Source organism: Emys orbicularis, chromosome 2 (assembly GCF_028017835.1).
Source record: "Emys orbicularis isolate rEmyOrb1 chromosome 2, rEmyOrb1.hap1, whole genome shotgun sequence".
Classification (NCBI taxonomy): Eukaryota; Metazoa; Chordata; order Testudines; family Emydidae; genus Emys; species Emys orbicularis.
Window position 1 is genome coordinate 124,193,304 of NC_088684.1, and position 576,716 is coordinate 124,770,019.

The window sequence follows — 576,716 nt, forward strand, 5'->3', positions numbered from 1 at the left end:
CTCTCTCAAATCTCTCCCTTTGTTTTTCACCAACATATGCTATTTGCTTGCACATCTGATGTTAAATGCAGTCCAGTAGATGCGTTGATAGCTATCTCTGGATGTGATTCAGGTTTGTCATATTGTTGATGACATAGTTGGTAAGAGCCATAATGTGCTCTTCATTGCTCTTCAGTACGGTATCCCTCTCCTCTACTTCTTGTTAGGCCACTTCTTTCTCTCCTAGCTTTGCATATTCACCCAGAATATGTCTTGTGAGGATCCAGCTGATAAGGCTTCTTTCTTGTCAATCCTACAATCCCACTTCTGCCCTTTGATTCTTTTCCCATGTCACTCCCATTTCCAAGAGTCTGATGCACAGCAAATTCCCCAGATTCAAAGGCACTGTGTATTTCTTTAGGGAGATTTAATATATCAAGAATGTAGATTGGTATCCACCTGGCATAGTTGAGCCTGTTTGCAGTAAAGAGTTATGGAAGCATGGCATGCTGTGTGTAGATGAAGTTTCTAATCATCCTCTTGCTCAGCAGACGCATTTAGAAGTCTGCATAACCTGGAAAAAATGATCCCAGAACTTGAATGTAGGAGGCTGGACATGCCCCCATGATTGATATTCCTCCAGTAGTGGTAGCATATGCTGAGTGACAGCATCATCATGCTCTTTAATTACATGCTGTAAGGACTCAGTGTCTTCAGACTCAAACACCTTTTGAGAGTCAGCCAACATTTGCAGACTAATGCTGGAACTACATGAGTACCTCCTCCCGGCTCACACCATTTAGCAAATGAATAACGTTTCAGAGCACTCGGAGCCTCAAATGCTAAAGTCAAGCCATATGTGATTCAACTGTGCTCTACCAGCAAGCATTTGATCTGCAGTACAAACTGCATGCACATCAGAATCAACAAGAAGGTCTAACAATCTGGCATCTCCCCACAATTTCTCAATGCATGCAATAAAACATCACAGGGTAAAAATGTAGAGGTAAAATTCCCAAAGTATATTGTTAGCATTACCACCATGACTACCACTATTTTTCATTTTATACAAGTATGCAGACTTGTGCTAAATTAGATTTAAATTAGATCTATATGGTAGTATCAAAATTGCCATTTTTGTTTAGTGAGCACTTTGATTGAAGCCCAATATGAAGCTGTGTATTGTCATCTATAAGACTAATACTGACCTGTGCATAAGTGTCACTGAATTAAAAAGCTAGTTTTCAGAATATTTCAAAGGCTGTACTACACGAACAGGCAATTACAAATTAAAAACTTATACCAGACAGACAAGATGGGACATTGTATGTAGAAGATGTTCAGTCATTTCTACTCACTATGCAGTACAAACTATGGGGGCACAAGCTATTGCTTCTGGTGCACAATCTTCAGTGTGAGACTGATCTGGTCAGCCAATAGTTTTTAACATTTTCAATTAATATCATAATCACTTGCAAGGCACTTTTGACAATTAAAAATATGTGATGTGAAAACATTTCATGTAGGTATATTGCAAAATGTTGATATTTGCCATTTTTGCCACATGCTAAACAGCCTAATCATTTCTGGGGGAAAAAACCTTGCCCATGCAAAAATTAAGGTATTGAAATTAACAAACAGTAAAACTGTAGTCATAGTCATGTTGCAGTGTTTCTGGAACTGTGCAAAAAACGATGCTTTCTCATTTTGGATATTATTGTTTCACAGCAATACAGGCTTAAAGCATGACTTAACAGCTCCACATTAGACCTCATCTAAATGTACATAAAATAAGCTTTCAAATTATATATGATATGAGTGTGTGTAGGGTGGGTACCTTACACTCTAAAATACAGCCTTTTGGGAGAATTGCTGCATGCCTATACTGACTAGCACTGGATCCAAACCAGTGATTTATAGATGAGTCTTCATATACCATTATCAAATCTCTGAAACAACTGGTTCCACTTTATTTCATTATGAACTGAAAATAAGTATTTATCTTCACAAACTCCCACTCCATGTTGTTAATAAAAGTCTATTTTAGTTGTAAAATAATAAATAAATAAAGATTAGTAGACTAGAGGGAATGTTTGGGTGCTTAAGACAGCACTTCAGACTCATCGAGAAAATCTGACTAAATCTTCAATTATGCTAGACATAGTCACTATTCTGTAATAACACTATTAAAGTCAGGCTCTAAAAACCATGAGATTTGCTAAAAATCATGAAATCATATTTTTAAAATACATTTTGGCTTTTTCTGTTTGCCTTCTGATACTTTAGGGTGCACTTGCTTCATATTTTCAAGCTTTTACTTCAAACCATGAGAAGTAGGAGCTTACTTTTTTAAAATAAAGTTGAGATTCTCATGCAATGTCATAATTTAAGCATCTGGGGTTTTAAGAAAAATACCAAATAATCCACGAATTGCAATTAAAATCATGAGAGATGGCAGCATTGCTGTTTTGATGAGTTACTGGACTTTCCTTGTGTCTTCAACAGCTTATTTGTAACTTCTGAAGAATATTATGGAAGATTTTTATTTTTGAGCAAAGACAAGCTGACAGAGATAATCTTTAGAGAAATCTATACAACAACTTATTTCCCAATGAAGGTATTTTAGAGAATTATCAGAAATTTAAACTGGAGGATGCACAAGAGCAGAAATAACATGAATTGCGGAACACCATTATCTCATTTAAAAATACATTCTGCTTTAATGGAGCTTAGTGATCCAGTTAATTAATTTAAATCATTATAAGTGGGATTGTTAACACCATCTATTATTATGGCTGCCTGACATTTCCCATTATAAGACCCTGTTTTCAGTTGCTTGTAACTTTGTGAAGCTTTACAATTTGGGTTGAAAATTTCCATGCCAGGTTTCTGGCTCAGGTTGAATTTATCTGAAAAATTTCAGCCAAAATGGTTCAGCCATTTCCAAGAAAAGAGGAAAATATATTGTTTTGCCTAAGTTAAAAAAAATTCTTTAGATCTTTTCTTCAAAATGCTCGTTCACCCGCAATGCTCTGGAGGAGAGACTTGAAATTTGGCAGGGGAGTGAGTGGCGTTTGTGTCAGAATTGTACCTTTTGCCATCCCTGTGGAAAAAGAACACCAATTTGACCAAGTCATAAGCCTTTGAAAAAATGCAGTTTGTACATGCTCAGTCGAGACATTTTTTATTTTAGTAACTAACATCGCCAAAGATTCTGTCCTCACTGAGCAGCCTCTCTCAGCTCCTAGTGCTGACCAGACTGTGAAAATGTCATCTCTGCAGAGCAACCGAACATGTTGCATCCCCTCACAGCTCCTATGTATGACCAGACTGTGCATGCACTATCCCTATAGAGAGACTGAGCATCCTTCCTCCAGCCCAGGTCCATGGGGCAAAGCTGGACCTTCCTTGTAGTGGCTGCTCCTAGTCCCTTTGAGCCACTGGGATGGGCTGGCACTGGAAATGAGAGCAGTAGCCTGTTTCTTCTGTGCTCTCAATGCTGCTGCCCAGACCGCTTGGAGTAGGAAGCGATCTGATTTGAATGCAGAAGAGACAAGAGCCAGACAGGGAAGGAGGGAAAGGAGTAGATTGGAACAGGAGTCTGGTGAAACTGGGACTGGAGTTAGGGGGAGAGAAACTGGGACTGGAGTTGCATGGGGAGGATGGTTCTGGAAGCAGTGGATGGAGAGCAGCTGGACTGGTTGGACAAGAAACCTGGGCCTGGAAACTGGCAGTAGGGAGAGGCTGGGATTGTTTGGGAAAAGAGACTAGGGGGAGAACTTGTAAGGGGGAGGTTGGGACCCAGTTGACTGATAGTGGGAAACATAAGAACTGGGCGGAGTGGGGGAGGAGGGAGCTGGGACTGGCCAGGCAAGGAGACTGGGAAAAGGAGCCCAGGAAGAGTTGCAGGGGGAGACTGAGATTGGATGACATTGACAAGCCTAGGCAGGTCCGGCTCCAGGGTTTTTGCCGCCCCAAGCAGCCAAAAAAAAAAAAAAAAAAAAAAGCCGCGATCGCGATCTGTGGCACTTCCGCGACTCTACTGCCGCCGCTTCTTCGGCGGCAATTCGGCGGCAGCTCCTTCCCGCCGAGAGGGAGTGAAGGACCCGCTGCCAAATTGCTGTGGAAGAGCCGGACTTGCCGCCCCCTTCCATGTGCCGCCCCAAGCACCAGCTTGCTAGGCTGGTGCCTGGAGCCGGCCCTGAGCCCAGGAAGGGACACTGAGATTGGTAGGCAGTGCAGGGGGAGAGGAGAGACAGACAAGATAAAAAACTGGGAGATGGGAACTGGGACTGGCTGGGCAAGGAAACTAGGACTGGGTGTGGGAAGGGGGAGAGGTTGATAGTCAAGGGAAATTGAGACTTGGACAGTAAACTGGGAAGGTGAGTCTAGGACTGGCTATGCAAGGAGACTGGGCCTGGGATAAGAAGCCTGGGGCGTGGAGAGTGGGACTGGATCAACAATGAGAATGGCATAGGATGAGGAGCCGAGAATGGAAAAGAGCCAGGACTGGGACAGGGACAGATTGGAGGGGACAAAACAGAAGGGGTCAAGTTTGGGGGGAATGGGAGGAAGAGTCTGTGCCCACTAGAGCACACTCCCTCCAGAGCCTGGAAAGGAATCCAAGATTCCGGATTCTCACCCTTCATCTGCTGTTAGCAGATATCTGTGAAACCCACTGTATCCCCCCTCTAGTGCTGGACCACTACTGCAGTCAGTAGGGATGATGTGGGTATGGCCAGTGCTGCCCCCAGCTCACACAGTCCCCATCCTCACCCTCACGAGGACCCTGGCATCCTACAGAGATGCCTCCATGGGGTTGGAGTGGGAATGGAGCTTAGCCACAGAAGTGGTTGTGTCCCTCTTCCATGTGGAAGTGGGATGATCTGCTTATGATGGGTAGTGGGTACCTTCCCCACAGATAAGCAAACCCCTTATTCAGCAAAGCATTTAAGCACATGCATAACTTTACTGGAACTTAAGCACATGCCTAAAGTTAAGCATGTGTTTAACTGCTTTACTGACTAGAGATGGACTGCTGATTGGGGCAACCCATGCATTTAAATCCACTTAAAGTAGCCCAGGGCCATGTTCATTTTTTGTCTTAACTTACAAAATATCCCAGTAAATACTTCCAAATTTAGAGTTTTGAAATTATTGCATTGCATTTCAAGTGAAAACCCCCGTTTGAGAAAAAAGGGCGAAAGTATGTATCATCCACAAATCATTTAGTAACTCTAGAAATTAATGGGCTAATTATTCCTTATTTCTTCTGGCATTCATTGAAATATTGTTAATCATCATATGGGATAGAAATACCTGTTAATAGGACTGGTCAACACATTTCCATTTAAACCATTTTTTTTATAGAAAATTGGGGTTTCCACTGAACAATTTTTTTCATGAAATGCCTGGTTTTCATGGAAAATTTGACTTTTCATTGAAAAAACGACCACCTGAAACCCAAAAAAGTTTGGCCCAAACCAGAAATATTTCAAGTTTGGAAACCATGCTTCACGGGAGTTGTAATTTCACTGTCTCATGCACCATTCTTCTCTATGGCTTGAATTCCTCAGCCAGACTACATCTCCCATGATGCCACACAGCCAGGGACTCCCATGATGCAGCACAGCAGCTTAGCAAGCGGGGGAGACTGTGGTGCATCATACGACATATACAGTAGTCTGTCCGGTGGTCTTCAGTGCTTAGAGGAGAATGGAGGCATGAGGCATCATGGCAGCATTTCGTAACTGAAATTTTCAGTTCAGCCCCAAGATTTTGGCTGAAAATTTTTGGGTTTTGATTTTTTGCTGAAAAGCTGAAATTTTGCACAAGGAAAACAAAACAAAACCCAAACAAAAAAACATAGTCCATCCAGCTGTACATGTTAAGTACGTACTTTTTTCCAGAACTCGGAGGCAGGTGGAGAGCTGATAAGTTTCAGCTGGCTGTGAAGAAATAAGAAGCTCAGCTAATAAATCACCAGAATAATTTTTTAAAACCCATACATTAAATAAAAAGTTTTTTTGTTAAGAAAAGCAAAATAAAAAAAAATGTTTTCAAGCTTTTGCATCTGGCTCTCAATTAAGTGACCCAAGGCCTACTAACTTCAGACCTCCTGCAATTTGTCCACACGTCTCTCTGATTCACAATTGGTTTTTCTTCCCTCATTATAATCGGCATTTGCTGGACTTTAATGAGCTGCAGGTGCCTTATGATGGTCTTGGGAAAATATTCTGTTAATAATTCTGGCCAAAAGTTTCAGCTCTCATGAAAGTTAATTGGTCCCACTGGGCACTCAGCACCTTTGAAAAAAATCAGGCCACTTTTAAGGTGCCTAAATATAGATTTAGGAACTTAACTTTAGACACCCCAATTTGAAAATGTTGGCCTCCGTTTATATCATCGCATTTTTCATTTGTTCTCTTCTCACAATGTTAACACCTGAGGGCGTCTGCATGAAAACAAAGGGCCTGATTTTGTGCCATTGTAGTAAATAGAAATTTTATCATTGCCTTCAACAGGAGCGGGATTGGGACCAAAATCTTTGTTGTTGTTGTAGTAAGTACATGGATCAGATGAGGGCTTTATTTGAGAAGACCACGAGGATTTCAAATTTTGTTTTCTGAATAGCCACTGCAATTACTAGACTAGGACTTGAGAGAGATGGGTTCAATACCTAGCTCCACTACAGATTTTTCCTGTGGGACCTTGGGTAAGTCACTTAATCTCTCTGCATCTCAGTTCCCCCTCTGTAAAACAGGGACAATAGCACCTCCTTTCTCTCACCTTTTGCCAATTTTATCTATGTAGATTTTAAAATAATCTGGGAAGGGACTCTCTCTCACACTGTTTATTTGTACAGTGGCTATCACAACGGGGCCCTGACGGTTGGGGCTTCTAGAGGCTACCATATTAATAAAGCATCTGTTGTTCAGGAGAGGGTCATGTCTTATCTTCTAGATCTCTAAAGTGCCTTGTTCACTTTGAGGCACTATATTAATAACAAATCATAATAATCTGAATCTTCCTCAAGCAAAAAAAAAAAAAAAAAAGTAGTGATAGAAGCCATAAATCAGAAATTTGGATGAGCATGGAATTCACTACTGCTACCCCACAGATCAATATGAGACAATAATCAAAAACAGCTACTCCAAAAGGAAGAGTTCTTATCTGTCTTGACAATCATATGTATCGCCTCCCAGAGAAAAGGCGGCAAAAATCAAACAGAAAAACACTGCATAATCAATTACATAAAATAATAAAATGTATTAATGTCAAAACCATTGGCAGCACTCCTAAAAAAGGCTCTCCCAGTCCTTGGGAGAGGATTAGTATACTCTTTCTAGTTTCAAGCCATTTCAAATATTTCATTTTTGCCACTTGAAATAGTAATCAACATTGTGAAGCAGTTTGAAGATAATTTTATCCAGTTTTTATTTTCTCTTCTTTTCCCATTTTAGAGACTCTGTGGGGATTTTTTTTTCTCATTTCTGACCATTCTGGTAGAGACTTTCAATACCTATGAAATATGGGCTTCTTTAAAGTTTTGTTAATGTAGTCAACCCAATGTGTAGCTGTAAAGAGAGGCCTAGTTTAACTCCAGCATTCAACAAATTTCAGGGGGAGTTGGGTGCTTAACTCCCTTAAATGCCTTTGAAAAGCCCCAATTGAATAACTTAAAAAATATACCCTAAAAAACGTGTCAGGAGTTTGTGTTTTTAAGCACTGAGATACTGTAGTGGGGAATGCTACAGCAAAACCTTAGTTAGGTACATCGTTTTTAAAATTTAAGTGCTGGAAAAGTGAAAACTTGTCTTTCTTTTAAATGGGTTTGCAGTCATTAGAAAAATCTGTTGAAGCTGATTTATGATGTGCAGTTTAATAACAGACCCCATCATACTGAAGAGCTGAAAGTACTTAATTATACATAAACCATGTAGCACTTTATCTTCAAAGTTCTTTACAAATATTAGCTACTTAATCTTCAGTACCCTTAAGAGATCGATAAATATTTTTATCCTAATTCTGAAGGTGGGGAAACTGAGGCAAGAGTGGTTAATGCCTCCCTCCGGCTCACTCCTGAATTTATTTCCAGCTGAGTTCCATCTTTCTGCTCATTGGAAGTGGAGTGGGTTGTACAACCATCTTTGTCCAGTAAGGGACACCACATGCAGGAAATGTCTAGAAAGGAGACATTATGTAGCTGTCTGTTGGTCTAAATGTATGGTAGCAGATGTCTTTCAAGAAGAAAACCCAAAGGATTCTGGGATTGCGTGTCTTGGAGCCATAGAAGATGACCAAAAAGAACCACCATGGATCACCAAGATCATTTTGCAAAAGTATAAAATAGACTTCAAAATAGACACAGTAACAGTGATTTCAGAGCCAAAAGAGGTATGAAAGGCCCAGGACAGTCTCCATTAAATGTGAAAGGAAAACTTGGAGAGAAGACAACCTCCCAGGAATTTTTTGTTGTAGATGGCCTATGCACTGCCCTACCTAGTTGTCCAGCAATCACTGCCCTAGTCCTGCTTATAAGGCGAGAACCAGTTGCCATGGACCTAGACCCTGAGATCAGGAAGAGGTTCCCAAATTATTTCTATTTCCCTGTACTCTTTGCATTGTGTATTGACATCTAAGATGTTGACCAGATTCCACCACTCATTTCCCTCTTATTGCTCCAATGACCTTCTGTAACTTTCCATTTTCCCCCAACGTCTAACTCTCTTTTAAAGTCTCCTTTTTTATACTTACTTGTGTGCTTTTGTCATCTGCCCCCTTTGAACTTAGTTTAAAACCCTACTCACAAGTTGGCAAGTCAATGCATGAAGATGGTCTTCACCTTCTTGGTCATTTGGACCCCATCTCTTCCCAACAGACCTTTTCGGAACATCATCCCATGATCAAGGAAGTCAGTGCCCTCTCATCAACCCCATCTTTGCAGCCATGCATTCATCTCCAGGATGTGCGTCCCTGCCTGGGCCCTTACCTTCATCTAGGAGGATGGACAAAAATACTAACTGTGCCCCTAAATTTCTAGAACCCTGTAGTCACTGCTGATCTGGTCAGGGTCAGACCTGTGCCCATGTGAATGATCAGCATGGGATAGTAATCAGAGGGCTAGATGAGCCTTTCTATAATATCTTGGACGCAGACTCCACGCAGGCAGCATGCTTCCTGGGACAGCACACCTCCTTCACCTCTCTGCATTAGTTTTTCCCATCTGTGAAATGGATCTAATAATACTTATGCAACCTCCCAAATGCATTGTGTATGTTAATTATTGAATGTCTTTACAGTGGTTTAAACAAGAAAAGTGTTTAAGGTATTGACATTAATGGCAGACTTGGGAAACGTATTGGTTGTAAGACCCAATGGGTGAGGCTTGGTATTTTGTTACACACCTCCCTATAATAGTGTTTCACCGCTAAGGCTACCTTATAGTTATAACCGGAGAACCTTGCTGGCAGTAGAATCAGCAAGTATACAAGTAATTGCAGAGTGTAAACCCAGCTGCTGGAGTTCTGCCAATGAGATAGTATTGGACTGTGTTCCCGGGTTCATACCTGGATTGACTTACCACCAAGAAGTAGCCACCCTTTTAAACTCTACCGGGAGCAGTCATTGCTTTTGATGCTGTTTCTGCACAAAACTTCCTTCAAAAGCAATACTTTTGGAAATGATGCTGCAATGTCTTCTGTGCCACTTGCTTGGTGCTAGGTCATTCCTGTAAGTAACACCTTCCATGGGCAATATTATTTGAAATGATTTCACTGTGGAATATGCCAGAATAAGCATACGCTGTTCTTGGCTATGGCTGTTGGGGGCAGCAGAGAGTTGAACATTCTTGCATGATTTGTGTATCCCCAGGTACAGTTTCTATGGCATCAGCATAAGGCCTGAATCTCATCTACCCTAAGGCCACGTGACAGCACTCTGGTGGTATAAAATGGGTCATAAAGTGAGAGCAAATGATTAGAACTTGTTGGAACATTTTTGACAAAATGTATTTTGGTTGAAATACGCTATTTCATCATAGCTGAAAGATTTTGTGGATACCTATCTATTTTGACAACATTTTTGATAGGAAGGCTCTGAAGTCCAGAACTCTTTGGTCACTTTTGAGCAGTGATAGAGAGATGAATTGAAAACCTGACTTATTCAATTTGGAAATGAACATTTCAACACAATTCAATTTAGTGAAAATGTTGGACAGGTTTTGGTGTTTTGTTTTTTCCCCCCAATGTGGAATGAAAACAAATTTGGAAACCTCAAAAGTTGACATGAAATGGAACTGTTGTCCTATGGACAGAGCAACAAATTATACCACTACCTATTTAAGGCCCCTTGACATGACTAGAGTGGTGTAAATAAGAATCAAACCCTAAATGTACAGCACCCAGCACAATGGGGCCCAATCCTAACTGAGGCCTTTACATGCTACCATAATATAAATATTTGCTACTCTTTACAGCTATACCTAGTGCTTTGTGTACCAAGTAGTGTGTAAGGAAGTTTAGCTGAGGTGCTAGTATAGAGCACGCTGAGAATCAAAGCAAAATCAAGAGAACTGCAACGAATAGTGCCTGCCTCATTCTTTGCATGATGATTTGACGTATCAGCAGTTGCAGCACACTGTAACCCAAAGGTGAACAGCAGATACTAGGTGCTGTATTTTTTTTCCATCTCTTAACTTTTGCGTGTAGGAATTTATTGCTTGTGTATTTAGTCTCCTGTTTAGGAGGAAAAAAGATACCACAGGCGTCTTCCTATAAGTGCAGCATTGACCACCCCTCTGAAGAGGGGAGAGACCAAAAAGGAACCAGGGTCAGCCAATTATGGGAGAAAAATGTTAAACATGGGGCAAAATAATGAGGGATTGAATAAGGGTTTTAGTCATGTGGCTGGAGAGGAAAGGTTGGCTCTTAGAGATGTTGTGTAGGAAGAAGCAGGAAGATTTAGACAGAGACTGAAAGTGCAGCACCAAAGAGAGTGCTGAGTAATTGTTGATGCCCTATAACAGGCCCGAGGGAACAGGTATCCCCACACTGCTCTGTACATGTGACTCAACATTTAAGAGGTTTCTACTGAGCCTGCAGATTAGGTCCAATTGTGGTAGTTTTTGAGATGTGGACAGCTGTTCACTGGGAAGCTCTCTGAGACCAACACAGCTCATTTTACACATCCAAGGGACAACGGAGGGTCACTTTTAGTCACTACTAACTACTAAGTTAGATTTGAACTGTGTTCTAGAGATGAAAAGCTCTATCCCTCTTTACAAATGAGCTGAGCCATCCAGTCTACCTTTTATTTGGATTTTTCATTTGCTTAGAATTGAAGCACATGCTCTTGTCTGAATGCCAGTCCATCTCTAATGCTAAAATGTTAGTTAGCTTTAACTAACTTATAGCCTTATTTTCAGTGAGATGGATGTGACAACCTAAGCATATGCAATGCTTTTATGCAAAAGGATGCCAATGGATTATCTGGATGAATTTTTATGCGAGAGCCACAGGGACAGAGTTACTAGATTTGAAGAAGTGAGGAATGCTTAGTAGTTTTAAGATGCTCCATCACTCTGCTTCATCTAGTGAAACCCACCACCTCCTTGATTTATTAATAATAATAATTTTCATCTGCTGATGCGTGGGAGAAGAGCCAAACAGAATACGGTGACAACCTAGCGTCCCAATGGGCACAATCATTTGAATCGAGGGCTGCTCACCAACATGAGGATGGTGGCAGGAGAAAAAGTGTGAATAAAGGAGAGAAAAGTGTAATAAAATTATGGAAAGGGGCCAGAGTTTGAATAATACCATGGAAACTGTGAGGGTAAAATAATATGAGAGATGAAGGGAAACAGAGTGATATGATGCAAAGGTGAAGAGATGAGGAAGAAATAATTCCACAGCTGGAGTAGTAAAGACGATACAACAATATTTAGGGTCTGATTCACTGTTACTCTGCCAGAGGATTAAACCACAGTTGTGGAAAAGATTTCCTTTAGGATGTTGGGAATGATTTGTAGTCACTAACTTTTTATTTAAGATACACAGAATTGTTGACAATACAAGTTATTTCCTTAAATCAAATCTGAGCTGCTTCTCGCCACTTTCAAAGCGTTATATAACTCTGTCCCTCCCTGGTCATCATCCCTTGTCAATGTTCACAGCGTTTCTCCATCCTCTCCTTCTGCCAATGTTCCCAGACTTGCCATCCCATGTGTCAGTTTCCTGTATGGTTACCTCTATCCATGGTATGATCTCCCTCACCTCATTTGCAAGGCCCCTACCCTGTCTATGTTTGACTTCCTCTTAAAGATCCACTTCTGCCATGCTGCTTAACAGTGAATTGAGTTGCCTTGCATGTAGATATATAGCCTGCAGATGTACCCTTTCCTCTGGCCCTCTAACTCCTTGGCTTTTCCTTAGACTATGAGCTCCTAGGATCAGGGACTGTCCCTTCTTGTACGTCTGAAAGGTACTTAGCATGTCATGGGCACGAACATCAGCAATTATAACAACATTATAAAATTAACATAATGGATGGTAAAATAAATAACAATAAAAATACAACATGAATAAAGTTGTAAGAAAGGGTATAAAAGAAACCTTAGTTAAGCACCTGCTTAACTAGATACCCAGACCACCTTTCTAAGGGTTCTTTTAATTTCAATTGCTCCATTAAAGAAAAGGACTCAAGAGTTTAATTTAGTTTTATAGAGTGCTATGAGATATTCTTAACAACAGTATAGGATAGTAGTATAGGATATAAGACAACAAATAGTATTTGGCTAACAAACCAGAAAGTTGGTCAATATAACCACTCAGGTTTGTCAGAATCAAATTACAGAAGCACAATAGAAAATAACATGTACATAATCACTATCTTGGGAAGATAACTTTGTTTAGATTTTTGACAAAGAATCCCTCAAAACAGGGCCTCGCTTTTGTCAACTGGTTATCAGTTTTGGTGTTGCTAAGGCTACAGAGGAAAAAAACAAAGCTAAAGCAAAAGACAATTTGGTCAATTACTTACATGCCAATTCACCAAGGCCTCCTTCCCAATGGATCTATATAGTCTACCCTTTTAAACTACTTCCCCACAAATTATATTTGCCCCAGGACCTGACTATCACTCCTAACTATCTAACAAACTCCTACATTTATGACAGACTGTGTAGATGTTCAGGAGGCATGTAGAGTTGGTCTGTTTTATGTCTACATGCACAGAAAACTTGAAAGGCAGTATGATAGCATTAACTATGGTAGACATATGTACAATATTCTGCAATCTTAGTTAACAACAGTAACTTGCTCAGTTTCAAAACTACTACAATCTTGATTGGAGCATGTTACAAAACAAGGGGACACACTGTAACTCTGTAACAATGTTTAAAGTGCATACACAACCATATACATTTCCTTACTAAGTGGGTACCCAGTTTCAGGGAATGGTCAACTGACTGACTTAGGTAGTCACTCAAGACAAAGTCTGTGTGTTACTCATCATCAGATCTTTGCTCAGCCATTAGCTTTAAGCTCCAGTTACTGTTCACAGCAGGAACTGACACAGAAAAACAGGTGAACGACTGACACGACTATAGTATTTTCCAAGTGTGCTAGTAGGCAATCTGAATTGCTGGAAAATAGAAAGAGGCAGTTAAAGGTATCTGAGATAGGTACTTGTTGTCACCTGGAGAACTCCCAGGTAGCTGACCCAGGACGTCAGTCTTCTCCCTTCCAGGTGTCTTCAGCTTTCAGGAAGCAGTGTGCTGAAGGAGAAAGGGCCCTTTATCCCATTTCTGCTGGGTGGTCCAACTTGTTTCCTCTTTTTGGAGATGCTGGTGTGGACAGTCAGAAGATGATCCATACGTCTTCCAAAGATTTAAAATGTCCAATCAAAATGAGAGTTGTTCTTGCTCACCATCCATTCAGGGAACGAGGCAACACCTTTGAGTTCTTGCAACTGGGACTAGAATTTTCTAGTTTCTTTGTGCAATGCATCTTGTCACACCAGCTTGTGTAAGACATGTTAAGCTACAGCCATCTTGGGGCATACATTGAATACTGATTGATTTGTTCTGGTCAGTGACGGACTTCTGCAAGTCACTTTCTGTAGCCTCCTCTCTGGTGCATTCCTTGGTCAATTTTTCAGTTATGCGTGCTCAAGTTGCAGTTTCTCCATCAACGCTCTGCTAGTTACTGAAATGTCTAGTTTAAACAATTTACATAAAATCTTTCCATATTATTTGATGCTCTTTAAACTTGTTTTAACAGTCCATTATAAAATGCAAAGTCACTTCAAAGACTGTTCTCCAGCAGGCTGGAACAGCTGTATACATCTTCCATACTTGTTCTCCTTGTTGTTAACAACAAGGGTGGGATCTTGGTACATATGGCTGAACTGAGTCTGTTCATTGTTAATCAAACAGTTATATTTTTGATCATTCTACTCTGTGATCAAGTGTCCTTATAAACACCCTATTTTGTTTCAGTTCCTTTTTATTTACTGCCTCTTTCAGCACAGGTGTATTTCATTAACTTGATAACATAAGAATGTTTGAGTGAAAGTATTAGTCTTAGTTCTTCACTTTATTACTTAAACTACAAAAAGTCTATATAAACACAACTACTTCTTCCCTAACAGGATTGCCTATGAGGTCGTAAATCCTGCCATTAAAGTTTACAGCATTTTGCCCAAAGCTGAATCACTTATAGTTGACTTCCCTTTTATACAGATAAACTTTATTTAATCACAATATTAGATTCTATCAAGTTCCCTATTTTTCATTACTTTATCTGGCACGTCATATAATACCTTGACATTTGATATAAAAAAAATTTCATTCATTCATTCACAGCCAGGAAAAAAAACGGGAAATCTCTCTAGCTGCCGGAGCAGTACACTCTTGCAAAAGACTGCAGCAGCTCAGACAGTCTGAAGAAATCTTGCCATTAGACTGTGGGATCTTTTTTTCCTCTCATTCCTCTGGCCTACATTTTCTAAACAGCCTTGATGCTTGGGCAATTCTTAAGTAGTAATAACTCATAACTGGGGGTCCTTAGTTATGACAGACAGACAGAAATAATTAATTTAAAAGAGCTCTAAAAGGATAAGAGACAGTATAGCTGATGAGTTCTAATAAGCATATCTATTGTTATAAAATGTGTTAAAAATCTATGCATCCTACTAGGTCTTTCTCACATAGTGCATTTGTTAATCTAATGCAAGCCATGAATCATTCAATTACTCTTAGCTTTGTCAACCATATTTTCAGAATTTGGAATTTGTTTTTGCAACCATAGTAATGAAGTACATTTACTGGATGACCAACATATTGCATAAACTTCCTGAAGACATAAAGGTCCTGTTTTTAATACTGCTTGCTAAAAGGCCGACTCATTAGTTATACTACGAGGGCCTGATTCACCACTGTCTTGCTGCACTGTTATGCTGGTGCAATTCCACAGCTCTGGGTGGAGTTACACTGGCATAAAAACTGGAGTAAGGGCTTGTCTACATGTGAAAGTCAATTCAGAACAAAGTAAGGTGTGAATTTAAAGTGGATTAACTATTCCTCATTGACTCCATGTATTAACTCCATGTATGGACTCTCTTGTTCTGAATTAGCTTAATCCAATTCCAAGGTGATAGTGAATCAGGCTCTAAAGATCGAATTCTTCAAACACTTTCCACTGGATGCACTGCTTGAGTAATATGATTAGTTTCATTGAACCAAATGGAACATTGATGCCAATGAGACTACTCACTCACTAGTATGCATTGTGGCTCCAAGTTAGCAGAAGTCTTAAACATGTCCTTAACTTTAAGCATGTGCTTAAGTCCCTGTGACTTAAACATTCTTTTAAGAGCTTTGCTGGATATGGATGGACTTAAGCACGTGCTTAAGGACTTTGCTGACTCTGGCCCTGTGCCCAGTAATAAGTGTTGCAGGACTAGACTGTACAAGCCTGATTCACCATTGCCATATACCTTGTAAAGTTATTTTCACTAGTTTGAAGTGAGTGCACAGTGGGTTCTGATTTGGGACTCCTCACAAAGTAAAGTACTACTCAGTCTAAGTAAAAGTGGCAGAAGCTGCTCCTGTGGTATTTACCAGGAGATGTGCAGATATTTAATTTTATTAAACATGTTTTGTAGGGGGAAAATGATGGTTCTTTTAGCCTAAATAGGTTTTGTGTGTGGGTATGAACACACACACACACACACACACACACACACACACACACACACACACACACAGAGTCTGTTTCTAGTGACTGTTTTTCAATAAAATATCTGTTTTCACTTTCTCTCTTTTCTGTAATGAAAGTAGCCCATACAGCAAACAGAACAAAGCCAGTAAGATGTTTTTGGGAAAGCGATTATACTTTTTAATGGTCAAATAGCCAAGCGATATCAAGTTACAAGTAAAAGGGGCCTTGATCCTGCTTCAGTAAATCGGAAATTATTTTTGGTCAGTTGAGTAGCTGTGATCTATTCTCTACTAACATTAAGTAGACATCCTGGTGAGGGACTGAACAAGGGGAAAGGGCTCAGGTGAAAATCAGAGGCATATCTTTTACTTGTCAGTAGAATCCTCCCACCTCCAACCAACCAATACTTAAACAAAATAAATCAGGACACAAGCCAAGCTCCTTACAAGCAAATAATGAGATTCACATGTCGTTTTTAGCTGTGCTTGGGCCTGAGACCAAAACAAATGGTTAGATGCAAAGTAAGCTCTCTCTAGTCTCACACAAATATATCTTTGACTGTGATGTCTAGGCTGTAAAACCCTGATCCATTTTTTACCTGGCTTCTTTCACTTGCTTTTACTCCTTTCTCCTTAATTTGGCAGTTTGATGCTGTAAGCTAATAATGGTCACCTGTGCGACTCTCTCATTGTACTCTGGCTGACTTACAATAATAATTACATACACAGAATGTACATTAAAAGAAAGTTATCTAGGTCACAATGTCAAGCACTTGAAAATTAGAAAATGCTATTGACAGTTGCCCATGCAACCTTAATTGTGCCTTGTGCATCCATCCTGTGCACTGAATGAGACGGGGCCCTGTGGGGAAAAATAGTATATGATTGTGTAATTAAAGGCTATTGCATAATGCATATATAAAATGGGGCAAAAATAACATTGCCTGGGCAACCATAAATATGACTGTGACGTTGCACCCCATAAAGCATTATGGGAATATGCTTATGAATGTATATATGACATAACTGGAATATGTTTTATGCTACATATGCCATGTAACATATATCTGTAAAGGTTATGATCTACTGAATATATTCATCCTATTTGTATGCATGTATCATTTTTGTATTCAAAGTTATGGATATTGGCTATGTACTTGTTTAATTTTAAGTAGCCTCAGTAAAGCAGTTGGTCAGCTTCCTGAGAAAAGACTATTCTCAGTAAGTGCCCAATCAAGAAACACTTAAGCCAACGATTAACTTGGAGACGCCAATCCACATCTGAGCTGTCCCAGGAATGTGGCCTGGCTGGTAAGGAGCTCAGTCATGCATGGACATGTGACTTGCCCATGTGACTCCAAAACTCCATCTTGGAGCTGAATTCTGGATAGAAGAGAGGAGGGGGTCTACACCCACAAGAGAAAGTCTAAGCCCCTGGGAGACCTCTCCATTTTGTCTTCAGCTGGCTCAAGAGATAGCCTCTCCACCCCAAAAGGATACCTGAAAGAAACTGGAACAAAGGACAGTAACCATAGGGGTGTGAGTGATTTCTGGACCCAGACTAGAAGGAGGCTAGTCTGTAAAAGAAACTTACTGGAACATCTCTGAGGGTGAGATTTCATCTGTAATCACTTTCTTACTGTATTAGGTTTAGACTTGCATGTTTTATTTTATTTTGCTTGGTAATTCACTTTGTTCTGTCTGTTATTACTTGGAACCACTTAAATCCTACTTTTTGTATTTAATAAAATCACTTTTTAACTTATTAAATAACCCAGAGTATGTATTAATACCTGGGGGGGGGGGGGCAAACAACTGTGCATCTCTCTCTATCAGTGTTATAGAGGGCGAACAATTTGAGTTTACCCTGTATAAGCTTTATACAGGGGGAAATGGATTTATTTGGGGTTTGGACCCCATTGGGAGTTGGGCATCTGAGTGTTGGAGACAGGAACACTTCTTAAGCTGTTTTCAGTTAAGCCTGCAGCTATTGGGGGGACGTGGTTCAGACCTGGGTCTGGGTTTGTAACAGGCTAGCGTGTCTGGCTCAAACCAGGCAGGGCACTGAAGTCCCAAGCTGCCACGGAAAACCGGCTCAGAGGTAGTCTCGGCACATCAGTTGGCAGTTCCCAAGGGGTTTTCTGTGATCCAACCCGTCACAATGACGACATCTAATTTTTCAGTAGAGTTGGTGGGAAATTCTGATATATTGAAAGTTTGTTTTAGTTCAAATTGGAATGAAAAGTCAAAATTTTGAAATCTCCCACAGAATGGAAATTCTGAAAAATTTTAATTAGGAAACATTTACCTGTTTTACTTCTGACATTATCAAAATGAAATATTTTGACATTATAGAACATTATAATATAAAATATTAAATCAACTATCAAGAGATCTAATACTTTATTAAAATAACATTAAGAGAATATAAAAATGAAACAAAATGGCTCAAAATGTTAAGGCCAAAATGAAATATTTCTACCTTACCAAAATGAGCCTCTTTTACATCATCAAAATGAAATGAGAAAGTTGAAATTATTTTTTTTGTTTTACATTTTCCCAGAGAAAAATTTGTCAAACTCAATACATTGCTGCACACGATTTCAATTGTAATGAAACTATATTTTCTGAGGGAAAACTATCCATTGAAAAATTTTCAATCATCTCTACTTTTGAGTGTGTTTGACTTTTCAGCCTAAATAATGTTCTTTTAATGCAGTTTGTTTTGCAGGTAGTTTCTTAGATTTTTTTTATTATTATTATTAAAGAAAGTAAAAAGATAAAAGCAAATTCTATTATGTACAAATATAATATTCCCATCTCATTCATCTTCAGGAGGGTCTGAATCTGGAACCCTCACCACAGACTGGTTCCTCCAGAAGTGCAGGACTAACTACATTAGCTAACAGCAAGAGAAGGTTGTTATCCCACAGTAGGAGAATTTGAGCCACTGGCACTGTGTGCTGGGTTTAGGGAGTAATTAGGAGGAGTCTGGCCCGGCTTTCTCCCCCTCTCTTCCCTGGGATATGGAGGATTCCTGCCCTGTGTGGTGCCCCCAAAGGTAAGGGAACAGCTTGCTGGTCCAGTCTGGCTTGGCTAGGCTGTCCTTCCATCCTTGTGACCCCTCTGATACAAGTGTTCTGGCAGTTCCCGGGCATTCCAGTACAGTATATGTTGCTGCTTTGATGGCAGGGTGGGCCTGGACTTACATTAGAATGCTCATATTCATTTATTATTTTAGATGCTGGCAAAATTTTCCTGAGAAAAGCAAGCCACAGCAGGGAAATGGTGAGTTTTAACAGTTTACAGCTCAGTCAAACTTGAACAGAATTTCACAAAGGGGGAAAAAATTACTTTGCTAGCCTGAGGGCTTTCTAATTGCTGGATTGCAAAGGTCTGCTGTAAACAGGTGTTAGAGCTTCTTATAAAAAATATCACACTAATTAAATCTTTTATAATGGAAAGTATAAGGCAACTTAAATGTAGGGACTGCTACCAGTTCCCCCTGTAATAATAATTACTTATAATATATGATTTATCTTTCTCTCTCAAAGTGCTTTACAAAGGTAGGTTAATATTTCCATTTTACAGATGGAGAAATGGAGGCAGAAAGAGGTATCCAGTGTCACAAAGCAAATCAATGGAAGCGCTGTGAATAAGACCCAAGGCTCCTGACTCCCAGAACAGTGTCCTATCCACTGGATCACACTGAGAGCTAGCAGAGCCAAGTCCATATATTGCTAGTAAAGAGTAACTGTTTGCTAACGTGTTTTCATAACCTCACTGTTTGAATTGTGACTGCCAGTGATATCTTTTCTGGTGTTTTAGTCTTTGTGATTGGAGGATGGAGCTCTGGGGTGAGCTCCTTTTCCTTCCCCTCCCGCCCATCCCCCCCACCCCCCAAAAAAGGGTCTACAACTGTCTCTTCATGATGGGCAGATTTCACTTTGGGAGGGCACAGGGCTTAGATTCAGATTTCCTGGTATTTTAAAAATTGGTTTTTGTTTAATTACTTATTTAAGGATGATATAAGGCTTCTGAATTTTATAATAACTAACTCACCATTTGTTTGATCTAAGCCATCATCTCGCTTTTGTTGAGGAGAGGGGGGTATTTCGTAAAAGAAAAATCAATAATTTGATTAAAAAAAAAATATAGAGAGAACCTCACCAGTATTTTGCTCGAGCATAGACAAGTAGTAGGGACGACAGTCTCTCAAACATGTAATATTTATCAGGCTAAGGGTCAGACTCACCCCCACACTCAGCAAACAAAAAATTGTGTAACACAAATACACATCATGTACCAAATGACACAGAGGCAAACAAACCAGCACAAAAAGTTAGCAGAAAAGACTTGGGCTATCTCAGTGAATCATATGTTGGAATTATTTCTAGGGGTCCCTAGAATGAAAAGCCTTACTCATGTTGCTTAGTATCAGAGAAAAGAGTCTGACAACGCTAGAAACAGGCCCATTTTTATCATGTCACACAATTCCCCTGTGTCACTTTTCTATGGTAGTGATGGTGTCCATATACATGCACAGACAACATGGGAGTCAGCTTAACCACATACTTGTGAAATCAGACATCTGCCTGTAGAGTGCAAAAAACAGTTTAATTAGCTCAGCCAGTAGAGGGAACTGCTAATCAGTAGTAGTTGCTTGAGCAAATTTGATATATACTCTGTCCAGTACAGTATATATCCAGTAAGTTATGGTTTGATACAGGAATGTAAGGTACTATGTGTCAGACCTTAAATCATTCAAGCTGCCTTCCATAAACTCCCTCCACAATGCCCATACAGATCTTCATCTCCTTTCAGTTTGACTAGTACAACTCCCTTCTCTAGGGCCCCTTGCCCCATGCAATGGCATTCCTGTATCTCTCTGCCTCACTGAGCACTCAGTTCATTTCAAATCTCAGCTAAAATATACCGTATTGTTTTCCCTCTGTGCCTTTTATTCCCTTCTCCCTCTGCTACTATTCACATCTGCAACATGTTTTGGAAAATAGTTTGTATACAAAAAAGGGTCAAATCTTGCAGTTCTTATTTGGGCAAAACTCACAGTAAAGTCATACGGACTTAAGATTGGGCTGTAAAGTGATGATGCTTCCCAGAGGCACCCAGGGCTGTGATGAGGCACCTCACTACCACCTGCCCTTAAGCGTGAGGAGACCTTGTCTGTGCCTGCTGGGGTCAGCTATCCAGCTCCACTGGCAATGATCAACACAAGCACTCCCTGTGATGCTGGCAGACCAGGTGCCAGCTCATGTCAAAGCCCCTAGGCCTCACTGAACACTGATAAATTGTAGGAGGTCGGGATTGTTCCTCCCTGTCCATCTGCAGAGGTCATGACCCCTCTCTACAGTGCCTGTGTAGGGGTCAAGTTCAGGGGAAATTAGCATGGGCAGCTCGAGCCCTCTGGCAGGATGGAGCACCAAACAGTTAGGTACCCCTAGACCACTGTCTGGGCAGACCAGAAAAAGACTCAAGGGGCGCTGGCCCTCAGGTAGGGTGGGGTGCCAAACCGTTAGAGGGCTCTGGCCTGCAGTCAGGACAGACAACAAACAGTCTGACATCCTAGCTCCAGCCAAAGACAGACAAACACAGGCCTCTTTGGCCTGAGGTGGGGAGGCTGCCACCCCAGGGATGGAGTGGCAGGGGGTAGGGGGACCCAGGCCCACACAACTGCACAGGGTCCCAGCTTAGGGCCCTAGCAGTGGCAGAGTGCTCTGTCAGTGGGGATCTGTCTGAAACATGCTAACCTAGTTTCAGGCCACAATACGACCGGACTATCATCTGATTCCTACGCTTCCGCTGTGGGGTACTTGGGTCTTGGGGTTGTCATCTCCCCGGGGCAGACAGTTAATGGCAGCCCTGACAGCTCTTTGGCATCCCCCGCACCCAGCAGTTTTGGCAAGTCCTCCAGGACTTTGGCAATGTAGTGGTATCCATTAGGCTCGAGCTCCAGCAGCAGATGGGAAGACGTCCTCCTCTGGTGGCTCAGGCCCAACTGAGCTTGAGGGTCTGCCCTTTGTACTTCCGGTTTCTGTTACGCCCTTCTGTTTCCAGCAGGGTGAGTATGAATGCCCTGGCACCGCCCACAAGGGGGTGGCCTGGGAGTCTCCGGGTCTGTTTGGGAGGGAGGCCATGCCCCCTTGCTACACAAATGCATGGTTGGAAACTAGTCTATCTTACTGTGTGTTAGCATTTCTAGAATAGATATTAAGTTGATAAGAATATGATTAATGTTTAGACCTGATAAAATGCTTGTAGGATGCTGCATGTATTGATCTCACTTATAACATCTGTAGCCCATGCTATAAAGTTATATTGAATGTTTGTATTGTAAACCTCTGTAATTGTGTAACACAACAAACAGGAAAGAAGCATTAATTAGCGTAAAGTGCTGGTTCTGCACACAAGAAGGCGCACAGAAACCAAATGAGCCATTGTGAAACATCAAAGGACAAAGACTTTGTTGATTGCCTTCTCCCCCGTCTCCCACACCCATGAAGAGGAGACTGGTGCCAACCCTTATTTTATCAGTTTGAACTCTGGGGGAAGAGAATAAAAATTCCTGACCAGAAGGAACTTTATCATTATTCCGTTGAAATTTGGAGAGGGCAATATTTCTAAGCATAAGCAAGGGATCCCCAAGTGGCTTAGTTTGGGCTAGCCCTAAATGACATGCAGAGCTTGCATATATATCAGCTACTGACAGCATTTGGAACGTGTGTATTTACCTGCTTTAAGCTTGTAAATAACTCTTATTGCTTTTCTTAGTTAATAAATCTTTAGTTAGTTTATTACAGGGATGTCTGCAAGCATTGTCTTTGGTGTGAGCTCTGGGGTACAACTGAGCTGAAATAAGTGACTGGTAGTAACCTGAATATTGCTGTGATTTTTGGTGTAAGGGACCATCTGTCACAAAGGCAGGCTTGCCTGGGTGACAAGATAGACTGGCGTACCCAAGGGGACTGTCTATGGTTCCATGGTAAGGCTGTTATAGTGCTTGTGGAGTTCACACTTGTTACTTAGTTGATGAGATCTAATTATAGAATGTATAACCAATTTGGGGTTTGTGCCTTGCTTCTTGACAGTCTGCCCTGAGGTTGGCACTCATGGTTGTGAGGCACTCTAGACAGCTTGACACTCCCCTCCAGCCCTACACATGCCTCGCTCTCTTTCTGTAGGTTAGCGATAGGCATGCTCCAATAGACCTCCCAATGTTCCCCTGGAGCGTCCAGCCCCTGGTTTGCCCAATTCTTGCAGAATTCACAGATTTGCTGCTCCCAAAGAAACTATACATCCCAGCTTACCAGTTTCCCTTTGGGTCACTGGTCAGTTTAACACACACAACTTAGATATGTTAATAAATAAACTTTTACTTGTTTTCACTAACAACATATAGCGATTTGAGATGTAGCCAGTCAAAGTATTGGAAACAAATGGTTAAATGTAAAATAAAATTATAATGTACATTCTAAAGCCTAGACTTAATTACCAATCTCACATCTAATGAAGTTTATCTCACCCAAAGTCTTTGCAGCATTTTTCAGCCAGGTTGTCTGTGACCGTCCCTTCATAAGACAGAACACACCGTCAGTTTATCTCTGTGGTGAAAAATCCAGAGTGTACCTCAGTACTCCCAGCTGTATCCCCAAAATTCATTGTCTTTACTCATAAACAGGATACCCCCTGCTGCTTTTGTTTTTTCCTGCAACTGTCTTCTCTTGTTGAATTCGCAATCTCCTGTTTAGCAGCAGGCTCAGTAATGCAAATAGGCCTCCATTGTGAAGCGGACAATACACAAAACGCACATGATCAGACAGAAACGACTGTTACCTCCTGCCTGGTGGAACCTAAGTCATGTCACATCTTGGTGACCTTCCTTACCTTAAGAAGATAATTTTCAGCATAGATCCATAACTTTGTACAGATTATCCTTACATATATTTCACTATGATCATGATGATCAGTGGGCTACTGGTTCTCCATAGACACCTTACATGTCACCCTTTGGTGAATTATTGTGCATCTACTCGACTGAGGGGATCTCCTGGCGTCAAGAGGTCCCTAGTCACAAACGTTGTACAGTGTTGTAGTATTATATCCATAGAACCATATTCAGCTGTTCAACCCCTATAACTCCTCCAGTTCTCTGCTGTATAACCACCCAAGTTCCTATGGAATAAACATGCACACAGGGTGGAAAATAGCCTTGACAGTTAGTGTTGCTCATTAGCAGCTGTTTCAGAAGTGCTGTGGTTCTGAATAACTAATTAAGGCAATATTTCCCTAGGCATATCCCCTGCATTTTAGACCTTCTGAACACATAAGATGACTTCATGGTGATTTTACCTTGTTTCCAAGGGTTAAGCAACTCTGTTCATTATGCCCCTTGGGATAATGACTCAATTTGTCCTTTTTGTTTTTCATGCTCCCCTTAGTGTTTTATTTTCATGCAACAGGTAAAAACAGAAGGTGATAATAATCTCTTACATGTATATACACTAAGATATTTCATTCTTGTCAGAACACTTGACAAACTTTGGGATTGATCATCTAAGGACATCCTCAGCACCTTGCAGGGACAGAATGCCCCCAACTCCCACAGGGGGATGAAAACATCTCAGTGGTGGACTACAGGCAACTGTTTAACAGCACCCAAGAACACTGCACAACAGTTTCTTACAGCAAGTAAAAAATACTGGATAAGATCCTTTAGACTAGCTGAGGTATACATGGTGCAAATGGGGGGAGGGAAGGCACAACAGAAGCGGACAGCAAAGATGGCATTAAGCTATTTTAGAGGATTTTGATCTGAGGGTGGGTGGGTATCAACCTGGGGTTAGGCACAAGATAGAGCAGCCTGAAGGCTGGTCGGGGAATTCAGGTAGGGAGAATATATTGAACTCAACTGGAACCTGGCCAGGACTTACATCACACTAATTATAGGTTTAAAATTAATATAACACTAAACACCCACTTCCTTCAATCCTGAGAACACTGCCATAAAAGGGTGTTATGACAACAGCTGTACATTAAAATGCTTAGGAATAATGACAGTGTAGTTGTAGCCGTGTTGATCCCATGATGTTAGAGAGACATTACCTCCCCCACCTTATCTTTTAATGGACCATCTTCTGTTGGTGAGAGAGACAAGCTTTCACAGAGCTCTTCTTTCCCAGACCTGAAGATGAGCTCCATGTAGCTCCAAAGCTTGTTTCTCTCACCAACAGAAGTTGGTCCAATAAAAGATATTACCTCACCCACCTTGTCTCTCTAGGAATAATGACGTTTAAAAAAATTACTTTAAATCTCTTTATGGAGGAGCTTTTGTTAAAGCTTAACGTGGTCAGTTTAACCATTCATACAGCTCACCCTTTTTTGTTATTGCTGTTTATATCATCTGCATTTTCATATAGCTGAACTGTTTCTGTCTTGGATTTTTTTAAAGGTTTAAAACAAAATTATTTGGGCTCTGTGTTCATCTGGGTGTGGAAGGTGTGCACACACATGTGCTGTAAGCTGGGTGTGATTCTCAGGGCTGCTTCAGCCATTTCACACTGCAAAGCAACCAGAAACCTGGAGGAACTGATTCTTCCTGTGCAGGATGGGAATTCCCACATGGCATAGAGCTCTGTACTACCCCTCTCCCAGCAAGGAGGCATGGCTGCAGTGCGCCTGTAATCTGGCAGTCCTATTGGAATAGATCCTTGGGATCATAGACAGCTGGGCATAAATTAAATCTTCCAGACTCAAGATAATAGCTGGCCCAGCTCCTGGTCAGAGCCAGTTACAAGAGTTTCATAAAACCACTTATGTCTCTCTCCATCTCTCGTCCGGTACTGGACATAGCTCAATGAGGGCTATTTTACAGGTAGTTTAGTTAGACAGACAGACACCCAAGTATGACCCCTATGAAATAAATTTATTTTAGGGCTTGTTTGCACCTGGAATTTACCAAAATATCTATTCCAGAATAATTATTCACTGATACTTATTTAGGTATGAACCTTCATGTGGATGCCCTTATTCCAGAATAAGAGTGTCCACGCAGGGAATTACTCCTGAATAACTGTTCCAGAATAGTACATTTCCAGGTATAGACAAGCTCTTCTCTTTTGCAGCCATCTGATACATTTTATTTTTCCATGCACCTTTGATAGTTTCCCTTGCATTCTACCCACAGACTCATCTCCAGCAGGACTCCTTCTAGCATTTAGACCGCCAGGGGAATCTTGAACACTTGCCATTTTTAAAAGAAAAATAATTGAGCACAAAAATGTTTTGTGTTTTTCTCTCAACTCTGGCAGGCTCCTGAATCAGGTGGGAGAAGAGATCACCTGCCTAATGTCTTGAATATGACATATTTAGCCCTTAAACAATGAAAAGGTAAAGATCTTATGAACCACCAGATATACCATCAACCACCCCATAGAAAGTAGAATCTCTCCAACTTACCTCAAAGACATGTTCTTATTTTCACCATCTAAGGCAGGCGATTAGGTATATGCTATTATCTTTAGGAGAATTTCCCAGCACCAGATTTTTTGCAGCTCTGTGTCAACTGTAAACATTCACTGCTCCAAGCTGACAGTTGCTGGCACACTAAACTTGCTGTAGCCTATTGTATTTTGCTGCTTTAGGCAACTGCCTCTTCTACCAGTGTGGTAGAGACAGTACTGACTGCACCTGAGCTGTGGGAGGGGTGAAAGGATCTGCAAAACACTCCTCCATTCTGTAGATTAGGAGGGAGTGGCACTCGCTAACTATCCAGAGCACAGATCCTCAAGCCACACCTTAGTCCTCTCTAGGTGGTCAGGAAGTAGGCCCTTAGGCCATGTCCTAGTGGCCTCTGTCTGAGAATGCAGGGCGAATAGTTGGGAGAACTAGGGGCTTGAGCAGAGAATGGTAGGGAATAGAGTAGGTTGGTTAGGAAACTGGGATCAGCTCCTTACACTTTGGTGGCGGAGGAAGAGGTGAAGAAGGGAGATAATGGGTAAGTTACATAGCTGATAAGGAACCTGCCAACTATGCTCCTAACTCATATTACAGGAGAACTTTTTTTTTTTTAAACACTTAATTTTTATATTTATTAATGCTGTTTTGGTCCCTCCACCTGTAACAAGCTGGTTGTTACTTGAGGTAACTAAGGCAACCAGATGTTATAGGTGGAGGGACCAAAAAAATAGCACCAATACCATTTTTTAAAGGCTCCAAAATAGCTTTTCTGTAAAACTAGAGGCAAGTGCAGAATGCACAACAGTCCTGCCTCAGACGCTAACGGTAAAGATGTTCAGCTATCCCAAAATTAAGGTTATGAAGGCCTTATTGTCTCTCTTATCATAGGTGGGGTCATGCATCCCACCTTATATATCAGTAATACTGAGTGCAATCCCCTGTCAGCTGCCCGGGAGCCACACATCAGAGCTCCTCTCATTGTACATGAGGGAACCCAAGTAATAATGAAGAAATGGACAGGAGAGGCAGGAATTCCTTGTGTCACAAGATAGCTGGACCCTGAGGGAGTCAGGCACCCAGGCTACCTGTGATAGGCTCCACTAAGGAGAATGAGCCAACCCAGATCCACCTATGCATAGTTAATTGCCTAAGTAGTTAGGCAGTAGTCAATTAGGTAAGGAGCTCCTGGGCCTAATAAAGACATATGAGGGCTCAGTCAGGAAGCCCTAGAACAGAGGTAGCTACTGAAGAGACTGGCTTTTCAGGGGAGTGAGTTAGAAAGCTACTCCCAGTGGTATCTCCCTGGAAAAAAGCGGTTCTTTGAGAGAAGAAACAGGCCCAGAGGGAAAGTGCTCCCAGGCAAGGGTCCAAGCAGCCCAGGAGAATGAACTGTGTGTAGGACCTTTGAAGTGCTACTAGGGCCTTGCTTTGCAAAGAGTGATGCACTGTTGAGGGAAGAGTGTGATCCAGCTGAACACCCCAAGCTCCAGGCAGGGAATTCAGCCTGCGAGTGCTGTGTGGCTATAGGGGCAAGATGTAAGACTGATTAACCCAAGGGCAGACTTTCAAGTGGAATAGCAGTTGGCAGCTTTGATTTTTGTTTTCATTTTGTCCTTTCCTGTTAAATAAATTAGAGCCTCCAAAGAGGTGTTCTCTTAATACGAGAAAGGCCTGCTTGGACATGTTTACACCCTGGGTGAGAGGAAACTGAGGCCGAGGCTCCTCTGCAGGGTGACACCTGATCACACAAGGGGGCACACACTGCTGACCTCCAGGCCTTCACTCTCTGTCCTTCCAAGCAGTTAGAAGGGAAAGGAGGAGACTAGAAGATGATGCTGAATGGAATCACAGTGAGCCACAACATAATCACATCCTGAGGTTACACTGCAGAGCTCCTGTCATCATGTTACATCAATACTTGATGATGTTGAGCCTTAACAACAATGTCATGTCACTAAACAGATACAGCAACACAATGTACAGATGCCACTCAGTGATTATTTTGTTCCTCTCCAGGACTGTATTTGAAGATGAAGCAGTTCTCCGCAAGGTTAATTAGCGCCATTGCTTAAAGAAGACTGAAACACAAGAAGGGGCTCTCAGCAAACCAGCCAGCCAGGAAGAGGAGCTCTCCCTAAGCTTAGTGCAGCACCAGCCAAGAATGACATGGAACTCTCCCTATACTTTTAAGTAGAGAAGCTGTGTTCCCCTTCTTCCCCCTTCCTTTAACTGTGGGTTATAAATGGTGTATACATACTACATATTCAATGCATATCACTTGTCTGTTAACCTAGCCCCTTTTTGACAAGAGTTAGTTTAGAAAACTTTAACGCTAGTACAAGCAGTCTTTCACATCAGAGGTTTAATTTCCAGTGGGCTTCAAAGCAACACAACCAATAATCTCCTTTTCAGGTTTTGTGTCTACCAATTGAAGGTCTGCTCTTATAAAGTGCTTTTCTAAATGGTGCATAGGGCTGGCTGTGCCCCCAGCCTGGCTGGGCCTTGAGTGATAATTTTGCTCTGAAAGCATCAGAGAGATCACTTCTGCATTGCAAGAAAATTTCATAGCTTATTGGTACATGTACGTGTGTACAAGGGCGCAGATGTGGGCATAATATTTGTATTGCTAATTTGAAGATGAAGTTAAAGAGGATGAAGAAGGTCAGAGACTGTGCATTAATAGTGAACAATTTAAAGATCCAAACACAAAAATTGCTTTTCAGCTTGAACTGAAGAATAGGTTCAGTGTTCTAATGGAGTTAATTGAAGAATTTAAGATTGATTTAGAAGATACTATAGTGGAAGAAGTTAGAAAAGCCATCAGTAAACTCAAAAATGGGAAAACAGAGGGTACTATTACTGGGGAGGTGCACAGAGCAAGTGATAAAACATCCATCCAGACTCCCCTTGTGTTTTTGAATAGAATATTGAATACAGAATAGAACCCAACCTAGTGGAAGAGAGATCTTATAGTAAAATCCCAAAGAGGGGTGACCATGCCAACTTCAGTAGCTGCAGAGGAATCACATTATTCTCAGTGCCTGGGAATATCATGTTCAACATCATCCTGGAACATATCAAGAAACAAAAAGATTTCCAACTTTGAGAGGAGCACAGAGGGTTTAGACTGCTGAGGTCATCTGCAGACCATATTGTTGATTTCACAGGCATATTATAGAATAAAATGCAGAGTGGCAAGCACCTCTTGTGATAAATTTTATAGATTTCCAGGAGATTTTAAATAGTGCACATAGAGAAAGTCTTTGGAAAATTATGGCAAACTATAGAATACCAGCAAACTAATTAGAATTGTTTTACTGGTCGTTGAAAATGTCAAGAGGAAATTAACTGCAGAAGGCAACTGAGAAATTTTATGGCAAAGGATAAAGTACAATTGGATGACCTTGTTTTTGTTGGTGGCGTAGTGTTGCTCAGTTCAGCACATCACTTAATGGAAGAAAAGACTCAGCTTTTGGCAGATACAGAAAAACAAGTAGGTTTGTTCTTCAACAAGGGGAAGACAAAATATATGTCTGTTAATATTCCAAAAGCAACCAGCAGAGAAGACGGAGAAACACTAGAAGAACACTATCTGGGCAGCGAGATGTGCAGTGATGGTGACACCATACTAGATATCAAGCAATGGATATCAAAAGCAACAAACAACTTTCATAAACTTGAAAAGATTTGGAAAAGTAGCATGATCAGCACTGATATAAAACTAGAATTTAACACTAGCATCATATCTGTCCTCTGTTATAGAGCAGTCATGAAAATCCATGACCGCAATTGATAAAATCAACTCATTCCAAAGTAAATGCCATCAGATTTTCAGGGTTCACTAGAAAAAGTTCATTACAACACGGGAAATTCTCACTAGAGCACACCAACTTAAAGCATCAAATATGGCAAGATGATGATGATGATAGATTATATTTAGGACATGCTTTAAGGATGCCACCAACACAACTTCCATGGCAAGACACCACCTGGAAAGAGAAAAAGAGGACTACCTCAAAAATGTTATGTAGAACATTATGTAGAGAAAGAAGCTAGATCCATCAACATGATGCTTGGAAGCCTGAACAGACCAGCACAAGATGGAAATAAATGACAGAAACTGGTGGGCACTCCATGCACCTGAGAGTGCAGAAGGATAAAGAAGAAGAATTATGCCCATTTTGTGTGCATAATCCAAGGTCCCACTGACATTGATTGCTTTGACTGACTTTAAGGCCATCAGCATCATTTTGCAAATCACTATTCCTTCCAGTTACAGTGCAGCTGGGTTTCCTTTGGCAGTTGTTTAGGTTCAGTGGTTGAGAATTTCAAAGCAGCCAAAGGGATTTAGACACATCTTCCACTATGTCTAAATTCCTTAGATTGCTTTGAAAAATCTCAGCTAGTGTATTTATACAGCTTCTTCAGACTTTGTGGCAGCAGATACCTTGGTCTTTTGAAAAGGTGTGCATTTTAAATTTTTAGCATGTGCTCAGACCAAAGACTGAGGAAGATATAAAGACTGCATTTTGTACAGCTTTAGACAATATCAATGCTGGGGAGGCTACAGGAGAGTTGTAGAATTCAAGGCCAGAAGGAACCAATGTGATCATCTAGTCTGACCACTGGCTGAGAATTTTTGCTCTATGGACAGAAAGAAGAGGTTATCCTGTGCTAAATATTTGTTGAAAATGCATAACAGGTGCCATTCAGATACCATGCACAGCAGGTCAAAGTTCTATGCTGAGGCAGAGTAGCAACCTTCAGTTCTCTGTAACTAACTTATTTATTTATTTTCGAAGTACACATATTGTTAAAAAGCATTCTGAAATAAGAAAACACTCATGCACAAGTTTCCATCTGGCGCCATCTAGTGGACCTGGTTGCAACTGGGAAACTGAATGGAGGTTGAGCAGCGTGTGTATGGTACATTAGGCTGGCAGTGTAATACACTTAATTTTTATGTGACCATATAAATGATAAGCTGCAGTGGGAAGTGAGGTGCACTGGTTGCATTTATGCCCCACTCATAAGAAATATCTGATATTTAGGGTGGCCATACATCCTGTTTTGGCCAAGACAGTCCTCCTTTTAAGCCTTGCCCCAGACATCTCGACTTTATTTTTTCTTTAGCAAAACTGGACATTTGTAAGTTTTGCTCTTGCCAATTGATGATCAGTTGGCAAGAGCAAACTGGACAAATGCCCAGTTTTGCCAAAAAAGTTGGGCACACCCCTGTGTGGAGGAACATTCGGGCGGGCTAGGGCAAGCAGCATCACAGAGGGGCACCCTCAGGCCAGTCCTGGGGGGAGTGGGGGGGAAGGCGACCTTTGGGCCAGCCCTATATGGTATCCTGTTTTCACTTTGGGAAATATGATCACTCTAATGATATTGCACATGTCGTATTCGCAGAGTGCGCTGAAGTACTATTGAGCAACAGATAGTTCATAGAAATAATAGAAATGTAGGACTGGAAGAGACCTCGAGAGTCAGGGCCGGCTCCAGGCACCAGCTTGTCAAGCAGGTGCTTGGGGCGGCCGCTCAGGAGAGGGGCGGCACGTCCAGGTATTTGGCGGCAATTCGGTGGACGGTCCCTCACTCCGCCTGGGAGTGAAGGACCTCCCGCCAAATTGCCATTGCGATCGCGGCTTTTTTGTTTGTTTGTTTGTTTTTGTTTTGGCTGCTTGGGGCGGCCAAAACCCTGGAGCCCTCGGCCCTGTCGAGAGTACACCTAGTCCAGTCCCCTGCACTGAGGCAGGAATAAGTATTATCTAGACCATCCCTGACCGGTGTTTGTCAAACCTGTTCTTAAAAACCTTCAGAGACAGAGATTCCACAACCTCCCTGGGGTGCTCCAGTGTTTAATTACCCTTACAGTTAGGACGTTTTTCCTAATGTCTAATCTAATGCTCCATTGCTGCAATTTAAGCCCACTATTTCTTGTCCTGTCCTCAGTGGATAAGGAGAACAAGTTGCTGTATCTAGCAGATGTTTGTTATTAGTATAGCTATTGTAATAAAGTAACTATAAATTCATATATCCACCCTTCATTTATAGACCTCAAAGTGTTTTACAAATGACTATAAATATCAAAGCTGGTCAACTTCTTTTTTTTTGACAAAAAATGTTGGGAGACAATGTGTTTTTGTGGGTTTTTTAAAAATTTCCAAATGAAAAGTTTTGAATGTTTTAGTGGGGAAAATCTTTGTCTTTCTCACTTTCTTATTCTCCTCTGCCCCCCTCTTTCCAATGAGGAAAAAAAGGTGGGTGGACAAAAAAGGGAAAAGCAACAGAGGGTCCTGTGGCACCTTTAAGACTAACAGAAGTATTGGGAGCATAAGCTTTCGTGGGTAAGAACCTCACTTCTTCAGATGCAAGTAATGGAAATCTCCAGAGGCAGGTATAAATCAGTATGGAGATAACGAGGTTAGTTCAGTCAGGGAGGGTGAGGTGCTCTGCTAGCAGTTGAGGTGTGAACACCAAGGGAGGAGAAACTGCTTCTGTAGTTGGATAGCCATGGCTACAGAAGCAGTTTCTCCTCCCTTGGTGTTCACACCTCAACTGCTAGCAGAGCACCTCACCCTCCCTGACTGAACTAACCTCGTTATCTCCATACTGATTTATACCTGCCTCTGGAGATTTCCATTACTTGCATCTGAAGAAGTGAGGTTCTTACCCACGAAAGCTTATGCTCCCAATACTTCTGTTAGTCTTAAAGGTGCCACAGGACCCTCTGTTGCTTTTTACAGATTCAGACTAACACGGCTACCCCTCTGATAAAAAAGGGAAAGAACATGGAAAAAAACATTTTTTTCTCTCTTTTCAATTTTTCAAGTAGAAAGAAGAAGAAAAAATAAAAAAAGTTAGAGCAAGTGTGTTTTATTCCCACTGAAAAAAAAAGTGTTTTGAAATATTTTTAAAATTTTTCAAAAAAGTCTTTTGAAGTTTTTCATGAATTGTATTTACCTTTTTTTTTTTTTTGACCATCACTTATACATATCACAATCCCTATTTTACAGACGGGGAATTGAGGAAGAGAGGTGAAGTATGAAATCTCTCTCTTTCTGTAGCTTGGTAGAAAAACATGTGGTGCTCTATTGTAGCAGTACAGTAAACCCCTCTGTAATTGCCAGCGTGGCGATGCACCACTGAGCAAGAGCTCCTGGAGTCATTTTGTCTCACTGAGCTCTTTTCCCCAGCATGTAGGAGGCTGCGGTCAGGACACCAAGCCCTCTTGGGATTGTGTCAGTAGCTTGCTGGACCAGAGCAGCCTTTGTGCTCATAGAGCAAGAAAAGGCATTGTGGTAAGGATTACAATGAGGGTGAAGAAGAGATGCCGTGAACACTCATGTAGGTACTGTTCTAATTTCCTGCAGACACAGCTTTCCAAGGCTGTTAAAGACTGAAAAAAATCTCTCTCATATCACTGATAAATGGAACAAAAAGTAACCTGATTATTTTTTCATAGCAACATCAGATTACAGATCACTTAGTTTTATCTCAGATGGGTGAGTAAGTCAGTCACCACATACCACTATGACCTCAGTATTCACACTTGAGAAGGGAACGACAAGTTTCCTAAGAAAGAATTGTGTTAATTTTCAGCTTGAAAAGTAATCAGATGTTGATTACAAAAGTAATCCTGAGAACTAATTACTTTTGCTATAATCATTTACTTTTGACGTCCTGCTTATGGATGTATGGTGATGAGTGCATGAGAACTCCATTGGCTTCCCTCTAACAGGCACATTCTAGTAAAAATAAAGCAGTGCAGAGCTGTGTGTGTTTGGCGGGTAAAGGAGCAACATAAGGGATTTAGTTCATGTAACACTAGATGCTGGTGATCAGTCATTTGTGCAGCTGTGCTTCTGCAGTATTCTGCCCCTTTTAATTTGCAATGCTCTGTGTTCCCAATGAATAAAAACAGACAACTAAACTGTGCTTTGAGACATGTTGATTTTGGTTTTGCATACATAGCAAAGCTGCATGCTGTAGTAAGATATAAACTTGTATTATTTTATTTAATTAATAGATGCAGTAATAGAATTCAGGGATCTGAATCATGTAGTGGGGATTTTAGCAGCCGCTCTATCATACAATACCATTATTTGCAGTGTGGTTATTATTTCATGCATTTCTGAAGTGTTTATCAGCCTGTGAACTCCTTTTATGTAATTTAGAAATGCAATTTATCCCCAAATTGGGACAAGCCTGTCCTTCACCAATCTCTGGCAAATAAATAAAAATAAATGCATACTGTAAGATATCAAAACAGTGGCATGAAGGAGTGCTGTCCATCAATTCAACAAAAAAAGGAAACACAAAAGCAATCAAGATGTACTGCAGGTATTTAAAAATACTTAAGCAAAATCTTGTTTCTGCTGCTGCATTATGTGGAGAACCCCTTTTAAATAAGAATATTTAGCTGTCACATAGCACTTTTCATTCATAAACCTCAGGCTGCAGGACTGGGCCCATAGTGGATATAAATAGAAGGCAGCTGTCTTGAATGACACCTGAAAAGGAACTAAACTCTGTCTTTCCCATCATTCACCCAGTTTGAACTTAGTACTTCTTCCTCTATTAGCCGCACCGATTGCTGATGGGTGGCAAATTCTGTAGTGTTTACTCAACGGGTGACCTGCTCTTGCTGTGAAATTCCTCACACTTCCTATTTTATCAGACTGCGAAGAAATGTGGCGCCAGTATTTTTGCCAAATACCAGATTAATAACATGTAGTATGTGTTCCTGAAGCAACTTTCTCATACAAAGATTTTGTATTAATTTTACCATGGATTTTGGCTCTGTCTGTGTAAAGCAGCTCTGAATTCTGTTTGTTTTGGATGATGTTGAGAAGAGGGGTTCTGTGTGAACTGAATGGTGGTGGTGTACAGCATGAGAATAACTGCTGGGGACCTGGCTGCAACAAGGATGTCTCCCAATATGGTTAAAACGTGGGTCTGTCTTGTAGCATGGAGAGCAGCTTAGTTGCTCAGATACCGTGTTGAAGAGCACACTATAGGAACCCAATTGATAAGTAAAAATTACTTTATATTAAGGATGCTCCCTTCAGAGATGCCACAACCTCTCATGACACCATAGTCAGCCTCTGTCCAAGAGTGTAGCATTGTAGACTCAAGGCCACTAAAGGGTGGACAGGCCCTGTGACCCCTGGCATTTTTCAGAGGCAGAGGGGTTTGTCCCAGTGTCCATGGCCAAAAATTTCACCTCCCCTGCCCAATGTTGTATGTTGAATGGCTGGTGCACTCTCAGCCCAGGAGCACTGAATAGGTACATAATTTGCAATGCATGTCGGAATCCTTCAGGGAGAAAGATGTAATAGGTAGCATCATAGGGATAGATGCTACATAGGCTACTTTAGAAATAAATGGGAATTGAATGTTTAAATTCCTAGGTGACTTCGAAAATCCCACCAGTGAAATATCATACTCATCGCAAAACTACCCTTTTTATTATCTTATCTTTTCTTGCATTATAATAAGTACTGGGGGAAGAGACACCTTTTGTTAAATCATTTCTGTGGACAAAGAGGTTATTTGGTTTCTCTCAGCAACCAAAAGCCTTCCCTCTGGAAAAGAGTGAAGCAGGAGTTCAGATTAGAGCTTCACCCAGTCCATGAATCCATAAAGCACACCTGCATTATGAAAACAGTCACGTGGGAGACCCAATTATAACACAATTGACCCTGAAATGGTTAAAATATAGTTTCTTCTTGTAGTGTAGCTAGGAGCTCACCATATTCAGAGCTGTAGCAGTAAAGTTCTATCTATACCACAAGAGGGAACCATGTGATAACTTGGTCCTCAGGATGGCTGCTTTCGTACTGTAGATGGGGCTGAGAGACTTTTATGGCAATCTGAGATATGGCTTAGGATGCAGCAAAGTAGTTCAATAAAGCACTGATCCATTCTCTGCCTCTCAGTGTTACTGCACTGAAAAAGGAATGACATATTTAAGTATCAGAGGGGTAGCCGTGTTAGTCTGGACCTGTAAAAGCAGCAAAGAGTCCTGTGGCACCTTCTAGACTAACAGACGTATTGGAGCATGAGTTTTCGTGGGTGAATACATCCGATGAAGTGGGTATTCACCCACAAAAGCTCATGCTCCAATACGTCTGTTAGTCTAGAAGGTGCCACAGGACTCTTTGCTGCTTTGACATATTTAAGTTATAATTGTCTCAGCAGATGACATTTCCTGGATCTTAATTATCAGCTGGGAGGCTTAATGGTCCAAGATGCAGTTGATTCCATCAAGAACAATATTTTGCACTTATATAGCACCTTTCGTTTGAGGATCTTGACATGTATTAATTATTTAAGCCTTCCAACACTCACACGAGGAAGGTGAGTAATAGTATCCTTGTTTTTCAGATGGTTAAATTGAGGCACAGGAAGGTTAAGTGAATTGCTCCTAGTCAAACGAGTAGGTCCATGGCAGAGCTGGGCATAGAATCCAGAAACCCTGGCTCCTGATTCTCTACGTACATCACTGTACTGTGCTGTGCTGGACAGCTTTACCTCGCCTGGAAATACCAGGGGGATAGGTTGTTATTGCTTTTAAAAAATAGGTGCATTGATTATTTTTTAGTTGATGATAAAGTTTCAACTGGTATCTACAGCGCATTGCTAGAGAATTACAGTGGAATGCTAGGTCTACTATAGTTAAGGTTTAGACCAGCTTTCTTTTTAAAGCTCCACTCTTCTAAGTGCTCTAAAATCTGCATGGTTACTCCGATAAATACTCTGCATCTTAGCCAATCAGATGTCTAGAGTCTTCACTCAGCATTCCATTCAGTTTATAATACATATTCAACTCACAAGAGGGAATCGTCCGAGATGACACAAACCACCAATAGTCTTTAAGACACAGACTAAAATATCAACTTTTAAAATTAAGAGCCCCATTTTTTACTCTCACACTGCCTTGAACTACGGATGAGTATAAAGGTGTGTATATTAATGAGCTGAGATCTAAAAAGCCAAGATTTCTTTTCTTCCTTTCTGTCAATATACAGTTCCACAGGTTACCCAATGCTGTTCCTGTGGGAATCACTAGGGCACAGGGTGACAACCAAACAACAAAGGACATGTATTGCCTAGGCATACTAGTGGGAGGATTTTTATATTCACATTTGAGTTTTTGCCAAAAATGACATTGGAGGATATAACGATGTAATTTAATTTCCTCCAGGTAATGTAATAAAATCGTGCTTTTGCTGAAAAAGATCTTTAGGAATTTATTATTAATTATTTGTATTACAATAGCAGTCAGAGCACCAATCAACATTGGGATCCTAATATGTTAGGCCCCATTGTACAAACACATAGTGAACAACAGTGCCTGCCCCAGAGTGCTTACAAAATAAATTACATAGATGCAGAAATTAATTTAGGGTCAGTGACTGAGCAGCAAGGCAGGGAACCCAAGCAGCACAGCAGAATGTTGGTAATCGTGGAATGGATACTTCAGTTTGGGTTCAGTCTGGAACAGGGAAAAGCATTGTACCTTCTGGCATGTTAAATTTCCCATCATGGAGTCATAACAGCACCCAGGCTGACACACCCATTTTTCATACTGATGTTTGAAGCTCTTTCACACTTTATTCAAAGAGATTGTTGAATTCTTCTGGTGAAATCATGGTGCCACTGAAGTCAATGGTAAATGACATTAATAGAGCCATGATTTCACCGCCCTCTTTCTAGCTCTCTCCCTTCCATTGCGGCATATGCAAACAATGGAAAGAGGGGTAACTGAGGCTTGAAACACACATATCCCTTCTTGAACCACTGTCTTTTCCCTTCTCTCTAAGTAGCTAATTTACCAAGGACTGAGTGGAGGAATTCTCCTTCTCAGCAGAATTCAGCCAACCCAGATCTCTAAACTGGAATTCTCCCACATAGGTGGTTTTTTGTTTGTTTGTTTGTTTGTTTGTTTTTAAAGAGGGCTGCAAAATGTGTAATCTCCATTTGTGCAAGCAATATGCAAGGGGACTACCTCCTTTCTTTTTATCTATGAATGGGCATCTAATGATGATTCAATAAACTGCCTGCTCACAGGATTTTAGGTGGTCTTCACCTACAGAAATGTTATTGCAAACTGGAGCAGCTACACAGAAGGCCTGGTGGCTTTAGAGCTTTTCAGAAGATCCTTCCTAACAAGAAATCTTCAAGTAAAAGATGCTCTTCCCAGTGGACGGGTGATTCTCATTCTAATTAGATCTCTGATCACGTGGATCATGGAAGCGCATGGTTCATCTTCACATGAGGCCAACAGGATCATTGCACAGTGATACTCAGGGTAATAAGGCAGAATTAAATCTAGATGGAAGGTTCTGATGGCAAATGCAAGGGAATAGGGAAAGAGAAAGGTCATGCACAAGGGCTTGGCTTAATCTTTCCCCAAATTCTTGTCCGGATGTCATTAGGGAAAAATATTGGTCAATACTTATGGTTTACCTTCTGAATATTAATCATAATTAGTATTTGTACTCTAGTAGCATTCACAATATGCTAGATGTTGTATGTACACACACACACACACACACACACACACACACACACAGAATCCCTGTCCCAAAGAGTTTACAATCTAAATTAATTAAAGTCTCCCACTTTATGTCCCAAGGATAAGGGGGATGGACAGCAAGTCTTGAACAACCTGTACAATTGTGGGGAAGTAGATTTCCTTCCCATCAGATATTTCTGCAATGATAGCAGCTTTACACTTGTGTCTGTCTCCACTAATAATTTCCACAGTGGTAGCATCACAGGCATTTACCGTGGAATTGTCGGTTCCATTTGATGAAGTCCCCAAGAGACACCAGGAATAATAAAGGTCTCAGATCTAATGAACCAGTCACGGCAGCCTGGCCTCTGAGCAGCTAACACAACTGTGCAGACCATTAATATCATTCATTGGCTGTTATACAGTCCCCCAGTATTAATGGTGTTTCAGTCAAATACTAAGAGCGAGCAAACAGCTGTTGATTCCCATCAGTGCAATGCTTTCTCTGAAAATTGTCCTGGCTTTCCTTCCTCTTGCACAGGTTGAAAGGCCCCGCTGTGGCAGCACTTCCTGTCCTGACTGTCTTGGTTCTCTTCTTGAACCACAGGCCCTAGCCGTCTCTCATATTTCCCCGTGCTATTTAGTCCTTCGTTCTCTGCAGGGCAGGCTGGATTAGCATCAGCATATTTTTCTTTGTATTGTTGGGTGTTGCCTGCAAAAGTCTCGCAGCGGTTCAGGTTTTCCTCTTGCACTGGACTCCCCACATTCTCATCAGCTGTTCCAGTAGCGGTTGTCCCCTCTTGGGAGTTTTGACTAACATAGACAACAATTATATCGCCCTTAAAATTCATTACTTGTCCACTTGATATAAATGTAGAGTTACTGTTTCCAGTCACATTTCCTAGGGAAAGGGAGGGGAAAAAAGCATATATGCGTGATTAATATTTTCTGTCAGAATTTGTCTCATGAGATGAATATTTAGCTGAGTGAATTTGATTCCTGTTATTTTTCCTCCCAGCACCAAACCTGTCATCCAAGTGTGTCTAGCTGGGATGGTAGGAAAATTTCTCCCTTTCAAACTCATCACCTGGAGGCAAGAGAGAGATCTTTTGCTATATACTCTCCCTCCTCCAGCTACCTGCAGCAAACTCTCCTGAATTTGCTCTCACGTACACAAACCCAGATTACGCTGGAAAATGCTCCACACATAATCTGTGTGTAAAATGCTCATTGTCTGTCCCTCTGAATATATAGCTATGTTTTAGATATTTATAGATTACCAGTCACTATAGTGATTTTCAAATGATTGAAATTATTATGTAGACTATGCAGTAAATTTAACTAAATAAAATTTGAAAGACTTAAAAAGGTTATTGCCACGCCATACAGCCATGGATATTGGACTCTAGAAGGTCTGTTAGTGTAGAGCATATGGATGGGGCAATCCTAGGAGCACATGAGATTATACTCTATGACCCAGATCCGGCTATATGCTCAGTGACTTTAATGGGGCTCTGCATGGGCACAGGGATCCACCCATGTTGAGCACATTGTGGGATCATGGCCTGTGTCACAAAATTCTGCTAGAATGATAATAGAAACCTCTTTTAAAAGGTTTGGCCATGAGGTGTGCATGGCAGGCATAGGTGAGTTTATACTACAAGCCCGATCATGGTGTCATTGAAGACAATGAGGCATTTTGCCATTAACTTCAATAAGAGCAGGATGAAGCCCTGAAATTTCAAAATTCATACAAGAATTATGGGAAATGCTGAGAAGAATTAACTTTCCCTCAGTTCAAACAAATAAAACAGCTTTAGCTGAGTATTATTAGTGCACACTCTCTCGCTCTCTCTCTTTCTTTCTCTAAGAGGTATTCTTCCTACTACAGATTACTTAATCAGTTTTTATGGACAGCTCCTAGAGATTTTTAGAAATTCATGATGATTTATTGGCATGTTTTAATACTTTAAAATCAGCAATTTTTATAACCCCATCACTGCAGTTATTCATTAATTTTAAAGAGGAACCCACTTACAATCACCCTTTATAAGGCATGGCCTACCCCAGAACAACCTGGTGTACTCAGTAAACAGTGATGTTTGCATGCCATGACTGAATTCCAGTAAATGATAATAAATTCATACATGAGTACATCTATAACACAGTTTGGCGGCACTTGGACTTCTTTTTTTAAAAAGGCTCACTTTAGCAATATTATTTACTTTAACTAAAAACCACTACACTATTTCTGTATTTTCTTTCCAATTATCGTTGATTACCATGATATACGACTAAAAGTTCTCTCCTTTAGGTACTGCCGTATTTCCTGCCCAAGCTGTTTCTTTGATGAAGGCCCAATCCAGGTGTCACAATTCCCTGCCATCAACATGATGCTGATGTCACAAATGCTGGATTTTTGGTTAGAGTAATAACCCTTAGCATTTCCATAGTGCTTGCTACATCCAAAATACTGCATGAACATTCACCAGTGTTTATTTGTAGAACAGCAATTTTAGATAAACTACATGAAAGTTAAATAGAAGTCAATTAATGCTTTGCTGAATGTGATATGGGATTCTTAACTGCTTATTAAAGGTGCCAGGTTGATAGAAGAGGTGAATACTGAAATCCTCTTTCCCCAGAGAGTGTTAATGAAAGCTGTCCACTTTGCCCTACCAAATATATATAAAACCCAGACCTATAGGGATACTCTCCACAAGCATTCAGTCCTTTGGTTTCTCTACCAAGACTGCCAGTTGCTTGGTATTATAGGGTTGTTGGGGTTTTTTTTGTTACAATTACCTACTGAGAACTGGAAGGTGGCCACAAACTCACTTTGCACAAGCCACCAAGCAGCTTTCATGTGGTAATGACTGTTGGTTGCTACTGACTTGGACAGGATTTGAACTTAGATGTAAAAGACTCTGTATCCCATTCCTAATTCTTGAGTCACTCAGGGGTGAATGCTCTGAAGAAGTTAGGCTCCTAACTTCTATTGAAGTCAATGAAAGTTAGGAACCTAACTCCTTTGTAGCATTCAGCCCTTAATCCTCCAGAAGGGGGCTTGCCTGTGATAGCAGGGGACTGGACTCGATGACCCAGGTGGTCCCCTCAAATTCTGTGTCCTAGGTTCACAAAGGGCTTCTAAAAGTTCTATTTATAGTCAATACTAGAGATGGGCATGAACACACACTACAGATTTCAACTCCTCCGAAATTTGGAGCATTATGAATTGGCACCTGAAGGCTCAGACCCCGGTAACTGAACACTTTGGTTTGCAGATTTATATTTACATGCCAAAAGTCTTTCATGATAGGGCAGTTCAACATTTTTCATTTAAATTTTGAATATTGATTAGTAAAAAAGACAAATATTTCCTTGGAATTTTTGTGGCAATTTCCCCCCATTTTGAAGCCAGTTCTATTTCACAAAGCTGACATGCCACAAACTCTCAAACAGGGGCAGTGCTGGTGGGGAGGCGGTTGTTGGACCTATGTCCACCCCAAAATTTGCCTTAGCCCCCTACTCATAGCTACTCCTCCCAGCGCAATGGTCTAATATTATGATAAGTAAGGGTGGCATGGTGTGGTATTACCACCCTTACTTCTCCACTGCCTTCAGAGCTGGGCAGCCAGAGAGCTGCGGCTGCTGGTCGGCGGCTCAGCTCTGAAGGCAGCACCGCTGCCAGCGGTAGCGCAGAAGTAAGGATGGCAATGCCATACCATGCCACCCTTACTTACGCAGTTCTGCGCTGTTACTGGCAGCGGCACTGCCTTCAGAGCTGGGCACCCAGCCAGCAGCTGCTGCTGCTGCCAGCCACCCCGCTCTGAATGCTGATGATGTCCAGGGCTGGCCTGAGGGAAAATGGCACCAGGCAAATGGGGGGGCAGCTCCCCATACAGTGATCCCTCCCCCCATGGCTGGGGAGCAATGGCGGCAGGAAAGTGCGGGGTTGCAAAGTTTCCTGCAGCCACGGGAGGTTCCCAGAAGTTGGTCTGACCCGGCCTCAGGAGTGGCCCTTGCAGGGGAAGAGGAAGCCCCAGCCCATACAGGACTAGCAGCTGGAGTGCCCCCAGCCATGCCTCTCCCAGCTCCAGGCCCAGCTCTTGGAGGTTAAAGGAGCCTTGGACTGACTATATGTGTGGGAGGGGGCATTGACCATGGAGCCCTCTGACCAAGGCGCCCCCTCGACTATGGTGCTCTGGGCAGTCGCCCAGCCCTAAGGCCTCCCCTGACGATGCCACCAATTCCTTTGCTGCAAATCACAACAATGGACGGATTGTCCTTAAGTGAAACGTCTTCTCTGCGGTAAGTAGTAGCTCAATCTTCGTACATGCGTTTTTTTGTTTCATAATGTATGTCAGTTTTTCACTGGTTTAGTGGAAACCTTGAGAAACACTTGCCCCACAATGTATGTTTAAGAAATTACATCTTGATTTTTGCTGCCTGTCAAATGCTGTTTTTGTGCTTTATTGGTAGAGCTTTATTTATTTTGTGCTATTTTTGTATTAATTGGCAGTTCATTTAGTTAAGAACCGAATTGCTTTTGTTACTTTTACAAAGACCGTGAATTATGTGGGTGCACAACAGTTAAAGCAAGAGTGAACCCCCCTCCAAAAAACAGCTTTAAAATGGTTTGAATTTTCTGATCGTATTTGATTGGGTTTTGATTTGGCTGGAATGGAAATATGGGCTCGATCGGCTAAGGAAAAAAGGTGTACTTAGTTTTGGTTGGTTGTTATTTATTTTGTTTTAAATAGTAGTGTGTGTGTGTTGTTGTTTTGGTTTTTTTGCATGTGCAAATGGCTAATTAAAAAATATAATACAGTATATTCTCCAATTTAAAGTAATTAGCTATTAGTATTATTTAACCAGTAATTTTTCCCAGAAGTTTGCATGTTTATTGTTAATATTATTAGTATTATTAGCTTATTTATTTATTGGCTTAGTTTTTCTCCTATTGATTTTCTGTGAATAAGTGTTGCACCAGTGAGCTGCCAGAGATGTAGTTTAAAACTGATCTGTCTGTATATATATTTTTATTCTTCTTTTGAGGATAACATAGATAATATACATATTTAGGTACGTATTGTTAAAAAAAAAAATGTGTGCACCCGCAAGATGTATAGGGCAGCCCCGCAATTTTCTGTCTACCTCAGCTCAGCCCCACCACCAGGAAGAGGTGGTGCTGCCCCTGTTCACTCACCTATATGGTTCCGGTACTATGTCAATCCATATTGAGACAGTTACAAAATGTATGTTGTGTGTCTTTTTCTGTCCTAGAACTTCACAGAGGATTTCATTAATGCTTCTTATACACCCACAGCTAGTTCTTAAGCATGACTCAGAATGGAACCATTTACTAAGCCCTATTCCAGTTCACATGTACACATCGATATTTCCCTCAGAACATTCCCATTCCATAAGCAGAAAAAGAACACATGAACTGTGCATTTTGAGTCTGATTAATTAAAAATTACTATTTTAGAATTGGCTAAAAGGCCCTCACAGCAGTCATATGTCGCTTGTAAATAAATAACACAGTATGCATGCTCAGGTTTCACCAGGTAGCACTACAGTAAGTGAAGGCACCCAGTGGTGCCTATACAATTAAAACTACACCAAGAGAATTAAATAGCAGACCAGATTAGACACACTTCCATTCACGTGAGAGTCCAAACTCCCCTTTCCCCCTGCTCCCCAATCCCCAATCTCCCCTGCCCCTCTGCTCCATAATATCTCTCTCTTCATTCTACTGTCGGATTTAAAGAGAGGAGTAACATTCTGCTAGTGTCAAAAAGGACTTGACCTCTAGGCATACCTCAGATGTCCCTCATTTTAGCCCCAAAGGTACCTACGTTCCACTCAAATCATGTATAGCAGAATGAGTCATTTATAACAGAGGAATGAATCCTGCAGTATTTTAAGTCTCCCATGTGGATAACATTTTTGGGGGGGCCTCTGACACATTACAGCCCACATTTGGGCCTTGGCAGGTTGACATGAATGCCCCAGGACACTACTCTAAGGTATAACATGCATTTATAGAAGGGCGATTGCCTATTATTAATATTTGTATAACCATAGTACCCAGAGGCCTTCATCAAGACCAAGGTCCCATTCTGCTAGACATCATAAAAGCATATATAAAGACAGGGTTGCTGCCCTGAAGAGATTACAGTCTAAAACTACTAGTGACATATAAAAGGTGGGAAGACAGACATATACATATATAGTTTCTCTATATACTTCCCCCCCTAAAAATAATTTAAATGGAACAACTGAACAACATCTGGTCCTAGAGCCATCATAAATAGATGATTTCTTATATCATTGTAGCAGATGTGGATAGGGTTGAGTTAAACAAACAGAAAATTGGGCCTGTCTTTATTTGTCAGTTATAATGGTGTTTAACTGCAAATTTCATGCTTCTTATTGGTGTTTAACTGAGAACTTCATGATGGGAGACGAAAGTGCAATGAATTCACTTTGTTCCACCATCAAAATATTTAGACAACAGCATAAACTGTCTGGGCTCTGTAGCGGGAGCCAGAGGATGGAGGTTTCCTTGCTGGGTGGAGAATAACCACTGGCACCAGCATGAAACCTCATTGGGTCTAGACCATTTCCAGAGTCCAATAGAAAACAAATGTCCTGGCTTTTTTATCCTGGTCATTGAAAGTAACTGCAAGGCAAATAAATAATAAAAAAAAAAAAGCTTCATTTTATTAATCTCTCCTTCCCCCAAACCATATCCTGCACTGAGATTCAAAGTAAAAGAATATGGGTAAAGTATGAAGGATAATCCTATATGATAGTATGTAGAGCGAGCCTGCTGGAGGGGTTGCTTACCCGATGCCTGTGGGAGTTCTGAAGTGCTACAATTTGCCCCAGAAGTGCTTCCGTTTGTTTTCTGGTACTTTGTGTCAGTACCTTCAGAGGGAGTATCTTCCATGCCAGGATTGCTTGCTAAAGTACTCTGACCTGCAGAGGGAAAGTCCAAGCCACAGGTGCACTGTGGATAAAGTCCATTTTCCGGTGAGGCTGTGGTATAGTCAACTGCTGCACAAAAGGGTTCGCTCCACTTCCTAGGAGATTCCCTAGATGAAACCCCACAGCACACGCAGTTGTTCACTGACTCAGGGTTCACTGGGAAGTGATCTGTGTCCTTTCTCTCTGTCTCCTTCATATGACTACAGGTGCAATGGCAAGATTTCTGTAGGTATTTGTCTGAGGAGACATGGATGCAGTCCATGCCGCATGAAGGATCAGAGCTATAGCAGCCTGTTAAATCCACCATGCTCTCAGTTCCTGTGAAGCACTGACTTAAGCTATCATTCTCCCCCACCTCCAGTGGCTCTGAAAATGGTGACACAGATTTACTGTCAGGCTGACTCAATAAAGGTAAATAACCATGGGCATGGGGAGCTCTATCTACATATTCATCTTCCATGGGAATCTGCCTGAAGTGGTCATCTTCAGACTCTGTTGCTAAAGACAATGTTGGGATGTTCTCTCCCAATTCATAGTGGATTGTATCTGGGCTGCCTTTCCCATAGAGAGTGTGCCCATTTGGGCAACCCAGGTCTTCAGAAAAAATATAGTCATCAAGGGCTAGTAAATATATTCCTTCAGAAGGCTGAGGACTTGTAGCGTTCACCATGTTTGTATTAACAAATGGCTCTCGGGGGGATTCCTAAACAAAATCCAAAAGAAAAAGATGTTTAATAAACAGGTCATCAGAATATTATTTTTCTTAGCCGAGCAGAAATGATATTTAGAGAACTTAATATTCTTGAGTTGCAGTTGCTGACTTAGAGCAGCACCACCTTCATTTTTGACCCATAAAATGTAATTCTCCTTGGATATGTGACAAGGATCTTACTGGACAGGTCTGCTCCTTGTGTGTATTCACAGTCAAATCTGCTCCCGCGAGTGACAAAAATAAATTTTTAACTGGTTATTGCTCCTGTTGGCTCTAAAGAGCCAAAACAGCTAAGAGTGAGTGAGTTAGATTTTATTCTTCCTTCTGTCTCATTGACAGAATTGTTACTAAGGTCCAATCAGTTACACCTGAGCAAGCCCATTGACGGCAATGAGGTTTGCACAGGCGACACTGAGGGCAGAACCAGGGCCGCCCAGAGGGGGGGGGCAAGTGGGGCAATTTGCCCCAGGCCCCGGGCCGCGCAGGAGCCCCCACGAGAGTTTTTTGGGGCCCCTGGAGCGGGGTCCTTCACTCGCTCCGGGGGCCCCGGAAAACTCTTGTGGGGCTCGGGCCTTCGGAGCTTCTTCCGCTCCAGGTCTTCGGCGGCAATTCGGCGGCGGGGGGTCCTTCCGCCCCGGGACCCGCCGCCGAAGTGCTCTGAAAACCCGCGGCGGGGGGTCTTTCCGCCCCGGGACCCGCCGCCGAAGTGCTCTGAAAACCCGCGGCGGGGAGTCCTTCCGCCCTGGGATCCGCCGCCGAAGCGCCGGGTCTTCGGTGGCAATTCGGCAGCGGGGGCCCCCCGCCGCCGAAGACCCCAGGCCCCCTGAATCCTCTTGGCGGCCCTGGGCAGAACCTTTATTAATGGTGGTGATGCATGAAAAAGGAAGAATCCAGGTTGGCTTTCAGAACTCAGGGTGAGCTTGCAAGGCAGAGAGTTCAAAAAACATTTACTTGTGAACTGAGCACATATGACCTGGAAATTGTTGAGACAATAAACGCGGAATCCATGGTGCCATTTTTATAGTCACTTTTCAGAGAAAAGCTACAATTTAAAGCACAAGAGGTTTTCCTCTTAATAATGGGCTATTCTTTAAAGTTTGATGCCCAGATCTAACCTATACTAGATTTGAAATCCTCTAAATTCTAAGGGTCAAATTCTCTTCTTTGTGTGAAACTCCACTGAAGTCAATGTAGCAGTGACCATTTACCTCAGCAGAGGATTTGACCTTAAATACTCTCCCTCATTTTTATAAAGGAACAGCTGATTATTCTCTTACTTTACACCAGTTTTACACACCTTCAATTCCTCTGACATGAATGACTGATTTAGACTGAAGTGAGAGAAGACTCAGGCCTTATATGTTCAGTGACCCTGCCCACAAATTCCCTCCATTTCTTCATTTGGCTACTTTCTACGATGAGCATAAAAATGGCATTTACAGGAATTTTCCTGGGATTACCCAATGATTAAAAAGTCCTAGTACACTAGAACAATTAATATAATTAACTGACACCAAGGGCTTAAAATAAAAAGGAATATAAAGCAAATCGTCCCTAGTGTTCAGAAAAGAATAGCTATTTCTGTAGAATGCAAAGAGAAGTCCTTATCTTCTAGCTATGTAGAGTGGGGGGAAAGAATTCAAATGGTATGCCCATGGTCACACAATGGGCCCAATTCTGCTGTCAGTTTACCTTGAGTGTCACACTCATAGGAGTAGCAAAGAGTCCTGTGGCATCTTATAGACTAACAGACGTATAGGAGCATGACTAACACGGCTACCCCTTTGATACTTGACTCATAGGAGTGACACTCGTGTAACTTAGAGCAAAACTTGGCTCATTGTCTACAGGAATTAAAGCCAGAATGCTATCAGTTCTCTGTCCTTTGTTGTAACTACCAGATCGCCTACTAGTGTCTTTCCTTGCGTGGTACAATAGTTACTGAATGGTGGGAGAAAAATCTATGGCCTCATTTATCTGTACTACGTGTCGAGGCTGCCATGAGGGTCAGGAAAGGAATTAGCAAAGCATAACCACAGTGAAAAATTTAGAACATTAGAGTTTACCTTCGTCCCTTTTATTTGGCTGCATACTTCATTAGCCCAGTGCTGTAGATCTGCTGTAGGGGAAACAAAATAGTGTTTAGCAGGCTTTCTTAAGTCAATCACAGATCAAATAATATGCAGTTATCCATAATCCCCTACATTAAATGAAACCTAACTGTCCAGATTGTTTTTATTGACTCTGCTCAAAAGACCAAGCGACTGTCTAGCTGAGCATTCATTATAACTTGAATTGGATACATCCTTATGGAACAAATGTCTATAAGGTCCTAAAATAGAATGTGGTTAAACTATGTTCCACATCAAATAGGGCTTTATTCCTGGTCACATGTCAACAAGCTATGACTGGCCTCAGATCGACCCAGTTGCAACCATACAATTGGTTAGTCTATTTCAAGAGGTGTCACATGAATGGCCCAAATAGCAATGAGGAGACCAAAGCGGGAAACCCCACCCCCTGCACACACACCCCGAAACCACCACAGGATGGCAGTTTTGAATACAGTCTGTTCCGCTTAATTGGAATGTGTTTAATTGGGAAATGTACTAAATTAAAACATCTCTGAAGGAAAAGGTTTAAACCCAGTGAGGCTTTATAACAGCGACTGCTGCATTACAAGGACAGTAATTATAGTTTATGGGGATTTTGTCGTGCTGGGCCTTGTGTGCTTTTTATATTATGCTGGTTCTCTGTGTTTGTAGAACAAGTGGAACACATATCAAGTATGTGGCCACTGCCTGGTCTTGGCTATTAGTTTGTTCCATTCATGCCAAGTACACACACCTACTATCCACTCCACTGTAGATACTGGCCTGCAGAAACTGGGAGAAGGCACTAACTTGATTGGGCTCTGCAGAGCCCAGACAGCAGTATTGCTATTTAAGTGGTATCATCTGTCAGTCTGGAATTTCTCTTAAAGGGCATGAAAGGCCACTCACTGGAGCGGGCTGTAGAGTGATGGAAATCCGGATTAAGAGGATTCCACTATAACCTGTGCTGAATCTAAAATGTTTGGTTTACTATGAGGGTCACCATTATCTCCAGCCCACCCAAAGGATTCCTGATTTAGGGTGACAGGCATTTAGTGTGGAAGTGGTAGCTAACTTATAAAACACTATTTAAAAGTTTATTTAAACAATGCAGGAGAAGAATGGCACAAAATACCCAGGCAGGTGGGGCTGAGGAAATGAAAGGGGAAAAGGACAGATGAGAAAAAGATTTCCAGGAGGAGGAAGTAAATGCGAAAGGAGTAATAACAGTTTGCTCAAATCAACTAACGTGTAGAGGTTAAAATGAGTTTCTGCAGATGCATCGACATCCATGCAGCAATCGCTGCAGCATTTCCCCCATGTTAATAATATTTAATGCCATTGACAATACATGAAAATCACATTTCTCCACTATTACAGTAATACTGTATCGAGTCCCTAGTCCAAACAAGCAGCTTGATCACGTTCTCAGATATGTGATTGTACTAGTGGCATGCCATGACAGTTTTAGTAAGGCAGTCCAAAATTGCATCCTCCATTCAGTGTGACCTCGCACGTATGGTGTGTGTGAGGTCACACTGTGCAGAAGACACCAAGATTACAAAATGGAATCCTCCATAGGGTCTGGACAGAATAGTCCACAGGCCGCCAGTTGGCTAAAGCACAGCTGTCAGGCATGCAGGCCACACAATACATGCCTTGCATGCATAAACAGCACTCCATTGGACTGTACATTAGCTAAGATCTAATTTTGACAAACCAGTTACTGCACAATAGCTGATTTGACAGGGTACCAGAGCGATAAGCCTAATACGTTTCTGGCCTAGAGAAAGGGAATCCAAAGTCCTGCTTTGTGCCAGCTAAAATACATAAACTGTAGAGCATATAATTTTCCAAACAATGCATGCGTTTTTAACCTGATGATTCCCACTAAAGTCAAATCACACAGTTTAAAAAAATACAGATTTCACATTAAGTTGAATTCCTAAAAATCATTAGCCATAATGTACCTGTCAGTGCTTTCCCCTTATTTTTGTAATATATGATAAGTATGATAATGCTGGTTAATATCACAAAGAGGACTGGAACACTCAGAACATACAAGATCTTGTTTGTTTCTGTAGGATGAAAAAAAATATCACATCAGTGTGCAGCTTATACTTAGCAATGATACAATCCTTGCTTACTTTTCTTACTTGGATGCAGTAAGATTTTTCTATTTGAACTTAGATTTCTAAAATAACCCCGATAGCTTTATAACACATTTTGTTGCGTAACAAGGAGACTGATCAAGCCCATGATTTACAATGCTATCTTAAAAAGAACTACAGATTTAAACTCTGAAGACAGCCCAATATAGGCATGCCCAAATTTTGCTCAGTTGAAGGGTTCAAGTGTAAGCTGCCAGGAGCCCAAGAGCTACACTTGATTTGCCTGAAAAGGCTCTGAAGGTAGTTTCTATGAGTTACACAGGCCCCAGCATGCAAGACTCATATCACGACGGCTCACTGCATGCTGAAACATGCAGTCTCGCTGGGGCAGCACATCCACATTAAAGATAAAAAGGGCAATAGGCCTCATTATCAGACATCAAGGTCTGCCTTTGACTGACACAGTATCCATCGCTATCAACAGTACACAGACAGAAGTCATAGGGTTTTTTTTAAATAGTTAAACATTAGAGGAATGCAAAAAAGTCAGAACTGCAACTGTGATGGTGGTTAATGGGTATTATAATAACAATCTCATCTGGTATGTAATTTCAATAAAAAGTATAAAGCTGTATACAGTACTGAACATAGACTGTAGTTGTGATTTTTCACAAGGAGGTGCAATTCAGAATAGGGTGACCAGATAGAAAGTGTGAAAAATCGGGACGGGGTGGGGGGCAATAGGCACCTATATAAGAAAAAGCCCCAAATATCGGGACTGTCCCTATAAAATTGGGACATCTGGTCACCCTAATTCAGAATGGCATAAAATAATCTTTAATATAAAAATATTTTGAGGGGGATTTTCAAAAAGGCTCAGAATTGGCCCAACTGCTTCCTTTAAAGCCAGCTTCAGTGGGAACAGAGTTATGCCAGCACTGAGCCCTTTTGAAAATCCTACCCTATACTTTCTGATGGATAATTATGTATGATGAAATATACCATCTTGTGGTTGTACAGACATCGTAGGCTCCACACAAACTACATCTGCCCGATCAGTCCCAGGAACTCCTTCTGCAGTTCCCAGAGCTGTGCAGCTACAAAAATAAAGAAAAAAAAATGCTGGATGATCATGTAGAGAACTGGCAATGACACCTACATTTAGGTTGCCTAACACTTTGCATTATAAGAGATTCTCAGAGCCTTTAATTTTTAATCATCTCTAACACCTCCATTGTCTTCCTTTGAAATTTGGCAGGCAGAAAGCCCTCAACATAAAGATTTTCTTTGTCCTATAAAATTCTATTGAGGCTTTGTGGATTTATAAACTGTTAACAGCCACTATGGCTTTTCCTCTGCTGTGTTCCTCAGGAAAATGGTGTCAGCTTGCCAAAATAAAAGGAACATTCTAAAGTGCTTTGTCCCAGGCCCCCTGAATACTCTGGGTGGCCCTGAGTGTCAGTGACCCATTCCCCCCTCTGTGAGAAAAGCCTTCTCCTGCTGCTCGCTAATATAGTTAGCCCTGTAACTCAAGTAGCAGCAGTCAGTGTTGAAGGTTCAGGGTTCAAAGGCTGTTGATCACATGCTATGAGGGATTGTTAAGGTTGTACATAGCAGAATTAGTTATTTTTCTTTTTTAAAAATCAGGAAATTACATATTTAAAAATTAGATTACAAGAGCCTTACTTAGGTTGCAAAGTCAAACACTCAAAAGGTAGGAAATGCCAGATTTACATTTGTCTGTGGAGCCTTAATTCAGCCCCCTTGTGCATATGAATTATGATGCTCTCTTTAATTGCATGATCACATACTATATTTTCCACAAGGTCCAGGCCTCACTCAGTGCACAGGTTAGATGAACAAGGGGGACAGAATTAAGGATGCACAGACAAATGCAAATCTGGCATTTCCTATCTTTTGAGTGCTCATCTTTGCAATCTAAACACAATTCTTTTAATGTAGGGTTTTTTTTTTGGTATGTAATGCAATGTGTGTTATGTAATGGAGTGATCACATACATGTCCAGCTAAAGGGCATTATCTGCTTTCACTTCGTATTGTGCTCATTACGAGAGCCCTATTTGCTCTATAGTTTTAAATTTGTATTTCTAATTTATATTTTAACACGTAGCATCTTCACTAGTTTGGTCCCCGTTATGGTAAAGCAAGTCTCTTGGGTTATATTATATTTTGCTTAATTGTGTAGCATATCCCAGCAAGGTGCCACCCACTGAATTACTTTATGTCTACCGAACCCACAGGCACACAGAAGAGGGTACTGGGAATGCAGATGATGCTATGTACAGCTGAACTGCTTCATCTTTATGAGAGGATAAATCTGAAGAAGAGAAAGAGCAATGAATGGGGGGGAAAAGACAGAGAACAGACACAAGGCTGCAGAGAAGGAGGTATAACAGTAGCCACTGGAGTCAGTGGACACTGCTCTTGCCATGTGATAGGGTTGGTCTTTATAACCTGGATTCATGTCAGGTGACAGGAAAGGAACATCCATTTCTTATCATGGCTTGTGTGTGTTCATGTCCTTATTAGACCAAAACTGATGAAAACAGGAGGAGAAATGAGGAACAGAAGAGACAAAGAGAGAAAAGCAGAAATAGGAAACAAGAGAGAAGAGAAGAGAAAGAAAGAGAGCACAAGCGAAAGCAAAATAGGGACAGAAAACTCCTCCTCCATGAAACAACCCCCTGACAGACAGAAAACAGTGTTCTCAAAAAAGCCATTACAGGCACAAGGAAGTGGCAAAGACAAGAGGGAAGAAAGAGCTGAATGAGGACCAAGGTGAGAAATGTGTAAAAGTGACCAAGGACAGGAAGAGGGCATGAACTGAACAGAATGCTCTAGCTCAACAGTTTTGTTGCAATTCCCTTCCCTTGCTTTTCCCTGGTGAGGATCAATCTCTGATGTGAGAATTCCCATATTTAAATCTACTCTGTCAATGCTGCATGGCTGCTGATCAGTGTGCTACAAAGAGAGAAGCTCACTGACAGTCCGTTGAACGTTCCATTCTTCAGCTGAAAAATCAATTTGTCCAGGCCTCTTACAGCTTTGTGGTTATCTCACAGTTATGTTCTAGGAGAGATGCACTTACTTGGTCCAGGATTTACACTCATCGGTGGATGAATAGATGGCTGAGAAGTACCCCCAGCGGCATGGTGCACACACAGTATCCTTGTCTCGTTGCACTGTGGTAGAGGAAACAAACAGCATAGCTGAGCAACTGTAACAACTTCATCTCAGACTTGGAGAAGATTTTGCTGATAAGATTTTCCCCCCCTGAAAATCCTTCCATCATGAGGAAGATCTTCCATTATATTAAAGGAGGCAACTGGAGTTAAATCTGGGCAGAAAGTAGTGGTAAATGAGGTCTCTACAGAGTCAAAACGAGAAACAGAAATGACAGGAGCGATTTGCATAGCTGTGGTGAAAAAACACTTAGTTACAATGGAATTAGCGCCTAACAACCAGTCTTGTGTTAATGCAGTTACTCTGAAACCTGTCATTAATTATGTCAGTAACTTATACCACCACTACTACAGAGCCACAGTGGTGACTCCATAATGATGAAGTGGGTATTCACCCACGAAAGCTCATGCTCCAATACATCTGTTAGTCTATAAGGTGCCACAGGACTCTTTGCTGCTTTTACAGATCCAGACTAACACGGCTACCCTTTTGATACTTGACTCCATAACTATGGTGGGTGTTCACAATACCAGCTACTGTGGAGAAGAAATCATTGTGTTGAGTCCAGATGTAGCACTTACTTCTCCAGCAGTCAGTCCTGTACCATTTTTATGTTGTTCCTGCCACTTGGAATGGCCTCCTTTCTTACCAATGTCCAGTATAAACCTGATTTTGACGCCTTCTGATTTCCACTCCCGAAAAGCAAATGAACAAACCAACCAACCCACCTCCTTTTAGCCTGAAATTTCACAGCTAGTCTGATGTCAGAGGTGATTTGTTTTTGTCACATCTGAAGTAAATCCATGAAACTGCTTGAGTTATAATACATACAAAACTACTACTCTGTTAATTTTCAAAAGGTGTTCATAATTTTTACCTTCGCCTAATGCTATAAAATTGAACTTAGCATGGTTCATTCAGTTCAACTTAACCCGAACACTGAGATCACAATGACAGCACATGCATGGGGATGCTTTTGTGAATATTGTAGTTAAATTTTTAAAGTTAATCAGAGTCAAATTCCTTAGCATTCGGTGCACAGTGAAGTCTCCCATGACAATTATAGAATTCAAGATAAAACTTTTAAGGTCCACCTCAACTAAGAGATTTTAGTCAAAATAAAAATTCTCAAGTCTCTTCCTTATTTTGGGGAAGTTCTATGGCCTGTGTTATGCAGGAGGTCACATGGGATGATCACAATGGTCCCTTCTGACCTTGGAATCTATAACTCTATGAAAGGCAGCCTTCAAAATGTAAACAGATCGTGAAGGTTGTACATCAGTTATTATACCTACAACACACCTCTCCAACTCACATTGGCCTGAGATCCAATCAACCCTCTCTTTAAAGGCTGGGACTCCATTCATCTAGTTGTCCACTCTACATATCTTACCAGGATGGTGAACGCCAAACCCTGGAGCACATTCTGTATTTCGCAGACAGTAATCACAGTCTTCGTTACAGTGGTATCCCAGTGTACATGCACATTGTCGCTGGAACGTTCTATTTCCTGGATTCACTTCTATTAAACCTCTCCCTAAATGAGAAAGCAGATGGAAGTAAAAATCTCTCCTTCAACATAATTTGGGATGGCCAGCCTCACCCCCCACATGTCCACACTGCTTGCGTGTCAGATGCAGAATCATTCTTGTTAGGCATCACATTAATATTTGTAGAGCAGTTGGTTCTAACATGGTAGATAAGTTGATTCATATGAGACGCCTCACTGTTTAGAATCATAAAGTGACATCATTTTTATTGACTTCAGTTGGAGCTGAATTGAGCCTTTACACTGGGGAGACAAATAGACTCAAGAAACGTGTGCAGCCTTATGCTGGGAGGGAGGGGGAGGAAGAATCTCTATGTGCTCACCCATAGTACCCTAGTGCACTCCACTGAAGATTCACTAGTGGTAGCCTAAGGGTTATGGCTGAGATTTCCAAAAGAGCCTGGGGGGGTTGAAATTTACTGGGAGTTGGGCACCTAACTCTCTTAAGGTCATTTGAAAATCCCTCTCTCAATTATTATTTTGGTGAATTAAACATAAGTTCTAGATCAGGGATAGTCAATTATTTTTTGTCAAGGTCCAAATTTTTTGATCAAGGTATAGTCAAGGTCCAGACTCTAGAGAAAATAATAAAAAAACAACAATAATGATAATAAAAATAAATAAAAAGATTTCAGGGTGTGTTCAAAAGCGTCTGGCGGTCGGGATTTGCCCCGCAGTCTGCATATTGACTACCCCTGTTCTAAATCCACTCACCCATCCTCATACTTCAATAGTTTGGACTCAAAGGTACGTAATGCCTCAGTATGAACAACTCACCCTCATCACATATTTTGTGTAGTAAACATTTGTCTTCTTCATTCCAGACATCCATATATTCGTTTGGGCCGCAAGGCTGGCACACAGTCTCAGAGGTGGCAGTGCATTTGGCAGACATGTACTTTCCTGAACAAAGAGGGAAAAAACCACGGTCACTTATCAGTCACTGACGCTCTCTAAAGATAATAGACCAAATTTAGCCCATCTGTTACTCGACTGATGCCACTGGATTTAGGAAGGTTTTTGCCTATTGTCATCCCAGTTCCTCACTCTGGCCTCAATTTAGCAAGGCATTTAAGCACCTGAGTAACTTTAAGCACATGAATAGTCTCACTGAAATCAGTGAGAGTCATATCACTGTGTGTCTCCAGCACTGAAAAATCTCAAACAAACCAGGTATCTGGTGCATCTTTTGTTGAAGTCAGTGGTGTAGGCTGGGGACTATGCCCGTGCTTTCAATTATGCATATTCCTAAATGCTTTGCTAGGAGTTGTGCAATTAGACTCATGGACAGGGCCAATCAGAGGGGTGGCCAGGAGGGCCATTTGGCCTGGGCCTCAAGCTCAAAGGGGGCCTCAAATTTAGACACTTGTTCATTTTTTGGCATTTGATAAGCTTTGCAACTTGTTTTTATGAGCATCCCTATCGGACCAGAAAAGCATTTGTTAAAAAAAAAATATTCAAATTATGTCACTCTTTTTTTGGTGCCGTATTTTGTTTTCATGTGTCGTCATTTTTTATTTTTATTATGGCTAGGGGCCTCAAAAGCTGGAAGTGGCCAGGGCCTCTCTGGACCTCTGAGAGGGCCTGCTCATGGACTCAAAAAAGCAAAATGACCTAGTGACCCGATGCTAATTTCATAAAGAAGATTTTCATTTTTGAAAAATAAGAGCACTAGAATATACTTACCTGGCTCACACTTTGTGCAGCACCGTCCAGAATACTCATAGTGTTGCTCACTCTCACAGGCGGGAGAGATTTGTAGTGATAACTGGGAAACAGAACAAGAGAAACAATACCTTGAGAGTTATTCATGAAATAGTTTTAGAAAATCCTACTCATGCTTCTGATAAGTGGAAGGAAAGCTCCACTAATTAGTTACAACACTTCATTTTGCAAAATAGTAAATATTACGGAGCACAGACATGGTACGTTTCATTATCAAAAGTCCTTTGCAGACAAATTAAGTAATATAAACTTGATAATATCTACACATGCAGAGCTTGACAGCCATGTGAGAAATAAATAACATGATTGTGCAATTTATCATGCATTTTTGACCTCTTCTCTTACCCAGTAACCCATCTCCCCCAGCACTGTATTCTAACATTTGAACCCCATGAACAGCTTCAAATAAGCATTATTTTAACAAACAAAAACAAACAAATAAAAAGCAACCTAACAGAAATACTTCCTCTTTCTCCACCAAAATGAACCCAGCCCAAGACTCAGGTCTAGCAAGATTTAATACTTGATCAGTGACAGGTTTAAAGTTCAACATTTGGCAACCTGGCAGAGAGCCAAAAACAAGTGATTTAAACCACTGAAAAGGAGAAGTTCCCAGATTCCCACTGGGATACGCAACATGGCTTCAGAGGAGCCTTAATTACAATGAAATTAAGCAAAAATTCTATCATCCATAAAAAAAATGGTCATGTAAGAAGCATAGAGAGAGTACACAGCAGTGTGGATATCTTGGTTTTATTAGCGCACAGAATGACTTGCAGAACTCACTCCTGCTTTTGCCACCTGCGAGTAAAGCAGACATCCCATTGTTAATGATTTCTTTTATAATGTTTAAGACACTTCAAAACCCTTATTTATAGTGACTGATTCTTCATTGTAATTGGATGTAGCTGCTGAGATATTGTTTATGTGGAATATGTTATGTGGAATATTTCTTTGAGGAAAGCATGTTGGCACTCCTGCTGCTGGCAATGTAATTCTTTCGATATATAGCATGTGATAAAAGCTCCACGTGCACAGGTACTGTAGAGTGAAATTTAGATCAGTTTCCATTCCCCTGCTCACGTCTCTCTTTTTGTTTCCTCCTTTTGTTCCCTTTCCTCCTTTCTAGTCTCCAGTGCTTTGCTATCCTTTTCCCGCTTGGACCTTGCATCATCTGACCTTGTGGGTCTTGTTGCTTGGAATTGCCTCCTTTCCTTTTGTGCCAGATAAGCTCCTTCTCTTGATTAAAGGACACTTATTTCCACATGACCCACTAGTTTTGAACCATATTCTGGTGCATTATTTCTGTGGCTTTAATCTGTATGAGCTGCATCTGAATTGGACTGTAAGATCCTTAAGTCAAAGACGATGTCTTTGGGTACGCTTGTATGGGGCTGAATGCCACTAGTGTCTGATGCCACTAATAAATAATAATAATCCTGAGGCAAATTAAGGGTCCAGTCCTGCAAACATAGTGCTTTTGTCTCATTGTTCCCTTGTGCTCCCCTGTCTGTCTCCTGTTGTCTCTGAGGTTTTACTTAGATTGTAAGATTCTCTTTGGGACAGAAATAATCTTTTTTGTTCTGTTTGTACAGCGCCTAGCACAAATGGGTTCTGGGCCATCATCAGAGCTCCTACCGCAATATAAATGAATAATAATAATTATAGTTCTTACTATTGCACCCCCATGATACTTTTTCCCTGAATAATTAGCATTCAGGGCTGTGTACATTCCTGGCAAGATGTTAGGTAGTCCCATGAATGTAGTAAAACAGGCTTGGCCAGCCCAGTGGCTGAATGACAGTGCTGTTCACTATCTTGTGGACAATGTTCTAACATGTTCTTGCAATCTATTGAATTTCTGACATTACGTTAAAATGGTTGTATGTGGTAAAAGGCCAAGCTATCACCAGCTAAGAATTGTGACTTCACTGCAGGATCGTGCAAGAGATAAAGGCTGTGAATGAATAAACTCTTATTCATAACCATCTGTGAACGTGGCATACAACTGGTTGAGTCATTTGGTTTTTGTGCAAAAAGTTCTTTTCTTCCTTGTTTGCTCCAGTTTGAAAGTTCCTCTTTTGATGGGAGACTTAAAATCACTGAACTGCTAAACGAGGACAGTCTTTAGTTTTAAGGAAGGATATGGAAATTTATTTTAGAACATAGAGCCAAAGGTTGGAGAATCATTTTTTAAAATAAAACAGCATGAATGGACAGGCAACCTATACAGATAACTCTTCAGTGGTTCCTCTTATGGTTCGAATCAGCACTAAGAGCTGGTTATTTAGTTACCTATTATAAAACAAGGGAGCTATACATAACACAGGTGCTATTGTTACATTTCCAGTATATTCTCACCACAGCTATTTTTCTGTCTATATACTCGCATTGTGACAATCAACACTCCATTCTATGGTGGCGTCCTAGTATTTAAAAAGCCTTGCTACCGTCTTCTCTTATTTACACTTCCAGTGAGGTAAACAGTAAAATCACGCCAAATTTCTTACATGCATCTCAAATCAAATGGCAACCTAGCCACATAATGGGGTGTGAGTGTGAACTTTGTCCTAGGGTAGAAGGGACTCTGGATCTGTATCAGATTATGCCGTAGAACATGTCATTTGGGGTGCAAGAGAAGATAAAAAGCTAAATGAGCGCAGCTGGGGAAAGGAGCTTTTATTTTAGATTGTGTTTGAGAAGTCTTAATCCAGGGGTTCTCAAACTGGGGGTCGGGACCCCTCAGGGGGTCACAAGGTTCAGACATGGGGGGTTGTGAGCTGTCAGCCTCCACCCCAAACCCAGCTTTGCCTCCAGCATTTATAATGGTGTTAAATACATAAACGTGTTTTTAATTTATAAGGAGGGGTCTCACTCAGAGGCTATGTGAAAGGGGTCACCAGCACTAAAGTCTGAGAACCACTGTCTTAGTCCTTGGTATTTCCAGCTAAGGAGAACTTCTATTTGTGAGGCAGGATGAAGCTATACTTTCAAACTGACAGAAGAATTTGTATAGAAGTCTTCCCTGTCAAACTGGGGGTTAGAACCCCCCTTTTTTTTTTTTTTAAATGGGTTGGATATTGCACATCTATATTTGTAAGGGGTACCTTTTGTGAGCAATCCCAGTGCAGCCAATGGGGCTACTCACGGAAGGGTCTGCAGGAGGATTGTACCTGAGCGACAAACTGTACATAAGCTTTTTTTGCCTGGGGGAATCTACCTACTTTACTTATATGGCCCTATCAGTGTAGTACCTGACCACCTCACAGTCTTTAATGGATTTATCCTCATAACACCCAGGAGGTAGGGAGGTGTGATTATTCCTTTTTACAGCCTGGGGACAGGGGTACAGAGAGACCAAGTTACTTGCCCAAAGTCACGCAAGTAGTCTGTGGCAGAATGGGGAACTGAACCCAGGTGTCTGGAGTCCCAAGCAATCACCAGGCCATCTTTTCTCTCTGCCAATAATAATTCTGTACATATAAATGCTGATTATTCTGATAATACACAGTATTGGTGTGTATAGAAAGAGGGTCAAATTTCCACAGGTGGTTGTACATAATCTTACAAATATCAAATAAAAATAAATAAAAACAATCTGGAAACCTAATCTGAAATAAATTAAACAAACTCAGTCATTCCTTTGCCATTATCAGTATTGGTGAATCTTTTCACTGGACCTTATGGACATATGAAAATTAACATTTAAGAGAAGTCATATTTTTAAAAGATTTTTCATATTTTTAATTATAGGATAAACACAAGTTTTTTGCTGTAGTCCTTAAATGTAATCCAGTCTGCCTGTTCAAATATGTATCGTCTCAGAACTGTGTCCATTTCCAATGATGGACAGCACATAGAATTAAGAAACATTTCCCTCTGGTTTTCATAAGGCCCCGATTCTGCAAAGCACTTCAGCACATGCTTAGCTTTAAGCACATGAGTAGTCGCATTGACTTCACTGGGAGAATGGACATGCTCAAAGGTAAGCATATGTATGAGTGCTTGCAGGCTCTAATGAATTTGCTTTAATGAATCACGGCTATAAAGCTGAACTGTGTTAGTCAGACATTTAAAAGCACACACAGGTGCTTCTGAAGGGGAGACTAACAGAATTCAAATTCCTGCCTTCAGGCTTAAAGAAATATTTATTTTTAGTGCTGTTGAACAATCTGATGGCAACAGAAATTGTGTGTCATAGGTGCTAAAATTACTTTCTCGCTCAAATGAATATTCAGACAGACATATCAGAGAGAGAGGATAGAATTGCATGGGCCCCTTTACTTCAAAAGAAAAAAATCTGGAAGAACAAGCTAGGGGGTTTCCAGTATTTTTTTTAAATGTCATTTCTTTCAAAAACCTGAGACTCTCTGTGGATTGTTTGTGATATTCTCAGATTTGTGAAGCTAACATTTGTTTAAAGTGTAGTTATAGATGGTGGGTAACTATTTAAAAATGGCATCTTCTTACTCAATATATCTGCTTCCAAAGGGTCTTCAAGTCATAGCTGACCATTTTACTGACCAAATCACATTTTTACTTCTTTTTGGAATGCAGACCTAATGTAGAAACGTGAGCAATGTTGTATCCTGTCTCACACAACATCAACTGATTTTTAAACTCATGAGCTTGGTATTAATAGTGACATTAAAAGCATGAGAAACTGTTTGATTGTCTGATCCTCAGTTGTCCATGAAGCAGAACTCTGGTGATTCTACTGTTCTTTGGGCATGAGCGTCTTCACCCAGAGGATCAGGATTTGCCCAGTGACGTCTGACCAATAGCCATTTAAACCAGCCATCTTGTTTTCCAGCTGGGACTGGCTCTGCAATAGTTTTTTCTGTTTAAAAAATACATGTATCCCCTCTTCAGAGACAAGAAGCCATCCCTTCACATTTAAAAGTTTTGTGTCTTCCGCCCTTTTTGCCACATTGCTAATGTTGCTTAACAGTTCCCGTCTTCCTTCAGCAACAGTCCTAAGCTGCACCACAGCAGCATTAATCTCTTGCTGTCTCACAACAAAACACAAAAGAACCAAAACCACCAGGCTGCTAGGAGGAGTCTGAAACTGATAACAAATGGTTTATTTATTTTTTTAATCGGCATCCAAGTCATGTATGGCTGAACTATAGTTATATGCTAATTCAAATCATGAAACCCTAATATGAAATCAATGGGCAACGCTGCCTTAATACAGCCTCAGGTTTCCTATTCCTCATGGAGACTGATCTGCTTGAGCAATTCTAACTAGTGATTCACTAGCCAGAAAAATTATTTTGTTGAAGGAGGCTTAAAAGCATTGGTAATTTAGTAGAGCTACTGGTCATCTCTGCCACTTTCCTGGTTCAAGGACCACTCAGCAACACCACCTGGGGAAATACTATCTTATTACTTACAGAAGACCTCAATTATATTTTTACATCATAGAGATTAAAAGGAGATGAAAGATTTATATTGAAAAGGCATAATCTGAGTTAGATGGACACACATCCTTCCACACAATCTTAATTGACTGCTGATAAAATCCAGTCACAATGCACATAGATGACTCTGGGCAGTTCCAGCTTTTCACTTGAAGGGCTGTAATTCAGATTGTGAACGAAATGGTTTTTGTGATGTCAACTTTCCAGTGACCAGTAAACCACATCACATAACCACCATCAGATGGTAAAACAGAGTCAGGAAATGCAAAGGCGGAATGAAGACTGAATGCTATTTCACTCTTACAAATGAATCCTTGTAAACTTGCTAGATCTTGAAACCTTCCAGACCCAAAGTGGTAAGAAAGAACATAGGGTAAAGACAATCATTAATAAGGAGATTTTAAAAATATCTATACATTGTTGACAGGTAATGGAGAGATGCACTGAAAAAGTCTAATTCCCTAATGACCGTATTGCATACTGTAATTGTTCCTATGGGCTCTTTTTAACAAGCAGCAGACAGTAAATCCAGTTATGAGGGATCACCTGACCAATGACAGAACTTTATCTACAGGAAGAACCATAAACTAATCACAAACCCTCCAGAGTTATTTTTGTTAGGCAGACTGTGCAAAAGAGCAGAAGTGGTGACATTGACTAAACATATCTTATAATGATGGGGGAGGGCAGATAAGAAGCTTGGTAGGTTAGATTAGATAAAACAAACAATAGATTGATCAGTGTTGACATGGCTACAGTTTCTGTGAATTAACTAATCTTCCTTTAGCTCCTCAATGGAATTAAAAACTCCCCATCATATGAGTAACATTCATCCACCGTATGATTATCATCAGATAACAATCAGACAGGTGTCAATACACATGTATATATATTTAATGCTTATTTTGATTCACTGGGCTGTTTAGGGAGTCTAAATATTATTACTTTGCCTACAGTAGTGCCCAGAACCCCTAGGTGAGATCAGGCTCCATTATGGTGGGGCACCATATACAGACATAGTCCTGCCCTGAAAAACCTAATGTTTACATAGATAAGACAAACAAATGGTGGAAAGGAAAGAGAGTTGAAGTGACTTATGCATCCGAAGAAGTGGGTTGTAGCCCACGAAAGCTTATGCTCTAATAAATTTGTTAGTCTCTAAGGTGCCACAAGTACTCCTGTTCTTTTTATGAAATAACAGCACTGTAAGGGCAAAGCTGTGTATAGAACCCAGGTCTGCTGGGTCCTCCGTCTAGTGCCCTATTCACTAGAGAAGGGGATCCTATGCCAAAAACTCTTCAAAACCAACAACAAACCTTTCAGTTTCAAACGGATGGATGTCGCATGTACTGGAGAATGCCAGAGAATGCCCAAGAAGCAAAAATGCACTCTTCTGGCTGCTTTCAGCCATAATGGTGACTAATACTCGCCAACCACACTGACATAGTAGTGTTATTTAGTAGTGCGTTAGATGCTGCGGCTGTCACTGGGCGCTGCACTCTCTCATCCAGCACACAGCCGGCTGGCTTTCTGCTTGTGCTGAGCCACACAACTCAAGTTGCTGAGGCAAACGTGTGAAGTTTCATCTCATGCGGCCAGAGCTCCTCTCATCCAAAGAGAGACAGGCACACAGGGCCAGTTCAGAGCAACTGCAAAACCTGTAGCCACTGGGAACCCCAAGGTCAAAGGGCCCACACACAGGAACACCCTCTGCACTCCCTGCCTCACAGAGGCTGCAACCTGGCCCCTGTAGGGCTGGAAGGGAGGGGGTACATGGGGAATTCTCTCCCATCTCTGCAGTGAAGTTGGTAGGTGGGGGGTGATCAGTCAGGTCCAATGGATAAAAGTTTGGCTACAGGGCTAAGGAGAGCCAGAACAGCTGGGTGGCTGCCATTTGAGGCCCCCTCACCTCTTCAGCCCAGCTGGAGCTGCCCGATGTTCAGGTAGAGGGCAAGCCCCACCCCCTTCCAGCTAAGACTCCCCTGCCTCTCCTCTCTGAACCCTCTTCCCACTACACACACACACACACACACACACACACACACACAACCAGAGTCACCCATCCCTTTGTGTTCATTTTTATTTAAATAAAAAATTCAAACCCAAACCCAAAAATTACAGTCACTAGCAGGACAAATCACAGTTATAAAAAGAAACTGCCTGAACCCGCTTTCTCTCTCTCTTTCACCACCCCTTTTTTTTAATGGCACTTTATTTGTTTTATCCAATTGCTACTTCAAATGTTTTGTGTTTCTCTTTAATGTTTATAAAAGGGAAGCAAAGTAAACTTTGGCTCATATTCAACAGCGATCCATATAAGGAACTTCTCACTTAAATTAGATGAGTTAAAAAGTCAGACCACTGAATGTAGGTCTCCAGCATGTAACGAAATATATCAAGATATCATCTGTGACATACTTAATTGTTTCTTGCAATTTGAGTAACACAGAAGACAAATAATGGCTGATTCATTGTGTTTCTTTATAATGTGCTGTCTAAAATTCTAGAGATGTTTAAAAAGGAAGTTATAATTACAGCTGGACAGGAACCTCTCGATAAAGTGTTTTTCAGTGGAAAATGCTGATTCCATGACCCCAGAAATTTATATGGAAAAGTATCAGTTTCAAGCAAACATTCATTGGGAAGTTTTCTCAGGTCCAGAGCAGCATTTCTGGTCCAAACTAGACAGAGAGACCCACCCTAGCCTGCCCTAGTTATAATCAAACTTTTAGGCTTCTTTAGGCATTTATTTTACCCCAGAGTCCAGAAATCCTTAAGCTAACAAGGCCTAAAAATAAATACATACTAAAAGGAGACATTTGCAATTTTTTAAGAAGATGGTACATGAACTAATAAAGTTTGGGAACCATGCACTAGACCATGCTACCTGTAAGCATTTTTTCTTTTTAAAATTATTTACTTTTAATCAGACTGCTTGCAATTATCTGTCAAAGTATTTTTTTAAAAAAATCTACAGATTATAAAAGCAGGGGTTAAAAAAAAAATCACAATTTTACTAATATGCTTTTACAGCAAAGCTACAGAGAAATGAAACTCCCAAAGCCAATATCTTGTAAAGCTTGCATGGAAAATCTATTTACAATTTTAAAAAGTGTAAACAAAAGAACTGAAGCTCTATGTTTGCTTCTTTCCATATATAATTAATATACAATTTAGAGTGAATAACCTGATCCCTAAGACACTGGGTGATCCTTAAGGTCACCTTGAAGAAGCTCCACAGAGTCATCACCTACTGTGATAGGCTCCTCCTCTGTTTTATATATATTTACAGTATAGGTGTTGTTTTTTGCTTACTTAATCAACCTAAAGTTATGGGCTTGATGCAGGCATTACTGAGTAGAACTCCACGTCTGTGTTAAACTGGATGTCAGACTAAATGTTCATAGTGCTTTCTTCTGTTCTTAAAGTCTATAAATCTATGAATACACACAGGAAATTTAACAGAAGTTATTTGGGTGTGTTGGTTATGTACAAAAAGCAAAGATATATTTTATATGTTTATGGAAAGCTAATAAAATGCACACACACACAAAAGAAAAGAAAAGCTAAAATTAGCAATAAAGAACTCTTTTGACAAGTATGTGCTATTGAGTGATGGTAAGTATAGTGTCATATTGCTCAATAGGCTACCAGAATGCAGTGTAATACACTAGACAATAAGAGCTTAATGTATAATCCTGCAAGCTTACCCTCACACAGCTCCTATTTGGAATTCTATGGTGAATCATTTGGGCATGCTTCTTTGGGCAGTGGTAACAGGTATTTTCAGGGATGCAGCCATTCCTGTGGTAGATGGCTTTATAAAATGGGTGCTCCTCACACACTCAGAGGATCCTCTCTTGAAATAAACTACACAGTCTGATCATCTGGGCAAGAATTACACGATAACTTCTTCCCTGTCAGAGTAACAGGCAGCACAGAGCCCAATCCTGCTGCCTTTATAAGAGTAAAGTCAGAACAGCAGTATGGAGCTCATTGGTTACTTTGGCCCGGATCCTCAAAAGGTATTTAGGTGCCAAACTCCAATTGATTTAATGGGAGTTAGGAGCCCAAATACCTTTGAGAATCTGGGCCTTTATTCCTTAGTAGTCATCCTAAAAAACCAAGTCTGCCATTTGCTATGTACTAAGGGCATGATGCAAAGACCAATAAAGTCAATGAAAAGATTCCCATTGACTTCAGTGGGTTTTGGATCACACCCGTTGTGTGTCAGTTTTACCACATATTCCATTACCTTAAAAATGATTTATCAGCATAGGCAGATTTAAGTCCTGAGCTCCAAAACCATTATTCCAACAATACTAGAAGATACTGAAGAACATAAAACATGCAAGAAGAAACGGTTTGCCACACCTAAATACATTCTGTACCAATCTGCAGTCATGAATGTAATTCTTTGCTGTTCATGAACAGATCCTATTTACTTACTTTATTTATTCCACAAAGTGGTGAGGGCAAATTACATAATTTTCTTCCTGCTGATCAAGTATCTGAAACTGGTAGGGTGGGTTGAGCTATCTAGTCTTGCAAGAAAAAACTCTTTTACTGAGCTAAGGTCTTTCTCCATAGCTATACTTGAAACTTATGGATTGTTGACATGGGGCCATCTAGGAAAGTTAATTCAAATTAACTAAAGATGTGACTTTGAAGGGGATTAGTTAAACCACATTAAATCCCTGTGTGTGGATGCTGTTATTCAGAATTAAAGGTGGCCTGAATACGGTTTAGCTTAATTCACTTTGGAAGTGAACCAAGGAGCTGCAGCTGCCTGGCTCTGCTTTGAGAGCTGGACCAGGTGTTCACTGCCTAGCCCAGCTTCACTGCTCCTCCCCACAGCCCCCATCTGTGTGAGATCTGAACTGGAGGGAGGTGGGGAGATTAACTCCCTGTTTTCTGGTAACTAGGCAAGGCTCCTGTCATAAATGAACTTTGCCTACTGCTGTTAAACCAATGTTTAAAAAAAAAAAACTTGAAAGACAGGCTCATCCATTTGTCTAGAATGTGGACAGAGAATAGAATCAAGTATTAGTTATTGGGCAGTATCTAAATAGGGCTCCACCAGAGAGGGACGTGGGGAGTGAAAGTGAGTTGCCCTGGGAATTACAGCACGTGAAAAAGTTCTTGGGAGAAATGGCCTTCAACCCGGGGTAGAATTCGCACACTTCCCTTCTGGGCCCCAAACTGCTCCAGTTTGAACTTATGGCAGCACTCCCATTGAGTTCAGTGGGAGCAAGTTAAGGCCCTGTCCTATTATTACTACTTTATATTTGGTTTTGGTTGCACCCACATGTCCTAAGCGCTGTGCAAACACAAAGGAAGGCAAAGTCCCCACCCTGAAGAGCTTACAGACAGAAAAGAAATACAGGGAAGGGGTGCAATATCAGGATATTATGGATCAGATCCTCAGGTGGTGTAAATCAGCATCACTCCTCTGATCTGGGTCAGAGGTTCCCATTATCAGTAAAGACATGTCACAAATAGAACCTAAATGTGGGGGGAAGTGAACTAGGAGAAAACTGGAGGTTAGCATTCCCCTGCTTTGAAACTTCATGAAACCTCCTGCAGTGCAATAGAGACACCCCAGACCAGTTGGTTTTCAGCCTTTTTTCGTTTGTGGATCCCTACAAAATCTCAAATAGAGGTGCAGACACCTTTGGAAATCTTAGACATAGTCTGTGGACCTCCAGGGGTCCGCAGACCCACAGTTGAAAACCACTGGACTAGAAGCAACATTAAGGAAAAGTGTACTATGCTACATTATTGGGCTCTCTGCCACAGCAAACCCTGTTGCTGCTGTAACTCATGAAAATCTTTGTTCTACGATGTGAGTCCCTGAACTTTGTACTTTCTACCAACTGTAGGTAAGTCATAAAAGAGGAGAGTACTGCGCTTACTGTAAACAGATTAATTTATTGTATGAAGTAAAGCCTAAATCCATAGTGCAATTTATCTAAACTGCTTTTTAGTTTTATACTGCATGAATTGCACTCAAATATTTGCTTCTCTCACTATTTGTGCCCTTCCATTTTAAATAACTAACCATTCTCTGTGCACTAACTTTTCCAAGGAACCAATACCAGGCTGAGCATAATTAAAATTGAATGTGAACAGCAGTATCCAGAATATTATCCAGTGCCACTTGACAAACCAAGGTTCCAGTAAAAGACAAAGTACAATCTCCAAGAAATATAGTACTGCTGAAGTAAATGATGAACCATGTGTCTGACCACAGTTCAGTATAGACAGAAAAAGAACAATCATCCTAGACATGGCATGAGATGGCCCAATGTCTCATTGTTTCCTTATGCTCCCTCACCTGTCTGTCTGTCTCCATCTACTGTCTCGTGTCTTATAGTTGGATTCTAAGTGCTCTGGGGCAAGGACCATCTTTTGTTCTGTGTTGTACGGCACCTAGCCTGTACAAATGGGTTCTTGGTCTGTGACTAGGACTCCTAAACACAGTTGTCAACTTTCACACGGTAAATAAACACCCCAACTTTCACAATAATCCCATTTCAAAACAAGGCCAAAACAAGCCAATCCCTAAGAACCCCAACACTCTATATGACTAGATCCCCCCAGCGTGTAGTCTGGGACTGTGGTGGGCCCGCTGTGCACCCCTGACTCTATCCCCCCCTTGCCCCTGCTTGCCCCTTGCCCCCACTTGCCCACCCTTTGCCCCTGCTTGCCAGGAGCCAATCAAAAAAAAAAAAAAAAAAAAAAAAAAAAGAAGAAGCAACAAGCTACAAGCCAAAAACTAGTCAACAAGCAACTCCCAAGCCAATTAAGCCAAAAACAAGCCCAATTTCTGCATTTTTTTCACAGGTTTGGCATGTCTGCTCCTAAGTATTACAGCATCAGAATTTAACACCAGAAGAGACCATCATATCATGTAGGCTGACCTCCTGCACAACACAGGCATTAAACCCCTCTCAGTTATCCTTGTATTGAGCCCAATAACCTGGATTAGATTTAAGTATTACAGTGCTAAAGCATCTTTTGATAACAGTAGCCTTTTCTGCAGGTGCAGAGAGAATATTTTCTTCATTTCAGTTTATTCAACTAGTTCAATTCAATGACTAGTTCATTCAAAGTTAAGAAACCAATAGGAGTTGAAAAAAAGAAAGTTTATTTTCTTCTTCCAATCTAATAATAAAAACTAGTGAAGAGTTGTGAGAGGATGAAATCTACTAATTCTAAAAATCTTGACGGACATGGTGACCACAAACAATCAGTTCAATTCATTAAGTACAGATAATACTTTCTTTGTTTAATAAATCAGTTTTAAATGCAAAAGATATTTTGATAAACTTTTTTACTTATTTAAGGTAGTTTATTTAATTAAAAAAACAAATAAAATGCTGTTTTTGTGAATTTTTAATTGAATTTGAATTTCCATCCAAATAGAGGTTGATACAAATCACAAGTAAAAAATTAATCATCTAGTAAATAAGAAATGCATCATTCATAATTTTCTAACAGAATAAAAAGTGAAAAAATTAAGACTCTAATGTGTAAGTTAAGCTATATAATTGCTTAAATAAATATGTACAGATATAGTGTATCCTACTGGTTAGCAAAAAAATAAGCAGCACCAAATTTAGTGTAAAGTTTATATTTCACTGCAAATCAATGTTTTAATGGTTACCAACAAACAATCTTTCTTTTGTGAAAATAACTAAAAAGTATAAATGCAAAACATAATTAAAATCAATTATCTAAATCAAAGTTTCCTGCTTGCTGATTGAAATTATTATATTGGTGATTTAAATGACTTTGATTTCAATCAATCCATCCTGTTTCAGAGTGTGAATTCTTCATATCTCCAGCTATTTGTTTTTGCAGAGCTATTCTTGGAATTTTCTCCCTTTTGAGCTAGTGAATGATTGGAGGTGGTAATACCAGTGCAACACTAGTAGATGTATCATCACTATGGCTCAGCTGGAATTACTGTGTTTGAATTGTGCTTCACATCCTGACAGATTGATATATGGTGAAAAAAATCTTGCCTCCCACCGCAGCTACAAGATCCAGTATATTTTCATGACATGTTGCAATTATTAGAATGCTCTGTATTTTACTAACTTGTAAAGTTTGGTGTAAGCATGTTTGGTTGCATGGGGGTGAGTTGTCAGAGGAAGCTTTATATTAATGGAGAGTTGATAGAGTATTTCAAAATATGGATGGAAAATCCAGTAATCATACATTATTCTATACTTACTGTGGCTGTCCAACAATTACACTTCATGTTAATGTAAAGGTTTTAGCCTCATATGCCACACAATTATCTCCTTTATGTGAGACACTGCGGAGAGTTAGTTTAGATTTGTCACACACCCCTCCCCCGGGCCCGGGAAACTGCAAAGCAAGTAAACGCTCTCTGATTTCCCTGCCAGTGCCCTTTTCTGAAAGTACATTTTGACCAACCAATTAATTTAATCAAAATAGCTTGTAGTGTATATCTGTAATTCGAATGGCAAAGAATCCAAAGTTTTAGACTGAGGCCTCATGGCAGCTTTGCTTTATTTTATTACTGCTTTTTCCATTATAAATACCATGGCTTTTTTGGGGTGGAGGTGGGGGGGTGAGATGGGGAGAAGGTCTACATTTTGGGCAAAAACATTTGAAAACTTCTCTGAAGCCCTCAAAATTCTGATTGCCTGGACTGAACAAACACTCCACATGGCCAGACATAGTATTAGATATGGTTTGGGAGGAGAATTCAGTTCATTGACACTCAAAAAAGGAGGCCTGGCAGTTAAACTGTATAATACTGACAAATACATATTCCCACAATCTTTATTCCCTTATCTGAATGAGGCATTTTACAAGTATCAAGCAAATAATGGGAAAATATGAATTTTATATAAAATTCCACAAACAAGCTGCACTGATCATGTGTCAGGAAGGAAGGTACTGTATATTCTGACACAGTATAAGGCAAATGTCTTGGAAAAATTGTCTCATGGTTAAACCACAAGACTGGGAGAGAGGTGGTCTGGGTTTTGTTCCCAGTTCTGTTACAGATCTTTGGTGTGAATTTGGGCAAATTACAAATTCTCTGTGCCCATTTTCCCATCTGTGAAAAATAAAGATGCTGCTTACTTCTTAGGGGTTATAAGTCTCAATTTTTGTTTCCAAGGGTTTTGTGATCTTCAGATGGAAAGCATGATAAAAGTTTGAAATATTAACGTCTCTCAACTGTTCCCAATTAAGAGGAGTGTCATTGATTATGGACAAAAATTTACTGGTATGTCAGACAAACCACTTCTATTATTGTCAATTATTTCTGTCAGAAAATGCCAAACAGTGTACAGAGGTTATAAAAATTAATGATTAAACAAAATAAGCACCACAGAATATTATCCTTTCCTACACTACAGCTTTTCCTGGAACTCGTATCATTTTGGATCTTTGTTATCCAACATTTTGGCCACGGAAGGTTGTGAACTATCTGACAAAGCAGCCACTAGCATGCTTAGAGTAAAGCACATGCTTAAGTGCAACAGAAAGCTTTACATGTTATAAAATCAGTGCCAAAGCATCCTCCTCTTATTTTTTGTACGAATTGAAAATTTGGTGGGGGAAACAAATCGGGGAGAACACACTGAATGTTCATTTTGGGGATCTGGAGCAAGTTGGGACCTACAGCAAAGGACTCCAAATTAAATGCATTTCCTGGGTTCAACTAAGCAACAATAGATATCAGGCTATAGGAACCAATCGCCTCAAAACTAAATCACTTGAGGGGAAAACAAAATTTCTTTGTGAATGATGGGGAGAGGAACTATACTGAACATCAATGAGATTTGAAAATGATACCACATTGGCAGATGTTCTGAACATCCATCAGGACAGAAAAATAATACAATAGGAGCTAGAGAGATTAGAAACATGGTCAGAAAACAGTAAAATAGATTGAACTCACAAAAGTGCAGGCTAATGCACGCATGCAAGGGGAGGAAGAAACTTAGCAGCAATTCTGAAAGATACCTAAGGTCTGAGAGTAGGCAGGAAATTATGCATGTGTGTGTGTTTATTATATATATATATATAAAATAAACACACACACACACACACACACACACACATATATATAATATTCTATATATATATAAAGCAGCCAATGCAGTTTGGGCTCCATATTCGGACGTATCAGAGCATGGAGCTGAAATGCCAGTGAGCACCTAGTATTCTCTATTAAATCACTAGATTGTAAGCTCTTTGGGGCAGGGATCATCTTTTCATTCTGTGTTTGTACAGTGCCTAGCATAGCAGAAGCACCAGTCACAGACCGGAACTCTGGGCAAGACTGCAATTCTAAGAAAATTATGCTTAAAATAAGTAGTAATAAAATATTGACAAATATAAGGAGTTCAGATCAGAGTTACAAAATTGATTCAGGAGCGGCAGGAATTGACTTATGGAGGAAACACTCTATGTATATAATTATAGCTTTGCCTAAGTGATGATGAAGTTGGGACATGACCATAGTCTACCAATATTTGAAAGGTCTAAACACCAAGGAAAGAGAGGAATAATTTAGAGTGCTGCACAGAGGTATAAGTTGGAATAACAGTGACATGAAAATTTAAGCTATATGGGAAAAATTCTGATCACTCTATGATATTTATAAGGCTCCTTGGCTGTGCTACACTCTCCTTAAGCGAAAAGATGGAAGTCCCACCACTGGGAACACCTAAGAGTACGTTAGACTGAACGCTAGTAGAGCTGTGGCAAGTGTTATGCTTTGTATGCCCGTGGTCACAGATTCAAATCCCACTTAGTCTATCACAGACACAGTGAATAGTCTCGGTTTTAAATAGAAAGGATGTCCCCATGGTTGGGGTGCTAGCCTGGAATGGGGGTCAATCCCCTGCTGTATAACAAACTTGGTGCATCACTTTAGGCAGCTCACTTAATTTCTCCGTGTCTCCGGTCCCAGTCTGTGAAAGGGGCTGGTCCATACTTCACAGGGGTGTTGGGAAGATAGAACTATTAAAGCTTGTGAAGCCCTCAGATAGTATAGTAATAAGTGCCATGTAGGTATCTTAGATAGATTGTAAAGATACTATAGGGGAACAATCCTTCAGTGGCGGGAGATGGACTGGGTGGCAGAGCTTACAAATTTGCTCCATGTCTATCTACTATGATTCTATAGAATACAAAATTCCAGACAAGTGTTAGCAGCCTCTTTTGAGTAAACTCTGTTCAGTTGGGTGGAGTTTGCCTTGTTTTTTGCTACATACAAATTATAACCCTCCACAACCCCTCTGCAAATATTTTCTCACACACTGCACTGGGCAGGAGCAGGCGGGTTTCCTACAGATCTTCTGGATTCGTTTTGGGGTTTTGTTTTTAAAGGAGGGGGGAGTTGGAGGCTTGCGAGACAGGGCAAGTCAAAAAAACAACTAGGCAGCCAAACTAAGAAAAAAGGCAGGGGAAACTTCTGTTAATCCTTCTTCTTTCAGCAACAGCAGCTCTGAGAAACCAAACCCTACATAAGGGTCTTTTCAGTGCACAGAGAATAAAGAACCTCTGCACAGGTCATATGCTCACTCCCCCTCACATTTTACATTGCCTTGGTAATAGAGCCTTACCTGTTTGTCAGCGATGAAAAGGCAGAGAACCAGCCAACAGCCTGCTGCTGAGATGGACATGTCCGTGTGTCTGTCTCTGCCTGCCTTTCCTGTTCCTTTTGCTGCCACTGACCAGAAATTAGATCCTCCAAACCAAATCCCCTAGCCCCAGCCACAACCGAGTGAGGCACATTTGAGTTAGTTACTTCTCTTTCTTCCTTTCCTTCCTCTCAGTTACATGAGGGGAGAAAACAAACATACCAAAAAAAAAAAAAAAAAAAAAGTCTGGCTGTAGTCCCTAAAGCATTTCCTCAGGACTTGACATGCAGGTTTTTTTTTCTTGTTGTCCCTCCCTTTCCTCTCCCCGCCCCCCTGTTAGAAGAAGTTTAGTCATGAAGCCTTTAGTCCTTCCTCCTGCTGATAGTGCTGCTTTCACTGTCTCTCCCTCTCCAAGTCCACCCCACTGCCTACTGCCCGAGCCTTGTTTCCCTCTTGTCCTATCTTATAATTTCTCTCCTCCCACTGCTTCTTGCAACCTCCTGCTTGCTTCCTCCCTTTCACTGCATCCTGCTTGATCCTGAAGTTTCCTGATGCTCTTTTCCATTCAATCTCTCAAGCAACCTGCTGTCCCCTTCCTTCCACTGCCTCTGGCAACCTCCTACTGCCCTGTTTTTCCCAGTGCCTCCTGCCACCCCCTTCCTCCTGCTCCATCCAGCAATTTCCTGATGACCCTTCCCTTCCACTATTTCCTGAAACTGCCCTTCTGCCCCCCCTCACACTGCCTCCTGCAACATGCCCTTGCTGGACCCAGCAAATTCCTGCCCTTTGCCTCTGGCTCTGTGAAAATTACACCAGATAGGCATCAAATCCACCACACTGCAACTCCCTTCTCCTCTTTATCAACAACAAAACTCCTAAAACTGGTGGGACACATCTTCAGCTGTGCTGTCTTTCTGGGTATATGTGCTGCACCAGGGCGGATGGAGGTGGGGAATGTGTTTCTAAGCTGATCTAATAAAGAAGTTGCTCTTTCTCTTGGGTATTTAGATTTGGCCCATGACCAGAAGGAACATAGCTTTATAGGTTATTACACACCTACAAAAGATCAGACACAAAGGGAAACCGTGCTCTGCTTGTGGCACTATTCTTTGTTTCCTCTGCAGATGAATTACCCTTTCAAACAGTCCTGGGTGTGAGGAGAAAATGGGCCATTAGGTTTTTCTCACAGCATTCTAATCTGGAGAAAGGCTTCATGAATGGCACAGCTTTCCTCTGAAATCACACAACCTCAGCACCCAAAGGCACATAGCAATAACAGTGCAAGTGGCGACATAAATACGCTGGTATTCCTCTCTAAACAATAGTGATTTCTTATGATTAGGGACACTCCCCTCCCTGCTAATCCCAGGAATTTAGTTTTACATTTCAGTGATCGTGAAAAGGGCTGGCTCGACATGCCTGCTAGAGGCCAAAGTCTGCTCTTTCTGCATTATATACACAAGAGAGACAAGGTGGGTAAGGCAATACGTTTTATTGGACCAACTTCTGTTGGTGACAGAGACGAACTTTTGAGCTACACAGAGCTTTTTACCTCACCCACCTTCACTCTCCCATACATATATCAGTATAGCAAGGGAAGCAGCAGCATATGATTCTCACCCTTGTGCCTCCATTCTGTGCCAGATGAAGCTACCTCTGGGGTGAGAGAGCAGCTCACTTTCCCAGCCCATTCAATACTTGAGCTGTAATGAACTTGCCAACTAAGGTGCTAGACCTGCTCACTAGGTACATTGGAATTGTTATTCCAGGTCAGACCATTGCTCCATCTCATCCTGTGTCACCAGTAACCGCCAGTTCCACATGCCTCAGAGGAAGATGCAAAAAACCCTGTAGCACAATCACACCCACTTATGGAGATAATTTCTTTCTAAACTTATCATTTAGTGCTCGGCCCATGCTTTAAATATCCCTCATATTTGTTTAAATGCTAGCTAATGTAACTGTGGGTGGTCTCATTATCTATATGTTTAATCCTTTTTTTGAGCCTATTGAACTCTTGATACACCATCTCTCTGTGTGCGTGTACATATTATACACCCCCCTCATTTTCAGTGACATGATATCTGATTCTAAAAAATAATAGAATTTGGGTGTACACTGCACCCTTTCACACAGTCTAGTTCAAGAGTCACCCAGGTTTCGCATCCATAGAGGAGCGTAGGGATGACAACTGTCTTATACACCTGAATCTTGGCATCCTTCCGTAGGTCATGGTCCATAAAAACGCGTCAGAGCAGTTTCCCAAAGGAAGCACTTGCGCACTGGATCCTGAGTTACCTACCGACAGCCTCTCAAGAGTCTGGATAGGTACCCATAATGATGCCTCCAGAAGATCTTTCGCATCAAGTGGGAAGATCGCCACACTTATCCCAGCATCCTTACTGAAGCCAATGTCAACAGCATTGAAGCAATGATTCTTATGCACCAACTCCACTGGGCTGGACATTATATGCGGATGCCACATTCTCGCCTCCCAAAACAAGTCTTCTACTCTCAGCTCACCCCTGGTCAGAGACCCTGTGATGGTCAGAGGAAACGCTACAAAGACACACTAAAAGCGTATTTCAAGAAAACTGATGTGGACATCGCAAGCTGGTAGGAGCAAGCCACCAACTGACTTCAATGGCAGCATATTCTCCATCAGGCAGTGGCCCACTTTAAGGACCAGTGCCTTGACCTTAAAAAGAGAGAAAAGAAGGAAGGAAAAAGAGAAAGAAAAAGAAAGAACTTTCTTTCAGCAGACAGCTGACCTGCCAGGAAACGTTCTGGGGGCGAATCTGTGGTTCCAGAATCGGACTCCTGAGTAATCTCAGGACTCATATGTAAATCCGTGGTAGAGATCATCCTCAAACTGAGAGATCGCCGATGATGAGTTCAAGAGTGTGTTGAGACAGGGACACATTCTCCATCTGTGTTTGTACTTTGCCAAGCACATACACAGGAGCTTTACAAAGTAATGCATTTGTAACCCTTCTGCCAGGTGGAGTCAGCAGCAACCAGAGCCGGGTTCAATATCTAGGGGTTCCTTTCCATCGATACAACACAGAACTGGCTCAAGCCCCCACCCAGTAACCTGGAAAATTTACACACCACCCCTGGGCGCCTCTAAGAGGCAATACTTCCCCACTCGCAAGCACAGAGTCTGAGCATAGAAAATAAACTTTTAATAAAAGGAGGGCAGTAACTTGGCATTAATTTAGGAAACACCACAAACAGGGTTCATAAACATAAATCATGAGTAAAATACCCACCCCCAAGTAGGTTGGACAGTACCCTTTTCCCCTCAGGTTCTTAAGTCCAGCAACCCAAAAGTCCCTTTCACGTGCCCAACCCTTCTCTGCACCCCACTCACAGTTGCTGTCCTTGGTCAGAGCAGACCCAGAGTTCAGAGGTGCATCTGCAGATTTCACCTCCCCCCTGGGTGGGGTAAAGCGGCACCTTACTCGCTCTGCTGCTTGGGCAGTCGCTCGCCGCCCCTCTTTGCCAGCCACCCTGCTGGTTGCTCACCGGCTCACCAATCTCCCTGCTCACTGCGCCTCTCCACCAGCCGCCTTGCTGGCCGCTCATTGCGCCTCTCCGCTGCTGTCCTGCTTGCTGCTCGTTGTGCCTCTCCAGCCACTCATTCACCAGCTGACTGTCAGTCATCTTCTGCTGCCACCTGCCTTTCTGCTGTGACCTCTGCACATCAGTCTCTTAGTAATTTTCAGCTCTTTGCAGGTCAGGCAAAAACACTGCCCCATCTCAAGTGATTTCAGCTCTCAGTCATTTTTAGCTCTTAGCGGCCAGGGCAGAAACACAGTCCCACCACAACTGATTTCAGTTCTGATTGAGCATTTAACATAACAAAGAGGCTCCTAATGAAGCCTATTTAACTCTTTGTGTGAACAGTGGGGGGAAAACAGGTTAAATCAGTCCAGGGAAGATTCTTGGGCATGCCTGTCCCCACTCCTGAAATGCCTGTCCCCGCCCCTCTTATTTTCACAGGGCTCTGACATTCAAGCCGCTGGCTTAACGAGGTTCTTTCAACTGAGGGTGGCCTCCTCATTTGGGACAGGTTAAGCACAGTCCTGCTTTCCTGTATTCTTACAATAATTACATTGTTACAAATACAATACATTCCTACAATAATTACAAAATAATTGGTAACCATATTTCACTACCCCTGCATTCAGTACTAAGGTGATTTGTACCCAACACCAGGCAAAGTTGATCACTTTGACACCGCTATATCTTCTAAATATGTAAGTAGAGCAGGAGAAAACTGTATTTACATAAACACACCCAAAGTCTCTCCCCCTCCCAGCTAGCTGTCAGGGAAGCATTCATGCAGACCCTGTATACATTAGAAGTTGGTAAAAGAGGTGGCTGATAACTAAGAATGGTGTATTTGTATGGAAAGTATTCTGGAATGGTACTAACAGAACAGAATCACAGCAATGGGTGAAAATTCTTCTTAAGAAGTTGTGCACACCCCTCATGCTAGAAATCCTCAGTCTTCTGCACTGTATGAGTATTTTTAAATGACCATATTTAAGATACACGGAAATGTTGCCCTTAAACAGTGGTGCTGGAACGCTTTTTATAGTGCGGGTGCTGAAAGCCAGCAAAACTATCCCCAAACTTTTTACCTTGTGCCTCCCCCACTCTCTGAGCTGTGGCCGGGGGCAGGGCTATGTCTCCAGGAGGGGAGGACACAGACAGGGATAAGGGTCAAGGCTGGGGCTACGGCTGGGGGCAGGTGCGGGGCCAGTAGCGGAGCACCACGTGCAGGACCAGAAGCCGGGGCTCCGCGTGTGCGTCCAGTCGCGGGGCTAGCAGCCAGGATCCCTGGGTGTGGGGCTGGCAGTTGGGATGCGGGACCCCACGTGCGCAGCCGGGTGCGGGGCCGGCAGCCCGGACCCAGGCGCGGGGCCAGCAGCCGGGATGTGAAACATCCCCTGCAGCCCGGAGTGGGGGTGCCTGCCAGGACCCCGCATAAAACCTGGGGGGTGCTGCAGCACCCTTCCCATCCCTACTTCCCACGCCTATGCTCTTAAATAGAACAATTGGTTAAGTTCCTTCCTCTTTTTACTCGCATGCACAATACTGAAACTGTAAGCACTGTTTATTACCAGCTGCTGATTCAGGCCACAGATTTACAGGAGAAAGCCAGAAGGACTTTAGGATGCCCAGCATTGCAAAACAGTTTCTATTATAATCCTCTATACAGATGCTTGTTTCCTCCTGAAACATTTGCCTTTGCGGATGAAATTTCCACTCCACGCCTGCAACTTTTGGCTCCATGTGAAGGTCAATTATTTCTTGAAAGCTTGAGTAAAGGCATTTGTTTCTGATTTACATGCTATGAAACTGATCCAAACCCCAGTGAATCACTTAGTGTCTTCTTACTGACTGTACAGTGCAGTAGAGCCTTAGAAATCCAATTATGAACATCTGAAAAATAAGAACTGGCAAATGTATAGTAGGATGTTTTGTCAAAGCTTAAATTATGTTAGCCATAGATGTTCTAGGTAGGGCTGGTCAAAAGTTTTGCACCAAAACTGTTTGACAGAAAATAGGGTTCACAACTATACAATTTTTTAATAATGTCCAATTTCTGTGGAAAATTGTGTCAAAAAACCCAAGTGCCCCCAAACCAAAACTTCAATTCAGAAATGCTGCCATGATATCGCATGCCTCTATTCTTGACTATAGTCTGGATGCCTCAGCCAGCCTACATCTCCAGTGATCCACAGTTGCTATGGGACTCCCTTCATGCACTATAGTAAAAGATGAGGCTGTGGTGCATCATGGGAAATGTAGTCTGGCCCAGGAGTTCAGCACATAGAGGGGAATTGGACATGAGGCATCTGAACTACTTGAGGCACTGTGGTAGCATTTCTGAATAGAAGATTTCTGTTGAGTTTTCACACCAAAATTAACTTTTTCATTTTCGTTGAAAATTTACACAGAAAAAGCCCAGCTCTAGGAATGCCTTCACAACTGACTGCACAGTGAATTGGCTTCTGCTCTTGCCCCCCAAAAGACCCATGTCTTAGAACTATTAAGTACTGTGTTAAGATTGCATGGTTAAAGTTAGAAAAATCATGCAATGCTAAAGGTAAAGTTGAATGCACAACTTTAACTCTGCCTCATTGGGAGTATAAATTATGCTGCAGTCTAATGTAGCAATAATATTCTATTTTTTAAATATAAAATTCTCTCTCTAATGAACTATAAATGTGGGTAAATAGGTCTGGTTTCGAAGGATGCCATCATGCTGATGCTATGAATCTGAAAAAAAGACTAACCACAACGAATGACAGCTTTCTTACTTGAAAGTGGGAAGAAACAGATGTCAGGTAAGTTATAGTTTTGTAAATCTTTAATTGCTTTTTCCTTTCCATTTGTCAGAAAAGCTGGAATGTTATTTTCAAGTATTCACATTTTTTCAAATTTTATTAATAGAGTGCCCCCCCCTTTTTTTTTGAGAATACCAATACCAGCTTTTAATATAAACTTTATGGGATAAACAGACTAGAGGCACATGCAGTGAATGCACATACCAATAAAGGACATCACAAGTGAAGTCTAGAGGCTAGAAATCATCAGGAAATATGAAAAGAAATGTCCAGGCAGTGGCTCACAAGCATTGCACAGATGTAGTGTCTCCTAGTGGCCAACAGAGCCCTCACGAACAATGGCAGTCATGGCCAAGCTATTAACTTCAAGGAACTTTTTTTATAGGGAAGAGATCAAAGGGACGCCAACAAAATTAAATGATGAGCCATAATAAATCCATATGTAGGAACTTGGCTTGATTGCATCATCCAAGCAGAAAACATGGAGTATGGCTGAAGATGCGTTTGTTTGTTTGTTTTTTAAATGAAGGGAGTTGGGTTAGCACTTTGTTCACTAAGGATGTGGCAGAAGCATGAGAGCTCATTTGGTCCTTGTTACCAAAACCTTTCACTTTGTGAGATCTGTCATACCATGAAGTCTAATTTATGAAACATTTTAACAGCTGATCACTCCAACCATCTTGGAGGAGAGAGAGAGAGAAATAAAAATTATACACTGACACCAATAGTTTAAAACTAAGAGCACAACAGTAAACACAGTATTAAAAGCTTTTAAAGGAGCTAAAAATGAAATCTCTGTATTAGAGAAAAAATGCCTGCTATTTTCAAGGAGTTTTGGTAAAGAATGATTAATCCTTGTGCAAAACGAGCCAGTTTTCTTTCTCTCATCAAAAAATTGTTAGCATAAAAGTGAAGATAAAGATGGTCCTGTAATTAAGGCACTGCAATGGGATTCTAGAGCTCTGGATTCAATTCCCAGCTCTGTCACAAACATCCTGTCATTTTGGGCATATCACTTAATCCCTCTGTTGTCCATCTGTAAAATGGGCATTATACTTCCATCATGTCTCTTTAGATTCCTGCATGTGTAATCTTTGCAGGATTGGGAGGTTTTGAGACTGTAAACTCTTCAGGGCAGGGAATCTCTGCCCTGGTCAATTCTGGCCAGTATCAGGGTTTAACACCCAGTTCACTTCTCCCTCAATGTGAAGAGGACCAGGCACAGTTGTGGTAACCAAGCTGAGATTTTCCCCAGACACCTTAGTCAAACACACACTGGTTGGGATTAAAACATAAAATACGTTTATTAACGACAAAAGGATAGATTAAGTGATTATAACTGATAGCAAACAGATCAAAGAAGACGACCAAGTAAATAAACAAAACTGCAAACTGAGCTTAACATACTAGATAGGTAGGATATGAATTAGCAAATTCTCATCCTGAGTGATAAACAGACTGACAGATTCTTAAGGCACAAGCTGCCTTGGCTTTCCTGGGTTTTCATACACAGGCTAGCAATCCCTTAGCCTGGGACCATCACTTCCCCCTGTTAAGTCCTTGTTCCTCAGGCGTTTCCAGGTGTTGTTGTTGTAGGGAGAGCGAGGTCCCCTCATGTTGTCATTTTCCCCCTTTTATATTTTCTTCCCACTTGCTGGAAAGTTCTTTTGCTGTGACCTGGGTCAAACATTCCCATTGTGCAGTGCTATCTCTGAGAGGTTTCTGTTTTACACAGTTCCTGGGGTAACTCAGGGGGCATTTCCTCAATAAGCCATTAACATTGTTTGGCCTTTTTACTGTTGAACCTGAAAGGCTGCTTGTGGGTGTTCCCAACCTCACAACATGGTTCAGTAACACATACATAGCCAAACTTCATATACAATGACAGCACATGCAATACGACAAGATATTAATGTCTAGCAGATCAAGACTTTTAGAATGATACCTCACAAGGTATACTTTGTACAAAACATATCCTAATTACATGACAGTGGTGAATATTGAGGTGCCAGGGTGTCACAAGAACAACTTGAAAAGTTTTTTTCTTGCTGTGAAGTAAATATTGCTCTGTTCAATTTACTTTAGGATTTTAGTTTGGAGTGTTAGTGTATCCATGTTATTCCCAGGTTATTACATTCTCGAAGATCTGTGTAGTTCAAAAGCTTTCACCAACAGAAGTTGGTCCAAATAAAAGAAATTACCTCACCCACCTTGTCTCGCCTTCTGATTTTAAACAGAACAGATATTTTTCATTACCATTAGAGTAATTTTTATAACAAGAGTTTGTAAATTATGCATAGGGTGGCTTACACTTGACATGTTTTTGACAACCTCACAAGAACATATTAGAGTTAACTGTGTCAATAAAATGATGTTTGCAGCCCTTTTAAAGACTTAAATTCTTGCAATCATCTGCTGCTAATGTGTGAAGTATTTATTTAAAGAAAACATACCGGCATGCATAACTGATAACTTAGCACTCAGAACATTGAGGCTATAACAATACCTAAGTATTCCCGGTAGGAAATGTTAATTGTTGGTTAATTTTTAACTTTTAACATTTTTAGTGTTCCTAAGAGGTACCAACTTGATGACCTTGGAGACCGAAATTGATGACAAAACAAGTTTGGAAGCTGAAATTCTTTAATCAACAAGAACATCACTGGATACAATAATGGAAGCTCTGTTATAGTGCCCAGCTAATATACCTCAGGTCTGATCTGGGGGTATGACTTTTTCAAGATGTGAGGGTAGATCACTTTCCATGCCCACGTGGTATTAAGCCTGTCTGCAATGAATCCATATTGAAAAAAATCACTAACAAGAAAGACGACTGAGATGACTTACTCATTTGACACTAGATTTTGGGTGGTTACAGTTATTTCAACTGGGCTGGTTTAGAGTAACAACCTGCCACGATGAAAGCTACACGTCCCAATACTCATTCTCCAAAATCATCCAGTGGTCTGTGCTGGCCCTCATACTCCTTAGTTTTCTCAATCAATTACATACAAAGAATAACATTAAAACTATGATATAACATCAACTGAGTAGTAAAAATGACAAAGAAAAAAACCCAAAACAAAACCAACAGAAGATGAGTCACATATTTTGACTGAGTAGTGCAGTATATTTATTCTCTAGGGAGACCCTGTTCAATGAAAACCCTATTGTCTCAAAATCTTCACCTCTTTCTCCCCACTTCCAGTTTATAACAGCAATTATCTCATTGCAGGATATTTACTAGGCATTAAGGGCTGGGACCATGAGCTCCTGGCAGCTGGGCAGCAAATACGCTTCACCTCCAGCTTTAATGTATAATATTATGCTTTAGGCAACACTCTCCTTTTGTATTTGGCTATGGTTTAACATTTAATAGTAATTTAAGATACACTAACCAGAAATGCTATGGAAATGCCATTCTATTGTTGGCTCTATTCTGGCTCCCAATGGAGTTTATGGAATACCTGTCTTTGGGAATCAAAGATTTTCTTCTCCTGACTCTGGAACACAGCAGGGGCCAGGACCTAGGGATCCAACTCGATTTCTTGTAGTAGAAGAGATCAAATACATTGTGACAGAGTCTTTGTTGTATTCAGGAAAGTATTTAAAGTGATAGTATTAACAGGCATCTGCCTATGCAAGGGACTGGAGGTTTTTTCTTGTTATACATGTGTGGGCCAGTTTGCTTCCTCTCACATTACAAATGTTGGAAGAAATCTTCTGGGAGGGTCCCCCTCTTGGAGATTCCCCCATATTATACTGTCAGGAGACGAGATTTGCCCCTGAGTGGAAGAGGCTGCAGGTTCCAGCTACAAACCTGGCGGATGACAAGGGGTGCATGGGAAGTCAGGGCCATCCATGCAAAAGGCTCTGTGCCACCACACCTCCTCTGGCAGCACAGCTCCATTGGAGCTTTAGTAACAGGGGAGCACCCTCTCGCCCCACCAACTGGTAGTAGTGGTAATATGTAGCATGTAGTGGTGGGGAGAATACAGAAAAGCCTAGAGCTGTACGGAGGAGGAAGACGAATCGTTGTTAACCTCTGAGGATAGGACAAGAAGCAATGGGCTTAAATTGCAGCAAGGGAGGTTTAGGTTGGACTTTAGGAAAAACTTCCTAATTGTCAGGGTGGTTAAGCACTGGGATAAATTGCCTAGGGAGGTTGTGGAATCTCCATCAGTGGAGATTTTTAAGAACAGGTTAGACAAACACCTGCAGGGCCGCCCAGAGGATTCAGGGAGCCTGGGGTCTTCGGCGGCAGGGGGTCCTTCTGCTGCGGGTCTTCGGGGCACTTCGGCGGTGGGTCCCAGAGCGAGTGAAGGACCTGCCGCCGAACATCCGGAGCGGAAGGAGCCCTCGCCGCCGAACTGCCACCCGGAGCAGAAGCAGCTCTGGGTCTTCAGCAGCGGGTCCTTCACTCACTCCGGGTGTGTTCGGTGGCACTGAAGGACCTGCCGCGGAAGACCCTCCGAAAACTCTCATGGGGGCCCCTGCGGGGTCCGGGGCAAATTGCCCCACTTGCCCCCCCCCCACCGGCCCTGAACACCTTTCAGGAATGGTCTAGATCAGTGGTCACCAACTGGTCGATTGTGATCAACGGGGAGATCCTCTAGGATCGGCCAGTCGATCGCAATTTCCGGCAGCAGTGTCGACTATTCACCAATCCCTAGTGGACCCCAAACTCATCAACCCGGAGGCTCCGGTGACAATTCAACCCTTCATGTCACACTCTGTAACCTTGCCTACAGCCAAGTTACATGTCCAGTACAAGGGCTGGTCAGGAATGTGGACTTTTGCAGTCTATGACAATTATCCCATCCCCATACTGCTGGGGGAGGACTTGGCCAATCATGTGAAGCTAGCCAAGAGGGTGGGAATAGTCACCCGCAGCCAGGCTAAGCAAGCTTTCACCCCCATCCCTGTTCCTGAGCCGTCCACCAGGGCCCTGTCTGTGTTACCAGAGACCCAGACAAAGGCGGTGGAACCAGATCCCCTGCCAACGACTGCAACAGCCGTAGTGGATCCAATCCCAGAGACCCAGCCAAAGCCAGTCCCAGAACCGGAACTGGCAACAGAACCAGTGCCAGAACCATTGCCAGCACCGAGTACAGCGTTTGCAAACCCGTCTACAACTCCAACGCCAGAGGGCACTAGCGAGCCTGAACTGGCAGAAGCAGCAGATAACCCTACCCAAGAGGCTCAGCCAGAGCCTGAAATACAACATAGTGCACCAGCAGACAGCGGTTCACAGTCAACGGAAACAGCCCCAGCACCTGCATCGCTTCCAGAGGGACCAAGCCCAAGTCCACAGTCCAAGGAGGAACTGATGTCTCCAGCATCAAGGGAACAGTTCCAGGCCGAGCAGGAAGCAGAGGACAGCCTTCAGAAAGCTTGGGCGGCGGCACGGAGCACCCCACCGCCTCTCAGCTCTTCTAACCGATCCCAGTTTGTTGTAGAACAAGGACTTTTATACAAGGAGACTCTTTCTGGTGGGCACCAGGAAGACTGGCATCCTCAAAGACAGTTGGTAGTTCCCACTAAGTATCGGGTAAAGCTCTTGAGCTTAGCCCATGATCATCCCAGTGGCCATTCTGGGGTGAACAGAACCAAAGACTGGTTGGGGAAGTCCTTCCACTGGGAGGGAATGGGCAAGGACGTTGCTAATTATGTCCGGTCTTGTGAGGTGTGCCAACGAGTGGGAAAGCCCCAAGACCAGGTCAAAGCCCCTCTCCAGCCACTACCCATAATTGAGGTCCCATTTCAGTGAGTAGCTGTGGATATTCTGGGTCCTTTCCCAAAGAAGACACCCAGAGGAAAGCAGTACATACTGACTTTCATGGATTTTGCTACCCGATGGCTGGAAGCAGTAGCTCTAAGCAACACCAGGGCTAAAAGTGTGTGCCAGGCATTAGCAGACATTTTTGCCAGGGTAGGTTGGCCCTCCGACATCCTTACAGATTCGGGAACTAATTTCCTGGCAGGGACCATGAAAAACCTGTGGGAAGCTCATGGGGTGAATCACTTGGTTGCCACCCCTTACCACCATAAAACCAATGGCCTGGTGGAGAGGTTTAATGGAACTTTGGGGGCCATGATACGTAAATTCATAAATGAACACGCCAATGATTGGGACCTAGTGTTGCAGCAGTTGCTTTTTGCCTACAGGGTGTACCACATCCCAGTTTAGGGTTTTCACCATTTGAACTTGTGTATGGCCGCGAGGTTAAGGGGCCATTACAGTTGGTGAAGCAGCAATGGGAGGGGTTTATGCCTTCTCCAGGAACTAACATTCTAGACTTTGTAAGCAACCTACAAAGCACCCTCCGACACTCTTTAGCCCTTGCTAAACAAAACCTAAAGGATGCTCAGGAAGAGCAAAAGGCCTGGTATGATAAACATTCCAGAGAACGGTCCTTCAAAGTAGGAGACCAAGTCATGGTCTTAAAGGCGCTCCAGGCCCATAAAATGGAAGCGTTGTGGGAAGGACCATTCACAGTCCAGGAGCGCCTAGGAGCTGTTAACCATCTCATAGCATCCCCCACCTCCAACATAAAGCCTAAAATATACCATGTTAATTCTCTTAAGCCCTTTTATTCCAGAGAATTAAAGGTTTTCCAATTTACAGCCCAGGAAACAGATGACGCGGAGTGGCCTGAAGGTGTCTACTATGAAGGAAAAAGTGACGGTGGCGTGGAAGAGGTGAACCTCTCCGTGACCCTTGGACGTCTGCAGCGGCAGCAGATCAAGGAGCTGTGCACTAGCTTTGCGCCAATGTTCTCAGCCACCCCAGGACGGACCGAACGGGCATACCACTCCATTGACACAGGTAATGCTCACCCAATTAGAACCCCACCCTACCGGGAGTCACCTCATGCCCAAACTGGTATAAAAAGGGAGATCCAGGACATGCTACAGATGGGTATAATCCGCCCCTCTAACAGTGCATGGGCATCTCCAGTGGTTCTAGTTCCCAAACCAGATGGGGAAATACGCTTTTGCGTGGACTACCGTAAGCTAAATGCTGTAACTCGTCCTGACAACTACCCAATGCCACGCACAGATGAGCTATTGGAGAAATTGGGACATGCCCAATTCATCTCTACCTTAGACTTAACCAAGGGGTACTGGCAAGTACCACTAGATGAACCCGCCAAGGAAAGGTCAGCCTTCGTCACCCAGGCAGGGGTGTATGAATTTAACGTGCTCCCTTTCGGGCTGTGAAATGCACCTGCCACCTTCCAAAGACTTGTAGATGGTCTCCTAGCGGGATTGGGAGAATCTGCAGTTGCCTACCTCGATGATGTGGCCATTTTTTCTGATTCATGGGCAGAACACCTGGAGCACCTGGAAAAAGTCTTCGAGCGCATCAGGCAGGCAGGACTAACTGTTAAGGCTAAAAAGTGTCAAATAGGCCAAAACAGAGTGACTTACCTGGGGCACCAGGTGGGTCAAGGAACTATAAATCCCCTACAGGCCAAAGTGGATGCTATCCAAAAGTGGCCGGTTCCAAAGTCAAAGAAACAGGTCCAATCCTTCTTAGGCTTGGCCGAATATTATAGGCGATTTGTACCACACTACAGCCAAATCGCTGCCCCACTGACAGACCTAACCAGAAAGAAACAGCCAAATGCAGTTCAGTGGACTGATGAGTGTCAAAAGGCCTTTAACCAGCTTAAGGTGACACTCATGTCTGACCCTGTGCTAAGGGCCCCAGACTTTGACAAACCGTTTCTAGTAACCACAGATGCGTCCGAGCGGGGTGTGGGAGCAGTTTTAATGCAGGAAGGACCGGATCAAGAATTCCATCCTGTCGTGTTTCTCAGCAAGAAACTGTCTGAGAGGGAAAGCCACTGGTCAATCAGCGAAAAGGAATGCTACGCCATTGTGTACGCGCTGGAAAAGCTACGCCCATATGTTTGGGGACGGCGTTTCCAACTACAAACAGACCATGCTGCGCTACAGTGGCTTCATACCGCCAAGGGGAATAACAAAAAACTTCTTCGGTGGAGTTTAGCTCTCCAAGATTTTGATTTTGAAATACAACACATTTCAGGAGCTTCTAACAAAGTGGCTGATGCACTCTCCTGGGAAAGTTTCCCAGAATCAACTGGTTGAAAATTGTTCTTGGAATGTGGGACATATTGTTAGTTTTTATATAATCAGTAGTATGTCTAAAGGTGCATGTGTCTTATTAACTCTGTTTTCTCCTAGAGCTCCAGGAAGAAATCACAGCCAGTGTGGAACCGGCTGTCCAACACTATCTGTGATTTGGAGGGTATGTCATAACTATAAAGGGAAAGGTAACAGCCCTCCTGTGTACAATACTATAAAATCCCTCCTGGCCAGAGACTCCAAAATCCTTTTACCTGTAAAGGGTTAAGAAGCTCAGGTAACCTGACTGACACCTGACCCAAAGGACCAATAAGGGGACAAGATACTTTCAAATCTTGGTGGGGGGGGGAAGGCTTTTGTTTGTGCTCTTTGTTTTTGGGGAGAGTTCGCTCTTGGGACTAAGAGGGACCAGACATCAGTCCAGGCTCTCCAAATCTTTCTGAACAAGTCTCTCATATTTCAAACTTGTAAGTACAGCCAGGCAAGGCGTGGTAGTTTTATCTTTGTTTTCTCAACTTGTAAATGTACCTTTTACTAGGGTGTTTACCTCTGTTTGCTGTAACTTTGAACCTAAGACAGAGGGGGGTCCTCTGGGCTCTTTAAGTTTGATTACCCTGTAAAGTTATTTTCCATCCTGATTTTACAGAGATGATTTTTACCTTTTTCTTTAATTAAAAGCCTTCTTTTTAAGAACCGGATTGATTTTTCCTGTTTTTTTAGATCCAAGGGGGTTGGATCTTGATCCACCAGGAGTTGGTGGGAGAGAGGAGGGGGGATGGTTATTTTCTCCTTGTTTTAAGATCCAAGGGGTTTGGATCCGTATTCACCAGGGAATTGGTGAAGAGTCTCTGAAGGCTACCTAGGGAAGGGAATTAGCACATTGGGAGTGGTGGCAGCGGACCAGATCTAAGCTGGTAGTTAAGCTTAGAAGTTCTCATGCAGGTCCCCACATCTGTACCCTAAAGTTCAGAGTGGGGAAGGAGCCTTGACAGCCTTAGACTCGCTGCGCCCTCCGCCGACCAGGAGCCCCAGAGGTAAGTGCTGCTCAGTGGAAGGCTGCACCCCAACCCCCATCCCTGAATCCCCTCCCACAGCCAGTTATCTGGCCCTGCAGATTTAAAGCATGTTAGCAGTTGCTATTTAACTTCTTCTCTTGCTGCTGGAATAGCAATTATTTCAATTAGCATTGCAATAATAAAAGAATACATATTTTTGAATGCTTCTGACTTTTCTACATGTACTATTTTACCATCCCTGTCTAATAACAGACCTATTTGGTTAGCACAAAACAAATATAATTAGGTCATGATCACCTGTACCTAGGCAACCACAAATTTTTAGTTCTATGATCATTTTATTTGTTAGAGTGAGATCTAATATAGAATTACCCATACTTTGTTTGGAAAAGGTCAGGGGTGAAAGTAAGTTAAAGGACTTACCGGTACGCCGGAGTCCTGAGCAGGGGCGTGGCTTCAACCAGAAGAGGCGTGGCCTCAATTGGAAGAGGCGGGGCATTTAAATAAAGATTTAAAGGCAGCGGGGCTCCGGCAGCAGGGAGCCCCTGGCCCTTTAAATCGCCGCCCAAGTCCCGCTGCTGGAGCCCTGGGGTAGCCGTGGCAGGGCTCCCGTGGGGATTTAAAGGGCCAGGGGCTCCGGCCGCTGTGGAGAGCCCCGCGCCCTTTAAAGTGCCGCCAGAGCCCCCGGGTAGTGGCAGCAGGGCTCCCATGGGGATTTAAAGGGCCCGGGGCTCCGGCTGCTGCAGAGGCCCTTTAAAGCGCTGCCCGAGCCCCGCTGCTGGAGCCCCAGGGTAGCGGGGGCAGGGCTCTGGCGGTGATTTAAAGGGCCAGGGCTCCCCGCAGCAGCAGGAGCCCCGGGCCCTTTAAATCGCCAGCCTGGGGAAGCCAGTCTGGTATGCCTTGCTGGTACACTGTACCATACCATACCGGTTTACTTTCACCTCTGGAAAAGGTACCTATAACGTTTAGACATTCCAAGAAAGTTTTACTAGAGGCAGCATGAGGCCTTGGAACCCAAGAGTCAAAACTCACCATTCCTTTGTCAGCAAATATGAAACCCACTGACAAAGCATTCCATTCCCCTCAAATGCTAGTCAAATAGAGCAGTGATACTCAGAACTGAGGCTTGGGAGCCAAAAGTGACTAATGTGTCTCCTGTGGCTCTTTATAGCACATAATATTGAAACACAGTGATTTAATTATTAACCAAAGCTATTTATATATATATATATATATATATATATATATATATATATATATATATATATATATATAAATGTTAAATGAACTCATGCTACTGTGGCTTTTTGGGGTAATGTTGATCACTAATTTGGCTTCTGAACCACTGAGGTTACTGTTACTGTAAGCTCAGGTGGCAGAGATCTGTGTGAAGAATCTGAAGTTCCCAACCCTGCTGATCACCCACGGGGGTGTCAATATAATACCACATTATGGGATTTCTATTTTTCGGGTTGTTTTTCTAAATCCCTAGGAAATTACACATACAAGTACTTTAAGAGAACATTAAGGATGCAAAGTCAAGCATTGAAAAAACTAGGAAATGCCAAATGCAACCTTAATGCTGCCACGTTGTGCATACACATTCTGATAGTCTTTAATTACATGATCACACACATTTTCCACAGGATCCCTGCCTCATTCAGTGCACAGGATGAATCTGCTCTGGAGATGAATCAGCTTTTGTAGTAATGGAGACTTATATAGCTAACTTCTAGTTGGTATGTTGCAGAAGTTGGAAGGTGTAGTGAATGAGGCAGGGGATTGTAGACAGAGAACTGACAGTCTCATGATTAAGGTGGTTAAATGCTACCATAAAGAACTAGATTCTATACCTGGTTGTGAGAGACAGTTCCTATTTGATGCTAAGCAAGTCACTTAAATCTAGGGTGACCGATGTCCCAATTTTATAGGGACAGTCCCAATTTTTGAGTCTTTTGCTTATATAGGCTCCTATTACCCTCTGTCCTGATTTTTCACTTGCAGTCTGGTCACCCTACTTAAACCAAACTTTTCACTCGTGGTCACTAATTGTGTGTTCCTCATTTTCTGGGTGCCTGATCTGAAACCCAGGGTCTGATTTGCAGAAATGCTGAACACTCACAGCTGCAACTGAAGTCAATGGGAGCTGTGCTTTGAACATATAAAATGTGCTATACAATGCTGTATATTTTGAAAAGTCTTGTATACTTTTGACCTCTCTGTGCCTCCAGTCTGTAACATGGGGGTAATACCCCTTCATCTCACACAGGTGTTGTGAAAATAAATGTATTATGTTTGTGATGCACTCAGATATGGTAGTAATGAGCACCACAGAAAAAACCATGCAGAAATTAATGTCTTTATTCAGAGCAATGTTTGTCTAATGTGCAGTAAATAAGGCATTCCATCACACACAACACGAAAATAAAATACGGAATAGTTTCTCCTTAATTAAGAGCAATGTTCCTTCAGTGCATTGACTGAGGCAGGGTACCTGTGGAAAAAATAGTGCGTGATTATATAATTAAACACTATCAGAATGCATACGCACATGGCTGATTTAAGGATGCACAGGCAACCTTAATTTTGGCATTTCCTAACTTTTCAATGTTTGACTGCACCTTTGAATGTTTTCAACATGTTTTTGTGTGTGTAATTATAGACAAGTTTAAACATCTCAACTGTGCACCCACGGCACTGCCCTGACTGACAGGCATACCCATCCACTACACACAGACTTATCTCTGGTCACAAAACTTCAATTCTTCGCTCTTAATTGTATAGGTATTGCCCAGACTCCAGCCTACTTAATCATACAGAGTCCATAAAAATACTACTTAATGCTTGACTAGACTATATATGGAGGGCTGTAATTTCTCATGATTCACAAACATTCCATTTGACTCCAATTATGCCAGTATTGCTGCACACAGATCCCGAGTCTTAGAATTTGCTTAGATGTAAAACATAATTGACAGGCGTCCTTGGGACCTCATGAAGCATTCAGGACTTTGATGGACCTTGCAACTGTGCCCCACTCCTTTCCAGGCTCTCCAAATGTGGAGGTTTGCTATGGGAAAGCAACTCCTGTGTGACTTTCCATCTCCTGCCTTTTCAAGATGAGGCCCACATCTGTGCCAGGCATACTTCGTAGATCAGGTAAACTAATAATGTACACATGCCTGTAGGTAGGTAGGTAGGTAGGTAGGCAGGCAGGCACACACACACATATATATATATATATAAAAAAATTGAAATTGGAGGGAAACTGAGGAGATTCCTTGCAGCCATTTGGGTGTAGCAATCTTTCTTTGTGATGCTTAGAAATAAACATACAAGGCTCGTATGCAAAACTCTTTATTTATAACAGAACAATTGACAGGAAAGTTAGCCACTTCCAATTCTTCAGGAATGTCTCCATCATTTCACAGTCATAGTGTGTAAGAGCATAGTTATTTCATGGTAACAACTATGGGAAGGAACTGAGCTGTTAAAAGGCCTCTCTGTACAGTGTAAAAAGGATTGTTGTGATGTGGGTGTAGCAGGTTCTCACTTTGCAAGTATGTTGGGCAATGTGCATCCAGTGCCATTAGGCAAAGATACAAAGTAGTTAAGAATATTAGTAGTGGGTATTAGCTATGTGCATGGGGAACACTACATCCACATTCTGTTTCAGAAATCTATCCTTTTGTTATCTATTCACTCCTTTCACTTCCCCAGTTGCCAAAAAAGTTAATACATCAAATTCTAATGGTATTGTGACACTTTCAGAGAATCTCACTTTTTCCATTTAGAATTTTTGTTTGACACGTGCACTTCAGATTACATTCAGATGCTTACATTAACCAAAATATAGTGGAAGTGTCCATAAGAACAAGGACACACTTGGAATTTGTGAAGATGCTTTGTCAATGTTTCGTTGTTAAAAAAACCCCTAATTGTTAAAGACACTGCTTTTAAAGATTGCTTTTATTCTCTAAAAATAGGTATATGGATTTTATAAACACGTATATAATCTACTTGAGACTATTTTAGAGACATTTTGTATATCACAAATTCTCATTAATTTATTATTTAAAATATTTTCTTCCAAAGTCTGAATTGAGTTAGATAAGCTAACCAATCTAATTATTGCTTTTAGCCATCATACTGCACACTACTGTGCAGAGAGGGGAAGATGAAATTGCTCTTTTGCTTTTGCGTATAGTTCTGTCTGTAGACATCTCTAGTGCAGTGCATTGGCTCTGAAGACCTTACAAGACCCTAGACAAGTCAGACACTTTAAGCTTGACTACTTGGTAAGATTAATCTTGATCATCAATTTACTTTCTTTAATCAGGGCATGTGCCTTTCAGTAGGTAGACTAATAGTTAAAGTGCTTCAGTTAAAGTAAAAAAAAAAAAAAAAAAAAAAACCCAATAGATAGAAGAGGTTTATCTGGAGAATCTGATACACTACTTACAGAATATGCACTGAAGCATCTGAAATGCTGAATGTTTCCCATGGATCAATGCAGTGCAAGCAGTTTTATGCATTATGTGCTGCAATTCCGCTAGACTGGAAATGTACAGTACTTACAAAAACACAATCCAAAAAGCAGAGACTAGTGCTGGTGGCTCTTCCTTGTCATTTTAGAAACATAAAAAATTCTGCACTACTTTTTTATAATTTAAATACATAAGTAATCTCCACTTTTATTACTTTATGACAATGACTTCAAATTTACATTATTTTAAGTACCATTGTAATAGCTCCGTGTATAATACAGATATTTGCTGAAATCTTGTCAGAAAATAAAATAAAAAATACCTTTCACTATATAAAAAAATGCTGGAAAGACAAGAACACAGAACAGGGACTTGGTACAGACTATGAATTCAGTTTTATATTAACCACAGTTAACCCAAAAATTAACAGATACACAGCGATATTCAAAAGCAGTGCAAATATCTTTGGAGGTTAGAATAAAATTATACTACAAGAACATCAGACAGGGGAAATAAAAAGGCAAGTACTTCAAGTACAAGGAACCAGTCTGCATAAGGTCCATCTTAGTGTTTATTTGAATTTCTTTTCCAAATTTTACTTCTTCCTCTGAAACACGTTGGCCAACATGGCACCTGATGTAGTCAGCTGGCCCATTTTGTTCAAAAACTTGGTCTTTGTATCTTCACTCACAAGGCTAGCAGCAATTGACATTGAGCTAGGAAAGAGTTAAGAAACTGGTTACATAAGAGAACTAAAACCCCCCAAAGAATGCTGTGGTTTGCTGTTTAATAGGCAACGTAAGTGTCTTATCAGCACATTCATGGTTTAAAAATCATGAAAGACTAGGCTGTTATGAATAGCTATGAAAAAGCCAAACCCAAGGACACACTTGGTTGACAAGTCTACATACCAAACAACAATTTCCTTCCAGCCTCCACAGTGGTAGTGTCTCTCAAGTACCATCAAAGCTTCTATATTACTTGTGCACCTCAGGGTCCAATAGCACACTCAACCCAAATGGTAGTTTTCATAGTTCCAGGAAAAAGTAGCCCTAGAGGTCCTTCAAACAGAGTCCTACTGAAGAACTTTAAAATGCATTTACATATTCTTTTGAATATCTTTAGAAGTTCTCACATTAATGTTAGCTTAATTCAATGATTACTTCTCAAGGATGAATGCCTTTGTGAAGCATCCACTTCGTCACCTTCTAGTGGAAATATAAACTCTAAGCCTTCATTTGTCCAAGTACTATACATTTGGAAGACCACATCTAATCTCAAATCAGATTCAGAAAAGCAATAAAGCCAAAACTACTGAACGTAAGAAACTGGAGTGTGGGGCAATAGGTTTTAAAAAGCCACACAGTCACACAGACACTCCTCTGGAATTTCTAATGTACTGGAGTGTTCAACTTCCCGGTAAACAGATAACTGTCACTACAGTAGAACTGTGTCACAAGACAGATCATTCCTATAAATTAGTATCACAAAAGGCAGAAGTGCTAATAAATGTGCTGCACTTCCTGTACTACATCAAGACATTTGTGGTTAAAATGTCAAGGCAAACTTTCTTTCCACCAAGGTTTACTAAAATTAAAATGGAGTCCTCATAAAGTTCAGCAGAGACTCTGACCATTTGATAATTATCCAAGTGCTTACACCATCCAAGTCCATAAAAAAATGAATTTCCTGAAATCAAACACATAGCAATCAGAAACAATACCAACATTTCAAACATCCCTGGATGTCAAGGCAGGTCAAATAAGTGAAAATTAGTTATAAATTGTTCTCCCATAAGCCAAAAAGGAAGTTACTTACTTGTAACTGAAGGTTCTTCGAGATGTGTGGTCCTATTGGTATTCCGAATGTGGGTGCACATGTGCCATGCGCCAGAGCCGGAAGGTATTCTTAGCAGTGTCAGTTGACCCACACGTGCGTCTCCTTGTGCTCTCAGCCGAGAGTATAATCGGCTGTGCGGGTTGACGCCTCTCCAGTGACCCCCTCTTACTCCCGAATAGACCAGTTCACAGCAGAGAGGATGGAGGGCGAGTATTGGGATACAAATAGGGACCACACATCTGGAAGAATCTCCAGTTACAGGTAAGTAACCTCCCTCCTCTTCTCCAAGTGATGGTCCCTACCGGTATTCCAAACATGTGTGAGTAGCGAAAGTGATTAGTGTGGAGGTGGGTGCGAGGTTGTATGAGGAAGTGCAGTCTGCAGTATGGCACAGCCCACTGCAGCATCCACAGCCGCCCCTTGGGGAATGACGTAGTGAGATATGAACATGTGTACTGAGTGCCATGTGGCTGCTCGACAGGCCAATGTGATGGTTTGCATTCGTGTAGAGTGCACTGTAACTATCAGGCGGCGGTACATCAGATAGTGTGTATCATTCGTTGATGCACCCAGAGACCCATTTGGAGATTCATTGGGAGGAGAAAGCTTGATCCGTGGACTGGTTGGCAATGGTTTCAAACAGTTTGGCTGATGCATGAAAGGTGCAGAGTCAAAACACCAACTCATGGCGGACTTTGAGGGAATGCAGCACCCTGTGTGCATGGGAGGCGTGCGGTTTGGGACAGAAAACAGGGAGGTGTATGCACTGATTAAGATGGAACTCTGACACCACTTTTGGCAGGAACTTAAGGAGTAGCTGTAAGGAAACAATCCTTATGGAATACAGTGGGGAGGGGGGGGTCAGCCATCATGGCTGCCAGTTCGCTGACCCATCTAGCTGAGGTAATGGCCACTAAGAACATGACTTTCATGGAGAGATGTGAGAGGGAGCACATTGCCACTGGCTTGAAGGGTGGTCTTGTGACGGCGGAAAGAACGAGATTAAGGTCCCACTGGGCTGTGGGCCAGAGTACTGGTGGGAAGGTATTGAGGAGACCTTTCATGAAGAGGATGGTGGTAGGGTGCATAAACACAGAGGCACCCTCCACTGGGGGTGAAAGGCACTAAGGGCTGCCAGGTAGATCTGTATAGAGCTGAGGCAAGGCCTGACATCTCAAGCTTGAGGAGGTAACTGAGAATGATAGTTATAGAGATTGTACTCAATAGATGGTGACAGCAGCGAGACCATGAGATGAATATGAATGGTCTCCATTTAACGTGGTAGCAGGCTCTGGTGGATGCCCTCTCGCTTTGTGTAAGGATGTGTCATACCAAGGTGGAGCAAGATACGTCTACCCCGATCCCCAAGCAAAAACCAGGCTGCAAAGTGAAGAGGGCCCAGGTTGGGATGCTGGACTCAGCCCCAATCTTGTGTGAGGAGATCCCTGAGTGTTCTGAGGCGGAGTAGTACTCAGTTGGAAAGTCTGAGGAAGTCTGTGAACCAAAACTGATGGGGTCAGAATGAGGCTCTGAGTATTACAGTATCTCAGTCCCATCGAACCTTGTGTGGCACTGACGGGTGGATGGGAATGGGGGAAGGCATAGCAGAGGTCACCTGTCCAGGGCAGGAGAAGAGTGTCACCCTGTGAGTCCTCCCCCCACGGCTCCCCTGGAACAATAAAGGGACAACTTGCAGTTCTCATGAGTGGCAAAGAGATCACAGCATGGGGTGCCCCATTTGAGGAAGAGGTAGTGAAAAGTGGCATTGTCCAATTCCCACTCATGGTTGAGGTAGAGAGTCCTGCTGAACACGCTGGCCAGGGAATTTTGGGTGCCCAGGAGGTACATTGCTTGGAGTTTCACATGGTGTTTGATGCACTGATTCCAAAGATGGATGGACTATGAACAGAGAGGGGGAGACTTGGCGCCATCCTGCTTGGTGATGTACACTACCGTTGCGATGGTGTTGGAGAGTAGTTGAATGTGGTGGGATCGAATGAGAAGAAACACCTGGCACGCAAAATGGACTGCCCTCAGTTCGAGCACATTGATGTGCACTCTGGCCTCTTTTGGCGTACAGACACCCTGGGCTGTGTAATTGTCTAGATGGGCCCCCTAGTCCCCAAGGAGATGTCTGTTGTGATGATGGCCTGCGGGATGGGAGAGGTGAAGGGGGTACCGAACATAACCTTGGAAGGGTTGGTCCCCCATGTGATGGAGGTCAGAACCATCTGGGGGACAGTGACTCTGGCCTCCAAATGGTCCATGTGGGGTGTGTAGATGGAGAGGATCCAGAATTGGAGGCAATATATGTGTAGATGTTTGTGTGGTGTCACGGATATAAAGGCCGCCATATATCCCAGGAGGGAGAGGCTATGGTGGACCGTGGTGTGGGTGTTGTGGTGCAGTTCCACAACTATGGCTGTCAGCGTTGTGAAGCAGTCTGCTGGAAGGAAGGCCTGTGCCGCAACTGAGTCGAGCCACGCCCCAATAAAGTTTATTGTGTAGATATGAGCACTGATTTCTCCTCATTGAGGCAGATACCTAGAGAGGTCAGGAGAGCACGAAGGGCAAGGATGGCAGAGATGAGTTCTTGTTGGAATAGTGCGAGAAGGAGCTAGCTGTCCAGGAAGGGATATACCAAGTAGCTGAGGCAGTGCATTTGAGCTGCCACAACAGCGAAGATCTTTGTGAAGACCCATGGAGCCATTGCTATGCTGAAAGCGAGGACTCAGAATTGATAGTGGTAGCATCCCACCTGGAAACGGAGAATTTTCCGGTGGGTCAGGTGAACGTTGATGTGGAAGTAGATGTCTTTCATGTCAAGGGCAGCAAACTAGGCCCCATGGGGAATCATAGGACTAGAAGTTACCTCGAGAGGTCATTTAGTCCAGTCCCCTGCACTCATGGCAGGACTAAGTATTATCTAGACCATTCCTGACAGGCGTTTGTCTAATCTGCTCTTAAAAATCTCCAATGATGGATATTCCACAACCTCCCTAAACAATTTAGTCCAGTGCTTAACCATCCTGAAAGTTAGGAAGTTTTTCCTAATGTCCAACCTAAACCTCCCTTGCTACAATTTAAGCCCATTGCTTCTAGTCCTATCCTCAGAGGTTAACAACAATTTTTCTCCCTCCTCCTTGTAACAACTATGTACTTGAAAACAGTTATGTCCCCTCTCAGTCTTCTCTTTTCCAGACTAAACAAACATTTTAAATCTTTTTCAACCTTCCCTCATAGGTCATGTTTTCTAGACTTTTAATAATTTTTGTTGCTCTTCTCTGGACTTTCTCCCATCTGTCCACATCTTTCCTGAAATGTGGCACCCAAAATAGGACACAATACTCCAGTTGAGGCCTAATCAGTATGGAGTAGAGTGGAAGAATTACTTCTCGTGTCTTGCTTGCAACACTCCTGTTAATGCTTCATTCACTCCCAGAATGATGTTTGCTTTTTTTGCAACAGTGTTACACTGCTGACTCATATTTAGCTTCTGGTCCACTATGACCCTCAGATCCCTTTCCGCAGTACTCATTCCTAAGCAGTTATTTCCTATTTTGTATGTGTGCAATTGAGTATTCCTTCCTAAATGGAGTACTTTGCATTTGTCCTTATTGAATTTCATCCTATTTACTTCAGACCATTTCGAATTTTAATTCTAACCTCCAAAGCACTTGCAACCCCTCCCAGCTTGGTATCGTCCGCAAACTTTATAAGTGTACTCTCTATGCCATTATCTAAATAATTAATGAAGATATTGAACAGAACTGGACCCAGAACTGATCCCTGTGGGACCCCACCCGTTATGCCCTTCCAGCATGACTGTGAACCACGGATTACTCTCTGGGAACAGTTTTCCAAACAGGTTGCATTTCCCTAGTTTGTTTATCAGAAGGTCATGCGAGACAGTATCAAAAGCTTTACTAAAGTCAAGATATACCAGATCTATCGCTTCCCCCTATCCTCAAGGCTTGTTACCCTGTCAAAGGCTATCAGGTTGGTTTGACACGATTTGTCCTTGACAAATCCATGCTGACTTACTTATCACCTTATCTTCTAGATGTTTGCAAATTAATTGCTTAATTATTTGCTCTGTTATCTTTCCGGGTACAGAAGTTAAGCTGACTGGTCTGAAATTTCCCGGGTTGTCCTTATTTCCCTTTTTATAGATTGGCACTAAACTTGCCCTTTTCCAGTTGTCTGGAATCTCTCCAGTCTTCCATGACTTTTCAAAGAAGGGAAGGGATAACAGATGTATGAGGAAGTATGGGAAGTAGAAGCCTCTCCCTGCGTAGGGAGGTGTCACATACTCTATGGTTCCCTTTGTGAGAAGAGCATCTGCTTCCTGTTGGAGAAGGAAGTGATGGGGGGGGGGAAGGGAGAAATGTGGGGGAAAGCAAGAAATTCTATGGAGTATCCGTGGTGGATGACCTCCGGTACCAAATGGTCCGTAGTTTTGCCCCAACTGTAGGCAAACAGGGCAAACTGGCCCCCCGAAGAGGACATGAGGCCCCACGGGTTCGCAGGTCTTGATCGACACATCAAAACTGGGAATTGCAGTGTTGGTGGGAGAGGGTTGAGGAGGTGGCCATGGCAGAGGCTGTGGGTCGCTGTTGCTGGGACTGGTGTCATCTGTATGGGGCTTCCTGTTGCTGCTGGTGTTAGGCCAGGTAGGGGCATACAGGTGGGGGAGGAACTGCTGGTGTTGCTGCTTGTGCCTTAGAGCCGTTGTATAGATTCCCAGGGATTGTAACATGGCTCTGGAGTCCTTCAACAAGTGAAGGGACTCGTTTGTCTTTGACTAAAACAACTTGTCCTCATCAAAGCAGTGGTCCGCTATAGTAGTTTGTACCGTCCAAGGAAAGCCAGATGACTGGAGCCATGAGTCCCGGTGCATTACAATGCCAGTTGCAAGGCAGTGAGAGGATGTGTCAGCCACATCAATCGCTGTTTGGAGGCCCACCTTGGCAACCAGGCACCCTTCGTCCACTAACACCTGAAATTGCTGCTGCTTGTCTGGAGGCAGCTTGTCCCTGAACTCTGCTATCTGTGGTAGTTATTAAAATTGTACTTGGCTAGCAGAGCCTGGCAATTACCAATCTGAAATTGCAGCACAGCAGAGGAACAGACCTTTCTCCCCAAAAAGTTCAATTGTTTGGCTGCTCAGTCTGGAGGGGTGTACTTGTGTGTGCGCTGGCATGCCCACTCCACCGCTGTGTGCACAACGTAAGAGCTGGGGGGGAAGGAGGGGCGTGGAAGAAGAGAAAGTCCTTAGCTGGGATGAAGTACCTTTGCTCTGCACACTTTGGTGTGGGGGTGCAGGAGGCAGCGGTGTGCACACTACCCTTACTGGTTGGAGGATTGCATCATTGATAGGGAGCACCACCCTAGATGGTCCCCGAGGCTGGAGGATGTCTGGGAGCTGGTCCTGTACCTCCTCCAGCGGTTTGCCCAGGTCCGCTGCCACAGGTCCTGATACTGCCTGTGATTGTCCACTTATTCCTCGGAGCTCGATGGTGCTGGTGGAGGAGTCTGGGCAGAGCGGGGGGAAGGCATGGTAGGGTGGATATTGCTGGTGTATGGGTTCCAGGGCGCCCAGTATGGCCAAGGGATGGGCCCCAAGGGGTGTGGTGAGCCCCACAGATACCGGTACCAAACCCTTGCTGCTGGGTTGTATGCTGGTGGATAAGGCGGCCAGGGACACAAGTCCGAGCTGTGCCGAGACCCTAGGGAAAAGGAGGGTTCCGGCTCTGAGAATTTCTCCAATTCCAAAGGCGGCTCTGGCAGCAGTGCAACCAGTGAGCCGTGGTGCAGTGCCAACAGAGGCCTGTCCGGCAGAAGCAGTTTGTTTGCTGGAGAGGGTGGTTAGGGCAGCACCAGTTCCTCCATCAGGAGAAGGAGCTGCAAGCGGCTGGGAGTCCGAGTGCCCTTGGAGACGCCAGAACACACAGGCGGTGTCTGTGGCGCTGTCTGGTATGGAGGTGGCAGCAGGACGGGTGATACTCCCACTCCAGGTGGGCAGGTATAGGGATGACCGTAGGTACCTCCATCCGTGGAAGCTTGGACACCAGTGCGGCTGAGTCAACATGCGACATCTCACCTGACCTGGTTCGGAGAGGAAACAATGCGCTTAGGAGCAGCCCTCAACGGGGACCTGCTCTTATGTCCATGAGAGTGCTTCTTATTCTCATGCATGGGCTTCTCCTTGACCACCAGTACTGGGGCGTGTAGAGTGCTGGGAGGAGTACTCACCACCAGTACGGACATAGCACTGACAGTTCCGGATCCAAGTGAGCACGTGGCCTCATGGCTTCCTCCATTAGATGTTTTTGGAGGCGAAACTCCTCAGTCTGAGGTGGGAAAGATTTACAAATCGTGCAACGCGCTGCAATGTGAGCCTCCCTGAGACAATACAGACACTGCTGGTGCTCACTGCTCATGAAGAATGAGCATGGACAAGAAACAGTTTTTAAACCCCGGAGCACGGAGCAGTCCCGAGAGGGTGGGGGGAGGGAAAAGCTTACCCCAGATGGGGTTTTGCTATCACTAACTACAACGACTATATACAACTATCTATGCTACCCACCAAAAAACAAAACAAAAGCACAACTACAAGAATGATAATCAAACTAGTGAAGTCACTCTCTTAGTTAAAAGACTAACAGTGTGAAGGAACAGGGGTTCTGACTCAGGCCATGCAGCAGTAAGAGGGAAGTGGAGAGGCGTCGACCTGTACAGTCTATTATACTCTCAGCTGGGAGTATGAGGGGAGGCACGATGCACATGCAGGTCAACGGAGACTGCTAAGAAAACCTTCTGGTGCATGGCGCATATGTACACCCACGTTTGGAATACATATATGGACCATCATTCGAAGAAGAATATTCTTTACCTGGAGCAGAGGGGCACTCAAAGAGGAGACATTACATTCTTTCCTTTCTCCATAAAGGAACAAAAATCCATGCAAGTACTTTACATCTCATCCTCACTTGCTTGAATACAGAAATGCATTTTTAAATGATAAAATTATCACTTACGCCATAAAAGCTAGTTTATTATACATAACATGTTCACTTTACTATTGCAGCATCCTATCAACCCTTTCTTTTGATCTTTTTTTCTTCTAGCTATTGAGTCTTGCTATTATCCTAGACTAAGTGCTGGGACAGGGATTGCCTTATTTATATGTTTGTACAGTGCCTGTTACAATAGGGCCTTGACCCATGACTAGGGCCTCTACATACATAAATACGCTCAATATGCTGTAGGAATACTTTGAAAAACGTATTTGCCATAAAATGAAACATCAAATAGTCTCAAAATTATTCTTAAACTTTATTCTATTTAATATTATTCTATAAACTTAACATTTCCCAATGTCCAATTCTGCATTTGAGCCCCTAAATCTGTATTTGGATGTCTAGATGTCCATTTAAGAACACAAGTTTGAAACCTGGGCTCACAATGTGTCTCTCTTTAGTCAGCATATGACAAAAATCACCTTCTTACATAATGGCTCTGCATATATTGTGCTGATCTGACACTGATGAAGCGAATTTAGCATAATTTCATGATTTATAACCTTGCAAAAGTGAAAAGTTATCTAAAAAAATCTCTTTGGCAACAGTCTCAAACTTTAATATTAGGAAAGTATTTAATATATTTTAAATGGCCATTTAATGATATTTAGCAGTCTGAAAACATGGAGAGCCATGTGACCAGTCAGCTCTGTGGATCAGCAGCTATCTGTAGATCCGTCTGGGAACCACTGGTAGCATACTTTGCTTTTAGCTTAGCTGCTCTAAGGAAACTGTATTGTAAAGATGCAAGCTGGATTTCATAGTCAAATCAAAGGGATACTGATTATCAAAGAAGGGGATAATGATTATATAAAGAATCAAAACTTTTACTTAATACCAGCTATTCAAGAACTAGAAGTCACTTCAACCTATGTTATACAAGTCTATCCCAGAAAAAGCTGCTTTAGACGGGAAAGTAGTGTATTCCACGCATTAACAGTGAAAGGAAATGCACTGGGGGCTAGCTTCAGAAGAGGAAGAAAGCCAGGGGCTGGGAGACAGCAAAAGAAAACCAGTCTTAAACTGAGGGATATCGGGCCCTATGCTACACAGTGAACTAATCAATACGCACTGAAAGACATTTTATTTTCATTCTGAAAGTCTTGTATGAAAACCAAGGTTTAGGGAAACATCAGAACTTTAGAGACACAAAATGGGTGATGTAATATCTTCTGTTGGTGAGAGAGACAAGCTTACACAGAGCTCTTCACATCTGGAAAACGTACTCAGTGTCACAGCTTAAGACAATGTCAGTTTCTGGAATACTTTAGAACTTAGAACAAGTTCAGAATTGGGAACATTAAAGTTCAGATTTTCACAGATAACATTCTTATATTATTATAACCCAGACAGGTGGAAACATTTAAAAACAAGTACACCTCTACCCCGATATAACACTGTCCTTGGGAGCCAAAAAATCTTACCGCGTTATAGGTGAAACCGCGTTATATTGAACTTACTTTGATCCACCAGAGTGCGCAGCCCTGCCCCCTCGGAGCACTGCTTTATTGCGTTATATCCGAATTTCTATTATATCTGGTCGCGTTATATAGGGGTAGAGGTGTATATCTAAGAAATATGTCTAGTATTACCAAGTTTAAATAGTTAAATGTGTTGATCAGGTGAGAAACCTTATAATTTGGTTCAAAGGTCTGAGGGGTTTTTTTTAATCATAACAGCTTAAAAGCCAGTAGTTTATGTTATTAAATGATGTAGCCATGCAACTGTTCTTCTGTTTGATCATAAAAATATAATTCATTACACAGAAAAGTAGTGTTTAAACATTAACTTGACTGAGGTCTACATATATTACATGCAATACAGTACTCCCTTCAATTTATGGTGAGGCTTCGGGCCAAAACATTCAGAAAATCCGTTCATATTACTGTGCACTTTGTAAAATCACTTTTTAAAAGTTGGTCACTTAAGATCAAACTCTTTTGTCATATATTAAAATGAGTTGAAGAAAAACTATCTATAAACAGCTTTAGGATTTACAATACTTCATATGTTTTGTTTTTAAATCACAAAAGCATATTCCTTTTGTGATCTCAGAATCTCTCTAATCAACATTTCTAATACAAGATGAAAATATGGTGAGCCATAATAAATAAATGTCTACAACTGATTTTGATTCATTTTATTTTTTGTAAATGTATTTGGATAGAGTGGTCCTTGCATCACGTTCCTAAACACTGGTAACTTGATTGTCTTTTGGTTACATTTTTATAAAGGATTTAAATGTATTTTTTAAAAAAACCACTTAAGGGGTATCTAAAGTTTCTAATAAAATGACCAAGTTTTGATTGGGCTTTAGGAGGACCGAGAAGTTTGTGTGGACATATCTTAAGTCATAAAATATTTTCTATCAAATTTCGACACATTTTTGAAAAAATATTGCAACAAAAATCTAGTACTGAAAAGATAGAAAAAAGGGAAGGTTAAACAAAGGAAACAAGCGTGACACGTTGTGAAGACTTCTCTTTTTCAATCTTACTTCTCAGTAGTTAGCATTCAAGAAGGAAATTAATTGGATGCAGCGTCACTGATGCACGCGTAATACTTATATTTGTATCCATGCTGCACAGGAAGTACTCAATGTGGTATCAAAATGTTTTCTTCAGTCGTAAAATGTTACATTTTGATTCAAGTTTTTTGCTACTATGGTGCTGTTTACTAATTTGTTTTTAAAACTTCAGTTAATCTAAAACCACCATTAGACTAAAGCTCCAGAGAGATAAAACAGTATGTCTTATTCAAAACCAACCCTGTCCACTTAGAGAGATACTTAGTAGAAGAGAACACATTATCATCCCCAAAAGTAACTCCTCTGTTCAATTAAAAAGAGCAGCCCATCAATGTTTCTAACTGAAGAGAGTTGCTTCTGACTTAAGGCCAACTCTCTCATCTTCCCAAAGGAACCTAGGCTATGTTTACATTGCATCGGCACAGTCTGCAGGAGTGAGAGTTGCACAGCACACCAAAATGTTGTGCTCTAACTGCCCTTTGTGGCTGCTGCTGGCACAAGCTAAAAGGTACAGAGGGCACAGAGTGAAGAGAAACCCCTGGTAGAGTGCTCATTTGCAAAACAGGTGCTTCTCATTGTGAAATGAAGTTAGGACTGGCTGAATGGGGGTAACCATCATGTTTATGGTTTTCAAAATCTACTAAGGAGGTCTGTGGCAGACTGTGTTGGGGCCAAGCTAAGCCCTCTTATCACAGGTGCTGCAACCAACACTTATAATGGTGCATGAACTCTAGGAATGAATCACTAGCAAAGAGCTACTGTTTAAAATGCTTTATAGCCAGGCCCACAGCTTCTCCTCCTAGTCCTACCCAAAAAAGACACCAGGGATATCTCTGAATGTATCCACTTTATTCTTTGTCTTTTCAGTTTCGCATTCTTCTCCAGTCAAAGTTTTTGTCACCTCTGCCTTCCTTATCTTTTCTCTGATCTATTTTTTTGTTATGTTGCTCTGCTCCTCCTAGCCCTTCACTCCAAGTGCTTTCCCGTCCCTCCTGTCTGGTTTTCTACTACTTTTTCTGAAACAGGAGAATGTGCCTGAGGCTTTAACCACAATAACTAGTGCTTTGTCACCAAAGCAGAATAATGACTACTTCCCTCTCCCTTGCTGCTTTGTTGCCTGTTGTGTTGCTCCTCTACACTCTGCTACTCTTCACAAGCAAATGAACATTAAGATCACTGAAGAACGACAGTACTTTGAATTATTTCACTTCATGCCTGGCTCTCCCTCCCCCCAATTCTGCTGATTTCACCCAGAGGAATGGGAAGAGATGGAGGTAGTGAAGGGGTACAATGAAAGGTGAAGAGTGCACAGTGAAATAAAGCTCTGAAAGGCTACTTCCTTGTGTAAGCAGGGGAATGGTCCCGCTATTGTGGGGAACTTTCCTGGCTTCTGCACTACTCTGGTGAAATGGGCTAACGAAAGGATCTGAGTCCTCACTCCCACTCTCTTTACCCAGAGGCCTCCCTGCCCTTGAGGGCTCCCCTTCCACTCTCCTGTCTGGCAGAGTCCTCGTAACCCCAACAAGGCTGGGCCCAGGATTCCTGGGGGGCTCCACCCCCAACCCTGCTGTGGTCACCTAGGACAGGGGCTAGGGTGTCCCCACTCCGGGGTACTCTCTCTGCACTGGGCACCTCCCTGAGCCACTGATTATTCCATACAATTTAAAACAAATACAAGTTGTTTAATTAACAATTAATCTAAAGAAAAGAATAAGGAAAAATGGGAGAGGTTAAAGGAAAACACATCACCCCGCTCTGTGGCAGGGAACATCACAAACAGTGTCTCTGGACATCAGGGCACTTCGCAGTCTGTTCCTTGTAGGCCCCAGATTTCCTTCTCAGGCCCTGGCTGTGCTGCAGGGATGCTGCGGGTTGGACACTTGCAATGGTGGTGGCCACACACCTCCGGGCTTTGAGTGGTGGGACCCTTCTTCCCAGCGTCAGCCCCCCGTCAGGTTAAGGTCTCCATCCCGGTCTGGCCTGCAAGGGCCCTTGTCTGGAGGTGTCTTTCTGTGCTGGGCCCTTTGCCCAAGGTCCCCCCTTGGCTGGCCCCACTTGCTCACCACGCCTGGCTCTGTGGCTGCAGCTCTGCTCCCAGCACAGGATCTGCTCTCCCTGGGCTGCGTCTCTGGCTCTGTGGCTGCAGCTCTGCTCCCAGCACAGGATCTGCTCTCCCTGGGCTGCGTCTCTGGCTCTGCTTGGGCCCCTGCTTTCTCCTTAGCTCGGCCCCACTCAGTCTGACCCAGGCAATTCCAACTCACACGGAGGACGGGACCCACCCTGGCCTCCTGTCATGCTGATTAGCCTGCCCGCCCTGTCAATCAGGCTGACCTGGAGCATTGGCCTCTCGCCATTGTTCCTGGGGACTGTCAGTCTCAGGGTCCTGATTTCCCATTGACCCCTCCCCTTTCAGTGCTGGGAGCTAGCCAACCAAAACACCCCCACTGAATGTTAGTAAGGGGCAACAGTCCCCTTACACTTGGTTTCAGTTTACTAATGTAGTGTGGCACATGGCAGGTTTGAGCCTAGAAAATATACTGGTTACTAGCCCAATATGATCTCTCCCATCTTTAGCCATATTGTTAGGAAAGCAAAAAAAGTACAAAAATGTAAATGCTGCTTTCTTTCTGCAAAGATTATAAAGTCTTTGAATTTCTTCTCCCTCATAAGAGGTATCTATGACTAGCCAGAATCAATTCACTTTTCATACACTACGACCGAGAAAAAAGTTGGCTTAGAACCTAGGCATTGTTTTAACTCTCCGTGGACTCAAAGTCAAGTCTTCAAGTGTTGGTCTGATGCTAACCTCTGCAGGATTTGTTCAATTCTCGTTATATGATCTATTCACTATCAGCTACAAACAGTGCACAATATCGTAAGCACTAATAGCAATGTCCCAGGGGCTATACCAGATGTGTTTGAAGCCTATTCTCCTCCACATCAAAAATAGTTCTATTCAACAACATACACTGACAAACTCTCAAATCACTTTGAAAATTAGGATAGACGGAATCAAGCCTTGTCACCTTGAGAAGTAGTTTTACCAACATTTTACAGATAGGGCGAGAGAGAGGTTAAGTGACTTGCTCAGAGTCACACTGAAAATCAGTGTCAGAGCTGGGAACTGACTCCCAAATCTCTTTCTTTGCCATTTGACTATTTTCTCTTTATAAGCCTTTCCAGCCAATACCGCTGAATTCCCACAACTTAAAGAGTCTCATTTACTATGCTGAAAAAGTTATTCAGTCCTGAAAATAGTCATTGACAATGTTCAAAAGTATTTCTTCCAGTAGCCAGTTAGCATCTATGCCTTATTAGACACAGGACAATATTTCAATTATTGCTTCTGATGGGTCAGAAGCATAAGAACAAAACAACATGCGAAAACAAGAACTTCATTTCCACCAAGTAGATGAAAGTGCACTGCCCTACATTTTATATTGGATACGCAACAACCACAACCTGAGTTTGGACAAAGTTCCTGAAATCTGCTTCTAAATATAGATCATGTCAAAACAGGATTCACAGGTGCAAGCCTTGGACTAGAGAACAGCAGCATTCAGGAAGACACCCGCAAAATTCTTTGACCATTATTAAAAAACAAACAAACAAACAAACAAAAAAACAGAAGGGCTGGTGTCCTTCACCCTTCCCCAAAAAGCAGTGGATGCCTTACCCTTGTGGTTCTTGGACAGTCTTGTTTTCCACTTTCTGTTCACACTCCTTTATCATGGAGCTTAAAATAACCTAAAATCACCAAAGAGGAAAATAAGATTTGAAAGGTATGTTCTTCTAACATTAATATTTCTGGTTAAAACTAAACCAAAAAACCTCTAACTCTAGCATAAACTAAGGAAGAGCTAGAATCTTAAAGGGTGCATTATATTTTCAAGCACCTCTAAAACGCAAATAACGAATGACACTGTTCTCTGGTTACAAGCATCAAGACTATTCAGAATGTTTCAAGGAAGACATTTTTATTTAGATAGTTACTGTGTTCAAAGATGCCTTTCTTGTAATGAATCAAAGCACAACCACTCTAGTTAATTTTTCATCTTTGACCATAGCTGTACTTCATTTTTCAATGCAACATTTATAAAAAAATTACATTTCTTTTCTACAGATTAATCTTTATAATTAATTTGCATCTGCCCTCTTGTTTTTGGCTTATAGTGTTAACCCTTAAAGTTATCGTTAGAGGTGTTTTGTACCAAAGTAAAGATGACAAAAGTTGAGATGGTATCCTGTGCTACAGTTCTTTTATTGAAAGGAAGTGTTATTGTAAGCTGGTGCATCATTACAATAGTGTCTGCAAGTGTTGCTATAAATTGAGGCATGTGAGCACCTCCTTTAAAAATTCTTATTTTAGAGGTTTACAGATAATCTTTAAGACTGAATGTGGAAAAAAGTAGTCTGATGTTTCTGTATTTCTAAAGTGAGGAAACATTCTTAATGTGCGTGTGTGCGCGCGCAAATGTTAGGCATTGAATGTGGCTGATTGAAAAGGAGTCAGTTTTAGCAGAGATCCTGTGTTCTGGAATTAAGCATACAACACATTTGCCACAGAATACAAATGAAAGCTGAAACACTAAAGTATTGTCTTTAACATAATAGAAAAACTGCAGTTGGAACAGTTATGCAAATCAGTAACAATGCATGGATTGACATTAAAAAACGTATCTTATAATCTAGTGCACAAACTAATCACCTGAAGCTTTCACTGGCTCATGGCTTGGCAGAAAGCCAAGGACTTTCCTTGATTCACTTCTTGGTTCCTATTGAGTTAATCATAAAGCCTCAGACATAGCCAAAGCCTGATGAAATCATTCAATCTTCCTAAAGAATGAATGATAAAATATGCAGCAATAAGGTGCCTGCATCAAAAGAGTCACCATCGCTACCAATATCATTGTTGGCAGTCTCAGAGAGCTTAAGGATAAAACAGGGCTGGAGATTGACACAAAATTTACTAAAGTTCTGAGAGCTATGTTATCTCAGGAGATCCACACCATTGGGAGCATACACGAGTGTCAGAGGTCGTGGCACCATTAGGAAAGGAGCAATCATTGGGGCCACATCCACACATAGATCCAGCCCTCAACTGTGGTGTGAAGTTATATGCAGGACTGAGGTTCTGGTTGACTTCCATTATTTTGAACATACTAGTGTTGGAGGACTACTAAATATGAAAGTATGAATGTGCAGAGGCAATATACTCAGAACTCCAATTAAAAGGTAAGCAGGCTTCCTATCTTGAACAAAAAAGTGTATTCAAATTTCTAAATTGTACCAATTATAAGTTATATAAGTAAAAGAACAAAATCTTAAATGTATTCGGATCTATAAATATATAAAAGAGCACCTAGCCAGGACTCCATATGCTTTCCAGAATAGGAAACCCCTCACTAAATATGTGATCAGTAGCCTCGTCCCACTTTCTCCAGCCTTAATACTTTGAATGACCACAATTGCCATGGTATCGGCTAAGGAGAGAGGCATGGGTTAATGCAGCAAGGACCTAAACATTTTAGGATTTTATAGGTAAAACCACTGCAGATCCTTTCTCAAGAGATTGATTCATAACTAACCCCATGGTGGAGAGCTGATTACTTACATAAACATAAGAACAGATACTGGGTCGGACCATTGGTCCATCTGGTCTAATATCCCGTCTTGACAGATGCCAGATGCTTCAGAGAGAATGAACAGAATAGGGCAATTTATCCTCTACTGAAACCTCAATCTGGGACAGTTCCTCAGATATGCCACCTAAAAAGAATGGCTTTTCACATCCTATGCAGTGAAGACTGAAAAGAATTTGTTTAGCTTCTCTGCAATAACCTTGTTTCCCTGGAGTACCCCTTTAGCATCTCAATCGCCAGTAGCCCCATTAGCTGTTTTGCAGGCTTCCTGCTTCTGATGCACTTAATTTTTTTTTTTAAATGCTAGTTTCTCTTTTGCTCTTCCAATTCTTGTTTGGTCTGCCTAATCATATTTTTACACTTGACTTGCCAGAGTTTATGTTCCTTCAGTAGGATTTCACTTCCAATTTTTAAAAGGTATTTTATCTCTAACCACCTCGTTTACTCTGTTGTTTAGCCACGGTGGCATCATTTTTGGCCCTTTTTTAAAAATTTGGGGTATACATAAAGTTTGAGCCTCTATTATGGTGTTTTTAAAAAGTTTTCATGCAGCTTGCAGCCATTTCACTCTTGTGATTGTTCATTTTAATTTTTGTTTAACTAGCCTCCTTATTGTTGTGTAGTTCCCCTTTTTGAAGTTAAATGCTACTGTGGTGGGAATCTTTGGTATTCCCCGCCCCAAGGATGTTAAATTTAATTACATTATTACTGAGCGGTTCAGCTATATTCATCTCTTGGACCAGATCCTGTACTCCTTTTAGGACTAAATCAAGAATTGCCTCTCCCCTTGTGGGTTCCAGGACTAGCTGCTCCATCCAGCAATCATTAATGGTGTCTTGAAATTTTATCTCTGCATCCAATCATGAGGTAAAATGTCAATATGGGGATAGTAAATCCAGTAATCGGGGATTTCAACTGTTTTTGTAATCTCTCTCATCTCCCTGAGCATTTCACCATCACCATCCTGGTCAGGTGGTTGCAAGAATATTCCTACTGCTATACTCTTATTATTCATAGAGATTCTTTGGTACTGTTTGATTAATTTAAGATTTTTTTTCTATATCTGACTCTATGCTTTCTTTCGCAAATAGTAGTGCCACCCACCAGTATGGTGGGATTATTATCTATCGTTCTGATATATTTTGTACCCTAGTATTACCATGTCCCATTGATCATCATTCCATCAAATTTCTGTGATGCCTATTATATCAATATCCTCAGGCACTCAAGTTCCCCCATCTTAGTATTTAAACTTCTTGCATTTGTATACTAACACTTATTAAATTTGTCAATATTTAGTTGTCTGAAGTAGAGGACTTCTTTCCCAAAACAAGTAGGGAAGAAAAATACATGTAAATAGAGTGTCATGTGGCAACTTTAGGAATTTCAGAATCAGAGACATTTCTCAGACACTGCCTAAAACCAAGTGGAACTGGCCCACAGCTCATCTGGCATTATGACACAGGATTGAATACAAGCCTTTTAGACAATCTGAACAGAGCGTGATTCACTCCTGAACTTGTTCCTAAATGCCACAAGCAATCTGACAGCCAAATGGTTCTGTCCAATCCAGATAATAACTCAATATTATCAAACTCAGGAAGTCTAATTATGCCTAGGGAAATTTGAGAGATTTTGGGAAGACTGAGTGGGTATGCGGGCCTACTAACATGGATCAGAGTCTACACTAGAGGAAAGACCAAATCTGTGTTCACCCTTGAAAAATAAAGCATTTGATATTATCCATCAAAGCAAACATCTGCCGTGGGATGGAGCATGACAACCGATTTTAGAAACCCTGTTTCTTGGAAATATACCAACGTATGCTGACTTTGGAGCTCATGACTTCATCTAGCAGACAAAAGCAACTCTTGCAGACCAAAATGAATGTACTATTGTCAAAGACATGCCCTTGTGATCCAACGGATCACACTGGTGTCTGAAGTGGTATGTTGGACAACATGGCCAGAGTTGATAGAAAGCCAAGTCATTGACGAGCAGGTCTCAAGATCAAATTGCTCCAAGTTATGACATACTAATATGAATCTGAATTCTTTAGTCTTTTCCAGATCGTGAGAACCAAATTTGTGTACACAAGTTCTTTAGCTTCAATTTAAGGCCTCTTATTCAACCTACTAAAGCCCTAAACCTTACACATTCTGTAAACTAATACATAAACCTAAACAAAACTAATTGGTTCCACTATATGCAATGCACAATCTTTTACCTTAATCCTAGATACGTTCCTCATAAAGTTACTTTTTCAGATAATATAAGCCATTACTGAATATGATAAAATGGTTGAGAGGAAATGAAACTAGACAACTTTCATCTGCTGCAGCTTTTTAATTTATCTTTACTTTTTGTAGACACTCCCTACAATCATTCAACTCATTCTGTGCATACACTGACTGACCCATGCCAGATCTCCAAGAGCACTTGGGGTAAGGGAAGTGCAACTCTTGTCACCTCTGACTGATGTTCAGATTGTTACTGTCACTCCTGACTCACCCTTCCGAAGTCAGTCAGAGTCAGATTCCTTCCTTCTAAAGCTAGAAAGTCCCCCCATCTTAATATTCTTCACTGCCAATTCTATTTCTTATATAAGATGCACATTTTATTGACCATGAACCAAAACCAGAAAAAGATACACCAAAGTTTATTAATATACAAATACAGCCAGGAGCAGGGTTTATATTATTAAGTATTGAAGAACAGGCCTAAAACTCCTACAGAATAGAGTCTCCTGGGATTCCCGCAGGGTTGAATTATGTTGCAATTTAAGCCCATTGCTTCTTCTCCTATCCTCAGAGGTTAAGAACAATAACACTGGTCTACAATTTTTGAGAAGTCGTCTGCTTCAGAGATAAAATGTGCTATTTATTATGTATTTTGATGTGCTGAATTCAAATATGACAATTAAAACAACTGATTGGCTACTGTTTCTAAGATATTTAAGTTTTTACATTTTGTCTATGTATATTGTGTAGATAGTAGAGTTTTAATCATAAATTGTAAACCTAGGTCTTCTCATGTGTTTATGGTTGCTTTACATGATAATATTTCACCTGTTCTGTTTATGTAACACTTTAAAAATCAGCAAAAGGGTTATATAAATAAAATTTATTATGAAACAAAAGGCAAAAAGCTATTCTGTACATAGTTTAGTCCTATTCAGTGTCTACTCGGCGCTTCTTGGCTTGTCTCTTGTATTCATTAAATGGAGCATCTCTTGTCACTGTCCAGCAATAGTCTGCAAGCATTGATGGGCTCCATTTGCCCTGATAGCGTTTCTCCATTGTTGCAATGTCCTGGTGAAATCGCTCGCCGTGCTCGTCGCTCACTGCTCTGCAGTTCGGTGGAAAAAAATCTAGATGAGAGTGCAAAAAATGTATCTTTAGTGACATGTTGCAACCAAGGCTTTTGTATGCCTTGAGGAGGTTTTCCACCAACAACCTGTAGTTGTCTGCCTTGTTGTTTCCGAGAAAATTTATTGCCACTAACTGGAAGGCTTTCCATGCCGTCTTTTCCTTGCCACGCAGTGCATGGTCAAATGCATCATCTCGAAGAAGTTCACGAATCTGAGGACCAACAAAGACACCTTCCTTTATCTTAGCTTCACTTAACCTTGGAAATTTTCCACGGAGGTACTTGAAAGCTGCTTGTGTTTTGTCAATGGCCTTGACAAAGTTCTTCATCAGACCTAGCTTGATGTGTAAAGGGTGGTAACAAAATCTTCCTTGATTCAACAAGTGGTGAATGCTGAACACTTTTCCTCCCAGGCTCCAATGACTGTCGGAGTGGCCAATCTTTCTTGATGTAGTGGGAATCTCTTGCATGACTATCCCATTCGCAGAGAAAACAGCAGTACTTTGTGTATCCAGTCTGCAGACCAAGCAAGGGAGCAACAACCTTCAAATCGCCACAAAGCTGCCACTGATGTTGGTCATAGTTTATGCACCTCAAAAGTTGTTTCATGTTGTCATAGGTTTCCTTCATATGGACTACATGACCAACTGGAATTGATGGCAAAACATTGCCATTATGCAGTAAAACAGCTTTAAGACTCGTCTTCGATGAATCAATGAACAGTCTCCACTCATCTGGATGGTGAACGATGTTGAGGGCTGCCATCACACCATCGATGTTGTTGCAGGCTACAAGATCACCTTCCATGAAGAAGAATGGGACAAGACCCTTTTGACGGTCACGGAACATGGAAACCCTAACATCACCTGCCAGGAGATTCCACTGCTGTAGTCTGGAGCCCAATAGCTCTGCCTTACTCTTGGGTAGTTCCAAATCCCTGACAAGGTCATTCAGTTCACCTTGTGTTATGAGGTGTGGTTCAGAGGAGGAGGATGGGAGAAAATGTGGGTCCTGTGACATTGATGGTTCGGGACCAGAAGTTTCATCCTCTTCCTCTTCCTCGTCTGACTCAAGTGAGAATGATTCTGGTGCATCAGGAACCGGCAGTCCTTCTCCGTGGGGTACTGGGCGTATAGCTGATGGAATGTTTGGATAATGCACAGTCCACTTTTTCTTCTTTGACACACCTTTCCCAACTGGAGGCACCATGCAGAAGTAACAATTGCTGGTATGATCTATTGGCTCTCTCCAAATCATTGGCACTGCAAAAGGTATAGATTTCCTTTTCCTGTTCAACCACTGGTGAAGATTTGTTGCACAAGTGTTGCAGCATATGTGTGGGGCCCACCTCTTGTCCTGATCTCCAATTTTGCAGCCAAAATAAAGGTGATAGGCTTTCTTAACCATAGTGGTTATACTGCGCTTTTGTGATGCAAAAGTCACTTCACCACAAACATAGCAGAAGTTATCTGCACTGTTCACACAAGTACGAGGCATCTCTGCTCACTTTGGCTAAACAGAAATGTGTCCCTTTGCAAAATCAAACACTGACAAATAAGAGCATGACACTGTATGATTTCTAGAGCTGATATAGGGCAATTTGTTCAGCAGAGTGATGTAAGCTTCGTTATGATTGCATCATCCATGACTGCTAGGAATAACATGATGCAATTCATATCATGTATGATGCAATACCAGCTTCAGATTGCATCATTCATTGTTTTGCCTAAAAAGCAAGTACTGTCCAAACCCAGTCATAGATTTATTCATAGATCCAGTCAAAGATGTATTTTAGTCATTTCTGGTTTAAATTGAGATCCCTTCCCTTTATAACTCACTTATCCTCGCCATTCCCAAGTCAAGGGTCGTATATACTGACCCAATAGCATATCTTGAAAACTAGAGCCAATCAACAATGTTAAGCATCATTTTCGTTCTCAGTGACCCAGAATTAGTAAAGTTTGACTACATTTATTTCAGAAGCATTTTGGCTGTAGAGCAGTGTAATTTTTATCCCTCCTCTTTGTAACAACCTTTTATGTACTTGAAAACTGTTACGTCCCTTCTCTTCTCCAGACTAAACAAACCCAATTTTTTCAGTCTTCCCTCATAGATCATATTTTCTAGACCTTTAATCATTTTTGTTGCTCTTCTCTGGACTTTCTCCAATTTGTCAACATCTTCCCTGAAATATGGCACCCAGAACTGGACACAATATTCCAGTTGAGGCCTACTCAGTATGGATTTGAGCGGAAGAATTACTTCTCCTGTCTTGCTTACAACACTTCTGCTAATACATCCCAGAATTATGTTCACTTTTTTTTTTTGCAGTAGTGTTACACTGTTGACTCATTTAGCTTGTGATCCACTATCACCCCGAAGATTCCCTTCTGCAGTACTCCTTCCCAGGCAGTCATTTCTCATCTTGTATGTGTGCAATTGATTGTTCTTTCCTAAATGGAGTATTTTGCATTTCTTCTTATTGAATTTCATCCTATTTACTTCACACCATTTCTCCAGTTTGTCCAGATCATTTTGAATTTTAATCCTATCCTCCAAAGCACTTGCAACCCCCTCCCAGCTTGGTGTCATCTGCAAACTTATAAGTGTACTTTCTATGCCATTATCTAAATCACTGAAGATACTGAACAGAACTGGACCCAGGACTGATTTCTGTGGGACCCCACTTTATATGCCCGTCCTGCTTGACTGTGAACCACTGACAACTACTCTCTGAGAATGCTTTTCTAACCAATTATGCATGCACCTTATAGTAGCTCCATTAGGGTTTTATTTCCCTAGTTTGTTTATGAGGAGGTCATGTGTGACATTATCAAAACCCTTACTAAAGTCAAGATATACCACATCTACTGCTTACCCCCATCCACAGGGCTTGTTACCTTGTCAAAGAAAGCTATTAGATTGGATTGACATGATTTGTTCTTGACAAATCCATACTGACTGTTACTTATCACCTTATTATCTACTAAGTGTCTGCAAATTGATTGCTTAATTATTTGCTCCATTATCTTTCCGGGTACTCAAGGTAAGCTGACTGGTCCATAATTCCCTGGATTGTCCTTATTCCCCTTTTAATAGATTGGCACTATACTTGCCCTTTTCCAGTCCTCTGGAATCTCTCCCATCTTCCATGACTTTTCAAAGATAATTGCTAATGGCTCAGATATCTCCTCAGTCAGCTTCTTGGATGTATTTCATCAGGCCCTGGTAACTAGAAAACATCTAACTTGTCTAAGTAATTTTTAACTTGTTCTTTCCCTATTTTAGCCTCTGATCCTATCTCATTTTCGCTGGCATTCACTATGTTAGACGTCCAATCTCTACTAACCTTTTTGGTGAAAACTAACAAAAATGTTATTTAGCATGTCTGCCACTTCCACATTTTCTGTTATTGTTTCCCCTCCCCATTAATGGGCCTACCCTGTCCTTGGTTTTCCTTTGGCTTCTAATGTCTTGGTAGAATGTTTTCTTGTTATCCTTTATGTCTGTAGCTAGTTTAATCTCATTTTGTGCCTTGGTCTTTCTAATTTTGTCCCTACGTACTTGTATTATTTGTTTAAATATGTGCATAGTTCTCTTTTAGCCAAGTTACGTTTATTTTAAAGTCTTTTCTCAAGTCAGCCCACATAGCCACCTGATCATTTCCACTGCTTTCCAGTAAACTCCCTCCAATTTATCAATCTTTTGGGTAATGAACCGCTAAGAAATGAACACTATTTCCAAATAAGGGTGGTTCAAGAGCTGCATTTCAAAATTTTGCAAGTCTTTTTGCTGCCATATCGCCCTACAAACATGTCTCATTTGCTGGATCCTTTCAATATTACTTCTTTCCAAATATCTCCCTTCTATTGAGTTGGTTTCTAAAATGTGTTGTGGCTCCTGGTTTTAGTATATCTTTTTTGACTGTTTAAGAAACGGCATGTGGTAAAACAGCATTTTCTTTTCCCACTTTCATCAGGAAAAATAAAATCCGTTTGTGCTGAAAATCTTCAAGTTTTCAATTACTCCAATTTTAGAAAATAGTTTTACAAAAATGCTTTCAGCTTACGCATCTCAAGGGGACACTAATTTTTTTCTAACAAGAAAACTATGCTAGGATATACAATTGAACCAATAGTCACTACTAACTACTGTAATGCTAACTCCTTAAGTTAAAACAGATTAAACAGCTCATCTATCTATTGCCATCTGTACCTCAAACTAGAATGGTAACTTCAGTTGCTCACCTCATGCTCTGGCGAGAGATGTTCCATGTCAGTTCGTAAACACCTGAGTCCAGGCAAAAAGTGATTGACCATTAAATCCTCTGAAATAACTAGCAGGAAAGCAGTTAAGGCATTTAAAAAAATAATCATAATTTGATGTTATATGGTTTTATCCCAAAGCAATACGCAAACAAAATACCTAACAAAGATATACTAACATTTATTCTAATTGTTGTGAAGTGTTTCACAGGTTTTGGTTAATTTTAGCAATTTGATATTAAGTGACCCAAAACAGAGTCAAAATGAGAATAATAAATTAAAGAATTAAATGTAAAAAAATTTAGGGCCTGATCCCGGATAACAGCAGATATGTAGCATCAGGTTCAGAAGAAGATAGGGCAAAGGAAAAAGAATGGAGGCAAGACAGGGCTTAAAATATTTTTGCTATGACCTGTTTCACTGTATCAAGTTTATTAAACATGACAACACAAAAATAAAATAGTTTCAGTGTCTGGAATTTAATTGGAACAATCCATTGACATCAAAAAGTCTTTTTATTCCCTATGTTATTTTCGTAACAGGTATGACAAAGAGTAGTAGTGGTAAATATATATATATATATGGAAAAGTACCTGAATCAATCTATGTCACTACTATCATTATATCAAAAGGATGCTGAATGAAGGGGAATTGAGGATGGAACCCTAACCCTAAGCATGATATATCTACACAATTATCTTCAGGGTTCTTCCCTACCCCAAAAGCAGATTTAAAAAAAATTATAAAAATCTCAACTTTTTTGAAAATATTTTTCAGTTCTATCTATTGTGAATATCTGCTTTTTAGATTATTGAGAAACCTCACATACTATTACTACTACTCCCAGGGAGCAAGCTATTTTATAATTCCCAAATATTAAAAAAACAAAAGGATGAAAACAATTAACAGTTAAAAACATAACCACACAAGGATACAACAACAGGAAAGAGCACTATAGGCTTCAAACAGATGGGTTGCAATGTCCAGTCTCTTTGAATCCACAGACTGCTGGTTGTTGACCAAGGCTAACTTGTGTAAGTGCGGAATAACAACTGGAAGAGTAAATATTTGAGTCAAAGTATTGTTTTACATTGACTTTCACAAACTTTTCCCCCATATACACTAATTTGCAAAGAAGTTTCTTTTTTTGCAGCAGCTTTTACGATAAAATAAGCAATTCCCACCCTCCTTTTATGCAATAGGAATGGCACCAGACTAAGTTGTTAAGGGGAAAAATACAATGTACTATAGCATCTTGAATAAGTATTTGTCAACAGTTGTTAAAGAGAGGTATCTGAGATAGATACTTCTGATATTTGTTTCTCAGCAACCAAAGTATGGTAACGGCTGGTAAAATGGTGGCTTCTAGTGGGACTACTAGTGGGGTTTCAATTACTATGTTGCAAAATGTATTTAAAAGAAAACAGCAGAATATTGGCTCCTGAATTAAAAAAACCACAAATATTAAAAACACTGCCCACATTTTATTTATATATATATATATATATCTGTGGAATATGAAGAGTTGTAAATTTATAGAAAACATTTCTCAACATGAATTGATTCAGTATTATTGTTCACATTCTGCTAATGCTCTCTATCAATGTTACTCTATTTAACAAACAGTAACCAACTTATGACGTGTATTTCATATTTTGTTTTCAATTGTTATTTTTAGGTAAGGAACATTCACTTAAGTTGCAACTTACATTCATCTCTAAATCTGGGCTCAGCATTAGGTCCGACTCTTCCAAACGTTTTTATGATCTCTGTGTGTAAAGAATGTTGGTCTTGATACTGAGGATCTTCCAGGAAAGATGCCAACTGCATTTTTACTCTTTCCAGTAGCTTAAATATTCACAAAAAAAGTAAAAGTTGATAAAAAAGTTTAGGTGTCAGAAAACTTCAGTCACTTACAGTATATTTCTGTTTCCTATCCATTTTGAGAATTTTGTTTAAAATATTGATTTTTTTTTGGTTAATCTAGAATTCTTCTCTATTACAGGATATTTTAACTCCTTTTCTGTGTCCTGACTTTTAGGATACTATCACAATGTCCTACTTGATTAAGGGAATTGTTCTATATACAAATTTGCCCAAAGGCTCCATTATTATGTTTCCTCATCCTCAATTATTTTCATTTTTTTATTTAGTTAGAATTGAAGTATTAAATGTCCTATCAATGTTTTTAATATCAGAATTAGAGTGGTGAGAAATGGAGGGAAGGGATGTGGGGAGAACCAAAAGTAAGTACTTTACAAATAATTAATGAAATTAAAGAGAGCACATGATGGACGAAAGACCAGAAAAAAATTAAAAAGCATTTTACATGATTAAAACAGATAAATATGTACAAACTGGCAAATTTTTCTGCACTCAAACTTGAAAGGACTGAATAGCATTTAAAAGCATTCAGATAAAAAGTCAAGCAACATTCTCCTGGTCAGAGGTCTTCTATGGTAGGCTTCTGGATGACATATGTTACAAAGAGAGAGACTTATAATGGGAGCAATTAATATACTTATTTCAGATAGTTAACCAAGGCCTTTTTAGCTAAATGCAATATATAACATGAATTCCAAACTACGAAGTTGCTACTTATCCATCTTCCAAAAACTGTACTTGTGAGTCATCATTGACTTCTTACTCACATTTCCTCAAACACATTATTTTAGGATTTAAGAACATGTTGAAATTACAGGAAGAATGCAAGCTCTGCAGAAAGTTGTGTGCGCTTTTCATACCTCCTATTGTACACACACTAAGGAAAATGAAGTATACATCCTCCTGCTGGCAGATATTCCTAACTTTTGTAAAACTATAAAACTGTTAATCATATTCACCAACATTTTTTAATCAATTTAACACCAAAAAAACTATACGAGCAATTAAAGTATTGCTCAAATATATTTAATTTGTTGGCGGCTTAAAGGATTCTAATTAGCATTTTAAAGTTAAATAAAAACCACTTATTTTTTGTGCATGACTTTAGTGCTGGATTACCAACATCTGTTAGCTAATTTGTCAGCTATTTTCTTTTCTGTTAAATCCACTTTTATGTTCTAAGTTATGCTTGGTCTTGTAAACCCAGGGTAAATAAATGTAATATTTATACTTTGACTAAAACTGAAGGGCATTCACTCAGGAAAATGCCATAATGCCTTCTTATCAATCCACCAAAATATCCAATACTCCTATGTACTATTATTCTAAAGTTCTTTTTCAGAATGTTCTAAAACTCAGAATAAAACTATCATTGATTCCCAACTTCACAGTTAACTCCCATCAGGCTGATATTTTGGATTTCTGTGCCATAATGAGAAATGTCTTCACAAAGAGCATCACTGTAGAAAATCCTGAAGCCTAGCACAGAAGAATTAGCTAGCTTCTGCTTCTATCCTTTTGTAAGACAGAGTTTTGTGATTGAAATAAGAATTTCTTCTAATAGTAAATCTATTGTTTTGCAAAAGGTAGGAACTTGGAGATTTTCTTAAACATTGCTGTGAGAGAAACTTAATTTATAAGTAGTATCTCTTGCTCAGAGTTTGGCAGTAAGTTACTATACTTGTCAAACTCAACCGTCTGCTACATGATTGAGCAATAGTTTGACCACTGCTTAATAGTTCAGTTTGTTTATGATATGCAGTATTCCTACCTCTCTCTGAGTAACTGTTTCCATGATGGTACCAAAAGCCGGAATTGTGGCTATCCTTACAGAGCTATAAGAAGAGAAAAAAATCTTTAAGCGGTGTTTAACCTTAAGAATGAATAGAATTAAAAGTAATGAAAATTCAAAGTTAGTACTTTAATATACATTAGTTTCTAGCAGTGACAAAATAAAAAAAAAAAAAGCAGATGAGGAAAAATGCTCAAAAGACTTGATTAACTCAAGGTCTCAGTCTGAAACTCACAATTCAGGATCACTGGACAAGGTAACAAGGGCCGGAGCAACCCGCTTGTCAACTAAGGCTTCACTCATGCCTCGAAGAGTCAGCTGTAAACCAGTCAACATGCAATAAAAAATGGTTTGGTAAACTGGAAGGAGAACTGGGTTAGCTGTGACTGAGGATGGGCAGGCAGACTCACGGGCCTTTGTTGGTTTAGTCACTCACACAAGACATTAAAATGGTCAAAGCTCTTTGTTCATGCTCTGGCACTTACTGGTAACAACCTGTTAGTGAGATTAGCAAAAGCATCCCTCCTCATCTTGTAAGAAATATCACATCAGTATGCTGGCCCTTGAAATGTGTACACAGGCCCTGTACTTCTACAGTTACTTATCAGAGATTATGGTAGAGCTAACAATTAATTGGTATTTCAATATTTTGAGTATTTTCCCCAAGATAACTATGGTAGCACTATAAGGAATGTTTGCCACATTTGATTTACTACAGTAAGGCTGTTAACTGAAATCTGCAGGTGTTGACTGCAAATATATTAAACATTAACATTTGAACAATTGCTTATTTAAGGGAATTTTCAATTTAAAATTAGTTTTCTGTAATTTTACTATCTTCTAGTTATTGCCAAAATAATTTTTACTTTTAGATACTGCAGTCAATCTAGTTTTTACCTACAACTGAAAGGGGCTCATTTTAAATGCAACATGCTTTTTTCAATTAGAAAGCTTTTGTCACTGGAATATTAAAGAAAACTGATGGTTATTTCTTGATAAGTATTAAGAGGGATGCTTAACGTATAAGGCAATCAGTAAACTTACATTTCAGGGTCACTGGAGAGAGTAATGAGAGCAGGAACAACTCTCTGAGCTACCAGAGTTTCATGTACCCCCTTCACCAACAGCTGAGTGGTCAGAGCAGGGGGGGTATCACAGGTGATGCACGGAAAGAGCGAGCACAGTATCATGGGAAGAAGAGTGGCACAACCAAGAGAGAGAAAGAAAGAAAAACACAAAAAGCAAACCAAAATTAGAAGCTAAGCAAATACAGCTACACTAGTGCTTTATATATGCAGAGGGCATGAAGAAAGCTCAGGTGGCCTGGCAGTCAGTTCAAACCTGATGGAGGCTGTTCAAACAAAGTGTCTTGGTCTATACATTTTCCAGATTTTTTGCTATTTTGAAACGTAAATGACCACTAAAGGAAACAAACAGTCTAACTTGTAATTTACTTGTTAGACTGCAAATCATTTCAAATACCAAAGTGATGCAAATTTGAGTTTGGCAATTCAAGCATAATTGAATACAGTTCCAAGTCAATGGGATTATATTTCATTGCTAATATATGACTGGCAGGTGCAAAATGAACTGCTTTGCCAGACTGAATGCATGCAATTTTCAAAACACTAAACTGCAGCTGTAGGGCCACTACTGTTAAAAACTGTACACTTTTAAAACTTGGCATAACAAGCACCTTCCCAGATGCCACTAGGCTTTCCTCATAATATTTTAGGAATACTTTAGATATCAGAGCCCTCAAGCAGCGCATGTGAAACATCCCAAACATCCTAAAATCGTCCTTGCTGGTCTAGGCAAGTAAAAATCTAATAATCAGTTAACTATCAGATTTTCAAATACTTCCCAATATGAAAACTATAGATTTAATTATTGCAATAAATCCCAAATCTGAAAATCTTGTGTATGAATACTTTTTCCTATGCCCACAAATATCTCGAACTCCTTTCAATTTAAAAGGTCACATTAAAGGGCATGTGAATATATCCTATTTCCTTTTTCAGAAATAACCGTGCTGCTTGCTCAGTGGGGTTTAATTTTGCCAAGTGGCAAACAGCTGCCTCTGTAAAAGTGTTTCATAAATGACAAATCCCAAACTTTCTTCCATGATTACTCAAATGGGTGTTTTATTTGCATCATTTAAAAGGTGGAAGTATTGTTGATTTTCTTCTATCTTGTGCTCCACCTAAGAAAATTCACGATTTTATTTTATGTGCTATTTCCAGTGGCGGATTAGCCTCTGGGCCATCAGGGCCCATGCCCGGGGCCCCGGCCAACTGGAAAAACGGGCACCCCCCCCACCCCAACCCGCTCTGCCCGCCCAGCGCTCCAGCCCAGGAGCTGGGTCAGGGCATGGGGGCTTACGCTGCTCTGCCCGGTACTCCAGCCGGGGAATGGGGTCAGGGCGCGGGGGCTTGGCTATGCTCTGCCTGCCCGGTGCTCCAGCCAGGGAGCAGGGTCAGTGCATGGGAGCTTGGTCATGCTCTGCCTGATACTCCCACAGGGGCTTGCGATGCAGGAGCTTGCCCTGTCCTGCCTCCTGGCTAGCGCAGCGGGTGGGTAGAGTGAGGCTAGCCCCCATGTCCCGACCCCATTTCCCCTGCAGGAGCGCCGGTGGGAGGAAAGGGTGGGCGGTGGGGGGCTGGGGTGTAGAGGGGCTCACACAAAACCCTAATCTGCCCTGGCTACTTCATAGCATATAAAATGCACAATGCTAAACTGTACCTCTTCAGTGAACTTTGACTCATCTTCTGAACATTTCAATGATATTAGCGATACCAGGTGGGTAAGGTAATATCTTTGATTGGACCAACTGCAGCAGTTGGTCCAATCAAAGATATTACATCACCAACTTTGTTTCTCTAATATCCTGGGATTAACATGGCTACAACTACACTGCATATTTCAATGATATAGTAATTATTTCAACTTCTACCAAAATAGCAAATTAAATTTCTTGCCTTTACCAAACAGTGGCACCAGAGGACAGAGAAGGGCGATGTAGGTATAGGGCAAGTTAAACAATTTATAGCATACGAAGCACTGTTAAATACAGTCCATTTCTGACCTTCAATCAATCACTTGGGAACCCATTTCTGCATTTTGGTGTTTATCTCAGTACTTGGATGCCTAAATTTGAACCTTCTTATTCACTGCTTCCAAGGAGCAGTTTGAGCCCGTTTTAATTCAGACTCAAAAGTGTTAAAAATTAAAGCTTCCAGAAAACATTAGACACCTAAACTTAATTTTGAAAGTTATAATTTTTATCAGGAGACACTGCATCTTTTCTAATGAGTTTTATTTTTAGCCCAACTAGAAGAGTACCTACTAAGTTACTACTCAGAATTATGCTCCCAGTACGCTGGGCTCCACCAATATATACAGCAGCACAGTGGAGAAAGTGGATCACAGGGAAAAACCTGGAAGGCAATCTGAACTAGCAGTGTTTTTTTGTTCAACTTTTATAGGATGATGATGCAGGGAACAGACTAGGTCATTGCAATATTGATTCCCTATGCCCACAATCCCCACCCACCTTTCAATTGCTATAATCTCCCCAGGCGACTTTCCCCAAATTCTCCCAGTTTTCTAAATTATGAATTAATCCCAGTTAAAAATATTTCTCTGGACAGATATGGCTACTTTTCAGAATCCCACTTGGTTAAACTCTGAAGTCAATGGTGAAATAGTGGGAGAAAATTGGCTTTCCAAGAATGTGCAGTAGTAATAAAATGAGGCCTGGGTCCTATATTTTTGAGCAATTTATAGATCTATTAAATAGTGGGGGTGGAGGTGGAGGGCTTTGAGTCCAAAAGGAATTCAGGATAATTTGTACACATTACAGCCATATAGCAAACTAAATAGGCTAAATCCCACAACTTTCTGCACTGGTTATTCTCCATTTGGTATGAACACTGTTTCTTTAATCTAAAATTTGATTTGATTTTCAACACTAAAAAAATTCCCCAAAGCACAAAAAAAATGGAGGTTTCCAACTACCTAATTACATTAAATACTAATTATTTCCCTGATTATTTACTATGAGGTCAACTGAAAAAAATCACTGAAATGCTCATCTTAAGTACAGCTCTTTAAATTGCCATTAAGGAAATGGCCACCGTTTGTTGAATTAGGATTAGCCTACTTTCGTTCAGTGATTAGATGACCATTTTCCCATTTAATAAACATACAACGTTCACTTTTTATTTTTAATTCCTATACTGTATTCTGTGAGCAAATATAAAACCTGAATTTTCTTTACCCACTGCACCTTTTTTTTTTTTCTTTCTTTCTTTCTTTTTTAAAAAAGGTCTTGAGGAAATGTACTAATTACAACAAGAAAGCTTGGGACTGACATTATTAGTGAAGAGATAAACATGATCTCAGTTTCATCACAATTTGAGCAACACTTCCATTAAAATATAATAAAATATATTTTTGACTTGAAGGTAAAAGAGAGCCTCTTTTACCTTCATGATTTATATTTGAATTATAACTGTTCCTGAACTAGAACCTATCATACAGACCAACAAAGCTCATAACCCAACTGTGCATGAATAGTGTTCAAACCAGTGCAAGTCAAATTTGGGTTAACACTCAAAACTGGAAAGTACTGACAAAATGTTAACAATTAAAAGCACAGAAACAGCAGAAAGGGGGAAGCCAGGTAATATTCAGCATATAAATTTACACAGTGAGACTAACACAATATTTTGATTTTTACTCAGTATTTTAATTCCTTTATAGACCTACTTATTGAAGCTGTCTACACATACTAAGCCTACAGAGGTGCAACACAGAACTCTCAGTCCAAGGAGAGTGGGATGGATGCTAAGGTGGCTTTAGGTCACCTTTGTACCCTCCCAATCCTTGACTGCTGTTGGGGCCCTCGATGTAACTTGGACAATCCTAGAGGCCTGTCCAACTTACAGCAGCCTTCCAGGGCTGCCCCGTGGAACACAGCACTGCTCAGAACCTCAGCAGTGCTGTATGCAGTGTCTGGCCCCTGTAAAGCTGCTCTCCTTCCGGCAAACCAGGGCTTGAGACAGGGTCCTCAGAAGGCACCTTACTGTTTTTCGCAGTGCCTGTGCCAAGGGAATCTTTCAACGGCCAGAATCAGGGCTTTGAGGATCCATTTACCCCACTCCAGCCCTCCTACACAGAGTAAACGTATCAGAGCAAGGATGAAGATCTCACCCCAAATGTTTATGTGAGAATGCAATGTCTACTTCCATGCTATTGACATTTAGGAAATGGTGATAGAATTAAAAAAACTGATTTTTTTTTTTAATGTTTAAGGAAAATGTCTGCAACAGCATATGCCCAGCAATTCAGGAGAAAGTTTTCCCCCCTACTATAATTTGTTTTACTGTCAGACAATATAAACTGTTCAAAAATCACTTATTTTGCCCCTCATTTGGGGATGGGAAGAAACATTACAGTTCAGGCCACAGCCATTACGAATGAGGTCCTTCAAAGACATTGCCAAGGGCCTCCAGCAAGCAAAGAGAAGTGAGGCTCCAATATTCCAAAATGTAAGACAAGCTGAATGGTTTTATAACATTTGAGACTATCTGAAAGTGCTTTAATGGTGGGTATCTGTATCACCATTTTACAAAGGGGGAAGCTGAGGCACAAACTGATCAAGTGACTTAACTAAGGTTGCATAGGCAGGTCTTTTGACCCCCAGTCCAGTGCCAGAACCACACTGCTTGCTGCTTCACCTTTAGGCCTATTTGCTGGCTTAGGATCCTGTTGAGTTCTAAAACATCTTTATTACAACAGCACATAGAGGATGGGTCCCTACCACAGTTGTGAGCCCATTGTTCTAGGTGCTGTAGATGCCACCCCACTCAGTACAATACATTTACACCAAATGGAATAGCACGGATTGCAGGGGTATAACTGAGGACAAAATATGACCCCAAAGAAAAATATTTCATATACTACTTGCCTTTTACTAAAGGGGTTGGTGGGGGAAAAGTATTAATAGAAGCATTATATTGGCTGGTGATGAGCTGTTTATATTAAAACATGCCCATGATTTAATTAATTCTTTGCTACTCAGAGCAGATTTAGGCTCTGATCCTGCACCTGGATCCAAGTGTGCAGATCCCTGCACTCATGTGGAGAGCCCCATATACTGCAATGACACAAAGTAAAGTACCAGAGTCTCATGCATAAGGAATGAGTGAGATTATAAAAGAGATAAATACACTTTTCAGGCGTGCGAAGCACAAAAGTCCTTGTACTTTCAGCAACCGAGGAAAGAGATATTGGGACATCCTACTGTATTTCTCTACTTCTGATATTTTTAGATTTGATGGCTAAGGAGATAGTAAACAAATTCAGGCAAACTCAGAGGTTCTATAGAATGTCTATAAATTTGCACAGTATGAAAACAGATGGGGAGAGCTCACAAGAGTTACTCTATATCTTCATGTGACAAATATAAAACTATAAAGCAATGTATTATGAATACTATTGACTATGCATATTCTTTTCTCTCAATAGCAGGCAATGACAGAAATTGGCTTGCAATACAGTTCTGAAGCATTAGAGTATAGGAATAAGGTTATGAATACAGTTAACCTGTGAATTATGCCATCAATGAAATAAGTGTGTTCAAGGTGCAAAAAGAACAAATGGATCAACAAGTTCAAGATGCGCATGCAAAGCTTACATACAGACTTATGCAAGCACATTTCCTAATTTGACAAAGTATATAAAACTGGTTTGAACACAGAGTTCAGTACTGAAATGATTTCTCATATCCAATCAATATTTTTCAGCATGCAAAGATCAAATGTAACATTGAAGTCAGTAGCAGAACAAAGATGAATACACAAATTACTATAAAAATGTCTTGCGAGCAGTTGATAAAGCATCAATATTGTTTAATTAACTTGAATATGCAACAGATGCAGAACCAAAACTGTACAACACAATAACTTGCTGCTCCATCACACAGTACACAACCTATTCAGAGACATTTTTATATGTAGAACAATACATACATTTTCAGATACTTAGCTGAATATATATATATTTTAAATACACTGCAATTTCAGGCTCCATGTAACAGAGTTTTGATACTCACTTACCTCAAACATTCTAGCAGCTGTGCATCGAACAAGAGCTGAAGTATGGACAACTCCATACCACAGTACAGTTAACAGCAGTTCATGGTATGCTGGGTTTGCACTAAAAGAAAACAAAAGTCAAGCTAACACCGTGTGTAGAGTTGGTATGATTACAAACTACAAAGGCAGTCCTCAATGGCATGTAGAAATGTGCACTCTTTAAAACACTTAAACTTCAAAAACATTCATTTGTGCAAGTCTTTTTTAAAATCAGCTTTACTGATGGTGGTGGGGAAATGGGCTGCATCATGCAATTGATCCTTTGAAAACAGATGTCAGGAAAGCCACTTTTTGTTCTGAATGATTTACAGTGACAAAAAATTTATGAGAGAGAAAAAGTGGGCGAGGTAATATCTTATTGGACCAACTTCCGTCGGTGAGGCAGACAAGCTTTCAAGCTACCTAAGGCGCAAACAGAACATTTATTGCAATGTTCAAATATAGAATACATTTTGGCTTAATCTTACAGTGGATACTGGATTTACCACTTTTTAACTTAATCAAGTAAAGCTGATTTATATGCGTAATTCACCTGACCTTTTGTTGCAATTATACTTATAGCTGAAAGTACATTATGAAAATTTTTGTAAATATTAAACCATTTAAAATTAATTCCATGTTATGTACTTTACCCCAGTTCCACAAAAGAAGCCTTCAGGCTATCAAGAGGAGCATGTGATAGTGAAAGCATAGTCATTACATCTTCTAAGAATCCAACTAACAGTTTGCGGTCTTCTTCCTAAAAGAAAGTATGCAACATTAATTTTAGTTTTAGAAGTTATGCTATGACTTAAAGATTTAAGTAAGTTTAAAGGCAAGGGCATCACAGAATGGATAAAGGAAAATAATTTTAACTATCATGTCTAACCTTTAAATATTTCATTATACAACCTAATATTCATATCCAAGATAAAACCAATACTATTTTAACAAAACAAACCCAGTTAAAAAAGTTTAAAGAACACTATCAAAGTATTTTTCATAGTTTCTGAAATATTTCTTATTGTCCATGTACCCTTATCCCTTTAAAAGTATATGTAATGAATGTTTTTCCTTCAGACTGTGTGCTGGTGCACGCATACACACGTGTATGTTGTTCCAGGATTGGTCAATACTATTATGGACCATTTAGCATATTAAGGACATGACAAAAGCATGCCTTAAATAGCAATGGGTAGAATATAAGAGGTTTGGAGAGTTCAGATAAACAATATGAAGGGCGCATTAAGAGTGCCCTCTTTCTAGGGCTTGGACAGTTGCCATTGCCCTACCCTCTGACTGGATGGTTTGCATTTCATAATCTGACATATTTGTCAATTGCGTTTGCCCTAAATTTCATTTAAATTGCTTGGTGGATACTAATTATAGCTACCCATACTCCTAACCAAGGTAACATTAACATTTAATTTTATAAAGTGTCTTTGAGAATTCTAGGCTGAACGAAGACTGAAGAGACTTATTGTTTGTGGTTATGCAATACATGACTATACATTTCCAATGGAATAAATTCTAAATTAAGATGTAAAATGAGGATTGCAAAATGTTAACCTTTTTTAAATTGGGAAGTGGGGAACTAGAGAGGCATGTCAAAAATGTTAAATGGCTTTCATTACACTACTTTTTAAAAAAAAATTAAAGGAAGAGTCAATCTTAAATCTGTTCAATAAAATCTAAAATGTTTCACATCTTTCACGTACAAAGTTTTTCTAATTTTGTAGACCATAGATTCATTTTTAATTTAAAACAGTTTCTACTAAGACTTGAGGTATTCTTAAATTGCCTTTTAATTAAAAAAGCAAAATTAATATGCTCTGGGTTAAGCAGTTGTAAGTGCTCTAACTACACATCAGGAATGTCTGACTGTCTGGCAATAAACTTGTACCGCTCAGTGTACAATTTCATTATCACACACACACACACACACACACACACACACACACTCTAGTGGGGTTGAAAAATCAAGCTCTGAAAAGTGGAAAGACCAGAATTAAACTTGCTTAATTTGGCCCCCATATGCATTCTGGTATAGTGTGTCAGAGACTATATTTTTGCCACAGGAACCCTGTCTCATGCAGTGCACAGAATGGATGTTGATCAATTAATGAGAAGCTATTCAATATTTCATTTTCTTCTCACTAGGCTATGTATGGCCCCAAGCCTTATTTACTGCACATTATTTAAACCTTGCTCTGAAGACAGAATTATTAATTTGCTCATGGACTTTTCTAGGGCACTCATCCCTGTAGTACCTGAGTGTTTAATAAACATGTCTTCCCAATACCCTTGTGGAGAGCTGATGAATAGAAATTAAAGTCAAAAGTTGCCATTAATTTTGGTGCACAACTGAAACACCTAGGACCTGATTTTTCAGCATACTTAGCATTATATAGTACTTCATATATTCAAAGCAGAGCTTCCACTGACTTCAGTTGCAGCAGTCAGTGCTCAGTGCTTCTGCAAATCAGAGCCCTTCCCCCAGTCTCAAGATAGCCATCCAGAAACTGAGAAACAAAATTAGTGGCTGCCTGTGAAGAGTTTGGTTTAAGAGAGTTGCCTACCACCACTAAAAGCAAAGAAGCTACTACTAAGCATGTGCAAACTGAGATGTTTCAAAGTATTATACCCGCCAAATTTTCAAAGGAAGGGCAAAAGGCACATCCTTGACAAAGGCTACCTCACTGCCAAATTTCAAGTCCTTGCTTCAAAGCCAGGGGTGCTAGAGCTTTTCAAATAGAATGTCACCAGACTGTTTTGCACAAACAAACAAACAAACAAACAAACAAACAAACAAACAAACAAACAAACAAACAAACAAACAAACAAACAAACAAACAAACAAACAAACAAACAAACAAACAAACGTCTTTTCCCCTACTTTCATTCTTGGAAATGTCTGAATTGTTTTGGGTGAATTTTAAAAAAAAAAAAGTTTGAGGTAGACATTCAAAATGAGAAATATAAGCCCAAACAGTTAAAAGTTGGCAGTTATAAGCAACTGAAAACAGAGGCTTAGAATAGGAAATGTTGGGCAACTTTAATAATAGATGGTGTTACTAGCTCCACCTATATAACATTTCTGAAGACCATGGCTTCCTTAAATATTTGGAACTGCCCAGATTTTTACCAGCAGCAACATACCACACTAACCCAACTAAATAATTTTCTGAAGTACTTGGATAATAAAAATCTGCTAATTTGAATCAGTCTGCTGACATTTTTGCATTTAAACCTGACAGACAATAAACCTGTTTAGATTAGATTAAAGATGGTGCTACATAACATTAAAGTTAAGCATCCTCCTAATAAATGTACTTTTGACTTGTGATCCCATGTTCTGAAGTCCAAGAGTCACTTTATTCACCTTAGCACTGTAAAAGGACATTGTCATATGCTGTAAAGATTTTACATTTGGAATTAACTATTTTTTCTTAATATGGGAGAACTCAGTGAAAAATGAGAGACCAAGTCATCCAATAATCAATAAATAGAAAAGAGTCCCACAATAATTGGGAAAAAAAATGCACAAGTCATGATAAATCAAGGATGCTGCTGGAGCAGATCTCATTCACTGAGTTGCCAATTCATAAAACTTAGAAAAACCCCTATCGTGGTCTTTAAAGGTGATCTGTATACGATAAGAAAATGTGCCCTCTTTGGTTTCCTTATTATGTATAAAGTCTGGAAGGATTCTTTCTCTGACGAATTTCTGTACCTGATTTCAACCTTAAGAGCATCAAATATGGTCCTCGCAGTTTTGCTAGAGTACATTTTATGGATGACCCACATATGTATTAGAGTTCTTAGCCCTTAGAATGAAGGGATGTAATCCTTAACAAGAGATCTTTCTGCTCAAATATTTTAGTTAAATAGAGGTCAACAAAATACCTAGAAGAATTCTAGTTTATCTGAAGAAAAAAAGTCACATCATCTCATTCAAATTTTACTTCCTCCCATGGTATTGGTCATAAACCGAGACATCCAAGCCGCTTCTAAACTAGTAAAATGTACAATCCCCCTATCTACAACTTTAGCCACTGGTTTAGCTGACTTAATATTCGTACTGGTGGGACCTTGAGTGTGGGGAAAAAACCTCCCTCAACTGGACCTGTTTTTACAACTATTTTGACTGGACCAGATTTCAAAATTGACTGAAGGACTGTATACAAAGTCTGTTTGGGAGTCTTGTGTATGCTAGAGCTCTCTCAATCAATGCTAACATCCTTTCATCTGAAACTGCTATAACACAGACTGGAATTTATTTTGGGCAAATTTCCCCTGTGCAGACATGGCCACAGTCACCCTAAAGTTTTCAAGGATAGAAAAAACCCAAATTTCCAAGGTTAAAAGAAAAAAATAAATCCTTATTTTGAAAAAAAAACCTTTCAATTCTTTTTTACATCATAAAGCAGCTGAAGAAAAGCTATAAGAAATCACAATTTCTTCTTCATTTACCAACACCGAACAAAAATACCACGGTTACCCAATTATAAATCAATCTTTATTCAGATGCTACTACAAATTACCAGGCTTTTGCTGTTCATATCAGAAATCCTCTAAGATATTTATCATGGTAATCTGCCAATCCTCTTTTACAGTCTGAAGTTTAATTTACATACAGTAATTTATTCAAAGGGCTGGAGAGTGAGTTCTAATTTTAATACTAAATTAAAAAAAAAATCACTTACCTGAATATAGCATGTAAGGACACCTGTTGCATAGATGGGAACTGTGGCTTTTGTTAGTACCCCATTCCCTGCTGTGGAATCTAAAAGTCATCGATATAATGTATCAGAAAAATTTAAAACAGAATTTCTTATCTTGCAATTAATTACTTTTGGGCAATATTACAGCATGTTCACCTTTAAGAGTGATTCATTAAGTTTACATGTTTAACATTGACAGTGTACGAAGAGGACTACATTTGAGATCTATGTTTAAGCAATATTCTAGGCTTGATAGAAGAAAAACAATGGAGAGATACAGTTGCTTCTGTAAACAATTCCTACATTAGGGAATTTATTGAAAATTCTTCCCGTTGCTCATGCCAGGTTAGCCTTAGCATAGATGGCTCTCTGGTCCAGCAGGCATTTTCAACAATGGACCAATTAAATAAGGCACATCTAATCAAAATGGTGCTGAAAACAGCTGCTAGAGTCCATGAGCCTTCTACACTAGGTAACTCAATGTTACCAAGAGTTGTGCAGCTGAACTGGTGTTAGTAACTGTGGGAAGTTTTGGCACGTAGCTTAGTAGCAGCATTAACAATTTATTTTAAGGTGCACAAGAGTGTTCCAACAGGTCAAAATACATTAGACAGTTCCAGCTACAGACTCACGCCAAGATGTTAAAAAATGGGTGCCTAAAATTATCCTTAAATCCTTATTTAGTCACTTAAGTGACCTGATTATCAAAAGCACTGAGCAATCAGTTTCCTTTGGCCTTTCAATCAAATATGGTCCTCGCAGTTTTGCTAGAGTACATTTTATGGATGACCCACATATGTATTAGAGTTCTTAGCCCTTAGAATGAAGGGATGTAATCCTTAACAAGAGATCTTTCTGCTCAAATATTTTAGTTAAATAGAGGTCAACAAAATACCTAGAAGAATTCTAGTTTATCTGAAGAAAAAAAAGTCACATCATCTCATTCAAATTTTACTTCCTCCCATGGTATTGGTCATAAACTGAGACATCCAAGCCGCTTCTACACTAGCAAAATGTACAATCCCCCTATCTACAACTTTAGCCACTGGTTTAGCTGACTTAATATTCGTACTGGTGGGATCTTGAGTGTGGGGAAAAAACCTCCCTCAACTGGACCTGTTTTTACAACTATTTTGACTGGACCAGATTTCAAAATTGACTGAAGGACTGTATACAAAGTCTGTTTGGGAGTCTTGTGTATGCTAGAGCTCTCAATCAATGCTAACATCCTTTCATCTGAAACTGCTATAACACAGAGTGGAATTTATTTTGGGCAAATTTCCCCTGTGCAGACATGGCCACAGTCACCCTAAAGTTTTCAACGATAGAAAAAACCCAAATTTCCAAGGTTAAAAGAAAAAAATAAATCCTTATTTTGAAAAAAAACCTTTCAATTCTTTTTTACATCATAAAACAGCTGAAGAAAAGCTATAAGAAATCACAATTTCAATTAAAATAGACAGTATTATACAAATATTTATTTTAATTTTAAAAACATAATTAAGGCAGCCATGCCAATTTAAAATGAATTTTACTTTCAAACTAACTTCTGATTACAGACTGTTTTTTTTTAAAAATGCTAATCACTTTCATAGACCAATTCCAGAGACAAGTAATTTACAATTTTTCCTCAGTTCAGGCTGAAGTTGATTTTTATTCATGCTAATAACAATGAATGTGCTACTCACCGATGTTTTCTTCAGACAGTCTTAAGATTTCTTGGAATTGCGGTTTTACCTACAGAATAGATGGGTACCCAATTTAAGCAAATCTGTAACAAGTTTCAGTTTATTTATAAAAGAGGTAAAGACCAGAGAAACGAAAATATTGGAGACACTGACAGAATATTTGAAAGTTTCCCCAAGTGTAATCTCATGAAACCAAGCCTTATACTGAGCACCTGATATTAAATGAGGGGGTAAACACCATCAATCATTGACTTTGAAGGCATAAGGCATTCATCAATGTGCAGGACCAGGCTCTATTTGAGCTGCACAGTACCACTAAAATTATGCTTACTGCAAAAGCCGTGGCGGAGGGGAGGGGAGAGAAAGGATTAACAAGTTTTACAACCCAACACAAGTATATTGGCGGATTTCCCTGAAACTTCCCCAAAATTTTCTCCCCCAGCCGGTGATGACAATTTACACCAAAAGGCTTTATAAGTTTAGGGCTCAGGTCCAAAAGTGACCTTAGACTAGAACCTGGAATTAGCCTTCTCTATGGAGACTCTTCTTACGGCTCCAAAATACTTGTGTCAGTCTTTGTAAAAACTCCTTTAAAAGATAGAAATAAATTCAGTGCAAACATTCACTGTAAAATATTTTCAAAATGGACAATTATTTTTTCAGCTGATCTTCACACATCTCTAAAATTTTACTGAGTAATTATAATCCTTTAAAATATTATTCTTCGTTGATTTACAATAGACCTTGCCTTGTATTCCTTAAACATGTTGAACAAGGCGAATACTTAGTTTAAATCAACAATCAAATATGAATGAATGGAGGACATGCAGATATATGTGAATAAGATTTGGCACACAAAATGTACTGTATAGTGTACTACATACACTAAAGGAAAACTGATGGCATATTTCATTGAAATTAGGCCAGTCTCTCCAGCCCAATGTGTCCACCAAGGAAGAGTAAGTAGTGTGTCAATGGGCTCCTCCCCATTTCAAGTTGGGTAGGATGGCAGTCTGGGAACAGAATCCCTGCGTGTAGTATGAATAAAGAGACATCATGAAAGGTGAGGGACACAAAAGGAATCCAAAATGAGTGGAGAAAACAAACAAACAAACAAACAACAACAAAAAAAAACAGAATGTGGCCAAGAGCAGGTTTAAGACTGGCAAGTTAAAACGTGTCAATGATTTTTGACTCTGGAATGAAATATTATAACTCATCTCTCATGTATGCACATCATGTAAATATGATCCTGTATATTAAGTATTTCTATATTTAATTCATCTAAGCTAGATACAGAAGAATTCTATTACCTTAGTGTTTGTGAAAATTTTCCCAAATGTCCTGCAAAGCCGCCAGAAAAACCTGGAGAATTCATGGACACAGGCAGTTGAGGCAACATTGATTTTGCCAACTATTTCTATAAGCTGTGGTAACCTAAAAGAGGAAGTAGCAGCACATTAAAAGTTACTCTGCACGTTTCCTTCTCTGTGATTTCACTTCACCCTACAAACTGACTGCACTTTGTATATCACTGACCTTCCTGATCATTGCCAATTCTAATCCCAGCAATACAATAACATTAACAGTTGAGGCAATCCCTGCTATAATTCCCTTTGTTTGGGATAGTGGAATACTATCCCCCAGGAGCGTTTGGCATTTGAGTTTCAAAATACCCCCTTTTATTGTGGAATACCATATTCTGCAAGTGTCTTAAAATGCAAGAATCCTCACTTACTTACATAATGATGTATTTCTAGATCAGCACAAAGAGGAAATCATAACTTTTTGGTACAAATACTATTAATCTATGAACACATTAAAGGCTATATTTTTTCCAGAACGAATCAGAAAGAATGGAATTCTAGAGTTTTTAGGTATCCAAAGTAAACAAAAATGACAGTTAAATATTAAGATAATGAAAAGAACCTGAACTTTTTACTAATAACTGTTTAGAAGGCATGAAAGTTTTGTATTAGGAGTGCAGGAAAAATAGGTACACTCACAGTTGATTGACAACCCATAGCAAAGTCTCCCAGCCTGTGGTACCCTCAAGTTCCAGTTGGTAATCATAAAGCTGCAGCAGCACAGATAGCTGTTCACGGCTTCCAATGATAGTAGCCACATCCTGAAGGGGTGAGACAGGCCGAGGGAATCTAGTCACTGTAACAGCAGAAGACAAAACCATGTGTTTAAAAAAGAGAAAAAGATAACCTTGATGTGGTGTCAATAATTAAAAGTAGTAATTATTAATTTGAACTTCTACAGCATGTTCCATCTAAGGCTATTTAAGTGCTTTATAGAAATAAATAGGTCAAGTCTAAGTCTTAAAGGTAGGTGGGGATTTTACAGATGGGGAAACAGAGGTAGAGAGGTAGGAAGTAGAGAGACTAAAAATTTTTTCAAAGATCTCATAGCAAGTCTGTGGAGGAGCAAGGAATAGAAAACTGGGTCTCCTGATTCCCTGTACTCTGCTTTATATCACAAGACTATTCCCTTCTTTCCATATTAATCTGAAGGGAATTCTATGTTTTTGATCACTAAACTTCTTCTGATGCTAAAATTAATCAATTTACAAAACATAAAAAGAAGGCTAAAGAGAATTCTGGAGGTACGCCTATGAACCTAAGAATATCTTTAATATAATGGTTCTGGATTATATTAACCTAAATGTGTTTTTATCCTCTCAAATCCTCAAACATGTATATAACTCTACCCTGCAAAAAAGTTCAACTACAAGGACATGATATCCCCTATTCCTGAATTCACTCAAAAGGAATCACAAGTGTGTTCTATCAGAAGTTACTAGATCAATGGAAATTGCATACATGAGATTTTTACTTTATGTATGCAGTGTTGTTGTAGCCATGTTGGTCCCAGGATATTAGAGAGAAGGTGGATGAGGTATTATCTCTTATTGGACCATTGGATCTCCTAACTTCTATTGGTGAGAAAGACAAGCTTTCGAGTTCACCTACCTTGTGTCTCTAATTTTCCCTTTATGCAAGGTGAAATTGTCACTCTAGTTAAATTCTGAAACTTTATAGTATTCTAGGCATAGACAGGAGTGACTTAGGGTAAGTGTTCATCTGAGTCACTGATGGCAGTAAGAAAGTTTAACAGTTATAAGTTAATGTACATATTTCAGTTAACTTTTAGAATTTTTAATATCTAAAATATTCACACAATACTTTGCAAGTACACACGGCACATTACTGTTGGTGTAGGGTAATAATCCAAGCATTATGTACAGCATCCCCAAGCTTCCTATAGAGCCAGTATTGCCAGTAAAGCCTAAAAAGATTAATATAATATAAAAATATTTTACAGCCTCAGAGGGCTGATTACAGTGTATCTACAGTCCAGTCTATTCAGTGCCTGTCTAGACATTGTGTAGGTATGCAATAGGTGGAGAAGGTCCTGCACTATTATCCTCTACTACTATTTCAGTGTGAAAAATTTACCATTCATGTTATTGTACCTCCTGACTAAAAGAAACAAAAGAAGACTTTAAAGCAGTTAAGATGTATTTCCCTATGTATTACTGGCTATTGGAAGTGTGCTATTCTTCAGAGCAATCATTAGGAAGCCCATGCAAGAAGTATTTTATGATTGCTTGTTAAACCTTTTATGTTTAAAAATTGCCTACTTTAAACAGGCATGAAATGCAGACAGCTTCTGATTACACTATGTAATTGGTTTACACAGGTGAGAGGGGAAAAAAGTATTAATTTGGGATAAGTGAAGGAAAACCATATAATGAAACTAGCAGCTGAAAAATCATCTGTAGAGCACGGTGGGTGCATACTATCTTCTGATCCCCCACTTGTGATTGGGGTGCCTTTGCAGTGCCCCATCCCATTTTGTGCTTCACAGGGATCCTCAAACGAACTCTACCCAGTCTACAGGAACACTTCCCATCAGGCCTCAACCCCAGTCCAGTGTCTCACTCCCCATAGTTGGGGGTGGGGGATTCCCAGCCCTCTGCTCCTTATCTGGGTCATAGTTCATTATCTCTGCAGAAGCCCATCTTGCTCCCTGCAGCTGCTTCTTCAAGCCAGCTATAGATTCTCAGGCTTCTGCTTCTTGAGCATCCTCCAGGCTTCCGGCCTCTGGCAGTCTCCGATACTCTCAACCACACCCGTTCCCTGCAGCTTCCTGCTGCCTTTTAAGTTAGAATCACCTAACTGACATGAGACGCATCTTGTAATCAGGGCTGGCTTAGCCCCAGGGCCGGCTCCAGGCACCAGCCTGGCAAGCAGGTGCTTGGGGCGGCACGTCCAGCTATTCGGCGGCAATTCGGAGGACAGTCCCTCACTCCCGCTCGGAGCGAAGGACCTCCTGCTGAATTGCCGCCCCAGATCGCGATCGCGGCTTTTTTTTTTCTGGCTGCTTGGGGCGGCCAAAACCCTGGAGCCGGCCCTGCTTAGCCCTAAACTGTACAGCTCAACAGCAAGCGCCTCCTACCCCCATTACAATCTCCCTGAAATATTTTGATATTAGACAAATGGCTACTCTTTTGGACTCTTTTTATTGACAATCTCTGTAGTTCATTAAGATTTTCCTGTTTCTTTTAACATACTAGCTTACTGCTGCTACTAGAGCTGAACTCTAAAGTAAAATGGGGGAAAAAAAAAAAAGATGTAGTTTCACCAAAAAGAGAGAGAGAGAGGAACAAAGAGAAAAAGGCCATGACAAAGCTTCACAAGCTAGTACTGGGAGCAAATAAGTCTCTCAATTGGCTTGGTTACATTAAGGGAAATTCAGACAACTCCAGAGATGTACTACTAAAATAGATTTGCAGTGACACCACATGAAAAAGTTGGAGATTAAAAAAGGTTCCTGGGTTTGGAAACCTAAAACCACAATGCTAAACATATAGCGAGGTTATATAAAGCTACAAAGTTTACATTACAATTTCCACAGTTTATGTCTACATAAAAACCCTACAGACATATATTTCAAGTAAAATAGTTTCACCTGACCCTCTAGAGTTTCTAGCTTTTTTTCTATGTATTTAATATTGATTGATGTTAGATTTATCAGTTTAACCTTTGCTTGGATTCTAGAGAAAGTTTTCACAGTATTTAATTAATTAGATACCTTCTATTGGTGGCACTTCACCCTGGAGCTTAGCTTTGCTTGTGAAAGGTGCATTCTGTAGTACCAGTGAAAAAAGTGAAGGAATCAAGGACTGCAAAGCAGAAAGATACATGTGTAGCTTATGTTCATCCAGCCCATGCTCTCCTTCCTGAAAGATAAGTATAAGGTCTTTTAAGGGTTTTCATATTTTTTGTTGGTTTAATGTCAATTAAATGTCAATTAGATAATGGCAATTATCTATCCCCTATCACCACAGTATTTTAGTCTCTCTCAAGAACGTTCAACAGAAACACTCCTTGCACACTCCTTCCATACCTGCAAGAGCAAGATTAATTACTTCACAATGTGTGTGTGCGCGCGCACGCGCCTACCTCTTTATGTGTTAGAAAAAACAGGAGACTTAAATAAAAATAAATATGTTTTGTAATTAGTTCTGAAAGTGGTTAGGTTCTATGATCATTCTTATATTCTGAAGGATCTAGATTAATAGTTCAAGAATGCAACTTTCTTACAGGTGCTGGACATGAATTCACAAACCCACCCATTAGTTGAGAATTCTAAAATACATGATCTGCACTTTTGAGATAAGAACGAGGCCTTTCTATCTTGCTATTTATTTCTTGACAATGTTTTCATTTTATTTTAGTACTTTCCATTTTGATTACTTCAGTCCATTTCAATGTTTGTTTTCTACCATTTCCATTAAATTTAGGCATGTTGACTGCAAGGCCTGAAACACAATCCAATTATCTTTTCTTAAGAACGAAAGCTATGGAATCCCAACATAAAAATCTCCTGAAGAATTCTCCCCACAACCGCTGTAGGAACTGGTATTTTTTTTTAAGTGATATGAAAATTAAGTGTGCATATCAGATAGAGATACATAGAAAGAAATCTAATTAGAGATGTATGAACTGAACACCTACCCTGAGTAACTTTTCAATCTTATTAAGCAGTGTAGGTATAAGATGCGACTGTAAATTTCCCAGTTCTGTAGTCCAGGCAGCATAGGCGGGTAAAAATACCTGATGTGTTGCACTAACTACTCGTTCTGAGGGATCTCCCAAAGCTGAAAGCAGCAGTTCAAAACCCTGGCAGAACACAGTAAAGCACATATTAGGAATGTTGTGTATATATCATTTTTCCAAATGAAGATTACAAAAAATAGACTATAACTCAAGCAGTGAGGAAATGTGCATTTAGAAGGGTTAGATTACTATCTGTTATTTTAGAGTTATTAAACGGATATAAAAAGTACTTGTCACCGTAGTATATGGATGACCTACAAAACTGATACATATCAGTGACCCTCAAACAAGTAATTTTCTTCCCTCCTTTTACTCTTTAAAAAAAAAAAAAAAAAAAAAAATAGTGAGTATAAGCTAAATTCCCAAACATTGGCAGGGGTGAAGTTAGCTAGTTGAAAAGACATCCGCATAAGAAGATGGATACGAACAGACTTTAAACACCTGCTTAAAAAAATACAACTGGAAAACATTATATTCTGAAAATATTCTGCTGCTATTATATAATATAAATACTACACTATATATTTTCTGTACACGCTGTGCTATATATTTTCTGTATTTCATTTCGAAACTTCGCTAGGTAAATTATGATGCCACAAAAAGGGATTATATCTGCAAGTGATTAAAAAGTTGTATTAGAGCCTTAACATATCATGCTTAGGCACTGTCCCTACAGGTTTATGCAGGTAAGTATTGGGGCTGAGGTGTAACTACTCTTCGATGTGAAAAACAGAAGGACAAGTTGACGAAAGTACCCTATATGAAGCTCATCCATGAGGTACTACAGATAGCTGGAAATGTAACTTTTCCTCCTTTTTTGGTCACAGTGACTAAAATTGTGAGTAATTTACATGAAAAATACTATATTCAAAAGTGTCTGAAGCATGGATACATCGTAACAGGCATTATATACATATAGACTTTAGCCCTGAATGATACCTGTTGGTATTTGTCTGGATCATCTATGTATCCCATGATGATACCCAGGCTTTTGATCACAGCTTCTCGTACCAGATCTGCCTTATCTTCCATTAGCATCTGTTGCAGCATAGAAAGCACCAATGAACTACGAATCTCTTTCTAAATATAAAGAGAAAGATATATCTGTTAAATATGTAAATTGAGTAAATACTCTGCACCTATATAGTAACTTCCAAACAATGAAATTTATTCTCACAATACACTTGTGATTAAGTATTATCGTCATTTTTACTAGTGAGGATGCTGCATAGAGATAGAGCACCAGCAACTTCCACAAGTCCCACTATAAAGTCTACTGTGAATCTAAGCATAGAACCCAAGTCCTCTAACTAACCACTAGAATCATATATTGTGAAGACATGGAAAGCATGTAATAACTTCTTGCTGACTTTTCGGATGACATCTAGAAATAATATAAAATCATATCCTGGAATGCGATACAACTTTATTAAATGTTGTTAACTCTTAGGCCTGGTCTACACTAGTAGGTTATGTCGAATTTAGCAGCGTTAAATCGAATTAACCCTGCACCCGTCCACACAACAAAGCTATTTAGTTCGACATAGAGGTCTCTTAAATTCGATTTCTGTACTCCTCCCCAACGAGGGGAGTAGCGCTAAATTCGACATGGCCATGTCGAGTTAGGGTAGGTGTGGATGGAAATCGACGCTAATAGCTCCGGGAGCTATCCCACAGTGCACCACTCTGTTGACGCTCTGGACAGCAGTCCGAGCTCGGATGCTCTGACCAGCCACACAGGAAAAGCCCCGGGAAAATTTGAATTCCTTTTCCTGTCTGGGCAGTTTGAATCTCATTTCCTGTTTGGACATCGTGGCGAGCTCAGCAGCACTGGCAACGATGCAGAGCTCTCCAGCAGAGGTGACCATGCAATCCCAAAATAGAAAGAGGGCCCCAGCATGGACTGATCGGGAAGTCTTGGATCTGATCGCTGTGTGGGGCGATGAGTCCGTGCTTTCGGAGCTGCGCTTGAAAAGACGGAACGCAAAGATCTACAAGAAGATCTCAAAAGCCATGACAGAGAGAGGATACAGCCAGGATGCAACGCAGTGCCGCGTGAAAATCAAGGAGCTGAGACAAGGCTACCAGAAGACCAAAGAGGCAAACGGACACTCCGGATCCCAGCCCCAGACATGCCGTTTCTACGAGGCACTGCATTCCATTTTAGGTGCGGCCGCCACCACTACCCCACCACTGACCGTGGACTCTGAGGATGGGATATTGTCAAGGGCCGCTTCCTCGGAGATGTTAGCGGACGGGGAAGATGAGGAGGACGAGGCAGTCGACAGCGCTTACAAAGCTGATTTCCCCGACAGCCAGGATCTGTTCATCACCCTCACAGAGATCCCCTACCAACCGTCCCCAGGCGTTAACCTGGAGCCAGAATCAGGGGAAGGATCAGTCGGTAAGTATTTAAAACATGTAAACATTTATTTTGAACAGAAGAGGAATATTAACAATATTAACAATGGGTTTTTCATGATTAGTTTGCCCTAGGCGCTTAACGTTTTAGTCCTTGGCAGTGCAACTACTGCAAAAGAATCAAACAATGTCCGGTTTATGATGATTAGTTTGCCCTAGGCGCTCTACTTTTTAGTCCTTGCCAGTGCAGCTACTGGAAAAGAAGGTCTATATGTCCGGGGATAGAGCTAAAATCCTCATGTGACATCTCCACGAAGCTCTCCTGGAGGTAATTGGAAAGCCTTTGCATGAGGTTTCTGGGGACAGCGGCCTTATTGGGTCCTCTGTGGTAGGAAACTTTTCCACGCCAGGCTATCATCAAGTACTCCGGGATCATTGCCTTGCAGAGCATGGCGGCATACGGCCCTGGTTTTTGCTGGCTTTCACGCAGCATGCGGTCTTTCTCTGTCCCAGAAATCCTCAGCAGAGTGATGTCGCTCATGGTGACCTGCTTTGAATTAGGGGACTGTTACTGTTGGGACTGCTTGCCTGTTCCTTTACAGAACTGTAACCGGCGGTTTACAGCCACGCGGTGGAGGCGGGAGAGGGGCAGCATACAGGGATCTTTCCCGGGGACAGCCGCAAGGGGGTGGGACAGGGGCAGAGTTCATGCTTGCCGGATTGCCGGCAGCAGGAACTGGCCAACGCTAGGAGCATTGCTTTGAACGTGAAAGGAGGACACTGCTATAATTTAAGTTTTAAGCAGCCAAAAATCTACGGCTTACCATATCAGCCTGCTACCCGAATTCTGCTGTCCTGCCCCGCTTTTCTTATCTCCAGTGCAAGACCCCAGGCACTGAATGCGAAGGCCGACAATTCGACCTTGTCCTGACTGCGCATGTGATAGGTGCTGTGCATGGTCGTCTTCACAGAGAAAGACTATGTTCATTGTTCACAAAAAATTATCTTTGTGAGGAATTCACTCCCTTTTTCCCATCCCACAGCTGCGACTGTCTCCCGGCCTACCTTGGCATCCCCCTCCCAGAGGCTGGCGCAGATTAGGCGGAGAAAGAAAAGGACACGGGATGACATGTTCTCAGAACTTATGGGCTGCTTCCAAGCCGAGGCGGCCCAGCAGACCCAGTGGAGGGACAACATGTCCCAAATCCATCGATCACACATTGAGCGGGAGGAGAGGTGGCGTCAGGAAGACCAGCAGGCGACTCAAACGCTGCTTGGACTAATGAGGGAGCAAACGGACACGCTCCGGCGCCTTGTGGATGTTCTGCAGGACCGGAGGCAGGAGAACAGAGCCCCGCTGCAGTCTCTCTCTAACCGCCCTCCCCCGCCACAAAGTCCCATACCCCCCTCACCCAAAGTCCCAAGAAGGAGGGGCGGCAGGGGCCGTGAACACTGTCACTCCACCCCTGCAGACTGCTCAAGTAACAGAAGGCTCTCATTCCCCAAAATTTGATAAGTCCTTTCCTTCCCACCTCACCCAAGCCCCCGGCCCAGTTTCATCCCCTAACTGTTTAGTTGCTAATAAAAAATATGTTTCTTTTAATTACTGTTTCCATCATGTTCTTTTAGAGGACAGTGTGTTTGAAGGGAGGGAAGGGGATTGGTAATTGGACAGGACAGTCACCTTTACCAGGGTACAGACAGGGGGGCATGTTCAGCAGCAGGTCACAAACACATTGCAGTCACTAGGCATCCTGGTCAGTCTGGGAGATGGTTTTTATGTTCTGTGTGGGGGGGGGCTATGTGAGTTTGTGGCAGGGGAGGGCGGTTAGAGATCTTATACAGCGGTCCTTATCCTGGATCACAGAGCCACGCAGCAGCGTCCTCCCCCGCCACAAAGTGACATAGCTCCCACACACAGAGTCCCGAAAAGGAGGGGTGGCAGGCTCCGTTGAAACAACCAGTCCAACACTGCGGACCGCTCTAGGAGCAGGAGCCTGTCATTCCTCGAGTTTATAAGCGTTCTTTCCATCACTACGCCCGCTCCCCACCACAGTCTGCATCCCAGTTTCAACCCTTTACCGCGAAACCTGTAATAAAGACAACGGTGTTTATTAACAAAGTTCCATTTATTTTATTTTTAAACGTGTGTTGGAAGGGGGGTGACGGGGTGAACGGGGTATGTAGCTGCAGAGGATAGTCAACATAAACTGGGTAAAGAAACGGGGGCAGGTTCAGCTTCTCTTTAAACAAAGTTAATAGTCACAGGTTACCCTGCTCACTCAGGAACCTAGCTTTCAAAGCCTCCCGGATGCACAGCGCATCCCGCTGGGCTCTTCTAATCGCACGGCTGTCTGGCTGGGCGTAATCAGCAGCTAGGCTATTTGCCTCAACCTCCCACCCCGCCATAAAGGTCTGCCCCTTGCTCTCACAGAGATTGTGGAGCACACAGCAAGCTGCAATAACAATGGGGATATTGGTTTCGCTGAGATCAGAGCGAGTCAGTAAGCTTCTCCATCTCCCCTTCAGACGTCCAAAAGCACACTCCACCACCATTCTGCACTTGCTCAGCCGGTAGTTGAAGAGTTCTTTTTCAGTGTCCAGGGCGCCTGTATAGGGCTTCATGAGCCAGGGCATTAGCGGGTAGGCTGGGTCCCCGAGGATCACTATAGGCATCTCCACATCCCCAACAGTTATTTTGTGGTCCGGGAAGTAAATACCTTCCTGCAGCCATCTAAACAGACCAGAGTTCCTGAAAACATGAGCGTCATGAACCTTGCCCGGCCATCCGACGTTGATGTTTGTAAAACGTCCCCTATGGTCCACCAGTGCTTGCAGCACCATTGAAAAGTAGCCCTTTCGGTTGATGTACTGGCTGGCCTGGTGGTCCGGTCCCAGGATAGGGATGTGAGTTTCATCTATAGCCCCACCGCAGTTTGGGAATCCCATCGCGGCGAAGCCATCTATGATGACCTCCACGTTTCCCAGGGTCACTACCTTTGAGAGCAGTAGCTCAACGATTGCGTTGCCTACTTGCATCACAGCAACCCCCACGGTAGATTTGCCCATGCCAAAGTGGTTCGCGACTGACCGGTAGCTGTCTGGCGTTGCAACCTTCCAGAGGGCTATGGCCACTCGCTTCTGGACACTCAGGGCTGCTCGCATCCGGGTGTCCTTGCGCTTCAGGGCAGGGGACAGCAGCTCACAAAGTTCCAGGAAAGTTCCCTTCCGCATCCGAAAGTTTCGCAGCCACTGCGATTCATCCCAGACCTGCAGCACTATGCGGTCCCACCAGTCTGTGCTTGTTTCCCAGGCCCAGAATCGCCGTTCCACAGCATCAACATGACCCATTGCCACCATGATGTTCACGGTGCGGGGTCCCGTGCTTTGCGAGAGGTCTGTGCCACTCTCAGACTTCATGTCCTCACCGCGATGCCGTAACCTCCTCGCCCGATTTCTCAGCATCTGCCTCTGGAAAATGTGGACGATAAGGTGCGAGGTGTTGACAACGGCCATAACTGCAGCGATGGTGGCAGCGGGCTCCATGCTCGCAGTGCTGTGGCGTCCGCGCTGTTACTTACCAGAAAAGCGCGTGAAATGAAATGATTGCCCGCCGGCGCTTTCAGGGAGGGAGGGCGGGAGTGACGGTTGGATGACGACAGTTACCCAAAACCACCCTCGACACATTTTTTTCCCCAGCAGGCATTGGGGGCTCGACCCAGAATTCCAATGGGCAGCGGGGACTGCGGGAACTGTGGGATAGCTGCCCACAGTGCACCGCTTCCAATGTTGACGCTTGCCCCGTTAGTGTGGACTTACAAAGTCGAATTACTGCCCTTAGTGTGGATACACACGTTCGACTTTGTAATATCGATTCCACATATTCGATTTAAGTAAAATCGAACTACTCTCGTAGTGTAGACATACCCTTAGCCTTTACCATATTGGGCTGATTATAGCAATTTGGGCTACAAAAAAAGTTCAGCATCTAAATTGTGCTATAACATGGTTTAGCCAAGCAGCTGGATGTCAGATTAAAAAACCCTTAGATTTTAACCTAAAACATTGGTGAACATTAAAAAAGTATTTGCCAACAATTAACATGTAGTAGCATCTGAGATAGAATAGTTCTTCTCGTCACACTGAATAAGAACACTTACTTTCTTGATATTTCTACCATAATCATTGTGGTATCTGAGCCACTTACAAAAAATAAGTTACAGTTGTAAGACTGATATCACTACTCCTCTAATGGAGAAATTCTTTTTTCAGAATCAATTGATATAGGTCTTGATTCAGAAAAGAGACTATATTCAGGAAAGCACTTAAACATTTGCTTATGTCCCACTGAAAGTAAATCATAGAGATGGGTTTTGCATTTTGTCCTGAAGACCGTGAGAATTTTGGTTATTTTAATGTATTTGTCAGGGTAGGTATGGAGAGGGAGGTAAAATGGATTGCATACCCTGAACTCAACCTCCAGCACCATTTGTCTGGTGCTATTCTCCCCCATGTGGACAGAAAACAGAAGAGTGTGTTTCCAAATGGCAGAAGGTACACAGAATGGTGTAGATGCAGTTTGGTTTTGTGGTGTTCCGGACCCACGACCAGCACATCAAAACTGATGCTCAAATGATAAATGCTTAGTAGCAGCTGCAGAGGAAGCAGGTGGTCTCTTTCTCTGGAACCTTGATTTCTTCCTGGGCAGTTCAAAACATCTCTGGAATTCTGAGAATGAAGTGGGACGGGATCTCTATTGTTTGGGATCCACTAACTGTTTGTAGGTGTGTAAATCCGAAGGGATCTTAATGTGACTCTGGAATCTTTAAGAGTACGCAAGGACTCATCAATGGATTCAGCGAACAGCTTTAGCCCATCAAATGGGGAAGATCCTCAACTGTGTTTTGGACCTGCCTTGGGAATCCAGACAGTTGGAGTCAGAATGCCCTTCGCATGACCAATACTGTAGAGATAGATCAAGCAGTAGTGTTGGCTGTTACAGGTCTCGTTGGATTCAATGCTCTAGCGCAGTGGTTCTCAAACTTCTTTTTTCGCGGACCACTTGAAAATTGCTGAGGGTCTCGGTGGACCACTTAATGATCTTTCCAAATTCTGTTTGTACCGTTCGCTAACTATCGTAAAGCGCTTTGGATAAAAGCACTATATAAAAAAAAAAGTAATAATAAACGTTGTTTTGTTCTACAAATAAAAGCACACAACTCATTTTAATATCAGTAGTCTTACCTTTCTAATGCAATGGATGTGCTCTCTCTCCTCTGCCGTGACAGCCCCCAATCTGGGGCTGGGAAGGAGCGGGGTCTCTCCCTCTCTCTCCTGCCGTGGCAGCCCCCAAGCTGGGGCTAGGAAGGAGGGCCATCTCTCCCCGGCAGCTGCAGTCCTGCAGCTGGGGAAAGTTGCCTCTTTCTCTGGCCGCCGCAGCCTTGCACGTCCAAAATTCTCTCCAACCCCCTATTCTCACCCCACTGCCCCCCCTCCCACCTACCCCCTATTCCCCCAAGACCACCATCTCACCTTACATGTGCATCTTTTCCAGGGTCCAGGCACCTAATTAGTGGAGCCACGCCTGTGCAGCTCCACTAATTGGGTGGGTGGGCCTTCATTGTCTTGTGTGCGGCCGCCCAGGCATGCACCTTAGAGGGAACTATCCGCAGACCACCTGAATGGAGCTGGCGGACCATTGGTGGTCTGCAGACCACAGTTTGAGAACCTCTGTTCTAGCTAACAGCTGAACCTTGTTAATTAGAGCCTGAAACTGCTCATGCTAATCAGCCAGCAGATGATCAATAAAGGTGGTGAATTTGGCATAATTTGAATGACTGTACTTAGTCATGATAGCTTGATAGTTGGTGATCCTAAATTGAAGAGTCGCAGATGAGTATATTTTTCTGCCAAATAGATAAAGACGTTTTTGGTCTTGCCTTTCCATGGTGTTGTCTACCATGCCTATTCAGTGCCTGCACAACCACAAAGTTCAGTGCTAGATGGGTGAACAAAAATTCGAGTCTTTAGCCAGAGCATAACATTTCCTATTACCTATTTGCATACTGGTTGTATCGTCGCAGGGGTCTGCCAGATGGATTTGACAGGATCCAACAGGGCCTTGTTAATAGGCAGGGCAACTTGGGTAGAGGGAGTCAGTTGAAGAATATCCAGGAACTTATGCTGCGATTCCCAGACCTCTTCCAAAAGAGTATCTGTAGAGCGGTTCATTAACTCCTGGAAGTGTCTGAAGTCATCAACCATAGACGGGTGGGGGAGGAGTAACCACTTAATCTTGGGAAGATGAAGAAATATTTGAGGACTGGCCTCTATCTGCCCAGGCCTCCAGCTCCTCAAAGGACTCTTGTGCCTGAGGTAGTGGAGGAGGGACATTTGGAGCAGGGGAGCATCTCCCCTGGTTGTCCCCATGAGAAAGACTAGGGGCAAGAGAAAACTGCTGTTAATATGCAGTCCAAGGATCACAGTATCACCACTGGAGGGTCCAAAAGGCATCGGGTGGCATCACTGGTCTCAAACCAGGCTGTGGGAACACAGGTCTGTCTTTGATGTAACTTCTCACTCTTCTCAAAAGTGTCAGGAATGAGTTCCCTTATCTGAAGAGTAGGGGAATCTTGGACTGAGACATTTGAATTGGAGGATAATTCCTTCTCATTAAGGTAGAGAGCCCCAGCACTTACTGAAGGTGTTGGAGAATCAAGCAGTAGTGGGGAAAGGTCTATCTTGGAGACTATGGCTATCTTGGTACTGACAAGCTTTTGTAACCCATTAACAAGGGAGACTCCAATTCCTCCGAAACAAACTCTAGAGAATTTGAACTCCTGTGGTACCAGGTGGGCTTGGAGAATGGGGCCCTGTGCCACTATCAGTACCGAGGGTATAAGTTGATCTGGAAAGTCCCTTCTAGTCAAATTAGTCGGTACTGATGAGGATGCCTAGAGAGGCACCGAGACTGTATGAGAAGTGTAGCATCTTCTTGGTACCAATGCAGTTTTAGGGGGTCAATTTTGATACAGACAATACCGAAGGAGTTATGGGCACTGTTCTCTGAGAACTGGAATGCTTAGATTCTTCTCTTGTTGCAGTGTTCTGCTTCTGTGATGTCAAAGGTTTTGGTACCGAGGCATGCTTGTTGTCCTTATTCTCAGAGGAGCCTGAAGCTCCGGACAGGATGTTGGTACCAACAGCATCTGGTGCCTCAGCTGTACCCAGAGTGGGCAAGAGGTCTCTGTGGCAGTCTTACTTCGCAGGGACCAAGGTGGGTTTTCTTTTGTTCTTGGCTCCTCTTTCTATGGGTCTTCATGGATTTACCTCAGGTAGACCTAAGTGAACGTATCGAAGTTGAGGGGGCATTGTGTTCACTCAGACTGATGCCCAAGGGGGCGGGGAAGTGTCTCCTGGTCTGGAGCTGAGGCCAGCTGGAGGAAACGCTCCATCATTAAGAGTCTCGATTTTATCACTGATTCTACCTTGCCCTGCCTTTAAAAGAGGAGCAAATGGAGCACTTTTGTGGGATATAAGACTTTCTCAAACAGCAGATACAATGGGAATGCATGTCACTGACGCAGACGGCCTCCCAACAAGAGACATGCCATCTGAAGCTCAGAAAGCCTGGCATACACCAGGGCAATGGTTATCTAGATAGGATAAGGTCCCACCCAAAAGGGGAATGGGAACAAAAGAAACTCCCCCTAAACCACTTCTTAAAATAAAATAAATAATAAAGAAAGATAGTAAGGCACACTAACACTGTCTCAGGCCAAGGCAGCTGAGAAGGAAACGTGGGTGATTTGCCCATGCAGCCCCATAGAGCCTCAGAGCAGGGCCAAGGAAGCGTAGGGCTCAGGCATGGGCCTAATGGGCTCTGCCACCAAAAATCTACAATTAAAGGTGCAAGTGGTGTGAGCACACCTGACGTGGAGCACCTATAGTGGAGCACTTCTATAGTCAAAGAAGACTATATGTTACCACCAACATCTATGCATCTGCACACATCATCCCTCAAGATATTTTTCCCCTTTGAATATGAAAGTGGTAAGTGATAGGGTAACCGTCAAAGCCACTTGTTCAGGGGTGGCCAAACCGTGGCTCGTGAGCCACATGCGGCTCTTTTACAGTTAAAGTGAGGCTCGTGGAGCACCCCCTCCTTCCATTCTCTGCCTATCAGACTGGGGGGAGGGGAAGTCAGGACTCCTGCCCTGCAGTGGGGTGGTGGGTCTAGGGGCTTCTGTTCCGGGGGGAGAAGAGTCTCAGGGTTCAGCAGAAGTGGGACTGAAGCCACAAGCCCTGGCAAGCTCGCCCCATCTCTCAAACTTCTGAAGATTGTTTGGTCACCCCTGCTATATATTTTCCTCTTACTTTCTAACAAACAAAGTATTAGCAGTAAATACAAAATACTTACAGGAAGATAAGGTGCTAGAGCTCCACAGGACTCTGCCACTAGTAATCGTCTCTCTGGGTATTTGTGATTGATCTGGTGAAGAGAAATAGAATGTTTACTTATTCTATAGTAACTGTGGTTCTTTAAGATGTTGTCAGTGTGGATTCCCCACTATAAGCACACATGAGCCTCAGGCATGCAATATCAGATGTTTCTGAATAGCAGTGTCCAACGGGGCCGGGGAATGAAGAATATCAGCAGTATCAGCCAGTGATTGTAGTACCTCTCTCTCTCAAACCTGATAGCTGCTAAATCAGCTAAGTCCAAGGCTTAGTGTTTGATAAGGGTCAGCGGATTACTCCACACTATCACCTTACAGATTTCTGAAGCTGGTGGAGAATCTTGCTTGCACTCTGGTGCAGTGGGCATAGAAGTTTGTTGGGAAAAGTACACCAGTCAGCTGGTAACATAAAAATATATATATAATTTATTTTTTGGTGAAGAGATAGCTTTATCTTTAGAGTGCCTACCTATGGCTAGAAAGACAGGGTAACAATATGAATGGGTTAGTTCTGTTGATCCTGGCTTGTGTCAGCACGCTCAGGACACCAAAGAGCTTGTGAGACTTTTCTTGCATGAATGTAGTCTTAATATCCAGCGTCTCCGCAATTTGAGACAGGAGGTCCTGGAAGTCTTTGAAGTCCTCTGTTGCTGCTGGTGCTACTACTGCATCCAGTGAAGAGGATTCGTTGGGAGATGATGAGAGGTGTCATTGTCCCTCTATCATCTCCTGTTCCAGTGGGTCTGGATCCACGTCTGGTTTTGGTGTGTGGTGCCACCAGAGTGCGTGATCTCTTCCTTTTCCCAGAAATGGGGGAGGCTAATCTGCTCTGACATATAGGTGGACAGTCTCCAATAAGACCATTGGGGTCTATGTAGCATACTATAAGTGTATTGGCATAGTGAGATTGGTTAGCCAAGTACCACTCCTGCACAGGCACTCTGAATGGGGCTCCTTGATACCCTTCTTTGCATCATTCTCTGATGGCAAGGGAGAGTGACTTGGCTTGATGTTGGAGACAAGGAATTAGTTAGGAATGGCAAAGAGTAGTATCCCTTCTTTAAAAGGTAGCATACCAGGAACATCTCTGGAGACGATACAGACACCTCTATTGCATATCCCAGGTCCTTGCTCAGCTCAGTCATGGGAATCAATACCGGGATTGGTGCTGGGTCTCTCGCCCTGATTGACTGCCTGGGGCTTTGTCCTTGTTGGGAGTGATGTCTCATGTTCTCCTTCTGGGATTTCCCTTTGGTCTTGGAGTCATTTAGCTTGGTCTGACTGAGTTGGTGTCCCATTTAGGAGCGGGTGTAGGTACCAAGTTTAACGACTGAGGTGCTCGTTTTGAGGCAGTGAGTATAGGAGCTAGAGTAGCCTGTACTCGGACAGTCAACACTGAGGCAGTGTCTGCCAACTCTGCCAGTGCCCTCTTGGCCTTCCCTTCCACTGCCTGAACCCACACCATGATGTGTGCTCCAGGAAGTGCTAGCCAATGGTGGTTTATCTGGCCTTGCTCTGGTCGTAACTCTCACTCCGAAGTGACCTGCATGGACTTTTTCAAACAGATGTAGCTTGAGCAGAGAGTCACTGGACTCGCAGGTCCTGACAGAGAAGAACTTACATATAGAGCACATGTCCAAGATGCTGCTCTCTCTCAGGCAGGAGAGTCACTATCTTTGACATCTTTGATTAGGATCAGTCTGTTGCAGGATGGACAGGATTTGAAACCTGAGGTTTCATGTATTCTGCCATGAGAGATGGTGCCTGGCATGAAGTGCCTCACGCCGCTGTACAGGAAGATGTACAGCGGATTCAACAGACTGAAACTAAGATTTTTGTCATCCAATAGATTGGAAAAGAACTAGTTTAAGAGTCTCTGAAGAGAGTCAGAGGGTCAGGCACTTGCTGGATTCCATCTTCCTGCCATGGTGGTAAGAGGGAACTGAGCCATGCCATCTTTTATGCCTTCATGCAGGAGCACAAGGAATCACAGGGTGTATGTGCGGTCCTCAGACACTGCTATTCAAAAAATTAAAGCTTGGGTTCACGAGGCACATCTGCACCTACAGTGGGACCTACACCAACATACCTGAAGAACAATACATCTCATTACTTCCCATTAAAAGCTTTTTTGCCCAGCTTCATATCTACTTTAATACTAAAATTGTTCTGTTGCAATCCTAGAGTGCTAGGCTCTTAAAAATTAGAGATTTTTAATTATAATGAACACTCTTGGAGTATCAGATGACACATCATTGACAAAAATTGATCGAAATATTCTTCCAATTAATATTTAAGGTATGGGATTTAGAGAATCATATATTGGAAATGATAATTTACGTACTTGAAATGCAAGTTCCGATTCCCTGTAATGCCTGTTCTACAAAGCATAATTTGCATTTTAATAAGTTATTTTTCTGTAGTATATTACAGATGACTAGAATCCCCCCAATTCTCTTTGACTGGCTTCCTTTTTCTTGGCTCTTGCACTATCAATGCTGCACAAAAATAGGTTATCAAATAAGATGGAAGTGTCTCCATACATCAAAAATATTTTCAGAACATAAAAATGGGCCATACTGGGTGAGTACAATGGTCCATTTAGGCTAGCGTTCTGTTTTCCAACAGTGACCAGTGCCAGGTGCTTCAGAGGGAATGAACAGAACAGGGCAATTATCAAGTAATCTATCCCCTCTTGTCTAGTCCCAGCATGTAGCAGTCGGAGGTTTAGGGATACTCAGAGAATGGGGCTGCTTCCCTGACCATCTTGGCTAACAATCACTGATGGACCTATCCTCCATGAACATATTCAATTCTTTTTTGAACCCTGTTATATTTTTGGCCTTCACAACATCCCCTGACAATGAGTTCCACAGGATGACTGTGCATTGTGTGAAGAAATACTTCCTTGTTTGTTTTAAATCTGCATAATAAGCAGGTTTAAAACAAATCCTTAGTAAACTGCAGAAAATCTGAATATTTCATGCTTACAACAGTAGTTACCTGTTCCCAACACTGTGGTAAGAGCTCAGCTTCTACCCGTGTTGGTCCAACATGTCGAGCAAATGCCACACAACCAGTCAATATCATCTGTCTGAAAAACATCAAAATCTTAAACTTGTTTACACTGTAAATGTTTTCCTACAATAAATATTTTATGCCTCCATTTTATATCTTCTTTTTAGGAAAAGCAGATACAATAGCCTGAAAGGATTATTTAGAGCAGTGGTCCTCAACCAGAGGTCTGGGGCCCCGTGAGCAGGCTTTAGGGGATCCACCAAGCAGGGCCAGCATTAGACGCTCTGGGGCCCAGAGCGGAAAGTTGAAGCCCCACTGCATGGGTCTGAAGCCCAGAACCCTGAGCCCTGTCATCCTGGGTTGAATCAAAGTCTGAGTAATGTAGCTTCATTGGGCCCCCTGTGGTGTGGGCTCCAGGCAATTGCCCTGTTTGCTACCCCCTAATGCCGACCCTGGCTTTTATATGCAGAAAAATAACAGTTGTTGTGGCACACGTGGGCCATGGAATTTTTATAGCATGTTGAGAGGAAAACTTTCTTTTTCAGAAAGAAAACTGCTGAGAACCTATGATTTAGAGGATACCTATTCTCAGATACATATTATCAATAATTAAGCCCCCTTACTATGTGTTAGTTTTCTAATATGGTTAGAATATCAATGCATTAGTAAAATAAGTGCACTACTACATAACATTTTGTGCCTTAAATGCTTGACGAACCTTGTTAATAGCAGTAACTGAATTTTCCTTGAGAAGTGGCTTCATGATATATACATATACACACTTTATTTTTAGGTGGATAAAATTCTGGTTCACAATATGTGGACTCAATTCTTGTCAGTAGGCTGGTAAGAGTAATTATAACTTGGAAGTCTGGAATTCTATGTTTCAAGAACTTAAACATTTGCAAAATAATTGTTTTGTCTAACTTTGAAACTAGAGAATGTTAATATTTTACTGTTGTGATGGTATAATATGTCAGACTATGGATTAAGGCGGAAATGGAAAAGCTATTCGTAACAGAAGTATGCGTTACTGTTTTCTGAAAATGGTCAGCTCAAATAAAGTAAATCTAAAGTTACTAGAAAGTTTTTATTTAATCTACTGCTTTTGACACAAAATTGGTCACATGGGCTTTTAAAAGAATGATCCTATTACTCAGTCAGAAAGGTATCTGAAATCTTCAGAAGTACTCAAGTTTGTAAAAGGTTGACAAAACTATGACTCATTAGAGAACTTGATCAGACTATGCAATCACTTTAGTTTAAAAACTTCAAGAGCAGAAATCTGAATTTTTTCGGGGAGCTCTATCCATACACCCAGTTTACAAAAGCAAAAAACTATTCCTCCCCAGAGCTGCAAAAATGTTATATATTTCAAGTTTTTACTGCAAAAGGTTTGATTAAGTTTTACCTCCTTCCTATGGCTCTTGATTACCAGTTGAATGGCTACACCTACATCCAGAAAAATCAATTTTAAAATGTAAAGCTAGCTCATGATGCACCATGCAAGTAGGAGGATAGGAAAATTCTTCAAAAACCACTTGGGGATACCAGAGCCTCAATGCAATGTTTTCCAATATCTGAGTTCAAGTTTAACTGTGGTTTCAAGAATCTTCTCCTTTTCTAATGATGTACATATGGAATCAGAATCTATGCAGTGTGTGTATGTGCCGCCTAACCCTTTAAAGAGGAGGTGTGGACAGAGACTCAAGAGACAGAACAATGGTGCGACATCAGTAAGGAAGTATTTTTGACATCTGAATCCAGAAGACACAAGAGGTTCAAGTCACAATCACCTGTGGATTCTCCTTAGCTAGCACTTGTGACATTCCAACTTCTACTTAGACACCTATCTTGCTACAATTTTGCCTATTTTTGCATGAGTTGATAAGATTGGGGTTGTATTAATTTTACAAGTAATATACTGATTACATTCATAGCTGCTCTTGATAGAATGTTACATTCTACTAACCATGTCAGCAGCCAAAATAAATCTGTACATTTTAACACCTTAGCATAGAATATAATACCATCCCTTCAGTAAGTTTACCATTCTCCTTGTGAATTTACACATTTACTGAAACAATCAAGAATGCATCAATTTATGATGTTAATTATTGTCATGTCTACACATTCTTGATGCAGTTCACAGTATGTCCTTAAGGTTGAAAGGCAGGGGTTCTGCTGGTTATTTCTCACCTACATATTAATCCATCACCCAGTCCTCCAAAAAGGAGAGATACATCCATATCAGAATGATTTCACGAAGGGAATGTTATGTATTAAGGAAAGTAAGGAATGGTGGGAAAAACCTATTGCCAGAGTGAACTGGTTTTCTTCTTTAGTTTCTACTACATACAACAGACCTTCAAAGTTAAGGAAGGGGATAAAAGGAAAGGGAATTATTAAAGAAGAATCAAGCTAGTCAAAACTGATCTCTAGGAGAGATGCAGTAATGATCTTCCCCAAAGAATCTTAAGACTGTGAGATATGACAAAATAGTAAGGCAGCTTGCAAGTGTCTGCAGTTGGTTCTTCTTTCAGCTTGAACCGCACAGCTGCACCTCAACATAAAAAGAGTATACGGATGAAAAGTTTCACTGCAGTATCAGAATATGCAGTTGTGATAGAACTTGAATACAGCAGGTCTGGACTTTGTGCTGGAAGTGTGTCAATACTAGGAAGGGATATTTTATGTTTTTAACTCAGCTGTTCACCTGAAACCAATTCTGTGCCCTCCTAACCTTGCAACCAAGTTAGCTCAGGATCCAAAAGTGTCTTATGAGGTTGGAAACTGAGTTTTAATACACACTTCAAAAGGGAATATGGAAATAGGAGTTTCCTGAAACTGTCTTTGAAGTTAATATGAAAGGCACCCAAAAACAACTTTAAAATTGTCAAGAAATGGAAATTTGAAATAGTTTCCACACAGATATTTAATAAATATTTGGTAAAACCTATACACTCTTGTATATACAGCCTCACTGCTCTTAAGAATAAACTAAAACAAGCTTTTCCATGTATGTATGTATGATGAATACATACAATGTGGTGGCAACATGTCTACCCATGGATAGTGTGTACACAGTCAAGCATACATAATTAAAGCCTCTGTCAGTTACACTATATAGTTAGTATGTAATAAGTATAATTCATCAATGTTCAACTAGCTATTAACAGTTCAATGACAAATGGGATCACACTATAGCATGTCAATGTCACATTTAATCTTATCTTTTTATCTAAATAAAAAATGGAAGTAAACCTGCTGAACTGATGCACCAAACCCCCCCACATCCCCAAGGCACTTATGAAAGTCCATCCATTACCCTTCTGAGATATTGTATACTTTAGGTCTCTACACAGTGGTTGATCTTGAGTAGCATATGAACACTATACCGAACAGAGCAGACTGACACCACCATTTCAAATCATTATGTCTGAATGGTTTTGACTATTTTCACTTGCATGATCCTACTGACAAGTGGTTGTACACCGTTAGACATAATACAAATAAAATTTGGGTAAAATGTTGACAGTGGAGTCAATGTTGAAGAGGAAACACTTTCCTGCTTGCACTCAGAACCTTATTTTGATTTGGGTTCATACATGTGTTAGGATTCTAGGGATGTAAAATTTAGGATTTAATTTGACAACTGAAGTTTGAATACAGAGATCAGCTAATCAGTGGAGTATTAGAATGTTTACTAACTTTACTTTTAAGATATGAACTTTGTTGGATGGTATTGTGGAAATATTTTTTCTGATATTTTCTGCTGGAAAATTGACACCTGAAATGTTAAGATATCACTCCATATTTTATAGTAAAAGGCTGAATGTGAAAGTTTAAGCAAAATATTGTTGGTTCACTTCACTTTTATTAGCTGGAAATCAGATGTCTGGTTATAGCTGTAAAGAGGCTCCCAGAAACTCGGCTTGATAAACTGCAATATTTGGATCACAAATGACTAAAATCTTACAACAAAATTGTGCAGCTCTATATATTAAAAAAGTACAGAATAATGTTAGCAACACAAATTGTATTGGGACATCCAAAACTTTTTAGCCGAGAGCACTGTACATTTTGGAGGTAGAATTCACATGCCTGAAGATCCTGAAAAGGAACAAGGACTCACCCTTTACATACAGACTTTCAGAGACCCTGTGACGTATGAAGCAATTTCAAAAACAAAAGAGAAATGTTCCAGACAAACGCTTATGAAAAATCTTTCCACTATTAAAGAAGGAAACATACCAGCCAGAGTACTGTCTTTCAACCTTAAGGATAATCTTAACAGGAGATTAAAAGGGAACACAAAGCAATACTTCCTGAGTACTACTTAATAGAGAACTGAAGTTTAAAAAAACAAACACAAAAACATTATATGAGAGCCTAAATCATTAACACAACACATATATAAAGCTAAGAACTACAAACAAACAGTTTCAAGATTAAGTGAAAAACATCTTACCTGCCAAAACCAGACTTTAGACCCTAAGTTTTCTGAAATTTTCTTGGAACAGCTGACATCACTGAGCCCTGAAGAGCAGGAACTGCTTTCCTAACACTACTTTAGGTGTCAGTGAAGTCATTAAATATTGGAGAGAAACTAAGGACCTAGGGGTCTTGACAGGTAAGCGATGAAGGAACTAGTTTTAAAAGACTGGCATATCAATATATCTCCACAAGTATTAGATTTATGATCTTAAGCTTATTTTAAAAAACATTTCAGTTCACCTTTTTTTTAAAGGAACTGAAATATTACACTGAAGTTTGCAGAGTATATTCTTACATTTCAGTAACTATAAATTACACATGAAAGTGCAAGTCATAGAAATGGAAAGTCCCGAAGTCCACATGAGTTTGTTAATACAATGTGAACTGAATGGGAAAAAAAAACCCAATCAATAGCCCTCTAAGAGTATCCAGTTTCCATTAAACCTACTTCTTTGTCAAAAGAAAAAAGTACCCCTCGCCCCGGCCCAACGTGCGCACACACACACAAACACACACACACACACACACCTTTGCTCATCATCTGGTCGTTTGATCAAATTGAACAGTATGTGTAGGAGCTGATCTCTCTCTTTGGGTTCAGGATGGAGGCAGGCTGTACACAGTATGAGTGGGATCAATTCCTAAAAAAATTGTGAGTGGAGGAAAAACCAAACAAAGTAAAAATGCTTTGGGAAAATATTCATTAATGGCAAAAGAAAGTGAACAGATATATCTAGCCACACAATAGAAAAACAAATACAGAAGACATTTTAATTGAAGTCTCTCTCTTATAAAGTGACCTGAAAATGTTAAAAGACCTAAGAAAATTATGTGCTAAATGCCTCCTTGTCATGATTTGGGGAATTCAGCACATAAAATTTAAAACCCTAACAAGATTATTAGTACACCTCTACCTTGATATAACTCTGTCCTTGGGAGCCAAAAAATCTTACCGCGTTATAGGTGAAACCGCGTTATATCGAACTTGCTTTGATCCACCGGAGTGCGCAGCCCCCCCCCCACCCCGGAGCACTGATTTACCGCATTATATCCAAATTCGTGTTATATCGGGTCGCATTATATCGGAGTCGAGGTGTATTAACATTTGCAGCTCACCTCTATTAATAATTCTAGGATAGTGATGGTTAAAGTTTAATTTACATTATCTGCAGGAACTTTTAATCAATTGAACAAAATAAGTTGGTTAAAAAGTTTTAAAGTTTACACAAAGCTCATTCTGAGAGGTTAATTGTGTCAACATGGAGTTAAAGAGAGAAAGAGTGCCCCATTCACGTTAGCCACTCACACAATTTTGTATCTACATTTGAATCAAAGTGTCAAAGCAATATGTGGGTGCAGGAATTTGCACAGATATGCCCCTATGGTATTTATATGAAGTACAGTATGCTTTTAAAAAGAGGATTTTTCAATAAAAAGGAAAAATTTGAAATTGAATTATCTTCCCCGAGCAATAAAATTCTCATAGAAACAAGCTTCTGTTTAAAAACACACTGTGAAAAACCTTAAATGAAAAGAAAAAAAGGCTGTTCACAGTTGTAGGAACCTCTTTCCTTTCCTCAAAATCTGATGATTGTCATTCTCAGAGGAAACAGTTTTTAAAAATATGGACTGGAAATCCCTTTCCTTGACCTCAGTCATCTTAGGCCCCCACTTGGAAACAGCACAACAGCTACCTAATTCAAAATGAAGGTTAGGGAGAGAAACTTCATGGCAGGGTAGATAGAGAAAGAAGTGTCTGCTGAGATAATATCATTAAGAAATGAAAAGGGCTCGCAACATGCAAGTAATTCATTTTTCCCCTTTGGTGTGCTCATTCAGCAGTTTTTAGATTAACAAGCAATGAAGAGCAAGCAAGAATAAAGAACAGAAATTGGAAGATACTGCTGCTCTAGTAACTTTGCATGGAGACTTGAGTTTCTGCTTGATTCAGACTTTTTGAATGGGAGCTTTTCCTAATTCAGTAAATGACACTGATGGACTAGAGCTGATGGGAAGGAGAAGATTGCAACGATACAAGCTCACTTTTCTTGATTTTTCAATTCTCTACTGAGAGTAGATTTTACTTTTAAAATTGTGAGTGTTGTACAAATTGGCCAATTCCGGACAATGGCAGAGCTATCTTTGCAATTTGATTGGTGAGGCAAATTTAACAAAAATGTTTTGCACTTATGCAGCTTTTCACCTGAGGATTTCAACGAGACATTAAATACACAGCACTGAGGTACTGCAGGTAAAATTTATTCCAAATGAGGTACAGCTTGGGGAACTACAAGTAAAACAGGTTCTTATTCATACAGACTGGAGGGGATATGGGAGTGTCTCATCTACTCTTGCAAAATCCAAAGGAGAGAGTGGGGGTAGATAACGAGCAGGTTTGGCCAGTTTGCTATTTCCTTTACTACATGCGTCAGATAATGACGTGACCAGGTACTTTTTATAGCCCAAGACAGAAATATGTGCACTTTGTTAAAGTTACCTTTTATTTGATTAGCTTTTGTGCTATACCCCATTGTAACTTTCTTCCTTTGAAGATTCATTCCCTTCTAGAACTCAATGCTAGATTTTATTTTATATACTAAAGACTCTGGGATTTTGCCCCATTTAAAATTCTGATTTTTTTTTTTTTTTTTTATCTTGATGCAGTGGATTCTAAAACGGTATTACAAAAAACAAACAGATTTTACCATGATGGCTGTCATATTTCCCCTTCAAAAAGAATGTTAGTTTGTATTAATAAACTATACAGCAATTTGGGATCTCTTCGGGACAATAAAATTGGATCAGATTTTGTAGTATGTAGGATACAATTTCCCTACAATGGGTATTGGAAAGACCTTTATATATTTAAAAAAAAAAAATCCTGGTCTCATTTTCCTGCATTCTGCCATATGCCAATGTTATATTGATACTCTGCCCATTAATTCTTCAGCTTTCCTTGACCTGTGTAGAAGAATATTTTATTTAAAAACTATTGAGAATGGAGGAATGGGGTTTTTAGCATGCTGGATCTTTTACTGTTATGATGGTTTACTGGAGAAATGAAGAACTGTGGAGTTTCCACTCTTCTGGCTGATCTAAGTGCCCAGAGAAAAAGCTCTCTTTCTACATTTGGGGGGGGGGGGGGGGGAGGAGGAACTAACTGAAAAATTTGATAAAAATGATCATTTATAAATTGAATGGGTATCACAGGCCACTAATACACACCTAGATATTATCTTACTCTTGTATGGAAGACTGATGAGGAACCTAAAACCATTGACATGGGGCAGATACAAGGCTAATTCTTTACCTTGCAGAAAGCTGGTTATTATAGCAGATGGAATTAGTTGTGTTTCCTTGTCCATTGGTCACATTCTTTCGTGCATACTATGGGAGAATCGAGCGTTCTCTGCATCGTTGCATCAGTGCTTCTATACTTCCTTCTATTAAGGGGAGTGGAGAAACAGTGAGAAATCTTCTTGAGTAGTGGTGTCCTATTGTGTTTTCCTGTATAATTAATGGAAGGGAGACGAGTGGGAAGGTACAAGTGGAGGTAAGAGGTGATTTCCTGTGGGGGATGCGAGGAGTTAAATAGTTGCTGCATGTGGCTAGCACAGGACAAGTGAAGTCTCTCAAAGGCTTGAAAAATGGCTGATCCTTCTCCAGTCAATTAGAAAAAAGAAGGGAGAAAACAGTTGTACAGGAGTGGTTATCCTACAGGCAGAAACTTCTTTCTATCACTAGCTCTTATGTTTTGGATGGATATTTATTCAGTAAAGACCATAAGCATCTAAGATTTTTGATTTGCAACAATGGCACAGTAAATGTTTTAGAAAATGTTACATTTTCCAAGCAGGAAACACACACAGCCAAGTTTCTAGGCTACTAATTTCAACAAAAAACGTTAGAGAAAGTTGTTTAGCACTATGGAGACTATATAGTGCCTAGCAGTCAAGGAGAGGGACTTCCAGTGTTATTAAAAATAATCTTTTGCCTTCCTCAGGAAGGAATACCACTTGTGCTAAAGATAAAATGCGAGAAGATTGTGATTTTCAAAGATTTTTCCTACTTTCTTCATCTGCTCTATACTAGGGGTCCTCAATGCCACTGTTCAGCCCTGGTAAGTCCCTCCTTTCTGCACTCTCTCTAGCTAAAGAGGACTAGATTAAACTTTTATTGATGCCAGTCAACACTACCAGAAGAGGTGGTTTTCAGAAGTGAGAAACTTCTCCCTTTAGATTGCTGAGCACACTGTCACTACCCAACTCCCAACACCTGTGACATGATGAATGCGACTGGAAATGTAACATCACATGTCAGAGGCCTGGTCTTCAATGCTAAGAAAAGGTATGTTTTTATCAGAGGATAACTTATGCGCATGAGCTATTCCAAAGAAAAAACACAGTGAAGACAAGGCACATTAGTTTTATCACAAAGTAAAACTAGGTGATGTCAATGCTTTAGTCCCACCAATGACTGATCTTGCCTAGTTTACCTCATGGTAAAACTAACGTGCCTTGTCTTTAGTGTTTTTACCTCAGGATAGGATGGGAACCATATTTTTTAGATTTCTCTACTCATGTATGTTTACATTCTCAAACGATGTTGTATGCAAATTTTTTGCTGAAACTCCTTTAAAAAAGGGGTAGAGGAAATAAAACCTGCTTGATTGTAATAACTGAAATAATTGCAGTGTATAAGACACTACTGATATCCTTGTGCTAGTGTTTCACATATATTTGTATCTCTACACCTTCGTGGTAGTTTTTTGATGAATGCCACAATTTAATCATGCATCAACATGGGGGGAGGTATGTCACATTTATTTTACTGAGAAGACCAAATTACATTCCTAATTATGGCTCATGGACTGGTAACACGATCCACTAATCCACATGAAGTCTGTCATGGATGTCACTAGGAGGTTTGCACATAAGTTAAAGAGTCAGTGGGGGAAAAACTGATATAGGATACTTATGACTACTTATTTACATCCTTTGTTTGTGTGTTGTTTATGCATACAGCTGTGGTAACTAAGCGAGCAAAATTCAACTTTGCTCAGATTTATTTTTGAATATATACATTTCAAAAAGAAAATATAACCCCATTAAAGGATCAAGTTTCACAGTTAACATAACATTGAAATGGGATGCTTCAGACCTCTCAAAGCTATTTCTGTCTAAGACGGTTATATTTGCTCATATTTACAGGGTGATATTAGAGGATGGGGGAGGCAAGCACATTAAGCAGAGAGGAACCAGTCTACAGGCTGGGAGTTTGACAATCCTGTACTATACTGAAACAAACGCAAATACATTACATAAATATCAATACATGTATTTCCAGATACATATTATTAAGTCTGCATCTGGGCACATGCTTAAAAACATTTCATGCAAACATGACTAATTTTTTGTTATTTAAACTACTCCAAAATTTTAATTTCGGATTTGGGAACCCAAAGTTAGGCACCCATAGCTATATTTATGAATCAAAGTAAGTAGCCAGATTGTCAGGTTAGTGTATTATCTCTGAAAATCTAGCCACTTATTTAGATGCTTAGATTTTTATACCACATTTTGAAAGTTTTAAAACAATGCCAATATTTTAATCAGACTTCCAAAACACACAGATTAGGTTGAAAAAGATATCAACAAGATTTCAGCCCCTATGAGTTTTGTTTTCAGAATTAAGTGCCTGAAAAAGGCTGAGAATGAAAAAGTGTCTCAACACGTCTGTAAATAGTAGCTTCTACATCTTCATGCAAATTTTTTAAATATACAGTATATTTTACGTTCTTTTCCCAGATTGTCAAGATTGGCACCCCTTCTACATTGGTTGTTCTGTAAGATCTCAGCATTGCATTTCCTCCCCATTTTCATAAAGAGAAAATAATTAGCAACACCAGAGTTGCATTCTGCAGAAATCAACTTCACACAAGACAGCAACATGCTGTAAGAAAATGTGAGAAGATTCAATAAATCATCGATTGCAGTGTCTGTATAGCTGTTTTTGCTGCCCTCTGTAGGTTACATGGAACCTTGTTTGAAGAGAATGATTTAAAAAAAGTTGGGCACAGTGGTTTGGTAATTTGAATTAAAAATGTTTGTTTTTAAGAGATAAGGGTAAAAAAACAGAAGACTCATCACAGACATCTCTTTGAAAGGTAATGAGCTGTATCTCTCTCCCTCAATTCTGTAAAAATTGTATGTACACAGACTTACAGACCACCAAAATCTTTGCCGTTAACCTACAGTTACTAAAACAATGCAGTATGCTAATTTAAAGGTATGAAGGTTCAAGTACAGCTTATTCATTTTTAATTAAAAAGAAGAGCAGTAAGATCCTGATGCTACAGCCAAAGGGCTTTCTCCTGTCTGCACTCTGCTCAGAGAACTCCCATTGCAGTCAACGGGGGAGCATACACACAGCAATGTCAGGATCAGTGCCACAGTTCAACACAGGGAACTATTTATATTTATGTCTTGTAAAGGGTGAGAAAAATTTTGAGTTTTGACTAAATCTGCACTGAGTACTTTCTTACTAAAGTGTTTAAAGAGATATCGCTGTTCCCTAGCTATGATTTAGTCAAAGAAATCTCATTTTGTGATATTATTGCTAGCCAAATATTTTGGGCCTTCAGTAGATACCAGGAAGCATAAGACACTAAAAATGCCAATGGCCACTACTATAATATTAATATTCATAAAACTACTGATGTTAATCTATATTCATCTTTCCTCTAGATTCCAGGATCCTACCTCAGAGAATGCTGCACTGAAGAAACTATTGTCTTAATACCCATTACAGCAAAAGTTTTAATGAAATATACAGCATAAACTCTCCATGCAATACAGTTACAATTTTCTTGTAAAGTCTTCAACCATATTGAAAAGAAGCACTCTGAAGTGATTTTTTTTTAAATGCAAGAATATATTTCATCATTTATTCCTTTAGATTTTGCAAGAATAAAGTAGGTAGGAAATAGGCTAAACAGGTTAGAAAAATATTAACGCATTACACTGCTTATGCTACAAGCTATGAAAAGAAGCTGGAGTACCTGCCAGGCAGAACTGCAAATATCAGAAATTAAGTACTGATCCTGGAACATTCCACAGAATTATTTTGCAATGGTATTTTAACAGAAGCATCATTATACAGAACATTCAATAAAAAGACTTTCCTGGGATAATTTTTCTGAAACTTTCAGATGCCATGCATCTTGGTATTGCACTATAATCAACCACAGAAAACTACTCAATTTACAGAAACTTATGTCACTCAAGGATCAGTACAAATTTCTTGATTTAAAGATTTTTCAATAAAGCCTTTTATGGGTTTAAGCCAAATGCATTACTATAAACCTACCATACTGTAGGTCCCATAGATAAAGACTAAAACTGAATGTCATTATTGGAATAGTGAACATTCTCCCTCATATATTTTAAAAAAGACCAAACCTTACCCCAAGTATTAAAAATCAAACTGACTGTCTATTGCTTGACTTTTTTGTAGTTGTGATTATGTGTAACATTTACAATGAAGTCATAATGCAAACATCCACATCAGGGTTGTCTATCTTCCTTTACTCTATTGGAGTTTGCCACAGTATCCATGATTATGTAGAACCCCAAGTCTATTTATAGTCAAGATTAATAGGACACCTTCATTTAATTTTAAATTATTATTACAGATTTAAACAAAACAATGTATGGAAGATTCGTTTAATATTGAAAAAGACTGAACAGTAATTTCTTCCACCTAAAGTTAAATCGTTGAATAATAAATTGAAATGTTTATACTAAAAGTATTTAACGCTCCAAATGAACTTGAGTCAATCCTTGCTATCTTTTGAGATAGACAAAGTAATCCCATATTGTAATATCAGTAGATTTGAATCCCAACTGCTTCAAAAAGAATATTCATTAATAATAGGCCTATCTAATATAAAACATCAAAGTTCGTGACAAACAGATGGACCTACAGTAACAGTTAAGTCTTGCAGAATGCTAATGGGTGTCTTAAGCATAGAAGGAAATATTATGATACACCATGCAGTTTTACTGAACTCACCTGACAGAGGTGTAAAACCATTCTCTAGGAGCAGAGATGCATGCACAAAAGTAAGAATATGATTGCAAGTAACAGACTTTAAAAAAATAAAAAAACACTACAACTTCAAAACGAACAAAATGGCAACAGGGTGAAAATAATAAATAGAAAACATTTTTGGATTCCTCACCTCTCGTTTTGCAAGCAGCACATTAGGAACAATGTGTGGCAGGCAACGTCCCAGCATTAACATGACACTTTTTTCACTATCTGCAATCCGAGACACCTAGAAATCCAATTATTTTTATGACACAGCGCGACTGAAATGCAACCTTTTTCATTTATTAAAGCATTTTTCAGCAGAGACTAAACTTTCCAAGAACTATAAAAATAATCACTAGTGATTGAGCATAAATACACCTCAAAATTAGAATCTATCATTTAAATCTCACCAAATCATACACCTTGTTTCTTAATACTTGTGCACAGGATTATGATGAAATCTATATGTATATGAATTCTTCTTAAAAGCTAGGGCTACTGGTTGGTTAATGGAAGTCAGTCAGTGAGAAGATTAAAAAAGGGTATTCTGTTTACGATAAGGGAAATATACCTCTGATCCCAAACGACTCTCTGCTGACATCCGACAGAAAGATAGTAGTGCTTGATGGAAAGCTGGTGACAACGTCCTGAAATAATTTTGTCAGGAGAAAAGAAAAGAAAAGAATAGATCAGAGTTGACATTGATGGAATCCTAGTTATTCATTCAGTTTTAGTCATATATATTGTGACATCTGAAAAGCATGTTTTCTGTGTTGCATATGGGCAACTTCAACTTGTTTAAAGTCATATTTGAGCTAGATTTTAAAATCAGCAAACCCCTAGTTTTTGTTTTTTTGTTTAAATTAACTGCCATTTTGGATTGGATTAAAAATGTAATTTTTCTAATTCACAAGTTATTCCCACATGGCTCACATTCTTGAAGATAGAGAATGATGACTGTTGTACAGACAAAAATACGATTCAAAGAGTGAGGAAAATGAAGCTATGTTAACTCCAGCAGCGATAGAAAAAAATACAATCTTTGCAAACTGCCAAATGACAAGGGAAAAGTACTATTTCTGCCTCAATTTATTTTCTTGTGCATACAGTATTCCTATCCAACAAGTCTCAGAGACATTTTCCATCTTATCGTACGAATGATGCCAACACTGGAGAAGTCAATTACAACCCTCGGCACTAAACTCCAGTAATCTGGAAAAGGCAACCAGAAAGGAAATTTACAACCTTGGAAATTCTACTAATCCTGTACTAAAAGCAACTTTTAAAGGGAAGAATTTAAGATGAACAATATTTCCCCCTAGAGTATGATGCACCACAAATTATCAACAAAAGAAATATCCCATCCTGGGTAAAAACTTAAAAATAATGGATATCAATCAATTTCAAAGAACAGAAATCTGGTAAACACATTTATTTAAGCACATATTTGTCCAATAATCCTGAAGTCAACAATATGTGATTATACTGAAAGGAAAAGCACCTCTAATTTAGACACATTTCTGTACTATAAGGCTGAGGATAAGCGGGACACTAAAGTGTGCTCCTGTTTTCAGCCAAATGCACTGCAGGTGTAACTTGTACAGAAGAGAAGTATGAACGCAGGATTAAGTTGTTGCCATCAAGGTTTCTTTGTAGGAAGCCTATAAACCCTTGGGGTCTAGTGGTTATCTGGCAGAGTGTACTGGTGCCTTACAGCTGAACTTCATCTTGCTTTGCATTATTCCGAGATTTAGCATTTCTAGCTGATGCCTAACCAAGCATTTTTCACCTGGATAGAACAGAAATAGAAATAAGGTCTTATATTTTCTAGTTCCTAATCTATTCTAAGTGCTCGCCCCTACCTTCAGTTTGAGCCATGTCTTGAATTATGTCTTCCATCCCTTTTTTTTTTGGTATTAATTTATTGGTTCAGGGGATTGCCTTTTCTTATGAAAACTGTAACTGTTTGGTGGATAACTCACCAACTTTAGAAATTCTTCTGTAATTAAACTGAGAATGTCTACGTATATTTGGTTTGCTGTACACAGTTTAGGATTTAGCATAGGCATAGGGACTGGATGTGGGTTTAGAGAAACTGCTTTACAAGATTTTATGCTATAGGGCTGACAAAAGAAAACCTGCCCCACTTACTCCTATCACTCTAGATCAAGCTGAAGCTTGTACTTTGTGTTTGCTTGAGAGACTATCCTGAAGAAATGCCAGGATCTGTAAAATCTTAGAATGAGCTTTATCTTGCACAGGTATTTCAATATAATACATATTGTGGCATAGGTTTCTTTAATACAAGTTTCCTTGATACTAGAAGAGCTTTCAGTCTTTTTTCCAATAATTTGTTAGTTTTAGTCAGTCTTAGGGGTCATCATATGGGAACAGGATGCTGGCTTAAGCTTTTGTTCAGGAAATTTCTCATTAAACAAGTGGGAGAATGAGGTTTTGATAAAAGAGCTCCATCTAGAGCCATGGCCTTCTTGGCCAATGGGTGAATAAAACTGACGCCGTATCACTGACCCTTTTTAGCATTGTTTGGAATTATGAATCTATAAAACTAAAAAATAATGAGAGGACTTCTTAGACTTGACTTGCTCTTCTGAACTTTCTCTGATCAGAGTACCATCAAGAAAATGGCAAATAGCTATCACTATCCATTAGGACTGCCATGAGAATTATGAAGACATATGAACACCTTTTGAGAAACCACTAACCCAAAAAGTAGAGCTTTGTAATTATAAAGTGTTCCCATTGATTTATCTTCTTTGATATTTCGTGATCTGGAATGTGAGTATTTATTTTCCTGAAGTTTAGGGACACTGGAAGTGTCCTTGGATTGCCTGCATCATTTTTTAACAACCTGTTAAGTATTCCACAGATTGTTTAATTACACAGTCCATCAGAATATCTGATAAAATGTAAGGATTGACAACCATCCTTGGTTTACAGCACCACAGAGTATACAACATATTTAGATAACCATAACACATTGTCAATTACATTTCAAAAAAGGATAAGTTTTATGTAAGGGGAGGGAATATGAAAAAGATTCAGTAAAAAAATCTAGGAGGCAGGAAGTGTTAAACTGTGTGATGACCCTGATTTAACTAAACTACTTGTTTGTCCTTATTCTGTGAAAACAAAGATATTTTATGGTATAGAGATTTTAGATTTTAAAGCCTAGCTGCTCAAAGTTTGTTAATATTTTCTTCAAAGGTCATATCCTCGCTAGGTTGTTTTAGACATTTCTGAATATGTCAAGATTCATATCCCCTTGAAATTTTTTTAAATTTAAGATGAAAATTCTATCACTGTTTCCCAGAGATTCAAAAGTAGTTATGACAAGTTGTCACTAAATTTCCCAATGGCGTGATTAACAGCACTTAGAAAGCAAACTCTTGGCAAACAGCATATATTCTACTACAATTGGTGGACTACATTTAGATTCTAGAATCTGTTTTATCAAATCTGGTAAAATCCTTGAAGGCTTTGACTGATAGGCTTGGTTCTGTCCTCACACATACAAGGAGACAGAAAACCTTCTGAAGGCTGATAAACACAAGTATTAAAGATTTATTTTCAAATCTAAGAAGGCATTGCAAACAAGAACAAAAAGTAAATATATAACTAACAGAACAAATACAGAAAGTAGCTTACTTACTGGCAAGGGCAAGCTTAACTGGATCATACAAAGAATGCAAGTATCCTGGACTTTTGAGGTTTAATTCAAACTATTGAACACTTAAAGAGAGTCATCAGGTAAATATCGGTGATGCATTCAACTCAAACCACGTCCAGCTCTCTACTGCAATCTGTTATACAAGGCATTTCTCCAACTACTCTCCAGGTTCAAAATTGTTTTATGCCAATGGCAATGATCCAAAGCAGGCTCTCTTCGTCTCCCCATCTGGGCAAGACATGTACAAACAGTTACAGTATACACAGTCACGCTGTAATAAGGGATTTTAGGATTTTCTCCATGTAGTTTTAACATGGCTTTGAAAGAGTTCAATTTGTATATCTTCATATAATCACTTCCAGACAGCTAGACAACCCCACCATTGCAAGCCATGTGTTATAATGAGCCCCATCTAACTTGAGAAAGTCTAGAAGTAGGCTGGGTATATCTATAGCTAGGGACATATCTTTCCCTTGATTCTACCCTCTTACTACATTTTACTGACACACTATTGCCAGTTCAGTATAAAGATAGTTGCTACACATACATTCAGCACTTGACTAATTTTGTGATTGTGTAACTGGATTTAAAAGTCTCACTATCTTAATTTTGTCTCAGCTCTCCCCCCCAACTAGGGGTAGTGGACTTCAACTTAAGGATTTTTTTTTTTTTTTTTAAATCAGTAACTGAAATTCCTTCCAAAATCAATACAGTTAGCAATTTCCATAAACTGGCAGTGAAAGAACGATCAGGAGAATAGTATCCAATTCTTCCAATCTGACAATTGCTTAGTTAGGAGTTGTAGATTTCAAACTAATTTAGACTAATTGTTAGAACAGATCCAGCCACCACTGTATGATGGAATTCTCAGAATACTGAATAGCAACCTATTGTAAACAATACAACTATTTCTTTAACAGTAGGCATTGACTATTCCTTTAACTTCATCTATGTAAAGATAAGTTACTAAGTAACAGAATTTGAAGCTAGCATGTTTTCAACTTAGAATCATAGAATCATAGAATATCAGGGTTGGAAGGGACCTCAGGAGGTCATCTAGTCCAACCCCCTGCTCAAAGCAGGACCAATTCCCAACTAAATCATCCCAGCCAGGGCTTACTTACCCTAGCTTTTGGCAAACCTATATTTAACCTTTAGGGTTAATACTTTGGATAACTACTAACTGTTTAAACTCAACATTTATAAAACTGCTCTTTTTAATCTAATTCCATAAGATATTTTTAACACCTTTAAAAGACTGACTGATGTTCAGCTGAAATTGCCAGCCAACTTTATTTTAAATTGTCCATTTTGCTTTTGCCAAGAGAGGATTAAATATTATCTTTAAGTATAAATTATTCTGTTGAGTGCAAAATCAAGTTTGATTTTAGGCCCTATTCCTGCAATAGGCTCTGCGCAGGCAGACCACTGAAGTCAGTAGGACTCTATGTGGATTCAGGGCTCTGCCGGACTAAAGGTCTTCCGAACCAGGGCCTAAATTAGGACTACAAACCATCTCTATCCATCTGTATTTATTCAGATTGAAAAATGACAGACCAAGGAAGCTAAAGTTCTTCTAAAGCAGGAGCAGGTATTCTAGTTTCTAGCTATAAAGTTAATTTGTTAACCTTACCATTGCTAGTGATTTACTTTTGTTCCCTAGAAAGAAAAACATGCCTTCAGGTTTAAGTTTTCCACCAGATGCACATAAGTGTATTCTGAGTTGAACTCCACATTCAAAACTTTATTTAAAATAATGCATGTTTGTATCTAAAACCTAGCATTTAAAGGCATTTTAATTTCTGCAAGTTAAGATTATTCTTACTAGAACTTTATAGTAATTTTTTAGTCTTACATTTTGAAGAATGAATACACTGATATTCAAGAAAAATACTAGAGGCTAGTCAAAATATGAAGAAGCAATTTTTCAAAAAAAATGGAAGTTATTTCCATTTTACAGGATTCATGATGAATTTGTTTTTTGCAAGAAAAAGTGAAGTGTTTAAAAAAAGTGAGTCCTGCCCTATTTTTGCTTTCATTTTTGGCAAGCTGCAATAAGACAATGTCCAGAGTTCCTCACCTACATTTTCATTTCTCTCCTTTCTTCACTCCAACTTTTCAGAATGTTGACAACTTTTGAGAAGTTAGAGTGGGAAAACTACAGATTAATTTTTCCTGCTGCCAGTAACTTAACAGCTGAGGAAGTTTTTTGGAAGTTTTTTGGGAAAAAACTTCCCAGCCATACTCGCTCTCAGAAAAAAGGCAAAAATCCTAGAAAATTTCTACTGCATTCTGTGGCAAGAGGAGAAAAAAAAGTAGAGAACAAAAGCAGAATTCCAAAAGTGTTTTTCAAATGAAAATATCAGTTTTGAAATTTTCCATAAAATAGATTAACTGAAAGCATTTTCCCTTGAAAAAAATTGGTTTTCAGCGTTTTTCAGTAAGAAAATATTTTGGCTGGAAAATTTTGACCAGCTCGTTAAAATACAGAAACAAGTGGTACACTTAAACTAACTTTAAAAAAGGTATTTACTACAAGTGAGAGAGCTCCTATATCTGTTATGTTATGAAGTACATAACTGAAAGGAATACACTTTAGATGGAAACTAATTCCATTAGTATAAACACACCTACAACATTTCTGCATCAGTTACTACTAGAATAGCTGGAAAGCTCAGAAAAATAACAAAAGCAAGTAGGATGGATACTGGTCCATGTAGAAAGGAGGAAGAGCTGAAATAACTCATAAGGCAATCTTACTCAGAGCTGTTTTTGTATGAGAACAATAACTTTAGAAGTTGTACTAACTCCTTTATTAAAACTTTTTTGGACTACAATATTCTTATTGGTCGTATGTATGTTTCTTTCTCCCAGCCACTACAATGCTCAAAAATATCAGTGTGATAAGGATACTTTTTCTGAGATAACTATGAGATTTAAGATCTTGGTCAAAGAAACTAGGACTATAGCTCAGAAAAGTTACCTCTGGAGACTTTTTTAAAAATTGGCTTTCCACTAGCTGTCTTCCAGTCATCTGGCACAGAAGCTGATTTAAGAGACAGGTTACATATCACAATTAATAGTTCTGCAATTTTGTATCTGAGTTCCTTCAGAACTCTTGGGCGAATACCATCTGGTCCTGGTGACTTACTACTATTTAAATTTATCAATTTGTTCCAAAACCTCCTTTACAACACCTCAATCTGGCACAGTTCCTTAGGTGTCAGCTAAAAAGAATGACTCAGGTGTAGCAATTTCCCCCACATCCTCTGCAGTGAAGACCAATGCAAAGAATTCATTTACCTTTTCCGTAATGATCTTGCCTTGCCAAACTGACTGTATGGCAGACTTCCTGGTTCTGATGTACTTACAATTTTTGTTGTCATTAGTTTGTGCATCTTTTGCTAGTTGCTCTTCTAATTCTTTTTAGGCCTGCCTAATTATACTTTTACACTCTACTTGCCAGAGTTTATGCTCCTTTCAATTGTCCTCACTAGAATTTGACTCTCAATTTTTAAAGGATGCCTTCTGGCCTCAAACAGCTTCTTTTACTCTGTTTACCCATCAGGGCATTTTTCTGGTTCTCTAACTTTTTTTCCCCTTTTTTTGGATTTGGGGTATGCATACAGCAAGTTTCCATGCAGTTTGCAAGCATTTCACTCTTGATTGTTCCTTTTAAATTTCCATTTAACTAGCCTCCTCATTTTTGTGTAGTTCCCCTTTTGGAAGTTAAATACTTCTTTGGGTTTCTTTGACATTTCACCCCCTACAAAAAAGTTAAATTTAATCACATTATGTTCGCTATTACTGAGCAGTTCAGCTATATTCACTTCTTGGACCAGATCCTGTGCTCCATCTAGGATTAAAAATCAAGGATTTCCTCTCTCCTGGGTTCCAGGACTAGCTGCTTCAATAAGCAGTCATTTCAATAGAAATTTTATCTCTGCATCCCATCCTGAGGCCATGTACCCAGTCAATATGGGGATAGTTGAAATCCCCCATTACTACTGAGTTCTCTGTTTTTGTAACTGCTCTAATGTTCCTGAGCATTTCATAATCAGCATCCCCATTCTGGTCAAGTGGTCAGTAGTATATTTGTACTGCTATGCTCTTATTCAAGCACGGAATTTCTATCTATAGAGATTCTACAATACAGTTTAACTAATTTAAGATTTTTACAATACTTGATGCTACGTTTTCTTTCACATATAGTGCCAGTCTCCGACCAGCACGACCTACTCTGTCATTCATATATATTTTGTAACCCGCTATTACAGTGTCTCATTGATCATCATTGTTCCACCAAGTTTCTGTGATGCATATTATATCAATAGCTTAATTTAATATCAGATGGTCATGATTTCACTGGAACCAGGATTTACCCATTACCAGCTGACACAACGTGTGTGTATATGCTGACTGCAAAGTCTTAATCTCACATAAGTTAACAGTGCTTTAAGGTTGCATTTTAATACTACGTTTCTAGTGATGACAGGACCCAAGTCTCAAATCTCCAACAGCTGAATGTCACCGGACTTTTAGGGACAGCCTTCCTAAAAGGATAGGACAGTAAAACGCATAGATTTCTGACATTTAAATTGTAATTATATAGTTAACATCTTTAGTTATATTGGTACGCATTTGTCTAAACAATGCCTAAATACAGAACTCCTCAATCTCCCTGGAGGAAGAACAGAATAGATTTTATAAAGAGATGAAACATAGGAAAAAAAATAGTAACATCCCCTTTCCCTCATTCATTGTTTTGATACCAGTGTTTTCTCCCTACAATTCCGAACTCAGGAGTGGACAGAAGTAAAAAAAATTATTCTTAATATTTAATTTTAAAATTGAAAATGTGTAATTTAACATCTTTAACAAATGTACTCAATGAACTCACACCCTCCCCAAAATACAAAAGAATTTAGAGAAATTTGTAAAGCCATCTATTATACTTAAATGAAGGGAATAAAGACTGGAAATTAGAAAGCAAGAGGTAGAAAAGAACTAAGAATTCTGTAGCATTGTGCTTTTAGAAAAAAAAAATCTCCCTACTGTGAAAAAAAGCATTTCAGTTTAAAACTTTTATCACTAACCTATTAGGTTTATCAAAGTGTACTGCAGCTTTATTTGATAGAGCACAAGAGGGCAATTTCTCTCTCTCTTTGCTAGGGAGAGAATTTAGTGTATCATCTTTAGGTGTCTTTGAATCTGCTTCGGCTGATATGGAAAGGCTTATTTCCTCAGTTTTTCCATGTTTACTGTCATTGTCTGAACTCTTGATATCTAAGTAACGTCCATTGTCCTCTGGAACTGAGAGAGGCACGTGGACTAAGTCACAAATCACTGGAACAGCAAAATTTTCATTCTTGAGGAAGTCTATTTCACTAGAAGAAGAAAAACAAATGTTACATTGCAGCTTTTCAAAAGAAGATCTGAATCAGACAACTGAAATATGAAAATATTGTGGTGTAAATGAATACCATGCTATGTCAATTCTTTTTTACAACTTCAGTAATGTCTCATCTTATATCATACGAGATGTGTCGTGCTCCTTTCAGAGGGTACACCTACTGCAGAAAAAAAAAAAACTCAACCCAAGTTTCAGAGCCTAGACCAACTGACTCAGGCTTGTGCTACAGGGCTAAAAATACCAGTGCAGATGTTTCCGCTCGGGATGGGGAAATGCGTCCCCCTGGTGAGAGGGATGCGGCTCAGAGCCAGTGGTCCTACCTGAGCGAGAATGTCTACACTGCTATTTTTAGTCACAAGCCTGAGTCAGCTGACATGGCCTCTGAGACTCACTGCCACAGTGTTTTTTTGTTTTGTTTTTTGCAACGTAGGTGTACCCTTTTTTTGTAAAGGAAAATGAAGTGGTGTAGCCAGAAAGATCTTAAAGATAAAAGCGTAGAAAGACTGATCTTTATATGTTTCGGGCTGAGCCCAAAGAATTCAACAAACACGAAGTGTCAAGAAGCACATGTCTATATGGAGTATAATATTTAAGATGTTTTGGCTTTGAATTAATTTTCAGAGCTCAATATTTAATATACTTTCATTTGCCCTGAAATGGTAACTATACACTTTGACTAAATGACTGAGAGGTTATCACTTTTTGTATATATAGATACATACTCTGAAGAAATCTTATTGTGTAACTTAAGGGATACATAAAAGCTGGTGCAAGACTAATAGTTTGTTTCTTTTATTTCAAAAGGAGAAAGTTGTTAAAATGAACATCCCCTCAGCAGTGTTTACAACGTAAGTATTGCAGTACTTAGGAACCAAAAGAAATTGACAACAGAAGTGAAACAAGATTTTCATTTTCCACGCAGAGAGAAATGCAAACACAAATAGTTCAACGGTAAAGAGCAAAAAGTATTTAAGTTCATTTTAGTTTCACTGTTTAAACAATTTAAATTAAGGAGGTAAAATGTTAACCGGTTAACCAATAAGCATCAGTCTTACCAGTAATGTATTCAGTTAATGTTTAAATGCCTAACGCGCGGGGCCAGCAGCCGGGACCCCGTGTAAAACATGGGGGTGCTGCAGCACCCGCCATGCCTGTTGTGAACTCGTCAACAGTAAAACATTTAACCGATACAACTGGAATAATTTAAACAGTTACTTTTTAAAAATGCCATTTACATCCCTAATGTAAATAAGATTCCTTATCTATCTATATTTAAGTTAACGGTGTCATCTTAATTTTCTATAATTGATAAATGCAGGAGATAAATTACTACATAGGTTGAACCTCGGGACCTGACCGGTGCCGAACCAGAGAATTTGCCGAACCATGGGAGGTTAATATTGTAGTGAGCGCGTCTCTTTTTATTTTTATCTCGCTGAGGCAAATAAACGGAACAACGCTTGCAACGCCACCTATCCAAGGCTTACCGGCTCTCTTCATAACAAAGTGTTAGTGTTGTTACACAATTTTACTGTATTGGCACAAGGCAATAAGTAGATAAAGCATAAAAAACAAAATAAAATCATGCCGGACCACGGATGTTACCCGACCAGAGAGTGCCGGACTAGAGAGGTTCAACCTGTATGTAACGGGAGCCCTTAAAAAGCTCTAAAAATCTGAAATATTCTATTGGTTCTAACAAAATTCCATACATTAAAGGTAAGATTCTGTCAGTTCTAGAGACAAACCCTATGAACAACTAGTGAGGTTTTTTGTTTTTTTGTTTTAAATATTTTACATATATTCTTATGTAAAATGCTGCAAAATCAAAAATACATACCTCTCAAGTCTTCGGATTTGTTCCATCAAAGACCATTTCTCACTGTTTAATGCATTAATTTGATCTTCTAATTTTTGCACTATTAAGCATTGCTAAATGCAAGATAAAAATAATGAAAACAATTTAGCAAATTCCACTTATGACAGTACATAACAAACTTGCATAAGTGTGTTAACTATAATCTTACTTCTATTGACTGTGATGCTCCAAATACAGGAACGCTCCCTAGTGTAGGAGTGGTAACCTCTAACTCATCCTCTTCAACACCAACTGCTACATCCACAACATCTCTTGCAGTTACTTGATGGTTTCCGAAGTCACGATAGAGTTGTAACAAGTCTGGAGGCTTTGGAATGTTCAATCCTACATCATCCCACAGTTCAAAATCCTTGAAATGATTAAAAGCAGAGTCAGAAGTCTATGGCACATTTCTTTTTATTCTTGAATTTTTGTTCACTTCATTACATTTATATAGCTGCATAAGAACAAGACACATGCCAAAATGTCAAGGTAATTTGGAGAATGCAAGGTGAGCTGCTTATACCCAACTGAAGGGAAAAACAGAAGAAGTCAAAGTTGCTCCTCCAGAAGCAGAAAGTAGTATCACCCCAAAGAAACTTCTAAGATCTGCATTAGGAAGCCTTCCAAAATGCACATCTGGCAATATTAGTAGTTGTTTCTTTCATAAGGTGTGTGGATTTTATCAGGTATACCAGTCAGGCAAATTTTTAGCATAAAGCAGGCAGCTGGTGGAAGGGTATTATACTACTGATGCAGGGGTCTTTTTACCCCTCAAAGTTTAAATAGATAAATAAATTAAATAAATTCCACCTCATACATACACATGGATTTTATTGCATCTATCCATCTATAAATAATACAGGGGCCTAAATTTTCAAAAATGCAAAGTCTCAAACTGTGTGCACAAATAATCCATTACTTACATAACTGGTTATTTGAGTGCATATTCACATTCAATATTGGGGAGGATAGGAAGCTCCCTGCCCCACCTGTTCTGGCGGGGCCCCACCCCCGCTCACTGCACTCAGCCCCCCCGGAAGGCCCTGCTTGGGTTGAGCTCTTGGCCATGGCTGGAGCTCCAAGCCAGTTCCATCTCCACTCCACCTCTTCTCTCCCCCCACACCCAAATCCGCAACTGTCCCTCCCCTCCAGCATGAGGTTTGGGGAGGCTTAGCCTCCATTACACGCCACCCATGTTGGGCAATCAATCACAGTAATTGCGTACATTTCAAAACTTGGGAACCATTTTATCTTTTTAGACTATCACCTAAAGTTCTCTATTTTCTTGTTTGACTATTCTGCATTATTTCTATCTCCACTATTGAGTTTGCTCAAAACAACGTAAGAAAAGAGAAGAACATGTGTAAGACATTAAAATACATTTGATTATTCAAGTATTGTGTCACTTTGGGTTTGTCTACTCAGCAGCTGGGATTGTGCTTCCCAAGGTAGGGAGATGGGCATGCAATAGCTCTGTTTGAGCAGGTGCACTAAAAACAGCAGTGTGGCTGCTGCCATGACAGCTTGGGCTAGCCACCCAAATACTAATCTGTCTAAGCCCGAGTATGGACACCGGTAGCTAGCTTAAACTGCCAACTATGCCACAGTGGCCGCATTGCTATTTTTGGCATGCTAACTTGAATAGAACTCATGTACATCTGTCTATACATGTGGGGAAGCATGCTCCTAGCAGCTGTGCAGATATACTCTTAAAGAGCATCTTCAAAGATATTAAATGCTGACATTTTTGTACAATTCTTTTCCACTGTTCTTCAGGCATACATTTCTTGTTTTATATTAGAGATCTAGGATTTATTTTTTCCACTCTCTGCCTTTGAGGGCAGAATTTGACCCATATAAGTTCTGTTATTGCTAATTATGCATGAGAATCAGAAAATCCAACTTGACTCTCAGAGAATGGGTTGAGTTTGCAGGGCTGGCCATTAAAAATTCCCCCCCCTGTAAACTGAACACATTTGGTATATAACGTGAGACATATGTGCAACCCAACAATTTAATTTTTATGGAGTCAATCTGAAGAGCAGAAATGCACATTAAGGACACCGCACTTAATAGAGAGCCTCAAAGAATTCTTTTAGAGAGATGAACTGTTCTGTTGCACACTATTTCAACATTACAAAAATTTTCATGTAATATGTGGTAGCATTTAAGTTTTTCCATAAAGATGTGCATTTTGTCCACTGCTATATGGATTTACAAAATATTATCCAATACTATGTAATAATAATTCCCATCCCTTACTTCATTTTTATCGAACCTTAAAAACAGACAGTAAATTCTGAGAGTTAATATTGTACACAGTTTGACTGAGAAATAGGTATTGTATAAATTTATGAAAACTGCTGCACAATATTTTATGCTGGGGAAAAGATTGCTGGCTTTACCTTATTTAAACATACCGATAAAATTCACTTCAAAGCAGCAAGCAGAATATGATTATTTTCTTGGTATTTGTTCCATGGCATGTAAAATGAAGTTGAATTTTTGAAAACACATTGTTTTTTCCCCTACTGGTAAAGCTTCCATTGTGGATCATAATTCCATTATTGACGTGGTGATTGGCTGGGAAGTATTAAGCAAGTAGAAGACCTGAACTCTTTCCCTGCATGTTGGTTGTAAGTCTTGGGGACTGTCTACATTAACCCAGATACGAGCAGATAATCAAACTTTTCTAAAGATGCTAAACTGAGGAAATCACTACACAAACTTGGAATAGTTACCCTGATGGGCTATTTTTTCTCCATATAGTTACTTCTGATGACAAATGCATAGCAAATTGTTTAGAAAATTAATTTCTCATTTCACTCTCTATATGTTGTAATTAGAATACACATAAAGTGGTTATTGTAATAAAAACTATGATCAACTGAAGGTTTTCAGAAGAAGATAATGTTCAAACACACCTTTTAAGAGTGACATTGTGTGTTTGTGTCAGCGTGTCGGAAAATATATGGTAGTTTTGCATTTACAAATTATAACTGGATAATGGATTACCAGATTATAAAATGCTCTAAAATATAGTTCTACCCATTTTTGTGTGCTCGGCAGCCCTTTATTTACATGTTTTGAAAACAAAGCCTATTTTGATGCATTACTTAGTGCTTCTGTACTTTCAATTTATGGCTCTAATCAGCAAAATATTTATGACCATGCTTAATTTTATGCATGCTAGTAGTCCCACTAATTTCACTGGGATTACTCAGGTGCATATCGTTCAGTGCATTTGTAAGAGTTTGCAAAACCAGAGCTCATTTCAAGACCTATTCTGACATCAAAAGCAAATTTAAAAAACCCAGATTCAAAAACAAGAAATGCAGGCAAACATTGTTATCAGAAAGGTTAACCAAACTTTACCTGATCATCACTTTCATCTGAAAAGGTTATTGAAGTAAGCTTGTAACTATTCTTTAATAAAAATTCATTGACTAGGAAGTTTAGAGCTCTTTTCTCAAGAGGTTTGATTGGTTCCTGGAAAAAAGAAAACAATGAAAACTGTAAATCTTATGCTCACCTTCTTTATGGTTGCTATGCTACAGCTGTATGTGGGTTAAAGTTATTAACTCAATGTCTGTCAACCACCTACCTGAATTTCAGGACTTGATTTATAATTTTTTCGTTCCTGCAAAGGAACTTCATTTTCTGCAAAAAAAGAAGTTAACATAAAATTTACTCTCTTTCACCTGGAAAGAGGTCAGCTACTTCTACATTGTCAAAGTAGAAAGACTAAAGAAAAGGTTTATGTACACCACCTGCAGCCTGAGTCAGGTTGGCTCGGAGGGCCTGAATGGTCTCCTTGGCTTTCCGTAGTTCAAACTCCAGGACTGGACAGGGATTTGGATTAAACACACACAGGCATCCAACCAAGGAAAGGGAAACAAAAATAAAATATAAAAAGCAAGGATGGGTGTAAAAAAAATATACAGTTTGTATTAAACAGAAAGCATGCAGTCTTTATGGAACTCATGGACACATGCAGCAGAGTTGGCCTGAAAGCAAACTGGTGAACATTTTCCATAATCATAGTGGTCTACAGTTATCAAAACTGGAAGTTCAAGCTGTCTGACAAGGAATCGCTGTAGGTTTTTAATAAAATTACTATAATATGTATCTTAACTTTGCATTAAATTGAGGAAAAGGTAGTGATGCTTCCAACCCTCCCCTCTCCAAATCCTACTAACCAATATGCTGTGATCTTTTGGGATAAAACAAAGGGAGTAGTTTTTAAAAAAGCTAGTGTTAGAGGTAGTGGAAGCAGTTTGTGTGGCAAAGCTGAATTAATTTAGAATGCCATGGTATTTTAAACTATTTTTAATAGTCCTTTAAAACTATTTAAGGTTGTTTTATAATAAAGAAACTACACACTATTTTGCTACTTTGAATGAATGCCATGGAGACATCTCAAAGTTTGAATCCCACTGTATTATTTGCTATGAGACAGTTACCAAAATATCATTTACAAGGTTTTTCGTTACAATTGCTATGAGTTTTCTGTTATTTTCTAGAAGAAGACTTGGATTTTTCACTTTAACAAGACGAAGTGAAGCTACTGCAACAAGTCAAATACATTTAGATATGCATTGCTAAAAGAAAGACCTATATATCTCAGAGTCCTCAGAGGAAGCTTACAGTACACTCACTTATTCATAAGTAATGTTTCCTCTGAAAGTCTTTACTTATACTACAGTTCTAAAACTAAGGTCAATTGAACTCATTCAAAATTGGAGATTCAAAGAGTATAATAAAATTTAGTTGTTCAACATCTCCATTATGAATTATCCTAACAATGTTCCAATAAAGTTTACTCTAACTAGTATTTTTTAAATGTGAGTACAGTGCTGCTACCTTGAAAGTTATAAAAATCAAGGTCAGATATACAGTGGCTGCCAATTTAAAATATACTTTGAACCTCTGTAAAAGGATTTAACAACTTTCCTTTTCATAGCCATTTACATTTAAATATTTTGAGGGAACCTATTTAGGGAGTTACCAGCGTTCAGACACCTTGCTGATTCAACTCAGCCAGGTATAGAGTATGCGCATTAGTCTGAATACCAAATGTAGGCAATTATACTTATGGTAAATACCAAATATTCGGTTGTCTAGAGTAAATGAAGTAGTTCAGTATTTAACTATAAGTGATAAAACTATATACTTAAGTATTAGCTAAAACTACTTTGGACAGCTGAGATGGTCTAAACTAATTTAATTTTAATACCGATGTGAAGCTAATGATGTTTTAACTCTGTCAAATAAGAACAAGTTTAATATATTCTTCACACAATCATTGCCTGGAAACACTTTACTGGAGTATTCTGAAAGACTATTTTAGATGACAATGCCGTGAACAAAGTGTTTCATTTAATTGGCTCTTGTTTGTAAGATGTATTATTCAGTGCTGGACAAAAAAGTGTACAAATAATTCAGTTTCCCTGTTGGACTGTCATTAACAAGAGCCTCTTGACTATAAATGAGTGCATGGAAAAAAGATTCACTCAGTTTGCATTTATCCATCAAAACTGAAGTAGTAACTACAGTACATCACATTTACTATATGAAAGTAACTTGTTTGATGCACAGAATTTTACTGCAGCAGTACAAAAGCACAACTGAGGATCTGATGAGAAAGTATGTAAAAGATCTCTTTAGTAGTCAGCAATGCTGATCTGCAAACATTTCTGTGCAACCAAGTTAGGAAATGTTTTTACTGAAAATTACACTTTTATATATAACTAATCATTTTTAGTATTTGCTTAAACATATGAATATCACACAAGTTTATAGTTAGATTCTAAATAGTAATGTGTTGATTTATTCAATTTTGAAAAATATAAAAACCATGTAACTGATTGACTTTAGATAAAATAATAATTTAACAAAAAGTGAGCATGTATTCATATTTTTGGATCTCTTTAAAATATTATAAAATGATAAAAAATAAATTACAGAACAATTGCAGATCAGAAGTGCCCTGCACCAGAATGATATAAATGTAAAAGAACATTGGTAAAAAACACAAACTGGAGAAACTCAGGAATCCCACTGAGGAAAACTGAAGCTGAAATAAGAGACATATGACTGAAGGCATAGAAAGCCAAAAAACCCATGTCAGACAAACCCATGTCAGACGGCAAGAATTAAAATTTGAGTGAACAACTGCAATGATGCTGAAGGAATAAAACACAACCATTATGACTTTACCTGCTTGTTCCTACCAAAATGGGTTACTCTGCTGCATGTTTCTCTTTAAATGGCTTAAGATTTTAAACAAGACAAATATCTGAGGAGCATTAGCTCTACAGTATGTCAAAACAGCCACATTATATGGCACAAAATAAAACTGACACTGTTAAGTCTCAGACCTCATTTCTTATTGTGTATAACTCAGCTATTTTAGCTCCCACCAAGCTGACAAAATTTCAGTTTTCAGTAACCTAAATTTGCTTTTAAAAATTTTTTTTAACAGAAGTGTACATTTGTCAGCATTTGCCTTTTCTTACTGTGCATGATTTGTAAAATGTTAGTCCAGAATATTGATTAATCTTTTAAAATATCATTCAGAATTAACTTTTTTTATTTGAGAGACAATTATGCATATTTCAACAAGCAGCTACATTTCATGATGTCTTGTTACTGCATTTTTTATCATACAACAATGGTCAGCATCAATGTCAATATATTCTGATAGTTCTAGCTGGGGAGATCTTTTTTACTCTATTTAAGAGAAAAATTGCACTGCCTGATAATTTAGCAAATATTGACCACTGTATGGTATCAGTACCTTGTTGTCAGGGAGTTTAATTCCCTTGTGATCTAAGAGCAGCATGTATAAATACCTCCAATGGACTCAGTCCATTGGACTGCTTTAAGTGTCAGGCTTGATGGACCAGCTAACAGGTACAGCCCATTAGGCAACTTGGAGGGAGGGCTTATCAAGAGCAATCCAGATAAGTCTAAGTGTTTGGTGTGAGACAGCTCTCTTAAGGAAGAAATTGAGTTTCCTCCCACCTCTGTGAGGAAAGCAGAGATTCGGAAGCTGGAGCCCAGAATGTGGCTAATCTCCCTACAATGATGTCCTCTTGAACTTTTCACTGTGCCTTAAAATTCAATGGTTTCTGTAGTCTATTCACCTTCCAAGTCAGGAAGGCAAAACTGTCCAGGTAGAATTTGCTTCAAGAGACTGGGGTTGCTTGCTCCTCCTGCAAGGAAGAAGAGCTCAGATTGCCTTCAGCTGCCTTAGGAAAGCACTGAGCCTGCATTAGTGAAGTTGAACCTTCCAAGTAAGTGACTAGGGTCAAGATTTAAAAAAAAAACAAAACCCATGATTATTTTCAGTGCCTCAATTTGTGGGTGACTAATCTGAGACACCTTAAAGAGGCTTGATTTTCAGGGTGGGTTGGCTCAACATTTTCTTAAAAACCAGGCTTCTTTAAGAATCTCAAAATCATTAGACACTTGAGACTCTTGACCCTAAGGCTGAGAACTCCAGTTTAAAAACACGCTGCAAGTAAGGGTCAGAGACTACTTCTGAGAGGGCAGGGGGACAGGCAGAAGGAGTGCAGGGCTATGCTATGTTAGTAATCTTCTCTGCGCACCAAAAAAATAAAGTAGTTGCAATAAATATCTGAACTATAACCAGCTTGGCACCTGGTTCTTGGAGACCCACTGGGTCAAATGCATGCTTGTAAGTAGTACAATTCACGTTACTTCAGTGAAATTTGTAATATTATATCTCTGAATCAGTTTGTCAGCCTTTTTCCATAGTACTTCACATATGACAGTGTAAAGGCAGTTACTATATAGGCAAGTGTCTCTATTCCTTTCATACTGTATCTTCTGAAGTCACTGTGTTTGCAGTGTTACTGTAGCTACATTGGTCCCAGGATATTAGAGAGAAAGAAGGTGGGTGAGGTTATATGTTTTATCAGACCAACTTCTATTGCTGAAAGAGAAGCTTTCGAGCTATACGGAGCTCTTCTTCAGGAGCAGGGAAAGATACTCCACATGTCACAGCTAAATACAAGGTGGAACGGACTGCTTAGCATAAGTAGTTACATACTGTAAGAGACCATTTCATCTGTGGTAATGAGATTACTGGAACACCCTATAAATGTGGGGAGGAAGGGAGAGCCAGACAGGGGGGAAAAAAAAAAAAAAAGGAGCAATAGGGGAGGGATGAATGGAACTGACAGATTTGACAGTGGGGATTGATTTTTTGAGTTAGTTCATATTTATTAATTACACAAATCAGGGCATCACATGCCTAAAATTTCCAAACCTACAGCTCTAGCAGGTATAGTTTAGTAGTTATTGGATACATTTTTCAAACTCCAATTAACATAATTTCAAATCACTACAATATTTCTATACCACATAGTGAATTTAAGATGGAGCAGAAGCCTCAGTTCTTATATTCCATTCTCTTAATACAGGATGCTATAGGTTTTTGATTGCAAGCTTGTATTCTTTATTAGTCTGTAGGAATGAAACCCATTTTCATTAGCTTGTTATTTTACCATAATGAATGTTAAGAGGAGGAATATTAAACCCCATCATCTCTTCAACATTAACTTTTATTAATTTTTTCAATTAACTCAGCACTTAAAATAAATCATGATTTTAGGTAAAAGAAAAATCAAGTATCCAATTGAATCAATTTTCCAGAAAAATTTTCCAATCAGCTTTTGGCAATTTTCACCTAATACCACAAGCTTTAATGACAAATGAATTTTGGATCACTCTTTTTGGATTGTTTACATATGTATATAGGTAATTTCTGATACCCAGGTCTTGATGTATTATATCAGGGGTCTAAGCAGCAAAATGGATTTTTAAGTTGCAATTTGGTTTCTCATCTATATCCACATATCTGGGCTGATGAATTTTCATGTCTTACATCTTTTTCCCCTCAAAGAGATGAAGATGAAAAAATTCAATCACAGTACAGGTCCTCTTCATCAGATTCCCCAGATAAGCTCATATGAGACACTCCCCCGCCCCCAGCCATTTTAACTACAGATAGGATCAAATGGACTGGCAAATCTGAAATGCATAAGTCCATTTTCTTTTCTGCTTACACAATTCACCAATGAAGACTGAACATCAATACTGAGAACTGGAATATACAAATATAAACAGATGCCTTGAACTATTACAATAAGAAGTCTGAAAATAAGGAGAGTGCTGTATATTATGGCAAGAAGAGCAATACAAGGACTTCCCTTTGGCAGGTATCACATTTTTGCCTCTATATTCTTTGAATGTAATAAAGTGGGTTCTAATAGTGACTAGCCATGGCACAATTCTGATTTTACAAACAAATCAGGACTAGTTTATTTTAGCTACTGATGAATACAACGGCTTTCTATCTTTCTTACTGCTTTCAAGGGGCACAACAATAAAATCAGAAATTATGGGCTCTGTATAGAGAAATCTTTAAAGGGGAGGACAGCAGTATGAAAAGGTAGTTAATTCCAAGAGCCAGGATGAACTATTATCAAAAGGAGCCTTGTGTATATTAGATCAGTGTTTTTCAACCACTGTTCCGCGGCGAGATGTTGCCTGGTGTGCCGTGGGAAAAAAATATTAAACCATGCTTGAATGTCGGAACTGGTTACTAAAATTTTTGAATCCCACCACTGATGTTAAGGACTATAAATAGCTCCGGTGTCACTGTTACACTAACAGGAGGAGGACAGGAGGAGACATCGCAGTAGATCGCCGATGAGCAGAAGAGCGCCAATGGATCTGGATTTGGAGGAAACATGAGCAGAAGAGCGCTGACTGATGGATCTGGATGGAGACATGCGCAGAAGAGTGCTGAGTGTGACGGACAGCGGCTATCTGGAGGAGACAAGCGCAGTAAGTACTGAGTGACAGTGAGATACTGCAGTGATGGACAAGTTTTTGAAAAGGAAAGAACTGGACTCTGAACAAAATTTGGAGCCAGATGAGAGCCCAAGTATGAGTGGGGATCAAAAGAAAGCAAAGATGGTTAGCTCAAGCAAATTCTCTGGCACAAGGCAATATAGCGAAAGCTATATTTCATTTGGATTTACTTTCACCGGAGATGCAAACAAACCAACTCCACTGTGCGTGGTGTGTGGTGAAAAGCTAGCTAACAGTGCTATGGTCCCAAGCAAACTTAAACGCCATCTCCAAACGAAACACCCTTCGCTTCAAAACAAGAATGCGGACTATTTTGTTCGCCTGCGTGAAAACACGGAGAAACAGGCAACTTTCATGAGAAAAACCACAAAGGTAAATGAAAGAGCTCTTAAAGCTAGCTATCAAGTTGCTGAACTTATAGCCAAGTCAAAAAAGTCGCACACTGTGGCAGACACATTAATACTTCCCGCCTGCAAAGCTATTGTAGAGGAGATGCTCGGACCTGAAGCAGCTAAGGAAATAGCCAAAGTCCCTCTCTCAGACAACACAATTTCCAGACGTATTAATGACATGTCTGCAGACATCGAAAGTGTGGTTTTGGAAAAGATCCGTATCAGTGAGAAATTTGCATTGCAACTTGACGAGTCTACTGATATCAGTGGACATGCTCAACTCTTGGCCAATGTGCGTTTTGTTGATGGTGATGCAATTAGAGAAAACTTCTTTTTTTGCAAGGCATTGCCAGAAAAAACAACAGGAGAAGAAATTTTTCGGGTCACATCAGAATACCTTGAACAAGGAGGACTTAAGTGGGAAAACTGCACAAGTGTCTGCACCGATGGAGCTGCAGCCATGGTCGGGCGCACCAAAGGCTTTGTAAGCAGAGTGAAGGAAAGAAATCCAGATGTGATTGTTACGCATTGTTTTTTACACCGTGAGGCCCTCGTAGCCAAGACTTTACCAGCAGACCTAGTTCATGTGTTGGATGATGTTGTGCGCATGGTAAACTTTGTAAAGTCACGACCCGTGAAAAGTCGCATATTTGCAGCTTTGTGTGAGGAGATGGGAGCGAAGCATAAAACCTTGCTGTTTCATACAGAGGTCCGGTGGTTGTCGCGTGGCAAGGTCTTGGTTCGTGTGTATGAGCTGCGGGAGGAACTTAAAGTATTTCTGACAAATGAGAGGTCAGATTACGCAAAGCTGCTTGCAAGTGATGAGTGGTGTGCAAGGCTGGCATACCTGGCAGATATATTTCATCATCTGAATGAACTGAACACACGAATGCAAGGCCGAAATGAAAACCTGCTTACAAGTACAGATAAAATAAATGGATTCCGTTCAAAGGTGCAACTCTGGCATCAACACGTGGAAAGTGGCAATCTTGAAATGTTCACACTCACCAAGCAATGGCAAGGTGTTCACACTGCTGCACTGTGTGAGATAATAGTTAAACATTTAAAAACTCTCGAGGAGAAGTTGTCATTTTATTTCTCTTCAGTCTCCACTGAATGCCTTGACTGGGTTAGGGACCCTTATAGTTCAGCATCAGTTGGTGGAAAGGACATGACTTTACAGGAGCAGGAGGAACTAACTGAACTGAGACAAAATCGTGGTTTCAAGCTAAGATTTGCTGATCTACCTTTGGACAGTTTTTGGTTGGATACTGCCAAGGAGTTCCCCCTTCTGGCAAACAAAGCTATTTTGACATTGCTCCCATTTTCCACTACATATCTGTGTGAGATGAGCTTTTCAAGCATGATTGCTATAAAAACTAAATACAGAGAGAGACTGAGAGCTGTTGACGAAGAGCTACGTGTGTGTCTTTCTTCGATTCCAGCCAGAATATCAGCTTTGTGTTCAGCCAAACAGGCCCAGGTTGCGCACTGAATAAAGTATTTTATAATTTTTCATATTTCTGTTTACTTACTATTTCATAATAAAGTAATTATAAAATACTTTCTTTGTGTTTATTTGATTCCTATTCAAGAGAATTACTTTATATATAGTCAATATAGGCACAGAGTTAAATTTTTTAACATTTTCTAATGGTGGTGTGCCTCGTGATTTTTTTCATGAAACAAGTGTGCCTTTGCCCAAAAAAAGGTTGAAAAACACTGTATTAGATTATGTCCTCACTTCTTCCCAAGACTGAAATTCAAACTCTTAAGAGCACTATGATATCAAAGTGTCTCCTTAGACAAGAGGAGAAAAAGTGAGAGAAAGCAGCAGAAGAATAAGAAGAGGGATTAAATTAGGCCTTGGCTACACTCGCGGATTCACAGCGCTGCCGCGGCAGCGCTGTGAAGCGCGAGTGTAGTCGCGCCGCCAGCGCTGCGAGGCAAGTACTCCTCCTCTCTGAGGGGAATAGCTTGCAGCGCTGCGAGGGAGCGTGCGCTCAGGGTTTTTTCACACCCCTGAGCGCAGCAAGTGCAGCGCTGTGAATTGCCAGTGTAGCCAAGGCCTCTGTCAAGTTTATTTTGCAAATTTAAAAACAGCTTGTCTTTGCAACTAAGAGGTACTTTAAGAGCAACAACTGTAGCTCAGATTTTATTTGTTTAAAGGGACACTGGAAATAGAAAGAAAGAAAGAAAGAAAGAAAGAAAGAAAGAAAGAAAGAAAGAAAGAAAGAAAGAAAGAAAGAAAGAAAGAAAGAAAGAAAGAAAGAAAGAAAGAAAGAAAGAAAGAAAGAAAGAAAGAAAGAAAGAAAGAAAGAAAGAAAGAAAGAAAGAAAGAAAAAGTCCAATGCTGGAAACAGTTCTCCCCTGTGTTGGAATAACACTTAAAGATTAAATAAAATTATTTTCAATCTTTTATAGTAGTTTATTTTGTGTGTTTCTGACAGAAATGTGCATCACTGTGTAGCTCGAAAGCTTGTCTCGCTCACCAAAAGAAGTTGATCCAATAAAATATATTAGCTCACCCACTTTGTGTCTCTAATATCCTGGGATCTACACAGCTACAACAACACAGCATACTGTACAGTCAGTTTATCATTTGGGTGGATCATTCACACAGCAGCTGGGGAAGGAGATTTGTGCTGCCTTTAGCTAAACTAGGATTCAAACTCACTGGATCTTTTTGAAAACTTTACAAAGAAGCAGTATTCAAACTTGCACCTGTTCCAAAATTCTTAAGTCACTTTTTTAAGACAAAAATATCTTGTATGCATCACCACTGACATAGTAATGTCATGCAAAATTGTGCCACTAGTTTATTACTTAGTTCATAGTCCATTTCTGTAACATCACATTTATAAGGACCAATGAGAGCTGTTACAAGGAAGGCCCAAAAAATCTGAGTTGCTTTCAGTTATTTCAAAAATGCCCCTTGCTATATTAAAAAAAACCCTTAATTTTTACCTTGATTTGGAGAAGGCTTTCTAGATTTTACATTGGAGTGCTATAAAATTTTCTGTAATTAAGGTTCCTTCCATCATTCCTGATCAAAAGCGACTGACGCAGTATTATAGTGGTGTGTTAGCACCACTATAGTTAAGGTTGCATCAAGACTTCTGTTTAAAATTTGACCTTACTGAACCCTCTAAAATCCACATGCTTACTCAGATTTCTTTGGAATTTCATGTGCTCAGGAGGGTGCAAGGTATGGTTAGCGATCCAAATTTAGGTTCATTTGAACTAGAGACAGCAGTGATATAAGCCCCCCCCCAAAATAGCCATTTTCCAAAAAGTTTCTAGGGTTTTTTTTGCGCCACACCAGAGATCAAACTATGGATTTGATGTGCATCAAAATGGTCTCAATCTATTGAGTTTTACTGAATGTAATGCCTGTATAATGCTGTATGATTAAATATGACCATTTATATAATTGATATTACAATATGCAATTGCAACAAATCTTGAACAAAGTATGTCATGTAAGGTGTCAATGGAAAAGTTATGATTTACTAAGTATGATTACCCTGTTTATATGCATGTATCATCTTTGTATCTGAAGTTATATATATAGGCTATGTACTGGTATCTTAAAAGTGTTGTATTCTTGGGTAACACCCACACGACAGAATTTACATTAGGGCCAGACAGCTATGTATTGATGGCCTATCAAAGACATTTAGTTCTCACAATGGACCATAGAAGAAACTCATCCAGCCCAGATGGCTCTTCCTGAGGATGCCTCAGACTTTGAGGGGCCAATGGCCACCCTCTGTGGTTCCATAAACTATGTAAGGGCATGGGATATATTCCTGTAACTCCAGACTCCATCTTTGGCCAGTAACTTTCCACAAACAGGGGCTTTGTTTGGGACAGTAAAATTTAATGTATATGGCAGATGATAAAAAAAAAAAAAAAGGACCCCTGAGATATCTCCATTTTGTCTTCATTTCCTGCTTCATTTCTCTGGACTAAATTTCTAACAAGGAAGCTTTAAACAAGGACTGATGATCACCCAATACGTCTGAGTAACTTGTATGTATATGATCTATTAATCATTTATAAACGCTCTTCTTTTATTAAACCTTTGGATTTTAGTTACTAAAGGATTGGCATCAGTGTGATTACTGAGTAAGAGCTGAGTTATATATTGACCCTGACTAAGTGGCCGATCTACTGGAACTGGAGGACCCTATATATGATGGAATTGGTTTTCAATAACCACTTATCATAAAGTCCAGTGACTGGGTGATGAGCCAAAGGCTAGAATGCCTAAAGAGATTGCATTTTTCACTTCTTGTTAACCAGTGTTGTGATACAGAAGTCTACTTTACTGGCTTGGTATATCTAAGGACAAAATAGACACCAGTTTGGGGTTAGTCTGCCCTATTTCTCAGTTTGTCCTGAATTTGGCATCCTCAGCCATGACCCACTGAGGCATGGTGACAACCTGGCACCCACTAAGTCTTTGGAGGACCCAAATTGTGAACAATATTTAAGATAATCTTCATCTGAACTCCGTCATCACGCCCCAATATGCCTCTGTTAACACACACCCCTTTATTCTGCCAACCACACAGTTGCTGAAACATACAAACTCTTCACCTCTTTTACAGCCCATTCACTCTCACCCCCAGGATTCCAGCTGACACTATTAAAAGGAGAAATGGGGGGGGGGGGGGGAGAGAGGGGGGAAGCTGCCCATGCCACCTTCCCTCTAATCCCCTGGATCTGGCAGTAGCCAATGGGAATTATTTGGATACACTCCATGTGCAGTCAGTGTATTAGGCACTAGATGTACCTACACTATGTAGTGGAGGCAGTAGTTGGGCTTACTTTGTAAAGATGTGTTTGTGATATGAGGACTTGAGTGAATTACTTTGATGTGTGTAACAGAGCTCTGATTAGACTACGAGATCTATATTTTGCAAACTCCAATGTGTTTGAGCAAAGGTAAAAAGCTACATGTGCACCTTCAGGATGCAGAATGTATCATTTCAGTGCAGACTTGTGTACATTATATAATTAGCAGAGTACAGGGGTTTTAGCATGAAGGATACTGTCAGTAGCAAGTTGGGATATGACAGCAGTCTAAGCATTTATTAGCTGCATGCACTCCAGGTAAAGTGAGTGTGTAGCTCAGGGGTGGGCAAACTTTTTGGCCCGAGGGCCACATCTGGGTATGGAAATTGTATGGCAGGCCATGAATGCTCACGGATCCCGGCCAATGGGAGCTGCGGGGGCGCTGCTTGGAGCAGGGGCAGCGTGCGGTGCCCCCTGGTGCCCCTATGCATAGGAGCTGGAGGGGGGACATGCTGCTGCTTCCGGGAGCCGCGCGGAGCCATGGCACATGCGGAGCAGGGCAAGCCCCAGACCCCGCTCCCCGTCGGGAGCTCGACGGCCAGATTTAAATGTCTGAAGGGCTGGATGCAGTCCCTGGGCTGTAGTTTACCCACCCCTGGTGTAGCTATGCTGAATGACGGAGGCGGTAGTTAGCTCTGCTTGGTAGAGGTGTATTTGCAAGATCTGTGGATTACTTGGCGTGCATGACAGAGTTGTGATTATGGCCTGAGATCTAGGTTTTCCATTATCGTGTTTGTGAGGAAAGGGAAGAGGTGCATCTGTACCTTCAGGATGCAGCAGGTATCATTTCTCTGCAGAACTGCATAGGTTTTGTCAGGAGCAGGGCACAGAGCTTTTATTACAAAGGATATTGTCTGCAGTGAGATGGAATATGAGATGACCCAATGCTTTAATGATTGTTAAGTGAAACTGAAGGTTGAGATAGTATCCTGTGAAGAAGTGTAAGGGAGATGCAAAAGGCTGTTAAGCGGTTCTTAAATTGTACAGGCATGATAATCTTTCTGGGGAGTTGGCTAAATGTGCGAGCATGTCAGGATCTGTAACTTCCTGATGCCTACAGTGCCAAGAGCCAGTGTGAATATATGCATATTGAGAAGTTGCTTGCAGAGGGTGGCATGATCAACCTTCCCCCTTCTCCCTGCCCCTCAACCTTTGTCCTTGAAAAGTATTAGCTGGAATCCTGGGGATGAGAGTGAATGGGTTGTTGAAGGAGGTGAAGAGCTTGTACATTTCAGCAACTGTGTGTGTGTGGGGGAAGGGGTGGGGGTGGGGGGGATAATCAGAATAAAGGTATTTGTATTAATGGGGCATATTGGGGCATTGCTAAAAGAAGGCAGAGTTAAGGCTGCATGAGCAACCTTAACTGTTCATTTCCTGGTTTTCAGAAGGTTAAGTTTCACTCAACTCAATGTTTTGCAAATGGACAATATATCAAGCAAACTTATCTCCGTATTAAAGTAGTTTTTTGCCAATGAACAGAGCTAATGCTCTGATTGGGATAAATTTCCCTTGCTCTCCTCAAGTAGCTCTTACGCAATCTATGGTTTCTGGAGCGTATGATAGAACTGGGCAAAGTCCACAGTAGTTCTCTCAACAGCAGGGTCGGGAGAAAAAAGAACTTTATCCATTCAATTTCCTCATTCAAAAAACCCCACCAGCTACAAATGTCAGGGCTTTCTGGAGTACTTTATTTGGAACACACTCTGAGGAGGACAACAATTCTAAATGCATAATAGAAACAAACTTGTAGTGTGTATGTAGCAAAGTATGGCCATCAGACAGACAACCAGCATCTTTAATTGGTTGACCAGTGCAATATGCTCATGGCAAGAAATACCATTCAACAAGTTGGTTGCCAAATTCTGCACCAGTTTCAACAATCTTCTGAACAGCACATTGTGACACTGGTAGACCAGTGCCAGCTCATGCCAAAGTCCCTAGGTCTCAAGTTAATACTATCAAATGCATAACTGGAAACCAGTTTGACTCACCTTTGTATTGTTATTGCTAAAATAGGTATTAGACTTGTAACAATGTGTTTAGACTTTATGAAACGATTGTAAATTGCTACATGTATTAATCTTGCTTACTGTACCTGTAACCCATTCTATAAGGTAACATTTAGTGTTTGTTCTGTAACTGCAAAAAATGTTTGCTCTGAAACTGTAAATCCAGTCAGGGGGGAAGCATTACCAAGTGTGAAATACTTGTTCACCACAAGAGATGTTATCTTCTCCCCAACAAAAGCAGGTCTACAGACATTGGACAAAAGATTTAGTTGATTGCTTCCCCCACAGCCCTGAAGAGGGTATGTGCCCAAGCCTTCATCCTGTCACAGCTTGAACGCTGTGGAAAGGAATTAAAATGCCTGCTAAGGAGAAATTATTCCTATGCTGCTTGAACTCTGAGGGGCAAGAATTTCTAAGGATAACCAAGGAGTCCCCACCTGTTTTGGCTGGGTTAGCCCTACAGGTATACAGAGTTTGCTTATAATAGAAGTTACAGTCACCTTTCAAAAGGTGACCAACTCATTTGTGTGTGTGTGTGTGCGCGCGCACCTACTTTAACTTTATAAATAACTCATTTCTTTTTCCTAGTTAAATAAACCTTTAGTTAGTTTGTTACAGGATTGGCGATAAGTGTTGTCCTTGGTTTGAGATCGGAGTACAACTGACCCAGGGTAAGTGACTCATCCTTTGGGACTGGGAGTAATCTGAATATTATTGTGGGTTTTTTTTTTTTTTTTTGGGTAAAGCAACCATCTATCACAAAGTCAAGCTTGCCTGGGTGGCAAAATAGTCACCTTGGGCATTCCAGTCTGTCTGTGACCCCATGGTAAGACTGTTACAGTGCTTTAGGAGTATAAACTTGTTACAGGCTTGGCAAAATCTAATTACAAGAACATAAAACCAGTTTGAGGTTTTTGCCCTGTTTCCTGGCAGTCTACTCTGAGGTTGACACTCACAGTGGTGAGTCACTCCAGACAGCGTGACACACACCTCAGTAGTTTAATTTCAAAGTAAAAAGACAATAACATGGGTCACATCCAAGAGAAGCTGTTGAAACCGTACGTAAAAAAAAAAGTAATCTTGGCCATTGCTGCTTTATGATCATGTAACTGCAGCTGGACCTACTTCTAGACCCCTCTCGATTGCAAACAAAAGAATCAGAATATCAGGGTTGGAAGGGACCTCAGGAGGTCATCTAGTCCAACCCCCTGCTCAAAGCAGGGCCAATCCCCAGACAGATTTTTACCCCAGTTCCCTAAATGGCCCCCTCAAAGATTGAACTCACAACCCTGGGTTTAGCAGGCCAACGCTCAAACCACTGAGCTATCCCTCCCCCACAAGGTAGAGAAACATCCTTAAAAAGGGGCAGCTATCCTTGCCATTTCCTGTTGCTTCCCTCATCCAACATCTTGTGATTCACAGAAAAGAGCAGATATCAAAGAAACGCATTACACTTGAGGCTGGGAGCAAAGAGAAACCTCTCATATATATGTTTTTGATTTAGATAATGCTTATCTGGCCTGCGTGTAGGCTAAGCTGATAGAAAGTACCTGGAAGATAAACACAGATCCTTAATTTCATAAGCTTGCTATGGCCAGCTAGTCTTCATTAAATAGTTCATCTGCTGAAATCCAGCTTTGAGAGGGTAGGTCAGATTAATTCCATACTATTGGATAGCTTATATAACAGTAACAAGAAAATGATCTAGTGATAAGACTACCGGAGAAAATTGCATTTTAAGAATGTATTTTAGACTTCCCCATTATCTTAAAATGAGGCTTATACTCTGAAAAGTAATGCACATATCATAGTTGGGTACAATATGCCTCAGTGATTTGTTATATCAAGTCTCTTATGTTACAAGTACACAATTTTCTACCTGCTGGCACTGAAAACAGTGAAAACTGACAATCTAGTTTTTTTTTTTTTCCTGGTTCATGCATCACCAATGCATTTTGCAGCTAGAACCTAATTAAAAGGGTGGTTTTGGGTAAGACCAAAAATAATCCAGCACACACTCCCAATGTTATATTGGCTCTGCATTAACGACAGGAAAAGGTATTTGTTACTTAATGCAAGCAGATACCAATTATTTGGGAAGAGCAGATCTGTTTAAAGAAAAAAGAGTTGCAATTTTTTACATGGTCCCTTTTCTTACCACCACACTTGGTGTCTACAGCGCTGGGTAATAGAAGAATGAAGTCTTCCTGTATGACAGTTGTCTGGGAACAAAAAAACCAGAGGGGGAATTTATGGCCAGCGTGCTTACTGGGGTTAAATTGGCATTAACTGTCTAGTCACCTGTCAGCAACAAATTAACGCAGGAATAATTATCAGTAAGCAATGGTTGCTCTCAGTGCAGGTTTTGACAATCTTCAAGTACCCCTGTGGTTGTGGCAAACAATACATAGAGGAGATGGCAGTACAGCATAGAATCGCATGTATTCTGAGTCCAGGGCATTAAGAGGGATATATTTTGCTCCTCTTCATTCCTAAAATTACTTAACAGCAGCACTTCAGCTGAGCTAACTGAAAGATGATTAGGAATAAACCTGATTTAGTAAAACTACAATCCAGTACAATCTTTAACATGTTCCTGGAGAGGAAAGATGCAATTTATAAATGTTGCTGCCCAAAAAACCCCCATGAAGCCATATAGTAACCCTAGTATTCTAGGACTCCTATCCCACACAAAATCCTACTCACCTGCTACGCGTTCGTCTGTCTCCCTGTTTCCATCATCAGAGTATCTTGCAAAGTCTAAGGAATCAAGGGTACTAATGCTTCCAGCTCGATCTACAAGAGGTGAAACAGGATTTTAACCGTTTGTAAAAAGTCCTAAAAATTGCAACAGTTCAATGAACAAAAAATAGATTTTTGGCGGTTTTAGTAATTTTAAAATAGATGGTTACTCAAGTGTTGTGTATGATTAAAATTTTATTTTTTTAAACCTTCACACGTTTTAAAAAGTAGTATAATAACAAAACAAGATATTTAAGAGCTCAATTTTTTTTTTTTTTTTTTTTTTAAAGAGCACTGTAGCAAGGCTATCCTGACTATAAGGAAACATGTAACAGTGAGGGGAAAAAATGTAACATTCTTGCGTTCAATAAAGTATGTCAGGAGAAAACTAATTCTCTGCTGGCTACACAACAATCCTTTTTCCATCAGGTGCCACAGAGTTTTTTTGTTTATATCCTTTTGCTGTTATACATATGGTCTAATTACTTTGTAATGGATTTCAAGAATACCAGCTCGGTTTGCATTAGAAATTTTAATTGCTAATGAGATGCAGGTTTGTGGCTGCCAGAATCCTTTACTTTATTCCCTGTTCTAATGTTTTGAGGAAGTTCAACAGATATACTGCAATCAGAAGAAATGCTTCTCTATAGTGCTCATTGCTGTTCTGTGTAGACAAGCCTTAACAGGCAACACCAAAACCACCATAAGAGAATGGGAGCAAAAAGTTAAAAAAAATTCTGCAGTAGGAAACTTTTTATAAAGATTTGTGCATTTTGCCAAAAATTTTTTAGAAAAGCCATTTCCCCCCCCTATATGCTTACTGTATATTTGCAACCTAAAGGCACAAATTTATAGTTACATATCAAAATTGTTAAAAGAACATAAAGGTTGCAAAGTCAAGCATTGAAAAGTTAGAAAGAGACATACTGAAGGTTGCCTATGCATTCTTAATTCAGCCCCCTTGTGTGTCTGCATTATGATAGTCTTTAATTACATGAACACATTCTATTTTTTTCTCCCCCACAGGACCCCAGCTTCATTTGTTGCAGAAGTTGGAATGTGTAGTGATGAGCCTGGGATTGGAAGAAGAGAAAGGCTTGTACATGTTAAAGCAGCTGAATGCTGCTCTGAAGAATTAGAGCAGTGGTTCTCAAACTTTTGTACTGGTGACTCCTTTCAAATAGCAAGCCTCTGAGTGCGACCCGCCTTATACATTCAAGACCATTATAAATGCTGGATGCAAAGCGGAATTTGGGGTGGAGGCTGACAGCTCGCGACCCCCCATGTAATAAGCTCCTGATCCCCTGAGGGTCCCAACCCTCAGTTTGAGAACCCCTGAATTAGATTCTATCCTTGCCTCTGCCACAGATACAAAACTGAAGAAAAAGCTTCAATGGGGTTGCACTCAAACTATTTAATGGGAGTGGAAAAGGCGCATATCACAGATAACTCACAAAGTACGTATGTAATTTTCACAAATAAACAACATTATAGACAAAGTAATCTAGCTCAGCTTGAATTTGTCTGGCCACATTAAATAGCAAGTGGAATAGATATCTGCATTACACAACGTAAATTAAACACTAGACTTAAGTGAAGAAAACTATTAAAAAAAACAACAACGAGTCCCTCTTCCCAAAAGGAAGATTCAAAACAGGCTTTAAATGTAGACAGAAATTTCAAAAAGTCAATTGTGAAAACGAAATTACTGAGAAACCTTAGGTAGCTGTACTTAGAAGTGTTGAATATTTTTCAACTTGTGTCATTTAACATCTTCATTAACTGAAAATGGTGAGCTCTATGGATGTTTCAGCAATATAGATAAACACAGTATAAATGCTAACTTGTTACTGAGCTTCCAATGAACCCACCTTATTTTGTAAATGCAGAATTCAGTTTTGTCCTGTCTAGGACATTCTGTTATGCAAGGTCAGGGTGCCAGACTAGAAGATATACTATTATACTACAATAACTCCTCACTTAACATTCTCTCGCTTAACGTTGTTTCAATCTTGCGTCCCTGCTCCATTACAGAACATGCTCGTTTAAAGTTGGCAATGCTCCGCTATAACGTTGTTTGGCTACCTGCTTTGTCCACAGCTGGCAGCCCCCCCCCCCCATCAGCTCCCCTATGCCCCCCCCCAGCGCCTCCCACCCACCAGCAGACCCCGCGGATCAGTGCCTTCCCCCTCCTCCCCCCGCCTCCTGCCCGCGGCAATCAGCTGGTTTGTGGCGTTCAGGAGGGAGGGGGGAGGAGCGAGGACTCGTCACACAGGCTCCCCATCCCTCCCCTGCCTCCTGGGGAAGAAGAGGCGGGTTAAGGGTGGGGGTTTGGGGGAACGGGTGGAGTGGACAGGCCGAGGGTTGAGCCCCCCACCCCTGGTGCTTGCACAGTAGGGGAAGCTGCAACTGCTGCTGCGCAATGTGCTTCTCCTAGCCTACAGCACCTTCAGCCTCCTTGCCTGCCTCGTCTGCAGTGCCAGTGGGCTGTGCCTGTGTGTGGTAATGCCGGGGCACCTCCCATTTCTTCATACTCAGCAATGATGATTATATTAAATTGTTTCTTTAAAATGGTTTAAAACTTATACCTGAATTAATTTGCTTGTTTAAAATTGTTTCAAATATATAGAATGCCTTTTGTCTGGCAAAAAATTTTTTCCCTGGAACCCAGCCCCCCTTGCCTTCCCCAATTTATATTAATTCTTATGGGGAAATTGGATTCGCTTAACATCGTTTCGCTTAAAGTCGCATTTCTCAGGAACATAATTACAACGTTAAGTGAGGAGTTACTGTATTAATTTTAGATAGTCCTTTAAAAAGTGGAAGTCAAATCCTAGTGAGGCAAATAGAAAGGAGCACAAACACTGCCAACTTAAGTGCAAGAGTGTAATAAGAAAAGCCAAAGAGGAGTTTGAAGAACGGCTAGCCAAAAACTCCAAAGGCAATAACAAAATGTTCTTTAAGTACATCAGAAGCAGGAAGCCTGCTAAACAACCAGTGGGGCCCCTTGACGATGAAAATACAAAAGGAGCGCTTAAAGATGATAAAGTCATTGCGGAGAAACTAAATGGATTCTTTGCTTCAGTCTTCACGGCTGAGGATGTTAGGGAGATTCCCAAACCTGAGCTGGCTTTTGTAGGTGACAAATCTGAGGAACTGTCACAGATTGAAGTATCACTAGAGGAGGTTTTGGAATTAATTGATAAACTCAACATTAACAAGTCACCGGGACCAGATGGCATTCACCCAAGAGTTCTGAAAGAACTCAAATGTGAAGTTGCGGAACTATTAACTAAGGTTTGTAACCTGTCCTTTAAATCGGCTTCGGTACCCAATGACTGGAAGTTAGCTAATGTAACGCCAATATTTAAAAAGGGCTCTAGGGGTGATCCCGGCAATTACAGACCGGTAAGTCTAACGTCGGTACCGGGCAAATTAGTTGAAACAATAGTAAAGAACAAAATTGTCAGACACATAGAAAAACATAAACTCTTGAGCAATAGTCAACATGGTTTCTGTAAAGGGAAATCGTGTCTTACTAATCTATTAGAGTTCTTTGAAGGGGTCAACAAACATGTGGACAAGGGGGATCCGGTGGACATAGTGTACTTAGATTTCCAGAAAGCCTTTGACAAGGTCCCTCACCAAAGGCTCTTACGTAAATTAAGCTGTCATGGGATAAAAGGGAAGGTCCTTTCATGGATTGAGAACTGGTTAAAGGACAGGGAACAAAGGGTAGGAATTAATGGTAAATTCTCAGAATGGAGAGGGGTAACTAGTGGTGTTCCCCAAGGGTCAGTCCTAGGACCTATCCTATTCAATTTATTCATAAATGATCTGGAGAAAGGGGTAAACAGTGAGGTGGCAAAGTTTGCAGATGATACTAAACTACTCAAGATAGTTAAGACCAAAGCAGATTGTGAAGAACTTCAAAAAGATCTCACAAAACTAAGTGATTGGGCAACAAAATGGCAAATGAAATTTAATGTGGATAAATGTAAAGTAATGCACATTGGAAAAAATAACCCCAACTATACATACAACATGATGGGGGCTAATTTAGCTACAACGAGTCAGGAAAAAGATCTTGGCGTCATCGTGGATAGTTCTCTAAAGATGTCCACGCAGTGTGCAGAGGCGGTCAAAAAAGCAAACAGGATGTTAGGAATCATTAAAAAGGGGATAGAGAATAAGACTGAGAATATATTATTGCCCTTATATAAATCCATGGTTCGCCCACATCTCGAATACTGTGTACAGATGTGGTCTCCTCACCTCAAAAAAGATATTTTAGCACTAGAAAAGGTTCAGAAAAGAGCAACTAAAATGATTAAGGGTTTAGAGAGGGTCCCATATGAGGAAAGATTAAAGAGGCTAGGACTCTTCAGTTTGGAAAAGAGAAGACTAAGGGGGGACATGATAGAGGTATATAAAATCATGAGTGATGTTGAGAAAGTGGATAAGGAAAAGTTATTTACTTATTCCCATAATACAAGAACTAGGGGTCACCAAAAGAAATTAATAGGCAGCAGGTTTAAAACAAATAAAAGGAAGTTCTTCTTCACGCAGCGCACAGTCAACTTGTGGAACTCCTTACCTGAGGAGGTTGTGAAGGCTAGGACTATAACAATGTTTAAAAGGGGACTGGATAAATTCATGGTGGCTAAGTCCATAAATGGCTATTAGCCAGGATGGGTAAGAATGGTGTCCCTAGCCTCTGTTCGTCAGAGGATGGAGATGGATGGCAGGAGAGAGATCACTTGATCATTGCCTGTTAGGTTCACTCCCTCTGGGGCACCTGGCATTGGCCACTGTCGGTAGACAGATATTGGGCTAGATGGACCTTTGGTCTGACCCAGTACGGCCTTTCTTATGTTCTTATATTCATTGAACCAAAACTTTCAGAACAGAAGCAAATGAAGAGAAACTCTCAGAAATCTTCAGAAGAAATTAACTTTTTGAGCAATTAGAGCAGCAGTGAAAGTTAGCAAGCCACCTACTAACAGTCTGGAATTCTATAAAGGGTTTTCAAGAGACATGGGTTTCTTTCAAGCTAGTCAAATGATACTAGTCCATGATAGCCACTCCAGATTAGATTAAATGCATTGATCAAGAGTATATTCTTTTTCTTACTATTTTTGGCATGTTTTAATTATTGTTTATGGACAAGAGTAACAGAACTAATGGTTACACAAGGTAACAATTATAAAGAGAGACAAATGGTTATATTTTAAAGGAGGGCATGTTCCATCCATAGGGATGGAACATAAAATGGGGTCTGCCAAGTACTAAAACCTTTAAAGCAAATGACTACTCCACAAACAAGCAATGTCATCACATGTAGTGTTCTAGAAGTTTTAGATTATATGAAGTAGTAGTTTCCTAAGGACAGTTTGGTTTAAATCCTGATGCATATGGGACAAAGTCAGAACCAAAATAACCCATAGCAATAACGAAAAATAACTTTGTATGATTGTAGGTAGTAGCTCACACCAGCATCCTGTTCTGGAGAGGCAATAGCGACACTGGTTTATTGCTGCCTGCTAAATAACTAGTCACAGTCTACTAAGTAGACAACATGAATAGCACTGAAAAGAGAGACTGTCCAAGAAGCTTTACCATTTGACCAGTACAACTCTAACCACAAAGTGTTTGGTCGCTGAAGCTGATTACATTCCATCACCATTTTATAAAATGATCTACTTCACTTACAAATTCACACTGACAGGATTGACAACAAGTATGTTAGGAGGAGTGATTTATAAAAGGAAAGTGTTCCAGGCTTAAGTTGTTACACAGTCTAACAGTTGAAGTCTAGGGTGAGTAGGCTTCAATTCAACCAACTTTAAAGTACAGCAGCAGACATTTGCTCGGTGTTTCTTACAGACGAATATGAAAAAAATCCCTGCTCTAAACAATCTTCATATTAAAGAAAGCTAAACCTTGTGTGTACTCAGTAATAGCTTCTTACATTAAAGATGAGACAAGGTGGGTAAGGTAATACATCTTATTGGACCAACTTCTGTTGGTGAGAGAGACAAGCTTTTGAGCTAAGCGCAAAAGCTGCTCTCTCTCACCAACAGAAGTTAGTTCAAAAAGATATTACTGCACCGACCTTGTCTCTCTAGCATCCTGGGACCAACACAGCTCCAATACTGCATCCTTTAAAGATGCAAAGTTTTTACGCACGTTTCTAGTACTTCATATTCTTTATCACTGCAGAGACAAAACAGCTTTGAGAATTCAAACTGAATTCTATTCTGGCACGAACAGATTTATCATCTAAATTCCAATTACAGAGCCGAACTTTGAGCAATCCCAGTGAAACACAGGGCAGAATTTTTATAACTATTGATGCATATGCCGGAGACAGCACAGCTTGATGCAGAATGCACGCTGTGTTTGCAGGTCTGGCAGTCAGAAAGGACATCTTTTCTCTTGTAAGCACAACTGATGTCTTAGGGCCATTAAACTCAGAACTCTCCTGCACCGAGTTGTTTGTCAGACTATAATCACAACTTAACAATTTTACAAAACATTTCAGTTCTTTTAACAAATATGATATCCAAAAAGATTTTAGCTCCCCTCCCCTTAAAATATAAAAGTTCATAATAACGATGTAACTGAATACTGGAGACGGAGTTGTCCAACAAACATTATTTTGGCCAACTGATTAAAAAGTTTAACATTTAGAAATATATAAATTAAGAATTTTTTCATCCCTGGCTATAAAACTCATCTGCTGCTTCTATTACACCACCCAAGAGCAGTGCAAGTATGGTGTCACTACACAAAGCTTTGTTTTGGAAAGAGAAAAATAATAGCAAAAATAGTTCTCCTCATTCTGGAAAATGACTAGGCAGTATGTCATTAGTTTCTAACTTTCTCAAAGTTTTACTTCATATGAAATTTCACATAAGTGTTCTAAAAAGGGAGCAATATTTCCCTTTGAAATAATGCTAGTGCTTTTATCCCAGTAGTTCCTAAGCTTTCACTGTAGCAACCCACGTGCGATGGTTTGGTGAGCAGGCACGCCTCTGTCAAGTCTCTTCATGTTATGCCCAACACAGCTGCCACCATCTCTACTCTTTTCTGTCTCTCCCACTGGAGTTATAAAAATTATTAGCTGCTCAGGCACAGAGATGACCAAGGATGATATGAACCACCCTGGCCTTGCTGGATGTAACTGAGGTGTACTGTGCAGAAGTCTCACTTGGATGCTGCAATGTAGCTTTTTAACCAGGCAGCACCAAAGTACTAGGCATACAGAGTCAGCATTTCTTCCACAGATGGGAATTCTGGGATATGTGGGACAACAGTAAAAAATGTTACAGTTGCTCCCAAGAGTAAGAGGTAGGGAGAGATGCACATCAGACAGTAACATGTTGCAAAATGTAAGTCTGTAGGTTGCTTTTAGGGGTTATTTGTCAAGTCTCTTTTTTCAGATTTTGCCATTAAACAAGCGGCAGCAGAAGTAAATATGTCTTGCTGTAACTTTGCCACACTGCCAAAAGCAACGCATATAGTTACCTATGACTCATTTCACTGTGACAGATCACATTTTGAAGGTGCTATGTTTCAGAATTCCATCTAATTGCTGTCAATAGAGATTTCATTCTGCACAGCATAAGACTCAATGCTTGAAGTGAGGTGAGTTATTTTGGATCTGTGGATAAATGTACTTGTTATGAGTGTGGAGTTTCCAATGTTGGGAGAAAAACGACTGAGTTATGTAAATAGTATTTGGATACTCTGAGGCATTTTTTTTGTGTGTATTGCAAAAGACCAGGCATCTGACAACCATTCTTTACTCTTTCACCATGCCACTCCCCGCTCATCACACACAATTCATCATACACTATGCTATATATTCCTTAAAGTGAAAAGCTGATGTTTATTCTATGTAGAATAACTTTATTATAAGTAGTAATTGCATTATTTCTCCTATTAATTATGTCTTTATGTTTAGTTTACTTTTCAAGAATTTGTAATTTACCACTATGTTTTTTACTTTAACAAGTTCAAATACTGCAAAATAAATCTTCTTGATATTAAAATCTTTCACTTAGTAAACAACAAACACAAAGGTTCCTGAGGATCTATGGGTAAAATACTGTGATCAATACAAATAATAATACATGGATAGCATCCACAACAAGTTTGGCAGAACTGAAGGAGACGACATCTTCCTGTTCAAGCAGCACTGCTCCTCCATGTTCACCAACTCCCGCCCAATTCTAGCTGCCTATTTGACATTTTCTAAAAACCTTCCAACCCCCAATCATATTTTAAGAGAAGGCTGACAAGATCCTAGGTCACCTCCCCCTACCACAGCTGCTCCCTTGCGACCTGGAGATTACTTGCAGTTCTCTTAACCCCTAGGCCTGCTCAGTATGCTCATTCGCTCCCACTGGCTGACGTCTCTTGATCACTCCTTCAAATTTCTTCTTAAAAATTCCCTCAGATTCCTTCCCCTCAAAATATAATCACGCTGTTGTCATGCCATCATAGAAAACCACCCTTGACCCCACCTGCCCCTTCAGCTACTTTCTCCTTTCATCTCTAAACTCACTGGAATGTATCTTATACAACTGTTGCCTCAAATTCCTCTCCTACAACTACCGTGGACAGGTGCCCAGGGGACCTGACAGCATCTGGTCAGATCTACTGACTGGACATCCAAAGTCTGGTTACTGCAAGCAGGGGAGGTGCTGGGTCATCACCTGTTCCAGCCCCTACTCAGCCGGGGCCACCTTCTACCTTCGTCTGGTGGCTGCAGCTCCCAGCCCTGGCTCCGCAGGCAAGTCCCTCCTAACCCAGGTGGGGAGGGGGGTGGAGGTGGGAGGCGAAAAGCAGCTAGCGATGGGGGCGCGGGGAGAGGAGTGGATGGGGGCGGGGCCTCAGGGGAAGAGGCAGTGTCCGATTTTTAAATATTACCAAGTTGGCAACCCTACCTCCAACCCCATCCCCAAAACCCTGGTCTTTCAGTCATCTCCTTGTAAATGTATGTCAATTTAAACTTGACAGGTTTTGACAGTGTTTTCCCACCACTAGTTAACACCATCTGTATAACAGTCACTCAGGTTCATAACTTTGCATCTATCTCTGAATTTGTCTATGCTGCAATGTAAGCCCAGGGTTAGTAGAACTCAAGTTAGCAGACCCTAGGTTTGTTAACCTAGGGCTTGAGTATCTACACTCATTTGTAATCCCAGGTTAGGGATTGTTGAACCCTGGGTCCCTACCTGGGTCTCCAGCATCTACACTGCATTGTGTGGGACCATACACATACACATCCCCAGACTTCCTAGCGCCCTCCTAAAATGTGGCCATTCTAGCCCTTTGTTTGTAGCATAGTGTGGAAAAACTTGACTGTCCATCAAACTTGAGTGTTCAGAGGACAAAGAAGGTTGGACCGTGGGACTTCTGGAGGACTCCCAGAACAAGAGTCCAGTGGGCTGCATCTACACTGCAAAGCAATAGGGGTTAGAACCCCAGATCCAGTCTTGATTCAGGCTTGGACCTGTGATGTGTGTATAGATAGAAGGGAGGTTTAGGCTTAAACCTGAATTCAAATTCTGGGCTTACACTGCAGTGCAGGCATACCCTTAAAGCCTCACCCACTTCCAGGCCCTCCTGATCCTCAAACCCTCTGCAGGTCCATTCAAAATGCTGCCGAGACTGTTCTGAAATGCCTCCCTCTCTTTCACAACAGCATCAAATTCAAGTCTCTTATCCTCACCTTTTAAAACACTCCACCCTTCTCAACTCTGCCCCTTATTTATTTTATTACACGGTCTCCAACCCCCTCTGCTCTGCCAATAATGCCAACCTCAACTCCCCATTTGTCCATTTCTCCCACAAGCACTTTTTCACTTTTTTCCATGTTGCCCTTTATTAATGAAATGCCCTCCCCAAATGAGTCAATAAAGCCCCATTGCTGCCATAATTTCTATAGGAAAATGCCAATTAGACTCATTAAGGTCAGAAGGGACCATCATGATCATCTAGTGTGACCGCCTGCATATTGCCGGCCAGAGAATCTCACCCACTCACTCCTGTAATAGACCCAGAACCTCTGGCTGAGTTACTGAAGTCCTCAAATCATGATTTAAAAAGACTTCACATTACAGAGAATGCACCATTTACATTAATTTAAACCTGCAATTGACCCAGTCCCCATGTTGCAGAGGACAGCGAAAAAACCCCAGGGTCTCTGCCAATCTGACCCTGGGGAAAATTCCTTCTTAACCCCAAATATGGCGATCAGTTAGACCCTGAGCATGTGGGCAAGACCCACCAGCCAGACACCTGGGAAATAATTTTCTGCAGTAACTCAGAGCCCTCTCCATCTAGTGTCCCCTCACCAGCCCTTGGAGATATTTGCTGTTAGGTGCTTGTGGGAGAAGTGGACAAATGGGGAATTGAGGCTGGCATTATTGGCAGTCCCATCATGTCATCCCCTCCATAAACTTATCAAGCTCAGTCTTGAAGCTTACGCTTTTTGCCCCCCCACTATACCCCTTGGAAGGCTGTTCCAAAACTTCACTCATCTGATGGTTAGAAACCTTCACCTAATTTCAAGCCTAAACTTGTTGAGGGCCAGTTTATATTCATTTGTTCTTGTGTCCACATTGGCACTTCATTTAAATAACTCCTCTCCCTCGCTGGTATTATTGAGCCATCATAGCTCCCCTCAGCCTTCTTTTGGTTAGGCTAAACAAGCCACGCTCCTTGAGTCTCCTCTCATAAGGTAGGTTTTTCCATTCCCCAGATCATTCTAAGCCCTTCTATGCCCCTGTTCCAGTTTGACTCCATTCCTCGGATCATCCTAGTAGTCCTTCTCTGCACCTGTTCCAGTTTGAATTCATCTTTCTTAAACATGGGAGATCAGAACTGCATACAGTATTCCAGGTGTGGTCGCAGCAGTGCTGTGTATAATGGTACTAACACTTCCCTGTCTCAACTGGAAATACCTCTCCTGATGCATCCTAGCACTGCATTAGCCTTTTTCATGGCTGCACCACACTGGCAGCTTAGTCATCCTGTGATCAACCAATACACTCAGGTTTTTCTCCCCTTTGTCACTTCCACCTGATACATCCCCAGCTTATAGCAAAAATTCTTCTTGTTAGTCCCTAAGTGCATGACTTTGCACTATTAAATTTCATCCTATTTCTATTACTCCACTTTACAAAGTTGTCCAAGTCTTCTTGTATGATATTCCAGTCCTCCTCCATATTTGCAGTATCTCCCAACTTTGTGTCATCTGCAAATTTTATTAGCACATACTCACTTTTTAAGCTGACAATCATCAAAAACTGCATACTGTATAGGTCGCTGATGCAATGACAAGTGCCCATCATTGTTACCTTCATCTGCTCCTTACTTTTTCCTTTGACTGTTACACCCACTTCTACTTTTCTAACTTTAGACTGTTAACTCTTTGGAGAAGAAACTTTTTACTATATATTTGTACAATGCCTAGCACAATAGAGCAATTATCACGATTATGTACTCGCCTCAATCACTTTGCCTATGATTTAGGTTTGAGAACTGGTACTAGTAAGTGTCCAGCAAAACACTCCTTTCTTCTTACAGCATATTCACACTTTCTTGCTTGCTTTCATCATTTTCAGTACAGTACCACTCATTTGGAGTTCAGAGGCTAAGGTCCGATCTAATGTAGCTGGACACAGCTATGTCAGTCAGGGATGTTGTACGATAAGTATAAAATTAAAGAAGTAAAGTTAGCTTATTGGTTAAGGAAATATATGTGTGTTGTAAAGAAAGGCCCTGACTAACAAGTAGAAGGAAGGCCTTGAAAAGAATGAATTATAAGGTCGAAAAGAATGAAATAGGGAGGATATCTGGTTCAAAAAATAACTAATGAATAGGGGGAAGTTTTAAAAAAGAAGGCCTCTGACTGACAAGGGTGACTGCAGATGGTTTTAAATTAAAACAAAGACAATCTGTTTTAAAATGAGCCAACACAGCCCTTCCCCAAACCACACACTAGTGTTAAAACCTATGTAAACCCAGGTGCAAAGAAAAACTGTTGGTTAGCAGGAAGGAGGGGAAGAGATAAGGAGGAAGATCCTTGGGAAAAAAGGAGTTTGTAAATCTTATCTGGATTAAGACTGGAAAAAAGGGTGAACTGATTCAAATTGGTTTTTAGCTGAAGACAGTAATTGGCAATGACATCACTTGTTTGTTAAAGGGTATAATAAGTAAACTCTTAAAGGGTTCATTGCTAATACCTGCCTGACCATGTTGGAGCCAGCCAATATGGGTCTTAAGCACCCCCAGGTTTAGCCTATTTGCAAGTAACTTATTCAAATGCTTATAATTCTTTTGTTACTGATTGGATTTACTAGATTGCTTATTAGTTAGACTTTTTTAGGCATGTTTAGAGCAATTGTATAAATATCATTTGGCCTTTGGATTTAATAAAGGAATTTATGGTTACACTAGTGTTTGTTGGTTTCAAATATCAATATTAATAATTCCAACTGGTGTGAAAATTCCATGTTCCTGAGCAGCGTAGCTATGCCGACCGAACTGCCAATGTAGGCTCAGCTAGGTCAAGGGAAGGATGATTCTGTCAACCCAGTTACAGATGCTTGTGGAGCTGGTGATCCCACATGAATGGAAAAAAACCCTCCATCAGAGTATGCTGCATCTATACTACAGGGTTATATTGACATAACTATAGCATCATAGCTATCCTGGTGCAGTCCCTGGACCGTAGACCCTGAGCGTTGAAACAGAGAATTTCACAACAACTGAAAAAGCAGTTTAAAGAATTTACTGAATGGAATTGGTGTTAACAGCCTGTATTTGTTTGTTAGTAGATTTAACAACATAACTCATAATATTGCCATAATCTGAAATGACTGTTGGAAAACACATACAAATTTCACTTTAGGGGAGTAGGAGCAGGAAAAAAAAAATCTGTCCCTTGTTAAAATTTTAAAAACTGTAAAGATTTGGCAGTTTTGCATAGCCATGACCATAAGAAACCTGCTGGTAGTTTTTAGGATTCCAGTTGGTTCAAACATTACAGGCTGAATGCTCTCTGGGCATTTTGTTGAAAGAATGCATCAAACACATCACTGAAGAGCACAGTTTTCCCACACAGTCAGTATTATTTCTTGACCTGCTGTTCTCAAGGCACAGTGTTAAGGCTGTCAGTGCATAACATGCCTCCTCAAAGGAGCCACCAAAACTTAGTGGGGGTGGAAAACAAGATTCAGGAATTGGAAATGGAATTTTATGTAAACTCAGTATGCCTCAATTGATATTGCAGTGCTGCTGCAGAGAAGACTGTGGGTGCAAAATTATTTTGAGTTTGCTTGGGTGTGAGCACTGTTACACAGCTTGAAAACCAATCAGAGGACTGTAAAGGGTAATGAAGCTTTGTAAAGCATTAAAGGGAAGCCCTTAGTGGTGTACTTCAAGTAATAGAGTTAGCTCTATGTTCATGTAGGTATCTTCATTAATCTGGAAAGGGCAGGGTTGTTGAAAAGAATGTCTGCATCTGAATTTCTAATACAGGGGTCGGCAACGTTCAGCACGCGGCTCGCCAGGGTAAGCACCCTAGCGGGCCGGGCCAGTTTATTTACCTGCTGACGTGGCAGGTTCGGCCGATCGCGGCCCCCACTGGCCGCGGTTCGCCGTCCCGGGCCAATGGGGGCGGCGGGAAGCCGCGGCCAGCACATCCCTCAGCCTGCGCCGCTTCCCGCTGCCCCCATTGGACCGGGACGGCGAACCGCGGCGAGTGGGGGCCGCGATCGGCCGAACCTGCCGCGTCAGCAGGTAAATAAACTGGCCCAGCCCGCTAGGGTGCTTACCCTGGCGAGCCGCGTGCCGAACGTTGCCGACCCCTGTTCTAATAGGACCATTGTTTCTATGTTTACATCCACATCCTAATGCATTGTTGCTGCCTGATAATGGAGAGAACACTATTGCAGAAATATATAAAACATGAACCATTTGAATATTAATTGTCTTTGGGAGTCCTTATTTGACCAGTTTCAGGTGAAGCCAGAGAAAGTTTCTGAAAACTCAAAAGTTACCATCTTTTTTATGGTCATTATTAAAGGAACTATTCCATTGAACTAATATCCTGAACTTTACGAACCACTGGTAGCCTATGGAGCAAAGTACTTGCTGGTGAACAATGGACAGTTTACTGGCCACAGGCTACTTACTAGCTGTCTTTTCCAGCTGCTACTTTGCATTAAATAAGTTAAAATGATTATCCTAACAGTAGTCTTCCATATAAGGTTGACTGGGGTATTCTGAGCTGAAGAATTTCTTAATTATGAAAAGAAATGTGAAAAAAACAAATTCCACTGCATACTTAATCTTTGGGTTGTTAAATGGATACATTTGTTCAGTGAGTAAATGATTGAGGCCCTCAATCTTATTCTATATACATGCATATTATAAAGCCTTGCCTCATTCCATACAAAGCCTCAGACTGCAGAAGAGATGCATCTGCACATTGAGAAATTCCACTCAACTTTCTTATTCCGTCACATCACCAATAAAACACTGAGATTGCAACAGAATGAGAAATTCACTTAACTTGCATAATATGAGTTGAACATTTGAAGGTTGGTAAAATATATCCAGTTGCAATTTAAAAACCAGTGCATAAGCAAAGTACCTTTTTAACTCTAATAAATTTGGCCAAGTTGAAACACATTTTTCAATGGATCACCAAACATGAGTGATTTAGGCCTGGTCTACGACTAAAATTTAGATTGACCTAGCTACATCACCTGGGTGTGAAAAACCTCACACCCCTGAAAGACCTAATTAAGCTGCCGTAACCCCCAGGATAGATGTTGCTAGGCCAATGGAAGAATTTTCTCAACCTAGCTACTGCCTCTCAGAGTGGTGGATTAACTATTGAGTGGAAAATCCCCTTTCACTGCTGTAGCGAGTGTCTTCACTATGGCACTAAAGCAGCACACCTGCAGCACCATAGACGTGCGGTTGTATCATAGACATAGCTTTAGAGACTCAGGTCTAGTCTACTCTACAGACCTATATCAGTATACCTATGTCGCTCGGGGTGTGAAAAATCCACACCCTGAGTTACGTAGTTATAGTGACCTAACCTCTTGAGTACAGTGCTCTGTTGGCTGGAGAGCTTCTCCCGTTGAAATAGCTATTGCCTCTTTAAGGAGGTGGATTAACTACGCCAACAGAAGAATTCTCTCCCGTTGGCTTAGAGTAATGGTTCTCAACCTATTTACCATAGTGGGCTGCATATGCAGCTCTATGTGTGGTTACGTGGGCCACATCCACACAATACACATACTACCTGCATTGCCCTGAGGCTGCCACTTGGGCCACAGCTGTGTGCTGATCAGGCCACAAGCAGCCCGCGGGTTGAGAACCATTGGTTTAGAGTGTCTTCATTAAAGTGGTAGAGGTGCAGCTGTGCTGATGCAACATTTTAAGTGTAAACATGCCCTCAATTTCTACATCAACACATGTTTACACTCAAACAGCTACTGCTGCAGTGCTTCAAGGTTCTCCCGTCACTCAATTTACTCCACCTCATTAAGAGGTGGTAGCTAGGTCAACAGAAGAATTCTTCCACTGACCTAATGTTGTCTAGACGGGGTGTGTGTGTGTTAGGCTAATTGAGCAATGTAGCTGTGCCAACCTAACTTTTTAGTGTACGCTTGGCCAGAGGCATTAGAGGGCTTTCTTAAATTAGCTCAAAACCCTGTTGTTCTCTCTCTCTCTCTAGTCTTTTTCAGCATCTTCTAGAGCAGGGGTCTCAAACTCAAATGACCACGAGGGCCACATGAGGACTAGTACATTGGCCGAGGGCCGCATTACTGACAACTCCCCCCGCCACCCTTGGCCCCGCCCCCACTCCACCCCTTCCATGAGGCCCTGCCCCCATTCCAACCCCTTCCCTGAAATCCCCACCCCAACTCTGCCCCCTTCCTGCCCCCAGGGAGGACAGGAGAGGTGTGGGGCTCAGGGCAGGGAGTTGGGGTGTGAGGTGCAGGAGGGGTGTGGGGTACAGCAGGGGGTTGGGCTGCAGGAGGGGTGCGGGATACAGCATGGGGTTGGGCTGCAGGAGGGGCTCGGGGGGGGGCGGGCTCCGGCCCAACACGCACCCGGGGCAGGGCAGGCCGCCTGCCTGCCCCCGCACCACTCGGGGAAGTGGCCAGAACCTGGGGGAGGAGGGGCACAGGGGTCTGTGTCTTGCTGTTGCTTCAGGCACCACCCCCAGCAGCTCCCATTGGCCGGGAACGGGGAGCTGCGGCCAATGGGAGCTGCTGGGGGCGCTGCCTGAAGCAAGAGCAACACACCGAGCCCTGTGCCCCCCCTTCCCCACGCTTCCCAGAGCGGCAGGGGGCAGGGCAGGCAGGGAGCCTGCCCTTACCCCGGTGCACGTCGGGCTGGAGCCGCTCTAGGTAAACGCTGGGGGGGGGGGGGGTGCGAGGAGCTCGCGGGCCGCAGAGTCCTTTCCCAGGCCGCGTGTTTGAGACCCCTGTTCTAGAGGGTTTGCTCTCAAAGCACTAAAGCCCAGGAAAGGAAATCTAAAGCTGCTACCCACCCATACTTGGCTCCGTTCTAACTCAGATCTTCTGCAAGTGAAGCCACCTGGCCTAAACCTAGAAATTAGATCTTAGCACATTGTTAAGGGCTATGAAAAATTGTGTGTCCCGAGCACTTAAGTCAACCTAACCCCCAGTATGGATACAGCTAGGTCAATGGAAGAATTCTTCTGGTGGCCTCACTACCGCATCTCTGAGATGAATTAACTCTGGCTGTTCTATGCTGAAAAGTTACATCGACATAGCTGTGTCTCAGAGGTGTGAAAAATCCACACCCCCGGAAATGTAGTTAAACCAACCTAATCTCTAGTGTAGACTGTGCTAGGGCAATGGAAGAATTCTTCCATCAACTCAGCTACTGCCCCTCAGGGAGGTGGATTACCTTTAGTGACAGAAGAAACCCTCGTCACTGAAGAAACCCTCTACACTAAAGTGCTACAGTGGTGCAGCTGTGCGTCTTAAGTGCAGACATAGTCTACTTCAATGGAAAATCCCCTTCAGTCAATGTAGAAGGCATCTATGCTATGTCATTACAGCGGCACAGCTGCAGCACCATAGATGTGCCGCTGTAGTGTAGATATGGCCTAGAATTCCCCCTTCACATCCTGGCAGAAACCCCATACTTGAGAGTTACCAGGTAGGGCTGGGCTTCTCATCATCTTGCCCTCTATGTCACTAGTAGAAGTTGCCCCTGCTTAACTTTCTGGATCAGACTTATGGTCCATCTAGTCTAGTATTCTATCTCCAATAGTAACCAGATTTCATGTTAACAAAGCAATAAGAATATTAAATCAATTAAGTAATCTGACTAGTTAGACTTCTAAAATGGGCACTTTTTAATCAGATGGAAGTGAATTTAGTATCTTCGCTAGTATGTGGCCCTAAAGCACAAGTCTTTTTAAAACCCACTAATCTTGTCAAGAAGCAAATAATGTCTTGAACATTTCAAAAATAATATTCAAAAGCAATAATACAATAACTGGGGTGTATTGATATAATTTTAGCTATAACCATGTATTAGTCTGCTTCTTACAATAAGAAGCAGTACAAGCTTTAATTTAATTTTTGGGTGGCTGAAGATATTAAATGAAAACCCAAAAGCCATTTCCAAAGTTTAAGTCTATAACATGGTTTTGTGCCCCATTTTGTAATGTTATTTATGAAGGTGCCCCATTATTTGGGAGGCATCTTACACACAAGATGTATATTCTGTTGAAGTAGAACTAGAACATATGTATATATCATCCAAGTTTCTATTAACCACAAACACTTTCATCCCTTTCATTTAATATAAAGATTTCAGTAAATCACAAATTAGAAGCCAAGGGACTGAGAGAAAGGAAACCATTTCTTCTTATAGAATTCATCTAATCTTTTAGCTACCTTAAGACTTGTGTTTTAGACCCCATGTCATCACCATGAGAGTCTTGATGAAAAACAGGTATTTATGTAAATAATGCAAGTATATTTTCATCTGTTCATCCATAAATAAAGGCATTCAGTGATACATAGCAGCAGTAAGGTCTAGGACAACTTCCCACACACTATCTTTGCCTGCCTTACTCAAAAAAACCACAAAAAACAAACAAACAAAAACCACAAAAAACCCACCCAATACTGATTATACACATTTTCCTCCAAAACATTTTAGAGAGATGACAGGACATAGACAGTTGGTGCTCTCTAAACCTGCTAGCACTAATTATGGAAGTAATTGTACTCTGTGTTTCAACAGCTAAGACCCCTGAAACTTAATAAAAGTATTAAGGTATTCAGAATGTTGTTTCTTATGTTGCCAGGGTCAATACATTAACCTTTTAATGGTAAATTTTGACAGCTCATGTTGGAAATTATAGACTTTAGGATTATCAGTCATAAGCCAAAATATATTTCCTCCTATTCCCAGGCCAAGGAAAACTTACTCCCAGTGGAACCATGAATGTGTGATCTGACTGGTGTGTCAGATAAGAAAAATAAACGTGAGAATGGGCCAGTATTAAAGCAGAAATGCCTACCTCTCTCCCCACAAGGATTGCCTTAAAATTTAATCACACACAACTCAAAACAAGATGACTTCTAGCTAACATGGTTAGAGATTTTCTACTGAGTCCTGTTGACCTTACACTAGAAAATATAACAGCCTGGCTTTAACACTGCTGCACTACTAGCAAGCCCCCCCCAATGATCCCGCTTACTTCATCCCCTCCAGTCTCATGCTCCGTTTTTTCCACGCTGCACCTTCGGCGCAGCATCCAACCCGTGTACACAAGCCCATACCAGCACCCAGGTACGTCAAGCCCCCCTACACACCGGTCCCCCGCACGCCTCCCAGACACACCTAGGTCCAGCCACCAGACATCTCTCCTCTACGCCCCCGTCGCACCCCTCCCACCGCTAACTCCCGCCTCGTAGAGACTCCGGCAGGGCACACTCCCCTTCTTCCCTGTGGCAAGCGAGGGTCACTTACTGAGCTGCCCGGGGCCGGGCTCCTTGCCGCTTGCTGCCGCTCCCCCCAGCGCCGCTCCGGCAGTTCCCCAGAGGCCCGGGGCTCCCCCCGCGGGCGGGGTGCCGCTCTGCCGCTCGAAGTTGCCCGGGTTGGAGAAATAGTCGCGCAGGCGGGGCAGCTCGCGGCCACTCTCCAGCAGCTCCGTGTGCAGCTCCAGCGCCGTCAGCAGGAACTGGTCCCGTAGCAGTTGCGCCGCCAGCGCGTCCACAGGCACCCGGGGGGGCTCTCCTGCGCCGGGCCCGGCCCAGCCGGCCTCCCCGGGGGCCGCCGCCCGCAGACCCGGCAGCGCCCCGGGACCCCCCACCGCCGGCTCCTCCTCCTCGTGCTGCTGCGGGGAGAGCGGGCCTCCCAGGCCGGGGTCGTTGCTGCCGCCGGCTCTCGGCTCCTCCGGCTCCTCCTCCTCGGAGTCGCTGAGAAACGGGTTCACGCTGCTGCCTCCGCCCGCCGCCGCCATCTTACAGCGCGACACGGGCCGCGCAGCCACCTTCGCCCGCCTGGCCGGCCCAGCGACACCCCCGGCTCCTGCTGCTGCGCCGCCCCTCCAACCCCGCGGCGCCGGGACCAGCCTCGGGCGCGCCGCCCCAGTCGCTACTACGGACGCCGCCGCCACTAGCAAGGAAGCAGCCGCGACTCTCTTCCTGTCTCCCTCACCCTCCTCTGCCGGCTTCCGGGTGACAACTCTCGCGAGACTTCCCCATCCAACCGCCGGCAACGGTTGGGGCCGGAATCGGAGGCTCCGCCCCCTTCCCCTGTCAGGTGCAAATGAAGAGGTGGAGGCGGGGCCTGAGCAGAAGCCTGGGAAGGGCGAAGTGGCGGGGCCTACGGGTGACGGATACACAGGGGAGGCTGGAGCCATAAGGAAATATTAGGGTGATGGGCGGAGTTTATGTTAAGAGAGGCATACAGCGTGGGAAGGTCGGAGCTGGATGAGTAAAGGGGCGGGGCCTCGCTTGTGGAAGCACGTGATGGGGGCTGACCTCTTTTGCAAGTGGAAGGGACGCGGCCTGGAGGCGGAAGTGGGTGGGTGGTGACAGCCGGGATCAGTGGCTGGGACGAGAAACAAGCTAGGGGCGGAGCGATAGGCTGCTAGGTCTCGCGAGAGTATCCGCGAACCCGGAACGGCCTCGTGGGGCGAACGTTGGTGCCGGCGCTGACTGCCCGTGAGCTAGTAAGTAGCTGTGGGGGCGGCGCTTGCGCAGTTCGCTCCTCTGGTTGGGAGCGGGGCGCCGGAGCGGCTGTGCCTCCTGATCTGTAACAGCTTCGCCGCGCCGCTGGGGCTTCCGGCGCGCTCTGCGGGGTGGCTGGTGCTCGGCCGGCCGGGCGGAGCCGGGGGCGGTGGTTGGCTCGGTCGCTAGCAGGTGAGGGGGGGCGGGGACGAGCGTTGCTGCCTGTCCGGATACCGCCGGGAGGTGGCTGTGCGGCTGCTCCCTGCGCGCTGCAGCTCGCCTGGTTTGCGGGCGCAGGCTCATCCCCAGTGTCCCGGTTTATTGCCTCTCAGAGGTGACAACTCTACGGGGGCAGCCAGGGAGCTGCCGCCGAGACACTCTCTTTGCTGTCCTCGGGGGACCGCTGTGCAGAGCCCCGCAGGGTGTCCGGCGCTGGACACGAGCCCTAGGGTCTTGCATGGCAGCAGCCAGACATAACCCGGCATGAGTGTTGCCCATGCAGGAGATTCCACCCGACGCCCGGATACAGGCAGCCGTGATGGAGGGGCGAGGTTACAATGACCAATGATATCTGAGAGCCAAGGTGGGTCAAGTAACATTTTTTTATTGGCAAAAAGAACAGGAGTACTTGTGGCACTAGTCTCTAAGGTGCCACAAGTACTCCTGTTCTTTTTGCGGATACAGACTAACACGGCTGCTACTCTGAAACCATTTTTTTTTATTGGACCAACTTCTGTTGGTGAGAGAGACAAGCTTGTGAACTACGTAGAGCTCTTCCTGTCTGTGTAGGTTGAAAGCTTGTCTCTTTCACCAGTAGATACTAGCTCACTCATCTTCTCTTTTTAGTATTCTGGGATCAACACAGCTCCAACAACACTACAGATGACCGGAAATCAATAATTATCCTGAGCAGGTCGAGTTTTGCTCCCTGGGTTACAGTGAGAACTAGCTGGAGGGCCAAAGCAAACTGGCAGTTTGAGCTAAATTGCTGCAGTGTGCTTACACATTGCTTTTCTCAATGACTTCAAGTTGAAATTTGTCCTGCTCACCAGAGCTGGTTTCCCCTCATCTTCCTTTCCTACAAACTCAGCATTGGCTCAGAGAGTCTAGCTGGGTTCTTTCTATTTTATGTATCACCAGTAATAAAGATCTCTCCAGACCCAAATGTGTGCTGTGTGGTGCCTGTTCAGCTGAATTGACTACAGTAAAAATTGATAGGAAAGTAATAAACATTTGTGTCTGCACAATTAGTGGAGGCCAGCTCACTCTCCTATAGAACTGGTAAATTTTCATGACTGTTTTGCAGAGGTAAAAATAATTAATAAAAGCATCAAATCTTCCACACTTGCCTTTCCCCAAGAAAACTGTGATAATATCATAATGATTGCTCAGTATTGCCTGAGCCAAGTGAGGTCCTGTGCTCAACTCAATCTTATTTCTCTGTTCATCTGACTAATGTAATAACTTGGACACTGCATCCACTCAACTCCAAAATTTCAGGGAATATTCTAGATGGCATGGGGCACAAATCTGTTGATTTTGGTGAAAATTGGAAAACTTGATGCCAGATTTCCACTGGTGTAAGTGAAAGGAAAATCAGGCCCCCAGCGTGTTACAGGCAGAGGAATAGCTTTGGTGGCCCCATTCTCTGCCTGTAAGTTACAGGAAATAGCTTAGTATACTGTGTTCTCTCACTGGCTGTATAGCTTGGCCTATGTACAACTCTACCCCGATAGACCGTGACCCGATATAACACGAATTCGGATATAACGCGGTAAAGCAGCAAATTCTCAGTATAGACAAATTCTCAATCCTTACTTGATTAGGTTCCGAGAACTGTAAATTGGCAGCTGTTTGAGCGCCTCTTAAAGATCACAACACTGAAGATATTACTTGAAGAGCAGTGTTTCGCTATATGGGGGATGATTTCTAACCAGTATTAAACCCCCAGTTCAGGTAAACTAATTTTAAAACTAGTTAGCACTGTACGGTGGATCTGAGTTTTGATGACTCCAGGCATCCTGACCTATATTTACTGAATCACTTAAAACTGGAGCTACACTGTGGCTCTAGCTGGTGTTCAAATCTACGACTAACTGGTTTGGCTGAACAGTCTTTAAAATTGGTTAGAAAATTTCCATATTGTAGACATGCCATAGATTAGTCAGGTCCCAATATGTTTAGGTCTTTGTAAAGTCAAAATCAACATTTGAGACTCCCCCTGGAAGCTACTCAGAAACAACAGTTAACTATGGCACAGCATTATAAAGTTCTATCTTCAAAAAGCATTGCTTAGTGTGTTGGAAGTGGCTAATTCAATCTTCTGAATGCCTTTAAGGTGTAGCAAAAAGAACAGGAGTACTTGTGGCACCTTAGAGACTAACAAATTTATTAGAGCATAAGCTTTCGTGGGCTACAACCCACTTCTTCGGATGCATATAGAGTGAAACATATATTGAGGAGATATATATACACACACATACAGAGAGCATGAACAGGTGGGAGTTGTCTTACCAACTCTGAGAGGCCAATTAAGTAAGAGAAAAAAAACTTTTGAAGTGATAATCAAGATGGCTCAGTACAGACAGTTTGATAAGAAGCAAGTGTGAAAATACTTACAAGGGGAGATAGATTCAATGTTTGTAATGGCTCAGCCATTCCCAGTCTTTATTTAATCCTGTGTTGATTGTGTCTAGTTTGCATATCAATTCCAGCTCAGCAGTCTCTCGTTGGAGTCTGTTTTTGAAGTTTTTCTGTTTTAAGATAGCCACCCGCAGGTCTGTCATAGAATGGCCAAACAGGTTAAAGTGTTCTCCCACTGGTTTTTGAGTATTATGATTCCTGATGTCAGATTTGTGTCCATTAATTCTTTTGCGTAGAGACTGTCCGGTTTGGCCAATGTACATGGCAGAGGGGCATTGCTGGCACATGATGGCATATATCACATTGGTAGATGTGCAGGTGAACGAGCCCCTGATGGTATGGCTGATGTGATTAGGCCCTATGATGATGTCACTTGAATAGATATGTGGACAGAGTTGGCATCGGGCTTTGTTACAAGGATAGGTTCCTGGGTCAGTGTTTTTGTTCAGTGATGTGTGGTTGCTGGTGAGTATTTGCTTTAGGTTGGGGGGTTGTCTGTAAGCGAGGACAGGTCTGTCTCCCAAGATCTGTGAGAGTAAAGGATCATCTTTCAGGATAGGTTGTAGATCTCTGATGATGCGCTGGAGAGGTTTTAGTTGGGGGCTGAAGGTGACAGCTAGTGGTGTTCTGTTATTTTCTTTGTTGGCCCTGTCTTGTAGGAGGTGACTTCTGGGTACTCATCTGGCTCTGTCAATCTGTTTTTTCACTTCAGCAGGTGGGTATTGTAGTTTTAAGAATGCTTGATAGAGATCTTGTAGGTGCTTGTCTTTATCTGAGGGATTGGAGCAAATGCGGTTATATCTTAGAGCTTGGCTGTAGACAATGGATCGTGTGGTGTGTCCTGGATGGAAGCTAGAGGCATGTAGGTAAGTGTAGCGGTCAGTAGGTTTCCGGTATAGGGTGGTATTTATGTGACCATCGCTTATTAGCACAGTAGTGTCCAGGAAATGGACCGCTTGTGTGGATTGATCTAGGCTGAGGTTGATGGTGGGATGGAAATTATTGAAATCATGGTGGAATTCCTCAAGGGTTTCTTTTCCATGGGTCCAGATGATGAAGATGTCATCAATGTAGCGCAAGTAGAGTAGGGGCGTTAGGGGACGAGAGCTAAGGATGCGTTGTTCTAAGTCAGCCATAAAAATGTTGGCATACTGTGGGGCCATGCGGGTACCCATAGCAGTGCCGCTGACTTGAAGGTATATATTGTCCCCAAATGTGAAATAGTTGTGGGTGAGGACAAAGTCACAGAGTTCAGCCACCAGGTTAGCTGTGACATTATCGGGGATACTGTTCCTGATAGCTTGTAGTCCATCTTTGTGTGGAATATTGGTGTAGAGGGCTTCTACGTCCATAGTGGCCAGGATGGTGTTTTCTGGAAGATCACCGATGGATTGTAGTTTCCTCAGGAAGTCAGTGGTGTCTCGAAGATAGCTAGGAGTGCTGGTAGCGTAGGGTCTGAGGAGAGAGTCCACATAACCAGACAAGCCTGATGTTAGGGTGCCAATGCCTGAGATGATGGGGCGTCCAGGATTTCCAGGTTTATGGATCTTGGGTAGCAAATAGAATGTCCCTGGTCGGGGTTCTAGGCATGTGTCTGTACAGATTTGTTCCTGTGCTTTGTCAGGGAGTTTTTTTAGCAGATGGTGTAGTTTCTTTAGGTAATCCTCAGTGGGATCAGAGGATAATGGCCTGTAGAATGTGGTGTTAGAGAGCTGTCTAGCAGCCTCTTGGTCATATTCCAATTTATTCATGATGACGACAGCACCTCCTTTGTCAGCCTTTTTGATAATGATGTCAGGGTTGTTTCTGAGGCTGTAGATGGCGTTGTGTTCAGCATGGCTGAGGTTATGGGGTAAGTGATGTTGCTTTTCCACAATTTCAGCCTTTGCACGTTGACGGAAGCAATCTATGTAGAAATCCAGTCTGTTGTTTCGACCGTCCGGAGGAGTCCACACAGAATCCTTTTTTTTTTGTAGTGCTGGTAGGGGGGATTCTGTGGGTTAGTATGCTGTTCAGAGGTATGTTGGAAATATTCTTTGAGTCGGAGACGTCGAAAGTAGGATTCTAGGTCACCGCAGAACTGTATCATGTTCGTGGGTCTGGAGGGACAAAAGGAGAGGCCCCGAGATAGGACAGACTCTTCTGCTGGGCTAAGAGTATAGCTGGAAAGATTAACAATATTGCTGGGTGGGTTAAGGGAACTACTGTTGTGGCTCCTTGTGGCATGTAGCAGTTTAGATAGTTTAGTGTCCTTTTTCCTTTGTAGAGAGGCAAAGTTTGTCTTGTAAAAGGCTTGTCTAGTTTTTGTAAAGTCTATCCATGAGGAAGTTTGTGTGGAAGGTTGGTTTCTTATGAGAGTATCCAGTTTTGAGAGCTCATTCTTAATCTTTCCCTGTTTGCTGTATAGGATGCTGATCAGGTGGTTTCACAGTTTCTTTGAGAGTGTGTGACACAGTCTCTCAGCATAGTCTGTGTGATATGTAGATTGTAATGGATTTTTTACCTTTAGTCCTTTTGGTATGATGTCCATCTGCTTGCATTTGGAAAGGAAGATGATGTCTGTCTGTATCTGTACGAGTTTTTTCATGAAGTTGATGGATTTCCACTCCATACGGCTAAATGCAGTGCCTTGCATAAGGTGTAGCTTGATGTGAGTTACATTAGAGAAGTCTAAGCTAGAGTTGACAAAAGGCATGGTTAACTAGCAAGTTCCACATACAAAATAAAAGCTCACTTTCGTTGCTAGACATTAGTGAATAAAGTGTTCTTGGACTCAGATAATACCTGAGCATCCAAGGATCTAACAAGACCCCCAAATTGCAAACCTACGTACAAAAGGCACTCTTCTTCCATGGGGAGTGCTGACTTAAATTTCAACTTAATAGATATACGATATAGCACTGGTAGATTTGGTTCCTTGCATGTTTCCTCCAATATGAAGCCCTGTCTGTATTTCATACTATACTAGCAAATGTTCTGTATTCTGTTTTGTAAAGGTAGCTCAATAGGATTTTTGCTCTTCTGTGAGTGTAAGATTGGGCCTGAAGTCTTAGTAATAAAAGACTTCATTACAGCAGTTGGCTACAGTATGAAGTCTTTGCTGAGAAGTAAGAAGATATGGCTGTTTTTGAATGTTTGCAAATTATGGTTGTGCAAATTAGGTTAGTACAGAATTAACTTAATTTCCCATCCTTAGGGCATTTTGAAATGTATTTAATAACAAGGAAAATAGTTTTCTAAGAATATGGTAGCATACTGTCAATCCATACCCTCTTTCTGTAATGTAAAAGAACTGAAGTGTCTACTTAAGATATTTACTTAAAATAATGGCTTCTAACACACACATAATCCAGTATGCTTAATACAATAAATTTTCATAATTTTAAAATAACTTTATTGGAGGCCACATGTTTGCAATGTTTAAAAGACCAGAAAATAATGCAACTTAATGCGCTTGTTGCAAAAAAACCAGCATACTGAAAATTCCATTTTAAAAATAGTGACTTTTAGGTCTAAGAGGGCACTGACAATGAGAACAGAGGACATGAATTGAAGTGAGGAATTCTTCTACTGAAATTAGGAATCCTGGGACGTATTTAGTTGGAATGTTTGTTGGCTTTTAAATCTGGTTTTAGCATGTTTTAATCAATATATAATTCACTGGTGCAGAAGTTTTATACTGCTTGTTTATACTACACTGCAGAGTTAGGTGACGATGTATACACACTGAATGTATTCAAAATTTGTTATAGTGACTGTTTGCTTTTGAAGTGAAAAGAAAAAATAGTCTCAACTTGCAGCATCTTCTAGTGGCCTTCAGTGCACACTGCAGTTTTAACCTTTACTTTAGACTCATTGGCTCACTTCTGGAAAGCAAATTCAGCTCTGCTGTAAATTGACATAACTCCACTAAAATCAGCAGAGATGCCTCTGCTTTACACTAAGCATTGAATTTAAAATTCCCCCATGGGCTAAAAACTGCTGTGGAGTACAAAATTAATCTCTATCCCATAGCAAAGAATTCCTCCATTTCAGTATCTCTATATAATTTTGGTGAAACGGTGTATGTTGTGTACTGACGGGGAAAAAAGTCAGTTAAACAGGCATATTCATGGTTACTCAACAATATTTTATGGAAATTTGGGAACAAGCTAACATTGTATGCCTGTAACTCTGCAGTATCGAGACCTAGTGCTCCCTAGCTCTTAAATATTTTGGAGAATTTCACTTGAAACACTTATAAATGTTGACAACTATGATACAAACCCGAGCATGAACAACTGGGTACTGCTTCTCTACCACAGGAGACGTTAGTTAAGTATAGGGAGTGCTACAAAGAACTGAATAATCGACTTTCTCTATAATCTTAATGCTAGCCATGTGTATAGTTACGTGATGACTGAGGCCAGGACATTATGTTTATAAGTGAGCGGTTCAAATATTGCCTCATCTGTCCATCCAAAAATGCAAAGGCTAGGTCTGGCTATAGAGTGATATCAAACATCTTCCTTTCATGGGCTGAGCTTGCTGTCTGTCATCATTACCAGTTACTGCTGGCCTAGAGAGCAGGAAACCGAGTCATTTTTATTAATTCTTTCTAATTAGTATTCTTTTTATAAAAATTGGAGCAATATTCCTCTTTCTGTTCTGTTCTCTTTTTCCCTTCTACATTCTCCAGGTTTGTATGTCTGCCCTGTTACCTCTGTCTAATTTTTCCAACTGCTTTCCACAGTGTGTACTCTGTGCCACAACTGCAAAGTGAAACTTTCAAAACCCATTGGTAGGTTTCACTGTAGGTTAGCAATACCCACAGGTGACAGGTGTGGAGTAGCACAGCTAGTTGGTAGCTCCCAAAAACTAGAGCCCTGCAAATCTGTGGATATCCACGGACCATTTTTGCTGATCATGGATTGGATGTGATACTAATATTTTCTTATTTATGGAATATATTAATGTATTTCATTAGTTCTGGGAACTTGTTAGCAAGATCTAACTTTTAACCACTTAGCTGTACTTTTACAGAGCAGCCCATGTTTTTCATTGTTTCCTCAGATAGCGTAAACTGATTTTTAGCTGCATGGACTCCCTATAAGATAGAGCAGCTTAATAACATCTATATCTGTCTATAATGGAAATGTATTCTGGACTAGCTCTAAAGCCTGCTAATGTAAGCTTTGCAGCGTTTCAACCCAGGCGGGCTTATCATTTCACAGCTGGTAAATGATGAGGAACATTAGTCACCATGTGAGAACTGACTTATATTGAGCAAAAATAAAGATTTATTCTAATGTGAAGGAAACTTTCAGGCTTAAATAGTTGATATTCTGGCTTTAGGGTTTATGCAAAGCTAGAAAAATGTTTTGTATCAGCATTTATAAAAAGTGCACTCAGCAGTTATTACTACTATCCAAGGAGACAAAGCGAAGACCATTTCTTTGCATTAAAACAGTTTAAGAATCTTCAAAGCATTGTCCTTGATTCAGAATGAGATTAATGTTCTTCTGCCAGCATGGAATTTTAACACTGTCTTGGAGCTAGTATAAGCCACTCACCTTTTTTCCCCCTCATATTTTGCAACCTTTGTTCTGGAGTTCCTAGTAACATTTGTTTTGCTTGTTGAGTTGTCGAATTTGAGGCTTTTTCTATACACATCTTGTAGTTTTTTCCAAACAAGACTTTGCTTAAGAGTGTATCAAGGATTGTTCTGAAGACAAAAGTTTCCATTTGAATCAAACTAGAGTTCTGTCTGTTGTCCAAATTTACTCCTTGGGGGATTCTGCGTGACTGTGTGCCCACAGAAAACGCCCCCCCCGGCAGAATTCCTGTGCTTCCCTGCAGAAAACTAAAGGGAAGCAAAGGGAAGCCACGCGCAGGAGGAGATTGCTTCCCCCGCAAACAGAGACAAGGCATGGGTGGGGGGCACATGGGGTTACATGCCACTGCCCCCCCTCGTTTGTGCAAGCGCAGAGCTGCCCAGCTGAAGGAGGCTGCGTCTCAACTCTGCTGACTCTGCAGCTGAATGCCGCCTCCTGGGTCCTAGTGCCAGTCGAGCTCCCCTTCTGTATGCTGGGAGCCTTCCTGTTTTCTGTGCAACAGTGAGTGCTGGTGGTGGCGGTGTGGCAAATGAGGGAAGGGGGATGAGGGTGTAGGAGGAAGAGGCAGTGGGGAAGGAAGGGGAGTGGAATAGGGCAGGGGGAGGGGAATGTGGGAGTGAGGGGAGGGGGAAGGAGAAGTAAAGGGAATAGGGGAATTGGGGGGGTAAGCGGGAGCCCAGCATGCGGCGTCTCCTCAACCTAATCCCTAATCCCCAAGCAGCTGCTCCTGAACCCCCCCATCAAGCCCTACTCTCCCAGTGCCCGAACTCCTCCACTGAGTCCCCCAACACCCAGACCCCCCCGCCGAGCCCCATCTCCCCACACCCAGACCCTCTCACTGAGCCCCAACCACCTTCACCTGGATCCCCTGCAGAGTCTCATGGCCCCTGCACCCAGAACCCCCCAACGAGCCCCTGTGCTTCCAGATCTCCCACTGAGCCGCCTGCATCCAGATTGACACACACAGAAACCTCTCACCCCACACTTGGATCCCCCTCCACACTTGGATCCTGTTGGGCTGAGCCTGCCCACCCACACCTGGTACACCTGGCACAGAGGAGCAGGCTCCCCCAGGGTGTTTCTGGGGCAGGACCAGCCCTTGCACTGTGTCAGGGTCAGGTGCAGCCTCACTGCTGAGTCCCTGTACCCTGGGGCTTCAGGGTGATCTCCCACCTCAATACAGCCAATGGCCTGTGCTCCCCACTGCCATGCTGGAGCCACATTTATTTATTGACAAATAAAATTTGCAGAATTCTAAAATATTGTGTGCATGATTTTTAATTTTTGGCACAGAATTTTTATTTTTTTGGTGCAGAATTCCCTCAGGAGTAAAATGTCTTTGATACACCTATAATATCTGTAGAGCACAAAAACTACTAGGTACCTGTGTAGGATCCAGAAATTTGTACAAGATGATGGACTAATAAAAAGAGTAGCCCAGTTTTCAAAAATACCAAATACTCTTAGATTAGGTCCTAAATTATGGTATCTTACAAAGCCAGAAGAAATGAATCACTTCAGTTTGTTTAAAGCTCACTATTGGGACAGTGGCCCACATTCAGAGAGACCAAAGCGAGTCCTAGGACCTTGGAGAGCAACAAGCTGTCATCACATTGAAGATGACTGATGTTACAATATCACCATTATAACGTCAGTTCAAGATTCATTAGGTAGAAAGAATAGGCTAATAAGAAATCACTTATTTAAATATTCATCTTAGGTAATAAGCAAAATGGATATTAATAAGAAAATGAGGTTAAAATTAGATATGTAGATTTGTATTTAAACTCTGTTTTAAAGCTTTCCTCTCTTGTGTATTAGCTCCTATAGAACACATTTTAACCAGTGCTCTCTTCCGTATATAGTAACTTTCTTTCCTGTATTTATTTAGAATAGTTCTTAAATGATTGCAAGGTGGGATGTGCAGTCACTTGATGTTTTTAGTTCTACTTTCTGTTACAAGATGGATCTGATGTGAGTTCACCATATTCTTGTTTGCCACTTGGGGTCACTCTCTTTCCATTCTGCCCCCTTCATACTCTACATTCACATTTGCTGTGCCATTCACAAGAATATTTTGGCTTCTCCCCCAATCCACTCTGGTCTATAAGGAAGGAGCTGTGCCACCTGCATTCTTTCACTTGTGACTGGGCTTGCCTCTTTTCCAGCTGCCTTCTTTCTGCCTAGCTTGGGACTACCACATGCTGCACTGCACAGAAAAAAGGAGTCCAAAAATCAGGCTGCAGCACTCATGCACTTCACAATATCTTGTTGATTTCAATACTTGTGGGCGGGCAGGCTGATGAGATAGCTTGAGTAGTAATACGAAGAGCTGATTGAAGTGGCTAGTAACATATTTAAAATGTCTGAGGGGCTCAGAGTTCTAGGTTGTCTGATATGGCTCATTTGAGACAGCAAAGCTGCTCTGGCTGGGTGACTTCCATGCTTTTGCAATCCCATAAATGTTCCATGTCTTTTATCAGTTATGGAGAATTTTTGTCCTGGTGTAAGGTATGACTGTAGGTAAGGGTCTCTGGGCTAGTTCTCTTCTGATTCAGTAAGCAGCCTTAACTGCGTGCAGATTGAGGCAGGTTCCTCCCAGGCTGCCATTGGGAACTGGAGTATCACTGAGCCCTCTGACCCACCATCCTGGGCTCCCTCTCACACTGTGCTGCCGTGACAAGCTGTAAAGCCCTCCAGCCTGCACTTTCACCAGCATTCACACAGGTAGGGACATACCCAGCTGCAGTTACATGCAGGCTCTCTAACCACCGGCTTTCCAGCCTAGGACCTCAGTGAAGTACCATCCTGCCCTTGTCAAATCTGGCTAGTATATGGGTTTAATACCCAGTGCTCCTCTCCCTCAATGTGAAGAGAACAATGCACATTTGTGGTAACCAAGCAGAGATTTTCCCCAAGCACTCCAGTCAAAGCTCACTGGTTTGGATAAAAACATAAAATAAGTTTATTAACTACAAAAGATAGATTAAGTGATTATAAGTGATAGCAAACAGATCAAAGCAGATTACCTAGTAAATAAACAAAATGCAGACAAAGTCTAAGATATTAGAAAGATAGGATATGAACTAGCAAATTCTCACCCTGGCTGATGATACAGCTGGGCTGCAGATTCTTATGGGACCAACTGCACTTACTTTACAGCTTGGAATCCCCAGGTCTTTCATACACAGGCTAGAAAGTCCTTTAGCCTGGGTCCAGCACTTCCCCCAGTTCAGTCTTTGTTCCTCAGGTGTTTCCAAATGTCCTCTTGTGTGGGGAGTGAAGAACCACAGATGATGTCACTCCCTGCCTTATATAGCTTTAGCATATGGCAGGAACCCTTTGTTTCAAAGCTTGGTTCCGAGACCAGTTTGTGGAAAAATACTGACATCCCACGATGAAGTCCAGGATCATGTGACTTGGTCACATGTCCTTGTAGAGTCATAGCCATTACTTACATGCTGTCTGGAGTGTTCTCAGCAAGGCTCACCCAGTGGGGGATAAGCTTCTCCTAAGGCCTATTGTTCTTTCTAATGGCCCATTACCCTCAATAGGCCCTTTACAACCAGCTATTTGGTAGGTGTTACCCAGGTATAACTACATTTGAAGTACAGATAAATAGTATTTATAACTTCAGATACAAAAATGATACACGCATACAAATAGGATAATCATATTCAGCAAATCATAACTTTTCCAATGACTCCTCACATGACTTATCGTGTACAAAATGCATAATAATTATGCCATAACCATATTATAATAATATTACTATAACGACTATGGGGTGCAGTGTCACAGGTTCCTTCTAATAGTTCATTTTTTCCAAGTAGTAAGTGAACGTCACCTAAGGGTGACTCATTTGGTTCCTTCAGGATGCCGTAATGTAGTCTTTCACTCTTAATATAATCCTTCCCTCTCAAGGGAAGTACCCATACATTTTCATACCCTCAAAATTGTCTTCCTTTTAGCATTATTCTCAGCCATATGGGTAGGAGATCTGCAACCCCTGTCCTATAGGGCAGGGGTTCTTAACCTTTTTCTTTCTAAGGTGTAAAAACATGGTGTAAAAACTCCACGGCCTGCCAGTGCCACAACCCTTTTTCTGCATATAAAAGCCAGGAGCAGCATTAGGGTGTAGCAAGCAGGGCAATTGCCCAGGGCCCCACACCATAGGCGGTCCCTACATAGCTAAAGTTGCTCAGGCTTCAGCTCCAACTCCAGGTGGCAGGGCTGGGAGCCTCGGGCTTCAGCCCCACACAGTGGGACTTTAGCTTTCTGCCCTGGGTCCAGCAAGTCTAACACTGGCCCTGCTTGGCGGCCCCCCTGAAACCTGCTCACGGTCCCTCAAGGGGCCCCTGATCCCTGGTTGAGAACCGCTGCTATAGGGAACCTATTTCCAGTGTTTACAGCAGGGATTGGAGAAAAGCTAGGTTGCTATCGTTGTAAATGGTTTATAGAAATCCAGGAATTCAAGGCATAAGACATCTCTGATATTTCATGACCTACAAGGTAGAATGGCCGATAATCATGTTTATCCCTCGGAGATTTTGCATAGGAGTTAGTGATGCAGAGTTATCTTGATAATCAGAGTGATATTAAACAGAATATTTAATTCTCTGTGAGCTTTTTGCCTCGGGTTTAGCTGTGCATTGCTGAACCACATTTACAATTTAAAACAGTTGTCATTTGTTATTGTAATGTACAAAATATTCAGTGAAAATGTTGAACATAAAATAATTTAAAGCAGATGGTCTGAGTCACAAAAGCATATTTAAATGTAAAAGCAAGTAGAAATACTATATTTGCAGTTTCATTGTGTGACAAAGAGTTGTGTATTATGCTTCAATTCAAAAAGAAAATCAGGTTTCTGAAAAGGAGGGAAAAAGGGGCTTGATCATCATCCTAATATTATTCATAGTGTAATTCTGTATTGTGTAGTTAAGATGACAAATTTCAATTTAATATGTTTGGGTTCTGCATACAGATCCTAGAGAAGGTTAATTTGAGATTGGTTGGTAAGTGTGTTTACAGTCATATAAATTCGGTGTTACTGTCAATAGGCATATATTGTGTGACCTTAAAAGTCAATGAATTGCATTTTTGAATAGTATGAAATTTTGATGTCTAAGTGATCAAAAAGAAGCAGCGTGCTGGATTTGAGAACCAATTTAATGTTTAAACATTTATGTAATGTCCCAATGCCATGTAAAAACCCACCCTCTCTGCACCAGTTTTCCACTCCCTCCCTCTGCTTCTACCTAGGTAGATTGGATCATTTTTATGTGTGGACAAATTGTACAGCTACCCTTTTTGACAATCTAAATTAAATATTATGTAATCGTGTTTAGCTGAAAAATGTATCTGTCATCCAGAAAAATAGCACAGTCAGTCTTGCCAATTTTATTTTGCTCCTTAAAAGATACTTGCCAAAGCCATTGATATTTATTGAAAATGCATTCCAAATAGAGCCTCTTAATTTTACACAACAGGCATAGAATGCTCAATGGAGCATGCTCCTTCCAAAAGAGATGACTAAAGTATTCTGATCTTCAGCTTGACATTTTATTACCTTTTAAAAATATCCTCCCACCAACATAACATATTCCATATTAATAGAGTTTTGTGTATGTGTCACCACATATTTGAAAACAAAAAATAGAAATAGAAAATATTACATTATTTTTTCCAGAGACTTACACTGTGCTCTTTTTAAATTGGGCAAAATAAGCATCCCTAATGTTTTGAGATTAAAATTTCAAAGAACTACAACACTAGATGTTGATGGCTTTGGGGAAACTAGATCTGCATTTACTTACTTATACTGCCTTACCATTAATCTTCAAGAACCTGATTCAGCACCAGGCTGAGGATATAGCTTCTGTAACAGGCAGAGCACTTCACAGAGGAAATGCTAGCCTGAAGAGAGGAAATGTTCTTGTCAGCAAGTTATGGAACTGCCTGGAAAGAGGAGAGCTCATGCAAATAAGATGATTGCCTCCAGTCCTGATTATTCGGACTCTGCCCCTCTTCTTCCCCCCCAACTGTTATACAATCCATAAGAGTTAATACAGATTTTATAGCTATGTGACTACAGGTAAGGAAACTGACAGACCTATAGCACAGCAACATGGACTTTTGGTGTATTTGTTTTTAATACCTAGGAAGTATGGAGGGGAAGGGGCCTTTCCCATTTCCAATTACGAGGCTGGGTGGTAGGATGGTTGAACCTTTCATCATATGAGAGCTCTGAAAAACTTTACTCATCCTACCAAAAATGCTCCATTCTGGAGCAGTAATAAGTCTTTCCCAAAAGCCCTCTCTTCTTTACTCTCACAGACCTTAGGAGTAGGGTTGTGTAACAGCATCAGCACCCACCTCTTACGAGTGCCCCCCTTATGGCCGATGCGGGCCTGCAATCACTCAGTTTTCTACAATAGGGCGGCACCCACCTCTCATGGGCACCCGCTTTCTGGTCAGGTGTGATCCTGCTTTTCTTTCAGTTCTTACAATGGGGTGGCACCTGCCTGTTGCGAGTGCCCCCTGGCCAATGGTTGTGCTGTGGGTCGTCAGCGACTCAGCTCTCCAGTTGAATCACACACACTGTTCTGCCTTCTGGGGTATACAGTCACTAGCTCTTTCTTACAGCCTTGGCATGGGGCTGTAGCACCAAGGCTTCCTTCTCAGAGACACTGCCTTTTTAACAGCCCAGCAGGGGTCCATCTGGGTACCCTCAGTTGGTGTTCTTTCAGCAGCCTTCCCTGGGCTCAGTCTTCAACCAGACCAACAGGGCCCATCACGGTACCCTCGCCCAGTCTGTCTAGGTTTTGGGCTCAGTCTCCTGGATTCAGCCTGCCCGCACTGAGCTGTTCATGGTCCTGCTGCTCTTCCAGCCAGCCCAGCACCCGGTCTTTGGCAGCCTTCCCGGGGCTCATCTTCTTAAGAGTTGCCGTGATGAAAAAAAGGATGTCTGTAGGCCCTGACGGTATTCTGCCAGAATTCGTCCACCATCTCGGCCCCAAAGGACTCCAGTGGCTAGCAACGTTGTAGTCCCTCTATCTTAAGGACAATTCAGATCCCTGAAATATGGTGTGAGGAATGGTAATTGCCATTCCAAAGCCTGGGAAGCCCACTGATGAAGTGGGAAGCTACAGGCCAATTTACCAAGTATGTATGACCTATAAACTTCTTGAACATATCGCCCTTTTACTGAGCCAATTATCCCTGTCAGGCAGGCTTCTGGCCAAAACGTAGTTGTTGCGACCAATTCTGGCACTCAGAACTCACGTTGAGGCTGGTTATCAGAAAAAACTAAAGACTGGTGCAGTATTTGTCGACCTGTCATCTGTGTATGACCGTGTATGGATTAAGGCCTGATGCTGAAACTTGCAAAAATTATATCTTGCTACCAAGCATTTTGCCTGCTGTGGACCATGCTGAATAACACATGTCTGCAGGTCTACCTAGGTAATAAGACCAGCTCACCCCATATCATAAACAACAGGCTATCACAAGGTTCTGTATTCACACCAACGCTTTTTAATATTTACATAAGTGACATGCCTCCAACTAAACCATGAACATTTTACTCCTGATGGAATTCTGCAACAAAAAATTAAAAATTCTATGCACAATATTTTAAAATTCTGCATATTTTATTTTTCAAAATAACCCAGTATAATCACATCAGTTTCAATTATTTTTGGTCATGTATTTCTGTCAGCAAGTATGTCTGTAATTCAAAAAAGATTCAGGCAATGTTTTTTGACAAATAGATTCCTTATTAGGCATATTAATACAGAACTTGGAGTAATAATTCATTTAAACTACAATACAGAACCGTATTTCCCACACCCCTCAGAAGCAATGCAAAGAATTGGGGGAGTCAGGGGTAATGGAGGGAAGTAAATTGCTGGGAAGAAGCCTGGGTGTGAACTTGGAGGGCTGTTGAGTATGAGTGGGAAAAGTATGGAACTGTTTTTTTTGGTGGGGGAGGGATTGTTAGGGAGCTTCCCCCATGCAGACCCTGGCTGACCCCTAGCCTCTCCCATTCAGTCAGGCACATCTGCCCCTGTCCCCATGTGTCTGTGCCCTCACTCAGCCACTCCCCTGTCCCTGTGTAGCCCTCCCCCACCTCCCCCTGTCCCCATGTGTCTCTGCATCTCCCTCCTCCCGTGGCCCTCTGCCTCCACTCCCATTCAGCCCCTACTCCTGTCTGTCCTCCTCCACTAGCCCTTATGAGCCCCTATCTGACCCCCTACCCCCAACACCCCACAGACCCTGTCTCCTGAACTAGCATGACAAGCGCTGCTAAGGCACCTCTCTTCCCTCGCTGGTGGGGAGTTGCAACTTTGTTCTAGTGCCACAGCGCTTTCTGGTGGGCAAAAGGCAGAACTGCAGCAACATTTTGGCAGAAGCCTTTTTCTGCGCAAAAAAATAGAAATCTGCAGGGCTCATTAAATATGCGCGGACGCGGTGGGGCAGAATTCCGCCAGGAGTAAAATTTGGATATGCAGATGATCTTGCCATGACAATCCAAGCACCAAAGCTCCATGACATTGAGAAAACATTAACTGAGGACCTCCAAAGTATGGAATAGTACTTCCAGAAATGGAGGCTCAAACCAAACCCTGGAAAAACCATAATAAGCGCATTTCATCTTGATAATATAAGTGCCAAAAACAAACTGAAAGTAGCTTTCTGTGGTAAAAAGGTGCAACATGATCACACCCCAATATACCTCGGAGTGAAACTCAACCACACCCTCCGTGATCACCTTGAGAAGATAACTGTAAAGATAAATACAAGAGCCAACATAATTCAGAAACTAGTGGGTTGCGACCATCTGCAATAGTACTTGTATATTCGGTAGCTGAATAATGTCAGCCATATGGAGTAGATGCAGCCATATGCGACTTGTTGACACTCAGCTGAATACAGTGATGAGGTGCATCACTGGAACCCTTAAGTTGAGTGCAACACCATGACTACCTGTTCTGTCTAACATTGCTCCCCCACCGATACGCCAAACTGCTGCAACACTCTGCGAAGCTCAGCGAATCCAGGAAAACAGATGTCTTCCTATCCACCAAGACTCGACAACGTGTGCTCTCCCCCCCCCACGTCTTAAGTCCCCCAAGCCTTTCTGGGAACATTCGCTTAGCCTCATGCAATCGGGCTATGATCAGAAGGAGGCTTGGAAAGCATATTGGGCTAAACAAGACTTTAAAAATAAGCACCTCATGATGGATCCCACAAAGGTTCCTGGGTTTGACCTTCCACGGAAATCTTGGTCAACTCTGAAATGAATCTGAACCAACCATAGTAGATATGGATATCTAATGCACAAATGGAAAATTAAGGACTCCCTGGTGCGTGTGTGGCTCCCCATGACAGACCATCAAACATCTCACCACCTACTGTGCAGTTTATAAATATGAAAGAGGAGGCATATGCAATGAATTCTGCTACTCCTGATGTAGCCATCTGGCTCGATCAACTTCAGGTGAAATTGTAGTTGCTGCTCTACACCAGCCCTATGAAAGAAGAAAAAGGCACCCGATCCTCCCTATTTGAGCTCCAGGCAGCAACTGACTGCTCTGCCTCTGCTGCTTCCTTTTACATGTCCCTTCTGGCCCCTGATTGGCTGCTCCAGCCGCCCCTCTGATTGGCTGCTCCCCTGCAGCCACTCTAGGCTGCCTGGAGGACTTCTCTGCTGTTTTCAGGGGGAGAGGGGGGGTTGTGAGGCCTCCAGCAGGGTGCCTCCAGACCTAGTCCGCCCTGTCACTAGTTGTTACCTGACTCCACGGCTAACTCTCATGTTGTCATGGCACTGGGTGTTTACAACCCTTTTCATCACATCTTTGTCTGTGCCTTATTGACAGAAGTTGGCTGGGGTGTGGAGTTGGGTTCCAGAAGTGTCTTGAGTCCCATACCTCTCTTGAGGTTGCAAAGTGTCTCTTCTCCTCCAGGACGGACTGTGTGAACATTTCTCCTGCACAACAATAGGTTTCTTAATAAATGAAGTTTATTAGAGAGAATGGAGTAAAACCAAAAAAGAAAAGGGGGAGTTAATATACTGCATAAGATAAAGTAGGCAATGCAGTCTCATCTTAAGTTACACAAAGGAAGCACAAGTGCTTATTTACATATTACAGAAAGCAATCTGAGGCCCTGGCCCCAGTCTCAGGGTCTTAACCTCCAAGATGTCCTGAGAGAGAGATTCCTTTCATGCTCTTCAGAATACTTACTCCCCCTTTTCCTTACTCTGTATCACTTTGTCCAGACCCTCCTCCCACCATTTAGGGTAGCTGCCCCTGTTCTCCAAACTGAGTTTCTCCTATTACACTGGTCTACAATTTTTGAGAAGTCGTCTGCTTCAAAGATAAAATGTGCTATTTATTATGTATTTTGATGTGCTGAATTCAAATATGACAATTAAAACAATTAATTGGCTACTGTTTCTAAGATATTTAAGTTTTTACATTTTATGTCTATGTATATTGTATAGTTTTAATCATAAATTGTAAACCTAGGTCTTTTCATGTGTTTATGGTTGCTTTACATGATAATATTTCACCTGTCCTGTTTATGTAACACTTCAAAAATCAGCAAAAGGGTTATATAAATAAAATTTATTATGAAACAAAAGGCAAAAAACTATTCTGTACATAGTTTAGTCCTATTCAGTGTCTACTCGGCGCTTCTTGGCTTGTCTCTTGTATTCATTAAATGGAGCATCTCTTGTCACTGTCCAGCAATAGTCTGCAAGCATTGATGGGCTCCATTTGCCCTGATAGCGTTTCTCCATTGTTGCAATGTCCTGGTGAAATAGCTCGCCGTGCTCGTCGCTCACTGCTCCGCAGTTTGGTGGAAAAAAATCTAGATGAGAGTGCAAAAAATGTATCTTTAGTGACATGTTGCAACCAAGGCTTTCGTATGCCTTGAGGAGGTTTTCCACCAACAACCTGTAGTTGTCTGCCTTGTTGTTTCCGAGAAAATTTATTGCCACTAACTGGAAGGCTTTCCATGCCGTCTTTTCCTTGCCACGCAGCGCATGGTCAAATGCATCATCTCGAAGAAGTTCACGAATCTGAGGACCAACAAAGACACCTTCCTTTATCTTAGCTTCACTTAACCTTGGAAATTTTCCACGGAAGTACTTGAAAGCTGCTTGTGTTTTGTCAATGGACTTGACAAAGTTCTTCATCAGACCCAGCTTGATGTGTAAGGGTGGTAACAAAATCTTCCTTGATTCAACAAGTGGTGGATGCCGAACACTTTTCCTCCCAGGCTCCAATGACTGTCGGAGTGGCCAATCTTTCTTGATGTAGTGGGAATCTCTTGCACGACTATCCCATTCGCAGAGAAAACCCAGCAGTACTTTGTGTATCCAGTCTGCAGACCAAGCAAGAGAGCAACAACCTTCAAATGGCCACAAAGCTGCCACTGATGTTGGTCATAGTTTATGCACCTCAAAAGTTGTTTCATGTTGTCATAGGTTTCCTTCATATGGACTGCATGACCAACTGGAATTGATGGCAAAACATTGCCATTATGCAGTAAAACAGCTTTAAGACTCGTCTTCAATGAATCAATGAACAGTCTCCACTCATCTGGATCGTGAACGATGTTGAGGGCTGCCATCACACCATCGATGGTGTTGCAGCCTACAAGATCACCTTCCATGAAGAAGAATGGGACAAGATCCTTTTGACGGTCACGGAACATGGAAACCCTAAATCACCTGCCAGGAGATTCCACTGCTGTAGTCTGGAGCCCAACAGCTCTGCCTTACTCTTGGGTAGTTCCAAATCCCTGACAAGGTCATTCAGTTCACCTTGTGTTATGAGGTGTGGTTCAGAGGAGGGGGATGGGAGAAAATGTGGGTCCTGTGACATTGATGGTTCAGGACCAGAAGTTTCATCCTCTTCCTCTTCCTCGTCTGACTCAAGTGAGAATGATTCTGGTGCATCAGGAACCGGCAGTCCTTCTCCGTGGGGTACTGGGCGTATAGCTGATGGAATGTTTGGATAAGGCACAGTCCACTTTTTCTTCTTTGACACACCTTTCCCAACTGGAGGCACCATGCAGAAGTAACAATTGCTGGTATGATCTGTTGGCTCTCTCCAAATCATTGGCACTGCAAAAGGCATAGATTTCCTTTTCCTGTTCAACCACTGGCGAAGATTTGTTGCACAAGTGTTGCAGCATATGTGTGGGGCCCACCTCTTGTCCTGATCTCCAATTTTGCAGCCAAAATAAAGGTGATAGGCTTTCTTAACCATAGTGGTTATACTGTGCTTTTGTGATGCAAAAGTCACTTCACCACAAACATAGCAGAAGTTATCTGCACTGTTCACACAAGTACGAGGCATCTCTGCTCACTTTGGCTAAACAGAAATGTGTCCCTTTGCAAATTCAAACACTGACAAATAAGAGAGCACGACACTGTATGATTTCTAGAGCTCATATAGGGCAATTTGTTCAGCAGAGTGATGTAAGCTTCGTTATGATTGCATCATCCATGACTTCTAGGAATAACATGATGCAATTCATACCATGTATGACGCAATACCAGCTTCAGATTGCATCGTTCATTGTTTTGCCTAAAAAGCAAGTACTGTCCAAAGCCAGTCATAGATTTATTCATAGATCCAGTCAAAGATGTATTTTAGTCATTTCTGGTTTAAATTGAGATCCCTTCCCTTTATAACTCACTTATCCTCCGCCATTCCCAAGTCAAGGGTCGTATATACTGACCCAATAGCATATCTTGAAAACTAGAGCCAATCAACAATTTTAAGCATCATTTTCGTTCAGTGACCCAGAATTAGTAAAGTTTGACTACATTTATTTCAGAAGCATTTTGGCTGTAGAGCAGTGTTACATAAACAATAGAGTTTTGGACTTCCTGCTTTCACTAAGGACTATAAGATGGTCGATGGAGGATACAGCAACCTTTGATAGCTACTTTTCAAATGCTTAAAAACCCATCTTAGAGACTGTTTCAGAGACCAGTCTGCTCATCAAGTAAAGTGGTTTCTGATGTCCCATTGTTTGGTGAGTAAGGTGGTTTCACCTGTCTCGGTTGAATTTTTCTAAATCTGACTCTTGCTCCCTCCCCGCTCTTAGTTATTAAATATTACTTTTTTGGCAGACCTATTCATTCCATCGCAATAGTGTTGTCAACCATATATCTTGTATGAAACTTGAGTGTGAGTTCCTTCATGACCATTCTCAAGACCCTGATATCAATTTATGGAGACTGGGCTGTGCAGAATTACATTGCTGTTTGAAAGGAGCTATAATGCTTAATTCTGTGTGATCTGGCTGTCACCATCTTAGGTTCATTCCCCTCTTCCTGTCACTCATGGAAGTAACTGCCAGTGAAGTCTCAGCAGGCTCTGGTAGGTGTCAGTTTTTCAAACCCCACAACTGGGTTTGCCCCCTTGGTTACAAGTTCATGTCAGATTTTTAGATTTTTAGATCGGGAACCAGAACCACAACTGGACAGTTCAGCTGTTTCTTTATACAGCTCAGACCTTTGATATCTAGTCTCCAGGAACAGGTAATGACCAGTCAATGGCTCTCTCCTCAGCACGTAGCTTCAAAAGACTGAGTTTTTGCATAACTGGAGTGGTGGAATATACATTAACCACCCCCAGGAAACCCACTTAACACTTATTGTCCCAAAGCTTATGCCTGTCTGCCACATTTAAATGTAATTGTTTGAACTCCTTGTACTTCCAATATCTCATATCTGCCACAGGGACCTCCTATTTACCTCTGTGGCTGTCTTTTTGCCTTAGATGAATGAGTCATATTGGTGAGCATCACTGTTCTTGGTCTACTGTTCATCTGGTGGGTCTCTATGTTCTTAGTGGCTTTTTTCTTTCCTTTTTCACGGTGTTCTTTCTTCTCTCCGTGTTTATATACAACAATGAATGGAATCCAGTAAATTTGAGAGGTTGTAGGCACTGTATTTGCCATATTTTTTTGTAGCCTTCAGTAGTGATAATCTTCTGCCACTTGCCTTTTCCACATGAGTGCAGGAACAACCTGTGGACAATTCTTGGGTGCACATCACAGTGAATTACCCAGTCGACCTCTTGCAATTAATATTGTTCAATGGCGAACTTTTCCATTGGTGAGGATCTCTCCTCTACCAAAGAATTAAGCCCAGCCTGGAGTCGTCAGCTCATCTGTCATTTTAAGCTTTGAACTAACTTTTTGTGTTTAACTTCAAACCTGTTCAAATATTGTGAGGTGAAGGTTGGACTATATTGTTATTAGGTCTGGATACAGTTTAGGACATTCTGAATAAAGGGCCAGAGAGAAGAAGAAATCTTTGTCTGTGGCATCCATTATTGCCCAAGACCATAGTAAGGGAAATTTTATACCAATTAATTATGTTAGAACTGTGTGTAGTGGGGCTGGACAACACAGCAGGCTCTTTTGGCCTGTCAAGTTGTATGTTTTCCACTAAACTACTAAGTGATGCATTAAAATTAACATTGAATAAGAATAATAGTTTCCTTGAATAAGGACTGCGTCTTTATAGTTACGGAAGTAATTGACTGGTGGAGTGCCCAGGAAGATATGAAAGGATACAAAAATGCTGAAATTTCCTTGGCTGATTTTCCTGATTGTGAGAGAAGTGAGGAAATAATCTCAATTCTCTGAGCCTAATCACAGAAAACAGTGATAGGAAAATTGTTTTTCTATGATTCTGCAGACATTGAAGAGAGGGTGCTTCCCCTTTGAAATAGAGACTAGCTGCTTTAACTTCAAGCCCAGAAAGCTCAAATTTATGGGATTGGCAGTGGCCAAGGTTAATTGTATCTGGATCAAAGTATGGAAGGATAAAGAAGATAGTTGGGTTTCATTATCTTTCTGGAAACCATTTTATTCTTCTTCAAGGAGTGTCCCCATGGATGCTCCACTCTAGGTGAATCTGCATCCCTGTGCCTGCGATCGGAGAATTTCAGTAGCGGTGCCTGGTTGGGTGACACATGCGCTGCCCCCGTCTTGCGCTGCCTCTGGCGATTATGTTGTGCTGTGTGACCAAGCCCTCCCCCCCCCCCCAGTTCCTTCTCTACCACCCTTGGCTTGAGCTGGAGTAATCAGCAGTGCTTCTGAGTTTGCCTTTATCTTAAAAATTAGTTTAGATTTAGTAGTTTTAGATCTTAAAAATTAGTTTAGATTTAGTAGTTTTAGAATCCAGTTAATTAGTTAATAGTTTAGCTACCTTTTATCTTCCTCGTTTATTTTTTCTTTAAAAAAATAAAAATTCTTTGTAGATTAAATATAATTTCTTATTATATTCTTTAGCGTAGTGTAGATACCCTCCCTCATGTGAGAAATTCTATTCTAAGGGGCATATCTGGATCCCCGAGTTTTAAATGCTACCTAACTTGCCAGGAGTCAATCCCGGTCTCTGACGGACACTCATCATTGTCTTGGTGAAACACGCATCCTGCAAAAGTGCCCCCATTGCCATAATCTTAAAACCTGTCCCAGAAAAGTGAGGGATCAAGATAAAACTTCTCTTGCCGGAGAAGTCTCTGTGACTGGTGTCCAGTCCAGGATCATGGACCTCTCCTGGGCATCAGTCTCCAGTGGCGTTGTCTGACAGACATTCCGCACCACCCTCTCAGAGGAAAGAGCACTCAGAGGAAAATCATTACCAGTTCAAAGTACTCTCTTTCAGCCTGTCTATGGCTCCCCAGGTATTCTCCAAAGTTCTTGCAGTGGTGGCGGCTCGTCTCTGCAGATAAGGGTTCATAATATTTCCCTATCTGGACAGCTGCTTACTCAAAGCCTCCACCTGAGAAGAGGCCTTAGAAGCTACCCAAAAGACAATAGCTCTCTTCACACAACTAGGTCTACAAATAAACAAGCAAAAAATCAATGCTCACACCTGTACAGAGACTAGAATTCATTGGGGCTTACCTCGATTCACTGGAGGCCACAGCCTCTCTATCACCACACAGATTTGTCAGTCTGACCACGACAACACAAACCAGCCCACAGACATGGGCCAGGACATGCCTCCAACTATTAGGCCATATGTCAGCAACAACATTTGTTGTGAAGCATGCCAGGCTACACATGTGCTGCCTTCAAGGCTGGCTCACGACAGTATGTATTCCACGCAGACACAGAATGAACAAGTGCCTTACGCTGCCAGTCAGAGTAAAAAAACTCTTCACTGGTGGACTTGACCACACAATGTTTGTGCACGAGTTCCCTTTGCACAGACCCCATCAATAATACTTAGAATGGACACTTCTCTGCTAGGTTGAGGTGCACACTTGCACAATCCAGAGCAGGTGGTCCCCATCAGAATCAGCATTGCACATAAACTTACTGGAACTACGAGCAGTCCTCGATGCATGCTCACACTTTCTGCCCATGATCAGGAACAAGACCATAAAAGTGTTGATGGGGACAACATTGCTTGTATGTTTTAATATAAACCAACAAGGGAGGGCTTGGTTGCACTCCCTGTGCACAGAAGGGATGAGATTATGAAACTGGTGCATCCAGCATCAATATCTCAGCCTCCTACCTACCAGGATGCCAAAACACCACTGCAGATGCGTTGCGCAGAACATCCTCTCAGGACCATGAGTGGGAAAGAAACACCAAGATACTACAGAGGATATTCAAAGCTGGCGTTTCCCAACTATAGACCTCTACACTATAGCCCAGAATGACAAGTGCCCACACTTCTGCTTGAGAGCTGGATTGGGATGCTTTTCTCCTCAAATGTGGTGCACCTCTACTGTACATGTTTTCCCCTCACTCCTCTCCTATCCATGATCATACACAAGATAAGGACAGACAAATCCAGAGTCATCTTGATCGCCCCCATGTGGCCCAGACAAATGTGGTTCCCTGACCTGTTGAAGATGGCGGTATGCCCACCATGCACTCTTCCTCTTCTTCCACATCTGTCTCAGGATGCAGGCCAGGTCCGCCACCCGAACCCAGAAATACCCCACCTGAAGGCTATGGTTCCAAGGCAATGAAGTGACCTGTTTGGAGGAGGTAAGGAGAAGGTCTATTTCATTATATACTTACCTGCACAAATGGACGAGATTCCCCATATGGTGCCAGAATAGACAAACAGTGGCGACTACCTCTCCTTCACCAATGGTATTAGATTGATAGACCTGATTTCTTAAATTCCAGTATATAATGAGCTCCCAGCAATCACGGCTTTCCATCACAAAGTTGACGAGTTCTCAGCCTTTACTTGCCCTACCACTAAACAATTCCTCAAAGGTATTCGTAATTTTTATCACGAAATACGAGCCATGGGACCTTAATCTAGTGCTTCGATGCCTTACTGGGCCCCCGTTTGAGCCCTTGGCGACATATTCACTTCTACACCTCTCGATGAAGGTGGCTTTTTCCATCACTATCCCATTCGCATGATGGGTAGAACTTGGAGCTCTCATGGCACACCCCGCATACACAATATTCTTCAAAAACAAGATAAGGCCACATCCAAAATTTTTACCTAAAATAGCTTCTTCATTCTACTTGAACCAGCCTATATCCATCTCCCGACGTTCTTCCCAAAACCTCATGGGAACAAACAAAAATTGGTGTTTCACACCATGGATGTCAGAAGGGCACTAGCTTTTTACATTTACAGGGCTAAACCCTTCAGAAAGTTGCCAAAGTTATTTTCTTTCTATCATGGAAAGATCTAAAGAAGCTGCCATATCCAAGCAAAGGCTCTCGAAATGGATCTCTGGGTGCATTGTCCTTTGCTACTGCCAACAACTACTACCACCCCCACTGGGGACCCGCACACACTCCACCAGATCGCTTTCTACGTCAATAGCCTTCCTCAACAATGTACCCATCACAGACATCTGCAAAGCAGCAACCTGGGCGTCAGCCCATACGTTCACAGAGCACTACACAGTAGAGCAGGACTTGACATCAGATGCTCTGCGGGGACTTGCGGTTTTATCATCTGTCACAAATGCAACTCTGAAGCCCCTTCCTTCCAGTGATGAGCATTGCTCTACAGTCACCTGAAGTGGAGCACCCACAGTGACACTCCTTGAAGAAGAGATGGTTACTCACCTTGTACAGTAACTGAGGTTCTTCAAGATGGTTGTCCCTGTGGGTGCTGCACTACCCACCCTCTGCCCCTCTACTTTGGTGTTTCCTGCTAGGGTCACTGCAGTAGAAAAGGAACTGAGGGGGGTTTGGTCGTACAGCGCTATGTAACTGCCAGAGGGGGCACGAGACGGTGACAGTACATGTGTGACCCATCCAGGCACTGCTACTGAAATTCTCCGATCGCAGATGCAGGGATGTAGATTTACCTCAAGTGGCACACCCACAGGGACAGCCATCTTGAAGAACCTCAGTTACTGCACAGGGTGAGTAACCTTCTCGTGTTGACTGTTCTTAAAAGATTTGTGTCCTTTTACTTTAAATAACTAAGGCCTTGTCTATGCACATAAGTACATCGATGTATGAGCCTTAATACAACTTCCTGCTAGTTATTAAACAAGACCCAGATTAAGGAAAACATCCTGATTCTGGAAGGGTACTTTAGTATATGCTTAAATCTTATTGAAGTCAAATTAAGCATTATTTTAAGAGCTTTCTTGAATTTGTCCAAGTGTATCATAATTTTCCCCTAAGGTGTAAAATATATGCCAAGTCAACTATAATATGAAGGGTTTCTTTGATACCTTCATTTTAGAGTGATAATATACAGCACTGCGACAGGTAGAGGGTAAATTGGAGCAGACTAGAAGCAGGAAGTGAATCAATGAGAGAAGTGGTATGAACAACTGCCACGGCTGCCCCCTCCACTGGCAGGAAGGGCCAAGGAAATAAGATGGGCAAGGGCCCCGCCCGAAAAGCCAAACCTCCTGCGTGCGGGGCTGCCCTCCCCGCCGTGGCCCCGACACCTGCCGCGGCCCCTCTCTCTCCTACCGTCCCTTCCACCAGCTCTGGGGGCGCTCCATCTCAGGCCCCCAGAGCGTACGCCCAGGTGGCCGCCGCCCCTCCGCATGCTGCCGCACCATCCGCCCTGACCGCCGCCTCCGGAACCATCCCTGGTGGCCGAGGCCCCTTCCCCGCGCTAAAAAAAACACAACTGCCTATCTTGAAGGCTTCTGAGAGTGATGAGTAATTGGATGTGTTGTGCCTAAAGGTATAGTCTGAGCTAATGTAATTTAAACTGTGGTTATAAATTAAAAGAATTTCATTTGAATTAATTCTGTGGATTAAAGTAATCTGACCAGACAATAGTAAAGTTACATAGTGATTGTCAGACCCACTAACCCGGGGCCAATGCATGAAAAGAACTAAGGAAAGAATGTGTCATCTTGCGCTGAAAACCATAATGTGGTAATGTAACTGTTTACTAGTCTTAACTACAACAGCATTCTATTTTATTTAAATTCTTCTACTCTGCCCCATCATTGTGGAATCTGAGCACTAGGAAGATGCAGCAGCATCTGATTAAAGTGACCTCTCCACTGAGTATGGTATTTAAACACATCAATTTAAATCATATAAAATTGGGGTGGGAGGGAGTTTAATTAGTCAAACGAAGTGGGGCCCTGTGCTCAATTTAATGACATTTCTCTATTTATGTTTGTCTGTGCTTTAATGTGCTCTAACTACATCTTTAGTTAACTTGTTTTACCGTTCTGGTGTCCCTGTATAGACAAACCTCTAAGGCAGTGGTGTACAAACTTTTCCTGTCGCACCCCCCTTTACCAGTAATGGAATCTGTCTGCATCCCCCCTTCCCTTACTGCACAGTTGGCTCAGCTGATGACTTTGGGCTAAAGGCAGAGGTGGGGGCTGAACTGGGGCTGGGGGTGGAGCTGGGCTGGGGGTGGAGCGGAGCTGCGGCTGGGATCGGAGCAGAGCTGGGTGGTGTTTGCTCCCCATGGTGGCTATCCCGGGCCCCACCGCCTGCGCCTTTGAAAGTTCCTCCGCGCCCTAGTAGGGTGCGCCCCAGAGTTTGGGAACCGCTGTCCTAAGGATATGTCTACACTGCAATTAAAAACAGCTCAAACTCTGGGACCCTCCCACCTTGCAGGGTCCTAGAGCCCGGGCTCCAGACCGAGCCCGAATGTCTACACATCAGTTAAACAGCCCCTTAGCTTCAGCCAGGTGAGTCTGAGTCAGCTGGCACAGTCCAGTCGTGGATATCTAATTGCAGTGTAGATATACCCTGAGATAAATTTTTTGGTATATCGTGTTTGTAGTTAAATGTAAGTGTTTCCTTTTAAAATATTCCAGTACCAAGACTATCATTAAAAGAAACAGTTATGTTGCTAAGGAACTAATGGATTTATCTCTTGAATCATACACAAAACCCAAGCACTTAAAAGGACGGTAATTGATAGTAATAAATATTCTAAATCTTACATTGCCTACACAATAAGTTAGTTAAAAGAATTGCTTATTTAATCACAACAAAGCAACCTTAATTGTGATCCCTGGATTTCTTTTCTCTCTTTAATGCTTTATTTTGTTATCTTGACTTTTACTTTACAGATCTTCTGTTAGATGGGAAATATTAAAGTATTTACTAACATTTTTGATCAAACATTCATTGTTATTCCTTGAATATTGCTGTATATGTAGTTTAATAGGGAAAATGTATAAAATTATCAGCAATGGTGGATTTTTGTGTACTATGTAAGTAGACTTGAATTTCATGTTGATCAATATGTCATTAGTGTATGTATATCTTTAATATTTTCTACAGGGGATGGTTTTGCTTTCTATTTTGAAATTCCTGATACAAGAATAGTAATTTATTTTGGTCAGAAGTTATTGAGTTGTGATGAAATGTGCATTTCTTTATACTTAACAAGAATTTTGTTCTAAGTATGTGATTAATGTAAGATTTATGATGTCCTTATCTATCCATTTAATTGCTTCTAAATGTTTGGGTTTTGTAACTGGTGTGAAAATGACATTTAACAACCTTAACTGGTTTTTGAAAGTGGTTTTATTTTTTTTTCTTTGGAATTTCCCAGCTCATGTGTTATTCTTAACATCTTTATTTTTTCTTTTGTGTATGTAAATAAAGACACCATTTAAGAGGGTGGACAGACCACCTGATTATATTAAATACAAATGTGAGAAGTTTGGGATGTGCTGACAATGGTTCCTACAGAGCCACGCCTCATTCGGGCCCTGATTCAAAGTCCATTAAAATCAGTAGGTGTTGATTAATATACTTAGAGAATGAACAACATACACGGGAAGGGTGCAGCCCGATCGTGTCTCCATGATACTTTGCGGAAGGCAAAAAAATACCTCTGGGCCTCAGAAAATTTGGCACAATAGGGAAAAATCCTTCCTGAGCACCAAAAAATTGGTCAGACTTGTAGCATCCTGAAAATGCAGCCTCTGCAGAACAATTAGGGTACACCTGCACTCAAGCTGGAAATGTAATTTCTAATGTGTGTATGTCTACCCGAGCTAGCTTTGATTGAGCCACTGTGTTAAAAATAGAAATGCAGCTGCGGCGGGACAGGCAGTGGAATGAGCTACCTGCCCTGAGCACAACGCTTCTCAGGATGGTGGGTACTTGCTTGGGCTGCTAGCCCATCCTGCCACTTGCACTGCTGCAGCTACACTTCTATTTTTACTGCACTAGTGTGATCGAAGTGCACATATGTTCGCTCAAGCTGGAAATGACATCTCCAGCTCGAGAAAAGACATACCCTAAGGGGAGGGAGGGTGGAAAGCTTTTGAAAAGCCAGGGGAGAGTATAGATGGTGGTGGGGTACGTGGCCAGCATGGTTGCTGCAGCTAATGGGAAGGCAAAGGACCTGAGGAAGGGAAGGGGCCAGCCCTAATCTTGCCAAGCATGTGTTCTTGCAGTAACATCCCCTTCTGGGCACTGTGTCACATCCCCTGCTGTTCAGGGTCAACATCCCCCTTCTGTTGATGAGGTGGTGGATGGGGGGGCAATGTTTCCATTGACTAAAGTGGGCTTTGGATGAGGCCTTTGGATGAGGTATGCGTGCACCTACAAAATATTCATGTTCATGTTTCTAACAATGCATACCTGTGCACCTCAGCTTACTTTAACTCCAAACATTAATAAAAATTTGTGTGTTTAAAAAAAAAAGTGCATAAAATGTCCAACTCAAGAATAAGTCTCTGAGTCCACAGCTAAGGTCACAGTGCCTCCCAACCAAGAAGTCACTGAACTTCTTTGTGCTTGAGCTACCTCATCTAAAATATGTGACTAATAATGTTTTGCACCTACACAATTCTTACAGACATATGTAGCATTTGATCCTGATGTCACTGAAGTAAATGGAAAAAGACCCCAAATTAAATTAACAGGAGCTGGCTTGGCTTGGCACTCCCACTGAAATCATTGGATCTCAAACTACAGACCACAAATGAATTTCCAAGACTTAGTAACTATATGAAAATCTTGAAGGAATAGTAACTAGCAGTTTTGACTGAGACGATAAACACTTTATCTATTTATTGAGGAAAAGACAATATTTCCAACCAGGGTAGCTTTTTAATGACCTGTAACTCGAAAACATTTTGAAACATTCTTCTTTGCTTTTAGAGTACATGGCAATTTTCAGGCTAAAATTAGTGGGAGAGAGGAGCAGACTATAGAGTAGGGATTTATAATGAAAGCTGGTTGCATCTCTAACTATGGTGAGGTTATTGCCTTTCCATAATAAGTATCGATATAAGAAGTTTCATTTGACGGACTTCACTCACTTCCTGTATTTTTTTCCCCCTCTCAGTGTTGAACTTTGCTTTAGGAACTACCTGTCACCATGAATATGCTGATCTTCATAATTGCTGGTCTCCTTGTGCATTGTGTGTTCTTGGCCTCCATTTTTGACATCTACTTCACCTCTCCTTTGGTTCATGGCATGACTCCTCAGCGTACTCCATTGCCACCACCTGCAAAGCGACTAGTGCTTTTTGTTGCTGATGGCTTGCGGGCAGATACACTGTATGAATTAGATGATAATGGTACTCCTCAAGCACCTTACCTTAGGTAAGTGTGTCTGATAACACTTCCGTTCCTAAAAATTGTAAGTCATGGTGCAAGTTAACCATTAAACATTTTACCAAATTGCCTCTCTTAGGGAGAAGAGAAACAGCCTCAGAAATAGTGGTGGCTTATACCCAGGTCCTCTGTGATTCCAGGGCTGAGCAGTATGTTGTAGAATTATGTTCCACAAAAATAAATGAATAAAAATTCAACCTTCATGATTGTGAAGAAAATAATTAAAACATGAACCGAGTTTAAATTGATGTAGTGTTACCTCGCTCCCTGGTAGCACCTGACTCCCCACCATTTTCTGAGCTGGGCAGAGCTCCCCCTTTGGATGATGTGGAGGATATCTCTTCAGATTCCCATATTTCTGTGTAAGATTCCCCTACCTATCAAAATAGGGGCTCCTTCTGTGATGCCTTCAAGGATAGGGACGATTGACGTGAGAGACAAACCCAGGCTTCTTCTCAGGCAGTGGAAGCCATTTCCTATATCCTATGATATTCCTTAGTGGTCATATTGGGGCCCTTAGCTACCTATTGACAACAGTTCTCAGGCTCCTAGCCTTTCTGGTTGGGACTACTGGGGAGGCAGTCTCCTCTTCCATCTGTTCCTTCTTCACTACCTCAGCAATTGGAGGAAAACTTTGAGGAGCAAGAGGCCAGAGCAGACAAGGAGGCTGCTGTGCTGTAAACTAGTATTTCCTCATCTTTCCCAGATAAGGTTGTTGTGCCTCCTCCACCTTCTGTGGCCAATGACTTTAAACAGTTTCAGGAGCTAATGAAATGTGATGCGGGCTCACTGCAAATCCTCCTAGAGGAGGTCCTAGAATCGCAGCACAAATGATTGGACATTTTGCATGTGACACCTTCTACTTGAGTGGCTTTGTCCCTTTATGAGGCCCTCCTGGATTCTGCCAAGACCATCTGGCAAACCCTGCTAACGGTACCACCCACGTGCAAATGTGTCATTAAGAATTAGTATGTTCCAGCCAAGAACTGTGAAATTTTATTTTCACATCCTTCTCCTAACTCCCTGGTTGTTAAAGCAGTAAATTAATGTGGCAGATAGCACCACATTTAATCTACCCAGTATGATAAGGACAAAAAACGCCTTGACTTTTTTGGCCATAAAAGTTACTCCTCAGCGACCCTTCAGTTTAGGATTGCAAATTACCATACTCTTATGATGAAATACAATCACACTACTCCAAGTTCACCAGGTATTTTGAATGCCTTCTGGCAGAACATTGCAAACAGATCCAGGCCATAATAGCCAAAGGTTAGTTTCTGGCTAAAACATCATTACAGGCCTCAATACACTGCAGTGCATTCCATCTCCATGGCAATCATCATGCATTGGGCATCCTGGCTCCAGGATCTCTAGGGAGCACCAAAATACTGTCCAGAATCTCCCCTTTTCTGAAACTCTTTGCTGATACCACCGATGAAACATTGCACACATTGAAGGACTCCAGGCCTGCTTTGCAATAGTTTGGGATTTTTATGCCTGTAATTAAACAAAGATATAGTAGATCCCAGATGGCTCAGAGACCCCCACCCTGTCCAGTTTTCTGGTTTCCAGAGACTTACTGAGCTGCCTAAAAAGAAGAAAACAAGGTTTCAAAGGGAGACCACCCACTATATCCTCTTTGACTACTCAACAATAATAATCAAAATATCAGTTTTGATGGTTTGGTCAAGGGTCTGGAACAACCCTGCTTCTTGGTTCTCCAGCTGCACCATTTTACCTGCCTCTCTCCCTTTGGGGACTTTTTTCCTACTTTCAATCTTCATGGGAGAAGATTACGTCCAAGTAATGGATGTTGGAGTAATCTGATTTTATAACCTCTATTTTACCTCCGTTCCCTGCCCCTCTTCAGTGACCCCTCTCAGTTCTGAAATTTAGCCCAGAAAAAGGACACTATCACAAGAACTACATATAATTGTCTATATTTTATTTATTGAGGAGGAGAAAAAAACCTAATCTGGAAATTTACAGGTTTAATGAAGGAACAGAGAAAGCATAAACTAGAAAAAAAATTCTGAAAGGAAAAAAAAGAATAACCTTTACAAGAAAAAATTGAATAACCCCTATTAGAAAAAAAAGTAGAAATAAAATAATGTATTAACTTGAAATGTATGATCACACCAATTAACCTTCTATCTTCACGATGGTGGCTGACTATAGTGATAATTATGCCTGGTGGGTGTTTAGTTGTCTTATGGTAACTACTTTCTAGTTTAACGGTTACAGTTCAAGACTAAATCTGAGAGTTTTGAATTTAATGCTAACAGCATCTAGTCATCACTTTTTCTTCTACAAACTACTCTGTGCACGCACACACAGTCTTGTGAAGTAATTACTTGTATTTTCTTTTCAGGAATATCATAGAATACAAAGGCAGCTGGGGAGTATCTCATACTCATGTTCCAACAGAATCTAGACCAGGACATGTGGCACTGATAGCTGGATTTTATGAAGATGTCAGTGCAGTTGCTAAAGGTATGCAAGCCCCACGTTCCAACAAATTTGACATCATCCTCCAAATAAGATCTGTTGGTGGTATAGTAAGGTTCAAAACTGGTTACTAAATGTCTACATAATAGACTGAAAAACATGAGTTCATTTTTGAAGAATTTTCCACTATTAATATTTGTGAAAATAGGATTTGTATATTTTTATTCCTGCTTTAGGGTTAATTATTGTACTAGAGAGCTCTTTAAAGAATTAAAATTCAAATATAAAGACAGAAGTAATATGCGATCAGCCTGTAACTAAGAATGATTTGGCTTTTCCAGTATGAGAGGAAAGCATAGATGTCATTTCTGAGACCTAGCTTTTGGGAGTGCTAACTGAGCTCCTCAGTTAGGGATAATTTAGTGGATTCATCACTACTGTACCACTCATCACTGCTCTACAGCCAAAATGCTTCTGAAATAAATATAGTCAAACTTTACTAATTCTGGGTCACTGAGAACGAAAATGATGCTTAAAATTGTTGATTGGCTCTAGTTTTCAAGATATGCTATTGGGTCAGTATATACGACCCTTGACTTGGGAATGGCGGAGGATAGGTGAGTTATAAAGGGAAGGGATCTCAATTTAAACCAGAAATGACTAAAATACATCTTTGACTGGATCTATGAATAAATCTATGACTGGGTTTGGACAGTACTTGCTTTTTAGGCAAAACAATGAATGATGCAATCTGAAGCTGGTATTGCGTCATACATGATATGAATTGCATCATGTTATTCCTAGAAGTCATGGATGATGCAATCATAACGAAGCTGACATCACTCTGCTGAACAAATTGCCCTATATCAGCTCTAGAAATCATACAGTGTCGTGCTCTCTTATTTGTCAGTGTTTGATTTTGCAAAGGGACACATTTCTGTTTAGCCAAAGTGAGCAGAGATGCCTCGTACTTGTGTGAACAGTGCAGATAACTTCTGCTATGTTTGTGGTGAAGTGACTTTTGCATCACAAAAGCGCAGTATAACCACTATGGTTAAGAAAGCCTATCACCTTTATTTTGGCTGCAAAATTGGAGATCAGGACAAGAGGTGGGTCCCACACATATGCTGCAACACTTGTGCAACAAATCTTCACCAGTGGTTGAACAGGAATAGGAAATCTATGCCTTTTGCAGTGCCAATGATTTGGAGAGAGCCAACAGATCATACCAGCAATTGTTACTTCTGCATGGTGCCTCCAGTTGGGAAAGGTGTGTCAAAGAAGAAAAAGTGGACTGTGCATTATCCAAACATTCCATCAGCTATACGCCCAGTACCCCACGGAGAAGGACTGCCGGTTCCTGATGCACCAGAATCATTCTCACTTGAGTCAGACGAGGAAGAGGAAGAGGATGAAACTTCTGGTCCTGAACCATCAATGTCACAGGACCCACATTTTCTCCCATCCTCCTCCTCTGAACCACACCTCATAACACAAGGTGAACTGAATGACCTTGTCAGGGATTTGGAACTACCCAAGAGTAAGGCAGAGCTGTTGGGCTCCAGACTACAGCAGTGGAATCTCCTGGCAGGTGATGTTAGGGTTTCCATGTTCCGTGACCGTCAAAAGGATCTTGTCCCATTCTTCTTCATGGAAGGTGATCTTGTAGCCTGCCACAACATCGATGGTGTGATGGCAGCCCTCAACATCGTTCACGATCCAGATGAGTGGAGACTGTTCATTGATTCATCGAAGACGAGTCTTAAAGCTGTTTTACTGCATAATGGCAATGTTTTGCCATCAATTCCAGTTGGTCATGCAGTCCATATGAAGGAAACCTATGACAACATGAAACAACTTTTGAGGTGCATAAACTATGACCAACATCAGTGGCAGCTTTGTGGCGATTTGAAGGTTGTTGCTCTCTTGCTTGGTCTGCAGACTGGATACACAAAGTACTGCTGTTTTCTCTGCAAATGGGATAGTCGTGCAAGAGATTCCCACTACATCAAGAAAGATTGGCCACTCCGACAGTCATTGGAGCCTGGGAGGAAAAGTGTTCAGCATCCACCACTTGTTGAATCAAGGAAGATTTTGTTACCACCCTTACACATCAAGCTGGGTCTGATGAAGAACTTTGTCAAGGCCATTGACAAAACACAAGCAGCTTTCAAGTACCTCCGTGGAAAATTTCCAAGGTTAAGTGAAGCTAAGATAAAGGAAGGTGTCTTTGTTGGTCCTCAGATTCGTGAACTTCTTCGAGATGATGCATTTGACCATGCACTGCGTGGCAAGGAAAAGACGGCATGGAAAGCCTTCCAGTTAGTGGCAATACATTTTCTCGGAAACAACAAGGCAGACAACTACAGGTTGTTGGTGGAAAACCTCCTCAAGGCATACAAAAGCCTTGGTTGCAACATGTCACTAAAGATACATTTTTTGCACTCTCATCTAGATTTTTTTCCACTGAACTGCCGTGCAGTGAGCGACGAGCACGGCGAGCGATTTCACCAGGACATTGCAACAATGGAGAATCGCTATCAGGGCAAATGGAGCCCATCAATGCTTGCAGACTATTGCTGGACAGTGACAAGAGATGCTCCATTTAATGAATACAAGAGACAAGCCAAGAAGCACCGAGTAGACACTGAATAGGACTAAACTATGTACAGAATAGTTTTTTGCCTTTTGTTTCATAATAAATTTTATTTATATAACCCTTTTGCTGATTTTTAAAGTGTTACATAAACAGGACAGGTGAAATATTATCATGTAAAGCAACCATAAACACACGAAAAGACCTAGGTTTACAATTTATGATTAAAACTCTACTATCTACACAATATACATAGACATAAAATGTAAAAACTTAAATATCTTAGAAACAGTAGCCAATCAGTTGTTTTAATTGTCATATTTGAATTCAGCACATCAAAATACATAATAAATAGCACATTTTATCTCTGAAGCAAACGACTTCTCAAAAATTGTAGACCAGTGTAATCTATTCCCCACAAAGTGGCTCCTTCTAGATTCAATGGTGACGTGCCTCAGGGAGGGATTTACTCACTAGAAATCTAGAGATTGGGGCCAGAGGTCAAGGGACAGGAACTTAGAATACGGGAGGCCGTTGGCCCTCAAGGAGAGCCAGATGGCAAATCTATTATAAAGCCTGATCTTTTAAAAATGATTGTTTATTTATTCATTTGAACCTCTGCCTAAATAAAATTAGTTGATGGTCTTAGTCCTGATCCTAATGAATAGGTGTCCTTATTCACAACTGGCCAAGCTTGGATGCAGTCTCAGCAGAGAGGCCAAGAATTGAATGGACATGGTGAATAAACTAGTCCATACAGATCAGGGTTGAGGTACATTGGCAGGATAGCATGGGTTAAGCATGAGCTGCCTCTGACTGCTTTACATGTACTGAGGGCTAAATTACATGTACTGAGGGCTTCAGACTTCAAGGCTATCAGTCTAGCTCTTTTGACAAGAGCTGTGTTTTGTTTTTTTTACTTTATAAAAATAAGAGCTGAGGGTATGGGCAGGGGAAATCCCAATTATGGCTCCCCAGATTGGTGAAGATGAGATATGTCAAAAAGACAAATAATATTTAGTTTCCAGTGTCAGAGGGGCACAAACTGTTTCATTCTTTAATTCTTCTCTGTGTCCCTTTGATTGTGTCAAAGACATTTATAGAAGCTAGAAAGAAGTAAGACGACTATTAAGTTTTGAGTGCTGGCAGTGTTTTTTCAATACTGTTCAAAACAGAGTCTTGTAATCCATCCCCATTGGGCCGACGTGGGAGTTATCCTCAAAGTATATATTGCAGAGCTTTCACTTTGTACTTCCATAGTTATGTAGATAGATCAGTACACAGCTGTGCAAATCAACCTCATTCATATAACTATAAAACAACAAGATTATGTGTTTTATTTATTTATTCTTTTAAATTTATTAGAAGACATTAATTTAACTAACAAGCATCCAGCCAGTGCGCTACGTGCCCTGACAATTTTTAAAATTAATCTCCAATCATTAACTCCTATAACAAATAGATTGCTTGTTCCATTAAAGGTGAATGAAATTACGCATACCCTCTTAGTGCTGTAACAGGAGGTAATCCCCCTCCCTTCTTCCTAAATTCCCCCTCTCTTTAAATTCCTGGGCAACAAATAGTTTTCCAGTCATGCTGTAAGGTTCATCAGATATTCACGTTATTCTCCAGTCCTATAGGTAGTATTTGAACTCTAAACTTAGTGGAAGCTTTGTACTACACATGGAGAAGCCCAAACTTTCAATCACTTATAATTCTTTTATTAGTACAGGTATTAGCCTGGAGGTTACTCTTCCATGGGTACTAATAAAGTTCAAACACTTCTGAATTATGCATGCACAAAATAAAGTCTTTAAATTATCTTACTTTGGAAAAAAATGAGTAATTTTGTTTGTCATCCTTGCTTAATGGAAAAAAGAGTGGTCGGTTGTTGTTTAGACTTACTAAAACCATTGACACAAGAGACCAACTATGAAGCCAAAAAAGGTTTTTTTCACCCAGATTTATGAGCATAAGCAAATGGGGTTACAGTGGAAGTCAAATGTAATCTTAACTCTAGCATTTACTATTAAATATTATAATAAAGACTTAAAAATGTTCCCTATTTTCTAGTACTATTCATCTTTAGACAATGGGCCAGATCAGGCTCTCTCTTACACCTGAACAACCCCTTTAACATTGTTTGTTTTGACAGGATGGAAGGAGAACCCAGTGGAATTTGATTCAGTTTTCAATGAAAGTAAATATACTTGGAGCTGGGGAAGTCCAGATATTTTACCTATGTTTGCTAAAGGTAAGCTTAAATGGGGTGTATCTTATTAGCTGATAAACACTACACTGGTAGTTATGATGTGGTTTAAAAGTTTTTTTTAAAAAAAAGTAGATTAGTCAGATAGGTATTTGCAGTATTTACCAGTAGTTAGCATTTCTGTAGGGCTTTGTTTGTATTATTATAAATTACATTTTACATACAAATTATAAAAACGAAACCTTACAGAAATACTACATAGAGGAGTAGGATAAGTCCTGGTCTTGTACAATAGGTAAATCAAATTCTCCAGTGATGGCTTACGGTGGTTGTGACTTTATTAACACAGTGAATGCTAACACGTCTTTTCTAGCATGAAGCCTGTTAATTTGGGAGTGGGGTGGAAATATTCCTCATCACAGACCAGAAAAGAAAACAAGCTTTAAATAGAGCATATCTTCTCACTACTATTTATGGACTATTCTGATGCTTTCCTAATTTTACCTACCTAATAGTGCAATTTAGCCCCACGCGCAGTTTCTTAGGTCCAGGGTGTGTGATATAAAAATTGCATATACTGTTGCAATTCTGAAACTTCTGTAATTTAAAAATTACTGTTAAATTTGACATAGCTATGACTTTCATTAAGAAACTGAGATTAACAATCGTTTTCCTCATTTTGTTGTTCCTGTGCCTGTTGTACATATTAAATGGAGATGGGATTTACTAGACGTTTTCTCACTCCTATTTTAGATCAGTAAAATATAAGTGGGAATACAGTATATGAAAATGCAAACATGGAGTTTTGTGATGCTGTCCTTGAGCTCAGGATTAGATTACTAGTGCTGATCTCTCAGTCCCTGGGTTGGTAAAGGCTGGGAGTACACTGGAAGCAGTGTGCTTGGTCCTACATATTGTTTGCATTTCACTCAAGTGACATGTCAGCCAATTAAGGGACTTCTAAAGGAAATTCCATCCGGTCTTCTTCAGAAGGATGGTGGCTATGCTCTGGGGATTTAGAGTAGGGAATATAAACAGGGGATTGAGAGGGAATGACAAATTGGGGATCCTAGAGATTGTGAAAAGGATGTGGCGGAACCCCCCGAACCCCTAAGAAGAATGTACATTCTACTGTTGTAGCTAAATTTGAAATCCATGAACCAGAATAATATGGTAAACTCCAGTGTTGCCTCCTCCTAGATAATTTTAGAATTGAGAGAATTGTTTTAAATATATTTCACGATGACAATAATTGTACTTTGCCTGAACCCCATTATTTTCAGTGATTGGATTAAGAAAGAATAATTTGGTTTCCCACCCCCCTCCTTTTTTCCACTTCTGCGTTAATCTGAAAAACAGTTTTATGATTAGCTGCAAAATAATCTCTTCTGGGGAATCTGTCTTTCCCAGGACCTCTGCTTGAAGCTTGGGTTTGGGGGGGGATGGGAAGAGAATGTGGCATCCAGCCCATTGGCAGATTGTTTACATTTTTGCAGCCATGTGTTCTTGGGAAAGGATTTGTGGAATTCAGTTTTAGTGTACTGTGCTATCTTTCACTGGATTTGTTTGAGAAAGAAGGTAAATGGTATTTACCATATCACTTGAGAAACTTGTGGTACAATCTCACACTGAAGTCATTAAGGAGCATATACAACTCTGGGAAATGGATTGGAATAAGTAGTTTCTAAGAAGGAGTTAATTCACCTTTATATATTAGTGGAGGTATTTATTTTCCCAAAGTAAATGCTTACTATAAATGTTTGTTTTATATGCTAACAATATAAAATATCAAACTATGGTCCTTTATACCACTTGACAGCTTTATAGCTAAGTAGTCAGAATACTCGCATGAAAAGCCTGCTGCCTAATAATCATCAATGAGTTAGATTATAGTTTCCATAATTGAATTAGTTATCCTTGACTTTTCAAACATTTGTATGATCATCCAAATTTCAATGTAACTTCTACACAATGGTTGTCTATTCCAGTCTAAGCTAACCAGGGGGAAAATACTAGCTAGCATGGCTCTATCTGCAACAATGCTTAAATATAGTTTGCCAGGACATTTCCTTGTCTTGTCAGAAAAGTGCATTACAGTAAAGGATTTATTGTATATTTCAGTAGAGAAATCTAAAATGTAGTAGATTCTTTGTCCCCAACTAAAATAATAGTTTTTAATTGTTGTTTTTCTTAAATACCAAAATACTGATCCTTAGAAATCTGAATTTCTGAAAGATTTTTTGACCCAGGTGATTTAGTCTTTTATTTTCCATTGGTCACTGAAATGCCTATAGCAATTCCGTACTTTAATGTACAATATATTTTAAGATACAGTTAAAGCAGAATTAAAATCTCTCTTTCTCTTTCTTTAATGCATGCATTTAGTCTTGGAATTTAACACTATTTTTTCAGAGAATAATAAGTTTTTACAATATTTTAGTGTCAAATATATATTAATTTTTGCCAAGGAAAGATTTTAAAAATGGTCCTCTTTATATTTGGCCTTGAAACTAGCTAAACCACCACAGTCCCCATGAGCCCCAAACTTCAAGTTCACCCATTTTCAGTACATATCAGTCACAGACCACTTTTCAAATTTTGGACTTAAATAGAAAAACAGGTGTTTTTTTTCCCTCCTAGTCCATCATTACTACTTTATGCCAAGAAAACGCAACTGCTCAGATCCATCAGATACTTCTGTTAGCTGATGCTACTCTCCTCTGCTGCCCAGGCTCCCTTGACTCACATTCCATCACAGACAGCCTGTGTTCCTAAGTGCCTTTTGCCTTCATCCTATCTGTGCCTCCTCCCTACCAGTTCCTGACTCCTGGGCACATGCTAAAGTCTCTGACATAGATGTCCTATTAGAGCGGTGTTTCCGCTGGTGAACCATGGGGAATTCATCAGACAGAGAACTGCCGCAGTAACAGAGCTAGGAGCTCTACTTTTCAGGTGACATAATGTTATATTTGGTTTTGTCCATGCTTAGGTAGGTCTGCAATAATATGTGAACAACTCATTGGAGCCTTGATGGAGACTAGATGAGGCTAAGAATTCTAATGCTGCTAACTATAATAACTATGGTTGTGGGGTTCTGAGATACAGACAGGCTGCATGTGGGGCATCCTCAGCAAACACTACTGTTCAAAAGTTCCAAGTTGCATCACTGACACGAAATCCATGAAAGCAAGCATCTCAAAGGAGCACACTTACTATGTGAATAACTGCTGTTTTTTTCTTGAAGGGTCCTACCCTTTGCCGGTTCACATATAGCGTGCCTGGCATACTGTTTTAACAGCAGGTGATGCCTAATGAATCTGCTATTAATGACTATCAGAACTAGATACACATCTCTCAGCTTGAAGACTGACATGCATCACCCCCTAAGATGCTGACCTTGCATACCCCTTCTGCACTCTTTGACTAGGACTCTGCTCACCACCATGAGGATGCAATCTGTTGGTGAGAAGACACATCAGACATGGAAATCTGATGTGGGAGGAACTGATACCTGACTGGGTAGTTTCTGGGGCTCCCAGTCTGTCTAGTTAGTGGAAAGAGCAGCAACAGCTCATGGTTGGAAGAAGTGTTCTAGCTGAGCTTCCCCTGTTTTTCTCATCTCTTCTAAAGGAAGTTCTTTTCCCCAAATCCCTGCCACCTCCTCCCTCTGGCAGAATAGAGGGAAAAGGAGGCTTTCCCTCTCCTGTCGGTTCTGTCTCCAAAGATAGATACAGTACTTAATACATAGTAGATATTTTTCATAGTCTCTCTTTTGAAGTGTCATAATAGAATCTAAAATGCAGTGAAGTGTTTCAAAATTTTCTATGGAAGGAGCCATTGCACCCACTGTTTTATTTGTTTTTACATTAATACAAATTCTTCATCCGGGTAAAAATTAGGGTGGGGAGTGTTAGGAGTGTACCCCTAATCAGCCCATACACTGCACATACTTAATTTTGGTTTCCTGGTGCTGGCACTTCTCAGGGACAGGAACTTGTTTCAGATTGATCCCCAATTTCTTTCCCTTGCTGTATCCCATCACCAGAAGATGGTACAACAATGCATCATCACATAATATCAACAAGGATGGTTGCAACAGCTACCAAGGCTGGTGAGCTTTGCCTCCTTTTTTGGTATACTTTATCCATTCAGTTCAACTCCATTGACAGTAATAAACAGATTTTAAAAAGTGCCTTGGAGGACTCTACTCACTATTCTGACAGCAACTCAGCAAACTATGTGTTCTGGATTTTTAAATAAACCCCATTGCAAAACAGAGATGACACATGAAGGGCTACAGCTTTCAGGTTCCTGTCCTAAAATCCTTTTTTAATGGTATTGAAGTTTGTGTAACACTTCAGCTAGGCTTTGGTATAATCCAGGTAAATGCTAGCTCTTGAACTTTGTATGTTAGTTCACCCACAAGTCTGGAAATTGCACTATACAAATCAGTTGGATTCTATGTTGCTATGAACTGACAGAAGAACATTTCCCCATTGGAAGTTTATGCAGAAATAATAGAAATAGCCTTGCTTAGAGCCCTGTGACTTCAACAGCTCAGCCAGACTGCAGAATTTCTATAAGTTCCACCTGATTTCAGATCTCATCAGGACTTCAAAAATTCAGTACTTTGATGTGTTTTCTCTTTTCTCTGTTTCACAAGATAGCATGGTATAGTCTTTAATGTGTACAAAATGAGATTGTCTTGTCCAGATACTATATTTTTCCACATCAGTGCCTGTTTGAGAATTTTCAGAAAAATGCATTCATTTTAAGTGATGCCTGCCTTTTTTATGCATCAGACCTAATTTTTAAAGATAAAGACTTTGAAGATTGTGCAGGTCCCAATCCATTCCCAAATTATCCTTGCATATTACAGTAGTGGGATTGCCCTACTGATTGGAAGTAACTAATCTGCATCCTTCCTTGAGCTTTCTTTACCCATTTTTTTGCTGTTTAAAACTGAGTGTTATAATTTCTTTTATTAAAGTCTCGATGATATGGCATTGTCTCACTTGGTTTCACATTAGGTTTAATATCTGGAAGTTAGAAGTCTTTGTGTATCAAAGCTAGAGGTAAAGATGTTTTATATTTGATTTTTGCATCTTTAATCACCAATTCCAGAATAGTGATCTGCACTTTGACCTCTTGACCAGCATCTTGCAACATCTGAGGTAAAATGGCATTTTAGTGGCCTTTGGGTATATCTTCTCTTAATCTTTTCTTAATTTCCAGTTATTAATCTGTGTCAGAGTGATAGAAGCAGTACAGTAGAATCTCTTTGATCTGAAAATCTAAATTCAAATACGACGCCAAGCATTTATTACTTATGTGAAAAAGTCGTCGTCTTAGGAGCTGTCTAGATAGGGGTGCAGAGGAAAGTTAACCCAAATTAACTAAAGGTGTGAATTAGAAGTGGATTAATTAAGCTGCATTAAACCCCTGTGTGTACATTCTCTCATTCAGAAGTAAAATGTCCTTAATTCTGTTTAGTTCAATTCACTTCCAAAGTGAATTAGTCTCCTGGAGTTGGGAATCATATCCCCATCTCCATGTATAGGCATACTGTTTAGTGCATGGCAGGCTAGTGTGGGGTAGATTTATACCCCAGCTTGCCATGAACTAAATGTTCATGTAGACAAGCCCTTTTCCAAACTCTTGTTTTTCTAATAAATTCTATATTGCCCATTTCATTTTGATAAAATTGGATTGTATTTCACTCAATTTTTGCTTTTCCAAACATTATTTCCTTCCAGGAACTGAAGGAACTTCAGGCATAAGGACATCTCTGATGTTGGTACTATTGATACACTGGCTGATAAGAGAATAGTTATACAACTCAAGAAACAATAGAATATAAAATGAGGAGTGAATTAAGATTATTCAAGAGGCATTTTCTTCTTTCTAATCTCTTTTCTTGTCTTTTTATGGGTTTATCGATATTTTTCTCCCTCACGTCCTGTATTTTAACATGCAATCTATATTTTTTTATTAAGGAAAAAAAAGTTAAATTTTCTTGCTTCCACCCAATATTGCATCTGTATTGTTTTTGCAGGTGCCAGTGGGGATCACGTTTATACGTACTGTTACACTGCAGAAAAGGAAGACTTTGGAGCACAAGATGCAACTAAACTAGACACTTGGGTTTTTGACCATGTTAAGGTGAATAAATATTTCTCTGTTTTATATCACTTATGCATTATAGACACAGGTTGCAACTGGGCAATAGAAGAAAATACCGTTGTCAGGTTTAAGACTGCTCCTTGCAGTAAACTTTCTAGTGCTTTTTCTAAAGCCAGTTTTTAAAAATTGTGTTTCCTACTGCATATCTACAGAATATCTTTTGCAATCACATATGACACACAACCTTAAACTACTAAAAATGCAGGAGTGATTCCAGTTGATCATTCAAATATTCAACACATTTTACAAGATAACGAGGTATCTGCCTATTTCACGGTGGGTGGATTAATTTATTTCCATTGTTCACATCACTTTCCTGAATACTTAACAGATGGGTATTTCAATGTAAATTCATTGATTGTTGGTTAAGGTTATATTAATCACTTAATGCCTTTTCCATTCTCCTTAATTGGAAGAATTTTTACTTTTTTCTGATCACCAGCTGATTTAATTTTTAAAAAAGAAAAGCGTATTACAAATCTACAGTATTCTGGCTCTCAAATGAAAACACTGATAGGAAAAATCAATGAAGTAATTATCAAAGTTTCAATTAGAAATTCATTAATTTAGAAAAACTTGAGAAACTTTAATAGAGCTATGATGCTTGAAATTTTACATTCTATATTAAACAGGCATATACACCCTTTCAACAAAATCCACATAGTTATGACTTATGAGAAGTTCTGTTACTAATCCATTTGATAACATTATATATTTTGTTAATATATGCAACTAATGTATTAATAAATAATTCAGAAGGTGAACCTGAATTTAAAATTCTAACCCACTTTTTTGCAAAACTGTGAAACGTTAACTGTTGCCTATCTTTGTTGTAACACACCTATGTGTAACCCTGCATTGATTTCGGACTGTGCAATGTCATGTAATGTACACACAAAGCTAGATGGAGTGCGCACCCCAGAACGTATAAAATAAGCCTTCCTTCCTGTTCCTGTTACACTTCATTAGTACCACACTCAACACACTTTCCCTTCTCTTACATATGAATGCATGTGAAAATTTAAATCTGGAAAATTAACACTTCTTCAAAACTGTATGGCTCCTCTTCTCTACCCTGTTCCATATTATTAGATTGATTGAATGTCAATGTGGTGACTGCCAAGTTGCAGAAATGAGTGTCCAGTAAATTGTCGGTAACTGTTTTTCATTATAAATCAGTATTTGCTGGTATGTCTTTTTTTTTTTCTTCCCCCCCCCCCCTCCCCCCCATCAGACTTTCTCTGAGATTTTTGAAATTTCATGGGAACTCAGCTAACGAAAGAGAAAACCACAGATCTATATTTCCTTCTTTTCAGATGGCATTCTGGCTAATTAGGCCTCGAAAGGATTTGCCTTGAAACATGATGAAGTTTTTAATTTCAGGAATTTGAAACTTAAACTTGCCTTTTACTTGATATTTTTTTTAAGTCGCAAAAGCAGGCTTACTCTTTCCTATGTTCAAATATAGCACTCGTAGTGCGGCTGTGGTTTGGAAATCCTTGCAAGAGTTCTGATCCTGCAATCAAATATCTGCAGGTGGACCCCTGCAAGAATTTGTTTGCAGAAAGCAGGCAAACTGAGCATTCCATCACTTACAGTGTCCCTACTCAATATCTATTATTGTTTGTTTCATGTTTTAAATACCCAATGACTTCAATTATAGTTTTCTTGAATTAGGACTTAGGAGAAGACTATATAATAATGCCACTTATATGCAGATTTAAGTGAGTGGATGTAATATTTTGGGGACCATCCAGACCGGTAATGGGTTCTGTCACTGCTTGCCCTGTAATCTTGGGTGTTTTTATGCTATGCAGCTTTTGTTCAGAGCCCTGACACCAGTAGCCGCCTGCCTACAAGCACAAGGTCTCACTCTGGCTTCCACCAGCCTTATTTCTGGCTGCCTTGCATTTCAAACCCCTGCCAATTTAAGGGCTTCCAGCGGGGAGCCGGGAGCCTTGGTGCAGCCGGACTGCCTGTGGGGGGAGCCCAGGCAGCAACCCAGTGGGGAGCTGGGAGCCCCAAGGAAACTGGGCAGGCACAACCTGCCTCGCAGTGGGAGCTGAGAGCCTGGGTGGGGCAGCCCAGCTCAGAGCAGGGAGCCCAGGTAGCAGCCCAGTTTCGAGCGAGGAGTGGGGAGCCCGGACAGCAGTCCAGCTGGGAACGGGGAGCCGGGAACCCAAGGGCAGCCCAACTTGGAGCCAGGAGCCAATGGGGTGACAGCCAGAGCTGTGAGCAGCTTTCTTGTCAATTTCACTGCTCCAGCATGGACCCCAGCAGCAGGGGGAGATCAGACTCACCTCCACCTCTGGGAGTCACCTCCAGCTTCAGGAAGCTCTGCAGCTGCCGTCTTTAGAGCCCAGCTCTGAAGGCAGCAAAGAAGTGAGGATGGCAATCCCATGACCCCCCTACAACAGTTTTGCGACACCCCCTATAATCCCCTTTTGGGTCAGGACCCCCGCGGTTACACCCTGAAATTTCAGATGTAAACATCTGAAATCGTGAAATTGACCAATTTTAAAATTCTCTGGCTGTGAAATTGACCAAAATGGACCCTGAATTTGGTAGGGCCCTAATTATGAGTTTTACATACAAACCAGAGATTCCTTTGCAAGAATGATGCCAGAGTTAAATCTTAATGAGCATCCTCTTCTGACAACGATCTTTCCGCATCCACCTGCCATCCCAGTGAGGTCCTTTTCCATGTTGATGTTGCAAAGTGCTTGAGATTCTTCTTGGACAAAAACCCTTAGAAAGTCTACCCAGCTTCTTGTTTCATTCGACACTATTTCCCTGGGCAGTGCAGTGTCACTAAGAGGATCATGTTAAAATGGCTGTCCGGTTGTATTTCACATTACTGTAATATGGCTGGTGTAAAACCAGATGGCCATGCCAAGGTTCATTTGTTCTGAGACAGAATGGCTTCCAGTTCATGCCTTAGGGAAGTCTCTGTTCAGACATATGCAAGGCAGATGCATGTTTCACACTCCATACATTTACAAAACACTGTTGCTTTGATTTGGTCTCTGGAGATGAACCATGTTTTGGTATTTCGGTCCTGCAAAACCTGTTTCCAAAGTAGGAGAACCCAAATCATTCCACTCCCTAGAATTTTTCTTGTGTTTGGGATGTTCCTTGTTTGAGTTTGCGTTTAGAATGCAAAAATAATGGTCATCTGACAGCTAACACCCCAACATTTACTTTAATAATAATGGTCATTTAGGAAGAGTCATTTCTCACTTTTATTTGGGATGCCTGTGTTTCCCACTTCATATCAAGAAATAAGTGGAAGGTTACAAAGCAGCAGTTAAGCTCAGGTATAGTGTGTGACCACCAATACAAAAGAAAGAAGGAAAGGATAGCTCACAATCCTACCTGCTATCACTGCTCATAGGGACCGTAAAAGCTTAAGAACTGGAAGATTTCTGCCTGTCTTGCTCTAGGTGAGCCCCAGCAGTGAAAATTTTACTGGAATATTATCTTCAGATAAACAGAATTGCACAGTAATTAATTTGCTGTTTCATAGTTTTGCACAATACAACTCCTGTGATATAAACATTAAATAAAATCTGCATTTTAATAGGCTGTCTCTCCTTTTTTTCCATGATTCTCAGAATAATCTTTTGATGATTTCTTCCCTATAGAACTTCTTCCAAGCTGCCAGAAGTAATCAAACATTGTTCTCTAAAGTAAATGAAGAAAAAGTAGTTCTATTCCTGCATTTGCTAGGGATAGACACAAATGGACATGCTCATCGGCCAAACTCCAGGTAATTTGACATGCTAAATATAACTTTCTTGTTAGCATTTAACACACAACATTTTTGTGTCCTAAGTCAACTTTTTCTCTGCAACAATATTTACCAATCCAGATAAAAGGCTTGCAGTTTTGATGAGATTGTACAAGGGGCAAAGTTTTAAGTTGCCATGACAAATTAAACTCTAAGTTTTCATTAATTTGCATATAGCTACAGTAGCATATACAGATATATTAGCATAATTGACTGTTCTCAGGCTGCCAAGGACTGAGAGTCACCTTGTTCCTCCCTGCCTCCAGCAAGAGGGAGATTTACTGGCTCCCTGACACCTCCTGTCTGTTAGCACCTAAACAATCTTCCCTGGGCTATGCCAGCCCTGTCTTTGCCCTGCAGATTAACAATAGCTGCACCCGAGCCCCTTTAAAGCATTTCTCTGTAGTATTCAGCCCCTTATGCACTTAACCCTCTCACAAATACCAGTTGGCTATCCCCAAGGGAACAGTACACACCTGCTTTGGATGATTCAACTCCAAATCAGGTACTATTTAACATCAAAGCACTGAAATAGATTTCTAGTGAAAACAATAAGAAGTTTATCATCAAAGGTTAAAATTCAAGAGATAGAGAGTAATGATAATGGAAACAGAAATGTTACATATAAAACAAAACCTTAACACACTTTCTAGAGATTAAATTTAAGAAGCTAAATCTTCTGTCTAAGGAAGTCTGTCTCACCCAAGTGTCTTTTACAGTGCTTCCAACCAGGACAGGTTGGGATCCTGTTTTCATTAATTTAATCACACTATCTTGATTACTTCCTCTAGATAAAGGGCTGCCTTTTTGCTTTCCACTTATATTCCCCAAAGTCATTGTCTGCCCCAGAGACAGGGCAACCCCAGGTGGTTCATTCTCTGATGTGCTCCTTTCCTGTTGACTCCATATGTAAATAAGGGTTTCATTGTGTTGGTTTACAATGCTTAATTTACATTTGACAGGGAGATACACATCTTATCTCCTGTCTGGAAGAACCCTGTTTTTCTCTGGTGACAGACTTCAAAACGTATAGTTTCAGTACATATACAGCTCCTTAAATATCATCTGTACGTACATCCTACAACAATATTCATAACCAGTTTGACACCGGCTTTCATTTAAGACCTCACATGATATCTTTGTGGATAAATACCATGAAAGTGGTGTGCTAGTTGTAGTGACAGGTTTCAGAGTAGCAGTCGTGTTAGTCTACAAACAGTTTTTTTCCTCTCCTGCTGATAAAAGCTCACCTTAACTGATCACTCTCCTTATAGTGTGTATAGTAACACCCATTGTTTCATGTTCTCTGTGTGTGTGTGTGTGTGTATGTGTGTATATATATATATATATATATATATATGTATATATCTATCTATCTTCCTACTGTATTTTCCACTACATGCATCCGATGAAGTAGGCTGTAGCCCACGAAAGCTTATTCTCAAATAAATTTGTTAGTCTCTAAGGTGCCACAAGTACTCCTGTTCTAGTTGTAGTGAGTTTGTCTGGCTTGTCAGGAGTTGCTGTTATAGAGTTGCCTAGTTGGCATTGTGGGTTTTTTAGGGTCACACCATATATCTCTTAATTCTAATTATCAAGGACAGTAGCAAACTTAATTATACACCTAATCAAAAGAATACTTGGCAGATTATTTGTTTTTCCTTTTGCCCAAAATGAAGTTCAGAGTCCATCTTAATTCCACAGTAAACAGGAAATCCAGAAATAACAAGGCTGATATTGCAGCCTTATTGTAGGTGAACTGCAGAGTTCTTTGGATTGGCAATTGAAAAAAGAAAAAGTTTTAAGGCCGTACATCATTACAAAAACATTTTGAAACAAAATGTATGACAATCCCATTCATTTTCCTCTTGAGTTCTGTGTTACCCTTTTCCACCTGAGACAGTGCAAGGAATTGGGCTAACCTTTGAAGCAGGCAAAGCACATGACTGTGAGCCCTTTAAATCAAAGTGTTAGTGCTCCTCTCCGTCTTTATTTTAAAAGGATATACTTTCTAGCCTTTTAGAAAAATGTGAATTGATTGGTTGGTGATAAGCTAGTCATTGTGGCTTCCCCCCCTTAAAAATTACTGATTTATAGCCCACCATCAGACACACAAGGGTTTTCGGGGCCCACAGAATCCATGGCTCATCAAAATCTCAAGACAAGCACTACATCATGAAATCAATTATTGGTATGAATAGTAACTTAAAAAAGTTTTAAAATTTTCACTTTTAAGTCTACAACTGCTGTGTTAATACATTGGGCTCTTTTAAAACTGTTATTCTTTAAAGGCTTGCAATTCACCTTTAAATTATTGTGACATGGAGACCACTTTCCAAATGTTTTCCTGTTCTTTGCAAACAACTATTATCTCAGACCAGACAAAGGCACTGTACCAAACACATGTCTTGCAGGGTGCTTATCCATAAGGAGTAACATGTAAGGTATCTACAGAAAGCTTGTAACTTATCAAGACTAATAACACTGGTCTACAATTTTTGAGAAGTCATCTGCTTCAGAGATAAAATGTGCTATTTATTATGTATTTTGATGTGCTGAATTCAAATATGATAATTAAAACAACTGATTGGCTACTGTTTCTAAGATATTTAAATTTTTACATTTTATGTCTATGTATATTGTGTAGATAGTAGAGTTTTAATCATGAATTGTAAACCTAGGTCTTTTCATGTGTTTATGGTTGCTTTACATGATAATATTTCACCTGTCCTGTTTATGTAACACTTTAAAAATCAGCAAAAGGGTTATATAAATAAAATTTATTATGAAACAAAAGGCAAAAAACTATTCTGTACATAGTTTAGTCCTATTCAGTGTCTACTCGGCGCTTCTTGGCTTGTCTCTTGTATTCATTAAATGGAGCATCTCTTGTCACTGTCCAGCAATAGTCTGCAAGCATTGATGGGCTCCATTTGCCCTGATAGCGTTTCTCCATTGTTGCAATGTCCTGGTGAAATCGCTCGCCGTGCTCGTCGCTCACTGCTCCGCAGTTCGGTGGAAAAAAATCTAGATGAGAGTGCAGAAAATGTATCTTTAGTGACATGTTGCAACCAAGGCTTTTGTATGCCTTGAGGAGGTTTTCCACCAACAACCTGTAGTTGTCTGCCTTGTTGTTTCCGAGAAAATTTATTGCCACTAACTGGAAGGCTTTCCATGCCGTCTTTTCCTTGCCACGCAGTGCATGGTCAAATGCATCATCTCGAAGAAGTTCACGAATCTGAGGACCAACAAAGACACCTTCCTTTATCTTAGCTTCACTTAACCTTGGAAATTTTCCACGGAGGTACTTGAAAGCTGCTTGTGTTTTGTCAATGGACTTGACAAAGTTCTTCATCAGACCCAGCTTGATGTGTAAGGGTGGTAACAAAATCTTCCTTGATTCAACATGCTGAACACTTTTCCTCCCAGGCTCCAATGACTGTCGGAGTGGCCAATCTTTCTTGATGTAGTGGGAATCTCTTGCACGACTATCCCATTCTCAGAGAAAACAGCAGTACTTTGTGTATCCAGTCTGCAGACCAAGCAAGAGAGCAACAACCTTCAAATGGCCACAAAGCTGCCACTGATGTTGGTCATAGTTTATGCACCTCAAAAGTTGTTTCAAAAGTTGTCATAGGTTTCCTTCATATGGACTGCATGACCAACTGGAATTGATGGCAAAACATTGCCATAATAATAATAATAATTAATAATAATAATAATTAATGGAGATATCCCATCTCCTAGAACTGGAAGGGACCTTGAAAGATCATCGAGTCCAGCCCCCTGCCTTCACTAGCAGGACCAAGTACAGATTTTTGCCCCAGATCCCTAAGTGGCCCCCTCAAGGATTGAACTCACAACCCTGGGTTTAGCAGGCCAATGCTCAAACCACTGAGCTATCCCTCCCCCCCTATTTACTGCCATAATGCAGTAAAACAGCTTTAAGACTCGTCTTCGATGAATCAATGAACAGTCTCCACTCATCTGGATCGTGAACGATGTTGAGGGCTGCCATCACACCATGGATGTTGTTGCAGGCTACAAGATCACCTTCCATGAAGAAGAATGGGACAAGATCCTTTTGACGGTCACGGAACATGGAAACCCTAACATCACCTGCCAGGAGATTCCACTGCTGTAGTCTGGAGCCCAACAGCTCTGCCTTACTCTTGGGTAGTTCCAAATCCCTGACAAGGTCATTCAGTTCACCTTGTGTTATGAGGTGTGGTTCAGAGGAGGAGGATGGGAGGAGGTGTGGTTCAGAGGAGGAGGATGGGAGAAAATGTGGGTCCTGTGACATTGATGGTTCAGGACCAGAAGTTTCATCCTCTTCCTCGTCTGACTCAAGTGAGAATGATTCTGGTGCATCAGGAACCGGCAGTCCTTCTCCGTGGGGTACTGGGCGTATAGCTGATGGAATGTTTGGATAACGCACAGTCCACTTTTTCTTCTTTGACACACCTTTCCCAACTGGAGGCACCATGCAGAAGTAGCAATTGCTGGTATGATCTGTTGGCTCTCTCCAAATCATTGGCACTGCAAAAGGCATAGATTTCCTTTTCCTGTTCAACCACTGGCGAAGATTTGTTGCATATCTTGAAAACTAGAGCCAATCAACAATTTTAAGCATCATTTTCATTCTCGGTGACCCAGAATTAGTAAAGTTTGACTACATTTATTTCAGAAGCATTTTGGCTGTAGAGCAGTGTAATCATTGTGAGATGTATCTACGGTTATTTGTAACATTACACAGGTACAATCTGGATTGCTGAATAGCTGTCCTCAGCTCTCCAACCTGGGATGCCTTTTACATTGCTTTACTAGCGAACAGCCACTCTGGGTCAGTTAACACACAGGCTCCAGCATGAAACTTGCTTCCAGCTGCACAGTATTGAGTGCTGTTAGCTAGCCACTCATGAATTACACTTCAGAACACCAGCAGATTCTCTAGTCCCAGATTTCCCCCCAGAAATGTGCATCTTGTATTGCCCAGCACCTTACTGAACAATGCAAGCACATATAAAGTCCGTCATTTCATCAATGGAAAATTATATGCACCAGCCTTGTTATCCCAAATGGAGTTTCCCACCCACTTTAATCAAAACTCACTGGTTAGATAAAACAGTGAAACAAGTTTATTAACTACAGAAAGAAAAGAAAAATTTCAAGTGACTACAAGTAATGAGGCATAAAGGTCAGGATTGGTTACAAAAGAAATACAAGATAAAATGCAAACTAAATGCCTAACTTAACAAGCTAAGTGAACTTAAAAGCAAAAGCTTATAGCAGTCTGTACTGGCTGAAAAGCCTCCCAGCCAGCACTCCAGCCTCTCCCCTCCAAGTTCAGTTCTTTGCGAGTCATTGATGTCATGAGCAGAGATGGAGGAGGAGAGTGAAGTCAAGCATTTTTCTCCCCTCTTTATAGTTCAATTTCTTGTGCTAGAAACATGGTGACAAACAGTCTCTTGTGGACATAAGGTTTGAATCGTCCTTGTGATGAAATGTACATTTCTTGTTCATGCCGTCTCTCTGCCAGAGAATGGCTCTTTGAGCAGGTGATGGTTCATTAACATCTGGCTGGGGTGCCAGTGTGTCTTTGTCTTTGAAAACTGGTTTGGGCCTGCTTTTCTAACTCTGGAAACATAACCACAACGTTATACAGTAAAATCTTATAACTTTACATACAGTGTTGATACACACATTTTACCAGGACAATAACGTTCAGCAGATTATGCGTTTTCAACTGATACTTCACAAGGCAAACACAGTAATGTTTAAGGAATAATGTAACTATACTGAAAGCACACTTTTATAATCTTGGATCTAAAAGTTAGTCACCAGGGGACTCAGTGATGGCCCATTCAAGCAGGAGGGAACTGTTACCTCTCCCTGGTTAGCCGGTAATGTATTGCAATGCTCAATTATCTAGCCTTGCTCCATCCCAAGTCTATCAATAGAAAACTGTCAGAGACCACTTCAAACAATCAAAACCACATGGAGGTTAAAAAAAAAGGGGGGGGGAACAGTACAACAGACAAAGGATTGCCCTTTCTATGCATAGAGACAAAAGACTTTTTCAGCATAACACAGAGTGGGGAGAGGCACTCTGTATCCATTCACTGAGGAAACATCTTGTGGCATGGGGGTGTTTTCATGAAAGTTTGGATCCTAGTTCCTGTGAAGCCAGCTGGCTCTGTAACAGACTGAACTTGGGGGGCATAATCTACTATATTAGATAGGTGAGGTAACTATTAATAAATGTAGACCCAGGTTTGCATTTTATGCTTTTGTATTGTAACCATTTGTTTCCACCACTTTATTGTTTATAGTTGACTCTCTCTTCTTTCTTAAATAAACCTAATTTTGTTTTATTATAACTGCTCGCTAGTGCCGTGTGATTTACGGGAGCGGTGGTTTAAGGTAAAACCAGTAAACTGGGATACACTGCTCCTTTGGGGGCGAAGGAGCTGAGATTTCTGAGAGTAGCCAGTGTTGGGCTGGATATCACAGGCGAACTCTTCAAAGGGACTCAGAGACAGGGGTGCATCTATTATTAACATGCAAGGTGAAGACAGGGCTGGCATAGGCCAGAGGAGAGTGCTTGAATGACTAACAGGCTGCTGGTGGTAGAGCGGTAACACCTAGCCATTGGGCAAGGCTATCTCTCGCTAGAGGTAGGGGATAACAAACTGACTCTCAGTCCTGGGCAACTGAGAACCGTCACACGTATCCACCTACTTAGTTCCTGCAAATTACTAAATTCCAGAGTCTCTTCTATCAAAGACCGGTTTGACCTTAGATACAAATGATACAAGAATCCTCCACACCACACTCAGGAGGTCAACTCATCCCTCCCCTCCCCTCCCCCCCCCCATGGTATCAGATCTAGAGGAAGCGAGAGACACCTCTAGATTCCCTTTGACAGCTTGAGGCCATGTAAATCATGAAGTTGGCCCTAATCAATAGGCTTGCCTTAATGACAATGGGTAATCTACCATATACAATGTATTCTGCCATCTGTAATTCAGAGGTCACAGTAAATCAAATATATTTTTCTTTCCTTGTTATAGGGAATACAAGGACAATATCAGAAAAGTTGATGAAGGCATAAACGACATTGTCTCAATGCTTGAGGATTTTTATGGAAATGACGGAAAAACTGCCTTTATCTTAACTTCTGACCATGGAATGACAGATTGGGGTGATACTTTTTAAATCTCTAAATTTACTTAGCAGTTGAGATTATTGGCAAGTTTCTGATTATTTAGAATATGCATTAGCAGATTTGAGGGCTTCACTCACCATGAAAGCTCTGCTGCCTCCACTGTGCCAGGTGCTTGATTTTGTACAGGGCCAAATGACTCACTGCAACTTCGACTGAGGAGGAGAAGATTCTGGAGTGATGGAGTTCAGGACTGATGGAGAGGGAGAGTTTACTGTAGTGGAGTTTCCATTTAAATGAGTCTCCGACCTTTCTGTGAAAGTCAAAAACTGTCCTGTCAACTAAAGGGGACAAACCTAGCCTTAATTTCCAGTTGCATACAAAAAGCTATGTTAATGTCCTTTGATCTCTTCACATTTTCTACTTAAAATATTTTGTGTGGTGAAAGTCCTATTAATACATGTTATCAGTTACACCAAAGGCCACATTCATCTTATGTGTGAAAAAGCTTGGCTATATGCTCTCTTAAAGATTGATAAAATATGACTTCCTCCCCCAATGAAATTAATTACCATAAAATAATCATGTCAGCTACCAAAAAAGAGGTACATTTTACCAGTCTAAGGTCTTGGCAGCAGTTGTGCTGTAGTGTAAGAATATGAGATTCAGAGAATCTCATATTTCTTTTTGGTGGACCTGGGTCAAATGTACCACTATGGTGACAGTCAGACTTCCAGGGGAAAGAGATTGCAACTTTCCAGTAAAGAATCTGTCTTCCAAAAAGCATCTGTATCATCTAATAGCCTTCTGAGGAGGAGCGTAAACTAAAAAGGGTAAAGAGAGAGTGTGCTCTCCTCTAAGGTTTTCTCTTGTTGTGAGTATCCCCATTCAAGCAAAGAAACATCTGGTTTCAGAGATGTAATCAAATTGAGTACTATGTTATAGTTTTTTTGCCAGATATCACAAGTGAAGTTTGTGTATCAAGCTGGCACTATGTGGCAAATATCTTTTCTTCATACAAAAGAAAAACTGCAATTTGAATCAATCTCACGGTTTTATATGTTACTACTTAGTTGTGTTTGGGGATGCAGAATGTGGGTTTACTTGAGCATTCACTGGGCCAGTCCTACGTGTGTCCAATTGGAAGTATGGCAGAAAAATGATTACCATTAACATTCTGTAATTCTGAGGTAAGGTTAATCCTCTCGAAGGAAGATTCTGTTCTAGTGGGTGGTAAACCATGGAGACTTTCCTGCCCAGGATCCATGGAAGCTATTTGTTTTGAATAGCAGTATTTTTATAATTTATTAGCATGAGGTATTTTGAATCATTGATGCTTCAGGTACAGTTCAGGAGTAAAATAGAGTTTGATTATTGCCTTTTGCATAAAACAACAAACTGTTCAGAGATGGAATAACAGGATTTGTTTACTCCTAATAATCCATCAGAGATTATAAGAGTTTATTTATACTTATTTTTGAAAGCAATCAGTCCAATTATCATTTGCTCATATGCAAAACAAAGGTCTGTTTGAATATTACATTTTATTGTTGAGCTAGCTGACATTTATATTGGAACATTTGAATTTTAGAATAAATTGTTTCCTGTTTGTTCTTACAGGCAGCATTCACCACAATAAAAAGACTTTGGGTGTCACTATCATCTTCCTAAGCCTGACTTAGCTTTTTTGTTAATGCATATTTTTGATTTTTGTTTCATTAGCTGAAAATTAACTAGCTTTGTGGAAAGTGCATCTGGAATCCTGGAAAAATATTTAGGGATTCTGCAGGAAGCTGTCTTTAGCTCTCTTTAGCTTGGAGGTTATTGATCACGACGCAAGGCCTTTGAAAGTAGAAGGAAAGGAAGAAACTTGAAATGAGTCAACAATGTGGCGCAGTTGCAAAAAAAGGCTAATATCTTTCTGGGGTGTATTAAAAGGAGTGTTGTATATACAACATGGGAGGTAATTGTTCTGCTGCACTCAGCAGTGTAGTGTCCAACTTTTGGTGCCACACTTTAAGAAGGATGTGGACAAACTGGAGGGAGTCCAGAGGAGAGCAACAAAAATGATAAAAGGTTGAGAAAACCTGACCTGTGAGGAAAGGTTAATTAGGCATAATTAGCTTTGATAAAAGAAGACTTGGGGTGGGGGGGGGAGTTAGGGTTAGGGGGAGAACCTGATAAGTCTTCTGATATGTTAAAGACTGTTTATAAAAAGAATGGTGATTAATTGTTCTCTGTGTCCAGTGAAGGTAAGACCAGAAGTAATCGGCTTAATTTGGAGCAAGGGAGATTTAGGTTAGATATTACAAGAAAACTCCAGATAGTGAAACACTGGAATAGGTTGCCAAGGGAGGTTATGGAATCCTCATTCTTAGAGGTTTTTAAGAACAGATCGGACAAATACATGTTGAGGATGATCTAGATATATTTGGTCCTGCCTCAGCACTAGATGACCTCTCAAAGTCCCTTCCACCCTTACTTTTTTATGATTCTATAAAATGGGGGTATCCTTTGAATTTTTGAGAGATTTCTCCTGTCCCTCTTTATAAAAAGCCTGATCCTATACCTTTAAAGTGAGTTGGAGCTTTACAATTGACTTTAGTGATTCCAGGATTTTCGAGCCTGAAAAAAACACATCCGGACCATAGCCAGGAGTCTAAAAGCTTTAGATCAGTGCTTTTATTAGAGCTGTAGTACTAACAGTTCTGCTATTATTTATTTTGAGTCCATTCAAAATGTGTTAGGCACCTGACAAAAACAAGTAAAGACACAGTTCTTGCCACAAAGAGCTTATGACACAAGGAATGATGGTCAGAGAGTTGGGTGAGAGGAAAGGGATAATAAGAATGAGGCTGTGGCACACATTCGTGGGTCAGTTTTAAAAAAAATGCACCCCAAAATTTGCTTTTCTCCTGTGATGGATTCACTACACTGGAGAGAGGTCCTAGCTCATGCCTGATGAATGGAGGCAGAGCTCCCTTTTTGAAACTGAAAATTCCCCATCTGGTCCTTTCCCAGTCTCTGTACTCTATAGAGAAGAGCAAATGTTGCCTGTTCTGCTTTCTGTATGAGGAATTTTTCAAGGAATTCTTTCTCCTGAAAAATATTTTTCTTTTTTTTTTTTTCCCACTGGAAATTTTTTGTCTGGGAGGGAGAAAATCTTCTTGGAAACCCTTTAATGTGTGGGTCTGGGGACTTCCAAACCCTAGTGGTACATCCCAAGGCCTTATAGTAGTTGTAGAAACTGAACAGCTGCCGCAGCAACTTCAAAAGGCTCCTGCTTATGAACTCAGAAAGAAAAGAAATCTTGCATTGGAAGGGAATGCAGTGGTTGGGGCAGATTTTCCTAGCATCAAAAGCTTCCCAGAGTGGTTACCACTCCAGGGAGATGTGTTAGGTCACCTATTTCCACAGCCAGCTGCTTAGCAGCCTTCTGCTTTGCTGAACAATGGATTTGGGATACACCAAGGGATTCAGAAGGCTATTCTTGGCACCTGATACCAACCTGACTTCTCTGCTGGATAATCATGCTTCCATTATGAGCCAGTCCTCTCACTCTGCTAGAAAACAGTTTGCTAGTTTGTGGTCCGTTGGGGACAGCAGCAGAGAGAGGAGTTTTAGAACCTCTGCCAGTCTGCTGTCTGCCAAGACCTGCACTATGAGAAAAAAATCTAAACAAGTTCAGGTAGGGGAGAAGGTCTCCCTTATTGAGCCCATGCAGATAAACAGCATCTATTCTTCCCTGCTCCTGCACTTTTGCCCCTCTCTCAGAGTTAGTTTCCTTTGTACTCAAGCTGCTCTCCTTCTTGGATTAACAACAATCTCTGATTCAATCATCAAAACGGAGGGAAGCGGAAGAACTTTGTGTGTAGGGGCTTAAATCCACAAATCCTTCCCAGACCTGCAGGTTCTTAGGCTCAAAGTGGCTTAAAAGAAAGCAAAGTTAGTTAGCAAACTTTAACCTTTCATTTGTACCCTACCAGTTGTTGCACACGCAACCTCAACTCTATCTCAGGGAGGGGGAGGGATAGCTCAGTGGTTTGAGCATTGGCCTGCTAAACCCAGGGTTGTGAGCTCAATCCTTGAGGGGGACCACCTAGGGATCTGGGGCAAAATCAGTACTTGGTCCTGCTAGTGAAGGCAGGGGGCTGGACTCAATGACCTTTCAAGGTCCCTTCCAGTTCTAGGAGATAGGATATCTCCATTAATTTATTTATAATTTTCTGGAGCATATATATTAAGATTTCATCTTTAATTACATACCGGTAATTAAATTTGATATTCTTTCAAACCCTTCTCATTATATACACACACCTTGTAGAATGTGTTTTGTAAGGTATACTGGGAACAGGACAGGGCACCTATGATTCCCCAGCTTGTTCAGTGGGCACCTTTCACCACTGGAAAAGGGCAGTGGAGGCTGCAGATCCTTTGTACCTTTGCAAATCAAGTCACTTATTTAGGTGCCTAAGTTCCCAAACTTGCCAAAATGTATAGACATGTTTAACTTTACACACCTGAGTAATCCCCTTGGTTTCAATGGCACATGCAAGTTAGGCACATGTATATGTTTTTGAAGGTTTGGAGCCTAAGTGCTTAACTTTGGGCATTCACATTTGAAATTTTTGACTTGAATTTCCTTGTTCCTTGGTTTCCACATATTTTAAAATGAAGAAAAATATCTATTTCAGAGGGTGTTGGTGAAGCTGAAGTTAGCCAATGTTTGTAAATTGCTTTATGATTCTCAAATAGATGTCACTACATAAGTGCAAATTTTAAAAGAAAGGTTTCTAAAATGTCTAGTCATTGCAGTAAAATAACATATGGTGCTAGTGTAGCCTGCCTGAAGAATATAGCCAGGATATTTTTTCTAGGCAGAAATTTTAACTTGGCTCTGTGAGAGCACTATTTGCCTTGCTTATCAAGTCATTGTGCTTTTGGTTTGTCATATCTGTAGGCTCTCATGGGGCTGGTCATCCCTCAGAGACTTTAACACCATTGATTGCTTGGGGAGCTGGAGTGAATTATCCACAGAAAGTCACATTCCAGTTCTTCGAAGATGAATTTTTAAAAGGTATGTAAACAAATCACCAAATTACATTAAAAATTTTCAATGGAAAGGGCAATATTTGAACCTCACATCCATCGGATTTAAACTGCATTGAAATTATGGCGCAGTAAGGTTTGTAAGCAAGAAAACAAAGGCAGAATTTGCCCCAGAGACCTTGTGTTCTACGTTACAAGAAAAAGGGTTAGTTGGGGAAGTATGTGGTGATGGTTGTGGAAGGCTTGTCTCATGAGCAAAATCTCACTTGCATAGTTTCCTTCCAATCGTCATATCAGGGGCTTCCGAACAGGTGCGAGAAGGATGTTCATGTCCCAAAAACTTTGGATGTCCCAGTTGAAGCATGGTTCTGAGGGTGCCTCTGAGGTTAATTTATCTTCACAGAAGCTAAATACTTCTACATTGATTCCAGACTTTCTTGTAGCCCCGCCATAGCATAGCAGTAGTCATGCTGCCATGGTCTTGTTTTTTGCAGATGGCCTGAATATACTCCCCATCCCCCAAGGGTTTCTTAAAAGGGTGGAGTGGCCTGCATAAAATACTGATTGGGTAATCCTGCAGGTTTCCAGGTGAACAGAATACAGTGGAGAGCATGGCTATATTCCTGGCTTTAGCCCTTCCTGACAACTAGGGTGACCAGATCACAGGGATGAAATATCGGGAGGGGGGCGGAGCAAAAAAAAATGGCAGCGGAGCAAAAAAAAAAAAAAGCAGTTTCGCAGGGGCGGGGGGCATTAGCAGGCCCCAGCCACGCTGCCGGATCGTACACAGCGCCCCGGCTGCGTTCGCTGCCCACCCCACGGCAAAAGGTGGCCCCGATGCAGAGGGGGCTGGGGATAAAGAGGGCATCGGGGGGGACCAAGCGGAGGCGCTGGGAAGCACAGGAGTCTGGGTGGGCGAGGGCGTACAGCTCCAGTGGGGCCCCGGGCAGGGCACAGGCTGGATGGGCGCAAGGAGGCAGAGCCCTGTAGCGGGACTGGGCGGGGATAAAGCTGTCTCTCCCCTGGAAGTGGCTGCAGGAGCCCCCGAGCCCGGGGCTGGGCGCGGGGCAGCGGCGGTGCATGGGAGCCGGGGACTCCGGGGGCGGCACGGCGCGGGCATGCAGGGGGCCGGAACTGGCACAGCCGAGCCGCAGCGGCGGTCGGTCTCCTGAGCGGCTCCCCGGGGCTCTGGGCTGGGCAGCGGGCGGGAGCTGGGGCTTTTCCTGGCCCCGTGGAGCCTCCCGCCCCCTGGCCCGCCCTGGGAACATGCGGTGTTATACCAATAGAATAAAAACTAGCATGATCTTATTAAGAGGGATAAGGCAAAGCTGCCACATTTATTGTAAATATAATGATAAAGCAAAAGATAAAAGTAAACAACGTTGTTTGACCACTTATTCCTGTCACTACTGTTTCCTTACACACACACACATACACACACACACACACAGATAGATAGATAGATAGATTTATTCACACAATCATTCATTCAAGTTCTGTATAGGTGTTATAGTTACCAGCCTAGAAGTTGCTCATGCCAAGTTACTGGCCTGGTATCTTGGTCATGAGGATGGAGCAGAGTCTGTGTCAGGTGCATCTGATGCTCCTGGAGGTTGGCAGCAGAACCAGAGACTCAAAATCCTCAGTCTTGAGAGTCCATTCTTATAGGAATTAATTCCTATGTTACTCTATGGGAGCTGTTTCATCCTGCTGTTGCTGACTCAATCAGCAGATGGCACATTCCTGTCCAAAGTGGCACATTCCTGGTGGCTCCACACTGTCCAAAGTTTGTGTTTATCATCCTTCCAGGTGATGGGGTGGATCCCGGGGGGTTGTCTGGTAGTTCACTTGACACATTCTTCGGCCGATGGATACTCCCTTTCTAGGCTGGCACCTCCCTAACCATTCATGTACATCAAGCATTCATCAACATACATTCCATATCTTAACCATATTTTAATTTACTGTCTCCATCACTTTCGGGGTGTGTGCTAATTCATTTGAGACTCCCGGCCCTTTAATCACAGAGGGTGGGGGTCTTCTTCCAAGGAGCCATTGCTGTTACAATGAAGTGAAAGTCACTTAAGGGCTTATAGTGTTTGTTTACATTGTATCAATTACTTCAAGAACAAAGTCAATTAACTGGTTTGTAAGTTTTACATAGTAATAAAGTATCTTTCACAGGATAGATACAATCAATGGTTTCTACAGACAGTAGCTTTAACAGAAGTTAAAGTTTTAACAGAAGACCCAAGAGATTTTTGTACTTGGTGAAACTGTTGGATTTTAAAGTGGGACAAATTATGAGGGGGTCACTGTCACTTGGGGGAATCACTGTTCGTACCTTCTTTAATATCTCTTCAGCGGCGTGTCCCACCGCGGGCGGGGAGCCCCACGCCTCTCCTGGTCGGCTGCGCTCCAGCGGCTCCTTCCCGGCGGGGCGAGCCGCTGGAGCGCAGCCGAGCGGGAGAGGCGCAGGGCTCCCCGGCAGCGGCGGGGAAGTTTATGGGTTCCGGGGACCCCGGCCGGCTCCTCGCCCCGTCTGCCGGCCGCCCCGCCTGGGACAAGTCTCACCCCCGCAGCCCCTCTCCGCTGCGTGTCTCTGGTGGCCCCCAGGCCGCACCGCCCACCCGGGCCAGAGCCAGCCCTGGCTGCTGCCTGCACGCAGCCTGGGCCATGCCCAGCTAGCCCCCGGCAGCCGCGGCAACTTTTCCTTCCCCTCCCGCGCTCCTGGTAGATGCCTGACCCTCCTTCCTCCATCCCTCCTCCACACATCCCTCCTCCTAACCTCCTCCCTCCATCCCCCTCACATCCCACGCAGCACCGCATGCTTGTGTCCGGCGGCCTCCCTCCAGCGCTTGCGCAGCCGCCATACAGCTGATCAGCAGCGTGCAAGCCTGGGAGGGAGGGGAATGTGGGCTGCATGCTTGGGGAAGAGGCGGGGCCAGGGCGGGGATTTGGGGAGGGATCCAATGGGGGAAGGAGTGGGCGGAGTCGGGGGGGGCATGAGCGCCGGAGCGGAGGGCAAATGTGCTTTTTTGTCCAGTGTCCCGACCGAACATTGGTCGGGACGCGGGACAAAGAAGCAAATATCGGGACAGTCCCGATAAAATCGGGACGTCTGGTCACCCTACTGACAACAGCCCACAGTTTCTAAATCTCCTGAGCCCCAAATGCATGTCTCTTGCACAGAGAGACTTCCTTATTCTCTGTTGAAATGGATGTGCCATGGAAACACTGCTTTCCTCCCACACTCTTCTTCTGCAAATTGGGGGTTCTTCAATTTCATTTTCCTTTGTGTGGCTGTAGTGGAACTTAAGGTAGTTGTGCTTTTGGAGTAAAAGAAAGCACTGCCATGACCCTTCCTTATGTTTTCTTTTTTCCCTTTAAAATTTTTTTTATTTCAGAAAAATTATGCAATCCTTGCAAAGTGTTAATGTATGAAGTATGGAAGAGTTCATATTTAATATTCTAAATACATGGTATATTAATATACTGGATTATTGAAACTTCATTGCGGTTCTGTGTTGCCATGTATGTTTTGAGATACTACATCATGCACTTGGCTTGCTTTTCTTTTTCTCTTGTGCTCCATTTTTGTACCTGTTTCATTTCTCAAGACCTCCTAAGGGTCTAAGACTGCTCAGGATCAGTGGGGTAATAAGTTTCTATGTCGCTATATTCTTTGTCAGGCTACATTAGAGAGGGGAGTAAAGAGGCAAAAATGAGCAGTCCAGAGGTTTTCATTCTGCCATGTGCTTGAGAAGAGTAATGGTGGCAGAGACTAAATAAATTTGACTACTCTGGGTACAGATGATGCTAACATTTCACTTTTTTAGGATCAAGTATTTGCACAAAATTATTGCATCTCCAATAGGTTTGAAAATAAGCCACGAAATAATATATTGACAATAAGCAAAAATGGCTGACTTTGAGGCCTAGGCCATGATGGTTGAACTGCCAGAAATGTCAAGGTGTAGTTTTCAGTGTAGTTGTAGCCATGTTGGTCCCAGGATAAGAGAGAGAAAAGGTAGGTGAGATAATCTTTTCTTCTTCGAGAGGGTGCTCGACTCTAAGTGCCTCAGATCAGATATATTAGGTAGCAGTATCCATTCGGTATGTGCATGCGTCCTCTGCAGCCTCTTGCCTTGCACCGTGGCTATATAGAGTTGCGTGGGCAAATCGCCCTCAGTTCCTTCTCAACTGCCTCGGCCTGAGACGGAGTCTCAGCAGTGTCTGAGTTGAGCTTACCTCAGCTGTATTTTTTTTTTCTTGTATCTTACTAGTTACTTAGTGGTAGTTCTTAATGTTTACTTTGTGTTAGTTGTACTAATTTTATAAATGTTAAAAAAATTAAAAATGGAAAAAATATTTGAAAAAAAAGAAGAGATTTTACTTATACTTTTATGATAGGGACGGTTGTCCTTGTGCCTATTTTTTTTCTCCCCTCAGGGGAACTTAAATGCTGGGAGGGCATGCCCAGTTCTCCTGGTTTTAAACGCTTCCTTTTGTGCCAAGAGGCTATCCCCGTCGGTGACATAGAACTGTTTTTTCACCAACCAAACACAGTTTGAACAAACTAGTCTTGATGCCTTTGGTCATGAAAAACTCCCTCGACTGGTGGAAGGATACTCACAATGTTTGTGCGGGGTCTCCTTTGCTTATCCATCTCCAATGTCATGCATCCCTATTGGGATGGGAAGCCACCTAGAAACCCACACTGTTCAAGGCAGGTGATCTCCTCTCGAGTCCTCTCTGCTGGAACTCAGAGCAGTCAAATGCCTGTCTCCGTTTCCTTCTGCTGATCAGGGCAGATATGTGAAGATCATGATGGACAGCATGTCATGAATGCTTTATATCAACTGTCATGGGAGCAAGACCACACTCCCTCTGTGTCAAAGCAGTGAGGCTCTGGAATTGATGCACACAAAACCAGCTCAATATCTCAGCAGCTTACCTTCCAGGCATACAAAACATCACAGCAACTGCCCTTAACAGGTGCTTCCTGGAAGATCATGAATGGGAGATAGATCCCATTATACTCCCCCGGATATTTCAATGTTGGGGCATCTCGCAGATAGACCTCTTTGCCACAGCTAAGAACAAGAAGTGCTCCCAGGTCTGCCTGAGAGACAGACTGCGTCACCACTCCCTGGGGGATGCCTTTCACCTTTGTTGGAGTTCAGGCCTGCTGTATGCATTTCCCCCAATTCCCTTGATGGCCGAGGTGCTGATCAAGATAAGAAAAGACAAGGCCAGGGTTATTCTAGTAGTTCCGACATGGCATAAACATGGTTCCCTTACCTCACCCAGCTTGCTCTTTTGTCAACCGGGCCATTCCCCATCTTGTCTCAGGATGCCAGTCAAAACCTCAAGGTTCTTTGACTTAAGGCATGGCTAATAGATGGTATGCAGGGTTAGAATCAACCTGTTCTGAGGATGTAAAGAGAGTGCTGTTATGTAGTAGGAAACAATCCACTTGTGGTACCTATGTGCAAAAGTGGATAAGATTCAGTCACTGGTGTGACCTAAGACATCTTTCACCTACATCCTCTCTGTTATCAGTTATATTGGATTACATACTAGAGATAAAAATGACAGGATTGTCTCTAAGCTCCGTTAGAGTGCACTTGGCAGCTACTACGGCCTTCCATCATATGGTAGAGCGTTTCTCCTCTTTGCTCATCCTACAGCAAGGAGGTTTCTCAAGGGACTGGAGAACCTTTTTTTCACAAATCAGATGCCCTGCACCGGCATGGGACCTCAACTTGGCACTCAGATGCCTTACCAGGCCCCACTTTTAACTATGGCTACCTGCTTCCTTCTACACTTGTCTGTGAAAACAGCTTTTCTAGTAGCCATTACTTCTACTTGAAGATTTGGAGAGATACAGGCTCTGACCTCCTTCTCCCCTCAGTCTTGTTTTAAGGATAAGATCATGTTGTGACCACATCCCAAGTTCTTACCAAAGGTATCCTTGGACTTTCACATAAACCAACCTATCTATCTTCCAGTTTTCTTCTCTAAGCCACACCAGAATAAAAGAGATGTGGCATTACATACACTTGATGTGAGGAGGGCATTAGCCTTTTATATAGATAGGACAAAGCCCTTTAGAAAAACTCCCAAATTGTTTCTCCATTGTGGACCGAACTAAGGATCTCCAATTTCCAAGCAAAGACTCTCTAGATGGATATGTGGCTGCATTACCTACTGCTATCAGTCTCATGATCTTTAACCTCCTTCTAAAGTATTATCTCTCTCCATGAGATCTCTCTCTATTTCAATAGCCTTTCTTAAGAACGTTCCTGGCATGGAAATATGTAGAGCAGTGACTTGGACCTCCATTCATATATTCTCATGCCTCACCTTCTGGTGCCATGTTTAGCTCTACTGTACTATTTTCAATCTTTGACTCAACTCCTAAATCCCACACCTCTGTAGAGGGTACTGCTTGGTAGTCACCTAGAGTGGAGCACCTATAGGGACATTACTCAGATAAGAAGAGAAGGTTACTCTCCCTGTGCAGTAACTGTGGTTCTTGGAGATGAGTTCCCCTATGTATGTTACACTACCTGCCCTCCTCCTCCTTGTGCTTCAGAGTTCTTTACAGTGGAGCTCTGTGGTCTAGAAGGAACTGATGGTGGTTCACTCACGCAGCTCTGTAGAGCCATGGTGCAGGGCATGAGGCTGCAGGGGGCGCATGCGCAAGCTGAATGGATAGTGCTACTTAAAATCTCTGATTTGAAGCGTGTGGGGTACATGCGCACCCAGAATGGAGCACCCATGGGGACACACATCTTGAAGAACCATAGTTACTGCACAGGATGAGTAACCTTCTCTTATTGGACCAGCTTCTGTTGATGGAAGGTACAAGCGTATGAGCTACACAGCTTCTTCAGGTCTGTGGAAGTAAATCGGTGTGTCCCAGATCTGAAGAGGAATGTTGTGTAGCTCGAAAGCTTGTACCTTGCACCAACAGAAGCTGGTCCAACATATTACCTCACCTATCCTGTCTTTCTTAGAAACTCCAAGGACACTTACTACTTCTAAGTACAAAATGTATAGCCCTAATAACATTAATTTTTACTGTAAAAGACCAGTTTTACAAATTGGGTATCTGCTATCCCAGTTTTGCCTGATCCAGTTCTCAGATTCTTTTCAATTATTATAAACATCTGCATTTTAACTGAAATTCTGATGGAAGTGTTGGAGCATGTAAATAGACTATAGGTGAATTGGGTATTTAAATTGACACCCCGCTATGGAAGGAGGAAAGACAATGGTTATCGACTGTGGGGAATATTTTGTTCTCTCAGCTGAGGGGTTTCCTCCACATTTATGCTTCAGTCCCCTGAAACACTTCTTCAAACACTCCCTCATTGAAGGGCTTGCATTGTAGTCACTAATCTCCTAACCAAAGAACACAGGATGGGTCTGGGTCTCTTTTGGAGCAGCATTTACTTAATTTACTTAATTGCCATGAATAATCATTGTTGCGTGATAAGAACTCCTTCTTGTGGCTCAGTGTTCTGCTTTGACAGCATTACACAGCAACTCCTGGTGGGCTGCGAAGTAAAGAATACAAGTGTAAAATGCTCTCCTGTAAGTTCATACAGAGCATCTCTGCTACACCACTAAGCTATTCTACCCAGTGATGTGGTTTTAATAAAGTTGTTCTATTATGTGAAAGGAAAGAGGTACCTGAAGATCTCTGTGAATTTAACAGTTCTCTTGACCCCTTTCTTCCCCATCCTCCAAAAACAAACAAACAAAAAAGTTTAAGAAGGTTGCATAAAGAAAATGAGAAAATCTAAAATCCTTGTATTTTTTTAGAACATTTTGATATCTTTGTGATTTTTTTTTTTAAAGATTGCATACATTGGTGCACAGGCATAATGTCATGAAAATGCTTCCAATCCTTTTGAATTTCTCAAATATACAAGAATCCATAGGAGACAACACAATTGTTTTTAATGCCTCCAAACTTTTTATTCTCTGTTTATGGCAAACAGTTCCTTGGCGGTTTAGTGAGTTTTTCCTTGTCCCATCACCCCATCAAGGGTGGATGTTACCTGAGGCAGTGGTTGCAACAGAGAGTTACCCTGTCCAATTTGGTATGGAATGATTGGTGTGCTCCTCGTATGGCTAGAAGGCACACTGCTTGCTCTGAGATGACAGCCTTTCCCTTATCAGTCATTTCACCTGTATTTTGCCTCCCCTAGAGGCTGATCAGATTACCGGCTTAGCAAGAATCCTGACAGCACACCTATATCAGTGTCTGCTTTGTGCAAAGCATAGCAGCATCCATTTGGCCATCATAATGACTCCTGTATAACTCTCTTCTTTCTGAAAAGTTGCTCTCTGATTCCTTGGTGAAATGAATGTTACACAGATTTAGGGCCTGCTCCCAATGAAGTCAATTAGAGTTTCGGCATTGAGTTCAGTAGGAGCAGAATTTTGTTCTCGCATACAGATTTTACCATTCCAAAGGAGACATAGAATTGATGGGTTGTCCTTGCCTATTGCAGCTTCTGGAGGAAGCTCTGCTAGAAGCTTCTGGAACCAGAGTTTCTCCTTATATAGGGAGCTCAGGCTCACTGTTTCTGCACATTGACTCCGCCCTATCTACAGGATGTTATAGAGGGTTTTTTCCTTTGGATTGGATGGGCCTTAGCAAACTCCGTGCCCCCCCCCCCATCTTTTTTTTTTTTGTATTTGGTATTTTGACACTAATTTCCCTCCATTCCCTTTGCGGCTGACTGCCCAGCAGACCTCAGCTAGAAATTTGGAGAGCAGGGTAAGAGTGTTTGTGTCCTGTCCACCAGTAAGCCATATCCAACCGCAAGAAAATTGCTCTGGGCACCTTATACAGAGCCCATGCGTTATCCACCTGAAATGGCAGATAAGAACAAAAAAAGCACAGTCTGCAGCTAGATGGGAGGGTGTTTTTCTCAAGGTGTTTCTCCTTTGTGCTCCTGTGAGTCCAACCCTACCATGGCCAGTTCTGCAGGTATCCTCCAGTGTCCCAGCAGCTCTTAGATCTAACTAATTATGGGTGCCATAAAAAGCTATGAAAGAGAGATAAATAATGTTGTATATTTGGAAGCATTTTCCTGGGAAAGTACTGCATTCATAGCTTCAAAAGTTTCTAACAGAGCAGCCTCCATGAACTGCAGTGCGAGTAGTCAACCCATCAGTTTTGTGTCTCCTCTGCACTATTATTTTCTTATTATGAGAAAACAAAATTGTTCTATTACATAACAGGGAAAAGAAATATAGGTGACATTCTCATGGAAATTAATTCAGGTTATTTTGATACAAGTATATCACTATGAATACATGACTAATACTGATAATACACTTCATGTGTTACCATAGGAACTAGCTGTAAATATGTTTCTTACTGTTAAGCTATATAGCTGTTGTATATGAGTTGAGAGCAGAGACGCTCGAAAAACATACACCAATAATCAGACCCCTGAATCTTGTCACTTGATGAATTAAGCGCTGAGAATAAGCTAGGCACAGTACAAGACCCAGAATACAGCTGCCCCAGCAACTTATAGTCTAAAGAAGATAGAGTACATAGGCGACATTGGGAGGCCCAGACAGGGGAATGACTAGGATTTTTAATATTTATTTTAACAATAAATAACAGACTGAGCTAGAACTCCACGCTTCACTGGTGGTTGTAATAAATTTGATTGATTTACGCTTTCATTTATGAAGAACCATATTAGTTACAAACTTTATTAAATAGAAAATATTGTGAAGGTGAACTGATTCTGTCTGACTCATCTGATGTAGCAGACAGAATCCTGCCTTTGATCTCTGTGTGGTATCCATTTATGTCAGTGGAAGATGCGTGTGCAGATGGAAGACATTATCTGGTCTATTCAGGCTTTGTCTATACTGAGGGAACTTAAAGTGGTTTTCCCCCTTTTGCTGCTATTAGTTCAGCTCCCTAGTATAGAGAGGCTGCCACTGGCATTTTTACACCCTGTCTGAGACCTTGTCTGAGACCTGCTTTGACTGGGTACATGGCATCGTGCTTAAAATGCTAGTTGCAGTCTACAGCTCTTTTTAACCCCTGTCACTTTCCCCTACTTCTCCTTCTGTTACTGTGGGAAGACTTCTGCAAAAAGATGGGCAAACTGCCTCTTCTCCTCTGCTCGTGACATCACTGCTAGGAGGAATAATTCAAAAATTAGAAACCAAGGCAGTGATGAAAAAATAAACTGCTAAATTAAGTTTTGAAATGGCCCCCAAGCTCCCCCCCAGTTTGATGTTGCTTTCTAAAGAGGCAGATGTAGATACAATAGACTAGAGGTTGTTTGGGGCCAGGTGGAAAAAGAGCCCTTTATATGAGGTCATCAGCTTAATTGGCTAGCAGTAAATAATTAAATCTGACTTTGTCCAGACCAGCATTTTGGTATGTCCTGGGCTGTTAAACAATAGGATTTTTCTGAGCCTGGTCTGACTGTCTGCCACAAATAATACTGAATCTACCCCTCAGTGCCTGTGAGCTAAGGAGGTGCTTCTGGTGGTTAGAGGTTTACATTTTCAGAGCTGCCTGTGAGATATAGATACCCTGTTTCCAAATCTCACTTTGAATCCTTTAGTTTTCTCAGGAAGTTATGCATGTGTGTCCCTGTTATACAAGTATATAGGTGTTTTTTTTTGGGGGGGGGGCGGGGGAGAGATTTCCTTCAGATGACTGTAGTCACAAGTACAGCCAGTGGATTTTCCTTATGGATGAAAGAAAATTTAATCTGAAAGAAATTAGTTTTGTTCTTTTTGCCTGTACTCTCCCTTGGACCTGTGCACTGAAGCCAAAGTATAAGCCTCTCTTAGGAGGAAAGAATCCTTACAGAAAGTACTGGAAACTCATTGAGTCAAATTAATTATTTCTCTAAAACAGTGATACTCCGATGCCAGTGATTCAGGAGCCAAATTAGCCATCAACATTAGCCAAAAGAGCCACAGTCATGTGAATTGATAGTTTCATTTACTATAGTGCTATATATTCATATTTAAACAGTATGACAGTAGAAATATTTAGTTATATTATTCTCACAGCAAAATAACTGATCACATATTATTACTTTAGCAACTACAATTGGTTAATAACACAGAAAAAGCATCCTGATTGGTTAATAACTTAGACTGGTTAATAATTAAATCACACGGTGTTTTAATATCATGTGTTGCAAAGACCTGCAGGGGACCCATTAAAGAGCCACTTGTTGCTTGTGAACCTCAGTCTGAGTATCACTGCTCTAAAATCTGCCTGCATCAGCTGCTCATGTGCTCTGTTATTGCTTTTAGAATGGAAACTGGCGAAATGGAAGAGGCTGGATGTCAACCAGGTATTAAATGTATCCTACTCAAAAGCTCATTACATTAATTCAAAGAGGAAAGTTAATCTCCCAGACCAGATTTATAAAGGAATTTATGAAAGAAAGGGTGATTGTGCTAACATAATATTTTTCCAGAGTTTGCCACTTAAATATTAAATGACATAGACCACTGCCCTCGGAAACTACATGTGTCTGGGAAAAATTCCACCCTCAGACACTCACAGCTGTTATCTGCATCAATTAATGCAATCACTATGTTGCTGCAACAGTTTTGCTTCAACTAAAATAAATCACCTTCAGGAAAGGGGCCAAAAATGGGAAATTCAGCCTAGAAGGTGAAAGTTTTGGAAAGCTATGAGCAATCAAAAAAAAGAGGTTTAGAGTAGAAACTACTGAAAGCAGCACCATGGCAAGCACTTTTGAAAATGAATACAAGTCTTTAGGTCTGTAAGCATTGTGAAATCTTCTTTCCATATAAGTGTAGAAAGGAGTCTTCAGTTTCAATGTGTACTTGATAATTGACTTGGAAACATAAAGTTAGTTTTGTCTGTGACAAATAGTATATTATCGTTTGCTATGTATTTATTTTAAGCAGAACTCCTTTCTGGAAATTCCAGTGAGGAGTTCTGCTTAAAAATCAATGGTACAATATGACTTTGTGTGTTTTGCCTACTATAAATAGTGACTCAGATTCTCCTTTGGTGCATATGTAAATCTGTAGTAACTCCATTTACTTCAGTGGAGTTACTCCAGATTTACACCAGTGTAGCTAAGGAAATTGATTTCTAGTCTTTTTATGTTAAGGAAAATAGAAATGATAAATACTAAGATCCAGATGATGAATAGTACCTTATTCCATGAGTAGTCCTATTGAAGTTAAGGGACCATTCATGGAATAAGAGGGAACTCAACATGACTAAGAGTACCGGAACCTATCCCTAAATAGTAAAAGTTGGTCAATGGCTGACATTCTAATAACAAGGGATTAAGAATTGCTTTTTATACATATTATGCTTGGTGTGCCACTTTAAAAAAAAAAAAAAAAAAAAAAAAGTGTGAAGAAAATAATTCTTACTTTGATAAAAATAATGAAAAAAAAACACAGATAAATTTATCTGATAAAACAGTGAAGGAGATAATGAATTTTGAATTAAAAAAAAGGTAGGGTTTTTAATGCACTTTTAAAAGTGAATTTATTTTTTTAAATGTGAAATTTTAATATATAAATCTGTTGAATTATCAAACGGGTTTAATTTGCTAGAACTTTAAAAGTTGTTCTGAAAATTCAAATTTTGATTCCATTCAGAATCAAGAGCATTATTTTGAACACTGAAAAATATTACTTTTCTGGACTGCTTTAATGCTGTGATAGATTCTATCAGATAGGATACTATTCACATTTCAAAATACAGGTACATTCTTAAAATTAATCTAAATTTATGAATACTTTAAACATTTTGAAGCATGCTCAACTGAGAACATTTTTGTTTGCACAGGCTGATATAGCGCCGCTGATGGCTTCCCTTATTGGTGTTCCTTTTCCCCTTAATTCTGTGGTAAGAAATAAAAAAAAAAGTAAAAAAGGCTGCATGTTCTTGGGGGGGGAAAAGATGAAAAAAAGATAAATTTGCAAACTTTTGCCATAGTTTATGGGGACTAGTCAAGGATGTAAAATTAAGCATAAGAATAAGTATTGGCAGCATTAAGGCCTAAGCAGATACAATCTGCCTCTTTTATATTATTTTGTAATGTATAACATAATATTTTAAATGATGAAAGTAGTTGATCCATTGTAACCTGTAATTCTGAAAGTATTAAATGGCCACCTTTTTACTTAAACCATGCAAATACTCTGTTAATTTTCTGTAAGGATACAATAAGGTATGAGCTATTGTTCTTTTTCCTTATTTTTAATTGTAAGAGCTGAAACTGTTAAAAAAAAAAATAGTTCCTGAAGTTTAATGTTGAGTTATTTTTAATCTAATTAGTTAGTTTACTGGGATATTTTGAGATGATATTTTATTTCATTAGGTTAGTTGATTATTTGATTCCTTATTTGGGATAGATCTTCTTTTTTAACCTTGCAATTTATCTATTTGTATCCGTTATTTCTGTCACTCAATGGCTGTCTCATATAACGGAACCAAATTTCTTTATTTAGCCCTAATTAACAACTAAAGCTTTAATTTGCTTTTATATTGCTTACCTCACATATGCGTATACAGTACATAACAAAAGTTAAGTGGGGAAAAAGCAAATGTGTATATTAAAAAAAATTGTAAAAAAAACTTTTCTGGAGACTTTGGACAGATTCTGTCTTCTGGTCCTGCCTCTTTGCGCTCCATTTCCATATGTGGTCAGCTGAAACTTCCCCTAGTGCTGGGAAAGTTTTTTGCTGGTGTAAAGCTAGCTTAATCAGTTCCTATGCCACTCTTCCTCTCAAACCAAGTAGAGGGTGTCACTGGATCACCTCTGAGGACCATTGCCAGCTGATGATGTAGGTTAGAAAACACATTCATATGGGATTCTTTGATTTACGCTGGGGCTGGAGATTCACAAGGTTGAGAATTAGGGCTTTCTACATGGGGAAATTGACCACATAGGTATACTGGAATAACTATTCCACTGTGGCTATGTTGGTATAACCCTTTCCTCCCCCAGGTGAACACTCTGTGTGGGAATAAAAATGACTTTATTCTACAAAAATAAGCTATGCTGATGAATTTCCCTGTGTAGACCAGCCTTTAGGGAGCAATAACAGTTCCCTTCCAGCCTGGCTCCATTCTCTTGCACTAAGTGGATCTTGGCCCAGGAAAGAATCTGAACCTTTAGAGGGAAACAGATACATTTTGGAAACATAGTATAGATGATACATGTATTTATTAAGAGAGGAGGAGGAGGAGGAAAACAAAGAGAGAATATTAATGGGCCCAGAACTTTTAATAATTAAAAAAATTTACTTCGTATTAGAATTGGACTTTTGTCTTTTGGAGAGATTTCATATGAAGATGCAAAAATACACAACAGATTTACAGTAAAATATACACATTCAGCATAGGGCTTAAAAAAGAAAAAAAAAATCTCTTTTGTATGTCACTTTCCCAAATTGTAAAATAGAGATAATGATATCTATGCATCTTTGTAAAGTGCCTAGAGAGCTTTGAATGATGATCTCTGTGCAAGTGCTGTGTCTTATTTTACAAATGGAGAAACTGAGGCACAGTGGTTAAGTGACTTACTTGATGTTCCACTTCAAATATGTGGCCAATCAGTAATAGCCCCCAGGGGCTCAATCCTAAAATCAAGGAAGTTGGTGAAAGCTTTCTTTGACTTCAATGGAAGCAGGATTGTCCCCGAGATCTTCTGCATCCCAGTTCTCTGCCAAAAGATCATCCTTTGTCTTTAGTTACTGTTAAGCTTCACTTCTTCAGCCTTCATTGGCTTGTTAATTTGTTGCATATAAATTACATAATATAAAATATATGTTCTTCTGTTCAGAATTTTTTTCTGTGAGGTTTGAGAAAGATAGATCTTATATTATACTTATATTGATTAGGTCTGATACAGAGGAATAATTATAGGAAGAGTATTTGTTGTAATTTATAACAATAGGTACTTGAGTAATTGTAACTAGTTTTACTTTGTTTTGTCTAGTTTTGGATTATTTGACCAAATATGAATCTTATTAATTCATGTTTAATGTTTGCAGGGAATTCTGCCTTTGGACTATCTGAATAATAGTGCTCATTTCAAAGCTGAGAGCATGTTTACAAATGCTGTTCAGATTCTTGAGCAGTTTAAGGTAAGTAAATTAACATTCAAGTAAACATTTAAAATGAAAAATATTTCATACCACTCTATTTAAAAGGTACTACAGTATAGTATATACATCTAAGATAACATTTTGATGATGCATATTGGAAGTCAGAGTAAAAGGGAAATCACATGTACATACTATATGATATGAAATAGATAAAAAACAGATCTATGTGAGATTGGAAATTTCTTGTTTAAATTTAAGAAAAAAATTAACTTTTTTGAATAATTAATTATTTTTATTGCCCTGAGCATAAATGAAGTTCAGTAATGATTATTGTGCATTATACTGGTGTAGAGAATTTAATTTCTAAGAATCCAGCTGGACCTTGGGTTTGTGTATGCAGTTCAAATTGAAGTCAATGAGAGCAATGCTTGCTTATGTGAGCACAGAAATTGGCCCTAAATTTAATTGTGATATCTGAAAAGAAAGTAGGTTGCTATAGATCATGAGTGGGGAATCTGTTTTCTATGCAACTGGGGTTGGAACATTCCAAGCTCAAAGTTCAGGGCCAATAAACAACTTAATCAGAAGGTAACAAGTACCTGTCTGCTCATGAAGCATAATGACCAGTAAGTGTCTCAACCAGCCTCTTTCTTTCTTTCTTTCTTTCTTTCTTTCTTTCTTTCTTTCTTTCTTTCTTTCTTTCTTTCTTTCTTTCTTTCTTTCTTTCTTTCTTTCCACAACACCATTATTTCTATAGTATTGATGGTGTTTGTCACCTTTTTTGCAGGTACATTCGCCTCTTTAGTTAATAGGGTGTTGTTCTTCCCTCCCACCCCCCAAAGTTGTTCCTGGTTCTTGGCTTTGATTAACTCTTACCCTGGCTTTTTCTAGTGATAAATTTCCTGTTTGCTAGCTTATTTTTGAAGTCTTTTAGGGGGGCATAGGTTGTGTGTGTGTGTTTGAAGGAAAAGTAAGATAACTCAAAAATAATGGGAAGTAGCTCAGCAGCTTAGAGATGCCAAGAGATGCTTACTTTTACGGTCCATTGTCTGTAAGTTTCCTGTGATGGACAGACCTGACCACTACTTGTATTCCTGGGGAGGATTTTGTCTTGAATGGATGTGAGATATGTAGGAGATTGTTGCTTCAAGCTGTCAGATCCTGGAAGCAGTATACTAGAAATTCCCTTGCTTCTTGTATGCATCCATTAGGCCCCAGGTCAAACTGGTGCAGGAAGCCTGAAAGATATTTTCAAGGTCCTCCAGGCTGAGTGACTATGATTGCGTCAGAGCCTCCCATTTTTGTGCACATCCAGTTTGAGAAGTCCAGTAGCATCATTTCACATCTTTACAGCAGTGCATTAGTTCCTGTCTGTTGGAGTCAACACCGATGCTTTGGTATGATCAAATCATTGATTTGATTCCTTGATTGTGTTTAGCTTTGACTCTGTGCTCAAAGTGGAGCCACCCAGTAAACACTGATTATTTTTTCTCACCTTGTACACTGTGGAAGTCCTACTGTGAGAATTTCTTGTAGATGGCTCACATTTGCCTTTCTAAGAGCACGATTGAATCTTTAGGGATACTCTTTCAGCACCGTGCAAGTAGTTGTATGGAACTCTTAACTATTTACAAGAATAGAAAACCCAAAACCCCATCCATTGTGGTAAAAATTTGACCTTTGTTGCTTTTTTACAGCATTAAGAAGCTTTCATATTTCAACCTAAACACTTCATTAACATTAATTTCTAATTACAGCTTTTATGTTCATTGCTTTCATAATTTGTTTGCAGATTAAGATGACTCAGAAGAAGGAAACTACATTATCATTTCTATTTACACCTTTTCAGTAAGTGCATTTTAATTTTTTTATATTTTAACTGAATAAAAATTATTTTATTTTTCACTTTGATAAGTATTTCAATTATAAGTATTTGATAAGTATTTATGGGATAACAGACCAGCATAAACCCACAGAGATGCAGTCTCTTTCAAATGTACTGTGAGAATGGTATCCCAAATCTTGCCCTCAGATATGAATGAGAGCTGTGCATGCTTATGAGAGTGGAGTTTTTCCTTAGAATTTATATTTTGGAAGAATTTAATCACATAACTTTTAATCATACTTAAAATAACATAAAATTTTAAAATATATTATCAAGCCAAGCACATACATTAAAATAACTTTTTCTGACTATGGTTTGGTTGAGTATTAAATAATAGATTAGAGACATTCTTAGGATTGCAGGAGTGTACAAAATGTGTGTTTTTCCAGGTTTGCTCCCTTTTATGAACAAAACACGTCTATACATCGACTGTAGTGTATCTACTAATACAGTTGCTTGAGCATTTCCATTACAAAGGTGAATTTCAGTTATTAATAACGGTCTTGGATGAAATTTGGTGTGATTCTCAGGGAGCAGTTCCCTCCACCCCCAGGAAGTTTAATCAGAAGTGATTTGAGCCATTTTTAAGCATGGTATGAGCAGGGGAAAACAATGAAGATTTCCTGCTAAGAATAAATATTTGTGGCTTTTTTTTTTCTTTTTTTTTTTTTTAAACAACTGTTCAGCCTCAGTGGAAGGTATTGGAAATTTAAAATTTGACAGACTAACTTCCTGCCAAATCAGTTAAAAGGCACATCTGTCTCATGAAAATTGGATTTGATGTGACAGAGTTTTAAAAGTTTTTAAAACATACTTTATTCATGCACAAAATATATCATTCTGAAATTATTAAAACTAAAAGTCTCATTCTTAAATTATTAAAGCTAACAGTCTCCCAACATTCCATTGACAATGCACAGGTATGCTGTCAAGGCTGTATCCCCACTTTGAACTTTAGGGTACAAATGTAGGGGCCTGCATGAGGACTTCTAAGCTTAACTACCAGCTTAGTTCTGGTCCGCTGCCACCATTCCCTACCCTGGGAAGCTTTTAGAAAACCTCTCACCAATTCCCTGGTGAATACAGATCCAAACTCCTTGGATCTTAAACAAGGAGAAATTGACCCTTCCCCCCTCCTTCCTTTCACCAACTCCTGGTGAATACAGATCCAAAACCCCCTTGGATCTTAAACAAGGAGAAATTGACCCTTCCCCCCTCCTTCCTTTCACCAACTCCTGGTGAATACAGATCCAAACCCCCTTGGATCTTAAGACAAGGAAAAATCAATCAGGTTCTTAAAAAGAAGGCTTTTAATTAAAGAAAAAGGTAAAAATCATCTCTGTAAAATCAGTATGGAAAATAACTTTACAGGGTAATCAAACTTAAAGAGCTCAAAGGACCCCCCTCTGTCTTAGGTTCAAAGTATAGCAAACAAAGATAAACACTCTAGTAAAAGGTACATTTACAAGTTGAGAAAACAAAGTAAATCTAGGACGCCTTGCCTGGCTTTTACTTACAATTTTGAAATAAGAGAGACTTGTTTAGAAAGATGGGGAGAACCTGGATTGATGTCTGGTCCCTCTCAGTCCCAAGAGCGAACCACCCCTTAAAACAAAGAGCACACACAAAAGCCTTCCCCCCCCCAAGATTTGAAAGTATCTTGTCCCCTTATTGGCCCTTTGGGTCAGGTGTCAGCCAGGTTACCCGAGCTTCTTAACCCTTTACAGATAAAAGGATTTTGGAGTCTCTGACCAGGAGGGATTTTAGTACTGTACACAGGAGAGCTGTTACCCTTCCCTTTATAGTTATGACACGCCCCCCAAATTACAGATAGTGTTGGACGTTCGGTTCCACACTGGCTGTGATTTCTTCCTGGAGTTCTAGGAGAAAACAGAGTTAACAAGACACATGTACCTTTAGACATACTACTGATTATATAAAAACTAACAATATGTTTCATTACAAGAACAATTGTTAACCAGTTAACTCTGGGAAACTTTCCCGGGAGAGTGCATCAGCCACTTTGTTAGAAGCTCCCGAAATGTGTTGTATTTCAAAATCAAAATCTTGGAGAGCTAAACTCCACCGAAGAAGTTTTTTGTTATTTCCCTTGGCGGTATGAAGCCACTGTAGCGCAGCATGGTCTGTTTGTAGTTGGAAACGCCATCCCCAAACATATGGGCGTAGCTTTTCCAGCGCGTACACAATGGCGTAGCATTCCTTTTCGCTGATTGACCAGTGGCTTTCCCTCTCAGACAGTTTCTTGCTGAGAAACAGGACAGGATGGAATTCTTGATCTGGTCCTTCCTGCATTAAAACTGCTCCCACGCCTCGCTCGGACGCATCTGTGGTTACTAGGAACGGTTTGTCAAAGTCTGGGGCCCTTAGCACAGGGTCAGACATGAGTGTTGCCTTAAGCTGGTTAAAGGCCTTTTGACACTCATCAGTCCACTGAACTGCATTTGGCTGTTTCTTTCTGGTTAGGTCTGTCAGCGGGGCGGCGATTTGGCTGTAGTGTGGTACAAATCGCCTATAATATCCGGCCAAGCCTAAGAAGGATTGGACCTGTTTCTTTGACTTTGGAACCGGCCACTTTTGGATAGCATCCACTTTGGCCTGTAGGGGATTTATAGTTCCTTGACCCACCTGGTGCCCCAGGTACGTCACTTTGTTTTGGCCTATTTGACACTTTTTAGCCTTAACAGTTAGTCCTGCCTGCCTGATGCGCTCGAAGACTTTTTCCAGGTGCTCCAGGTGTTCTGTCCATGAATCAGAAAAAATGGCCACATCATCGAGGTAGGCAACTGCAGATTCTCCCAATCCCGCTAGGAGACCATCTACAAGTCTTTGGAAGGTGGCAGGTGCATTTCGCAACCCGAAAGGAAGTACATTGAATTCATACACCCCTGCCTGGGTGACGAAGGCTGACCTTTCCTTAGCGGGTTCATCTAGTGGTACTTGCCAGTACCCTTTGGTTAAGTCTAAAGTAGAGATGAATTGGGCATGTCCCAATTTCTCCAATAGCTCATCTGTGCGTGGCATTGGATAGTTGTCAGGACGAGTTACAGCATTTAGCTTACGGTAGTCCACGCAAAAGCGTATTTCCCCATTTGGTTTGGGAACTAGAACCACTGGAGATGCCCATGCACTGCTAGAGGGGCAGATTATACCCATCTGTAGCATGTCCTGGATCTCCCTTTGTATAGCAGCTTGGGCATGAGGTGACTCCCGGTAGGGTGGGGTTCTAATTGGGTGAGCATTCCCTGTGTCAATGGAGTGGTATGCCCGTTCGGTCCGTTCTGGAGTGGCTGAGAAAATCGGTGCAAAGCTTGTGCACAGCTCCTTGATCAGCTGTCGCTGCAGACGTCCCAGGGTCGTGGAGAGGTTCACCTCTTCCACGCCACCATTCCTTTTTCCTTTGTAGTAGACACCTGCAGGCCACTCCGTGTCATCTGTTTCCTGGGCTGTAAACTGGCAAACGTTTAATTCTCTGGAATAAAAGGGCTTAAGAGAATTAACATGGTATACCTTAGGCTTTATGTTGGAGGTGGGGGAGGCTATGAGATAGTTAACAGCTCCTAGGCGCTCCTGGACCGTGAATGGTCCTTCCCACGACGCTTCCATTTTATGGGCCTGGAGCGCCTTTAAGACCATGACTTGGTCTTCTACTTTGAAGGACCGTTCTCTGGAATGTTTATCATACCAGGCCTTTTGCTCTTTCTGAGCATCCTTTAGGTTTTCTTTAGCAAGGGCTAAAGAGTGTCGGAGGGTGCTTTGTAGGTTGCCTACAAAGTCTAGAATGTTAGTTCCTGGAGAAGGCGTAAACCCCTCCCATTGTTGCTTCACCAACTGTAATGGCCCCTTAACCTCGTGACCATACACAAGTTCAAATGGTGAAAACCCTAAACTGGGATGTGGTACAGCCCTGTAGGCAAAAAGCAACTGCTGCAACACTAGGTCCCAATCAGTGGAGTGTTCATTTACGAATTTACGTATCATGGCCCCCAAAGTTCCATTAAACCTCTCCACCAGACCATTGGTTTGATGGTGATGAGGGGTGGCAACCAAGTGATTCACCCCATGAGCTTCCCACAGGTTTTTCATGTTCCCTGCCAGGAAATTAGTTCCCGAATCTGTAAGTATGTCGGAGGGCCACCCTACCCTGGCAAAAATGTCTGCTAATGCCTGGCACACACTGTTAGCCCTGGTGTTGCTTAAGGGTACAGCTTCCGGCCATCGGGTAGCAAAATCCATGAAAGTCAGTACGTACTGCTTTCCTCTGGGTGTCTTCTTTGGGAAAGGACCCAGAATATCCACAGCTACTCGCTGAAATGGGACCTCAATTATGGGTAGTGGCTGGAGAGGGGCTTTAACCTGGTCTTGGGGCTTTCCCACTCGTTGGCACACCTCACAAGACCGGACATAATTAGCAACGTCCTTGCCCATTCCCTCCCAGTGGAAGGACTTCCCCAACCGGTCTTTGGTTCTGTTCACCCCAGAATGGCCACTGGGATGATCATGGGCTAAGCTCAAGAGCTTTACCCGATACTTAGTGGGAACTACCAACTGTCTTTGAGGATGCCAGTCTTCCTGGTGCCCACCAGAAAGAGTCTCCTTGTATAAAAGTCCTTTTTCTACAACAAACCGGGATCGGTTAGAAGAGCTGAGAGGCGGTGGGGTGCTCCGTGCCGCCGCCCAAGCTTTTTGAAGGCTGTCATCTGCTTCCTGCTCGGCCTGGAACTGTTCCCTTGATGCTGGAGACATCAGTTCCTCCTTGGACTGTGGACTGGGGCTTGGTCCCTCTGGAAGCGATGCAGGTGCTGGGGCTGTTTCCATTGACTGTGAACCGCTGTCCGCTGGTGCACTATGTGGTATTTCAGGCTCTGGCTGAGCCTCTTGGGTAGGGTTATCTGCTGCTTCCACCAGTTCAGGCTCGCTGGTGCCCTCTGGCATTGGAGCTATAGACGGGTTTGCAAGCGCTGGACTCAGTGCTGGCAATGGTTCTGGTGCTGGCTGCGTTGCCAGTTCCGGTTCTGGGACTGGCTTTGGCTGGGTCTCTGGGATTGGATCCACTACGGCTGTTGCAGTCGTTGGCAGGGGATCCGGTTCCACCACCTTTGTTTGGGTCTCTGGTAACACAGACGGGGCCCTGGTGGACGGCTCAGGAACAGGGATGGGGGTGAAAGCTTGCTTAGCCTGGCTGCGGGTGACTATTCCCACCCTCTTGGCTAGCTTCACATGGTTGGCCAAGTCTTCCCCCAGCAGCATGGGAATGGGATAATTGTCATAGACTGCAAAAGTCCACATTCCTGACCAGCCCTTGTACTGGACATGCAACTTGGCTGTAGGCAAGGTTACCGACTGTGACACAAAGGGTTGAATTGTCACTGTAGCCTCCGGGTTGATGAGTTTGGGGTCCACTAGGGATTGGTGGATAGTTGACACTTGTGCCCCAGTGTCCCTCCAAGCGATAACCTTCTTTCCGCCCACTCTCAAGGTTTCCCTTCGCTCCGAGGGTATGAGAGAGGCATCTGGGTCTGGGGATCTTTGGTGTGATTGGGGTGTAATGAACTGTAATCGGTTGGGGTTCTTGGGGCAGTGAGCCTTTATATGCCCCAGTTCATTACATTTAAAACATCGCCCTGCTAAGGTATCACCGGGGCGATGTTGGTTGATGGAGACTGGTGTGGTGGGGTGAGAAGGCGTCTGGGGTTTCCCTTGGGATGTGGGTGGGGCCTTGGGTTGTCCACGGTGGTAAGGTTTTGTTTCGGCTTGCCCCTTCTGATATTCGCTCCAACTGCTACTAGCTTTTTTCTTTTCTGTCACCTCCACCCACTTGGCTCCAATCTCCCCCGCCTCGGTTACAGTTTTGGGCTTCCCATCTAGGATGTACCTTTCTATTTCCTCAGGAACACCCTCTAAAAACTGCTCCATTTGCAATAGGAAGGGCAACTCTTCCGTAGATTTAACATTTGCTCCTGATATCCAGGCATCCCAATTTTTCCCAATGTGGTAGGCATGTCGGGTAAATGACACATCGGGTTTCCACCTTAGGGCTCTGAACCACCGACGGGCATGCTCAGGTGTTAGCCCCATTCTGATTCTGGCCTTGTTTTTAAAAAGTTCATAACTGTTCATGTGTTCCTTAGGCATTTCAGCCGCCACCTCTGCTAAGGGTCCACTGAGCTGCGGCCTCAGCTCTACCATGTACTGGGTTGGAGTGATGCTGTATTCAAGGCAGGCCCTTTCAAAATTTTCTAAGAAGGCCTCAGTATCATCGCCTGCCTTGTAGGTGGGGAATTTCCTGGGATGGGAAGTGACACCTGGAGTGGAGTTGCTAGGATGGTCTGATGCATCCTGCCTAGCACTTGCTGCTTCCAGTTCATGCTTCCTTTCTTTTTCTCTCGCCTCCTCTTTGGCTTTCTCTTCTCTTTTATGGGCCTCCTTTTTGGCTTTTTCCAGCTCCATCTCTCTCTTGTTGGCCTCCTCTTTGGCTTTCTCTTCTTTTTTATGGGCCTCCTCTTTGGCCTCCTCTTCAAGTTTTTTAATTTGAAGCAGTCTTTGATGTTTTCTTTTATTTTCTTCTGCTTCTAGTTTGGCCAGTTCTATTTTGTTAGCTACTTCTTTGGTAGTCATTTCCCTGTTTTCTTGTGCTGGGTCACACCCCTCTGCAGTTGACTGAAACTGGGATGTACTTAGCTCTGGCTGCTGCTGAGTTAACAGAGACTTTCTAACAAGCTACTCCCGAGGATGTAAAAAGAAAAAAAAAAAAACAATTCAGCTTGTAAATTGCCTTTACCAGTCAAAGTTTGTTTGCTTATTTGAACACTTCTCTTAACAAAGGACCTTGTTAAAAAAAACTTAACACCTCTGCCTTCAGGCAAGGAGAGATGAGATATGCATCTACCTTCAGCTCTGCTTTCCAAGCAGCTAGAAGGAAAAAAAAAATCTCTTACTGGCTTTTGGGTTTAAAACGAATCCCACCGCTGCCACCATGTCAAGGCTGTATCCCCACTTTGAACTTTAGGGTACAAATGTAGGGGCCTGCATGAGGACTTCTAAGCTTAACTACCAGCTTAGTTCTGGTCCGCTGCCACCATTCCCTACCCTGGGAAGCTTTTAGAAAACCTCTCACCAATTCCCTGGTGAATACAGATCCAAACTCCTTGGATCTTAAACAAGGAGAAATTGACCCTTCCCCCCTCCTTCCTTTCACCAACTCCTGGTGAATACAGATCCAAAACCCCCTTGGATCTTAAACAAGGAGAAATTGATCCTTCCCCCCTCCTTCCTTTCACCAACTCCTGGTGAATACAGATCCAAACCCCCTTGGATCTTAAGACAAGGAAAAATCAATCAGGTTCTTAAAAAGAAGGCTTTTAATTAAAGAAAAAGGTAAAAATCATCTCTGTAAAATCAGTATGGAAAATAACTTTACAGGGTAATCAAACTTAAAGAGCTCAAAGGACCCCCCTCTGTCTTAGGTTCAAAGTATAGCAAACAAAGATAAACACTCTAGTAAAAGGTACATTTACAAGTTGAGAAAACAAAGTAAATCTAGGACGCCTTGCCTGGCTTTTACTTACAATTTTGAAATAAGAGAGACTTGTTTAGAAAGATGGGGAGAACCTGGATTGATGTCTGGTCCCTCTCAGTCCCAAGAGCGAACCACCCCTTAAAACAAAGAGCACACACAAAAGCCTTTCCCCCCCCCAAGATTTGAAAGTATCTTGTCCCCTTATTGGCCCTTTGGGTCAGGTGTCAGCCAGGTTACCCGAGCTTCTTAACCCTTTACAGATAAAAGGATTTTGGAGTCTCTGACCAGGAGGGATTTTAGTACTGTACACAGGAGAGCTGTTACCCTTCCCTTTATAGTTATGACATATGCAGACATAAATTGAGTGTAAATTTCAATTGATTAGAAGATATCTGATAATTCCTCTGAAGTGGAGTGGAATTTTAGCTGTTATCGGTAAAAGATAGTGAGATATGGTTTGCTCCTTTTCTTACGACAGTTGGGTATATTTATGTCCCAACTGAACTAAGAGGGAATTTGCCCATTGTGTGGATGTATTAGACTTCAGGCCATACATAGAAGGGGACCCAGCAGTACACAACACTTATGCCCCACTTTCTCAAAACCTGCAGAATTTACACTCTGTAGGACCTCCATTTCTAGAGCGATGTAGGGTCTTCTGAAGTGGCTTTTGATGTTATTTAGTGTGAGCTGTGTTCTAGCGCATACATCCACTCACCTGTTAATCCTTCCTCTCACATACAGTAACTCCTCACTTAACATCATCCTGGTTAATGTTTCATTGTTACGTTGCTGATCTATTAGAGAACATGCTTGTTTAAAGTTGCACAATGCTCCCTTATAATGTTGTTTGGCAGCTGGCTGCTTTGTCCACTGCTTGCAGGAAGAGCAGCCCATTGGAGCTAGCTGGTGGGGGCTTGGAACCACGGTGGGCTGGCAGCCCTCCCATCAGCTCCCCTAAGTTCCCTGTGCGGCAGCTGCCCAGCAGGCTATCAATTGCTGGGCAGTTCAGCTGTCCCTCCCCCCCCCACTGCCGTGTGCTTCTCCTGCCCTCTGCCTTGGAGTTGCTCCTGGGAGCCTCCTGCTTGCTGTGCAGGAGGTGGGGGGGAAGGTGGGTGCTGATGTCAAGGTCTCCCCCTCCTCCTGTTCCTGTACCCCATCTCCACAGAGCAAGGGGGGGACATGACAGGGCTCAGGACAGAGAGAGCTTGCTGGCAGCAGCTGCTGTCTCAACTTGCTGATCTACTTTAAAAGGTAGTGTACTTAGAGTGGGGTCAGCATACTTAAATTCTGTTGTGTCTCCTCCCTCCATTCGTGCTTCCTTGTAGAGCAGGGGTCGGCAACCTACAGCACGCGTGCCAAAGACGGCATGCGAGCCGATTCTGAGTGGCATGCTGCCTGCCCGGTGAGAGGAGGAGGAGGAGGGGCGGAGGGGCCGGAAAGCGCCACGCTGGGGGAAGAAGGGGGAGGAGGGAAGCTTGGCTGCCGCAGGACCAAGCTTCTGCCTCCTGCCCCTGCAGGGGAGAGCGGTGGGAGGGAGTCCCGGCCCCCCGCCCCACTCAGCCCCCCCGCCCACCGCTCTCCCCTGCGGGGGCAGGAGGCAGAAGCTTGGTCCTGCAGCAGCCAAGCTCTCCCCCTCCCCCGTTTCTTCCCACAACGTGGTGCATTCCGGCCCCTCCTCCTCCCCCCTCTCCCTGCCGGCGACGGCCCTTGCGAGGGGGAGCGGAGCAGAGCAGAGCCGAGTGGCAGCGTGCTCCCTGCTCTGTAGAGGAGGCAGAGAGAGGTAGGGACGGGCCTTGGGGAAGGGGGTGGAACAGGGCATATCCCTCCCAGCCCCCTGCCATGAGCCGCTCAGGGCAGGGAGCTGGGAGCACCCCCACGAGCCGAGCACCCCAGCTTTCTGCCCTGCACCCCCACACACACCCCAGCCCTCTGCCCTGACCTCCCCCCAACACCCAGTCTTCTGCCCTGCACCTCCAGACCCCCCCCCCCAGCCCTCTGCCCTGACCTCCTCCCAACACCCAGCCTTCTGCCCTGAACCCCCCCCACACCCAGCCTTGTGCCCTGCACCTCCACACATACCCCAGCCCTCTGCCCTTATCCTCCCCACACACACCCAGCCTTCTGCCCTGCACCTCGACACACCCCCAGCCCTCTGCCCTGACCTCGAGTCGCCCCGCTCAGCCCGCTGCAGGCCTAGGTGAACAGAACCCCAGGCTGGAAGCGGGCTGAGCAGGCTGGCGGCGTAAGATCAGCATTTTAATTTAATTTTAAAGGAAGCTTCTTAAACATTTTGAAAACCTTGTTTACTTTACATACAACAATAGTTTAGTTATATAATATAGACTTATAGCGAGAGACCTTCTAAAAAACGTTAACATGTATTAACGGCACGCGAAACCTTAAATTAAAGTGAATAAATGAGGACTCGGCACACCACTTCTGAAAGGTTGCCTACCCCTGTTGTAGAGCATGAGGCTATACTAACAACAATGTGTTAACCCTTGAGGGCTCAGCCGAATGCTAGTTCATCATTTAGCAGCAAGGCATTCCCTGGGAAATATCGCACCCTCTTCCACCCTCTGACTCCACCACTCAACCAAACTTCACAATCATCATTGCTGTATACGGTATTAACTTGTTTGTTTAAAACTTATACTGTGTGTGTGTGTGTGTGTGTGTATATGTATGTATACATATATATATATAGTCTTTTGTCTGGCAAAACAATTTCCCTGGAACCTAACCCCCCCCCCGCCCCCCATTTACATTAATTCTTATGGGGAAATTGGATTCGCTTAACATTGTTTCACTTAAAATAGCATTTTTCAGGAACACAACGTTAAGCAAGGAGTTACTGTAGGTTGTTTGTGCTTCTGACAATAATCTGCTTTGGGGCCAGTCTGACTATACACTCAGTTCAAGCTACTTTCTTCCCCAAAGGATTTCAGTCTTGAATTAGATCCATGAGTTTGTCTTCAGTAAAATTTAGTTCTGTATTCAGTTGCTGGAGTGTTCCAAAAATGTTTTGTCATTTGGAGCAGCTGCCTTTCCTTCAGGAAATGAGACTGACTTAACTGAAGTCTGTAAAATCCTAAGAACTTTAAATATCTCTTTTTGTGATGTAGATTAAATTTGCTAAATAAGATTCCTGTCTTTGTAGACAGAGATTATTTGCTGTGGTATCTTATACCACAGTTTCCTCAAAGGGAAAGATTCAGGATCTTTAAGCTCTCAGACCCCAGTCAAAGCAGTCTCAAAAGCATATAAAAAGGTTTAATCAAAACTCTGATTAGAAATGACAGTTTTGTTATCAGAGAATTTGTGAATCCATGTAGAACAAAAATGCCATATGGGAAGGAGGGGCATTTAGGTTTTTATTTCGGTCTGGATCGGCCATGAGGATATTTCCTTTGTTTCCTATTTTTTTCCAGAAAGACCTGTCCAGTTCTGTATCATGATACTTTTCTCTTACGTTAATGCTGAATGTACTGTTAGGAAGATATAAATGCTTTTGAGTTCATGATAGGCAAGTGTTTTGTATCTGTTTTGGTTTTTGAGTTTGGATCAATGTAAGTGGAAATCCCAGGGATTTTTATAATTTTACAAATATGAGTGGGGGTGGGGGGGGAATGTTCTTTCTGTTCTTCTTTTTCCTTTATGCCCCACTTTTCCTGGTGAGAGTTGTGGTGGCAGCATGGAGAGTAGGGAGGACCAGACCCTCCTTTTCCTCTGCAACAGATTCCAGGTCCTCCTGGGGGATTCCCCAGCATTCCCAGGCCAGCCAGGAGATATAACCCTTCCAAAGTGTCTGGGTCGGCCTCCCAGGGGACATCCTTATCAGGTGCCCAAACCACCTCACCTGGTTCCTCTTGATCCAGAGGAGTAGTGGCTTTACTCCAAGACCCCCACATAGCTGAGCCCCTCACCCTGTCATGGAGAGTAAGCCCAGAAACCAATGAGGTTTCTCCTCAGGGTGTCTAGGGAAAAATGTACTTTAAACTTAATATGAGCCTGTAGTAATTTTGTTGTACAGTCTGTTGCCCAAGTAACATTAAACAGAACAAACGATTGATTTCTTGAGATTCTCTTTAATAGTATCTGCTTCAGTTGATTCAGTAATAATTCTAATCATCGATGACTTTCTAGGGCTCCTGTGTGTATTAAAAATAAACAAACAAAATCCCATAAATGTGCAAATGAGCATGCAGATAGCCTGCATGGTGAAAGGTTTTGGACTAGCACATGACAGTTTGTTATATGGATCTTTTTAACCTTTTATCTTTACTATATTAAAGATAAATATTCTTGTCTTGCTGAGGTACTGAAGATGAGTGCACTCATCTACAGTCTGATAATCTTTCCAACTTCATTCTAGGGGAGGAGAGCGAAAAGCCTGACCAGAATCACTACCCAACTCTCATAATAGTTCTAAATTTCCAAGAGTCTTCCACCTGAAAACTTACCGTTAGGTAGGTTACTTGACACCCGGGTTTGATTCTGAAGTGTGCTCATCACTTTGGCTCTGATCTGGCAAAGCACATGCTAAACACTAACCATATGAGTAGCCTCATAGACTTCGTGGCTTAAAGTTAAACATGTGCTTAAGTGCTTGATTGGAAGCACCAAAAGGCAGCATGACTATTGTCTTGCAGTGTACATATTATCAGTAGCTGACGACACAGTACTTCTTGTTTCATAAGTATTTAAATTGGATAAGATTTCACAAAAAGAAAGAGTACATTTTACTGCTACATTAATATTCTATACTAGGAGAAAAAAATCCTTGGAGCTGAAAAAAATCACCTTACATTTTGTTTGTTTATATTTCCTCCTATTTTTGGAAATAGTGGAAAATGAATTGCACAAGCACAAACTACCTTTTACAGGCAAAGCTGCCCCAAGGGAAGGGCAAAAGGGGCAGTTTGTTCCAGGCCCCCCATTTGAGAGGGCCCTCAGTCCATGGAATTTGAGTGAGTGGCATTGTGGGGTTGCAGCACCACTCAGGTTTGGCAACCATGTGTGCCAGGTCACAATACTCAGAGAGGGAACCTGGGCCCAGCCCTGCAGGACAGAAACCTCCTCTGTCATGCTGTCTGGAGTGGCTCACAACTGTGACTGCCTACCTCAGGGCAGACTGTCAGAAGACAGGGCAGATACCCCAAGCTGGTGGTATGTTCTATAATTAGATTTCACCAAGCCGGTAACAAGTGTGAACTCCTGGATCACCATGGAGTCACACACGGTCCCCTTAGACTCTCCAGCCTACCTTGCCACCAGATGAACTTGAACTTTTTGATAATGGTCACTTAACCAAAAGTCATGCCACATCAGGTTGCTCCCAGTATCAAGAGCAATTATTGAGAAGTTAAAGCAGGTAAAATATATGTACAGATGAATAACCATTTGCAATTCCAAATGATGGCAGTGATATAATAAACTGCCAGTTTCCCAGAAGTCTCTTCAGGGTACCCAGATTGTTTCTGGGGATTTCTGCTTTGTGTCTGGTACACTTCCCTGTAAGAGTCCAGAGGTGAAGTATCAGAGGGGTAACCATGATAGTCTGGATCTGAAAAAAGCAACAAAGAGTCCTGTGGCACCTTATAGACTAACAGACGTTTTGGAGCATAAGCTTTCGTGGGTGAATACCCACTTCGTCAGACGCATGTAGTGGAAATTTCCAGAGGCAGGTATAAATATGCAGGCAAGAATCAGTCCAGAGGTGAAAGATCTTTCCTTGAATCCATATTTATAGCTTTTTCTGACAGGAAAAACTAACATGAGCTTTTTCAGTGAGTGAGGAAGGCACTTCGAGTTTTTGACCTCTGGTCATCACACACAGTGGCTACTTGTTTTGGAATTAGCATTTTTCTGTTAAAGTCCTTTATTAGCATTCCACAAGGCTTCTCTGATGGGTGATGTAATTAAAGGGATATACACAATGTAAAAGGTTGCTCCTGCGTTATAAAATGATACAGACAAGTGAAAACAATGCAAGTAACTTCCCATTAGTTTTATGAAGTCTTTGAGTCAAATACACTCGTCTACCTTCAACAATCACTTTGATCTACACTAATACCAGGGCCGGCTCTAGGCACCAGCAAAGCAAATAGTTGCTTGGGGCGGCATATTTGCAGGGGCGCGAGAATCCAGCATGGGAGCTGAGAACCAACAGGGAGCCCTGGGAGCTGTAGTTCCTTGGTTAGCTCCCTGCCTATAGAGCCAGCCCTGGAGCAGGGAAAGAACTAAATTTCCCAGTATTCCCTCGGCCGTTAGTAACAGGAAAGGGAGGGGGAAGGAGTATGGAACTGAAACCTGCAGCTTGCTGTGAATGGTAGGGACAGAGCCAGCTCTAGGTTTTTTGCCGCCCCCCACCCCAGCCCTGGGCTCCCCCTCACCCCTGTGTTGCCCCAGCCCTGGACTCTCCCCCACTCACACCCCCTGCCGCCCCAGCTCTGGCCCCCAGCTGTACCCCCTGCTGCCCCAGCCCTGGGCTCTCCCCCCACCCGCACCTCCTGCTGCCCCAGCCCTGGGCTCTCCCCCCCCCCCCCCGCACCCCCTGCCGCCCCAGCTCTGGCCCGCACCTGCACCCCCCTGCTGCCCCAGCCCTGGGCTCTCCCCCCACCCGCACCTCCTGCTGCCCCAGCCCTGGGCTCTCCCCCCCCCCCCGCACCCCCTGCCGCCCCAGCTCTGGCCCCCACCCGCACCTCCTGCCGCCCCAGCCCTGGGCTCTTCCCCCCCGCACCCTCTGCCACCCCAGCTCTGGCCCCCACCTGCATCTCCTGCCGCCCCAGCCCTGGGCTCTTCCCCCCCCCCCCCGCACCCGCACCTCCTGCCGCCCCAGCCCTGGGCTCTCCCCCAAAGAAAGAATTGGGTGGACTAAATGGACAGTGCCCCTCTCTATCTGAAGCCTAGCAAGGGAGGTACGTGGATCCCACTAGAATTTAAAATGAAAAGTAAGGGAGGGGAGGCTCTACTAGACTGGGCAGCTTTAGATACAGTACCAGGCACGTAGGAGGATTTCCACTTCTGAGCCATGGAAGCAGAAATTGACTTTTCTTTTCCAGATTTGAACACCCTCAAAATTCAGGAGTGCTCAAGCTCAATTTGGGCAGCTGTTACTTCATTTCTCCCAAATCAAATATACTGACCCACTGTAACTTGCTGTAGAAAAAGTAGAATAAATTGAGCAAGAAATGCTTCCCAGTGGTTATTAGGACTGGAATTGCTATTTTCAACAGCCATTGCTTTTTTTTTTTTTTTTTTTTTTTTTAAAGTTTTAGTTTTATTTGTTTAAAAGGAAGACCGTGATAGTGCATTGGCAAATTCCCCATAGAAACAAAGAATGGAACAAAAGACTAATAAAGGCACCTCAACTTTTCCTCATTTATGTAGGACAGTCTTATAATATGCATCCAGATATCCTCCAATCACACAAGCTGAAAATTGTTCCACTTCACTGCAGTTCTGTAACCATCTGGGAACCAATCCTGTCTGTGTTCTGTGCACATCCAAAATTCCTGCTGAATGACCCGCCCTGGGAGCGAGTTACCAGTGACCCAGAGCTGCACTTCACTGCACTTGGGGGGTGGGGGGCAGCCAAAAATTTTTTTGCTTGGGGCAGCAAAAAACCTAGAGCCGGCCCTGACTAATACACAAGTGAATTGGCCTGAATAGACTTTAGCATGACCTGGTCTGCCAGTGTCACAGCCAATATGGGGTGAGTGTGGGGCAGGCAACTCCTGCCCCCTTTTTGGGCCTCAGTTTTAGGGTGAGTAAGGTGAGGTGCCTTGGTTTCAGATTTTGCCCCAAGCCCCCAAAAACCTTTGTGCAGCCTGGTCTACAGGACTAGAGTTAGCAATAGCAAAGCCGGGGCGGTTTGACCTCTGTGCTGTCCCACAGACGAGTAAAAAGCGATCCAGACTAACACGGCTACCCCTCTGATACTTGCCACAGATGAGTGTGTCCCAATGCATTTGGTGTAAGAAATTATTGGTATGTTGTATTTCATTGTAATTGGAAACGGTACAGCTGCATCCCAATGGCTCAAAATTCATTGAAAATATACGGTATTTGGAGATGTAAGTAGAGAGTTAATGGAAGATTTACACACAGATTGTGCTAATCTATGATTGCTCTTGTCTGCTGTTGCAGATAAGCAGGGTTCTGTGTTTGCATTCCCTCCAGGCACAACTGTCCTTCTCATTAAGGTAAGAATAATTCCCTTCCCCCACTATTCAGTGATGGGTGGTGAATTTGTATAATGGAGTTAATTGCACTTTTTTTCTGATGCTAGAAATCTGAAAATTGCAATACAGAAAAAGAGCGCACACCAATTAAATAATCTACTTCCACTTAATTTACAGGCCTTTTGTGAGTCATTATTAATTAGTGCTTTGAGAGCCTCTGAAAGATATTGTAGAAATCCAAAATGTTAATATTATTCCATTTTTGGAATATTATTAATTTTAATGTAAATTTTAAGCAAGTTAAAAGTCTGTATAGGAAGTTATTTAGTAAGTCCCTTTTAAAATGATTTAAAGGACGTGATTGGGTGAGTGTTTATATTAGGCCCATACCACAAGGAACATAGATTTGAAATCTTTTTAAAGTTGTTCCATAGAACTGAATTTTCAGAAATTCTGGAACAGATCTGAATCAGAAATTTCTGCTTAAGAAATTCTGTATTTCCCCATTTGGCTAGTCAAAAAATTCTTTTGAAACTGTTGACAGAAAATTTAGTTTTTGACAAATTGAAAAATTTCAAGGAAGCATCTGAAAATTTTGACTTGTCAACGAAAACTTTTTTTATTTAGTTTTATTTTTGTCAAACTTTTTATGGAAAAAAACCTTTTTTCTAAACCTGCTCTACTTTCCAGATACTTTGTTACTAAGTGCCCTGGGAAATTTGTATGTCAACTCCAGATTTCATGCTTCAAAAGCTAGAGTCTTTGATATATTCTGTGCTGCTGAATATAATAATATGAAAGTGTTGAGAGCTTTAAGACCCTTTAATGTTGACACAGAGGTCAAACTCAATGAAATTTACTCCTATTTACGTTAACTTTTGGCAATAGAGAGAGATTACATTGAACTGAAGCAAAAGTCTTCTGATTTGCACAAGTAATCTATTGTCCAGGAAAATTGTGGCTAGCATGATGTTCAGAAGATAACAGGGAAGATTGTAACTCTGCCCTTTTGCATGTGGATCCCAATTCCACTTTTTTTGTTTGATTCAGCAGTCAAATGTTGCCGAGGACAGATGTGACCACTCTGCACTGCCATCATAACTTGAGCAGTGTCTGCATGCCCAGATTGAGGTGAGTTAGAACCTCAGATAGCCCTAGCTATTTATAAGGAAGCATCTGGCTCCAAGCGATACAATATTGTTCACACCTGAGAGTCTGGCAGACACCTTTACAGAGGATCAAATCTGAACAAAGTCATACCTTGAGTCTAGTTATGAGACTCTGTTACAAGTGTGAAACTCAGGAAGTACTTACTTGCCAATTACAAGTCTACTGCAGATTGAACAAGACCATGACCTGCTTCCACAAGAATGAATCGTGTTACTGATAGAGTCTCTCACTTGTGTGTGCAAAGTCATTGTATGGTTCATGCCACTGGAAAATCCCTTTGATTATTGTCTTAGACTTCTAGAAGGTCACATGAAGAAAAGATCCATTTTCTTAGGTAGAGTTTTTTTCCCCCCCCTCCTCATCCCTCCCACCCAGAAGAAAAATCTTCAAAAGCTGTTTGCTTAGCAAAACAGGAGACTTTCCTGTTATGCACATGCTTCCAAATTCTGACCTTTTGACTTTTGCATATAAGAAAGGAAGGTAACAAGGTGCCAGATACTAAAAATAAAAGGAAGAGTAAGAGAGGACAAATAGTAAAATAATCCCAGGATTTGCTAGCAGGTAAAAGTTGATGTCCGGGGAAACAGTCTCTCTCGTTACAGTGTGGTTGTAGCCATGTCACTTCCAGGATATTAGAGACACAAGGTGGGCGAGGTAATATCTTTTATTGGACCAACTTCTGTTGGTGAGAGAGACAAGCTTTCAAGAGATGTGAAGAAGAGCGTCGCCCCCCCTGACTTCATCCACCTTGTCAATCTATCTCATTAGCAGTCTGACCATTTGATGTACTGTGAGGCAACTGCAGAAGAGCAAAGCTGGCACAATTGCCGTAGGAGTGTGCTAAGGAACCAGATGCCACTGTTGCAAAAATACTCACAAAAGTTGGCATCTCTGGCTGGGAAAGTAATCATAAAAGGCGCAGCAGGAAGACTGATATAGTGAAATGAATAGATGGAAGATCAAGTGCCACACCAAAACCTTCTTATTCGATAAATGTAACATTATTATTCTGACAAGTGTGAGAGGTTAAAAAAATATTAAATTACCAAAAGCATGGGACTGTCTGTGCATGTGCCTGTTTGTACACAATATTTTCAGGGAAAATCCTGCTTCCAGCAATTAGCTTTCTGATTGCCTCACAATCAGATGGAGGGAGCAGTAATTTAGGAATTCAATACAAAGAACAGAAGTTTAGGTGAATTTTAATTGCCACTTGCTTTTCAGTAATCACGTTTCTTGTTTAAAGCCTGCAGTAATATTACTTTAGTAAATAGGATTCTTCATTGGGAAATAACTCAGACATTTTGTACTATTTAACAGTAAGCATATATCTTGTCGCATATGAGATATTTTCACATCTGATATGATAATCTTCAGCTAACTGAATTTGTTGGCATCTTAAACCTAGTTATACCACAGATTTTTTTTTTTTTTTTTTAAACCATAGATCAGTAATCTGGTACACCTTTAGTGTAGTGCAGGGGTCGGCAACGTTCGGCACGCGGTTCGCCAGGGTAAGCACCCTAGCGGGCCGGGCCAGTTTATTTACATGCTGACGCGGCAGGTTCGGCCGATCGCGGCCCCCACTGGCCGCTGTTCGCCGTCCCGGGCCAATGGGGGTGGCGGGAAGCCGCAGCCAGCACATCCCTCTGCCTGCGCCGCTTCCCGCTGCCCCCATTGGACCGGAACGGCGAACCGCAGCGAGTGGGGGCCGCGATCGGCCGAACCTGCCGCGTCAGCAGGTAAATAAACTGGCCCGGCCCGCTAGGGTGCTTACCCTGGCGAGCCGCGTGCCGAACGTTGCCGACCCCTGGTGTAGTACATGCAAGGTTCAATCCACAACTATAGTTCAATGAGAATTGTGTCCATACCTCACCATGCACCACATTGAAAATCTAGACCTCTGTCTTTGTTTTTCAGTATTAGTTTAAAATGTAACACTCTTAAATATATGCCAGGTTTTAACCTAGAAAATGTTAGATCACACAAGGCAAGTCTTTCTGCAGAATTATGCATTATTTGCCATGGTTACAGAAAAGAATGTGGAGTGCACCTTTGAAGTAATCTGGGAACTTCAAAGAAATGCCATATACACAGACACATTTATTCTGTCTTTACTCTTGCTCTGACAGCTGAAGATGTAAAACTGCCTTGTCTCCTTTTTGTCAGATGTTCTTTCAAAACTGGTGTAGTAAGGTATGCTTGCAAAATTGACAATTGGTGCAAAGAAAAGGCGGTAACTTTTTTCTATCCTTTTAATCTGAGATTGTGTCCCCGGAGGTACCAGAGCCCCTGGTGCCTCCTTTGAAGCATTCTAGTATTAACAAAGAGGATCTTGTGGAGGTTCTTAATTCAGGAAATGCCAGTACAGATGGCACTTCCCATAATGCACTGTGACAGCTGGTGTGAAGAATTCTGGGGTGTCAGATAGAAACAGGAGGGAGAAAGAGGCTACTGTAATAGAGAGAAGCGTTATTAATGCAGGAACTGTTCCTCTTCTATTTGCTTCTTATTTTACAGTGCAATAAAAATTTACAGTCCAACCCCATTTATCTGAAGGCTTTGGGATGCAAATGGATTAATTTATCAGGGGAGTCAGCTGGTGTCCTCTTCATTGTGTTCTAGGTGGAGGGGAGGGTGCTTCCCCATTGTCAGCTATCTCTGGAAAGAGAGCCAGTATTCTGTTTGTGTGGCCTCTTCTTCACCCTGTTAAAAAGTGGGGACCCAGATTTTAGCTTGCCTCTCTGTGCTGGCTGGCCTTGTGCAAGCTGGCCAACAGACTCACCTTTATCCTGCTGTCTTTGCGGAAGCAGGTTGGCAGTTCTTCACTGTTTTCCAGGTTTTGAGACCATCTATGTATCTATTTGCGGAGACTCCCATATTGCCCTGAAATACAAAAAGGGTTAACTAAAAATGGTCGCAATATATTGATAGAAGTTACTCTTGAAAGTGAGAGTGATTACCTCTTGGGTTGAAAAAAAATGAGTGAGTGGGTTATAATGTGCATAAACCACAGCTAAAAATGTCAGTCAGTATCTGTTTTACTTAATACATTGTTCATAAAGCTCACAGTTAAGCAGTGTTTTAAAAGATAACACTGAATGAAAGCCTTCAACAGGGGGGTGAAACAATCCCTCTTACACATCAGGCTTCCTGATGTTTTCCAGTTTCAATAGCACTTGTAGCTGCTTTTAATTTTTACAGGAAAAGCTCACTGGGAATTGCTTTTGCCCAGCACAGAAAAATGTGACACAATTGGATTTACAATAAAATAGGGAAAAGGGTAAGGTTGAAAATGAGCTAAAGAGATAATGTATCCCCAGTATAACTTTATACACATGCAGTTTGCTTACTTCTTCATTTTATAGCAAGGATTAGTTCATTAAGTGCTATAGCCATTTTATTTAATGAGCCAGCCAGCACATGACCTTTATAATACTAAATTATATATTTTTAAATGCATTTTCCATCATGCAAGGATCTTTCTCCATTCCCCCATTAAGCTTCTTCCACCCTCAAGGGTCCCACATCCTGTCTACTATCCTTCAGGCTAAAAACAGCTAGATCCATCTTCCACTGGAGCATCTCAATTCTGTTTCTGAGTTGGCCAGAGGAGTTGCTTCACAGAGTGTTTTTCTTCCTCCTGGCCTCCAGTTGACCTTAACTCTTGTCATACTAGTTTGCATACAAAATATGCAAATATGTAGCCCAACCATCTTAATTGTCTCTTTCTGATCAGTGTGTTGGCAGCAGGTTGTTTAACATGCCTGCATATTTTTCTGTCTCTTATCTTAGCTATCCAAGAGACTTTCATAAGTCTCCTGAGGCATTTACTACTGAATACATGAATATGCTGCATCAGGGACACTGATTTATGGGAAATGAAAAGCCAAATGTAATTTGTAGAATTTGAAAGTCCAGGATTATACCATTATCTGGGAGACCATTTTATGGAGTTTCATTTATGTCCTACTGTTCTCTCTCTCTTTAGAAAGAACAGTATAGAGATGCTCTTGGGGTCTTGTTGACTGCTAAAAGTACTTTCCCCCTACTTTCACACCACTATGGTCTATGAAATAGAATAGCAGGAGTTTAAAACAGAAATTTTTAAATTCCTATTGTTTTGTTACTCCAGTTGTTAATCTGCTTGTTACTTTGCTTCACAGTGTTTGCTATAGTCAACATTACTTGTAAACTGTTAGTAAAATGAAGCACTGAGTCACAGAGCTATTTGAGTATATCTATACAGCTGGACTGGCTGATTTACAGCAACAAGAGTTGCACAGATTCCAGGAGTCAGCAGTCACGATCCATGATGATTAATCAGCAAAGTTAACAACACGCCATTAACATGAGCAAAGGAGGGTTCCCACATCTCATGAAGTTAGTGTTTTACACAGATTCAACAAAACAACTCTGCATCCATTTAAATAGTCACAGATACCTTGAAGGCCTGTAATTGCATTTTTAAGTATCAAAATATTAGATTCTGAATAAATTATTAAAATTAATGTAGAGAGATAATTTTGTGAAGTCCACAATTTTCATAAACAGATTTTTTTTCTCTGATCATTGTCTCTGTAAGCACCTATGACAAAGTTCCTCCTCTGCCTTGGTGGGCCTTGCACTTTTTGGCGGATTTGCTTGCCTCGGAGGTTTACGGCAGCCCTCAGTTTGGCCACTTCTGCCAGAGGCTCAAACCTGCCGTTCACTCAGCTAACTTCATCACTGGCCAGCATGGGGAAAATGGAGAACAATCCCCACAGTTTCTGTGTCCCACCTAGTGGGTCAGGGACCGGCCAGATCCCTTTCCAAATTAGACCTTCCCTTCTGGTGTTTCTCACAGACCAGATCAACTCCTCCTGTGTCCAATCAGGAGTTGGGGGATGGAGGGAACCAGGCCCGCCCTCTACACAGGTTCCAGCCCAGGGCCCTGTGGATAGCAGCTGTCTACAATGTCTCCTGTATCAGCTGCGTGACAGCTACAACTCCCTGGGCTACTTCCCCATGGCCTCCCCGCAGCACCTTCTTTATCCTCACTGCAGGATCTTCCTCCTGAAGCCTGATCACGCTTGTACTCCTCAGTCCTCCAGCAGCACGCCTTCTCACTCCCTGCTCCTTGCATGCCCTCCACTAACTGATGAGAGGTCCTTTTTAAACCAGGTGTCCTGATTAGCCTGCCTGCCATAATTGATTCTAGTAAGTTCTTAATTGGTTCCAGGTGTCTTAATTAGCTTGCCTGTCTTAATTGATTCTAGCAGGTTCCTGATTGCTCTGGGTCACTCAGGGAACAGAAAACTATTCATCCAGTGGCCAGTATATTTGCCTTCTACCAGACTTGGGGGAGGTCCTTAGAGCCTGCCCACTTCCTGGATACCAACAGGACCAGACTCCTGTACCCCACTGGTCTGGGTCTGTCACAGCACCATACAACAAGAACTGTACTGTACAAGAAGTTTGATTGAAAATAAGCATTGTAGTTCCTGACTTTGATTTTGAAATATTTATTTCACCAGGTTTTCCACAGTTCACTGAATGATCTTATGACTGTGTAGCATCATTTGAGATTTTATCCTTTTATGAAGATCATCTGCTCCTAGTGGAAACATGTCAGGGTTTTACATCATGTATTCCATCCTGCTCACACCAAACTTGTATGGCATCTGGCATACATCATTAAAATAAATGATGCAGTGACAAAAATAAGCCAGTTTATAACTACACTGTTAATTCCTTCCATAGTCAGATGCCTTTATAGAGATACTCTATAACCATACCATAGTTGAAAGAGGTATGATGGAGTTAGCAACAGGAATACAATGGCTGGTAGTTCAAAGGGATTGAAAGCAGCACATATTAGAGACCTGGCAAAAAGTATGCAGTAGCTATAGGATGACTATCTAGATACTGCTACTTTATTATTATTATTGTTATTGTTATTATTTTATTATTTGTATTACTATAGCACACAGGAGTCCTAGTCATGGTCCAGGACCCCTGTGTGCTAGGTGCTGTACAAACACAACAAAAATTATGGTCCCTAACCCAAAAGAGCTAACTGTCTAAATTCCAAATATAAGACATGGATACAGACAGACAGGGGAGTGTATAAAGAAACAATGAAACCATATTGGTCAGCAAGATAGATGGTGGTCTCAGAACAGCAACCTTGCTATTGTCAAATTTTTTTGTAGGCATCATGGAAAAGATGAGTTTTAAGGAGAGACTTGAAGGAGGATAATGCATTTGTTTTGTGGTGGTTTACAGGGAGCTACTCCCAAGCATGAGGGGCATGGGAGAAAGCAGGAAGGTGCTTATTTGAAAATTTAACAAGTAGGTATGTGATGGAGGTTGGCTTCATGGACCTATCGGAGACGTGAGTCAGCATCTCGCTAGTGAATGAGAGATGATACGTAGAGTGGAGAGTGGTAGGATAGATTATATGGCCTTCAACATTATTGTATCTTCCAAGTATTTAGGAATAGAAAAAAAGTAACCTTGCCTTCTTTCTCACCCTCTAGTGGAAATAGCTTGATTGGTTTATAGCAGGGGTAGGCAACCTTTCAGAAGTGGTGTGCCGAGTCTTCATTTATTCACTCTAATTTAAGGTTTCGCGTGACGGTAATACATTTTAACGTTTTTAGAAGGTCTCTTTCTATAAGTCTATATTATATAACTAAACTATTGTATGTAAAGTAAACAAGGTTTTCAAAATGTTTAAGAATCGTCATTTAAAATTAAATTAAAACGCTGATCTTACGCCACCAGCCTGCTCAGCTCGCTGCCAGCCTGGGGTTCTGTTCACCTAGGCCGGCAGCGGGCTGAGTAGGGCCTGCGACCGGGACCCCAGACCTGGGGATGGGTGTTTCAGGGGTCAGGGCAGAGGGCTAGGGGAGGGGGTTCAGGGCAGAAGGCTGGGGTGTGTGTGGGGGTGTAGGTCAGAAGGCTGTGTGTGGGGGGGGTTCAAGGGTCAGGGCAGAGGGCTGGGGGTGTGTGGGGGGTGCAGGGCAGAAGGCTGGGTGTGGGGGGGGGGTTCAAGGGCCAGGTCAGAGGGCTGGGAGCTGTGGGGGGTTCAGGGCAGAGGGCTGGGGTGTGTGTGGGGGTGCGGGGGTTCAGGGCAGAAGGCTGAGTGTGTGTGGGGGGGTCAGGGCAGAGGGCTGGGGTGCTTGGCTTGCGGGGGTGCTCCCAGCCCCCTGCCCTGAGTGGCTCACGGCAGGGGGCTGGAAGGGATATGCCCTGTTCCACCCCCTTCCCCCAGGCTCCATCCCTACCTCTCTCAGCCTCCTCTACAGAGCTGTGTGCACGCTGCCGCTCTTCCCCCTCCCCCTCGCTAGGGCCATCAGCTGATTGGCGCAGGGAAGGAGAGGAGGAGGGGCAAGAAAGCACCACGCTGGGGGAAGAAGCGGGGGAGGGGAGAAGCTTGGCTGCCACAGAACCAAGCTTCTGCCTCCTGCCCCCTCCGGGGAGAGCGGTGGGCGGGGGGGCTGAGGGCCGGGACCGCGTCAGGGGAGCTGCGTGCCACTCAAAATCAGCTCGCATGCCGTAGGTTGCCAACCCCTGGTTTATAGCCTACTTGTTTTGGTTTTGTTTGTGTTTGTCCATGTGAATGAATGAGTGGGGTGGGGTGTGTGAAGCAGCTGAGGTAAAGATATTTTAAACTGCTAGGGGTTCACTGCACAGTTAACCAAAGCTCTTACCGAGAGTTTAGCCCACACCCCTCTACCATGCAGACAGAAAAACCTTTTGCCCATGTTTAAGCCCAAGCTAGCTGACCTGACTGGACCTGGACGTATAGGTTAGAGCCCAGGCTACAGATTAACTCGAGCTGGGACCTGCCCACTTTTCAGTGAGGATGCAGGGAAAATCACTCCAATGCTGATCCTCCACTGACCTTCCCACAGTTCCCACTGAAAGACAGACAGGTTCTCCTGCAGTTGACACAATTGACTGGGAAAGAATCCTAGAGCATCTCCGCACAGAGTCATGGAATATGCAGACGCGTATGGGTGAGACAGAGACAGTGAAGACACAGTAACCCAAGTAGGCCTTTGCTGTGGGGATTCTCACACCTGGGCTAGGCTAAGCCAGATGCCGACCACTTTGATTAACTATGCAGTGAATACATACCCCCAGTGTCAGCAATACAACTACTGCAGAGGAAACCATTCCGCTAACCTCCCTCCCTAGTCTATGAGCCTATCTTGTCATTAATTGTTAAATTCAGGATCCTTTTAATATCATTGCTCTACTACTGCATTCATAGGGTTTTAGTTTTTAGCCTAATTCTGGGAAATCTATTGTACAATAATGTTTATATCAATAAATGCACAAACAGGCATAATAAAATAAGCATACTAGCAATGTTGTATTCAGATGTACTTGTGAGTGACTCCTTTTCTGGGATTTTATTTCATAGCTTGATTGCAATGTTCTACATAAATGGAATTATGCTGTTAGAGATGGTTTCCTCTGAACAATGTTGATAGATAGGAATCGCTGACTGGCCAAATAGAGTCCCCTTGAGATAACAACAGTAGCTTCATTTCATCACAGCATTGTATTAATGCTGTCAAGCACCATTCTTTATGTGAGGTATGAATGATGTGATGGAAATATTAAATTTGTCAGGTGTACTCATGGCAAGAGTAGCTAACATCTCTTTAGGGACAGTTTACAAGTAATTGCACAGTTAGCCCAATTGCTTTGTTACATAATTAATTGTGTTTATACATGGATGAAGCTGTTCTCTGTCCTCTTTGAAGTAGAAATCTATTTCTTGGTTATTTGTGTGTTTGTTTTTGAACCTTTTCAGGGGAACATAATCTCAACTCTTTCAAGACTGTATATTATTACATATGTACAATTACCTATGAGCTCTTGTTTTCATGAGTTTAAGCCTCAGAGTTCTGTTCTATAGGAAGTTGTGATAGGCATTTTTGGTTTATTTTACAGGTCTCATTCTTCCCAAAAATATTGGAGAAGAGTGGAGGAAAGAATGAATCCAGTGTCCTCATTCTGTTTTTGTTACTTCATGGGAAAGAATGAAAAAACAATTTTCTTCTGTGTTAATTTAACCTTTTGGATAGATTCATTTTCAAAATATAACTGATCTACTATCCCCTCTCTTCATCTTAGCTTGTGAAAGATACAAGCTTGGTGTTGGTAGCTAGGACCATTATACTAAGCTATATATTTTAATTTTTAATTTTTTTTCAAGTGCTCAGTGTTTTTGCGAAACCAGTGACTTTATAAGCTATTTGAATAATATTAAAATACATTAATTGTAAACATGTAATAAAAAGGGGAAAGCAAACAATAAAAGCACGCAGTATACACTGTCATTACAGCAGATGTGTGACCCATTACATACTAAGTGTGTGGGGATAACTTGAGATTCAGATTGTGGCCAAAATAAACGTGCTTGTTTTGGATTCTGAATCCCTTAAAATGTCAGGGCTGGGGCTGGGGGGATATGTGGCTTTGAATCCCCAGATCTGAATCCATATCGTGGTTTTGGTTTCTAGTCAGATCCAAAACCAAATTGACCTATTGTCCAGTTCATGTTCAGATATTGCTTAAACCTCAGGATTTCCCATGAACTTTGCTCCAAATGGTGGGAATCTCATGAGATCAGATGATTCTGTGCTATTTGTTCCTTTGGATTGAAATCCAGCATGTATTAAGCTCTGTTAAAACTAATCATAGTAATTATTCATCTGTGAACCCCAATCCTGCCCAAACCTGATCCCCTTTTCTTCATTCCATGCAGTGCATTACTATTTTTTGTCCTGAATGAGTTCCTTATCTAAAGTCCTTTCCTTATGTTGTTAGGTTTTTAGTAACTTACTGCCCCTGCGTAGTTTTCTCCTTAGGATTCATTATATTTATTTCCCTTGCTTCTCACAGCCCTGATTCTTCAACTGACTGCATGTGAGTGCCACCCTGCCCCCAAGCAGAGTCTCATTGAAGCAGATGAGGCTCCACGCATGCATGTAGATGGGTGCACCAGCAGCTAATCAATCAGTTGCAGGACTTCACCTAATTCAAAGTGCCTCCAAATTTATTTGAAACATCTTCATTGGCACTTCAGTAAACAGAGTTTGGTGTCTTATAAAAGCATTTGTGCAGAAGTGGGGTAATATTTAGGGTATGTTTTTATAGTCAGCCTATTAAAATTAACAATGCACTTAGGAATGTTACCCTTATTCTACAAAATAATTGCATTCTGCACCGACTTACAAAAATTGTACTGCTTGAAAGCTCCATTTATTCTATTGTACCCATTCCATATGCAGAAGATCCTGGGAGCTGTCATCTAGGAAGCAAGAAAAAGGCAAAGACCGTAGCAATTTCATTAATAATAAAGTTATTCACTGAGAATTAAAGAATAATTAGAGGCTGAATGACTCTATGGGATGATCTGCAGTGAAAGATAAAAATAAAAGATTAAAAGAATGCTTTTTTAACTTATTCAATGTTGAAGTTGAAGATGACATGGATAAAATAGGCAGAAAGTAGTATAGGCATAAAAATAAATGACAGTGCATATCATTTGAGAATTTATTAGACATACACCATAAGTCATGAGAAAAGGTGTTCAGTATTCATTCCAGATTGTTAAATCTTAATCAAATGTGAAGATAAACTTATTTTCTTTTCTTTCTCTTATTTATCCCATAAATAGGTCCTGCCCTTTTCTTCCCAATCCCCTCTCAAAACAAACAAGAAATCTTAGAATATGACAGATATTGGAAAAGACTGTGTAATGAATACAACTAACAAGCACACACAACTCCTATTGTGTCCTTTCATAGACAGTGCTCAGATCTTTTGATGTTACAGTCTAAAACCTGGCTATTTTAATCCTGTGAGCACCAAAATTGGTGCACGCTCAGTGGCAATGGTGTGGTGGCTATTTTGCTTTTTCTATAAAGTATCCGTGACCTACAAAGCTGTATGAAGCACTTTCAGAGGAGCATTTTATGAATGTGTGTATAGCACTGAAGTGGTTCTTTTCCTAAGATTTCAAAACAGACCTTATAAGGACATTAAATCAGCTCATTGTCCACAACAATCACCTCTTTCTTTCTCCTCCTCTCCCCAATATTCTCCATTCTCTCTATCTGATTCTACTAATTTTCACTCATATAGCTGGTCTTCCTTAGATCCTGTACTGTGGATACTGACCTGATTGGACTGCATCTGTAGCGGTCAAACCATTTATCATTTTCCGTCCTCGTAGCTGCTTTTCTCTCCTTAGATTTTCTATATCAGTCATAGCTGGAGTGCTGGTTCTTCTGCTTCTTGGGAAACCGCAGAGACTTTGTGTTTACTTTTGTTGTGCATAGTACATTTTGGGATACCGCTAACACTGTACTCAAATGAAGCAGCGGTGGCAGAATGCATTAGGAAGTTCACTGAGTAATAAAAGTTGGGGGTGTCTCAGTGATCAGGCATGGAAGCTCTCTGATCCATTGCAGTGCTCCACCCTGAAAAAAATGAGCTAGGGCTCACTCTGCTCCATCCCATTCCATTCCCTCTTTTGTATTGTGTGACTTGCTGTGACAGGAAAATTCTCAGGAAGACTAGGGTGGAGTCCTGGCTCCATTGAAATCAATGAGAGTTTTGCCATTGACGTTAATGGAGTCAGTATTTCACCTGCAGTTTTTAGGCTCCATAAGAGGATCACTATGTTTGAGTGAAGATAAATGCTAGTTCTTCAAGGAAAAGGTTCCTTGTTGTAATATTATTTATTATTAGCATAGAGTGCCCCAATTGGGATTCAGGCCCAATTCTGATGGGCACTATTTAAACGTAGAAAAGTAACAATCCCTGCCTCGAAGGGCTTGCCATTTAAAGATGTGTCTATAGCATCCGTACAGCCAGTAGAAGTATGGCTGACTCTTTTTTTTTTTTTTTTTTTTTTTGGCTTTGCTCCCAGCCAGGAACAGTAATAATGCATATGTTGCAAATGGTGTAGGGAATGTCCACCGACACATTTAGGTGGAAGTTCTAAAGTAAGAAAATGTTTTTAATACAGATTCTCAAAATGAATTCAGTATCAACATAATTTACTAATTTATGAGCATGCAGGTAGAGAAATATCTCAGGATGTCCTGTGATTAAATTGCTCAGTTTTTTGGGGGTATATGGTACACTTTTAACAGAGTGCCCAGTGAGTCTACATTAAGGTTCCTAAATTAGATACATTCTTTTCCTTCATGCTCCCAACCCCTCCCACCAAAAAAGCAACATTTTTTTTTAAAAGGACCTTTTGTATTTTTTATATAGGTTGCTTTCAGATACTGAACAGATAAACATTTTAAGAAAAGCAAGATCTTATATTCATCAGGAAAAATATCATGAGGCGGTAAGTGAATCATCACCATACAGTGACAAATCTTTGAAAACTTAGACTAAATCTTGGACTTCCATTGTCTTTTTTCTATTTTCCATTTAAGTAGCCGCCTGATTTTTTTTTTCTTTTACTGACTCTTTTACTAACCTAAAATTATTCCTATTGTAAGCCTCACACTTCCATTCATTCAATTCTAAACAATAATTTTGATTGCATATTAAAAGTGACAATTTTTTTTGCATATTTTTTTAATTGTTTGCTGCTGTTGCTGATGTTTCTGACCAAACGAACCACATTTATTCTTGGTGTAACTCTTTTGAAGCCAGTGCAGTTACATGTGGATGAATTTGGCTCAATGTTTTATGAAGGGTGGTGGATTTATTGTGCTCAGATATGAAAAAATAACCATAGTACCTTTCAATCAAGAATTTCAACCAACCCTGTGAGATATAACCGTACAGCACTCTTGTGAGATACAGTAGGTAAATGTCATTTACAGATGGGTACTTTACAGCAAAGTTAAAGGATTTGCCCTAGGTCACACACTGAACTAGCGGCATATCTAGAAAAAAGAATCTATGGGGCCATGTTCTGATCACACATCCCTGTTTGTTTTTTCCCCTCACCTGATCCAACTGTTTTATTTTAACTTCACCATAGTCTGTAGATTTAACTGGTATAAGGAAGACCCAAATTATAACAAGTTTACACCAAGTGCTTATTTTTATGTTTTATTCTACTCTTGGTGTGCATACCCTTGAGATCGGACTCTTTTGACCATCAGTGTCCACTGGGGCCATGCATATTCCTTGGGTATCCTCATGGTCCTGTATCAAAGGCATAAACGGCAGTCCAGGTCTAACCACCATTCAATTCCTTCTTGATGACCCTAGCTGTGAGATGGAGCGCCTCAGTGTCTGGTCTCTGCAATTTTTTTCACAGTCATTTTGTAAACATTTATAGATATTAGTGTACTTAGGAGTAGTTTTAATTAGGATAGTTTGTCCGTCAGAAAGATTTGATAGTTTTGGTAGTTTACCAACTTTTGTTTTTATTTTACTCGGATATGGGACTTTTCCCCTGTACTGGGCTTTATGGATGTCTTATCCTAAGTCACCTTTAAGCGTTGTCCCTCTTGAGAGTCAATCAGTGATGGGCACACCAGTTGCCTTTTTTGTCTTGGGAAGCTCACATCTCCAACAAATGCTCTGTCTGCAGGTCCTTTTCTAAAAGGACTTTGAAGGTGAGAGAGGCATGCCTAATCATTTTATTAGACTACTTTAGGCAGCTGACCTCTAAACCAGGTGGGGCAAACCCCTCTGGACAAGTTCCATCTCAGTCCAGAAAGTACCCCTTCGAGTTCTGGTTCCACTAGCTCCCAGGCCTCATCGTCAAAGGCTGGCCTAGCTTCAGACTTCCGTAGGACTGAAAATGTCAGATTTTCAGAGAGAGCGGAATATTGCTCCCCAGGGAAGAGCAGGGCATATCCCCTTTGAGATTTCCCAGTCAAACGAGGTCCAAGACACCTCACTGCTCCTAATCGAAGAAGACTCCAAGCTGGACTCCCATCACAGTGGGGAGGGATCCCATACATATTCTCTGAGGGTCCTTTTTTGAATTTTATGAGTCTGAAGAAAGTTGAGGGCTTCTTACATGGCTAGATCACATAGGTATAGGAGTAGGTATATACCCTGGTATCTTTCTCCCTGGCACCCAGGCCCTTTTCCATATAATGTTCCAAAATGGCCTTATTGGCACACCTGGGATCTTCACCGCACAAGGCATCACACTTCTGCACTACCTTCTAGGGTAAAAACCTCATCCCCTGCTATGTCGTCTTCATCCCCAGCTGAGGAATTGCTCCTGTTTTACCTGGATAACTACAAAAGCTTCCAAGATCTGCTCAGACATATAGGTTCTCTTGAGATACCAGGCACAAGGGGAGGCGGTACAAAAGACCTTACATAAGCTCTTGAATGTTCTTCATGGCTCTGTGCCTGAGCTTTTGGCACTTCCCATCAATAAAGCCCTTTTGGGGGGAGGGATAGCTCAGTGGTTTGAGCATTGGCCTGCTAAACCCAGGGTTGTGAGTTCAGTCCTTGAGGTGGCCACTTAGGGATCTGTGGCAAAAATCAGTACTTGGTCCTGCTAGTTAAGGCAGGGGGCTGGACTCGATGACCTTTCAGGGTCCTTTCCAGTTCTATGAGATAGGTGTATATCTCCATATATATATATACAGCTGGCAAAGCATATCTGGCAAACACCATTGACCGTAACTCTGACCTCTCTCTAACTGCTGATAAGAGGTACTAGGTGCTGTCGGCCAGGGAAGAGTATCTACACTCATCCAGTATCTGGCTAGCTAGCGGTTGTGGCAGCTTACAAAAAGAGCAGACAATAACAACCAAGGATGATTCTGGGAGATAAAGAACCTAAGCAGCTTGATTTGTTCATTCATAAATTATTTGTCTGCAGCCTGCAATTCTCAATTGCTGATTATCAGGCAGTGCTGGCATGATATAACTTCTTAAATTACAATAAATTGTGTAAGCTCGAAAACTTCTCTCTCTTACCAACAGAAATCAGTCCAGTAAAAGATATTACCTCACCCACCTTGTCTCTGTAGTATCCTGGGACCAACATGGCTACAACAACACTGCATATCAAAAAATTCAGAATTTATTGACAAACTCCTTGAAAGAACAGGGAGCAGTTTAAATCTTTGATCTCTGAGACAATCTTTGATTGCAAGGATGTCCTCTCAGGCAACTCTGAATGCTACTGATACTGCCTCTTGATCCATGGTGATAGCTGTTGTTATCCTGGGTCCCAAATTCTGGCATCTTGAGAGAGATGCATTGATGATGGAAGATCTTCCCTTTAAGGGCCTGGGTCTTTTTAGTACAAAAACCTGACAAGGCTCTTCTCTTATTGAAGGATTCCTGGGCCACACTCCCCTCTCTCTTGGAGTTTATATACTGGCTTCTGAAGGAAAACAGGGAAGACCATGCACTTATGCTAGACAGAGACCATCATTTGATACCTTTTTCCATAAAAGAGCCTTTGCACCTACAAGAAAGAGTTTTTAAAAAAAGAAGACCTTCCTCCTCTGCTATGGCTTCATCCCATTCTGTGTCTGTGTCAAAATAATCACTTTGACAGATTGGTAAAGTGTCTTTCTCCTGTCAGTCTAGTGGATCTACACCCTTCTTTGCCCGCACTTAGGAATCATCTACAATTTTTCAAGGAGTCATGGAACCTGATAACCTTGGGCTGCTGGGTCCATGAAATAGCCTCAGTCAGATATTCACTACAGATGCATACTATACCTATCCCTACCCCCTTCTTCTTCCCTTTTAAAGGGCTGTGCTCATGAGACGCTGTTAGATCCGGAAGGTGAGTCCTTTCTGTCTCTCGGAGTATAGAAAAGGTCTAGCTAAAATTCAGGGGGAAGGGTTTTTATTCTAATTACTTCCTAATACTGAAGAAAAAGTCAGGATGGCGACTAGTTTGGAATTTGAGAGGGCTCATTACCTTCAACCGACAATTCAAATTCAGAATGGTAATCGTAGCCTCTCCAATTCCATCACTAGATTCACTAGACTGGTTTGGGGTTCTTGATCTGCAAGATGCCTACTGCCAATCTCCATACTTCCAGCATCCCCTTATAAGTATTCAAGACTTCAGATGGGACAGACCTATTATCAGTACAGAGTACTGCCCTGTGGTCTTTCTCCAGTGCCAGTGGTGTTTACCAAGGATCTAGCAGTCATCACTATTAGACTCCACAATAGCCAGAGCTTATCTGTCCCAAGACAAGATTTGAAGCCACGTCCAACCTCATCATTTATTTTCAAAAGCATCCTCATACTACTGTAAGGAATTGGGTAAGACTTCTTGGGCACATGGCCGCTTGCACATTCATCACAAAGCGTGCTATACTATTGGCTGGCTAAAGTTGATATACATGCCAAGCAAACACTACGTGGACATGACTCTACTAATCCCTCACAACATTCTAACATTAATAAACAGATGGTAAGATCCTAACCAGGTGTGCAGGGGAGTACCTTTTTTCTTTGCCTCTCTCAACCAAGATTTTTGTGATGAATATGTCCCTTCTGGGTTGAGAGCACATCTGGGCCATCATCAGGCACAGGGTCTAATGGACTCAAGAGAAGTCTCATCGTTGTCATGGTAAATCTCAAAGGGACGCAAATCTCTTCTACTGGATTTAATAGATAGTGGGAATGTCTTACATTCAAATCCAATCTCCCTCCACCTCACCACTTGGCTATTGGCTCGATGTCAGAGAGATCATGTTCCTCAGATGTCCAGAACATCTTGATCCAAAATAGAAAGGATTCCACCACATTAACATATGCTGCTAAATAGAAGAGATTCAGGTTATGGTGTGAATAATGATATTTACAACCCGTTAACTCCTGCACCCCTGCTGTCTTGGACTATTAGCTTTTTCTGAAGAATTCAGAGCTATCTGCCAGCTTTGACTACATTTAGCAGTCATTTCTGCATATGACCACAATGTCCAGAGCCACATGGTGTTTTCCTACACCACTATAGTTAAGTTTCTTCAGGGCTTTATTCATGTTTTTCCACTGGTAAGGGAACTTCCTCCATGGGACCATAATGTGTTCTGGAAGACTTAATGAGCCCTCCATTTGAACCTCTGGCAAGCTGTTCCCTGTTATTTATATATGAAAAGGTCCTTTTTAGTAGCAGTCACATCAACTAAAAGAATTGGTGAAATGCAAACTCAGATGGCAGGCCCTTCTAGTGTAATATTTCATAAGGATAAGGTATCACTCACACACCATCCCAAGTTCTTACCCAAGGTAGTCATGGATTTTCGTTTGAACCAAATGATTCATTTACCAGTATTTTTCCATAAGCTACATTCTAATCAAGGGGAAGAAACTAGGCTACAAACTTCAGGTGTTTGCAAAGCCCTGCCTTTTTATTTACAAAGGACCAAATCCCTCAGTGTCTCCTCAAAGCTATTTATAGCATTTGCTGACAGAATGAAAGGTAGAGCGGTATCAGCCCAGAAATTATCCAGTTGGGTATTGGGATGTATTAGGGTCTGTTATGAGCTAGTTAGGTTAGATCCTTCCTCTCAGATTACGACTCACTCCTAATTTGCAGCTTCCTTGCAAAGCATTCCCATTTCGGAGTGGAACATTTGTGGACAAGCACTTGAGGAAAGAAAACATACTTAACTTACAGTAGCTGGAGTTCAAGGTGTGTTGTCCGTATATATTCCATGATCTGCCCCCCTTCTCCCCCCCCCCCCCACTACTACAGAATTCTGAAACATCTGGGTTCTGTGGTGATGAAGGAACAGAATGGCAGAATGGGTCCACACTGTCCTTTATGCCCTCAGTATGGGAGCAGAACACCTAAGGCTCATGCATGGTCCCAATGGATACTGATGGCCAAAAGACTCCAATGTCTAGTGTATGGGGTGCATGTGCAGCAAGATTAGAATATATGGACAACATATCTCAAAGAATTCTAATTACTGTAAGATAAGAAACTTTTCTTAGCTATATGTTTTCTTGGTAAGTTTATTTTATGAGTATGTTCTACCTGATTATGTTGTAAATGGTTATGATATCTGTTCTGTTTTTCTCTGAAGGTATCTCTTTGCAAAACCCTGATTAGCCTTGCTTTGGAAGGACTGTCATATTACCATACTTACGACAGATTGTTCTTGGGCATAAGTGTTGTCATGGGTTTTGTGGGCTGGACATCTTATGTAATTTTGCTGATTGTCAAGACACATACTAGTCTGACTAGGAGTACCCATGATAAGGTAGGTTGAAATATGCAGTGATGTTGTTGCCCAGTTAATTCGCAATTTATACATGCATAGTATTATTTGTACAAAAACAGTAGGCCAATTGATACCCCCACAAGCAAAGCTGGAGTAAAAGATCCTTGCCAGCAGGAACTACTTGTAGTTTGAGGGAAATCTCCCTCACCAACCTGCAGGTACGGTTCAGGACATCGAAAAGATGTGCCATTGTGTAATGTATGAGGAGAACAACTGGACAGATTCCATTGCTTCTAGTTGCAGTAGGTTTGTAGTTCATAGCAACTGTGGTATACATTGATTCATTAAAGTCAAGAAATACAGACCATGTATCCATATTTAACCAGGTCAGTCTCCACATCAGTGGAGACTCTGTTAGCCTTTTCATGACACTGCTCTTTTCCCTCCTCCTTACTAGATTTCTTTTGTTCTTTTTTATTATTATTTTACTGAGATGAATTTTGGCCATAGGTTCTCTGACTGTGTTTGCAGTATTTCCCACTTCTTGTCATTCATGACCATGTGTTAGAAATGTAGTGTAGTTGTATTAAAGGAAAACTACTTGTATTTTGGTCAGTCACATTCTGAAACCACACTCAGACAGACACATTTCTTTCCATGTACAGTATTGGGCAATGTTTTTGGAAATGAAGGCTTAAATTGGTGCTTGGGGGAATTCTCCCTAATATTGGCCTTTCTAATTTAATGCAAGTGACAGCTATTTTGCTGGTAATGCTGTATGAGGTAGGAGAATATAAATTAACTTCTCCCTTCTTTCATATTGGCTTAACATCAGAAGAACATAGCTGTGTAAATACATATTCGCCCTTAATTCTAATTATTTAACATTAAAATATCTTGTGATTGTTAATCCAGACTGGCTAATAGGACTGTTTACGTTAATCGTCTCCTAAAACTGTGTGTGGCTTTTTATGCTCCTCACGAAAACACTTCCCCTTAAAACAATGTGTTATTTAATTTAGGAAGAATTCAAAGTTTATCAATTTTTCCTATTTTTAAACATCCACAGAAAATGTAAATCTCCATTTATCTGCAATTTGGGACCAAGTTGTGGAGCCAAAAGATGTATATTAACATTTGTGATAGAATGAGTTGCATTAGGTCAGTTTTCAATGTGACATATCTTATCCTAACTTAATATGACACAACATGCCAGAAATTTTATTTTAAAAGTCATTTAGATCTGATACTTCCCATCAGTTTAGATCAGGGGTGGGCAAACTTTTTGGCCCGAGGGCCACATTGGGGTTGCGAAACAGCATGGAGGGCCAGGTAAGGAAGGCTGTGCCTCCCCAAACAGCGTGCCCCCTCCCACTTCCTGCCCCCTGACTGCCCCCCTCAGAATCCCTGACCCATCCAACCCCCCTGCTCCTTGTCCCCTGACCGCCCCCTCCCGGGACCCACTGCCCCTAACCGCCCCCCTGGGACCTCAGCCCCTATCCACCCCCCACCCCCCCAAGCCCCTTTCAGAATGTGGCCCTGCGAACATGGGCGAAGGACTCAGGAGCAGCAGGGGCAGCTGCACAGCCAGAGAGAAGCGGCGGTTCCCCTTCAAAGCACCGCTTCTCTCCGGCCGGCTGCATGGCCACCTGGTGCTCCTCCTGAGTCCTCCAGCCGCGTTCCACGGGCTCCTGGAACCCGCACTGCCTGCCTGCTCTCCTGCCCCCTCAGTGCAGCCCCTCCCCCCCCTCTTTCCCCCTCCCCAGGGTCCGGGCACTCGGGCAGCTCAGCACCAGCGCACCCTCCCTCCCGCGGAGGGTGCGCCGGTGCTGAGCTGCCCAAGTGCCCGGACCCTGGGGTCCCCTGTTGTTGGGGGGGCCGTGCCAGGGCACCCTGTGTTCACTTGTAAATCTGCACCTGAGCTGCGCTGCCGGGCCGGAGCCAGCCACGCCACTGCGCTGGCGGCACGGTGAGCTGAGGCTCTGGGGGGCAGCAGGGCAGGGGCTGGGGCCGGCTGGGAGCTCAGGGGCCGGGCAGGACAGCCCTGCGGGCCAGATGTGACCCGCGGGCCATAGTTTTCCCACATCTGGTTTAGATAGAGACAGTTTTATGTCAATTACAGGGGAAGGAAGAGGAATGAATGTTTTACACTAGCAACCTGGTCTGCTATCCCCTACATGTTTAATACGTTTGCATATCCCACTATATATTTTTACTCCTTCAAAGAAGTTGACACAACTTATAGAAGAAAAACAATAGATAGGGTTGTTGGTTTTTTTTAGGCTTTGTCAGCATATAATGTACCAAAGACTGCCCTTGGATCCTAAGGCTTTTGCATGTTATGTCAAATTGTAATGGGCTTCAGAACAAAAATATTTAATAAAACTTTAATCTTTCAAATATCAGAATGTTCCCAGATTACAGTGAGTGGTTCCTGAATTAGTGTAAATAAAAGCTGTGACAAGAAAGGAAAATGCTTATTTAATGTTCCTCTTTGTAGACATAGAGGTGATGGATATGCACTAGTGCTATTTTAAGAAATACCAGTTTAGAAAATTTCATCCATTTCTAAGTGTACATCAGAGTTTTATATTTTCTGAAATTCCTCTTTCATACAGGCCCTTTATTCCGCAATAAACAAGCATGATAAAACAATCTGCAATCTCTCTTCCTACTAAAAGAAATATTCTCTTTAGGTTATAAATTCTTTGGAGAAGCCCAATTTTTTAAAATCATTAACGGGGCTAGCTGTGTCTAGAAGCTTTTAAACAATAGTTATCTATAGCCATCTCTTGTCTATAGTCTTATACTTAGTTTGTAAGCTCTTCAGGGCAAGGCTCATCTCTTTTGTGATGAGTTTCTGCAGTTGCTAGCACAATGGGGCTGGGGCTTCTAGGAGTTATCACAATACAAATAAAAATAGTCACGTCCCTTGGTTTCTTGTATGAACATCAAAATTCAAAAAGGTTTAGAAAAAAGAGGATTAATACCAAATAAATTAATTTCAACAAATAAATGCAAACTTGAAGCCTCTTCTTGCAGACCTGCCTTACACAGAAAAACCTTACTCACATAAGAGAAGGCTGTGGAGAATCAGTCCGTAGTTCCTGAAAAGAGGGTTGGATTTTCCAATAGTTCCAGTTTGATTACTGAAGTTTCTTCTCCTACTAATTTCTTACACAAAAGAAACAAATGTGCACATGGAATGTTACGTTGAAACTTTTGGACATAGTAAATGTTATGCAAACTTGGGTGCTAAAATTTATTTTTCTAAATGCATATTTAGACACCTAAGTAGAAGTGTCCTTATTTTCCAAAATACTGAGTAACTATACTCCCTTCGATTTTTCAAGTACGTTGTGCATGCACAGATCAGTGTTGTATGTACCAGTTTGTGCACACACATTTTTTACGTGCAGTTTACTGTAAGTCCTTTTGCTTGAAAATTTAGCCCTATATGTCTAAATGCCACTCCTAAATATTTTTCTGCCTGGAAACACTATACAGTTTGCTGATGAGCTGCCTTGTACATTAGTTTAGCTGCTGTCTTGGAATAATGTTTGATGTACTGTGCATCAGATAACTGGGAAATAGTATTCTGAAGTTTGAAATATTAGAGTACTGTTTCAGGAATATTTATATGAATCATTTGCATTTCAGGCATCTACTGTTCTCCTTTTGTATGGTTTTGCAGCTATTGGAGTATTAATAGCTTTTTTCCTGCTGATCCAAACCTGTCCGTGGACGTATTACATATATTGTCTGTTACCGGTACCAGTATGGTATGCAGTTGTGAAAGAGTAAGTAAAGAATCAAGCTGATTCATAAACTCATCTCGCTCGTCTTCTACGCCCCACCCTTTGTTGACAATCAAATTATGCAAAAGTCATTGAGAAATGTTTTTCTTCCTTTTATGAAGTATTCATTTTCCAGGACATTCCAGGACACTCTGGTTTATCTCTCCCTAGCAGGTGAAGTGGGGTTTCCAAACTGACAGCTATATTGGCCCTTCTAGTAGATACCTCTTCTATTTGGAAATTTTTTTGACCAATAAAAATGGTCTCATACCCTCCAAAACCAAAATAACATTGCAGGGTGTGGGAGAAGCTGCCTCTAGAGTCTAGCCCCTGGAGCACGTTCCTGATGTGTTGGAGAGGAATTTGCAGAAACTGATTTCATAAGTTGGGCAAAATGTTCCTTTTTTCAGTGATTTTTCAAACTAAGTCTGGTCCAAAGTGCTGAACACTCTCAACCCCCACTGCAATTGAGGACACCCAGGACCATTCAGAATCAGGCTCTAATTCTGCAAAATTGGTTGATGGTTCTGGCCTATGCTGAAAAAATGCTCTCGATTATGGAAATATTTGTAAGTTTGCAGTTGCCGTTACCTGCCTGACATATTGGCTGTTTGTATTATTCAAAGAAAACTGGACAAGCTCCTGTTGGCTTTTAGTAATGACCTGTTTAAATAGACACTAATAAAGCTAACCAGGCATATTTTTGTCAACGCTTTTGAATTTTTCATCAGTTTCAGTGGATGCTGAACTTAATGTAAATATTCATAAACTCAGTAGTCCATACACATGAAGGTAGTTCTGATGGTGTTAATGTGTAAAGTTAAAAAAATGAGGGCTGCTTCTGAGCACTTACACTCTTAAACCTCCTAATTTATGGCAGTGATCCTGTCTAATTTGTTTTAACTAAAGATAATGATTATCCTGTGCAATCTTCCTAAACAGATTCAGAGTTATTCAAGACCTTGCATCATTGCTCTTGGTATTTCCTCTGGGTCAGTCTATTGGATTCTTAGTAGCTGGTGCTCTGGGAATTGAAATATTAGTAAGTACTTTATTACTATGTATTTATAAAGGACCTCATTGTTAGCTTTTTATCTGCTTGAGGAAATGTTGCTTTTATTAAAGTTTGTTTTTCATTTTCTTATTGAAATTTTTTATTAGGTTTTCAGCTTTTTTTACCGCTCTACACTTACTGTTGGTCTCATTGCCTTTGCTGGCTGGCCATTGATCACACGACTGTGGGCTCAGGCAAAGGTACAGTAATGCTTTGCCAAAAGGCATTAAATTGATTGGTAGTTGGTTACCTTTTAGTAAATGGTTGGTCTCCTCTTTTGGACTGTGGTCTCCTGATTCTCGTTCCTGTAATGCACTTCCTGTTATCACTATAATGGCTAACATCAAGCAGGACAAGATAATGCCACATTTCCTGGATCTATTGATGTTACAATTTCACAGGCCAAGCAGTCAGGGTGCTGACCGAACAGCGCTGTCATGACACTTGACTGAAAGCTGATCTTGACTGTAGTGTGTCTGCACTGCTTTTGGTAGTCCCTGTAATGGTCCAACAAATTGGTTGGGAAATCCAAGATTTCTGCTGAAGTCTAGTGTCCCAGTTAGCTGTGTCATGTTGCCATCCTGTTTTCAGGCTAGCTTCAGTGTTACCAGTGTTCAGTTGTTGTATTCTGTGATGTAATAATTAAAAGTGCTTGGGATAAAATCCCATGAAAATAGTCATGAAACATACACAGATATTTTACTAAAATGTAACAGTTTTATAAACATTGAGGTCCTTAAAGGAAGTTTACAATGATTAGTCATAATACTGTAGGCCTGTAGCTATTTATTAAATACAAATATTTCTTGAAAATTAATTTTTAAAATAGCTATTATAATCATCTGTCACTGTTTCACTATCTCTGTAACCAAATAGTTTACCTCGTCTCACCTCTAAAGCTGCCATTGTACTAAAGCTTCCCAGCAAAAACTCTAGTCTGGTGCTGTAGGGTGGGAGTCAGGTGGCGCTGTTTCCACTTGAATGCGTGGGAAAGCAGCAGCTTTCAATGTCAGCCATCACTGTTAATTTATTCAGAACCCTTTTTAATCCAAAAAACACAGCAAACTCTAATTTTTAAAATGTATTATGACAACTCTAAAGATACTTGTTTTCTCTTGTATTCAAATGAGAGAGATTCCTGAGTCTTGCTTTGCATTATAAAACTGTCCAGGTGGCAGCTTCCTATTTGACTGTTAATTATTTTTAATGTATTTAAGACAATTAATGATTACTTGTTCTTCTGAGTAGTTATAATATAGAATATCTGTGATAATATTAGTTTTATTGGGATCTCATCTTGCATTTCACTGATTTCCATAAAGTTATAGATAAACCCGGTTTTCTGAATAACAAGTTGTGCTCAAAGGCCCCAATTCAGGAAAGCACTTAAACACACTCTTAACTTTATTTCCTCTTGATTTCAGTAGGACTTTAGAAATTATTTAAATGCTTCCCTGAATCAGGGTCAAAGTGCTGTAGTATAAATGGCCCTGTCAATTTTTTTCAGTTTATCCTATCCATGATGCATGCAACCATTTATTCTGATGGAGATTCTAATGGCTGACTATACTATTAGCTCAGTATAGCAAATACAGAAATGTTTTCTCTGTACAGTCAGTTTTGTCTGCAGGCATGATTTGCAAAGATGCTGTTGTTTGTTTCTTTTTTCTAGGTAACAACACTGAGCTGGACTCTATTATGTTTACTCTTGGCAATGTTTCCCTTGATGCCTGTTGTAGGAAGAGAGCCTAATATTTCTCTGGTGTAAGAACATTTTGTTGATTAAAGCTCTTTATTTTTCCATTTAATCTTCACAAATTTAAATTCCCATATCTAATTTTAAGTAATTTGTCATTGAATAAAAGTCTGTAGCTAATTTTTTGGAGATATTCCATCTCCTAGAACTGGAAGGGACCTTGAAAGGTCATCGAGTCCAGCCCCCTGCCTTCACTAGCAGGACCAAGTACTGATTTTGCCCCAGATCCCCAAGTGGCCCCCTCAAGGATTGAACTCACAACCCTGGGTTTAGCAGGCCAATGCTCAAAGCACTGAGCTATCCCTCCCCCCCACATTAATGGGATGGATTTTTTTTTCTCTTTTATTATGTATCTAGCTTTTCTTTGTTGTTTTCCTGTTTCCTGTATCCTTTCCTCCTTGATTTTCTCTTTGGCGTCTCCTTCCCATATTGTGCATTTCCTCCTCCTTCTTTCCTTTGTCTCTTCCCCCACTGAGCCATTGTCAGTTTTTTCTTGTGCACTTCTATTATCTGCCAACTACCACTTCATCTTGCAGGCATCACCTCTCACCAGTCTACTTGCCAGTCCCACTGATTGGCCCAGCATGGTTTGGTTAGATGTAGTATAGAACTTAATGCAGAGAAAGAAAATGCTTGATTTGAACTTCACACAACACTTCTTTCCCTGCTCGACACATTGTGCCTAATGGAGTAATTTTAGCATGCTGTCACTGTGCTTGAGTAAGAGATGCCATTAGAGCTCTGATACCTGGATATGCAGCATGATGTTTGGAAGGTGGGGGAAGAGCTATGATCCTAAATATTTTCAGAGGTATTGATGCTTTTCCCAGACATAATTCCAACACTGCTCATTGAGTTTTAGTCCATCCTAACAGATTTTCGATCCAACCCTTCCCCATCTACTGCCAACCCACTCATCTTTTGTCATTGTGGTAGGCATTTTAGGAATATCTAAGAGGATTTTTTCACACCTTATTAGCATCTTTTGGTTGCATATGTATGCATACATTTCCTCCAATCCAGTCTAGTTCATTCTTTTTTTTTTTAATGCACATTGGATTCTATCCGCTACTCTGTTCCTCCAGTCACTCTGGTTTCCTTCTCTCCCTGCTTTTTCATTGCAAGTGATCCCTAATGCAACTGGTACTTGCTGGGTATCCTTTTGGTCCCCCTCCTCCAGTTCATCTTTACAGCTCTGAAATGTTTTGTGCTTGTTTAACTGTTGTCTTGGGTTTTTTGGATTTTGAAAATATACATGGCTTCCTGGAACACATGAAGCTAAGGGAAGGGATGGAAGAGAAACTACAAAGATAAATAAACCAGAGCTTCACTGAGATCCAGGTGCATTTATTACACCTGTGTGAGCAAAATGCACACGTTCCAAGGCTATGACCCCAGCAGCCCCAAATCCAAGATCAAGTTTCCTTCAGTAATTTGAAAACTCAAACTAGGTAGCCCTTGTGTAATTTCAATATTGGTTATTATCAGTACCTGCAAGTCATTACATGATGGCAATTCAGTGGCCTGAGTTAATTTTTTGTTGTTTGTTCATTTCTTGTTGTGCATCTGTCCACATCACAAAAACCAGTCTCAGACAGGTGTCTTTGTTGGTAGTCTCTGCAGAGAGTTCAGGGAATGAGTGGGTATTAGAACTTGGGGGGAGGGATAGCTCAGTGGTTTGAGCATTGGCCTGCTAAACCCAGGGTTGTGAGTTCAATCCTTGAGGGGGCCACTTAGGGATCTGGGGCAAAATCAGTACTTAGTCCTGCTAGTGAAGGCAAGGGGCTGGACTCAATGACCTTTCAGGGTCCCTTCCAGCTCTATGAGATAGGTATAACTTTATTACTACTTCTGGCTGATCCTTTACATCAAGGCTGAAGCATGTTGTAGGAATAGTCCAGGGATGCTTGCAGTACTTCTCCCCTTGCTGAGCTTTTGCTACAAGAAAAAGAACATAAAGATAAACATAACCAATGGTCTGTCTAGTCCACTATCCTATCTTCCAATAGTGGCCAGTGCCAGATGCTTCAGAGGGAGTGAGCAGAACAGAGCAATTTATCAAGTGATCCATTCCCTGTTGTCCAGTCCCAGCTTCTAGCAGTCAGAGGTTTAGAGACACCCAATGCATAGAGTTGCATCCCTGACTATTTTGGCTAATAGCCATTGGTCGACTTATTTTACATTAACTTATCTAATTTTTTTTAACCCAGTTATACTTTTGACCTTCACAACATCCCTGACAATGAGTTCCACAGGTTGACTGTGCGTTGTGTAAGAAATACTTCCTTTTGTTTGTTTTAAACCTGCTGCCTATTAATTTCATTGGGTGATCCCTGGTTTGTGTGTTGTGAAAGGATATAACACTTCCTTATTCACTTTCTTCACACCATTCATGATTTTATAGACCTTTATCATATTGCCCCTTGGTCGTCTCTCTTCCAAGATGAACAGTCGCAGTCTTTTTAATCTCTCATATGGAAGCTGTTCCATACCCTTAATCGTTTTTGTTGTCCTTCTATTGTCCTTTTTCAAATTCTAATGTATCTTTTTTTGAGATGAGGTGACCAGAACTACATGCAGTATTCAAGGTGTGGGTGTATCATGGATTTATATAGTGGCATTATGATATTTTCTATCTTATTATCTATTTCTTTCCTAATAGTCTCTAACGTTTTGTTAGCTTTTTTGACTGCCGCTGCACATTGAGCAGATGTTTTCAGAGAACTATCCAAAATGACTCCAAGATAGCTTTCTTGATTGATAACAGTTAATTTAGACCCCATCATTTTTTGTGTATAGTTGGGATTATGTCTTCCAGTGTGCATTACTTTGCATTTCTCAACATTGAATTTCATTTGCCATTTTGTTGCCCAGTTACTCAGTTTTGTGAGATCCCTTTGTAACTCTGCACAGTCAGCTTTGGACTTAACTATCTTGAGTAATTTTGTATCATCTGCAAACTTTCCAACCTCACTGTGTACCCCTTTTTCCCGGATCATTTATGAATATGTTGAACAGAACTGGTTTCAGTACAGTCCCTTTGGGGACTCTGCTATTTACCTCTCTCCACTGTGAAAACTGACTGTTTATTTCTATCCTGTGTTTCCTATCTTTTAACTGGTTACTGATCCATGAGAGGACCCTTCCCTCTTATACCATGATTGCTTACTTTGCTTAAGAGCCTTTGGTGAGGGACCTTGTCAAAGGCTTTCTGAAAGTCCAAGTACACTGTATCTACTGGATCACCCTTGGACACGTTTGTTGACCCCCTCCTTCAAAGAATTCTAGTATATTGGTGAGGCATGATTTCTACTTAGAAAAGCTGTGTTGACTCTTTTGTATCATGTTCATCTATGTGTCTGATAATTCTGTTCTTTACTATAGTTTCAACCAATTTGCCTGGTACTGAAGTTAGTCTCACTGGTCTGTAATTTCCAGGATCATCTCTAGAGCCTTTTTAAAATATTGGTGTCACATTAGCTATCCACCAGTCTGACTTAAGCTGATTTAAGCAATAGGTTATATACCACAGTTGTAAGTTCTGCTGTTTCCTAACTGATTCCTTCAGAACTCTTGGGTATTTCCTGGTGATTTACTACTGTTTAATTTTTCCCTGTGTTTCAAAACCTCCTCTATTGACACCTCAATCTGAGACAGTTCCTCAGATTTGCCACCTAAAAAGAATGGCTCAGGTGTGGGAAACTTCCTCACATCATCTGCTGTGAACACCAACACAAAGACTTCATTTAGCTTCTCCACAATGGCCTTGTCTTCATTGAGTACTCCTGTAGCACCTTGATCGTCCAGTGGCCTCACTGATTGTTTGGCAGGCTTCCTGCTTCTGATGTACTTAAATTTTACTGTTAGATTTTGTGTCTTTTTCTTGTTGCTCTTCAAATCCTTTTTTTTTTTTTTTTTTTTTTTTTTTGGCCTGACTAAATATACTTTTACATTTGACTTGCCAGTGTTTATGCTCCTTTCTATTTTCTTCAACAGGATTTGACTTCCAATTTTTAAAGGATGTCTTTTTGCCTCCGACTGCCTCTTTTATTCTGTTGTTTAGCTGTGGTGGTGGGTTTTTTGGTCCTCTTACTGTTTTTTTTTTTTTTAAATTTGGGATGTACATCCAGCTGGAGCCTCTATTATGATAATTTTAAAAAGTTTCCATTCAACTTGCAGGCATTTCACTCTTGTGACTGTTCCTTTTAATTTCTATTTAACTAGCCTCCTCATTTTTGTGTCATTCCCCTTTTGGAAGTTAAATACTACTGGGGTGCGTTTCTTTGGTATTTTGCCCCTTACAAGGGTGTTAAACTTAACTAAATTTATGACTAAGTGGAGAACTTCAGTTGTCACTGTTGTCAGTCAGGCTCTTTTAATTTTCTTTCATTTTTATAACAGTACAGTAACTCCTCACTTAACGTTGTAGTTAGGTTCCTAAAAAATGTGACTTTAAGTGAAACGATGTTAAGCGAATCCAGTTTCCACATAAGAATGAATGTAAATGCGGGGGGTTAGGGTCCAGGGAAATTTTTTTTTGCCATACAGTACAGTACAGTACTATAGTTGGGAGGTGCCCCGCCTTACCCCACACAGGCACAGCCCACTGGCACTGGAGACAATGAGGCAGGCAAGGAGGCTGAAGGTGCTGTAGGCTTAGTCTAAGCACGTTGCGCAGCTGCAGCGGCAGCTTCCCCTACTCTGCAAGCACCAGGGGCGGGGGTGGGGGGGGGCTCAACCTTCGGCCCGCCCTTGCCACCCCTTTCCCCAAGCCCCCACCCTTAACCCGCCTCTTCTTCCCCCCCCACCTTCCCCTTTACTCCACACGCCGTGTCCCTTGCTCCTCCCTCCTCCCTCCCCTGCCTCCTGCCCGCAGCAATCAGCTGGCTTGCAGCGTTCAGGAGGGAGGGAGGAGGAGCGAGGACACGGCGTGCAGGCTCCCCCTCCCTCCCCTGCCTCCTGAACGGCGCAAGCCAGCTGATTGCCACGGGCAGGAGGGAAAGGAGGGAGGGGGGAGCCTGTGCGCCGAATCCTCATTCCTCCTCCCTCCCTCCTGCCCCCGAACATCGCAAGCCAGCTGATTGCCGCGGGCAGGAGGGAAGGGGGAGGAGCGAGGATGCTGCACACCTCCCCCCTCCCTCCCCTGCCTCCTGCCCGCAGCGATCAGCTGGTTTGTGGCATTCGGGAAACAGGGGAGGGAGGGGGAGCCTGCATGCCGAGTCCTCGCTCCTTCCCCCTCCCTCCTGAACACCACAAGCCAGCTGATTGCCATGGGCAGGAGGCGGGGGGAGGAGGGGAAAGGCGCTGATCCGCGGGGTCTGCCGGCGGGTGGGAGGTGCTTGGGGGGGGGCGTAGGGGAGCTGATGGGGGGTTGCCAGCTGTGGACAAAGCAGGCAGCCAAACAACGTTATAGTGAAGCATTGCACAACTTTAAATTGAGCATGTTCTGTAATTGAGCAGGGACGTAAGTTCAAAACAACGTTAAGCAAGAGGACGTTAAGTGGGGAGTTACTGTAAAATAAAACAAAACTTAGATTATTCTATTCAAGTGAGTTGAAACCATCTTTTAAGAAAAAAGAAATTATCATATGATGAATAGTGACATTCTTTCTATCAGAATCAGACTGTTGTACTACCACTAATGTATATTATCATTTAAATGCAATTTCTTAATGTGACCCAAAAAACCTTGAAGCAAATTACTTTAAATCACAGATTTTTGTAATTCAACTCATAGACTTGCAAAGAAAATAATTCAAAGAAAGCGAAGAATGATGGGTGTTATGTTAACATGATGAACAAGACACTTAAACAAAACAAAGACCTAGGATAGAGAAAAAAGAAGGCCACAGTGAATGTTTATGGATGACAAGCCTTCAAAAAACATCTGTCACATCATTAATTTTAACCCCTTGGTCTGGTTTTCCAAAGATGGGTTGTAGATGCTTTCTGAATGTTTCTAGCTGTAATTTTGTAAGATGACTAGTTTCATTCCTGTGAGAAAAATCCTATGGGAAAATCATTCTTATGAGAATTTTATAAAGAGGGACATTTTAATAATTGTTTGTTTATTTAACAGAACAGTAGCAGGTTTGGTGATTCTCCTGATCTCTTCCTTCTTCCTGGCATGTCTTTATAAAAGCAAAAATAAATATGTGCCTAAGAAAGATCTGACAATACTCCTTTTTCAGGTCAGTTGCTAATTTTCAATACATTTGAATGTTGCAAAATAATTTTTATATGTATATTTGTATGTACTGTCTAAGGACCCAGACCTGCAAACTCTATCAGGAAGTTCTGTTTATTATCAGGAGTTATCCAATTGACTACTTTTTTAATGAAATGATACTCATAGTAGTAAGCACTTTTAAATGTGGTAATATTTGCAGTATCAGATATTCATTCTCTCTGTGTGTGTATTGATGCATATGTATAGATACGTGTGTACGTACACACATGCACACACATTTACATATGTTTATATGCCTTCCTCTTCAAGGTCAATGTCTTACCCTCAATCCACATGTGTAACTTCCAGTGACCTTTGTGTAAACTGCATTCGCTGATTCAAGGACACAGTATGGTCCTAAGGGTTTGTCTTTTCGATTTCTGGCTTGAACTTGAAGAATAACATGAATCTGTAATCTAGTTCTTTTCTGCTGGTTAAATCCATTTCTTTTATCATGGCAAAGTTGAGAATTACCTATGGCTTTCTGAAATCGGTGGGTATTTCTTTCACAATATATGTTTAATTATAAATTACAGGAAGGATTTTGAAAGTTTGCACATCTGTTGTCTTCATTTTTAAACCTATTACAGCATTTGTCCCCCACCCCACCCCCGACTTAAGTTCTGATAGTTTTTTTTTAAAGCCTTATGAATGATTTTAAGTTGTTGAAATTTCTTACTGACCTAAACAATGCATTCAGTACATCATGGAGTTAAGCTTGAAGACTGAACAGTACAGATTAGAAAACACCAAAAAATCAGGTGCCTAAAATGCCTCTTTAAAATATGCGTATGTGCACAAAGGTAACATTTTTTGCCTCTTTGGCTCAATGCCATGAAAAGAAGTGTGTGAATTTCCAGGGCTACTTTTTTTTGCTCCACATTTAAACATTTAAAATTCTCATAACTGTCATTTGGCAGGCAGTGGCTCTCTCAGTTGCATGTCTCAAAACAAGTGCTGTAGTACCCCAGGTCCCTGGAAACTCAGCCTTATAGGGTAGTTCATTAGGGCTAGTGGAGGATCGTATGGAAGCGGACCTGGAGTTAGAAGGGAAAGAAAATGCCAGACCACTCATGAGTCAGAGAATTCAGGAAATTCTACCCACTCTCAGAACACTTGATTGCATCAGCAACTTTTCTCTGGTTGTTCAGTGAAGACCTTCAGGAGTTCCCCAAATCACCCTTTGAGTAGTGGTTCCTTTCTTTCATTGATAACTAATCAGTAGTCTCCATTAGATCTTATTTCAAAAGTCTCCCCAGTCTCTCTCCAAAGGCAGGAGGGACCCAGACCATGGTTCTCATCCCTTCATTCTTCCTCAGAGTGTGAGAAAGGAGAGATCAATTCAGACTTGGATTTGGAAAAGCAGATTACAGAGGCCTTGCACAGACTTTCACAAATGCATCTTTCTTCATTGTTAAAAATGTATTAGTTGCTATCAAGCTGTAGGCGCTCCAAAGGAAAAAGGATTTCAAAAGACTGCTGGTGTTCCTGGAAGATGAGAAACAGCTTTACCTGTTCATCCCTCTGAACAGAAGCTTGAAGACACACCTCTGTCACTCTGGGCTCCAAAGTACCTCTTCCTATGTCATCTCCAAACTGTACAAGCCCAATAGTAGCTTCCAACTTCTAGTCTAGTGTCCCATGAAGTGCACTCCATGGTAACAGCATGGCCGAAAAAGCCAAACCTCCTTTCCTCTGGACACCAACATTTCTCTATGGAACCCAGTGAATAAGACATAGGTTGGTTTTTTGTTTGTTAATTTTTCTAGAAGGATCTTTGACTTGGGGGGCAGGGGGCTCAGTTTGCCACAGCTACCTATTTCTCTGAGATTTCTTTATCAGCTACTAATTGGTTCATTGAGGTACCTGTATCAGCTGAGAAAAAATTCTGTGCCCTTTGACCATCAACAGTTTTAATCATGTGCTAAAGATTCTCTTAGCCTCTCTGCCAGCATCTTCCAGAGCTGATCAGTTAAACAGTGGGGTCAGAATTTCTCTTCTCTACAGAGAATGGTGGTTCTCCCTCTTCAGGCCTCTTGCTTTTTGGAGCATGACAGATGGATCTGTCAGAGACAACAGCTTCTCCTCTCCTGATCCTGTTTTCCTAGTCTGGGTGCCCTAAATCCTGTCACTCATCCTTTGCCTCTTTCTCTTAATTAGCAGTTTTGCTAGAGGCTATGTGCACCCCCTTTTGAGTCTTTTGACTTCAACTGACTTAAAGTTTCTTATGGTGATTACTTCTGCCTGTCGTTTGGTTAAGAGAGCTGCTCTTTCATGCCAGGAACCCTATAATGCTCTCCACAAGGGCCTGGCAGATCTTTTTATTGGCTTGAGCTTACTGCTGCAGGTTGTTTTGGAATTTCATCTGAATGAGGATGTCTTCCCTCCCAGTGTGTGTCATAACCCAGATGTTCTGCACTTGTGAAAATCAGGCCATAAAAGTTCCCTATTATGAAGCATGTAATTTTTGGTTATGACACACACTGGGAGGGAAGACATCCTCATTCAGATGTCAGAAATGAAAGATTGGGCATAATTTATACTTCTGTAGGACCTTTAAAGCTTTCCTACATAGGAACCAATCATTAGAGTACATCATAGAACTAACTTGCCCAAGTGGTTCAGGACTAGCATCTAGAAAGTTGAGGTAACATCTCTGGAGAGGATCAAGGCTTATATTACATCTGGTTTGTTGCCCTTTCTTTGTCCAAAGAAGACCCAGCCTTGGTGGATGAGTTTGGGAACTTCATGGTTCTTGTATACTTTCATGAATCGTTACTGTTTGGATGTTCTGGTGGCATTTGGATAGAGAGTGCCCAGACTGAAGAAAGCTTAGGGGATCAACCTTCTTTATTAAGGAGGGGGACAGGAGATTCAAATATCTTCCTACTCTTTTCCTGTTCCAGTACATCCCATCTTCTTAGTCCACTGTTTACTGCAGATGCTGCCACTGTGACCACTTCCCTTCCCCTGTTTAGATTGGCACTTTGATATAGGACCCTGCAGTCGGGTTTTGTCTTGTGGCACATTTCTTTCCTTATCATTCAGCTTTTTGAGGTGCTGTGAGCCTAGGCACTCATAGCCTTCCATGCCTGCAAACAGCATGGATTTTTGAGGGATAAGGAATCCGCTGGTGAACTGCTGGACCTTTTGTCAGCTAGGATCTTTGGAGTGGTGGGGTGGCAGACAGGCCTTGGTGGCCCACTTCTCTACTTCAGCAGGAAAGATCCATGTGGAGGCTTGGTGCCACCTATGTCAATAGGTCACTGGAGGAAGCTACTATCAGCATTTTCTGCAATCTGGCAGCAGGAGTCTTGGGGTAGGTAAAAACAGTGACAGCGAGTATTTTATCTCCAGCAGCATCCTTGCCATCAACCCACTCCTTCCCGTCTGGCTGCAGGATAATTCTCAGAGATAGATCCTTTGTTCCACTCCTGAGTCCTATTCTCGTATTGACTTCAGTTTTAGACCTAATTCTCCAGCTTGACACAATTCACTGTTTATTTGAGCTATAAAGTACTAATTACTCCCCTGTAGTCTATAAAGATAAAAATTGCAAACAAAGGTTTGCTGTTGATGGTGTTAGACCAGAAATTGCATTTTTAGTTGCACTTCGTTCAATATAAAGAGTAGGGTATTGGTTTTTTTTTTTAATACGGTTTTGTGTTTAAAAAATCAATAATCATAAGACTTCAGGAATGGGGAAAAATGTGGGATACTTATCATTTGCCAACTATACAGTGTTTATTGAATCTCTTAAAATTCTCTCACTGGAGTGCACATTAGTTTAAATTAATCACAGAGGTGTCGCAGCAGATTTGTATACAGAGGCCAGTGTAGTACAGGAAGCTGTTTTGTCCATTTGTTACTAACATGGGGCTCCTAAGAGACCTGAGTTTCATGTGGATGTGAAGGTATCATGTTCCCTGTGAAACGGGTAAATTATTAATCTCATTTTACAGATGGGGAAATTAATGAAGACTGTGACTTGATTAAGGCCACAATAGAAGTCATTGTCAATGCTGGCATTGGAACACAGGAGTTCTTGGCTACCAGTTTTAGGCTTACTCCATGCTCTCTTTTGCACCATTCTCTTTCCTTGTGGCTGTAAATCATGTTGGTTACTTAGCAGACGAACCGCCTCAGTTGCTGACTGGGAGGGGGCACCAATAGTAGAAGCTCAGGTACCACCTTCTTTACCCCTGAATTGGTCTGGTGTCCTCTCAGAAGCTGAGGCCTATGGTTGTGTTTTTTACAGACCCCCAAAGGCCAGTTCTGAGCAGCTGTAGGGCTGGGATCATGAATAACCTGTGAGCTTTAGGAAAAATCAAGGACAAGCTTTTCAACTCTGGCTCTGGGTTTACATTTTCAAAGTTGTCTTCACAAGCACTAGAAACTTTTTTTTAATGAAAGCTGCAACGAGCCTGAGTTTTTGTCTCGTCTCCAGAATTAGGTATTCCCAGAAGCTTTGATGCCACTTTGATGCCATTTTGGCAGGTTTACTCACTTGCCCCGGTCACCACAGAGGTGTGAAGTGTACTCTATGGGGAATATCCCTTAGTGGGTGTGATTTGGTTTCACCAGTGAGTAGGGCATAGCTGAAAGGCAGCCAGATCCCTAGGGCACCAAATTATTTTCCAAGCTGAAGAAGAAGATTATTAAAGGGAAGGGGGGATATCAAGCTGCTCTAAATCCTGCAAATGTTTTCCAACATATGGATGCTTGACTGAGCTGATCCTCTGAGCTTTTTGAGGTCTACCACTTATTACTAGCCAGTATAGATGTATGCAGAAATATCTCTTGTATACTCTTATGGCCTGATTTTTTAAAATGATGAAAGTAAATAGGTCCTTCAGATGTTCTGCACTTGTGAAAATCAGATCATAAAAGTTCCCTATTATGAAGCATGTAATTTTTGCAATTACCACTAGATGTCACTGTGTATGGCGTGTGAATGGCAGATATTCAAAGAATACATACAATAGCGAACAATAAGCAATACTATGGCCTAATAATTAGCATCTCTCTTTCACTTGTCTTAATATCATTTAAATCTCATATTGCTTGTAAAATGCCTAGCACTGTGTTGCTGAACCTGATTTTGCCTTTTAGCACTACCACAATATTTCTACTATATAATAATAATTGAAATTCTAGTTGGAATGATTTCTTTGATTCGTTGTTGTCTCACTCCAAAGTAACACAGCCATCTTTAGTTAGGTCATAGAGGAGTTTTCTTGTGTTATTTTATAGCTATCTGACAGCAAATCAAAGGACACCAATCTTTAAAGAATAGCCAGTTCAAGAAATTTACCTCTTGTAACCTAGTAGTTCCTTCTCCCTTTGCATTTCCCACCCTGATTTTTGCTGGTGGTGCTGGGGGGAGAGTAGATTAAAAATGAATCCCACCTTCAGCACTGCAGGACTCCTCCACCCACTTTTATATTTTTTTATATAAACCCAAGTACAACTAAACGTCAACAGGGAAAAATGCTGCCCTGGTAGACTTTGAATGCAAGAGATAAGTAGAACCATTTTTCTTGTAATTAGAATGAAAGTCCAAGATTTATAGGGCAGAGGTAAGGACAAACGTTAGGGATTCATTAGAATTGAGTGTAAAACAATGTGCTAAATACTCTTGCTTGATGATCCACTGTAAGACTTCTCTGATCTATAAAGATAAGAACACAAAAGGTATCTCTATTGTTATAAATCTTTATTTTAATATATGATATTTAAATCTGTCTTGCTCTCATACATTCCCTCCTCCCTTCTCTTATAATGATTCAGTTTGATCTGGGCGAGGCAGTTATGCAAGCGTGAAACAACAGTTTACATATTCTTCATTTAGTTTAGGAGAACCCACCAGATTAACTGTCTGTTTTTATTAGTCTGATTTTTTTTTTCCTTTTAGATGCTGAGCATAGCACTTTCAACATATGTTGTGAACAGTACCCACAGCAGTCTTCAGCATAAGCAGGGACTGCCTGTAATTAATCAAATCATTAGTTGGACAACACTAGGTAAGAAGACCGTCTATCCAGATCCAGTTTACAGATAATTTTCAGGAAAAGGAGAAGAGATTCCACTCCCGCCCCCCCGATCTTTGTACTAACACTTTCTTTTTTCATGTAATTTTGCACAGTTTTCTAAATTTTGTTTTATAACTAATTTTGACCACACCATACTTTAAATTTATGTAGCTCCGTTCATCCTGCAAAAGTAATCCTTGCTCAAAATCTAGGCCTGTTTTTATTTTTAAAATTGGTCAGTTTTCCCTAGGAAATATGAAACAATAAAATGTTGTACAAAAATGGCTCAAGTTTAAGTTCATAATGAAATGTGAAAACCTTGAGTTATAAGTAATTTTTATTTTATGAAAGTTTTGCACAGCTCTAGTATGCCTTTTTAAAAAAAATTAATTACACTGTTTTTTTGTTTTTGTTTGTTTTCTTGTAGCAAGGGAAAAGCAAGACTCTAAGACAGTCTACATGCAAAACAGTTAACAAAGCAAAGTGATACAATGTTGTTTCAGGAAAATTATTTGCATCAGCTGTGGTTTCAATTTTTACTGAAACATAACAACAAAGAAAATTGGGTGCATCCGTGAGCGTGTGGTAGAACTGTTCAAAACTGCCTCAGAAAATATTTGTGGTCTGATAGTAGTATATGTTACACATCTGTTAAAGGCTTAATATCATTATTAAAGGAGCAAACAACATAGAACTCTGTGGATTTTCATATGATCCTAACATTAAGAATTTATGATTACCGTAAGCAGTTGTACTTATTGATACTGTGAAATATAGTAACATGAAACCATCAGTCTTTCTGTTATAAAAGTAATCTCCGTAGTAATCTCCCAATGGATTTTAGGCACTTGTAGACGTTCTGGTAGAGGCAGACTCCAAAATTATCTTTATCCATGACTATAGTAATTTAGGAATGTAGGGATTTGTTTCAGAAGTAAATAATCCCATTTAAGGCTTGATAGCAATTTTCTGCTAAAACTCAAAAACAAAAATGTAACCTTTTGTTTATTACTAGAATATTGACCTTTGTTATCTGGTTACTTGATGTTTTATATGCTGTATGCATTTTTATATTGGTGGAATTGCTATATCTTAAAGAGACACTTTCAATTTTAACAATCATGCTTCTGTCTGAGCATTATGTACCTAATAGTCTACAGTAATACCTAAGATTACTACAACTGAACATTATTAGGGAAAACATGCTTTTCTCATTCTTTTCAGTTTTCTTTTGAGCATTTTACAGTACTATCATCCTTTCTCCTGTTTATCTTGTATTATAAATTAGGCCCCAATTCTGTAGTGAGTTTTGTGTGGGCAAATCACTACCAGTGAAGAAAACCATTGAAGTCATTGGGGTCCACCTGCAGTGATCTCAGTGCGGGACTGGAGTCTTAGCTAGTTTTCCCTTTTGTGTGTGAATTTTACCCACAGCAGCAAGTGAGAGAACAATATTTTTAAATTGGAAGTCAGTTGGGTAGAGGAGGGTAGATGATTAGAATTACAAGGAAAGACATGCTAGAAATTGCCTCTGCTCATGTTCCTAGAGGATGATGTTTGTGGAGTGGGTGGCTATATGACAAAAATAAAGCTAATTGTACAAAAATTCTTCCATATCCTGTACTACAGATGTGTTGAATATTTCAGCAGAACCATAATATTGTGAATAATCCACATCCCTGAGCAGCATAGTTAAACAGACCTAAGTCCCTCTGTAGACAACACTAAGTTGAAGGAAGAATAATGTATGCCAATGGGAGGTGCCCTCCTGTCAGCATAGATAGTGTAGACAAGCCTTGAGATTCAAACTGTTCCTATTTGTTTTGTTTTTTCCTTGGTGGACAATGGCTGGGCGCTTGAATCCAGTCGCTTCTGGTTGGGGAGGTAGGCAGTGAAGGACTACCTCCCTAACCAGAAGAGACTGGATTCAAGCACCTAGTAATTGTCCAGCCAACATGTTGCTGAAGTTGCATCACAATTACAATTTTCTATATATACACATACATTCATAACCATAACCTGCATACGGATCTCATAATGATGGTTAAATTCAGCACATTACAAGCTTTTCATAAAAGACCCTACTTGGTATAGTTTTATAGTACAGTAATTCAATATTCAGTCAGCTGGTGTAACTGCTTATTCTGGGGGTTCAATTTTTCAGTTCTGCCGTTGGGGGTGTCTAGACTTTCATTGTCACACCATCAATGATAATACTTGATTTGATGCTTCAGAGATGTGATAAAAACCATAGTCTGCCAAGCAATCATTCAGTGCCATCCATGGTAGGGAAAGAAATCTCTCCTAACATTGTAAAACCATAAATGGGAGTAATCACATGAGATGGGCAAAATGAGGGCAGGTGCCATGCTTACTTCCTTATTGCCAGTCCTGACCTGCAGTGCCCCTGCTCTCCCTCCCTGTTCAGAGCCTGCCTTACGTGTAGAATCCCACAAGTTATGATGTAAAGCTGAAAGTGGACTCGATACTCGGTTGAAGAAAGTCACTTGTTTCACTAGTGAAATAATTTTGATATTAACCCAGGTCCCAAAAGGGAGAGGCTTGTTCATTACAATTGCCCATGTGCCACCAGTAGCTTCTTTAAATATTCCTATTTTTGCTCATTCAAGACTGAAAATTGATAAATTGATATTATTTCACACTTAAAATGTTTTCAGTAGCGTTTTCAAAATTTGACAATATTCTTCAACAATTAATATGATAGAGAATACAGAGTTATTTTAGTAAATGTTAAGAAAAACTAAATAATTTAAGTGATAAATTACTTAAATTATTTAGCAAAAGTAACTCCAGAAAATGGACCAGGGCAAATATGATCTGGCTTGAACCTCCATGCATAATATTTGCAAAGGTTTGACATTTTGTCTTTGTAGTGTAAATAGGATAATACATCTCTTATTCTTGTGTTAATGACATATGGTTCTCTGTTTGTTACAGCCTCATCCTTGTTTGTGCCATTACTGAGTCCCACGTTTTTCTTCCAGCGACTGCTTAGCATACTTCTCTCTTTGATGTCACCCTACCTGCTCCTCAGCACAGGGTACTTCCTTTTTTATTACAGCTTAGTGCATATTATCCTAATAAAATATTTAAGTGTTGAATGTAAAAAAGTTACTAAATCTGTGAATGTTCTTATAAAGATGGAAAGTTTGCTCCCTAGTAAAATCCACAGTTTACCTTTTGAATGAACTACATAAAATGCTGATAATTCTCTTAAATTACATGCACTTTATTTCTCCAAACTCCTCAGGCAGTGGGTTGTAGAATGTGTGTATATATACAAATTTGGACCGAAATAACTAAATTGGTTTTAATTTACATCTTTTGTTATTTTGGTGCAAGTTTGTGTGTAGACAGCCCTAAATCCTACAACTACAAAACAAAGGAGCAAAAAACAATGTTTGTCTAATGTCACGCTTCCTTATAAAAGAGCGGTGGTTAAACCTTCTCTTGTGTAGAGAAAGTCGTGGCACATCCTCTAAACAATTCTGGATTGAAATGTCCTGCTCGGCTCCATAGACTTAGTTCTTTCCTCAGTGGGCCAAGACGATGTCAGTCAGTGTCCCTCCTATATCTTTCTCTTTGTCATCTCAGACCCAGGTTTATGGAAGTGCTGAATCCAGTCTTTCTGTCATCGCTAAAGCTGGTGCATCCTCAAGCAGAAAAAGGAATTAAAGTGAGGTTCTTACCCACGAAAGCTTATGCTCCCAATACTTCTGTTAGTCTTAAAGGTGCCACAGGACCCTCTGTTCCTTTCCTCTCTGAGTCGCTTGACATTCATGTGTAGCCATGGCTTAAATGGAGCATGGTGGGAACAGATGATCTTGAAGGGGGGGGGGAAATCTCTTCCAAGGGGGAGTTCCCAGTGAAGTCAGATTTTTTCAAAGGATTGATAGACCCTATTAAGAAAGTAGCCTGCATTATATCTAAAAGATGATTCTCCAGAACCTCAGGATGAAGATGACCCTGTACTGGCCAGTCATAAGGGTCCCACATTTTTTCTGTCTCACTATCCTGTTCAGGGAATATTTAATGGGGAATGGATTGCACTTGGCAAAAAAAACATAATCTTTTAGGCCAGTCTACTTGGGGAAATTGACTGGAGCTGCAATTGCCGAATAGCTCCCCGTGTGGACACTGTTATTCAGAAATACAAGTGATTAGATGGGGAGTTATTTCAGTATAGCAGCTTACCTCTAGACAAGCCCTTAGGAATAATTTTGGCAAATTGAGAATGAAGTATAAGTTAGAAATAGTTCTTTTACCCCTAGATGGAATCCCAACAATTCAGGGTGCTCAAAAACTCACTTGCACCCATAAAGGATCAGACTGACTAGGTAGTGGAGGTAGCTTTTAAGACAGTCTGAGCATTCTAGAGCCTTAGTGAACTAGCAAAAATACCATCCAAACCTTTAAAAAAAAAAGAGAGAGATGTTTTTCTATTTGTTATTTCAATTTCTTTCTAAAGAAAGTCCACACTAAAAGGTGCCCATCTGAAGCCCTGGGTTCTCTTTTAAATGTATACCCTTGACATACATTTAAAAACATAACATAGGAGGTACAAAACACAAACTGTCCAAAGCAAACTAACGTCTTCCTCCCATCTTACTGCATGTTAACTGACCTCCAGCCAGTTGACTCCAGCATCTTTAAATTCCCGCCGCACATTCCCCTCAGCCAAAGTTAGCGTTTTATAGATCTCTGACATGATATAGTTCAGATTAACAGGGAGTTAATCTCAAAGTACATGCATTATTTGTATAATTGAATAGGTTATGCTCATTATGATTATATGTATATATTTAATATTATGTTAATCATTTTATTCAGATATGAAGCTCTCTTTCCCCTGGTATTGTCTGGGTTGATGTTTTCTTGGATATATATGGAAAAAGAAGCACTACAGCACTATGGCGATTCACTTAAACCAAAGGTAGCATTTCAAGACAGTTATTCTTGATTCATCATCAAAAAACTGCTCCACTAGAAAAGTATGAAGTGATTGCCCAGTGATGGCTGTAGTTCAGTTTCATCATGGTTTTTCTTCTAGGCACACTAAATTTTTTTAAAATATTTTTAGCAGTTTTTGTTGAAGAGTTTGTAGCAAAGCTCACATACATATTCTTTGAGTATGGAAAGCCTATATCAGGTGTCCATCTCATAAGAAAATGTAAAAGAGATGTGTAAATATTTTATTTGATATATTCCATATTAGAGCTATTTCTAAGACCACAGGAAATCAATATGACTGAAGCAGTATATTCTGTAGGTTAGAGATGGGACCGTTGAGTTTAATGCTAATTCAAAATAAGGAGTGAAAGTCCTTCCTAGGATAAGTATAATGTTACTGTCTGTTTTTCAGATGGGAAATTCTAAATAAATAAATAAAATGACTAGTACAGGAGTATTGGTGACGGAGGCTGCGAAGAAATAGTCATTTGATTTCTGAAATTACCCAAAGGAAATATTTGTAGAGTCATTTAATTTCTGCCTGCCTGTCTTGCTTATCAGTGTGGTTTTTTATTTCTGATCAGGCAGACAGGGTGCTGCTAACTGAATTTACGCTAGCAACTTCTTGGATTTGCCCTCAGAAGGGGTTTACACTATGTATCAACAGTCTAAGCTGCTGTTGTGCCCTTGAGTTGGTTAGAACCAAAATGCCTATTACAGAGATCCCCAGCCATTCTGAGCTGGGCAGGAGGTATAATACCATGCTCTCCCTATTTCCCAGAAATCCATCGTCATTGATGATCATTATAGAGAATCGGTCGCATGGATGCTTTGGAATTTGCCAGAGTTATGTAGAGGGGAAGCTACAGTTCTGAGCCTTCACTGCTTTTGTAGTTTATATGTAGTCAACTCAGTGGCATATTGATACCATGTTGAGCTACAAACTGGGATAGCAGATTTCAGAGATTAATAATGCCTTAGTCAGGGAGAAAAGTCAGGGGGTAAAATTGAGGCAGAAGCATTCAGAAGCGCTGATCTGGCAATTACTGTATTTTTTACCTGCAGGGATGCAATTTTAAAACTTCAGATACAACATTTATTGATACAAGGCAGAGCATTAGAAATGCAAATGGTGAATATTGTCATTTGTTTACATAACTTAACAAGGTGAGGCTTATATGTATCACATGGGCCTGTTTCCTTAAATCTTAAATAGTAGAAATCCAAGCACAGTGTGAAAGATGCATGGTTTGGGTTCTGCTTATGAGACCATATGAATCGACTATGAATGAAAAGAATATATGTAAGCTTGAGACAGTGATTCAGTAGCGTTATCATTTTTCTTTTACATTTTGTGACCTTTGTCTTGCTTTCAGTGAGAAGAAATCTTTCACTTTATTTTTCTAGTCTTCTTAAAACAAACAAAAACAACAACAGCAGTACAACACAACACCTCCAGAGCCCCACTTTTAATGTCTGCCAAAAAGTCCTGCATTTAGGAATCCAGTCAGGTCTCTGCTGATGTGAGACTATTTTTAAGCAATATGTGGCCTGTATTTCAGATCCACCACATGGGATTTTTCTTTTTCCATTGAAAAGAAGTTCATTGCCCTCTTAAACTCTGAAGACAATTTCTCCCCAGGTCAAGAGGTGTCATGTTGAGAGCAGAGTACAGAAGCTGAAGAATCTTTCAGAATCCTCATTCACACCATACCTCACCTTGGGGATAATTGCAGCCTTTATAGTAGGAGATCTTTATCTACCTGTTTTTGTGGGCGGTGAAAATGTATTAAAAACAAACAAACACACACTTAGGACAGGGGAAAAGAAAAGGGAGCAAAATAGTAAACCAAAGGTAGGGGAGTTATTTCTTACCAAAGACAGCATCAGAAGCTCTGCTGGGTTCATTTGATCAATGATCACTCTACTTATACAATAACTTTCTGGCAGATTCATTAAAGTATAAGAAAACTATAGGAAAAGTTTACAGGCTTCATCACAAATGGATCTGTCTGTTGATGGGGAAGTGAGTTAATTTCTCATTGAATCAACTAAAATATATTCTTAGTATCAAAGTGAACCACCTGACATCATGTATTGATTTCTTCTTCTATCTTCACAGCTTGCTGTTCTCAACTTCTCCTATACTACTGATATAACTCAGTTTCGGCAACTCCACCTGGATGACATCCGCAGGTCTTTCTTCTTTGTATCCTTTTGTCTTGTTTGGAAAGCAGTGATTATGACATAGTAATTTAGATTCCAGTGAAAAGATTGGCCAGTGGCACAATGGTCAATTTCAGAATGTACTGTATTTAGCACACTTGCTTGGGTTACTGCTGAATTCATACACAAACGGCCTCTTTTAAAGATTTTTAGAAGGTCTTTTCTTTTAAAAGAAGGATTTCTTTTAAAGGCTTTTGTTCAAAATACCAGGCTAATCTCTCGGTTGATCTGCTGATGCACAGGCTGGTTCAATCTGTACCCACCTGAAACTCCTTTCTTTGTCCCTTAAGAAAGGTTTATGCTAAAATTATTCCTGTTTTTATACTATACTATACTATACTATACTATACTATACAAATTGACTCCGGTGGATGAGATGATAAGCAAACATAGGGCCGGATCCTTCAGACACTAAACATTCCTAAAACTAAATTGTTTCTAATAATCTCCTTCCTCTTTTTTTTTTTATTGTGAAGGCTGGGTAGCTGTGAGAGAATGATATGATTGTCACTGGGCTGGGGGTAGGTGTGGGAGATTTAGCATCCACTGTAATGAGTTTGTCAATTACAAGAAAGATTAGAGGGTTTTCTAGGAAGAATTAGCGGGGGGGAAATGGGTTTATCGTAGTGGGTGGGGCTGAGGGAGGAGGAAAGAAAGAGTTAGGACCCCACCATACTTTTTTATAACATTAGAAGGAACCTGGCAAGTTTGGCAGCCTGATTCCTGAGCTTTGGTTTGTGCTCTATGGAGTACACAGCGCTTTCATTTGTAGGCACCAGTCTGAGGAGGGTGAACCAAACTCCCAGATTATACAAAGTTTGAATTCATAGAATGGAGTGCCCCAAAACAAATGTTTCCCATTGTTCACACCATCAATCCCTGTGGAGCCATCCCTGCTGCAGCTGCTGAAACTGCACCTTACTACCAAATGCTCAGCCCCTACCTTCCAGCTTGACCTGCCCAAATGTAGTGTCACTTCCCATCTCTGAGAGGGGACATGGGCTGCTGGAAGTGAGGTAAGTCTGGACAGGCCACTGAGAGGGAGCCCTGGTGCAGGAGCTGGTGGTTAGGAGGAGCAGTGTTGGCAGCCCCACTGCCCAGTGTGTCCACTCAGATTTGGCCCTGTAGCTCCTCTGTTGTGACAAAGGGGCCGTGGGGCCAAAACTGAGTGTTGTGGCCTCCATGCACGGGGGGCTCACAACACTACTCTAGTTTGGCCCCGCAGCTCCCCTGTCACACTGGAGGACTGGCGGGACCAAACCTGAGTATCAGTGGGGCGGCCAGTGCTGCTCCTCCTCTCCACTGCCAGTGGTACGCCCCATGCATAACTTGTGTACAGCTGTGAGTGCCATTGTTGTAGAACCCCAGGGGCCCAGAAGAAAGTCCAGGAGGTCTGATGCTGTCCTTGTGGAGGAAAATCAGAGCTAAGGAAAGAATGAGCAAATGGTTTTCTGGGTTCAGAGAGCATCCTGAACCTGAATATGATTTTGGTGGGTACCTTAAAAGCAACTTTATTTACTGTACAGTAAGGTTATCTTTTTCATTTACAGCTTTGCTATTTCTTAACAAAACATTTAAAATTTAGCAAAATTAATGGGGTATTTAGCCCTGGCCTCGTGCCATATTTGAAAATTTAAAACTAAGTTTTTCTTTGATTAAGCAAAAAAATATTGTACAGTTTTTAAAGCTCAAATGTAGTATTTCCTTTGGCACACTAAACAAACTGAATATATTTTGTTCAGTTTCAATAAAATGTTCACCTTTTTATTGAGAGCAAGTACAATGAATTTCAGCTCAAAAGGGTTTTTTTTTAGTTTAGAATATTATTAATGACTATATAGTGGTGAAGAAAGAAACGACTTCTCAACTTGAACTGTAATATTGCTACCATGAAACTATTTTAAATTAAAAGAACATATCAAGATTCCCAATTAGGGCTTGAGAGTTGGCCTGTATTGAGGAGCCTCAGGCCTTTGTTAGCCTGATCTTCAAGAAGGAGATTCAGATTGCATATGCTTAGCATCTTGATTAGGCGGCAACCCAGCCCATTGGGCTTTTTCCTGTTTTATTAAAGAACTGGAGCTGTTGTAAATCTGAACTGGAAGAATTTTGCAATATTGTTAGACAGTTAGATTACTAAACCTGAAATAATGTGATTCTTTTGGGAGTTAGATGCTATGAATTTCTTTATTTGTGCTCACATATTCCTTCCAAAAATTTGTTTGTAAATTCTTGGAGACCCTATTGAATAGTTAATATTGAAATTTTTATACTGAGATATTTAAATACTCCATGACAGGGTCAGGAGAGGCCATGCCAGCCCCTGCCTTCTCCCCCAGGGAACCCTGGAGGCAGGAGTCCCTTTTCATTACCTTCTCACTTCACAGCCAGTTTCAAGCGGAGTGCCCCAAGGGTCGGTCCTGGGGCCGGTTTTGTTTAATATCTTTATTAATGATCTGGAGGATGGTGTGGACTGCACTCTCAGCAAGTTTGCCGATGACACTAAACTAGGAGGCGTGGTAGATACACTAGAGGGTAGGGATCGGATACAGAGGGACCTAGACAAATTAGAGGATTGGGCCAAAAGAAACCTGATGAGGTTCAACAAGGACAAGTGCAGAGTCCTGCACCTAGGACGGAAGAATCCCATGCACAGCTACAGACTAGGGACCGAATGGCTAGGTAGCAGTTCTGCAGAAAAGGACCTAGGAGTTACAGTGGACGAGAAGCTGGATATGAGTCAACAGTGTGCTCTTGTTGCCAAGAAGGCTAACGGCATTTTGGGCTGTATAAGTAGGGGCATTGCCAGCAGATCGAGGGACATGATCGTTCCCCTTTATTTGACATTGGTGAGGCCTCATCTGGAGTACTGTGTCCAGTTTTGGGCCCCACACTACAAGAAGGATGTGGAAAAATTGGAAAGAGTCCAGCGGAGGGCAACAAAAATGATTAGGGGTCTGGAGCGCATGACTTATGAGGAGAGGCTGAGGGAACTGGGACTGTTTAGTCTCCAGAAGAGAAGAATGAGGGGGGGGATTTGATAGCAGCCTTCAACTACCTGAAGGGGGGTTCCAAAGAGGATGGAACTCGGCTGTTCTCAATGGTGGCAGATGACAGAACAAGGAGCAATGGTCTCAAGTTGCAGTGGGGGAGGTCTAGGTTGGATATTAGGAAACACTATTTCACTAGGAGGGTGGTGAAGCACTGGAATGCGTTACCTAGGGAGGTGGTGGAGTCTCCTTCCTTGGAGGTTTTTAAGGCCCGGCTTGACAAAGCCCTGGCTGGGATGATTTAGTTGGGAATTGGTCCTGCTTTGAGCAGGGGGTTGGACTAGATGACCTCCTGAGGTCCCTTCCAACCCTGATATTCTATGATTCTATGATTCACAGTGGGGGGAGGGTTGCTGGAACTGTGGCCAGATTAAAGAGGTATGAGAGACGATATTGGCCCTTGGCCTCACCACTAAGGGTGGTTTTCATACAGCTAGGTTTTACCTGTATGAAAAGAATATGCCTTAGACCCTTTTAGTTACACAGATTCCATCAGATCAGGGTTTTGTCCCCACCTCTCTTGTCTCTATAATTGTGGAATGTGCAGAAAGGAAGAAGGGCAGGTAAGGGGCAGCAATGGGATAATGGATGGGCTGTGGTATTTGGACAATGAAAGTGTGGAAGGGTAGGCTGGCAATATTTAGTCTTATTTTTAAGACCAACAACCACAGCTAATTCCCCAACAAAGACAAATGTGTATACATTGATATATGGGCAGCGCTCACATTAAAATGTACAAAAGTGCATACGTTTGAATGTGTGACTGTATTGTTATGAAGAAGTGTATCCACTTCACAAGTTGAACAAGAAAAAATGCTGACTCCCTAGGTCTCTCAGATGGGTTTTGGGGCAGACCGGTCACTAACCTGATTTGCACATGAGCTCCCCTCTGTCAGAATTGACTTAGTCAGGATCTGAAAATTCAGTCAGGCAAGGATATCTGATTTCATACTTTTAAATGTAATGTAAAACTATAACAATAGTAAATGAGCTTCTCATAGTGCTGGATTCGCAGGTATTGAAAAAGAAATTTTCAGCATGTTGTTTTTATTTGATAAGTTTACGTAACTTTTGTGTTGGATTTTCCTTAGCCATATTTAGGTTTTCTTCATCGTGACGGCTTTTTTTGGTACTGGAAATATAGCTTCTGTTAACAGGTAAATCTTATTGATGCTGTTGAGAGAAGTTGAGTTCAAAAGAGAAGACAGTGGAAAAAATACTCAAATAGCACATGCCTAGCAAAACAGTCCAACATAAGCAAAATAATAAGAATAGTGTAATAATCTAGTGGTGGTTGTATTTAAGTCTTATTTTCTATGGTATTTGGTGTAAGGGACCAGTCCTGCAAGATACTGAGTTGCCTTAACTCCTATTATTAGTTGTTGTTCGTTGGTGTTGAGAGCACTCAGTCCTGAGGAAGAGCTCTGCACCTTGAAGAATTGGGCTGTAAATAATCACAGAGAAAGAAAAAGCTGAGACAGTATTTGGTCCTGCCATGCGGGCAGGGGACTGGACTCGATGACCTCTCGAGGTCCCTTCCAGTCCTAGAATCTATGAATCTATGAGATACATAGGCTAAGTAATACTGTACTTGGGCTTGGACAATAGTAATTGAACAATAGTGGCTTGCATGCTCATATTTTGAACAAAATCTAAAATGTCTCAGCAGGAAAAATGAAATGTTCTGCTTTTTTATAGAAAATACTGTTTGCAAAGATACATTTTAATCATTTTTATTTTATTATTTTCATGGTTCTCTAGTTTTGACCCGGCCTCTATCTATTGCTTCCTGACTGTGTTCAATCCCTTTATAATGGGAAGCTTGCTGGTGTGGAAGGTTAGTAATTGCATCTTTGTGCAGTTCTCTCAAAGAACGGATTAATGAGTAATACATCATGCATGCAGGAATTCTTTTTCAATTTACAGAATATATATGTTTTTGAGATTCATTAACCCATTTTATCCTGTGTGCAACTATCTGCTTCTACAGAATTTCTGAAAATAAAACCCGTAAAGAGTGTTTGACTTCAGTATACAAAATACAGGACTGACTCATGATAAATATATTTTATTATATTTAAATAGGAATTTTAAGCATTGAACAGATGTTGTTAAATAACTTAAAACATTACGTTTTCCCCATTGTTTATAATACCCAAATCAAAGTGGGGGAAATATATATTATCTTCATCCATCCAGATTGTATTAAATAGAAATGTATTGATTTTTTTTTTTACTATTGTCATTTTTGCAAACTCTATCTGTTTTGTTGTTGTTGTTGTTTTGTTTTTTTTAAATAAATTAAATAGTCTTTTAAAGATTGGACTTCCCATTTCCCTGCCCATGCTGTCATTCCCTGTTTGAAGATAAGGTTTAGGAGTGCTTCTCTGATGACATCTAGGGCAGAAATCATTAGACAGCACTAAGGGACAGCAGGGCAGACAACCTGCTGCTAGATTATGCCTAAAGTCAGTGGTATGTTCACGCTGCCACCTCTTTTCCCAAGGAGAAAACTTGGTTGGAGGAGCAACCAGAGTCTGGTCCAGGGCTTTGTTGAATCCAAACCTGCTGGATGCTGGGCAGTATTTACCATTAGCAGAACTGCAGCTGCCTTTCTGCCCCAGATGTGACCACATCTGCATCCCAACCTGTACTTTCCAACAGCTGTAAAGGCAGGAGCTGGGAAATGGCAGGTTCAGTCTTTAAAGGGTGGATTCTTTGTGTACTTCTAGCCTTGAAGAAGTGTGGGTCAGTTCTAAAAAAAAGAAAATGCAGTGCACACATTTCAGAGGTTATTTTTTTTAATTCATTAAGTTGTGCAGGTTGACTTAGTTGTGTATTCTTGGAGGACAGTGAGTGGAGTATTTATTCTTTTTTTGGCTCAGTTCTTGCCACATCCAGGCATTTGTGCATGGGCTAAAATCACCCTTTCACACTAGGAGTTCCAGGAACTACCACGTAAACTATTGCAAATTCTATGTGTTACAGCATTGCTCAAATATTTATCATGAATGCTAGACTGGATCAGCTAAAACAAGGATCATTAATATGTTTTAATCATTGAGTTTCACCTCATAGTTTTTCACTTCAGGTAGGCCATGGCCATAGATTTTGTATCATTTTACTAAGTATATTCTCTGCCAAATGAGTTTTCACCCTTTCTTTGCCAATATTTTATTTTTAGAACATGTGCTACAATGAAGCTTTCCATAATGGCAATTTGAAAAGCTGGAAAATGTTTCCATGACCATTAGTGGTGTTCTGATATGCTGTTTTACAAATGTTGCTCTAAACGATAATGCAATTTATGTTTTAAACAGATTGTAATCCCTTTTGTTCTTGTGTCATGTGCTTTTGAAGCTGTTCAAGTCACAACCCAGTTATCGTCGAAAAGGTACAGCAAATGTTATATTACTGCAGTAGATGGAGTGGGTTTGATTGTGGAAATCAGCCAAACAGTATAATTAGTAAGGATGTGAAATACCCTGAATCAGACTCCATTTGTACACCAGTTCACTCACTTTGAAAGAATTTGGATTTATCAGATCTCAGACTAAACTAACCAATGAGCCACTCTGATGACTTAGCTCACTTTTTGCTCACTCCTTACACAGGCTGAAACTTCCTTAACTTCAGTGGGAATTTGCCTCAGTAACAAATGAGTATAAAATTATGGTGGATTTTAAAGTTTGGCCCAGTATGATTTATCAAACATTTAGTTTTCTACATTTAAAACACAAAAGATACAAACAAACAAACAAACTTTTGTCTTAATGTAGAAAAAGTAAGCAATATTTAAATTAGAATTTCATATTTTAAATTGCGTCTCTCCATATAGTACAAATATTGTTTATTTAAAATATACAGACGCTCCCCGACTTATGCAAGCATTCCGTTCCATAACGTCTTGCGTAAGTTGAATTTTGCGTAAGTCGGGGACGTATACCCGACAATTACACCCCTCTGCCTCCTCCCCCCCCCCCCCCCCCCAAAAAAGCTTACGGAACTTACGGGACTTTTTCTGTAAGTGCGGGTTTGCGTAACCCGGGGAGCGTCTGTATGTACAAGCCAGCTAAATTAAAACTTTGTAGCACTGACCTTACCACAAATTGCATTTTTTTAAAAAGTCTTTGACCAGACACTTTCATTATGGATTTGGAGTCACTGAGAGCAGAATGGCGGAGAAAGACGTCTAGTTCAATTGCAGAAGGGAGAAAAGCCAGATGCGGGGAGGGAAAGGAGTAGATTGAGACAAGGAGACTGATGAGACTGGAACTGAAATGGGTGTTGGAGAGAGAAACAAGACTGGGACCAACTGGGCAAGGAGACTGGGAGCTGAGGGAGAGGGAAGACTGGGACTGGTGGGGCAAGGAGATTGGGACTGGGAGCAGGAGAGGAAACAGTGAACAGACTGGGAGCCAGCAGACTGGGGGCTGAGCACGGAGATTGGGCGAGTGGCTGGGAGGGGTGGGGGAGACTACAACTAGCTGAACAAGGAGGCTGGGACTAGGAACCAGTGGGGAGGATGGGGGCAGAAGGGGGAAATAGAATGATTTAACAATGAGCTGGGTGTTGAGGGAGAATTGAGACTGGCTCAATGAAGAGCCTGGGACAAGGAGCCCAGGAGAGAGTGTGTGGGGAGGGAAGGGGAGATTGAAATTGGATGAGGAGCCTGAGGAGAGAGACAAGGATTGGGAGTCAGTGGAGAGGGAGGGGAGATCAGACTGGGAACTGGCAGGGCAGAACTGGGACTGGGTGTGGGAAGGAGGAGACATTGGGAGTTGACAGTTTATATATTCCTTCTGCAACATCTCCCCCCTTCTTACTCTGCCTATCCTTCCTGCACAAGCTATATTCCTCTATACCAATATTCCAGTCATGACACGTATCCCCCCTAAATCAGGGTAGAGTTTGGGACCCGAACAGAAACCCAGAGGGGAAGACTAGTACACACTTGGCAAGGAGACTGAACTGGAATGAGAAGCCTTAGAAGAGGAAACTGGGACTGGGTAGGCAAGGAAAATGGGACTAGGATGAGGAGCCCGGATGGGTAAGGGACAGAACAGCAGAAGAGGTTAAGCTTGGGAGGGACAGGCAGAAGTCTGTGCCCACTAGAGCACACTCCCCTCCAGAGTCTGGAATGGAAACCCAGATTCCTGAGTCTCACCATTCCTCTGCTGTCAGCAAATATGTGTGAAACCCATATGTCTCACCCACTATAGTGCTGGCTAACATAGAGGATATCAACCTACTACTAGCAGTTACTCCATTAGCTCAAGTGGTAGAGGTCTGTGTGGTGGATCTAAAGGTTCCAACCCTGCCAATGACCCTGTGTAAGGAATTACACACAAAAAGCTACATTAAAAGAACACTAGTAAAATTGCAAAATCAAGACCTCAGAAGTTAGAAAATATCAGAATTAAGGTTGCATGTGCAACTTTAATCACCCCCTGTGTGTGTATGCATTCTGATATAATCTTTAAATACATTTCACATGGTATTTTTTCCACAGGACCCCTGCCTGTTCAGTTTGTGGTCCCAGGCCTTATTTTACTGTGTATTATTCCAACCTTGCCCTGAAAAGAGAATTATTAATATCCTCATGGGCTTTTCTATGGAGCTTATCGTTATAGTATCTTCACAAACATTAATCAGTCAATCTCTACAACACTCGCGTAAGGTGAGAGGGCATTTTTATCCCCGTTTTACAGATAGAGAGCTGAGGTATGGCGATTATTAAGGTAAAACATTTCCACTCTTTTTGAGTGCTCAGTCTGAGACAAAGAAGATGTGATTTTTCTGAGTACTTACCATTATATACTCAAAGCACAGATTCTTCTTCGAGTGCTTGTTCACGTCCATTCCACACCAGAAGGAGCGCTGTAAAATTTGTAAGGCTTTCAAGCCCAGAACACAAAAGGAGAGAGACTTTCGTCTGAAACAGCTCCTCATGGAGATGGCGTTACAGCCCTCCGCTTCCACGGTACCGTCGGCTTCGGTGCGGAGTGCCCCGGCATCGGTCCGCGACCCGACACAGGCGGTGCAGACTAAGCCTACGGTGCCGCCTCGGCGAGATCACGCCCGGCACCGGTCTGCTTCGCCGGCCAAGCCCAAGAGCCAGCCCAAGGCCCGGGGTCGCTCCCCGCACAAGAAGGTGGCACCAGCGAAGACCGCTAGTGCGACCAAGGCCGTGCCGGCCCCGGCACAGGTCCCGGTACCAGTGGCTCCGGCACCGAAAGGCCCGTCGAGCCCCGGGACAAGCGCGTCGAGTGAGGAGGACGGGCTGGAGGAACTGTTGGAACAGCCCTCCACCCCGGACACATTTGAGGCGGCGAAGGACCTCATTGAATTGTCCTCCGTCAGCACACTCCGCGCCAAAGACATTCCGCCGCGACTGCCTTCCAAGGGCAAGCCGGCGATGATGCGCCCATCGCGGTCGCCATCTCGGCACCGCTCACGGCGCCGGTCCCGGTCGAGCTCCGCCTCGGTTGACTCCCGGCTTCCCGCCGCGCAACGGGCCTCCAAACAGACAGGCCCCGACGCGAGCGAGGCACCGTCCCAGCAGCCCGGCCCGAGCAGGCACCGGGACGCTTCGACGGCGAGGGCCCCCAGACCATCCTCCCGCAGCCGTTCCCGGTCCCGCGGTCAACGGTACCGTTCTAGATCCAGATCGGTACGGCGCTACTCACGGTCCCGGTCCCGGCGGCACCGCTCCCCGACACCGGACCGGCACCGCCCCACGGCACCACCGTGGCCCTCTAGGTCACCGTCGCTTGCGTCGGAAGAGAGCTCGGGGCTTTCGAGATATGGCCGCAGAGGGCACGCCGCTACACGGCACGAGGCCTCTTGGCAACCGCATTGGAGCCATCCGGGACAGTGGCCGTTCTGGACCCCGTGGGCCTATCATCAGCAAGGCCCTCCGTCCAGAACCTCGAGATTGGGCCCGTCAGGGGACCGGTCCCGCTCCCCACGGTGCCGCCCCACCTCCCGTGCGGAGGCCACGGTCTCCAGACCACCGGATGCAGAAAGGGCGGACTCGGCACCGAGCCCGGCACCGTCCGTGACCCAGGGCAGGGGACGCACCCCGGAGGGCCACCCCGCTGAGGAGGAGTTACAGGAGGATGAGGACGCTCAAAAGGCCATGACCTCCTCCTCCTCACCGGATGAAGCCGTGGCGGGCACAACAGTGTCCGGCCCTCCCCCGATTGACCACCGGGCACACCAGGACTTGCTCCGCCGGGTGGCCCTCAATCTGGGGTTGCAGGCGGAGGAGATGGTCAAGCAGGAGGACCCCATGGTAGACATTCTCAGCCCGGAGGGTCCCTCCAGGATTGCTCTTCCATTAATAAAGACTGTACAGTCGAATTATAAGACTGTGTGGCAGACGCCAGCCTCCTCTGCGCCGACCGCGCGGGGCGTCGAGAGGAAGTACTTTGCCCCATCCAAAGGGTTTGACTTCCTCTTCTCCCATCCAGCCCCATGTTCGCTGGTCGTTTCGGCGGTCAACGAGAGGGAGCGGCATGGCCAGCAGGCCCCAGCCCCCAAGGCCAAGGAGGCGAAACGATTAGACTTGTTCGGCAGAAAGGTCTACTCGTCGGGAGGCCTCCAGTTGCGGATCGCGAACCAGCAGGCGATCCTCAACAGACATAATTTCAACTCCTGGGCGTCGGTGTCTAAATTTAAGGATGCCTTGCCTCAGGGATCGCAACCCGAGTTTGCGGCCATTGTGGACGAGGGAAAGGCGGTGGCCAAGACCTCGTTACAGGCCTCGCTCGACTCGGCTGATGCGGCCGCTAGGACTATCGCGTCCGGCGTGGTGATGAGTCGCTCAGCGTGGTTGCAGGCGTCTGGTCTTCCTCCAGAGGTGCAAAACACCCTCCAAGACCTTCCGTTTGAAGGGACGGGGTTGTTTTCGGAGCAGACAGATGCCAGGCTCCATGGCCTCAAGGACTCGCGGGCTACCCTCAAGTCCTTGGGGATGCATACCCCTGTGACACAGAGGAAGCCCTTTAAACCGCAGCCTCCACAGAGGCAGTACCAGCCTCGCCCTCGACACGAACCTTACCGTAGGCGGGGCAGAGACAATAGGCGTAGGCGCAACAATACGCCTAACCAGGGCCAAAACCAGGGCAACAACAAGCCGCAGCCGGGCAATAAGCAAGGATTTTGAAGACGCGATCGAGGACAGCGTACCTATCTCTTCCCCGGATCCTCCCCTGTGTTTCAGGGACCGCCTATCCCGTTTTTTCCGTGCCTGGTCCCATATAACATCAGACCATTGGGTCCGGCGCACGGTAGAGTCAGGATATGCCCTCCAGTTCTCCTCGCCCCCTCCCTCCCACCCAGCCCCCCCGTTCCTCTTCAGGGACCCCTCTCACGAGCAACTTCTTATGCAGGAGGTACGGACCCTCCTCGCTGTAGGGGCGGTGGAAGAGGTTCCTCGGGACCTCAGAGGAAAAGGGTTCTATTCCAGATACTTCCTCATTCCCAAAGCGAAAGGGGGCCTCCGTCCTATCCTGGACCTTCGCAAGCTGAACAAGTACTTGCTAAAACCACGTTTCCGTATGGTCTCCCTTGGTACCATCATTCCTTCCCTGGATCCGGGGGATTGGTACGCTGCCCTCGATATGAAAGACGCTTACTTTCACATCGCTATCCACCCGGCCCACCGGCGGTTCCTGCGCTTCACTATCCAGCAGCGCCATTTTCAGTTTGCGGTCTTGCCCTTCGGCCTGGCAACGGCCCCACGTGTCTTCACGAAATGCATGTCCGTGGTGGCGGCCTTCCTTCGAAAACGATGGATGCGCGTCTACCCATACCTAGACGATTGGCTCCTGGTGGGCCGGTCAGAGGCAGAGGTTCACGCCCACGTGACATTGGCGCTACAAGTGTTCCGCGATCTCGGCCTGTTGGTCAATGTGCCCAAGTCCTCACTAGTCCCCACACAGAGACTGGAGTTTATAGGGGCAGTCCTGGACTCGGTGGCGGCGCGGGCGAGTCTTCCCGTATCGCGTTTCCTGGCAATCCAGGAGGCCGTGACCTCCATTCAGAGATTCCCCACGACCACGGCCTGACGTTGCTTACAGCTCTTGGGGCACATGGCGGCATGCACCCACGTGGTTGGACACGCCCGCCTCAGGCTCCGGCCTCTGCAGCTGTGGTTGGCCCAAGTATATCGCCCCAACAGCGACCCATTGGACATGGTCGTCACGATCCCGGCTCGGGTATCGAGCGCCCTCTGTTGGTGGCTCGACCAACAGCAGGTCTGCGCGGGGGTCCCGTTCGCCGCCCCACAACCAGTTCTGACGTTAGTGACAGACGCGTCGGACCTGGGTTGGGGGGCGCACCTAGGGGACCTACGCACTCAGGGCTTGTGGTCCAGGGAGGAACAGTTGCTTCACATCAACCTGAAGGAGCTGAGGGCGGTTCGCCTCGCCTGCCAGACCTTTCACGCCACCATAAGAGGGCACGGCGTGTCAGTTCTGACGGACAACACTACCGCTATGTTTTACATAAACAAGCAGGGCGGGTCCCGGTCCTCTCCTCTCTGTCACGAGGCTCTTCTCCTCTGGGACTTCTGCATAGCCCATTCAGTGCACCTTCGGGCGGCATATCTCCCCGGGGTCCAGAACGGATTGGCGGACCGTCTCAGCCGGTCCTATCTCACACACGAGTGGAGGCTGAGGCGGGACATCTTCCGTTCAATCTTCCTGAGGTGGGGGTTTCCCCAGGTGGATCTGTTTGCCACCATGGACAACAGCCAGTGCCCACAGTTTTGCTCCTTCCAGAACCGCAGTCCGGGCTCTCTGGCGGACGCCTTTGCAATCCCGTGGGGCGGGAGCCTGCGGTATGCCTTCCCCCCGTTCCCACTCATCCACAGGGTCCTTCTAAAGACCCGCAGGGACAGTGCGACGGTCATTCTCATCGCCCCGGCGTGGCCACGTCAACACTGGTTTACAACTCTCTTAGAGCTGTCCGTGGCCTCTCCGATAACCCTCCCCCTCCATCACGACCTCATAACACAAGACCGAGGTCGCCTACTCCACCCAAACCTGCCATCGCTGCATCTCATGGCATGGCTGCTCTCTGGCTAAGTGAGGTGGAGCACAGGTGCTCTCAGGAGGTCCAGCAAATCCTCCTGGGTAGTAGGAAGCCCTCCACAAGGGCAACCTACCTTGCCAAGTGGAAGCGCTTCTCCCTCTGGTGTGAGCCTCAGCGCGTCCAGCCCTTACAGGCCTCGATACCACTGATTCTGGACTACTTGCTGCACCTTAAGCGCCAAGGCCTTGCCCCCGCTTCTATTAAGGTGCATCTAGCCGCCATATCGGCGTTTCACCCGGGGGAATTGGGGCTGTCCGTGTTCTCCAACCCCACTGTGGTCCGATTCCTCAAGGGGCTGGAAAGGATGTTCCCCTACACTCGCCCACCTATACCCCCGTGGGACCTCAATCTGGTCCTCACTAAGCTCATGGGGCCCCCCTTTGAACCCCTGGCCTCTTGCTCCCTCATGCACCTTTCATGGAAGGTCGCGTTCCTCGTGGCCGTCACCTCGGCTAGGAGGGTGTCGGAGCTGAGGGCCCTCACCTCGGAGCCTCCTTATACTGTTTTTCATAAGGATAAGGTGCAGCTTAGACCTCACCCTAAGTTCCTCCCTAAGGTGGTCACGAGTTTTCACATGGGGCAGGACATCTGTTTGCCGGTGTTCTTCCCCAAGCCCCATACGGACCCACGCCATCGTAGCCTGCATACCCTCGATGTTCGGCGGGCGTTGGCTTTCTATCTGGACCGTACCAGGCCTTTCCGCAAGTCGACTCAACTATTCGTGGCCATTGCGGAACGGATGAAGGGCCAGCCTATTTCGATGCAACGCCTGTCGGCGTGGATCGTGCTTTGCATACGCACGTGCTACGAGCTCGCCAACGTGCCTGCACCTCCGATCCGGGCTCACTCTACTAGGGCCCAAGCGTCCTCGACGGCCTTCTTGGCGCAGGTCCCGCTTCAGGAGATCTGCAAGGCAGCCACCTGGTCATCGGTTCATACTTTCACAGCCCACTACGCGATCCACCATCAGACCAGAGATGACGCGATGGTCGGCAGGGCGGTGCTTCAATCAGTTATTCCTTGACTCCTACCCTCCTCCAATGGTAAGCTTGTGAGTCACCTAATGTGGAATGGACGTGAACAAGCACTCGAAGAAGAAAAGACGGTTACTTACCTTCTGTAACTGTTGTTCTTCGAGATGTGTTGTTCACGTCCATTACACTTCCCACCCTCCTTCCCCTCTGTCGGAGTCACCGGCAAGAAGGAACTGAGGGAGGGTCGGGCCAGCAGGGATATATATACGCTAGGGCGGGGCGCCGCTCTGGCGGGAAGGGAGACCCTGCGGGCCCGACGGGAGCCGCTGAGGGAAAAAGTTTCCGACGTTCGTGCACGCGGCGCGCGTACACCTAATGTGGAATGGATGTGAACAACACATCTCGAAGAACAACAGTTACAGAAGGTAAGTAACCGTCTTTTTCACTTCCTCAATTTGCCAGTGTGAGTGCTCAGCACTTCTGCAAATCAGACATCAGAGTCTCAAGTTGGGCACCCAAAAAATGCAGAACATGCAATTAGTGACGACTTGTGAAAAGTCGGGTTTACGTGATTTGCCCAGCCTCACACAGGAACTCGGTGGCGGTGGAAGGGCGAGAATCCAGTTCTCCAGATCCACATTTAACTGCCTGAATCATGAGACCATCCTTTCTCTTTCTGCCGCCCCCTGCTTCATTCACAATATGCCTTCCAGCTTCTGATATGACAACAGCCCCCTTAGCAACACAATCCTAATACTCCCCTGAATAGGTCCATCCTCTGAACTAAATGGGACATAAGTTCTATGGGGAAAAAAGCTTGTGATCATTTAATTAAAGACTGTGTCAGAATGCATATGCACAAAGGGGGCGAATTAAAGTTCCACAGGCAACCTTAATTCTGGCATTTCCTAACTTCCAAGGGCTTGATTTTGCAACCGGAATAGTGTTCTTTTAACTTTCTCTTTTTGAAAAGAGAGCACTGAGATTAGCATTGTTCTTCTTTTATGAAATCCTTGCTGCATTCCAGGTAGGTATGTTTGTACCTGTCAAGAGGCGAGTTTTTTGCTAGTCACATGAATAGCTTCTCAGTCTCTCTGCTCATTGTTGGAAGCATACTTCATGCTCTTCATGAGAATATTCTGTCTGTGTAGGCTTATACATCTCCCGTCAATGTGGTACCTTAGCTCAGGGCTTGCTAGATATTGCAAGATTGTGACATCGCTGGCTATTTAAATCAATACTAAGTTTCCAATGGAAAAGATGCTTGTAGACGAATCAGAAAATAGTGAATTTGCCACATCTTTATTAACTAATGAAGCATAATTGATTTATCAAGAAAGTGCTAGAAAATATAGCACTAAATTCAGTTTTCTCAAAGGGATAAATCAGTTTTTAGGGCCCACTAGCTGATGCTTGCAGAGCACTATGATATAATGTTTTCTAATGAAGTTTGATTATATTTTATAATGATAATGCTGTATAAATTAAACTATTACAGTTAATGACCTGCCTGCTAGTGGGTCAGCTTTTTGCAGCATTGCTCTAATGCCATTAACTGACAAGCCAGTCATTAATAACTGCTTTCATGTGAACTACTACTTCAAAAACTTAATGTACAGAGTAAAATATTAAGAAAATGAAAAAGCTTTATTAGCTCTATTTCCTCCCTCTTAGTCATTTTACTTACTGAAATCTACTTTTCCAAAAGTAATCCTACATACTGTAGGTTCACACTCCTGGGTTTTTGTGCATTCAAGGGATTTAGGAGCACTCTCCCAAAGCTTTTGGCAACTTCTGGAGCACTTTTACTCTCAGTCAGTCAAGGAGTTGGAGGAGCGGCTCATGTAATCTCATTTAGCAGCTGGCCACCCAGTAAGACTGGTTTGTCAGCACAGATTCGATCAGCTCTTTTTGAAGATTATTCAAGATAATTTTATGCTCACAAGCATTTTTGTCATTCTTGAATCCTTCTGGAGATTCCAAGCCTTCCTACTCTGAGGGTTTGAAGTGGTGCATAGGCCTTGTGCTGCAAGGAGTGGATGTCACCCACTGTGCATTCACGGTATACACAGTTACAGATGCCATTATTTTTAAACTGTTTTTAATTTTCTTTTAAAATAGCAGCACTTATCATTTGACAAGCCACTCAGGTTTGCTGGTAAATAACTCACTTTTGGGGTACCCTATTGTGAAACTGTAATTACATTAATGAATAAGTCTCTTTTCAAAGCGTCATGATAAAATTATATGTTCCAAACATGTTAGGCATAGCAGCCTTGTTTTGTGTGTTAACTTCTCCCATGAAGTGCATTGGAAACGTATCTCTCAGAGAATGAAAAAGCCAGCTGCAAGAAGTCATATCCTATATTAATTCATATTTATACTTGGGGTACTAATAACTTTGTAATTGTGTCTGTGGCTATGAGTTAAGAATTATGGTCTCTCCTTTTTTGCAGCCTTTTCCTCATCGTTCTTGTGATTTCAGACCTTATGGCTTTGGTAAGCTACCATTGGACATTCTGTACAAATAAGATCAAGAAAGCAGAGTGCTCAGCTAATTCAATCAAGAGATATCTGAATTAGTTTCAGACTTCAAAGTTTTTAGAACTAGGGCAGTGAATTGAATCAAAATCCTGGTATAATTTATAGATAAAAATCCCCATCTTCATGCTTTGTATGTCATGTAAGGAATGCTTCTTAAGAGGTGTAATTCTTTTTTACTTCATTTCTTTCACTCTGCTGTTTTAAACCTGGTTTTTAATGTATTGCAAATCAAATGTTCAAATTAAAAGTATGAGAGCAGAAGGGAATGCCAGATTTACCTGGGTGCCTGGTCTAGATAATTTTTCAGCAGTTTCTTGCCTGCTGCCAGAAAAAAAACGAGAGAGAGAGAGAAATGTGTCAGACACTGAACTGATTTTTCAAACCTGTTGTCAGAATTATCAGCGGAGGGCTGGAAAATATATGAGAGGTATCTTTTGTAGAGCAATTGTATCCTTTGTGTGAGGCAGTGGGGAAAATTCACCCCAGCCAATTGTAGACTCATGGTCAAAATCATTTAAATAGAGACATCTTTAAAAAAACAAACAAACAAAAAAAAACCTTTATAAATTTAAAGTGACACAATTAATTCCCCAAAAAGTGCCTTCGACAATAGCAGTGCATTGCTATATTATACCATGACTGGAATGGAAACATGCTCAAAGCAGTAGGCAGGGAGTTGTACTATTTTTGCTCTCACTTCCCACATTCTGTTTTGGAAGATATACTTCAAAGTGACAAAACCTGCTGTTTGTGTTATGTAATTTCACATTGCAGTGTGGTTTAAGAAGTTTTACCATATAAGAGAAATAGCAGATACAAGACATCAGCATGTCTAGTTTGATCTTAGAGTAACAAGCAGGCTGGATCCTAGAAGTCCTAGAAGTATTTTTATCTAGTGTTCACATACAGATTTATTATAAACTGGTTTTTTATTTAATAATTTCAGTAGGAAAAGAATTAAAATATTAATAAACTACAGATATGCAATGAACTACAGAGTTTTGACATGCAGACATTGTGTGTGTGGTCTATGTATATACATATACACATCTATATATTTATGAAACAAAGATGACCTATAGAAACAAAAATGAAGTGAAATGGGTAATGGTTCTTATTCTTACCAAACACTTAATGCAGCCACTGTGTGGAATCTTTTTTTTGTTGTGATATTATTCGGTGAACCTTGCAGGCGCAAGTTCATTTGTCTGCGTATACCCAGAATGGTGTTTGACCACATAGTTAGTAATGGTAGCATCCAAATTCTAAGAAGAAGTCAAAAGAGTTGGACGTACTTATTTGAATAAGGAATTATTTGCTAAACTTGCATTATAAATACAGTATAAATACAGCAGATTTTCAGGGTGATCCTTTAAATGCATTGAGTTCCTTACATACCTCGCTTCAGGGAGAGTATCGAGAATCATTATTCTGTTGTTCTCTCTCATGAAAGATTTTAAAATATGAACAGTTGTTAAAAATTTAAAGTAGCTTTTGAGTTTATCTTTTTAAAGGTTTGCTGTACTAAACCCACCAGCTGTAAATGCTCCTTTTCAGATGGTGGAGTCTCTGATTTTAATCTTCTGCCCCGATTTCTGTCTGAAATAATCTTTAAGAAACTAGTTTAACCTAAGGTGTACATCAGCTAATTGCTAAAGTTTTTTGTTGGTCACTAAAGATTGTTGTGTGTGAGAGATGGGAAAGAGGGCTTCTGGTCACTGGGAGGCGAAGCTAGTCCTTACCTCCCCTAAATCTCTGCTTCTGATGAATCTTGCACCGCTTTCACTGACAGGACATGACCCACTTCTCCATGCTGCCATTTCCCAACTTGTATCTCTAGCCTGAGAGTCATTAGGGAAGGACAGGTCACACAGGACTGTCTAACTGGTAGGAAAAGGGGAGACCAGGCAGCCAGGGCTTGGTAACTGTGTGAATCAGGCCCTGGGATGAAACTCTTTAGCCACTCAGTGGGGTGGGGTGAGCAAGAAGGAGAGGTCAGAGCAAGTTTTTTTTCTGTTGCTTCATAGGGAGTTGGGAGGATCTTGGTTTTTCTCCTGGCTCTTATTTTGCTTAGGGGTAAAAGGTAAAGAACAGAGTGACATCACACTAGGTGTGGGTGGGGAAAGTCAGAGGGACTGAGGTATCTGTGTATCTCAAAGCGGACAAATATACACATTCTCTGTGTTGTAAAACAGCTTCTCAAACATTTTCACCTGTGACCCCAACATGACACACACTTTTTCTTCCATTACTCTATATCCCAGGTCCCTTTAGGCTCCATCCCAGAATCCTTCTTGTTGTTTCACCCAATTCCCCCACAATGCAATGTATAGTAATGGTTAATTATTTAAATTTGGTAGTGATGGCCATGGGTGGGAAAATATTGACATTCAGTCCATATAAAATTGATAATTTCACATATTAAACAAAAAACCGAAGAGCATTTTGTGTGTGTGTGTGTGTGTGTGTGTGTGTGTGTGTGTGTATATATATATATATTTATATTTATATTTATATGTGTATATATATATTTATATGTGTGTATATATATATAAAATGAAAAATTATGAGTTGCACAGTCCTCCCTGCTGAGTATCTGCTTATGCTAATTAAGTCACCTGTTTGCTTTATGGAGGTGTTCTGTAAATCAGGACAAATTTTTTTTAAAATCTATTTTACGTAGTTATATGGCTTCAATTATCATAGTAGCTGAGCACCTTGCACTCTTTAGTGTAATTTATCCTCACAACATACCTGTGAGATAGGGAAGTACTATTATTCCCATCTTGCAGATGAAGAATTGAGGCACAGAGAGAGACTGAGTTACCCAAGGTCATACACAATATCTGTGCTAGAGTCCCTATAAAACAGCTATGCAGCCTATCCTGAGGTCACTGCCAAATTTGAGAACCAGTATTCCAAACAATAAAGTTGTTTGGGGGCGTCTTCTCTTGAAGAATACTCTCTATTAGAAATCCTTTGTGCTTTTCAGAGCACATCTTGATAGAACTAGTCAGCCTTTGTTCCTCTTTAGCTGTTTGCGTTTGATTCCACTGGCTCCTAGAATATTGTTTAGTTTAGTCCAAATAAACATTCCTTGAAAGGTCTTGCCCTTGTTCCACTTGAAAAGTTAGAAACCTGGAGTAAACAACCTGAAAACATTGGTTTTAGTCTTGTCTTTCAAGTTGTGCAATGTTTATATACTAAACAACATTATTTTCTTATTTCACAGCACTTCTTCTTTTTGGTTAAAGATTATGGAAGCTGGCTGGATATTGGAACAAGGTACAGTATATCTGCCTCCAGTGCTTTCTTAAAAGGATAGCCTCAGGTTGGTAGGTGCCAAAGATTAGTCAGTTATTATTTATCTGTTAGTGTTCCTGTAATTCTTTCCAACTGCTTGCCCTTCTCCCCCAAATCAAGTGTTTCATTGCTGTTTTCCCCACTCCTAGTAATGTCATCATCATAGAACTCATGTTTAATATTCGTTGGCTGTCATGACTAAAAGTGGGGAAATTCATGGATTTAGCATGGCAAAAAATATAAGTTTTTTTTTTTTTAAAGTAGAAGAGGCATGGCACACAATTTTTATATTACTCTTATTGTTTATCGTTGGAAATTATGAGAAGTCAAATCTTTTATTTTACAATAAAAATTGTATAAAATCATTTAATAGTTGGCAACTATTTAAAACCCCATACACTCCTACATTGTACATTTATAGATCCAAATTTATGCAGGAATCATGCTGGAAAGGATGACAAATACCATGGCTTTTCATGGGGAAGAAAAGTAAGTCACAGAAATCAGGGCTCTGACTAATATAGACACTCTCATCCCCTCCCCACCACCACCCCCCGTCCTCCTTTGTGATCTATGCTAGTCTCCCCAGCATAGACTCCAGTGCAGCGTAGGGGGCCACAGAGCCTTATTTGTGGCCACTCCCGCAACAACAAACCAGCATACACAGAATGGAAGGAAGTATTTCATTATGAGTACAAATTTCAGATGTAGATTTCCTAAGTAGTATTAGAAATACCTAAGTAAATCATGGAAATAGCTTGCTAGTCTGTCTTTAATAGAAACTATGTTGCATTATAAACCCTGCCAATTATCACATCAACTTTTATTTGAATAAGGGTTTCAACAGTGACTTATTAATATTTTGCATGCTGTGTCGAGTATATTGACTCTTCTCTCCCCCCCTCCCCACCTATTTTCAGGCTGTTTGAGCCTTTGCTCTTAGCCACATTTCCAAAGTTCCCAGTGTGAGTAGGTTAAATAGTGGAAAGAGTATTTTACCATCATACTTTCATGTTCTCAATTTATGATTGAGTAGATGGTCTCTTCCTTTGGTCCTTTAACTTCACACGTGGACTTAGAAATGAATTTCTAGAGAGATGTGAAAGACCTCAGGGATGCCCTGTTTATGGCGACAAGAATGTTAGTGTCATAATAGGACTTGTAGGATTCAGTGAGCAAAAGTACAGATTGGTTTGACTGAGCGAAAAAAAAATAACCTCTCAAAAATATGAAAAGTCAACCACCTTATTTTTTCTATGCTTTTCAGAGCATAGCATTTAGAGCTGTTTCATGTTCTTGTACCTCCCTTGGCCTGAATCTCTGCTCTGCCACATTACATTTGGTGCAGGAGGTGAGGGGTGCCATCCGGGAGCTGATTACATGCAACCTGTATTCTGCCCCTTTGTGTATACATCCTGTGTAATGAGTGAGTTAAGAGTCCTGTGGAAAAGATCATATGTGGCCGTGTAATTAAAGATTGTATCAATATGCACAATGAGGCAGAATGCACAGGCAACCTTAATTTGCATTTTCTGACTTTTGAGTGCTTGGCTTTGCAACCTAAATTACATTTTTTCAATGTAGTCTTTTGGTATGTAACTTCCTAAGGGTTTTAAGAAAAAAGGAGAATTATTATGTACAACTGAAACAGTCCCCCCCCCCATGCATCATCAGTGGTGTTTTGAACCCTGAATCTTCAGCACTGAGCATAGACCTCTGCCACTACAAAACTAAATACATGAGCAGGAGAAGGCGGTTATTGCAGAGAAGGGTTGAATCACAGGGGCCACATGTTGGGTTCAAGAAGACTGCCAGGGAGGGTGGGGGAGGAGGATAATCTTGCCTCACTTTATCCCATCCCTCCCTCTACAGCTGCTTTTGTAGTAGCATGAGCCTAGCCTTGGAACATCCATGTTCACTTATTATTTGGATGCTGCACAAATTTTTCTGAGAAATGCAAGTGTGAGTACGTAAATCGTGATTTTCGATAGTTTATATCTCATCAAAACCTGGATAGAAATTTATGGGACAAAGAAAAGACTCTTCTCTAACCTGAGGGCTTTACCCCCTGTCAATTTCAAAGGCCTTTTGCAAACAATAAGGTATTAGAGCTTCTGAAAAAAAAAGGTTGCAAGAATCTTTTATAAAGGAGAGTGTTAGGCAACTATATAAGGGTCATTATCAGCTCCTCCTGTAATCTTTGTCTGTGGCACAAGCACAAAGAAAAGCTTGCAAAATTTCTCTTCTTTTTTTCCAAACCAACCAGCTCTAATGCAGAGTAATTGCTTCTGAGGTTACAGCAGATGCAAGCAATCTAGGAGTATTGAAGGGGGTTGGAATGACTGTAAGAGGGAAACTCCTTCAGGGAGACCCTAGGGAACACCTAAACTTGGAGAGAAAGCTTTGTATGAGGTTCATGTTCTGTCACTGTTATCTGAGTTACCAATAAAGCCAAACCCCAGGAAGAGAGTAAGCGTGGCCTTTGTACAGTATGTGTACATTTGGAGAACATCAATATAGTTGTAATTATTTCCCTTCAATCCCATCAACATTGTTGTTTTGCCAAGAATATTATTTTTATTTTAATTCACAAGTCAAATCACCACCCTCAAACTATTCAGTCTTCCCTAATCTCCCTCCAGTTTGTCCATATCTCTTTGAAAGGGAACTATCCTGAACTGAGTCCAGTATTCCAGGAGTGGTCTCACCAGAGTTCTATAGAAAGAGACTACAGCATTACATCCTTCTTCAGATATGAAGTGTGTGTGCCTGAAATTGCATTTGTCTTTCCTACTGCCATATCCCATTGCAGATACTATATCCATATCTGATTTGCTGGCCACTATCACACCAGTTTCCCATGTTTCTCCTCCCTCCCCATTTTGTACCTATGGTTATGTTACCCCTTTTGATATGAACAGCTAGTTAAAGTTTGGAGACCTGTAGGCTGTTCCTAGAGCGACAAGGAATTGATGATCGATTCTGCATCAAACAAAATACCAAAGCCCTGCTTCTCCAAACACAGGAGGAACCAAACACAGGACACCACTTCCTTGCTCATAGCACCAAACTCTTTCAGCCAATATTCTGACCCACAACATCTCTCTAGGCTTCTTTTAGGGCCACACGCATTCCTTCCAGGCTGTGTGTGGTTGGCCTTTTTTCCTCCTCTGATTCTGCCTCTATCTGGGTCTTCAGCTTAAGCTTCTGTGTCTTGCACAGACCCTGACCCACAAAAGTCCAAATTACTGGATGACTGGCATATATCCTCTTTGTCTGAGGTGAGGCCGCTTAGGTGTCTCTCACAGCTATCTTAAATGAAGGGTGGAGGTCACAACAGTTTAGTTGAGGTTTAATGACCCCCACAAAAACTACATATGTATTAGCTTGAATTTTCCCAAATGGCAAATAATTTTATCTTTGTCCTATCCGCATTTCTAACCTTGCAATGTCTCTGTCCTCACTGGTGTTTGCATCCTCTACCAATTAAGTATCATTTGTGAATTTAATGAGGCTGCTGTTTTTTACTCCCTTCTTCCAGATCATTAATGAAGATGTTAAGTGACAGCAGATCTTCACATTGATCCCTATGGCACAATGCTCAGTAAATTGTCAGTTTCACAGATTCCCCCTGCTCAGTAAACTGTCAACTACCTTATTTGTTTACTGTCTTTTAGAAAGTTTCCATTCTCTCATTTAATATTCAGATCCAAGGTGATTTGAATTTGTTTTGCAAGGAGGAGTTCATAGGTTTGTTTTTTTTTAATTGGTTTTACTAACGTAAAACTTCGAAGCTATGCCACAGAATTCTTAACAATAGTTTCCCGTGACAGGCTCTATGGTCTGCACAAGAAGGCTTATTTAAACCCTACACCGGGGTCGGCAACGTTCGGCACGCGGCTCGCCAGGGTAGTTTTATTTACCTGCTGACGCGGCAGGTTCGGCCGATCGCGGCCCCCATTGGCCGCGGTTCGCCGTCCCGGGCCAATGGGGGCGGCGGGAAGCGGCGCGGGCGAGCGATGTGCTGGCCGCGGCTTCTCACCGCCCCCATTGGCCCAGGACGGCGAACCGGGGCCAGTGGGGGCCGCGATCGGCCGAACCTGCCACGTCAGCAGGTAAATAAAACTGGCCCGGCCCACCAGGGTGCTTACCCTGGCGAGCCGCATGCCGAACGTTGCCGACCCCTGCCCTACACCCTAGAAACTCTGAGATATTCATAAACTGCATAATGTGCATTGGAAACCCTCATTACATTTTTTTTTTAAAGTTCTGCCTCTAGGAAACTACAGCCTTTTTGTGCCTTTCATGTATTTGCATCCTGATCTGTCTGCAGTGTGCACATGTGAAGTTTATTCTGACAGATTCTCATATTTTGAATAACAGCCTTACAAAGAGAGTACAGAACATCTCCATTTTGTTATTTTGAATTGCAATGAGAATGTCTTAATGTTTAAAAGGCATTCACCTACAGTATGCACAAATAGCTGACTATTTGGATAGTCAGGAATAAAAGAATAAACCACAAAATCCCTTTTTATATGTATAGTTTTTACAGATACACTGTACAGCCACTCCCTGTTTTTACAATAGTAAAACTGGGTTGCCAGAAGTTACAGAAATAGATATAATTTAAACTCTCCTACTGCAGGTTCAGAATCCATGGGGCATAGATGCAGTGCAGGAAGCTGTTTTTAGGTCTCCGTGAGGGTAGCTAAGGGCAGTTCTACACTTAAAACGCTGCAGTGGAGCAGCTGCACCGCTGTAACACTTCAGTAAAGACACTGCCTCTGCTGACGGGAGGGCTTCTCCCATCGGCCTCGGTATTCCACCTCCCTGAGAGGCGGGAGCTATGTCAACGGGAGAAGCCCTCCCGCCAACATAGCACTGTCTACACCAGGGGGTAGGTCGGTTTTATGGCATCACTCAGGGGATGTGGATTTTTCACACCCCTGAGCAACGTAGAGCCAAGGATATGTCTACACTGAAATTAAACACCCACGGCTGGCCAGTGTCAGTTGAATCAGATTTACAGGGCTCAGGTTCTGGGGCTGTTTAACTGTGGTGTAGACATTCAGCTCTGGGATCATCCCCCCCTGCAACAGTGTAGACATGTCCTTAATCTATGGAAGAGCTGTAGAAGAGGCTTTAGTGCAGTGGTCACCAACCGGTCGATCGCAATCGACTGGTCGATCCTAGAGGATCTCCCAGTCGATCACGATCTCCGGTGGTGCACTGTGGCTTCTGCTAAGGCAGACTCCCTGCCTATCCTGGCCCCATGCCACTCCTGGAAGCGGCCAGTGCTGCCCCATGGCCCCGGGGGAGGAGGGGCAGGGGTATCCCTTCGTGTGCTGCTCCTGCCTGCAAGCACCGCCCCTGCAGCTCCCATTGGCCGGGAGAGCTGCGGGGGTGGTGCTTGCAGAGAGGGGCAGCGCATGGAGCCACGTGCTCCCCGCCGCCCCCCCCCCAGGGGCCACAGGGGCGCATTGGTCCCTTTCAGGAGTGGTATGGGGCTGGGGTAGGCAGGGAGCCTGCCTTACCCTCGCTGTGCCCGCTGCCAACCGGGAGCAGCCGGAGCTAAGTGCTGACCAGCAGGAGGCCACACCCCAACCCCCATCCCTGAGCCCCCTCCCAGAGCCTGCACCCCAAACCCCCTCCTGCATCCCAAGCCCCACCCTGAGCTCCCTCCCAGAGCCAGCACCCCAACCCTCAGCCCTGAGCCGCCTCCCGGAGCCAGCACCCCATACCCTCTTTTGCACCCCGAGCCCCCTGCTGCACCCCAGCTATAGAGCTGTCCCTGAACAGGATTGTGCCCTTAGGGTTTGTGTAACCCCCCCATATCTGGGGTGAGGAGGGGGTCATATAGTCCACCAGTGCTGGCAAGCACCACAGCATGGAGGCAGGTAGGACTAGGATTCAGCTTTTAGTTTACAATGTTGAGAAAAGTTGTTTTCTTGCTTTTTGTGTGTGATTGTTTTGTTTTTTAATTACAGTACTTTCTTTTGCCACACTGAAACTTAAAACAAGTATATAATACAGACAGCCGGATTAGCCAGGGTTAGGAGTTTCTCCTGAGAGGGAGTCATTTTATCTGGATATTGCAAGTGTTCCTGTGAATGGCAGAGTCCAAAGTGTGCTGACCGGGATGTTAAGTAATGCCGTGTGCACTTTGACAAAGCAGATTTAACATTATCAGCTTCTGAACTTGCACATTCTCTGTAGAAGCATAGCACGAGTGTAAAACATGTAGTATAGTGTCTGTTTAGCTAAAACGGGGGATGGGGGGAGTATTTTCTTTACAGAGAAACAATATGAGACAAATGGCTCCTCGTACATAATCTAAACCTTCAGTGAGTTGTCGTTTATTTCACTTTAGGAAGTACTTATATTTTAATTACAGTATGTGCGATTGGTAGCTTGCACAGATCCAGTCTGCAGTTTTATGTAGGGTGCTTTTACCCTTGTAAAGTAGGGTGCTCAGTTGGACTATGATCACTGAGTCCTCGGCTATATATGCTAGTTGATTTTTTTTCGTTTATACATATTTTGAGCAATATAAAGTGTGGCAATTATTATCTCTTATTTAATTGAAATGCAATAGAAAAAAATTGGTATGGTAGAAGTTGGATCACTTTTGGGTAGACCAACTCCTGCAGGTATTCATAGCCCGGTGTTTGTAGACTTTCCTTCTCAATGGAAACCTTGGTAATAGTTTTATTCTTCCATTCTGGTCAGTGTTCAGGCTTTCCAAGTTAAGATCCAGTGTTTCTACACTTCACAGAACTAAATTATGCCCCATTGGTGCCAAGTCTTGAACTGAGGTTGTCACAACCTTGGGGGGAGGGGTGTGTCTTAAAGATTGATTGCATCAGGATGGTGAGCCTCACTGGTCTTTCACTGCTACAGTGTCAAATAAAATGAGTCCTCAGGCAAAAATTCCAGATCATTAAACCTCCAAGTGGTCCATGGAATCCTTTTTGTAAAGAAACTCAGACTTCATGGAGTTTGAAGTTAACCTGCCCTTTCTGAAGAACCATCTGTGTTGAGAGATAGAAAGAGAGAGGAGATGGAGAAATAGATGCACCAGGAGGTATGGATGTCTATAAAGACAAAACACTAATGTTTTCAATAGTCCTTTTGCAAAAGTATTGATGGCTTCGAATACCATAGTAAACATAGGTGAACAGTCGTTTTTATAAATCCTTAGTTTGAAATGTTAATGAGTTTAGAAAACTCATCACATCTCTTGATGATTGGTGGTTTACCTCAAGAACTACTACACTAAATCACTGCCTGTCACTGTTACTATAGTCTTCGTTCTAGATAACTAAAACTCAGCTGCCATAAATAGCCATATAACTAAGGTCTGTGTGCTCAATGGCAATCTGGCTTTAACTTTTGTGTCATGGTTCTGTAGCAAACTAAAAGTCCTGCAGCAGCTTCACTTAGAATTAAAAAACAAAATTTATTATCAATAAATAGCACAATCCGTATCAGAGCCTCTATTGATTGGTAATAAATGTAGTGTATTTAATACTGTCTCCACACTTCCAGTGTGCTAAAGATTTTGTATTGGCAACCCATAACTTATCATAGTACTTGCCAGAGGAGAAGCTGGAGGATTTGGTAGCTGAGTACAAGACAGTAGCTGGGGCATTTGAAATCATGCCAGGTGAGGGAAGTTCTGATTGTGTGATAAACATATTAGCTGGATGCTTCTGCTAAAATGATCAGCACTGAGTTTAAGTGCTGATGCTTAAATTGTCATCTTTAGGTTTGGGTTTAATATACTGTTGAGACCAAAAATCACCTCAGTGCCATTGTTTCAGACTGTATAAAGCAAAGTTTATCACTTTACATTTGGTTCATTTTGAGGTTTCCCTCACAATAATGAGGATAAGAAATACAGTTCGTCAAGTAGTATCCTTGTGGGTTCTCCACTTCAAGTGTGCCTGCGCCGTGCTCCTTTGATCAGAAATTTTTAGTAGCTGTGCCCGTTTGGCCTATGCACTTTGCTCCCTGCGCTGAGGCTATATGGGGGTGTGCAGGCCAACTGCTCGAAGTTCTTTCTCAGCTACCTTTGACCTCAGACAGAATCTCCTGTGTGCCTATTCTCTAAGACTTAGTTTTTTCTCAGATAGATACCTTGTAATTTCTTATAGTGTTATAGTTGGTGGAAGAATTGTTCCTGTTTTTTTCTTTCTGAAAACAAAAACAAAACTTTTCATTCAGAGATAATTATATAATTAGGAGATTTTTCCTTCTAGGGGTTAAATTTTTATTAGTTTTGCTCGGAATGCCAGGCTCTCCAGGATTCAGGAGGTGCCTCTCCTGTTGGGAGGCGATTCCGATAAGTGACAGACACTCCACTGTCTGGGTGATACTTATATCCCCAGTAAGTGCAAGATCTGCACTTCCTTCAAGGGTGGATCCTGAAAAAGTAGAGAATTAAGTTAAAACTCCTAATGATAGAGCAAGCTTTATGTCCAGCTTTGGATCGAGGAGCAGAGAATCCCGTGTACATAGACCACCCAGTTCAGCTAGTGCCTGGTCTCCATTGATATCTCTGTCACTGGAGACCGGTAGAGAGGTAGGTGGTACTGTGGAACCAGGCACATTTACGTTACCAAACTCCTCATCTATATCTGCCACTAAGCAGAAGCAGGTAAGGAGTATATCTCCAAGAAGCTCTCAGTCACCATCTTACAAGAAGGCTACAAATAGTTCAGATCCCCAGGGGAGTTCAGTGAAGACTCTGAGTGAGGCCAGTACTGCAAAGGCAAAGAGGAACAAATAATCTAAAACAGACTCATTACTGAGTTTGTATACCCATACCCAGAGTGGCAGAGACAGAGTTGAAAAGACCAAGCCCATCCCTGAACAACATTCAGTACTGATAAGAAAATTAACCATACCAAAGACAGCTCACCTACCTATGGTACCAAGGGAATCCCATACCAAGCACTCAGTACCATCTGCATCAGTACTGAAACCATCTTCCACAGGTTCCCACTTGGTCCAATCTTTGTTACCATTAGTACCACAAGAGTCTAGGTATCCTAATGATCTGATATCTCCTGAGCCAAAATTTCCTCTGTTAACAAGTGTTGGGGATTTGTCAATGTCAAGATTCCTAGGTCACCAAACCCTATATCACGTAGAGCACCACACTCACCCTCATCTACTCTGCAAGCCAAAGAGCTATCTCCCAGCTTAGAGAATGTGGAAGAGGACTCATCAAACTCTCAAATTTCAGTGTAGGGCTCCCTTACCTATTCTAGGACACCTCACTTTCCCTCCTATCCTGACATATTCCAGGAGGAGAAACCTCAGATGACATTCACATGGCCGGAACAAAGATGGCTGCCTCCACCTATGCCATTTGTGCCTCCTCAATGGCCTTGCTGGGATCCATGGGCATGCTGTCACTAACAATCTACACTGAGGTCCTCGCAACACCGGAGGGAACAGAGAAGAGCCCATTCTCCTGAATCCCCTTTACCATCACCTATGCCAGAAGAAGAGACCTTTGAGGAGCAAGAGGCAAGGGCCGATAAGGAGGTGACACCTCTTACTAATATTTCCTCCTCATCTCCTGATGAAGTTGTCATGTCTCCACCACCTTCTATGGCAGATGAGGTCAAGCAGTTTCAGAATGTTGACAGACTGCAGAGTCCCTTTGAGGGTTCAGGAGTCCCAACATAAACTCCTAGATATTTGACACACTTCAACATCTATGAAGATTGCTATTCCAGTGAATGAAGCTCTTATGGAGCCCGCTAAGATGGTTTGGAAAACCCCTGCTACCGCACTGCCTATATGCAAGAGGGTGGATAAAAAGTATTCTGTTTTAGCTAGGGAATTGGAGTTTCTATTTTCTCACCCAGCTCCAAATGCCTTAGTATTGGAGACCATTAATAAATGATGCAGACAACAGAACTCAAAGTCCAACCTGTACATAAAGGACCACAAGAGGCTCAGTGTTTTTGGTCGTGAACTCTGCTTCAGACACACGTCAGTTCAGGATAGCAAACCATCAAGTGCTCATGGCCAAATATGACTACTTAAATTATAACATTCAAATTTTTTATTGAGCATCTGCCAGAAGGACATCAGAACCAGTTTAAAAACATTATTCAAGAGGGTCAGCTCCTGGCAAAAACATTGCTCCAGGCCTCCTGAGATGTGGCAGATACTGCAGCACAGTGTATCTCCACTGCAAAAGGCATGAGAAGAGCATCTTGGCTACAACTGTCAGGCTTTCCAAGAGAGGTTCAGAGTACTGTCAAAGACTTCCCTTTTGATGGTTGCAAGCTCTTGGACTCAACGGATACATCTCTCCACACTTTAAAGGATTCGAGAACCATACTGCAATCCCTAGATATTTACACTCCTGTAAATAAAAGGAGATTTAGTAGGTCTCAGATAGCACAAAGAACACATCCAGCCCTCTAGTCAACATATCATAAACCCTCTGTACCCCGAGTCAAGAGATGAAGATATTTAAAAAAAGAAACCTCCTTCATCTTCAGCTACATCTTCTCAGCCATCCATGTCCTCCAAGCAACAGATTTAATGGTTTGGTCAAGAGTCTCAACCATCCAATGAACAAGGTCTTACTGCTGCAACATCTTACTCCACTTCCCTCCTTTTGGATGCTGTAAGACCTTGTTCATTGGATGGTTGAGACTCTTGACCAATCCTACTCCAAGCTCGGACTTGAACATAGTATTTAATTGCCTTATGAAACATACTTTTGAGCTACTAGCTATTGGTTCTCTATTAGATTTATCAATAAAGGCAGCCTTTCTGATAGCAATCATTTCTGCCTGAAGGGTGGGAGAATTGGGGGCTTTAATGGCAACTCCCCCCTTGTATGGTATTCAAGACCTCTCGTTTACAGGCATGTCCAAGATTTTTACCTAAGGTGTCCACAGAATTTTATATTAATCAAACCATTCATCTCCCAGGGTTCCTCCTCCCCCCTCCCCCAAACAAAACTGCACTGTACTGGCTGTACTGTATTCCATACCCTAGGTATCAGAAGGGCATTAGCCTTGTACTTAGGCCACGTCTACACTACCCGCCGGATCGGCGGGTAGTAATCAATCTACCGGGGATCGATTTATCGCGTCTCGTCTAGACGCAATAAATCAATCCCCGAATCAACGCCTGTACTCCACCTCGGCAGGAGGAGTAAACGGAGTTGATGGGGGAGCCGTGGCGGTTGACTTGCCGCCGTGAGGACAGCCAGGTAAGTCGAACTAAGATACTTCGACTTCAGCTACGTGAATAGCATAGCTGAAGTTGCGTATCTTAGATCGATCCCCTTGTCCCCCCATGATACCTGCCCTTAGATAGGACTGAACCATTTAGAAGATCTAGACTATTTGTATCCATTGCAGACAGAAGCAAGGGTTTGGTAATTTCGAAACAGAGGTTATCAAAATGGATTTCTGGTTATATTAAGATTTGTTATGACAGAACTCATGTTCAAGCCTCTTTGAGAGTGATCTATGTCTATAGCCTTACTTAAGGATGTATCAGTTGCAGACATCTGTAGAGCAACAACTTGGTCATCTGTTCATATCTTTTCTAATCATTATGCTTTGGTACCTGCGGCAAAATCAGATGCTGCTGTGGGCAATGCAGTTCTCTCTTCTGTATTGGACTCTGCTCCAAATCTCTCACCTCCTGAATAAGTGTACTGCTCAGGAGTCACCTGAAGTGGAGTACCCACAGGGGGACTACTCAAAGAAGAAGGAGAAGTTACTCACCTTGAGTAGTAATTAAAGTTCTTTGACATACGTGTCCCTGGGGGTGTTCCACTACCCACCCTCCTTCCTGTCTGCTTCGGAGTCTCCCTTGTGGATTTTTGCAGTGGAGAAAGAACTGAGGGTGGTTCGCCCATACAGCCCCAAATAGCCTTGGCATGAGGCACGAGGATGTGCGGGGTGCATGCGTGGGCTGAACAAGCACTGCTACCAAAAGTCTCTGGTCACAGGCGCACCATAAGTGGAGCAACCACAGGGACACACATCTCAAAGGACTCCAGTTACTACATGACGTGAGTAACCTCTGTTTGGTTTTTTAATCATGAGAGTTTAGACGGCAAGGGCTGGATTCTGCAGTAAATTCCATGACTATGGAATACACGGAGCTGTGCTATAATCCTGGGGAAAGTACATGGAGATGGCCACATCAGATTCACAGCTCCTCCCTACCTGATTTGTATTACAGTAGTATCTGGAGATCCCAACTGAGATAACAATCCCATTGCATGAGCCCTGTGCAAACTTACAAAACATTGCCTGCCTCAAAGATCTTACAATCTAAATAGACAAGACAGGCAAAAAGTGGGAGGTGATGTGGTGGCACAGAAAGGTGAAGTGACTTGTCCAACGTCACAAAATAGGTCAGTAGCAGAGCTAGGAATAAAGCCCAGGTCTCCTGGCTCACAATCCAGCACCCTTTGCCCTCAACCACACTAGTTCCAAAACATTGGGAAAGTTCTGACTCTTGATTCAGGCTCCATAGTTGGCCATTGTTTCCCTAATGGACTGACTCCAAATTCCAGATCTGAGCTCCTGAGAATTTTGGGAAGAGCTGGATTTGAATTTAGTAACCCAAACCCAACTGTATTATTCAAGATGTAAATATAGAATTGCTTACTGTGACTGATAGCAATTGCCCCAAACCTCTGGAAAAATACAGATATTTGCAGCTGTGTGGATTCCTTAACTAATGTCAGGACCACTTAAATCTTTTTAAAACTAGTGTTTATCTTCAGTTAATATCTTTTTATTCCTTTTCCAGCAGATTTTCCCCTTTACATGCTTATTTCTAGCCCTGATACTATCACACGTACGCGTGTTAGAGGTACAAAAAGAGGTGAGCATGGGTCTCACTTGGCAAGTAGCCAAGGACCTAAATACAATTTTTTAAAAATCTTAAATGCTATCAGAAGTATGAAACCTGCAAGAGGGTTAATGTTTCTGCTAGACTATCTGAGAGCAAAGGGAGTGACTGTGCAGGAAAAGAACACTGGAGAGATGCTAAACTACTTCTGTGATGAAGTCTGACACAAGCCAGTGGGGGAAATGTCTTCAAAGAGAAGTTCTGGGTTAGGTAATAAATTTTAGGTACTGTTAAGTTAAGGAGTCAGAACAAAGTGATAATTTAAATTGCAGTGAGTCATCAGAGCTGTATAATGTTCATCCAAGAGTGCTGGAGGAACATGAAAGTGAAGTAGATGAGCTACTAATAGGAATATGAACCAAAGGGTAGCCAATTTCATATATGTAGATAAAACATCTCTCTTAAAAATACACTATATCGTCTCCTTGGAATTGTTCACCTCTAAGCCTTACTAAAAATACATGGTTGGACCCATAATTACGTAATAAAATTGTTACCAAGGCTACTTAGAATCATAGAAATGTAGGACTGGAAGGGTCCTCAACAGGTCATCTAGTCCAGTCCCCTGCACTGAGGCAGGACTAAGTATTATCTAGCCCATCCCTGACAGCTTTGTCAACCTGTTCTTAAAATGCCCCCAATGATCGAGATTCCACAACACCCACCCCCCAGGTAATTTGTTCCAGTGCTTCACTACCCTTCCAGTTAAGAAGATTTTCTTAATGTCTAACCTAAACCTCCCTTGCTGCAATTTAGACCCACTTGACTAACTCAGTTTTCTACTACAAAGGTTTAAAATATTTTTGTCTTATCTGACCTGTAACATTCTCTGTTGCAGCATTAGCCACTATGTCCTTGTGATGGTTTTCACTATCTTCATCATGCTGCTGAGTGGACTGGCCCAGCTGCTCACTACAAAGAGAATTGAACTTTGGGGAAGAACTAAACGACATTCCATGTGACAGAGCTACAAGTGTTATTTTTGCTATTTGAATTTTCACCCTTACTGTGAGCCAGTGTCCACCTGTGGAATGTAAATAGTTAATGGACTGGAGTGCCAAAATCCTATTGAGAGATTTTCTACTTTCCTGTGACTGAGATTATGCTTGGAGATTGACATTTAGAGATCAGCTGGGGTAAAATAGTCTTAATTTTATTTCTTAAATATATTTTTTGCAAATAAAAACAGTGATTAAGTCCTGGTTTAAAACATCAGCAACCATCTTTGTTGTATTTTTCTTTTACTATAACTCATCTTCCAGCATTTATATCACACACCTGCAAAATCTTGGCTCTCATCCCATCCCTAGCACAGCCTTTACATAAGAGCCTTACAGAGACAAACACAATAAGGTAAATGTGAACAGACCAGTGCTTTGTGATATTATACAACATAGAAAATATGCATCAGGGTAACTGAGGTCACCTCAACTTTCACTAGCTGTGAATGTGTGAGAATAGGTGGAAGCAGCAATTTGGGATTGGTAGTTGTTGAGTTGATACTCACTTTGCATATGATGCCCATTCTGCCACTCGGGTGTTTCCTCCTCTGCCAACATTTGCAATCAGCTCGTGCACAAAATGATCACCTGGTTAACAGCTATGCAAGACACCAACACAAAGGCATACCACCAAGTGTGACCATGAGACATCTGAGTGCATCATCAGACAGAACCACCTACATGCTCTGTCATCATGGGCCCTCTATTGTACCTGTTAGTTTCAAACCTGCTGTGGGTCACATAGGAACTGTCCTGTGACATTCCTCCAACAGGTAGAGCAGGTAGACCCCAGGACCACAAAGTAACCAGAACCTGCACATACAGTTACGGGCTTCATCACCCATTGAGCTCTGCTATTGTATGAGTCAAACAAGAGTCGTATACACAGCTGTCAGAGAGCAAGGTATCTTGCCATTACAGTAGCTTTCATATTTGAAATCACACAAAATATTACAGGAGGTCTTGGGGATTATGCATGTCTACACACAGTACCAATAGAACGGCTTTCAAATAGGACACCCCCACAGATTACAAACACACATTTTCTTATTAATCCCAACACACAACAGCATCATTGACAAATCACACTACAGGATAGCACCACATCACAGCTCTGAGTTGCAGCCAGAACTCACAGGACCCATAGCAGATGCATGCCACAAGCAGTGCTGGCAGCCAAGACTAGAGTATGCCAGACGTTTATCCTGGGGGCAGTTCCATTACCCCACCCCCAGCTATCTGGCACTTGGCTATGGCCATGCAGCCATCTATGGCTCTGGAAACTAGTCATCCCTGCAGGAAGGCTGGTTGGGAGAAACCAGCTACAAACATCCATTTGCTTGTTGGGTGCCACTAAACGTCTTACCGGGGGCCTGCAGTCATCTATATGACTTCAAAAATGCCACTCAACAGCAACAAGATGCTGGGGATAAAGTCTCATTCCAGGGATGACCACTGATCTGGTGACTCCATCGGGCATGTCCCCACCACACCATCAAAACAAGGATGCAGGTACAGTCAGCCAATGCCCCAGACAACACTCTATGTACAAGGACCAGACAGTGTATACAAGGAATGTGTTGAAATGCCCACCATAGCTAGCTGTTTCACACAGCAGGGTCGAAGAACAAGAAGAAGCAGGTATGATGCAGATGATGGCTAGATGTGGGAGCCCACACACACACACGACTCCCTTGATACGCTGAGCTGCTGCTCTAGAGGGCTACCCCACATCAACCACTTAGCACATCATTTGGAGAGAGAGACAAGGGAACAATCTACTTGTATAAGAAGAGGCACTATACACAACCATTGTCCCAAACCAAGCCCTGTCAGACTTGCCTACCGAGGCATCACATGGCCTGACAATGACCTCCTGAGAACTGTGTCCACAGCCCGCTTTCCACTCCATCTACGTCTGGACCGCCTTGCACACCACAGCCTCCACCTCCAGGCCAACATTATTTCCATGGCCATTGTTACGGTTTGTAACGGGCCAGCTTAACCTGGTTACAGAAGAAATTTCTCCAGCCCACCTGTGCCGTGTTAACAGCCTGAATGGGGCCTACTGGAGGGCAGTAGGAAACTGCAGTCAAAGGCAGGGTGAGCTCAGGAAACTGCAGGGAGTAGGAGAGGCTTTGACTACTCAACTCCCCAGGTAGGAGGAACTCTAGTCAGGTAATACCTGGGAGTGATAAACCCCAGCTCCAGGGAGGAGGGCTGGGATGTGCTTACCTATGGGGAAAAGAACACTGAACTGGGGCTGGGGCCTGGAGAGCTAGTATGTATCCAGAGGACTAAATGAATTGGACCTCCAGAAGAGGAGTGATTGAATTATCTTTGGATTGAGTGAGTTATTTGGGGGCCCTGAAGAAGAGGAAACTGAGGCATGGGCCTCTCCTGGCCCTCTTACATGGAGTATGCTTGCTAACATCAGCAGCTCTAACATCCAGCTCAGCCGCGGGCAGCCGTGTGATGTGAAGGAAATGGGTCAGAAATAGATGATACAGGAGCCTGAGACAGGTTAGTGATGTCTCCTGCTTTCCTCTGGCCAAAGCGAAATGTGATGAAAGCAGCTTCTTTAGGCATGGTAAAGAATAACATTTGTGCGTGGCACAGCCAAGTTACACCTATCCAGATGAAAACACTGGACCAGCCAACAAAATCGCTTTCTTAGTTGAGCCCAGCCTTTCCTCCACTCTGGGTCATCCTTTTGCCTTTCTCCTCTAATGCATAGCAACTGGGGCTGGTAGGTTAAGCAGCCCCAGCTGCACCAGTAACCAGGATGTTTTAACTCTTGCTGCCTGCATCTGAAGCTCTACTGACCTGACAAGAAAAATGGGGTTATTTTTTGCGTATCTGTCCCTGTGGATTCCACTTTTGGTGATTGACTAAGGAGGCAGGAGCTAGCAGTTCTGCTGAAACAATGAATGTAAGGCCTGGTCTACACTACGGGGTTAGGTCGAATTTAGCCGCGTTAGGTCGATTTAAAAATGACTGCGTCCACACAACCAGCCCCGTTCCGTCAACCTAAAGGGCTCTTAAAATCGACTTCTGTACTCCTCCCCGGTGAGGGGAGTAGCGCTAAAATCGACTTTACTGGGTCGAATTTGGGGGGTAGTGCGGACGCAAATCGACGGTATTGGCCTCCGGGTGCTATCCCAGAGTGCTCCATTGTGACTGCTCTGGACAGCACTTTGAACTCCCATGCACTAGTCAGGTACACAGGAAAACCCCCGGAACTTTTGAATTTCATTTCCTGTTTGGTCAGCGTGGCGAACTCAGCAGCACAGGTGACCAGTCCCCCCAGAATCGTAGAGCGTAGAATGTTTCTGTGCTCCTCCATCATCTCCGTTCCTGAGGTTATCACAGATTAGAAGGCAAAAAAAAAATGCACTCGCAATTACATGTTTTCCGAGCTCAAGCAGTCCTCCCGCTCTGATAGGGCACAGCTTCATGCATGGAGGCATTCAGTGGCAGATGCCAGGAAAGAATTAAGTGAGCGCAAAGAGAGGAGGCAGGACGCGATGCTGAGGCTAATGGGGGAGCAAATGGACATGATGAAGCGTCTGTTGGGGAGCAAACTGACATGATGAGCATCTGTTGGAGCTGCAGGAAAGCCAACAAGAGCACAGACCCCCCGCTGCATCCACTGTATAATTGCCTAGCCTTCTCCCCATGTTCTATAGCCTCCTCATCCAGACGCCCAAGAACGTGGAGGTGGGGGGGAAAGGCTCCAGGCACCCAGCCACTCCACTCCAGAGGATGGCCCAAGCAACAGAAGGCTGTCATTCAAATAGTTTGATTTTTAGTGTGGCTACAATAAGCAATGTGGCCTTGTCCTTCCCTCCTCCCCAACCCCACCCGGGCTACCTTGTCTGTTCTCTCATATATATATTTTTAATTAATAAAGAAAGAATGCATGGTTTCAAAACAATAGTTACTTTATTTTGAAGGGGGAGGGTGGTTGGCTTACAGGGAATTAAAATCAACAAAGGGGGCGGGTTTGCATCAAGGAGAAACACACACAACTGTCACCGAAGCCTGGTCAGTCATGAAACTGGTTTTCAAAGCCTCTCTGATGCGCAGCACGCCTTGCTGTGCTCTTCTAATCGCCCTGGTGTCTGGCTGCTCAAAATCGGACGCCAGGTGATTTGCCTCAACCTCCCACCCCGCCATAAAGTCTCCCCTTTACTCTCACAGATATTATGGAGCACACAGCAAGCAGCAATAACAATGGGAATGTTGGTTGCGCTGAGGTCTGACCAACAGCACCAGCGAGCTTTTAAACGTCCAAAGGCACATTCTACCACCATTCTGCACTTGCTCAGCCTGTAGTTGAACTGCTCCTTACTACTGTCCAGGCTTCATGAATGGATCCCCCGAGCTTGTCACTGGGGCGCAGGAGAGCAGAGTTGCAGGGGAAGTGATGGAGCCGTACACCATGCCCTGGAGGTTGCTAGGAGCCGGGCAAGGAAGACACTGCCAGAACCCCCGGCTAAGCTACATGTCCGACGAGGATGGTTACCAGTCCTATTGCACTGTCTGCTGCCAGCAGCACCCAGGAGGACCAGAACGGATCCCCCAAGCTCGTCGCTGGGGAGCAGGAGAGCAGAGTTGCAGCGGAAGCGGTGGATGACGACGGTTAGCCGTCCTACTGCACTATCTGCTGCGAAGGCAAGGAGCTGCTGCTGTGTAGCAATGCCAGCTGCTGCAGGTGCTTCTGTGTCGAATGCTTGGAGGTCCAGGTAGGGCAAGGCAAAAGAGCAAGAGCCCTGGAGCTGTTACCTGTGTCAATCACAGAAGTGCTATGGTCCAGGCTTAATGAATGGATGTTGCAGCGCCGACCGGACTGGAATGTACAGCTGCAAGACTTCTTCACCAGCAACAAAGGACAGGAATATGATGCACCTAAAATCTAAAAAGGCCCGCACATTTCCCAGAGTCACTACCCTTGATAACATGTCAATGATTGCATTGGCTACTTGGATCACTGCAGCCCCCACAGTAGACTTGCCCACAACAGCAGCAGCGACGGTGAGCTAAGCGGGCTCCATGCTTGCTGTGGTATGGCATCTGCATGGGTAACCCAGGAAGAAAGGCGCAAAACAATTGTTTGCCATTGCTTTCACGGAGGGAGAGGCGACTGACGACATATACCCAAAACCACCCGCGACAATGTTTTTGCCCCATCAGGCATTGGGAGCTTAACCCAGAATTCCAATGGGTGGCGGAGACTGCGGGAATTGTGGGATAGCTACCCACAGTCCACCGCTCCATACGTCGATGCTAGCCATGGTAGTGAGGACGCACTCCGCCGACTTAATGCGCTTAGTGTGGACATACACAATCGACTGTATAAAATCGATTTCTAAAAATCAACTTCTATAAAATCGACCTAATTTCGTAGTGTAGACATACCCTAAGACAGCTTGGCATCAGATCTAGAGGCTGATGCGAGACAATACTGATTGATAAAAGTCTGAACACCACTCCAAGTAGCTGCCCTACAAATTTCAGCTATGGAGACCCTGCTAAGGGATGCACTACGCTCTAGCTGAAGGAGGTTTAATCTGAGAGGTGGAAAATCAACTCAATTTCAAGTCAGAAGAGACCCTGATACAATCTGAGATCCATTTGTGACCTCTGGACTTTTCTTCAAAGGCTACAAATAAATAACCTGGGTGATTTACTAAATGGTTTCATCCTATGTAGGTAATAAGATAGCACTGTCCTAACAACCAGGGCATGGGGCTTTGTTTCCCAGAGAGATGAATTAGGCTTAGGGGAAAACACTGGTAACAGTATATATTGGCTGAGGTCAAGGTCTGAAACTACTTTCTGTATACATTGTGGGTGAGGTCTTAAAGTCATTCTGTCCTAATGAAAAACAGTGAATGGAGGGCCAGCTATTGAAGACTGAATCTCACTCACCCTCTGTGCTGAGGTAATTGCCACAGGTAGTATAAAAGCATGATGATGTTGGTTCAAAAGGAGGTTTCATCGGAGAGGTAAGAACTATGTTTAAGATTCAGGAAGGGGGAAATCTCTCTAACTGGCAGAAACACAGTGGTTCTTCAAGATGTTCTGTCCATGTGGATCACACGACCCACCCTCCCTCACTGCTGCTACAGCGTCCTTTTAGTTGGGATTATGTGTGGTGAAGACACTGAGTGGCGGCTGAGGTTGCTGCACCTGTTGTCCTTGGCAGGGAAGATGAGGGCATGCAGGGCACAGGTGCAGCCCCAAGAGACACTGCTGGTTAGAACATTCCTATATGGTGTGCATGAGCCCTAAGAGTGGTATCCACATGGGCACACCGCAAAGAACCAGTAACAGTAAAGTAAGTAGCCATTCTTTTTGTCCCTTGACTCTCCTTTAATGGCTGCCGAGGACATTCACATGGCCCAGAGAGGTAGGATAACCCATCTCATGTGGATTTAATATTTGGAGTGGGCATGGGCAAGGGCATGCCTCTTTTTCTCCACAATTCCACTTGTTTTTTAAGGGGTTCTGTGTGCATTACAGAATGTGCCAAGTGTGCCCTGGAGCCTGCATCAGCTGGCACTGACTGAATGTGGAATGGAGTAAAGTCCCTTTGCGTGCATGTAGTGAACCGTCTCGTTGAGTTTCCACAGCTTATATTCCCACAGCATCTCCCATAAAATGCTAGTAAGGGTTTAGAGGATCGGGTCCAGTTTTCCTGCCCCCACTAGCATGCATTTCCAGTATTCCTCAGGATATGCACTCTATTCCCATGTAGCTGGACACAAAATTGGAGCTACCATTCATCGTATTTTGTTATGTTTCAGAGTGGATCAGTGCTGAGAACGACTGAATTTGCAGCTTAAAAGCTTATGGCATGTCACTATCCTGTACCCATAACCTTTTACATTAGCTTGCCCACACCTGATCTGCATCTAGCAGCAATTACTTTCCCTAACCTTTTAAAGGTGGATAATGTCAAATGGCTATAAAGAAAACCACACCTTCTTTTGTTTGTTTTAATTTCCAGATAAAGTGGACGGCAATTTATTTCTTTCACCAAGTATATAAGGTGAAGCTGAAATACAGGTTTGGCATTTAGCGTTCACTTGTGTTGTTACTGCTTCCAGACCTGTCAATGGCTGGATTTTATCCAACGAATTCGCTGACAGCATCAAAAAATCCAAATTGTATAAACCAGAACTAAATGGTAAAATGTATTGAATGCAGCATGGATCCTGATTCTGTTCTCCACCAAAGTCAATAGGCCCAGCTCTCTGTGTCTTGTGTAGTCATTGACCCCAATGCATACCAGGTATAAAATACTACCAAACAAAAGTGGTCTTTTTTTACACTCACTTTGCACAGAAAAATAACTATGCCAGGTGCAAGACAGTGGAGAATCAGTCACATAAGATTTAAAGTACTCTATGAGATCAGACTCGCTCTGTCATGTCTGCCATAGCTAGGTGGAGAGAGAAACAAAGAGAAGTGTTTGTATGTTACGGGATTTGCTCTTCACTGCACTTGCTTCACTTGCCTCTCCTCAGCATTGCCTCTCCAAATCTGAATCAAAGGTTCAGTATTCCTGGGACAATCCAAAGAATGTGTTCAGCAGCAAATATTATGAAACAGAACTGCTGACATTTTATGGCTGTGAAATTACTGACCAAGGCCAAACATCCTCTAATTAAACTTAGCTTATCACTCGTGTACAAATTTTAAAGGACAAAGTATTCTGAGTGCAGTGCTCAGCTGGGCTTCCCATGGAGTAACCTTTGTATATCTCCATAGATAATGGCCTTTTGTGTAGGGCCTGGTTATTCTGCCTTTTTGACACATGAGATAGCGTAAGAAAATGATTGCAGAATAACTTCAGCTGATGCTGACGTTTCTGGTTTGAGTTCCATTTATCCCATGGACAGGATTTGCTTTTAAAATATTGCCATTATATTTTTCTGTCAATTTCCATGTTAAGATGAGAGATTTGATCTTATTCTACCAAATGTTACTACTCGGAGTTAGATGTAACTACTCACATGTTTGTGTATGCACCTTCCTAGCCCACCTACAAGTTGAATATTTGCCACCACTGATTTTGAATAGGAAGCTTGTTGGATTTAGTTGATCTATTGTGAAGGTAAATTATACTTACTTTTAGCTACCATATATATTTTTATAGCAACATTCTTTACAAAGGCAGCATCTTTCTCCTGTCATCCCAATTTGCATTAATGTATTGTAGTCATAAAAAGCCTCCAAATACTCCCACGCGTCAGTGGTGTAACAGACATGGTATTTCAGCTATCAAGGCTTTTCCCGAGTCACAGTTTAGAAAATGACAGGGGGTCAGGGAGGGAGGGAGATGAATGAGATGTTGTTTCATTTTTTTAATTCAGTTAAACCAGGTTTCACTGAAACTAGCTATATCTCTAGTTTCTATCTTGACTTAAGCAGAGCACACAGATCATGAGTCATTGTCCAAATCTCCCCTGTTTCAAAGGGTTTGCTTTAATTGATTACTCAAAAACAGTAAACATATTAAATTCAGCCTGAACTTTACCGTTCCTCCAGGATCTACTGTGTGCTCCAATCCCCCATCTCATTCTGGCCTGGTTTGAGCTTATTGGTCTCACCTGCCAGCATGACTCAGCAGTAATTACTCTGAATCTTAATGCAAGGTTTTAGCATCTGAATCGATGGAGACTCAACAGAAGAGCTACAGTCTTATGAGGGGTCTTAGAATCCACTAGGCTGAGAGAGTATTTTGGGGGACCTTAAATGCATGTTTTTCTAAGTGGTGTACAGGTTAGTCAAGCAACGACAGTTAGTTTTAACATGATTTACTACTAGAAGGGACAAAAAATGCTACACAACAAGGGGAGAATATACCTCAAAGTATTTTCTGTGTTCACATGACAAACTTAAAGTTTTATAAAAGAATCTTATTCAGTGAGAGGCAAGAGAGAGCAATCTTCCCTCACTGATGACTTTTACTTGCAAATTTTGGGGAAACTTTCTTGTGAAATAATTTTCACAAACGAGTGCTAATTCCCTCATTCTATGCATTAGAATAAATTGACCTGTGTCATAATTATTCAAAAATGCTTATCATGTGTTTGACAGCTTACTCCATTTTTTATTCTCCAAGTAGCTGTGTGTGCGTAAAATGGAATATAGACTCACATGCCTGCTAATAGGAAAATGTATTATCCTTGTCAGAGTAGAGAGAGATGGAATTATTATCTGGACACTTATTTTGCAGGTCTGTGTATGTTCCTCACTATTAAAAATTAGGTTATTGAGAGGATTCCATCTCATTAACAAAGAAGCAAGCTTATTGCCAATTTTAACTGCATTTTGATATATGAAACTCTACAAGACGATGTTTGCAGAAATCATGTAAAATGCTGGAAATGCGTTATTTGTGCTTGGTACATGCAGCTTTAGAAAAGCAATTTACATTTTTGCACACAGAAGCATAACTACCGGAACATAAGCCGGATGATTAATGACTGCTATAAAAGAGTGTTTTGGCAACAATCCAGCAAAGCACTTAAGCATGTGCTTAATTATAAGCAACTTGGGCTTGGTCCTGCTGCCATTGAAGTCAATGATGACAGTCCCATTGACTTCCAATGGGACAAGATTAATCCCTTGGTAAATTTTGAAAGGACTGCTTATGCACTTGAAGTTAAGCATGTGCCATAATTAAGATGTCTTACAAAAGTTGGAAAAGTATATTTTAAATTCTGTTTTCAGTGCTGTTGTAGCCATGTCGGTCCTAGGATATCAGAGAGACAAGGTGGTTGGGGGTAATATCTTTTATTGGACCAAATTCTGTTGGTGAGAGAGACAAGCTTTCGAGTGACACAGAGCTCTTCTTTATCCCTGTGTAGCTTAAAAGCTTGTTTCTCTATCCAATAGAAGATACTATCTCACTCGCCTTGACTCTCATTTTAAATTGTGTTTCAGACGTCAGGAGAGCTTGTCAGAGCATTTTTGGTGTATTGTCAAAGCCAAAACGCTTTGCAGGGATGAATTTGTTTTGACAACGTTTGAGAGTCTGTTCCTGTCCCGGCAGAGCAGGGACTTGAATGTGGGCTTCCCACCTTCCAAGCCAGCGTCCCAATGTGGAATATAAACAAAATTATGAAACCTCGCAAGTTGCAATGAAAAGGAATTTTCCTCTGGTCAGCTCTAGGTGGCAGTGATACGTAGGAGTAATAAACAGGTCAAATCTTGTAAGGTGCTGAACAGCTGCTGCTCCTATTGATTGAAATGTGTGTTGCCGATGCGCAGCATTTCTCAGATTTCAGCCAGTAATATTGTTTGTAAAGGGTTGCTCTGCTAAGATGTTTGGGACACAGGCGCCAACTCCGTGAGTGCTTCACTACCAGCCGTGCGACTCAGTGCCTTCCCCTCCCCCCAACACCACCTGCCTGTTGGTGGCCCCGCCAATCAGCTCCTCCCCCCCCCCTCAGAGCCTCCTGCCTGCCATGGATCAGCTGTTTAGCAGTGTGCAGGAGGTGCTGGGGGAGGAGCAAGGGAGGGACATGCTCGGGGGAGGGAGCAGAATGGGGTGGGGCCTGGGGAGGAGCAGGGGTCAAGCACCCCCCGGCAACTCATAAAGATGGCACCTATGGTTTGAAGTGCTAAGCAGGCAGTTAAAGTTGAACCAGTTTTCCCATTTCTAGTATAAATGTTTCTATCCTGGAACTACAAAAGTTTAGAATGCAATTCAGTGTTGGCCAAACACTGTTTCCACTGTAGAGGTTCATTGGACAGTTGGTTGGGCTGCAGAGAGCTTTTGCAAATCCAATCATTTCATTTTCAGTAGCTTGAACCTTCTCTCCATCAATTGGCCTAGCCTGGCTCCAAATGATCTGTCATGAATATTGTTAATAGTTTGCTTAATTACAAGGTATTTTTGTCAATTATAGCTGGTGCACATGTTACCAAGGCGCTATAGGGAAAGTTTGAGGAGTGGAAGAAATTGTTTTTGAGCAGAGGAGTTGGGGGAGAGAGACAGAGAAACATTAGACAAAAGTCAACATTTCAAATCTAGTTCATTTTTCATTTCCTGGAGCTCAAAAATAGTGAGAATTTTTCTTCAGACTGGGCAGAAATGTTTTTTGTCTTTAGAGTATAAATTACCAAACAAAAACTACCTTTAGTGACAGTTAAGGGTGTGGCAGGACACATCCCATCCACCAAAAATCTTTAAAGCATTGAAATCAGAAGTTAAGGGGAAAGATTTGTGCTTTGCTTTCTACCTCCATATTACCTATTAACACTGTTGCTAACACACTGCAGTGCGCCATAAGACTCTGACTTCCATCTCCAACACCAACAGACACACAGTACTACGTACCCCATCTTCATAAACTTGCAAAACCTTTACCATGACTTCATATACTTCTATATCAACCAGTCAGCATATTCCAAGCACTTGGGAAGTTTTGCCTTAACACTGCTGAGGTCTCTGTTAAGAGGCATTTTAGTACCCTTATTCTTATGATAGAGATCACGTTAAACCCCATTGAAACTGGTGGGCATGATAACACTCTTCATTCAGGATAAATGTAAGAAAGCAGTTAAGCTCATAAGAACATAAGACTGACCATACTTAGTCGGACAATGATCAATTTAGCCCAGAATTCTGTCTTTGACCGTGGTCAGTGCCAGATGCTTCAGAGGGAAGGAACAGAATAGGGAAATTATCAACTGATCCATCCCCTCTCATCCAGTCCCTGCTTCAGGCAGTCAGAGATTTAGGGACACCCAGAACATGGGGTTGCATCCCTGAACTTGTCTAACAGCCATTGATGGACCTATCCTCCATGAACTTATCTAATTCTTTTTTTGAACCCTGTTATATTTTTGGCTTTCACAACATCCACTGGCAATGTGTTCCACAGGCTGTGTGTTGTGTGAAGTAGTACTTCCTTATGTTTGTTTTAAAATTGCGGCCTAGTAATTTTATTGGGTGACCCCTAATTCTCCACACCATTCATGATTTTATAGACCTCTATCATATCCTGCCCTCTTCCACCCCTTAGCAGTCTCTTTTCTAAGCTGAACAACCCCAGTCTTTTTAAATTTCTCCTTATATAGATGCTGTTCCATACTTCTAATAATTTTTGTAGCCCTTCTCTGTACTTTTTCCAATTCTAATATTTTTTTTGAGAGGGGGTGACCAGAACTGCACACAGTATTCAAGGTGTGGCCAGACCATGGATTTATATAGTGGCATTAGGGTGACCAGATAGCAAGTGTGAAAAATCGGGACAGAGGGTGGGGGGGTAATAGGAGCCTATATAAGAAAAAGCCCCAAATATTGGGATTGTCCCTATAAAATTGGGACATCTGGTCACCCTAAGTGGCATTATGATATTTTTTTCTTACTATCTCTCCCTTTACCATAGGTTTTTTTTTGGGGGGGGAGTGCAACAATGCATTGAGGAGATGTTTTCAGAGAAGCACCCATGACTTGTTACCACTCAGGAAAGATCAAGTAAATTAGACCCCATCATTTTGTATGTATAGTTGGGTTTATGTTTTTCAGTGTGCATTACTTTTCACTCCTTTTTGGACTAAGGTTGCTGAAAAAATAGGAACCACCACCCAAAACACAGGCCACATGGCAGGTTGATCATAAACTGAGCTATATGAGCAGAGGAGTTTCTCTGGGGACTGAATGCCAATGCAGAAGGCTCAATATTGTTTGGTGAAGGGTGTGTGTGTCTGAGCAGAAGCAGCCAAAAAGTCAAGGAGACAGCCAGAATAGCACTGGGAATGTGTCTCAGAGAGACTAGAGAGAGCTTTTTGGGCAGAGGGCTGGTTGGAAAGGGGCTTGGCATCATGAGCAAAGACACTGTCTCCTAGTGATTCTTACTGTGTTCAGGATCATGTCAAAGAAATATCTGACTCCATCATTAATTTCTTCTCCTAGGAGCAACAACCCACAAAACCCTAAATCTTAGCTAACCGCTCAGGTCAAAACAAGTATCTATCTACATGGCTAGACTTGTGTAAGGGGCATATACAACCTCAGGCCTTGTGGTCCTGGCATACAAAGACCATGAACTTCAACCCATTGAAATCAGTGGAAGTCTTTCTATTGCCTTCAATGGGCTGTACCTCAGGCCTCAAGAAAGCAACTTGAAAAGGTTGTGTGAGAGGAGGCTTTAGTCCCAACGGCTATTGATCTGGCATCTTTCACCTATACCTGTGTTTTGAGGTAGAAGCCACACATTTTCACCATTAAAACGGGGAACAAGCCCTACTTATGTTACAGCGCTGATTTCTCAACGAACATTTGTATTTCACACCATGGAAAGACTAATCCCCTCTATTAATAGATTCAACCAACCTCCATAGCCCACGTTCCAGGATCTCAGGCTTTCAAATTTCACATTTAATCATTAAAATTACTCACACACTGGTGAGCAAGGTCTTGTGGGGGAAGAAACACTAAAATGATGCTCAATGAAATTTAAAAATCTGGTAGGACATGTGGTAGCTGGCCCTCTTTATCATTCTTTGTGCCATAGTGGAGTCATCCTGCTCTTAGGGCTAGTCTACACTAGAAGTGCTACATTGGTACAGCTGCATCACTATAGCACATCTGGTGAACACTCTATGTTGACCAGGGCCACCCAGAGGATTCAGGAGGCCTGGGGTCTTCGGTGGCCTTCCGCTCCGGGTCTTTGGGGCACTTCGGCGGCAGGGTCCCGGAGCGAGTGAAGGACCTGCCGCCGAAGACCTAGAGCGGAAGAAGCTCTGGGTCTTCAGCAGCGGGTCCTTCACTCGCTCCAGGTGTGTTCGGCGGCACTGAAGGACCTGACGCCGAAGAGCTGCCGAAAACTCTCGTGGGGGCCCCTGTGGGGCCCGGGGCAAATTGCCCTACTTGCCCCCTCCTCTGGGCAGCCCTGATGCTGACTGGAGAGAGCTCTCCGATCCACATAATTACTCTGCCTCTGTGAGAGGCAGAAGCCATGTCTGCAGGAAAGCGTCTCCCACCGACATAGTGCCAGTCTGGACAGCACTTAGGTTGCTGTAACTTGCATCGCTTAGGGGGGTGGCTTTTTCACACACCCTGAGCACTGTAAGTTAGACCAACGTAAGTGGTAGTGTAGACCTGCCTTCAGTGAAGTTCTGTCATTGACTTCAGCAGAATCAAATTGGGCCCATTATTTTGGTACCTTGGTCCCAGAGATTTGGAGGGGGAAAACCTTCAGCTTTCATCTTCTAAAAGACTGCTCTGTCCTTGTGCTAGCTGCAGGTCTAAGTGAATTTCACCATGTGTGAACTAACTGTGAAGGGTTTGGAACTATTCCATTGAAATGATCTCATGTTTTGTTTACATTTGTAATAGAGAGAGACCCAAATCAGAACTTTTTGCTGGACTTGCTGATCTTTGGGACTTTGGTTTGGCTAAAATAGCGCTAGCACTTAACTACATGATTACAGAGGGGAGCCAAAACCTTTCTCCTGAGCCTTGAAAAACTAGGGTGGGGTTTGGATAAAATGGGAAATGGATCGATAGGGGCTGGGAAGCTGGGCTCCCCACTGAGTCCACAGCCCATTTCCCAACATACCTCTATGATTTCCCAGCTCTCCAGTCTCGTCTGGCTCTGCTGTCATATGCCACACCTTTCCATATTCTCCCAGTCCCATTCATTTGGAAATGAAGATAAAATGCTTTAAAAATATGAATGGTTACAATTAGGGCTGTCGATTAATCACAGTTAACTCATGCGATTAACTCAAATTAATTGCGATTTAAAAAATTAATCGTGATTAATTGCACTGTTAAATAGCATACCAATTGAAATTTATTAAATTTTTGGATTTTTTCTACATTTTCAAATATATCGATTTCAATTACAACACAATACAAAGTGTACACTGCTCGCTTTATATTTTTTATTACAAATATTTGCACTGTAAAAATGACAAAATAAATAGTTAATTCACCTCATACAAGTACTGTAGTGCAGTCTCTTGATTATGAAAGTGCAACTTACAAATGTAGTTTTTTTTGTTACATAACCGCACTCAAAAACAAAACAATGGAAAGCTTCAGAGCCTGCAAGTCCACTCAGTCCTATTTCTTATTCAGCCAATCACTTAAGAGAAACAAGTTTATTTACATTTATAGGAGATAATGCTGCCCACTTCTTAATTACAATGTCACTTGAAAGTGAGAACAGGCGTTCCACATGGCACTGTTGTAGCTGGTGTCGTAAGATATTTACATGCCAGATGTGCTAAAGATTCATATGCCTCTTCATGCTTCAGCCACCATTCCAGAGGACATGCTTCCATGCTGATGATGCTCGTTAAAAAAATAATTTAAATTTGTGAATTTAATAATGCATTCATTAAATTAAACTGAACTCCTTGGTGGAGAATTGTATGTCTCCTACTCTGTTTTATCTGCATTCTGCCATATATTTCATGTTATAGCAGTCTCAAATGATGACCCAGCAAGTTTGTTTTAAGAACACTTTCACTGCAGATTTGACAAAATGCAAAGAAGATACCAATGTGAAATTTCTAAAGATAGCTACAGCATTCAACCCAAGATTTAAGAATCTGAAGTGCCTTCTAAAATCTGAGACAGATGAGGTGTGGAGCATGCTTTCAGAAGTCTTAAAAGAGCAACACCCTGATGCGGAAACTACAGAACCCAAACCACCAAAAACACAAAACAAACAAACAAACAAAAAAAAACTCCACACACCAACACCCAACTTTCTGCTGGTGGCATCTGACTCAGATGATGAAAATAAACATGCATCTGTCTGCACTGCTTTGGATTGTTATCTAGCAGAACCCGTCATCAGCATGGACGCACGTCCTCTGGAATGGTGGTTGAAACATCAGGGGATATATGAATCTTTAGCGCATTTGGCATGTAAATAACTTGCAATGCCAGCTACAACAGTGTCACACAAATGCCTGTTCTCACTTTCAGGTGACATTGTAAAGAAGTGAGCAGCATTATCTTCTGCAAATATAAACAAACGTGTTTGAGTCATTGGCTGAAAAAGAAGTAGGACTGAATGGACTTGTACGCTCTAAGGTTTTACATTGTATTATTTTTGAATGCAGTTACTTTTTTGTACATAATTCCACATTTGTAAGTTCAACTTTCATGATAGAGATTGCACTACAGTACTTGTACTAGGTTAATTGAAAAATAATATTTCTTGTTTTTTTACAGTGCAAATATTTGTAATAAAAATAAATATAAAGTGAGCACTTTGTATTCTGTGTTGTAATTGAAATCAATATATTTGAAAATGTGGAAAGAACCAAAAATGTTTAAATAAATGGTATTCTATGATTGTTTAACAGCACGATTAATGACAATTTTTTAATCACCTAGTTACAAATGGAATAGGGAGCAGATGGCTGGGGCATGGATCTGGGATATTGAAGGGTCAGTAGAAAATCTGGAGATTATTTCCCCAAGAAATTACTGACAGGGAGGTAGGTGTAATGGTCCTCACTTGGGGTGCGTGACCTAGTGGTCACAGCTGCAGCTTCTGACTGCCAAGGGGGTTGTGGGGAGGGGAGCCCGGCCCTTCCCACTCCACCAAGCTTCGACCCAGGGCCCTTTGGGCCATAGGTGCCGACTCCGTGGGTACTCTGGGGCTGGAGCACCCACGGGGAAAAATTGGTGGGTACTCTGCACCCACCGGCAGCCAAGCTCCCCTCCTTGCCCCCCGCCCCTAACTCACCTCTGCCTCCTCCCCTGAGTGCACCACATCCCCACCTACCTCCCAGCACTTGGTGCCGGGAAACAGCTGTTTCATAACATAACAAGCTCCAGGAGGGAGGGGGGAGGAGTGGGAACGTGGCATGCTCAGGGGAGAAGGCAGGGAAGAGGCAGGGCCAGGGCAGCGATTTGGGGAAGGGGTTGGAATAGGGGCAGGGAGGGAGCAGAGTTGGGGCAGGGACTTTGGGGAAGGGGTTGGAATGGGGGCAGGACAGGGGCAAGGCAGGGGTGGAGTCAGGGCAGGGCTGGGGGGGCAGGGGTCAAGCACCCACTGGCACCAGCAGAAGTTGGCACCTATGCTTTGGGCTACCAGTAGTCTGGTAACTAAGACTGCTTAAGGCTGTCCTCCTTTGGCCTCTTCCTCTCATTCCCCCACCCCCTCAGGGTCTGCTTAGTCCAAGGCTTTCCCCTGATGGGGAACCCAAACCACAATAGGTAAGAGGGGGTTACCAATGTCCCAGATCCACTGGATACTTCCCTCTCTGTTAGTCTCCAGGGTGGGTCCTCCCTTCCTTCCGGGAGGGCCTCTTTGGGCTGCTGTATCAGAGTCTTAGGCATCCCTCTGCTAGAGCAATAGCCTGCAGGTCTGCCACCTAAATGAGCTAATTCCCTGCCTTTTAATTCCTTCAGCAGACGGAGCATTTGCTGCAGGTGTGGCAGGGTGGGGCTGGCTGAGCCCAAAATAACCCCTTAACCCCTTGTTATCCAGTGTGGGGTTTGTACACCCCATCACAGTAGGGGTAGGTCAGATACAGTTTGATTGTAAATGTAGGGCTTGGGATAGCACCTAGTTATCACCTGGCCATGGAAAAGACTACACATAACTGGCCTTATGACTTTCATAACTGCTACGTTTTTCTCAAATTTCAGCATTTGCTGATGAAGTAAATTACATTATTCATGCTTTAAAGGTACATAAAAGCACCTTCCATTAAATGAAAGAGCTGTCTTCAGTAACTTGGTCACAATACAAATATATATCACTGCATAAATATAATTGCATAATCAATATTACTATATGCAATAATTCACAGTTAATGTTGCCGTAGGAGCCTTCCTTCCTCTGACTTTTGTGCATTTAAATGCTTAACCTTAATGGTGGATTAACCAAGTTTTCTGTATTTTAATACTGTGTTTGAAGTATAAGGTCCCCAATTTCCTTTGTTGTGTTTGCTCACAAGGGACCTTTTTCCCCCACTGACTCTTATTTAGAAAGCCTACAAGCTCAGCAAGGCCTTTTACCTTTATTAGCCATAAATTTTACTCAACACCTCCTGTATTTTTGAATTAAATATTTATTGATTTTTTTTTCAGTAGAAAAATGCCCAACTACTCAATAAGGAACAATGCAACAAAGTGGCACTAGCAGAATACAAGAACAAAAACCTTAAAGAACCAAACTCATGTTATGGAAGTAAGTCAAATCAAAGATTACAGAAGCAGGAGCTACTGTCTGATGGAGATTCTGTATTCTCTCTCTATTTAAAAGTGATCTGTAAAGGGCTGGGGGTAGCAACAAGGGCTTGTGCCTATCTTTGCTGCTTTCTGATGTACACAGAAGGCCTAGGTGGGGGAGGAGTTTTGTGCTTTCCCCCACTTGTTTCTTGTATTTAAAATTGTGGTCTTATCCATCATTTACTGTACAGGCAAATGGTGAATTAGTAAATGTATAACAATAAATACCAAGTGAAATCTCATTAATTATATGGAGAAGTGACTCTTTTAGTAAGATTGTTTATTCACTGATTTTAAGGCCAGAATGGCCCAGTTCGATCATCTAATCTGACCTCCTGTATAACACAAAATTTCTCCCACTAATTCTTGCATTCAGACCATAACTTCTCTTTGGGCTAAAGCATACCCTTTAGAAAGATATCCAATCTTGATTTAAAGACTTCAAGTGATAGAGAGTCCACCATGTCCCTTGGTAAGTTGTTTCAATGATTAATTACATTCACTCTTAAAAATGTGCATCTTATTTTCAGTTTGAGGTTTACTAGCTTCAATTTCCAGCCAGTCAATCTTATGCCTCGTCTGAAAGGTTAAAGAGCTCACTGTCAGAAATCTTTTCCCTGTGTAGATACTGATAGACTGTGATCAAAACACCTCTTAGCCTTCTCTTTGATAAACTAACTAGATTAAACTTCTGAAATCTCCTAATTTAAAATTCTTTGCTCTTTATTTAATTTTGGTAACAGCTGTTTGAATAAAAAACTTGGGAGAGACTTCAATACCACTAGCCATTCAATGATGGAGTGCAAAAGCTGCCACCATGCCTTTCTGAATCCTCCATAGAATCCTCCAGCACAAACATGAGTGAAGATGAAATAGACATTCTTGATACTTCCCAGGAAAAACAAACAAGTAAAAAACCCAACAGTGTTTGGTTCTTTATGATAATACTTTGATCATGGATTGATGTATGTAGGTAAGCGTTTGCAGGATTGGAGACTAAAGCAAAGTGTCCATTATAAGCATTGCTGCTAAGAAAAAGGGGAGAAAATATTAGCAAAATTAAGTTTTTGATAGACATTGTCTGACCCACTCCAATTACATGGTCAATTTTATCCTTCCCTCCCCTTGTATGTTCCTCAAAGGCATTTCTGCGCCCTCCAAATTCTATACATGTGGTCTATGGATTTTATCACCGTTTATTGCCATGTGGCATCTTTAAAAAACAAACAAACAAACAAACCTTGGCTCAACAAGTCCATACATGGGGCTCGTCTACACTGGCAATTTACAGCACTGCAACTTTCTCGCTCAGCAGTGTGAAAAAACACCCCCCTGAGCGCAGCAAGTTGCAGTGCTGTAAAGCGCCAGTGTAGACAGTGCACCAGTGCTGGGAGCCACCCCCCCCATGGAGATGGGTTTTTTTAGAGTGCTGGGAGAGCCAGCTCTGCGCTGCGACCACACAAGGCACATTAAAGCGCTGCCACAGCAGTGCTTTAGCGTTGCCAGTGTAGGCTAGCCCATGGTTGCTTCCCCTGGTCTTACTGAGATCAAGTCAAAACACTTTTCATATCCTTATCCCTTAGAAGTAGGGATGCTTGATTTTGAAGTGTAGCCTGCTTGGAATTAGGAACATCACACACTGGGTGATGGGTGACTCTAAAAATTCACCAAACACCTGGCAAAGACCTTAACCTGGTGTGAAGATATTGTAACCTTCAAAGCATTGTCACCTCATTACCAGGATGGCTTGTTACTGTTACACATTGGGTGAAACCCCATCGATGCTGGTGGGTGTAACTGCTGCCTTTCATTTAAGACAGTTGTAAGAAACCATTAAGTTCCTTTATGGCACCAGAGAGCTGAAAGAATAAGAGGCATCACCCAAAGCCCAGGTATATGGCAAGACTTGAGTAGAAGCTGAACCACGTCGCATCCGATGAAGTGGGTTTTAGCCCACGGAAGCTTATGCCCAAATAAATTTGTTAGTCTCTAAGGTGCCACAAGTACTCCGCAGTCTTTTTGCTGATACAGACTAACACGGCTACCACTCTGAAACCTCTGGCTCAGAGGGTTTCCCTGGAGATTGACATAGCAAATGCAGGGACGGGGACATTGATTGGTGGAGCTCTGTATGTCTGTGTGGGTGTGAGAAGCCGTAATAAACATCACAAAAGGACATAGAAAGAAGGAGCAGAAAGTCAGAACACAGCATTGGAAAAGTGGCCCTGAGAAAATCCTAGAGAGAGCTTTTGGGCTAAGTGCTGTTTAGAAAAGGGCTAAGAACCATGAGCAAAGAAACTGCCTCTGGTTGTTTGATTCCTGCTATGCTCAGGGAAACAGGATTTTGTACATTCTTTATAAATAAATAGGATTCCATTACAGAAATGCCTGCCTCCAACATCAATTTCTTATTCCAAATGGAACCAACCCACTAGACCCTGAATTTTGACTAATTGCTTGGATCAAAGAAGGGGTAATTTTCCTTTTAGAAAAACAAACAAACAAAATAAAATTGGAAAAATTACAGTCTGTCTCCCCAGCCATCATTGTCAGGGCACACTTGTCCATTATTCTCTCCCCCTCACCTCAGTCCTCGACAGCCAGAGTTCCAAGTTACTATCTCAGCACTGGAAATCTGCTAGACCATCTGGCATCCAGTCCATACCTGTTCACGATACTGCTTCCTCGGATATGGCTCTCAAGTGATGGGGTTCTGAGTGTTGTGGTTTAAGACAGGCACAACTAAGTTTAGCAACTGTTCATCACAGGACTCCCATGAACTAGGTAGGTTCACTTCTGGAATTAGACTGAGTACTTCATTTCTGGACTGGGGGAGCTTCAAAAGAAAAAGAAATGTTTTTCGCTTACCTGTAAATTGGATTTTTTACAAGATGCTCCAGAATGCTGCACTCAGCTCATTTTCAAAATCACCTTGTCTACCTGGGAGGACAAAAGAGCGGCCCATCAGCATTGGACCAGGGTGCTTCTCCGAGAATTACCATTTACAGGTAAGGAACAAAATTTGACTCTCCTAATTGAGTGATAATTTCTTTTGGGGCATTGACACTGAAATACAGTTTTGCTGACACATTAGGCAATGGGGGATTTCCCTAAGGAGGAACAAGGGATGGCAGGGGGTGGGACGGGTGGAACGCAGGGAATAAAATCCGGTTTGCCCCAGTGGTCTCATACACATTGCTGGACCAATGGCTGGCATTTGCTAAGCTTTGGTGAAGGGGCACTATAGATTTAATGCTTGCAGACTAACGGCACGTCTACACTGGCAGAGTTAAAGCACCGGCAGTTACAGCGCCGCTCAGAGAGCGCTGAAGGAAAACCGCTGTTGTGTGTTCGCACTGACAGCTGCCTGCGCAATAGCGTGTTCACACTTGCGGCGCTATTCGGAGCGGTGCACTCTGGGCAGCTATCCCACAGAGCATCTCTTTCTCTTTTGCTGCTAAGACTTGTGGGAAGGCAGAGGGGGTTGTGGGGCATCCTGGGTCCTGTCACAATGCCCCGTGATGCATTGCTTCACATCCCAGCAATCCCTGTGCTTCCGTCTGCATTTGGCTGTTGACCAGAATGCAGCTCGCACTGACCAACATGTCATGAGTGGCAGTGGAGTTATTCCTTAAACTACAAAGGCAAGAGGAGTGCAACATTGCTCTCACCACACGTAGTAACTATGACACGAGAATGCTTGTGGCATTCATGGAGGTGCTGACCACAGTGGAACGCTGCTTTTGGGCTCAGGAAACAAGCACTGAGTGGTGGGGTCACATCGTCATGCATGTCTGGGATGACAAGCAGTGGCTGCAGAACTTTCAGACGAGGAAAGCCACATTCATGGGACTGTGTGATGAACTCGCACCAGCCCTGTGGCGCAAGGACACGAGAATGAGAGCTGCCCTGTTGCTGGAGGAGCAATTGAAGTGATGATTGCACTGTGGAAGCTGGCTACTCCAGACTGCTACCGATCGGTCGCTAACCAGTTTGGAGTGGGAAAGTCGACCGTTGGAGTCATGTTGATGGAAGTGTGCAGGGCCATTAATCGCATCCTGCTCTGAAAGACTGTGACTCTGAGCAACGTGTGTAAGATTGTGAATGGCTTTGCACAAATGGACTTCCCTAACTGCGGAGGGGCGATTGATGGAACGCACATTCCAATTCTGGCACCAGACCATCTAGCCACCGAGTACATTAATCGCAAGGGGTATTTCTCAATGGTTCTCCAGTTGCTTGTGCATCACCGTGGGCATTTCACAGACATTAACGCAGGCTGGTCCGGAAAGGTGCATGACGCACGCATCTTTCGGAACACTGGCCCATTCAAGAAGTTGCAAGCAGGGACTTTCTTCCCAGACCAGAAGATCACCATAGGGGAAGTCGAAATGCCCATTGTGATCCTGGGAGACCCTGCCTACCCCTTAATGCCATGGCTCATGAAGCCATACACGAGGCAACTTGACAGCAGCAAGGAGCTGTTCAACAACGGGCTAAGCAAGTGCAGAATGACTGTGGAGTGTGCATTTGGCCGTTTAAAAGCCCAATGGCGATGCCTGTATGGGAAGCTGGACATGGCTGGTGACAATATTCCTATGCTTATAGCCGCGTGCTGTACGCTCCATAATATTTGTGAAGGAAAGGGTGAAAACTTCACTTGGGGCTGGACTGCAGATGCTCAGCCCCTGGAGGTTGAGTTTGAACAGCCAGAGACCAGGGCTATTAGAGGGGCACAGAGCGGGGCCATAAGGATCAGGGATGCTTTGAGGCAGCAATATGAAGCTGAAAGCTACTAATATTTTTTGCTATGCTCAGGATTGCAGTGCTTGTAATGCTAGGAGGTGATTGGTGCACATGATGCAAGAAGAGGCCTTAACATAATTGTATGTTGCTTTGCAGTGCTCTTTTTACTTTCACTTAATAGAATAAAGATTGCTTTCAAACCAACACAATCCATTTATTGAAAGACAACAACCAGAGGAGAGAGTCAAACGAAAAATTTCATCAGCAGGGAGGGGGATGGGAGAATGGAGGGAATGGGGGAATGGAAGGTCTCAAGAGGAGGAGGGTCCCGGGATGGCTACAGATTTGTGTATGTCCAGGGATCATACCCAACCTTCTCCTTTGGAGCATGATGCAGCGGATGCTGTACTTCAGCAGGGCCAAACTGCAGAGGGATGGGTGTTGAGTGCAGTGGGTAGTGGGAGTCCACACTGCTGGACTGTGAGGAGGGAGGAGTGGAATGCTGCGGATACAGAGTGGAGCCAGGAGGTTGATAAGACTGTGGTGGTGGTGTGTGTGGGGGTACATGGGAAAGAGTTTCGTGGGTGCGGAGCTGCTCGGTTTGAAGAGCTCGTATCGCCTGGAACGTGTCTGCTTAGCACTCCATAACTGTTAAGAGCCGCTCTGTGGCTTCTTTCTGGTGTGCCACGTTCTCCTTTCTGTCCCTCTTCTCGCTGTCCCGCCACTCCGTCAATTCTTTTTTCTCGGCAGCGGAGTGCATCATAACCTCATGCATAAAGTCCTCCTTAGTTCTTCTTGGACGCTTTCTAATTCTGCGCAGCCGTTCTGCCGCCGATAACAAAGAGGGAGGCTCTGCTCCCAAGGACATCTCTGTGAAGTTTAACTGCAACATTTTACAGAAGCAGTATTGTTTACTACACAGAGAACACTGATTCAATGATTTAAAACACAGCCAGTACTCACACACCTGTCACTAACTGGCTGACCCCAGGCAAGCACACATGAGCCACAAGACCCCCAAAATGGTGAGTAGCCATGGGGGCAGGGTAAATCACTGTTCCCGGACCCTGCTGTACACTGGGCACGTGGCTCTTGGGCACTTGGGAGAGCCAGCACTGTAGGGGGGCCTGATAATCATTCCTGACCCCACACTTTCCACAGGAGGTGATCATTATGGAAGATCTCTCGCTGCTGAGGGTGAGCAGGGAATCAAGGGAGGGTCTTCTCCAATCCTACGGCTTCCACCCTGGTGCCTATGCGGCTCACCTGTGTGCATCAATTGTGTCTTCCCCTCGCCTCTCCCCCATGATGGCAAAGTGGCACAGGAAAGTTACCGTTAATGGGGCAAGAAACAAAGCAGCTCTGTTCCCGAGGAACCTGCGGGAGGAGATTGCCCAGTATCTCCACGAGAGTTTCCTGGAGATCTCTGAGGGAGATTCCCGTGAAGTGAGGGAGTGTATCAACAGCCTGTTCCGCCGCTCAAACTAGGCATGAAGTGGGAGACAAGCCTGTTTTCTGCAACCCTTCTGCCCCCAACAACTTGCTTCAGCAATTCCCACAATCAGATCCACTTACCAGGGGCCTCCTCTCCTGTTTGCGCTTCGCCAAGATCCGACTGCTGTGACTGGCTAGGCTCCTCCGGGATAGAAAAGAGCTCCTGGCTGCATGCATCCTCTGCCTCTGGTTCCCCCTCCCCCTCTTCATCCAAGATTGCCTCCTCCTGGCTCGGTCCACTCTCGACTGGCATGTGAGCCAACGAAGTATGCACAGGGGACTTCGCAGTGGAGGTGGGGTTAGCACCGAGTATCGCGTCCCGCTCTTTGTAGAACTGGCAGCTCATGGGCGCAGCACTGGAGCGGCGGTTTGCCTTGTAGTAGGCGTTCTGCAGCTCCTTCACTTTGATCCTGCACTGCAGTCTGTCCCGGTCACAGGGCCGTCCTTACCCATACGCAAAGTATGCAGCTGCGTAGGGCACCAGGAAATTTGGGACACCAAATGTCCTGGTGCCCTGTGCAGCTGCGTGCTGCTCCAGCCCCTGCCCCTGCCCCTGCCCCGCCCCAGCCCCGCCCCCACTCCACCCCTTCCCCAGAGCCTCCGCCCCGTCCCACCTCTTCCCGCCCCCACCCCTTCCCCGCCCCAGCCCTGCCTCTTCCCTGCTCCACCCCCACTCCCCTGAGGAGTGCAGCAGGGCTGGGCCTGCACTCACTGGCGGTGGGAAGTGCAGCAGCCTGGCCCAGCCTCGCTGCCAGTGAGTGCTGGGGGGTAGTTCCCCCCTGTTCCCCAAGCCAACCCCTCCCCACGGAGGCCTGGGGCCAGTCCCCGCCCCAGAGACCTGGCGCCCCCCCCCCGTGGAGGGGCTGCATTGGGCCCCAGAATAGCTAGGGACGGCTCTGCCCAGTCATGGCCCTTTTCTATCATGCATCTAGAAATCTGTCCGTAGGTATCATAATTCCGACGGCTGAAGCACAGCTGGGACTGGACTCCCCAAATGCTGATGAGGTCCAGCAGCTCGGCATTGCTCCAAGCGGGGGATCGCCTGGTGCGTGGAGCGGGCATGGCCACCTGGAAAGATGCGCTGAGACCACTGCACGTATCACCGAGCAAACAGGAAGGGGACTTTCAAATTTCCAAAGGAATTTACGGGGTGGGGCTGATGGTTGGTCACCTGAGGGCAGGGCAGTAGAGTTCAAACCGATGGCCAGAGAGGTGAGAACAGGCATTGTGGGACACTTCCCGGAGGCCAATCGCAGTGCTGTAATCACCACACTGGCACCACAGCGCTGTAGCCCTGGTGCAGAAAGCTCTATGCCTCTCGTCAGGGTGGTTTTTTTTAGAGCGCTGCATCTGCGCAGTTTCTGCGCACTAAGTGGCTTGGCAGTGTGTACACCTCGGGAGTTACAGCGCTCAAAGCTGCTTTACTGCACACAAACTTGCCAGTGTAGACGGGGCTTAAGCAAATTCAACAGAAGGTGTTGGAAGAATGTTAGGCCAGACTAAGATGAAAAGCACAGCATGGCAGCAAAAGTACTGATTGGTTGGTTTGTTTTTTTAACGGTGTAGACTCCATGTCAGAAGGAAAAGCATTTCCACAGCTGCCCCTTTACACATTTGCAATATTCATTATCCGCACTTTGTTCTGTAACGGCAAAAGTGTCACCTCCTTCATACTTCTTTGGGCATTTCTGACACATCAGTCAAATGCCCATGGCAAATTCATTATGAAATGTCTTTTGACAGGCATGGCAGCTCCTCCTGACCCAAAGCCATGAAGGCTGTTATGATGATCAGCATGAGGACAGGATATGGGGCAAATGCTGAGGTAATAACAGACATCAGCCTTTACATATTATCCTAAACATTCTTTAACAGATTATTCATTTGGGACATTTTAATTTTTATGGGGTTTGGAGCCATGCTTTTGTTTTTCTATTCTAGAAGTATTGCTTGCTAATAAGTGGATCCACAGTTCTGAGCAAACGAAGAAGTAAAAATTTGATCCAGGTTTTCTATGCATCCCATGGGCTATGATGCGCTTAAATTAACCATTATATCTTTGGAAGCTGACTGTCCATGCTTTGATTGACCCTCTGGAGCCTTTTGGTCACACTCAGATTTAAGCCCCTTACAAAAGAAATGAGTGAAATTTCCAGCAATATGTACCTAGATGAGCTTCTCCTTTCTATAACAGATATCCAAATACCCCTAATCAATATCCTCTTCCCCAGCTTTGAGGATGGAATCCCCTGCTGGAATCTCTCTAGCCTTTAGACATACTAAATCAGGGATATTACACCTCTGGTGAGGGAGGCCACCTTGCCAGGGGATGTATTCAGGTAGAAAGTTTTCCGAGCCCGTTGAGTACCGTGGCCAGATGGCTGAATTGCATCTCTCAGTATCTGGGTCCAGCTGTACTTCCCTGCTGGGTGTATCACTCACAGAGCTGAGCTTCTATTAGAATAAACTAATTTGGAAGCATTTTGGCCTCTGGTTTTAAGCTCTATGCTAGTGTTTCCAGACACAGCCTGCATGGAAGACGGAGGGAGGTGCAGCACACCAGCAGAAATCCTAGAAGCGCTGGGAGGAGAGTGTGTGTGTGTGGCGGGGGGAGGGAAGGGATCAACGTCCTACCCGTCTGCACCATCCTGCCACCTTGGGTTTTCTAGCACAGTTAACAATACTAGGCAACCTTGGTCCTTGTGCACCGAGCATTGCCACCCCATGTGCAGAAAGAGAGGGGCCCTTTGTACCCTCTTATGTGTACACTCTCACACACACACATCTTCACCATCCAGCCCTTACCATTCTCTCACAGAACCTCAGTACCGAAAATGGCTCAGCCAGCTGGGAAGCAGTAGTGGGTGCAGCGGTCTGGAGCAGACGTGCCTGCCACCTACAATAACGTTGTATGCAGTGTTGTTGTAGCTGTGTTGGTCCCTGGATATTAGAGAGAGAATGTGGGTGAGGGAATATCTTTTATTGGACCAGCTGCTGTTGGTGAGTGAGACAAGCTTCCGAACTTGCACAGAGCTCGTCTTCAGGACCTGAAGACGAGCACTGTGCAAGCTCGAAAGCTTGTCTCTTTCAACAGCAGAAGTTGATCCAATAAAAGATATTCCCTCACCCACCTTGTCTCATCTACAAGGATGGTCTGGCTTGAATATGATGGCGAGTGAACTACCCTAGAACCAGAGGCGTAGCGAGCGCCCTCCGTACCCTCCAACCGGAGGGGGCCCCACAAGGAAGGGGGCCCCTAAAAGTGGCAAAATAAATACCGCATTCCAGTTTCTGCATTGTAAGGGGCCCCGCCCGGACATATGTTCGGAGGGGGCCACCGTTTGGAGGGGGCCATGTTCTTTGTTGCTATGGCCCTGCCTAGAACTAGTCCCTGCGAGGTTAAGGTTGAGGCATGCTGGGGAAAGAGGTGGAGGGAAGCTCATGTTGCTGGTGCCCGGCTGTACCTGTTCTTGTGTGGGTTAATAGAGGGCATCCTCTCCAGGGCTGACAATATAGCACCTTTAGGCTAGCAGCAAATCCCTCAGGAGAATTAATGTAACATGTTTTGCTTAACAACTTAAAACATCTAATAGTCATAGCTGGGAGAGCATAAAGACAGTCCGGGGCTTGTTTTACTGGTCCATTAATATGTCAAGTGGTTGCAGGCATTCAGACAACCACAACGCGCCTGAGGCATGTTATTATTTAACCTGTAAAACACATCCTGTCATGCCTTAATGGTGGTACACATTAAAGAGGTATTGGCGGAGCTATGACAGTAGAAATAAAATATTTAATGCCAAAGCAAAGAAAATCTTAGCAGCCTCTATTTTTTTGATTTTAAACTAGGTGAGGACAGCATACTTACCTATGGCACCATTTACAACATCCCAATGCTTAAAAGCAATTAAATGGGTAATTAAGGATGTCATAAGTTTTATGTTGCCCATTTGATGAACAAACACATTCTTCATATCCAGTACAGAGAAATACATCTTTAATCACAGCAGTCTTAATTATTAGCAGATTTTTAAATTGACGTGGAATTTTCCGGTAAGGTAGTTACAATTACTCTTCCTTGAGAATAATGTAGTGAATTTAATTTAATAGGAAAAGATATAACAGTGTCAATTTTAATTTCAATATTAAAATGATGCATGCATGTATGATTTCCATTTAAAGGTGATTAATATGGATCATTAATGTATAGCTATAGAGGGACAGATCCTCAGCTGGTGAAAGTCAGTTGCACTCCACTGACTTCAATAGAGAAACATCTATTTATACAAGCTGCAGATCTAGCTCATAATTTTTATGTGTGTGTTTGCTTTCCTCCACTCCCAGGAGGGCTTTGTGCTCTGTTTGTATTTTGAAATTATTGAGGAAAGAATACCATTTATTTGGGGTCAGAGTTAAGGGTATTTTGCTGTAATGCAATATACATTTGTTTGTACCTGATCTGAATTATGAGCTTGTTTGTTGCATAGTCAGGTGAGATTTGTGATGTTCCTTAATTACTCATTCATTTGCATTTTAAGTGCTTGGGTTTTGTAAATGATGCAACAGGTACGTACATTACTGTCACTTAGCAACCTTATTTTACAAACAAAGATTATTTATTAAATTTTATTTTTGGAATTTCTGACGTTTGCTTTATTGATATCTTTTTCTTTTTTCTGTTTAGAAGGTAAATGAAGGGATGGTTTAAAAAAAATTAAATAAGAGGGATGGAGGAATCACCATATTATGAAATTAAAGACACAAGCAGTACTGGCCAAGCCATAAATGAAACTATACCCATATTCCTCTCACAGCTTTGAAGCTGTAGAAAGCAAATACTGACCACCTTTGTAAAGCACTTTGAGAGCTACTGATGAAAAGTTCTGTATGGGCACTAGAGATGATTATTTATGCATTGTCTACAAATAACATGTCATTGTAATATCTTTGCTTTGGTCATTGAAAGGATCTGTTGATAAGAGTGCAAAACCTTCCCTTTGTACCATTTCATCGATCAATTAATGAGTGCACCGATGTCTGGGGCTGTGATAGACTATTGGCTTTTTATTTTTAGCACCAATTTTGATTATTAGATAGCTGTGGCTAGTGTTCAAATCACGGCAATTAAAAACTATATATTATAACTCCTGTTCTTGAAAACTGCCTGTTGCATGAATCAATGTGAAAATCGAATCTAATCTTTCGGTCTAGCTATCTAATCAGTGTTTATCAAGCACTGTACTGTACAAGGGTTAGAAAACCACAAGGAGTAGTCCGTAAAATCAGATTATGTTTTGAATTTGGTGACGTAATATGGTTTTATTGGCCTGACAAAAGGATGCAAGGACAGATTAGACACTTTGCAAGTATTTCAAAAATGGGTGATTTTTGAAAGAGTTTTTAGGTCTGTTTGTTCAAAAGTTTCAGACCGTGTTCCAAAGGAAGCCCAAACCATAAGGAGTTCTCCCTCTCTGAGCTACAAAGAGATCAGGTTTAACTTAAAGGGCCAGATCTTCAGTGGGCATGAATCGGTACAGCTCCATTGATTTCAGTGAGGCTAAGCCGATTTACACCATGTGAGGCGCTGGCTCTATAATGAGAGCCTTAACTATGGCGAGCCAGTCCCGTCTTCCGAATGAGTCAGACGCACCTGCGGAGCTGGGCCTGCAGTGCTCTGCAGACACAGGCCTCTCCCATTTGCTGCACAGACTTACTCGCAGGCTTAGTGTTACACACTGAGCAGAACATCTATGTTTATTCACGCGAGGCGCAAGCCCACTGATTTAAATGAGCCTGCCCACAGTGTGTAACGCGAAGCATGTGTGTAAGGCTGTGCAGAAGCTGGGCCTTACTTATGTGCCTAACATCACTCAGGCAGGTCAGCCCATTGAAATCCATGGGACTGCTCATGTGAATAAAATGAAGCACGCACTTTGGTGTTTACAGATCGGGACTTAACTTGTTGGTTATACAAAGATCCTTGTGCTCTACCAGTCAACAGATGGCAAAATGGTGTCTCATGCACGTAGCGCCAAATCCTGCTCCTACTGAAGTCAATAGCAAAAACCCTCCATTTACAGCACTGGGATCACAAATGGGCCCCAAAATCTCATTGACAGCAGGAACTGGCCCCAAACTATCCACAACAAAAATGATTAACGCATTTGCTTAATTACAGTGTGTTCTTCAAACACACATTTAAGAAAAAGTCTGAGTACTAGTAAAAAGCTATTTTTTTCAGCTAGGGAAACACAGACAACAGCAGAGCTAGCTGAAAAATGCAAATTACGTTTCTTAGGAAATTTTGAATTTTTTCCTAAATTTCCAGTGCATTTTTTTCAGCTTTTAAAACAAAAACAAATCAAAACCGACCAAATAAAACTTGATAAACAAAAAATGTCAGTTCTCAAAAGCAGTTTTTGAAAAGATTTTCAGCTTCTGTTAAAACAAACAAGCCCAAACAACTCCTTTGGTTTCCAAAAAACAAATTTTGTTTTATAAAAAATTAAACTAAAACCTGATTTTTTAAATTGAAAATTGTTTTTTCCCCAAAAATAAAATAAATTTTGCTTTCAAAATTTTTAAATTAAAAAAAGGAATTTTTTTATTAAAACCATTTTTTTTGCAGAAAAAAACTTTTTTTGTTGGAAAAATGTCATAATGAAAACATTTTGAGCAGCTATAGACAGAAGTCAAAATTTCAAATCAGTGTATTTTTCAATTACCTGCAACTCAAAGCAGTTCCATCCTTTAAATCTGGCAAAAATATTCTACTTTTCCTTCAGAATACAGCTGGCAAATTTCAGGCTAATGATATAGGTACTAAAATAGGGCTTTACAAAGGAAAATGCTTGCAACCTTTGGTTCCAACACTACTGCATCTCTATAATGTATGTAAATCCCTCAGCCTAGATGGGAAGATAAATATGATAGAGTATTTGTCAGATCAGTGGGAGTATATATGTGTTTGTTCTCTCAACTAGGCATAACATTTCCAATTTGCAGCTAAGATTTGATTTCCAGATACTAATGCTGCTTTGAAATTCTTATTTTCCTAGATGTAACACTTCTAAAATTAATTCTCTAGATTGTTTTTTCAACAAAACCAACAAAATAGAAAGGCTAATCATCCAGATTAACTCCTTTAGTTCAGGGCAGGTCTTCACTACAGGGGGGGGGGGGGGTCGATTTAAGATACGCAAATTCAGCTACGCGAATAGCGTAGCTGAATTTGACGTATCGCAGCCGACTTACCCCGCTGTAAGGACGGTGGCAAAATCGACCTCCGCGGCTTCCCGTCGACGGCGCTTACTCCCACCTCCGCTGGTGGAGTAAGAGCGTCAATTCGGGGATCGATTGTCGCGTCCCGACAAGACGCGATAATTCGATCCCCGAGAGGTCGATTTCTACCCGCCGATTCAGGCAGGTAGTGTAGACTTAGCCTTAGACTCCGATCCAGAAAAATTCTTCTGGTGACCTAGCCATGTCCACACCAGAGGTTAGGTCGACCTAACTTCAGTGCTCAGTGCATGAAATTTCTCACAGCCCTGAGCTACGTAGCAATCCATTTTTAAGTGTAGACCAAGCTTTAGATCAGGATTGTGGTAGGCAACACCACAATCCAGCCATTAGTAAACTGGGATTTTCCTGTTGTTTTGTTAATTGTGAAGGACTCTGTTTTTGCTTCAACCCCGGTATGCAACTGTGCCAGCATAAGGGGGCTGTAAAAGACTTAACACAGGCTATGTCTTCACTGCAGCTGTAAGCATACTTCCAGCATGGGAGACAGACACATGCTAGCTCTGCAGGAGTTAGCACTCTATAAATGGCAGTGACCATGGAGCATGGCTGGCAAACCTGCCCGACCCCTGGGGATGTACTTAGGTGGTCAGTCCAAGCAGCCACCCTTGCTGCACAGCCATACTGCTATTTTTAGTGCTCTAACTCGAGGAGAGCTAGCGTGTGTCTACCTGCACTGGGAAGCCCCCTACACCTGAAATGTAAACATACTCCCGGGCTCTTCTGTTCTCAGTTATGCTGGTGTTAATGAGATCAGGATCTGGTCCACTTCTTCTCCATGAGGGAGGTTTACAAAAGAAAACATAAGTTATTTTGAATGTATCTGGAAAATGTATTATTCTATGCAGCTATGCTGTCTAATCTCTTCCAGAAATCAGCACTGTTGCACCACTAGCGGAAGGCTGATGGGCCAGATTTAGTAGTGATATTATTGATGGTACAAAGTAGATGATAAGATGGTCAGAAAACTAGTGTAAGTGGTCAAGTTCGGCATTCAGTGGGTGTACAAAATAACTGTTTTTACTGTCCACACTAAAGGGGAGGAAAAGGTTGGAGCTGCAGGAAGATGAACTAACAGATGGGTATAAAATATAGCAGCCTTCTACCACCCACCCAGTTTAGCTTACACTCTAGTGTTAATTACTTGCTTGCTACATTGCTCTCTTATGTGTCTATGGCAGGTCTTACACAATCACTGAATGCCAATCTGATGCGAGTTACATGATTTTTGCACTAGTCTGCATACAATCCCACTGAAGAATAATCAGGTTATTACAGAATTTGGCCCAATGGAGTTACATCAGAGATGAATGTGGCTTCAGCTCTAAATTACCCTGACCTACTAAGCACTAAAGGCCAGATCTTTAAAGGAATTTACACACCTAAAAAGGCAAATAGATGCCTAAATCCCATGGGAGTTTGGTGCCCAATGGGGTTTTGCAAATTCCATTACATGCCTCTCTGCTTCTTTACATGCCTAAATTCCTTTAAGATCTGGCCCTAAATTGTAAGTGTGAAATGCCAAAAAATATCCATTCACAGAGTTGGAAAGTGGAACGCTTGTTCAAAACATTCATAATTTACCACATTGCCAGATTCATAATACTGAGGAAACGAAAAGAAGAACATAATCAGTTGTCCTTTGTCACTGTGATTTTGGGGAAGAAAGGCTTGTCCAAGGACAAACTGCAAAGGAGTTTTGTTCTCAGTCAACTCCAAGGTTTATCTAAACTTTGCAGTCAAGCAAGCTCCATGCATTTTGTGATCCTCTGCACTGCAATAGCTTTTACAGGCCACGCAGTGTTATTAAAGCATCAAATTTATTACAATGCTTAAGCAAATGCTACAAATCATCAAAGGTCTTTAAAATAGTATCTCGACAGAAATATGAAAACACCAAAGCTTTTGAGGTTTGGTTTGAATGGTCTGACTTCCCTCCCCTGCCCCCTCCCCAGAATCACTCACCGGTCTCTAATAAGAAAAATGCAAAGTGTGCAAGTTGTCTTGGCACTGTGACTCAATCTCTTGTCATGTTGCACTATTATGTTGACTATTCTGCACTTGGAGAGTGCATGATAAAGTCCCAGAAGCGGTGTTCTGGTTCAAGCACTCACAAAAGCAATTCCCTTTGTTGATGGCAGTGAGAAAAGAGATTATACAGAGATGGGCCTCTCAGAACTAATCAGCTAGTTTGACTTAAAGGGAACTGTATGGCGGAAAGCCAGAAGCATATTGCAGACCTAACTTTTCTCAGGCTACATCTACACTACAGGGGGGGGTCGATTTAAGATACGCAAATTCAGCTACGCGAATAGCGTAGCTGAATTCGACGTATCAGATCTGACTTACCCTGTTGTGAGGACGGCGGCAAAATCGACTGCCGCGGCTCCCAGTCGACGGCGCTTACTCCCACCTCCGCTGGTGGAGTAAGCGCGTCGATTCGGGGATCGATTGTCGCGTCCTGACGAGACGCGATAAGTCGAACCCCAAGAGATCGATTTCTACCCGCCGATTCAGGCGGGTAGTGTAGACCAGGCCTCAGATTTAGCTATGGTTTCTCTAGCCTGGTTTTGGACTGCAGGAAGAAAAGAAAAGGGCTGCAAATATTTATTCTCAAAAATAGGATTTATTCAGTGGCAATAACCATGCACAAAAGTGGGATAGAGTGGAATGGAGAGACCAATTATTTTAAACACTTTTGGGGGAATTTTAACCATGCCAGTAAAATGTGTTTACTCTCATTAAAATGTGTCGCGCTCCATCCTCTCCTCAGCTGGATATCTCTCCCCCTCACCCATGTCTCTGGTTTCTCAGATATGTATATGATTTGCATTACTGTAGTATTTGAGTACTTCACAACACTCCTGTGAGGCAGGAAAGTACTATCATCCCCATTTTAAAGATGGAGAACTGAGGCATAGAGAGACTAAGGGCTTCTCTACATGGGAGATTTTTCCAGTCATATTGGTATAATTATACTCATATATTTATTTAGACTTAAAATAATAAAGATGCCTCCAAAGCTCTAGGTGCCCAGACATAATTAATCATATAGTAAATTAAATTAAATTAAATCTCAGCAGCATGGAAATCAATTGGTCAACCAGCACCTACCCCCTTCATCATCTAGGAAGCACATCCTCCGCCTTCTCCAGAAACCTATCAGTGTCTTTTGTAGCATGCCCAGAAAGTCATCACATTTTGGCTATTCCTGTTAGGAGGGATGTGTACTAAAGCTTTATATTTATACCAATTTGCCTCCCCTGTTTGCAGGGCCGGATTAAGGCATAAACTAACTAAGCTACAGCTTAGGGCCTCGCAATATGAGGGGCCTCTTAAAAAAAGAAAAAAATGGCTCCATTTCAAATTTTATCAAAATCGGTTGATAAATAAAGGAGATGTGGGAAAAAGAAGATTCTCTCTAAATATAGACATTTTCATTCAAATATGACAAAGATATACACATCTGGCTACACAAATACCTTTACCCTACCCTTACCCTTCACTAATTGTTCATTATTGACAGGCGGGAGGCCAGGGCTGAGAAAAAAACGATAATTGCACTTGTAAAATTAGTATTTCTACGAGTAAGTCTGCTATCAGTCTCCTAAGGCAGCGTTTTGTTGGCCAGCTGCTACTGGTAAAATTCTGATCGTGCCTCATAACTTATTTAAATAAATAAATAATCTCACTGCCAATAAAACTGGGAAAAATATGAGGTCGGAGACGGCAGTGTCGTGAAGCAATCCTGCCAAGCTCATACTTGTATGGGACTCGTTCTAGGAGTCATGTCATGTATAGTGTCCCCCTTGGCTGGTAATAGCCGGAAGGCCGCCATCTTTTGTTTACGGTCCAGCACGCTCAGTCGTATAGTGCCTTTGCTCCTGTTTTTCTTTGTTTTCTTAAGTCTTAGTGTGTTCTTTCTTCTTTTGAAAGAAGAAACATATGTACAATTGTGTATTTTAGTGCGCATGCTGCTTTCTGCTTCATGTGCTATCCATACTTCACATGATTGAGTTTTCAGGTGATCGTCTTATGGACTTGGGTCGAGTGGATCTTGAGGAGGATAAATTTGTGTTGGCTTCCCTCTGTCAGCTTTGGGAATCTTCACAGTAAACATAGAGAGTGCTGACAAAAGGATAAATAGACGGTTTTGAGAGAAGTGAAGGAAGACATACATATATATCAAAATATTCTGAGTACTTGGTGAGCAAGTCGTGATGCTGTATGGAATCTGGGGGACACTTGGGGATATTATGAATATTAATATTGTAAAATTGCAACGAGTTGTGCCAGATATGCCATGTAAGATATCTGCAAAAATGTTATAATTTGCCCAATATGATAATCTCATTTATGTGTTTGTATCACCTTTGTATTATGGGTTATAGATAGTTATATCTGTCTGTATTACAAAACTTGTGCTATGCTTCTGCATGACACCCCGGACAGTTTGGCATCAGCACTGCCTAGCCTGCTTGATGGCCCATTAAGGACCATCAGTTATACAACTGACCCATTGAGAGAAGGCAAGGGATACACCTTATGACTCAGCCAGGCGTGTGGGGGGCATGCCTATGGACAGAACTCTAAGGCTTCCAAGCCATGTGCTGGGCAGCTAGTGTTTGAAACAAAGGCAGCACAAGCCTCATGGCAAAAGACTATAAAAGGCAGCTGCATCTTCTCCATTTTGTCATCAATCCTGCTTCTTGCCTCTGGAGGATCTTTGCTATAAACTGAAGTTTTGAACAAAGGACTGAATGACCCATCTAAGCTGTGGATGTATTCCAGAGGGACTTTCAAGCCAGCAAACTCACCAATACTGCTAGGAACCTCATGGACTTTGAATCTTTGTATGTATGTGACTGCTTTGCCATTTAACATCTGTCGTCTTCTTCTTTTTTCTTTATAATAAATCTTTACTTTTAGACACTAAAGGATTGGCTGGCAGCATGGTATTTTGGGTAAGATCCAAACCTATACTGACCTGGTCATGTGGCTGACCCCTTGGGGTCAGAAGAACATTTTGTATATGTGAGCAGAGTTTTTAAAATAACTTCTCACTGTACTGGACCTAGGTGCTGACTGGGAGCCAGAGAACTGGAATGCAATGAAGGGGGCTGTGTGATTTCTTTTTTGCTTCTTGATAACCAGTGTGGGGGATCAGAAGCACAGTTTGTGACTGGTTGGGAGGTTTAACTTCAGTGTTACCCACCAGTCTTCAGAATATCTACTCTCCCTTTTGCAGCCTGCCCTTACTTTGGCATTTCCAGTGAGGGCTACCCCAGGCACCCCAGTTCACACAAGTTATTTCAAACTATGTGCATATATGATTTATAGGCTATTAAAGCCTATAATATTCATTATATTTGCTTGAATATAGGCTAGTTTTTCTTATTTTATCAATGCCTGTCTAGAGATTACCAGTCTTTTTTCTGGTAAATTCTTTCTCTCTCTTTCGCGCATGTAGCCTGTTGTCACTCTGTGTGTCCGAGGTATTTACCTGAGATTAATTAGTGGTCCTGGGGGAGACAGAGGATAGAGAAGTGAATGTGAAGAAAGATGTCTGCCTAGAAAATGCTGCCCTAAGCATTCTGTGCATCGAAAGTGACAAACTCCGTAGCTTATCATTTGAGGACATCATCAATGACTTTGCTCTCCAAAAATCACGAAAGAAAATGTTTTAAATTTCAGTGTTAAAATTAATGTGATGTGCAAACAGACATACTGCAGGTTGTACTGCTTCCATTAAAAAAAAAGAACAGGAGTACTTGTGGCACCTTAGAGACTAACAAATTTATTTGAGCATAAGCTTTCATGGGCTACAGCCCACTTCATCGGATGCATAGAGTGGAACATACAGTAAGAAGATATTTATACATACAGAGAACATGAAAAGGTGGAAGTAGCCATACCGACTGTAAGAGGCTAATTAATTAAGAGAAGCTATCAACAGCAGGGGAGAAAAACTTTTGAAGTGATGATCAAGATGGCCTATTTCGGACAGTTGACACGAAAGCGTGAGGATATTTTAACATGGGGACATAGATTCAATTAGTGTAATGACCGAGCCATTCCCAGTCTCTGTTCAAACCTAAGTTAATGGTATCTAGTTTGCATATTAATTCAAGTTCAGCAGCGTCTCGTTGGAGTCTGTTTTTGAAGCTTTTCCGTTGCAAAATTGCCACCTTAACATCTGTCACTGAGTGATTAGAGAGGTTGAAGTGTTCTCCTACTGGTTTTTGAATGTTATGATTCCTGATGTCAGATTTGTGTCCGTTTATTCTTTTGCGAAGAGACTGTCCGGTTTGGCCAATGTACATGGCAGAGGGGCATTGCTGGCACATGATGGCATATATCACATTGGTAGATGTGCAGGTGAATGAGCCCCTGATGGTGTGGCTGATGTGATTAGGACACACCACACGATCCATTGTCTACAGCCAAGCTCTAAGATACAACTGCATTTGTTCCAATCCCTCGGACAGAGACAAACACCTACAAGATCTCTATCAAGCATTCTTAAAACTACAATACCCACCTGCTGAAGTGAAAAAACAGATTGACAGAGCCAGAAGAGTACCCAGAAGTCACCTACTACAGGACAGGCCCAACAAAGAAAGTAACAGAACGTCACTAGCCGTCACCTTCAGCCCCCAACTAAAACCTCTCCAGCGCATCATCAAAGATCTACAACCTATCCTGAAAGATGATCCCTCACTCTCACAGATCTTGGGAGACAGACCTGTCCTCGCTTACAGACAGCCCCCCAACCTGAAGCAAATACTCACCAGCAACCACACACCATACAACAAAAACACGAACCCAGGAACCTATCCTTGCAACAAACCCCGCTGCCAACTCTGTCCACATATCTATTCAAGTGACACCATCATAGGACCTAATTACATCAGCCACACCATCAGGGGCTCATTCACCTGCACATCTACCAATGTGATATATGCCATCATGTGCCAGCAATGCCCCTCTGCCATGTACATTGGCCAAACCGGACAGTCTCTTCGCAAAAGAATAAACGGACACAAATCTGACATCAGGAATCATAACATTCAAAAACCAGTAGGAGAACACTTCAACCTCTCTAATCACTCAGTGACAGATGTTAAGGTGGCAATTTTGCAACGGAAAAGCTTCAAAAACAGACTCCAATGAGAAGCTGCTGAACTTGAATTGATATGCAAACTAGATACCATTAACTTAGGTTTGAACAGAGACTGGGAATGGCTCGGTCATTACACTAATTGAATCTATGTCCCCATGTTAAAATATCCTCACGCTTTCGTGTCAACTGTCCGAAATAGGCCATCTTGATCATCACTTCAAAAGTTTTTCTCCCCTGCTGTTGATAGCTTCTCTTAATTAATTAGCCTCTTACAGTCGGTGTGGCTACTTCCACCTTTTCATCTCCAGAGGTTATGTAGCTGCTAGAGTCACATCAGGTATTTATGTGATTGCTTTGTTTTGTTTAGGTTTCAAGCACTGCGTGGTTTTGGATCACTTTCTGGAACATCAGAGAACTAAATTGTACCTCAGGCACCTGACCAGAATTCCTAGTATTATCAGACCTCTCTGGCCATGTCTACCCTGGGGAAATTTACAGAAAAATCCCCAGTAGTACTAATGAATTTTGCTCTGGTAGTATAAAGTAGCCAGAAAGTCAATTAAGAGTATGTCTACACTGCTATTAGACACCCTCAGTTGGCCCATGCCACTTGACATGACAGGGCTTGGGCTGTGGAGCTGTTTGGATGTAGTAGTTCAGGCTTAGGCTGCAGCCTGAGCACTGGGACTATCCCACTTCTCAAGGTCCTAGAGCTTGGGCTCCAGCCCGAGCCTGAATGTCTACACTGCAATTAAACAGTCCCTTAGTCCAAGCCCCACAAGTCAGCTAACATGGGACAGCTGCGGGTTTTTAATTGCAGTGTAGACATACCCTTAGTCAACAAAGAGAGTCTTGTGGTTAAGGCACAGGACTGCATCACAGGAGATGTGGGTTCTAGTTGTAGCTCTACCATAGACTTCATAAATGCCCTTGGATTCTCTGTACTTCAGTTCCCAATTTCTAATGTGGGGACAATTATACGTCCTTTCGCCCACCCATTGTCGTGTGTATTTATTTAGACTCTTCGGGGGAAGGGCTGCTGATTATTGTGTGTTTGTACAGTGTTCAGCACCATAGGGACCCAATCTGGGTTGGGTAGTCTAGGTGCTACCATAATGTAAATTAACTCGCTACCTGAGGATTTCCATCAGGTGGTGCTGGGTCAATATAATGGCTACTACAACCCACTGCCTCCTCCCACCTCTCTTGGGCAGAGACATACATCTCACTTCCTGTTTACTAGTGTTTTTTGAGGCTGCACAGTTCTCTGCCTACACCATAAGATCCCCAGCAAATCAGACCACCTAAACAGGTCAGCATCTGTGGTTTGCTTACTCTTTGAAGGCTATAAACAGCACAATTACCCCAAGTTATGTTACCACACAGCTCTTTCTAAGATAGCACGTTTATTCTTAAGGTGAAAGCATTACAGAGAAAACCTATTAAAACAATAAAAGAACCTACACACAGGCTAATATGCTTACCAGAGATTGCCCCAACTCCCACAATGGCTCTGGCCAGTGAACTGTCCTTCAGATCCCACTAATGGATTTTCCTGTGGTTATAAATTCATAACTGCCTTGGCTTAGAACAAACACACCCATGAATCTGTGAGTCACTCTGTTATCCCGATCAGGCCTCTTGTGATCAACTAAGGCTCAGGGCACAGTTTCAAAAGAATAGGTCCAGAGGTGAGAAGTTGTTCCCCTCCCAAGTATTTCCTAGGAATCTCACTTAAGTTGGTTGGTCTAGCACATTGTTTCAAAGTGTCCTGTGAAGCTCATAACACTTTCCAAGTCAGGTCTCGCCCTTAGAGATGTTGCATACAATTCCACAATAAGACATAAACATTTGCATTTTTAAAACAATGAACTCCTAAGATACTTAAACTGAATTCCATAAGGTTTGTCCAGGAAATTGCCATATCTGTCACATGGGGCATGGCTGGAGACCTGTTCTATTCAGCTGACTCTCAGACCAACCCTTCTGGGCTGTTAGCAGTCAGGCCTAAAATAGAACAGCCTTCGGGCTGCTCTTAATATTCTGAATTGTCTCAACCAGAGTTTCATTAGCAGGTTAGTCCCTATTTACAGCTGTGGACTAGCACAGCTCCACCTTCTTTTCCCCCCAATCACCCTCTGCTGGCCAATAAAATCCTAATTTGTAAAAAAAAGTATAGAGAAAATTGGAAAGAATATAGAGAAGTTACATGTACACAATGCTAATAATTCCTTGATGTGTTTAGTAGTTTCCTTCACTATTAAAGTAAACAGGAAGCCAAGGTGATATTAAAAATGTTGTGAGGGGGAGAGAAAGGATCTTCCATCGCCAATTATTATGCATGTTTCAGTGACGTACTGGCGAAGAACCAATACTTTGCTAATTTGTTGACTGCAAACTGTGAATGGTCTGATCGCCTCCTACTAAAAAGGTTCTAGTCCTAGTGCCAAATCTGGCAATGAAAGGCAGACGTTGCCACTCCCTCTGGCCACATTTCTTTCCCTGGCAATTGCACGTAGGAAAGAAAGCAGAGAAATTGAAACCATAAATGTTATGATATTCCATATATGTCTCTTGCCAGGCCATCTGATTGTAGTTGATTTTATTTGTACATTTCTTTGACAGTTGATTTGCATGCTATTGCATGGCTATTGAAATGGTGGTGCTGCGATCTACTCAGTAATTGTCTTTGCATGTGCATTGACTGGCATGTTGGCAGATGATAGATAGCTCCAGGCTGCAGTGTGAAGGGCCCTGCAGTGGCAGTGTTCACAGGACTATGGCAGATGCTTTGACATTGCTAACGTGAGGTGCTGGGTTAACATGGGACGGGACAATGCTGTACTGTACACAAGTACACATGCCATTAATTTTATTGAACTGGTCAGGCCGTCATCATCACTCAGATCTTAACACTTTATGATTTTTCATTGAGCATTTTTCTCTTCCCATGTGTGACAATCCCTTTGCAAAATGAATGCCAATGCAGCTCTCACAAAGGGGTGTTTTATGTGGATATTTGTTTTCCATAAATGTATAAAGAAATTTCAGTCTAGATGTATAATAAACACATCATAAAACAGCTTGCCTCTACATGGAAATTTGCAGCTGTTTTTACATGGCATGTCACAGCAGCATCCATACATCAGCCCTTTCTCAAGGACATGTTTCTTCTGTTTTATCTCTTCTTGCCTTAAAGCCTCTATGTTAGCGTTTGACTGGTGCTTCCACATGACCAAAATTTACCATCACTGCTGTTATGAAAAAAATGAAAGCATAATAAAGTATTAGGCTGGCTTGCTTCAAGTGCATTCAGAAGATGTACACTTGAACTTCAGTGCCGTTGACTGATACATGAGTTGAATTAATGAACATCTAGTTCAGCTCTAGACCTCATTTTCCTCACACTATAAGCCTGTTAACCTTAAAATCTTACCAGAGTGGAACTATCATTATATACAGTCATTAACATTCTCTTTTATTTCCAAGGTGCTATCAAATTAGCAATAACCATTGTCCTTTGTGCGCTACAAAGATCTCTTGTTCTTAAGGGGCAGATTCTGCCAGCCTTCTAAATCTAGAGTCATAATTTTTCCCATTGATTTCAAGAGTAGTCAGCAAGAGTAAGGGTGGCAGAATTTGACCATGGAAGATTTTGCTGCAGAGAGATGTGATGCCCCATGGCATAATATTTTCCTTGGTCACGTCTTTGCTCTTCCATTAAAGCTTCATATATGCTAGAAACCAAACACATCTTTGAAGAGTGTAATGGAACAGTAGCCTGATTAGAGGTATTCTTTACAAATGATACAGTATATGATTTTTTCATAGGACACATGTAAGCGCAGACAACGCCTCAACAACAAAATGGTCAAAATCTCTTCATCAGTGCTTTATTCATGATGGTTAGAGGATTATCTATCTATCTATCTATCTATCTATCTATCATCACCATGGTAACTGAACACTCACAAGAAACATAATGAGAAAATACAATGTTTTAACAGACCCAGAACATAAATAGAAGAGCTCTAGAGCTTGGGAGTGCAACCTAGTGCTGTGAGCAGAACAGAGCTCTGTTTTCCAAAAGGCATTTCCACCTTCTGATTTGATTAACAAATAGCTGTTTTTCTAGGGTTTCCTGCATCCTGTCCAAAAATCGGACTGGCCTAGTCCTGCCTTGTTGTTCTGGCCTGCTCACTTGTGTGAAGTCTAAGCAGGGATTAATTTGCTGCTTTGTAGAAGTCAAGCAGGGCATCTGGATTCTGTCACTATACTCTCCTCTAAAAGTATGTAAATAACTCCATTAAACCACACAAACAGAGAGATTAGGAGGGCACATGCTTCCCTCATGCTGAAAGTCTCCGGTAGGAGCTAAGAAACTTTGCACATTTCCAAAGCTAAGAAACTCTCCAAGTTATTCACATTACAGTTGCACCTGCCAAGAAGCCCTAATCAGAGATTGGGACCCCATTGTGCTAGGCACTGTACATGATAGCAAATAAACGATGCATGGCATTTCCTTAAATTTGACCTTTTGTGGTAGTTTCCTCCATTGTACTTTTGGAAATAAGGTTCTTGCCTGCAGCTGCACCAAAATCCTTTTGAGTGGGTATTGGGGGAGAGGGATGTGAGCCACAAAAGAGGATTCACTACTGATTCAACCAGTAATACCTTCCAGATGGATTTCTGATTGGAAAGCTGCTTGGACCCAAGTGGTGTGTGCTGCAGAGTTGCTTCCTGATTCCTCCCCTTTCCTGCCAACACTCTGTAAGCTATGGAGCCATTGGATTGTGGAAGGACACCAGGATGATGGACTCAAGAGGGAAAAAGTGATGGAGCTGCTTCCTAATATGCCTGAGTTTGCTCCCCTCTCTGCACTGCATATGTGAGCCTAACATGTGTAGGCCCCTAAGTATTTTAATGCTTTGCACATGTTTGAATAAGTTTATAATGTGAAAACCAGGCATATTTGCTGGTGGTTCTATGACGTCACTTACGCAATTAGCTATTATTTGGCATTTGTCATTCATATGTCTCAAAACATTTTAAAAAGGCAGTCAGTATCCTTCTCCTCTTTTTGCAGTTAGAGGAGCTGAGTCACAGAAAGGTGAAACAATCTCAGCCCTTGGCTGAGGCTGTCCAGAAAGAAAGGACCGTTTAAATCCACAGAGACTCTGACAGACTCAGCTGAATAAGCGTATCCTTGCTGTTAGCCTAATGTAAACATAGTTCCTCATGCAACATGCCCTCCTTGGCATGTTTTGTGTTACACACAATATGCTGCGGTTACTGAAAAATGTTTAAATAAAAAGTTAAGGAGAAAAACAAGCCCTTTCTTGGTGGGGCCGAGCATATTCTGCGATACTTCCATCTGACTCAGAATTGCTAACAGATTTCTAGGAATTTAATTTTGATCTTCATTCTGTGAAGGAAATGCCCTGTCTGGAACTCTGAAGAGGAATTGTCTGGTAGGATGATTTCTATCTCTCGCTACATTTAATAGGAGCCTTTACTCTAATCTCAGAGATTCACATTTCATTTCATATGCTCAAGTCTGTTCCTTTATTGGCAGTAACGTTAATAACGTTCATAACCATAATATAATCAGAGTCCCCTGGATTTGGGCCCCATTCTACAGAATTACAGAAACCACCTCCTACAGTCTAGAACAGCGGTGGGCAACCCGTGGGCCGCATGCGGCCGATCAGGGTAATCTGATTGCAGGCCGCGAGACATTTTGCTGACATTGACTGTCCACAGGTATGGCCCCTTGCAGCTCCCATTGGCCGTGGTTCACCGTTCCCAGCCAATGGGAGCTGCTAGGGGCCGTGCCTGTGGACAGTCAACGTCAGCAAAATGTCTTGCGGCCTGCAATCAGATTACCCTGATGGGCCGCATGCAGCCTGTGATCAGATTACCCTGATGGGCCGCATGCAGCCTGTGATCCGATTACCCTGATGGGCCACATGCGGCCCACAGGCTGCAGGTTGCCCACTACTGGTCTAGAAACGTCTTCTACCAAATCCCTACTTTTCCTTCAGTTTGTTTCTTTATGGTCTTTATTTGCCAGCTCTTTTTACTAGTGTCTCTGATCCAGTCTACACTAAACTTTTAACTGAGTTTGTTAACAGTTGGGACACATGGTTGGCTGTGAAGCTAGTTTGCATTTGTACAGTTAGTAACTGGGGCAGTTCATACACAGCTAGTCACCATGGTTAGGTCTACATAGCAATTAAACACCTGTAGCTAGCCAGGGTCAGCTGACTCAGGATCACAGGGCTTGGGCTGCGGGTCTGTAAAATTGCTGTGTAGAGGTTTTGGCTCAGACTAGAGCCCAAGCTTTGGGATCCTCTGCTCTTGTGGGGTCCCATAAGCCCAAGCTTGAACATCTACCCAGCTATTTTATAGCCCCACAGCCCAAGCCCCATGAGCCTGAGTCAGCTGACTCAAGCCAGCTGTGGATGTTTAATTGCTGTGTAGACATACCCCATGCATTGCCCTTGCCAGTAGCCTAGGCTGGCACATGTTTGTCAAGCTGTAATACTGTTATTTTGCAGAGTAGATAGGATGCCCTAATTGTTCTGCAATGTCTGGCTACTCTGGCACCAACTTGGTAGCTGCTCTTCTTCTCAAAGTCCTTGGGTGGTAGGGCACTCCTGACTGCATATGTTGCTGGTGCTACTCTGTGGGCATGTGTTACAGACATGCTGTCCCTTACCGAAGCATTATGGGGGAGTTGCCCCCAGAATGCACAGTTACAAACACAGCTAGGCAACATGATAGTTGTGAACATGCAAACCGAGTTGGGAAAAAATGGGGACATTTTTCAATGAAAGTTTTGTGGAATTCCCCCCCCCCCCCCCCCATTTTTGGTCCAGCTACACAGCTGATCAGCAGCTTGTAACTTGAAAAAATAGGGGAACATGTTTGGTCTTTTCTTGTGTGATTGTTCCTCACCCTCTTTTTTTAAAACAGCTTTTGCCCTGACCTGATTACAAAAACATGGCTGTACTTATAGCACAGAAAAGGCCGTAGTGTGATTCCTCTCCATTTTGGCTAATAGTCCACAGTATTGCAGCCTAGATACATACACTTCGTTGCAAAAATTAATTAGTGAAAGGTCAGTCTCAGAATGGGTGAAGATTTAGTACAGAAATCATCCTAACCTTTGCATATTTATCCCATGGAGATTCGCTGATCTCAACCAGGTTCTATGTTACCCCTACTTCCCATCCTCCCAGCTATGCCACAGGCCTATGCGACACTTCCTTCCATCTCTGGTCCATGACTCACCAGCCTATCCATTGCCTCTCCCCTCAATCCAATTCATGACCCCCTAGGATCACTAAGACCTGTCTTGTAAACTCCTTCCTATTTCATCAGAAGAATCCCAGGTCTGGCAGATCTCCAGTCTTTCTTCTAGGTCAGGTTCAGTGTTCCCTCTAATTTTTCCCACGCATGTGCGGAATGAATTTTGTTATGTGCACCAGTATGGAGATGATGTGTGAGGGCTCTGGGGTGGGCATAAGGGTTTGGGGTGCAGGCTGCCCTGGGGCTACAGTGGGGAGGACTCCCCCCAGCTCTCATTCCCTGCAGTAGCACCTAGGCTGGGGGGTAGAGGTGCCTCTCCCCACCACGGCAGCTCCAGGGTTGGGGCTGCGGGATAGGTGCCTCTCACCCGGCCACGGCAGGTCTGGGCTGGGCATATGGCAGGGGTGGGGCCAAGGGATTCGGAGTGTAGGAGGGGGCTCAGGGCTGGGGCAGAGGGTTGGGACGCAGGGGGGTAAGGACTTTGGCTGGGGGTGCGGGCTCTGGGGTGGGACCGGGGATGAGGGGCTCAGGACTGGGGCAGAGGGTTGGGGTGCAGGAGTATGCAGGGGGTGAGGGTTCCAGCTGGGGGAGCCCGAAGTGGCGGACTGTCCGTCACTGGTGGCCCAGAGGAGCGGCAGCGGCTGTGGGCTCCTTTTTGCTCTCCCCCCGTCCCCATCCAGTCACTGGCAGGCAGACGGCAGCTTCTGCCTGCCGGTGACAGAGGGAAGGGGCGGAGAGAGGAACTCTCAGCTGGGAGCGAGTGGGGCGGTGGGGTGGGGGGAGCGGAGAGATGCCCTGGGCCTAGGGGAGTGCGGGGGACGGGACGGAGAGGAGAGGCGCCAGCGCTGAGCCCACTGGGCCACAGTGCAAGTGAAGTGGAACACCAGGCCAGGCTGGCAGGGCCCCCGCTGAGCATGGGCCTGCCACCATTATAAACTTGGTACTGGCCAAGCTGGGTTGTGGCCGGGGGAGAGGCATCTCTCCCCGCCGCAGCCCTGAGCGCCTGTGCAGCGCTTAATAGGCTGCTGTGTGGCCGTGCAGCTTACAGGGAATTTAGGTCAGGTTCAATTATTTATTCTGAATCTTTGGGGAATCACGGGGAAATAACCTGTTCTGCAAGAGCTTCTCACTTGGACACTCTTACTCTGCACAAAGGCCATGTCTACACTACAGGGACTACAGCAGCAGCACCACTGTGGCCCTGTAGCTATGCCATCATAGCCTCATAGTGCAGATCCAGCCTATGGCGACGGAAGAGGTTTTTCTGTTGCTGTAGGACCACCACTTGTCCAAGCACCTCGCTGCATCTACACTGGGGGCTAGGTTGACATAGCTCAGGGCACTCAGGGCTGTGAAAAATCCAGACCTCTGAGCACCATTGCTACGTTGACCTATGTTTTAAGTATAGACTCACCCTAAGGCCATATCTACACTACAGTGGCACAGCTACGGTGTCATAGCTATGGCATTGTAGCACCATAGCGTAGATGCGTCCTACACTGATGGGAAAGGTCCTCCCAGAGTGGTGATACTAGGTTAACAGAAGAATTTTCAGTCACCCTACCTGTGACTTGACTACACAGTGGGTTAGGTTGGCTTAACCACAGCGCTTGGGAGTGTGAATTTTTTATAGTCCTGACTGCTGTACTTACTTTTAAGTGTAGACCAGACCTAAACGTGCCTTTGTGCAACAGAAACTGTGGCTTTCTCTCCACCGGGGAGAAGTGACCATCTCATTATAGCTATGCTAGCAGCAGAGTCTGGAGTGTAAAGTGCTTTTCAGAACGGAGGGTGATAATGATGATCCAACTCCCCCGTACAAGCGAGGGCTTGTTAGTGTTTTTTTAAATATAGAACGTGAGAAATTAATCAGAGACTGATGTAAGATGAAAAAAATTTGGAGCCAAAGTTTTGGCTGAAGACAGAAAAGCAGGTCAGCTGGGAAAACAGTTATTTTCCTTACTTGACTCAATTACCATTTAAAGTGAAAACCCACAGGGGGTAACTGGCTTAACTGCACTAACCTTTCACCTCTGCAAGCTTGCATTCAGTTGTAGGTCACACCTCAAAATACATTTCATTCCCATTACTGCTTGTGCTCAGCTCCAGACTAGTAGAACCTAATTTGGAACTGGAAATACGCAATCAGGCAGCAACAGAGACCAAAAAAAAAAAGCATGTACAGTACTGTGTTAAACGTAAACTACTAAAAAAATGAAGGGAAAGCAGCATTTTTCTTCTGCACAGTAAAGTTTCAAAGCTGTATTAAGTCAATGCTGTAAACTTTTGAAAGAACAACCGTAACGTTTTGATCAGAGTTATGAACAACCTCCATTCCTGACGTGTCTGTAACTCATAGGTTCTACTTTACTTCAGCATAATGCACGCTTGCTATTTTTTATTATTGATTAGTTGTATTACCATAGCACCTAGGAGCGCTAGTCCTGGATCAGGACCCCATTGTGTTAGGTGCTGTACAAACACAGAATTAAAAAGACAGTCCCTGCCCCCAAAGAGCCTACAATTTAAGTACAATACAAGAGATGACAAATCAACAGGGCAACACAAGGAAATAAAGAGACAATATTGATCAATATGGTAGGCAGTGTCTCAACACACCAGCTGCCTAACCAGCATCAATTTTTTTGTAGGCATCATGGCAAAGGAGAACTTTTAGGAAGGTTTTAAAGAAAGATAATGAGTTAGTTCTGCAGGTGTTTACAGGGAGTTTTTCCCAAGGAGAGGGGGCAGCATGGGAGAAAGCACAAAGGTGCTTGTTTGAAAATTTAACAAGTGAGCTGATTGGAGGTGGGAGTCAACTTTTCAATACCGAATGACAGATGGTAAATAGAATGGGGATAGGCCATGAAGGGCCTTGAAAGTGAAGACAAGTGGCTTATATTTGATATGCTAGAGAAGGAGGAACCCAGTGAAGGGCTGCAAAGAGATGAGTGACATGGTCAAAGCAACTGTCTAGGAAAATGATCTTTGCAGCAGCATTCTGAATGGATGAGAGCGGGACCAGATGGCATTTGTGTATTCCAGAGAAAATGATGTTGTAGAAATTGAGACGTGAGATGATGTGAGAGCCTGGAGGAGAGTTTTAGCTGTGTGGATGGCAAACAGCAATGGGAAATCAATGGGAGTTAAGAACCAAAGCACTTTTGAAAACCCCACAGGTGCCTGTTTGCATCTTTAGGCACCTAAATACTTCTTGAAAATCTGGCTTTTAAATCCTGATTTGTCATTATCTGTACTCTTCCATAGAATTTTGCAGTGAGTTCAAGCATTAGGCATCTGTATCGATGCCAAGTTGGAGGCTTATGCACCACATCTTTTCAGACTGCAAGAAAAAGATTCTACTTTAGAAGAGATTTTGCTGACAGTGAGCGCTAAGTACAAGGATTTAACTCTGCAATGGCACGAATGCAAAATAGCCTTTATTTGAGATAACATTTACTGTTAATTGTAAAATGGAATGAATGGAAAATCAATTAAAATGTAAAATTTAAAATGACTTCACATGAAAATGCTTACAGTAGCATGGCTAGCATGGCTGGGACACAGGAATTCTTAGGAACTCTGTCTGCTATGAACTTTATCGATCTTTACAGGAGGAAAATGGGTGTCATATCCCTGCCAAACCAAAAACGACATGTATGTCAGTTCAGACTAATTTCCCTCCCTGGTGACATTTGTAGAATAACTTTTGTATCTTTTACTTCTAACACTAACCTTGTCCTGTAAGTTATGAGGATTAAAAATTGGGTTTTGCATTTGGACCAAGTTGCATTAATGTTGTGAGTTGTTGTCCCATATCCAGATGTGAAGACAGGCAATGTCTGCTTTGAAGTCAATAGTCTTAAACAGGCCAGAACACAGATTTTGCGGGAGGGGGGATTACTTGCAAAATTTCAATGGAAGGAAATGCTTATTTTTCAGTTGTGAACAGGATAAAAGCTAAACTGTATGTTCATGTTGCTGAAGAATGTGAAGATATCTCTTTTGTGGACAAAAATGTATTATACTATTTTAAGCCCCTTCCATGCTGGAGAGAATTTCAGGAAGCATTGGGGCTTCCAGGGAGTGCATGCAACACTGTTCAAGAGTGTTCTACCATCCTTTCAACAGATGCATCATGCAAATGAACCTGCCTACCATTAACAATGAGCTGAATTAAGTAATATCTGACTAATTGCTAAACACCCTGCATGGGATGTTGGTTCTTTGTTCCTTATCCAGCAGCCTTTGGCACCTATGCAAGGCCAGCCACAATCTAGCCTCAAATCCATGACTGTCTATTTCAGAAAGCCTATATATTAAAAAAAAAAAAAAAAAAAAAAGGCAGGACAGCAATATAACCCAGGCAGTAGACATTCCACAGAATGAGGGATAAAAGAACCAATATCCTACAGTTAGTTTGTGGGAGATTGTCTCCCCAACAAAATAAGTACGGGACAAAGAAAGAGTTGCTGCTCAAATATTTCTCGGTGATGAGTCTGGATCAAAACCATGGATCTGGCCACTACCATCTCCCCAGCCTGGGTTAAATTCAGATTCAGATTTTGCAAACTGAAACTGGCTCTGTGAATGTGCTGCAAGGTTTGGAATGTTAGAAGAAATTATGGGAAGATAGTTTAATGTGGAGGTGATGCAGTCAAAGGAATGTGGAAAAATTGCATAGATACCAATGGAATTTATCACATAGATATTGTTTCCTCATATCATGTAGATAAAAATTTACCACAGGGTTCTGCAAGTTAGCGCATGGTGTATGTGTATGTGATATACACTGTCTCAGAAATTCTTTCACGGATGATGGGCACTTAGGGCTTGTCTGCACTACCAAATTAAGTTGACTTAAGTCAACATACATCCACTGCAGTAATTAAAGCGGTGGTTCACATTCACAATTGCTCCTTCTGTTAGTGATGTGTCCTCTCCAGGAGTGGGGCTGACAGCTTGGGGCTGACAGCCAACAGACCATGTAACGCAGTGTCTACATGGACACTACATCTCCCTAATTACATTGATATAAGAGCTACGCCTCTCATGGAGGTGGAGTTATTATGTTGGTGTAATGGGGGACTTTGGCAGAAGCAGCATTCTAGTGTAGACCCTGACATAATTAGGTCAACGTAAGTAGGGTTGCCAATTTTCTAATCACACAAAACTGAACACCCTTGCCCCACCCGCTGCACTGCAGCCCTGCCCCTGCAGCACCCCTTCTCCGAGGCCCCACCCACTCCATCCCCCCTCCCTCTGTCGCTTGCTCTCCCCAACCCTCACTCACTTTACCAAGCTGGGGCAGAGAGTTGGGGTGTGAGAGGGCTCTGGCTGGGGGTGTGGGCTCTGGGGTGGGGCCAGAAATGAGGGGATCAGAGTGTGGGAGGGGACTCTAGGCTTGGGTAGGGGGGTTGGGGTATGGGAGGGGGAGGGGGTGAGGGCTCCAGTTGGGGGTGTGGGCTCTGGAGTGAGGTCAGGAATGAGGGGTTTGGGTGCAGGAAGGAGCTCTGGGCTGGGGCCAAGGGGTTTGGAGTGTGGGAGGGGGCTCAGGGCTGGGACACAGGGTTGGGGTGCGGGAGGGGATTTTGAGCTGGGGCAGGAGTTGGGGTGCAGTAGGGGGTGAGAGGTGCGGTGTCTGGGAGGGAGTTAGGATGCAGGAGGGGGTTCTGACCTGGGGCAGAGGGTTGGAGTGCGGGAGGCGGTGCGGGGTATGGTCTCTGGGTGGGAGTTAGGGTGCAGGAGGGGGTTCTGACCTGGGGCAGGGGGTTAGGGTGTGGGATGTGGACTCCGGGAGGGGGCTCAGGGCTGGGGGTTGGGGTGCGGGAGGGAGTGCATGCTCCAGGTGGCACTTACCTCAGGCGGCTCCCGGAAGCGGCCGGCATGGCCAGCTCCTAGGTGCAGGGACAGCCAGGTGGCTCTGTGTGCTGCCCATGCCTGCAGGCACCGCCCCCGCAGCTCCCACTAGCCGCGGTTCCCAGCCAATGGAAGCTGTGGACTCGGTGCTCGAGGTGGGGGCAGCACGTGGAGCCCCTGCAGCCACCCCTGTGCCTAGGAGCTAGATGTGCTGGCCGCTTCCAGGAGCAGCGTGGAGCCAGGGCAGGCAGGGAGCCTGCCTTAGCCCTGCTGTGTCGCCGACTGGACTTTTAGTGGCCCGGTCAGCAGTGCTGACCAGCGTCGCCAGGGTCCCTTTTCGATTGGGCGTTCCGGTCAAAAACTGGATGCTTGGCAACCCTAGTCGTAAGCCACCTCACATCAGCCTAACTCTGTAATGTAGACCAGGGCTTAGGGCTCGTCTACATTAGAAATGCTACAGTGGCGCAGCTACAGCGCAGCTGCTGAAAACACTTTATGCCCATGGGAGAGAGCTCTCCCGTCGACATAATAACTCCACCTCTGCGAGAGGCGGTAGCTATGTTGGTGGGAGAAGCTCTCCCGCCGCCGAGATAGCACTGTCCACACTGGTGCTTAGATCGGTGTATCTTACGTTATTCAGGGGGTGGCTTATTCACATCCCTGAGTGACGTAAGTTATACTGAAGTAAGCTCTAGTGTAGACCAAGTCTAAGTCCTCATGCAAACAATATGCTTTTTAAGGATCTACTTTGCCTTCCCCTCCAGACTGCCGGAATAGAGTGATCTCAGCAGCTGCTAATAGGGAAGGAGTGCTCTGTTTATTGATGGGATATCTATACATGAAAGCGAGAAGACTGAAAACTGCTAGACATTTGGGAGTAGGAGCTCTGAGTTGTTAGCTTCAATCTGCTTTGGAAAGTAATTTTGTTCTGTGTGTGAGCTGCCTCAGAGACTTGGCAACAGAGTGTCACTTCATTGAAGTCTGGTGCATCCTGCTAATAATGTTATATCCTGTCCTGCTCAAGACTGGAGACAATTCAAAGCAGTCCCTCAGGAAGTAGCCTTTTGAAACCACACCCATTTGGACAAGCACTACAAGTTCTTCTTAAACGAGCATTGGCAGATTAAAAATAATAGCTTATTTTTAAAAATAATTTCTTTCCTGTGTTCTTAGTAATACCTTAGCGTATTAAAACTGAAGGAATTTAGAAAAAATTGAATTCATCTTTCACCATTTACAGTTTGTTTAAATTTTGCTTTTCACTCAGCTTGGAGTCAGCCAGTGGAATACAGGCTAATCAGTTTCTAAACAATTTGTAGCTATTTTCACTTTCAGGCTGTAATGCACTAGTATGAAGCTGCAATGTTTGGGTTGAAAATACTGCAGGGAATCTTTATATATATATATTTTTAAACGATTGGAATTGAAAAAAAATCAGTAGCTTTTTTTTTTGCCTCGTGTTTTTGAACCTTATTTTTACAATATTTAAATTTTGGGCGAAATTTGGCCTCATGGTGTTTTTCATTATATCTAATCCATTTAGTTTGAGTTCTTTGTGAGTCAAATTTTCAAACGTGGTCTCTTAAATTGTCCTTTCAGGCCACGGTTTTCAAAGTTATTTTAAGGGCCTCCATTTTTCAATGCCCAGCTTGAGACGCCTTAAAGAGGCCTGGCTGAAAGTGCTGACCATCCGCACTCTGAAAACCAGATTCTTTTAAGATGTCTCAAGTACCCAAAAACCACTGCACCCCAAATCTTGTCAGTTTTGAAGAGTTCGGCTCTAAATCCACATGTGGGTGCTCATATTTAAACATAGGTACGTAAAAGCCTGATTTACGTACTGAAATGCCAATTAAACTTCCAGATTTGGGGGTTGTGCATTCTACTTAAGTAACCACATTGAGCCCATTGTATTAATTAATAAATTTAAATTCAAATCAGATTCACAGACGTGCTTTACTGTTATTGAAGGCAAACTCTTTAATTCTTAACTCTTTAATTTTCTGAGGACAAGCAGAAATGACACTTAGTTTTTGCAAGCTGAGCGGTCCTTGAACATTAGAGTAACTCAAAAAATCTCTCAAAAGGAAAAATAAATACCCTAAGTAATAGATATATATTGTATCAGTCCCTTTTTAAAAATGTAGCTTTCATTTAATCCATTTCTTGATTCCTAGCTCCCCCATTCCCGAAACATGGTCAAAGGATCCAGAGTGGTTTTTAAATTGATATTCGCTGATGAAAACTTTTAGCTTAATATAGCTGTGAGTAATTTTAAAAAAATCTCTGTTGTCCTTTGATGTGGAAAGTACCAGTCTTTTATGTAATGTTTCTCCCCTAGAGCACCAGAAGCCAAAGAATGTGAGAGTTTTCAACTAACACCAGCCATCCACATCTACTGTGTGAGGAAACTAGGCAGACGTGTCACAGACCCATTCATGGAGATGTTTTCTTAGAATTTTAAAACCCCCCAGCCCTGCAGATCATCATCTCAATTGCTCTGCTGGATTCCTTGAGAGCTGGCTAGGACTGGCTCGGCTGACAGCTTTCCCCAATGCAGTTCTGCCAGGTGACAGCTGGTGGCCACTGCAGTAAGCACCTTTCGATGTCATGTAATAATAATGTCCTTGTTTAATTGCCCCTTCCCCCAACCTCATAAAATACTTTTCTTTTAAACACAATCTCCTGCAAGCACTATTGCCCTACCCAACTATCTAGGGACACTACTCTCTGCTGATACTAGCTAGGCAGAAGCTTCAGATGGAGATGATAGTCATACTACTTTCATGGTCTTTTCTTCCATGAATCTCAAAGCAAAGATGGATGCGCATTATCTAGATGGGGCAACTGAGGTATAGAAAGTTGAAGTGATTTGTCTTATGTCACACAGTATGTCAGTGATTGTGATGGAATCTGTAGGCCAGTATCCTATAGCCTTTCCACTGGTCTATGCTTACTTCAAGGGCACTAAAAGACTGTGAATACTTCACTTAGTATTATAATGGTGCAAACTTTGCCTCAGTGTAACCAATGGGACTGATTGGTAGGCCCGTGCTAAAACTGCTGACTCCCCATTGTTCTCAGAATTCTCATGTAATTTATCTGTTGCATTGTGATTTTTTTCAGTTGCCCTGAGAACTGTGCTAGGAAACCACTACAGCAGATGTAAAATTGCTTAATTACAGAAGTATTGTATATACTCTGGAGAAAAGGCCCATTCAGGATGTTTATAGACTAACAAAGAAGGGTTTAAGGTGCGCCCCACCAGCTTTCCTAAAAATAAAAGTGTTTATGAGTCTTGGAGGCCCAAGGTTATTATAAACGTAATAAGGCACATTTTCTGCCTCCAATTGTTTATCAACACAAAATGTCTGGGATGGCCACTATTTTTAAGAGTACATTACGTGTCATAAATCTCATCTTATCTCAGTTTATGAAGCAACAGTGCAGTTGTTAACTGCTCTTCAGAGTTTTACTGACTGATTACAAATCAAGGACACTGTTCCGCTGTCCTATGCAGAAGCGCATGTTGCTGCATAACTTGCATAATCAACTGTTGAAGAGTCACCGAGTCTATGGGCTACTTGACAATGTGTGTGCTTGTGTACGGGTGAGCAGGATTGCACCTTCAGGCTTTAACATGTTGGGTGAAATCCTGGCTCCATTGAGGTCTTTGGAAGTTTTGAGTGACATCATTGGGGCCAGGATTTCACCCATTACTTTCAGGCCAGATCCTCAGTTGGTGTAAACTAGCATAGCTCTATTGAAGCTCTGCTGATTTAGTTCAACTGAGGAGCTCCCCCTACATGTCTTTACATATATATTTAATTTGAAAAATGTGAAGTTTGAGTAGTTCATTAAATGATTGGTTTTCTTTTCTTTGTGGTTTGTGCTTTTTATTATTTTATTTGTTTGCTATTGTGTCTGATAAATACTGTCCATTACACATAATGGGGCCGAGTCTGCTCTCATTTACACTGATGTATGGTAACTTCATTTTCCCCCGTGGAGTTAGTCTTGATTTACAGGTTTAACAGAAATGGGACCAATATTACTGAATCAAACAAAAAGCAGGCTATATTTTAACATCTCCGCAGGACACTCCTTTCTTTCCAAAGCTGACATGGGGACTGTAAGTGACATCTTTATTATTATAATAATATCTGGGCTAGACAATTGTAATTCATTGTGTGTTGGTAATACCACAAAATTCCTTAGCAAACTATGGCTCATTCAGGGATAGTAATTAATCATTTTCTTTATTAAGTTCCCTATCACGATTCCTTGGACAAGAAGCTGTGGTTCAGAAAGAGTCACTCATGAAAATTGAGATTGGATAAAAGTTTGAATTCCAGCTCTTCCCAAAAAGTTTTTGTCCACACTTTGGCTTGGGACAATTTTTGTTTTGTCCCATCTAGCAATCAAATCTGGTCTCACAGAATTCCTTTCTGGATTGGGGCACGGGGGGGTGGGTGGGGGGGGGTGGCGGAGAGAGAAGGGATGAGTGTGAGTTGAGATCTAGACATCTGAGCACAATGTTGGAAGCCAGGAAGTCCTGAATACCCTGGCTTTGACACTCTCTCCGGCCTTGGGCAAGTTATTTATCTTCTCTGGCTCTGGTTCCTTAGCTACAAGCAGACAACGTAATAACACCTTATTTAAATCACAGGGATGTTGTGAGGATGCATTAGTTAGTGTTTGTAAAATGCCTTGTAAATGAGAAGTGTTATGGACATTAAGAGCCAAATTTCCCTCTCCGTTATGCCAGCACAACACCTATTGAAGTGAAGTGGGGCTGGACCAGAGAACACTGGGGGAACACCTAAAGCCAAATTAAGTAATATTATTAAGCTTTCTTTGTAGAATTCTGTGAGACAAGGCCAACCGGGTAGCTCTGTGTTGGCAGCCCATTATATATTTTATTTTTCTGCTGTTTCTTTTTAAAAAATCAATTATATGGGACCTAATCCCACTCCTGCTGAAGCCAATGGGAACAGGCTTTGGCCAAGATGTGCATAGTGATTTACAGACAACCAAGAGTGACCAAACTCTTCCAAGACACTCACAATCTGAAATGTACCAAGGCCAGTTCTGTGCTGCGCCTCCTGAGAGATGTAGTGAGGGGCAGGTAATGTAAAGGTGTCTTTAAGCCATCTATATACACAGCCTGGATTCTGGCCTGGCTTGGGGCCAGGCTGGTCACTGTAATGACTTAGGCCTACGTCCTCAAAGGTATTTAGGTGCCTAGCTACCATTGATTTAAATAAAAATAACAGGAGTACTTGTGGCACCTTAGAGACTAACAAATTTATTAGAGCATAAGCTTTCGTGGGCTACAACCCACTTCTTCGGATGCATCCGAAGAAGTGGGTTGTAGCCCACGAAAGCTTATGCTCTAATAAATTTGTTAGTCTCTAAGGTGCCACAAGTACTCCTGTTATTTTTGCGGATACAGACTAACACGGCTGCTACTCTGAAACCATTGATTTAAATGGGTGTTAGGTGCCTAAAAACCTTTGAGAATCTGGGCCTTAGAGCAGTCTTGGAGTCTGCTCTAATTTGTGGCAGCCTTACATAGGCTGCCGATAGGCTGCTCCTAGTCCAGAACAACCCAAAATCTTTGTAATGCTCAGCACTGCAGCGGCCTTCCCACCCTGACACTCTCTCCCAACCCCCACAAATTGCTCCCTATGAGGCTGCAAAGAGGGTAGTATAGGCTGCATATGGTGGCCTTAAGCTGCTGCTGCACTGAGAGAATTCTCCCTTGGCCAAATGTGGCATATGTGTGGCCCCTCTATGCTACCAGAGCAACATATGGGGGCTGGAGCAGGGGGCAGAAATGGCCCTACACTCACTAAGGAAATGTGAGCATGTAAAAATAAGCCGGTTAGAATTTGTGCCGGGGAAAACATCACAGGGTGGGCTTGCCCTTCTAGGGATTTGGTTTCAGCACCATCTGGGCCTAATTATCCAACTGGATTTGGGCTTGGGCTGGGTCAGTTGACAAGGATCACCTCATAGTATCCCCAGGGTGGGACTTTCTAGAAGAGAGAGCCTGCTCCCATCGGTAGAGTTGAGAGGCTCCTTGCTTTTGCAGGGGGAAAGGCTCAGGGAAGACTATGGAAGGGGCTTTCCATACTAGCTAGGTGGAAAGGCCTGACCAGGGCCGGCTCTAGGATTTTTGCCGCCCAAAGCAAAAACAATTTTGGCCGCCCCTCCCCCCCCCCCGTTTTTTAATTACCCCACCCCCGGCCCCGCCTCAACTCCGCCCCTTCCCCAAATCCCCAGCCCTGCCTCCTCCCCCCAGGCTTGAGAGCCTAGGAGGGAGGGAGGGAAGCGGCGCCCGCGCCGCGGCCACTTGGAGTCTCCCCCTCCCTCCCAGGTTTGAGAGCCTGGGAGGGAGGGGGAGACTCCGAGGGGCCGCGGCGCGGGCGCCGCTTCTCCCCCTCCCTCCCAGGCTCTCAAGCCTGGGAGGGAGGGAGGGCGAGTAGCGGCGCGTGAATCAGCTGTTTCGCGCGCCGTGGTGCGCCAGCGGCAGCGGCAGCGGAGGTGAGCTAGGGCAGCCGGGGCACATTTTTAGGGGTGGCATTCTGGCGCCGGCCATGCCGCCCCTAAAAATGTGCCGCCCCAAGCACCAGCTTGTTTTGCTGGTGCCTAGAGCCGGCCCTGGGCCTGACTGGAGCTGCCTGTAGTGAGGGGTATGAGCACCCACCTTAAGAGAAGCAACAAGGTCAATAAAGAAGAGGCTTGAGGAAATGCCAGGCAGATTTTGGAAGAAACTCTTGAGCCGAGCAAGGGGCTGAAGAAACTGCGTAGCAGGGGAAAGACTTTTATGAATTACATTGACATTTGTACTGTGATGCTTTTCTAATAAACTGCATCTCAAGAAGGGGTGTTATTAGAGCTGCAAGTGGCTGAGTGCAGTTCTTTAGTAGTTTAAGAAGGGGAAAGGAAGGCAGCATTTGGGTCTGATGTCAAATTCGGTAAGACCCTGCAAAAGAAACCATGTTAGAGCATAGGCCTTTCTGGGCCAGCATTTGCTACAGGTGGAACTCAGACATTTTTTGCCACTAGAACTCCTAAGTTCCTTGAGTTCCTTCACTCCTATTTAAAATGCAGCCTGCTGTTTTCTTTCGTTTCATTCTGAATTGCTAGTTAACACTTGAAACTCGCAGAGAACCAACGCCAGAATTTTGACATTGCACATGCAATTAAATGTGGGTCCCAACTACTGCACCTACAAGTTAATATTGCACCTGTAATTCAGTGTGGGCACCAAACTGTGGATGTAATTAATTTCACTTGTAACAACTGCTATTTATTTCACTGATTACCACACTTTCTTGCATCTTCAGATCAGGTAGTTAGATGTTTGAATCGGTGCATTTGCAGACACAGTGAATTGTGCCCATGATGCTGGGGGCTGGGATAAGACCCAGCTAAAAATCAGGGACCAAAGGTAAGCAACCAGGTGGTATTCCCAGCCCTATATATATATATATAGAGAGAGAGAGAGAGAGAGATTTTTGATTGGACGTAGCTCTTTACGCTTGCTAACAGGGAACCGGGGCAAGCACTCAACAAAAATGACTTTAATCCTGCACATTTTCTGAATGTGGGGATTAAAGGGAGTCAGAAAGCTGCTAGCATCAAAGTGGTTTTGAATCAAGAATGCTTGCAGTACCCTTACTGTTTACACTTCATTGGTAACCACAGACTTCACTGAGAGCAAGTATCTGCCTGAGGTGCAACATGCAGAATTTGGTCATGATCATATTTACCTTGAAATACATCTGTGGTGCTGAGAGTTAGGACTGTAGGTATTTAGTCCCTTTGAAAATGGACTGAATTCTATTGCTACACCAGTGTAAAAGTGGAGTAACTGCATTGAAGTCTCACCTCCACTTGGGTATAAAGTACAGTGCATTGAAGTGGGACAGTACACATACTCCTCCAGATCATACATGCTTGTAAGGAAGGTGAAGAAAAGATGGGGACATTTCAGAAAAGTAGCTCTCCTCTATTTTAATTTCCTAAGCCCCCCACCCCCAAGCAAAATAACCCCCCCTGCCCCAAGCAGAACTTTGACCCTCATAAAAATGTAGGGCTGGAAGGAACCTCGAGAGGTGATCTAGTCCAGCCCCCGGTGCTGAGGCAGGACCAAGTGAACCTAGACTGTCCCTGACAAGCATTTGTCCAATTTGTTCTTAAAAACTTCCTGTGACCCTAGAAAGGGAGGAGTGCTGGAGACTCTAAAAAATCTGCTACGGATTTCACAGTTTCTGTTGATTTTACATGGAAGGGGCTCAGATACTATGGTGATGAGTGGCAGTGTAAAACTCTAAGATTAATTTGTCTCCAAAATGAAAATATAGCCTACTCCATGCCTGTCCTTATTGCCAGAAAAATAATCATTTGTCCTTCTGTTTTGTGAAAGTAAAGAAGATAATTTCCCCTTTGCGGCTGCCTTTCTTACTTCTGCATTTTATGGACACCAATGGTGTTTTATCTGAGGCTAAAACGCAATGACAAACTCAAATTATATTTGAGGAAATGAGTCAATAGAGGAACAGGAAGGAAACAGACCAACTGAAGCCTAGAAAACCACATACCGAGCTATATGCAACAATACATTACAACCTTTCTACATAACTAGAGGCTCAAGCCTTCTTGTAATAGAACTGAAAGAGCTACATTCCTATTCTGCAATAAATCACATGGTCTCATTACAAAGGGGATCAAATGGGCATGTGGCAATCGCTTCTAATGAGACAAAATGAATTTTAAAATACAACCAGCCATAAAGGTGAGCTAAAATTTCCCTGAGAATATTTTGGAAAGTTCTGAAGACAGGTGAAGGGAGGATTAAAGCAGGATCAAGAGAACTCCAGGGGGCCCTCCCAAATCGAAATGCCAACACTGATCACAGGCCATTCTTTGCACAAATATAAGGGAACTTAGACTGAGTTTGGTCCCAGGATTGGAAATTTCTATCTGAAGGTGAAAAGGGCATACTTTCTAAGCAAGTTTTATATATGGGTTGCTATAGTACCTATATGCCTAGCACCTATGTGCCACTTACAAATATTAAAACACAAATTGCCCTAGTGGGTGGCATTAAATTACCATTGTGTCTGTTAGCAATGTGGTGTCAACTATATTGCAGGGGTAAAACAAACCTACCCAAAATCACCGGAAAGTGAAACATACAAATAAACTTTCCATTGTGTCTTTAAGGCTGTCAGTCTGGGCTTTGGCAAGATGCAAAGGAGAGTGAGTCCCAAAAGTAGAAGAATTCCACCATGTAATCTTTAACTATTTCCTCTTCTTCATTTTTGTGTTCTGTTTATTCAGGGGCTGTAAGGAGTTGTGCTCAGTGCTGGGGGTGGTGGCGTTATTTCATGGCACAGTGAGCGAAGAGAGTTACAAAACTGCTGCTAAAACAGGGAAAGCTGTAATTTCAATCTTGGGGTTGGAGGACAAGGATAGTCTCACGAGCAATTATGAAATCTCAATGAAGCTACTATAATGGTCAATACACTTCACACATCTATGGCACCTTCCAGCCATGGATCTAAGAGATCTTTACAGACAATAATAATTAAGCCTCACAACATGCCTGTGAGGTAGGATTTGTTATCTCCATTTTGCAGATGAGATGGTAGCCAAGATTTTCACACTTGGGTACATAAAGTTAGACATCTAGATATGAGGCCTAATTTTCAGAAGCACCAAGTACCTGCATAACAACTGTTGAAGCTTCCTCAATAGCTTTCAATATCAGGCCACTAATTTAGGTGCTAAATATAGAGTTAGTTGCCTAAGTTTGGGTGCCCATGTGTGAAAATTTTTGGCTTAAGTGATTTGACCAAGGTCACATAGTTAGTCAGTTTCAGAGTTGGCCATAGCACCATAGATTCAATTTTCTGCACTGTTCAAAACGTTTGCTCCTGATGGTCAGACCATTATTGCTTTACACTGTAAATCCATTTCACGTTGCACTAGATGGGTCAGGACAGTAAATGATCAATGACCTGAAATCAGGCTCAATTCGTCTTTGGTTTGGAAGCTTGTATGTGACATTTATACAGATTTTTCTTTTCTTTTCTTTTCTTTTTGACCATGGCAACGCCCTGTTACAACCTGTTTGGCAAAAACACAAAACAAAAACCCTCCATGAGAAACTGATCCTTAATTGTGGGAATCGTTTACAGTTCCAGCAAATGATTCAACACAAGAATTAGGGGCAGAGATGTCTCATAAGCCCAATTGCAACCAGTGGTCTACCTGAGTAGGCTGTTTAAATCTTGGAAATCAGACCCTCACTGTCTGCTCAGCTTTATATAGTCTCTTTCAGGTTGGAAATAGAATGAAGCCGAATTTTGCTTACCAGCAGACATGCTGCATTTCTGGTTCTCCCCAGAAATGAAAACTAGAGCCAGATGCATCTCAGATATAATTTAAGACCTGGAGTCACTGTTATAACATGAGGCCAGTGACACAGAATTTCACCTAATGTTTCTGGCAACATTTTGTAAGCAGTGCTCCAAATTCAACTGTTTAAATTTCTCTATCCTTATTATGTAAATATATGGAGCTCTGTAAATCGTAGGTGGCAGCATACAGTAACTCATTTGCTTTAACAGTGTTAGCTTGATGAAATTACTAATTGCGCTTTGAGTGCTGAAAATAATAAAGCCATATGTGTAACTGCTGTGTGTATTTCATAAATGGGACTACTATAAAATGCACTACTATAAACTGTGAAAATAATGCAGCTGCATAAAATTACAGCAGACTAATGTGCTAATGCCCTGCAGTTGTTAGGGCAAGCCAATGTAAGATGCTGCTTCTGCCTAACTGCCCCTAGAAGCAGGGCCGGCTCCAGCATTTCTGCCGCCCCAAGCAAAAAAGGGAGTGAGGGACCTGCCGCCCCCGAATTGCCGCAGGTGCCGCCCCTCTCCCTTGGCCGCCCCAAGCACCTGCTTGTTAAGCTGGTTCCTGGAGCCGGCCCTGCCTAGAAGAGGATGGGCATTTTAAAAATGCTGTATAGAAAGTAACCGCTTTCTGTGACATTTGCTTATGCACAAGACACTGCACTAGTATTGTCCCTTGCTTCTAGTACCCCAGAGGCTTGTGGAAATAGGAATGTAATAAGTTAATAAGTTAACTAGTCTTCTGCTAACTACTCCATGAGGTGGGTTTGACTTCTGCTTTGTAGAAGGACACCTGCTTTGGTCTACTGTCCAACAGTGAATTGCTGCAGTATGAGGGGACAGACGAAAAAAATATTCAGGGCAAAGCAGGACAGCAGGGGTTGGGCCATGTTTCGAGGGGACATCAGTTCCCTCAGGCATCATGGAGATTATGCAGAGTAATATCATCTTTGCTAAGCCTGTCAATATTATGTGGTGACTTCCTCTTCTGCATGAAACCCTCCCAAGCATGAGGGTGGCTGGTGGGGCGACAGGGTCAGATGTTTCCTGCAGACACTCATGGGGATAAGAGGGCTGGGAGCGGTAGACTTTTATGAGTGTCCCAAGATCTGGGCGCTTAGGTGGCTGGTCCCCTGCCTATTTGGTGCGTGAGGGTGGGGCACATCACTCAATGGAGGGCCTGTTGTTATGTATTCAACTCCATAAGTGTGCATGGTGCTTTACAGACAAATAAAGTTGGAGGCTCCCATCAACAGAGGAAACTCCATGAGCTGAAACTCAGAATTGGAAATGGATATGAAAAGGAAACAGAAGGGTCTGTTGTTGGTTGCCTAGATAGCAGGCTGATGGGCACATGAGAGGTACCACAGACTGTAAATCCTATAAGTTTATTTTTGGCAGCACGTTTTTCTTACCTAAAGAACAGCAAGAGGCCTGCAGAGGTGAGACACTGGCTCTAAGGAAACCCCACTCCTTAGACAACGTCTTTTACTTTCATTCTTCAGCAGCTAGAGTATCATCAGTGAACTCCAGCAACTTGCAACTCCGTGACAAAAAAATCATTGGTGAGACTGGGATGGATCTAAAATGTGGCCATGACTGAACAGTGAGAGCTGGGGAAGGTATGAACTGCTGCCATCAGCACTTTCTTGTTCTATGGGATGTCTGAACAGGTATGACAAATATGGGTCTCTGACAAGCAGCAACTTGCAACTGCAGCTGTTTTCACAGTTAAAAAACAAGGCAGAGCAGACTGGCTACTTTCAGTGAAGTGGGAGCAAGACAGCTGAGTTCCCTACTTATCTCAGATTTATAGTCTGGTTCTAGTTTATTTTATCACTTCCCCACAGCTGCCTGACAGTCTCCTGGAACTGCCATCATATGTCAGAGAAGTTTCCCCTAGTAAAACAAAACGTAGCTTGAGGCAAATAGGGCTGTACCTGGCTGGAATTGGCTGTTGTATTTATAACACATCAAAGATGAGGAAGGTAGTTTCAAGAGTTCAGGCCAAATAATCCCCTAACAGCAGCAGTGAAAGAATTCTCTGGGGTATGTGGTAAAACAAAAAATCCTAGTGATGGAGAATGGTATTACATGATTAAATTGAAACAAAACTGCAGTTGAACAACTTCAAAACTACTTGGGCCAAATTCACCCCATTTAGATCAATGGAATGAAACTGGGGTGGATTTGTCCACTTGGATTTTAACGTGTTAACAGCTAAGCATTAAACTTAAATCAACACCAATACTTAATACAACACAAAATAAATGTCACTGTTTAAAAACTACAATACACAGGTTTAAGACAGTTAGATGAAAGAGACAGAGAACTCTTCTCTTCCCTGAAACATTTGAAAAGGTCTCACATTTTCAAAGAAGACCAAAGAATGTAATCTGACAGGTTGAAAATATATATATCCTATTATCTATAATTTAAAAATATTGCAATTCAAAGACTTCAAAACAAACAAACAAACAAACAAAAAAATAACTCTCATGTCCTTAGGATGCAAGCCAGTCATTGTACCCCATCTCAATCCTGAATTTAAAAGGGGTTAGGTATAAATGTGCTCTTTATGTACATTTGCCATTGTTTAGGGTTTGTATCCATGTGATACAATGTTAAAAGGCCAGACTCTGCAGCCTTTATTGAGGCTTAGATCCAAGGATTTTAGAAGAAATAAGTGAACCTGAATGGATTTCCTAAACATGCATTGACTTCTATACTTTATCTGCTTGATTATTTGTACTTTATCAAGTAACTTCTGTATCCACATCAGTCCTGGAACATATCTGACCTGAACTAGGACAGGAGTGATATAACATTTCTCTCCCAGCTGAACCCCCAGCGGAACTCTCTGTTCAATTCCCCATATGGCTGGCAAAGACAAATCCCTCTTGATCTAGGATCCCATCCTGAAGCATGGATGGGGGGGAGGGCATGGGGAGGGACAGGGGGGCATGGCGGCTGGGGGGGGGGGAGAGGAAATTGACCACTTCAGGAAGGTTAGCTACAAGCCAAGTCCCCTAGAAACCACAGGAGCCTATCCTTGGCACTCAAGGAGTGGTAGAGGGTCAAAGGCAAAACATTGTGGAAGGGTCTGAGGATGAGCAATGGGAAAACTTGGGAGGTAAAATGAGATAGGGATGGGATGCCAAAGGGAAAGGAAGCTGGGGGGGGGGGGGTGGGAAATGTCAGGGAGACATCTGGAGATGGAGGGAAAGATGTCTCAAAGAGAGACAGAGGTGGAGAGAGGAAGGGAGATGAAGAAGGGCGGAAAAGAGCACAGAGGTACTCAGGAGACGAGAGAGAAGTTGAGAATGGAGTTTGAAAGCAAGCAGTAACTGGATCATGGATTATGGCAAGAACAAGTGGAGAGAGAGAATGGGAAAGAGGCAACAAAAAGAATGAGAGGACAGGAAAGAAAAAAAAATGGAGAGAGATTTGTAGGGAAGAGAAAATAACAAACAGGACATAGAAAACAATAGGCAGAGAGGGTGACAGCAAGAATGTGGTTTGGAGAGAATGAAAGTGGAAGGTGGAAGAAGAAAGACCCATCATAGGTTAGCAAACAGTATTTAATTTATTCATGTTCCTATGGCTCAGTGGTTCTCAACCTATTTACCATTGTGGGCCGCATATACAGCTGTCTATGTGTTATGTGGGCCACCTCCAGACAAAGTATATACTGCCTGTATGGCCCCGAGGCTGTCACATGGAGTGTGATTGGGCCGCAAGTGGCCCACGGGCTGAGAACCATTGCTATGGATGATTATATTTCCCTAGCAGCTACTGAGGGCACAGTTACCATTACACAAACCCCTTCCCCTACTGGGAGCAGCCAAGTGCTTTCTTTGAGCATAATAAATATGCAACACATTCTTGAGCACTTCAGGCTTAAACAAAGTGCTCTCCAAATCCCCCCTCTAGTGCTGGACAGTTTCCCTCCAGCCTTTCTGGTTGAAACTTGGCAGCTCCATTATAACCTACATGCAGGCTCCCCAGAGCTATCCTTTTATAGGCTTGCCTATTAGTGATATTCTTGAACTGAATATTAAAAAAACCCCACCCAACCCTGTTTGGATAAAACAACCATGATTCAGGTTAACTCACGGTCCTTGTCAGAAATGGTGACATTTCCCATTCCTTCTTCCACAGGTTTACTTGTCATTGATATGTACGGTGCATATGCGACCCTATAGTATCTGTTTGTAGCAGACTGTATTTATGGCCTGACCGAAATCCTATTCAAGTCAATGGGAATTGATCCATTAACTTTAATGGGATTTGGATCAGGCCCTTAGGGCCCAGCCCTGCATGACTTGCACATCCCACTGAACTCCTCATAGAATTTAACTTTTCTGATTCAGTGAAATCAATGGGGAATTTGGAAATGCAACTCAAGCCACTAATATTTTTTCCAGAGCAAAGAGCTAACCTCTTCCTCCTGCTTTAGTTAACTTTTTCCAACCCATGGGAATGCTTCAAGGAAACATTTTCCTCTTACAGGACATTTTAATCAGTCCAGACAATGACTTACAATAACATTTTCAAAAGCATCAAAGTGATTTAGAAACCTAAGTCCTCTTTTCAACAGTGATTTGGGCACCTAACTCCCGTTTGACTTTGAAAAGTGTTTGACTCATCTGTGTGTCATCTACATGAGAAACATCTGTGCCTATTTTCCAGCAACGGTGCTAAACAAGATAAAATTGCTCTGTTGCTGGAAAATGAGTACAAAATTTACAAGAGCAGACTAGGCCTCGGAGAGCAAATATAGATGTGATGGGTTTATCAGCTTAATAGGAAGCTTATTTCGTCCTTATGTGCTTGTAAAGTATATAATAACCCAGTATGGCTGTGGAATGGGGGATTTTACAGAAATCTCCTACCCTTGCTGTAGCACTAGTATAGCTCTGTTGTGATAGTTATGACTCTTACGTAGAACGGCTGCCTATACTTTTACCATTGTGACATCTAATGCTGCTCAGAGCAAGCCTGGACAAAATGTCATCAGCTGGTCTTCACTAGGTCTCCCAGCATTGCTAGCACTGAGAGCTGAATGGGTACTACAGCAATGGTGAGGGATTTTTCCTAAAATCCTCCTTGAAGAAAAAGCCTGAAAATGGTGATTAAAAAAAAAAAAGTGTCAGGAGTGCAGCCTCTTTTTGGTTTACCTAGTTTTATGCATGAAATCTACAAGTAAAAGTGAGGCATTTTGGGGTGTGGGAATATCAAATCACTGTTCTCTACACAGTACCATATGTGTGCATGAGCTGTCTACAGAAATATAAGACACAGTCCCTGCCTTGAAAAAATGACAATCAAAGGACTTGATCCTGAAAACATGTAGTCACACAAGGGTCCCACTATTTTCAAATTAGACTTAATTGAAGTCCCTGAAACTTCTTACATGAGTAAAGACTACTTGTGTGAGTAAGGCTCACAAGATCAGACCCTACGTTAGATGATGTTCAATCAAAAAGGTGTGGGAGGTGGACAGGGCAACACAAAATTGTGTAATTTGTCTCATTCAGATCAGACACTTGTTTGTCCAGGATTTTTTTTCTCTCTTTCAGATGTGCCTGCTGACACCTGTGGACCCAAAGCACTAGCCTAATGGTGTAGCCTGTGGTGAGGGCCTGATCTTGTGTGAGGCTGAGTATCAGAAGCCCAAAGGAGAAAACTATTTACTTCATATTCATGTAGGTAATGGCCATATTTTATATCCTGAGAGAGCCACGGAATTCTCCACACAGCTTTGTTATTTAATAAATTTAAAATCAGGGGCTATTGGAGCATTTTTGGTTGTAGTGTTAGTCATGAAGGATGTCATATTCAGGAAGCATCCACAAGGAACAATGTTCTCAGGAAAGCAAACACACCGGTGTGTGCTGATTTTTCCATGAATGCCCTAGACTATGATCTGATGTTTCCAGCGATTGGTTCTGGTCCTGCAAACACTTAGACATGTGAGTAAAGTTACTTACATGTGTAGTCCCATTGACTTCAGTTGGGCTATTATTTGTGAGTAACTTTACTTATATGCATAAGTGTTTGCAAGATCAGAACTTTAGTATATGAGTGTACAATAGAAACAAGTCAAGGGAGTTGACAACATAAACATTCACCTAACACCACACTCAGTATTACAAAATGTTTATTCTCTCTCATAAAATAAACTGTGGGCCCAGTCTCACTCCCAAAATACTGGAGTTTTCCATTGGAGCTGAACTCTGCCTTGTATGTATAGATATCATACAGTTTACTACACTAAAAAGAGTATATAAAAAGCCTTATATTACTTAGTATTGCTTGCTCATAAAGCACTATGTTCAGAGATTTTCTGTTTCTTTAGTATGATCTCTCATTTCAGGACCTGTAATGTGAATAATTAACTCATTGGTGGATCCACACTATTGTACTAGTTACGTATATACTTGTGCTAGCATTTAAAGAGGAGAATTTTTCTTCTCCTTCACCCTTTCTTTTATTATAGGTGGAGCTGGTAGCACTGCCAATAGCACTGCCTGACACTTTCCAATACAAGAATTTATTTTCATTTGTTTATGAGTTTGCTACATTTTAATGGGTGAGGTTGGAATTTTCCATGCTGGGTGTTTGGCTCAGGCTGTTTTTGTTTTTTGTTTTTGTTTTTAATTTCAGATAAAATGGTTCAATTATTTCTGAGAAGAAAATAAAGGAAAACATATGTTGATTTGCCCATGTTAAAAAGTTTCTTACAACCTTCTCCTTGAGAAGCTCACAATGTTTTGGAGCAGGGACTTGAAATTTGGCGGGAGTGGGGCTGATGTCAGCAAAGGGCTGCTTGCCATCCCTGTGAAAAAAATGCTCGCATTTGGTCAAGTCATAAGCCTTTGAAAAGTCTCGTTTGCAAGTGTTTGTTAGAATTTGGCAGCTAAATTCTCCGAAGATTCCATCCCATTGAGCTTGCTGCAGCCTAGAGATGAGGGGGCTGAATGGGGCTCTCCCTGCAATTGCTTCTCCCGGCCACCAGGAAAGTCTTGGATGCCAGCACAAAAATTGAGAACAGGGAGAGTTTCTCACTATGCTATAAATGCTCTCCCTGCTGGCACCAGGCAGTGTGTAGGAGGAAGCTGACTGAAATGCACAGGGCTCTTGGGAGTGTGGTGTGGAGTGGAAGATGGTGATAGCAGATTGGGTAAAGGAGCCTGTGGGGTAAGACTAGGACTGTGAGCTTGGGTAGGAAAGATACTGGAACAGGCTGGACAAGGAGACTGTGAGGTCGGGGGAGGGAAACTGGAGTTTGGAGGTTGAGGGATGGGGACTGAGATCAGACAGGAAATCTGGGGAAGGGAGGAGGGAGACTGCAATTAGCTCAGTGAGGAGATTGGAACAGGAATGAGGGGCCATGTGCGGGAAGCCTAGGACTGGGAGGAGTCGGAGGAGTTAAGGGGTTGGGGGGTCTCTGATGAGGAGCTGAGGGGGACATGGGAGTGAGTGGGACAGGTTAGAGGGGACGTAGCCAGAAGGGGTCAAGATTGGGGGCACTACATTGGGACAGAAAGGTCTGTGCCCACTAGAGAACACTCCCCTCCAGAGTCTGGAATGGAACCCAAGATCCTGTGAAGAAATAGTATGTGATCATGTGGTTAAAAACTGTATCATAATCCATATGCACAAATTGTGATTGCAGAGGCACCTTAATTCTGGCATTTCCTAACTTTTGAGTGCCTGATTTTGCAACTTTAATAGTGTTCTTTTAATGTAGTTTTTTGTGTATAATATAGTTATGCCCAGATATTTATCATTGTACGATGGCACAGCACCACATTGGTACTCCTGTATATAACGTGTTAACAGTAAGAGAAGTGGTTGTATAGTAAATTATGGTGAAATAGTTCCATGTCATGATCTGTCATTCCTTTGTGTTGTGTTTGTATATTATTTTTGCAATTCAGTCAAACCTCAGTTACCTGAGAGGAGGACAGTGAATTAATTTGGATGAATGAGGGTTCATATAACTGATGGACTCTTGATATAGTTAGTGCACATCAAAGAACACAGAATTGCTTTGGAGGAAAGAGCTTTGTGAATAATCAAGGTTTGGTTATTGATCTTTGTCTGTGTGTAAATACCCTTCATTAGATGTGTTTTGTTTAGTGTACAGGGAAATATTAATTATAAAAGAATAAAGTTAGGGTTCTATATTGACATACTTAAAATAAGGAAACAGCTAGTTTTGATTCACGTCAGCTTGTACTTCTCAACATTACCTGGCAAGGTGGTGACATACATGAGGAGTGGGAGATTAGAGAGGTATAACCTCTAGCTTTGTCAGGACACTCATTCTTCCCTTCTTGGTGTGTTTTTGTTGTTGTTGTTGCTGCTGTCGTTGCTGGCTGCAGCAGAAGTGGAAGCAGTAGCTAGAACTACACAGATGGCATAGGCCTGGGGCAAATGCTAACCTGTGGGAATTAGCAATGATATTGGGCTTTTTGTCCAAGCTCTATTGGCATTTGCACCAATAACTGTACCTCTGGACTAACAGCGCATGGTCTGATTTGTTTGGGTCAAGTTGCCTTTATCCTTTTAGTATTCTTTCCATAAAACCCACTCCGTGGGAAGCCCTGTGTACCTACATAAGCCCTTAACACAGGGCTAGAGTGGTTCATATGGCCTTGTATGGGACCTCTGTCCTGGGGTGAACATCACTCTCTTTAATGGTGCGATTGTAGTTATATAGCTTGCTGGGTGTTTCCACAGTAAGGCCTTGATTTAGCTGAGTGCTCGCCCACGTATCTTACTTGAAGCACGTGAGCAGCCCCCATTGATTTCAGTGGCACTACTCATTTGCTTAAAGTTAAGCACATGCTTAAATGCTTTGCTGGATCAGGGCATAAATATCTATTTTAGAGGGTTTACTATGTGCATGGATACATATGAATTCCTGTGGGAGACAAGATTAGAGGCTGATTCGACACTGACTTTTTACTCATCCTCTTTCAACCCCACAGCAGTTAAGGGGCTGCACATGATGCAGATTTTGGGCCTGTAACTCTAATGTAATAAACATTTCCTCCATCATGAAGCTTAGTACTGTTAGCACATAGGAGAAGACTCTTCCTACATTTGAGAGAGGTTTTTGGGGGGCGGGGGTGAGGATCCTAGGTACTTTATAAAACTGAGTTACTGGGAATACATTGCCTTTTTACAAGCACATTTGCAGGTTAACAATCTGTAAAAAAGCTCACAGTACCTAATATTTTTCAAGTGTGCAATAAAAGGTGTTTTATGTAAAAAAAAACCACAAGGGATTGTGTATGCGCCTGTCAGATTTTGATGAGCCAAAATGTTCATAATAATTTTAGCAGAAGGTATCAGTATGTACAAATGACAGTTATATGTAACCAATGGGGCCTGAGTCTGCTTCCACTGAAGTCTTTAGGAATATCATCATTCATTTCAGTAGAAGCAATTTTGGGTGCATAGGCTATATTTTTATCACAATTTTAAGCCCTGTCCTTTAATGAGGCTCCATGCAAGACCTGGGGACTGCCTACACAGAACTCATTACAGGAGCAAGGATTTTGCAAGCAGGCAAGGAATTATTGCAGAAAGAAAATCTCAGTACCCCAGTCATATTTTTGGGCCTGACCCTACAAACTTGCAGGCCCTGATTCAGCACTTTAGCATTTCAATGAGTAAATAACCATGTCATATGCCAGCTAACTCTCACAATTTTATTGTGAGTATTTGGCCCAGCTCCTAGAGTCCTGTGATCATGAGAAAATTTCAGCTTTCATTAAAAGGAAAAAAGAAAAAGAAAGCTGTTTTCTAGCCCTCATGATTGCCGAGAAAAGCTTGAAAATATAATCTGAGTGCATCCTAATGGCTCAAAAACCAGACGGCAAAGAAAAAGTACCCCAAATTTATTATTTTTTAAAATATCTCATGATTTTCAGTCCAGTCTCATGATCTTTTAATGCCTGACTCCTGATTTTGAAAGCTTGGCATTAGCAATACTGACCTACTTAATTGCTTGTTGACTTGGGGCCTTACTACTGTATACTGGTGGTGCATACTAGTGGTCCCAGTGGTGACCAGTGACATGCTCATGATGGACAGAAGTCAGTTACATACAGAAAAGGTCGCTGAAAATTATTGGGACAGCTCATGGCAGTTAGTATTACTTCTGTTAGTAACAGTTTGCAGGATCATGTCCTATCAATACTATACTTGAGCAAACAGGGCCTGATTTTATTTCTTGGAATAAATTATTACCCACAATTAGTTCAATTATTAAAAAAAAAAAAATGGAAATTCACTCAGCCAAACCAAGGTGATGGGAATGTTAAGCATGGGATAGGAGAACACACAGCAGCTATGAAATAACAAATCCAGGCCCTCACTGTGGTAGGCAATAGGGAACAACCCTTTTCCTGCTTTTCATTGCAGTCTCCTTTATTTGCGTTAGGTACGTATTTAAGAGGTCATTGCTAAGCGTGATGGTTCTTGGAATACCCAGAACTATAAGTCACCTTATTAACCACCGCCTCCAGTGAGAGGAAGTCTTTCTTGTGGTAGCTGGGTGTCAGCTACCTGACACTGCCAGCCTTTCAGCCACACAAGCACTCTCCTCTGGGTTTATGCCAGCCCTTCCTTTGCCTTGCAGGTTAACAATAGGTGCACCCCAACCCCTGAATCCTTTTGAATTGTTCCCTTGTGATACCCAGCCACTGACGCTGACTACTCAGCTTTACCATCACTCACTGCTCCTGTAAAGCACACAGCACTTATGAGCACTTATAATAAAACAAAAGAATGTTTATTTAAGAAAGAATAAAGATTTAACTAGAAATGAGAGAGTGGTGGAAACAAGTGGTTACAACACAAAACAAAATCATAAAATGCAAACCTGGGTGTACACTTATCAATAGTTATCTATCCTATCTAATAAAGTAGGTTATCCTGCAAAGTTCAGTTTGCAGAGCTAGCTGGTTTCTCAAGAATTGGGATACAAACCTTCATGAACACAAGCCCCTCTGCTAGGGGTTTTCTTCTGTGAATGGATCCAGAGTGCCTTGCCCAACACCCCGTTATATTAAAGCATTTTTCTATTCACAGCAAGGGTGAACCCCTCCCTTCTTGTAGAAAAGAAATGGTTTTGATTGTTTGTCATTATCTGATGGTTTTCCATTGACTGTTGCAGGGGTAGACAATAGAACTTTGCACTACCTGGCTAGCTGAGTGGGGCCCATTTCTTTGAATGGGCCATTATCGTGACACCCCAGTGACTAATTTCTAATCTTAGGGTACGTCCAGACTACCCGCCGAATCGGCGGGTAGCGATCGATCCCCGAACGCGCTCCCATCGACTCCGGAACTCCACCAGGGCGAGCGGCGGTAGCGGAGTCGATGGGGGAGCCGCGGCTGTCGATCCCGTGCCATGAGGACGGGAGGTAAGTCGAAATAAGATACATCGACTTCAGCTACGCTATTCCCGTAGCTGAAGTTGCGTATCTTATATCGACCCACCCCCCATAGTGTAGACCAGCCCCAAGTCCATAAAACATACTTTCCATTTAGTTACATTATGCCTTAAATATTATCCACACATACATCTCACAATGACTATGAATCTTGACAAGTCACGAGCTTTCTGTAGGTACAGGATATTTATCCATAAAGAGTACATATAAGGTAAGATGAGTTTGGTGTAGTGAGTTTATCCTGTCTCTGGTGAGAGCTTTTTGCAAAGAACAGGGGACCTTTTGTCAAGTGGTCTACGTCACACCATGGTATTTTTCACCATATTAAAAATCTGAATACTTAATACTACATTTAAAAAAAACCCTGCTAACCAACCAACACAAACATCCGCTGGAAATAAACATACCCCCTCCCCCCCCCCCAACAACACTACAGAGGCATTTGAAGGTGAAATCTATCTCCTTTCCTTTATTTTAAGTCAACTGTTGGGAACTTTTCAAGAGTACTAATTGACACCCCTGGAGATTCAAATCCTCTTATTCTCATGGCAGGTGGGAGTGGTAACAGAAGCAGTGCAAGATCGTCCATGGGAATTATTATACTTCCTTTCCCCCATCTTTTGTCTGTCTTACCTACTTAGGCCCTGATCCTGCAAAGACTTACTCACATGCTTAACTCTAAGCACTTGAGTATTCCCTTTAGCTTTAGTAGAACTAGTCAGATAATTACAGTTAAGCATATTGATTAGTCTGTGTAAGATCAGGGCCACAGCTGTAAGCTATTTGAGGCAGGTAGTGTCTTCTGCTATGTGTTTGTACAATTCTTAACACGATGGAGCCTCCATCTCAGCTGGGTCTTCTAACTGCTACTGTAATACCAATACCAATAAAATAATAATGCCACCGTACTTCAGTCCTGACTTACAGGGGACCAGCTCTACCAGTAAGATGACAGTTTAGTCTCTAACCCATTCAGTGCTTGGCCTCTCTGCTAACAAGGGTGCTAACTGGTGCTAGAAAGGATGGAAATCTTTCCATTTTCCTCCATTGTTTCCACACTGGTTTGTTATGGTAGGGTTGTTTACAGTACCATAGCTGCCATTAGTTTTTTAAAATAAGAAAAAGAGGGAACTAATATATAAATAATTACATAGACTTGGAAGACAAGGGTGTGTAAAATTTTGTGCTCACCAACTTTGAAGTGTCCCTTTAAGAATAGGATGTAGCACGAATTCCTGATGTGAACTCTATATATGGTTCTTTTTTTAATTGTAAAAACAACCCAAATACTCAAAGGCTTTATGAACAGACCTTAGAGAACCTTGAATTATTGTGGTGCAAATACTTGGGTCACGTTGCATACATGGTTTTCCCTGAGAACGAATTGAAAACGAGCTTCCAGTTGACATTAAGCCAGCGTTTGTGAAATAAATCCCCCAGCCTTCAGGCTAATGAAATTCTCCAGAGAGAAACAAACATACTCATCACCCGCATAGTTGCCAGTGCAGACATCCCAGACTTATTTGGAAAATTATTAGTTGTATTTGTATTTCTGTAGTGCCAAAGAGCCCCTATCCTGGACCGGGACCCCATAATTTTATGATACCAATGAACAGCACAAGCAGCTGACCTGCACTTCTCCAGATGCAGGAGGATGACGGTATCCTAAAGATCCTGCTTCACTCCAAACTCCAACACTTATAAAATAAAATAAGTCCATTAACTTTGTGGGTGCTGCAAATAGTCATCTTGCTGTTCTTCCTCAGATCCCCCTGGCTGTCTGTGGGCATGGTGGTGCAATCAGGTGGACAGGAGTTAGTTAGATTTTTGGGGTAGGGCATGCCCAAAATTGGTTTTGGAGGTGCTCGCAAAAATAGTAAGGCTAACTCTGGACTCATGCTCATTTATGGCCAGGATGGGGAAGGGAGGAGAAAGAGGAGAAGGCTATGCCATTGTCCCTGCATCCTGGACCCAGATTGGTGGCTGGATTTGGCCTATTTGACTTCTGTACTCTTCACCCACATAAAGCTCAATTATTCAATTAAGAAAAACCAAAAAAACCCCAAAAGCAAAAAACAAAACAAAAGCCTAATGAATCACAATGTGCTTTGGTCACTTATTCTAAGAACTGTAGCTTAGTTTTAATTATTTGTTTAACTTCATGTTCTATTAGTGAACGTACAGTAGAATATTCTAAGTAAAAGCAATGACGTCTAAGTTGTATGAGACCTTGCTCTGCCATTAAATATTTGCTGAGGAGTGGAGTGAGACTGCAGTGCTTTTTGTGAGAATGTTTAGTTTTGTCAATTTCCGAGGTTTTACTACTTCACTTTCACCATTTTCAGAGTGGCGCTGTAGGCAAAATGTTAAGGTTAGAGAAGAGTTTGTTTCAAACAAAAACAAACATTGAGGTGATGCTTTGGGGTTTTCCGGAGGCCAGTAAGGGGTTCAATCAACACCTGCCTTGCAACTCTGGGTGCCTTAAATGCTAGGCAGCTGTGGCTCACAGCCTTGACACCAAGCACCAGCATACTAGCACGGTCTCACCCTGGCTTCTATCACCCAGTTACTCTTTCAGGGGGACCTCCACAACCCTTCCAGCCCCTTGTGTCCTCCCCAAAAATGTTTACCTGCAGTGTTCAGCCCCTCTCACTATTAACACTCACAAAACCTAATCAAGTTTGCTGGTCCTTTAAAGAGACAGTACACAGTAACCTGTTAACTTAATTAAGGTTAACACAAAGTAAAACAAGCTCAGTAACAACAGAACACAGATTTAGGTGATACCAAGTAAAAAGGCTAGGGATAGAAATGGTTACAAACAAGCAAAAGTAAAAATACATTTCTAAGACTCAAATCTAACTTAACAAACTAGCGTCATTTATTCAAAGTAGTTTTCTCACCAAAGTCATTCTTCCAGCCTCGCTGGTGATCCTTTAGCCAGGATCCGAATCCGAATCACTTGGTTCTTTGTCTCCTCAGGTGAAGGATGACAAAAAGGCCTTTTGCCTTTTCTTCTATCTCTTCTATAGTCTGTTAGTCTATAAGGTGCCACAGGACTCTTTGTCGTTATCTTCTCCAAGTTCATTGACCCTGTCAAAGGAGACAGGAAGGTTTCCTGGAGGTGCAGTCTCCATCCCCCATGGAGATTGTTCAGTGGTTATTTTCCCTCACTTGCTTGCATTGTTTACTTTGCATGTAAATGTGCTTTTCATTATCTTTGGTCACACCTTGCTTAATTTACATTGGAGACACAGTCAAGTCTGTGAAACAGCATTCTTTTTAGGACCAGCTGGGATTAGGCACTATCTGCCAAACAAATTGGAGGAATATATTTCCATTCCAGCACTTCTCTATAGTTTTTTTGCATGTGAACTGTACGTACATCACACAAGAATATTAATAATCAGTGAGTTACTAGTCTCCCAATGATATATTACAAGACACCTCTTAAATAAATATCATGACAGTGCGTGGGATGCACTGGGCTGGTCAGGCCAGCTGAGACTCACTGCTACATACCAGGGAACCCCTTGACCTCTGGCAGTAGAGTGCTCTTGGGGTCATACCAATTTGTCTGTAGATCCAGTTCCCCAGAACTTGCCATCGACACATCAAAAGCAACTCTGACTTTGGAAGATGAATGTATCCCACAATATTGAACTTCTTCAACCGACAGAGGAGAAACGCTTATCTGATATCTTAATTTATGGATCTTTCTTGTTTCACACTTGCTGACCTCATGCGATGCCAAGACATCTGAACACATTTGTCCTCAACCACTGATGGAAACAGGACTGTTTTCTGAGTAAACAGCACTGGGTCCTGTGTCTGTTTCTTGTGTTATTTTAATGTACATGGACAGTGATGTGATGACTGCCATGTTGGCTGGGGACCTCCAAAGTGAAAAGCAAGAGACTCTATAATGTGAAAGTCTAATTTAAGCTGAGAGCTATAGCAGACCCATATCCTCTGTAGATCAGGCACTGAAGGGAATGCCTAACACACACCGACTAGTAATTTTTAGACAGTGCCATCATCCTTTCCCTGTCTATTAAAAAGCAATAAAATATATTTGAAAAATTCAGGTTATTACAGCTCCCCAAGCTAAAAAGTTATAAATAGCCCCTATATATAGTACCCCTTCTTGCCTCTCTATTCTCCACCGCTGCACTTTGCCTAGCAGCATGGCCCAGAGAAGCAAACTCAGAGAAAGAACCCCTGCCTTCTCTTTCTATTTCTGCCACAGAGTTGCTGTGTGACAATTATCAGGCCTCTTAACCCCTCTGTTTCTCGACTGCACAATGGGGACCAGGATTCCCTTTGTATGACTCTTCCCCCCCCAGGCTTTTAGTCAGGGGGTTGTTTGAGAGCAGCAGTGCTGAAGGGTACTGTACTTTTAGTTCTACATGCCCTGCAAAGCGCTTTGGAGAGAGGAGACAGGAGTACTAAGGGGATGGGTGATTTGCTATTGATTGCTCATTAGGACGCTATGATTTTATTATGGCATCGCCTGGCATGATCACATGGCTATCATTATAATTTCTTGCCCGTGGGGCTGCCACACCTGACCGCCCCTGGGGGGATCGCTGCTGCCAACCACAGGCTGCCGGGGCAGAGCTGGGGTGGAAAGAAGGAGGCGGGCCCGAGGGATGGAGTCTCCTGGCCCCCGCCGTGCCCGTCTCTGGTGGGGTAAGGCAGGGAGGGCTCCCGCTGCGGTTTGGTGCCAGCTGTGAAACTGACGAGGGAGCGGGAAGGGGGGGGGGGGGCTCGCTCCCTGTCTGGGGAGGAGGCTGCGACCAGGCGTGCGAGCCCAAGTGTGTTTAAAAAGCAAAGAGCCACTCCCCCGCCCTCCCCCCGCGCCACTCTCTTCCCTCGCCAGCCTGTTAGCTCTGCTCCCGGCTGTCTCCGAGTCTAGCGCGCTGCGAGCCCAGCGCTGGCCTGGGAGCGAGGGGCACCGCCAGAGGAGCGGGCAGGGGAGCAGAGGGGGCGTAGGCTGCTTCTGTTGTAGGGCGAGCAGCCCGAAATAAAACAAAACCAGGTCAGTGAGCTTCTTTCACACCCGTCTTCTTCTTTCAGCCGGTGTGTCCGATGGAGCCTTTTAAAGCAGCCGCCAGCTAGTGGTTTCAGAGCGGACCCCAGTAACTCACGGCATGGCTGGTTATAGAGTGTGTGTGTGTGTGTGTGTGTGTGTGTGTGTGTGTGTGTGTGTTGACAAGCGGAGTTGCAAAGGAGGGTGCGGGGAATCTCTCGTCCTGCTCATCAGCGGGCGGAGCTAGGTCGGGCTGCTCGTGTGTCGGGGTTGTGGGGTGACGATGGGGCTGGTGAGTGCCGGCTCTGGCATGGGGTGACAGCCATCTGGCTGAGTCGGTGGTGTCCTCAGATGCCTCCTTGAGCCCGGGCTGAAGCCAGCCCCTCCGCCCACCACCCTCCCCCTTGTCTCTAGCAGCACGGGGGGCTGCATTTCCTTCCTGCCCCCGGGCCTTCCCTAAAGAAATAGTTTCTTCGCCGAGGGGTTGTTATCTCCAGCCCGCTGGGCTTTCTATCTCCAGCCCTTTCTCCCGAGGAGGGGCCTCCAGGAGGAGGAGAAGAGACAGCTGTTTAGGGCTTTTCATCTGGCCGATTCTGCTTGACAGGGGTGAAATGATCGCTGGAAGGGCAAGGCAAGGAACCGGAGCTTAGGGGGGAGACAAGCCCTGCAATTTGGGGGGGGGGAGGCTTTGCATGTTTCCTGCGTTCGGGAGGGGTGAGGCTTTAAAAAGGGGCTTAGTCTATTAAAAGAGGGGGGGGGGCAGTGGTAGGGATGGTAAAGCGATGTCTGAAATGCCAGCTGATCCGTTGGTGTGTGCGTGCATGTGTTATCTGTCTCCTATACCCATCAACTCTCATATGTAATAGCCACAGGGTGTTTGTTTCCCTTTTCGGCATTGAGGGAGTTGCTAAAGGGGAGGCTGCTTTCAAAAAAGGGGGAACTTGGAGATAGGGAATCGATATTTATTTTTTTCCATTTATTTTTATTTCTAGTCTGAATGAATCTGGAAGCATGTCACACCCCGCCCCCTTGCACCCCTGAAATAGTTATAGATCCAGGCTAAAAGGATGCTTTGATTTAATAATTTGCTGCTGTGTCTAACCCTTGCTGTATGTAATTCACTGCAGGCAGAACAAAGCTCTGTCACAACTGTGCTTCCTGGTTGTCGCCTCCTGCCTGCAAACCACTGAACATTTTCCACTTGATATCATCATGCAGAAAGGGAGAAACGAGACGCAATGAGAGATTCAGGTAATACACCAAAAATACGCTCGATATCGGTAACTGTGTCAATGCTCATGTCTGTGGAGTAGTGCAATGCACGGAGATTGTATTGAACTCTGTCTGGGTGATGTCTGGGGTTGCATCAACGTTGTTTAAGTGAGGTTTGCTGAGCAAAAAATCCAGATGACTTTAGAGACTGATCTTTTTCCTTTATTTTTCTCATAATGCCAGTTAGGGGAGAAACTATCCAGTAACTCAAAACCATCATTCCTATTAAAACGTTCTGATGGGTTTTAAGCATTATTTTTTCTACGGACAAGAATAAAGGGTTAAATATATTAATGGTGACAGAATTTGGCTTTGTTCTTGTTGAATTAGAAATTGCCTCTTTGAAAAGGCAGCATTGCCAAAAATATGGTCTACAAATGTTACCAAGGACTAGCACCAAAGTGCTTTGTTTCAACCATGCTATTTGTTGCCGTGACTTTCCTTGGCAGTAATTCACTGGTTGCCTTTAAAAAAATTAAATTGTGGTTTTGCTTAAAACACAGCAAAAGATTTGTATGCAATAAGTTGCTCTTGGGGGAGCTATTAATTGTGTGTGGGGGGGGGGGCAAAAGAAAGAGAACAAAGAAAGCAGGCTTTTGATAAGACCCCCTTAATTCAACTATACAATACTGAAATTCATCAGCTCCTTCTTCCCTCAGTAAATCTCTTCTTCTCCCTTTCAGAAGTATGGTCCATGTTCTGTTTTGCCCCTCTTCAAACAAGCACAGTAAATCTATTCTGATTGACATTTGCTCAAGTGTTGGGGTTGTCTGTGTAAGTCTGGGGCCACTTAAAACATTTGTAACCTTCAGACGCAATATATGCACAGGTCTTCCTTTCAACCTATATGTCCAGGTTGAGGTTATAGGCCTTTCCGAAGTGCCCGTTGAGACTGAAATAATATATAACTCATGGGACAATGACAAAAAAAATCTTTTCTCTCCTGCTCTTGAAAATGCTGTTCTTAACATTGTAATTATGGTTTTGCTAATTTGAATGAAAAGGTAAATATTAAAGGAACCACTGCTGAGGACTGCAAAGTTATAACAGTTTTGTAGTGTTGCCATTCACAACATTGTCAGGGCACAGATCTGTGGAAAATCCCCTCCCCTTACCCCCCCACATACATACCTTCATTTACAATAAAAGTAAAGAACTCAATGAAGAGTTCAGTGCTTCACCTGTAATGTCTGTCAATTTTTAAAGGTGACGCTTGGTACAGCTGGCAAGAAAAATGAGGACGTTATTTTGTACAGAAAAAGTTGTTTCGGCCGCACCTGACAAAAGTATGGTATGCACGTCTCACAGTCTCCCTGGAAGCATTGGCCAGTGTTTTGGAATGTCCAGATTAGGTATCCTGATGCCATGAAGGATAATAAATATTTCAATCTGTGTATTGTGTGTGTAAATTATATGTATCCTGTAATAACATAGAACAGGCTGCTCATCATAAGAGAAGCCAAGGCTTAGCCAACTGAGTCTGGAGCTGGGAGACATGTACTTCAGTGTTCTAATTCTGGCTCTGACACTGATTCACTTGTGTGTTCAACATTGCTAGCTTCTCTGCGTCTCAGTTTCCCCAGGCTTGCTCCTGGAGGTGCTCTTCATGTAGATCCGCCACTGGAAATTCTGCATGGCATTTCAGCATGTCCCAATCTGCTGGACATTTAAGCATGTAGTTGACTTTACTCAGGTGAATAGTCCCATTGAAGGTAGGGAGATACAAACTTGTGTAAAATTGACCTTGTGCTTAAGTATTTTCAGGGTCAAGACCACAGACTGCAAGTCTTTGGGGCCTGGGCTCTGTCTATTTCTATACTTGTAGAGTGCTTAGTAGAATGGGGCCTTGATACTGATTAGGGTTTCTGGCACTATTGTAATATAAACATTAAATAGTAATAGAGAATGCTTTCAGGATCGGGCCCTCCATCTGTGACATGGGGATAATTGACACTTTTATTTAAAACAAGCAAAACATTTATTTAGCAGCCAACTTGAGTAAGGGTTGCAGAGCTGGGCCCTTTGATATTGTTTTTGACAGAACATGGGGAGTATATTAAAAAACATGGGATCCCAGCACATCTCAAATTCTGTACAGTTTTAAAGATTCTACCTCTAGCTGCTGCTATCGTGTGGGTTGGAAACAAGATCTGAGCCTGGACCTTTTCCCCCTCCACACCATATAGATCCTCTACATAAATTCCACAGATGTTTTTGAGCCTATCAAGAGTTGCCTGCCTTCTTTGCTGATGCCATTTTCTATACAAATCGCTGTTCTGCTGCTCAGCTGTGTGAGGAGAGGAGTGGAAGCCTTTGAAACTGATTTGGCTGAGTTGCACAGTCTCCTGTCAAAGAAAACAGCAATAAGAAACCATCTCAGCTTTCATCTTCTCAAGTTAATTATCCAGGATCTAACAAAATTTTAAACAGGTGATTTAAAAAAAAAAAAATGTTTGACTCTGATTGCAGTATCGCCAGCCATGGTTTCCAAGGCGCCCACTCACTGCACCAGAACTGAAGGGTAAGCAATAACAGTTCTATGGGGTGAAAACTCCATCAGTGGGTTAGGTATGCAGGTTGGGGTCAGATCTAAACAATCCTAAAAGAGCCGTAGAAGATGTAGACCCAAGGAAGGGTCCACACTGAATGTTTTGTGAGGAATTGAGTCCTGTCTCAAATAAATATGTTAGTCTCTGAGGTGCCACAAGTACTCCTGTTCTTTTTGCGAATACACACTAACACGGCTGCTACTCTGAAATCTGTCTCACTAGAGTTTCTTTAGGTGAAGTTAACAGAGAGCTGGTGTGGCATAGAACAGAAGTGGCTTCATAAAGCCTCAGTAGGAAACAGCAGGGGGGGGGGGGGGGGGGGAAGGAAGCAAAAGTTTCTGGGACGAGATCAGCTCCCTGCCTAAAACTTCTGAGGAACTGACGATAAAAAAATTATAGATAAGCAGTAGCAACTTTCATAGTTAAAGCTGAGTAATAAATACTTAGCCCCTGACCTGGCCTTTTTGCTCTTCAAAGTACTGTACAGATGTTAATGAATTTGTAATCTGTCCCTTTCTACCAGCTGCCCCAGGGTCATTAAAATAGCTGACAAGAAATCATAACAGGTATAAAATTAATTTGAAAAGCATGTTATATGGTGAAGAGACCTTATTGGGGAAGAGGCTATTACAGCATTCGCTAACTGGAAGATAATTACAAGACATGGAATCTTCATCAGCCAATCTGATCCCCAAATTTCATCCCAATTATGGTTTAAACAGAGTTCAATTTCCTAAGATTTTTGTGAAAGGTGGCAGGCAAATCATCTCAGTCCAACTTAGGCCTTGGTAGTTTGGATGCTCAAAGAAAAGTGTTTGTGAAAAAGTGCATGTATAAGTTGGGGTTGGATTTGTGCAAGGGTGTTTGTGTGTGCCAACTCATGTGTGCATCAGGTGATTTGCACACCCAACTTGGCCACATGAATGTTTACAAATGTTGGCCTCTTTGATTTCAATGACAATTTGGGATGCACTGGGAAGATGGGATTAAGCTCCAAATGTTCTCTCAAAGTCGGAAATGTGGGAGAACATGGTTCCTCCCTCCCACCCCTCTTTCTCCCCAGCATTATCTTAGACCAGGTCTGCACTAGAAACCTTTGCTGGTATGGCAATGTTGTGGTGGTGGTGGTGCTTTGTTTGTTTATTTATTTTGGGGTGATGTTTCTATATTGACAAAAGCCCTAAGGTAGACACAGTAATACTGCCATAAACGTGCTTTTGCTGGTATGGCTTACTTTGTTTAGGGGACTGATATAAGCTATACTGACAAAAGTACTTTTACCCTGGGGTAAGCTATGCCTCCACTTGCCAGTATAGTTATATTGGTAGATATGCTGGCAAACCTTTTCAAGTTTAGACCTGGCCTTAGGCTAAGTTGAAAGTGAGGGATTCTTTCAGACCCAGGAGTAGGATGTAAATGTGCTGGGACTCTGGAGGCAAACCTGGGGTGTGGGTGGAACCCCGGGGTTAGGGTGTGTTATGCTCCTCTGTCAGAAAATATGTTTGTTACAGCCCCAGCTACTGAGCCTGGTTCTTTAAAATCCGACTTTGAGCTTTGGAGGTCTCTGGTTCAATCATTGTTTCAAGAAAGCAGCTGTCACTTAAATGGAGCTCATCTGGGATTCAAACTGCTGAGAGCCCTTACTTATTTGATAGATGCCATTTTGACACCAGGGATTGAACTGGGGTCCTCCAGAGCTAGAGTATGAGCCTCTACAGCTTGACCTAAAGAGTTAGGCTGTCAAGATGGACGTTTCAGAGTAGCAGCCGTGTTAGTCTGTATCTGCAAAAAGAACAGGAGTACTTGTGGCACCTTAGAGACTAACAAATTTATTAGAGCATAAGCTTTCGTGGGCTACAGCCCACTTCTTCGGATGCTACTCTTGTTCTTTTTAAGATGGAAGTGACTCACATCTTCTGTGGATTTGGCACAGAGAGGGAAACATTGACCAGTGGGTCACACATGTATGTGTGTGTGTGTGTAGGGGATTTGGGAAGTGTATGGTACCTTGTGGGAGGTGGGAAAACTACTGGTTTATTTCACTTCTTTATTGTGTACTAATACCATGGATACTATAATCTTCTAGTGTATTAATATTATACATAGGAACACAGGAATTGGTCTGATCCACTGTGGCAATGTAGCCATTTCCCTGACAGTGGCTAGTATCAGATGCATCAGAGAAAAGTGCAAGAAATCCTGAAGTAGGCAGGAATGGAATACCCTGCCCACAGGCAAAGCGCCTTCTGAACCCTCATCTATTAGAGACTGGCGTATGCCTTGAAATCTGATTGCTTCTATCCCTTCCAAAACTCTTGCTGTTTTTAATTCTTGTTATTGTAACTCGATGTTCTTGTTATCATTATAAATAAATGTAGTGCTATTAATACCATATTGCTCCACACAGTACATTCTACACAAAGCTGTGCGAGTCTGATACCAAAACAGCAAACACTGCAGTGCTCTGATCAAGTTACTCCTCCATAATTGAACTTAAAAATGATTAAAAATCATAAAACGATGGCACGGTTCGAGTGCTTGGAACGTTCAACAGGATCCCACTTCCTGAAAGCAAGATGAGGATTTACTCAGTAACCCCAGTAGTTGCAAGCTCTGATCTCAGATGATGAGGCATGATGGGAATTAAGTTTACCTTGCTGGGGCAAAAGAGTTTGTATAGTGTGCAACAATTGGTGACTACACCTGTTAGATCAATGGCTCTCAACCTTTCAGACCACTGTATCCCTTTCAGGAGTCTGATTTGACTTGCATACTGCCAAGTTTCACCTCACTTAAAAACTACTTGCTTACAGACGTAAAACTACAAAAGTGTCACAGCACACTGTTACTGAAACATTGCTTACTTTCTCATTTTTACCACATAATTATAAAATAAATCAACTGGAATATAAATATTGTACTTTCATTTCAGTATATAATATAGAGAACAGTATAAACAGGTCACTCTGTATGAAATTTTAGTTTGTACTGACTTTGCTAGTGCTTTTTATGTAGCCTGTTGTAGCACTAGGTAAATATCTAGAAGAGTTGATGTATTCCCTGGAAGACCTCTGCGTACCGCCCCAGGGAACCACTGTGTTAGATAATAAGGTAAAAATATTAGATAGGTGATTTTTTTAACATTATATTCTGAATCGTGACTGATACATTTTATCCTTTAAAAAATAAATTATAGAGAGTGAATATTCCATCAGATGCTGTCTTTTTTTTCCAGCTCAGATCATCTGCAAATAAAATGAGTTAGGTTGTTGCTTCTTTTCCCTTTTGAAGTAGTATGACCCAACTCCTGCAGCTCCGGATGCCACATTGGCAGATTGCCTGAAGTCCTTGGTCCACTGTTTAATTTACTTTTAAAAACCAATATAACAAATTATTTTTATTCAGATAAATGCACACACCCATTGCATTTGCTTGTACTTGTATTTTCCATGACACATGACTAAAAATTGCTTGTTGGCTGAGTTCACCAGCAGCAAAAACCTGCAGTTGATCAGCTTTATCACTGGCCTACAGTTAAAGGGAATAATTATATTTAAACAAGTCTAAGTATGGGAGGTAGCATAGTGCAGTGGGTTGAATAGAGGGCTGCTCCTTGGGGCATTTGGATTTAGGTTGACCAGATGCCCTTGGGGCATCAGGAAGATTAGACTTGAAATTAGATGAAGGTTTCTAACCATCAGAGGAGTGAAGTTTTGGAGCAGCCTTCAAAGGGGAGCAGTGGGGCAAAAGACATATCTGGCTTCAAGACTAAGCTTGATACGTTTATGGAGGGGATGGTATGATGGGATAGCCTAATTTTGGCAATTAATTGGTGTTTGACTATTAGCAGTAAATATGCCCAATGGCCTGTGATAGGATGTTAGATGGGGTGGGATCTGAGTTACTACAGAGAATTCTTTCCTGGGTGTCTGGCTGGTGAGTCTTGCCCACATGCTCAGGGTTGAGCTGATCGCCATATTTGGGGTCGGGAAGGAATTTTCCTCCAGGGCAGATTGGCAGAGGCCCTGGGGTTTTTTTGCCTTCCTCTGCAGCGTGGGGTACGGGCAGGGCCAGCTCCAGGCACCGGCGCAGCAAGCAGGTGCTTGGGGCGGCCAACAGAAAGGAGCGGCACGTCCGGCTCTTCGGCGGCAATTTGGTAGCGGGTCCCTCGGTCCCTCTCGGAGGGAAGGACCTGCTGCCAAATTGCCACTGAAGAATGAAGCGGTGGCGGTAGAGCTGCTGCCGAAGTGCCGCCAATCGCGGATTTTTTTTTTTTCCCCGCCGCTTGGGGCGGCAAAAACGCTGGAGCCATCCCTGGGCACGGGTCACTTGCTGGAAGATTCTCTGCACTTGAAGTCTTTAAACCATGATTTGAGGACTTCAATGGCTCAGACATAGGTTTGATACAGGAGTGGGTGGGTGAGATTTTGTGGCCTGGGTTGTGCAGGAGGTCAGACTAGATGATCATAATGGTCCCTTCTGACCTTAAAGTCTATGATGCTATATAGGTGCCTATTTCCCGCCCCGCCCCCCCCCGGATTTTTCACACTTGCTGTCTGGTCACCATATTTGGATTCCACTCCCTATGAGGTCCCACTCTAAACTTGGGCAAGACACCACAAATCTCTTTGTCTCCATTTCCATATCTGTAAAAGGTGGATAATGATACCTACCTCTGGTTGTAAAGTGATTTGAGATACTCCTCTACAGGTGCTATAAAACGGCAAACTCTGATTTTAAAATCTGATTTTTGAATATCAATCTGTCATTACTGATGGATTACAATTGATTTTTTTAATTTAAATCTTGGCCTACTCATTAGAAAAGCAATAGCATTTCTGTATATGAAAATAAAGTTAAAGGATAATTAAAATACCTCTTTCTGCAAACCAGTGGAAGAAAAAGAATGTCATTCACAGCCATATGCTGTTTGCATCAATCACCCTGGAAGCACAGTGCTAGTTATTCCACACATTATTAATGATGAAATTGAGTTTATAATTACATTATATTTAAATTACTCTAAAAAACTTACATTACAGGAAGATTCAGGTTACAAAAGTCACGCACTCAAATGTTAGGGAATGCCAGAATTAGGGTCTCTGTGCCATCTTAATTCAGCCCCTTTGTGCATTCTGACACCATCTTTAGTTACCTGGTCATACATTTTTTTTCCCCAACAGGACTCCTGCCTCATTCAGTGAATGGGTAGTTATTTAACATTTATTTTTATCCTCTACATTTAATGTGTGGCCCCAAACCTTATTTATGCCACACCAGCCACATCCAGCCCTGAATACAAAATTATTAATACCGTTCTGGATTTTGTAATGGGAATTTCACCATACAATATGGTGCTTCACAAACACTGATAAATTCATCATAACAACGCCCCTATGACAGTAAGAGGTATTACTGTCCCCATTTTTACAGCTGGGGATTAAGGCTAAATTTGTTGAGAGTCCACTAATTTTGGTTACCCAATTTAAGATTGCTAGAGCCTGACTTTTTCAGAGTACTCAGCATTATATAGCACTTCATATGTTTTGTAGTATGCTCCAATCAACTTCAGTTGCAGCTCTGAGCATTCAGCATTTTGGCAAATCTGGCTCCAGGTGTCTCGGTCCCAGAAAATGAGGAACACACAATTAGTGACCACCTGTGAAAGTTTTTTGTTTAAGACATAGAAACTCTGTGGCAAAGGCAGGAGCAGAATCTGATTCTTAGGGTGACATTCCAGGAGACCATCTTTTCTTTTCCTGCATTTCCTTGCCACATTTGCTCCATGTCTTGCAAATTCTGCAAGTAATGAAGGCAGGGGTCTGGCAGATAGCAACATTGTCTTTTACTGCACAATCCTGATTCATCCCCAGAGCAGGCCAGCTTGTGGAAAAAATAGTTTATGATCATGTAATTAAAGACTGCATCAGAATGCATACACACAAGGGGGCTGAACTAAAGTTGCACAGGAAACTTTAATTCTGGTATTTCCTAACCTCTGAATGCTTGACTCTGCAAACTTAGCATTCTTTTAACATAGGGTTTTTAATGTAATTCCTTAACTAACTTCCCTGCGCCCCTTCTCTTCCTCTTCTCCCCCCCTTCCCCCCCCCCGAAAAAAACAACCCTGGAAAATATAATATTCCATCTGGACCATCAGCAGGGTTCAGACCTTTAGATCCATAGCAGAGACTTCTCCCACATGAGCTAATGGAGAAACTGGTTGTTATCCTGTATGTGGAGCAGTCACTAGAGGTGGGTGATGAGACATGCACTTGGCAAGTGGGTTTCACAGCTATTTGCTGACAGCAGATGAAAGGTTGAAATTCAGGAATCTTGGGTTCTCATCCAGGCCGGAGGGGAATATTCAGTGGTTATAGTCACTTCTGCTTCTGTCCTCCATGTGCTCTGTTACAATCCAATTCCCCAACAACGGCTTCATCCCCACTCCTATCTGCTCCTTCCCATCTTTCCACCCCATTGATTCTTGTTCTTACCACCATCCCTGCTCCTTCTCACCCTGTCCTCCATCACATTTCCCAGCCCCCTGCATGTCAATATGGTAGGTAGCAAGAGAATCTCCCTACTGTGTTCCAACATCTGGTGTCACAGTAGCCTGCAGCAACTAGGAAAGTCCTGCTCAGTTACTGCAGCCCCAGGATGGAACATGCTGAGTTGCTCTGTGGGGATGGTGCATACCCAGTACAAAAGGAATCTTTGGGGAATTTAGCTGCCAAATTCTAAGAAGTGAGCATATGTTAGCTGCAATATTCCTGGCTGAATTTGGAAAAGGGGGTGTTACAACCGCAGAACAAAAGGATTGTAAGAATTTTTTGGATGTGGACAAAATGACCTATTTTCTCCTAAACACATTCTCAGAAATGGAAGAACCATTTTGGGTACAACTTTCCACAAAAATTCAGCCTGTGGCAGACACCCACATGGAAAATTTTAACCCGAACTGTTAAAACTGTAACAAAGTTTATAAGTAACTGAAAATGGAAGTGTTGGGAAACCTTAACTAGAGGTGGCGCTACCAGCTTCACCTATAATGTGAAAAATCTGGCAACAAGAGATCGCTTTGAAGGTCCCAGATGCACCTTGCGGTTTGTGTGGAACCTGAACTCAAATCCTGATCTGAATTTCATGCTGCTTCAAGCCAAAATCTTTGTGGGTTTCAATACCCATATGCTGCCACCTCTACTGAGATTCTCTATGAGATCAAGCAATGGATAAAAATGACCATACTGCTTTAGACCAACTCTGTAAAAATGGCTTATACCTAAAGAATATTTTGTGCTCTACCCTTTTTTCCAGAGTTTCTTTCTATCCAGTATTCAGTCTCTCACATACCCGGTTCTACAGTGGAACCTAGTTAAACATGCCACCATTATGGCTGTGTGTGATTTGTTTAAATTAGGTTGCTTTATAGGAGGCTATGTCTACACTGGCAATTGAATGACAAACTTTTATCTTTCAGAGGTGTTAACCCCCCCCCCCCCCCCAAGACAAAAGTTTTGCCTTGACAAGTGCCCGTGTGAACAGTGCGTTGTTGGCAGGAGCGCTTTCCTATTGACGACGCAAACTCCGCTCGTTGGGGATAGAAGTTTTTTGTCAGCTGGAGAGCCGACAAACAGCAGCTACATGCACGACTTTTCGTGGCACTGGCTGTGGCGACAAAACCATGTTGCTAAAAGCTGTGTAGTGTAGACATAGCCAGAGAGTGAGACAGATTGGGGCAAAAAGGTGATGAAATTCCTTTTATTTGGTATTGGCCTGAGTAAAAAAAGTGACAACCCTACCAATGTTGTGCATATCCCATGAACTGAGTGCTCTGTTTCCAGCTGAATGAGGCGCCAACAACTTGTTGGAGCGCACATTGTTTTGTAAATAAGCCACATTTGCTTCTTTCAGAACAAGCTATGGGGTGGTGTTCTGCCTAAATTTCAATCCCTGATTGACTTAATTGCTGAAGCTTTTGTTGTCAACAAAAGCAATTATAAGCCCCACAATGGATTGGGGGGAAGGGAAATGGAAATTTCTGATTCTCATCAAGTCCACATAACAACTGGTTTTCTCTTTGTGCATTGTATAGAGTATAGAGATGCATGAGGAGATGTGGATGAAAAAAAATCACCACCATTAGAAAAGACTAGCTTAGCCTCAAATGGAATAATGATAAAAACTGCATTTTAACTAGTCCTGTATGGCTGGGGAGTTTGGGCTTAATTTAGGACCATGACTGATATAAAACAGGTAGACTATATCATAGAATATCGAGTCCCATAGAACTGAATGTCTTGAACATTTTTTTGACTCAACAAGCTGTACACACTTAAAAATAATGCCACAGATGTTTAAGTGTGCATAAATCAATTTGCCATGTATTTTTATGATGCTCATGTGATGTCATGCTAAGAGCAGTACTTCAGCACTGTAACTTCATGATTTTGAGTAAGAGAGAATTACCAAGAGGAGCTTTAAAACTTTTTGACGTTCTAAATATTAGATGGGCTTGAACCAAAGCTGCATGCCTGACCACCTTGAATTTGGTGTAAGGTCAGATCCAGGTTTGAATTGTTTGACTCTAGTGCAGCTCTGATGCCGACAGTTTTGTATCATTTGTGTCTCTTGGTTTTTTCCTTTTTCTTTCTTGAGTTGAACGTGTTTGGACAAGTCCTGGGTTGGTGTAAATTGTCACAACTCTATTGAATCAGGATCTGCTCCGTTGTATATTAACTCCAATGCTGGGCTTGACTTTCTCCTCTCTCCATTCTTTACTCTGAACCGAAGAGTCCCCTCCCCTCTCAGTAGCTATGGCTGGGTGCTGAAAGGCTGGGACAGCTTGGGAAAGCAGGCTCAGCAGAAGAGGTTGGGAACAGCCAATGCCAGTATTAATATTCTTTCTAAACTGATGGATGAGAGGATTATAAAATTGCAGAGGGAAGTGAAACATAAATGTTTTAATTGCATTCAGGATTTTTCAGTGGTCTTGCTCATAAGGTACAGCACAGATAAGCATTTCTTGTAGGGATATTGACACAGATTGTGCAATATATTGTGGACCCCTTCCTTCTCCCCCCAAAAGAAGAGGATTTTCGTGCCAATCTATTTTCTCCTCTCTGGTACTCTTGGTCTCACTTGGTTGCAATATGCAGTTGCATGCCACATTATGATGGCAAATCAGCTCTGAAATACTGTCCCTGTGCAACAAGAGGAAGGAAGAATATATAGCAAGCATCTCCAGCTGCCCAGCCCTCCAGCATCTGCTTAGGTCCTGAACCTGCAAAGTGTGCTGAGTCAGTTTCTACTGAGCAGTCTGACAGACATTGAGGGTGTTCAGTACCTTGCAAGATCTGGGCTCCTAGTGATTGATAACTGAAACACCTCTCCCCCATTCCAGCTGCCAAACTCTCCCACACAATTGCCTCTGACTTTTCGCAACAAATGTGATAAATAAATAACCAATGCATCCAGTTGATAAAGTCTGGCACTTTCTAGGAGCAGCACCTCTAAATCAATGCTTTGCCCTCTACCAAAGCCTTCCTGTGCCTCAGCTTATATCCAGCCCACCACTAACCTTTGGTTGTTGCCCTCATCACTATTAATAAGATACAATAAATTGGCCACAGTCCATGTAAATGTCGGTCACTTCCCTGGATTATCGTCAATTGGCCTGATCCAACTTCCAGTGAAGTCAGTGGGAAGGCTCTCACTGACTCTAGTGGATGTTGGATCAAGCCTGTGTAAGCCAGGGTTTTAGTGACTAGGTCCTGTAAATGGGCAGTGAACTCTACTTGAAGGCTGTCTGGTTCAGAACAATGCCATCTGTGATGGAACTCTATTTTGCCTCCTCTCCCAACTCTGAGTCAGTAATTTCAGTATAAACACTGGCATTACAAAAACATCCTTTCTGGCCTCCTCCCCCAATAACTCACAAACAGATAAAGAAAAGCAATTCAAAGCTGGCATATGGCTAGTTCTCTTTAAAAGTCATCTCCTAGTTAAAGACCCAATCCTGCAAGGTGCTCAGCACCTTCAGCAAGGTGCTAAGTACCCTCAACTTCCATTAACTGCAATGAAAGTTAAGAGTGTTCAGCACCTTGTGGACATGCTCAGTTCTTTGCCAGGCTGGTCCCTTAATTACTTCCAAGCAGGTTCACAGTCTATCAATTTCCTATAGCAACCAAAACTGTAGTATCTGCCTACTTAGTGGCTCTCTTCCTCTCCCACTCCTTTGCAAGCATCTTTGGGATCTGTTCAAGAGATGCAACCAGCTACCTTTCTTTCTTTCCTTCCTTATCTTTCTGGGGCAGCTGCTTTTGCATAGATTCATAGATTCCAATGCCAATAGCGAGCAATGTGATCATCTTATCTGACCTGTTATATGACACAGGCCATAACATTTTGGCTCTGTCCTAGCCAGTTACCAGCCCTCCCCAGGGACAATTACTCTGGTGGCCCATCCCCCAGGCGACAATAAACCTTCTCTCCTATGGAAAGTTTATTGGACTAATATAACATCAGTTAAGTCAGAGAGGTCATACTGGCAGGATGTCTACCCCTTAAAATATGGCAGCTCCCACAACTAGTTGATACAGTGATGTAAGTCAGAGTAGTTTATCTGCTTGTTAGAGCAATGCTATTGTTGGAAAATGTTTAGTTTTTAAAGAGCAGCATTAAAAAAAATCTGAATGAGGAATGAACCCTGAAAGATTTGGGGTTTGAAGTTCATTAAAAGCTTGGAACTATCCAAAACCTTTTGAATCTGTAAAACTGGTCTGGAAATTCTGTAAGAATAGGTTTTCTTAAAAGGTTTCCACCTTCTGTGCTTATAGATCAAGCTGGTTGGAACAGACTCTCTTGCTTTATTTTAGTTCTAGTTTCTCCTTCTGTATTTCCCATTCTGGTCTTAGCTGGTTATCTGAACATTTCCAAAATTAAGTTTGTTAAAATGGGGGACAGATGGCAGAGTGTAGCATGGTCTCTGAGTTACAGAAGCTTCTAGTCGAGTAAACAGTAAGCACTGAAAATGAGTGGCAAATCGCTACTGACTTCTGATGTCTTAGATGGTGAAAATCTTTGTACTGTTTACTTTGACAATATTCTCAGTGTCTTTCTTTGAAATATACTGTTTACATACAGAAATGTTAAGGTGTTGCAGTATGTTGTTACTTGCCAGATGTGGTATTTGGCCACAGCTGGTATTGCTGTTAGAAGGAGTTCCATTATACAGTAATTGCCATTAAAACGTCAAAATTTGCCAGCGGTGGCATTCACGATACTACAGTTCTCCATATAACTAGTAAAGGAAATAGCTGTGATACCTCTAAGAAAATGTTAACTTTTAATGGTGGCTGCTGTGTTTCCATAACGTAGTATATCAATGGGATAGGAAGTTGTGAGCCATTCACTCCCTTCTAACAGGAAATCTACTTTTAATAAATTTAACTATATTATTTCTCAAGCACTTGAAGTGTATTTTCTTATTCTTGCTACAGCAATCCCCATTTAAAGTCAATGGCTGGATTTTTCAAAGGTGCTGTCCACCTGCAGCTCCTGTTGACTTACGTGTCAGTCAGAGGTGAAAGTAAGCCGGTATGTCCCGGTACGGTGTACCCGCAAGAGCCGGTTTGCTGTACTGGGGCGGCCCAGCTTCCCCAGGGGGCAATTTAAAGGGCCCCAGGCCCTTTAAATTGCCACCAGAGCCCCACTGCTGGAGCCCTGGGGTAGGGCTGCGGGCTCTGGGGGCTATTTAAAAAGTCCGGGGCTCCCGCTGCTTCTACCGCCCCGGCCCTTTAAATAGCTGCCAGAGCCGCGCTACTACTCCAGGGCTCCCGCAGCTATATACAGGGCCGGGCGGTAGAAGCAGGGGAGCCCCGGGCCCTTTAAATAGCCCCCGGAGCCCCGGGCTGCTGCTGCTACCCTGGTGGTGGGGGCACTTACCTTACAGGGTGGGCTGGGGCTGGCTCTGACTCCCTCAGCCATGCCCCTTCCGCCCTAGGCCCCGCCCCTTCTGGGAGCCAGAGCTGGCCCCAGCACACCAGTAAGTCACTGGACTTACTTTCACCCCTGGTGTCAGTGTATAGTATATAAAGCAGTATAAACAAGTCATTGTCTGTATGTGGAAATGTGACTTCGCTAGTGCTTTTTACGTAGTCTGTTGTAAAACTAGGCAAATATCTAGATGCGTTGATGTACCGCCTGGAAGTCCTCTGTATAATCACAGGGGTATGCGTACTCCTGATTGAGAACTACTGTACTAGGCCACACAGCTTATTAAAGGTACATAGAGATACAAAGCTATTTTCTTATATCTGAAACAACTCCCATTTCTATTCATCATAATGTTTCCAATATCTAAGCAGTTTTCCTTTGTTTCGTGAGGACATGAAGGCATGGAAAGGGCCCATCATCTGTCATTGCATTTGGAACTTATCTTGGCTTTAAGATAAATGGACATGTTTAGTAGACTTTTGTCTACAGTTGCATAGAATGGAATCTACAGCATAATTAGAGTAAGGTGATTTGCATATGGGAGCTTCTTCACATAGGTCTCCACAGTCTAATGGCGTATTGTTTCCTAGAAGATACTTAAATGGGGGCCAAGCTGGATATTTGCATTAATAGAGACTTTGTATTCATGATTTTCATTAGAGACCCCCAGAAGATTGTGACCAATTCAAAAAGATTCTTGTGCAATTTAAGAGACATTTTCTTCCAGCCACCATTAATACTCTAATTTATTATCTGTGAATCTTGCAGGCATGGAGAAAAACACCAATGTGTTAACCGTATTATGCTTTTTATCCATAACAGTGAATAAGAAATGAGGATAGCTATTGCATTAGGATTATTTCACTTCATGCAAATATTCAGATGTCCCAACATGCAATTGACTGATGGTGTTAGCATCCCTGTTGATTGGCAATGGAGTGTGGCGCCTGCCTGAAGGAGAAATGCAAAGTGAGATCATCTTCAATGTTGAATGGATTTCCGTGACTTTTATATTCTTATTTTATATGTGAAATTTAAAAGGAAAGTTGACATATGCCATACTTACAGCCAAGCTCTTTGCTCCAGGACTGATGGTACTCAGTATTTGTTATGGATGTAGCTGGTTAAAATTTTTCAGATGAAAGTGGCCTTTTCTGAAAATGAAAACTTCATATTCCCCCCCCCCCATTTTTTAGTTGAAATTTGCCATTTGTTAAACAAAAAGTAAAACATTTTTGTTTTATTTTTTTCTGCTCTTTCTGCCCCCTTTTGCATCCTTTTTGATGGCAAAATTGGGGGTGGGGGGAATGAAGGGGGAAGCAGGAAAAATCAAAATCCAAACATTTTCAGTAAAACATTCATGAAATGTTTAAATTTTCAAAAATGTTCTCAAAATTTGTTCTGTTTTATTGACCTGCTCTCACCATGAGTAACTTCTGATGTGGTATAAGCAATTGGCTTGCTTCTCCACTTTCTTACCCTGGCTTTTACATGTGTATCACTATTGGCTTCAGGGGAATTACACTGGTGTAAAACTGGTCTGATGGAATCAGGCCCGCCGACAAGGGGGGCAAAGAGGGCAGTTGCCCAGGGGCCCAGGCAATTTAAAAGGGTCCGGGGGAGCCATGGCTGCTGCTGCAGTAACGGTGGTGGCCAGGAGCCCAGGCCCTCTTAAATTGCCCGGGCGGGCCGCAGAGCGCCTAGGCAAGCGAGACTGCTCCGGGGCCCGCACTTTGGGGGGCCCCACGGGCCAGCGTGGACGGTCCCGGAAGTGACGGATTTGTTACCTCCGCCCCCGCTCCAGGGACGGCCCTGGCCCTGGAGCCCGGAATTTCTGTCGGCAGGCCTGGACGGAATGAAGAATCAACCCTGATATTCTTTTAAATAGGGTTATCAGATAGCAACTGTGAAAAAACAGGACAGTGGGTGGGGGGTAATAGGCGCCTATATAAGAAAAAGTCCCCAAAAATGGGACTGTCCCTATAAAAACGGGACATCTGGTCACTCTACTTTTAAACGATCGTACAAATTACAAATGTACTAATAGGCATATTTTCTGTATATGTGTTTAAAAGTTTCATTTCACGTTGTTTCTAGTTCTGATATCTGTTTAGTAATGCTTATCTGGCTAAAAGATTGTGAATCAGTGCTAACAGGATTGCTCTAAATTGCCCTGTAATTCTTACAGTGGTAACCTCAAAGGCATTAAAATTTACAATATGCTAATCTTTCAGCGTGGATAGAGTATCATAAATCTGCAGTTTCTAATGATACACAACTTTGTGCATATGCAAAGAAGATAGATCAGGTTACTTCCAATGCAAGCTGGCAGGATATGACTGAGGCAAAAGCCAAACACTGTTGTTGAAAGATCTGCAGTCACTTGTACAATATTTTATATACTCTTGATATGCAATTCTCAAACTGACTAGGAGAGGACAACATGCAGTGGTAAAAAGACCGTGTCTTTTTTGTATGTAAAAAGGACTCCAGAAAATGTATGCAAGCATTTAGGTCAAGGATACCATCTATGAACACTTGTATAATTCTGAATTGAATAGAAATTGTGAAGCTTTGTATAAGTAAACATACCTCTTAAAATAAAGAGAACTTTCTTGATAGTCATCAACCAAGTTGTTTTTCAACTAGAAAGCCTAGCCCAAGGAGATTCCACTCTGACCCTAATAAAATTAGCCTTCTGCAGCACTCTGTAATACCCTCACTTCTTTCTTGTCTTCATCTGATTCCTACTAGTCTGCTTTCCGACCTTTGCTCAGCAGGCGACTAGTGCTACAACCTGGCCCCGAACAGCTAGTTATATCCGTATCATCCATTCAAAACTCTCCATGTAGATGGAAACCTGCAAGCGACAGTGTTCATAGCACTGAAATAAGTGAAAGGCTATTTCTGAGGTGCTATTAATCTGATTCTTCTCTCACACTGGTGTAAATAGGAGGGACTTGAATTACACAAGTGGAGTTACTCCACTATAAAACTGGTGTAAGAAAGATCAGAATTGCTCCTTAATGCTGTATGGAGAAGTAATGTAAATGGCAGTACTAAATTGATTTGCTTCATTATAGGCCATCAGTTTTCTCCATTATTCCTACTCATGAAACATGTATTTACATAGATTGGGTGGTTGTTGTTTTAGTGGTTTTTTTGTTGTTTTTAAACTAAGTCAGTCAGGGGGTCAGCTTTTTCTGAAAAGCAAGAGCACTCAGTGAATATGGATTTCCCCCCCCTGTGTAATGCAGTTATGTTTAATATCTTTGGATCGTAGGAAAACATTACCAAAGTAAAGATTTTCAAGAAAGCTAAATATTAGCCAAAGGAGAAACCTTTTAGCCCACCCCAGAACTATTTAAATAACCGGCAGATGAAATGAAAGACGCAATGCTTCCACATTGTGCACAATAGAAAGCTGTTAAACTTATCTCTGAACAGAAAACATCACGGGTTTATTTACTGAAAGAGACTGTCTTAAATAGGCTCCCTTCTGTTGTACACTTGTAAATTTCCCAATTTTTCAACTTCGTCAGTGATGGAAGTACTGGGAGTTTTTGCAACTACGAGCTAGAAGAAACAGCATTTTGTGAACATAGCAGAATTGCAGAAAGATTGCTTGGAATTTTAAATAGGAGTTGGTTACTAGGCCTTTCTGAGTTACTGTACAATGCATTTGGTACCCCATAGCTCACATTATGTTCTCTTGAATGAACTAGATTTGATTAGAGTAGAATATTCTGTGTCCACACACTTTCACTCACTCTGGGACTGGATTTTCTGGTCCATTTAAGCAAAGAGACCTTAAAAGGACCAGAGATAGTTTGGTGGAGAATTCACTTCACGAGAAGAACTCTCCACTGCTGGAAAGCTGGCAGAAGCTGTTCTGTTCTGCCTCCCTGAGCGACGGCAGCTAGATTGATGGAAGAATGCTTCTTTCGACCTAGCTATGAGGTCAGCGTAGCTATGGTGCTCAGGGGTGTGGATTTTTCACACTGCTGAGTGCCAGAGCTATGTCAAACTAAGTTTTAAGTGTAGATCAGGCCTTAGGTGCCTAACTACACAATATTTGAATTTACAAATGCAAGTTGTTTTGGATGCTTGAGAGCATTCCAGCAAATGCATGCAAATGACGTAGACCTGGAAAATGCGCATGTAGACACAGCCCTGGTCTACACTACAGATTTATTTCAGTAAAGGTACCTTGCAGTTATACTGACCGAACTTCCAATGTAGACAGCGCTATGTTGAACAGATGGCTTCTCCTGTCCTACCGCCTCTCTGGGAGTGGAGTACCTATGCCGACAGGAGATGCTCTCCACTTGTAGGTAGCATCTTCATTAAGTGTAGAGAAGCTCTTAGAGGCCACTTAGGAAAATTGGCTTTTGAGTAGAAGCCACAAAATTGCCTTTTCTTTGATTCTTTTTTTAAATCAAGGTAGGGTTGCCAACTTTCTAATTCCAGAAAACCGAACACCTTTGCCCGCCTGCTGCCACACCCCTTCCCTGAGGCCACACCCCTGCCCGACACCCCTCCCCTACTCACTTCATCCCCCCTCCCTCCGTCACTTGCTTTCCACCACCCTCGCTCACATTTTCATTGCATGGCCCAAACAGGCATATTTATTGTTTTGACAGATGTATTATGCTAATTTCAGGTTTTATTTGTTACAGGATGCTAGAGCTGGCAGCAAAATAGTCAAAGGGGTAATTTTTAAAAAAATGAAATTTCACAAAGGTTTTCATGATTCTTTCCCTCCCCTCTTCCCATTTTTTGTAACCAGCTCCATGTGTTTTGTTTACTAATGTTATTGTAATTTTATGTGTGTAATTAGGACCAAACACATTATCACAGCTGCAATGAGTCCATTAAAGGCCTACTCCTGAAGCCCAAATGCAAATCCATAGAGAACAATGACAGAAATGCACATCTGTCCATATACCTATATAAATAAATCTGTAAATACTGACTCCCATACCTACTGCAGATACACGTGTGTATTCATGTGTACACATCTAGCATGCACTAACACATATACTGCCACATTATTTATTATTACAATTGTTGTTTAGTGCCTAGAGACCTCAACTAAGATCAGGGCTCCAGGGTGGTAGGTGCTGGACATACACATAAAAAGAGAGTTTATGATCTAGCTAGGCAAAGGTGGCGAGAAATATATGATACATTGGCTCTTCTGCAATTACTGGTCAACAACATTCACTTTTAAAGAAATAATGCATTTCTTTTAGAGTTCCCTTCTCTTTTAAAAACTTGTTATAAAATGAATTCACACATTCTATGTCATAAATTTTTTTGTGCGCAAGCCAGCAAAAGGAATTAAAATCAAAGAGTTAGGCTGCAAATTTTATTCACACAGGTATACACACATGCGGCAGTACACATACCTCTCTACCCAAAGACACAGTCTCTTACACACATACATTGCATGCATGCAAAATACTTGCCTACACAGACACACCCAGCTGAAAAGGGAGGAAGGTGGGCTGGAGGGGAAAATATGCGGGGTGGGGGTGGAAGAGAGAGGATGTGGTGGGAAAGAGGCCAAGGATGAGAGCAGGGTGGAGGTGAGAGGGGGCAGTGAAGGAGAGAGGAGGGGGGGGGGATATGTGGGGTGGATGGGAATGCAGGGGGAGGCAGAAGACTATAAGTCAGGCCTGCACAACTCGTAAAGTGGCAAGGGCCATATTACTCCAAAGAAAATAGCTGAGGGCTGAAACCCCCCGGCCCTGCCGAACCCCTCCCCCAGCACCACCCAGCCCCCCTGAAACACAACACCCCCCCCAGCACCACCCAGTCCCCCCGAAACACCCCCCCCCAGCGCCGCCCGCCCCGCGGAAACAAACCCTCCTTCCCAGCGCCGCCCCACCAAAACAGCAGTATTGAACCTTTGTAATATGTTATAGCGGGCTCCTAAGGTAGTATAATTAAGGTAAAAGAAAAATGTCTTTTTGCTAGAAGTAGATCTTCCCCCCACTTTGTAATCAATTGCCCTGTTGAATGAATGAGGTGTGAACGAGGAAGGTGTGGAAAGCAGGCACCTCCAGACAGCTGCAACCCTTGGAGAGGGGATGGGAGCCAGACTGGATCAGTAGACCAGGTCAGCCACCAAATCACCACTCGCCTCCTCAGCCCCCCCGGCCCCCTGCCGCCGGCTCACCTGCCCCCCTGCCACTGCCCGCCTGCTCGCCGCCTCAGCCCCCGCCCCCACCCTGGCTCGCCTACTCACCCCCCCCCCCCGCTTGCCTACTCACCCCCCGCAGGCCGCACAGTGAGCCCACGCGGGCCGCATGCGGCCCCTGGGCCGCATGTTGTGCAGGCCTGCTATAAGTGCATGTGGATGTGGGAGGCACAGGGGTGTATAGGGACATAATGGGAGTGCAGCAGTGTATGGAGGTGAATGGGTTGCAGGGCTGTGCAGGGTGAGGGACATGGGCGTGGCAGCTGTGGGAGGTGGAGAGGGTGGGTAGGAGAGCGCTGTAAGAGGTACAGGGATGGGTAGTGGTGGAGGGTAGAGTGGGATGGGATGGAAAGGGATACAGTGAGGGGGATGGAGGTGTTGGGGGGTTGGGATGAGAAGGGATGCAGTGAGGGGGATGGGGATGCAGCCCCATTCCCAGCACTCAGAGATGGGGATAGATACCTCCAACTCCTGGGTGCTGGCAATGGGGTGACAGACCGCGGTTCACCGCAGGGCATGCGCTGCAGCTCGAGCCCAGCCACAGGAGGAGCAGGAGGAGAAGAGGGCCAGCAGCAGCGGGAGAAGAATGTGCCACGACCCCTCAACAGCCGCCTAGTAGGCGTGATAGTTCGTCCCCTGCCCTGGCCAATGGGAGCTGTACCTGTGGGCGGGGGGCGGGGCAGCAAGAGGACCCTCCTGGGCCTAGAAGCCGGACGTGTCGGCTGCTTCCCAGGAGCCGCAGAGCACGGTGGCTAGCGGGGAACCTGTGAGCCCCGCTGCGTGGCACCACCAACTGGACAGTCAACGGTGCTGACCAGAGCCACCAGTGGTGGTCAGTGGTGCTGACCAGAGCCACCAGGACCCCTTTTTGACTTGGTGTTCTGGTCGAAAACTGGACACCTGGTCATCCTAAATCAAGGTGTTTTGTAACTGGTTGTAATAATAGAGATTCAGATTTCTTGATGCAACGTAATTCAGCACTGATGTCAAAGTATTATCTAGGATTCTGTTTCAGATGGTTTCCAAAATGTTTCAGCACAACAGACAGACTAAAGGGTCACGTGGAAGATTTTTTTAATGGACCTGTTGTGGTAATTAGAATATATTGCATGGATTAGTGTTACAGTTAGGAACGCTCCGAATTACTGGAAAGAGTTCAGCGTTTAATTTTCTACCAGCAGCAATTTCTGTCAAGTTTCAGATATACAGTAGTTGTCATTAAAGATTGTAACATATTAAATCCCATAGTGCCATATAAATCATGGAAGAAGAAAAGCAGCTATAGAAAGCTTGAAGGGAAATTAATTGTGCACAATGTTATGATGATGAGGGCTGTACCAGAACCTCTGATAGTTTAATATTGGATAGGGTGAGAGAGAACAGATGGATATAGACAGATGGAAGAGGACAAGGAAATAACGAGACCGTATTGGTCAGCATGATAGGTTGTGTAGTAGTTTAATCAGGGGAATGGAAAGCAGGACTCTAGGGTTCTATTTACAACAAACACAAACTTCTGACTCTCATTTTCAAGGCCCTGCAAAGTTCTGCTCTGTCTACATCTCATCCCTAAACGCTCTTAACCTCTTGCTCAAGCCCTGCCAATACCCATCTCACTCACATTATTGATTCCCTGGTCTTCTGTCCCCATAAATAGCACTGTTTTTTGTTTGCATGTTGGTGCCATGAGAGAGGGTGGGGGTGGGGAGTAATATTTTTTTATTGAAAGAGATAAGCTTTCAAGCTACTTGAAAGAAGTAGCTCTGTGTAGCTTGAAAGCTTGTCTCTCTCACCAATAGAAATTGGTCCAATAAAAGATATTACCTCACCCGCTGTCTTTTCTCATGCCACCTCCTATTCCCTGGCATCCTCCCTGAGTGGCCATGTGTACAATTCAGTTAATTGTGAATGATTTTTTTAAGTGCTACAGATATTGGAGAGAAAATAATAATATAAGACCACAACTAGATATAAGCGCTGCTGCCCAGATACTATGGTGAATGGATATCCTAGGAATACATATTATTATAATAATAATAAATATAGCTTAAACTCTCTCATATAATTTACCTCAAAATCTCACATGGCAGAAAAATCTTAGGGGTTGTCTACATGTTAAATTATTGATGAATTTGAAGTGCAGTAGCTAATCCGGAGTAGCTTTCTGTGTGAATGCTCTCATTCCAGAATAAGAATGTCCACATAGGGAGCTATTGCAGAATAGCTGTTCTGGTCAATTTGCCTGTATAGAGAAGCCTTTAGTTTCCTGACTCACAACTCCAAAGTAATCACTTTATCCCGGCTCATACTTCAGGTCCTACATACCAAAAAAATGTATGTCCGTATAAGGAGAAGCCTTCAAGTCTTATACACTGTTGGGCCTTTGAAGTCCACAGGCAGAATTCAGACTTGGCGTAAAGCCTTGTCTGCATGGGAAAGTTATACTGGTATAAGTGAAGGCAGTGGTTCTCAACCAGGGGTACATGTACCACTGGGGGTACACAAAGGTTTTTTGAGGGGTACATCAACTCATCTAGATATTTGCCTAGTTTTACAGCAGGCTTCATAAAATGCACTAGCAAAGTCAGTAGAAACTAATATTTCATACAGACAATGTCTTGTTTATACTTCTCTATATACTATACACTGAAATGTAAGTACAATATTTGTATTCCAATTGATTTATTTTATAATTAAATGGTAAAAATGAGAAAGTAAGCAATGTTTCAGTAATAGTGTGCTGTGGAACCTGTATTTTTATGTCTGATTTTGTAAGCAAGTAGTTTTTAAGTGAGGTGAAACTTGGGGGTACGCAAGCCAAATCACTCATGAAAGGGGGACAGTATTCTGGAAAAGTTGAGAGCCATGGAGTTAAAGTATTAATTTTACCTTACAGTTCTATTGGTATAACCCCCAATGTGGACACTCTGGTATAACATGGCTTTAGTTTGTCATTGGGGAAGCAGTTTAAACTAAACTGAAAAAAAGCTACTCTTATTCTGGAATAAGAGTGTTCACATGGGGGGATTACATTGGAATAACAATACCAGTGTAGTTTTCTTGCACCCCAATCTGGGTCTATGCCGGTTATATGATATGTATGTATCTCTTCATCCTTGCAACCGTTACCTGTAATCCCTCATAACCCAAGCCTGACCCCAGATGTACAGTACCTTCCCTCTTAACTTGTGTATATTTAATTTTAAACATTAACTTTAATACAAATTTTATACCTGTATAGCCAGTAAAAATTTCCTTTGTGGATAATGCCTTAACTGGGTGTAACACACTTGCTTACACCCTGCCTGAATTTGGCCTTACATGTCATTGGTTTTTCATTAGTATCCTGCTTAGGCCCAAGATAGTGATTTCTCTTGTATGATGTCTCATGTTAGCAAAATAAAACACATTGCTTTCTGAATACCAGTTTGGCTGCCTCATTTCCAAGCAAGTCAGTATTCTCTGGGACTATCCGTTCCTCACAGTCAAAGGGTACGTCTATACTTACCTCCGGCTCCGGCGGTAAGCAATCGATCTTCTGGGATCGATCCTGGAAGTGCTCGCCGTCGACGCCGGTACTTCTGCTCCGCGAGAGGAGTACTCGGAGTCGACGGGGGAGCCTGCCTGCCGCGTGTGGACCCGCGGTAAGTTCGAACTAAGATACTTCGACTTCAGCTACGTGCTGAAGTTGCGTATCTTAGTTCGAAGTGGGGGGTTAGTGTGGACCACCCCCAAGCTGGTGTCCTGTTCATTCTCCCTCCCCCAAAGCTGCTGTTACTCATTCTTTTGCAGGACTAACAACTTTAAATGATACCTTTAGAAATACTTCATTACCATGCAAAAGGAAGTGAGCACTTTGCAGGCAGCCTAGACAGAGAAATTTATATCTGTAAGGAGCATACATACAGAACACCAATTATTAAGATCATCAATATTTATACTGCAGATAAAATTCATGCCGGTCAGACTGAATACTGTCTGTCACAACAGCATAGCTGCTGTGGGGAAAACGAGACAAAACACATCTATTTCAATAACTATCTTACTTAAAGAAAAACACCAGTCATTAATCAGACTAACTTGGATGACTCTCTTCAGCCCAACCTTACATCAAATGGAAACCCTTCTGGGAAGTTATCCGGAAGGTAGTACATCTCCCTGAGGGGTAGGGTAGATCTCACTGAATGTGTGCCATTCATTGAGTATAAATATGAAAACTATTTAAATGCCCATTAAAGCTAGTGAAGAGTCCCTCAGACTGGGCAGCCATAATGATACTTTCCAGCAGGGCTGCTCTAGCTTTAAGACCTTATCCCTCTGCTGCCTAGCTCAACTGAATCCTTCTGTGGCAAGGAGTTTTGGGAAATCCTGTTCCCCTGAGAATTAACCCTGTGTTAGACTGAATGTATTTCTGAAAACTGGATCAGCCAAAATGGACTTTTCCTAATGCAGATGGGCCAAAGCATTGCAGCAAATATATTATTTCAGGTTGTTGATTGTGACAATTGGAAAAGTTTTGTATGAGAGAAAAAAATCAGTGATGCTTTGTAAGTTAATGACCTTGGGCAATATCGTAATTCATATGGACCACTGTTACTAGAAGTCCACCTGAAGACTTTCATTACACGTTACCTGAATACTTGATTACTCAAAACCCACATTTTCCCCCCCTCAGCCTAGAGTCATATATGTATGTAAGAAAAGGACAACACAACATTCATAATAGTTCATAGTCAACATTACAAGAATTCATTGTATTGAACTATGCTGAAAAAATGAGGTTTCTAATCAATCTGAAATGTTTGTGAGAAAAGCGGTAATATCTTTTATTGGACCAACTTCTGTTGGTGAAAGAAACAAGCTTTTGAGTTTACACAGAGCTTTTCTTCAAGTCTGGGAAATACTCAGTATCACAGCTAAATACAAGCTGGAATGGGCTGTTTAGCATAAGCACAAGGTGAAGTGGCTCATTAACACCTCTCCAGTCATAGGAAGTAACAAAAAAAAGAAGAGTGCGGGGGTGCGGGGTTTTTGAAATGTTTGTGTCTAGTTGCCTGTTTGAGTCTTTTCACTTTAGGGAGGTGGCACTGGTATCAGAAGATTACAAAAAGGGACTACTTTTTTTCTCTTTAACAGGGCACTGTGTTTTGATCTCACTGCCAAACATCAACCCATAAGCTCACATACGTTCTAGTTCTGGAAAGAGATGTTAGTAACTTGAGAAATGGGCCTTCTTTGGCATCCAGAACACCTGAACCCATTTAATTCTGCTTGGTTCACCTGTATTTCAAGCAATTTAAGATCACTTTAAGGCTATAGGCCAAACTCTGCTCTCAGCCATACGTGTGTAACCCAATAGAAGTTTTGCCTGGGTAAAGACCTAAGAATTGGGCCTTTTGGCAGTGAGGGGTTTTGGGTCTTTTTTAAACAAAGGGCTGGATTGTACCACAAGGACACAGCCCATAGTAAGGGACAGAACCGGGCATTGCTTTGCCACTTCAGGAATATTCCTAAAAAAGGAATTTTGGCTCCTGCTTTTCCTCCTTTCTCCTGGGGGTTGAGGGAGTGAGGTGAGTAATTTTGCTGTTGGCCTAAACTACAGTTGGTTTGTCACAGAGCTGATCAGAAAACCATTTTCCCTCAGTGGAAAACTTTGACAAAACTGGGAAAAAATGTGTTCTTCAAACATTTTCACACAAAAGTTCAGAATTTCAGCAAAAAATCTAAAACTGAAAAAATTCCATTTGGAAATGCTACCACATTGCCGCATGGGAGTTGTAGTTGAGGTGCCTCATACCCCCATGTGCTGGCCAGCTTCCCTGGCTGGACTACATCTTCCATGATTCATCACCGTTTCTCCTCCTTTTGATCCACCATGGTGTGTCATAGAAGTCCAATGGCTGGGGGGTATCATGGGAGATATAGTCTAGCTGGGGAACCCAACCTGTAGAGCAGAATGGGAATATGAGGTACCCAAACTGCAATTCCCATGAGGTATCCTGTCAACATTTCCAAATGTTGGATTTCTGCTGTTTAGTTTTTTGATAAAAAGTGAGAATTTTCCTCAGAAAGCAGACACTTTTCACAAAATTTTTTTAGTTGAAAACTCAATTTTCTATCAAAAACAGTTTTGACTAAAATTTTTTGACCAGCTCTTAGTTTGCTGGCAGCAAAATGCCTGGTTTTAGCTGGCTTGGCCTAGAATAGTTAATGTAACTGCAGAACTCTAGAATTTGTTATAAGGTCAGGGTAAGGAACATGAAGATGAAAACTTGGCCTGTCTTAAGAGAGGATATCTCAGCACCAGGAGCAGGTGCTTCTATGGTATAAACAAGCACCATTTCTGTAGCAGGGGAAGGAAATGGAGTAGGAAAGGAAACAAGGTGTAAAGTACATTTCATACAATTCTACCTTTTTGAAACAGATTCGATTTTTAAATAGACACTTGGGGTTACACTGACTGAGGAGTACAAGACAGGAAGGCTAATGGAGCAGGACCTGTCAGTTTGTGAAGTTAGTGAAGTATGTCTAGAAGATAATAAACATTCAGTAATGAGTTAGTGAGAAATTGTTGAAGGAGTAATATCACTCCCAGATTAATTTTTCTATTAATCATGCAGGCAGTTTTGAAAATGTGCTGTTGTTTTTATTAGTAGTAGTTATTTAGCATGCACCAAAAAATAAAGAGAGACAAGGTGGCTGAGGTCATATCTTCTGTTGGTGAGAGAGACAATCTTTCAAGCCACACACAGTTCTTCTTCAGGTCTGGGAAAGGAACTCCCAGTGGCACAGCAAAATGAAAGATGGAACAGATTGTTTAGCATAAGTAGTTAGCACATATTGTAGGGGGCCATTCAAGGTAGAGTGGCCCATTAACACCTCTGCAGTCATAGGACAAAAAAAGGGGGAGGGAGGGGTTAATGGGTTACAGATAGGGTGACCAGATAGCAAGTGTGAAAAATCGGGATGGGGGTGGGGGGGCAATAGGTGCCTATATAAGAAAAAGCCCTGAATATCAGGACTGTCCCTATAAAATCGGGACATCTGGTCACCCTAGTTACAGATGTTTGTAATAAACCATAAACCCACTGTCTCTGTTCTGTCAAAAAGAACGAGGAGTACTTGTGACACCTTAGAGACTAACAAATTTATTTGAGCATAAGCTTTCGTGGGCTAAAACCCACTTCATCGGATGCATGCAGTGGAAAATACAGTAGGAAGATATATATACACAGAGAACATGAAAAAATGGGTGTTGCCATCCCAACTGTAACGAGAGTAATCAATTAAGGTGGGCTATTATCAGCAGGAGAAAAAAAAACTTTTGTAGTGATAATCAGGATGGCCCATTTCCAACAGTTGACAAGAAGGTGTGAGTAACAGTAGGGGAAAAAAATTAGCATGGGGAAATAGTTCTTACTTTGTGTAATGACTCCCAGTCTTTATTCAAGCCTAATTTAATGGTGTCCAGTTTGCAAATTAATTTCAATTCTGCAGTTTCTTGTTGGAGTCTGTTTTTGAAGTTTTTTTGTTGGAGTATTGTGACTTTGAGGTCTGTAATTGAGTGACCAGGGAGGTTGAAGTGTTCTCCAACTGGTTTTTGAATGTTATAATTCTTGATGTCTGATTTGTGTCCATTTATTCTTTTGTGTAGAGACTGTCCGGTTTGGCCATTGTACATGGCAGAGGGGCATTGCTGGCACATGATGGCGTATATCACATTGGTAGATGTGCAGGTGAACGAGTCTCTGATTTTGTGGCTGATGTGATTAGGTCCTATGATGGTGTCCCCTGAATAGATATGTGGACAGAGTTGGCAACGGGCTTTGTTGCAAGGATAGGTTCCTGGGTTAGTGTTTTTGTTGTGTGGTATATGGTTGCTGGTGAGTATTTGCTTCAGGTTGCAGGGCTGTCTGTAATCGAGGACTGGTCTGTCTCCCAAGATCTGTGAGAGTGAGGGATCGTCCTTCAGGATAGGTTGTAGATCCTTGATGATGCGCTGGAGAGGTTTTACTTGGGGGCTGTAGGTGACGGCTAGTGGCGTTCTGTTACTTTCTTTGTTGGGCCTGTACTGTAGTAGGTGACTTCTGGGTATTCTTCTGGCTCTGTCAATCTGTTTCTTCACTTCAACAGGTGGGTATTGTAGTTGTAAGAATGCTTGATAGAGATCTGGTAGGTGTTTGTCTCTGTCTGAGGGGTTGGAGCAAATGCGGTTGCATCTTAGCTTGGCTGTAGACAATGGATCGTGTGGTGTGGTCTGGATGAAAGCTGGAGGCTACAGCCAAGCTCTAAGAAAGAAAATCTTACCTATCCTTGCCCTCTAAGGCAATCAGGAGTTTCGGGATGTTACATCTTGTTCTATAGATTTCCAAGAGTCCTAGCAGCTGCGGTCTGGCATATCAAGAGAAGTTGCTCATTAGAGAAGGAAATTTGTTCCACAGGAGCGCTTTGGGGATTGGAAGGAGAATGTTGATGTCTCTATACTAGTTTCATGTCAGGTGGGTGGCATATCATGCAGAGAACACACACATCAAGAAACACAGATGATCCATGGGGAACAAGATATCAGAACAAAACCTTAAAACAGTAACTTCATAACTTGGAAATATTTATGTCTCATGATGATCACCAGCCAGTTAGTTTCTTGCATTTTTCCAGCATGAAGATGGATGTGGATTATAATTACATTTCTTATTACTTGCTTTACAGCATGTGAATATATTTTTGCACAAATCTGCATCAGGCTAGTTGATAGGAAGCCGGAGTAAGCAAGAACGGCATTCCATTGCTGTTACTGTGCCTTCAGTCTTTGTTTGTGGACTTAAAGATAGTGACTCTAAAATCATATATTGCAGCAAACATATTTGTGCACAACACAAACATTGGCTCTGGATTGGGACTTTAATGTGTTTTACTCTTTCAATACACAATGTTGAAGATCCTACCAAAACAGACAAATGTGGTTTTCATTGCTTGGTTATGAAAAAGCTTTAGCATTGTAGATGCAAAAAATGTCATTACAAGCAATGAAAACCACATTTGTCTGTTTGGTAGTTCTTCAACGTTGTCCATTGTCAGAGTAAAATCCTCATCAGCGGTGTTCTTGTCCTTAGTTCAGTTTACACCCACAGGTGATTTTAAACTTTAAAGTTTTGTCTTGACTTATGATCTGAAGTCAATTTGGATGGTGGGGGGGAAGCCTTGGTAATCTATTCACATGTAATGGAGGGAAAGGGCAATTAACTCTTCACAGAAGGGTTCTTGCCAGTTTATATTTCAGCTGAAGTATCGCATGACCTAGGTGTGTATAAAATGCAGGTCCATCAAATTCCATGAGCTTTAATGCTTTATATCACAAATTTTCCCTAGCAGTGGGTGGAATGATTAAGACCATGTCTTTCTCCCATGGGCAAATTCATCACCTCGCTAAATGTTAACTACTGCATATGACATCTGAGCACAATAATTGACTCGTGCATCTCATGTTTTTAATCTTGTTTTCTAATTGAGTAGCACAACCCGGGCTATGTCTGCACTATGGATCTTACAGCGGCACAGCTGTACCACTGCAGCTGCACCGCTGTAAGGTCGCCCGTGTAGTCTCTTTTATGCCGGCGGGGGAGAGCTCTCCCACCAGCATAATTAAATCACCCCCAACGAACAGCGGCGGCTATGTTGGCAGGAGAGTGTCTCCCACCGACATAGCGCTGTTCACACCGGCACTTTTGTTGGGTTTTTTCCCCACACCCCTGACCAACAAAAGTTTTTCTGACAAAAGTGCTAGTGTAGATAAAGCCTAGGTTCACAGGCGCTGACTTTCTATTGTGCCAGGGGATGTTTGACCCTTGGCTCTACCCCAGGCCCCACCCCCACTCCACCCCTTTTGTCAAGGCCACACCCCCACCCTGCCCCTGCCCCACCTCTTCCCACCCCATTCCGCCCCACCCCCGAGCACACCACATCCTCGCTCCTCCCCCTCCCTCCAGCCTCCTGCATGCTGCGAGACAGCTGAGACAGCTGATTGCGGCAGGCGGGAGGTGCAAGGAGTAGGGGAAGATCTGATTGGTGAGGCCCACCAGTGGGCAGGAGGCACTGGGGGGAGGGGGATTTGCTGATGGGGGGCTGCTCAGCACCCACAATTTTTTCCACGTGGGTGCTCCAGCCCTGCAGCACCCACGGAGTCAGCGCCTATGCCTAGGTTTATATGTTAGGTATTTTTTAAGTTCATGTGTTTTTTAAAAGCTCACATATCAGCAAACCTGAGAGATTGGGTTGGGAGGTTTTAAAATGGTGAAAAAATAAGAAGCCGCTGTCATGGTTGGAATGAGAGTAATAAAGAGTGGGTGAAGCAGAGCATTCTGAGTTGGGTTTTTTTTTTTCCTTTCAGCTGTCAAACTTACCATGTAGAGACTGCCACTGACAGCCAGGTTTTAATTGGAAGGATTGTCAGCTTGATTGAATCTGCTATTGGAACGCGTGCCTGTGGGGGGTTCACTGGAGGATGGTAATCTTTATCAAGAGTTTGATGAGCTGTCTCCAGTGAGACATCGGAACCATACAGGCAAGGAAAGTGGTGTATGTGTGTGTGGTATTACTAAAGATCAACTGGGAAGGGAAATTGACTGATTTCTTTCTTCTTTTTCATCTTAAGCAGGAAAAAAAATAAAAAACATTCTTTGGGCTACATCTTGCTCTGCACTTGGTTTGAGGAAATATAGGAGATTGGTGAGTGGAAGAGATTGTAGGAAGCACTGACTTTCCAAGCACAAGCAGCCAGTCAGACTCTCTACCTACCTTTCAAAGGAGTGCAGGGTGAACCCTGTCTAGTGTGCTGCCCCCAAGACAATCAGAGCATGACTAGCTGGCTAGCACTTTGGCTGCGGTCAACATCACATGCCAGCTGTGGGCACCCATTGCTCCTTTGCAAAGGAAACATACAATGCACCTAGCAGCGTGAATGCAGCTGAGCCATCCTACCCTTCAAGCATGGCTGGTACTGATTGGCTTTCTACTCCCAGTGAGGTGCCTGGTTAGAGCTGATCTAAAGATGGGCCAGAGCAAACTATTTGCAGTGCCTAACAAGAAGTTTTAATGGTCCTGCAAAACCCCAGAACAATGGTACTTATTCTTGAGTGTCATCTATTGGCATTTTATTAGCTGTTTACATCTATACAGACATGTTGTTTATAGAGCCTCATTCCCTCCCACCCCTCATAACTGTTCCTCCACAGGACAAGAAATCACCCTTAAAAATCACAGATCAGAGTAATGGTTGTCATAATGATCAGTATAGATTATTGTTTTTTATTTATATTACAGTATCAGTTAGGATCCCCAGTCACAAACCAGAACCTCATTTTGCTAGATGCTGTACAAACACAGAACATAAAGATGGTCCCTGGCCACCAAAGCTTGGTACTGAAGGAATACATAGATCATGGATCAGTAATAGAAATAGCTGAAATATGGCAGATTTTCCACAAAAAAATCCCATTTTTTTCCATCAAAATTCAATACATATTTTTGACATTTTTGAAATTCAAACTAGCTTGGCCAGCTCAATAGCTAGTTGAAAACCAGGTTGAATCTTTCACAAAAAGTTCATACTTGATTTTTTTTTCCTGAAATTAAAAATGTTGACAAAAAATTTCATAGCAAAAAATAAAATTCTGAAAATTTCAACCAACTCAATTAACAATAAAGCTGGTTCATAATCGATATGGCCTGGCAACCTGTCTGACTAGAATGCAGTTACATTCACTACGGAACTCTGATTCTGTAACAGAAATATTTCGGCTGGATCAGGCAGATGTTGTGGCTGTGGGGAGGAATGGTGTCTGTAACTTCATTCTACCCGGCTGAGCTTCTGTCTGTAAGCCAGGATTTTAGCTACTGTAAAATCAGCATATATCAGGCGTGGGCAAACTTTTTGGCCCGAGGGCCACATCGGGGTGCGAAACTGTATGGAGGGCCAGGTAGGGAAGGCTGTGCCCCCCGAACAGCCTGGCCCCACCCCCTCCCACTTCCCGCCCCCTGACTGCCCCCCTCAGAACCCCCGACCCATCCAACCCTCCTGCTCCTTGTCCCCTGACCGCCTCCTCCTAGGACCCCCCCGCCTCAAACCGCCCCCCCCCAGGACTCCACACTCTATCCAACCCCCCCAACTGCCCCCCAACCCCTATCCACACCCCTGCCCCCTGACAGCCCCCCTGGGACTCCCACACCCCATCCAACCGCCCCCTGCTCCCTGTCCCCTGACCGCCCCCTCCCAGGACCCCCCGCCCCAAACCGCCCCCCCCGGGACTCCACCCCTTATCCAACTCCTCCAACTGCCCCCACAACCCCTATCCACACCCCCGCTCCCTGACAGGCCCCCCGGGACTCCCACGCCCCATCCAACCGCCCCCTGCTCCCTGTCCCCTGATGCCCCCTCCTGGGGCTCCCCCGCCCCTAACCGCCCCCCGGGACCCCACCCCCATCCAACCCTCCCTGCTCCCTGTCCCCTGACTGCTCCCCAGGACCTCTTGGCCCTTATCTAACCCCCGTGCCCCTTATCCAACTTCCCCCCACCGTCCTCTTACCATGCCGCTCAGAGCAGCAGGAACTCGCAGCCCCGCCGCCCGGATGGAGCCAGCCATGTTACCCGCGTGGCAGCGTAGCTGCGGGGGAGGGGGGACAGCAGGGGAGGGGCCGGGGGCTAGCCTCCCGGCCAGGAGCTCAAAGGCCGGGCAGGATAGTTTGCTCACCTCTGGTATAGATAGAGCCTTTGACTTCAGACGTGCTACATGAATTTACACCACCTAAGCTTGCTGCACTATTGGAAGGCACTCAGATACTACAGTGATGAGTGCAGTATAAGAACTATATAGACTACAATGGGATCTGGCCATGTGTTTGTTTATTAGGCACTCATCACCTTAGTTTCTAAATGTCTAGTGGTAGCATTTGTGCAGGATTTCACCCTATATAATTGTTAATTATAATTGTAATACTGGTTGTATATGATGGTTGCTTTGCCATGTAGTAAGAAGATTTCCAGACACTAAGGCACTGGCAAGTCAAAGCTACTCTGGTTTTCATTTTTAGATAACCTTTTCTCTCCCCTCCTGCTCCAATCCATATAACTGTTATGACTTAGTTGCAGACACCACCAGTAAATTATATGATTGATTACTTCTTTTTCTAGGCAACCTCTAAATAAGATTTTTAAAAGTATGTTTTTTTTTTCCTTTTTGCTTTTTCATGATGTATAAAGATTCCCCTTTGTCTTCTTTTTATGACAGAAATGTCAGGATTATCACATTTGTTCTCTCTGGTGTTTGCTGGAGGAATCTTTAGAGAACTAGAGAATTTTTAGGGTTGCCAATTTTGGTTGGTTGGACGTATTCCTGGAAGTTTCATCTCATGACATAATCTTTAATTAAAGATTAATCTTTAATTCTCGGAGGCTCCAGGACAGTCCTGCAGGGTTGGCAATCCCTAGGTAGCTGTTTTTACCACTTTTGATTTATGGGGTGGAGGTACTGAATCCTTCAGGATTGGAACTTTTCTCCCAAATCTTTGTTAGGAGTTTGAGTTAAATAGAGATTAGCATAAAAATAATTTAAAACAGTCTGATTAAAGATGGAGAGCTAATTTGAGCTATCTACACTCAAATTAACTCCCCGTGAGCTGGCTGCGCTTAAGTGAGAGTGGCTATGCTGTGAAATAACATTTGTGTAACTCATGTAAGTTGTTAGAACTTCTGGGGGCACTTCCATGGTTCTTAGCACTGCAGTAAGATGAGCCACTCTATGAATTCTTTCTCAATGAACAGTAGGAGAACTTGTCTGTCCTTTCTGGGCACGTGAGGGGAATTGTGGGAAGGCATTTGCAGGACTATCAGCACTTGAGTGGCACTAGCCTGCGTCCACAGTGCAGAGTGGTCATGTTGGCAATTGACAAGTTGTGCTCACTCAAGTTTTAGCCTCATCCTTGTGCCAACCAATGTGAGTTAAAAACACCACAGCACTTGAGTTAAGGGTTTTCATGCATGGATGGGACTTGAGATGGGGCAACACTCCAACTGTAACTTGAGTTAACTTGGTAGTGAAGACAAGCCCTAAAAATTCCTCTCCCTCTGCATTGCTCAGGTTTTAGTTTCTTGTCACTTGTTATCTCAGAAGTCTCCCAAGGAGTCTTCAAGCAAAAGAAAGCAAGTCAAGACATGATATTTATAATGTAAAGCAAGCCGAAGAAAACCAAACATTTTAAAAAGAATGTGCCATGCCTTCTTTATATGTCATAAACAGAGCAAAAAGGGTACAAAATGGAGGGTTTTTGTTCTCCCCAGCTCACCTTTAAGATTATTTTACCCAGCCAGGCTGAAAAGTCACTTTAATCTTATGACTTGGTTATGGTAACCTGTTAGATCTCAGCATTGTCTGTTAAGCCATATGCGCTTCATGCTGCAATTAATCATATTGTGCTACAAGGACAACACTTTGTTGCATATGCTCCATGGGCACGTGTGTGGACACATTCTGGCTATGTCTACACTACAGCCTATGTCGGTAAAACTTATGTCGCTCAGGGGTATGAATATTTCACCCCCCTCAGAGACATAAGTTACACCGACATAAGTGCTCATGTGCACAGCTACTGTGTTGGCAGGAGAGCTCTCTCATAGACTCATAGACTCATAGACTTTAAGGTCAGAAGGGACCAATATGGTCATCTAGTCTGACCTCCCGCATGATGCAGGCCACAAAAGCTGACTCACCCACAACAGAATCTTCCAGCCTGCGACCCCTGCCCTATGCTGCGGAGGAAGGCGAAAAACCTCCAGGGCCTCTGCCAATCTACCCTGGAGGAAAATTCCTTTAAAATTCTCCTGTCAACATAGAGCGTCTTCACCAGATGTGCTGCAGCAGCTCAGCTGTATCGGTATGGCTGCGCTGCTGCAGCACTGTATGTCTAGACACACCGTCTGTCTCATCCTCTTTCATTGCGTTAGTACTCCCAGGACTTCCTGCATTGGCTGCATCACCTTATTAGCATAAGAGTGAATATGTGGTGACCAGTTCTTTAACGCAATAGTATGGATTTATTAGGAGCAGCTTTCAGCTTTGGTTCACGAATACTGTCTGAGTCCCCACACTCCCACACATGTGTGCAAAGCCTGCTCCAGGGGCCTTCAACCTTTAAATGCTATTTAAATTAAGGATCATTTTCTGTATATAGTGCTTTGATTATGGGTTTAAAAAAAAAAAAGGCCTGAATATTTTTCTCACCCTTATTGCTCCAGACAGGCATACTGCTACAATCCGAGTTTAGGCACCAAATGCCAGTCTGGGCTTCACCTGTAATTGTTAAAGGCACATGAACCAGTTCGAGGACAGAGATCACTCTTTACTTCTTAAGACTACTTCAGTTGACTTCATGAACTAACCCTTTTTCACTTGTGATGCTCATAGCCTGGAATTTTGTGCCCTCTCTAGTTGGGTCTCATATCTCTGGGACCTGACAGATCTGAGGAAAACAATAGCAAGTTTACATCAGGTGAATGTTTTACCCAGTAAACTGATGGGAATGATTCTGACACAGACTCTTCTAAGAGAAGGGTCTCCTGTTCTTTGCAAACTACCCTCGTCTCAGACCTGACAAACTCATCACACCAAACACATGTCTTACAGGATATTTCTCCATAAAGAGTAACATGTAAGGTATCTACAGAAAGCTCATAACTTGCTGAGATTCATAACCATTTTGCGATGAATGTATGGGTAATATTTGAGGAATAATGTATTTGTATATGAAAGTATGCTTTGTGGACTTGGAATAAAAATTAATCAGTAGGGGATAATAATGTGTCTTGGTGATGGCACATTCAGGCAGGAAGGATTTGTCATCCTGCCCTGTTTAGCTGGTGATGCAAAGCAAGGTTCAATTGTTTAGCCTTGCACAATGCTAAGTGTATACTTAAAATGCTACAGAGGTGCAGCAGTAGTGCTTCAGTGTAGACACTATCTATGCTGACAGGAGGGGTTCTTCCATTGGTGTAGGTGCTCAACCTCTCCAAGAGGCAGTAGCTAGGTTGACAGAAGCATTCTTCCACTGACCTAGTGCTATCTACCCCAGAGGTTAGGTTGGTATAGTTATGTCTCCTAGGAGTGTGGATTCTTCCCCCCTCCCCTCCCCCCCCCCGCCCGATGTAGCTATACCAATGTAAGTTCCTAGTGGAGACCAGCCCTTAGACTTTCAATGAAAAATCACCAGAGGCAACTGCTAACAATCGACACCACTTACAAGTAAAAAAGGAACATTACAAGACAGGGGATCACCCTGAATATGACTAGGGAAAAAAGACCCAGTATCACACAGAGAAGGGACAGATCTTCTGGATCCATTCACAGACCCTTGTAGAGTGGGGGTGTTTTCATGAATGTTTGGATCCTTGTTCTTGTGAAACCAGCCAGCTCTTCAACAGACGAAGTGTTTTTTGTGGGGAGGGAGGAACCTACTTTGTTAGTTAGGAAAGGCAGCTATTAATAAGTATAAACCCAGGTGTGTGTGTTATGATTTTGTTTTGTATTGTAACCATTTATTTCCACCACTTTCTCTCATTTCTAGTTAAATCTTTACCCTTTCTTACAATAAACCAAAAGTAAGTTTAGCTAAGTGCTCACAAGTGCTGTGTGGTTTCCAAGAGCGGTAGTTTAAAGTAAAATTGGTAAATTGGGGCACATTGTATCTTTGGGAATAGAGGATCTGTTTTTGCTACGTTTTCTAAATCCATTACTTCCTTTGCTATACTCTTCAGGCTAGCCAAGAACCCAATCCTGTGCTGGTAAATTGCCAATCTGTCAACACTGCAGGATTAGGCCCCAAAACAAGAGGTAAGGTAATTAGTTTGTTTTAGGATTCCTGCAGCAATCAGGCATAATACAGCCTTTTCTCAATATTTTCACTCATGCCATTTCCCTCTCACAAACAGTATAACTCCAATGAAGTTGGGTAAATATAGCCAAATTAAATATATCAGACCAGGAGATTTTGAAAGCAGCCAAGCATTGATTGCATCTGATTGAAAGAAATACAGTGGGCATCATCTGGCCTGAACTTTGAAACTCTCTGTAGAGAATGAGATACGACTTGGAGAACATTGGCAGTTCTGATAAATGCCTTGCAGCTAAAGCGTCCGTGGGCTAAAGCAAATGAATGAATGTTGGAATCGAATGCAGTATCCAGGAAGCAGTGCAACTGTAGGTTTACAGTGATGCCTACAGGGATTGTTTATCTTAGTGCTCCTTAGAATTTGAACTTCAGAATGCATGGCTTTCTTCAAGCATGATTGTCAGAGCTTATGCGGCTTGCAGCTCTGAGCTCAGCCTTCAGGTATCTAATTTATCTTTCTCTCTCCTGACAGTAGAATTGTGATACTATGCACATGGCAGGCTTGTCTCCAACAGTCTTTAGCCTTTAGTCATGGCCACGAACAGGAGAGTGCTATATTACCTACTTGAGAGATGCCTTTTTCCACATGTGATGCTGCTTCAGTTGCGGATCAGTGGAGATGCTTGGAGCTAGAGGTTCCTCTCCCCCGCCCTCCCCATCTGTTTGGGCCAGATCCAAAGCACATTAAAGTCAATGGGAGTCTTTCAGTCGACTTTGGATCAAACTGTGTGGGGATTTTCTGTGAGGGCCTCTCACCTTTGGCATTCATTCCCCTCCCTTTGCTCTGAAATGACTAAACTGTAGGGCATGATGCAAAGCCCATCCTATTAGCTCCAGCTTTTGGGGGAAAGGTGCAGTTGCCTTGGGGTGCGTGTTTTCAGAGGGCCACCAGGTCTCTGGGAGAGAGTGGAATATCTCTTCTGCGATTACTGGGTATTGCTGTTGTACTAATTGATCATGCTTCTGGGCCCCACCTTAGCAGGGTGCTTACACAGGTGCCTAACTTTAAGCATGTGAGTTGTCCCACAAATTTCACTAGGATTACTTGCATGCTTAAAGGTAGGCATGTGCTTAAGGATCTGGCTGAACTGGGACCTTATAGAATGTCAATAGCCAGGGTAGGCACCTTTTGGCTGTAAAACATGAAATAATTTTGTATTTGGGGTATATACTACTAGAGCTTTTTAAAGGGGTTTTATTGGGGGAGAGATGGTGTTAGAAATCCGGATAATGGATCACTCAGAAATTGGAGATAGTAAATACTTATTCAGCAAGGGCTTGCACCATCTCTCATTGGAATCCAGGGAAAGATTCTTATTGATTTCAGCAGGAGCTGGACTGGACCCTAAATTAGAAAGTGAGCAGAGTATTAATAATATCAGGTGGCAAAAGTTGTTACCAGGCAATTGCTGTCCAGCAGGAAACAAGTTTGCTGATCTCAGTCCAATTTGCAGAAAGCTAGTTTGTACATCACAAGAGCCATCGCCGCAATTGGTATTAGCTGGCAATATTAGCAGAGGTGTTAGGGACTGAAAAGGCGTGGAGAGTGAAGTACTAGCTCACTGCCAGAGCTTGTCTGCACTAGAAAATTAGACTGTGTTAGAGTACAACCTTAAGGATTCAGGTTAGTTAACTCTATAAAGGGCCCTACCAAATTCATGGCCATGAAAAACTCATCACGGACTGTGAAATCTGGTCTCCCCTGTGAAATCTGGTCTTTTGTGTGCTTTTACCCTATACTATACAGATTTCATGGGGAGACCAGAGTTCCTCAAATTGGGGATCCTGACCCAAAAGGGAGTTGCAGAGGGGTCGCATGGTTATTTTAGTGGGGTCACGGTATTGCCACCCTCACTTCTGCACTGCCTTCAAAGGTGGGCAAATGGAGAGCGGCGACTGTTGGACAGCTGCCCAGCTCTGAAGGTAGCACCCAGCCAGCAGCAGCACAGAAATAAGGGTGGCAATACCATACCATGCCACCCTTACTTCTGTGCTGCTGCTTTCAGAGCTGGGAGGGCAGAGAGGGGCGGCTGCTTAATGCGGGCCCAGCTCTGCAGGCAGCAGCGCAGAAGGAAGGGTGGCAATACCATACCATGCCATCCTTATTTCTGCGCTGCTGCTGGCAGTGGTTCTACCTTCAGAGCTGGGCTCCCGGCCAGCAGCCACTGCTGTCCAGCTGCCCAGCTCTGAAGGCAGTGCCGCTGCCAGCAATAGCACAGAAGTAAGGGTAGCAGTACCGCAACCCTCCTATAATAATCTTGCAACACCCTCCCCAACTGCTTTTTGGGTCAGGATCCCTATAATTCTAACACCCTGAAATTTCAGATTTAAATAGCTGAAATCATGAAATTTATGATTTTTAAAATCCTGTGATGTGAAATTGACCAAAATGGACCCTCAATTTCGTAGGGCTCTAACTATATATAATTTTCTTGTGCAGACAAACTCCTAGAGGGTTATAGCTCATGCTACACCTGTTCTCTGAGTAAAAAGAGGACTTTGATCTCTTGGACTGTCAATACAGTTCAGTTCACAAGCACTAAATTCACACAAAAGCAGAAGAAAAAGAAAAAATACATTAAAAAGAAAACCCCCTACTGATAAATTATTTCATTTAGTTATGATCTAAAGAGAGAGAATTCTTTTAACTATCATCATGAAATCTATAACTCAGTATGCTCTTATCATGATCCCATCTAATGTGATTATCAGCTGGGTAGGGGAAAATGTATTTCTTTTGTGCCCCTAGTCCTATTGCTTCATTTCCCATCAGTTGAAGAAAACAAATTCACCAGAATAACGGCATTAACCTAAGGGTACGTCTACACTTACCGGAGGGTCCGGCGGCAGGCAATCGATGTTCTGGGATCGATTTATCGCGTCTGGTTTAGACGCGATAAATCGATCCCGGATCGATCCCGGAAGTGCTCGCCGTCGACGCCGGTACTCCAGCTCGGCGAGAGGAGTACGCGGCATCGACGGGGGAGCCTCCCTGCCGCGTCTGGACCCACGGTAAGTTCGGACTAAGGTACTTCGAATTCAGCTACGTTATTAACGTAGCTGAATTTGCGTACCTTAGTCCGAAGTGGGGGGTTAGTGGGGACCAGGCCTAACTGTTTAGTTGTGTGGGTCCTAGAATCACTTCCTCAGGAAATCATGCTTTGTGTGTGTGAAAGCAAGTGCAGTAGTCTAAGTTGACAGGAAAACAGAGTAGAATTGCCACAATTAAAACTCTCATTTGAAAGGCATTGTTTCCTTAGGTACCTGTGAAATTGCAGCATCCTAGGCCCTGTGCAGCGTTGAATCCCTTTTTTTGCTCCATTGTTTGGGCTTATTTGCAGGTAGGATTTGACCTAGTTTTAGTATAAGTCATTCAATAACCCCAGAGCTGGAAAATTCTCTTATGTATTAGACTGACTGTCTCATACATTAATTCAAGCTGATTCCAGCTCAACCACCCACTGACCTATATTGGTGAGGTACGTGTGTGTCGTAGATTTATTTTAAATTAGATCTCTCTCTTTTAGATTTATTGCGGTAAGTAAGTAAGTAAAATACCAAAATCTGTGTGTGTGTGTGTGTGTGTGTGAGAGAGAGAGAGAGAGAGGGAGCGTGCACATTTAATTAAGTTTCTCTTCTGGTATCAGTAAGACTCCATCAATGTCAGATGAAGCACAGAGCTCTAATGGGAGAGGGAACTCTGTCATCTAACTAATAAGGTTCTCTCTAAAGCACAGGTGAGAGAGGGTGCTTTACTTGTGGGTATCTCTTTTTCTTGTTCTTGAAACAATAGGGAGTCTTGCAGTAAACAGCCATCGTGCTTTCAGTGCTACAGCGTTCTCATGGTGTAAATGAAAAGTCCCTTGAAGAAGATATTGCATTGGAATCAAAAGCTGTAACTTAGAGCACAAAATAACCAAATCCTACAGTCCTTATTCAGACAAATCTCCGACTGCAGGACTGTGGCAGTATATTTGGAACAGCTTCCAAATATTTCTTACTGGTCACCTACTCCTGATGTCTTGAACAAAAACTACTTCTCATGGTTGTGGAATAAATTCACTCCCTTCCACTCCCAATCATTCCTATTAAAATGAACCAGAAGTATCCAGTGAATTTCTGATTCTGTGGTGGAGATGATTTATTTTCTTCTCTCCTGTGTTTTTAGAGTGATTAGGACATAATTAAGATAAGACAACAAAGGACAGAGAAGGATAATAAAACCGTATGTGTTTACATAGAGCTGGCTGAAAAATTCAATATCCATCCTGAGTGAAATTGCAAGGGTTTGAGATTTTGTTTTGTTTTGAATTGGAACAAAACCCCAGACCTCGGAATTTTACACACAAGGAAATATTCCAATTTGGCAACATACTGGTGCCACTGCTACCTGTCCCAGGGCTCCATCTGCCTGTGCTGCTCCTGTGGGGAAGGAAGCCCCAAGTCTGATGGTGGGAAGGGCTGTTGAGGAGCCTGGGAACCCAAGCTGCCAAGGAGCTGGGAGCCTGTCCACCAGGCTGCTGAGAAGCTTAGTGAGTGAACTGGCAGGGAACCTGCCTGTTTTCTGTTGGAATTTCCTCAGAATTTGCATGCTCTCGTGGAATGTTTTGATTTGGATACACTGACATTTTCTGACAATATTTTGTCTGACAATTTCCATCCAGCTCTAATTGTGGTGTTTTGACTCAACGGGAATAAGCATATCAATGTTTTGGTGAACAGGAACATAACAGGTGTCTAGTACGGTTGCTGTTGGAATAGTGCTGATTACTCTCAGTGACGGCTAACTCTTGAAACCCGGGAATGTGAACATTTTGAGAGTTTCTCTAGGTTTGCAGATAACAGGCAGGAGGAAAAAGGTCAGTGAGGGCAGATAGAAAAATTTGCATCATGTAACTGTAGCTGTAAACTTCAGAGTTTGTTTTTATCTCACTTTTTCTCCACAAGGGAAACTTCTAGGCCCAGATCTTGGGCTGTGTCTGAGCTACACTTTCAAGCTACCCTCATGCCCCTGGCCCCTGTTACTGGCGTAAAGTAGAGCAACTTCAGAGAGCTTTACACTGGCTGGGATAGACATTCCGTCCATGCCCCCCTTTTCCTAGCCATGCCTACTATTCTGGTCAGCTTCATAGATTCATAGATTCTAGGACTGGAAGGGACCTCGAGAGGTCATCGAGTCCAGTCCCCTGCCCGCATGGCAGGACCAAATACTGTCTAGACCATCCCTGATAGACATTTATCTAACCTACTCTTAAATATCTCCAGAGATGGAGATTCCACAACCTCCCTAGGCAATTTTTTCCAGTGTTTAACCACCCTGACAGTTAGGAACTTTTTCCTAATGTCCAACCTAGACCTCTCTTGCTGCAGTTTAAGCCCATTGCTTCTTGTTCTATCCTCAGAGGCTAAGGTGAACAAGTTTTCTCCCTCCTCCTTATGACACCCTTTTAGATACCTGAAAACTGCTATCATGTCCCCTCTCAGTCTTCTCTTTTCCAAACTAAACAAACCCAATTCTTTCAGCCTTCCTTCATAGGTCATGTTCTCAAGACCTTTAATCATTCTTGTTGCTCTTCTCTGGACCCTTTCCAATTTCTCCACATCTTTCTTGAAATGCGGTGCCCAGAACTGGACACAATACTCCAGCTGAGGCCTAATCAGAGCAGAGTAGAGCGGAAGAATGACTTCTTGTGTCTTGCTCACAACACACCTGTTAATACATCCCAGAATCATGTTTGCTTTTTTTGCAACAGCATCACACTGTTGACTCATATTTAGCTTGTGGTCCACTATAACCCCTAGATCCCTTTCTGCCGTACTCCTTCCTAGACAGTCTCTTCCCATTCTGTATGTGTGAAACTGATTTTTTCTTCCTAAGTGGAGCACTTTGCATTTGTCTTTGTTAAACTTCATCCTGTTTAACTCAGACCATTTCTCCAATTTGTCCAGATCATTTTGAATTATGACCCTGTCCTCCAAAGCAGTTGCAATCCCTCCCAGTTTGGTATCATCCGCAAACTTAATAAGCATACTTTCTATGCCAATATCTAAGTCGTTAATGAAGATATTGAACAGAGCCGGTCCCAAAACAGACCCCTGCGGAACCCCACTCGTTATGCCTTTCCAGCAGGATTGGGAACCATTAATAACAACTCTCTGAGTACGGTTATCCAGCCAGTTATGCACCCACCTTATAGTAGCCCCATCTAAATTGTATTTGCCTAGTTTGTCGATAAGAATATCATGCGAGACTGTAGTTCGAAGTGGGGGGTTAGTGTGGACCAGCCCAGAATCTGGCCCAAAGATTCTATTTGTAATTTTGCCACCTTTGTCTGAGACATGGTTCATGAATTGAAGGATGGTGGTGTGGGAAAGGCATTGGACTCAGACTCAAGAAATCTGGGTTGCATTTGTTACTACTGCAGGTTTACTATGTGACCTTGAGCAAATTGCTTCTTTTCTTTGTGCCTCCATTCCCTGGGTGTTGAAGGGGATAATATGCACTAACAAAGGTGCTGGGAGGAATAAATTCATTAATGTTTGTGATGCTCTCAGTTACGTAGTTACATAAATAAGATCTGAGGAAATCAGATAGTAAGTACCGGGTATGCACAACAACAGCAAAGCTAGAATATAAAATTATTTGAAACGTGCACAAATGTGAAAACATTGCCAAACTTTTTAATATATAATTTCCCCATCTTTGCTAAATTGAAGAGACTCCAGCAGACACTTCCTTTCATATCTGAGGGCAGATGATTCTAGCAATTAGTTCCCCTGTTGAGAAAGGGCTGTTCCTCCATATCTGCTTTCTAGCCTTAGGACACCTGAAATTAATGGAACTCTCTTCATCATAAATCATACATACTCTGTAATGCTTTCAAAGAATGCTTAATGTGTTTGGGGAGTTTACATAATGAACCTTCCTTGATAAAGGTGAACTGCTATAATACGCTCCCTTGCTAAAAGTTTGATATTAACCTTGCTGTATGGTATATATATATGCATGCATAAATTTGTCCAAAGTTTGAAGCTGTCAGTGGCATAGTGTCCATAAATCAGCCTTTGAAATGTGTTGTTATATTTAATCTTCTGCATATTGTATTTCATTAGACAAGTATTTTTTTAAATTTATTTTTCAAAGGTTTTAAAGTTTATATAATTTAGAACCTTGACTAAGCTATGAAGTGTACATGAAAATAATTCTTAACTGTAGGCCTGAGCCAAAATCCATTGAAAAAATCAATGGAAAACTCTCCTTGACTTCAGTGGCCCAATATAATTGATATCATACTTACGTGACAGAATTATTATGTTAACAGGCAAATAAATACTATTGTATTCTCCATTGATTGACCAAACCTCATTGCACACACTAGACTCTCTTTATTTTTTTGCAGTGGGCCCAAAGATCCACCTGATCCTGTTGCTGGGGTCAGTCTAACTAGGGTTCTTGCAGATCTTTCACTGCAGTAAACCTAATTTTGTTCTGATCTGCCATTCCTTTTCCATGTTCTCTTATCAAGTTCCTCCAGATGTACTGCACTAGCTGCAACATACGCCTTATGAATTCTACCTCTATCTTTTGCAATACCATCCCACACTGCAACTGGCTGCAAAAAGAGCAGGAAATGCCAGTCCCTCCTTATTGCTTGTCTGGAAACAGGAAGTTGGCACTTTATCATTTCTAACTTCCTGTTGACCCAAGGAATGAGAGTCTGGAGACCTGCCTGGGTCTCTGACATCGCACTAGCTGAGCAGATGTCAAGCCTGGCAAACTGCAATTATTTATTGTAGCATCTTTAGAGCTCTGCCTTTCCATTGCTCTCTAATCACACATCCTTTCTCAAATCTTAAAAACTGTTACCTATTCCAGATAGCCTGAATTCTTGGTGTGTGTGTGTGTGTGGGGGGGGGGGGGGGGTCTGTCACATTCTCAGCCATCCATTCTTTCATTTCACTTTGATCTACCATTGCAGGATTCATCTGCTTTACATATTCCTCTCTGGTTCTCATCTGCTTCTGCACCTTTCTGACACTTCTGTTTTGGTGCTTGTGGATTTTCATACCCCGTTAGTTTTTATTAATATTACTAGTTGTCTCTCAGCCCTGCAGAGCTTGCTGTCAGATCTGCACCATTCAGGGTTATTAATCATAATTCCAGTTGCTTCTGTCTCTGTCTGATTTCACTGTCATGTTTCCCCTCTCCTTCAGAGTCCGATGGATACCTCTGACAGTCTTTACTGGCTCTTCTCTGTCAGCAACTTTTTCTTGGCTGTCACTCGATAATCAGAGCAACTAATGGTAAAACAACATTTCTGACTGATGCTGAAGTCAGCAATGCCCTCATATGAGACCTGACTGGCTCCACAGGCTGTGCACACCTGGGAAGAGTCCAGCCTGACTAACCTTTGGACCAGCTGTTCATTTTGGATAACTCAGCACCTTTTGCCTGATTTAGGAAGCATGTTGATCACAAACTCTAAGGAGTTCATTTAGATAGATAGTAATCCCAGGCCAAAGAAGCTCTCAGTTGGAACACTAACTCTTGACACATTCATTAAACTGAAATGGTACATAAATGTTGTAAGATCTCATGTGATTTACCTTCTGTCCTCACCAACACACAGTGAGCCAAACGGGTGGTAGCTGTTTCCCTATTTAATTCTGACTACAGGTGATGACTTTTTAAAATTGAGCTGTGGCAGAATGAATGAGTGTTGTGGGGCTTCAGTATATTTTGAGGTAAAATTACTCATTTTGCTGCCATTATGTCAAATGTTGCACCTCCAAAATGATGTCAGGAACTCTGCTGCAGTAGAGACCAAGGGGTTAGATGACAGAGGTTAATATTTAACCCATTCTTAGATGTTCCTAAGCAATCTTCACCTGGAATTAGACTAACTGCATGTTCCAGCTGGCCTGATCACATTTTGAGGCCTTCGGGGAAAGGAAGCTGTTTTTTGTTTGGATCAGCACCACAGACGCTTACTGACCCTCTGAGCCGCAAACGACAGAAGAATCCTCAGAAAAAGTCTGCAATCTTCAGAAGAAGGTTGAAAGCTGGGGAGCACCTGCTGGGGCTTGGGGATTCTGCCCTGCTCCTTCTGAAGCCCTGAGCCCAGGGACCCCCTCCCCTTGGGTCAGAAGCCCCTACCCCACCACCCTCTGCAAGGCAGAGGTCCCGAGCTCCCCCCACACCCCAGTCTGGTAGGTGGAGAGTGGGGGGGAATGTGGGAGGCTCCATGAGCTGCACTTTAACCATATAAGAGCCACATGTGGCTTGCGAGCCACAGTTTGGCCACCCCGCTATATCCATATAATGTGTGTGGCTATAAATAAGATGACATTTAAAGACACATGCGCAGAAGTGACCATTTCCAGGGTTACGCTCTACCTATAATAGAGATTATTTTATTATCTTATCAGTAGAAAATCTCCTGCAAATGAAGTCACCCCTACTTCTTTCATTAGTCTTTACACAGTATGTTGTACAACTGGTGAGCCTAGAGTTACAGTTCTATAAGGGTTTCCATTCTATCCCACTCCCTTTAAATTGCTCATAACTTTCCAAAACTTTCACACCTTTTGGGATGAAAATTTCTTAGCCTAGTTTCTGCCTGAAGGTGACTTTTATTTTGTTGTTAAGTTCTGAATTCTCCACCCGTTTCTATGCTTGCAGCGACCTAAATACTATACAGAGACACTGGGTCAGATATAAAATGCTGAGTCACTGAGTTGATAGTACTTGTAGATACGACTACAGTACTGGACAGGGATAAAGGATCAGAGATAAGGGGCTTGATTCATATCTCATTGAAATCAGTATAAATTGGGTTTAACTCCAGTAATGTCAATGGAGATACACTGGTATAAGTGAGTGCCAAATAGGGTCAAAGATGTTTTGTGGATCTTCACCAATTAATTTCATGACTTCCAAAAATTTGGGGGCTAGAACCTTAGTGTGGCAATATTGACTTATACCAGCTGAGTTTCTGGCCTTTCATAGCTTCAATGTTCTCATGTTGTTGGTTGTTGTTGTTGTGTTTGTTTGTTTGTTTTAATGGATATCTGTATATAACCTGGACTGTACCTTTAACTTTTTTATCTCAGCGTTATGTACATTGATAGTATGAACAGCTAGCTCCTGTATCATATTAAAACAGACAACACTCCCCCATGCACCCACACTCTTAAGATCTGCCCAAAGAATTCACTCAAGTTTATTTTTATGAGTTTGAAAGTTTTTACTTAGGGCTTGGCTACACTGGCGCTTTACAGAGCTGCAACTTTCTCGCTCGGGTGTGAAAAAACCCTAACCCTGTAAGCTAATCCCCTCGGGGAGGTGGAGTACCTGCAGCGCTGGGAGAGCTCTCTCCCAGCGCTGGCACCACGACCATACTCGCACTTCAAAGCACTGCTGCGGGAGCGCTCCCACGGCAGCGCTTTGAAGTTTTGAGTGTAGCCACGGCCTTATTCTACCCATTTCTCCCATGACTGGTCAGATTGTACTTGGTTCTTACACAGGTGTGCCAGTTTGGGGGAGGGGAGAGGAGGGAAAGGACACAGGTAAGTCTGTGGCCTATGTGAGGGCAAGACAGACTTCCAGTCCATGAGCCCCATGGGTGATTATGACTCCCTCTTTTATGCATTGGCCAGTGGATGTGAGCAAGTCGCAATCTATGAAGGGGCAGCTGCCTCTGCCTTGCCTGCACTCATTCTTCCTTGAGCAGAATGCCTCCTGGGGCTGTCCCTTACGGTCACGCCTGAGAGCTATATGGTTTGACGTGTAGCTGCTTTGTGAAGTATTTCTTGCACGTACAAACATTTTCATTACGACCAATGTGCCCAATTTTGAAAAGCAAATCTATTTTTTTTTTTAACCATTGGAACGCAGGTGTCACTTTCTGTGATCATCACTTTGGTTCCACAAGATATATATATATATATATATATATATTTTGGGGCCAGTTCTGCTCTTGGTTGTTTTGGTGTCGATATAATCACTGAGAGGTTGGTAAGGCACATTGTGAGCCAGACCTGCTGCTGGTGTAAATTGGCCTGGTTCCACTGACTTCAGTGGAGTGGTATCAATCTGTGACAACTGAGGATGTGGCCCACTGCACACATTTTGTCTTTTTATGTATCAGGTATTGGCCACTGCCAGAGGCAGGATACAGGAATGGATGGCCCTATGGCCTAATCCAGTATTGCAATCCCATATTTCCATCCTTTGTTTCCATCATCTCTGGGATAGTAACTATAATGTCACATGTTAAATGTGTCTGACGAAGTGGGTATTCACCCATGAAAGCTTATGCTCCAATACGTCTGTTAGTCTATAAGGTGCCACAGGACTCTTTGTTGCTTTTTACATGTTAAATAGGGTATTGTGACTAGTTGTATGAACTGGAAAGAGAAGGGGGGAGAAAATGTTATGAAAAGGAAAAATTCTCCTCACAGCTACAAACCTAGGCTGATAATTCAGTCTTGGGAAACTACTATAGGAAAAACACAAACATCACTGTGCAAGTGTGTTTAATTATTGTTATTTACCCATTAGTACTGACTAGGAAATTATTTAAAAGTTGTCTCCACAAACATATGCAAACTGACTCCTTTAAAGAATATTCTTAAATACAGTGGACAGAAAGGTATAACTAACGTGTCAAACTAACTTGTCACCCTTTTCTATGAGATTACATGTTTAGTTGATAAAGGTAATAGTGTTGATGTAATATATTTAGTCTTCTGTTAAGCATTTGACTTGGTACTGCATGACATTTTGATTAAAAACCCCTAGAATGATATAAAATTAACATGGCACATATTAAATGGATTAACACCTGACTAACTGACACGTCTCAAAACATAATGGTAAACAGGTAGTTATTACTGAGCGGGTGTGATGCTAGTGGGGTCCCATGGGGATCAGTACTTGGCCCTATGCTATATAATATTTTTATCAGTGACCTTGGGGAAACCAAAATCATCATTGAAAGTTTGCAAGTGACACAAAGATTGGGGGAGTGGTAAGTAATGAAGAGGACAGTCACTGATACAGAAAGATCTGGATAGATTGGTAAACTTGGATAGATTGGTAAATTGGATGCAAGCAAACAATACGCATTTTAGTACTCCCAAATGGAGGGACAGAAAATATAGGCCATACTATAGAATTGGGGACTCTATGCTGGGAAGCAGTGCCTCTGAAAATGATATGGGCATCATGGGGGATAATCAGCTGAACAGAGCTCCCAGTGCAATGCTCAAGTAGGAGTAGAAGTTATTTTACCTCTGTGTTTGGCAGTGGGGTGACTGCTACTGGAATACTGGGTCCAGTTCTGGTGTCCACAATTCAAGAAGGATGCTGATAAATTCGAGTGGGTTCAGAGAAAAGCCATGAGAATTATTAAAGGATTGTAAAACATTCTTTATAGTGATAGACACAAAGAACTAATCTATTAGTTTAAGAAAAAGAAGGGTAAGAGTTGACTTGATCACAGTTTATAAGTACCTACATGGGAAATAAAAATTGGAAAATGGGCTCTTCAATCTAGCAGAGAAAGGCATAGCAAGATTGAATGGCTGGAGCTGAAGCTAGACAAATTCAGACTGGAAATAAGGTGTAGTTATTTAACAGTGAGGGTAATTAGCCATTGGAGCATCTTACTGAGGGCTGTGGTGGATTCTCTATCACTGGCAATGTTTTTCTAAAAGACATGCTCTAGTTCAAATAGGAATTAATTCAGGGAAGTCAGAGGGCCTGTATTATATAGTAGGTTACATGCTCACAGTGGTCCCTTTGGGATTAAATCTATGAAAAATATAATGTCCCCACCCCAGGCCTCACAAACCCTGCAAAATCATAGGCAAACAGAACAAAAACCCCATGGCACAATAGTGAAGGAAACAAATGATCTTTAATGTACTGAACTAAGAAATAGGTGGAAACTTGAAAGAATCATCTTGAAAAATAAATAGAACCAGTACAGTTATTCATGCTGGAGAACAGTATTAATAAATATTTGTTCTTTAATATGTTAATATAATGCATTAGTATATCACTATACACAACTTAATGGCTTTTTGCCATCCTTGGGTCATATACTGCTTGCAGTCTTGATCTTAATTTCCATTGATGTTATTGGGCTAAATTTTCAAAGGAAAGCACCCCAGCTCTGCCCACAAAGTATTCTTGTAGCTATACAAAGAGTTAATGTTACTGAAAAGCCGGTAGTTCCCGTTTATTTGCACACAAATATGCATTTCTCAGTTGGGATGCTTTCTTGGGTGCCCAGGAGTCAGAGTCACCTTGTTATCCCCCTGCCTCATTGAGAGGAAGATTTGCTCATGCTTAACTGGGTGTCCACTCCCTGACACCACCAGTCTATTAGCCACCCAAACAATCTCCTGAGGGCTCTTTCAGCTCTTGCTTTGCCTTGCAAGGTTAATAAGAGGTGCAGACAAATCCCTTTTGAAGTGTTCCCCTGTAGAGTCCAGACCCAGTCACTGGAAACTCACAGAAATTACCATCTAAGCTGTCCCCAGAGAAATAGTGCACACATCAGCTTGTTTGATTCAACTGAATGAATATCAGCTCCAATATAACATCACAGCACTGAGGTGTGTTTATAGTGAAAACAATCATAAGTTTATTATCAAAGGCTAAGATTTAAGAGAAAGTGAATAAGGACAATGATGAAAACACAAATGGTTACATATAAAACAAAAGTATAACATGTTTCTTAGATTCTAAACTTAACTATATCAGGCTAAAACCTCTGTCTAAAGTAGTTCATCTCACCTAAAGCAATTCCCCAGCTTCTTCAGCCAACCTGGCTGGGATCCCCCATTTCTGCAATGCATACAGAAAGCGCTGTCCTTTTTGCTTCCTCATTGAAGCATAACAAAATGTCCCCCCCACCCCACCATATACTCCAGAATTCATTGTGTTGCTCGCAGAGTCAGGATGATCCCCTGTGGTTCATTCCCTGGTGTGCTGGCTCCATGTTGTATGCAAAATGGGGCTCGCTTTGTTGGCTTACAATGCATAATCTACCGAGGGAGATGCATCTCTTTGTCTGGCAAAAACCTGTTTGCCTACCCAGCCTAGGACACTGTCTCTAAAATATATTTTCAGTACATACACACACAACTCCTTAAATATAATCTGTAAGTACATCTCACAATGATTATGAGTATCAATATGACATAAGCTTTTATTAGAAACCTCACTTGACCCTTTTTCAGTAAGTGCTATGAAAGCAAAGTGTTAGGTGTAGTGAGTTTGTCAGGCCTGTCAAGAGTTACTGTAACAGAACAATGATCCCTTTGTCAGTTGGCATCGAGGGTTTTTAGGGTCACACCAATGAAGTTAGTTGTTTGCTCATTCATGCATATGTTTTATTGGCATAACTTAGGTGCCTAGAAAAACGTATTCTTTTTAAGCATTTGCATTACTTATCTCATGTACAGACTTAGTAGTGGATGGAAATAGCTAAAAATTCTTAAGGGTTTAAAGGCTTAAATGGAAATGATTATTAAGGTTCAGAAATATTTGGGAAATTCTAAAAATGTGTTAAGTGAAAAATGGGCTAAGGGCCAGGGTTCAGACTCTAGTCTCCATTTTTGCGGGCATAACTGCCATTGCAAAATTGTGTTGCTGGTTACATGTAGCTACAAAAATGGAAGCCCAGTAAAGACTGACCTGAAAATTTGGCTCTAAAAAAGGACACTAGTTATTAATCATTTTAAGAGGTGCAGATTCTATTCTCCTGCATTTTAAAATCTGTTTTTTTCCCCTCTGCATTTTGTTTGGTCTTCCCAATTAACCTGGTTCATTTGAATTTTCTGTTTTGCTCAGATACCAAAAGATTAAAGTCAGATGCTCGTCTACAAACTGCCTAACCATTGTCCTTCACTGGTGATATAAAAGGAAGAAGTCACGGAAAGAGAGGAACTACACCAGGCTTCAGTTTTTGGACTATACGGCAAGACTCTGTAAGATACTCTGTGTTTTCTCCATTAGGGCTACAATGGAGACACTGTCCCAGGACTCTTTGCTGGAATGTCAAATTTGTTTCAATTATTACAGCCCCCGACGGAGGCCCAAGTTGCTGGACTGTAAGCATACCTGCTGTTCTGTTTGCCTTCAGCAGATGAGGACAAGCCAGAAGGACCTGAGATGTCCCTGGTGCCGAGGTATCACTAAACTGCCACCGGGATTTTCTGTATCCCAGCTGCCTGATGACCCAGAGGTGATTGCTGTGATTGCAATTCCCCATACTTCAGAGCACACCCCAGTCTTCATCAAACTTCCTAGCAATGGGTGCTACATGTTGCCCTTGCCCATCTCCAAGGAGAGAGCGCTGTTGCCAGGAGATATTGGCTGTCGCCTCCTGCCAGGTAGTCAGCAAAAGTCTGTCACTGTGATGACAATCCCAACCGAGCAGCAGCCCCTGCAAGGAGGGATCCCGCAGGAAGTCGGAGAGGAGGAGCAAGACAGGAGGGGCGTTGTGAAAAGCTCCACCTGGTCAGGTGTTTGCACTGTGATCTTGGTGGCGTGCGTCTTGGTCTTTCTCCTTGGTATTGTCCTCCACAATATGTCTTGCATTTCCAAGCGTTTCACTGTGATTTCCTGCGGCTGAAAAGGGTCTGCTCCCAGAATACTCTGATGGGATAATTTAGGGGTTGGGAAGGTGGTGGTGATGACAGGCTCGAGTGAGATGATGCACTGCAACATTGACCAATTACTACAGAACGCTTGATACCAGACAGCTGTTTGACAGTCTGAAGGCAATCCTAAAAGGTGAAATGTGAGACCTCTCAGCAGAGTACAGAGAAAATCATAATGAGCATCTGATGGTAACTGCATTGAGGAAGACTGCATGTGTCACCATCCTCATTGATCAAATGGACTGTAACTTCTAATGATTTTTATCATGTTATGAGACTAAAGACATCTACTTAGCTGGTTATACTGTAAAAGTATATGATATGATCACTCTGTCTTTAAATGCAGTAGATTAAACTCAAAATGCTATATGTATAAGTAGAATTAAACATGAGAATCAGTGTAAGACTCAGTAAAGATATTCCAATGCCAGTCCATACATATTTTTTTTAATGGGGGGGTGAAGGGGAACTGTAAAAAAAAAATTCATTTAGTTGGTAAGGCTTTTTATATATTTTAAATTGCACATTAATTAAAATAAGTTAGAAAGTTGCATAATAGTTTTTAAAAGGAAACATTTTACAAGCGATTGTATTTCGTATGTGATGTGTGTTTTGTCATATACTTTCATTTTGTTTCCACCTGTAGTGAAGTGTCCTTTCCAAGTGTTTGGTTAAAGCAAGATCCAAGCAGAGGAGCAATAAAGTGAACAAATAGGGCTACCTAAAAGTGCAGCCAAAAGCCTGCGGTGTAAGCCCTGTCATGAAGTATGGCTTTGAAGTGTAAACACTGGACATGCTGTTTCACCTCTGGTCTGTCAGGCAGGCTTCTCAAGGCTCTGGTCTCCCTGGGGATTAGTGAAGGGATGGGTCACAGAAGTGCTGGACATGCTTCCTGCAAGGACTGGATAGCAAATTGATTTTTAGAATATGGGACCAGCCTTGCCTCCATGTTCAGTCATAGTTGCAGCTGTGTCATTATTGACAGTAACTCGATGGATGCCTAAACAGAAATTGAGGTCTCATTGTACAAATATCTCAGCTCAAAGGGTTTATGCTCTACAAAGATAAGACAGACTAATGATGGGAAACAGGTTGAGAGGGGAAAGGGACTTGCCCAAGGTCACAGATCAGGTCAGTGGCAGGACTGGGAACAGAACCCAGAGCTCTTGAGTCCAAGACTAGTGCTTGATCCACTGGACCATGCTGCCCCTCCTAACCCCCTGAGTCACACTGGTGTAAAACCTGTGTGAGATCATAATCAGGCCCTGTGCCTCCTTTCAGTGATATAAACCTTGTTACTCTTAGGGCCAAATGTGAAACTTCCAAGAGGAAATGATCTATCTCTTACTGCATGTTGACATTACAAAGCCCCCGTGACTGCAATTCATTGCTCATAAAGGGCCAGATTAGGATACTTATGCTAACACCTCACTTAACAAGAAAGTTCATCACCTTTTGTGGGACTTCTTGCGGAGTAAGGTATTCAGCATGAGTAAGGGTATCAGAATCTGGCTGAACATGGATGAAAGTCTGGATTTGTTTGATTTTTTTTTTTTTTAAGGGTCAGAGTGGGACTTGTGGCAGAAAAAAACTATTGGTTTGCCTGATTTGTATTGCTAGTATGAAGAATGGACAATTACACAGGTGTAAGCACAGTGAACAATGACCTCTAATCTATTACTAATATGCTTTCTAATAGTTAATTTGAGATGGTTCAATCCTATGTAATAACACTGGAGAACCTTGTTCCAACTGAGTTAGGCGCATAAAAGAAGTCAGTGGTGTTGCACCAGTGCAACTGATGAAAAATTGGCTCATTATGAACATCATTCTCATTCAAAAATAAAATACAGAGCACATATCTTCCTTAGTGGTAGATTCTCTCTTCTCTCTCTCTCTCCCGCTTTATGTCTGTTCTCTAAAGAATGGCATATATATGCCTGAGTGTTAAATTAGTATATGTAAGGTTACGTGTGAAGATAAAGCTCCTGGTGCACTGTGCCTGCTTTTATCTACTGTCATTTGTGAGGGCATAACAAAGAAAATACCCCAGAGGTGACACATTTGTTACCTCCTTTTTTCCACTAAGAAGAGCACATGCAGAACCATATTCAATATGCAGAGAACCTGGTTTACAAACGCTTATTATAAACATTCTGCACCTGGACATCAGTGAAAGTGGGGTGTAATAGGAAGGAATATTAATTCCAAACGCATGCGGTATTAAAATTGTTAATCTGTATCATCGTCCTGTAAGGAAAACTCTATTTACATCCATGTTACATGTTAGCATGTAATGGAGCTGTAACCCGCTAATATTTCTGCCTTCAGAAGACTCCATGCTAGTATACAGTTAGAGGACATACTGCTCTACTGCCTCGCCCCTTGTAATCATCTACCCTCGCGGCACGTGAGGGGGTTGTGGGCGTGAAATGCTACCGGATCAGAATGGCAGCACTTGACACCGATTTTGCACTCACTGAGCACAAGTGTAAATGGCTAGACAAGATGCAAGACAGTGGAGTAGAAGGCCCCGTGAGTACAATGCTAATAATATTAACATTGGAATGATCATAAAATGCCTAACTGAAGCTCTTGACAAAGCAGGTTCTCCTGATCTTTTCAAATAATGTCTCTCATAAAAGGTGCTGGTTTTCCTTCCCCACTCGAAGAGTGTAGTTGGAAAGATAAATCAGAAATTAGGTTAAAATGCTACACTGCATAACACATTACACAACAGGCAAATATGGGGTTTAATCTGGTATTAATGATGTAGGCATCATCTGACTAGAACACCATACTGTATTACTTAACACAGTGCATTGTTTGGTTAGTGTGAGTTTCTTGTACTGTTCAGAGCCTGCTGAAATGCATGGCTGACCTAATTTCTGATTCTGATATTTGCCTGTTTTACAGTTTTTGTGTGAGTGCAATAAATAAAACCTCAAGATTTTTTGTGGGTTAACGCCTATTCAAAAATATAATTTTATGGGGGAAGTTTCTTCTTTGCTTTAGGCAGTGTGACTACCATTGAAATTTTGCAACCTTCATATCATGTTAGATCACATAGCTTTATGCTGATGAGTGTAGAAATGAGCTGTAGTATATTGCAATGTACAGTGTTAGACCATTTCTCAAGTAGGTTGATATCCATACTTTAAAATGCAGTGTGATCTATTCCATTTTATATTTCTCAGTCCAAGACCTGGCATTCAGAAAGGAGACAGCTATCTTTGGCTATGACTTTGCAAAATGTGCTAGAGAAATTATTCCCAGGAAAAACATTTAAACTCACACAATATCCCAGTTCTGCACCAATTTCATGCCAAAATGATCAACTCCTGGGTAGGTTCTTAATCCTTGTATATCAGCGACTCTTTTGATCACTACTCAGTTCTTGAAAAAGGAAGACAAACTTTTATTTTTTTATGGCATAAGTACTAGTTGAGCAAACATTATTTATACTAAATCTTGCCTGAAGTTATTTATGCACCTGCATTTTTGGACAAATTACCGTTTATGAAGGTTTATTATTTGTTTGTTTAACGGAGAGTACAGCTTCTTTTATTTTAAAGGTCTCAGCTTCCATTTTTAGCTTGTGCTTTGCTGGGAGTCAGAAATAGGATTCACTTTGTGAAAGTTTGTTCAGTGAATTTTACAAATTCAAAATATGCAATTTTGGTATGTGAGATTTTTTTTAGAAAATTGTGTATTAAGTGATCATGCTTAGACGATATGGAAAGCAGCATGGTAGTTTTGTAAACAGGGAGCAATCGTGAGTCTAAAGTTTCATCTTTATTAATGAAGGTTGGTATGAATAAAATATTAGCAGGAATAGAATGAATACATCAAGTGAGTTATGGTTTCTCTAGTCCTTCACCTTAAAATGAACAGCACAGTGAGTAACTCAGTGGAATTATTTTGTATTTACACTAGTGTAACCAAAACTAGCATTTGGCTGTGTTCCTCAAGACAAATTTTTGAAGTATGGGCTGTGGAAAGTTTTCAAAAGGGGTGTGTGTGTGTATGTGTGTGTGTTGGGGGGTAGTAGTTTTGTTGTTGTTGTTGTTAAATAGTTGATTTTTGAGTAGAAATTACATCTGATGACCACAGAGCTACAAAGATTTCCGTTTCTGTTTCAAGTGATTTAAAATTTGTGAGTGAATTTATTCCTTACAAAAGTGAGATATTACTGGCATGAGCATGAGCATGTATTGTGCAGGCAGGTATGCGTCACCTCCCTGCCCCCCCCCAATCATGCCAGTGCTCCTTAATCCAGATCAGCCACTATCCCCCGCTAGTGTTACAGGCATGAGACTTTTCTTGAATGGAGATTATGCATGTAACAAATCCACTGCAAAATAAGCAAACACGGTGAGGATGAGACCAAACAATTTATTTTCACTTGTGACTGATACATGATTTGAATCTACTATAAGCCTACACTTTATCTGGATTTTTTGTGTGTTAATACCTATTGCACTAAGGTAACATTGTGACCTATTCATCAGTGATTGGCCAGAATCAAAAATTCCAGATCTAAACACGCTTCTGTGAATTCAAGCTGTATTACAACACAATAAGTCATACAGGAGACATCCATATGTCTAGTAAATACATTTAGTGGAATGCTGACTTTAAAATGTTTCCTCTTGCCAGCTGCCCAGGGTATGTGGTTTTAAATTTGGGGTTTTCTTTCTTTTTGGGGGGAATGCATGATGACAAATGAATCCAAACATCACCCAGGAGGCTATAAGGATTCATATACAGTTAAAGCAAAGACCTTTATGTTTGAGTATTTAGCAGAGCAAGATTCTACTGGAATGCTGCAATGGAATTACAGCATATTAATGACCTTTCCTTTCCTTTACACTGTCCTCAGACCTGACAGCTGGGATTGTTCTTCTTTCTTTCTCTCTGTCACGTTAACATTTTGCATGCCAGTATTGACCCAAGTCAAACTACACTGCTTGTTTCACGCTTCTCAAATTGAACGGCGTTAGCTGACATTTCTCAAACTGCCCTTAGCATCTTTAGCAAATGAGCACTTATGTGTTGTCTAAGCAGTTGAAATTTAAAGCCTTATAAATGTCCAGGGAATGGATTTTTACAGCATTCAATTAATGCTTCAGTAATTATCTCTTTATTTTAGATCGAAACATTAGGTACATTTTCACTAAGCAGTCTCCTAAACACCAGAAGCAGGGATTAGAGAGGATTCACACACACACACACACACACACACACACACACACACACACACACACACACACACACACACACACACACACACACACACACACACATTAATATCACATTGAAGCCAATATGTATACAGGTAAAGTGAGGACTTATGTGTGCTCATGGGAACATGAGAGGGAGGAGGGTTTTGAAAGCTGAGGGGAGCGCGTGTACACACAGAGCGAGGCTCAGAAGACTATCTGTTACCTAGGATTGAGAGGATCATTAGTAACCAAGAATGGACGAATGCTGTATGGCTATATTGGGGGTGTTGTACACCCTGAGGCAGCTTCTTCATTGTGGAGGAGTCCACGCCTCTGCCTCGGTTCCTTGTGATAAACTGCCTCTTAACCTGTGCCCTGGCTGCTGCCCCTAAACTCCCCCTCTCCCCAAACACTGGAGTTCTTGGATCCTGTTGGGACTGCCCACCTTGTATCAATGCTGGAGTAGGTGCTGCATCCTGGCTTGGTGTTCAGGTGAGGAGCCATTGAACTGCTGCTTGCCTGGGGACTGTACAGAGGCTTCTGCCTGAGGTGGGATGAGAGGCCCTGAAATGAGCAGGCTGGAAGGTTGGGTTTTGAGAGTTATTAAGGGTTTGTCAAATGAGCAAGAGGAAAGGGTATTTGGGCTTGGATAGTGGCTCATGAAATTAGCAGGGAGCCGGAACTGTCATGAAGATGTCTTGAATTGCACTGATTGGGATGAAGCGATGTGGAGGAGGGGCAAAATTGAATGGAGGGATGATTAGGCAGTGGCTTGGAACTGGGTATTTGTGGTAAGTGGAGACATTTATCAGGCAAATTTGAGCTGAATTAGATTAGTTATTTCTGATGCCTGGGAGTTAGATGGTTTGTCATATCATAGCTCAAGAGTGGTTTGGCCAGGCAACTTGAAATTTTGGTTAATTCAGATTGTGATGGGTTGGATCACAGAAACCCCCTTGGGAGCTGCCACCTAATGTGCAAAGACTACCTCTGCTCCTGTTTTCCCTGCCAGCTCAGGACTCCAGCACCCTGTCTTGCGGAGCGAGACACTCCAGTCTGCTCCAACACAGACCCAGGGTCCGAATCACTTGTCCCAAAGCTGCAAGTTTACCTGAAAACAGCTCCCAGAAATGTGCTTGTCTTTAGCACTCAGATGCCCAACTCCCAATGGGGTCTAAACCCAAATAAATCCGTTTTACCCTGCATAAAGCTTATTCAGAGTAAACTCATAAATTGTTCGCCCTCTATAACACTGATAGAGAGATATGCACAGTTGTTTGCTCCCCCAGGTATTAATACATACTCTGAGTAAATTACTAAATAAAAAGTGATGTTATTAAATACAGAAAGTAGGATTTAAGTGGTTCCAAGTAGTAACAGACAGAACAAAGTAAGTCACCAAGCAAAATAAAATAAAATGCGCAAATCTATGTCTAATCAAACTAAATACAGATAATCTCACCCTCAGAGATGCTTCAGTAAGTTTTTCTCAGACTGGACACCTTCCAGGCCTGGGCACAATTCTTTCCCTTGGTACAACTCTTGTTCCAGCTCAGGTGGTAGCTAGGGGATTCTTCATGATGGCTCCTCTTCCTCTTTGTTCTCTTCCACCCCTTTATATATCTTTTGCATAAGGCGGGAACCCTTTGTCCCTCTGAGTTTCCCCCCCCCCCCCACTGGAAAAGCACCAGGTTAAAGATGGATTCCAGTTCAGGTGACATGATCACATGTCACTGCAAGACTTCATTGCCCACTTGCCAGCACACACATATACAGGAAGACTAACAGGTAAACACAGTCATCTGCAGACAATGGTCCTGGTTGATGGGAGTCATCAAGATTCCAAACCATCATTAATGGCCCACACTTTACATAATTACAATAGGCCCTCAGAGTTATATTTTATATTTCTAGTTTTAGATACTAGAGTGGTACTTTTATACAAATAGGATGATCACACTCAGTAGATTACAAAGCTCATAATGATACCTTACAAGAGACCTTTTGCATGAAGCATATCCCAGTTACGTTATATTCACTTATCATGTTTTTATAAAACGATATAGACTGCACAACGTCACACAGATCTTGGACCTCTTTGAGTTTTGAGGCTGAGTATTTTGGAAGTTAAGTTTTCTGCCTAATTAAGAAATTTGCAAAGTGCATGAGCTGTTCTAGGGTTCTGAGAAGTCCTTAAATCCTGGGAATAGCATGAGTTACAAGCATGCTTCTATTGAAGGCCAAATGTATGGAAACAGATGGTCATGTCCCACTGCAAAAATAAACTTGACTGACAAAATTGGCAAGAAAAGTCCAGAACAATGCCACAAAGTTCTTTAAACATTCCATGTTAATGTCACTGTCACACCTGTTTGATTTAAGAAGTTGTTTAGTTGAAGACAAAGGCAGTATTGCTGTACTTCACATTTGTATGTAAGAAAAAAATAGGGTTATATAAGAGGGCTGGGTTTTTCTGTTTTGTTTTTCAAGTTGATGTAAATAAGGCAATTGAGAAAGTCGAGTAGTTACTTGCCCAAGAGTATTTACCTGCCTATTTCAAGAATTATAAAGCGTGTCTTATGTCATTGCATCAGTCTTGAAAATTTCCATCACCTATCCCCAGTTGCATGCACTGAATGGTTCTGAATTTCTGTGGTGGGACCCATTAAAGAGGGATCTGAATCTCGATCAATATCTGAGAACTTGTCCAACTTGTCAGGTTGCTTGACTTCAGATTCAAATTTCACTTCTCAGTTCCAAATCTAAGTTGTATGTAGTCCCTAAAGAATTGGAAATTAATTGTCCTATTACTATGAATAACTAGATTCTGTTTATTTCATATCTCTAAGATCATGGGTCAGTTTTCAGTAACATACAAATGTTGTAGCTAGTCCTTTTACCTCTGTTGATGGAATAAATGTGATAAATTATTATTATTATTTTTTGGTGAAAGTTTGTGGTTCCACTCCAGAGAAAGATTATATGGAATTTAAGAAAGTGAAGCTGATAGGTCGATGTTGGTTCATTTTTAAAATCAACTTGCCCCATAGTAGAAAGGCTCCGCTTTCCACTACGGGAAAGGAATGCCCAGTTCTCAAAGCATCTGAGCCAATCTACTGGCTGAACTGCTTATGTATAGTTTCACATTTAAATAATTTGGTATAATGGACATGAATGCTTCTCAAATTCTAAAATTTGCTTAAGAAATGTATTTCTTTAAACAGTTGGGCTCTGAGTCAGGAAAACATCCCTATTTGAGAAAGCTCTTATGCATTGAGTTAAGCCAGTCAAATGGACTTAGGCACATGCTTAAAATTCAGTACATGCTTTAGTGCTTTTCTGCATAGGGATGGATTTAAGCATGGGCTTAGGTGCTTTCTTGACTCATGCTCAGTCTTTTGAATGATTTTCAAAAGCATACGAAAAGTAGCTTTGCTTTGAAGAAACTTTATTTTGCAACTTAAAAGTAGGATTAACAGGGAGATGCTTTTGTGACTGTAAATCCCGTAGTACGGCTGTTTTTGAGTAGAACTGGTCCGAAATTTTCTGATGGGACATTTTTCTACAGGAAAATGCTGATTTGTCAAAATTAAAACATTTTGCAGGAACCTGTCTATTGGTTTCCGTCCAGCTTGCCTGCTTCATGGGGCTGCCGCAAAACCAGGACTCTGATAGCCCTAGGACCCCTGGTTTTTAGGCTTCCCCAGCTTCTTGATAGCTTGGGCAGCCCAGGAAACCTCACCAATTTTGTTTTGAGTAAGTCCAGATAGAATTTTTATTTATTTATTTTTTAAAACTAAAATCTCAGACTCCCCTGGATTCCATGCAAAACTTTGAAATCGTGAGTTTTTGTTCTGATGCAGAACAGAATTTTTAAAAATGATTTTGGGGGTTTTTATCATCAAATGGGAATTCTGGGTTCCAACCAGCACTATTTGCAAACATTTGAATATAGAAGCTTGTACTAACATACCTAAAGATTTTTTAATTTCCTATAAGTTCTGTTTTTAATTGCCCACTATACACATCCTGTAGAGTGCTCAACTCACAAAAAAATCTTAAGTGACAAAAATAACAAAACCCTGGAGATTCTAATGACTTTTTCCTGCTGAGATGAGCTAAGGCACTTACTGAACCTATAGGTTGATATAGCTGAGTCACCGCTTAATTCTGATAGTTGCTAAACTAGTCAGATGCACTGAAGCTGCAAGTTTTTTGTTTTTTCCCATCTGGGTTAGACAAGACAAGCCTGCTGCATATCTGGATTTAGCAGGGAGATAAGAGCTGTAAAATGTGACTACTAGTGAGTGTAATATTGTGGTATACAAATTATTGCAACATTAGTGTCTTTGGTCAGTCATCCAGGCAGGTCAAGTATCTTGTGGAATGCTGCCAAGATTAACAGATAATTTAAAAACAAAACAACCAGATACTTTCTGTATTTGTTGCTAGTGATGTTTGATCCATCTGGCTTTTTTTGGTTTGGGTCTTTCTGCTTGTCTCTTTCACAACAGAAACAGCATGCACAAAAAATATTCGTCCTCATTACATGAATGCAGTCTCTTCTCTCCTGTTCTGACCTGTATTTAGGCCCTGGATTTCTTTGTAAATTTGCCTCACTAATGATAAATTACCCATAAATAAGTGCCACACCTTTATGCTGCAGCATTTTGAATGATGATAAAGCTAAACAGTGGAAGTAGTGTACTACTGAACATGGAACCTCACCAACACACTTAAAAAGTTGTATTTTTTAAATCAGTCTGCTATTTCCATCATCAGTCCCATCATCTATTTAAACAAATAAATTGCAGTATTTCACCCTTAAAATTACCCCGATTTTTCTAAAAACAAACGAAAAGAAAACAAGATATTTTCATGTTTGATTTTTCAAAAATAAGATAGTACAGGAGCTGTAATTTGAAAATGGACTGAATTTTTTTAAAGCTAGTGCCTCAGTGGTAAAAGTGTTGTAATTAATTTAATTTTTTGGGGGGGAAACAGAAATTCATGATTTGGATTTTCAGTCCTTGACTAGTTTCACATGTATGTGTGTGCTTCTGTTTGCAATACATCATAAATACTGTAACAGCTGGAAACTGTGACACAAAATCTTAATAAAATCTCACATGTTGCCAATTAAATTTAAAATGCTTATTGAAAGGTAGGAAAGTTTTTATGGCACAGGACAACTTAGCTTTTATTGACTTTGAGCCTTTGTAGTGATCTATGTGCTGTTAGTCCTGAGTCTCACCTGTGTCACATCAGCAATCAGGCCTTTTGCTTCATTAAGCCATTTGATGGGCTCAGCTAATGAGAATCTACATGCTATGTAATATATGTAAAGGTAGCTATAATTTTATAAATCTGCAATGAGTAGCCATCTATCAATAAAGATCAGCCAGGTTTAAATCTGTTAAACCTTTGCTTTAGTTTAGTGATCTGGATTTTGCCTGAGGAAAAGACATTTTATATAAATGACTTTATACTTGGACACTCAGGAAAGTGAACTAAGCTAAACTGAATTAAGGCCATTTAAATTCCAAATGAGTGTGTCCGCACAGCGGTTTAATGCAATTTATCCAATCCATTTTAAATTCACACCCATAGTTAATTCGGATTAATTTTCCTGAGTGTCCCTGTGTAGATAAGCCTTAATTCACTTCTACAGGATTTGGCCCAATTGGACTTTTTGCCTGTGTAAAACAAGCAGGATTTAGCCCATTGTCATACTTACGTGTGCTGAAATGAAGTATGAACTTGACTTACTACAATTTTTCCTCCTCTCTACAATCAATCAATCTGTAAGGACATACTATAGGTTTTATCATAGCTGGGACAGTCAAATACATCTGTAATAACATCCTTGCAGTCTTATGCTTTGTTGCCTAGTGGTTACCATAAAAATTATTCCAGGGAAGCAGTTAAGAGAAATGTGAGAACCTTGCCATAAGCTTCCTCTTCCAGGTTTTCAAGTAGTTAGACCTATTCCTTATACCGCTATATTCCAAGAAATGAGGGACCACTTTCCTTTATACCAGTGGCTCTCAAACTTTTGTACTGACCCCCCCTTACAAATTAAAAACACTTTTTATATATTTAACACCATTATAAATGCTGGAGGCAAAGCGGGGTTTGGGGTGGAGGTTGACAGCTCGCGACCCCCCATGTAATAACCTCACGGCCTCCTGGGGGGTCCCAACCCCCAGTTTGAGAACCCCTGCTTTATACATCTTCATGTGACATGGAAAAAGTAGCCCAGAAATAGGCTGAATACCTGTCAAATGCTGCTGCTTTTGCTGAGCAGTCTTAGGTTATTGTGCCGCTTACATAATGTTTTGCGGTGGCTTCTAACACCCCCTCCTTTTTCCCCCCTTGGTTTAAATTGTTTTCTTCTTCAATGTCCAACAGGAAAAAGAGATACTAAGAAGAGTAAAGCTGTTCTTAATTCAGGTCACGTTTGCACCATCTGCTCTATGGGTATTTAAATGTTGTCACAGGAAAGCAGTGGTTGCCCCTGTTTTTCATCTAAATGAGTGCCAGCAGGGTTCCTGTCGCAGAAACTAAACCTGACTATGCAGAGGGTGCCTGCGTGCTGCGTGCGTGTGTGTTAAGCCCTGGAAGTAAAGTGATGAGATCTGCAGATGTGGAGCACTTGCTGGAAAACGCAAAGGGAGCAGCTGTGGGATCCAGCCAGGTGACTCTTCTATATATAAGAGCTGACATTTCCAAGGGACAATCAAAACAGAAGCCAGTAGTCTACCATGGTGTATGGGAAGTACATTGAAAAGAGGAATGATGGAGTCAGTGCACACAGACATGTTCTCTAGGGAAGTCAATTGTCAGCATTCCAATATTAGTCCAAATTACTTGCAATTGATTTCAGATCAGATTGCTTCAGCTACTCTGTTTCTAATAGCTCCAGCCTCCAGGAGTGTTTCAAGCAAACTGTAAACTAAGCAGTCTCAGAAATCCAGTAGTCCTGACTGGACTTCCTTTGCATTTTGAACTAACCTTATTAGCAAAGGTTGCTATATTGGCAAATTCCACAGGAAGGAGTGAAGATACTTGTCCTGATCAGTACAGACAAGTTTCAGGAGCTGTTAACAAAACAAAACAATCCAGCATCATCATGACAGCTGAAGCACCTCTCCGTGCCAGTACAAAGACTTATAAGTCTTTAGACTGGCAGTGATATATAATAATACACTCTGTGTGTGTGTGTGTGTGTGTTGTGTATACACATGTTTTTGTAAAGACAAGTGTGCTTGGTTTCAATTCAAATCAAAGTAAGAAGCCCCACTCAGTTATATTTTTCAAGTCCTTATTTCTTATTTCTTATCCCTACCCCCTCCAATACATTTTCAAGCCATGTTCAGTCTTGTTAATTGGTCCATGAGATGTTGTGAAGGTTGATTTTAGCCTGGAGGCATGGCTCTTCTATAGCTGCAGCACCGGCTTCTCTCCTTGTATTACGCTAAGTAGGTGTGTTCCCTTGCCCTTTCCAACTTTCCCTTCCCACCTTCCCCTGTAGGTTAATAATAATCTACTCAAATGGTAGGTTGATATTGCTCAGTAGTTGTTAACTAAAGTCCTTGACATGGTTCATTTGCAATAATGTGTATACTTTATCTCAGAAACTTTGTTTTAAAGGGCTAATAGCCCTTCGGATATGAGCTGTAGGGCTGTCTTGTCAAAATTCTGCCAAATATTGACTTTGCAAAGGGGATATCAAGCTGCTGTTTATAAATCTGAATGTCTTAAAAACCATTCTTTCCTTACTCCTCCTGTCCTAGATGGTGTCTAGAAAGTCCATGAGTTTTTGGTTTTTCCCCACTGGCCCCAATTTTAATATACAGTATTTTTGTATGTTGACCTCTGGTGTCTTGTCCTTTGTATATGTGGAAATGTTGAGAACTGCTCCGACACATTTGGTATGATTAAAGTTCTTTAAAATTATTTTGAATAGACTTGTGTGTGTTTGTGTGTGTTTTAAAAAAAAAAAAAAAATAGAAGAAATTGGCCAGGATTCTCACTCATCAGTTCCACTGAGAATTTTAATAGCTTTGGGGAGTAATAAAAGAAAACTGTGATCCTCAGCCAAGTTTTATGTGTGTGGAGGTGACTTTCAAGTGGACCATCAGCTAGGCCAAAGAAAGCCTTCTTTATGCATTAGTAAAAGAAAGATATGGAAGTCTCTCTTCAACAAAATGCAATTCCCGTTCCTTTGCCTTTCATGAGTAACCTCCATGCGACTTCTAAGTGCTACCTCATCCATGTTTGATTCAGGTGCAAATCCCAGCACTCCCGACCACCTAGAAGGAATCTCTTCATATTACACATTCACTCACTGTACATTTTTGAAATTAGTGGACCAGATCCTCAGTTGGTGTAAATGGGTGTAACTCCAGTGACTTCAGGGCAGCTCTGCCAATATACAACAGCCGAGGAGCTGGCCCAGCATGGTTGCAAATTCTGGTAAACACTAAAGTTAAAAAAAAAAAAAAGTGTGAACTTCCCCTCACTACAGTCAAGCTAAGGAAAAACACAACCTCCATGCTTCCTCACATTATTTTTAATATATCTCTGCTGAAAAGAAATTTCTCTGACAGGAGACTCAGGGCCCATCACCACTGTGACATTTGACCTAGACACACATGGCTTCATTCTGAACTCGCTTACATTGGCATAAAGCAGAAAAAGTTCCATTGCCGTGAATGGAATTACTCTGGTGTAAATCTAGCATCGGTGAGATTTGCTTCGGGCTCACGGATATGATATACTGTATTAATGTGGAGAAGCCTTTTATACTGCATCATGCCAAAATTTGTATTCTAAATTGTGCTGGCACTGTAAAATGCATAGTGTGAGACAATCCCTTTCCCCAGAAGTTACAATCTAAATAGACAAAGGGTCGGAAGAGAAACAGATGCGTACAGAAGTGAAATGACTTGCCTGCCGTCACCCAGCAGGTCACTGTCAGAGGTGGGAATAGAATCCAGGTGTTCTGGTTCTCACTTCAGGGGCCTGCCCACTAGACCATGCTGCCTCTCTCAGTCAAATTATTGAATTGAATTAAATAACGTATAACCCTATATGCAATCAAATGAAAAGAGAATCAAGGTCCTGGGCAAATAAAATGCAACAAGTATAGATAAATGGGTGGCCAGTGAAAATAATCAACTAGGTAAGAAAACTAAATGGGTCTTTGTTATAGGTCTGAATTTTCTCAGTTGCCCGAGTGTAAATCAGAAGTAACTTCACTGAAGGAAGTGGAGTTATCGCAGTGTGCTCGATTGGTGTGAAATTGGGGTAGGGCTCGGTTGTAAAAGGTATGTCATTTCATATGCAGCACTTTACCTATGTAGGTTCCACTTGAACACATGATTAAGGGATCTGGGCTCCTAAAGATGCAAATAAACACCTAGTGGGATTCACAAAAAGCACCTAAACAGGTTAGGTGCTTTTGTAAATCCCATTAGGCTGATATTTGTATCTTTACATGCCTAAATGCCTTTGTAAATCTGGCCCAAAGTGCACAGCCGTCAATTAACTGGTTCACAAAAACCTGAGTGAATGTCTTTTTGAAAAGCGCTTGTTGGTGATTTGCAGCGTCAACACGTCCAGAATGAAAACACTGGGGTCCAGCTTCCAATATTCTTACTTGTGATGAGCTGCGCCTTGCCACATCAGTCATCCCATTGAGTTGGGATAGTAAATACTAGTCAGCATGAGCAAGGGCCTCAAAACCAGGCCCTAAGGGAGTGGCAATGGCAGAGGTTTCAGAGCTGCTGAGCACCAGCTTCTCCCATAGACTTCAGCTGGAGTTGTGGAGTTGGAAACACCTTTGAAAGTCAGGCCCCCAAGTGAATTGCCAGTGAGTTAAGTGGTCCAGCCAATCATTGTTTTCATCATGAGTAAATTTGTCACTGTAGCCACATTGATGATAGCTTTTCAAAAGTTTCTCTTTGTACTGATTGGAAGGAGTGATTTACTCCCAGCTGTCTACTGTATTATCTACTGACTGCTTAAGCATTACCCAGATGGGTGAATTGCTTTGTGTATTAATAACTGAGTACGCTTCCTCATGCTGCCCATTGTTCCTCTCGCTTCCTATGCTGGATGATGATTATTTGTTTAAAATGTCCTTCGAGAAGTGTCTGCTTCTCATTTCACTTGAGTTTCTGTTTTGCTGTTTGTTACTGATGTTGGGGAGATTTGTCCAGGCTCCTTTGAAGGTTGATACTTGCAAACTGCCTTTGTGATAGACGCATTAGGATTGCAATGTTTTGTTGATATTTTAGGCTCAGCAGTCACCATTTTAATCTTTGTTCCTGTGAGATATTCTCTACGGGGCCAGAAGGGGAGCTGGGGGAGGGACGCTGCACAGTTCAGCTGTGTAGCTGCAAACAGGCTGGGATGATTGCAAGAGAGAACAGAGAATAGATGATTTGCTTTAGTGTCGATATTATTCAAATGGAATCCCTGGACTGGTTTTAGATGTCATGCATTATTGCTTACATGATAATGATCAGAGGTGATTAGTTTTAGATTCTGTGGTTGCTTCTCTCCCTCTCCTGTTACATGTTGGTGCTGTCCTGCAATTGTGAGCAGGCTAATTTATGTGTCTGTGATGGTGTGTGTGGATGGGGTATTGATTACAAACCCGAATGGGCCAAATTAATCATTGGTGTAACTTCCTTGTGAGTAAAAATGGTATTTTTCCAAGCATGACTATTCTCAAATATATCTGCCACACTTGGCAGTGCTAGTGGATGTCCTGCTTACATGCAATACATTAACACTTTGCACTGCTTTGCTATCTTTTACCTGGATATCAAAACTTTCAACAGACATGGATGGATTCAAGCCTTACAACACCCCATATGAGATAAATAATACTATATAACCATTTTGCAGCTTGGGAACCTGGGATAGAGAATGTTTAGTTGAATTTTCCAAGGTTACACTGTATCTCCATGGTAGATTTGGAAGGACCAGAAGCCCATATCTACATGGAATGAACCCCCCGAAATCCCAGCTCTTCGTTCCACTAGAGTGCATGGCCTTAATCTGAAGGTTAGAAGTAAATCCAGAAACACTGTGATTTAGAATGTGTTTGCAAGAATAAAAATCATAGGTGGTTTTATTCATTACTACAACTATTCGTTTTACACAAACAGGTCCCATGATGCCCTTCAGCAAAGTAGTGTGTCCTGACTAATTAATTGATTGCAGGTGCAGGCTAGATCATTAATTGCAACAATATATCACTTTTAACTGGTTGTAGTCAATTCTACCAATAGGAACAGAGCAACTGGCAGATTGCTGTGTAGCCCATAAGCATACTGTGGTGGATAAATCATTTAAGGCCCAATTCTGCCACCCTCATTCATACTGAGCAGGTTTCTGTATGAGGAGATCTATTTAAACCAGTGAAACTAATTACAGAGTAAAACACAACTTGGCACAAGCAAGTGTGACTGAACTGGGCCATTTGTTAGTGGATTAATACATGATGCCAAGCTCTTAGCTAAAATTAAGCATTTTATACCATTAATACCCTGAGATTATGGTTTCCAAATAATTGCCCGTTTCTTTCTTCTGTTTTGTGTGTGTTTGTATTCAAATATTGATAAAAAGGAAATTTAAACAGGGAGGGATAAGGTCTGAGTAACATAGTACAATAAAAGCAAACTGGATGGAGTTCAACACTTAAGTCATAAAGCAGTAGTTCAGCTATTATTGTATTCAGTGAGGCTAGAAGTATTAACCTATCAAGGCAAAAAAGCAAATTTGCAATGGCTTAGTTTGGAATTACCTTTCCAGGAGGAACTAGAACAAGAAAAACATGTTATGAAGAAAACACAAGCCAAACCACCCTGGGGACAATTTAAAGGGACCTGTTGAAATTTTAAAAATTGGACCAGATCCTCAGCTGATGTAAATCAGTGTAGCTTTAAAAAAGTCACAAATTTACGCAATATTATAAGAACATAAGAACATAAGAAAGGCCATACTGGGTCAGACCAAAGGTCCATCTAGCCCAGTATCCGTCTACCGACAGTGGGCAATGCCAGGTGCCCCAGAGGGAGTGAACCTAACAGGCAATGATCAAGTGATCTCTCTCCTGCCATCCATCTCCATCCTCTGACGAACAGAGGCTAGGGACACCATTCTTACCCATCCTGGCTAATAGCCATTTATGGACTTAGCCACCATGAATTTATCCAGTCCCCTTTTAAACATTGTTATAGTCCTAGCCTTCACAACCTCCTCAGGTAAGGAGTTCCACAAGTTGACTGTGCGCTGCGTGAAGAAGAACTTCCTTTTATTTGTTTTAAACCTGCTGCCTATTAATTTCTTTTGGTGACCCCTAGTTCTTGTATTATGGGACAATCCACATATTCCTATGTTACAAACAACATATTCAACTATCAGTTCCTTGGTTGGGGGACACCACTGTGGTAGCACACTGAAACGGTCTCGGATTAAAGCATTCCCTTCATTGATGGAGTCCTTTGACAGCATGGCCTGGTGTGGCAGCTCCCTATTCTTCTGCCTCAGCGTCTCCCCTCAGCCTTCACCCTACTCTCTGTCTGTACTGAATCCCTGCTCCTCTTGACTAATGCCACCTTGAGCCTAGTCCTGCCTCCTAACTCCTCCACCAGTATTGCTCTGGCTCCCTAAAGCTCACCCTTTCCTTTAACTTCCCTCCCCAGTGGCCACTTTAACTTCAACCCCCACTGTCGGTCACACCAATCTACTCTCTCCGCAACATCCTCCACCCTAGATAGGACATTCACCTTCTGTGCTCATCTGATCCTTCACTGAATTTCCTATAGCAGTTTATCCAAACGTCTCTCACCCTTCTGGTTCCAATTTGTACCTCTACTCAGATAATTCCAGGATCATGCAGCTTTTCCTGATTTCATTGCTTCTCTTCTGCCTGGGTCAGCTCTGGATTAATCTGACCCCCACCTTGACAGGATGTTCTGATTTGCTCTTTCCTCCAAAGTTGGGAAATGGCATCTCTGGAGGGAATGCAAACACATGTGATCCAAGGACAACTTGAAAGCCAACAGGCAGAGTGCAACATGGACACAGGGTATCCCTGGGTTCACCAAAAGAATGTCATGTAAAATCTCTAATGAAAGCCTCTGTCACACTGGTCATCATAATCATTGTGAGATATATATGTATGGAAAATACGTGAAGAGTTATGTAGATGGCCTAAAAAATATGTTCTCTAGGTCTGTGAGATAAAACAGCTCACCAAAAGGCAATCCACATACTCCTGGCAGGCGTATGTACTCTGGTTGGTCATATACAGATTGAGAATTTTATGGTTCACAATGGTCGTCCACTCAAAAGTGTGAATTGAATGCTAATGAAGGGTTGTGAAATCTTCAAAGAGAGGAAATTAACAGGAAGAGGTAAACAGCAGGAATTATCCTGTTTAGGGGTAAGGCAATGAACTTTTGGAACTGTATCTGGGCTCCAGCTGATCCCCTTGGTATTCCTTCAGTCCATGAGGACAAGCAGACAGCAGGCTTGATCTTATGAAAAGGGGTTTCACCAGACTTGGTGGAAAACACTGAAGAGAAATTTGGGTGAGATAAACTTTTTTTAGGGAGGAGGATAACTTGTCAGTTAAGTTCAGGCTTTAGAATGAGTATTATGTTGTTGTTTTATATGAAACCATTTGTCCCCATCTCTCTCACTGGTTTTTATTTGAATCTCAGTTCTTTCTTTAATAAGTTTCCTTTTTGTTTTATAATTGAACTCAATGCTGTGCACATTACAGGAGCAGTGGTCTAAGGTACATGGTTCCTTTGGGAACAGAGGATCTCTGCGAGTATCCAGTGATCAGGGGCTGTATACCACACAGGGATGCTTTGGAAGGACTTGGGGGCTAGGGTGCACCTGTTATCAATTTGCAAGGCAAAGACACGACTAGTGTAGCCCAGAGGATAGAGTATGAGTGACTCTAAGTTAGGGAGCTAACACCCAGCTAGTACAGACAAGATTCCCTTGTGCTGGAGACAGGTGGTAACAAGGTGACTCTCACCCCTGGGTGCCCTGAGAAGCATCACAACATGATAACACATTTTGTCTGTTGTTAAGTGAAGTAATTAAAGATATGTGGTCCCCCCACTCCAGCTAACTTGCTTTGATTTCTGGGATGTGGCCTCTCAATGAGATTTATTCTCTTTAAAATGTAGCACAGGCAAAAGAAAGAAAAATACCTAAATCTTAGATCTGTTGCAGGAATTATCCTAAAATACCATCTTTAAACATGCTCAGGTTTTGCTTTTAAATGAAGACTATGACTGTAGGCCATTGGAGGATGCATGGGTGAATTCTGAATGAACTGCTTAAAAGCTGGTTAAAATATTGTCATGCATTATTCAATATTGTAAAGCATTTTGGGATATGGATTGTATATGAGAAGCTGCAAAATCAAACTCTATATTAATGGACTGAACTGTGGATCACATCACCTGTGAGCGTATTTTAATTATTGGTGATTACACAGGTAAATATAAGTAAAATACATCAGGCAAACACAAATTTTGTTATTCTCTTTAGTAATGTAGGTATCAGCCTTAATGGACTGTTCTTTTCTTATGATTGTACAGTTTTAGTCTGACAGCAAGGAAGAGATAGAGGTATTATGTCATACATTAGATAAGCCTATGTTATTAACAGTTACAGCCTAGAGTTTATCCAAATAATGTTACTGCTTATTAAAAAAAAGAATATTGCCATGTGTTCCTTCGCATTCACCAGCAATCTATGTTCAAACTGATAATACTTATAACAAATTGAATGCATGTTGTAAAATTCATTGTAACATTCTCTGGGAAACTTCACTGGCAAAGAATGTGTGTTCATGAGGATACAAAAATTTCATATACTCGCAAAAAACCTTTCATCTAAAATAATGTTTATGCTTCCATCATGTAGTATTTTTGAACACCATGATTTTTTTTCAGATGTATTTGCGATTATTTGCTCAATAATTTCTAGTCTAGAGATTGTTTACAAGTAGTTAGTTGTATGTATTTGATGTTTGAAACCCAAACTGTGATTAGCTTTGATTGGCATATATAGTTGGTCACATAATGTTTCTTTCCCCCTGGTTAGATTAAAATTAGGGTTCTGGTTTTGAATACAGATACAAAATTAACTTGTCACCCACAAATATACTCTTAAAATGTGCTGGTTCTGCAAATATTCCCGTGATTAAGCTTGTGTGCTAGAATATTCAAGGAAAGCAAACCCAAGCAAGCATTGTAGCAATGAACTCATTTACAAATATAACGGAATGTCTGTCTGTGGGAATTTGTCAGCAGTATTCATCCACTGCAAGCTGGGAGCATGTGTAAACTCTTGTCCATTGGCGGGCCTCTCCTTGATTAATGTAATCTTCTATTTTGCTGCAGTGCATCTTGGCTGTTTCCTCTCCAGCCTTTCCAAAATCCTGCTGCTGTTGAAGAAACTTTCCTCTCCCACTTCTCTGCTCATGTCACGCCCTGTTTGAATCCCTCTGGAGGCTTCTTACTTCAAAAATGAAAAAAAGCTCCTCCTCCTCACCCACAATGCACCAGGTGACCTTTCCTTGTGACTGTTGCCCTCTCATGCAGCTGCCTGGGAGAAGAAAAGTGCAATTTCTGAGCTCTCCTGCCCATGCATTATCTCAGCATCAGTGCAAAATGGCCCTAGCATGGACAGAAAGGCACCTATAAATCTCCTCTCTCCCCCTACTGCCTCCCCACCCTTTGCCAGCATGGGGAGGGGATAGTCACCTGGAAGAGCTGCTGCAGGAACATGCTGCAGTGTTCATTTGTAGGAAAAAGCCTGGGCCCAGAGCCCAGGGAGCAGTGGGGGATATGGAGAGAGGGCTGCTATAAGCAAGATGTCAGGTTGTCAGAAAATGCCACTGTGCCATAATGCTTATTTTGTCTCACTTCAAGCTTTCATGGCTCCTCCCAACACAGACCTGAACTTGTTGGGAATCTTGGCTGGGTCTCTGTCATGGGCAAGCACCGGAACTTCATTCCTTTTGTAATTTGGCATAGACCTAGTCATGCTAACACCCCACTCAGAAAACTCGAGGCTCTGATAAACCTCTCCCATCCCAGACTCAGAAATCAGCGGTGAAATATGTTCACCTCCAGATATAAGAACCATTTGTATTACACTGCTCTGCAGATCAGAGTGATTGTAAAAATAAACTGCATTTGCAAAAACAAACAAACCCCTCGAGCTTTTAGAGGCAGAGAAGTTGCTGCCTAGAAACTAACCTCCTACTCAGGGGATGCTAGCGTTCCCTCCCATCTCTGAACCAGGACAGTTACTCTCCTGTCAGCTTTTCACCTACCTGACTTTGTTGTATTGACTTTTAGCCTTTCAGCCATATTATCTGCCAGTCTTCTGCACTGACAGCTTTATGGGATTTGGCCAGATGCCAGATCTCTGTAGTATTAGAAAATCTTACTATCGTTTATTCTCTCAGTAGATGGATCACAAAATATTCAGGGCCAGACTCTGGCACCCTTGCTCACCTTGAGAAGCACTGTACTCCACAAGTCAAATCAGTGAAACTACTCAGGTAATAACTTGCTGCTTGAGGGGAATAAAGGTATCAGAATTAGCAGCCAGGGCACAATTCTGCTCCTGTTGCAGTCAATGGCAAAACTCCCATGATTGCAAGCACAATAGCTGTTTGTGTGCATAACAGCTGCAATTGCATGTACAGTTACGAACATCTAGTCCTTTAATGTTGGATGATGGGCTTAGTTCTAAAATAAAAATAACTTTCCTTGCTGTAATGAAGCTACTGTTTATTGGCTATATAGTAGGTATGTTTATTAATCACATAACAGAGCTGTTATTAGCTTTATGGCTTGATTAGCATCTGGTTGTAATCACAGTATGTTGTGGCCAAGATTTCCCAAAATGACAACTGTTCTGAGGGGGCTCAGCTTGAGGCACATTAAAGAGACCCAATTTTCAGAAAATCCTATATGCCCCAGTCACTGAAAATCAGGCCCCTTTAAGGTGTATCATGTTGGGCCTCCAAAAATGGAGGTCCCTACTACTGCCTGTGAAAATCTTGGTCTAAGAGTGTAGCATTCTACATCCCGATAGCTTACCAACCCCGAGTTTGCGAAATGGTGCATGTCAAGTATGCAGGGTACACGGACTGCCATTCAGGTGGTAACCTTGGCATGTTGTAGAAAATAAAGTTCTTCTTTGCCAACTGATCACTTTTTTTGTTTGTTTTTAATACTCCCAACCATTCACTCTCCCACTGCTTCCTCTTAGAGCACTAGTCTGTCCTTACACCGGATCCACAACCAATCTCATTTTTCAAACCACATTCTCCATTTGTTGGCACTCCTGTCCATTGCTTTCCCCTCCATAATGAGCTTATTCACATTCCATATTCAAAACCCACTACGTGATTCACTGAACAGAAAAGTGCCCTGGCTTTGCACTGGTTTCAGAGTAGCAGCCGTGTTAGTCTGTATCCGCAAAAAGAACAGGAGTACTTGTGGCACCTTAGAGACTAACAAATTTATTAGAGCATAAGCTTTTGTGGGCTACAACCCACTTCTTCGGATGCATGTAGAGTGAAACATATATTGAGGAGATATATATACACACATACAGAGAGCATGAAGAGGTGGGAGTTGTCTTACCAACTCTGAGAGGCCACTTAATTGGCCTCTCAGAGTTGGTAAGACAACTCCCACCTCTTCATGCTCTCTGTATGTGTGTATATATATCTCCTCAATATATGTTTCACTCTACATGCATCCGAAGAAGTGGGTTGTAGCCCACGAAAGCTTATGCTCTAATAAATTTGTTAGTCTCTAAGGTGCCACAAGTACTCCTGTTCTTTTTGGCTTTGCACTGTTTGATGAAGGCTGATCTGGGGGATGACATTATAAACAAGCTTTTATATCTGAATAGTTTCGTCCTGTTTAACAAAGTCAATAAATACATTAGATCACAGCAAGAGCTTGGTTCTGAGGGGCTTGGCTGCAGACTCAGATGTTCTCATTAATCTCATTTCATTCCTCCCTGTGGTGTATGGAAGGTGTTGGTTCCAATTTTTAATCTCCTAAGTGAACTATTCAAAAGAATAATTACAGCAACAACAACAAAAATCAAATATACCTGTGGCTTTCAGACATCAGAAGAGATGGGTGAACTCATTCAGATAAAATCCAAACTACCCTAAATTTTTATCTGGATCCAAGCTCTCTCTCTCTCTCTCTCTCTTTTTAAAATGTAACTAAAGTCTTGTATCAGTTTTGCTTGCTTCAGCAGAAGCGGAAATGCTGAAATACTACATCAATACACAGCCTATTGTCAAAGTATTTCCAGCACAACTGGATGCAGTAAGTATCACAAATCTTGAGAATTTCCAGACTTATTTTGCTGATTCAATGGGTTCAGAATTTTATAGTGTTCATTCAGAGAGGGCTCAGCCCTGCGTCCATCCAAATTAATGGTAAAACTGCAGGATCAGGCTTATAAACATCTAAACTTTAGGGGGTTTTATTCAGACAAAACTTCCAAACCTTTAAAAGCAACTCCCATCAATAGATTATGGTTGCTATACACTCCCGTTATCACTGACAGAAACATAAGAACAGGAGAAGCTTAGCCATCAAAATAATAAGCGGAGATTGCACCTGATTCTGCTGTCAGTTATTCTATAGCAGGGGTCGGCAACCTTTCAGAAGTGGTGTGCCGAGTCTTCATTTATTCACTCTAATTTAAGGTTTCACGTGCCAGTAATACATTTTAACATTTTTAGAAGGTGTGACAGACCCAGACCAGTGGAGTACAGGAGTCTGGTAGAGGGCAAATATACTGGTCACTGGATGAGTAGTTTTCTGTTCCCTGAGTGACCAGACCTATTGGGATCCAGGAAGTGGGTGGGCGAAGCCCGCCCACTGGTAAAGGATCCCCCCCAGCCTAAGGGGGGGGGGGGGTCCACAGGACCTGGAGACCAAAAAATTACGGGGAACAACTAATAAAAGAACAGGGACAGGAGTGAGGTCAAAGGGTCAAACGAAGCGAACCAGATGGGGACACCGAGCAGAGAACCCCGGACAGCGCCCACTGATCCTCGAAGGCGTCAAGGGAGCCAGTGGACGCCGCCCAGAGGAACTCTGCCCAGATACGTGAAAGAACGGAGGACCTGAAATATGCCCCACAGTCACAGGAAGCTCCATCGGCCAACCTCCTCACTCTGGTTTTACAGATGGCCAGTTTCGCTAGGGCCAGAAGGAGGTTGACCAGGAGGTCCCGCGACTTTGTGGGGCGACGGATAGGGAGTGCATAAATAAAAAGGTGAGGAGAAAAGTGCAACCAAAATCTTAACAAAATATCCGTGAGGAGCCGGAATAGGGGCTGCAGCCTGGCGCACTCCAGGTAAACATGCGCTAGGGTCTCCCTCACGCCGCAAAAGGGGCAGGGCTCCGTGAAGGAGCCGCCAACTGATGTCCCCGGTGGGCTTCGGGATCAGAGCAGAATAAAGGCTGGCCCACCGGGGCTCCTCACCCTCCAAACACTCTGCGGAGGCGTACAGCACCTAGAGAAAACCCACAAACTGGGGCCCGAAGCCAAACGCTCGCAGAATGCCCAGGAGATACCCGTGGTCCACCCTGTCGAATGCCTTCTCCTGATCCAGGGACAGGAGGGCGAACGACAGACCATCCCTACACCCCAGGGTCGGCAAAAGCATCACGGGAAGTGGAGGGGACAGGGACGGGGTCAGTGTCAGGGGTAGGGCTGGAATCAGGAATAGGGACAGGGGAAGGGGCGATATTGGGATCGGGGGTCCCAGCAGCCAGGCCACTGGGTGGGGGGGGGTAACACCCCGCAAATGGGCTCAGGGATTTGCGGGGAGGGAGGTGGGCCCTCGGTGATGCCGGACTCGTGCTCCAAGGCAGATGGTAAGGCCACGGCATCCGTAGGTGGAGAATCAACGACGGGGCCCTCACCCAGGAAGGAGGTCGGCTGCCCCTCAGCCACGAGGGAGTCCCCTGGCGACTCGGGTCCCAGCTGCATGGCACTGGCCGTCGCCTCAAGAGGCTCGGCGGCCGCTAGCGGGGTGCCATCTGCAGCCGGGTTGGTGGAAGAGTCCAGGGGCTCCTCGGAGGCGGGAGCGGAAACAGTGGGTAAGGGGACAGAACATGGGGAAAGGGAGGCCGAGGCGAGGTCGCTCCGATCGAGGCCCGCTGGCAGAGGGTCGTCCTCCCCCTGGGTAACCAGGGTCAGACCCAGGGCCTCGATCTCCTCATAAATGGAGGGGAGATCGCCGTCCACCACCCCAGGGCTCTCCCTGCCAGCACCCGAAGCGACGCTCGCCTTGGTGCTTGCAGGGGCTTCAGATTGTAAGGGGGCGAGAGGGGCTCCATCAGGGGCTTTCATAGGAAAGGACTCTGGAGGAGGGGCAGTGCTATCCTCCGATGTTGCCACGTCTTCCCCAGCCGGCAATGTTGGACAAAATCCACCCGGGGGCAAAGCGGAAGGCTCAGCATCGGTGCCCCCCTTCCTGGTCTTCCGGGGGGCTACCGCATCAGATGGGAGGAGCGGAGCTCGAGCCTTCCGCTTGCCCCGCTTCCCCTGTACTAAGGACCAGCCCTCCATGGCATCATCTGGGGGCTGGCTAAACAAGTGTTGGGTCAGGGAGCAAGGGCCAAGGCTTAGGGACTCGGGGAGGTAATGGTGGGGTAGCATGTAGGAGGGAAGATTCTCCCTGGGGCATGCCCTCTTCTATGCCCGGTGGTATCCCTACCTCACCCTCCTCCACAGGCCCCGCCAGATCGCAGGCGGCAGAGGCGGGGCCCTGCCGCTCATCTAGGCGCACTGTGGGAGATACCCCTTGGGCCCGAGCGGGAGCATTGGTGGGCCGGAAAGGAGGAGGGGCGGCTTCGGGCACTGGGCAGCTAGGGGCGCCGGCAACGACGGGGCCGGTGCCCTGCCGGGGCTCAGGGGTCCCGGATGTCCCTCCTTGCCAGGCCAAGGGGCAGTCCCTCCGGACGTGCCCCATCGCCCGGCAGAGGTAGCACCGGGCCTCCCCCATTGAATAATGCACCCGGTAGCGGGCCCCCTGGTAGGGGACCAAGAAGGACCCCTCGAGCACCTCACCGTCACGTGCCGCCGGCGGCAGTTGTAACTGTACCTGCCGGCGGAACGAGAGGACATGACGGAGGGCGGGGTCTTTGCAGCCCAATGGGAGAGGGCTGACCACAGAGATCGGCCTCCCCAGGGTAGAGAGGGCGGGTAACAGGGCGGCATTTGGAAGGAAGGGAGGGACAGAAGTCAGGACCAGTCGGGCGCCCAGGTCTTCTAGCGGCTCCAGGGGGACGAACACGCCCCCCACCGCCAGGCCCTTCTCCACTGCCTCCTGGGCGGCGGCCTCCGATGCTAGGAAGAAGACGACCTTTCCGTACATCTTGGAGGCCGCCACAATGGCCATGGGCCCCACCACCCTCGCCAACGCCCGCACGTAGGTCTCCACGTGGGGCGAGGCGGGTACCAGGAGGCAACGGACGCCGTGCTTCCTGGTCAAGGTGGGGAAGGGGCCCCGGCCGCTATAGATGGTAGCAGAGGCGGTGGATGGGGGAGATGACGTAGTGGCAGGCGGGGGGCCGCCGCCACCTGGGCGTATGCCCTGGGGGCCGGTTGCGGGACACCCACAGAGCTGGTGGAGGGAACAACAGGGAGGGACGCCGTGGCCGGTTGCGGGGCCGTGGCAGTGGGGGCACCCCCTGCCATGGAGGGCCTGGTTTTTTTAGCGGGGCCTTTACCCTTCTTTGTGCCCTGGCCCTTCCTGCCATCTCGGGGGACTCCCCCAGAGTCAGAGGGGGCGAGGGACATGGCAGCAGCGGAGGTCACCTTGTTACCCACCGCTGCCGGTGCTCCAGCAGGGGTGGTAGTAGGTGGCTCGGCAGCGGCGGTTGAGGTAGAGGCTAGGGGGGACGATGGTGGGGTGGGTGGAGGAGGGGCAGCAGGGTCTGCCCGAGGGGTCTCACTCTCCTCGTCCCCTGCCATAATGAGGACGGGGGGAGAGCAAACACTGGAGGGGGGGCGGTAGGGAAGGGGGACCTCCCCTCCCCGCTAGGCTGTAGGCAGGGGAGGAGGGCGCCAAAAAAAAAAAAAGGGGAGGGTGGATGCGGGGGCTATCAAGGGCTAGGGGTCAGTCACTGACTCAGGGAAGGTTTCCGGCTCCTCTTGTTGCACCAAGGAAGGGAGGATATAACAGCATTGGGGGGTGCAGTGAGACAGAATCAAACTAAAACGGGGAGGGGTACAAGCGCATAGGAGGGGACACGGGCGCACGAGGGGAGGGGCTAATCAGGGCAAGGGGACCGCAGGGGGAAGGGAGCAACCAGGCGGGAAATGGGGCAGAGGAACCACGGGGCTAGCTTCAGAGGCTGGGGTGGGTCAAACAAAGGCTGCAGAGGGAAAGGGCGGGACAGGCAAACAAACTGGAGCTAGCGAGGGGCTGGGGCAAGGGGGAGGGGCAAAAGGCAGCAAGGGGCAAATGGGTAGGCAACAGGGGCAAAGCTGGGGGCTTGCTGCACGGGGGGGGTCAGTCCAAAAGGGGGGGGTACGTGCACCCACGTGCGCTTGTAACAAAAGGAAAGTCTTTGGAAGCTGGCTGCTGTATCAGGCCCAATGGTGGCAACAGGGCGTAGCAAGCCTAGGTGAGCAGCTGAAATCCCAGAGGCAGGAGCTCAAGGTAGATGGTAAGTAGCCAGTGGGGGTGGTGGAGGGGGCAATGATGATGGTGGTGGTGGGGATCGGGGGGGGGACACAGATGGACCAGGGGGCAGGCTCCACGCCACATTCCCTGTGTCCCCACAAAAACACAGTCTACACAGTCTGCACAGTCCACCACAAGAGCACAGTTCAAAAGTTACTCAGTCCGGGAGGGCCCCCTCCACGGTGGTCTGTAGAATTCCTACGCGCTCCCCCACTGGCAGATGGTCCTCTTCTTCTCCTCAGGGCTCCAGCAGCTCCCCAGCAGCAAACGCAGCAGCTCCAGGCGGCAGTCTGGTGGCCAGCAGGAAGGACCTTTCTCAGGTGGAGGTGCTGGTGGCATCCCCAGCAGCAGGAGCAATGGCTGGGGTCTCTCCCTCCCCTCCTCTGGGGAGTGGGCCAGCAGGCCCCCCCCAAGGGGCTGTAGCTGGAGCTGCAGCAACTAAGGGTGTGGGTGGGTCTAGCAGCCAGCCAGCAAGCAGGTAGCAGAGAAAGAGGAGGAGCAGCCCCCTACCTCCCTCCCTTCCTCCAGGCCAGAGGGCTACAGGAGAGTGATCTATTAGTCCCAGGTCAGACAGGGTTTCTGTTCCCTGAGTGACCAGACCTATTGGGATCCAGGAAGCCCGCCCACTGCTAAAGGATCCCCCCCAGCCTAAGGGGGGGTCCACAGGACCTGGAGACCAAAAAATTACGGGGAACAACTAATAAAAGAACAGGGACAGGAGTGAGGTCAAAGGGTCAAACGAAGCGAACCAGATGGGGACACCGAGCAGAGAACCCCGGACAGCGCCCACTGCTCCTCGAAGGCGTCAAGGGAGCCAGTGGACGCCACCCAGAGGAACTCTGCCTGGATACGTGAAAGAACGGAGGACCTGAAATACGCCCCACAGTCACAGGAAACTCCATCGGCCAACCTCCTCACTCTGGTTTTATAGATGGCCAGTTTCGCTAGGGCCAGAAGGAGGTTGACCAGGAGGTCCCGCGACTTTGTGGGGCGACGGATAGGGAGTGCATAAATAAAAAGGTGAGGAGAAAAGTGCAACCAAAATCTTAACAAAATATCCGTGAGGAGCCGGAATAGGGACTGCAGCCTGGCGCACTCCAGGTAAACATGCGCCAGGGTCTCCCTCATGCCGCAAAAGGGGCAGGTGTCTGGGATAGGGGTAAACCGCGCCAAGTACACGCCCGTGCTCACGGCTCCGTGAAGGAGCCGCCAACTGATGTCCCCGGTGGGCTTCGGGATCAGAGCAGAATAAAGGCTGGCCCACCGGGGCTCCTCACCCTCCAGAGGTGGCAGAAGGTCCCGCCACTTCGTATCGGGGCGGGACGCGAGGGTGAGGACATGAAGAACATGGAGCACGAGCGTGTATAGATGTTTCCTTGGCGCGGTCCGGAACAGAACCGGCTGCAGATGGTGCAGCCGGCTCATGGCAAATGGACGGGGAGGGGGCTGGTTGGGTCCACGGGGCAGGGGCCCGATGAAAAAGTCTGGAGGGCTCGGAGTGGAGGGTGGGCGGGGCGTGCCCTCTCGCAGGACCCGGTCGAGATAGTCCCGAGCAGCGGGCGGCAAAGCGGCCCTCACCTCCTGAAGTACGCGCCGGGGAGTACGAGGTCTGGAGAGCCCCATGCGCTAAGCGAGCGTCAGGGGATCCAGCCAGTCTCCCCGGTCGTAGTCCAGGAGGTCTCCGACTTTGGTGACTTCTGCCAGGACCAACCTCTGGCGCACCATGGGGGACTCCGCCATCTGCACACGAAGCTGGGGGTTGTGTAGCAGGGGTTCCGCGAGGAGATTTGCCCCCACGGTGGCCGCCACGGACCTGGTCACTGAAAACAGTTTCCAGGTCCGGAGGAGGTCCTGGTAGAAGACCGGCAGCTCGGAGAGGCCTCGCGGAAGACCTCTCGGATGGAGACAAAGGAGCTGCCGGTCATATCGGAGCCCTCGGAAGCGGCGCAGGAAGGCGTGCGCCAATACGCTCCATGCCAGACTACCTGCACCATAAAGGAGCCTCTGCAGGGCCTGGAGGCGGAAGACGTGGACCTGAGCGTGCAGACACTTCAGGCCCTGCCCTCCCTCCTCCAGGGGTAGATGGAGAACCCCCGCAGAGACCCAGTGCAGTCCTGACCAAAAGAACTCCAGAATCAACGTCCGGAGGGTGGTCAGGAAGCCCGGGGCCGGGACCAGGGTGTTGAGCCGGTACCAGAGCATGGACAGGACTAGTTGATTGAGCAGCAGTGCTCTCCCTCGAAGGGAGAGACACCGGAGCAGTCCTGTCCATTTCCGGAGCCGCTCCGACACCCTGCCCTCTAAACCTAGCCAGTTCTCCGGCGGAGACGGATGCGTGGCAGAAAGGTAAACGCCGAGATAGAGCAGCGGACCCGCGCTCCACCGGATGGCCTGAAGCGCGGGTGGGAGGGAGCTCGCCTGCCACCCGTCCCCTACCACCAGGCCAGAGCTCTTGATCCAATTGACCCGGGCGGAGGAGGCCGCCGAATAGATGGTCTGGCAAGCCTCCACCCGCACCAAGTCGCCCGGGTCCTAGACCACGAGGAGCACGTCGTTGGCGTACGCCGACAGGACCAGCCGCAGCTCCGGCTCCCGCAGCACCAACCCTGCCAACCTCCTACGGAGGAGACAGAGGAAGGGCTCGATCGCCAGAGCATACAGCTGGCCCGAGAGGGGGCACCCTTGACGTACTCCTTGCCCGAAGCTGACCGGTTCGGTCAGGGTCCAGTTGAGCCTGACCAAACACTCTGCGGAGGCGTACAGCACCTGGAGAAAACCCACAAACTGGGGCCCGAAGCCAAATGCTCGCAGAGTGCCCAGGAGATACCCGTGATGTTCGACGATCTCCCGGAGGACATCCGCGGCGGCCGGGTGCTGCTCGGTCCCCGAGCGGTCCCGTTCCTCAAGGGTGGCGTTAAAGTCCCCGCCCAGGACCAGGCACTCGCGAGGATCCAAGGTGCCGAGGAAGGCCGACGCCTGCTGATAAAAACACAATCTCTCCGGGCCCAATGTCGGGGCGTAAACGTTGACGAGATTAACCACAAGCCCCTCCATGCGGACCCGGAGGTGCAGCAGGCGGCCTGGCACAGCCTTGGCGACCCCCAGCACCTCAGGCCGTAGGTCGGGGGAGAACAGGGTCGCCACTCCAGCCGTACGAACTGTGAGGTGGCTAAAATAGACCCTGTCCCCCAACTCCAGCTGCCAGCTAGCTTCAGCGGCCGGATCCGTATGGGTCTCCTGCAGGAAAATCACAGAGTAGCCCCCCTCCCGAAGGAAGGAGAGCACCTGGCTCCTGCGGAGACCCATCCTACAGCCCCGGGTGTTTAATGTTGCAAAGGTGATCGGTGCCATAAGGAGGGCTGGGGGGGATCCTCACCAGCAGAGACGCTCACGGCCTCCTTCGGGCCGCGCAACAATCCGTGACCTACCCCGTGGGCGATTAAGGAGTCACGGAAGAGGCGGACCCGTTGGTAGGCCGCAGCGGCCTGCCTCCCGGTCCTCTTACCCTCCCCCATGAGGGCCCTCGCGGCCCGGAGGATCTGATGAAAATCCCCCCATCGCTGGAGTGCAAGCTGTACCTTGTTGCAGGAGCCACGGACGTCCTCAAGGAACTCCCGTAGCTCCTCTCTCAGCGTATGGGGGGGTGGGGTCACTGACCTATGGCTTTCCCCCAGTGGGGCCCCTGTCACAGCCCCGTGGCCCACCGAGACAGGCAAGCAGGGGGCAGACCCTCGACGTGGCGTCCGATGGGCCGACGCCACATGGCCCGCCTCAGATCCTGGCTCAATGGGGGGCGGCGGAGGGAAAATAGCAGCCCCTGGTGGGTCGGGACAGGGAAAAACAAAGGCCGCTCCTTGGGGGTCATCCTCTGGGATATAGAAGGAGACAGCCCCAGGGGCGGCAAAAGCATCACGGGAAGTGGAGGGGACAGGGACGGGGTCAGTGTCAGGGGTAGGGCTGGGAATCAGGAATAGGGACAGGGGAAGGGGCGATATTGGGATCGGGGGTCCCAGCAGCCAGGCCACTGGGTGGGGGGGGTAACACCCCACAAATGGGCTCAGGGATTTGCGGGGAGGGAGGTGGGCCCTCGGCGATGCCGGGCTCGTGCTCCAAGGCAGATGGTAAGGCCACGGCATCTGTAGGTGGAAAATCAACAATGGGGCCCCCACCCGGGAAGGAGGTTGGCTGCCCCTCAGCCACGAGGGAGTCACCTGGAGACTTGAGTCCCGGCTGCGTGGCACTGGCCGTCGCCTCAAGAGGCTTGGCGGCTGCTAGCGGGGTGCCATCTGCGGCCTGGTTGGTGGAAGAGTCCAGGGGCTCCTCGGAGGCGGGAACGGAGGCAGTGGATAAGGGGACGGAACACGGGGAAAGGGGGGCCGAGGCGAGGTCGTTCAAATCGAGGCCCACTGGCAGAGGGTCGTCCTCCCCCTGGGTAACCGGGGTCAGACCCAGGGCCTCGATCTCCTCATAAATGGAGGGGAGATCACCTTCCACCACCCCAGGGTTCTCCCCGCCAGCACCCAAAGTGACGCTCGCCTTGGTGTTTGCAGGGGCTTCAGATTGTAAGGGGGCGAGAGGGGCCTCAGCAGGGGCCTCCATAGGAAGGGACTCCGGAGGAGGGGCGATATTACCTTCCAGTGCTGCCACGGCATCCCCAGCCGGCACCATTGAATTGGAATCGGCAGGGGGCAAAGCGGAAGGCTCGGCATCGGTGCCCCCCTTCCTGGTCTTCCGGAGGGCTACCGCATCAGGTGGGAGGAGCGGAGCTCGAGCCTTCCGCTTGCCCCGCTTCCCCTGTACTAAGGACCAGCCCTCCATGGCATCATCCGGGGGTTGGCTAACAGGGGTCGGGTCAGGGAGCAAGGACGAAGGCTCAGGGACTCGGGGAGGCAATGGTGGGGCAGTATGTAGGAGGGAGGAGCCACCCTGGGGCATGCCCTTTTCTATGCCCGGCGGTATCCCTACCTCACCCTCCTCCACAGGGCACGCCAGATCGCAAGCGGCAGAGACGGGGCCCTCCCGCTCGTCTGGGCACACTAGGGGAGATACCCCTTGGGCCCGAGCGGGAGCGTTGTTGGGCCGGAAAGGAGGAGGGGCGGCTTCGGGCGCCGGGCAGCCAGGGGCGCCAGCGATAATGGGGCCGGCGCCCTGCCGGGGCTCGGGGGTCCTGGATGCCCCTCCGTGCCGGGCCAAGGGGCAGTCCTCCGGACGTGCCCCATCGCCCGGCAGAGGTAGCACCGGGCCTCCCCCGTTGAATAATGCACCCGGTAGCGGGCCCCCTGGTAGGGGACCAAGAAGGACCCCTCGAGCGCCTCACCGTCACGTGCCACCGGCGGCAGTTGTAACTGTACCTGCCGGCGGAACGAGAGGACATGACGGAGGGCGGGGTCTTTGCAGCCCAATGGGAGAGGGCTGACCACGGAGATCGGCCTCCCCAGGGTAGAGAGAGCAGGTAACAGGGTGGCATTAGGAAGGAAGGGAGGGTCAGAAGTCAGGACCAGTCGGGCGCCCAGGTCTTCTAGCGGCTCCAGGGGGACGAACACGCCCCCCACCGCCAGGCCCTTCTCCACCGCCTCCTGGGTGGCGGCCTCCGATGCTAGGAAGAAGACGACCTTTCCGTACATCTTGGAGGCTGCCACAATGGCCATGGGCCCCACCACCCTCGCCAACGCCCGCACGTAGGTTTCCACGTGGGCGAGGCGGGTACCAGGAGGCAACGGACGCTGTGCTTCCTAGTCAAGGTGGGGAAGGGGCCCCGGCCACTATAGATGGTAGCAGAGGCAGTGGTTGATTGAGATGATGATGCAGCGGCAGGCGGGGGGGCCGCCGCTACCTGGGCATATGCCCTGGGGGCCGGGGGAGGGACACCTACAGAGCTGGTGGAGGGAACAGCGGGGAGGGATGCCGCGGCTGATGGCGGGGCCGTGGCAGTGGGGGCAGCCCCCGCCATGGAGGGCCTGGCCTTCTTGGCGGGGCCTTTACCTTTCTTTGTGCCCTGGCCCTTCCTGCCGGCTGGGGGGGCTCCCCCAGAGTCGGAGGGAGCGAGGGACGTGGCAGCAGCGGAGGTCACCTCGGTATCTGCCGCTGCCGGCGCTCCAGCAGGGGCGTTAGCAGGTGGCACGGCAGCGGTGGTTGAGGTAGAGGCTAGGGGGGACGATGGTGGGGCGGGTGGAGGAGGGGCAGCAGGGTCTGCCCGAGAGGTCCCACTCGCCTCGTCCCCTGCCATAATGAGGACGGGGGCAGAACAAACACCGGAGGGGGCAGGGAGAGGGGAAGCAGGTCGACCACTTCTCCCCGCTAGGCTGCAGGCAGGGGAGGAGGGCGCCAAAAAGGGGTGGGCTGGATGGGAGCGGGACTATCAAGGGCTAGGGGTCAGTCACTGACTCGGGGAGGGTTTCCGGCTCCTCTAGTCTCACCAAGGAAGGGGGAATATAACAGCATTGGGGGGTGCAGTGAGACAAGGTCAAACTAAAATGGGAAGGGGCACAAGTGCAAGGGAGGGGACATGGGCGCACGAGGGGAGGGGCTAATCAATGCAAGGTGACCGCAGGGGAAGGGGAACAATCAGGCTGGGAGTGGGGCAGAGGAACCACGGGGCTAGCTTCAGAGGCTGGGGCGGGTCAAACAAAGAAAGGCTGCAGAGGGAAAGGGCGGGGCAGGCAAACAAGCTGGAGCTAGCGAGGGGCTGGGGCAAAGGGGAGGGGTAAAAGGCAGCAAGGGGCAAATGCGTAGGCAGCGGGGGCAAAGCTGGGGGCTTGCTGCACGGGGGGGGTCAGTCCAAAAGGGGGGGGTACGTGCACCCACGTGCGCTTGTAACAAAAGGAAAGTCTTTGGAAGCTGGCTGCTGTATCAGGCCCAATGGTGGCAACAGGGCGTAGCAAGCCTAGGTGAGCAGCTGAGTCCCAGAGGTAGGAGTTCGAGGCAGATGGTGAGTAGCCGGTGGGGGTGGTGGAGGGGGCAACGATGATGGTGGTGGTGTGGGTCCGGGGGGGACACAGATGGACCAGGGGGCAGGCTCCACGCCACACCCCCTGTGTCCCCACAAACACAGTCTAGACCCCCACCACAAGAGCACAGTTCAAAAGTTACTCAGTCCGTAAGGGCCCCCTCCACGGTGGTCTGTGGAATTCCTACGCGCTCCCTCACTGGTAGATGGTCTTCTTCTTCTCCTCCTCCTCAGGGCTCCAGCAGCTCCCCAGCAGCAAACGCAGCAGCTCCAGGCGGCAGTCTGGTGGCCAGCAGGAAGGACCCTTCTCAGGTGGAGATGGTGGTGGTGGTGTCCACAGCAGTAGGAGCAATGGCTGGGGTCTCTCCCTCCCCTCCTCTGGGGAGTGGGCCAGCAGGCCCCCCCCAAGGGGCTGTAGCTGGAGCAGCAGCAACCAAGGGTGTGGGTGGGTCTAGCAGCCAGCCAGCAAGCAGGTAGTAGAGAAAGAGGAGGAGCAGCCCCCTCCCTCCAGGCCAGAGGGCTACAGGAGAGTGATCTATTATCCCAGGTCAGACAGGGTTTCTGTTCCCTGAGTGACCAGAGCAGGGGCTGCACTAGAGTAATCAGGAACCTGCTAGAACCAGTTAAGGCAGGCAGGCTAATTAGGACACCTGGAGCCAATTAAGAAGAAGCTTCTAGAATCAGTTAAGGTAGGCTAATCAGGGCACCTGGATTTTAAAAAGGAGCTCACTTCAGTTTGTGGTGGGAGTGTGAGGAGCTGGGAGCAAGAGGCGCAAGGAGCTGAGAGTGAGAGGGTGAGGGTGAGGGTGAGCTGCTGGAGGACTGAGGAGCACAAGCGTTATCAGACACCAGGAGGAAGGTCCTGTGGTGAGAATAAGGAAGGTGTTTGGAGGAGGCCATGGGGAAGTAGCCCAGGGAGTTGTAGCTGTCATGCAGCTGTTACAGGAGGCACTATAGACAGCTGCAATCCACAGGGCCCTGGGCTGGAACCTGGAGTAGAGGGCGGGCCCGGGTTCCCCCCAAACCTCCCAATTGACCTGGACAGTGGGTTCTCCCAGAGGGGAAGGGCTCTGGGCTGTTCCCCAACCCACATGGTGAAACTCTGAGGCAAGAAAATCTGCCAATAAGCGCAGGACCCACCAAGATAGAGGAGGAACTTTGTCACAAAGGTCTCTTTCTATAAGTCTATAATATATAACTAAACTATTGTTGTATGTAAAGTAAATAAGGTTTTAAAAATGTTTAAGAAGCTTCATTTAAAATTAAATTAAAATGCAGATCCCCCCCAGACCGGTGGCCAGGACCCGGGCAGTGTGAGTGCCACTGAAAATCAGCTCGTGTGCCGCCTTTGGCATGCGTGCCATAGGTTGCCTACCCCTGTTCTATAGTTTTGCTCCATTGACTTTGGAGTCCTCTTATATTTATACCAATATAAGTGAGCTCTAAATCAAGATTTATTGACTTGAGAAATAAATATCGTCAAGGGTGAAGCTTTATCTTAAGACATAATACATGTTGATTTTCAGCAAAACAATAGGTTACTGTATACATTGTTACATAAATTCATTATTGGAATTGCTCAAGTAGCTAGGACAGCATGCCAGCTAATAGCAGAAAGTAGCAGGAGGTTTTCCCCCCTGAGAGTTCTAAAAGTAAGTTGATGAAGTAAGAGGCCTGGAAAAAAAAACTATTTCCTTGTAAGGAGTGAAACTATAGCTTTCATGGAACTCAGCACAGCCAATTAGGAAGCAGTTATTTGTACAATTCATTTGATTGGCTGTATACGGTGTTGTTAAGCCATGTTGACATTCTTCCAGATCTCCAGTATTGCTCAACTCTCAGGAGAAATTTACTGATCTGTCATGACTACACTTGTGATGAGTCCAGCCCTATTTTTCTAGTTAGCTAACAGTTGGTGAACCAATCCTGATTTCCTTCTAGTGTAATTATTCTTCATATGTATTTACTAATTTTCAGATTGTGGGTTGTTCACAATCTGTTCTCTGACTATTTGTGTTGTCTGGTAGGGCAGCTGATGTAAGCCATGTGATGTTATTTGTGCTCCTTGATTGCATGACGGAAATATTTTAGGTAGGAGAAGAAGAATACCTGTGTAACAAATATTCAATAACAAGCAATGCATGGATTTTTGAATAATCAACCACATATGGTAAATTCATCAAGCTTTCACAAGACTTCCAATTGTTTCAATAATTGCAAATAACAAATGGCATGATACCAGGAATCCTGGTGAACTTTAATCACAAATGGATTAATAAATCAGGGTAGGATTATTTTTTGACTATTTGACCAGCCTTCCTCTTATAAATCATGTATGTTGGACAAAAACTGACAAAAACAACAAGGAGTCCTTGTGTCACCTTAGAGACTAACAAATTTATTTGGGCATAAGCTTTCGTGGACTCCACTTCATCAGATGCATGAAGTGAAAAATACAGGAGCAGGTATCAATACATGAAAGGATGGGGGTTGCTTTACCAAGTGTGAGGTCAGTCTAACGAGATAAATCAATTAACAGCAGGATACCAAGGGAGGAAAAATAACTTTTGAAGTGGTAAGAGAGTGGCCCATTACAGACAGTTGACAAGAAGGTGTGAGTAACAGTAGGGAGAAATTAGTATTGGGGAAATTAAGTTTAGGTTTTGTAATGACCCAACCACTCCCAGTCTTTATTCAGGCCTAATCTGATAGTATCCAGTTTGCAAATTAGTTCCTATAATGGTGTCCCTTGAATAGATATGTGGACAGAGTTGGCACCGGGGTTTGTAGCAGGGTTTGGTTCCTGGGTCAGTATTTTTGTTGTGTGGTGTGTAGTTGCTGGTGAGTATTTGCTTCAGGCTGGGGAGCTGTCTGTAGGCCAGTCCTCGCCTACAATCTCCCAAGGTCTGTGAGAGTGAGGGATCGTCCTTCAGGATAGGCTGTAGATCCTTGATGATGCGCTGGAGAGGTTTTAGTTGGGGGCTGTAGGTGACGGCTAGTGGCGTTCTGTTACTTTCTTTGTTGGGCCTGTCTTGTAGTAGGTGACTTCTCGATACACTTTTGGCTCTGTAAGTCTGTTTCTTCACTTCAGCAGGTGGGTATTGCAGTTTTAAGAATGCTTGATAGAGATTCTGTAGGTGTTTGTCTCTGTCTGAGGGATCGGAGCAAATGTGGTTGTATCTTAGAGTTAGGCTGTAGACAATGGATCGTGTGATGTGGTCTGGATGACAGCTGGAGGAATGTAGGTAAGTATAGCGGTCAGTAGGTTTCCGGTATAGGGTGGTGTTTATGTGACCATCGCTTATTAGCACTGTAGTGTCTAGGAAGTGGACCTCTTGTGTGGGCTGGTCCAGGCTGAGGTTGATGGTAGGGTGGAAATCATTGAAATCTTGGTGGAATTCCTCAAGGGCCTCCTTCCCATGGGCCCAGATGATGAAGATGTCATCAGTGTAGCACAAGTAGAGTAGGGGCGTAGGGGACGAGAGCTGAGGAAGCGTTGTTCTAAGTCAACAAAAAAACTTCAAAAATAGACTCCAACGTGAAGCTGCAGAACTGGAATTAATTTGCAAACTGGATACCATCAGATTAGGCCTGAATAAAGACTGGGAGTGGTTGGGTCATTACAAAACCTAAACTTTATTTCCCCAATACTAATTTCTCCCTACGGTTACTCACACCTTCTTGTCAACTGTCTGTAATGGGCCACTCTCTTACCACTTTTCCTCCCTTGGTATCTTGCTGTTAATTGATTTATCTTGTTAGACTGACCTCACACTTGATAAAGCAACCCCCATCCTTTCATGTATTTATACCTGCTTCTGTATTTTTCACTTCATGCATCTGATGAAGTGGGTTCTAGCCCACAAAGGCTTATGCCCAAATACATTTGTTAGTCTCTAAGGTGCCACAAGGACTCCTCGTTGTTTTTGCTGATACAGACTAACATGGCTACCACTCAAAAAACTGACAGATATTCTTTGCCTATTTTAGCATTCAGGACTCTTTCCTTTGGGCCCAGAGCCTAGAATTGAAACTCTGGGCACTGGATTGTCATGCTGTCTGTAACTGCTGTTACTGTCACATCATTTAAATGAATTATATCTATTACAGATGTGAATGCTATCACTGGCTTTGGAGATAAAGTCAGCATTCCTGTCACACAGACTCGGTTGTATGTTAAACAATGCTTAACAATTTGTAGCTTTTTTCCATGACTGACACATTTACTATCACTTACAATTCCAAAATATTATGACCTGGAGCATAGATGTCAGTGTCTTGTGACTAATGAATATAATGCGGCAATTTCTATTCTGAAATATGTCCTATACAATGAAACATGACTTCTAAATTAGAGTTTTACTTGAAAAAAGGGTGTAACTCTCATAGAACTTTTGCATTACCATTATTTGGTACAGGGCAGTATTCACCAATAGGTGAAATTCAATTACTTTAGATCCAGAAGCGAAGGTGTAGAGTAATTAGTAGAAGAGGGTTTCCTGAAGGGGATCTTAGGGATAGTGGCAAGTGTGAGAGAGGTTCTGGGCAGGAGGAGCTGGAGCAACATGGGGTGGAGCATGTGAGGTAAGTAGGGAAGAAGAGCTAGGCATGTGGAGAAGCATTGACAAAGAAGGGAACCAGAACTGAGTACAGGTGGTCCTGAGAAGAAGCTGGCATTCCATAGCAGCACCATTACTAACCAACCGGGGAGAGGAGCTAAAGATAAGGGCTGGTGGTGCATAAAGGGGAAAGAGATGGAGGAGCTGCAGACCTAGCCAAGGAGAGCTAGATGGCTCTGTGAAAAGAGAGAGTGGTGGGAGGTGGCAGTGTAGTGGTCTCTGAGTTGTTCTAGGGATAAAGAGTTCATTAGAAATATAATTATAAAAATTGTTATAGTTGTGTTTATAACAATTGAAATGTTACAACAATTTGGAAAGAATCCTTGAACTAATCATATGCTGAATAGGTAATAAAACCAGCTTAATATACACACAGGAAAAAAGCAGTAACAGAAAACAAACCCCAGAACTATACTCTTTGTGCCAGGTGCCAGCTCTTGCCAAGACTGCAGGCATTAGCTAAGAACTGACAAACTCAGTTGGAGACCAGACCAGTGCACCTGTATGCTAGTTTTGCTCAAAACAGGTATTAGTCTTACAATGTGTTTAGTATTTAGACTCTATGAAATGCTTGTAAATTGTTGCATGCATTAATCTCACTTGTAATGTTGGTATTCCATGCTATAACAAAATGTGTAAGTCTTGGTTTATAACTCTGAAAATGTTTGCTCTGACCTTGTGAACCCAGGCACAGGAATCATCCCCCACTGCCCACCCAGAAGGACTATCAAAATCAGATGGGCCATCAAGGGATATCACAATGCTCCATGCAAGGAAGCTTGTCCTGGGGGCTTGGAAGCTGAATGAAGGAAATAAAACAAGTCATAGGAAAATTTTCCATCTCTCCTCACAGTTTTGAACTCTGACAGGGCCAGAGACTCTAAACTGAGGAAAAGTTCCCCAGGGGTTACCTCTGGGTCTGCACTGAAGGACACTTTGAATTGACAGATCACTACAATCCTGTCACTCTTAGGTTTTAGATGGTAACTCATTTGTGTATATATGTTTGCTTGCTTTAACTGTAAATAACACATATTTCTTTTTTCTAGTTAATGAACCTTTAGATAGTTTACTATAGGATTGGCTACAGGTGTTCTCTTTGGTGTAAGATCTAGAGTACCAATTGATCTAAGGTAAGTGACTTGTCTCTTGGGCCTGGAAGCAACCTGAATATGGTATGATTTTTGGTGTAAATGACCATTTATCTCTAAACCCAGATAGTCTGGGTGGCAAGATAGACTGGAGAGTCTAGGGATCTGTCTGTGACTCCATGGTAAGACTGGTATAGTGATCCAGGAGTTCACATTTGTTACTGGCTTTGTGAAATTTAATTATAGAACATTCCACCAGTTTGAGGTGTCTGCCCTGTTTTTGATAGGCTGCCCTTCGGTAAGCATTCATGGTTGTGAGTCATGACACCATGGTCAACAGCATGACACCATGGGCATAGTTTGGGAGAGGATCGGGGGGGCATTGCCCCAAAGCCTTGGGCAGGTGCGGAATTTCTCCCCACATGCACGGCCCCATTGGCCTGACAGGAGCTGCCCCTCTTGAATATATAAGTCAAACTAGCCTGTGTTTGACTTATAGATAGGTCACTGACACCTCTATCAGACTTCATAGAAATATCCAGAGCAATGTATTAGAATTTGTTAATAGTGATTATTAATAGTATTTGTTACTTAGGGTATGTCTACACTACAGGATTAATTCGAATTTATATAATTCGAATTTAGGAAACCGATTTTATAAATTCGAATGTATTCGGCCACACTAGGCACCATTAATTCGGTGGTTTGCGTCCAAGCTACCATAGTAGCATCGATTTCCAGAGCGTTGCATTGTGGGTAGCTTTTACATAGCTATCCCATAGTTCCCGCAGTCTCCACCCCCCTTGGAATTCTGGGTTGAGACCCCAGTGCATGATGGGGCAAAAAACATTGTCGCAGGTAGTTCTGGGTACAGCCTCCCCCTCCCTCCCTGAAAGCAACGGCAGACAACCATTTCGCGCCTTTTTTCCTGAGTGAACTCTGCAGACTCCATTCTGCATCAAGCATGGATCCCGTTGTGCTCCAGAACGCAGTCTTGAACATTGTAAACACCTCGCGCTTTCTCGTGGAGTTTATGCTTACACAGGACCAGAAAAAAGAGGCGAGGAGGAGGAGGAGGCGGCGATTGCAGCGCAGCGACCAGCGTGATGAGGACATGGACACGGACACAGAATTCTCTGAGACCGCGGGCCCCGGTGCTTTGGAGATTATGATGTTAATGGGCCAGGTTATAGGCTTTGAACGCCGATTCTGGGCCCGGGAAACAAGCACAGACTGGTGGGACCGCATAGTGTTGCAGGTGTGGGACGATTCCCAGTGGCTGAGAAACTTTCGCATGCGTAAGGGCACTTTCATGGAACTTTGTGACTTGCTTTCCCCTGCCCTGAAGCGCCAGAATACCAAGATGAGAGCAGCCCTCACAGTTGAGAAGCGAGTGGCGATAGCCCTGTGGAAGCTTGCAACGCCAGACAGCTACCGGTCAGTCGGGAATCAATTTGGAGTGGGCAAATCTACTGTGGGGGCTGCTGTGATGCAAGTAGCCAAAGCAATCACGGAGGTGCTGCTACGAAAGGTAGTGACTCTGGGAAATGTGCAGGTCATAGTGGATGGCTTTGCTGCAATGGGATTCCCTAACTGTGGTGGGGCAATAGATGGAACCCATATTCCTATCTTGGCACCGGAGCACCAGGGTACCCAGTACATAAACCGCAAGGGGTACTTCTCAATGGTGCTGCAAGCACTTGTGGATCACAAGGGACGTTTCACCAACATCCATGTGGGCTGGCCGGGAAGGGTTCATGACGCTCGCGTCTTCAGGAACACCAATCTGTTTAAACGGCTGCAGCAAGGGACTTACTTTCCGGACCAGAAAATAACCGTGGGGGATGTTGAAATGCCAATTGTTATTCTTGGGGACCCAGCCTACCCCTTAATGCCATGGCTCATGAAGCCATACACAGGCAGCCTGGACAGGAGTCAGGAGTTGTTCAACTACAGGCTGAGCAAGTGCAGAATGGTGGTAGAATGTGCATTTGGCCGTTTAAAAGGTCGCTGGCGATCCTTATTGACTCGCTCAGACCTCAGCCAAACCAATATCCCCATTGTTATTACTGCTTGCTGTGTGCTTCACAATCTCTGTGAGAGCAAGGGGGAGACCTTTATGGTAGGGTGGGAGGCTGAGGCAAATCGCCTGGCTGCTGATTACTCGCAGCCAGACACCAGGGCGATTAGAAGAGCACACGATGAAGCGCTGCGCATTAGGGAAGCTTTGAAAACCAGTTTCATGACTGGCCAGGCTACAGTGTGAAATTTATGTTTGTTTATCCTTCCTGAAAACCCGCCCCCTTTATTGACTCATTCTCTGTAAGGAACCCACCCTCCCCCTTCCCCCAGCTTGCTTTCAAAGGAAATAAAGTCACCATTGTTTAAAAATCATTTATTCTTTATTAATTGATTATAAAAAGAGGGAGAGAACCTGAGTGGGGTTTGGGAGGAGGATCAGCGGGAAGGAAAAGCCCAGTAAAAAAAGGTTAAGAAAATGGCAGCCTTTTGCTTGGGCTGTCCACTGGGGTGGAATGGGAGGGTGTACGGAGCCTCCCCCCCCGTGTTCTTACACATCTGGGTGTGGAGGCTATGGAACATGGTGAGGAGGTAGGGGGGTTATACAGGGGCTGTAGCGGCACAGAACCTGAGTGGGGTTTGGGAGGAGGATCTGCGGGAAGGAAAAGCCCAGTAAAAAAAGGTTAAAAAAATGGCAGCCTTTTGCTTGGGCTGTCCACTGGGGTGGAATGGGAGGGTGTACGGAGCCTCCCCCCCCGTGTTCTTACACATCTGGGTGTGGAGGCTATGGAACATGGTGAGGAGGTAGGGGGGTTATACAGGGGCTGTAGCGGCACAGAACCTGAGTGGGGTTTGGGAGGAGGATCTGCGGGAAGGAAAAGCCCAGTAAAAAAAGGTTAAAAAAATGGCAGCCTTTTGCTTGGGCTGTCCACTGGGGTGGAATGGGAGGGTGTACGGAGCCTCCCCCCCCGTGTTCTTACACGTCTGGGTGTGGAGGCTATGGAACATGGTGAGGAGGTAGGGGGGTTATACAGGGGCTGTAGCGGCACTCGGTTCTCCAGCAGCCGTTCCTGAAGCTCCACCAGACGCCGGAGCATGTCTGTTTGCTCACGCAGCAGCCCCAGCGTTGCTTCCCGACTCCTCTGATCTTCCTGCCGCCACCTCTCATCTCGAGCGTCTCTCCTCTCCTCACGTTGGTCCCTCATGTCCTCACGTTGGTCCCTCATGTCCTCACGTTGGTCCCTCCTGTCCTCACGGTCACTGGCTTCTTTCCTATACTTGCAAACCGTCTCCTTCCACTCATTCAGATGAGCTCTTTCATTCCTGGTGGATTGCATGATTTCGGAAAACATCTCTTCTCTCGTCTTTTTCTTACGACGCCTTATCTGGGATAGCCTTCGGGAAGGAGGAGGGAGGCTTGAAACATTTGCACCTGCTGGAGGGAGTGAAAAAAGGAGAGAATTTTTTTAAAAGATACATTTTTCAGAACAATGCTTATACTCTTTCACGGTGTATACTATTCACATTACATAGCACATGTGATTTCTGTGCAAGGTCGCATTTTGCCTCTTAATATTGAGTGCCTGTGGCTTTGCTGCTAGAGATCACAGACGCAGGTCGGGGCAACAGAATTCACCTTGCATGCTGCCATGGTAAGCCACTGTCTTTAGGCTTCTGCGCCCTGCTTTCCCACATACCAAGCAAAGCCCGTTGTGCTGCAGTTTTCCTGTTAGCTTGTTTTCTGCTGCTGAAGGTTAACACCCCCCCCCCATCCAATTCTCTGGGATGAGTGCTTTCTCCCTCCCCCCACCGCGTGGCTGGTATCAGGGAAGATCCCTGCAGGAACCAAACTAACACCCCCCCCCCACCCGCCATGAATTCTCTGGGATGAGTGCTTTCTCCCTCCCCCCACCGCGTGGCTGGTATCAGGGAAGATCCCTGCAGGAACCAAACTAACGCACCCCCCCCCACCCACCATGAATTCTCTGGGATGAGTGCTTTCTCCCTCCCCCCACCGCGTGGCTGGTATCAGGGAAGATCCCTGCAGGAACCAAACTAACGCACCCCCCCCCCACCCGCCATGAATTCTCTGGGATGAGTGCTTTCTCCCTCCCCCCACCGCGTGGCTGGTATCAGGGAAGATCCCTGCAGGAACCAAACTAACGCACCCCCCCCCCACCCGCCATGAATTCTCTGGGATGAGTGCTTTCTCCCTCCCCCCACCGCGTGGCTGGTATCAGGGAAGATCCCTGCAGGAACCAAACTAACGCACCCCCCCCCCCACCCGCCATGAATTCTCTGGGATGAGTGCTTTCTCCCTCCCCCCACCGCGTGGCTGGTATCAGGGAAGATCCCTGCAGGAACCAAACTAACACACCCCCCCCCACCCGCCATGAATTCTCTGGGATGAGTGCTTTCTCCCTCCCCCCACCGCCTGGCTGGTATCAGGGAAGATCCCTGCTAGCAAAACGCGAAAAGCTCTGGGCCAATCCTCCCCCCCCCCCCTTGCACTTGGCTAAATGCAGGGAAGGATTTCTTTTCAGCCACAGGCAAACAGCCCAGTAGGAACGGCCACCTCAGTCCCCTTAATTAAATTCCCTTATTTCAACCAGGTTACCCTAAGCGATATCACTCTCCTGAGGATTACACAGCAAGATAAAGAACGGATGTTGCTTGAATGCCAGCAAACACCGGGACCATACGCTGCCAGGCTCTGTCAGGCAATGATACCAGATTACTTGCTACTAGCATGGCGTGGTCAAGTGTCCTACCATGGAGGACGGAATAAGGCTGCACTGCCCAGAAACCTTGTGGCAAGGCTTTTGGAGTACCTCCAGGAGAGCTTCATGGAGATGTCCCTGGAGGATTTCCGCTCCATCCCCAGACATGTTAACAGACTTTTCCAGTAGCTGTACTGGCTGCGAATGCATCCCAAGTGCTCAGGGCAAATTAATCATTAAAAATGCTTGCTTTTAAACCATGTTTTCTATTTTAAAAGGTAAACTCACCTGAGGTCCCTTCCATGGGGTCATGGTCTTGGGTGCTGGCTTGGGAGGCTTGGGAGGGTACTTCAGTCAGGGTGAGAAACAGTTCCTGGCTGTTGGGGAGAACGGAGAGCTGGGTGCTCTCTGCCAGCTCGTCCTCCTCCTCCTCCTCCTCTTCCCCTTCCACGGAATCATCAGGTGTACCTGATGAGATTATCCCCAGCTCGGAATCCACAGTCAGAGGTGGGGTAGTGGTGGCGGCCCCCCCTAGAAATGCATTTAGCTCAGCGTAGAAGCGGCATGTCCGCGGCTCTGACCCGGAGCGACCGTTTGCCTCCTTTGCTTTTTGATAGGCTTGTCTGAGCTCCTTGACTTTCACGCGGCACTGATCTGTGTCCCTATTGTGGCCTCTCTCCATCATGCCCTTGGAAATTTTTTCATAAGTTTTGGCATTTCGTCTTTTCGAACGCAGTTCAGCTAGCACTGAATCCTCTCCCCATATAGAGATCAAATCCAGTACCTCCTGTACGGTCCATGCTGGTGCTCTTTTTCGATTATCAGCCTGCATGGTTACCTGTGCTGATGAGCTCTCTGTGGTCACCTGTGCTCTCCACGCTGTGCAAACAGGAAATGAAATTCAAATGTTCCCGGGGCTTTTCCTGTCCACCTGGCCAGTGCATGCGAGTTCAGATTGCTGGCCAGAGCGGTCACAATGGTGCACTGTGGGATAGCTCCTGGAGGCCAATAACATCGAATTGCGGCCACACTAACGCTAATTCGAATTGACAAATTCGATTTTGGCGCTACTCCGCTCGTCGGGGTGGAGTACAGAAATCGAATTAAAGGGCCCTTTAATTCGAATTAAATGGCTTCGTTGTGTGGACGGGTCAAGCGTTAATTCGAATTAAGGCAGCTAAATCCGAATTAAAGTCGTAGTGTAGACCAGGCCTTATATTCTTATAGCACCTAAATGCCCCAACCAGTATTGGGGGTCCATGGTGCTAGATATTGAACAAATATAGAATAGAAGATGGTGCCTACTCTGAAGCACTTACTTTCTAAAAGATAAGACAGACAAGTTGAACCTAGGTGGCAGAGAATGTAAAGAGAATAACTTTTATTCCTTATATACTAATGCTAGGAGTCTGGGTAATATTCAAGAAGAATTGAATATTCTCATTGTTGAGAAGAAATTTGATATAATTGGCATTACTGAAACCTGGTGACACAAGTGGAATGTTAAAAACACCAGTGAGGAGGACAGAGTGAGTATAGAGATGCAGTGTGGCATTCTACGTTAAAGACACCATCCCCTGTTTCTGAGTTATTGATAACTCAGACCTGCAGGATCTTGAATGTATGTGGAGCAATGTGCTATCTAACAAAGCCCAGGAAGGGAACTGGTGGAGTTCTGCTACAGATCATCAAATCAAACCAGAGAGAGGGATAAGTTGCTCCTTAAACACCTGTTATGTGTGGAAAGAAAAATGGTGGTATTATGGGTAATTTCACTTTGGGAGAAATATGTAGGAAGTCTCATGCAGCCAACAGTAAAACATTATTGAAATTTCTAAAAATTATAGAGGATAATTTTCAAACATAAAAGTATTGCACGCAACATGGGGTAACTATTTTGGACCTCGTTATGATGGATAAAGATCTGGACTGGAAATTGATGGTTGCCAGGAACCAGTGCCCATGACTTGATTACATTACTTAAGGGCAAACAGAGGGATTGTCCCAATCAGTAATATTTGTACTTGGTGCTTCAAAAGGGCTGATTTCTCAAGGCTGAGATAGAATGAAACTGATTGAGAGGAAAAATTTAGACAGAAAAATGTGAATGAAATTTGGGAGTTGTTTAAGAAGAGTTTATTACATGGTCATAAAACTAAAATTCCACAATTATGAAAGAGAACGGCTTTGGTTAAAAGACCATCCTGGTTAGTAGGGGAAATTAAAGCAGAAATTAGAAGTAATAATAATAAAAATAAAAAAATATATAGAACGTGGAAAAAGGGGAAGTAGATAGAAACAATACAAAGTTGCCTGTGCAACCTTAATTTGCCCCTATTGTGAGTATGAATTATGATTCAATCTTTAATTACATGGTCACATACTATTTTTTCCACAGGACCCCTGTCTCATTCAGTTTACATGATGGAGCTGCTCTGGGGATGAATCAGGTGTGTGCAGTGGAGACTATTATCTATGGGAGCTCTGCCTCATTTATTACAGAAGTAACAAACGGGGCAACCAAAATTACTAGAAACTTTTGACCGTAATCTTCTTGTGCCTCAGTTCCCCATCTGTAAAAAGGGGCTATTAATACCCCTTCACTCCACAGAGGTGTTAAAAATAAATTCATTAATGTTGGTGAATCACTCGGATACTATAGTTTTGAGCACTATAGAAAAGCTCATGAGACATTAATAGATCTTTCTTCAGCGCAGGGTTTGAATAGTGTGCAGTAAATGAGCCTGGGGGCCTGTCATAACTATAAAGGGAAGGGTAACAGCTCTCCTGTGTACAGTACTATAAAATCCCTCCTGGCCAGAGACTCCAAAATCCTTTTACATGTAAAGGGTTAAGAAGCTTGGGTAACCTGGCTGACACCTGACCCAAAGGACCAATAAGGGGACAAGATACTTTCAAATCTTGGGGTGGGGGAAAGGCTTTTGTTGTGCTCTTTGTTTAAGGGGTTGTTCGCTCTTGGGACTGAGAGGGACCAGACATCAATCCAGGTTCTCCCCATCTTTCTAAACAAGTCTCTCATATTTCAAACTTGTAAGTAAAAAGCCAGGCAAGGCGTCTTAGTATTACTTTGTTTTCTCAACTTGTAAATGTACCTTTTACTAGAGTGTTTATCTTTGTTTGCTGTACTTTGAACCTGAGACTAGAGGGGGGTCCTCTGAGCTCTTTAAGTTTGATTACCCTGTAAAGTTATTTTCCATACTGATTTTACAGAGATGATTTTTACCTTTTTCTTTAATTAAAAGCCTTCTTTTTAAGAACCTGATTGATTTTTCCTTGTTTTTAGATCCAAGGGAGTTGGATCTGTATTCACCAGGAGTTGGTGAAAGGAAGGAGGGGGGAAGGGTCAATTTCTCCTTGTTTTTAGATCCAAGGGAGTTGGATCTGTATTCACCAGGAGTTGGTGAAAGGAAGGAGGGGGGAAGGGTCAATTTCTCCTTGTTTTAAGATCCAAGGGAGTTGGATCTGTATTCACCAGGAGTTGGTGAAAGGAAGGAGGGGGGAAGGGTCAATTTCTCCTTGTTTTAAGATCCAAGGGGTTTGGATCTGTATTCACCAGGGAATTGGTGAAAGGTTTCTCAAAGCTTCCCAGGGAAGGGAATTAGCTTGTGGGAATGGTGGCAGCGGACCAGATCTAAGCTGGTAGTTAAGCTTAGAAGTCCTCATGCAGGCCCCCACACTTGTACCCTAAAGTTCAAAGTGGGGATACAGCCTTGACAGGGCCACACACTGAAAAATGTGGATATGGAATAGCTGTTAATCAAGTGAGCAACGTCTATCCTGTGCACAGAATGAGGCCCAACTTGAGAAGCCTAGGACCTGACTTTTCCAGAATACTTAGGAATATGGAGCACTTTATCTGTTCAAAGCACAGTTCCCAGTTGCAGCTCTGAGTGCTCCACACTTCTGCAAATCAGACTCCAGGGTCTCAAGTTAGACACCCAGAAAAAGAGGAACACACAATTAGTGTCCACCTATGAAAAGTTTGGTTTAAAGAACTCTGTAGCAGAGGCAGGGTTAGAATCCAATTCTGGAGCGCAGCATTCATAGAATCATAGATTAGAGTTGGAAGAGACCTCAGGAGGTCATCTAATCCACCCCCCTGCTCAAAGCAGAACCAACCCCAACTAAATCATCCCAGCCAGCCAGGGCTTTGTCAAGCCAGGCCTTAAAAACCTCTAAAGATGGAGATTCCACCACCTCCCTAGGTAACCCATTCCAGTGCTTCACCACCCTCCTAGTGAAATAGTTTCCCCCTAATATCCAACCTAGACCTCCCCCACTGCAACTTGAGACCATTGCTCCTTGTTCTGTCATCTGCCATCACTGAGAACAGCCTAGCTCCATCCTCTTTGGAACCCCCCTTCAAGTAGTTAAAGACTGCTGTCAAATCCCCCCTCACTATTCTTTTCTGCAGACTAAATAAGCCCAGTTCCCTAAACCTCTCCTCATAAGTCATGTTCCCCAGCCCCATAATCATTTTTGTTGCCCTCCGCTGGACTCTCTCCAATTTGTCCATATCCTTTCTGTAGTGTGGGGCCCAAAACTGGACACAATACTCCAGATGTGGCCTCATCAGTGCCGAATTGA

The 576,716-nt window shown here is 42.5% G+C and overlaps 4 protein-coding genes and 1 long non-coding RNA gene across 5 annotated transcripts; 3 read left to right on the forward strand and 2 right to left on the reverse strand.

The window, feature by feature from the left end:
* Positions 1 to 39,688: 39,688 nt before the first annotated feature.
* TNFRSF11A (TNF receptor superfamily member 11a) lies at positions 39,689 to 74,693 on the reverse strand. The gene is made up of 10 exons (XM_065399978.1): positions 74,634 to 74,693; positions 57,551 to 57,632; positions 56,642 to 56,767; positions 55,709 to 55,852; positions 54,221 to 54,314; positions 52,115 to 52,209; positions 50,972 to 51,079; positions 48,975 to 49,027; positions 46,056 to 46,899; positions 39,689 to 40,101 (listed from the first exon to the last, which is right to left on the reverse strand). The coding sequence occupies exons 1-10, from the start codon at positions 74,691 to 74,693 to the stop codon at positions 39,689 to 39,691; spliced, it is 2,019 nt and encodes a 672-aa protein (XP_065256050.1).
* A 20,185-nt stretch (positions 74,694 to 94,878) lies between these two features.
* Positions 94,879 to 219,571, reverse strand: RELCH (RAB11 binding and LisH domain, coiled-coil and HEAT repeat containing). Its single transcript, XM_065398797.1, has 29 exons — positions 219,079 to 219,571; positions 199,981 to 200,070; positions 183,875 to 183,946; positions 183,709 to 183,764; positions 183,480 to 183,593; positions 180,271 to 180,471; positions 180,084 to 180,175; positions 177,927 to 178,217; positions 169,714 to 169,789; positions 169,291 to 169,386; positions 161,577 to 161,689; positions 156,537 to 156,627; positions 153,494 to 153,565; positions 143,653 to 143,793; positions 142,612 to 142,776; positions 141,686 to 141,833; positions 138,589 to 138,745; positions 137,896 to 138,019; positions 136,583 to 136,631; positions 134,877 to 134,956; positions 130,824 to 130,930; positions 130,153 to 130,252; positions 124,076 to 124,158; positions 123,011 to 123,074; positions 121,065 to 121,203; positions 120,291 to 120,407; positions 119,338 to 119,426; positions 109,756 to 109,826; positions 94,879 to 95,347 (listed from the first exon to the last, which is right to left on the reverse strand). The coding sequence occupies exons 1-29, from the start codon at positions 219,569 to 219,571 to the stop codon at positions 95,227 to 95,229; spliced, it is 3,612 nt and encodes a 1,203-aa protein (XP_065254869.1). The 3' UTR covers positions 94,879 to 95,226.
* A 655-nt stretch (positions 219,572 to 220,226) lies between these two features.
* Positions 220,227 to 393,246, forward strand: PIGN (phosphatidylinositol glycan anchor biosynthesis class N). Its single transcript, XM_065398121.1, has 30 exons — positions 220,227 to 220,285; positions 220,772 to 220,866; positions 251,313 to 251,572; positions 253,956 to 254,077; positions 258,784 to 258,882; positions 264,893 to 264,999; positions 268,665 to 268,789; positions 275,884 to 276,014; positions 280,936 to 281,052; positions 292,356 to 292,396; positions 293,884 to 293,943; positions 296,097 to 296,189; positions 297,943 to 297,998; positions 327,223 to 327,301; positions 332,949 to 333,125; positions 336,747 to 336,886; positions 337,826 to 337,925; positions 338,045 to 338,137; positions 339,610 to 339,701; positions 345,773 to 345,884; positions 351,837 to 351,945; positions 354,913 to 355,015; positions 356,806 to 356,908; positions 359,048 to 359,134; positions 363,303 to 363,358; positions 363,963 to 364,038; positions 365,522 to 365,595; positions 375,733 to 375,775; positions 379,053 to 379,105; positions 392,877 to 393,246. The coding sequence occupies exons 3-30, from the start codon at positions 251,346 to 251,348 to the stop codon at positions 392,998 to 393,000; spliced, it is 2,799 nt and encodes a 932-aa protein (XP_065254193.1). The 5' UTR covers positions 220,227 to 220,285; positions 220,772 to 220,866; positions 251,313 to 251,345; the 3' UTR covers positions 393,001 to 393,246.
* Positions 393,247 to 471,998: 78,752 nt separating this feature from the next.
* LOC135873235 (uncharacterized) lies at positions 471,999 to 474,709 on the forward strand. Its single transcript, XR_010561114.1, has 3 exons — positions 471,999 to 472,060; positions 473,179 to 473,302; positions 474,530 to 474,709. It is a non-coding gene; the product is annotated as an uncharacterized LOC135873235 (long non-coding RNA).
* Positions 474,710 to 526,047: 51,338 nt separating this feature from the next.
* On the forward strand, positions 526,048 to 527,107 carry RNF152 (ring finger protein 152). The gene has a single exon (XM_065400042.1). It carries the CDS (start codon positions 526,048 to 526,050, stop codon positions 526,657 to 526,659), a length of 612 nt encoding a protein of 203 aa, XP_065256114.1. The 3' UTR covers positions 526,660 to 527,107.
* Positions 527,108 to 576,716: the final 49,609 nt, after the last annotated feature.

Excerpts from the sequence above, each read along its gene's own strand:
- TNFRSF11A (XM_065399978.1), bottom strand. The coding sequence starts at position 74,693 with ATGTCCATCTCAGCAGCAGGCTGTTGGCTGGTTCTCTGCCTTTTCATC. Across the intron at positions 56,768-57,550 it reads CTGCACAAAGTGTGAGCCAG|GAAAGTACATGTCTGCCAAA; the intron begins GTAAGTATATTC and ends CTCTTTGTTCAG. Across the intron at positions 52,210-54,220 it reads GAGTGTAAATCCTGGACCAA|CTGCACAGCTCTGGGAACTG; the intron begins GTAAGTGCATCT and ends TTATTTTTGTAG.
- RELCH (XM_065398797.1), bottom strand. The coding sequence starts at position 219,571 with ATGGCGGCGGCGGGCGGAGGCAGCAGCGTGAACCCGTTTCTCAGCGAC. Across the intron at positions 180,176-180,270 it reads GAGCATCACAGTCAATAGAA|CAATGCTTAATAGTGCAAAA; the intron begins GTAAGATTATAG and ends TCTTGCATTTAG. Across the intron at positions 130,253-130,823 it reads GCTTCTTTTGTGGAACTGGG|TGCAAACCCAGCATACCATG; the intron begins GTAAAGTACATA and ends GTTTTCTTTTAG.
- PIGN (XM_065398121.1), top strand. The coding sequence starts at position 251,346 with ATGAATATGCTGATCTTCATAATTGCTGGTCTCCTTGTGCATTGTGTG. Across the intron at positions 375,776-379,052 it reads TTTCAGACCTTATGGCTTTG|CACTTCTTCTTTTTGGTTAA; the intron begins GTAAGCTACCAT and ends CTTATTTCACAG. Across the intron at positions 379,106-392,876 it reads TGGCTGGATATTGGAACAAG|CATTAGCCACTATGTCCTTG; the intron begins GTACAGTATATC and ends TCTCTGTTGCAG.
- RNF152 (XM_065400042.1), top strand. The coding sequence starts at position 526,048 with ATGGAGACACTGTCCCAGGACTCTTTGCTGGAATGTCAAATTTGTTTC.